The 561,206-nt window shown below is 39.3% G+C and overlaps 22 protein-coding genes and 1 long non-coding RNA gene across 40 annotated transcripts; 11 read left to right on the forward strand and 12 right to left on the reverse strand.

Annotated features, from left to right (window-relative positions):
• The first annotated feature begins 416 nt into the window (after positions 1 to 416).
• On the forward strand, positions 417 to 2,727 carry LOC118810046 (cardiac-enriched FHL2-interacting protein-like). Its single transcript, XM_036573563.1, has one exon. The coding sequence runs from the start codon at positions 417 to 419 to the stop codon at positions 1,851 to 1,853; it is 1,437 nt and encodes a 478-aa protein (XP_036429456.1). The 3' UTR covers positions 1,854 to 2,727.
• Positions 2,728 to 5,715: 2,988 nt separating this feature from the next.
• drgx (dorsal root ganglia homeobox) lies at positions 5,716 to 11,321 on the reverse strand. The gene is made up of 7 exons (XM_036574169.1): positions 11,154 to 11,321; positions 10,486 to 10,606; positions 9,757 to 9,857; positions 9,299 to 9,400; positions 7,517 to 7,686; positions 7,305 to 7,417; positions 5,716 to 6,760 (listed from the first exon to the last, which is right to left on the reverse strand). The coding sequence occupies exons 2-7, from the start codon at positions 10,541 to 10,543 to the stop codon at positions 6,453 to 6,455; spliced, it is 852 nt and encodes a 283-aa protein (XP_036430062.1). The 5' UTR covers positions 10,544 to 10,606; positions 11,154 to 11,321; the 3' UTR covers positions 5,716 to 6,452.
• Positions 11,322 to 12,935: 1,614 nt separating this feature from the next.
• ercc6 (excision repair cross-complementation group 6) lies at positions 12,936 to 32,279 on the reverse strand. Of its 2 annotated transcripts, none has more exons than XM_036574166.1 (20): positions 32,149 to 32,279; positions 31,268 to 31,684; positions 31,028 to 31,148; positions 30,677 to 30,785; positions 27,933 to 28,623; positions 26,792 to 26,923; positions 25,632 to 25,790; positions 24,340 to 24,475; positions 22,857 to 23,027; positions 22,061 to 22,237; positions 20,238 to 20,354; positions 19,445 to 19,540; positions 18,183 to 18,401; positions 17,303 to 17,413; positions 16,969 to 17,088; positions 16,591 to 16,685; positions 15,881 to 16,026; positions 14,983 to 15,658; positions 14,816 to 14,894; positions 12,936 to 14,714 (listed from the first exon to the last, which is right to left on the reverse strand). In XM_036574166.1, exons 2-20 carry the CDS (start codon positions 31,678 to 31,680, stop codon positions 14,289 to 14,291), a joined length of 4,194 nt encoding a protein of 1,397 aa, XP_036430059.1. In that variant the 5' UTR covers positions 31,681 to 31,684; positions 32,149 to 32,279; the 3' UTR covers positions 12,936 to 14,288. The 2 variants fall into 2 exon arrangements, with proteins under 2 accessions (XP_036430059.1, XP_036430061.1); XM_036574168.1 differs by having other exon boundaries at positions 14,289 to 14,714; positions 31,268 to 31,691; positions 32,149 to 32,267.
• Positions 32,280 to 72,325: 40,046 nt separating this feature from the next.
• Positions 72,326 to 81,588, reverse strand: cxcl12a (chemokine (C-X-C motif) ligand 12a (stromal cell-derived factor 1)). The gene is made up of 4 exons (XM_036574170.1): positions 81,453 to 81,588; positions 79,276 to 79,393; positions 76,478 to 76,561; positions 72,326 to 75,085 (listed from the first exon to the last, which is right to left on the reverse strand). Exons 1-4 carry the CDS (start codon positions 81,517 to 81,519, stop codon positions 75,055 to 75,057), a joined length of 300 nt encoding a protein of 99 aa, XP_036430063.1. The 5' UTR covers positions 81,520 to 81,588; the 3' UTR covers positions 72,326 to 75,054.
• Positions 81,589 to 95,562: 13,974 nt separating this feature from the next.
• Positions 95,563 to 97,443, forward strand: LOC118809930. The gene is made up of 3 exons (XR_005007388.1): positions 95,563 to 95,645; positions 96,381 to 96,551; positions 96,665 to 97,443. It is a non-coding gene; the product is annotated as an uncharacterized LOC118809930 (long non-coding RNA).
• A 31,731-nt stretch (positions 97,444 to 129,174) lies between these two features.
• tmem72 (transmembrane protein 72) lies at positions 129,175 to 134,798 on the forward strand. The gene is made up of 5 exons (XM_036573443.1): positions 129,175 to 129,244; positions 131,339 to 131,405; positions 132,208 to 132,279; positions 132,379 to 132,518; positions 134,242 to 134,798. Exons 1-5 carry the CDS (start codon positions 129,175 to 129,177, stop codon positions 134,658 to 134,660), a joined length of 768 nt encoding a protein of 255 aa, XP_036429336.1. The 3' UTR covers positions 134,661 to 134,798.
• A 1,845-nt stretch (positions 134,799 to 136,643) lies between these two features.
• On the forward strand, positions 136,644 to 175,186 carry rassf4a (Ras association domain family member 4a). Its single transcript, XM_036574171.1, has 11 exons — positions 136,644 to 136,765; positions 150,148 to 150,230; positions 150,319 to 150,394; positions 165,281 to 165,426; positions 167,991 to 168,070; positions 168,653 to 168,819; positions 173,376 to 173,477; positions 173,563 to 173,614; positions 173,702 to 173,823; positions 174,113 to 174,210; positions 174,420 to 175,186. The coding sequence occupies exons 2-11, from the start codon at positions 150,175 to 150,177 to the stop codon at positions 174,487 to 174,489; spliced, it is 969 nt and encodes a 322-aa protein (XP_036430064.1). The 5' UTR covers positions 136,644 to 136,765; positions 150,148 to 150,174; the 3' UTR covers positions 174,490 to 175,186.
• cxcl18a.1 (chemokine (C-X-C motif) ligand 18a, duplicate 1) lies at positions 137,878 to 144,288 on the reverse strand. Of its 3 annotated transcripts, none has more exons than XM_036574174.1 (5): positions 144,136 to 144,288; positions 143,894 to 144,026; positions 139,454 to 139,531; positions 138,549 to 138,578; positions 137,878 to 138,487 (listed from the first exon to the last, which is right to left on the reverse strand). In XM_036574174.1, exons 1-5 carry the CDS (start codon positions 144,203 to 144,205, stop codon positions 138,427 to 138,429), a joined length of 372 nt encoding a protein of 123 aa, XP_036430067.1. In that variant the 5' UTR covers positions 144,206 to 144,288; the 3' UTR covers positions 137,878 to 138,426. The 3 variants fall into 3 exon arrangements, with proteins under 3 accessions (XP_036430067.1, XP_036430066.1, XP_036430065.1); XM_036574173.1 differs by having other exon boundaries at positions 137,878 to 138,458; positions 138,520 to 138,578; XM_036574172.1 differs by having other exon boundaries at positions 137,878 to 138,578.
• LOC118810429 (C-X-C motif chemokine 9) lies at positions 148,270 to 150,390 on the reverse strand. The gene is made up of 5 exons (XM_036574176.1): positions 150,294 to 150,390; positions 149,481 to 149,701; positions 149,094 to 149,223; positions 148,914 to 148,997; positions 148,270 to 148,764 (listed from the first exon to the last, which is right to left on the reverse strand). The coding sequence occupies exons 2-5, from the start codon at positions 149,542 to 149,544 to the stop codon at positions 148,680 to 148,682; spliced, it is 363 nt and encodes a 120-aa protein (XP_036430069.1). The 5' UTR covers positions 149,545 to 149,701; positions 150,294 to 150,390; the 3' UTR covers positions 148,270 to 148,679.
• Positions 161,242 to 162,376, reverse strand: si:ch73-6k14.2 (protein DEPP). Its single transcript, XM_036574175.1, has 2 exons — positions 162,076 to 162,376; positions 161,242 to 161,882 (listed from the first exon to the last, which is right to left on the reverse strand). Exon 2 carries the CDS (start codon positions 161,879 to 161,881, stop codon positions 161,468 to 161,470), a length of 414 nt encoding a protein of 137 aa, XP_036430068.1. The 5' UTR covers position 161,882; positions 162,076 to 162,376; the 3' UTR covers positions 161,242 to 161,467.
• Positions 175,187 to 178,522: 3,336 nt separating the features above from the next.
• Positions 178,523 to 182,795, forward strand: si:dkey-275b16.2 (peroxisomal N(1)-acetyl-spermine/spermidine oxidase). The gene is made up of 7 exons (XM_036574177.1): positions 178,523 to 178,768; positions 180,229 to 180,721; positions 180,851 to 181,050; positions 181,240 to 181,495; positions 181,575 to 181,687; positions 181,885 to 182,039; positions 182,388 to 182,795. Exons 1-7 carry the CDS (start codon positions 178,609 to 178,611, stop codon positions 182,532 to 182,534), a joined length of 1,524 nt encoding a protein of 507 aa, XP_036430070.1. The 5' UTR covers positions 178,523 to 178,608; the 3' UTR covers positions 182,535 to 182,795.
• A 996-nt stretch (positions 182,796 to 183,791) lies between these two features.
• wu:fj13e08 (zinc finger protein 239) lies at positions 183,792 to 185,917 on the forward strand. The gene is made up of 2 exons (XM_036574178.1): positions 183,792 to 184,203; positions 184,359 to 185,917. The coding sequence occupies exon 2, from the start codon at positions 184,577 to 184,579 to the stop codon at positions 185,531 to 185,533; it is 957 nt and encodes a 318-aa protein (XP_036430071.1). The 5' UTR covers positions 183,792 to 184,203; positions 184,359 to 184,576; the 3' UTR covers positions 185,534 to 185,917.
• Positions 185,918 to 190,548: 4,631 nt separating this feature from the next.
• Positions 190,549 to 232,311, forward strand: zcchc24 (zinc finger, CCHC domain containing 24). Its single transcript, XM_036574180.1, has 4 exons — positions 190,549 to 191,075; positions 196,430 to 196,630; positions 225,902 to 226,066; positions 227,877 to 232,311. Exons 1-4 carry the CDS (start codon positions 190,839 to 190,841, stop codon positions 227,988 to 227,990), a joined length of 717 nt encoding a protein of 238 aa, XP_036430073.1. The 5' UTR covers positions 190,549 to 190,838; the 3' UTR covers positions 227,991 to 232,311.
• Positions 219,851 to 236,504, reverse strand: ppifa (peptidylprolyl isomerase Fa). 3 transcript variants are annotated; one of them, XM_036574182.1, is made up of 7 exons: positions 236,244 to 236,504; positions 235,939 to 235,969; positions 235,754 to 235,842; positions 234,917 to 235,013; positions 234,240 to 234,315; positions 233,942 to 234,122; positions 219,851 to 220,069 (listed from the first exon to the last, which is right to left on the reverse strand). In XM_036574182.1, exons 1-6 carry the CDS (start codon positions 236,382 to 236,384, stop codon positions 233,987 to 233,989), a joined length of 570 nt encoding a protein of 189 aa, XP_036430075.1. In that variant the 5' UTR covers positions 236,385 to 236,504; the 3' UTR covers positions 219,851 to 220,069; positions 233,942 to 233,986. The 3 variants fall into 3 exon arrangements, with proteins under 3 accessions (XP_036430075.1, XP_036430076.1, XP_036430074.1); XM_036574183.1 differs by lacking the exon at positions 219,851 to 220,069 and having other exon boundaries at positions 233,487 to 234,122; positions 235,939 to 235,991; positions 236,244 to 236,302; XM_036574181.1 differs by lacking the exon at positions 219,851 to 220,069 and having other exon boundaries at positions 233,490 to 234,122.
• A 5,008-nt stretch (positions 236,505 to 241,512) lies between these two features.
• On the reverse strand, positions 241,513 to 386,618 carry zmiz1a (zinc finger, MIZ-type containing 1a). Of its 11 annotated transcripts, XM_036574185.1 has the most exons (25): positions 386,446 to 386,618; positions 358,045 to 358,163; positions 338,029 to 338,103; positions 295,156 to 295,275; positions 285,262 to 285,375; positions 278,464 to 278,569; positions 263,231 to 263,266; positions 252,413 to 252,548; positions 251,490 to 251,604; positions 251,156 to 251,373; positions 250,535 to 250,730; positions 250,136 to 250,426; positions 249,519 to 249,701; positions 249,347 to 249,415; positions 249,027 to 249,195; positions 248,527 to 248,668; positions 247,255 to 247,465; positions 246,835 to 246,940; positions 246,201 to 246,361; positions 245,870 to 245,937; positions 245,710 to 245,778; positions 245,290 to 245,540; positions 244,894 to 245,060; positions 243,319 to 243,579; positions 241,513 to 241,993 (listed from the first exon to the last, which is right to left on the reverse strand). In XM_036574185.1, exons 4-25 carry the CDS (start codon positions 295,222 to 295,224, stop codon positions 241,886 to 241,888), a joined length of 3,246 nt encoding a protein of 1,081 aa, XP_036430078.1. In that variant the 5' UTR covers positions 295,225 to 295,275; positions 338,029 to 338,103; positions 358,045 to 358,163; positions 386,446 to 386,618; the 3' UTR covers positions 241,513 to 241,885. The 11 variants fall into 11 exon arrangements, with proteins under 11 accessions (XP_036430078.1, XP_036430082.1, XP_036430083.1 ...); XM_036574189.1 differs by lacking the exon at positions 338,029 to 338,103 and having other exon boundaries at positions 249,347 to 249,412; XM_036574190.1 differs by lacking the exon at positions 338,029 to 338,103 and having other exon boundaries at positions 245,296 to 245,540.
• Positions 386,619 to 444,169: 57,551 nt separating this feature from the next.
• On the reverse strand, positions 444,170 to 446,884 carry rps24 (ribosomal protein S24). 2 transcript variants are annotated; one of them, XM_036574196.1, is made up of 6 exons: positions 446,799 to 446,884; positions 445,923 to 445,988; positions 445,607 to 445,816; positions 445,324 to 445,437; positions 444,725 to 444,742; positions 444,174 to 444,238 (listed from the first exon to the last, which is right to left on the reverse strand). In XM_036574196.1, exons 1-5 carry the CDS (start codon positions 446,799 to 446,801, stop codon positions 444,737 to 444,739), a joined length of 399 nt encoding a protein of 132 aa, XP_036430089.1. In that variant the 5' UTR covers positions 446,802 to 446,884; the 3' UTR covers positions 444,174 to 444,238; positions 444,725 to 444,736. The 2 variants fall into 2 exon arrangements, with proteins under 2 accessions (XP_036430090.1, XP_036430089.1); XM_036574197.1 differs by lacking the exon at positions 444,725 to 444,742 and having other exon boundaries at positions 444,170 to 444,238.
• Positions 446,885 to 450,134: 3,250 nt separating this feature from the next.
• Positions 450,135 to 460,178, forward strand: LOC118810438 (microsomal triglyceride transfer protein large subunit-like). Its single transcript, XM_036574199.1, has 18 exons — positions 450,135 to 450,240; positions 450,844 to 451,034; positions 451,579 to 451,701; positions 451,829 to 451,936; positions 452,116 to 452,232; positions 453,071 to 453,210; positions 453,389 to 453,542; positions 453,945 to 454,096; positions 454,190 to 454,358; positions 454,457 to 454,555; positions 454,953 to 455,162; positions 455,308 to 455,519; positions 457,243 to 457,340; positions 457,533 to 457,654; positions 458,068 to 458,295; positions 458,770 to 458,894; positions 459,077 to 459,247; positions 459,729 to 460,178. Exons 1-18 carry the CDS (start codon positions 450,174 to 450,176, stop codon positions 459,862 to 459,864), a joined length of 2,622 nt encoding a protein of 873 aa, XP_036430092.1. The 5' UTR covers positions 450,135 to 450,173; the 3' UTR covers positions 459,865 to 460,178.
• Positions 460,179 to 461,125: 947 nt separating this feature from the next.
• pald1b (phosphatase domain containing paladin 1b) lies at positions 461,126 to 470,247 on the reverse strand. The gene is given in 22 exon segments (XM_036574198.1): positions 461,126 to 461,403; positions 461,740 to 461,895; positions 462,311 to 462,451; positions 462,625 to 462,696; positions 462,870 to 463,010; positions 463,159 to 463,356; positions 463,920 to 464,099; positions 464,184 to 464,300; positions 464,414 to 464,548; positions 464,650 to 464,745; positions 464,883 to 464,987; positions 465,122 to 465,215; positions 465,694 to 465,845; positions 466,823 to 466,898; positions 467,236 to 467,396; positions 467,534 to 467,698; positions 467,814 to 467,897; positions 467,899 to 467,994; positions 468,950 to 469,052; positions 469,335 to 469,399; positions 469,401 to 469,536; positions 469,848 to 470,247. Coding segments are annotated over 22 exon segments (2,685 nt in total). The 5' UTR covers positions 469,910 to 470,247; the 3' UTR covers positions 461,126 to 461,253.
• A 3,500-nt stretch (positions 470,248 to 473,747) lies between these two features.
• Positions 473,748 to 477,511, reverse strand: eif4ebp2 (eukaryotic translation initiation factor 4E binding protein 2). The gene is made up of 3 exons (XM_036574206.1): positions 477,223 to 477,511; positions 476,450 to 476,626; positions 473,748 to 476,293 (listed from the first exon to the last, which is right to left on the reverse strand). Exons 1-3 carry the CDS (start codon positions 477,353 to 477,355, stop codon positions 476,262 to 476,264), a joined length of 342 nt encoding a protein of 113 aa, XP_036430099.1. The 5' UTR covers positions 477,356 to 477,511; the 3' UTR covers positions 473,748 to 476,261.
• A 734-nt stretch (positions 477,512 to 478,245) lies between these two features.
• ppa1b (inorganic pyrophosphatase 1b) lies at positions 478,246 to 489,084 on the forward strand. Its single transcript, XM_036574204.1, has 11 exons — positions 478,246 to 478,407; positions 479,930 to 479,994; positions 480,421 to 480,474; positions 480,678 to 480,797; positions 481,581 to 481,667; positions 481,790 to 481,916; positions 482,003 to 482,130; positions 484,563 to 484,648; positions 486,043 to 486,118; positions 488,231 to 488,270; positions 488,804 to 489,084. The coding sequence occupies exons 1-11, from the start codon at positions 478,347 to 478,349 to the stop codon at positions 488,830 to 488,832; spliced, it is 873 nt and encodes a 290-aa protein (XP_036430097.1). The 5' UTR covers positions 478,246 to 478,346; the 3' UTR covers positions 488,833 to 489,084.
• Positions 489,085 to 489,326: 242 nt separating this feature from the next.
• Positions 489,327 to 493,393, forward strand: sar1ab (secretion associated, Ras related GTPase 1Ab). Its single transcript, XM_036574205.1, has 7 exons — positions 489,327 to 489,536; positions 490,511 to 490,580; positions 490,872 to 490,991; positions 491,118 to 491,183; positions 491,428 to 491,531; positions 491,737 to 491,868; positions 492,156 to 493,393. The coding sequence occupies exons 2-7, from the start codon at positions 490,523 to 490,525 to the stop codon at positions 492,270 to 492,272; spliced, it is 597 nt and encodes a 198-aa protein (XP_036430098.1). The 5' UTR covers positions 489,327 to 489,536; positions 490,511 to 490,522; the 3' UTR covers positions 492,273 to 493,393.
• Positions 493,394 to 494,291: 898 nt separating this feature from the next.
• Positions 494,292 to 498,296, forward strand: tysnd1 (trypsin like peroxisomal matrix peptidase 1). The gene is made up of 4 exons (XM_036574200.1): positions 494,292 to 495,968; positions 496,072 to 496,202; positions 496,517 to 496,702; positions 497,065 to 498,296. The coding sequence occupies exons 1-4, from the start codon at positions 494,917 to 494,919 to the stop codon at positions 497,265 to 497,267; spliced, it is 1,572 nt and encodes a 523-aa protein (XP_036430093.1). The 5' UTR covers positions 494,292 to 494,916; the 3' UTR covers positions 497,268 to 498,296.
• Positions 498,297 to 498,595: 299 nt separating this feature from the next.
• On the reverse strand, positions 498,596 to 541,396 carry spock2 (SPARC (osteonectin), cwcv and kazal like domains proteoglycan 2). Of its 2 annotated transcripts, XM_036574201.1 has the most exons (11): positions 541,077 to 541,265; positions 521,303 to 521,311; positions 520,933 to 520,978; positions 516,031 to 516,145; positions 511,015 to 511,120; positions 509,780 to 509,894; positions 507,840 to 507,959; positions 507,279 to 507,497; positions 503,751 to 503,813; positions 502,374 to 502,511; positions 498,596 to 501,096 (listed from the first exon to the last, which is right to left on the reverse strand). In XM_036574201.1, the coding sequence occupies exons 1-11, from the start codon at positions 541,263 to 541,265 to the stop codon at positions 500,951 to 500,953; spliced, it is 1,266 nt and encodes a 421-aa protein (XP_036430094.1). In that variant the 3' UTR covers positions 498,596 to 500,950. The 2 variants fall into 2 exon arrangements, with proteins under 2 accessions (XP_036430094.1, XP_036430096.1); XM_036574203.1 differs by lacking the exon at positions 521,303 to 521,311 and having other exon boundaries at positions 541,077 to 541,396.
• Between the last annotated feature and the right edge of the window lie 19,810 nt (positions 541,397 to 561,206).

Consider the following 561,206-nt stretch of genomic DNA (forward strand, 5'->3'; position numbering starts at 1 on the left):
AAGAACCAGAAAGTACTAAAGAGAAAAGATTAACAAACCAAATTCAATCAGATACTAAAACGTCTTCGACTGAACGACACTGTGGATACCAAAGAAGTCATGAAATTCATCAGACACCGAATCCACAAGTTCAGGGCAAGAACACTCAAGTTGAGGGCAAGAACGTTGACTCAGCCATGTTAAGACAACCGGTTCATGCTAAATGTCTGGGAAAAGAAATTTACCCTCATATGAAAAAACAGGATTCCCTACCACAAGTGTCAATGGGAAGCGTACTTAATAAAGCAAATAAGCAAGCAGACAGCCAAAATACAGTGCAACCAGAAATAAATGAGGGAGAGAAGGTGGAGGAGCTCGAATACTACACTGTCAGTACCACAAAAATTGAACCAAAACCAAAAGAAATACATGAAACAATGCCGTTCAGCGACAGAATAACTTCAAAGAAAGAGGTAACTGAAATTCCTACAGCACGGCCACGATCCAACTCGTGCTCTCCAGCCATGGGGAAACCCACCATGTTCAGAGTGAAAGATAACACCATCAGAACATCCTCTGTTTCTAGAGCTGATAAGCCACGATTTCACAGATCATTCTCTGAAGATTTCAGGATTGGCTCCCCAAAAGAGATCTGGAGAAGTTCAGAGAAGTGTGAGCTTGAGCATGGTCACGAGCACGATGCAAAAGAATCTGCAAACCCTTCGGTCTTGCATGAACCAGCAGTGGCTTCACATCGACTTCCTAGAGCGAGAGAGGTCCAGTCCCAAAACAGTTTGTCCTCGGAGTTCACAGCTGCAAAAGAACCAAGAAGCTACCGAAGATGGAGTCAAGTATTTGACGATGATGAAACTCGGTCTGTTGTCAGCACATTGTCAGAGGATGTAGAGAGTTTTGCAGGTAGTTCTGTAGTTATGAAAGAGAATACATCACATGTTTTTGAGAGGAAAGGTAACAGAGATACCTATGTGAGGCCAGAATCAGCTTGCTATACAAGGCCAGAGTCAGCTTGTTATGAAAGGCCAGAATCAGTTTGCTATGAAAGGCCGGAATCAGCCTGTAGTGACGTGAGATCACTGGGCAAACCACCTGCTGTTCCTCCAAAAAGTGAGAAGGCTCTTCGACGTGCTAAGAAGCTTACTACTCGGAGAATCCAAAAGGCAGAGGCCAAGTTGACCTCTGATAGCCAAGGACAGCTTGAGACCAAGTCCCTCCGAGCTGTCTCCAGTTTGCCCTCTTCACCTATGGAGCTGTTGTCGACACATCATGCAGTACATCCCTCACCTCCCATATCCCACTACCATGTTGAACCAAGTTATGCACCTCCTGCTCCTAGCCTCATGGCCCATCCTTTCCCAATGACCCAGAGAAAACTTTTACAAGATCCAAACTCAGGGCAGTACTTCATGGTGGACATGCCAGTGCAGGTCAAGACAAAGACTTTTTTTGACCCTGAAACAGGTAAATATGTCCAGCTCAATGTGCGCCAGAGGACCCAGGGCACCATTTCACAGCCACAGCCTGTGTTGAATCACTCATATGTAGTGTACCCTGGTTTTCTGCCCATGTCAGTCTCATCCTTACCCTCCATGAGGTCGTCATCCCAAATGTCAGCACCAGCCACTGTTGTGGAGGAACAGAATAAGCTAGAAGCAAGCAGGGATCCCTGGAGATCGGAGACTTATCAGCCAAATTACCACAAAAACGCCCAAGAGTACAACGAAGCTGTGCCTGGGACACATGAAAACTCTGGCAGGGAATCTGTATACACTGACAATAATGTCAACGTTGCTTCAAGACATACAGATATCATAACAATGAGTGAATTAGAGGACTTTGCTATGGAGAGCACATGACTGATGTTGACCGGCTAGTCTTTTCTAAAGTAAACACTGTATTTTTATCTTTACAGAAATCTGAAAATATGAATGTATATCTGACATATTTGAATAAGAACCTATTTAAGGGTTCATTAAGTACATTTTTGCTGTTTGATGTAGATTTTTAAGGCTTGCTTTTAAACTGCAACGATTTTTTTTCATTTGCAATCTATAGCTATAGGAAAAGCAGGGCTATTTATTGTAAGACAGTGTTAAGGACATATCTGTGAAGCATTCCATTTTAAATGTGTTTTGAAAAATAGTTTAGCAGTGTACGTATATTTTATCTCACAGTGGGCAAGTTTCAACAACTAGCCTCAATTGCACTGCCTGGACTCATAGCACCACCAAAGGAGGGTAAGACTTCCATTATGGAGGAAATGGGATGATAATCTCCCAGGAATTTACCTTTAGCATTAAATATCATAAACACTTAAATGTTTTGTAAATGTAAGTAAAAACGGCTTTTGTTTCCACTGTACAGTTCATGGTGACTGGAACTGAAACTGCTTAACAATCGTCATCTTGATGGCCAGATTTTTAAACCCCCTAACAAATGAATGTGCACAAACTGCATTAAAAAAAAGAAGATTTGGTCAAAATGATTACAGTGAGACTCTCCCCACCCACGCAGTTAATTGACTGTTAGATAGAATGAAATAACTCTTCTTGTGTTTTAGCAGAGTTATATATTTACATGTGAGTGAAAATCAGAAGACGTATCCTGTATGACCATGTTCATACCTTTTAAAGCAATTAATATTTGTAAATTATGGCTTTTGTGGATTTTTTTCAAGTCTTTCAGAAGGAAATGCAGTACCAGGTTATTAAAGACAGAAATGAATGTCAAGTGTGTTTGCTGAGTACCTTTTTTCTTTGCAAGGGCACTGATTTTATTCATTACAGCCTTAAAGATGAAGCACTGCCTTTTGTCTGTCTTATCTTCTTCCTTTCAGAGGTTTAACATCTTAATTCTTCACATCTATTACTGACTTAATTTGCTTCCAGTTAAAGTATGTGCACAACAGACCACTCTAGTGGTCTCTGGTAGTATTGTAACCTGTTATGCCATGGTGGTATATGGTATTACAAGTGGAAATTAATTCTATTAAAATATTGACCCATGAATCAAATGAAATTTTGTTAAACAATATATTACCCTCAAATGTTATTTAAGAATGAGTTCTTATATTAAGACAGGTAATCTGACCACTTCTACCATGCATCTGTTTAAATTATTTAATGTCTAGCATGTATCTCACTGAAAATTAGCAATATACTGCCTGTTATTACAAAGTATGAAAAACTATAGGGCCTTCTCTTATTCTGTTATTGTATCTGTAAAAAAAGCATGCCAGGTCACCATTAGATTTTTTTGTCTGAGAAAGTTATGGGGAACCATTAGAGCACTGTCAGATGCATTAACAAATACCCTGTCAGTATTATCTTTACCACAGATGAACCAAATTGATTGAGTTATTGATCTTCTAATGCAGGTATGAGCAGCTGTGATGCATACATGCTGCCCTTATCATGGCCTGTGCAGCAGGCGTACATCTCCAAACAGGCAGTTCTCCAGAGTTTGGATATAGCTTCACTGACAATGTATCATTAATGGAACAAAAGAACCCATTAACGTCACTGAAACAGAATTTGAAACAAATGATTTGTGTTATCATTTTTTCTAGGTTTGCTTGGCTACTCTCCAGCTAATTTGATATAACAATGCTTCTCATAATAGAATGAATTACTGCTGGAATGTATGTAATGGCACTGAATAATCAATAATCCACATGGACATTTCAGTGTTACTAAGACCTCCCTTCAAATGTAGCTTACTAAACAACTTGATTGTTTAAACCATCGCGACCCATTTGTCTCAACACTGTAATAACTCATTTTGAAAATTGATTATTAACAAGACATTTTCCTAAAATTGTTCCTTTCTCAAAGACATACAGTGGAGTTTCTCAAAGAAACAGCACCAGTTCCCTCTAAACAGTGCTCTGTTATTGTGTGTCACAGTGCAAAGTTGAACTTTGAATTGAGGTAGATAGTCTGATGTTCTGAGGACCAGCAAAACTTAACCACACAACAGTTTATAAACTTAGAACTTTAACTCTGACACACTAATCAGACTACCTTCCAAACTTGATATTATTGATATATTCATATATTTATAGTTTTTTTTTATGTGCCTGAATTATGACTTTCCTCCATCCTTCTCTTTGTGAGAGTCTGTGATGCCATCAATCTTATGTCAAAGGTGAAACTTTTGCTGTGAATGTTTAGATTTATAGAATAATAAATTGTCAATCTTCTAATGTTATATAAAATGATCAGAGCTCTAAAGTGATGCCAACATTAGATGTTTATTATCACTGCTTACACCGGTTATCTGTTTGGCTGCACGAGATGGATTATTATCCTAAATGAAAGTCTGTCTTCTTCATTTAAACATTGAGCTCACGTGCAGACATTCACGTACACTTTCATGAAACTACGAAAATGTGTTCTTCTGAAAAGCATAAAGCAGACTATGTTCTGCCACAAGGCAGCACTTCTGACATTATCTGGCTCTGCCATGTCGGTAGGGTGTCGCATTATGAATTATTAAAACAGTACTTTGTGATGATACATAATTCCATATCAATTATTCATGCTAATGTGTGTGTAGTTTGCTTAATTGTGTTATTGACTATCAAAAGTAATTTCCTGAAAATCCTCAAGGACATAAATTTAATCAATTTAAGTCCTTTTCATATGCAGTCCTATTAAGTGTTGTACATCCATGTGTCTGACCTGTAAATTACGCGCTTTTCCACAAAATTCTACAAGCTTATGAAGGTTGATATGTCTACTCATCACTTAGAGGAAATAATCTACAAAAAAGGATGATATTAATAAAACAGCATGCGTTTTTTTGTGTAGCAGCGCATTAACTTTGACACTTCATTGATGTATCGGCTTGTATTCTGGCTGACTCCTTAAAAGGAACGCTAGAATTTAGTTTTATCTTACGAACGTCAGTCGCATGAGCCATTTTTCATTAGACCATACTGACATATAAAAACTTGGACTACTTTCCGTTCTAAGACTGATCCTGGCTGTCATAGTTTCTTGGAAATGAAGACAACCATAGCACTTCATTTTAGTAGACAAACCCCGCAAATGTACGCTGTTAGAGAACATTCCTAGCTCTGCAGCACACTTGGACACTGTGAGAAATAAAGGCACTGTGCAGGTACATTTTTGTTCAAGGTACAAACAATGTAAATGTACCCTCAAAAGTACAACAGTGGTTTTAAGGTCCAATTGTGTACCTTAAATAGGTTTTTCTTAGTAGAAAAGAACATTTTTGTATTTTTAGAACCTAAAGTTTTAAAACAGAACAATAAAATAAAAAGCCTGGAGACGAGACGGGTTGTGGAGTCAATACAACTAAGAAAATATAATTTCATTGGATTATGATACAATTATGTTCCCTGAATGAAGGTACTGAGATGTACCCTTGAGGGTACCGCCACAGTGACAAGAGGGGTACTGCCGCAGTGACAGTTTCATAGCTTTTTTTCTGAGAGTGTATATTAAAGCACACCAATTCATCTATCCATATCCTTGTCTGCAGCATCATCCAAGCCACTTTATGGGTGGTTCAGCGCATATCAGATCTAATCTACACAATCCAAATTAGCATCATCTCAGTCTCAGTTCGGAACACAGCGTAACTTGGCCATGCATCAAGTGAGAAAGAGTCAGTGGTGTATGTTAAACTAAATAAATAATAAGACTAACCATCCACTTTTCAGCAGTACCTTTTGTATAGGGGGAAGTCAATTAATAATTGATCACAGCCAGATGGTGTGAGCAATAGGCAACAGGAGATGTACATGAATGCCTACATGTTTAATTGCTTTAAAGAGCGTGTCAAAACAGGACCAGAGTGAGAACGCTCGCAGTCTATCATTGCCTTGCAGATGTGATGACAAGAAGCATGTCACATACTGTATACTATTATCACATCATCATGACCGGTGAGACTGACATTGCCTATCCAGAACGTATGCCGAGTCAACACAACACAATAGATATACATGTGCATATTATTTCACATTGGGTCATTTATATTTGTGCATGGTATACTTTTACATTAAGAAATTGTTCTTGACACAATGCAGTTTCTAACATCACCTGACTTCACAGTATACAAGGCAGTATAAGCCCTACATCAAAGTGGTTGGAAAAATATGAATTCACATTGGCAGCCAGGGTAAACTCTTCCCCTACACAGTGCATTCAGTGTCCTCTACCATCAAAAACCAGTTACAGTGGCATACGTATATGAGCAAACATATCAGTCATAATAATGAACAAAATTTAACAATAATAGATAAATTACAATTGAATAAATAGTTTGATGCACAAACACTCAAAGTATACAGCAGTAGAATGCACTGAACACCTCGTCCTCTGTTGTATGTCAGTGCATGTGAGGAAAGGGGCAGCAGGCATTCTTTATAAGATTGTAAATCCTTATGTCGGGACAAAATGTGCTTTCTGGGCAAAAGGGCTCCCTTATTTTTTATCCGGGCCTTCCTTGGGGCAATGCAGCTGCTTGTCAGGGGAAGTTCCCCGGTTTGGGACCTTTGAGGAACTAGAGCCAGGACTGGAGTCTCCCCCTCCAACAGCGCTGGGGCTTTGACCCAGGCCAGCTGCTCCTGCCACATGCAGGTTAGCTGACTGCAGCAAAGCCTCAGAGTGTTCCCTGGCCTTCATGCGCAGCGCTGCCACACTGGCCGTCCGGTTACTCTGGCACCCATAAGGAGGCAAGAAGGACAGGCCCATTGGGTCCGGCACACAGCAAGAGCACAGAGGGCTTCCTGCTGGAAAATACAATAATAAGATTTATATAAGGCAAAGGTAGATACAGTTTATGACCTCCATGCTAGGTTTACTAAGGTGGTAATTCATCCCACTCTACTCCTATCTATTGCTTTTATTACATGGTGATAACATTTTCAGCCCCTTTTTTAAAGAAATGCAGCTGTCATAGGATTAGAAAGTCTGTTAGCTTGAACTTAGGAATTTGTCCGTGTAGCTTTGATTAAACCATATTATGTGAAAACCTTAACAAAGAAACTAAATCAATATCATTTCTCTTTCAGTACAAAGTTTAAAATAAAGGACATGCTAATACACAATATTACAATATAGTAATAGTTTCCATAGGATATAATTATATATATAATATATAATATATATATATATATATATATATATATATATATATAAAATAATATATATATATAAATAAATATATAATTTTTTTTGATTGGTCAGACAGTGTGTCCTATCTACGCATTATGTTAAATGAATGTAATACCAAAAAGATATTGCTTTGAAAAATTACTATTTGAAAAAAGTTACCTTTTAAAGTTGCCACTTGTGACAAAGCTTGGGCATATGTGGCAGTGTTCAGAAGAGTCCCAGGCAAACAGGATGGGAAAAAAGGCCCTCCAGGACCAACCGCCCTGTTAATACTGAGAAATGTGCAAGAAAGAAAGCGCACAGAATTATACCTCTGAATACATATATGCATAAGCAATTGTATACATCATTGTAACAGATGATAAACGCACTTTTGTTGTGCTTCCAGAGGTTCTTTTTTGTTTCTGCTTTGATCCACAGGGGACTGGCTGAGGTTTCTAGCAGGAGCAGTCCCTTCACTCATCTGCTCCTTACCGCCCTCCTGATCTGAGCTGCCTCGTTCTGTTTTCCTCCACTTTGCTCTTCGGTTCTGAAACCACACCTGGACAGAAAGTGTTGGATTCATGAGCATCACCATGAAAGACATGTAGAGGTAAACAGGTTGTGTTAAACTCCTTCTTTCGGTGTAAAAAAAATGCCATTCCAGAGGCTCTACAGCACAACAATGGCATTAGTGTGTTCATGTAGTCAGATATAAAATCCACTGCTGTATTTATTTATTTTTTCATACACAATTTCTTCATCTTTCGCTGTGCTGGCTCTTAAGCACCAGCCAGCAGTACCTCCCACGAGTGGACGGCGACTTATTTCAAACTTCATGAACACAATTGCTGAGCATATGCACCCAAGTTCTTGTATCTTAATTGAATGAAGGTCATTGCCTATAACAACATTTAATTGAGCAATTTTTCATTATCATTTTTTAATGACTTCCTACTGACAGTCTCCCTGCTTCTGAGAGAGTGCCATGATGAAGTCGTTTATTTCCCTATTTAGTGATTGTTTGACAACATCAGATTCGATTAAGTCTGTGCTCTCTAACGCATTAATCATATTTGAATAGGAAAGGGGGCATAATGGAGTCATATCTCCGCTGCCTGGCCGGCATTGTGCAAAGGTACAATGATGTCAACAGACAAACAAAAAGCCCAACACAAGCCCTACACATATAGCATTCACTCAGCATAATGGGAGACAACAGTTTACTGGCAGGACAACAATATTCCGAATGTAATTGTGGCAACATTATCTCACCCTTGCACCTTCCAGCTAGAAGTCATGATCCCCCAGCACTGAATGGTCTATAATTGCACCATTAATCTCAATTTGCAGTTTGTTCTTAATGCAACCAAAGCCAATTGACACTTTCAAAAAGGGAGGGGGGGAGGAGGGCGCCTACAATGCTACAACAAAGAGAAAATTTATTCCCTAATAATAATGTAAGTTTAATATCCCTGCATGCTGCAACTGATTCATGTTCAGATTTAATAATACGAATGTGGTAATCCGATTAGAGTGAAATAATTTGTTTACCATCCCTAATTTACAGCAGCGAATTCCATTAGCGCTTTGCAGCCATTGGTTTTAAGCGATAGTAAGATGACCCTGGGGAACTAAAGGCAAACTATTATATTTCTCACAATTAGATCTGCGCTCACAAGGAAACCCAAAAGCGAATCTGGAATGCAGGAAATTACACACAGGACACGCTGGATTTAATTACGCGCGGGCAAATTTATAATATCACCGGCGTTCGCGAAGCTGCAAAATACAAACAGAGACATTTCAGGTGCTGGCGAGGCTGAGAGGACATTTGGCTCTGAGCTGGACATTTATAGGCCGCCTTTCCCACAGCGCTCCACAGCAATGCATCCTCTGTGTTATTTTTTTCTGAAGCCCAGAAATGGAAAAAAAGGCATCTAAGTAATTTTTATACCTTAGAGACGCGCGCAAATGAGTGGAGAACATTATCGCTAGTTAATTATGAATGACCGATTAATCAACCTAATCTAATATTCCGCATTATGTTGATGTTATTAAAGTGCACCGCGGAAATGACAGAGTGGCTCTGGCCCGCCGGGCTGGGGGCGCAGTGTAGCTCGGGGCAGGAGGGGGGCAGTGAGAGGGGTCGTCGGGGGGGCGGGGGTCTTTACCTGGACCCGGGCCTCCGTCAGGTTGATTTTCATAGCTAGCTCTTCTCTTGTAAACACATCCGGATAGTGAGTTTGGGCGAACACGGCTTCCAGAGCTTCCAGCTGCAAATACAAAAAAATAATACACACTAACTTTTCGTTTTTCGTTTGTTTTTCCTTTAATGAAGAATAATCATTCCATATTTTCCAAAAGGCTACATGAGCTGTAACAGTCGAATTGTGTCCTTTAGAAATATGCAGACTGTAAAGTGAGCTCAGTCTACCTGCTGTAAAGTGAGCTCAGTCTACCTGCTGTAAAGTGAGTTCAGTCTACCTGCTGTAAAGTGAGCTCAGTCTACCTGCTGTAAAGTGAGTCTACCTGCTGTAAAGTGAGCTCAGTCTACCTGCTGTAAAGTGAGTTCAGTCTACCTGCTGTAAAGTGAGTTCAGTCTACCTGCTGTAAAGTGAGCTCAGTCTACCTGCTGTAAAGTGAAGGTGGTTCTGTTCCTCCGCTGTTTCCTCCGAAGAAAACCATCATCGAAGTCTCCAGAGGAGTGATTCCCAAAGCCGTTCGTGTTCACTGAAATTGCAGTTCGGATTTGATTTACAATCGTAATTTAAAAACAGAACATTTCCAGTCTTTGAAATCAGATTAGTCATTTAACAGTTGTTCTCGGGCTCGTGTTTAAAGTTTCATTCCTCCAGCGGCTTTCCCCGCAGGACTGATGATTTTAGATGGGTGAGTTGGGGGGTGGGGGGATTTAGGATGAGTTGCTGAATTGGGGAATGAGGAGATGGAGCACTGAAAGGCTCCACATGAACCATCTGAGCCCAACAATAAAGCCACGGCTCCAGGGCAAGAGTGGCTCTCACTAACGCGCTGGCCAAAATGTTAGAAAAAAAACCTCTCGGTTCTCACGAAATATGCTGTTCGGCCTGGTTCTCGAAGAAATGCACTGAAATAATTTATTTTGTTTTCATTTTTTGTTTTCTTTTCCTTTTTTCGGTTTATGCTGCATGAAGATTAAATTTAATCAAGATTTTTAAATGTGAGGATCGTACATACATAAATAAATTTACAGCAACACTGTAATTGAGGGTTATTTTTTCCAGCAATATTAAGGCCAGCTAATAATCAAAACCGTAAAACAGTTAAACAGTTAAAATGATTTTCATGCCAGTCCGTGTAGAGCAGAAAAAGTACTTACATGAGTTTGTCCTGCAGCACTCGCCCTCCAGCTGAGGAGGACAGTGGAAGTAAAACATGCTGCTGCTCCTCTGGGCTTTACTGGACAAATTCAGAATTGGAGTATTTGGCGATGCTGCGTTCTGACAAATAATAAAAAAATAGCCCACAGTCAACATTTTACTGTTACTGTCTCATTTTAAATGATTACATATGCGGCCTTAGAAACGAACCTTGAGAACATCTCTGGAACCAGCCGAATGATTAAAAAAGTAAATTCCTTAAAATTCCTTAAAACTTAAAACACTTGACAAGAAACGCTGTTCCATATGTCCATCAGATTTGGTCTCAAATCCAGTCTAATACACTTTATCGAACTCGTCAAGCACTACTGAAAACATTATAAACTGGATGAGGCGGGATTAGGGTTAGAACTGAGCTCCGCATTTAGGTATGATGGTATATCAGGTCATATGGGACAATTACATATTTATATGTGACCAAAGTCAGAGTGACAGATCTGAATAATAAAGGCATAACTTTGTAAATTCAGTTCCTTTACTCCCAACATTTAGAAATAACACAGAGGGAGTTCAGCTGAAATGGGAATAAGTTTTAAAGTGTCCTCTGTCACACTCCCACAGTACTTAACTCTGTCCTGCTCAGATGAGAATGAATGAATGTTCCTACCTCCAGGAGTTGTGGAGTGTCCTGTGATGAAGAGCTCGTGAGAATAGGAGTCCCTCCCGTCCTGTCTTCGGATTTCTGTCAGTCCTGGAGTCCTTCTCTTTTACTCTCTGTGTCCTCCTCCCTGCTCCCCCCCTGACGCTCCCACACGAGGAGGGAGTGTCCGGATGTCTTTGCCCACAGAACGTTTCAGGCTCGCGCCACTTGCCTTTATAATCTCCCGCGTAATTGGCCTTAATCCGATTAGGTGCTGTTGTGGTTGGGGCAGATCCGCCCGCTCGCGCACACGTGGTGCTCAACGTCAAACTCTCAGCGGCGTGGCTGCGCTGTGCACCTCCACTGCCTCTCCGCTGCCTCTCCGCTGCCTCTCCACTGCCTCTCCACTGCTGCTCCGCTGCCCGGTGGGCTGCACCCTTATTCCCAAACCAGAAACACGCGCGTGCTGCCGCTTTGTTTTTTTTTTAATTCTCCTCAGTATCTTTTTATATTAAAAATCCAGATGACTGTTTTTGGATTTTAAATTGGCTGTCAGAGCAGTAATTGCTCCTTATATGGGTTAAGGGTCCACTTTACGCGGGGATCCACTTGCTGAGCGCTCGTCCGTCCGCGGTTTTGATTTTGTTCACAGCACGGGGTCCGAGGATTTATTCAGCTTTGCTGCCTAAATGACCTGCAGCGGGACCCTTTCAATTAGTTTCAGCGCGCACGGGGGAGCGGCGCAGCGCGCGCAGACGCGCAGAATGAGGCTCTGAGTAGCAGCTGAAATTTCCGAGTGGAGGGCGGGATTGGCTGAAATCACATAAAGGGCAAAAAAAGAAGCGGCTCGGCGCCTAATTGGCTCTGTAACAGCATTACAGGCGGCTAATGGCCTGTTAGAGGCCCTGCACGATCAAGCGCTTCCCCCGCGTAAAACGCTTACGATATTAAGGGGGGAATATAATGATATTTTGGTTATTAAATGCGTGTAATTAATTTATGCACCGCTGAAAATAAAGTTGGTATTATGACCTCGGCAGAAAGCATTGGCAAACTGAAATCAAATAACTCTTTACAACTTTAAGGCGGTGTTTTATGTGTTTATTTTGTAAGTCGTCCTTTTGAAATAATGTTAAAATAGCATTACAACTGCCAGTAACTGGCACTTCGCTCTCAGTAGTTACACTACTGGCACGTGTGTTTTAATAATAATAATAATAATAATAATAACAATAATAATAATAATAATAATAATGACTATTATTAATCATTGATAATATTTATTGTTATTATTACTATGATTAATGTAAGCCTCGCGGATTATGCTCTGTCCTGTCCCCTTAATGTTGTCATTAAATAAACTAGAATACTTTTCAGTCTATAGTCCAAACACATTCGTCCAGCAAGCCAGCCTTTTTGAAGACTTTTTAAAAACTTCTTAATACATTGTCGTATTTGTTTTCGAGACAATAACACGACAGCAATGATGCATTTGTTCTAAAATTAAAACTTTTAATATCAGCAGAAGTGACTTTCAGCACCGCGGTCAGCGTCTTTAACAGCAGTGTTGACCAGCCCAGCAGCATTCAGGGATTTGTAACTTGCGTGGTCTTGGCTCCTGCTGTCTAAAAGCCCACCTTAATCTAAGAGCAATCTGACCTCATTATTGTAATATTCTGATTGTAAATTAATATATGGTTATTAAACTCACTGGTGAGCTCAGCTATCACTGACAGAAAATGTCTACATTCTACAAATTATCTCTAAGCAAAAGTGAAGGGTGGTTAAGGATTCACACAAAATAGAGCGAAAAATCAAAACGTTTTTATCTGTCAATTAAAACAGTGAGTTAACCAGAAAAGTAGTCCAATGAGATTACACAGCACTAATTTAATTTTTCATAATGCTTTCATAAAAATTGAGAATGGTATGGAGTATGACATTACCCACATGAGACAGTCACTCATAACAGACTGAAACACACACACATTCTATGGCCAGTCAAATCAGGTATCATGGTGAAATCAACATCTCACATAGTCTTTAAGAACCATAGCCTAGCTGAGCAATGTTCACATGTGGAGAAAAAGTGTACTGTTGCTCTCAGAACAAAACCTTGTATCTCAATTTTTGTCATTTTCACTTTCTTACTATGAAAAAGTTGGCTGTCCTTTATACTGAGTGAACATTACATGAAAAATGGACCAATAGAAATGCTTCATTTTGGGTGAGAAATTGGGTGAGTAATCTATTCATATTAACTTGCCTTAAATGTTAAGAATGTTTCTCTTTCTACTGTAAAAATAGCATTTTGGAGATGAGAGGTTTTTATCTGACAGATACGGAAAAATATGAATATGTGCAAAAAATGTAGTGTTTGCATTTGGAAGATCAGAAGATAATCTTACAATATTAAGGAGGTAACATTACATTTTCCATGTTCTACAAAAATATCCAACAGCCATGAGCATACATTAGGTAACATTTGGCTGGTATGTGGACTTCCTATTGGCTTGTAAATCCAAGCCCTGTCAACACTTCTCCATAAACAGGTAGAAGATTTCAGGTAGATACTTGTATATTGTTGTAACCAATCCTTGGAATGTTTACAAACTACTTAGTCAGTAAACAGCGATGGTGGTATTACTTGTACACATCTGTACAAAACATAAATATGCCTTGCCACACAAAAAGGCAATACAGATTTGAATTACTCATTCAAAGCTGTGAGTCTAAAAAAAATAATAAGTTACAATCACAGTTGTAGGCTGGCATTGTCTCCCTGAATGACATTTCTTTACAGTTATACAGAGCAAATGGAGCATATAGAGATCAAGTAAATTCCAGGTTTAACACAAAAACAAATGAATGTGCAAAAGAACAGAAACAAAAATAAATCAACAATCTCCCTTTATATACAGGGTCGGTAATCAAGTTTGAATCTTGCAATTCCGTATAAAGGAGTGATGTCGACTGAACTATACGACCACAATTTATCTGCACCTTTTTGTCATTACACTACGTCTACACACATACTAAACATTAACCTTTCCATTAAAAATAACTGCATTCAAACCAACTGCTGTGTGCAGGCATACCACAAACGGTAATCAATCTCAGTTTATAAATTCTCTGCATTACAGTACATGCATCCCACTCCCTTCATCTGTAGTCAGCTTTAAGTTTCCACATCCCCTCTTGCCCAGGAAGCCTATGAAAGTCGCAGATGTTCCTGAGTAGTTCTCTGAACACTGGTGTCTGTGCAGAGGTCAGTCTCGGGGTGAAATACTCCAGGATCTCTTTAGTGCTGGCCTGACCATCCACCTGGGACTGGAAGGCCACAAAGTTTCTCAGGTCCACCAGCAACTCATCGTGTTCAGTAGGAGTGGCAGTCGGCTGACTTGCTTGCTCATCCTCTTCCTCTTCTTGTGCCTGAGGTAAGCTAAGATGATTTCTGGCCTTTATTCTGGCCAGCAGTGAGGATGAGGAGAGGGAGGCAGAAATGGACTCTTCCTCCACTCCCTCTCCACTGAAGTGGGCAGTCAATCCTGGTTTCTTGATGCCTGACTTCTTTATAACGGCTGCATCCTACATAAATGCACAAAGATTAAATTACATTGATGACATTTAAAAGGAAAAAAATAATCTCATCTTTACAACATTTTATATAGCGTATATTGCATTTTTACCTTGCACTTCTCAGATGGCTTTTGTGTTGTGCCAGATGGCTGGGCGAGAAGAGGATTTTTCTTCTGTCCAAATCTTTTTCTAAAACAGAAATCATGTATTTTTCTCGCTGTCATTCTATTCAGGAAAAGAAATGTTTGTGTCTCTGTAGTGGCTGCAGGTTTCTTACCTGACAGGTGCTGGCGTGGCTGGTGTGGATCCTCGGGAGAAGGGCAATCTGCAGTGTTGCCTAGACACCTTCAGTGCTCTCAGGGCATCCTTAGCTACCCTGTTGGCCTCAGCCTCCACCAGGACATAGTCTGGGTTTGATGCCTCCATGATTGTGTCATGTTTCATGACACTGTGGATTCCTGATTTTTTGAACAGTTTGGCAAGAACATAATCATCACTCTTGCGTTCATCCTTTTTGTCTTCCTCCTCTTCCTCATGGTCCTCTTTCTTGTATCTCCTCTTCTTCACCAGATGAGAAATACGATGGCCCTCGAACCGGGCGTTGTCAGAGTGCTTGCGCTTTTTATGCTTGTCTTTATGTCTATCTGAGGGCAAACTTGTCCCATCTATTTTGTCACAGTGCTTTTTCTTTTCCCTGTGTTTCTGAGGAGTGCTTGCACCAAAAAGTTCTTTTTGAGGACTGTTTGTTAATAAGGCCTCAGTGGAGCCTGCTGCTGGTTTCACATTTAAAGAGTCGCTGTTTGATGGCTCAGGTGAAGTATTTTGGTTTTTTACACACACTGAGGATGTCTGGGCCTGCTCTGGCTTGGATGGCATCTGTCTATGAAGATGGTTTGACTGAGAAGAATGAGGTGTTTTTTGTCTCTTTGGAATCTGTACATCTGAACCAGTACCTAAACAGAGATGCAGAAACAAATTTACCAATTTATGGCAACACTGCAAGGGTTACAGCTTTGATTTCAACAACTGATGAGTGATATGCAGTCAACACACTGTACAGTGGACACTTTCTTAATTTATCTCTCAACTTGGAAAATTATGCTACTTTTCGTATGGCCACAATCATGGTGGAAAACTATCAATTTATGGCTTTAAATGAATAATTACATAAATACCTGCAAATATTGCACTGGTCTCAGTTCCTTGAGAACTGTCAGGACTGCTTAGCGTGAAAAGCTCATAAATATCATTGGACTTAAAAAAACGCCGCTGTTTTGGATCCTTCAGCACTCGATTGGTGAGAAACTGCTTGAAGATTTGTCTGTTGAATTAGACAAGGGAGCATTGTATTAGTTTTGTCATCTCTATTACAACACAGTGGACTTTCCCATTTCCCATTTCAGACTTTCCCATAATGACAGCAAAATAAAGCTGTATCAGCGTTGATCCTATCCTGCCACATGTCCCTGCTTAATGGTGTAACTGCTGGAAAAGTATATCTGCTCATAAGTAAGCCTGAAATTGGTAAATTAATATGTTAACAATCTATCATTTCATAGTCACTGGGAATTCCCATTGCCTCCTTATGAAATCACACAATGGGTTAGGGCTGCCTTTAGCGACCAATTTGCAAATTTGTTTTGATATTTAATGACAATATAACCCATTTCAATTACTGTCAGTTGAGCTCCTGCAGACAATGGCATTATGGAGTGGATTGCTTTGCCTTATTATTACCAAATAAAAGCAAAGCAGAAATAATTACAAATAAGGGAATGTATTTTAAAAGCCTGTGCTCAGAAAAATAAGAACAGTTCACCAAAAGTGAACACTTTCCAATACACAACAGATGTAATAACTCAAACCTGTATCACAGACAACTAACCTGTGGTAAATCTTCTCTTCTATAGTCCCAGCAGTCAATAGCCTGTAAACAGTGACTTGTTGCTTCTGTCCTATCCTCCAGGCACGCTCACGGGCCTACAGGTAGAAGAGAATCTGGTTATGTCCCCAGTGTTAGCCGTTTCCAATTTCCACTTACTATCTGAACCGCTCTATTGTATGGCACCAAAAAATCTGTGAGTGTGAAGACAATCACATACTTCCAGCAAAACACATGAAGCCGACCACTGCATTTCTTTCAAGCTGCTGAACATGCAACTTCATAAGGCAGCTTTATTCAAAGCATCCACTCAACAACTGCATCCAATAACAGAGGTGCTTTGCCAATTATGCCAAACTCGAGGTGACGCTTTTTTCAAACCTGTGTGTCCGTGCTGGGGTTCCAGTCTGGATCATAGATGATGACTCTGTTTGCGCCCGTCAGGTTGACACCTAATCCACCGACTTTGGTTGTCAGAAGGAAAATGAATATATCCTTGTTCTGCAAAACACCAAGCCATAGTGATATTAAAACACAGTGGGTTTTACCAATATACATACACTTAACCATCTGTCGAAAATTAAGATGCAAGATTATCAAAACAGTGACTACCAATCAAATCACAGTTCTCATTATTCATTTTAATCCTTTCTCAGAACAGTTAACCATCAAAAGCACAGCACAACAGGCATAAGTAATCAATAATCATTTTCACCTCATTGTATTGAGCTATGAGTGGCTGTCTGGACGCGATGGTGGTGGTGCCGTCCATTTTGAGGTAGGAGTATCCATTTCCCCTCACAAACACCTCCAGGATCTCCAGCATCTGTGTGTGTGGGAGAAATGGTTTCAGACAGAGCATTGAGAACAGGATTAGTGCTAATAGGATTAAGGGAGATTAATATTACATGTACAGAAGTACCAACTGTGTGGGTTTTAGGTTCCCTCTGAAGCCAAATCTCATTTCTATTGAACAAAGACAGCTGGGTCCTGACAGACACCCTACAATGCAATAAGGGCTCATAATGAATTCTATTAGAGGGAAAAATGACATAATATCTTTATTGGTGCTTTAGTGGCTTCTTCTGGAGATACGGCAAGTGCAGCTTATCCATCAATACACAGGGTTTATTCACATTTCTTTACTTAAGGCATGTCCACTGAGGCAAAGGATAAATGGATGCTCTTAAAGGAATTTGGATAAGAAAAAGCTGAAATGAATCTTTTCGATTCTGTGATCTTTCTAATCCAGTGCCTTAATAAATCTACAATTTCATCAGAGTTAGGCCATTATTTGAAAGCTTAATATAATGGAAACATTTGCCATGTTAGAGATACAGCTGAAATTCAAATACTTGCACAGTTGTCTTCTATTTCCCTTCTATTGATATAATCAGAGTATCTCATAGGTTGAGTTTTCCAATATTTCTATAGCTACTCATAATTTACAAGTCAGGGTTTAATTACAGAAAAAAATGCCTTGTTGTATTTTTCTTCCAACAAGACCTCTCCTTGTAGATTTGCACTTCTGTACTCTCTCTCTCTCTTCAATCAGTCTGTACTGTTCTGTCTTATTTGGAATTCAGAACACTGACCTGTCTGGACTGCGTGAAAAGCAGAACTCTGTGTCCCTGTTTAAACCACAGCCTGAGCAGAGACTCCACCACTATTAGCTTGCCCGAGCGTTTCCAGTATCCAAAGTGCTCTTCCTCAGTCAGTTCCTCTTCAGGTACGCCCCTTAGCAACCGCGGCCCGCCAGTGAACAGGTCGGGGTGGTTACAAATCTTCCTTAGGGCTATCAGGCCAGAGAAAACCTAGACAAAGGGAATGCAGGCTTAAGCTTAATATTTAAGGAAACAATTAAAAAAAAGGAAACCTTCTGTCAAACAATGCTCATGAAGGCCTTAATAAATTCAACTGATTTAATAACGGTCACTGAGCACAGTAAAGTAAAAAGAAGTCTCTTACTTCAGAGAGTTCAATGGTCCTTGCATTATATATGTCCATTAATGGACTATTGTGACCACAAAAGAGGTTTGTAAACTGCACTAAAGTCCCATAGCCTTTGCTTCCGCACACATTTGGAGCTCAGTGATGAATAGCTTATTTGGAAAACCTTCATGACAGTGTGCACATAAAACTACAGCTCGCAGATTTATAGCAGGGGTACCCGAATCCTGGTACTGGAGATCTACCACCCTGAAGAGTATAGCTCCTAATCTAACAGACCTGATCCAGGTAATAGAGGCCTTCAGTGGCATCTGACTATTAGAGCCAGGTGTGCTACATCTGAAATCTCCACGGTGGTTGTTCTCCATGGGCACCCCGATCCATAGAATGCTTGGACTGTGCAAATATGAACTTTAATATGTAAGAATAAGAAAAACAGAACCTGAAATATATTAACAGATACCTTCACAGACATAACTGAACATTCAGCAACAAAAACTAAGCAATTGTCCACATTTTTCAAACAGCACGCAGCACTGATGTATGTGTGAAGTGACAGCAAAGGGAGAGCTACGCTGCTGGACAGTAAACTGAATAATGAATGAGGCTTTCTCGTTCCAGGGAAGCAACAAAGTGTGCCTTATTATTAAAAATGAACAACAAATGAATATAATATTCCATCTGTTAGCACTCTATTTATCTTCCATTTATATATTCTATAGAAGACATATAAACTATCCTTAAGCTGTGCCTCAGTACTTTATCTTGTTTCTGGACTCAATATGAAAGCGGTCAGTTTGTACTAACCAACTAATGACTTACTAACATCCTCCACTATGATCTTTCACGCTTGCCCATCTTCTCATCATTTGTGGATGTTTCAGTGTGAAGACAAAAGCAGAATTACCTGCATATCTCCATTCAGAATCTGGTAGACTTCCTTGGAATCCAGAAAGTCCTGATAGACTTTCCGTTGTTCTTCAGTTAATCTGCAAAAAAGCACCTGGAAAAAAAACAAAAAAACAAAAAACAAAACATATAGCTACATATATTTAAAAGTGAATTCCACTGTTTCAGGAGTTGAGGAGTAAACCAAGTTATTTAGAGTGTTTGAGATGAAATGGTGAAGAAACACCAGTGGTGGTAGAAACCAGGGGTCACACTGTCACAACACAAATATAGCCATTTTATTAACTATCCAAAAGGATGAGTGAATCTACACGTCTCCTGAGTTTTTATATGTAATTTTGAAAATGGTAAAACTGTGATAAATCAGAAAAATAGAAGGTTTGGGGACGACTTTGCTTTACAACACTCTGCATGTACATCTCCCCCCTGCATATTCTCAAAAAATATGTTTTAAGCTAAATGTTTATCACAAAACTACTGCCTCAATGTTTGTAACTATTTCATATGACAACTTTCTGTGAGGCAGCTTTTAGAGGCATTAAATGCTTCAGGCGTCTGCTTCCTATCACTACTGTTGTGAACAATTGTGACTCAGTAAGTTTCTCTATCTTTATATCTTATCCAATGAATTGTGCAGAAATTTTCAAAATTCCTGTCTAACCACTATAGCTATTATACTTGTCAGATTTATTTAAGGTTCTTAAATTTTTCTATGCAGATACAAAAAACTGTAACAGTCAACTGGTGTCTTTCGTATATGTATAAATTGTTGGTGTAGGCTGTGTGCAGACCTGCTCGTTTTTGTCTGGTAACGAGAGATTAGCCTTTACGTCAGCTTTCATTCTCCTCAGCAGGTATGGGTTGATGCTGTCACGAAGGACACAGGCACACTTATAAGCTGTTTGCACCTAAGGAGACAAAGAGGGCAAAAATATCAACAACCTCCAAGATTATTTCAAAACCAGGAAAAAGTAAGTGTGGTGAACCCACTGCCATCTCTTATAGCATGAGTGAGAGAAGTTAAATTACAATTCAAATTTGATTCCACTGTCTTTTTCCTAGAGACAGTACACAGTAAATATTCACTTCTAAATAACAGCAAATGAGTACACATTTTATAAAGTGCTAGCAGAGTTGTGTGTCCTGAGGCATGTCAGCAGCAGCCCTCTCTTCTCTTCCTTTCAGCAGATTGACACATTAAAGATTCATAAGAGTGCTGCTGGACTCCAGAGGGGGCCCACACGCTTTTATCAATAATGTTCTCCTGATCCAGTGTTAGGCCAAATGCCATTTAGCAGTAATTTAAAGGGATCCGCAGATCAAAAGAAAGCCAGCAGTAGGCCCACAACACTTCAGGGCACACAATAAGCCTGGATTAGAGCACACTTGAGAAAACAAGAGAGAGCACTACGGAGAGAGAAGAAGAAAGGGAGAGAAAAGAGGACAGTGCGATTAGCTGAATGAAAGCACGTGAAGGGTGTGAGAGCATATGCTACAGTAATAGAGCTTGTGGAAAATGCTTCAGGCATCATGTCCTCCTCTCATTGCTGATTAACTCAAGAGGAACATGAGTCTTGACACCAGGGGCCATTTTATTCACAAACAGAATTTAACACAATAAAACGCAGACTGAGGACATATAATTTGATAGCTAATTTTCATTTGGATACTTTACCTAAAAATCTCTAAACATAAATACGTTCATGTTACGTCTTTCTGTGGAATAAAAAAGGTAAAATCTGTATGTGTAGAAAGCATATGTGCAGTATCTGAATAATGACTGCTGAGAAGAGAAGCTACGTGAGTCATGGGCCTGTCTAACCATTTAATAACATTAATATTTATTATAAAGGTCTTTATTATTGGCAAAGGAAGCTTTAGTGACCACTCAAACCAGGAAATAAAATTCATGAAGCAAGTGTATTATTAAAGAGGTTAATAATAGCACATCCATATTCTTTTCATAGCATGTAGGCTGCCATTGTCATGGTGCTAAAGTGGCAAACTCACTTTAATTAAAAGGCCCATATCCTACATTTTTCTTGGGTTTTATTTTTCCCCTTGAGATCCATTTTGGTTGGTTTTATGTACCAAAAATGGTCTTAAATAATTTTCAAATGACCATTTTCCAACGTTGTGTTTTTGTTAATTGTGCCTTTAAGACTGATATAGGATTTGGATACTGTTTTGATCGGCTCGCCTGTATTGTGCTTTATTATAAAGCAGGCAGAGCTGAAACTCTGCTTAAAATGTCACTATGAATGGGTGGGGCTAAACTGCTGCAGGCTGCATAGGCAGATAGATATATGTAAATGAGTTGTTTCTTGTGGCAGTATTCTCTTCTGATCACAGGTTATGTTTATTAGATTGGTGTGAAACTGTAAAACACAACAATGAATGTGGCCAAATGCTCTGAGTGATTTAAAACAAAAAAAAAAACATGGCTATATACAGTGCAAATATACAGTGAACATTAATTTGCCCTTAATATACATTTGTATTAGAGGAATAAGATCATATATTCATATAAATTTAATCAGAGTAGATTTTTTAATGGATGCTTCAAGTGGTGCATGTTAGAGAATGACTGCGATTGTGGATTGTGGTCTCCTACCTGCACTGGAGAGGCATTGGAATATCCACCCATGGTGATAGGCACTGAGAACTGCTCCATGAAGACCGGGAGAGTGCCCAGTTTCCCTGGAAACACAAAGTCAAAGAGGGACCACAGCTCTTTTAGGTTATTCTGCATGGGTGAGCCGGAGAGGATGAAACGATGGGGGGTCCGGAACTAGGAGCAGAAAAACAAAAGCAACAAGTTCAGAAGTTATCAGCATTGTAAAATTCTCCTGAGATATCACACAAAAGAAAGTGCATATAAGCTACAAAGCAGATAAAGTGGAAGCAAAGTAAAAAGTATATAAAGTGGAATGTAGAATATAAAGTGGATGACAAAACACATTTTTTAAGCCTCAATGGTAAAAGCAAATTACGGTACGCAGTTAACAATAGTCAGGAATTATTTGACAATGAAAACTCTTTGTGATACATTAGGCCTAAAAGCACCATTAGCTTCAGTTTATTCAATACCAAATCGAAGAGATGTGGAATTTCCAATGGATTTTTTAATATTGTGATCCATAATGCTATAGCACACATAAATTAATTAAGAAGTGGAGGAAAGTAAGATAAGAGGTCTGAGTGGGTAAGGCTGAGATTTCAGACTACAACTGGAACCTGCATTATCAGTGAGGGTGGTGTGAATGCCTTAATTGGAGCAAAACATTTATAATAACATACAGTTTGTTATTATAAATTATAGCTCCATCACCTCATCTGACGAGTAAAGAGTCAGTAGTTCTGACCCTATGGTCATGGTACAGACCCTGTGATATAAAGGTCCTGTTCACCTGCTTGCATGCAATAGTGACTCCAGCATTGGGGTTCCTGATCTTGTGGCCCTCATCCAGGATGGCGTAATGCCAGTCATATTTCTGGATGTAATCCTGCATGATGCGCACGTACGAGTACGAAGTGATGAGGATGCCGTGGCTAGCGGCTATCTCTGGGATGAGCTTTTCCTGAAAAACACAACGACAAAACGTTTATGATCATGACCCTGCTTATAGTAGTGTTCATCATTACAGTCACAGTGGAAATACTATAGTAGGTCATCTGCACCAGGCTCCTGTCTTCATAAAAATCGCTACACTAGATGTCCACCTCCACGCTTCACACCGAAAGCCTCAAGTGAATTCCAATTAAAAGCACACCAGCCACGTAACCCCTAGTTTTTTCTCCTTCTTTACTTTGTAGCCAATTAATAAGGTACATCTGGTCTGCGGCAGTGTTAGCGTGAGCGTGAAAACTCTGTCATTAGGCATAAATGTAGCACAAACATGCCCCCCTCCCCACCTCCCCCAAGCTCCTGAGACCAATCCTCCTCCTAGAGGGCAAAGCGTGGACTGCCAGGCAACAGCCCCCATTAATCACTGTGTCAGGCAGGGAGAGGGGGGTAGCAGAAAGAAGCCCTCATAGTAAACACCTCACAGCAGCCCTACAGCAACTCCATCTACCTTAGCTTTAATTAATTTAACATTTCCTTGGAGCCAAATCTACTTCACACTAGGATATCTGCTTACGGAGGGGAAAAATATCACACTGGCATGAATAGTGTAAAATCAGGGCTACAGTGCTCCAGCACAATCTTGCTGTCATGCTAGGACTCAGCGTGGGAAAGTTTACTTTCATACAGGTTTAATATGCAAAATACTAAACAAAATTCTGTGGCCACAAAAGAAAATACAATATGCAGGTGGGTCCAAAAGTCTGAGATCCCTAGTGAATATTCTTCTTCTTTTGCATTCTTTAATGCAATGCAACTTAATACAGTTTTTTTTTATTACAAATTAAATGATCAGCCCTACAGTTTAAGTGAAATACAGAATATTTAAAATGTTTTATTTAATAAATAAATAAAAATAATAAAATGGACATTTTCACCGTTTTAACATGGTAGATCCGCTTAAATTAGAATAGTGACAGAAATGCATTAATGCAGAATCTTGAATATTTCTGTATTTTACTTGTCATAACTTTTCTTTCTTTTACAAATTTTAAAAATGTAACAACTTTCTGTTGCTTCTTTTTTAATGTAAAAACTTTGTTGTTTATTTCCAGGTTCAAATGAAAAAATCCCAGATTTTCAATGTGGATTTATCATTGTAATAGAACATATTCCTTAAAATAATTATATTACTTAATGAATATTATAACATGTTCATTCAAACTATGTCTACAAAATAAATGTCAAAATTAACTCACAGTTACATGTGACACACATGGACCCACAGGCTTTAAAGTTATATTTTAGGAAAATACTTTTTGACTCACCCTCTTGTTACTAAAGGAGCCTGTTTCATGGAGAACTGCCACACGGAAAGGAGGCCACCAGGTATGGAACTCTTTCACCCACTGATGCATAACTGTGGCTGGGCAGACAATAACAGTAGGCCCTAACCCTGCATACCTGTACAGATAACGCAAAAGTTGTGAAATCATTTTAGCGCAGTACAGTTAAAATCATAATCACACTTATGATGAAGATTTTGACTCGGTTTGTAAGTCCAAAGCCAGAATAGAAAAATGTGACTTGAGATAGGATTCACTTTGTTAGCACTGTATGTCACAAATGAGTACAACTATTTACTAATTAATTTATATCATTACATAAATGAAGTTTTAAAACATTAAATTAGAAATCCAAATGAGATTCTGAGTCAAAGCTTACTTTGAAATCAGCAGGTCTAAATTAACCAGCACAGTACAAGACATGCCACATTTGTGAAGGGAGAAGAAAAAGTTATTAATTTTGAATTTAAAAACTTTGAGTAGTGCAGATCTGTAGATGAGCATGTTTAAACTAAATAAGGAGGTCGTGAACTCTGAGCTGATGCTAGTCCAGTGTAATGCTCCCCCAGCGTGTTCTCCAATGGAGATGAATCGACAAAATGCACTAAATGGCTCTAGGAGCATTAAAGCATGATATGATATTCCGGACCGTGGCAGCCATTGATATTGAGCCGTAATTGAGTTTGCAAACAATCAATTTGCGGATGGGCGACGCCAGACATAGTAGTATTGACCAGCCAGGAGGCCCCCACCCTGAGCAAACACGGCACTGAGAAACAAAAAGGCACTGCCTTAAACGTATTTAATTATGTGTTTCATGTTTAATTTCCCTCCCTCCCCCCTTCCCTACAGTTACTCTCATTTCACGTCCTTGTTCTTCCTTTGATGTCGCCACTAAGAGAATTAGAGGGATATCATAATTGAAACGTCTTTAATAATTCACGCCAAACCTCTCTCCACCAGCAATCCAGCTGCTGAAATATTCATTGCAATCAAGACTTTCAGTCTGGAGGGGTGGGGTGAGAGTGGGCGTGGCAACAGAGTGTGTATGTGCTTTAAAAACAATACGTGAAAATACAAAGAGCTGATTTCTTTAATAATCTCATTTCCTACAAGGATCTCAGCGAACAACAGAGAGAGTAGAAAAGAACAGAAAGTAGCATATAGATTTTTAAATTGTTTTGTATTAGTGTGTGACATAGATTATGCAGGACAGTGGATGTATATGGAACCACAGGGGCAGTTAAGGGGTATGGCCATGTGGGGTCTCTTGCCTGTAATTGGAGCCGCGTGTCCTCAGCTTGCTGTAGCTCAGGCCTGCCAGGAAGGCAATTACCTGGATGGTCTTGCCAAGGCCCATCTCATCTCCCAGAATGCCTCCTGCCTGCTGGCAGTGCAGTTCCCACATCCACCTGACACCTGTCTGCTGATACCTGGACAACAAAAGCAAGCATGTAGGACAAAACGCCAGCCCAGCACAACACAAACACCACACCTGATCAATTAATCATAGGGCCATTATCTCTATTGATTCTAAATAAATGGCCTGTAAGTGTTGCCCGATTGATGTGTTGTAAAACGTAGCTGCGGCACAAGAGCAGCAGCTTCCTGTTGTAAGCCTAGAGCCCTAAACATGCAGAGCAATAAATCCATCCATCAGTGCTGCTCTCTTTCCACTATTTCATATTCTTTTTTATCATTAATTTCCCAAACAAATAAATAATTTGAATCAAATGAGAAGTATGATTCACATGTTAATATTATTTTTTTTATGAGGATTGCGAGACATGCTGGGAATCAAATACAGTTCGATTTCATGCTATGAAACACGTGATAACGTGAATGTATCTACTACCTCAAATATGCTAACTGATTAATGATGACATAACGCAAACGTATCAGTTACCAAAACGAGAAAAATGCAAAGTTAAAGTTAGCTAGCTTCTAATTTGAATTTTCTGTTACACCGTAAATAAAGAAGCAGTTACACAAGACAGGAACAGGTTGTAAATGAACTTTTTATGCTCAGTTTACTTAATATTAAGATGCAGCCTTAAACTTAACATATTGTTTTTTACTTTTATATAAATATTGCACTTCTAAGAAAATGACTTGTGCCAGTTATCTCTTCAGCAGGCACCACTGTCTTCTAGATACAATGGAAATTATAAAAAATGACAAAAAAAAATAAATGATTACATAAATAAATGTTGACATTATGTTAGCATTTCTTTTCTCATCCTGCACTGAAAATATATGGTGATGCAAAAAACAACATGTATCATATCGTGAAACCTGCATATCGTAACACCCCTACTGATCATATATCCGAGCTTCAAATAAAGAAAAGACTATAAAATAAACTGTTTCTATCTGCAAGTAAATTTCTCAAGCAAACACGTTTGTTATGTTGAGTGTAAATCCCATGTCTCACTTGAAGAGTTTCTTCCAGAGAAAGCCTGGCATCTTAAAACCTTCATCAAACTCAGCGTCGCTCTCTTCAGACTCGTCCTCTCCTGCTTGTCTCTTCCGCTCTTTCTCCTGGAGTCGCTGCCTCTTCCACTTCCTGCAGGATGACAGTCACTACATTACTGAAAATGTTTCCCCTGCTGATTTCACACACTGTCTGATCTAGGTTTCGATTAGCCAAAAGGAGTCTCACGCAACTGAAACTCTTCTACTGCTGACATTCTTAATTTGACTCAGCAAGCATTGTTTAAAAAACCACCTCTGGGAAAGTTCGCTTCAGAGTGTGAAGTACTGTATGGACCAGTAGTCCTAGTCCCTGGCCTCTAGTTTTAATTTCCCAGTCTGAGAGAGAGATAGAGCGAGGCCACCGCACTGCCTTAGTTAGCTCCCTCGCCATCATTCTTGCAGGGCAGCTTTAATTGAACCACTTCTGGCTGCAGGGATACGGCAGTTAGTGGCAGTGTCATCACGGAAGCAAATTAAGATTGATACAGACAATTAGGAGTTTGAGCTCCCCAAGAAAGGTGTGGAAAGAGGAGTGGAGGGAAAAAAAATCCATCTTCATTTGGGCCTGGCCCTGTCACTCCACAATGAAACTGTTCCCTTTATCTGGGGCTTCCGAGACTGCACTTGTAATTAAGTCAAGACTAAGCATTGGTTCAGTTAATTACGTTTTTTTTTTTTTTACTCTCCCCACCTCCTCCACTCCACACTGTAGTACTCCACCAGCAGCATCCAGAAATGTGTGACTGCATTCACATCCAAATCATAGTGCAGAAAGTGTGGAGAAAGAGACTGTGCCAACTCAATTTTCTTACTATAAATATGAATTCTCAATCTTGTTAGGTCTGGTACCATCTATTTTCACATTAGCATTGTAGAATAAATAGATGCATATTATAATGAGAAAAAATGAATAGACAGAGAATTTGCTTAGTCAAAGAACAGCTGCCAATCTCTTCAATGGATTATCTATTCTAGCACACATAGTAGGCAAAAGATGGTTACATGAATCATTCAATCATTTGAATTTGTGTTTGCAAAGAACTATGGCATTTCTAATGTATTAACATAAATTTTGGCCAAGGCATTCCTGTTAATCTTACCTAATCCTTTGCCTGTAGTATTCAATATCGCCATCGTCTTTGTATTTCTTCATCTTGCCTTTTCTCCCAGAGTCCTCATCCTCATCTGAGCAGCTGGGAAGGTATTCGTCACTCTCTTCTTCCTTCCTGGGCTTTCTGGGTTTGGCCTCACTCTTCTTTCTATAGGGCTTAAGTTCATACTCCTCATTTTCATCAACCCAGAACTCATCATCTGGTTCTGGTTCATCAGGGTCCATCAGCTCATCACTAGGCACATACTCAGAGGCCTCACTGTCTGAATCCCCTTCCCTGTGTCTCTTCTTCTTGGCCTGGGGAAACTCTTTCTCCACCTTAGGCCTGGCTTTGGGGTGAGCCTTTAATGCAGTCCTCTGAAGCTTCCGCATGCGCTTCTGCAGTTTCTTCTCTTGCTTGGAAAGAGTTCCGTTCTTCTTGGGAGCCTTTGCTGATTGAGTCTTGGTGAGCTTCTTCTTCAGAGAGGGTTTCTTCCTCCTCTCTGCCATCACGGCTTGGTCAGCAAGATACTTGTCGAAGCCAGAGTTTTCGCTGAGCATCACCTTGCGTGGTGCCTTCTTTTCTTCCTTCTGAGGGATCCGGGTACCAAAAGGCGTCATGTGACCTGTGCGAATGAGCTCTTCCCACTCTGTCTCCTGAGCTGGCATGAGCATACTGCCCAGCGTCGATGGTCCTGGCTCTGCCAAAAACATGCACACAAAGTATATGTCTATAGTTAGTGAGACTCCTAACATGGTACCATCAAAGTGTACTTGTGTCATGATTTCACTGTTTCTAAAAGTTCTTGCCCTAATGAAATTGAAAGGAAGTGAGAAAGATGCTTGATTATTGTATCATAGGGATGTAATTCAGCAGCATGGTCACGTAATGTGCAGCCACACAAATATCACTACATATTTGGTGCAGCTTAGAGCTAATCTGAAGTTACTTATCTGGACATTGTGCACATTTTTCTTACAAACACTACACAACATTGAAATAAATGCAAATTAACAATAATGCAATAATAGAGCGATGCGTCATCTATACCCTGAAAGTGACATACTGTGATGTTGCTTCTCTGTTTTAGTGATATATTTGATAGATAATGAGCAGATCCATGACATAATGCCCATAAAATGAAAAGCAGTTTGTTTCTAGTTGTTTGATTCTATTTTCTATTCTACTGTCATTATTCATTATATCCAGGACCTGACAATGTATGTCATTGAGTGGGTTCTGATTGTTTTGAAAAAAAAAAAAAACAGTTTAAACTTCACAAAACTTCAATAAATGGGACGTTTCCTTCCTAAAAATACTTAAAATACTGTGTTAAGCTCTCTCTGGAGTCATTTTACATTAAAAAAATGGAACAAAACAGTTAATTCAAACAAAGCTGTATCAGGTTAGCAAAATGTTCTTTTAGCATAGAGTAGCAGTTCTCAGGAAGCATCTATTCTCAAATATCATTAATGCAATCTTAAATATCTTATGATACCATAGCTTCTTTGGAAAATATCATGATACTGGAATTTCTTGATATCATGCAGCCCTACACAGTAACAAGTAACAAGAATTGACTGTATGCAAAAAAAGTCATGGCTGTCTTGTGAGATGGTTGAAAGAACACCTGTTTAGTTCATGTCTACTCCTCAATGCATTCTAATCATTGTATGGATTCAGTACCATTTCATTTCATTTGATGCAGCATTAGTTAAGAGTAACGATTTCAATGCAGTATCGACACATAAAAAAAAAAAGAAAGAAAAAGTCACTTCTGGGGGTCTCTCATTTGCCGTCTTGGTGGAAACTCCTGTCAAACCTAGGCATCCAGTTACATCCTTTCGGAATAAAGTGGGAGGGATGAGGAGGGGTTTATGGTCTGCATGCATCCACACTCAAATCACTGGGCCTTTTTTCTTTTTGCTTGTGTTTTTTTGGGCCTTATTTTGTCAGGAAAAATCAATTCTGACCTTAAAATCTAAAATTGCATCAAACATGAAAATGTGAATTGTTCCTACAGCTTGAAATATTTGTCTGAACCTGATGGGAGCTGATTACTCACATCGGGTTCAGTCATGTCCAGACATCGTTTCCTGAATTTGTGTCAGGCTCAAGTGGGGTTCAGATTTCAGATTTGAGTTCTTATATTCCGCCTCCCACTTTTAAATAGATACTCCATGCTGCTTTAGTTGTTCTCCTTACTGTACTTTTCCCTCCTAGTTTCAATAGCTTAAAATGTTTTTTAATATGGCATGCTGGAGTCATTCCCTCGCGTTGTTGACAAAATTTAGCACAGAGGCCCATGAGACCCATGCTTGAGAGAAAATGGATCCATGGAAAATACATCAGTAAATTGATTCAGGAGAGTACAGATTAGTGCAGCCAAGTTGGTGGTGTGGGCCAGGTTGGAAAAGTTCTTGGACAAGAAGTTCTCAGGCTGTATTTGGGTTCATACAAAAAAATCAGGTCTGATTAAAGCTCTAATCATTACATCTCTAGTACTGATTAACTAAAATCAGGTACTGACTGAATGAATTTGAATATAGTCTGTTCTTTTATTCTTTTAAATGCTACTGGCTTATAATGTACTAGTAAAATTCACCCAGAACACTTTTTTCATGTGACATTCACTTAAAATGCACTCTTTCAGATACTGCTTGACATGTAAGGCATTGGCAAAGAAACTGTGTGGCATTAAAAAGCAATTGACGTATGCCAGCTATAGCTATGGAACCGTATTTCACTCTCACCTTCATCATCCTCAGTCAATAACTCTGCCTCAAGCTTCTGGATATCCTCCCCCCCAAGAATGGCTTGTAAACGTCTCTGCTTGGCTCTGATCTTTTTTAACTGCTTCTCCTGTAAATGATAAGAGGTTTCTAAACTTACCAAGATGCTGATACAGGAGTAGCTCCCGAACATCTTACTCTGTCTTATTATTATTATGGGAGCTATAATGTGTCAACAACATAATGGACAGTATACAGTCACATCTTTCAGAGAAAGTGATGAACAACCATTTTAAAATAGATTGTTAAATTCAGCCAATCTGAACATAACAAGCTGATGGCAGTGTCTTCAAAAAATACTCGTCTGCTTACTTTGTTTTCCTTTTGCCGTTTGACAGACTCGATTTTCCGGCTGATGTCCTTGCTGGAGGTAGCATAAGGAGTAAGCTGCTCTATTATTTTGTTTATTTGTCTTAGAGCAGTTGTGCATGACCTAAGAAGATACAATACAAAACATGGACATATTCAGTATGTGTTGGAGATCACAGCATCATTTTTTGACTGAACTTGAAATCCAGGTCATTTCAGGGAGGCAATTTTTCACCTCCATACCTGACATCATCCAGCACAGACTCGTATTCTTTCTCTGCCTCGGCCTTAGCTGCAGCCTGGTTGGCCTCGTGGATGGCTCTGTCCACCTGCTGCAGGACCCCTTGTTCCAGCACATCCTGGTCATAGACATCCACTCCTAAGCCCTGGAGCTCAGCGGCCTGAGCACTCTGATCAACTGCCTGGATCTCCTGACGGTTGATCTGGAGTAGAAGCTGGGATTTTCTAGAGTTCTCAGACCCAACAGTCTCAGGACAGGCTGCTGCTGGCTCTTCACGGCCTCTCCCTGGAATGGACAGCCCAGTGGTCCCCCTGTTGATTCCATTGTCCTCTTGGCCTCCTGGTGTTAGAGCACTGACAGGACTGGATAGAACTGGAGGGTCTTGGTCCTCACTATTGTCGACTGGCATTTTCATGCAACTGCAATCAGTTATGACACCAGGAGGTAAAGTGAACAATTCATTTATCAGTTACCTTCCTGAAGATTGCACATAACAACTCACAGTGTAAATAAACAGCTGTCACTCTGAAAATGCCCAAACAAACGACTAACCACTGTCAAATGTAGTCAGCTATGCCGACTACCCAAGAACTTGTGCAACTAGCTACCTATTGAATTTTAAAGCTTTTAGGCGGCTGAAGCTACTTGACACTAAAATATTAATAACAGTAGTAATAATAATAATAATAATAACAACAATGACGACATATTCAGTTGTCACGAGCTCAACTGAACCCCCATAACGTTACTGTGTGAGGATCTTGGCCAGCTTGTTATTGTTAGCTAGCTAATCAGCTAAGTCAGACTTCTTTACCCAAATATTCTAAAAATTGTTTCTACATTTACCAAAAATGATAAAATTATAATCAGTCAAGAAACGAACCTTTCAAACCTGAATCTGTTCAAAAATTTATTCGTTTTACAGTAAAATCCATCTAGAGTCTCTCTACCAGTGTACTACTCTCACACGTATGCTAGTTACACAATGTACTCTCAGCGGTGTGAAGGGAGAGATCACATACCATCATAACACTCCTCCACAACCCGTCAAAATAAAAGTGTGAGCTCTGTCGAAGGAAGCCTGAGCACAGAGAAAAAGGTCATTGATGACTTGGATTTCTCCCTGCTAACACTGACTAAACACTGTAAAAATAAGCTCATGAAATATGTAATTTTACCTATATAAAAAAAAACTTTTCATAGGTTTTTTAAATTATTTTTTCCCCAGATTTCCTACCCGGCCCACAAGAGGGCCTCGTTGGGCTGGAGCTGGGAGAAAGCCCCGACATGAAAAGAATTAATTATAAAAAGACATGTGTTGACTAACTTGGTTTGAGCTAGTTCAGTTACGTTATGAGGTCATGATACCTCTTTGCTAAGCGTGCTAAGTTTGCTGAGTGTGGAGGACCACCATTCTGCTCAACACTCCTCAGGAGTGAGGAGAACATATAGCGGCCTCTTGAGTGGCATGGTAAGCTTTCATAACGGCTAGAGCAAGAGTGTCGTTAATAATAATAAAAAAATAAAATAAAATAAAAGAGGATAAGGATGTAGTGTTTCGTAATAAACTCTAGAGGGCGTAAGACACCTTTTTTTTGCCTTGGAGCTCATGCTCACTTGCCATATTAAGTCTAATTGTTCATGTTACGATGCTATAACTGATGGTATTACATGCTGTAACAGCAGCTTATTTAACTTGAAAAAAAAATCATTAATTGTAATTACTGAATCATTCTGGCTAGGGCTTTAAGCAGCCTCGCTCATTTCTCTTGAAAGACTTCCAAGCCTAATTAAATACTTGAGCCCCATAAACTTTAACTTTAGTTTCACTGATTTTACTTGAAACTAAACTTACTTAATTTTTTGTTACTTAATTAATTAGTTTAGTTCAGTTTACTTGCAGATTGCTACGTGTAGAAAATAAGTAAACTGTTCTCACTGAGCTGAATGGATCACACTGCACTAAAATCAAATGCAGCAAAAAGGAATTCACGCATGTGTCTGATGATATTTGGCATTTCCCTGGACCTTGGGCTTCATGCCAGGTTTTTTAGTAGTCCTATTAGGTACTTTTTTGTGTTTCCTTTTAAAAGCATAAAGGAAATCAAAAGGTTTTGTGGAAATAAATTGGCATGGGATTACAGCAGTACTGAATGATGTTTCCATCCTTTTATTTAATGTATTTTGAACCTTGTGAATATGAGCACTCCTCCTACACTGGACATGTTTTGCCCTGGACGTATATCAGCATTACAAAATCCACTTTATGTGAACTGTACATCGGACATTATTTATGTATTTGAAGAAAGTGACCTTTTTGTGCCGTGGTGAGGGTCAGTCAGCAGAATAAAGGCAAGAACAGAAATGAAAACCTCCCCTAGAGGAAAAAAACAGTTGCCATTTTTTTTTTTTTTTTTGCTGATATTTTAGTCATCTTAACAGCCACTGATGAAACATGCATCAGTTATGTGAATAAACCTGTTTCTCCCAGGCGTCTGTGTCTCTGTGTAAATCTGGCTTGGCCAAATCCTTCTCATTGTGTGGGTCTTCCTCTTGGGCTCCTCTGTCCTGAGGATATTGCTCAGTACACATGGGGATTTCAAATAACGTTCGGCTTTGAATCATTTGTCGCTTTCATAATGTGACTCCCAGATTCACGAAAGAAGATATCTATCGTGATGATATACTAGATTATTTCAAGTTAAGTGTATCTGCTTGACTGCAATATTATAATGAATTGTTCATGGTTTTCACATCATCATGCAATCTGTATATTCTGTTCACAGAAACGTCTGGAAGTCGTTATATGTTCAGTGGATCCTCTTTAGTGTGTGAATCTCAGGTTAGCTTGCCTTAAAAGGTAAGACCTCTGATGATGCTATTAATTAAGCTGTCATCCCTTTCCCCTACTTTGTAGTTTTAACCCCTGACATTAAGTCATATTGGGGATAAGATTACTTCATGGTGGGCCTTCAAGCTCTCATTGATTAATCTGTGACCCGTTGAGAGTGTCAGGCACTTTATAAATGGCTGCAATCCTGCTCTTCGTTTTATCCGTTAGATGAACACAAAACAGTACAACCACAATTACGTTTGGAGTTGTAAGAGATTCCTACTCAGATTTTTTTGCTGGCATTTGTTAACCTAATTCTCTGTTCTAAAAACAGAAGTGAGGCAGGCCAAAGTAAAGCACACAATCCATCCGGAACTTTATTTACTCAGTATTTTAAAATAAACAGAAGACTTAATTAAAAAAAGTCCACATTTCACTTTTTCATCCAAAAATGGAGCAGCGTCTTATCCAAGCATGACAGCTATGCATAACATAATGATGATATATAATTCTGGAGCCTTTAGTCTTAGTAGGGGTGATTATTTATTAATTTATTTATTTATTTGATGATGATGGTGATGACGGTCAAAATGGGGCAGTTAGTTGAAGGCATAATTTGGCCAAGCAAAATATTGCAAATGAAAATATAAATCTATATGTTCACCCATGTTCAGACTATATCCCAATTGCACAATATGTGTGAAGTAGAAGGTAAAGTTCCTGAACAAACTTTAAGTTGGCTTGACAAAGTGGCTGATATGAAATCTTAAGTGGTTGGCAAAGTGTTGCTATGTTATACCAGGTGGTTGCTAAGGTGTTACCAAGCCATTGCTATGTTATCCCAGGTAGTTGCAAAGGTGTTCCTAGGCAGTTGCTATGGAATCCAAGGTAAGGTGTTGCTAGGCTGTTACTAAGTCAAGTCAAGTCAAGTCAAGTCAAAGTTTATTTATATAGCGCTTTTTACAACAGGTGTTGTCGCAAAGCAGCTTCTCAAAAAAAAAGAAATAAGCCCCCCATGAGCAAGCCAAAGGCAACAGTGGCAAGGAAAAACTCCCTAAAAGCAAGAGAAAGAAACCTAGAGAGGATCCAAGACGCAAAAGGGGAACCCATCCTCATCTGGTCGACACCGGATAGCAAAGAATAACACAAGAGCAAAATGAACAGAGGATAAGGTTTTAATGTTAGTATAAAATATTAAAATACAGAAAAAGGGGAAAAACAGGTGAGGCAATGACTATGATTAAATAGTTTGAGGCTGTGCAGCAGCAGCATCAGGAGGGTCAGTTCATGCAGGTGAGGTTTGCAGTGTAGTATAGCAGGAAGCTCCATGGTGGTCAAACTGGTCCAGAAGGCTGGTGAGCAGTGGGCACCCAATCAAAGCCCAAGTGGTCTGCTAAGGTGTTGCTGGGCTGTTTCTATGGTGTCCCAGGTGGTTGCTAAGTGAAACCATTACAAAAAAAGCCACCTTAACTATAGAATAGACCCATTTGTAGCCTTTACATTATCAGCATGCTGATTTATTGGCTTTTTCCCAAGGAATCTTTTGGCATCTGTAATGCGCTGAGGTACGTGACAACAAACAAGTTGGGCTCAGGGTCACTGGTACACAGGTAGTGTAAACACCCTGAAGTTCTTTTGGCATCTTGGCCACTTTTCTGTCCAAAATTGAAACACTATTTTACATCATCCTACCTATAATCCCTTCAACTGTTCTGGCGTGTCATTTATCTTGCTTACACAGTGTGTGTTCTTAACAGAAGATAAGATTGAAATGCTGATGATAGTTGAAATGGTGGTTAGTGCAAGTCAGTGCAGGCCACTCACTAAGTGACGTGGATCATTGAAAGATAATGTTCTCTGCTGTTGTGGGGAAAGGCAGGTGGCAAGGGCTTGCGCAAATAAACAATGGCGCCAGAAATGAAGTGCTCCAGAAAGATATTGGCTCTTAATATCCTTTAGAATCAAAAGATGACGTGTTATGAGACGTGTTAATGTCAACTGCATACAAACTTCAGAATTTACCAATATCTTTCACTACAGTAGAGACAGAGCTTTTTGAACCATGTAATGACTGACAATAATGTATTGTCTTTTATTCAGAATTATAGATTCCCATGCCTGGAAAGCTGAATTTTCCTTGCATTTTGTATTAAAAGAGTTGTACTGTGTCAGAGGCTATAGCTTAGATGCTTAGATATAGCAATTGAAATGTACAAATAAAGCATGGCTACAGTTGCGCTTATCATATTAATATCTCTTGCTTTATATGTTTATATTTAAGCACAAAAAATTGAGAGGAGTAATAATATCATATAGCATAATACAGTAAAGAAGTGTTGGAAACAATTCCAGGGCAGGTTAGTGCTTTTTTCTTATTGTTATTACTGACTGTAACTAAACAAAAATATCTCTTTTGGGTTAAATTAGATCTTTAAACTGTACTTGACAGTCTGCGTATTTAATAACTGATTTTACAGTTCAGCTGTGTACTTTTTTCCACCACCATCATGCGACTCCCAATTATTATTTCACAGAATTTCAAAAAAGTGGCGGGGACATGTCCCCCTGCCCCTGCTCCAGTGTACTATGTAAACATTTAAAAAATGTGTCATTCATTCTTAAAGTTGTACAGTCTGTATATGTAAACTAACCTGCAAAAGAGCCAGTTTTTGAATTCCATCATGATTATGATGACACATTTACATATGATCACCTTTCACGCTGAAGTGATAAAGAGTGTTGTTGCTTCAGAGAGTCTGTAACAGTCTTATTGGAAGATATGGAAGTGGAAGATGTGCAAGATGTGGCTGTTGGGAAGCATCCCAAAGCATTTCAGTCCAAACTTAACAGCTATTAACAAAGTCTTCCAAAAGACACAGTTATCCAAAAAGTTGTGGCTGGAGTTTATTTCCTCTGATCAGAGTGGCTGGAGTTTATTTCCTCTGCTTTGATCAGAGGATTTCAGAAACAAAGTGTTCAGTTCATTTCATTCCTTGCTTTCTGAACAAGGCACAATACGGAGTGGCCAAATCAGAACAGACGTCGTGTACGTTCATCGGTTTTAAAGGTACATCGATAAAATAAGCCTCTTTTATTCTAAGGGATGAAGAGAGGCTGGAAAATGTTGATGTAAAAATGAATTAGCATGGTTTCTGGTACATAAGGCCACACAAATGTTATAAGTCAACTTCAATAAAAAATTAATGAAATACAATATGAGAATATGGGTCCTTTAAGAGATTTAACTTTATAACATCATTCATCAGTGATGCTCAGCTGTAACACTCAGCTTGTTAAAGTTTGAGATGCCGCCCATTGTCCACTCCACCAGTACCTCGTTCAGTTATACCTGCCAACACCTCATCAGAAAGTTACATTGTTATTCTTTATTTTTCCCTTCAGTGTGTCCTCTGGCTGTGCTATTCAGAGAGACTGGTGACCAGCACAGAACGCAGAGGTCATCATTACTGTGCTGTAATGTAAATAACATGCTGGGAGGCTTAGAGCCCCACAGGCACCCCCACACACCCGGTGAGGAACTTAGCTTCGTTTAGTGGGTCTGCTGTATCAATTGCAGGTAATAAGTTTTGAAATGACAGCTGGGGCTCTGTCATTACCCCAGGGAGATTTATGAAGTGCTGTGTGTATGCTGTGATGATGTGGATTCATCGTGGCCCAACAGTGCAGTATTATAGAAATAAAGCTTGGGAGGAAGGAAATGAGAGTCAAGTGTCTACATGTGTGAAGCCAAAGATAGTTATTCTAAAACAACCTGCCAATACATACATTTCATGAGCCATAACTCATACAGGTGGAATGCGATCAGATATCAAAGAGTCCTTGGGCAAGACTCCTAATAATTCACTTGCCTACCTCTGTAACATGAATGAATTGCAAGTGACTGTAGATAAGAGCGTCAAACCAAAGATCTGGGCAAATGAAAGCGTCCTAAATGTAGGCAATATATTTAATATTTTTCATTATGAGATTGTAAAATATGTGAAGTGTGTATATTTTTTATTATTGTATGCATGAAGGATGTAAAATGTAAAACAAATTTTACACTTTGTACATGCAAAATTGTCTAGAAATAAGTTCAGTAGTCTTAATATGCTTACAACTTTCTCATAAAGTGAAAAAAATTGATATTTTGCCTACATTTCAGTTGCTTTCACTTGTTAAAATATTGTTTCCATGACAACAGTCCAGCATTCAGGCCTTCAAAATGTTTGTCATTCATTAATACCGAGGATAATTCAGTTTAGCAATATGATCTTTGCGCCTGGTGACCGCTGGGATAGGCTCCAGCTCCCCCCTCAACCCAGAAGGATAAGCGGCATAGAAAAATATCATCTTTGTAAAGTTGCTTACAGATCATTATTCTTTGATTCTGACATGCATTCCTAAAGCATCATGTCATATTATGCTATCCCACACATATCCATTGCTCATCTTGCTAACAGCTAAAATGTGGTTGTAATTACAAGACTTTACCACCAAATGTTTCTACACATGATTCAGGTGAACACTTAGCCATGACTTTGACTGTGATGAATGGCTTTGGTCTTTGCAGTGTTTGGCTTGGAATCATTGCTTTCATTGCCTACTAAATATGCATCTGCAAGCCATTTGGGAAGCTAGAGGAAGGTGCGCTAGATCCTCCTCTGAGCTGACACCTCCATCAGTAGATTTGGAGGTGCTGAAGCTGCTTGTTTTCTTTGCTTGCACCTGTGTAGCAACTGTGCGCTCTCTCTGGAGACTCGCATCTCTACTGAAACCACCTGGTGTTCAGATGGCTTGACTTTAACACAGTATGTACAGTCCACCAAAGCTCAGATTACTGGACTGGCTCCAGCAAATGTCTTCACCTCAGCGTATTTGAAGTTCCATACATGACTACCAAAGCCATGTAACGGGTGTACAACCATAGCTATGTTCATGTTACATTACAACACCATCATGCAGAGGAGAACCTATGGTTCGTGAAACATGAGAGAAAGCAGCTGGAGTCAAAATCGTGATTAGCCAGATGACTAGACATCTGGCTGGGGTGGTGGAAGCATGTCTGTAGTTGTGTGTGTATGTGTGTGAGTGCTGATATATGCTGTGTCTGTGCATCCGTGGCATGGGGGACCCCATTCACTGGCTGGACTGCAAGGGCTAGAGTTACCGGTTTGGAGGAGCCGGTTGCTGGGAGATTAATAACCAAAGAAATGAGTGCACTACCATAACACAACATGTCTAGATCTGCCATCTGAGGCCTGTCTGATACTGAGCAGGCTGCATACTTCAGTTCTTAGTAAAATAAAAAGCTCTTTGTTCCCTCTGAAGGCTGTGATTTGAGATGGCAAGTCCTTCAGAGTCCTCACATAGGCGAAGTGACCCTAATAAAAGAGAGAGCTTTTCTTTTTAAAAATTGGTCAGTGTTATGCTTCACTTGGGAAATTGAGCAACATCCAAGAACATCAAAATGTACAAACGTTTAATTAAAAATTAGATTCTTAGCTTCTTAGACATGATTAAAAACACTCACACAAACCCAAAACGTTTGAAGTGCACATCTAGTATGTATATTTATTGTTTTCCCAGCTAGTTTTTGGGGGACCCTTCAGTGTAAGAACATGAGGAACCTATCGTCCTAGCTTAGTGCAAATGTTTGGAGAAACTGGAGTTGCATCCTCAGTCTCCTCATTAAAACAAATCAAAATGATTTAGATAATTTTACAGCTTTGAGACAGGCCCTGTGGACTTAGCCTGTTCCTGCTGTATGAAGTCTGGCTCTACTTATTGTTTTCCTCCCTCGTGACACCTCCTCTTTATGTTCTTGTCTGCCCTTTATGAGAGAGAATTCAGTGTCTCAACACTATTAAATGACCACCTTACATCCCTGTGTCCCCAGGCCATTTTCTACTGCATTTAATTTTCAGTTGGAGTGCCAAAGGACGTATATTAATCATGAATAATCTTTGTGCTTTTGCCGCTTACAGGAAAATGAGATTTGGGTTTATCCATGTTTTAGCTAGAGTTATTGCTCATTATTAGTCTTCTGTGGAGACATTCTCTCTAAATTTGACCACCATAGCCCAGTCTATTCAAGGTAACATATTATTCCCCATGGGTCAGTTTGTGTCTAGTAGTCCCTGTTACCCCAGATGCAGAGATGATCGACTCTTCAGCATATTTGCCAAATTCCTAAAGATGAAAAAGAATTACAGTACCTCCAGTCCATTGTTTTGCTGAGCCCAAAACAATCAGTTAGTATTCTGATTATTTTGGCACAGTAGTTTGATCTAAAGATATGGAAATCTTGTGGTCTACTGGGATATCCGCTTGCTTTCTTTAATAAACAGAAAGGCTTAGAATGAATCTGCACATGTGTTTTTCTTTTCAAGTTTAGACAAACATACTCATGTTTCAGTTCTTACGAGATTGCAATGAAGGTCTGGATTCTGGCTGATTGAATAGTTTGTTGCTTCAGAAAATGCTTTTGGATATTTTATTATAGCTAGGATACCCATTAACAGGGAGGTCGGAGCTGTCTAACCAGGGCCCATCTGAATGGGGGGGCCTAAAGCCTCAGAAAAAAAACATTGATTTGGGTTTCTAATTTTGATGCTCTATGTTATAAAAAATAAATAATATGAGAATGTATTTTCATCCTCATTTTCATCACCAACAATAAAAGTGGTTTGATCCTTCGCAGCACATTGTGTAACTTCTCCATTGTTGTCTATAGATGCCAGGCATTGGCTGTTTACCAGTTCTGACCTGATTAAAATCAGGATTTCATGAATGAAATGAGCAGAGAGAGACAGATGGGAAATAAATGGCAGGCAAATTCTGACCCGTTTCTTTCAGAAAACAGGTGAGCCTAAAGTGCCAAACTGTAAATATGTCATAATAACATGAGCTACCTAGCAATCAGCTTCATTTGTAGTCATTTGTAACAAGCAAACACTGATAAACACGCAGGGTTTTATTAAATGCAGCAAGTAAGCATTTTTTAAACAGCTAACAGACAAGTAACAGACAATGTTTTTGCGACCACAACTCAATGAAGTTAGCCTCAGCCCAACAGCTAACAGGCAAAATGCACACTGTTAGTTCCAGAAACAGCCACAGTCACTGAGGAAGAGAGAGCAGCATCCCTTCTTTTCTGATGCAGCTGAAGAATTAAGATAAGGTGAGCTCACCAGAGTAGGTAGCTAATGGATAACCTTCAAGTAACCATGTGTTTAACCATGGCAAGAGCTTAAATGTATATCAACCAACCACATAAAGAAATACAGCTTAATAAATACATTATATTTTTTAGTCCGTTTATTTTCTTTCAGAAGGGGGAAAGGGAGGTGGGCACACTACTGAGTCCAGGGCCCAAAATTTAGCACCACAGTTGGCATGTGAACATTGAAAACTTGAGTTCATATACTACGATTTGCTCTGGCTACCAAATAGTAGTGATGTTCGATTTGTGAACAAATCATACCAACCAGTGCATACCAACCAACCTCGTAAAGAAATAAACCATAATAAATGCATTATATATTTTTTTTTCCTTTATTTTCTTGGGAGGGAAGAGGAGGGGCCTGGGCACACTACTTTGCCCAGGGTCCAAAATTTGGGGCTACACTCCAGCCTATTCATACCTTTACATAAGCACATGATTTGGTAAGTATCAGCCTAACAGATAACAGGACTGAACATACGCCTGTGTAGGTAGATATAATTGAGTAAATCTAGTACTAGTACTTAATTTGGCCTGTCTACAGAGTTGAGTAAAATTTTCTGAAATTGAGAGATATTTCAGTGCCCTTCAAAAACAGAAAACAATTGAAAAACATATTAATATATGTTCATGTATGGCTTATTTAATACTGTATTGCATATCCCACTAGGCTATATTATTAGATAACTATTTCCAATTGCCCTCCTTGAAAATATTGACACTTCTCAGTATCATTCTGACTATTTTTTATATAAAAATACTAGTTTCTGGATATGTACTTACTTGAAACCAAACTGTCCAATATCTAAAAGGTTAAAAAGTGCATTGTCCAGAAGGAAGAGTCAAACACTGTATTTCATATGATGCGAGTTAAAAAAAAATGAATTATACAGCAGAAAAATTGCATCTAACTGATGGCCTTAGATGGTCTACATATAACCTTCCTGCAACCCTCTTTTTCTTCTCTAAAGCAGTTGTGTTGCCATACAGAATAGTTATTACAGAAGTGACTACTACACCCTTCAGAGTTCTGTAGAATTACACATTGTTCTTTGAGGGGCTGAATCTCAAATGGCTCCTGACTTAAATACTGGCTCCTGAATGAAAATACTGGCTCCTGCACTCAGACAGTGCACGATATGTCTAACAGAGCACTATATAGGAAAGAGGGATCCATTTGAGATTAAGCCTGGCTATAGAATAACCCCAACACAGACATTTGAAGTGTATAAGATATTCAAATGATTTGTTTTGCTTCAAACGACTTGAAATTATTTGGTAAGCGCTTCAATTCAAAGCCTATGATATTAATGGAGGGGAAGTTTAGCCTAGTAGCTAGCTGATCAGCCTAGCTCTAGTTAAGAAAATGTCAGCCCCGCAGTTTAAGCAAAACTGGCTTCTTACTTTCTCAGTACAGTCAGTGGTCTGTGCGGGCAGCATTACAGTCAAAGATTATTCCATTCAGAGCAGAGAAGTTTTAAGTGACCTTGTGCTGTAATGCAATACAATTCCATTGTGTGAGGTGGTCATAGGTGTGCAGATGTAATGTATCTTTCAATGGTTTTGAACAATGGTTTCGCTCAGCCAATCAGATTTTAGGACCAGAACAATCTTTATAAACAGTATTTTGTCATGCTTAGTGGCCATGTGAATCTGCTATGAAACCTTGGCAGAGTCTTTCCCAAGTTGATGTAATCAAAGTCTCCAAGTACCAACATCTGCATCCAGATAAGATAACTGGGCCGCAGCAGCTCCAGGCTGTGGTGGAACAAAACAGCAATCCAAATAAGTAGGAGTATCTTCTGCATCTGATACCTGAGTTTCTCTGAAAGAATTCAGATGTCAGTACATCATTTCTATTTCACATAAAACACAATGGTCTGCCACATTGTTTCAGCAAATTTTGGTGATTTGTTATGGTCAACTGGGAAAGGCTCTCTAAAAATAGTGTATGTCTGAATTACACGTTCCTCAGCATTACGTTTTCACATGTCTTAATAGCCTAATAATTCTGACTTATTCTGATTTATTGCCGTCGGCGTTCTCACTGCAGGTTTGTTCTGAGGAGTTTTGTCTGAGTTTTTCCATATTTTGACAGAGGAAGTGGTGCTTAGAAGCAATGATTGGTTGAATATTGCATCTTATTTTGGGGTCAGACTGTCTAAGATGCTGTTGCTGTTCCTGTTACTCTGTATGCAGAGGCACTGCATAGGAAGGAGCTCTGAAAATCATGTAAAGTATTGATGTCGCTGTAAAAAATGTTGTAACTTAGTGAAGTATATTGTATCTGTACATTGCATTTTGCAAATATTTAGCCTTTTAATTTTTAATTATAATTTATGTAATGCATTACTGTTAGTAAGTTAGAAATGCCCAGCTTTTTTGTTTTTACCCAGTTTCTCCCCTAATTTAGTCATGTGCAATTCCCACTTACTAGCTAAGTCTCCTTTATCACATGATGCAAACTGGGAGGGTGAGGCTAGCATGAGCTTCCTCTGAGACCCATGAAACCAGCCACCACATCAAACTCAAACTGTTGCTGACACAACATCATTGGGCAGCACTACTCTTTTGGAAGACTAAAACGTTCTGCTAACTCTGTTACGTGAGCTAAATTATGAGTTTCTATGCTGGCTAGCATCATGCTGAAAGGGGAGAGGGAGAGACATTCTGAAATGTCAGATGGCTGTGACATCGCCGGGGACCGAACTTGCGTTCTTCTGATGATAGGGCCGACGCTTAGCCCAGAATGCTCTGCTTTTCATGGTAACATAGACAATGCCTGAAACATTGCTTTATGATAGTTTTTAGATATGGCTTTGGCCTAAAACATATTTTGTTAAATGCATTCATGGCAGAGAGGTACACACAGGCTGTTGTGAGGCAAAGAAAGATTTACCACAATTTGACTATTGTCAACCTTACATTGTTATCACCACCACTGTAAAGAAATATGAGTCATTAATTTTCTCTACAATGTTGAATTTCACATCAAACCAAAATGATAGACTCTCATATCTCCAATATCCTCAAAGCTGTACAATCATCTTGTTTATTCTTATCTGTCACTGTCATTATGTGTATGGCGAGACAGAGCTAGTCTATGTCTTTATACAACCCAAACCTTGTTGTATGAAGAGTCATCATTAGCCGCTGTAGGTGGTCACAGAGAGTGATCAAATTTAGAGGGTTTACATGTACATATCCATAATATAACAGACAGACAGGAGCATCATTTCATCATAGACTAGTGCTGTATAGGGAGTACTGATAGTGATGTTTTAATACTTTATTGTTGGTTCTTCTAAGGAGGCCTTAAAGGCATAAAGTTATTATTTAAAGTTGGTCAGAATACTTAAATTTATAATTGACAATGCACCTTATTGTATTTGCTTAGCCTGAAAAAGACTCTTTATATTGAGCATCCATATATGTGGCTTTGCTCTTTCCATTGCCAGAAATATGTAGGCTAAAACATCCTGAAAACAGAGCAAAGTCAACAAAGAGTATATTTAATGCTATGTGAAGGCAACCCAAAGTGATTACAGTGGTTACTGTTATATTTATGGGTATTATTAGCAATTTACAGTAACAAGGAGGAGCAAATTAAAGTGCTTATGCTTTATGGCAGAGAAAATACACTTGGTTCACTGCCAACAGCCTACCACTCCATTATCGCTAATGAGACGTGTGTGTGGCATTGTCCTTTACAAGCGTGGTCACTGAATCAGCAAAACGTGATGTCTCCATAAAGATCCCACCCTTGCATGCTCAGGGTGCAGGAAGTGGGGTTGTGTGAGGTTCAGCAGGCCTGGAGGGAATGCTGGCTGAGCTTAGGGCTAGTGCTCACACTTTCACATCCTCTTTTGCTGAAGTGTGATTGTGCTGTTTGAGAAAACAGCAACTGTTGCAGCATCTTCTAAGTTTATCAAAGGGTCAGTACACTTGTCCTGGGACTTGTTTTGTCCGATTTTTCACAAAGGACAATTTGTTTACACAGCAGTGTTATTTTACACTACTGCCCATTTGTTTATCTCAACATTTTGCTCGAAAATATTTCTTCATTTTATAGCCTTCCTTTGAATTATTGCTTAGATCCATAGTCCACAAGTGCATACCTGGGCGACTGTGACAAATCAAGTTTTTTAGAACAAAGCCATGTATTTCCAATATGGTAACTTTACAGGAAAAGGAAAAACCGTCCTTAACTTTTAATGGACGTTGGTGGAGAACTTATTTATTCCAATTAATTTTTTCTATTGGTCAATTCATCATGGAATATGTGAGACCATATAAAAGACATCTGATGATTTCTAATTAGGTTGATACAAGGTTTTGTTCCAACGGCCACAATATGTTCATTATGCCTATAGAATTTGTAACAAAAAACTACCAAAAATGCTAATTAAAAAAAACAAATTAAAAATCTATTTAAAACAGAAACAACCATGAAATTAATTCAATTATGGAATCCAATGGGCATGTTACCTTTCCATGACAATGTAACACGTCATAAAAGTATGATGTTCTTGTGGCGTTCAAAATATGACATTAGGTTATATTAAAGTCAGTAACCTGGTTGCTTTAAAATTTTGAATTAATTAAACTTCAAACAACAGAATCAACAGAGTCAACAGAATGTAAAACGCATTATTGTTCTGTTAACGTAATATTAGAAGTTCAATTAACTCAAAATTGTAAGGCAACCAGGTTACTTACTTTTTTAAGTTAAAACATTGAATCATTTTTACAGTGTGGCCTATATTATTTTTTTTATATTTAGAATACCTTATTGAATAAATAGCTCTTTCTGCCTCAGCTGTCTGCTCTTTATGTTATTAAATTATGAGTTCCTTCTCTTTGTGTGCTAATATCATGCTAAAGCACTGCTGAATTTCTTCTTTTTCTTAAGCAGGCAGTGATAATGGACAGAGATGGTTGTTTAGGTCTCGGGTTCAGGGGGCACACCATGTCCTTGTCCCTGAGAGGCTGGTCAGAGCAAGTAAAGAACCCCAGGTTTTGTTGCCTGGGTCTTTTGTTCAGGGGAAGTGGATCTTCAAGTCTTTTTTCATTGTCAGCTGCTGAAACAATTCAGTTGTTCCAGTGTGTGAGTGAAGCTGAAGAGGCACAGAGCTCACAGAGTGACTAGCTGACTTTTCCAGCACGGGCAGTAGATCAACATCAGGCTTCAGCAGCCAATTGTAGCGATGTGTTCCAGAGCCAGATCAGTCGCAGATTCCATGCTTTGAGGTTTCGAGGAGGCCTTGTCTTTCACTGTAGATTAGCGCTGTCTCTGAAGTCTGCTTGTTCTCACTACATTTCTGAATTATGGAACGATATGGAATCTTTTGTCTATAGGAAACAGAAACCACTTTTGTGAAGCCAAAAAAGGCTTTTGTCCCAGTTAGACTGGTGTTTACGGTAAATGTTAATCTCTTTCAATACTAGATAATCTTATTGGAATTGGTTGATGTACATTTTAATATGATCGTCTTGACTACGTATTTCTGTGCCCAAGTCGAGATATTAGTGTTCTCCACTGAACAGTATTATTACTATATTCACATTATCACATAACAGGTCATTACTATATTCATTCATGATTTGTTAGTTACTAAGTTATTAAGGTGTTACCAATTTGACATTAACTGCAGTTCTGTTCCTGTTTTAAGGACTTTGACATCCTCCAAAGCCAGATGCCCAGTGTTTTGGGGCACACTTTGGCACAATGTTTAGAGTTTTTTGCACTATTCTTCAGCTTTTTAAATGAAATATAAAAGAGAAGGTAAGGAAAAGGTACAGACACTTTTATTTATTTTTATGGCACATTTTATTTTCCTACTTTTTTGGTCATGAATGCTCATTGTATAAAATGTACACAATTTTCACATTAATCCAACTGTACAATTTACAAATGGTTCTATATAAGGTTATTTGACTTATAGCAATAGTGTAACCCTTTTTTGGTGCTATATTTTTAAAAAATACTTTAAAGAATCATATACATAATAGAGAAGAACCATTTAACCACATGAATAACCATTTATGCATTCAAATGGATCTTTGAGTGTTTGTAATCCTTTATAGAAGCATTGTTTCAAGTACAAAAAAACATTGAAGAGCCATTTTCTGAGTGTAATTGATCAAACGACAGGTTTCAGGCTACATGATGGTTGCTCCTTCTGTTTTTAATTATGCAATGTAATTTTATCCATTTTTCTAGATTGTGTCAAACAGTGTTGGAAACCACATAAGCAAGTCTATTCATGATTACTCACTGATTGCAGTTTGTGGCAAGTGTGTGATTTAGGTACGCAGTTTACATAATGCTATTTTGTGAACCTAAGCTTCCGTTACGTGTTAGCTGCATTAGCCTTATAGCTCCACTAAACATGTCTTGGCTAATTGACTACACTTGGGGTAAGGGGAAAGTTGTTTAAATTAGATTTTTTTTCTTGACTATCCCATTATGTATTTACAAAACTTGTCTCTCATTTTTACCTGAATGCATTGATCATAAAAAATATATTATCTCTCAATGAAAGAGTTTGAGTGTACAGCAAAAATAATGCGCAAGTTCACAAAGGCCTCAGAGAGAACATGTGCTGTTTCATACGTATGTCAGAAGCTGTAATCAGTGCAGTGATCTGAGTGCATAAGATGTATGAGGCTTCAGATGAAACTTTGTTTAGAAAATGTCAGGCAGTGTAATGTCATATGGGATCAATAATAAACAGCTCTACATCCACCCTTCCTGGTTCAAAAAGAGCACTTACTTATCACCTTTCTACCACTCATTTAACCACTGTAAAAACATATGTACCCATTTCTGTCCATGTTCTGTTTCTGGATACAGATGTAGATTAATTCTGACAGTGAATATCATTTCTCAGTTTCTCTGCAGCAATTTCTTTTTCATCTGGAATTTCATCTGTCACGATTACTCCATGAAAAAAATGCATTAAAATTTGCACACTTGCCTCAAATTATATTTAACTGTTTATTAATCTTGAACATCCTTTGTGACTATATGGACACTATATGACATACTATATATATTAAAGTAGCTAAAAATACATTTCATGACTTTAAAACTGAAAACTGTAACTAAAAACAATAAGAGCAACCATCATGAAGCAGCTTATGAATTAGATTAGTGATTACATTGCAGTTTGAATGACAGTTTATCCATAGGTCTTAAATCTTAAGTCCGAGTCCAGTCAGAAGTCATTCACAAGCAAATCCAAGTCACTTGAGTCACTAACTCAAGTCCCCATCTCTGCTTGGCTCAAACTCGAAATCCCCATAGAAGCACTAGCCGAAATTAGCATTACTGTAGCAGTGGTACTGAAGATTTTGGCTATAAACACTGCTATATAATAACATGCTGGGCACGACAAGTTAATGAAATGACTGTCTCAAAGCAGCGCTGAAGTTTTCTCAAAAGTTCTCCCAAGTGGCCTTAAAAATGACTTGAAACTTGAATTTGCTCATATCTGCAGATACTGTGATAATACATATTTTAAATACTCAAAGGCTACCAGTTTTGTCCTTCTTAGTAAAGTATTTTGAATTTTTTGAAAAGCTCTGCGTAGTGCGTTATTGCTCAGTTAAGCCCATTAACATAATCAATAGTGACAGCTATGAAGAAGTTTTTGTACTATATATGCTTTTTGAATTAATTGATGTTAAATTGACCTTTTAGTTAGCTGAAACTCAGTTTTATTATTTCTACACAATGTCATTTCAGAGGCATTTGTCTGTGTTCTCTAGTCTAGATACGCTGACGCTGCAAAGTTTTTGTGGTTTTAGCCTCAGGCAGAAATGGTGTTCTTGTTCTTATGCAGTTGGAAGAACAGTTGTGCAATTAGAAGTTAGGGGGAGAACAAGACCCAAAAGTCAGGAATTAAACATTAGTTTAGATTTAATAATAGTTTAGCAGATTTTGCAGGAATGCATGGATGGAATGGTGGGATCTTGCTGTTGTTTGACTCCAGGAAGTTCATTGCACTAAAAGGGCATGAAAGAAATGCCCATTAACAATCAGCCCATTAATAATCAGCACAACAGCACTCAGCACTAACAGAAAACTGAGTTCTGAGGTCATGATTATTAGTTGCTTGAGAGTTTACAAGACATTCATTCTTATAACATGACAGGAGGATAACCCTAACTGACCACAACACATTAGAGAAACAAATTGCTTAGGGTAGCACTTAGGGCAAGGACAACAAATTTGACTTTAAAAGCAATTGCTTAGGGTAGCATGTAGGGCAGGCAAACAAATTTGACTTTAACAACATTTTCTAGTAGATAATTAACCCCTTAAAATCCCAGGCTTCTTACATATTAAGGTTTATTATTCAGTAACGACAGGGACTTCAGTGCAAACTGGCTGGGCAATTCTTAGGTTATAGAAGTTTGTAATAAAACTTAGGGCCTGCCCGTGGCCATTTAGGGGGTTACGTTTTAAACAGACCATCTAAAGTGTAGCACTGCCTGGCTGTCATCAGCTTGGGCAAGTTTTGATGGAATGTAACAGAGGAGAACGAACAGTTTACTCTTAGGCAGGTAAAGACAAACCTTGTGAAAGCAATGTTAAGCCTGGTGTGTCTTTTGGCAGGAAGGAAGAGATGATGGTGTGGGTTGGGTTGGCACTGTAGAACAGCATGTTCTTGGCTGTATTTCTTTATCTCCTGTTTTCACTGCTGAGTGACCAAAGTGTCAGCAGTCAGCACCTGACACTGGTGCCAGTGAGGCAGAGGGGTCACAGGAAAGTCTGCTTGTGGCTTCACGAATGTTTCCAATGAAGCCACTGGGGCCATTTCCTCTCCGCGGGGTCTTGTTTGTCATTATTGTATCAACCCGTTTCATTTACATCATTCTTCTCTCTGGGCCTCGTTTCATTGTATGCATGTCATTTTAGGTTATGTGCAGTTTCCTAATTTGATCTTGGCTCTTGACAATACTCGCAGTGGCATATGGACAATGCATTTCCTTCCTCACAAGGGAGCTCTTTTAGTTCATCTGGTTTTCCATTTGTGTTTAATATTATGGGGCGTAACACACTTTTGTAGCTTTTGTAGTTAAAAAGCTTGGTGAACTCAGAGTTCTATTATGTTATTTAAATTTTCAGTACAGAAATCTATAAGCACTTGCACATAGGGCTTATTCAGTGAACTTTAATTTATCAACTTATTTATTTCTGATGACATTCAAACACCAAGTTCTTATACATTTCAGAGTGCTGGAGGAACTACAGTATGTTGGAGCACAAAAGTATGAAAACCAAACCTGCGCCTAGCCGTAATAGTAACCATTTGAAACTTTGCATACAACATGGCTTGTGCAAATTCCATGACCATGCTGACAGAAAATGCACGCTAACCACGCCATCAAGTTCTAACTCACCAAGCCTGTACTATGAGACTAATAGCATCTGTTTTCTAAATATGGAGTATTCTAAATATTTAAACATGTTTACTAACAAGTCTTTACTGACATCTTATTTACTGGGAATGTGATGAGTATGCAGTTGTGGTGCTGGAAAGTTTAAAATTCTCTAAATGTCTGCATAAAAGTGACCTAAAATTAGATCTATGTGTAAATCATAACAGAAACTAACCATCTGTATAATCTTATACAGCAGCAATAATAGTTTTTCATTCATTTATTGAACCAAATGACCCAATATTAAATATCTTTGTTGGCAAAAGAATGCGAACCTTTGCGTTCGGTAACTGGTATGACCCCTCTTGGGCAGCAATGACTTCAACCAAACATTTCCTGTAACTGTTGATCAATCCCACACACAGACTTGGAGGAATTTAGGCCCATTCTTCATTACAGAAATGCTTCAACTCAGTGATGTTGGTAGGCTTTCTCGCATGAATTCCACAGGTTGTCCTGCCACAACATTTTTATTGGATTAAAGTCTGGACTTTGACTCAGCAATACCAACATACAAAACTTTTTTCTGCTTCAACCATTCTTTGGTAGGCTGACTGATGTTTTTAGAGTCTTTAGTCTTGCTGCAGGACCCACCTTCTGTTGAGCTTCAGTTCATAGACAGATGCCCTGACATTCTGCTACACAGTTTCCTGGTACAATCCAGAATTCATAGTTCATAATTCATAATAATGGGAAGTTGTCCTGGTTCAGTGGCAGCATAACATCCTTAAACTGTAATACTGTGCACCATGTTTCACAGCTGAGATGAGTTTTTTATGCCGGAATGCAGTGTTTGGTTTTCGCTTAACGTAAGGTTTTTCATTCAAGTCATAAAGTTCTTTTTGCAGTTCACATAATGTACTTCTCAGTAGTCTTCTGGTTCATCCAGGTGGTCTTTGGGAAACTTTAAGCATGCAACACTGCTCCTCTTGAATAGTAGTGGCTTCCTCCCTGATATCATTCCCTACAGAATACCCTTGTTTAGTGTTTGCCTGGTGGCATCATAAACAGTGACATTAGCCAGTGCAAGACAGGCCTGCAGATCCTTAGATGTTACCCTTGCGTTCTTTGTGATCTCCCAGAATATTATACGCCTTGCTCTTGGAGTGGTTTTTGTAGGCCGAATACTGAGGTGAGTAGTAATGGTGTTGAATTTTCTCTATTTGTACACTAACTGACAGAGGATTAGTAAAGCCCAGACTCTTCCAAAATTGTTTTGTAACATCTTCCAGCCTGATGAGTATCAACAACTATTTTCTTAGGAAATCTTAGAACTCTCCTGTGACCGAGACATGCAGGGCACTTAAAAACATGTTTAATGAAGACCAGACTTTGACACTGAAGTTGATGTTTTATAACTAGGACAGGGTCATCCACAGTCACACATAATTGCTATCCATCTGATTGGACCTCTTGACCCTGGTTATCCCCATACCAAACTGATAGCCCTACATGTATTTTGCCAACAAAGACACTTAATGTTGGATCAGTTTGTTCAATAAATCAATGAAAGACAGTATAACTGTTTGTGTTGTTATAGTTATATGCGCTGTTATGACCTAAATGAAAAAATCAAACATGCACATATTCACAGAATGCAAAAGGACTAACAAAGTTTCTAGCACTGAAAAAATAGAGTTTTAAGATTTTGACATGAAGCAATGATACACAAGCATATGAGCTCTCCTTTGCTTTTAAATCTACAGATCTATTGAACAAGTTGAAATTTTGATAGCTTCTTCACTACCTTTCCATAAGACTGAGTGTCCATGTCGGGAAGTAACACATGCTGAAAATCCCACTCTCCTCACTCTTTCTCTGCTGTTGGAAAGCAAAAGTCATTGGGCCAAATTCATTGGAGAGCCTCTAAATGGTGGTCTTAAAATTCTGTAGTCCATTCAAGTGAATCTGAGGGAGGTGTGCTGATCATGTCAGTGAGAGGTCATATATCTTTGGAACACATTTTCTTTACTGAGTTCCAAGCACTGATGATTGTCACACATATGAGATGATCAGATGTTTTACTACAGAGCACTCTTTGCAGAGGGGCTGTGGAGGGGTCAATGCTGAAACGTGTCAAAGAGATTTATTCCTCTGTTCGCAAAGAGTATCAGTTCGCTTGCTTTTTTAGAGAAGTGTAAGGGAATAAGTGCTGCTTTTCTTTCCTAAGCATGGATGAAATATGGGTGACATATGGTCAGTTAGGACTGATATTGTTTCACACCCACTATATTATACAGTTGATTTTCAGTTACTCTCTGTGAACCTGGATGTCAGGAATTTGTTCACCTGGATTTGGTGTGGTTTTACTGTGGAATCGTGTGAAGTGATTCTGATCCGTTGTACTTAGTACTTCGGAGTTAGTTCCACCTCATCATATTCCTACGATTAACTGATTTGTTTGAAGAAAAATGCATTTGGTACATGCTTTCACTTCTCCATGTTTCTTTGCAGCTGTCTGACCAGGTGATAAAGATGTTAAAAGGTAAAGGTCTGCTGATTCAGTCTGCACTGTAGAGTAGAATATTCTGTTTATTTCAATGTGTTTTAAACAGAAACAGACAGATCTCTCATATTTTAAATATACTGCAAAAATGATATCTTGGGAAATGAAATGATAGATTATCTTAAATCTAGTCAATACATTGTTGTAAGCTTATTATAAGGTGATTTAACTTATTTCTAGGCATTGTTTTACTTGTTTAAGTGGTTTTAGTATTTTAGTACTATTCTGCTAATATACTGAATATTAGTATTCACTATATTGGCAGATAATTTGACTTGTTTTAAGCATATTTTTATAACAGGCAAAATTTTCTGTTACTGAAGTGGGATCATTTCACTTAATAAAATCACTCAAATTAAAAGACAATTACAATGTCTAGAAATACAAGTTAATTGATCTCATAATAAGCTTACAATAATTTAAAATAGAGAAATATTACATATATCATCTAGATTTAAGGTAAATTTACTTTTCAAGATACCATTTTTTGCATAAAAAACTTTTTTACCATACCATAAAATACAATTTTTGCATAAGCCATTTCAGTAGTTTGTGGGGAACAAAGAACAGCAATGTTCATTGACCTGAATGTGCAGCCCAGCTAATGAAACTTTTATACAGTTGAGAACGCACAGTCCAACTTCATCTTATTCCATTAGCAGACAAATGAAGAGCCAGGATTTGACAAATCCTAAGGGAGAAGAATTTGCCAGAGAAAACAATATATGAGACACTGTTCCAAAATTAGATTTATTTTTGCTTACTTAAGGACAAGACAATGAAAGGCACCTTCAGTGGTGAAAATGAATTGTTTTACTGGTTGCTTTTTGCTCTGTTGATCTATAAGTCATTTTTGCAATAACATAGACAATGCTCCAAGACCAACAGTATGAGAATGCATATTTTTGGAGCTCCTGTTGGGATAGAACTGAATGAATGAAGTCATAGATTCTGTAAAATAGTAGTCGCATGCTGACATTTGTACATTAATCCATGTATCTTTATTTTGTAGTAATTGTAAGAAAAGTTATCTGTTGTAAATGTTCCAATTGGTAACAATGAAACGGGAAAAAATATCTTCATCTACTCCGACCAGTTTTATGCTGCTTTAAAGCCTTGAGAGATAAATTAACCTTGCCCTGTTGGTCTTCCTTGTGTTGTTTCCAGACTGACCTCCATCAGGTAGCTGGATTTCCTGCCTTGCTGCTATTGACTCAGCTGGACCTGGTAAAGTTTTTCTGTTTGGACATACGGGGCAATGGAGTCCCAATTTGTAACGCCGCTAAAAATGTAGAAGCCCCACTAAGCTGCTTCTAAGCCCCTCTTTATTATCCTTCACACCTCCAAAACAGCACAGAGCTCTTTCAAGAAAATCTCCTTCTCAGGAAAACAAGCCTCTGCTCAGTGCGTCTGGCTAAGTGTGCGAAATCCCTGAACGCTAGTGTTTTTAGAAACCCAGTCGCCCAGAGCCAAAGGTTAGGAGCACTTCAGCATTCCTATACATCAGACTGCCCCCAAGATATTTTCAAACACCATGAAAGGCGACTGAACTTCCTACCAATTTCTAAGGGCTTGGTAAGGAATGGAAAAGATCTGTCTGGCAGCAGGCCCGAGACATCCTTTAGTTATGGAACACCTAATTGCTCTTGTGCCTTGTTTGTGTTAATATACTTTCAGTCAAGTTTTTCCCCTTAGTGCAAAACGAGACTAAAGCCTCTTTGAGACTAGATCAGCATGCTGGAGTTAGTGAGTCGTAAAGGAGAGAGTAATCTTGACTGGAGATCTTTTATCTGAATCACATTTTAAAAACATATTTAAAAACATATCTCAGCAATTACTTTTGTTTAAATTGTCTGTTTCCAGCTACTGCTTTCTAGCTACAGATATCTTTTAAGGCTGTCAGCTTTTATGTGCATTAAGACATTAGTATTTGGATTTATAGTTTTACCTTTCAACTTCATTTTTGTTTTGGTAAATATATGTTTATTCCAAAACTGAGGCCTACAACACATTCCAAAAAAGTTGGTAATGAGGCAATTTAAGCCTAGAAACACTTAGGTATAAAAGGAGCATCCAGGAGAGTCCTAGTCCTTCAAGAGCGAGGATGGGTCAAGGCCTGCCACTTTTCAAAAATGCTTCAACAGGTTTACTTACTGTCCCAACTTTTTCGCAGTTGAGTTTATGCATATTTTTGGGATGGAGTTGGTTTAGGTGTCGTCACTTTCCTCCCAAACCTGGCATTGATGTGGAATTTCTACAAAATCACTCGTGCTTGTTCTTACAAATTCTTCCTGTATTTCCTACAGATGCTTGGTGACCAACTTGACTCTTCTACAGCACACAAAGTGACTTTATCACTCACCCAGTGCTTTCCAAATGAATTACTCACCACGGGTAACTTTCAGAACCAGTTATGATGAATGGCTCCTGTTCCATTAAAGTGAAGCTGCAGTGATTAATAACATCCATTGAGCTCCCATAGCTTATAGACCAAGACAAATATACATTCCTCCTGACCTCCTGCTGTTCATGGTGAAATGATAACCTCTCTCTCTCTCCTTCATACACACAGCAATCAAAATAAACTAGGCTTTTTGCTCAGGAACATACTTCCATTTTGTACCATTACTCTCTTATTTCTGCACATGGGAAGTGTTAGCCATCTCTTATTTGAGTTTTCCATAGATTTCCCTGCTAAAGACCACTGAGTCCAGAATGTTTGTTTTTTCCATCCTAGAGGCATTAAGGATGCCGATAGCTAACAGCAGTGCCTGCTTTACCCTGCAGTTATTGTAAACACTCGCGGATATGCTCCATTTAGAGAGAAGCTCCAACGCAGGCCATATGGTCTTTAAACGCAATTACACTAGGTAGCTCCATAACATTCTTTGATGTGAGATGGGCCTTTTGCACAGCGGGCTGTGACATATGTTCTCTGTACGTGTGTTTCTGAAGACACGTATCATATCTGATGTCTGTGGTGCTATCTGGGCTCAGTGACAAAGAACATAAATGAACATGAACAAAGCCCTCGACTCCCAGAACAGCTAGAAACGCAAACAGCTTTTGATACCCTTAGCTGGCAGTCTGAACGTCTCTCTTCACAGGGCAATCTCACTCATCTGTTCGTAATTATTTTTCCATTTGTTAACATTAATAGGACGCCTGGGTACTTAATAATCCATCTTTTACATTACAAGCATAACAAGCATAACAAGACCACTCTTCTACTCTACTGGATGATTTCTTTGCTCCACTACACAGAGAACTGAGCATTACTGATCATTTGAATCAGTTAAAGAACATTTCTAATTGGTTTGTATTAATTATAAAATTCTTATACCTGTGAATAAACAAACAAAACGGATCTGGTGGAGAGTTCACCATTTATTGTTACAGTGGAAATACCATCTAGTGTTTCCTAAAGGATTATGCATCAGTGAATTGTTTATTTAAATAATTAATGCTGGACCAAATTGTATGTGTTTCAGTGTTTCTGTTTATCTGCATAGTTTTAGTGTTTAAATTTTGTCTTCATCTCTACAAATTAACGTAGTATATTATATCTTACAATACAGCAGGACATGGCCGTGTCCATGTGCTGAACTTAAAAACTTCTCCTTAAATTATTTTATGTCTGTAAACATAACCATTTAAGGTCTTTTTGCATTATTTTAGTTATTACGTCCACTAACAGTTCAAGTCCTCCTCTTCTACTTACATACACAAATTTGGTGTTGATTGAAAACTTAGAATTTGCACTCCTGTCAGAATTTCTCTGCTGGTTTTAATTAGCAATGAGTGAGAAATAATTAATATCAAATTACACCATGCTTTTTTTCCACCTACAATAACTATTTCTTCTAAGTGTTAAGTAGATCTGGTGGAACCATTTAGTGGAAGTTTGATCACAAAGTTTATTCTAAAGCTCATTTTCACCTTAACCACTCTGTAGTTTGTTGAAACATCTGTGAGAGTGACAATTGCCCGCACAGCTCATGCAATCATCACAGATCTCCTGGGTTTTAAATTGAACACATTGCAATGAATATGCCAATGATTCCCCAGGATCTCATTAAACTGCATACTTCTCACCTTTAGAATAATAGAAGCAGCGGAGGTGTGAGGTGCTCTTTCACCTTAAAGGAAATTACTGTTTTTATACAAGAAAATGGTCTGTATTGGACAGTCTTAAAGTCTTATGACTCTGAAATGGTTCTCTGCTGGTCAATATGAAACCATGTACTTCTGTCTCTTATAAATTCTGTGTTCACTATGGAGTCCTTTAGATAATAATAAATGTTGGAAACTAGACACTTAGGTTTTCAACAAAAATAGTTCAGATCCAACATGTCGAAGTGAATGAAAAGATCGGACTGGACTGGAGTAATACTTGAGCCAATATCAGTACACTTGTGAAATGTATAAACCACAGAAGCCAAGCATTACTTCATCCTATTCCTTCACAGGAAAACACTGTATTTGGCAGAAACTAGTCTGAAATAGTTCACATGTGCATGGCAGTGGTATACAGACAGCAGCTTCAGTCTGGAGCCTCTGAGTGTTCTTTGAGAGACCCTGTTTGGGAGCAGGCCGGGAAAGACCCATTAATATAAGTCATAGCTACAATGTATGAGGAGCGTCACATGGGACTGTAAGGAGGATTGTGCTTGGCTATGAGTGAGTGTGTAAATCTGAGAATAGGAAAGCTGTTGTAGGCAAATGAACACCGGGGCATGCCTCTTATTAAAGGGATATAAGGTAATAAATATGATGACAGCGTCTCTTATTTTCTGTCAGCATCTAGTCAGGAGGAGCAGTAGGCAATGAATCAAACAGATGGTCTACCTTAGTCAGTCAGAGCCTTTATATAAAGGCAGAGAGTGAAGTAAAGCAGACCTCGCACTGGTAGAATTAGCTCAACCATATGGAGCTCATCAGAGATTTTGATTTGGAAATTCACACACTCTAATGGTATCCATGCCTTTCTCTTTGGAGGGCTTCAAACACCCCCTAATAACTTTCTTTATTTTCCTCTCTGTGTTTTTTCCTGTCATCATAAAGCTTCAGTCAGTGATTTGCCAAATGCGACTGTCATAATTCAATGTGAACCGAAAGATTGGTTGGTTTGTTTGTTTGTTTGGGAACAATTTGTATACAGTGCACTTTTTACAATTTAAAAAACAAAGTACAAGAAATACAAGCCCTAACTAGAACAGCTACATTACGACTGAAAGTAGAAATGTGTGAGAATGCCCATACAAGCTCAAATGAAATTTCAAATGAAAAGCCTCAGGCAGCTTTAGTGGCTGTACACACTACACACACACATACATATATATACACACATAGGGCCAGCACAGCAAGAAGGGTCTGGGTTCGATTCCTGGCCAGGCGACTGGGGTCCCTTCTGTGTGGAGTTTGAATGTTCTCCCTGTGTCTGCGTGGGTTTTCCCCAGATGCTCCAGTTTCTTCCCACAGTCCAAGGACATGCAGTCAGGCCAATTGTATATATATATATATATATATATATATATATATATATATATATATATATATATATATATTATATATATATATATATGTATATATACATACACATTTTTATATATATAACACATTTACACATATACACATATATCTACACATACATAGTCGCTGTTACAACAAACCACAAAAAAATAAAAGAATATTGCAAATAATATGAACTGTTATTGGCTTTTGGATCAGCACTCAGATAAAAAAGCATGTGGTCCCCCTCTTCACTTCAATGTTTCTGATAAATTTAGTGGTCTTTGCTGTTCCCAACATTTCTGATTATAGCTTTAAACTTCTAGTCTCTAAATCTCAGTCCTTTCTTTCATTCTGAGGGCTCTTTGCCAAGTTCTGTCTTGGACTCAGTTACTCCTTTTATCTCCTTCTGCCCTTTTATCTAGCAGTTTATTTACGTTCTTTCTCTCCTCTCTGTTTGTCCACTTGTGCATTACTTCATCCATGAATAGGAGGACTTTGTTGTTCCCAAATAAAAAAAAAAGAAAAAAAAAGGTCCCACACTTAACAACTTGTGCCATCAAAAGTAGTCATTATGTTCTCATTTACCTCTAATCCTGTATTCTTTATTGTGTGGGTGTAAGTTGGCACATACGACAATGTTCAGACTGCTCTCACAGGCCGTCAAATGCTCTTTTTCAGATAAAATATGCACCTGTTTGGAAGGGCAAAGATTGGACATGGTTCCTTCAAGGCACTGCAGACAGTCTCAGCATGTTTACAGGAAAGTGGTAGTCATATGATGTTTTACTCAGCAGTTTATGATGCCTGAATGATTTGGTACATCACTCTGTACTGGAAGGAAAGATAGTAATCTCCTCTCTACCCCCGTTTCTCCAACAGACCTGTTCATGATCTGTCCACAAATGTGTCCTTTCTTAGCAGCTGATGTGTGGTTGGACAAGCTTCACAGAACGCTAGCAAAAATCCCATTGTACCTGTAGAATACATTATTAATATTAAATGAAATTTATTTTGCGTGTGTGTGAAAGGTCACAGTGATATGATAGATTGGGTGTAGTTTTTTGCCAGGTAAGTGTGCTAATTTGTCCTCCCTGCCTAGTTCCATTTAGCTAACATAGTCCAGCTTGGTAGTTTAACATTTAAAACTGGAAACTCAGTGTTATGTAGTGATTCTAAAACCCAACCTAAATTCATTAAGTTCAGTGGGACCTTTCCAACATTCTGTAAAGCTTGTCCAACCTAGCAGCAGTTGCAATGAAAGAATGCATAGGTGAAAGGTTAATTCCTTTGGACTCCCTGCTAAGGAAGGCAAGTGACAATGCTTGGATTCAGTCCGAGCAGTAGGGCACACCTCTTCTTGTTCGGCTCTGTATTTCGGTAACAGAGTAATAATTGAACGTAATTATTGGTGTGTGAAATGTTTGTCAGGTGGTCGCCTGAGGTAAGAATCTGTACACGTCTTAGCATCAGATAGGGAAAAAAAACGTTACTCGGACTCCTTTAAAGAGATGAAAAACACCGTGTCTGAGAATGTGTTCTCTCTGGTGAAAGTCCATATGAATCACTCTTTAATTAGGCTTGAGAACCTGGCAGCGTGTTCTTTTGGAGGAGGCAACTAACAAGGCCTAAAAACAACTGCGGGCTGTTTCATGATCAAATACCTTTGTAGTTACACCAACTGCTTTATATTGTGATTCTTGTGGATTGAATGTTTACAAGTTTGCAAACATTTGATGATTTAACTGTTTCGATGAAAGAGTGCTTTGAAAGGAGCTGAAGATTTCTAAGCCACTTTCACGTCATACAAACCACGTCCAGTTGATAAACTCTGTGCTGTCTACTGATTGTTATCAGTAAGATGGATGCCAATGGTGACTGTTTAATTCTTTATGCATAGTAATGCATGCTTTGGCATATTCCCGTCTAGAACTTTGCCTCATCTCAGCAGCATCAGTCTGGATTTTGTCTTTCGATGTTATATCTCGCATTGTGGTTTGGCCTCCATCAAAGGTTTGGCTTGAATCAATTTATTAAACTTGTAAAGAACATTTATATTGTGCAATAGAGACGGCTTCTCTACTGTGCACAGCGGTACTAGGCTCTTGAGAAGGAAGGGGTGGGTGGGATGACATTGAACTGTTCCAAATGTAGACTTTTTTTCATACCCCATCCTAAGCTTTCACATTGATCTTTATTAACATGTTTTATGCTCAGAACATGTCCAGACACTGTGATTCACTGTTTACAGAATATACGGATCATTCTGCCAAATTGGTTCAAAGTCAGAGTTCAGAGTCAAATGACTGAACATTTCATTTTGTTACTACCAAAACAATCATAACACCACTGAACTGAACTCCTTTGTCAAATGTTTAGGTAGTGACTGTTTTTCTAGTGAAAAATTTTAGCTAATTTTGAGCATAATTCAAAAACACAGCTTTGAACATTTGCACACACATAAAATCGTGATATTTGTGATTAAAACACACAAAAAATGAGCTGTTTCAGTACAGGCAAATCTTAAGGTTACACACTGATTTTCAGACTTTGGGACACATTTACTTAAAAACAATGGGATCTAACTGCCCACCATGTGGACATACGAACAGGGATGGAGTCTCACTTCCTGCTCTAAAATGCAGGGGTGTGACTAAAATAAATCTCCCCCTAGGGACTGAAACTCTTTGTGTTTCAGTAGTGGCATGAAAATGTGAGTTAGTTTTTTGTTTTTAATTAAAAATAAACTCATGATAAACTTGAAAATAAATCAGAAAGTTCTTTAAAATACAGCAATGAGAAAAAAAAAAATGTAGGTATTATTTTCACAAATTGAAATTTAGGGGACAGGGTTTGGGACGTCCACCTCATAAACCCCATAAATGATGATTAATTTTGTATTTTTTTAGCTTATTATTATCTCAATTAATCTCCACTAAAGGTCTGAATACTGCTGGTATTATTAACTACTTCAGTAGAATGGCATATTTGTCTATGTATATATTGTAGTAGAGAAGGGGTGCACAACTCCAGTTCTGGAGGCCTGGGGTCCAGCAAAGTTTGGTGTTTTACTACCCAAAACACCCAGTGAACCTGACAGCTAAAGCAGGTGTGTTTGAGGAGAGAACTTACCAAACCAGACCAAAGTTATGCACCCCTGTAGCAGAGGTTACATAAACTAGTTGACTAGTCAGTCAATGAATCCATTAGTGGATGCTGTGGGCAGCAGTGAACATGTTCTCCTTAAATGTAATACTACATTAAATGAAACCAATTTCACTGCAAGCTACATAGGACTGCGTTGAAATACAGGCTCGTAAGCCTGACCAGGTAGGTTTTGAAAACAGCGATAGAGAAAGACCAAACAAACGCACAAGGGTATCTTGTATACCTGCTACCTACGGCTTCAAACACAGTTCAGGAACAACTTTTATGGGATAATCTCACTCTGAAAGGCTTATTGGTCAGTAGATACAACTGCTTGCTCGCAGTTAACTTGATAAACAGTCGGTTGTTTACCATCACACAGTGCGCCAACAGGAGCACTCAGGAGATGAGTTTCTGAAAGCTGTAGTGATTTTAATGTGCAATTCATTCTGTGCACATCTGTGGGCAGAGTGACTGAGACCAAAACTTAGTGAAACACAACACAAAACTCTTCTGCACTGTGGTGCACACATCTCACACCTCAAACAACAGCATCTGCCACCCATCCACATTACCATGATACTAACCTAATACTTTTCACTGATGTCTGGGGCACTCAGGCTTTTTTTTTTAAATGTGGAAATGATGACTGGTCAACTACTTTTTTGTATGACCAGTCTATTAATAAAAAATTAACGGTCATGCAGCCCCTATGCTGTAGATGATACATTTTCTGTATTAAAAATAAACATACTCATTGTTAAATATATAGATAACTTGGTTAACCTCAGAGAGCATGATGTATGCAAAACCACCCAGGGAGACATCAAATGAACTTTGACCTCACATCAGTTTCGTCTCGATTTTCCTCTGGTGGAGACCTGACCCAGGTCATGTGGTAGGTCCTGAGAATATTTGGGTCAGTTACTTAAATCCACACACTTCCCTGACACACACTAGCTGTGGTTGGCTTCTGTGTGTAATTAGTGATGGTTTATATGCATGACCGACATTGATATATATATTCATTGCCTGCGCATGATTTCAGTTGCAGTTTAACTGGTGCTAAAGGTAAATACTGAGGTGTTATACGTGTATTCATACTGCAGCATGAGGTTTTACTCTGAAAGCCAGAGCACACTGACTGGCCAAACATGAACAAACACAAATGTTTGCTTGGTGTGCCATACCTGTGTCTCTCCATCCAGTCTGGTTCATGTGGTTTGTCATGTCTTTTTCTGAACACTATAAGGACAACTGCAAACATTAGGATGTTCATGTTTGTTTGTGTTTGTCCGGTCGGTCTACTCAAGCCTTTAATCAGACTGTCATTTTGCTCTCCTGATTCAACAAAGGATTCAAAGGATGGAAGAAACAGGGCCTCCTTAGATAAAGAAACCTATCAAACCCATTTTACTGTGAACTCTCAAAAGGCCAATTGCAATTTAGATGTGAAGATATGCTCAGTGACGTTCATATTGTTTCTTCCTGTACCATAATGCCATGACTAATCACATGGTTGGCACGTTCGTATTTTGACACAAAAGAAATAATGTCCTTATTATGCATGCAAAGTTCAGCTTATCTTTTGCCACATAGTATGAAAACGTATGCTATCACATGCCTTTCATTTATCTTGAGACAGACTGGAGAAAGTAATGCATTGAGTTTGCTTGGTTTTAATGTGTACATTGCTATCAACAGTTTTTGGCAATACTCGTCATGTAATAGTTTTATTCATGTTGCGATGATGACTATATATGAATCAAGTTTAGTGCATTATTTTTTTTTGTTATACTCTATATTCATTTGTACACTTTGTTGCTGTCAGAACATGTTATTTATGAAATGTATATAAATTATTGACATAATACGAAAAATCAAGCTGTTTTTTGTCTTGTGTGAAAATTTCATGACGAATGGACCAAAAGATAATGTTCAAAATGGCTTGGAATAAAATACCTTCATGCTAACTTACACTGAAAGTTATGAATGCTTTTTCTTTCTCCTGTAAAGTTACATTTCGGAGATAGATGTGTTTGGACTGACAATGACGATATTCACTCTGTGTACATATAATTTCAGGGTGGTAGCTCAGTGGGCAGAGAACTCCAGTGGCTCCAGTGGAACTGTTTGCAGTTGGTTTATGTAAGATGTTTATAGAAAGTCAGTCACATTGCAAATTGTAAATAAAATTGCAGTGTTATGTTCAGGACACATTACCTTCATCACGTTTAGGATTTATTGTACGTGATCATTTGATGAATTAAATGTGTTTCAGTGACACGGTACAATAGCCGATTGTGCAAGTCTCTGCTTGTGTGATTGTGAGAATGCGTTATGAAACTAAATAACTGTTTCTGTTGAGATGCACTGCAGAGCATGAACGACTCCCCCCAAACCAACTGACGTCAAAAGAGTTCCAGCAACTTGCAGCACCAATCATTTAAACCCGGGATTCAAAGCAAATTAAACTGCGGGATAGAGGCTGTGTTTTGTTGGAAATCCTCCATGTGTAACGCTTTTGTCGGCTCAATAAAATGGCACATCAGTACATGCTGGAGCACCTTTTATAAGAAAAGTTCATCTTGTGAGGAACGTTTGAACATCACAAATGCCCTTTATATTTCTCTGCCTTTGGTATTGGTAGAAGTACGCATTCACTTGTATGGGTCCTCCCATTATAGTGTAAATTACAAACCTGCTTTGTGCTGGCCTAAATGGAAATGTTTAGTGTGCGGAGCATGTGAAGTTTTAGGTTCCTGACTGAGTGGATCAAATGAAACATTATTAATCGTGATGTGCAGTATCCTGTTTCTCTTTCTGCTCCCAGCGAGGACTGTGGTTTGTGTGTGAGAATAAAACTAAGGACTGCAGGCAAAAACATCTGTGTTAGTAAAACTCGCTGAATTTGGATCTCTTTTAAATATAAATAGAATGTTGCCTGTACATCGTGATGACAAGAACCCTTCATCCCCATCACTTTAAACTTTTCTTTTCCAAAGAGCAAAAACAAACTTTCACATTTTTGTTTTGTTTTATTTATTTATTTATTATTTTCTTTTTTAAAATTGCCTACAACTATTGTTAGCACTGAGGCTGCACAATACCATGCTGCAGGTACTCCTTTTCTGTTTTCCAGTCATGCCAATGAGTTGTTAAGTGCCATTAACAATTTAACAACTGCTTATGATTCAAGCAGAAAAGTGCACATCTGGATCTATGCAAAGTTAGCTGTTTCAGTATTCTTCACTTAAAAAATAATTGCATAATGACTCAAGCAATTACTTCACTGGACTTGCTTACAAAAAAATGCACCCTATGCAAATGTGGCCTTGGCTTGGCTGCTTTCTCATACTCCTTTTGACTAATCTCTTTCCAGAAAACTTGACAACAGTTTGGTCGGCCAAATCAGTAAAACAGAGCAATGCATGTCCCCAGGCAGGTTATAAACTATACATTTGTTTCTTGTTTTCTTGTTTGTGTTGAAGGCTTGCATTGCTTATGGCTAAAGAGAAGGATAAAATTGGACTTCACATGTTCTCTCAGGCTCATCTGTTTCTGACATATTTAGAGCACATTAGGATGAGTAGGTGCAATAAAACTAGCATTTTAGCATTATCTGGGTAATCCCAGACAGTGTCTAGCATCTATGCATCAAGAGGCTATATAATGTTTAGACCTTGATATATATATACTGACGTAGTTTTCGTAGTTGGCTAATTGGGTATGAATTTATGTTTACAACTAAATGGCCTGCTGGCAGGTCCAGCGCCCAGTTACCCAAATACACACTCCTATTAATTAATTAACTCAGTTTTCAAGGCTTTCCATGAGATTTTAAGTAGTTAAAGAAATCAACCCCTTTTTCTCTCCAAAGCCAGTAATAATACTGATGATTTCCCTCTGAATCATCTCAGTGGTAAATTTTAGGCTCCTTACGCTCTTTGATTTGGTATCACAATGATCTTTTGGTGCCCATAAACTTAATTCATTCTTATAATAAACATAACACAATTTACAATAGATATGTATTTTTTCATTTTATGGCTATTATGCCTCATTAGTCATGTTTTGTTATGATGTGGAAGAGCACTACCCACAATAATCAATTTTAACTATGAAGAACACTGAACTGGTTCAGTGATCATGAACCCGTGCCCTTAGAGGATTCCAACACTCTAAACATGGACGTCTTCACATTTCAGAACACATGGGACTCTGTCTGTGTTTACAGTGAATCACCACAAAATAATGTGATATGAAGGATTAGCCAAAACAATGTGTCCACCGACCAGATGAAAAGGAGTAGCACATTGAAGTTCATTTTGTGGAATTATATCCAATTGTTTGCTTCAGCATTCTTGTCCCAGTTGTGGATCAGAACTCTTAAAAACAAAGGGTCTAAATCTTTGTGGATTAACCTTTGCGATTTTTGCATATCTTCTTTAATTCACCTTTAAAGGCACTTGCATATAACATGATACCCATACGTTTCATATCAAAATGCTCCATTATCTTTGACACTGCTTTCCAAAACTGCTGCAGCAACTTCAGTGGCTGTAAATTCTCTGCATGCCGTTTCACGGGTCTCCAATGTCGACTGACTGAAGAATAGAGGGTTTGTGACATGATGGGTCAGTCCTTAGTGATTTCCTGAGTGTCCATTGGTCAGTTTCACACAAAATGTAGATAGACACACAAATTCACCAGTTATGCACTGTGAGAAGCAGGCAACATGTTTCTCAACCCCTCTTCACAGCCTCATAACTCCAGATGTGAGTCCTATACAATCTTGCAATAAGATGGAATGGAAAGGGTGACTCTACAGAATCAGGAAATGCTTGAACCATATTTCTGCAATGAATTATCACAAAACAGAGAAACATATAAAGAAATGTCAAATTTGACCCCAGAAGCTTAAGATGTATGGCTTTAGAAATATCATTATGTTGAAATTCTTGACAGGGGCTCTCTGGCCAAAATGAAAAATGTAGCCATTGCTACATCACTACATCTTGCTGTAAATATACCACTCACATTCAGTGGTGCCAAAATAGTCTTCAGAGCAAGACCTTTGGTTTGAAGACTAGCAGAACCCCTTTCTGATGATGTAACTAGAAGGTGAGAGGAACTTCTGGAACTTCTGGAATTTTGGAAGCCAAATATCACAACTGTGTTCCCAATAGATGAATGACCTGTTTGAGCAATGCATGCCGGGTATTGTAGTGAGAGAACCCTGAAGGATTAAAGCCTAAAAATAATACAAAATGGGAATGTAAAGCTGCTCTACAGAATATTACATAGCATGACAAATGACATATTAAATATTAGTTTTATGCCAGAACGTTCTTTTAAACGTCACACATCATGCATCTCATTTACAAATGCAAAAATGTCTCTTGAAAGACCCATTCAAAAGTAATTGTTCCAAAGAACCTTGTTTTTGGCCCCTTCATTTTTAACACATCCATTGTTATGTGCATAATTAATTTCATTGCTGTCATGGCAAAAACCTCATATTTTCATAATGATAACTGATGTCCATTATTATAACAAGACTTCCGTCTTGTTTTGGTCATTTTGGACCATTTTTATAGGTCTAGTCATTATGAAATGGGACCACAGTAAAGGTCATCTAGCATTTTCAGAGTTCAGATATTAAATTTTGACGAGAGCAATTATGGATAGACTTTTTTTTTAGCCTCATCAGTCAGCTGCCGCTATGTGAAGGATGCAGAAACAGACCAGCTGTCAGACCTCTGTGGGCCTTGTAGAAACAGTTCCCCATACATCACCACCCCCTTCGTATCTTTAATCAAAACGAACCCCAGCTATCTGAGTTAGAGATCTGACATGCTGCGGAATTGAAAAGCCTGCTTGTGTGTGCACCATTTGAGGCTGAATCACAGTGAAAGAGTCTGGCTTTGAAATGCTTTGTCTGGGGGCTGGACCCCACGCTGCCCTCTGTGCGTGCACTCGGTGAGTCTATACGTGAGTAATCCTAGGGCGCTTATCTCCTCTATAGGGACACATGACATTAAGTCTAATAACCTCCTTCTTATATTAACACATGAAAGATAAAGTAGCCATAGGGAGGTGTTTTCAATGGTGGCTCATATTCTGAAGGCCTCTCAGCATGAGCTTTAACTCTCATCTAGAGCAGTTTACCATGTTTCAGTTTCCGTAAAGGTCTTTGAGACATTTGGCCAAATTCTCTTCTAAACTGATTTATGTTTCTCAAGGCTGTGTCCAGTATATGTGTGTAGAAGCGCAATTAGGGGCATTAAATGGTCCTTTCAACTTCAGGTAATCAGTGAAAGTCTCAGGACTAGCCATTTTGAAATCATTACAGCCATTTCAAGGAAAACATGTGAACTTGCTGTATCGTACAAGGTCATCAGATACAGGAACACTTGTGAATGTGGCACGAATACCCAGGGGATGTTAATTTTGTCGTACAATCTCCTCCAGGCTTTTAGGCACATGCTTACAATATGGCAGGGATGTGGAGTACGCTTAATGACCGCATGCTACGTCACTAATAGTTAGGGAGGCTGTGATGAGAAAGTGCAGTAGCCCTCGCCTTGTTCTCTCTCCAGAGAAGCAATTAGAGGAGTTTGCAAGTACTCCGAAAGATTAGATGTAAGTCCGATAGGGCTCAATACACAAAGCGTGTCAGAACAAGCTCATATGAATAGAATAGACCATTTAAAACCATTTGTATGCATGCATCACTTTCATGCTCTTGCTCATATTGATCTAATTTTCTGTTGAAATCTGTACAAAACAGCAAAACATTCTTACACATTTGTATTTGATTTGATTCAGATCTCGGATCAAATGCTTGAACATTGAAATGACGTAGTGAGACAGATGTCAGTTGCATAACTAGTATTTTCCATTGAAATAAATATTACCTCACCAGAGTACATTTCTCTCTGTGAAAGTGTTTACAAAGAAGACAGTGTTTTGTGAAGTGCTCCATTTGTGACACATGTTGTAATATTTATTGGCAGATCTCTGTAGTAAATTGTTTTCATTTGCAATATTACTTAATATATTTACCTTTAATGCTTCATTAACACTTTGGAGCAATATTACATTGTCTGTACCAGGTAAAGTAGCTGTACCTGTAAAAATATAATGTACGTTAATGTACATATTTGCTTAAAACTATTGGAACCCTTGAAGATGGTGGATAAGCCACAGAAGTGTCTAAATAAACAGCACCAAATACTGTGCTTAAACATGTTGGGAAATGCATGTACTTATTGTAATATATGACTAAAGATTACTTTCCAGTTTGCCGGTACTTTCCTGTGGCCCTCATGATATTTCATTTCAATGGGTTTTAACAAGGAGGTTATAGACAGGTGAAATCACTCTGTCATCGGACATGGGAAAATGGAAACAACAGACAAATCAAATGTTTTTGAGCTTCATAAATCAGATAACAGATACAGAAATAGTTCCTTCAAAAAATGTTTAACTGGGCCATGTGTTGCATGACAGCAATTATCACAGATACAGCAAGACAATAAGCAAAACAGGAGTTAACTGAAAGTAAAGTTAATGGATTGTATATGCGCTTCCAGATTTGAACCTGATTAAAGATTTTTGATTTGAAATGAATAGGACAATCTATCATCCATCAGAGTTCCTCTGATTGTGTCATCCAGTTTTAAGTATTCTTTAATCTTTGCATTAGAACAAAGACATACATACAGAAAATACTTAATATTAGGGATGTTTCATGGTTTCCCCAATATGTCATACCAAATATGAATACTTGTGAGATATGAACAAATATACTAAATAATATGCTTATTTTGGAACAAGGCTTTCTGTCAGAAGGCAGTCTAAATAAAGCATGGCTTGTAATCTGTGTAAGTTGCCATTCTTCAGTGATCTCTTAATGAACATGTTTCTTAGATAATACTACTGGTCATTACTGACTGACGTCACTGACTGCAAGACATGTTCATATATTACAGTGAAATAACTTAAGTGAATTAATTCATTCATTATTCATTCATTCATTCATTCACCAGTCAGTGCCTGCACAGTTAAATCATGCCATGCGAGTACCCACAAGAAACATGCAATTTGATTTGGTTTTAGTAGTTTTCACAATAAGACACTATTTGTTTTATACCACTTTGTTCACTTGTATCAAGATTGTAAATATGTAGCTGATTGCATTGTACAGATTGTACAGTATTAAAGCTATTTAACAGTGTACAACGTATAATAGATATGACATCTATCTCTTCTGTGAATAATGAAATTGTTTTTGATGCAGAATAACATTTATTTATTATCTGTGCACAGTTAACCACTGTTGGCAACATGTCTATTACATTGCACAAGCATTATATGCTCTGTAGTGAAATCCTCATATTTAACTTGCAAGAAATGTAACATTTATTTCTGTAGGCTTATAAATGCAGAAAAATAAATAAAATGCATTTAAAAATTAAATGCATTAAATATCGGATTAAATTAAACTCACAGCAATCAAAAATGAAGACACATACAATGGAAGCAATCATACTTGAAGTTTATCTTCTACATAATTAACATCAAATCAACAGAGTGTTTGACAGCTGGTACTTTGCATAAGCAAATGAGATGGTTGTACAAGGTGGGAGTTCTCTTACATTTACAAGAGACTTCTGCCATCCATGTGAATTTATGGCTTTTTGTCCTTGTGTTTCACCAGAGTGTGTAATGAAGAGCACAAATTCCAGACTGCTATTGAAAGTGCATAAGTTAAATGTCTGTCTGTTTAATTGGATCCAAGAGTAAACTTTGGCTTTCACCCAGAGTTGATTTATATTAGTTCTCCAAAAGATTACAAATGACTCACCGTTTAGGAATGAGACGGAAACGTGCAGCATGTTCTTGGACTCTGATTTTATCACCGTTTTGAGGGAGTTCTATTCATTTTACCACTGAGAATTTATTTGTTAAAGATTGGACAGGTAACATGTAGTTTATTTTTAAAGATTTCTACTGTCATATGCAACTGTCCATATTTAGGCCTTTTCATTTAGAACAAACTGTATCAAAGTTTGTGTTAGATTTTTTGTGACGGTACAGAAGAGGGGGAATTTTAGCATTTTGATACCTGATACTGTGCTTAAGGCATAGCTTCCTGTGTGGAACCCATCATTAAACATCTCCCAAACAGGTAAAAAACATCCTGCTCACACTACACTGTCATTTAACATTTGGGAACTTCAAAGCTTTATGAAAGTAAGATGGAATGTAGCACTAGAGCAGTTCAAAAAGATTCATTATAGGTATTGCACTTGAATATTTTTAGCATATTAGCATATTAAGTAAATTGTCATAAACCACAGTACTTTACTCTGATGGAAGGATTACAAGTCTGTACTGATTGTATGGCTAACATGACAGCACATAAGGATCTGATGAATTGGTGTGAAAAGCGAGGCTGTAGATTGTATTTAGTTTGGCTCACATCCCGTATCCGGAAGCTAAGGTGATTAAATGAGTTATATAAGCTTTTTTTTCTCCTTTCCCTTTTTTGTCACCTGATATCACTCAGTCTATCTACACTACGTCCCACACATTGGCTTAGAGTTGAGCATCGTATTTTTGTTTGTCCTGTGATGTAAACTTATTTTTCCTTTTAAGCTTATCAAATTATCATGAAAACAAAATGAGTTAAATTAAAGGGAAACTTCTTATTGAGATAAAGTAGTGGTTGACTCATTGTAGGCAGTATGTCTACTGTAATACTTCTGAAAGTGAAAGGACCCATTCACAGACATCAGTTTGCTTACCAAAATGTTGTTTTCTTCATTTTTGACACACTATTACAGCTTCACATATGTAGCACCTTGTTCTTTGACGTGTAATGATCTTTCCCGTTAAATAGCTATATGCAAAAGTTTGGGTACCACTGGTCAAATGAGTTGTTTTGCTGATTTTCTAAGTGACAATAAGTACACACGTTCTATACATTTTAATGCACGGTTAGTCTTTGTTTGCTTAATTTAACATATTGGGGAAAAAACACAAAATATGGCCTGTGCAAAAGTTATGGTACATTTTATATTTTATGTTTTTTTTTCCAATATGTTAAACTCAGCAAATAGAAATTGTGCACTACAAAAATTTCCAAAATTTCCAAGCTTATAGTAATCTCATAGGGGGTGTTCAAACTTTTGCATAGGGATGTAAGTGTTGTTAAAGGATGGTAATTGATACACCTTTTATTGTGGCTACCATTCTGATTGTACTAATAAACTTTAATCTGTATAGAGGCAACCTGCTATGTTTGTGTATTAATTGAAGATGGAAAATACTGGCAGTTCATAATGCCTGATAGCTTTCAATGAATATTTCAGACAGAATTCATAAATGTTGATTTATTTCAAAATATGAATGAAATCAAACTATAAGTACAAACTCATAAAAAAAGTAAATACAACATATATAATGGAGTAAGCTGCCATCTACATAGAAATGGTCTTCACATTGTTTGGGAGTTATGGGGAAAATATATACATTACAAATGGCAGTTAAAGGCTTAGTTCAAACACTGCTACTGTGGCTAACATCTTATGAAAGCCAGTATTGTCATTGAACACAAACCTTTCGAGGCAGGGGTACAAATTTGATTTCACAGACAAATAGATGAATGACCCCTTAAGCTGATGCATACTGGCATATTCTAACATTGTAATTTGGATCTGCTTTGAAAAAAATGCATGTTTACACCTTGCAACATGAACAAAGGAATGTGGTAGAGTATAATCTGAATACCTTCTATGATTTAAATTTAGTCTCTGACAGCTCAAATAATCTTAAGATTTTGATACGTCTTAGAAACTCCCCATGAAACTGTTGGGAAGTGAAAGTGGGTTTTAATTACAAATCAGTCATGTTTGTCTAGCAGGTGGAATATTCACAGTGATGTGACGAGGCAGGATTAACTGCCTACTTTCTGTACCCATGCTGCATAAATTTGACTCCACTCAATTCCACAGTGAACATGATCTAAATTTAGGCATCACTGCAGAACTTACAATGAAAGAGTTCATTGAGTCTATTGTTATTGTTAATGCCCACTAGTAGAATTAATGGTCAAATACCAAACTCAATGGCTCTTAAGGCATAAACTTGTTCTCTAACTTCAAAGCCACACATACATTTAAACAGCTTTCTCTAACATTCTTAATCAGCTCCTCTAGCAAAAGTAGCCAGTGTGAGAGAGGCAGAGGTTCATGAGTTGAGAGTTAATGGGTTGCACACATTTCATCAGGATTTCCTTGCTGCATTTCGAAGTAGTTAGATTCTTGCAGTTTTTCACATGACTGTATGAAATTCAGTGTCACCAGAGGCATAACCCCCAGAATAATGTGTGCACCCCCTTCCTCTGTAATCCTGAGTGGGCATTATGTTTTCCTGGCCTGTGTGCCTGCAGGCGGCTTGTGTAAAAGAGGACTGGCTGTTTTAATAGCACCACATTAAATCAGTTGATAGGATAAAATTGGCAGCGGTGTTACAGACAAATTCCATGCACCAATTTTCTTGAGAAGTGTTTAGCTCTGGTAGTCAGGAATGTATGCTGGTTTTGGAGGTCACGACATGTTTTGTTTATGGCCAAGAATTGCTGTAAACAAGAGACTGTTGTGCCAGACCAAGAGACATTTTTTCTTTTTTTTGAATGCCCATGTAAAAGTTGTTGTGTTTAAGTGCCCCTTTTGACCAGTGCCGCCCATTCGCTGAAAATATCACATGCCAATGCATTACACGGAAGGGGATGCTCATGGTGGTTGCATATTTATTAGATTCTTAAAATAACCTCTCTTTTAATGTTAAATGTATTTCTCTTTCTGGCCATGGAAAAGTGAACTAAGGCCATTCACCAAATTTGTGGATGCCGCTCCTCAGCTCTGCTGGGTTAGTTCTCTTTCTACAACAGAACGCAATAAATAAAGTGCATTGTTCTGCTACTAATGACAGGTAGTACAGATTTTAATCCAATAATTGTAAATTTCTACCTTTCAAACTACTCTTAATAGTAGGTCTATGTGTTATTCGTTTTTACCGCTAATGATATCAATATTAAGATAATTAGTTAGTTGGCTTTTTTCATTTCTTTGTTCTGTTGTTTTATGTTTACTGTATTTTGTAAACTTATTGTAAACTAACTTAAATTAGCTGTGCTTGGTACCATGTGGGCAAATCTGTTGTAGGTTTTATTTAACGTTTCATGTGCTGTGATTCCCCATCACAATTGCTCTGCACACACCGGCTGCTCAATTAGCAGTTTTACAGATCCAGATGTTTCTTTGCTTACAGAATGATAGAAATAAAAAAAAAACATTCCCTTCTCTTTTCCCTCGCAGCCTACTTCCAGTAAACCCAATTACACACTCTGAAGGAATTCGGAGTAGTTAGGGTCATGTAAGGTCCAAGGTCTCTAGGTTTACGTTTGTTTAAAAATTACACCCTGTTGATCAGAGAACAAAAACACGAGAAACTTTTCTCTTACCGAATACATATAATATTACTTTCACATGCAATATGCAGTGTTACAAAATTTTAAGATATGGATTATTTAAATATGATTATGAAATGGGGTGGGGAGAAAACCAATTGCCTTCACACTTGTCCTCCTAACAGATATGCTGTTATTTGGGCTCAGATCTGCACCAATGGACATCGTTCACAGATTTCCCTTCCTGTTCTAGGATGTAATGTGAAAAACCTTATGAGTTTGCTCCCAAATCACCAAATACTTCATTCAGTGCTACCTAACTCACTGTAACAGACAGGCAAGGAGCAAACACGACTCCAAAAATATCTCTTTACTGTTTAAAATTGATATAAAACATTATATATACATATCATACGTATAAAAACCACACTCATACATATATAATTGCACATTGCGCTAACACAGGAGGTGCCTATAGCAGTGGCAGAGACGATGGGGACGGACTGGTGTGCCGATTCATGGACAAGGAAGCAAGTTTGGCAGGTTAAGTGCTGGGTCAGCAAGCATGCCAGAGGAGTATATGGTACATATCTGTGGTGGTGGGCTGACAAACTGGCTTGCCATCCAGCTGGCTCCTTAGTTGATTTGTTGTTTGGCCTTCTTCATTCTGCAGAGACAAAAGACATATACAGTTAGAGCGAAACTGAAGCCAAAGCCCTAAAATAGACCAGAAAGCAGCAGAACACAGATAGATTAAAGCTGAGTTGTTGCATATGGACATTTTGGACACGGTTTCTACTGTTTCCTGCTCCCTTGTGCCAAGCTCTGGCTTTTGATAGTGAGTACCAAAATGGAATTAACAAGAGTTTGTTATTACTGAATGAATTCTGAATCAGCATCTTTAAGTGAAATTTGAGGGGAAGCAGGACCATTTAATGGCCTGCCAAACCCTCCACTGGAAAAGCACTTAGATCATACAGCCAGACTGTGCTTCTGGCCATACTGTGCAACAAACATGTCATTAGCTTTTACAGGCAGGGTTTTTTTCTGCACAGGTAGTTAATTAAGCAAAACTACCACGTTTGACAGTGATACAGCTTACAGCTACTGAATGGGCTTGCAATTCAGTAGCTGCATGGAAAGCTCAGTAAAATCAAACTGCACAAGCTTTGTCTTGCATTTAAGAGGTGTGCCATGTAACTGGTCTCCTTCAGTGGAGTCGGATGTACAGCTTCCCCTTTATCTGACTGAGCAGTATTGTACAGTGTGTGTCTAGCAGCCATTCAGGCCTGCAGAGCCATTGTCCACCTTTAACCATGACTGTTTTGTTGTGCAGACTGGACTGTTCACACCTTCCTGCCTCTTATATAGGTCTTATGTGTACGGAACACAATCCAATCCCACATTAGAATACATTCAGTCCAGTTGAGCAGCAAGATATGCAATTATGCACTGTAAAAGTGCAAAATACCTTCAAGTACAATGAAAATAGGGATTAGCTATTTCACATTTCAACATTTCATATAAAATGGGTAAATTTCCTGTTATGATTCAGTGTAACCACAGCACTGATTTTTGATTTATGATCAGAATCAGTTAGAAGGTTTTTAAGCCAGGGCCACAGTGTGAGAGCATGTTTCGCATTAGAAACCTAGGCAAAGGCTGGTAAGCATTAAAATCATGTTCAGCAACCCAAGGTATACATATTTCACAGATCCTTTTGAAGAACGAAGCCAGGGTTCATGGCTATAAAGTACATTGGCAAGGGGTTTTCCTGAGCAGTCAGAGAAATGTGAGAAACAGGAAAAGCAAAATAGTGCTGTCTCTTCAGTTACCCTGTTTTAATGTGATGGATAGGCATGAATCAATGATCATTAGGTTAAAGGAACAAAAGCTGCATTTGCATATCTGTACAATCGTTTGGAGACATTAAGTCTGACTATATGAAAACAGACAGATATTTAATTTCATGTTTCTCACAGTTAACCATTCTCCTCTGACTTACAGATCTAGAAAATCTAAAGATTCTAGACGTAGAGTCTAGAACATTTCTCCTTACTTTTCAAGGGCGTTCTTTAGGTACTGCTGCAGCCATTTCGTCTCAGGGTTGATGCACACTTCTTTGTTGTTCTTCAGTTTAGCGCTGTGAGAAAAATAGACCAGAATATGGTTAAACGTCTGATTAAAATATATTCACCCACACCACTCAGACACCTCACACAGCCTACTTGATTATTATGTGTCTTTTTAAAACGTTTGGTCACCCATTGTGAAGGAATTCTGAATGCAACACAAAAGAAATGCCATGGTCAGCATTAACCACACAATGACACACAGCAAAACAAGGATGAAGGAACTCAGTGAAAGGCTGGCTGGAGCTCACTGAAGCAGTTCTCATTCTTCAGTTTCTCTTTCATATAGAGTGATACACCCTTAGAGGCTGTTATTGTTTCTTACTGTTTTTCTCTTTCTTCATTCACTTGCAGGTCTTGACAAATTGTCAGACTGTGATCTCTGATCCCTCATGCCATTAGCAAGCACTATGGATTTGCCAAATGCTTTGTCAGATTGCTGCAAAAGGAGAAACCATATAGTTTTCTTGGTTACTCTGAGGTTAACCACTTACGTTTCTATATGCAAAAAAATAAACGCTTACCCATTAAACTACATGTGTATATTAAGTAAGCCCTAAAGTTATGTCTACTCCTGTGTTAAAGATTGCATAGGCGATTTTAGGCCTGAAGAAAAACCTTTGGTTTGTTGGTTTTAGCTCACGTTTAGTGCACGACTTTAAACAAGAAAGCAATTAGCCTACAATCTCTAACTCAGTAAATGACCTCTGTTATTTTGGAGTGTATAGGCTTAAGCTGTTGAGCTATTTATTGTGGTCAACTTCTCAGTGACCACAATGTTTTATTGCCCATGGTTACAAGGGTGTGCTTAAATACCCCACTTAACCCCATGCTCCAAAATCTAAAAATTGTTTAGGAGGTCACACGTGTTTAAAGGACTCACATCATGGAAAATGGGGAAAAGGGAATAGCTTGATAGAGTAGTATGCAAACACTGCTAAAAATGTAAAACATACTGTTTTTGAAATGTCACAAATCTTCACATTTACGTATATCCACTCATTCAGCCTACAGCCCCTCTTATTCACACTGAAGTTATAAGAAGTGTTTCAGCCCGGATTGCTTTTTAAATGAGGCACAATGAGGGTAGCCAATCAGAACAGAGATCATTTACACATATTAGCCTTAAAGGCACAGTAACAGAAACAGCCTGTTCAGTCTTATGGCTCAATGGAGTACAGAAAATGTGTACAAATAAATTAGGACTCTTCTGGTACACAAAACCACATAAACGTTATAAGAGGACAATAGTGGAAAAATGAAATACAACAAAAATTAAGGTTATGGGCTCTTTAAATTCAATCGAAAGGTGTGTTTATATTAGGATCCGAGATCCAAGGCTGACTTGTGAGGTGTCACTAACTTTGCTTTACTTAGTAACATTAAAACTTCTTAACTCTTAAAATCTCAGGCTTATTACATACTAAGGCTTATTATTCAGTAACTACAGGGACAATGAAAATTGGCTGAGCTCTTCTTAGGCTATACAAGTGTGTAATAAAACTTTGAGCCTGCTGGTGGATCCTGGCCATTTAAGGCGTTAACATAGAAAAAACAGCCTTAGCTTACATGCTTATCCACCACTGTGCCATATTAATGTACCATAATGATGCTGTGCATTGTACGTTTATAGCTATCTATGACTTAAAGATACCCTCTAATGTGATAGTGGTGTATCAGGACCTGGCATTTGCCTCTCTGTTTTGATTTTGTCAGCAGGGGTTAAGTGAGGCAGGCCTGTGGACAGCAGGTAGTAATTACTTCACAGCAAGTGAAGGCCAACAGAAAAAGCCTAGCATATAATGTTACCAGCTTCTCTCATCAGAACGGTTTTAGGGTATCAGGGATCTGGGAGTTTGGAGTGCTACTTCTGATCTGTTCTCTGGGGATTTCCGCTATGACTGTGTTGGCTACCTTAGCGTTTGTGTGCATAGGTGAGTATGTCCAGCTGTTTTTTTTTGCAATGATTTAAGTCACTACAATCTTTAAAACAAAGGTTCCTAAATGTTTTAGATGTGCAGGTCTAGGCTAAATCTTTGTTTTGTATAGAACTTTTTCATGTTTTAAGTTGTTTTATATTTATGTTTCTTCAAAAAAAAAAGCATCTATTAAAATGTTCTGTAGAGAATAAAGTGTTTCTTCTATGGCATTGCTTCAGAGAACTCTTTTTGGCACCTCTGGTTTTAAGTGTTTTGGTGAGTTGCAGACTTGTGAAATGTGGTTTCGTATTACATAACGGCCTGTTAATTTGTGGTATAGTTTGTGGTATTTTTGAAAGAAAAAACACTAAGAATGCTGCTAATTACTGGCTGTCTGAGGCGCTAAACTCAACTCATGTGGAAACAGGGACGAAGTATGACTCTCAACAGCAGGCGAAGCTATAATGTGTAGAAGGTTTATCAGGCACAATAGGTGAGAAAGCACTTCAAGGAGAACTCCGTTTTGGACCCCTATGATGTGTTCCTGTACGAAACAAAACTGCATCCAAGCCTAGAAGACCACCCCCTGTAGCATTTCCTCTGCATGTGCCTAATTGTGAGAGTTTGACCGAGAGCATAAAGCCTGACAGGGGAGGCCTGTTCCGGATCTATTCAGAGTTCCTTCAACAGTGGGAGATTGATGGTGTGAAATGATGGGTAGAGGGGTTCAGTAAGACACCCCCCAAGAAGTAGCGCTGCGTCGGGATCGACGAGCGTGTGAGAAAGACGCTGCAGAAGATACTCACATGACTTGGAAGGGGCAGTTGGGTGTGTGGACGAACTTTAGCTCACGAATGTTCCTCTGTGGCACTGTGTTGACTGTAGAGCGGCACCAGCACCTCTCTACCAGACTGATGGGCTTGGCTGTATGAGAAGAAGAGAAGACCACATTATAGATAGAGCATGTAACAGTATAAAAAATAATGCTGTGAATTTGCATTACAGTTAGTTATATAAGATAAAAATGTTACATCATTACATTAACACGATTCCTGCCAAAAAAGTCAACCGAAAGACAGTAATTATGCTGGTGTCACAAATTTAGTTCATGTGCAGCTGACTGATATATTTGTACAGTGTAAAATAAAAGCACCATGTGATACCTTTAAATTCAGTGTACAGAGTTCTGACCCTAATTATACACACCCCAGCTCTACAGACATGCGGCTTAGCAGCCTATTACTGCATGGACTCCCTCTTGTTGTGCATGCTATTATGTTGTCTAAATGGACATCTTTTGTCCTTTGCTTTTAAATGAGATCCAAAGCAGATGTGTTCAATCAAACTGTTGTTAAACGAAACACTCATTTTAGATCAGATTCACCTTTGTAATTTTTCATTTTTCATTTCATTACGCAAAGCTGTTCAAATGGCTTACATATTTATATGTACATTTTTTTTAGTAATAATATCATTAGAGTTCATTCAGAATTCTAGACCATGATAAACAATTTAAAGCACAAGAAAGAGCAGGCAGTACATGCAAGGGAGTACATGCAGAAACCCATTTTAGAACTGAACCATTAATCAATGAATCACTGGCGCGCATGAACATGTTTGCACGTGATTTGACTTGTTTGACAGTCGACATTTATGCATGTTTATTGTGCAATCCACATATGCACTGCTTTGTCTATGTATTTTGTATTAATTAGAATATGCGTCCAAATGTAGATTGGGCAGTGAAATGGAAAACAGAATCATTTTCAACTTAGGAGCACCATCAAATCCAAACTATTGCACCTAATAAAGAAGACTTGGGATAAGAAAAAGGACAAAATAAAGCAATAAATAAATGCACTTCTACACTGATTAGTACTGAAAACTTTTAGCTCAACCCAAACACGAGCAGTAATTGGAGCCATTAATCTCACTGCTGTGTTTTCCTAACTGCAGCTGCCACATTACTGCAGGCTGAGTGTGAACATGGAGTGGACAGACTGCTGGCCAAATGGAGGTTTCCACCATGCTTCCTATATAGTGCATTACAATAAAGGCTTCTGCACCCAAGTGCACTTAAAGTCAAATAGTAAGGCATTTGGGATTCAGCCTGTTTGAAACGCGAAGGCGTCCCCGCGCAGGACCCCCAACATTTCATCCATGAGCAGTTGTGCTTTCGGCACGCAGCCTAAGCGGACATCGCCCACTCACAGAGCCCCGAGGGTGAGAAGTACCTGCGAGCTCCATGTTAGAGGAGTTTAGAACATGCCAGGTAGTCTATCTCTATTGTTATGGTAAAGAGGGGTCTATACAGCCCCCCTCCCCGCGCTTTGGCCCATTGAAGTGCAGCTTGGCGCTGCCTGTGCTCTTTTGGTTTTACCTCCTAATTTGTGGCTAATTAAAAGGAAACAAAGCAAGTGACAAATACACACATTAAGCAGCGGCATGCCGCTCTGCTGAGCGCACGTTTCTGACGGACAAACACGGCACAGAGACCGTTCATAAAAAGTGCGTTGAAAGCAGAACTCCGTTGAATCAAATCCAAAAAAGAGTAGGCAAATGGTTAAAAATTGTATTATCAGGGTCAAATGAGGGCCATAAATGCAAAACGCACATCAGGCTTGTATAAATGGCAATTTGAGGTTAACATGTAAGTCAGCCTGCATGAAAATAATGATTAAGCCTATGCAATCGCCAGATGCAATGATTATACAGCATATGCTAGCTTGCATTAACAGGAGCAGCCTATGCAGTGTAACCAAATGCCACTTTGCATTAAAATAATGATGTAATCCACCTAATGCAACCCAAACCCATCGCCTCTGTGAATCTCTCCAACTGTTGCTCCTGCACTCCTATCAGAATTAGAAGAAAGCATCGCTGAATCTGTACACAGCGCGAGGAATTTGCACACAAAATCACATATTTTCAAGTATCCCACGTTCATCTCAGTCCCGTAAAGAAGCAGCGAAGAACAGCTCACCGTGCGAAATCGTCCCGTAGATGGCCACCGCGATGAGCGTTGCCACTAGAACAGCTTTCAGCTCCATGCTGTAGCGCGTGTGTGAGAGCGTGTGTGTGTCGAGATCCGCAGAGCGCACTGTGGAGGCGCTGTGCGCGCTGCCCTTAAATCCGGGACCACTTGGACAAAAGGGGGCTGTTCCCTCCGTGATCTAGGCGCTCCTGCCATTACAAACACACTCCATTAAAAAACTGTCATGGTCCGTGTCAAAATACATGAAGGGACATTTTGTGGGATTTTAGACGTCCCCAAATAGAGGGGACATCCTCCAACCCCTGATTTTTACCCATCTGATTTTGTTATTATTCTCGATTAAAGAAGGAAGCAGGAAGGATGAGTGCTGCACGTGTTCACTCTTGCACTATTTAATAAAAAGGTGCCCAAAAAGGATCTGTGCCATAACAGAACCACTTTTAGCTCCCAAATAAGCATTCAGTGGATGGTTGTTGTAAAAAACAAGCTTAGTAAATGAGATGTGTGAGTGTGAAGAACATTTTGACCCCCATACAGTGTAAAGGTTCTATACTGCTGGAAAGTTTTTCCTATAAGTATACAACCAAACCAAAGAACCTTCAAGGAACCTTTATTTTTATGACTGTAGTTTACCCATCCTACAAGTTTTAAGTAATCCAGTATTTTCTGCCCGCAAAGTCATGCACATGGGTAAAAAGTAAGGAATATAGCTTTGTCCTGAGGTAAACTGAACAAATGGGTTTTTGGACAAATGTGCTAGAACACAAAAAACCCTAAAAAAAGATTTCCCTTAAAAAGAAAAAAGTAAATGAGTTTTTTATTGGGCTAGAACTTTCCATTAAGCCCTCCAGTTTAATCTGAGCAGAGTGGTGATGAGTGGGGAGGCGAGGGGAGGGGGATTAGGATGTATAACAGGACGCAGATGTGAGTTCAGTTTCCAGGAGTGGGACTTCTAGTGTGCCAAACCCTTTCTCTGACAATTAAGCTGGGATGGAGAGATGAGGACGGGAAAGGAAAGCGTGTTGCCCAGATCAGAGCTTTCTCTTCACACAGATGAGCTGTCTGCTCACTGGCCCATGCTCACCCTTCCCACTGAAGTTCTGAAGAGCATTTGCATGCATTTAATGGTTGTTAAAGTTGGTTATGCTGCAGACTGCTTTACAGCCAATCAAACCAAAGTATAAAAGCCCAGTGCAGTCTTTGAAATACAGATTCTTAAATGGTTCTTGACTTTGATGTACATTTCTAGGAAGGTCTTTTCTGTGGTGTTGAACCTAACTTTAAAATTGTTCTCCAACCTCACACATCATCCTAAGAACCATCCATAGATAGGTTCGTTAGTGAACCAAAAGTTCTTTCATGGTATTACTCCAAAGAACCCTTTATTTTTAAGAGTGTGGGCTGGGAGACTTGATTACAGCATGGATTTTATGTACCTTGGTATCACTGTCAGAGTTTCCACTTTGATCAGCTGTTTTAAGACTAAAGAAAAGCTGTTTCTTAACATCCATTTTAGCTTCTTCTTGGTTTGTATTTCCTGAAGGTTTACACAGACTTCATTGGCTTTAAAGTCCCTGAGCTCTCGGCTTTCCTCCCTTCAAAAGCCCACCGCTGAATGCAGATGTCGTTTTACAAGGTGGCACCAGTGGGAGAGTTCACACCCGACCTGAGATTCTGCAGGCACATTCCCAGTTGGCCCCGGATAACAAGAATGAGCTGGAGAGTGAAGGCTAGAGCAGGGGAGGCAATGGCGATATGGGGGGAAGACCAGGAGTGGATTCCTGTTATTGAAATAATGTGACAGATTCAGAGAAGAAGCCCATGTGTGATGACTTGGTTCTGATGTTTAACAGTACAGACATTCTCTTGTCTGTACATTAGTTCTGAAGCCTCGCAGATCACTAGCTCCTGTAGAATACTGTCAGTCAAAGAAGACTGGCCGTATGCTGACCCAGACAAAGAGAGCTGTGTATTATCACACCAGCAGTTTTTGCAGGGTGCATCATACAGTAAGTAGCAAAGACTCAGTTGTAATTATTTGCAGTTTATGATTTCTGTAAGCTATTTTGTATATTTTTTGTGTATATATATGGTTCATGATATATGATTTACACTACAATAATCCAGAGTGTGATGAAGTACTGTTTAAACCGGTGATAATTTGTTCCAAGATTATAGGTCATCAGTTATTGGAGAGTAGTTTTGCAAGAGCATGTATAGAAATAAGTAAAGATTAGCTTGTGTTTGATAGCTTTGTCTGATCCAATGTGTGGTCTTTGGTGAATACACAAATGTTGCCTTCAAACAAACATTTTTAAGCCATGAAGTCAAGAAGTCAAATCTTTTATTCCTCAGTCAGCTGGGACACATCAAAAAAGCAGACCTTTTAGATGAATACATAAGTAGTAACATATACACTTACTGTGCAGTACTAGGGAAATTGGGGAGGACTGGGAAATTTGAAGATGGTGTCAAGTGTAATGTGGTGTTGTAATGAGTGCTATATGATTGTGAAAGATTTTTCTTCTTCTCTTCCTTGTCTCTTGTGGATGTGGGTGTTTACATAACTATCATCGATGTGATGCAAGACAAGCTTCAAAGAAATCTGACAATAAAGAGTGTATTGTATTATATTATATGGTAAAAGTAGGCTTTAAAATTCAAGAAAAATCAATGCTGCGTTATGATTAATACCACCTTTATTAGAGAAATAAAAATGTGTTTTACATTATGTCAGCTGTTATTCTTTTCAACAACACATTCTATCCCAAATTGTTACAAATGGATTTACAGCATTTGGGAATAAAATTTTTCATTCCACAAGATGAAAGAGCACAAATCTCCCACAGTCCCTACAGCGGAGGAGACTGATATTAATAAACTCTTTAATTGCAAATTTGAATGGTTTTATTATACTGCCTGGCTCTCACATACTCTGTGTCAAACACCCCCAGCCATGTCTAATAAACAGAGCAGGGCTTGTATAGTCCAGTCCATCATCTGTGCACTTTTATAAGAAGCTGAAATATAAGAATGCAGAAGATTCGCTGCGATAAACTGGCATTGGCCCTGTGACTAGCCTGTAGCAGACGTCATAGACCCTGTGTAAATAATAGATTGTTTTCCCCCTAATGGTGGCTGGTGTGTGTTTGCATTTGCTTTTCAAAACAACCCTCTGATTTATTATCCAAACACAACTTTGAAAGATAATACACATATTAAACAGGCCCAGTGAAAGGCACTTACACCATGTCTAACCACCACTTTCTTTTGAAATGCCATGTTCTGCTGGGCTATTATGTGACATACTGCAGCTCAGCGTGTTTTAATGGTAGTGATTTGCGTTGTAATGCAAATGTGCTCTTTCAGTTTGTATGGAGACCGTAAGAGTTAACATTATATAGAGTTGAAAAGCATTTAAAATGGGCACAAGACTGGATCAAATAACTAGAGGATTGTATATTTTGTACTTTCCAAAAGAATGAAATGCAGATGACAAATCTTTGCCCTCTAGGTTGCCTTGGGTCATCAATGCATTTCAAATGAGCTCTGAAGAAAGCATCAATCAAAGTCATGGTAATGTGATGCTCATTGGGCATTTCTGGATTAAAGCTCATTAAGTGCTCTGGTTATCATCTGACTGTAATGAGGGAAATGCCATTTACAATGAAGTGTGAGGCCAGTCTCAGATCACCCTGCTGTCCCTCTGAGACCTGTCTGATGGGTCTTGCTGGGCAGCACTCCTGAGATAAGTAAACATGGGGCCAAAGGGAGCGGAGGGGACAGAGGTGTTATCAGTGACGCTGGCGGAAGCCTGGTGAGCCTTTGCTCAGCCCCGCTGACTCCATGCCCCCCTGGGAGCCCGCAGAGTGATGGAGCTTCTCTCTGACCTGCTGGGGTTCCAGATCGCAGGGCAGCAGGCCCGGGCTCCTCCAAATCAAAACACTGAGCCTTAGTGCCCACACTGAGGGTTTAAGAAAACCAAGCAAGCTCTTCTGTTCCCTTCCTGTTTGCAATCAAACATTTAGATAATTCCAGTACAATAAAACATTCAGATAATCCCAGTGCTTTTCACTCTGCAATCAGTGAAATCTTTTTATAGTACAGCTCTTGGGAACATAGAGCAGCTTTTTGGCTGTTTAATTGCCTGACTCTGATTTTTGGTTTTGGAAAAACCTACTGCAATTTCATGTCATCATCAACTATTTGTGCTGACCACAATGTTTGAAGGAACATTGAACAGAATAGATATTCATTATGATCATAAGTAATAATTAATAGGTTTCAATTTGTTAAATAAACTATTCTAATTGAATTAGACTAAATACTCTCTTATAAATAAAAGTTTTTAAAGTGTGCTTATCCTGGACTTAAGATTACAGTATTTCTTTAATAGGTGTAGAACATTTAAATTATGTGGAGGTTCCTCATATTTTCACTCTCATTTACAAAAATGTAAGGACCTAAAAGTGGTTCTCTGAAGAGCCTTTTCGTGAATAGTTTTTTGGAAAACCATTTTTGTAAATTAGTTGTATGAGTGTGAAGAACATTCTTAAAGGTTAAACTTTTAGATTTTGTCTTTCTTTACACCTCTGAAAATTTCATTACACTCACACACATCTCATTTACTAACATGGTTCTTTAGGAAAGCCAAAGTGGTTCTTCCATGGCATCCCTCAAAAACCTTTTGTATTACTTTTTTTAAAGAGTGTGTTTGACCAGTGTTTATATCAAAAGACTACATTTCAGTAGAAACAATGTCCTAACATACAGAAAGTAAAGGTGATAGATAGTAAAGAGTAAAGGTGATAGAAGCCTGAATGAAGAGATATGAATCTCATCCCTCACAGACAAACTTACAAATGTTTTTGAGCCCAGAGCCCCAATTCAGCTACCAAAACAATCATTGCTGAAAAATATTGACATGGTGGCCCTTCCTCTGGCAGATGACCAAATATTTATAGGAGAGCGAATGCAAATGTGCCCACTGCTGTTGGCCTGTATTTCCAGGCTCCTCCCTCGCTATGAAAGTGAGACTGGCCGCTGTAATGGGCTCTCTCCAGGACGTCTCATTGCTGTTTGCCCTGTACACTTTGCACAGCACTCATCTGCAGACCCTCTGACTGAGATGGAAATGAGGGTCCGGCTGCAGTTAAGCATTGATGAGGGGGGATCAGCGGGGGCAGGGCCTGTTGATGGCTGATAGTCGAGGGGATTTTTGTTCACCAGGAGGACAAGTTTTAACATGCAGGCCACAAGGGAAGAGTTTAATATTAGATGGTTTCATTTTGAGTGTAGGGTTTTACATAATTAGGATGAAAGTGAAACACATGGTTACACAAATGTTGTTGTGCTGTTTCTTGCTTTCAACTTAGATTCATCTGCTCTACTTTCCTTGAATAAAAGATTCACTCTTAAAAATAAAGGTGTCTAAAAGGGTTTATTGAGGTCGTAGAGGAACCGCTTTTTGGTTTCTTGAAGAACATTTTAGTGGAGGGTTCTTTAAAGAAAGGTGCTTGTAGATGAGAGTTATGAGTGTGAAGAACCTTTTTAAATTTAAAGAACCTTATAATGTTAAGGTTCTCACCACTTAAAGAACCTTTATTTTTAAGAGTGCTGTTGAAAGGTCACGGCGATCCTATAACGCTTCTCAGCTTCTTGGCTCTGCTTTGTGGAGCCGTGTTGAGGCAATTGCAGGGGATTTTGTGCATGACAACTGCTATTGCTCTTTGTCCAAGGGGGGGGATCACATCAGTTTTCTTTGTGAATAGCTCTATGGCAACTACAGTTTGAGGGTGATGACTCTTAGGGGAGTGAAATCAGTTGAGCAAGAAAGCAGTGGAAGAGCAAACTGAAAGAACTGAATGATGAGAGAGCATATCTGCACCACACATATTTACTTATCTCACAGCCTGAGAGAAGGCCATGTTTGTGCAGGACATCCTCGCTGTAGAATCACATGTACGAGAGAACGGACACCTCACTTCTCCACAAGACAACGTAAGTGACACAGATCAAAGAGTGCTTTGAATGCAATGACTAATAAAAACACCTTCTCTTCTTGCCACCATCACTGACTTTGACATCTGTCGGTGAGCTTACAGCGAGTTCCATTACCGTAACTCAAACAAGCCCCATTTCCGTAACTCAACGTTGTTCTAAGGTGAAGCATGTGCAGCTAGCATCTATTGGAACAGTATGTGGAGTCAACAACCTGACCACAGTTCAGTTGATGTGGGCCAACACATCTTGGCTCTCACCTTCCCTCAGTAGATAGAATTCTAATGAAGTAATGTGGGCCTTATGTGTGCTGGAGGAAGAAGAAAGAGCGGCACTGTCTCAGGCCATACTTTAGGGAATTAGAAGACAAAGCGGAGGGTCTAGGGTCTGTATGTACAGTCTGTCAGGAATGTCATTGGAGTTTTTGTGTTCAACCGCTGCGGTCACCATGAATAAGGATGATTTGAGACGCAGACGAAGTCACCCTGTGTAATGTACAATTTTTTCTATGGTGTGGCTGACGCAGCAATGCGTGGAGATGGTGAGGGGTCTCTTTATGCGTTTTTTTTCATTGTTGATGGTTAATGTAGGGAGATGCTATGTCTTGGCTGAAGTCAAAAACATTTCCTGGTATTACCTCCCAGAAACATGTCATTTCTGAAATGATACATCTCACATGGGATGCTTTCCAGACCTTTAGAGATTTCCTGAATATGTTTAGGGCCTTACCCATAAAAGATGCCAAATTTTTGCTTGCAGAGGGAAAAAATGCAAAAGCATTTGTGAAGTTAAGATTAAATCATTTTTCTTTCACTTGCATTCTGACCAAAAGGTGTATGTTTGCTACATCACATGGTAATGCAAATGAACGTGTGGAGCATTTTATCTAATCTCATATCTTTTAGCCAGATAAGAAGCTGAATGAAGGGAAGTACTGCTGTGTCTGTTTACAGATTGCAGCATTTGACCTTTGATGAAAGCAGTTTGAGGTCTTATTGCTTTAGTGCCTGCACACTGTTCACATTTTATTTGTACCAGATTTACCTGTTAGGTTTCTAACAAGGATGTCATTACACGTGAACGATTCTGAATTATATTTTAGCATAACTTTGCTTCATGGCTAATCTCCATATGCATTTGTTGCTCATGTTAGCCATTCTGGCACAATTGTTCCATCCCTCCTGTCAGCATTCTGTCCCTGCTTTAACAAGCTTGTGGTCAGAATTCTACCACATTCGAACCAAAATGAAATATGCAGTTCTCTCATTCATGCCGGTAAGTGTTGTTCCCAGGCATTGCTCAATCCAGCAAAAGAGCAAATTCCCGATCATGTCATCTGTGTCTTTTCAATGGTGTTAAAAACCTGCCGCATCCTGTAAGTAGACTTAAGTAGTGTAAGTAGTATAAATGTCAAAGGGTGGCAAATAATGGCACAGCACATTTCTGGCACTGTGCAAACGATGTAGTTATATAACCTTATATAACATTATTGCACAATACGTGCATGCAAATTTACAGGGAAAACACACAAGAAGTTAATTATCTTTGAGTCCAGTGTTTACAGAGACTCAATTCCTAACCCTATTTTGTAAGAATGTATTTATCTAAACTTGTGAATACTGACCTGTTGCTAATCTGTCATTTCCTTCCGAGGGTTATGTGGCACTGTCTCTAAAACCATCAGCCGGCTGGCCTGTGGGAGGTTTGTTATAGTAGCCCTGTTCTTCTTTTTCTCAGCTTCACGCATTTGTTACACTTCCCTCAAAGACGTTCTCATCTTTTGCTCTTCTCCAGACCTATGACCCTTGAAAGATTTACAGCTCTTCATAATCATTCTCAACTGTCCCACCACACTCCACTTTGTCTGGGTAATAAATCTTCTATGTGATACGAACTTACACAGAAAGTAGAATAACTTCAAACTTTGACTTCAGCGAGCTGTGCCCTCACAACATGTTCAGATTTCTTTGGTATTTAGATTCAAAACCAGTGTAGCATTTTCATGGTTTCATACAGTGGAATATTTGTAGTGGGTTATAGATCAAAATAAATCACAAAATGCATATACAAACTGATTTGCCTCAGAGGAATGATGTTTAGAGGAGCACAGGCCACAGCCTGGCTCTCTGGTTCAGTAGCATCTGGATGGTTGCACACATTATGAGAGGGAAGTCATAGAGGCCTAGATAAAGGCCCACATGTGAGGCTCACCCTGGGGAGAGGGCGGCGCTGAGGTATCAAACCCAGCGGGGATGGCTGCTGCTGCCTTATTGTGGATCTGAAGCGGTGAGAACTAGGTCTTTGTGCCTTTTCCTTTACCTCCTCTGGTGTGACACAATCTTCTCCTATACGGACCACCAGATGGGCTAATCAACAGATGGCGCAGTTCTATACTGATGTTTGGGGCAGTGAAAGCTCTGGTTTTCCCTTAGAGAGAAAAGACAATGCACAGTTGCACGAGGTCTCGACTTCAGTAACCCATGGGAAGGCTGGAATGACTGCTTCTGATTGTGTGCACAGTGCTATGAAATTGGACTGTAAAACCAAATGAAAAAAGAATTATGCTCTTTACTTTGTTTCTTGTGGACTCTAGGATTCTAACCCTTAATGACCAACATGTGAACAAATATAGTGCAGAGTTTTGATTTTAATATTTGGCAAAACCCTGGATTTAGTGCTCCAAATACACAGTTTCTTTCTAGACGTTGTGTTTTCACTTTAGACCAGCTCATTCCTAAACAGATCTGCCTTTCTCTTTCATCTAAAACAGTTGGCCAGCATGCACTACTGAGAAATCAGAATTCCTGTAAATGCCTTAACTGTTGGAAACCTGGTTCAGAATGGCCTCAGAGGTCATGGCGCCTGCTGTGAAGAGGACTTTTTGCTTTTGATGGAGAAGCTCAGTACAAACGAAAACAACTTATAAAGTAAGCTGTGAGATTTGTGATGTAGTAACTATAGATGGCACCGATCTTATCGGGCCAATATCAACATAATATGGTAAAAAGAGAAAAAAGAATGAATTTGATCCAATCCTGTAAGAAAGCTATCCCAAAATAGCACACTTGTGTGATGTGATGTTGTTAGCTGTGTAGTTCTTTCTGTGAGGTAGTACAGTGTTTGAGTAGTTTCAGCATGATGGATTACTTTTAGTAGTAGTTTTTGAAGAAAAGAATATAGAATGGAAAATTGGCCAAAACTCAAGCTTTCAATATTGGTATCAGCATTGGAAAAGAAAATCCGGCATTGTGCCATTTATTTAACTTAACATATTGTCTCAGCAAAACCTCCTATCTCCAAAATAGTAACTTTTCAGGAGGAGGAAAAAACTTTGCTTACTTTGAATGCAGGTGGAATAAGATTTTGTTTGAGGTAATTTTGGATTGTTTCTATTGTGCCATTCATTCTGTAATTTTAAGACACTGTAAAAGGGTGAGATGATATACACCCTTAAAAATATTAGTTCTTCTTAATTTAGATGTATGGACCTAGAAAATATCCTTAGTTGATATAGAACCTTTACATTGTATGAAGATTCTTTAACCCCTTAAAATGCCAGGCTTATTACATGCTAAGGCTTATTATTTAGTAAATACAAGGACTTCATTGCAAACTCAGTGGGCCCTGGCCTTGTATGGGTTTAAACTTCAAAGAGGTTCTTCATACTCGCATCTCATTTACAAAAATGGTTCTATAAAGAACCATCCATTGAAAGGTTCTCTAAGGACCCGAATGTAGTTATTCTGTGGTACCGCTCAAAGAACAATCTCTGGCACCTTTATTTTTAAGAGTGTATTTTGTACTGATATTTACTCCACACATTCTTTTCCACTGACACTGTAATAATAATGAAAAATGGTACAGTGCACTGTGGTTACACTATTATATTTCAAAAACTGTACAGACAATTTGTCTGTAGTTTAATTGTTCTGTGTGTAAACACAATGTACTGCGTTTGCCCTGTCAGTGATCAGCTGGTATTCCTATAGTCTCTGATGTATTTATTGTCAAAATCAAAGCAGTGTTGAAATGAGCAGTGTTTAAATGTGCATGATGACAGCATCCTAAGTGTAGACTGATCTGATGACAGTAGCAGTCAACAAGGCATAGAAACTCTGTGTTGTGTGAGTGCCTTTTTTTGAGCGTAAAACAGAGCTAAATGATCTCGCACACAAATCAGTCAGTGGTTCCAGTCCCCGAGGGTCCACAGAAAACACTGATCGGCTCGCTGAATGGCTGTCAGTCAGCTCTTCTGTCATGAATTGATGCATCCTGCTGGAAGAGACCACAGCCCCTTTTCTTTCACACGATGTGCTGCAGTGCTTGGTTGCTACACTCTTAAAAAATAAAGTTTCTACATGCTGCTTTTTTTGGACATGAAGTTCTAGGAAAACTGTAATATAACCTTTAACTGTAATATAACCTTTACATTATGTTGACTTTAAAAGAGTATTCCATACTAAAGCTTTCACCATGTCATACTGAAGAACTTAATTCTAAAGCTTTACATTTACAGAAGTGTTTTTTTTGTCAAAGGTCCATCCATTGAAAGGTTCTTTAGGGAACCAAAAAATCACTATGTTGGTTTTAATCAGTGTTCTTTTCATTGATGTTCTAACCGAGTAAAGTTGAGTTGTGTTGTTTTAATGAAATACAGCCAGTTACGAGGTTTACTTGATAAAAAATTGTTGAATCAATGCAACCTTGTTTACTAAACAAGCCACTTCTTTAGTGAGCCACTTAGCCTCATTGTAATGGCTGTAAAAGCGATTTACTATCAGTGTTGGATAGTACTGGTACTGTAATTCCACTACTGTAACAGTGATGAGTAATGTATCTAATTACCTTTTCAAATTAAACAGCACAATTACAATTACTGAAATTTAAATGGGCTTGTTACTCGTTACTTTTGTCTTGCACAAAAATATTAATGGACAACTGCAGACTATAGATTTAACATCACAGTGGCAAAACAAATGGGTGAATCAATCAGTATTAGCCCACACAATGGTCAACAGTTTGGGCAATATGAGCTTGCTGTCCTGAAAATATGGGTATTATTTTTACCTTTTTGAGATCAAGGATAAAAATATACTGGTGAGTTGTAGTCTATGTGCAGGTGTGAAAACCTTTTCCACATCAAAGAATAGTAATCCTAATCTTCTGGCAAAACATGCTTCTATAGTACTAATTGTGAAAGACCCTAGTGCTAGCACCATTGACCAATAGGTCATTCCGTTCCAACAGCCTAGGCTTGATGTTAAACCCAAGAATTTGTCTGCACAGTCTGTATTCCAGGCAGAGCTAAACAGACTGATTGCCAGGTATATTGTTGAAGATATACAACCTATGTCAGCATTTAGAATGTCAACATTTAGAAATAACTCAAAAGTAACTTTCCCTAGTAACTAATTACTTTCATTTGCAGTAATTAGTAAAAGTAATTCAGTTACTTTTGAAAAAAGTAACTCATAACTGTAACTAATTACTAATTTTGAGTTACTTGCATAACACTGGTTATACTGATTAATGTATCTTGCTGCTGAGCATGTTTCTGTGACAGTTGTACAGTAAAACTGAAGCAAGTTTACTTACTTGTTTCTTCCGTAAACCTATAATTCCTGTTGCTTCTTCTGCTTTCAGTTGGGTGTAACCATATTAAGTTGAAGTAAGCTGGAGTAACACATAAAAAACCATCAGTCCAGTTAATTAGAATGTACTCAATCACTTTTGTGTGATTTACTGTAGTTCATTCAGTATGTATTACCAATATGTATTATCAAATTTCTTAAAAGCTACTTAACGTAGTTTCATCAAAGAAGCTGACATATCACATATGACGATTTTAAGTATATTCAAAATGTCTTTTTCGAGTGCAGGAACTGTATGAAATGGATGCCAGATGACTTAAACAAAGATAGCACTATAGCTCGTTCAACACTGCACAGGTTTTTTTGAACAAGGGCTGATACTGCAGGCAGATCATTAACCGTTAGCTGTGATGCTTCAGAGGTTCAGCTGTGTGTCTGAGAGAGAAGGTGGGATTCTGGTGGGCTGTGTGTTGATTTTATACTAACTCTGCACGGAAAGACAAACACTGGACAGACAAGAAACAAAAACATTTTTTTCCGGATGCATAAACAGCATAACTGCTCAGACAATGTAGAAAAGTTTACTTTTGCTGCAGAAACTTAAAACCCCACCACAGATGATGTGCCTTATGCCAAAGATTAGACCACAACTTTCCTCTCATTACCACTTCACATTAACTCAAAAGGAAAGAAGAAAAAAGCCAAAGCTTTGAGATTGAGATTGCTGTCATGTTGGTTTGAGGGGATGTCAAATTGCAACAAAGTTTCAGGGATATCATTCACTGAGTTCTTAGGAGCTGCTGACACAACTGAGGGTGTGAGAGGCCAGACGGGCATGGCCCGTTTAAGCTCGGCACAGACGTACAGACAAGGCGCCCTGAAACGCTGACCGCTCCTTAAGTGGCTTCCTTCATGCATCCCTGAGTCACAAAGAGAGGGAAATGACAAAAATGTCTTTATGCGGCTCTTCTCTCAGACAACCCATGCACACTTTGTGTTTAGTTTGCAGTTGCATGCAGCTGTCTTTTGAACCCCCTTCAGTTCACTTTTAGGTTTAAGAAGTTGTTTCCTGCCTGAATCATGGCCCTGATACGCGTTAATCAGTAAGTGAGCTCCCTCCTCTGGCACAATATTAGAGGAAACGTGTTGTTTTATCTTTATTCTTAATTCTTTCTCTTTTAGTAGATAATCATGATCAGCTGCCAGAAAGCTCAGTCTGATTTGATGTATTAGTGGGAATCAAGCACATATGACTTCAACTTGACTTCAGTGCAAAAAGGGTTGAGACTGTAGAAAAAAGCTTTGAAAAGTTTTATATTCTGAAACTTCAAGATGTGTGGGAGAAAAGGAAAAAATGTGAAAAGAAAGAAAAAGAACAAAGCTATTTTTTCATATTGTTCTTTTAATACTCTCTTAAAAATAAAAGTACCTAAACGTTTCCTGACTTGGATGTAAAGTTCTAGGAAAAACTTTTAATTAGTAAAGGGCTTTTACATTATGTGGGGATTGTAAGGTTCTTCACACTTGTACATCTCATTTACAGAAAAGGTTCTAAAGAACTATGCACTGAAAGATTCTTTAGGGAACCAAAAGTGGGTCTGAAACCCTTTTGGCAGTAAACACAGTAAAAAGGTACTAAACTATCTCTGGGGTGGTACCCTCAAGTATATAACTTAAATACCTTTAGTCTGGGAACGTAATTGTACGGCATTCCATTGTAATCATATTTATGGCTTTTTATTTTATTTATTTATTTATTTATTTTAAAATGCTAGATTATGAAGAAGTACAAATACACCCATTTCCTTTGGGGAAGAGAATGTAGTGTACCTTTAAAATTCATTTAAGAGATACATTTGGACCTAAAGACTATTGTTGTGCTTATATTTACACAGTTTTTACCTTGATGAGCAAAAATATACTATACTATACTAAATATACCTCTATAGTGCCTTTTCTTTCTTGTCATTTGGTAGTTTTGGTTTGTATAAGGCACATTTAGTATCCATAAAAAGCAACTTTCTTAAGAAATATTTCCTTTCCTGTACATCCACTTTTCTGTGTTGATGCCTCATAAAGTATACTCGGCACTTCAACGTAGAAACCTAATGACTCATTTCTCATACTGCATAAAGTAAGCAGTAGTAAGCTGTGATGCAAGCTTTAAAGCACTTAAAGCATGTCTGGTTTCGAATAAAGTCATTTGAGTCACAGAGTGAAGCAGCATGTCTGATTCCTCTGACAGGTCTTGTTTACACAGTGGATGGGCTCAGCATGTGTCAGTGAAAGTGTGTAGGTAAAGCTCTTTCCTTCAGGCCACGCTGCGGTGTCAGTTGTGCTGCTGTCCATCACGCCTGCCATTTCTCTGAGCTGACACTTCGACTTTATTTACAAGCTCTGTCTGTTCCATAAATCTGCATCTGTTAACACTTTACAACATATTTTGGCTTGATCTCAAAGAATAAAAGAGTTAAAGGGTGCATTGCAGATGCCTCACTGTCCAGGCAGTAGCTGTCCGTCAAGAGCAGTTGGAGCTGAGAGCAGTAGCCTTTCAGCTGCTCTGACCGTAGACCTCAAAATGGCTTTTACGGTAGGAAAACATTTTCAAACAGTTGTAATTAGAGCGGAAAGAACTTTTCTGAGAAAGTTAGGTATTCAGAATTATTTCTAAATGAATTTAATCTTGTTCCATAATCAATAAGTGCTGTTGTGGCAAAGACTTGTATTTCAGAAATGGTGACTAAGTTCCTAATCTCAGTTAATGTAAAGAGATTTTATTCTATATAATCTTGGACCATTTTTGTCCATTCATCATGAAACTTACTACCAAAGAGTAGTTGCAGTTGCAGGTATAAAAATTATGGAATGAAAAAGGGGGTTTGATAGGACAGCAGCAAAATATGAAATTTTTCTTACATTATTTTGTATATCTTAAGTATGATGGGGTCATCACAGCAAGTTCACTGGCCATGTTTTTACCTCCTGTTCCTTCTGTGAGCTTCTTATGAGAATAATTTTAAGAAAAAAAATGCTTTCTGATAAGAAAAAAATTCTTTGTTATAAATAGGGCAGGCTCTAATTGCTTGTGGAGATTTCTTGGATGTCTGTCTCAGCATGTTCTGGGTGGGTGAGCTCTGAGAGTTCGGCTTTTTGTTCGCGTTTGTTCCTCTCAGAGTCTTATGATTCACTGGGCATCGCCATGCAGCTTTATTCTGGGAAGCAATGTTTACCCAACACGTCTTCATTGTTTGATTTCACTTGAGACCTTTCTCCTTCTCCTGCAGTTCCTCATCAATCATGCACTGCTCGCTTCCGTGTTTTTTAGCTCTGGGAGAGCTGCGGTACTTTCCTTCCTTGTTTATCTGCTGTAAAGCTGAGCTCTCTGGTTACAGCGCTGCTAGGCCAGCCTGATGAGCAAGAATGAAACAGAGAGAGAGTGAGCAAGAGAGCTGATGAGCATGGTGAACTCTGTCTGGGTCAGAGACTGAGGGGTGAGGTGAGAGGAATGAGGGTCCGGCCATTTCCAGTGTTTCTCGAGCTGTGTTTGATTAGCCGCTCTCGACCATGCTCTGTTCTCAATTAACTCCATTTCTTCTCTCTTCTCTTTAGGAGTCACTATTCTGATGGGTTAAAAAGATGCGTGAGGGGCCATCAGCCACCCAGATCACTTTCTGAGCCTCAAGAGGGGAGGAAAACGTATAATTACCTCACTGATGTGAACACATGCTCATGTTTCAGGCACTTTCTCTGTGTTATTCCATGCTTTATCATCAGATCGCTATGATTTTTGTGAAATGAAACCATGATGACCATATGGATTTACTTAGACAAATGAGTCCATTAATGATGTTTCAGAAACCAAACTTATACAGTAATATTCTGTTGCCTGTGACAGATTCCTGTGGTTTTATCTGTAGACAGTAAACAATGGTAATAGATTAGTCAAGCATGCATAACAGCAATTTAAATAAATTAAAGCAGTTCACTTTTATTAGCTTGTGGTCTTAGTTGAATAGCTATTCATTGCCCACTTTTTTTAATGCCATGATCACATTTAAGTGTCATTAATTCAATTGCTAAAGTGCACTGACTGGAACTTATCTGAAACTTATCCGGACCGTTTGGTGGGGCAGATTAGCAAGAGAAAGGTTTGGTGAGGGGGGGCATGGTGCAGGTGCTGTGGTCTCAGCCTGTCCTGGCACAGCTCAGCAGCAGCTGTGTGTGTTTCTGTATGCGTGAATGACATGAATGAATCAGCGCTCTGGCACGGGTTGAAACCGTCCTGCTCCTGTGTGGCTGGCCTCCATAAAATCCCATCCAGATTTCCCCATGTTCTTATCATGATGGAGAGGGCAAGCATCCACAGGAGGTCCTCCACTTAACACCAATTTGCCTCCCTGCATGTGCTCTTTGATGTAGCCATCTTGGAGAAGAGGGGGGGGTCATAAATATGTGCACTTTTCAACTCGCCCCTCCACTGCGCAGGCACAAGGACCAGACCCGGCAACTTTTCCGGTCCTGGGGTCATAAACCCACCACAGGCTATGCAAACAAGGCCACGAGGCACCATGGAAGTAGCCTCGCTACATATGGATCTGGCTCTACTGCATACAGTATGCAGAGCTAGACTTCATTTTGAAATTCCTTCTAGGCCTTTAGGACTGATCTGGCTTGAAACAGATCTTCTTACATTTTGTTTTACTAGTTCTCACTTATAATTAAGTAAAATAACAAATTCTGTGAGAAGTGCAGATTTTAAACTTTTAATCAGTACATTTGTGAGTGAAGGCTGAGATATTTTCTTGTGATCTGAATTTGATAAAGGTTATTATTGTGTGTACAGTCTTGTTTGGCAGAAAGAAAAAACATCAGCCAATTATTTGCCGTGTTTGTCATTTGTAAATTATGAAAAAATTGACAAGATTTGTATCTCCTGAAGGGAATAATATTGCAATGCAAGAATACAATAGCTTTTAAAGCCTCAGCAGAAAGAGAAGAAAAAAGAAAAGGAAGATAGAAGAGAGTTTAAAAAGAGGAAGGTCAACAGATATACATTCTGAAAAAAAATCTCATCAATGAGTCATAGAATTTAATTGTTAAATTGTTATAAAATAGAAAGAAAGAAAGAAAGAAAGAAAGAAAGAAAGAAAGAAAGAAAAGAGGGAGAGAAAAGAAAGAAAAAGAAAGACAGACAAAGGAACAACAGAAGAGAGAAAAAAGAAAGGAAGAAAGAAAATTAAAGAAAGAAAGAGAAGAGTCAGAGCAAAGAAAGACAAAGGAAAAACAGAAGAGAGAAAAAGAAAGAAAAAAAGAGGGAGAGAAAAGAAAGAAAGAAAGACAAATGAACAACAGAAGAGAGAAAAAAGAAAGGAAGAAAGAAAATTAAAGGACGGAATTTGATGGAAACATAGATTAAATGCTAATAATCTATAGCATGATATTTAGAAAGAAAGAGTTTAATAAACAATGAAAAGTCTTGAAACCAACTGCTTTAAATGAAGAGATGGAGAGATGAATTAACTGTGTCAGGAGAAGAGAAAGAATAGTAGGGAAAACAGTGTAGTGCTCAAATTGCACTTCTAAGGGTTAATTATTCAAAAATTTAACTTTTCACACAAAAGCTGTCATTAATGCATTTAATGATGACACCTCCATTTCAGTAGTCTTGCTATCGAATGTTTACATTTTTGATTTGAAAAAGCAATATATTTGAGACTGTTGAGCAAATAACTGTTTATATCACTTACAAGTAAAGAAGGAGAACTTTTGGCTGCCCCTGCCACAAATTTACAAAGAACAAAACCAAAAGTAAGAGCTTTCTGTCCAAGCCAGGATCTTTATTAGCAGATTAAAAATCTTGTCATGTAGTCCTGACCTGAAAGGATTATGGCGCCAGTTGGCAAGCAGAAGGTGCTGACAATGCCCGCCCCTCTCTCACAGCTAGAGCTCCAGCCAAAGAATCAACCTGCTACAGTAAAGCAGTCATTTGCACAGTTACAGTTACTCAGTTTTTAGCACAGATGTTTTATGAAAGGAACTTGACACAGTGCACACCTATTCCTCAGATTCAACTCCTCTGTAAGTTAGTGATAAAGTACAGACAGATAGTATTTTTGGCCTTTGGGTTTTAATTCATAAAGATGGAGAAATGTGCATAGCTGGCGAGGCTTTGTTGAAAAGAGTGTCGCTGTTTGGCCTGCTGCAAACAAAGAAGGGGGCTTCTTGTCAGGCCTGAATGAGGAACACAGGAATGAAATGCTTGGAGAGCACTTCACTGGATCGAGAAGGGTCATCTCCGGATGCTGACAGAATTCTGTTAACCCCTGACTTATAGCACAAAAGCGGCCATTGTAGCAGCAGGCTGGATGTGCGTTTTTTGGGGTGCTATGGGTGAATGTAAAATAAGTCTTCCCCCTTTCTTCCTTTCTGGCATTTTCTTTCACTCTCCGGCTTTTATTTCAGACAAATGTAAAGGAAGGCCATTTACTTCAGATGCAGCGCCATTAAAACAGATTATAATGGTCCAGAAGGCCTGCTGGGGAAATAATCTGCTGTTTTAGGAACAGGTTTGGCTTTGAAATTTAGGCTTTTGAAGGCCTGGGTTTCAGCTGTTGTTCACTGACTCGAATCCCATTAACACAACATGAGAAATAAACCCCTGTTTGCTGAGGGTCATAGTCCTGTGAACGCGCTTCTGCTTCTTTTTAACCTGCTGCAAGCTGCCCAACAACACAATGAGTATTAGTTGGAAAGAAAGAAGGGCCTGGCACTGCTCTAAATTAGAAATAATTCTGCCTTTATCATGCAAAGTCAGAGCCAGGCTAAAGCGACATGTGGTACCGATTACAGACCTCAGAGATCCTGCAGGCCGTTGGACGGATGGTAGATACGGCCTCTGCAATGTCATTTCAAAAAGAGCAGCCAGTACATTTTAACTGGCCGGTAATCTGTAACACAAGCGGTAAGGGATGACAGAGATGCTTTATATTGAGGAGCGTCGGGGTGCGAACCTTATTAAAACCATCTGCTTTGAGGCTCACCTCTAGCACCTCAGACCGCTTCAAAAATGCAACAGCACACCACAGGAACGACAACATCTTTCAGCGTCCAAGGACGAAGCGTGTGAGCAGTCAGAGATAAGGGCCTCGTTCTTTGTGTGTCCTTAAACACTTTGTGTTCCAACAGGATATAGTTCCACAGAGACTAGTTTCCATAACACAACCCTGATTTGCCAAGGGTTATTCCATCTGGAGCAAAATCTGTTTACTAAACAATGTCAGTTTCCTCATGCCGAGAACGTAGTGGAGTAGCTGTGAGTTTGAGTACATCTTTCAACCAAGAGAATTTGCATAATTATTTTAGTATGATGTTTTGAGGATTTTGGCAAGATTCAAAACGTATGTACGGAAGAATAATCCAGTGCTTATGCTGAAGGCAGGAGAAAAATCACAAATTCTAAGGTCAAAGACTTTTTTTCCTTCTGATTTGTTTCTGTTTTTGATTACTCTCTACTGTAAAGTGGCCTTATTACAGTATAAGGAACATTTTGACTACAGTTTACCACCTATTAGAAGATTAGTTATGTTACTCTATTCTGCTTTAGAATTACAGTATGTAAAAAAACACACAAAGACATGAAAAATAGTTTACCTACCATAACTGTTTCAGTATGACTGTGGCCGTGGTCAAGATTAGAGCTGGAGCAGGTTTCGTGACAATACTTTTTTTATAAATGTATGTAAAGATTTTGTCCATTTTATCCTAACGTTCAAAAGTTTGCAATCACTTCATTTTAATAATTGCTGTTAATGTATTAAATTGTAACTTACATAGTGTGAAATACTATAAGCTAGATATCAGAAAGTATTTCAACCTGTCTTACTAAATTTTTTGGGAAAACCAAAAAGTTATTAAAACTGCCTCAAAATTGATGACCATGTATCAAATGTGAGGTCTTCTGGATGTGAATTCTACAACCTCATTTCCAAAAAAGTTGGGACATGGTGCAAAATGTAAATAAAATTTAAAGATGTGCAAATCATTTAAACCCTATATTTATTTGAAAATAGTACAAAGACAACATATCAAATGCTAAAACGGAGAAATTTTATAGTTTTTTTTTCAAAAATGTATGCCCATTTTGAATTTGATGTCAACAACTTGTTCCAAAAAAGTTGGGGAGGGGGGCATGTTTACCACTGCGTTTCATTGCCTCTTCTTTTAACAACACTCTGTAAGCATTTGGGAACTGGGGAGACCGACTGCTGTAGTTTTGAAAGTGAACTGTTTTCCCATTTTTGCTTAACATAGGATTTCAGCTGCTCAACAGTTCAGGGTCTCCTTTGTCATATTTTTCATTTTATAATGTGCCAAATGTTATCAGTGTGTGACAGGTCTGGACTGCAGGCAGGCCAGTTTTTCAGAAGTGTTTCTGAGCCCCTGCAGTGATTTCCACTGCAGAATCATGTCTGTTTTTAATGCAGTGCCGTCTGAGTTTATGGCCAGCAAATACTGGTTTTTGGCCTTGTCCCTTGCATGCAGATTCTCTGAATCTTGCAATGTTATTATGTACTGTAGATGATGAAAAGAAAAAGTCCTTTGCTCTTTTATGTTGAGAAACGTTATTCTTGAATTGTTGCACCATTTGCTTGCTCAGTCTTTCACAGGGTGGTGAACCCCTCCTCATCTTTACTTCTGAAAGACTCCTTTCTGCCTTTCATGCCTTTCTGGCATGCTTTTTTATACCCTATAATGTTACTGACCTGTTGCCAATTAACCACCAGGTGTTTTTTTAGCATTACACAACTTTACTAGCCTTTTGTTGCCCCCCGTCCCAACTTTTTTGGAACGTGTTGTTGGCATCAAATTCAAAATGGGCAAATATTTTTCAAAAAACAATAGAATTTCTCAGCTTCAACATTTGATATGTTGTCTTTGTACTATTTTCAATGGAATATAGGGTTTAAATGATTTGCAAATCATTGCATTTTGTTTTTATTTACATTTTTCACAGCTTCCCAACTTTTTTGGAAATGGGGTTGTATTATAACATCATTCTTAATGTTTTATTGCTTTCTCATTTATCAAGAAATCATCTACGGCTCTGTTCATCATATTGGACACATCTAAAATGCTACAGCTGTAGCCTTTTCATTTAATCGTTTAATCATTTTGTGCATTTTACATTTTATTGGAAACAAACTTTTGAATTGTTATTCCAAATCTCTGAATTCTAGAGCATAGGTGCTTAAAATTTGCCACAAATTTCTGATATGATAATAACTTTTCTTTTCAATAAAATGGCTGCTGCAAAACCTGCCTCATGTATGTGTGTTTATTATGTACAGTCATATGCAAATAATTGGGCGTCCCTGGTCAAATGACGTGTTTTGGTGATTTTCTAAGTAAAAATAAATACACATCGTCTACAGAGGACACACCTTTGCCCATTAATACACATTTCCTGTGCATTAGCTGATTGTAACATATTGCATAAATGGGGTCTGTGCAAAAATTGTTGAATTATTAAAATTATGGCATGTTTAATATTTCGTCTTTAATTTTTCCAATATGTTAAACTTAGCAAATAAACATACATTATAAACTACAATGTGCATAAAAATATCATATATAAGTCTTTATTTATTTATTTATTTATTTAGTTAGTTAGTAAGTTAGTTAGTCATTACTTGTAGAGCATTTAGAGGATTATATTCACTTAAAAAATCGACAAAACATATAATTTGACCAGGTTTATTAAAATTTTTGCATATAGCTGTAAGTGTATGTGAACTGTTTCTCTAATTTTATTACTTTGATTCAACAAATGTTGGAGCTACACACATCTTACTACATGCTGTAGCTGGTATTATTTTCTTATTTAAAACAATGTTACTACTTTTTATTTAATAGGCAACTGGCAAATCACAGCTACATTGCACCTTCCACTGTAAAAGGGCCTCTGTAAAATAACGTGTTACCCTGTTTCTGTTCCTATTTCTTTTTAAGAGTGAAATGTTCCCAGCCCTGGCAGTAATGAGCCCTTTATTGCACAGCTGCGTGCTGGGCCTGAGCTTGTGTGGCTGTCTGCGTCTATCTGCCCGCTTGCCTCCCTGCTGTTCTGGCCTGTGGGAGCTGGCTAACCTCAGTGCTGTTTTCTCGCACTGACTTCAGTCCAATCTTCAGATCGATCTCAGATGAAGATTAACACCTGGTGACAGGCCCCAGATCAGTGCTTTGTGGAGAGACTTGTTTGGTGATGAGTCTGTGAGGAGATAAGGCACTCATGGAAGAGAGGGGAAAGCGGAACAGGAAAGAGGCCATGATCATTACAAGAGACATAAAACCATAAAAATCTCAGTGACCACAGGAAAGGTCAGTCCAGCACCGCATTCCATGGCCACTTTGTAGGAGTGAGAAAACTGTGGCAGTGGAGAAGGATTAGGTGACCGCATTCAGCACACAATGTCAAATCCAGAGAGAGGAAAATTATCTTTACATCACCTAGCCGATTTTATCACTAGACTGGGGCTGTAGCAAGACACACTGATGAGTTGTCCTGTGACTCTCATGAAAGGACCCATGTCATAACAAACCAAATGATCTTTTTCTGAGATAAAAGACTTTGATGTAGTATGAAATCATTGTTAAAAGTGCCATTTAAGCTGCTTTTCCACTGCATTGTACTGGCTGGACTCAACTCTTTCACCTTTTCTAGTTTTCCATTGGGCAAACCTGGTACTACTTTTGATACAACCTCTGTCGAGGTTCCAAACAAGCTGAGCTGATAACAAAAGTTCACGCAGAAAAACTGCAAAGTACTGATTGGTTAGAAAGAATCATCACAATCACCCTAAACACTTATGCTAACATTAGCTACCAGGTTAACGCACCCTCGTGCGTCACCTTTGAGCAACCAGAATCGTCTCGTTGTCTGAACTCTTTTGTCCTGCTTCCATCAGCCTCTTCTGAACAAAATTTGTCTCCTTCACATCAAAGCAGTTTAATGTGGCATCGCTATGATAACCAGCTACGTTGAGGGGGTACTATATCTACAGAGGACAACAACGTAGATGGTACCAAAAGCGAGTACAGTTGAGTTGAGCCGGTACCATGCAGTGGAAAAGCGGCTTTAGTCCTGGGTCCATACAGTCCACATACAGTATATAGAACAAAAGCTACGAAAACAGCCTGCTTGGAATTCATTGTTTACGTTAGCTCACAAAATCTGATGCATTTCCATATATCTACCTATTCAGCACACAACAGCTGAACCCTGACCGTTCACATTAAAGTAATGAGCAGTTTTTCAAAGAGGCACATTTCATGGCAGCCAATCAGAACAGACAATTACATTTTTGGTACCATAAAAGTACCATGACAAATGAAATATAAGAAACATTTAGTATATTGACTCTTTAATAAGATGATTCATATTAATTCCAGAGCAGCTTTCATGGCAAGTCCCCACAAAGCCTGCTGTATCAAAAATGAAAGCTGGCAGTTTTTAATCTCTCTTAATGCATAACCTGATCGGAATTCAGGATATCAAGCCATGTGCAGATATGGCTTGTGGTTGGTGTAAACAACCACAGAGAGATATCAATGAATAAACTCTACTGTTATCATTCTTTGTAAAAATAACTACTGTCATGCAGGGAATATCTTGCAATGATTTACAACTGTCATGCCTGAGTCCAAAATAAACACTTTGTCTCTAGTTCCCTTCTTCACTTTCTTATGAAAAGCAAACTAAATTTACAAGCAGAAGTCTTTAGAAAGCACTTCCCAGAATACAGACTGAGTGAGCTGGGACCTCTGACTGGGCTAAGACACATAAGCTGTGCCTGATGTTGTGCCTTTACAAGAAATGAAATTAATATTCCCTTTGGGTCAACCAATTCATATTTGTGCAGCTGGCGAGACGACGATGGACAACGTTATAGGTATTTACTTAACTGGGTGATGTTAATCAAAATCTATTAACATTTTAGGGCACCAAAGGTTACGGCTGAACATTCTGACTTCTCATGTACATTCTTGAAAATAAGAGTGCCAGAAGGGTTCTTCAGAGCAATGCCAAAGAAGAACCACCTTTGATTCTTTAAAAATATTTACAAAGGATGGATTTTGCAGATGAAATGTGTGAAAGCAAAGAACATTTTTAAAGTTTAAATAACTTCCAAATAATATAAAGCTTCTATACCAGCCCAGTTTTCTGTCCAAAAGAGCCATGTTTATTTTTAATTTACGTGTACGCTTTTCTTTTTCCTCAAACTTTGTTTATGGAGATAAACTATGACGATTCATCTCCAGCTGATGTATTGTGTTCATTCACTGCTTCATCAGAAACCTCCACCAAAAACGTCTAAACCACCAACCACATTCATGGTGGTCCACAGCAGCGGTAGAGTGACTTTTCCAGGTGTCTGCGGAAGAGCCCGGAGCTCGGCTTGAGAAAAGAGATGTCTGACTCTTAATGCCAGGGAGAGAATCCTTGGCTTGTGAACTGCAGCAAGGCTTCAATTTCCTCTGTAAGTTGTGGCGGTCTGAGCAGCCAGCAGGGTCGCCCATTAACAACCAGTGAGGAATGCTGCGACGGGGTGGGATGTTAACATTCTTATATGGCTGATGGAGAGGAGATATGCCAAGGTCTGATTGTTTTACCGCTCTGTGAATGAGGGCAGCTTTTACCAGGGCCAGAGGACAGAAGCTTTGCTTTGTGTCCTGACAGTCAGTGAACCCAAACATGAAGGCTCCTCATCTCATGACTGAATGTTCAGCTCAGTGTTTACTTTAGTGCTAAGCATCTCTGACAGCATTCTTGGCCTTGATAACCAAGCGGATAGCGTGCCGCAGGCTTTACGCAATTCAGCACTTATGCATTTTAAAGAAGAGACCATTTCGCTCAACCCATTGGATCAAAGAGCTTCTCATCTCTCAGTGTGGATGTCATTCAAATAAGCAGAGTGTTTTATGTTCCATGTTTAGGGGCCCAGAGCAGCTTATAGGGTTTCAGGGTAGAGTCTCTTGGGCCAGAAAACGGGCATTGTACACAGAGGTTTCAGCACTTTAGCACATGAGGGAGGGATGATGAGGGCTGTCTGCTGCTTGGTGCTTTATAGCTACATAAAAACCACATGGATAAATAAACCCTATGAGCACTAATGTCACTTTTCACCATGTGTTGGGGTTTAAGGAGACTACCTTAGTCTTATAGCACAAGAATATGCTCTCTTTACTTTTACAAGCTCACATCTGATTGTAAAATGAGCATTTACAAATTTCACTGACAGTTTTATTATTCATCTGTCTAATCTGTGTGTAGCTGTATGCTCATCTGGTTAGAGTGTCATATTCTAACAACCTAAAAATGCTTGTTTTGTGGTTCAGTCGTCAACGTCATTATCCACATCAGCAGTGATAAAAGTAATGACAAGAAAAATAGAAAATGTCAGCGACATTAATAGTATTAATAGTGGAATCTTTGTATTTAAAGTAAGTAGGTAATTCATTTTGAATATTGTCCACAAGTAATTTGCAAATGAGAATCAGGACATGCAAATTTGTTTTTTTTTGACTCATTAGTCCTTCAGTTGAAAGTAGCGGGGAGCGGTCTTGGTTGGCATAGCATTCATTTCCAGGTCAGTAAGAGGAGCAAACATAAAAATGATTGCCCTCTTGATCAACATTCACCTATGCAGAGTGCTCTGAATGTTACACATTGTTAAGGTGGGCCAGCTTTTTTTATTTTTTGTACTAAAACAACAAACAAACACTATGGAAGTGAATACATTACAGAATGTTCTGAAGAGACAGATATTTTAATACATATATTATATTTGCATTATATCAATAAAATATATTAATCTTTGCTAGTTGAAATGACAGTCTGCTGTAATTTGATATGTGATTTGAAGGATAAGCAATGCTAGTGTGCTAATTTGAAGTACATGCAAAGTTGTGTTGGGATGTGGTTGTTGTTGGTTGGCACGTTGGTTTTGGAGTTGCCATACTAAATAATACAGCTGAAATGCAGGACTGCACTGTATGTTTATAATAAAGTATTTGATTTAGATTCTATTTATTGCTTCAGTCTTTGAAATCACAACATTTTAAAGGTTGTGCCCACCACTCCCATAACATGCTCCAACTAACTCTGTGTTGGTGCTGGTTGGCACTAGTGCATGACATGAATTTACTTATAAATGCTCTATTCCCAGGAAATATTTTTAGAGATTGAAAGTGTCTGTTTTAGTGAAGATGTTCTGCTTTCATTTGCTGCTAGCTATCCTATGTATGGCATGCCTGGGAAATACAGCAGAGAGTGAAATCTGTGCCCACCAAACGAACTCTCCCCTTAGTATAAATAGGCATGTTCATAAAAACGAATGAAGGCCACTGTGTGTTTACTACTTTTAAAATACTTTGTCTTATTCATTTTGTTTTTGTTTATTATATCATCTCTTACAACTCCAAAATAGTAATGTGTCAGGAGATGGAAAGCATTCTTAATGCATTTTTAGTGTAATTTAATGGAGCAAGATTTTATTTCAAGTCATTTTGGACCATTTATGTTATTCCATCCATCATGATTTTGTCACCCAGTGATAGACTAGCTTGAATTGTCAAATGATGTAAAAAATTTTAAAAGATGACAAAAATGGAGTATGAGGTTTTGATCCGACAGCAAAAATATGTGGCTGTGCCACATTGTACAGCTTTCTCTGTGATGTAGAATTACTGTGTATAATCAAATAAAATTATCTTATACCTGAATTGCTTACTGTACACTTCTGTACCTGCCAAACAAAGCCTGTTTTAAACTCTACAGGGTCATTAAATGCCTTTAATGTGCCAGCTCCAATTTTAGCCACTGTTCAGAAAGTAAACAGCCTATATACAACTTTTCAGCTCAATTGTTCAATAGTGCAGTGCATTTTTTCCCTCAATAGTCGCTCTCTGTGAAATGTTGATCGGCAGATAACCAACAGCTGGACTGCCTCAGTTCAGCCTTTTTGAACTGTCGCCACCGCTCTACTCTTTTCATCAGGTTTTTTAAAGTTTCGCATAGCATTTATACAGTGAACTATTTTGTTAGTTACTATTAATTGCTTGTGTAATGATAAAGTAGCAAGTTTAAGATAACCTTCATCTACTAGATTAGTGACTCTTATATAGGTCTTTTAATACTAGCAAACAAATTGCTACTTTTAAAGTAATTAATCATATATAAACCATTAATAAATGAAAGTATCTAAGATTTAAATAAATAGTCAGACCCTGTATTTTACAGTACCCCACATTTCAAAGTACGTATTCATATATACTGTATATACCAATCTGTGCAAAATTCAAAGACCACCTTTTGTTTAATTTATTTCCAGCCACTGAGTACAAGTAATTCATTCGTTACACAAAAGCATCAAGAACTAAATAAAACATCAAATGTTTCAGTATTTAGTGTGTCCACACTTTGCCTTTATTACTGCTTCTTTTCTTTTTGGGAAACTTTGCAGGGGTATTTTTACACACCTGAACCTTTACTGATGGTTGTAGACATGGTTGGAAAGGTCTTTCATTGCTTTGGTGGTATATGTCCTGCCTTCCTACTTCCAAAGATCTCACATGCAGATTCATCTATAAAACCTTACTCCACACCTTACATGTTCAGTGTAGGTGTTCTAGTGCAAATTTTCTTTCTGTCTATTTTTCTTTCTCAGTAACAACTTCTTGACAGCTGCACAGTTCATTTTGCCTGACTTTCACAAGGTGCTGTAAATTACATACTGCAAAATGCACTTAAACGCAATAATATAATTATATACAGCGTACATGTTACACGTTTTACTGTTTCACATGTTTCCCTGTTTTAATAAAGACATCATTCTGCTGAGTTATGATATGGATTGGCAGTTGTTTCAGCACCATAACTGAATGTGTACGTGCAGCCTCCCGCTAAATACTGACCTTCACTTCACCTTAAACAAACCAAACGTTGTGGAAAAATGAAAGCTGTTGGTTTTGTCCAAATTCCAATCAGCATTGGTGTAGTCATTTATTGTGCAGTGTGTGTGTGTGTGTGTGTATAAACCAGCTGTACATTTGTACTGAGACTGAGTGAGTGAAAAACAATTAGGGCTGCTCCCCAGGGCCACGTGAGGCTGGAGGTTTTATGTTAATAACTCACTTCCTGTGGACTGTGATCTCACATCCTCAAAGGAGCTGTGGCCATTACTCACAGGGGCCCCGGGGCCACATGGCCAGTGCACAGGCCAGCAGCCACCTGGGGCTTTGGGTAAGAGGAGCATTGATATAAAGACACTAGTGAAGACAATCAGTACCTCATTTATTTTACATATCAGCTACATAATCAAAGGTACAGACTATGACCCCTGGATTTGAAGAGTGCAACTTTGGGTGGTGACCTGGGCAAGTCCATCTACTGCCCTGCTTTCTTTAAACCTTACCTTTGCAATTATGGTAATTTTATGTATCTCTGTGTCATTCAATGTCAGATTCTGCCACTGGGTTTAAAACTGCACTGTACCAAGCCTGAAAACAAGTGAACCCTGGCCAGAAATCTGGCAAGCTGCAGATTACCATCCAGTGTAGTTTTACACAGCATATGAAGAGGGTAATGAGAAGTGCAGGCTGTCAGTCAGAAGCTTGTCTGCACAATGGAAGCATGAAGCCCTTCTGTTTCTTCATTCATTGAGTGTGGCAGGCTGATTATTACATTATCACAGTCTAGCAGGACTCAGCGCAGATGCCTGAAAACTGAGCAGCCTTTCCCATGAAAGTGAGGAAAAGCCGTGTAATGCCTGATTTGCCTGAGACATGTTTGGACTCACGGCAAAAATGTGTCTACTGTCATCCTGGATAAGATGGATAGAAAACATTTGTCAGGAAGAAAGAGCAGAGTAACACTTTTTCTGCGATTGTTTTTGTGTTTAATTACTGAGATTTAATGTTAATAACTGGTTTAGAATTGAATGACAAATGGACATGAAAGACTGGAACATTATTACTGTACCCGGACATACTTAATTAGCGTTTTAAAGCACTTTGAATAATAATGAAAAATAAACAGAAAGTGTTGTTAAAATGACTCTTTCACTCTAAATCACTCTTTAGAAACAGTTGTAAATCATATTAGCAAAAATTAGAAGACTAGTCATGTCAAAGAAATCGGGGAAACAAAGATTTATAGCTGGCTAATTAAGTTTACAATGGAAATAGATTTAAGCCTCTTAGTGGCCAAAAATCATCTGGTTGTCAGTCAGTGCTTGCAGATGAACACCTGTCCAGGGTGCTTAATCTCAGTCAGAACTCACTGGCCGAGTTGCATTCTTGACATGACCACACACTCTCTCTGAGGTATGAAATTAGCCTCCTGTGAAAACCACAGTCCATAAGCTAGAGAAAAAAATCCAGCAGTCTGGCGTTTTGATAGCAGGTGAGCACGGCCCGTGTTTATTTGTATTACGTGTAATAACAGGCTTACTGCCCTGGCAGCATGAACACCTTTCATCCAGCTCGGCCTGCCACTGCAGGGTGTGAGAGATGAGCCTTGGCTCCACATGTCTCTGCTCTCCGGTTTATTTCTCTTGGCTTCCTACACATTTATTCTCTCCATCCTTGTTATTTTAAATAAAATATGCTAGAACAGATGCTGTCGGTGAATTATGTATATTCACAGTATGGATTAGATTATAGCCTTCATTCATTCTGTTTTGTTTAAGCCAATTCTCCATTATGAAATCTCTGAAAGTGGCAACAATAAATGCAATGAAAGGGGCAACACTGTGCATGCCAAACACAATGTTTTTCTGAATGTCATTTATTCAGTGGTCATTGCCCATACAAGAGCTTAGGTTTCACTCCAGATATTTTCATAGACACAGACAATCAAATCTGAGGCTTTTACTGAGCAAAATTTCTTCATGTTCACCTTTGCACTTTGTGTCGACCTGATGGTTTTGATGGTTCTGGTTCCAGGATGTGGGTTTTTTTGCTCAGCGATAACCCTGATCTTTCTACAAAAACATAGCGGCGGAAGCAGGGGTCTCTGAGACCTCATCTCAAAGCAAATATTATCTTTTGACCCCTCAGTATGTTAATGCTGAGAGCTGTGCTTACTCTACACTTCATCTCCGCAGCTGCACGCAAAGTTCACCACTCTGGGGTCAGAAACATGCCACATTCAAAAGGTCACTCACCTCATTTTATTATTAGATTGTTTTGAACATGAAACAGATCATTCATGTTTTGCTAATGTCCTCTTGGTCTGAAAAATAAATAAATAAATAAATAAATAAATAAATAACTTTTGCAAAGTTCTGAAGTGCTGCCAAGCACAAACTATGGCTACACTTCTGACACTATATTGACACTAACAGGCTATGTCAATTTTATGTTTAATTTTTAGTTTTATTATTAATATTTTTAAATGCAGTTGAATTGCCACCTTGAGATCAGCACGTCTGTTTGGGATATTATAATTGATATGAACTTATATAAATAAAATTAAATAATTTACAAATATAAAAATGAAGTGGGCTTTCAGAAAAGCACTTCTGTACGGCTGTGAGTAAACATCAGTCTCTGTAGTGACAGCAGGAATCACATCCGAGGCTAATGCATCAGATGAGCTCACTTGTGGAGTTTTACATCTTAAGTATTTTGTCTGGCTGGCTGAGCTGTAGCTGAATGTCCTCTAAAGTCAGACATACACTGTGTGATGTTAGAAATCCTGTTCTTTGGTGATTCACACTGTACATTTGAATAGTCCATCATGTGCAGACAAAACCTATGATTCAAATACTCACACTGTACAAAAACACTTGGTCCATGCTTCCTGAAAGACTCTGTCCATGACCAATTTCAAACAAAGCCATTTCACTCAAAATAACAAATTAAGCACAGAGTACTGAGCACAGAGAAACTGAGCTACATCTCTGCTAAGAAGCTAAAAGCCAGGCATGCTTTTTGTCTGGCTTATATGTGCACAGTAGAACAATTCAGCCTCTCCACAGTCTCTCTCTGCTATTTTACAAAGACAGTTGAATAATTCACCATATTAACGTTCATACCTCCCTATTCTATTCAGTGAAGCAGATTAAAGCTGGCACATACAGACTTCTGTCGCCTTTTCTGTCTCCGTTTAGCGGGCCTGCATGTCACCACACGTATTGGGGAAGTGGCTGTGATTGTGTGTTTAAAAACGGTCTGAAATCACACAGTGTATTCCTGGTGGGAATCTGCCAAGGCGGAATGTTTAAACCGACTGATGGCATTGTGTCCGACTGTGACTCAGTCAGTAACTCGTCTCTGTGTGAGCAGAGCATCCTTCACTGCATTTGTTCTTTACCACGCTACACTTGGCTTACATCAAACCATATCAGCAGGTATCGGAATGTTGGTATCAGTGAATTTTTATGAGTACACGCATAAAAAAACGTGCATGGTATCGGCCCGATACCCACACAGGTGATTTTTCTCCTTCTCTGTTTTCAGCAGTATGTCAAAATCTTAACTTAGTATCTCAAAATAATGGTATATGTTCTCAAAATATTGAATTAGTATCTCAAAATAATTACATACTTTCTCAAAATATTGAATTGACTTATTAATAAGTCCATATTCACAGGAAATAACTCTTTCAGGATTATTTTAGGATACTAAGTCAATATTTGAAGAAAGTAAGTCATTATTTTGAGATGATATGTCAATATTTTGAGAAAGAAACTCATTATTTTGAGATGCCAAGTCAATAGAGTTTGTGAACAAAAGTCATTATTTTGAGAGGCGAAATCAATATTTTGTGAAAATAAATCATTATTTTGACATATTGGTGCACAAAAAACAGAGAAGGAGGAAAACATAGGTGATTTTTTTTCTCTTTTGCCTTGCGGGAATTAACTCCCATCCAGATTCTTTTTTTCTTCACAGATTTTTTTTTAAATTCAGAATTTTACTGAAATAATCAGATTGAATAAAACCCTGGTAAAATTGGAGACACATTGAATTGTTTCCTGAACAGTCATAATTGGGTTGTTGTGAGGGCTATTTGTTTTCAATCAAGCATAAATATTTTAGTGTTACGTTCATTGTGTTTATTTTGTCAGGGTCCATGTGCTAAAAAAACATTTATTGTAAATGAGAAAAGATGTTTTGCACCAGAGTTAGCAAACCAGCTAATTTCCATCTGCAATCCCTAGGTAAACATATAATCAGTACAAAAGACACATTAAGGACAATGCGCATTACAAAGTGCCAGAAGTGCCAGAAGTATCTGCAGTACTTTCCCTTATGCAGGCAAAGTGATACAGTGGTATGAAGTGCTTTTCCTTTAGAGCCTTATTTAAGACATATTTAGACTAAGAGGCACTGAAACTGATTACTTCAGATACAGCAAGTCTTAGGGTCATCAGCAATACCATCATATTAACACCTCATTTACCAAACATGAGGACAGGTCCCTCTCAAGCATGTTTATGCACACTATCCTTTCATAGTGATGAACCGTGGATATCCTGTGACAATGAGGAATTAATGCTCAGCTGTATACAGTCCGCGCAGTCTTCTACGTTGTTTATTCAGGCCTGTTTCAAGACATCCCCCCATCCATGCCTCCAGACAGAGATCAAAGCAGTTACAGTGCAGCACACTGTAAATCTGTAGACCCACATCCTTAACATGTATGACCACTACATGAGCTCTCTCAATTCATGTGGGGTGTCTTGTCTTGCACAAATAGTTCTAAAGTTCTATGGGGCTGTTTATTAAAAGCACACTGCTGTGTCTCAGTGTAAGCAATATGTACAGTGCTGTACAACTTAGGGACCTTTATTTCATTCATTTCGAATAAAAACAGACATTAAAAATAAATTTTGTACATATATAAAAAATACATTGTATGTATATATATATGTGTATATGTATATATATGTATATATGTATATGTATATATATATATATATATATATATATATACATATATACACATATATATATACATACATATATATATATAATTTTTCCTGCTGCACAATTATTTTTTTCACACAATGATACTATTTTCACTTCTGGTGAAGTACGACAAAAGTATTGGGACACCTACACATTATGCCTACAGGAGCTTTTATGCTTTTATGACATCTTACTCTAAATCCTTAGGCATTAATATGGAGTTGGTCCCACCTTTGCAGCTATAGCAGCTTCCACTCTTCTGGGAAGCTTTCTACAAGAGTTTGGAGTGTGTCTGTGGGAATTTTTGCTCATTCATCCAGAAGAGCATTTGTGAGGTCAGACACTGATGTTGGATGAGAGGGTCTGGCTCGCAATCTCTAGTTTCTAGTTCATCCCAAAGGTGTTTGATGGGGTTGTGGACAAGGCTCTGTGTGGGCCACTCAAGTTCTTTTACATCAAACTCACCCAACCATGCCTTTATGGAGCTTGCTTTGTACACTGGGGCAGTCATGCTGGAACAGAAAAGGGCCTTCCCCAAACTGCTAACACAAAGTTTGAAGCACACAGTTGTCCAAAATGTCTTGGTCTGCTGAAGCATTAAGATTTCCCTTCCTGGGAACTAAAGGGTGTAGGCCAACCCCTGAAAAACAAGCCCATAGCATTATCCCTCCTCCACCAAGCTCTACACTTGGCACAACGCAGTCAGGCAGGTAACGTTCTCCTGGTGTCCAGTGGCGGCGTGCTTTACACCACTCCATCCGACGCTTGGTATTTTGCTTGGTGATGTAAGGCTGGCATGCAGCTGTTTGGCCATGGAAACCCAGTTTTGCCACAGTTTTTGTGCAGATGTTAATGCCAAAGGAGGTTTGGAACTCTGCAGTTATTAAGTGAGCAGATTGTTGGTGACTTTTAAGCACTATGCACCTCAGCATTCGGTGACCCCGCTCTGTAACTTTACGTGATCTGTCACCTTGTAGCTGAGTTGCTGTGGTGCCTTAATGCTTGGAAGAAATTTCACACACTGACTTTTGCAATGGTGGCGTCTAATTATATTACTATGCTTGATTTCAGTGAACTCTTTAGAATGACCTATTCTTTCACAAATGTTTGTAAAGGCAGACTGCATGGCAAGGAGCTTGATTTAATACTTCTGTGGCAATGGGACTGAAAGAAACACCTGAATTCAATGATTAAAGGGTGTGTCTCAATACTTTTGTTCATACAGTGTAGATGCTATCTGCATTTCATTGCCTTCTACTTGTACTGAACAATAACATTAAAGTTGAATCTTTAGCTCATTTCAACACTTCAAATGCACATGAGAAAGAAGCAGCCACGGTGTGTTTGGATGGCTGCTTGTATGAATGTTTGTGTCTGTATGAAGGGCAGCATAATGTCAGTGACACCTTTGGGAACAGCTTTTGTTGGGAGGACACAGCTATAACTTGTTGATTTTAAGATAGAATGATAGGTTGTAACATGGAAGGATAGAAGAGCTGAAGTGGCAGTAGGTGCACAAAAGTAGAGAGTGGACAAATTAAATATGGATAGATTTTATACTATACTTAGTGCTTTGTTGCTATCCAAAACAAATAAAAAAACAAACAAGTATCTCCAAAACAGTAGCTTTACTGAAGATTGCAAAAAACTTTTTTTCACTTTTAATGTAAGTCAGGGTAATGATATATTCAGAAGTAATTGAGCACCATTTCTATTGGTCCTTTCATGACGTAAAGGACAGTGTTGAAATGATGCAGAAATAAAAAAAAATGGAGATACACATGACAAACTGCTTTCTGCTTTTTTATCTGACACTGAAAAATTAATAATTTGTTTTGATTAAAAATTAAATAAACAAAAGCTTGTCTTTGTCTTTTAAACAGTATTTTTATCATTATTGTCTCATCCACATTTTCAGTTACCAACACTTAGCGCTTGTCCATGAAACATGCACTTTCAAAAATCAGACATCACACATAATTAAATCAGCAATTTGCAAATACCAAGAAACCCATAAGAACAGTATGGGGGTAATGACACCCCAGGAAACTCAGGGATTTTGTCCAGAACATTTTCATAGTTCAGTTCTTTACTTCAAAAAGGAAACATGTCTTTTGGTTAATGTCATATCTAATTTTTTTTAAGCAACAAAAGATTCCCCCTAGTAACCATGCCCCTTATTCAGTGAAGGTCCTGCCTTAATATTTGCCCAGAAGGAACATTTTATGCCCAGGACGTAGACTTCTAAGCAGTCACCTTAATTCTGACTGATATATTTACATTAGACACCTTCAATCCAGCTGTGACATCAGATGTTCCATTCCCTTTTCAGTATCCACTAGTGGAAGCAAAAAAAGGAAAGAGGGCAAGAAAGAGGCTAAGTGGTGGCCATGACCTCTCTGTCCACCTCCCTGTGTGAGGTAAGCCAGAAGGTCACTAATAGCCACCTAAGCTCAGAGTGGGGTAATCAATAAGTATGACTGTGTCAGTTCTGTTTTAGCTGACCAATGAGAGGACAGGACTCTGACGGCAGTGTCACCACTCTAACTCGTCTCTACTGCCTCATACTCCCTCCATATAGTTGTTTTTAACAGGGGACACTATCCCTCTTCTTCATTCTTGAGAATGTTCATTTACCTGTTTTACTGCCTTACCTAGAAATTGACCTGTGTTCTTTCCTAGTTTTTATGGACCTTTGGCAAAAAAGAATCAACCTAATGCTAGATATTAGCACACGTTTTTCACTATGTTGAGTTTTTTATTTAAAAAAAAAATGCTTTGTATTTATCAGTTCCATATAATAGAATCCATATAATAGAATAGTAGAATCAGATTACCATACATCACTACCATATTAAAATTTGCAAAAACTGGCTAAAAAAACAACAACAACAACACAGGATCCCTGATGTGATCTTGTTGAAAACAATGGCCACCAATTCCTATAGTGGTCTGTTGATGGCATGGACCCGATGCTGCTGCGTAATAATCACAGCTACATGCGAGCTAAAAGAACTCACTCTGAGAGGACCAGAGATATTCAGCACTTTCTTGAGAAGGTTCAAATACTATGCTATTGAAGGTTATGTTATTGTGACTAATTGAAACTAAGTAGGTATTAATGAGCTATGCTACAATGAGAGGCAATTAGGAATTTGCCAACATCCTGAAGTTAGCACATTAACACAAAAACTGAGGCCTGTGCTACAAATTCTCATTAGTCTCAATGAGATTTTTGCCAGTGTTCTGAAAGCTTGTCCAACATTGCAACAGTTGCAACAAAAATGCACTTTTGAGGGTGGAGCATAGTTAGGTAAATTCTATTTGACATCGCTGAATTAGGGTCCAGTTCATATTCTGGTACACTATTCTGTTCAAAAACAGTCTTTTTCATTCCTCTATATTAAACTTTTATTAGAAGCTCTAGAGCTCTTGTGTAATTCTGTGAAATCTGGTGTGATTTCCTGACATCAGCACTTACTAATAATGTATACACAGCATTAAAGCTTACATGGCTGGATTGAATTTAAGGTTTGGGAATGGGAATTAACATAACAGACATCATGACAAATGTGGAGGCTTGCCAATGGCTTGTGCAGGCACCATGGTCTCCTCAGTGCTTGCTTAAGTCTAAAGAAGATGGCCATACTGGGAGAATGACGGTGCTGGGAGATCTCAGCTGCTGCTGACTTTGGCAGGCTCTGGCACGGGTAATACACGATCCATAAAATTCACAGTTTCAAGCCAAGTGCACTGGGTAAAAATGGACCAAGAACTGGCCATCACTCTTCTTTTATGAGGATGTCATTCTAAGGTTATATGAGTCACAAATGTCTTGGTGTTTTTGATCTTACACTTTGCTGTGTGGGAAGTTCTTACTGGATAGTGTACCATTGTAAGTATTTTAAGGCCTGCACATTTAAGGCCTAACATTATCTGGTAGTCTGCATCCAAGCTTTCATGATTTCTGCAGTGAAGTCCAGGAGCCCTTTATCTATGGGTTTTTAGTCTATGGGTTAAAAACAACAGTGTTCAGAAGATAACTGAGCTCAAAAGAAAATAAACTGGTAAAATCAAAGTAAAATAATAATTAAGCAACCATAACTCTAAAAAGGCCTATAAAATACATTAAAAAAATATTTCTTCCCCTCTGAGGTCTGCTTATAACATCTGGATTTATGTACCAAAACCATTTTCTAACCTACATTTATCACCTACAATTTAACAGACTGTTTTTGTTACTGTGCCTATAATTCATATATATCAATAAAATATATCTGTTCTGATTGACTGCCTTGTATTATGCCTTTCCAGGCTGAAACACTCTTTACAACATCAGCGTAAACTGGCAGGGCTAAATTGCTGCAGACGGGATAGGCAGATATATGTAAATGTGTTTGTTTTTGTGATGTCACAGAAGCAACACATTCAAAACGCTGTTTTCACAGCCATATATGGAGTGAACAGTACATTTTGAATCTTTAGCAATATTTGCATACTTCATTAAACTCTTTTATTTTAAAAGAGCAAGGAAATTGGGTTTCATGTGATATGGGCACTTTAAGGTATTTGTTGTAACACTATGGTATGTAACACCAATTGGTTAACTATGTTATACTGTTTCACATGTGTTGAAATATGTGATGATTCAGGTACTGGTGAAATCATGTACAGTCTACTCAATTAATCTCTCTTAAACAGTTTGTTCTCTCATCTGGTTTTAATAAAAGCTGCTGTCTGTGGTGCACAAGCTTTAAAGAACTGAAAACACAAACAACCATAATGAATATCTTGGCCAATTATAAGGTCCCCTGTCTACCCCCTGCTGAAATATCAGCAGCTCTTGATTATCGTGTTAGCAGACACAAGACTTTTGTGACTGATAGAGTTACGTGATATTCAGCCTTCATTAAAAAGACATCAGTGTTTCATTTAGGGACACATTATCCAATACATTCCAGCAAATTCACGTTTCTAGTCTGTGAAAACAGTGCTGCAAATCTTTGTGTGTGATGGCAGCAGAGATGAAAAGAACTATTGCTTTCTCCCTCGCTGAGCGTTCTCTGAGCTGACGAATCAACTCAGTGGCAGCAGCACTGGTCATTCCAACTTCTTCTGCTTTTTCATGCCTCAGACTACAACTCTTAAAGTACTCCCACACCTAATTAAGTCATTTATCACTGATACAAGACTGAAATAAAACATGTCGCAACAGAGAATCAACATTAAACACCTCTTTAGATCAACGGGAATTGAGTTAAAATCGTTCAGTTACGAACATGTTCCAGTTACGTGTAATAACAGCTGTGCAAAACTCTGGTCCAAACCAAATGTGAGTTTTGGAATTCGGAATGCAAATTCTAAAAGACATTTATTAACTTATTCTTATTTATGATTAACAGTGACTGAGAAGATATTCATTTCTTGGGTACTTGGTGGACAGTCTGTCAATGATTTAAATCAAGTCCATCCATTATTGTCGTGATTCTAACAACAAACTGATTTTTTCAGTGTGTTAAATCTATTAAATCTTGACATTCTTCACTAAAGTAACATTTCTTAAGGCTGTCTTGTTCTGATGCACTCACAACACTCATAAGCAGGTCATATAGATAATAAATTAGATATTAGTATCTTTTTCCTCACACATTTGAGTATATTTCAGTGTTTACAGTGGCTTAGAGGTGTCTATTTTTATATACACCTACAGTGGACTCAATCAATGACTCTCTCTACTGTATATTTATGAGCTGAACAAATCAGATCTTTTATAATGAATAAAATATGGATAGTGTAAAATGAGCTCAACAAATGATCACAATCCTTGACTACTTAAATGTTGTTTCAATTTGAATACCAACTGCCTGAAAAGTTTTTCATGTAAGATTTGATTTAATTTTCATTGGAACATTGTGCTTTGTACATTAACAACCAAGTCCATATAGGATTTGTGTTTGTGTTGAACAGTTAGTTCATTAGCTGTACTTGCTCACAGTGCATCACTGCTAAGTAGCAGTGTAAGTTTAGATTTGATCCTGATTTCTTTCCTCCACACATTTGTTAACTTTACTCTGGACCATTGTTTGCTTTGCTTTGCTTTGCTTGGAAAAGTGTCTCCACAGCTGCCTGCTGAATCTCTGCACTAATGCTGTAAGGATACACTCATCACTTATGGGTCAGAGTTAAAGACATAGGTCGCCCATTAATGAATATTTCTGATCCAGTAAAAGTGCAGAAAAAGCCCAGTAAAACCAACCAGGACCATTAGCCTCCCCTTCCACTCATACACTGAAATGGTAATTTACTCTATGGGACTAATAGCACAGAAATTATAAATAATGAGAGTGGCTCTGGCCAATTATACATTATGAAGCTGAGAATCAGTCAACGAGGAACAGCAGGGGTTGGATCCTCAAGGCTATGTTACACACAGGTTCTACACATACTTTTAAACTGTCAATTTGTGGTGTGTGTTCTGTTGACTGAAATGTCAGGTAAGTCCAAATATTAGGTAAAACAGTTCATTGTAAACTTACAGTAAATTACTGGCTGCTACTTTCAGAATAATTTGCTCTACCATATTAACAGTAAAGAACAGTAAAACAGCAACTATTTACATTGACTCCACAATCACCTGAACCTCAAGATTACTTCGATGTAGTTGTGTTTTGCTGTGCACTTTGTGTTGTGCCAAAAAACTCTGGGTAACTGTATGGTTACAATTTAAACAAAGTCATTCAGACAGTGTTTTATGATAGTTTTTAGGCAAGATTTTGGCCTACAATATATTTTTTAAAAAGCTATTCATTGCAGAGAGGTGTGTGCAAGGAGTTATAAGGCCAAGTAGTCTCCAAAGAAAACCTTTTTTTTTACTTTTATTAATATTACCTTAAAAAAAAATAAAAACTCGGAAGACGTGTAGGTTCACTGGTGCTCTGGGATCGTAAATGAAATGGTTATAGATCCATTATAGTCATTATGACCCTGGTTCCTATCATCATCACCACTGTTTCTAAGTTAGTATGTTTCTCTACAGTGAAGCATTTCATCCCAAACCACTTGTTTATATCTCAGTGATTGCATTATTCATTTTTTTAAATCAGTGGAATTCCCCTTTTAATGTTGTGAAATTCTGGCAATGTGTGTTCATGTTTCTGTTCCTTCTTTTGTTTCTTTTACATGTTTAGCTTTTGAAAAAAAAGTGTGCCTTAATAAATAAATAAATAAATCCTTTTCCTTTTTTATTACTCTAATGTGCTTTGTCAGGCTGTATCTGCTTTTCATTTATTTGTACTGGGGCAAGTGAATGACATCTGGATTGCAATGTCTCATTACTTTAGTATGACTTTAATACTTGTTCTCATGGCCTGTTCTCTCAACAGACACATCACAGAAATAGTTTCATTTCTACAGCTCATATTGATTCATCAGATAAGCACTTCCAGAGAGAAGATACAGAAACCCCTATTAGCAGCCTCCTAGGAACTTTTGCTCTGTAGCATCAATGTCAGAGTATCCTGGATTTCCAGGCAGCGGTTCAGCCTGGAGACTCTTTAGAGAATTCAGAATCTCCCTGTGGAGAAAAGGGAGAGCGTGTTTCAAATAAAGTCCTGCTATTTTCATCTAACAAAAAAAATAATCCAAGATACATAGCAAGGCAGGATTTGCTACTGTCGTTCAAGTTTTTCGTGGCATTCATAGTGAGGCTCACTGCTTCCTGTGGTGACATTGTACCTTATTCAGCCATCCTTGCTGCACTGAAGGTAGTTGGAATGGACCTGTTGTGGTAGATTTGAGTTGGCCTTCTTTATCTGGGTCTTTTGTGGCCATTTGTACTGATTTATTCACTGAAGAGCCCTTAGACTTGACGAATACTCTGTATTAGAAGTGCATAAGCAGCACTGAACACTTGTGGTCCTGTGGTTCTGTACTGTGGGGGGTCTGACTCAGTATTGAAGTTACACAGCTGCCTCTTCTAGAAGACTCCACATGCAGCTTCAGCTGACACTCTCCCAGCCGGCCCTTCCAGGGGCTAATGCCAATGCTCATTTACCATCAATCATCATCTGCTGATGAAAGCTCAGGTCAGCCCTATTCTTGTACTCTCTCTGTGTGAGGTACACACATTCTCCTGGTGATAATGTTAAACTTAAGCTATTATGTAAAGCTATTAAAGGGTCTGTAATCAAGGAAAAAAGGATTTTCTTCACTGCTTTTTAAATTAAAGTACCAAAACATATAATTCTCCAGTCCATACAATCATATATGGAAACTAAGCTGCAACCCCCACCCTCCCATTTTGAATGCACTGTGTTTATGATGTTATAAAAAAATAATTAATTTATATAAAGTATACCTATCTGTTCAGTCTACCACAGGATGGTCTCATTCTTGTGACAGTTATAAGCAGTTTTTTTTTTTGAGGCACAATATATGGCAGCCAATCTGAATAGATGTAATTTACATATATAAACACAGAAAAAAAACAGCTAGATTAATTCTGAGGGATAAAAAAGTTTGGAAAAGGATAAAATAATCATTTGAAGTACCTAGCCTTGATACGTAATACCAACTTCAACCACACAGGGGCTCTGTACCATTTATATTGTCAGAGCCATGCTCTGTTTAGTAGCTGTTAAGCAGTGCAGGGACAGTTGGGGACAGCTTGTGCCACTCTGACTAAGAAACCATGCAGAGACTCAATAACATACTCATAGACCAAACACAGGTGAAATGAAGTGAGTCATAGTGAAAGTCAAAACAGAAAAGGCTTAACTTTAGAAAAATATGCCCTCCAGTCCTATTGCTGTCCTTTAGGCAAAACAAGGTAGCATTGTCTCTGCTCTTCAGCCAGATGTGGTATTCCTCTGGGGCTAGGGAGTCTATTTTTAAAGAATTCTAAGCTTCTCATTCATAGCACTGTCCATACAGCCAACATATGAAATTTAAGCTGTATAAAACACCTATTTCACCAGTGTTTGTGATGCACCATACATGCATTTACGTGAATTCACCTATTCAGTCTACAGCAGTTTACATTCAAGTTAAAGAGTGTTTCAGCCCAGACTACTCTCTGAATGAGGCACAATACAGGCCAGTTGATCAGAAGAGAGTTCATTTACATATACCAGTCTTAAAGGCAAATTAACAAAACAGATTGATTAATTGTAAGAGATAAAGTGAGGTTGGATTCTGAATTATGCCTTTTTTAGCACATAATCCACACTAACATTATAAATGGACCTCAGGGTAAAGATGTAGGATATGACCCCTTTAAAAGTGTCTAACATCTAACATCACCTTGCTGCCTAAAATGTAAAGGAGTAAATAAATTGCCCCTCTGGTTGTCTCATGTATAATCTTTTTATGAGGGACATAACTTAGTTATTGCTTATTTGATGTATGCATTTAAGAGTGATTTGTAACTCTGGTTCTTCAACAAAGGACTCTTTTCAAGAATCTTATCAATAACCATATTCACTCGTTACGGACTCCATTAAACAATCAGGAGAGTTCGAAATGTTGAGGTTAAAAAGTCAGCAACTGCAGGAAATGGAATGGGTCTGCTTTTAGTCTAGTGCATATGACTTAATGGTGATATCAAGATGTATATTTATGTGATCAGTCATTTTGATATGGTATATTTGAAGAAATATGACCTTCTCATTTTTTAAAGCTTTTTTCAGTAGGATACAGTGTGCCTTGATGATTAAAAGATTAGTGCAGGCCCAGAATCATCAAGTCTGGTGTTTATGCATCCAGATAAAGTTGCCGTTGTAATCAAGATTAAATATAGATCAGGCTGTGATGAATAACAGGTCCAAAGGGGGTGAGATTAAATGGTAGATGAACAACAAAGTGCAACTTTAATTTGGCTGCGGCATGAGTCCAAAACTCAGATAAAACCTGGACTCTATTCACAGCTTCTGCTGCTTTGTTATTATAAACCTGTTCTGTGAACATGCTTAATCAACCCTCTGCAGCTCAAACAAGCATAGCAAAACAAGAAACTGCGCCTTACTGTAATACGATATGCTTCCTTGCAGTGATTTTTTTTTTCTTTAATTTTCCCAATGCACATTTGCAAGTTTGTTTTCATAACTGCACTGGCTACTTCAGCAAACTCCCTCTGGTTTATGATCATGTTGAAATCTGTCCTGTCAGCCATGCCCCAGCCTGAACTCACCTTTATTATTTCAGCAGCAGGCAAGGTGGCTTCAACATGTTGCCTGTCACTAACATGTGGTCATTAACACCATTACACTATTAGCTGTGTGATTAATTGAGATATATTATGGCTGTAAGATTGTCAGAAATGACTAAGGTAAATGAGCCTGCCTGCTGAGTGCAGTGCCTCTAAGATGTGCCATGTTTTTGTCAGTCTGTCACTACTTAGTACTCTGTTTTATTTAAGTCTGTCATCTTTGTGGCAGCAAGATTAATGCTCTTGGTGCCACAAGTGATATGTGTACCTCACTATAGATAAGGCATTCTCTCACTTGACTGGAAATGCACTGCTTGTCATGTGAGAAAGGCAACAATTTCATACATTGTCATTCATACCTTGAAAATGTTTATAGATTAAACAAATAAGTGACTAAAGACATTTTTGTTAATAAAAGATGAAAATATAAGGCTATAAGTGCACGGAAAGTGCTGTTACTTTTCATATAAGTGCTGTTCCTTTAAACTCCAACATTGTCAGAGCATCATAGTGTCACACTGTCTCACTGATCTCAAAATCTATGCCTAGAACAGGCCAAAAAGGCCTATAGACATAATTCACTTATTCACATTAGAAGCCTACCTCAACACGATAAATTGAAGCATCTCAAGATTTTGATCTCACTGTCTGACTTAGATATTGTGGTGCTAATGGAAGCCTGGCTTAGACAGTGTGTAAGTGATTTCGAAGTAGCCCTAAGTGGTTATGATCTTTATAGATCTGACAGGAAAATGAGGGGTACCGGTGTAGCAATTTACATTTGATATAATATCTAAGCTAAAACTCTTAATGCAGTCTCTAAAGAGAAATGTTTTGGATTTCTAGCCCTGAATGAGTGCTCAGGGCAGAACAGCTCTTTATTTTAGCAGGGATCTACACGCCTGCTTCTGCTCCCTTTGATGCAGTTGATGACTTAACTGTGCTTTTATCTCTACACACTGACTCAGAAACGTTGATCCTAGGTGATTTTAATCTTAACTGGTTGACTAATGCATCCGATTACCTAAGGAAACTTCTCCCTAACACAGCTTATTACTGAACCAACTAGACTGAACAATTAGGGATCCTATCAAGTCTACCATGATCAATTTAATTGTATCCAACAGAAGTGACAAAATTACTTTTGTAGGTGCATTTGCTCCATTATGGCCCCCAAAAAGATGAGAAATCATTATTGTCTGTTATTAACAGCCTTCCTAGCTTCTCTAATTCTGAGGCTAAACACTAAGCATTCAGTCTTGCAGAGTTGCATTATCCAGTGATCCTTTGTGGTCACGCTTCTTACTTATGCTGAAATATATACATTTGAAGATAAACCAGATAGAAAAATCTGGTGTTTTGCTTCTTTTTGTTGGAGATATATATGTGAATATAAAAGAAGAGGTATTTTTTACATTTTATGCATGGATTTCTGCATTACATTATGTACAGTATACATAAGCTGCACATGCAAACCCATCCAAAAGGTCTCTGGCTGTCTCTAGTGCCTTACAATCTATTTTCTTGCATCTGGATCAACAGACATGATGGTCTGCTTAACTGAAGTAAAAGAGGGCCAAACTCAAAGCTGGAGAGACACACATTGCGCTGCTGGAGGTCCAGAGACCTGTTGTGGGTGGGAGAGAAAATGAACCCCTTTGACTCACACAGACACCAGACTCAGGATATGAAGACAAAACTGTCTAAGCACCCGAGCACTTGCAGTAATATTTAATGCTGTGGAAATCCATGGATAGAGTCAGCTAAGAATGTCTAATCACCAACTTCCTTCAAAACATTAGATATAAAATAAACTGGTTGAAGAATTTAGATCATAATCTGTGACTCATTCTTCTTGTAAATGTGGTTGTATTTTGAAGTGTAGTACTCAAGAAATTCAAGAAATGGTACCCTTGCTCTCATTACTGTTCTGCACTTGTTTACGCCTGCTGACTGGTCTCACAGTTTGAGTCAGGAACACACACACATACCTGAAATAATACAGCATGCCTGCTAATCTGCAAATGACTTAACCCAGGCCGAAAACAAAGGTAGCCTTGTGTGCAGTGTAAGGAGATTTACATTTTTCCTCACAACAGGAGTCAACTTGGGTATCAGCTATAAATTAGAGCGGGGCAGAACTATTGCCAGGCCGATCCAAAACAGCCTTAACTCTGGACCCATTTACCTGTAGCACATACTGTGTTTTCCATGAGGCCTCACACGCCAAGAGCTCTTTAATGGCTCTGTAGCTCCTCTAGTGCACAGATTTTCCATACAGCAAGTAAACCCTGAGAATTTATGATCCTCACTTATTTTAAAATGTTTGTGCCTTCTCTTCAGTCTACAGTGCCTGACTTGTTGTATTTTTTGCTTATTTGTCAGCTTAATTGTTTCAGATGAGCAAACAAAAATTAATATAAGACGAAGACAACCTGAGTTTACACAACATAGTTTATAAATTATCATTTCATTTAGCAAATTTAGTTGATAATTGGGAACAATTAAACTAGACATACCCAGGCTTGATTACTGTCAGCCCTAATGAATCCAAACTTAAATAGAATTATTCATATAAATAGAACTTTCTATGATCCTGAAGGTCAAGTGCAACTGGGTTCTGCTGCAAGACAACAATCTGAACCACAAGAGTTAGTCCACCTCTAACTCTTAAAAAGTTAAGTAAAGTAAAATTAAAGTTCTGTTGTGGCCAAGTAAAAGTTCTGAGCCTGTTATGAGACCTGGCAGGACCTTAAACAGGCAGTTCATGCTTGAAAGCCCTCTAATGTGGCTGAATTACAGCAATTCTGCAAAGAAGGCCAAAAATTCCTTCATGTGAAAGACTGAACTCCAGTTATAGAAAGCGTTTGGTTGTAGGTTGTTGCTGCTACAGGTGGCACAACCAATGGAAGGGGGGAGGGGATTAATTTTCCACATGTAATATCCATTGTATTGACAAAAATATTTGAACACCTACATGTTACACCTACAGGAGCTTTTACGACATCCCGTTCTAAATCCATAGGCATTAACATGGAGTTGGTCCCTCCTTTGCAACTATAACATTCCACTCTTCTGGAAAGGCTTTCTACAAGAGTTTGGAGTGTGTCTGTGGGAATTCTTTTGCCCATTCATCCAGAAGAGCATTTGTGAAGTCAGACACTGAGGTTGGACGAGAGGACCTGCCTCGCAATCTCCATTCTAGTTCATCCCAAAGGTGTTTGATGGGGCAGAGTCATGCTGGAACAGAAAAGAGCTTGGAAGCATACAAACTTGGAAGCATACAATTGTGCAAAATGTCCTGGTCTGCTGAAGCATTACGATTTCCCTTCACTGGAACTAAGGGGTCTAGGCCAACCCCTGAAAAACGACCCCATAGCATTATCCCTCCTCCACCAAACTTTACAGTTGGCACAAGGCAGTTAGGCAGGTAATGTTCTCCTGGCATTCGCCAAACCCAGACTCGTCCTTCAGACTGCTGGATAAAGAGGCGCATTTTATCACTCCACGGAATACATTTCCACTGCTCCAGCCTCACTAAATTGTATTTAAATAAAGTTTGTAGACACACACTCATCCAGCAATTCTTCCAGAATCATGCGTACTAACAGGTCCCCTCTTTGTCCCCATTTTGATGTAAGAACAGCCTCTACTCTCCTAGGAAAGCTTTAAATCAGAAGTTAGAATCTTTTGAGCATTTGATTGAATTCAGCCACAAGGGCATTAGTAAGGTCAGGAACTGAGGTTGGGTGATTAGATCACAAATGCCTCTCCATCTCATCCCAAAGGTATTCAATGGCACTTCATTGCAGGGAATGCAGTTTTGCTGCTCCACATCTCAATGCTGGGGGACTTTATACCCCTCTAGCCAATGTTTGGCATTGGGCTCATGTGCAGCTGCTCCAAAGTGTCCCATTCTATTTGCCATGCTTTTCTATGGAGATTAAACCAGCTATGTGCAACTGAATGCCAGTGTCAGCCATGGGTACACTTCTTCAAGTTCACTAATTAGAAGATATGTCTGGATACTTTCGAACATTCTGGTAAATGTACTATAAATCTACATGTACATGATTTATAGAAACTGCTATCGTGCTGAACCCACTTTCTTTCATGTCTGATCACACTATGCTGCCTGCTGTCATGCTGTTGTGGTTATAATCTGTCGTAATGTGTTGTGACAGAGAGGGACTGCATGGCTGACCTCTGACACAGGTACCTATAAGCTGGTAGATACAGTGTCTGCTCTGCACTGATGACCGTCTGCCTCATGTCAGATCTAGTCTCTCTGAATGTGTGCATGGGCTGCAGACCTACTCCAACCACCATTAATCATCTTGTTTAGACTAGCTTATCGGCCAGATGTACGTGAGTCTCTCAGTGCACGTCCTGTTCAGAAAAATACACTGGTCTTCTAGTATGGACAGTTTTGATGAATAGCCTGATTGGTGCTAGGTCATTTATCCCTTATATCCCTCAGCAGCTCTGTGAGAGAGATGAAAGACTTTCTTATGAAGGTCAAATAAGTCAATACGACTCACCTTTGTGTGTGCGTGTGTAGTACCATGTGTGCATGTGTGTTATCTTTAAGACATGGTTGCCTCATCTGCAATACTTATATTCTTTAAGGGAAACTGCTGAATTTCTTATTACGTTTTATCCCTCACCTTAAAGGGAGGTGGAATGCATCAACCAGCTGGGGGTGGTCAGTGTGAAGGTTTCCACTGTTATATTAGGCAGATTAGCAGGGTAAAACCCTTACTTGTACCCAGCCTACGGCACCCTCCAGCTCAGGCGGAGAGATTATCAGCCAAGGGCCTGTGCTGCCATGGTGCTACTACCTACACACACAGCTACAGCTTCAAGTTCCTCTTACCAGTGGAATTGTATCATTCTATTACATTAACAGGACACTGAGTGGAGCAGGTCTCTGACTTTGACAATGGGGGGCTCAGTTTGGTGGGTTGTGGTGGAATGTGCATGCAGAGTTCTTGGCATCTCAACTGCTGCAGGTAGGACTTTGCAATATGGTGCTGCTTTTTTTGATGTAATCACTGACTGGATTTTCTCATGATCATTCATGTTGTTGAGACCTGTAGTTCATCATGGCCTAAGCTTTGTTTGTTCATTTGTTTGTCTTTTTGTTTATTGTTTCAAATAATGGCTGCATCAGTATACGGATAAGGTCAAAAGTTATTGTTTGATGAGACTGTATTAAAAAATCTGCAATGAAGATTTCTGGACATCATGTCCAAATTAAGGCTTAGCAGACCTCTGGTTTGCCTGTTTCCCCAGACATTTACTAAAATATTTCCACTAAGGTCAAAATGGGGTCGATTTAGGATGCAGACATATAAAAACACTTGAACACATAATGTATCATGAATTTGGGTTTACTACATGTTACTCCTCCACTGAGAATCCCCATCCACCACACTGCTTTTCCAAACATTACGCTGTTGAGAGTGGCTCGTTTAAATCATTGAGAGGAATGGCCGCATTACTCATGCTTGCCTCCCTAAACAATCTCACAGGAGAGGTCATTGTCCCTTCAGGAGGACGATTTACATCCCTGTGACCTATGATTTTAAATACATTTCTTTTTGGGACTTTTTGTAACCATTAAAAGCAATAAATCAATCATTTTTAGTTCTATTTTGAAAAGGGTTATTTTTGTTCCAACAGATAATGGACAGACCATGTTCTCTCATTTTATGTCAATTTTGTTGTCAGAAATGTTTGAGAGATTATGAACTTCTGACTTCTGACATTCAGGATTCACTGAAATTTAATAAAGAAAACAAAAATAAGTTGAGTGTAAAAAAAAGATGTACAAGACAAAGAGGGGGCATAGTTAGTAACTTAAAAGCAGTTTTTAAAAATAATTTTACAGTAATGTTCAAACTTAACATATTGCAAGCGCTATATATTCTGGAAGCATTATAATATTTTATTTCACAAAGTTAATTTATTTAATGAAATAACACTGTACTGGAGAAAGACGTTTGAGGCAATTTGACTGAATTTGTGTGTCAAATCTGACATCTAGTGGTTGTAGGAAACCCCTACTCAAACACTAACCACAGCACACATAGTGACATGTTTTGGTCAGTGCAGTCCTGCATGCATATGCACAGCACAAAATACACAATTTCTCTGCCATCTTCTACTACTACTACTACTCAACCTGCATGCTATAGGTGGGCATAAGGGGGCCATGCTTAATATACCAAAAGTGCAGCCTTGATTGTATGTTAACATCATGTGTTTCAGAGGGCATTAATAATTAAAGAAAGGCTACACACTGCAGCAATTTAGTGTAGCCAAAATCGCAGTACTAGACTATTAGGATCTAGACACAACTCCTAATGCTACATTCACCTACTATTAATGCTTTTGGATAAGAGTGTCTGTGAAATACCTAAATGTATCTTGTATTGCCTCACAGGGTTGGGGGTTCAAGTCCCATCTGGTTGAGCTTCCATGTTTATGTTGTGTATTTACAAGGGCATTCCCTGGGTATTCAGATTTCCTCTTATGGTTCCAAAGCAAAAGTAATGCATAGGTTGGCTACACTACACTGTTTCAGCATGTGTCCATTTGTATGTGCCCGGCAGGAGTTTACAGGGATCAATTCAAGTTAATCACATTGCAGGAGAGAAACAACTAGCCTTTGGAGTACATTCAGTCAAAAATGAACAAGCCACCTGATTGCAGAAGGGGAAATTCAATGAGCCAATTAGATTACAGGATTGGCAATCAGGATTTAAGTAGTTAATCAGAGCACAGGTTTTGACTAGCCAATCAGATAGCAAGATTCAGCTACCCAATCGGAGCATTAGACTGCACTGGCCAATCAGATCACAGAATTCAACCGGCCAATTAGATTGCCTGATTCCAGTAGCTAATCATAGCAGGATTGCAGGATTCAATTAGCCAGAGTGTAGGATTCAACTAACCAAACAGATTGCAGGAGGCCTTGATAAATCTACTACTACTACTAATAATAATAATAATGATAATAATAATACTACAATTGTTGTTGTAATAGTTTATGTGGTTCCTGTGTATGCATTAAATTATTCTCTCTGATGCCTGTGCCTCAGTGTTGTGTGCTGTAGGAGTAGAAACGCTGCATCAAGCAGACTTCCACAGCCTGGCTGTCTACCTCCTGTGAGTATTCTACTTGTCCTCTTATTGCAATTTAGCAATGAAAACTACACACTCAATTTGAGTGAACTGTTGCTCATTATTTTATATATTTGAATGTCTCAGGTATTGTGGATGTATGTGGACTGTCTGTATGTGTACGTATGTCTTTGTGGGCCATTGTTTCTAATGCGAGCTTTGGCTTTCCACACACACAGAAATAAGGACCGCCACACCAGCACTGGGTTTTATTACACCATATTATTCATTCCTATCTAATAAACTGTATGTTGAAAGCTCAGGGAACAATCTGAAAATGTTCACTTTGTAAATTTTATGATACCCTCAGAACATTTTAGATTTGACGTCTGTTGTCTATTTCAACACGTTCTTGCTAGAAAACAAGGTCAATTAATATATTTTATTTTCCTTGCTACTATAGCTACCTTTCATTCCATATTCAGTTCATGGTCAGCACAGGAGCCCATTTTGAAATGTTTACTGAGATCGAAGAGAAGATATTCTGTTCCTGATTATTTTATCAGTCTGGGCTTGCTGCCAATTCTAAGTGGATCTGCATGAATGGACAGGAAAAATGTCCATGAGAAAGAAAAAGAGCTGTTAGGACATGCAAGAACATGGGAAATACAACACTGAAGACTTTAGATTGGAGTTTACGCTAAGGCTTCAGCTACAAGAATTTGTTTACTTGTACATTTTGTCATCAATGTCAGTTTTTTGTTCTTTTGTCAAACATCACATATTTTTTATTTGGTTTTTGAAATGAATTTGATTTGTATTTGATTCTTACTTTCAATCTGCAAAGGGTCTCCTCTGCTGGAATGATGATCTTTGAAGTGGCATATTTCACTGACGCTCTTTTGGCAACATGCTTTCCGTAAGTTCTGTAAGACATGGCCAGTTTTAAGCCCACACAATTGACAAGTCCATACAAGTTATATCTTTACTCTGAAAAGTCTTCTTTTCTTTATCACAGTTGTCCCCCTACTTTTAAGTTCTTCACTGTTTGGAAGAAGATGGCTAATGTTGGAGGCTTCCAGAAGTTCCTCTACTACACAATGATGTCAGTGGTGTGTTTCCTACATCCAGTGTTAGTCTGGCATGCTGTCATACCAGGTGGAGCATAGTTCTGACTAGTACTACTACACTGTGTTTATTTGGGATCATCACTGCAAAAAAGAAGTATATCTTGGCAAGTGAAATTATCTTAAATCGAGTCAATATTATCATAATGCTTTAAGTGTTTACCCCACTTCTAGACATTTTTTCTTATTTGAAGTAATTTTATTTAGTAAAATTATCATATTCCATTGGCAGATCATTTCTCATTTTTTGTGAAATAATGCAAATAATATTCCATGTCATGAGAAATGGTTGAAACAAGCAATATTGTCTTATGGAATTTTAAATGACACGTCTAAACAATTGTCTAAACAATCTTATGTTTTTTACACAACAGCATGATTTAAAAATTGTATTTTTTTTAAACCAGATAACTACAGTCGTAAATCTGATTGGCCAAGTTGCTTTCGAAGCCATTGTAAAATGTTCATAAACGCACGTCTAAGACTGCTTTGACAGATGAAGAAAAAAACTTTTGTTAAAATGTATTGAGAGGAATTCATGTCAAATTGATATGCTATCAATACACTACAAAAAAACATAAAATGCAATGTACACATGACAGTACTTTCTCAGAAAGACATGCAGAATATGTGCTAAAATGAAAAGCAAACCCTCAGTTGTATCGTTTTCATGCTGCTTGACCTCTTTACTGAAAAAACATTGAGGATTTGCAAAAACAAAGTGCTGAATTAGAGGAAAAATTGAATACAACTCACCTTAAAATGTAATCAGTGCATAACTATATCGTTTTCCATCGTGCAGTACTTCAAACAAAACATTGCAACGGATCTTTTACTTTTCATTTTGGCACATTTTCTGCATCACCGTTTAAATGCGATTTCAGATGTGGCTTGCATTTCACCGTTGTATTTACAGCTGTGCCTTGATTACATCTCAAAGTGGATTGTATTCATTTCTGACATGAATTCAGCATTTTGTTTTTTAAGAAAGTGTTCTGCATGCTGCTATGGAAAAGAAATGGCATTTCTTTCTGTCACTGTAGTGCTTGCATTTCAATTTTGCATGCTTTCCTTTCCATACAAAAATGAGGAGCTGGCAGTTTGTTTTTTTTAGCAGTAAGGCTACAAGATAGCAAGCTAAACATGCTAATAGATAAAATGTTTCTCCATTAATTATTTTCTGTTAGGCTTCAAAATGAAATAATTTGCTTTATTTAGCTTAATGGTAACACAATACTGGACATGGCATACAGGGGCTAGTGGAAACTAGCATAATCCTTGCTGTGGTAATATGGTAAAGAAAATCTGTGTATATGGTGGAGATTTCTGCTTCTGCAAACATTTTTCAACACATATGACAAAAAAATGTAAGTTTATGAAATGACTGCAATTTACATTGATGAGCAATAGAAAGGTCTTGTCCTCCTTCAGTGGTCCATTATTGCTTGGCAACAATAGCATAACACTACATTTCTTGGTGAAAGAATTGTTTATTGTAATTGTTCAGTATAACAAAGTATTTACTGAAAATTGGTGGACTTTATCATGTTTTATGTTGTTGCAAAAGCAATAAGCCACTTGAGGTGGTGTGTTACAGTGATTTTACCATGAGTGAGGGATTCCTGACTCTCATGGGTTCATATTCACTAGCCTTAATCACTAGATTTCACTTGCCATGATATTTTGCATTGCTTTGAGTTACAAATGGTTGAATATTAGGTACATTTATTTAATCAATCTTTATCAATCTTTAGGAACTATGCTGCTGCTGACAGGATTGTTGAACTTTATTTTGAGCAAAAAGAAAAAGACAAGCTCCGTCAAACATTCAGGCGAGTCTTATGGAGACCCAGCACTGTCGACCGTCTGCATCAATGAGTTGGGAGAGACGGAGCAAACGTTTTCCTTCTTCCACATCGTCTCAGGCAGGAAGGTTTTCTTCCTACCCACCAACAGCAGATTGCAAAGTCCTTCTCGGGCCTTCTCAGACAGTTCTCAGGCCATGCTTGGGCCAGACCATCCTTCACAGCAAGACCACAGACCAATGAGGAAAGCTGATGGAAGAAATGTGCACTTGATAGAGAGTTTCAGACAAGAAGAGACAGAGATGGAGGAGTATGACATGGAACCAGAGGAGACCACCTCAGATAAAGCACCAATTATAAAAGTGTGAGTGGTGGCTGTGGGAAAGTGAAGAATGCACTGCAAATTATTTATGGTTTGCAATGTCCAGCTGAGGTCACATAATTACAAAGCAACTGACATAGTTACTTTATGCTGGAACATGGTCATTTTTCCAAAGAGCAGTAGATAAGTTACTATTAATGCCCAGAGTTTGCAGATTTCTGAACCAGTCTTTTTGAATGGACATATTGATTTTCCAAAGCTTTCTCAGCACCGTGATGTTCTGTACAGCATGCTGTTTATTTGTGCTCTGCACTGAGGTACAACGTATATTTCAAATAGGAACAGAATATATAATCACCAGTCTTTCTTAACATATTTCACACATTTTATAAAAATTATATTAAGTCATATCAACAGCATATTGATTGTAATCTAAATTCCTATTTAACAATTCTCTTCTGAAATGCTTTGATTATGAGGTTTGCACTCTGTGTTTGGACTCATTTGCAGTTAAATTAGCTACCACACTGTTACATGAAGCTAACATTTGGTCATGCCTATATACCTTATCCTCATATTTATCAGTACTGACTGATACTGTCAGCTGTTTGTTTTGTTAGAGTGAGCTAGAGCCTGAAATAGGCAGTGCTCTTATATAATGCCTCTGAGACGTGACCATGGTGATCTTCATCAGACGTTTTAATAAGAAAGAGCAGCCACACAAGAGCAAACACTGCTGTATTGTTGGACTGCACTGGTTCTTTTCTGCTTAAGCTGTAATTTTCCAAATGTTTCAAGTAGCAAACAATGAAAAGGATGAATCTTTTAAATGTTGCAACAATGCATATTTTTCTCCAGTTGTTCAATTGATTGAACTATTTCTGAGGCAATACTGCTGTTCTTTAAGGGAGTTCACTCTGTGGCTGTATTCCTAAGTGCATTTAGGGAGTCTTGCCGCAAGACCGCATCTACTACTTCAAGGCCCCATAAATCAATACAAGCCTAAGTCTCCATTCATCATCTGGTTTCTTGCTGGTTAGATCCTGAAAAGAGCTTTTTCCATCAAGAACGGACTGCTGCAGACCCCTCAGGGCTCCATGTCTAACCTTGATAGACAGGCTCCAATGCTTCAAACCTGCTGAGAATAAAGGATTAAAGATCGTTGGAGGAGTTTCTCTTCAAGACATTACTGTATTTTATTTTTGTTTGTTTGTTTGTTTCAGAGTAAACATCTTGGCTATTACAATTTAATTCAGAAAACCTACAGCTATGCCATCCACCCATAAACAGGCCATTGGTAGCAAAGCACAAATGGCTCTGTTCAAAAGAACTGGAGTGAATAATCAGAGGAAAGCACAGGGTGAAACTGTAATGATCTCCACAATAGGTCTCTATATATCAGCAAAAAAAAAAAGATTAATTGAGATAATGGGACGTGTCTGATCTGAAACTGATGGTAGGCATATGCTTAGGCTTGTTTTTGCATTCCGTCATTTTCTGAATGAGGTTCCTTATTTGGCCTTCTCGTTGTAATAATCACATCCTTTTTAGACAAAGCTGGCTTCCCGTGGGGGAAGTGTCTTGGCAGCTCAAAGAATCAGCTTCCTCAAACATTTTATCAGGTCTTCTGGTGTCATATTTTCCTAGATGGGATTCTCAGACTAAGCTAAAAAACAGGAAACCCATTTCAGTCGGAGTCTGAACTGAACAGCGAGATCCCTGGCGTACAAAGCAGTACAACAGAGCTGTTCACTGACATTGCATTTCCATTTGACATATAAGCTAAACATATAGCCCAGTCTACGCAGAGCTTATTTTTCTTTAATGAAAGTCCCACATGTGTGCAATATGAGCTGCTACACTTCGATAAAGCGTTAGATAAACTGATAAGCCAGACCACGAAGCCGCTCCAGACGTTTCTCGGGGCAACCAAATGGAACCGCCTACGCGCCGTTTTGATTGGCTCACCCTGTCAGCGGACTCTGTGATTGGCTGGCAAAGATATCACTCATCATAGCGTGTACAACGCTTCTCCCCTGAGCCAACAGGGTCAAGTAGACTTGAATAGGATCGACTGAAAAAACCTTTCCGATCAAGTGGACGTCCTTGTTTTGTTGGCGCTGGGACAGGAGGCGATGTACGAGGCGATCGGTAAGGTTGTCTGTTTCTCTTCAAAAGCATAAGCTAACAGAAGTTATAGAAATGTTACAGTGAAAACAGGGCTGAAGTGTGAGAGAGGTCGGACGGCTGAGGTAATATCTACTGTCTGATGGACCTGCAGGTGAATTCTAGGCAGGACCTTGCATAGTCTACTATAAGAAAGCTTTTCAAGTGGCATTCCTTCTTGTAGTTTTGAAACAGCTAGGTTTGTCGGTTTATTGATTGGTTGGTTTATTGATGGTTTAAACATTGGTTTATTCTGTCATACTGTGTTAGACTAAAGGACAACATTCGACTCTCACTGGACTCAATCCATGGGCTATTTTCATGATATATATTTATCATGGTGGATTTTTTTCTGTTGTAAACACTACTCTCCACAGCCACTGTTCTTTCCCCGGACTTGTAACTTCTGCAAAATAGGCAGTTTCCCTTCATGTTAGTCATGGTCCTCACAGGCTAAATGCTGTATGTGCTGTGGGTGAGGAGCTCTGCATCTGCAGCTGCACCATAACGTAATGAAGAGTCACAGCTGCTGGAGCTGGGTGATTAGTCGCAGGGTCACACTGTGATTTAAACTGGAGCGCATCCCTGAACAAGATTGGTTTGATTGGTGCCCTTTTGTCTGGTAGAGACACTAGGTTGTTCATAATTTACTGTTTCATATGGCAGCCATTCAGGTGCTTTCCTTGAGATGAAACCCATGTGGACTCATTGAATAATTTATAGTCTTAGACAGAGGCGGGGTCATGTCACAGCACGTTTAGTTCTAATTATAATTAGATTCTTTTCACAAATATCATTTTGGTTTCAGGAAGCCCTTAAAACAGATCGTCCTTGTTTAAAGCAATGCCAGTGACAACACTTCTGCTGACTTACATTCAACCCATCCATGTCCTACAGATGAAGACAATGCTTCAGCACTAGTTCTGATTGGTCTAAAGCAGTGGTCCTCAACTCTGCCCTGCACATTGTAGAGATTTCTCCTCTCACAACACACCTGATCCAACTAAGCTCTTCCTGAATCGAAGTGGGTGTTTTAGAGCAGAGAAACACAAAAATGAGAAAGACAGGGGTCACAAGACAAAGAACCTCTAACAGCATCTACTCGATTTTTATTTATTTTAATTATATTTTTTGTGATGTAATTTTTATATTTTTATTCACAATCTATTTTTAAAATGGTTTTGTAAAAATTAGACTAAGAATTTATGATGTAATAAGTGAAACATACTCATGTTTGATCAGTTTGATTTTTTTTTCAGATTTGTGCTCTCAGACAAGCTCAAAGCACATTCAGAAATTAATATAAATTCATATAAATTCATACAAATTCAGAAATTCATATAGAAATTCCGACATGAACAGTAATGAGTTAATGCATTACTCTTCTTTTTCTTCTTCTTTTCTTCTTCTCCATCTCTTCCTCCTTTGCACTTTTTCTGCATTTTAAGTAATTCTAAAATGTATTGTTTAGTCATTTTATTGTATAAAAACATTATAAAATGAATATAAAAGTGTTACATAAGGCAGTATTAGAAAACAGTAGTACAAAATGTCTTAGCAGCAGACAAAGAGCTACATACATAGTGTGCATTATTTGTATATTAATAGGTTAGTTCTTTTGTAGGATATATATTCCCTGCCAGCAGTTACTGCTTCTTCGGCCTTCCTCTTCCTCTTCCTCTCTTTTTAGCTTTAGGTTGTATGCAGTTACTGCTTCTTCGGCTTTCCTCTTCCTCTTCCTCTCTTTTTGGCTTTAGGTTGTATGCAGACTTTCTTCTTTCTTTCATTGAACTTAATCCTGCAGAAATCAGTAAAAGAAGAGTTGAGCCTTAGTGTGCTGGTTTTGCAGGTTACTGACATAAATCAATATGTGCTATTAATGGCACTCGTGACTTGACTACACATGATCTTAATCTAATATAGGCATTTTTGTATGATCACACAGAATCTCAGATGTAGTATCCACCACTACAACACAAAACTCACATATTACAACACAGTGACATTCTTTATATTTTTTGCTCTTATGCACATGACAGTCATGCCTTACTTTGTGTTCATCATGTAGCATTTACTGTTTAACCAGGTAAATTCTTAGCTTCAGCAGGCAATTCATGCTTAAAGAGAAAAGAGTGAGTGCAGTCTTCCCTTCCACCCCTAGGTGGCATTGTCCATCAAGTTCTGTCCAGTGATTGTCATAAAAGCCCTATTAGACAGGTCATAAATGTAGTAAATCCCATTGTATCATACACATTTTACGTTTACCCTGGCATGATTAGTTTTTCACAAAGCACTTTTTTATAGAATGGATCAATAAGATGCTACACATTTAAGCACTGAATTGCCAGTTTATTAGGTACGATTATTGCTCATTTCATCAGAAACGCCTACTATGAGGGTGTATTTTGTAGGTTTACAATTACTGATAACAGCCCATTGTTGCTGCACAACCTATCAGCCACCCTCTACCTCATCCAATAGTGGAAAGAGACCACCATAGGACCACCTTTGACCAGATTTTATTTGAGTGGTTTTATTTGACTGTTCTCAGCACAGCAGTGACACTGACATGCTATAATGTATCAGGAAGGACTAGGAGGAGTCAGAAAATGTCTTGATCCAATTTATACAAACGTAATGCAATTCCTAGGAAGGCAGATGTGGACCACTTACCGTGTCCAGCAGTTCCTTAGTCTGTTGCCTTGTTCGGAATCTGGGTTCAGGCAGAACAGTTGATCTCCCTGTTTGATGCTGGGGATCAGATTAAAGCATTATCAGGTAGAGCCAACTCTGTGTCAGCATACAGAAGATCAAACCTTCATCAAGCGTCTTGCTGTCTCACTAAGGAAATATCTAAAACAAGGCCACTATTAGAGCTACCACCTGTCATTATCAAACCAAATGCCTGTTATACAATGTGTGTGTTGTGGTAGTGTGTCAGGCAGACATTTGTTTGTTGCCATAAACATTTCTATTGCCAGCTTCAGTGGAGATTGAATTCTCTCAAGGAAATAGGAAATAGGAAGCAGCATGACTGCACTGTGCTTTGACACTTGGCACTGGTTTTAATTCAGACAGTAAGTTTTAGAAAAGTACTAGTAATAATCATAAGGAATGGGGAAAAAGTTGATACTTCACAGCATCATGATATTTTGTGTAATAATATTGATACCCCAGAGACCCCAGCAGTGCCTCTGCCCATAAATGCATTAATAGGAACAGTTGGATAGTACAGTGGATAATCACTTTGCACATGAGGTGTCTGGGGTCGATTTCCAGTCCAGGCAGGAATTTGATTGCTAATAATGTAAGTGTTGTTTTGTGTACTTCTCAAATAAAAGAATCTACCAAATATTAAAACTAAAATGTTAACTCTTGTTTGAATGTTGCTTCATCTACTTCATAATTTTCCTTCAGTTCCAGAAAAGACTGAAGTGAGATGAACAAAGTGTAAACTTCATTAAATAAAATCGCAAGTTTTCTCTTGGATGAGTAATTCACAACCAGATGTAATAAATTCCAGTATATTGCACTGCTTTATAATACAATACACAGCATATATTGAATCCTTAAAATTCACGATAAAATTGCATTGTTGCTCAAGTATCATGACATTATCATATTAGGGGCCTCCTTGTGACTTCTACCCCTGGTAATCATAGTATAAATGTAGGTGACAATCATGGATCTGGGCTGGTTATAAGAACAAAAACTGGAAACAAACTGCATTTTGCTAGGAGCAAAAATACAACCAGAAACATTTTTATCCACAGTCATTCAACTGTACCAGAACAGAAGTGTTAATTTGAAATCTCTGTTAACATTTAATGACATTGTGTTTTCGTTCCCTGTATCTGACTATTATTATTTTTTATTCTTACTTCCAAACTCTCAAATGTTTTTGGATCAGCATCACGCCTCACATAGTTTGATTCAGGACATCATTTTACTGGATTTATGTGTCATTTATACGGGTTTTTTTGGCTTTGGCTAAACAGTGCTGGGCAAAAGTCAGAGACCATGCTTCATTCATTTAATTTGTCAAAATGGCCAATAAGTACATGTTATACATTTTTCATCATCAGTAAAAAAAAAACAAAACATATATGTAACACAAAATTATACTTAAAAATCAAACACTGAAATTATATTTTTTATTTTATATTATATCTAAATATAATGCTTGCATTTTCTGTTTCTCATGCTCAAGTAATACCAAACACATTCGTTTATGTAGACATCTGGGCTCTGGAGTGGTCAGTCCTTTGTTCTGAGAGCACCAGCAGCTTTTTTTGTTGGATTTGCGATTTTTTTGTCTGTCTTTTATCAGTAATGATTGAGTTTTCTTCTCACAGTGGAAGGACGGACAGAAACACCTGTGGATTTTTTCAGATCTGAAGCAAAAATTAAGCTTGATTTTTCTCCTCTGACTCAAAGACGAAAGCTTTGAGTACTGTTTATCTTGATGGTAACAGTTTTGGGAGTCTGTTGGGTCTTTTACAGTTGTTAGGTATCCCATTTTCTTTACATCTTTTAATAATTTTTGAATTTTTTTCACCTAATTTTCCTTTGCCCTTTCCCTTTCTTATGCCAGTGGATTATCTTATAGCTAATCTCCTCAGAAATATCTCCTGAAAAATAAATAACTTGTACTTAAAGGCAATTTTGACTGTTAAGTAAATGAAAGGTGGCCTCTAACTTTTGCACAGTACAATAGATTAATTTGGTAATCACAGTCTGTAAGGCAACAACAGCTATAAATGTCCTCTGTGTATTTCTGTTACATGATTTTTGTCATATGTCATAATGCAAAAAACATTTAGCCAACTGCGCATTTGTACACAGGAAATTTGCTGTTTACGCTATTGCAAAATTATAACATTGCATTTGGAATTGATCATAACAACCTCCAGTGAATTATTATGGGCTATTTCTGTTGAACCCGTTTACTGATTTACAGACATTAACATTTGTTAACTTTTATGAGTTGTGTGATCCTTATCCATACAAACACTGTTGGATCTAACAGCTTTCCAGACCTATTTTTACTCTATTAGGCCTACACACAGCCTACAATCGCATGAAAAAGTTACATGTTTTGTTGAAGGGAAAATAAGTAAAATAAACACATCCTCTGAGAGAACACACATCTGCACTTTTTAATGCACAATTACTGTTTATTTGCTGGATCAAAATGCTATATTTAAGTTTGCTCCTTGTAGAGGACATGTCAACTTATTTTCACCTTGAAATTGCACATTTTTCATTTTGTTCGAGCCAGTTTAGGATCGTTATGTTGGGGTTTGAATGCAAGAACAGAAATGTTAAAGGGGACTTATTATGCAAATTTTCAGTGTTCAGAATTTTATTTTTGTGGGCTACTAGAATAGATTTACATGCTTCAAGTTTCCAAAAATATATTATTTTTCTCATACTGTACATCTCTATTCATCCTCTGTCTGAAACGCTCTGTTAGAGCTCCTGTGTCTTTAAGTTGCGTCTCCTAGATAAGCCCAATGTGCTCTGATTGGTCGTACAGTTCTGCCCCTGTCTTGCAATCTGCAGACAGACCCTTCGCTCCTAAGCAGCTGTCAGCACCAGTGTGGCTTTTTTTCAGTGAGCCCAATCCAAGTCAGGTCAGTGTCTTCTCGACATGGCTACAGAACTGAACAAACTCCTCCTGGCCTCCAGTAGTTGCTGTGCAATGTGTGAAAGTGTGCCAAGTTTGCCGGGAGGCGGGCAATAAGGATTGTGCTAAGAGATTGCGTCATCTTGTAACAAAGGAAAAGGGGCTGGAATTCCAACGAGGCGTTTCAGGCAGCTGAGAAAAGTGGTTTCTGTGAGTGACAGTTACCCCCTCTGGCATGTAGTTTGAGCATTTACATACATAAAAAAGCTAAATTAAAACACTAAAGAAAAGGGGAAAACCCAGAAAAGCATAATAGGTCCCTTTTAAATGTTCTGTTTCAAACTGGTTGCTTTTTTCATCTTATAAATTGTGTTTTTTAAGGTACTGACAAATATCATGTATCTTATAGTGCTTGTGGGGTAGTTGTTTTCTTCAGGAGTTGAGTTAGAGTGACTAGATTTCAGTTGAAGGATCTGGTATAGTGTGTCTTGCCCACTCTTGTCTTGGCAGGTCTTCAGTGAATGGATTTCACTCAAACATGCCAAAAATATGTGACCGCCTGTGTTGAGGAATTAGATGTGGCAACAGCATGAAATGTTGTGCAATTTTCTCAGCATTTGTAGGAGTTGTGGGTTGATTATCTCAAAGTTATGCTCAAACCCAACAACTCAAGCAGAAGTAAACATGTATCTCTAAGAAGCAGCTTGAGGTTTACAGGACAGTTTGCAAAGAAAAAACAGAGTTTCTGTGCTCTGGATTAGTTCAGCTGGTACTGATTAAGTGTAAAGTCTAAAGTTTGTAAGACTGTTCTTGCAAGACTGTTAGGCTGTAGTGAAAGTTAACTGCGGTAAGAGATAGAAGAGATTTACTTACTGCCAAATAAAGAAATTGTGACTGAGGAAAGTACTTTAAAAGTAAATATAACTCTAAGAAAAAGTTATTTAAGCTTGAACTTGTTAAGTAACATATTTTATTTTACATAAAGTTGACTAATTTAAATTTACGGAGTATAACAGCGACGATATGTGAAAGGCATTTTTATCATTCATAGTAATTTGTGAGTAAAAGTCTTCACAAATCGCTGGACAGTCAGTTCAGTATTTTCCAGTTTCAGTTCTCAGAGAGTCCTTGCTCTGCTCATTTTTGTATTTTCTTTAATCTGAGCTCATCAGCTAATCATCATGCCCTTCATAAGATTCATCAAATGTGCTAGAATCAGCAAAACAGAATAATGTGCAGAAAAAGGCCCTTAATATACCACTGCTTCAGTCAGAGCTGATAAGTGCATCAGTGCATCTAGAAGCAAATCCATTTCTTTGCACACGTGTAGGCTGTGAGAGAGTGTTGCTGTTATCACAACATTCTTCCTACTTTTTGTCTGCAGCTACTTTTAGTCTGCATCATGATTTTTTTTTTAAATGCATGTGTTGTTTCAGCTATCTAACTTCTTATATAACAGCTTATCAAGAGTAGCAGATACTTACATAATTTGAACTTTATTGCAAAGAGCGTCTGGCATTTTCATTTCAAAGTCAGTGATACGTCTCCAAGGCACAGAACCAGTCTCTATGACACACTCACATTTTTCTCGAATGGACATCGCAGCAGCCACATTATCTGGAAACAAAGAAAAAAGAGAAAGAAATAACCAACATTTGCAAACTATTCGAAAGGTTTATAGATGTGCACTGAGAGAACAAATGCATCAGTGCTAGCAGAACTGTACCTGTGAGGATGTTTAAGAAAAGGAAGAGTGACAGAAGGCTTAGAGTAGCTTGCACTGTCCCGAAAGCCATGTCAGCTGTGAGTTGCAGTAAGAGAATATCAGCCTCAATGTGCCTGCTGAGGTGTGTGTGTGTGTGTGTGTGTGTGTGTGTGTGTGTGTGTGTTTGTGTGTGTGTGTGTCTTGTCCTCGTATCCCCCTCTTTTTCCTGCCTGCCCATATTTAGCCAGACAAGTGTCACATGATTTCTAGTAAACGTTCAGGCTGTAATAAGGATCCTACGTGCTCTCAGGATTATTTACTTGTCATTCATCTTGAGGTAGCATGTATGCTTTACCAACCACACGTTTTCAACTCTCCTGTCCTAACACTCCTGATCCAGTTTGTCAGGTGTTTATCAAGCTCTTTATGAGCTGGATCAGATATGGTTGGCAAACTGTGCAGTGCAGTTGGATCCCGATTAACAAACACTGCTCTTTTGGATAAAAGACAACAAATTAACACATAACAGGGTCATCATAGACTTTTGTGTGAAACTGTGAGTGACACTATGCATATTCATGAGATAGACACAATAACTCCAGATAAAGAAAGCAGCTTAACGTGAAACTAAGTAAACCACAATTACAAAGCCATCCATGCATATTAGTCATAGCAGATTAGCACTGTGTTAGCTTTACAAAAGAGTTGAGTTTGATATGAGTTTGCAAAGCAACATGAGTTATCATATTTAAATGTGGATTTACTATTATTATTATTATTATTATTATTATTTAAAAACTACAGGTGTTTTACAATTCAATTTCACTATGTCTAGGATAGTGTGCATTTGCACCAGAGGGGGTGACAGTCACGATGACAAAGCATTCAACACTGCAAAAAAAAAGAGACCTTGGCAAATGAAATCTTCTGAAATCTAGTTGATGTGTCTAATATTTCTATATTTTAGAGACTGTTGTAAGAGTATTATAAGATTATTTAACTTATTTACACACATTTTTTGCTCATTTTGATAAATTTTATCAAGTGAAATTATCTAACTGCACTCGTATGCAAAAATCTTAATACCCCAATCAGATTATGAGTTTTGTTTTGTTTTTTTGAGTGAAAGTTAGTTGACACATCTAGAAAACGTACCTAAACATATTTTAGTGTACAAATTCTATGTATTTGCTGAGTTTAACACATTGGAAAAAATTACATATAAAATGTGTTGTAACTTTTTCACAGGCCACTTCTTTTCCCCCCAGTACGTTAAATTCAACAATTAAATAGTAATTGTGCATTAAAATTAAAATCATTAATCTTTGTAGAGAATATGTATTTTTGTCCAGTTAGAAAACATGGAATTTGACCAGGGGAGCCCAAAACTTTGCAGACGACTGTATATTTGCAGATAATTTTGCCTATTTGAAGAAAAATGCTTAAAACAGACAAAATCATCTGCTAATGTATTAAGATCATTTCACTTGATAAAAGGACTTAAAAACACATAACAAGTAAAAAGTCTTAAAATCATCTTATAGCAGCCTCCTAATGAAAAATAATATTAGATATATTGACTAGATTTAAGGTTTTACATGGCTAGATTTTTTTTTTTGCAGTGAACTAAAATGAAAAAAATATAATTTATCCAAAACTTTGCTCAATAACCTAAGCTGACTCAAAGAGAAACCAAAAAGCTGTAATTTTTGTGTGTATATATATTATGAATTTGATTGACAAAACTTTCTTACTTAGTGTACTTACATAAGAACCAAAAAAACAAAAAGTGCATCACTCACTGTAATGTTTATGACTCAGCATCTTTGTTTTTTGATCAGAAAAGATTCTGTAATTATTCGTACATCAACAAGTGGCCCCTGCTTTAAACGTGAAACAACTGACCTAAAAGTCGAGGATCACTGGTAACAAAAATCATCTTACATACTTTGTTTGTTTCTTTGTGTTAATTTATTCTGATGTATGTTCTTTTGGAGAAAGCTAAATGATGCTGTCACACCATGATATTTGTTGCCAACTGTTACATGGTGGTGGACCCCTAATGGTACGGGCAGACGTCATGCATTATGTCAGATGACTGCTCTGCGTGATGGTTTAATGACTAGAGGATATGGAGCTATTTTAGAGGACCAGGTGCACCCTGTTGGACCAAACACTGTGCTTTCATAATGATCCCAAGATATAAGACATTCATAACACATTGTCTTATTCATGACTAGGCATGACTTGTTTTTGTTCAGAAAAGGACACATTTAAAGTGTTCAGTTTGCATATGCATGCAAAAAAAGCAACATTTTACTTGTTGAATTCATGACAAGCTTTTGTCTATAATTATTAATAAATCGAAATGTGGTCCCAGCTTTAACAGGAGACAACTGAGTGCCTAAATTGCAAATGCATTGGTAACAGAAGATGCAAATTTATTATGAGCCATGAGATATAATTTTCATAAATGTTGCAAACTGCTTTGGCATAGTCCAAACAGGACACTACAAAACTATTTATTTTGACATGTTTAAATTTGGAGAAAGCCAAAGGTAGCCTTCACAGCTCAAAGTCTGTTACCAATTGTTACACGGTGATGGATCTGTAATGGTTTGGGCAGACGTCATTCATTTAGTCAGATTATTACTCTGCATGGTCATGTAATGGCGAAAGGTTATGGGGCTATTTTGGAATACCCTGCACCCTGTGCACCCTGTTGATCCAATGACTGTTGATCTAAAGAGATGATAATGACCACATGATGAACACCAAGGTGACATCAAATACCTTGCATCATCTCTCCAATCACCAGCTGTATGAGAAGGTCTGGAGTAGACATTGTGAACTAAAGTTTATCTTCCTTGTTTTCTCAAAAGCTTAGAGGCTTTTGTTCTTGGTCCAGTATCTATCACTCTGCACACAATTGTGGACTAGTATGGCAGCATTCCAAGAAAGGCTGAAGCAATTCTGTAAGTAAATGGATTTTATATGAACAATATATATCATATATGACCAATAATATACATTGGTGAGCTCTCAGGACCTTCTAGGCCTAATGACTTCTGTGAAATGAAAAATTACACGTCTATCATTTTTAGTTGATTTTTATTTAATATAATCACTATTTTTTAACACAAAGTGTTAAAAGTATTCTAGTAATACTCTTATTTTATTATTAAGCTTTGGTTGGAAATAAAGGTTAAATTCTTGAAACACCCAAAGGAAAATTATCCAATCAGGATTTTTGTCTTTCTGTGGTTTTGGGGTAGCCCAGCTTTCTCAGTATTTAGGACTTCAGGAACTGGAGAGAAGGCCTAAAGCATTAGATTAACCACTAACATTATTAGGAGCTGACATATTAATCGACCAGTCACGTTTTGATTTCTAATTTTGATTTCCTTCTGGAAGCCCTAGATATATCATGTACTGCGAATATGAGTGGTAGCCTAACCAATGCATTTCAGCCAGATGTTAGAAATGGAAAAAAGCAGTGCCATCTCTGTTAGGGCTATTTACTGAGGGTGTTAGTATAAACCTACTACATACAAGATGAAATATGTGTTGATATTGCAGCATAAGGGGTTCTCAGAAGAAACTCTTAAGGTTCTGGCCCATAACTCGGCTTTCATCAAAACTCTGCAATGACCTGCAAAACAACAGGGGAATGACCGCACACAGACCAGGCCATACTGTTCGCAGGCCAGTCTCACACTCAGTAGCTTGCCTGGCTACTCTTTTGTTCACAGCTCTGCCTTGTGAGCTTTGCTAGCATACACACAGCATTGCCCAAAATAAGAGACCATGCAGAAGAACCTTAAGAAGAGCCTTTCTAATGGACTAAATAACCTTAGCTTAGCATGCTTGAACATTATAATAATAATAATAAACTTACTCTGATATTTTAAACTAACAAAGCACAGATGTGCTCGACACCACAATATGTTTGACACAAGCTTCAAATAAAACATAGAATGTTATTTAAAAGCGTTAAAAGTCTTTGTTTCAAATAGAATGGCCAAAAAATGTTCGAGTCAGTATCAGCTAATGCTAACATAGTATATCCCATAGGGCAGAAATTAGCATTATCGTAGAGGATTGTGTGTTGGCATGTGCAAGCAGTGTTTATTTAAACAAGAAGAATGACAGAGGTGTTTTTTTATGTTTTCATTTATTATATACACATGTACATTTTATTGTATAAAAAGATGACATACTAAAATACACATTATCATAAACATAAACAGTTTAACAAACATATAGTATCAGTAACAGTGTGTAAATTGATTCTGCTTTCTTATTAAATTGTACTAAAACTGGCCAAAACATTACATTGTAATGTAAAGCGATTACTTTGCAGTGTTCTATCTTCATCATCGTCTTCATGCCTTTGAGTGGGGCCAGCCCTCTCTGGAAGCTTATACAGACCATGGTTAGTCCATAGTCCAGACCATATATGGGAAAGCAGTTGTGGTCTTTCAAACTAGTGTGTGGACACTTGCATTAGTGTCTTTCTATTAGCAGCCATTTCGCCGGGCTTCACATGATATGAGCTTCTTGGATCAACTGCGCTTCTTCTGTCGTCGTCTTTTCTGAGGTCTCAGTCTTTTGATGCATTTCTTTGCATCTTCCCCTTTTTTTTGCATCCTGCAAAAGAAATGAAATCAGTAAATCATTTACAGAAACAGTAACATGCACAGTGCAAAAGTATTATGAAATACTACAATCATTCCTAACACAATGTTGTGTTAAACAGTGATGTTTAATATGGTTATTTATAATTGTTGTTTTCTTACTTGCGCCAGCATTTCAGCAGTCTTTTTCCTTGAGGTCCATTAGGACTTAGACACACTTCCTGGTTGTTCCCCTTCAGCCTAACTCTAAAAAGCAGATTAACAGCCACAGATTTAGATTTAGAAATTGAGTTAAAGATTATGGATGTATGCCATCAATGAGGTAAATGGAGTGCTACTTACATGATCACATCTTTGTCACAACCAGGTCCTTGTAATAAGACTTTATAATCTGAAAATGGTCCTCTGACTGCTGACATGGATTTATGACAAATGCAGCGTGTCGGAACATGTTGACTGTCTCCCACCTGAGCTGCATTAAGGAATAAGCAAAACAGACAAATGACATTTGGCTCTTAACTAATTTTTTTCACTCAGCAACTATAAAAATAGCATGTATCTTTTTGTGTAGTCTATGGTTATGTTATATCCAAGATACATTTTGAAATATTTTTTAGAAGTTGGGTTGTTTTGAAGTTGCAAGAGTAAAAAAAAACACTGTTTAGAAGTTAAGGTCCAAAAGTTCTGCTGAAATAACTACTCCATCATAACCGATTCTGTATTACTCACCGGTAAGAAGAATATAGAGGCCCACAGCCAGTAGAGCAGTGAGGGTATGTAGTGTGGACTTCATTGTGAAAGTTTGTGTCCTACTTTCATTGATGGCTTATAAACGCTGCAGCTGGGGCTTACCGTCTCTCTCACCACTCCCTGGAAATTCCCGCCCAGTGTCACTGCTCTGTCAGGTTTTTCTGAAATGGACTTTCCACAAGATTCCTTCTGCAGACAACCTTGAAAAGTGGAAAGTGAAAGTGTTTTGGACATGAGCAAAGGAATGTAAATAGATTGTGGAAATAGCCTTAGGCAACAATAAATAAATATATTTGAATAAAATGATGATTTTGTCTTTGCAAGATTTGGTGTTTATGTGAAAATTATTGTGGGTTTAGAAGTAATAAAATGCTTTGAGAGGCTGACAATATTTTATAAGTGTCGTAAGATGATAATCATCTTTTCTTAGGTCCAGTCGACATGCCAAGACATGTGTGCGGTTAACTCCTTGAGTAAACTTCCACATGACTTCTCCTAATCTGCAGAACTTCTTTTCACTAGATTTAGTTCTGTGAGGTACAGTGCCCCTGAATGAGTAACCCTGAACCCGACACGATTGCGTTGTTTTTTTCTAATGAGCATGAAACTTTGCTGTCTCTCTCTCTTTCTCTCTCTCTCTCTGCAGCTGAGAAGCTGCTAGAAAGTTCCCACCATGGATCCTCCTCAAGCACCCTTTGTAAGACTGAATGATGAGAAAATCATAGTAAAGTGAGTGCAGCTCAACTTCTGTTCTTCATTTAAAACATTAAAAATGTGCTCTCCAAAACTGACCCCTTTTTCCTGCCCTCTTCTTTAGATCAGATGTTTTGTCTCTGTTGAAGACCTACAACTGTTATCACGAAGGAAAGAGTTTTCAGCTTCGTATTCGGGAGGTATGCAGAAACCCAGACAACTGAAATTTACAATACTGCAAATTGAAACTTTTCTTTTGTATTTAGCTTGTTAATGATTACTCTTATAAGTTGCCCTCATGACTAAGGGTGCTGTGGGTGGTTAGTGAAAGGCCTTGTGATGTTATCTGAACAGTAGATAAGGTTCAGGAAGTCATTTTCTCTTTAAACATAGTGATTGCATCAACACAAAGGTCTGTCTGTCATTTCTGAACTCTACAGGCCCCATGAAAAAATAACGTTGGCATTGCATTGCAAGGTTGGTATATTACTTCACAGAGAGCCAAACATTGCTCAAAATGTAATGAAAGAAATCATTTTAACTATAGATACATTTAGTCAGTCTTTAACAGACCTGTCATGATTATTCGAGCTGGTGGTTGTTAAGCTCACTACAGTTATTTTCCACAGTTGATAGCTTTCACAATATGATTACAGTGCAACTGAGAGATTATAGATTGTTGGATTGATGCAAATACATGTAAATAAAAAAAAGCAGAAAACACAATTATTAAGACATATCATGGATCTTATCAAAACAACAGAGGTTCTGGCATATGTCTTAGTGCTATAACACTTTTAGAGGGCAGCAGTGAGTAATGTTTGTTTATTTGAGCTTGAACTGTGTCTGTCGTCCGTCACAAGCTACTAAGTATTGATGGCTAGGAAGCAAGATAACTAATCAGCCAGTTAAACTACTGAATGTTTGTGCTTTCATGGCATACTTTAATACAGTGAAATAAAACGAACACAAATTGTTGATCACCATTATTTATATGATATTAAGATTAATCATAAGCCAAAATTTCATGATTGTGACAGGCCTAGTCTTTAATAGCAGTGACATACAAATATTACTTTCTGCAAGGCCTTTTAAATGGTTTACTAGCATTTACTAGTGTTCACATTAGTGCTGCCACCACAAATTCAAGGTATAGAGCAGTAGCTCTCAAATTAGTCCACCAGACATTCCACATTTTTGCCCTAACCTAGTTCTCAGTATGTTTGTAGTGTTTTAATGGTGTGTAGGAAGGAGGGATAGAGCACAAATGTAAATCTTTTGGTTGGATACAGGGACTGTGTGTTGAGAAACACTGTTCTAGAGTAATTTAGTCTCTGCATTTGATATTTATTGCTGAATGTTTGTGATTTGCTAGTAAGAGTTGAAGGCTCGTTATGAAGATTAACATAAGATATTTTTCCTTCACTTGTTTGCTGTGGATAATAGAGACAAATCTCTTTTCAAGTGCTTTCAGAATGGAGGGACAGTGAGTGTTGAAGGCTTACATGTTGCTTCACTTATCTTTTACTGTGGGCATTAAAGAAGACAAATATATTTTCCAGGAGCTTTCAGAATTGAGGGTCAGGGAAATTGCACACCAACATATTATTAAGATTTGTCGTATTGGGTCAGACTTTTGGTTCCCAGCAGGCAGAGCTGCTCCGGGTAAGACTAACTATAAACATATGCTGAGTTTGTGATAATTAAACAATGAGCTAAAAACTCTAGGTTATTTTTCCACTGACGAAACTATGAGGCTGCTGTTTACAGTTAATGTTCATGTGTTCACTGAACTAGTGGTCAGTTCAAGCATTCTAATTCAAGGTTAACCCTCATTAACAAACATGTATTCACACTGAAAGGACAAGTTGCTCTTGTTGAAGTTAGATAGTGACAGATGAGGAGGAGGTCGAATCAACAGGATATGAGTCAGATGTAATAACATTCTCGGATTGAGGATGACACTTTAGGACCTTGGGAACGTTTTTTTTTTTTTATGTCAGGCAAGCCCAAACAAAATCTTTTGCTAAACGTTATGTGGTAAGCGTGGGAAGAGACGTATGTATGTATGTAAACATGCATTTACATTTATGGCATTTGGCAGACGCTCTTATCCAGAGCGACTTACAGTGTGATCTTTTACACAGGTAGGCGAAGGTAGTGTTAGGAGTCTTGCCCAAGGACTCTTATTGGTATAGTGTAGAGTGTTTACCAAGGTGGGGTTTGAACCCCAGTCTACAGTGTAGAAGGCAGAGGTGTTACCCACTACACTATACCAACCACATGCGTTATGCTATCTGTGCATCTGTGTGTTTTGACTTTGTTGACTAAAGCAATGGTTCATGATAATCGTTCCACACTAAATTCTTTGTGTTCGTAGTTTAAGCACTTCAAGGCTCACTAATATGGAGAGGAATTGGTGCCAAATTGAAAAGCAGTCACTACAGTGGAAAAACGTGAAATGCAGTGCACACATGACATTACTTTTGCCACGTTGTCATGCAAAATAAGTGCCGAAATGGAAAGCAAAACCTCTATTACACTGTTATCACATCGCTTGACCTCTTTATTGGAAAGCAATACATGTGGATTTGCTTTTCCAGATAGTAAATATGCTGAATTCATACGAGAATTTTAAATCCACTTTAAAATGTAATGAAGGCACAGCTGTATTGCTTTCCACCGTGCTGTCATTTAAACAGATTTTTCTCATTGAAATGCAATCATAATAGTGAAAACAGTGAAATTCAATGCACACGACATTACTTTCCCACAATGACATGCGGAATGAAACGAAAAGCAAACCTCTACTACACTGTTTTCACGTCTCTTGCTCACTTTTTTGTACTTGTATTTGCCTTATTAAAATGCAACCAAAACAGTGAAATGCAATGTACAAAAGATTGCATTTAAACAGTAACATGCAGAAAAGAAAAAGATTCATTACATTGATTTAACATTGTTTAAAGTATTGCATAGTAGAAAGCAATATAGCCATGCCTTTATTAGATTTTGTGGCAAATTGTATTCAATTCTGACATGAATTCAGCATTTAGTTTTTTTTTAAATGCAGATCCTTGTGCATTGTTTTTTAGAAAAGACATGAAGCAATGTAAAAACAATGTAATACAGATTTTGTTTTTCATTTTGGCACTTATTCTGCGTGACACTTAGGAAGAGTAATATCATGTGTATTGCATTCATGTTTTTCCACTGTAGTGATTGCATTTCAATTTGGCACAAATTCCTCCATACGCTAAAGAAGTTAATCATGCTAATTTGCTGCCGTTAAATGAAAAAATATTGAAAATTATGCATAAGTGTGTGAATTATTATGGAATGCATGATAATTCAGACAGACCGTTTTTTTGTGGTATTGCTACTCTAGGACACATGCTTATGTGGGAACATTCTGCATGCTTTACCAGTAAATCTTGTCTGTTGCAATGTTCATGCGTAGGTGCTGAAAATGCCACAGCGTGAAAGCTAAACTAATGACTGTTCAACAAAGTAAATGGTAGTCTGTGTACCCTAAGGAAAAAGAAAGAGGCTGGGAGCAAAAGGAAATTAATCCTGTGGCAAATATGCTTTGTGATTTTCATGTGCTCTATAACCACCTCAGAGACGTTAAAACCTCAGCTCCTTTGTGTGCTGAGCCCTGGTGCTAAAGCTGAAATGTTGTGTCTCCTTTTGTTTGGTCTATCAATGCTCACATGTAATTAGAGCAGAGGTTAGATATGCAGCAGAGAAGGTGTTGAATGGATAAGGCATGGGGAGATGTTCCAAACGTTTCAAGTGAATATAATGCAGGATTTCCTGTCTTGTCTCAGACAGAACCAGAGAGAAAAAAAGGAGCACAGAAAGCAAAAGATGGAAGAACTAAAAGGGAAACTGACCAAAACTATGCTGTGCATGAACAAATTCAGTCCAGTGTTCAACATGCCGTATCACTTTCCCTCATTTTATTGCCCCGAAGCAAAAGAAAAGAGAATGGTTATTTAATATAGGAAAAAAGCATGTTACATAACTATAACAGTCTCCAACAGCAGACAGTAACTTAACCCTCTCTACTGTTGTTTTGATAAACATGTCATCTGGTCTGTTGAAGAGCATTTGAAAATGGAAAACATCAGCTTCAGGTACTTACTTGTTACAGGTTCATCATCATCATCATCATCATCATCATCGTTAACCGCTTAGTCCAGATAGGGTCGCGGTAGCAGTTGGGAGAGCAGAGAATCCCAGGTGACCCTGTCCCCCGCAACTTCCTCCAGCTCATTCCCGGGGACCCCAAGCCACTCCCAGGCCAACTTGGAGATATAATCCCTCCAGCGGGTCCTAGGACGACCCCGGGGTCTTATTCCGGTAGGCCGTGCCTGGTACACCCCCACCGGGAGGCGTCCCGGGGGCATCCGGATCAGATGCCCTGAACCACCTCAGCTGGCTCCTCTCAATGCGGAGGAGTAGCGGCTCTACTCCGAGCTCCTCCCGGATGGCCGAGCTCCTCACCCTATCAAATAGAGTGTAGCCCGCCACCCTGCGAAGAAAGCTCATTTCTGCCGCTTGTATTCGCGATCTCATTCTTTCGGTCGTTACCCACAGCTCATGACCATAGGTGAGGGTCGGGATGTAGACCGATCGGTAAACAGAGAGCTTCGCCTTACGGCTCAGCTCCCTCTTCACCACTACAGTCCGGTACAGCGACCGCATTACTGCTGCCGCTTGTCCCAGCCTGCGGTCGATCTCACGATCCTTCTTCCCATCACTCGTGAACAAGACCCCGAGATACTTAAACTCCTCCACCTGGGGCAAGTCCTTTCCCCCTACCTGGAGTGGGCATACCATCCTTTTCCGGGCTAAGACCATGGACTCAGACTTGGAGGTGCTGATCCGCATACCAACCGCTTCACACTCAGCTGCAAACCGCTCCAGTGTGCGCTGGAGGCATCCATGTGATCCAGCCAAAAGAACAACATCATCTGCAAATAGCAGAGACGCCACCCTCCGGCCTCCACACATAATGCCCTCCTGACCCCGGCTACGCCTTGACACCCTGTCCATGAATATCACAAACAGGAGTGGAGACAGGGCACAACCCTGGCGGAGTCCAACGCTAACACTGAAAGAGTCCGACTTAATGCCGAGTATACGAACACAGCTCTCACTCCGGGCGTACAGAGATTGAATGGCCCGGAGTAGTAACCCCGGCACCCCATACTCCCGGAGGACCTCCCACAAGATATCTCGGGGAACACGGTCGTAAGCCTTCTCCAAATCCACAAAACACATGTAGACTGGGTTAGCAAACTCCCATGCCCCCTCAACAATCCGTGAGAGGGTGAAAAGCTGGTCCATTGTTCCACGGCCAGGACGGAATCCGCATTGTTCCTCCTCAATCTGAGGTTCAACTATCGGTTGAAGTCTCCTTTCCAGCACCTTGGCATAGACTTTCCCAGGAAGGCTGAGCAGTGTGATACCCCGATAGTTGGCACACACCCTCCGGTCCCCTTTCTTGAAAATAGGGACCACCACCCCGGTCTGCCAGTCCAAGGGGACTGTTCCCGAGGTCCATGCACTATTGCAGAGGCGTGTCAGCCACGACAGCCCCACAATATCCAGAGCCTTAAGCATCTCCGGACGAATCTCATCCACCCCCGGTGCCTTGCCGCTGAAGAGCTTGCCAACTACCTCAGTGACCTTCACCAGGGAAATGGAGCTTGACACGCCAGAGGCCTCTGGCCCTGACTCCCGTGAGGGAGGCATGTCACCCGGATTAAGGAGTTCCTCGAAGTGCTCTTTCCACCGACCGACAATATCCTCATTTGAAGTCAGAGTTTCTCCACCCCTGCTGAATACAGCCTGGGCGCAGTCACCCCGACCACTCCTGAGTCGCCGGACAGTTGTCCAGAACCTCCTTGAGGCCGACCGAAAGTCTTTTTCCATGGCCTCACCAAACTCCTCCCACGCCCTGGATTTTGCTTCTGCCACCGTTGCAGCTGCCACCTTTTTTGCATGTCGGTACCTATCTGCTGAATCGGGAGTCCTTCGGGCCATCCAGTCCCTAAAGGCCTCTTTCTTCAGCTTGACGGCCTCCCTCACCACCGGTGTCCACCAGGGGGTTCTTGGGTTACCGCCATGACAGGCACCAACAAGCTTTTGGCCACAGCTGCGCCTGGCAGCTTCCACAATGGAGGTTTTGAACAGGGTCCATTCAGACTCTATGTCCCCTACCTCCTCCGGGACATGAGAAAAGCTCTCCCGGAGGTGGGAGTTAAAATCATTCCGAACAGGGGCCTCCGACAGTCGTTCCCAGCACACCCTCACTATTCGCTTGGGCCTACCGGGTCTAACCCTCAGTCTTCCCTGCCATCTGATCCAACTCACCACCAGATGGTGATCAGTTGACAGCTCAGCACCTCTCTTCACCCGAGTGTCCAGAACATATGGTCCCAAGTCAGATGAAACGACAACAAAGTCGATCATTGACCTTTGACCCAAGGAGCTCTGGTACCATGTACACTTATGAACATCCTTGTGTTCGAACTTGGTGTTCGTTATGGACAATCCATGCCTGGCACAGAAGTCCAATAACAATTCACCATTCGGGTTTAGATCGGGCAGGCCGTTCTTCCCAATCACGCCTCTCCAGGTCTCCCAGTCATTGCCAACATGAGCATTGAAGTCTCCCAGTAAGACTATGGAGTCTGTAGTCGGGACCCTTTCCAGAACCCCGCCCACTTGCTCCAAGAAGGCCGAATACTCCGACCTGTTGTTTGGTGCATAAGCACACACAACAGTCAGAGTTTTCCTCTCTGCGATTTTAATACGCATTGAGGCGACCCTCTCGTCCACCGGGACAAACTCCAACTGTACTGCCGCCAGCCGGGGACTCGTGAGTATCCCCACACCCGCCCGGCGCCTCTCACCTTGTGCAACCCCGGAGTAGGAGAGGGACCAACCCCTATCCAGGAGTTTGGTTCCAGAGCCGATACTGTGGGTGGAGGTGAGCCCAACTATATCTAGTTGGTACCTCTCAACCTCCCGCACAAGCTCCGGCTCCTTCCCCCCCAGTGAGGTTACATTCCACGTACCAAGAGCCAGTTTCTGCCGCAGGGGGCTAGGCCACCCAGGGCCCCCCTGCAATCTCCCACTGCCTGTACGGCACTGCACCACTCCCCCATGCTGGACCTTGCGGGTGGTGGGCCCACATGGTCCCCCCACGTTGCCTCTTCGGGCTGAGCCCGGCCGGGTTACGTGGGCTGCCCGGCCACCAGGCGCTCGCCGAGGGACGCTACCCCCAGGCCTGGCTCCAGGGGTAGGTCCCGGTGACCCTCTCCCGGGCAGGGTACACGATGTTCTATGCCCGTTTTTCATGGAGGTTTTTGGATCGAGTTAGTCTGGGTCTTCACTCCAGACCTGTTCGCCCTGGGAGACCCTACCAGGAGCATGTTGCTCCCGACGACTTAGCTCTGAAGATCCCTCTTAGCTCTGAAGATCCCTACTTAGCTCTGAAGATCCCTACAGGTTTATTTTAATTAATTGCCAAGCTTCTGTGGGCCTGTATCATATTGGCTTCTTACCTTTGAAACTTTTTGGGTCAGTTTCCCAGACAGGGATTCAGCTTACACTCTTAAAAAAAGATGGTTCTTCAAGAGTTCTTTAGTAAAGACAGTGGGTCTATATAGAACCATGAACACTCAAAGAACCATTTGCATTCTTAAAGGCTTTTTGGCATCATAAAATCTTTCTTCAGATTGATGGAGAATGTGTTGTACATGGTTGTACATATAGGGTTCTTCTATTGTTACAATGTCAAACTTGTAACAATAGAAGAACGCTTTTTTTTTTTTATCTTTTAAAGGTTTTTATTGCGTTTAAATGCTGTTTTCTATTGTGCTGCACACTATCTTTGATATTGATATATTATTGAGGACAATTTTTTATTTAATTTTATGTATTGAAAATTGAGGTGATTTTCTGTCCAATGGCAGTATGGCCACTAGGCGGCCTGCAGAAAGAGGTTACACCAAAAGTCACTGCCAGTTCCAACTCATTCAGTTGATTCACATCAAGCGCAGTTTTGCTCAGTAACTACCTAAAAACTTAAGTATGCATAACAAAAGCCCAAGGCCTCTGTCACAGATGCTACCTTTTTGATGAATGAATGGCCAGCATGTGCAAACTGCATCAGTTGCCTGCATCACTTATTCCTGGCAGAGGTAATATATGTGAAAGAAGTCTTAAATCTGATTAGCAGAAAATTAGAAAGCTAGAAAATGAAATTTTCAAAAAAATATTTTGTAAAAGAATAATAGATATCTTAGAATAGAATAATGAGAATTCTATACACGATCTAATTATCACTTCAGAGGTAAAAAACTGGCTGTCACCAAAGTAGAGGCCATGGTTAACGGCAATTAGACTGTAAGAAGTGTTCAGATTGGCTCTTGATCTAAGCACATTTCATAAAGGAAAATGACATTAGTACAGGTGATTCATGCTACTTTGAGAACGTGTATTTGGCTTGTCCTGACGAGTACTGTAAAGCTTTCTTTTCTACCTGGAGGCCTTTAGTAATTAGACAGAGCATGTGCACTGATCTGTTTGTTACTTTTTGGTTTAGTGAAATTTTTCTTTGGGTGGGTCTGCTCGTAAGGCATACTTTTTCAGAATACAGAAATGTCTACTAGCATAGCAAAAAATGTTCTTCTGAAAAGGCCAAGCTCTTAAAGGCAGCAAAAATGCAAAAGGCCAGACTCCTAAATGCAAACTATATCCAGAGCAACATTGCACTGATTCACTGTTAATTAAGGAAAAGTTCTATTTCATCCAGTATTTTAATTAACAATTGCATCCCTATTGTTTAGATTTTAATTTGGAAACGTTGAACAAAGTCATGGGGATCCACATACTAGTCAGCTGTGCCTATATTTTTTGTGAGTCTGTGGGCTTCAGATCAGGCAAGAACAAGGAAAGCAAATAGAAAAGGAAGTTTCATTCAACTGCCTCCTAGGCCTATGAAGGGTCAAATTGTTTCAGGAGCTGAAGGGCACAGCACTGACAAGACTGCAGCGCCCTCTGTTGGGGGGTTAACAAGTTTAAATTACAAGCTGCTGTGTGGACTTTTAACCAGCAGAGAGCTCCTGGTTCACACCAGAGAATGTGGCGAGACTTAGGCTTGAAGTTGAAAATCAGACTGCCAAAGCATGAAAACATTGAATTGAGCAGACTATGCATATATAAACAGAGGGCAAAATAACACTTGTAATCAGGATGATTTCCAATATCTATTTCTGTTCCCTATTTCTAAAATTTCTGTTCTAAAAATTCATACCATCTGACAAAATATGTGATACACATTTAAATATTCATACATATTTCTATTTATACAGTTTACATTACATCTACAGTGGGGTCCAAAAGTGTGAGACCACATTGAAAATCTGGGAAAAAAAAAAACAAAGAAAAGGTATGGCAAGTGAAAGGAAGAGGAAAAATTCAAGATTCTGTACTTCTTCTATGCCACTGTGCACATTTAAGCAAATTTGTGACACTGACTATGTTGAGGCCTCAGATTTTCCAGTCTTTTCTCTTCCACTGAAGCTCCTTTTAAGAGGACTCTCAGGAGGATTTGATCTAGTCATCAAAGGCTTTTGCATAAACTTATGAGTCCATGCCAGCTCGAGTCCTTGCCAGCTTGAGTGCATTAGAAATTAGGAAATTCATGCATAAGAAATTCTAAAATTCACATTAAAATTCTAAGATTCTACTTTTCATTCAAATTGTTATGCTGATAATAGATTTTTAAGCAAAGTCTTTCTATTAAATTAGAATGGAATGGAATGAAGCATTTTCCCTGGTGGTTTCTGACTTTTGGACCCCACTGTATGAAAATAAAATATGTTTTTTCCATATTAGGCAACCCTGGACATGATAACCACACATTTTAAATACTTTTTATGTAGGGGTGACATTACAATAACACTAATCAGTATTGTGATAAATTATATCGCAACAGGCTTTTCTGAGCTTATCCTGCATATTATCAACTTTTATGAACAATGCCTGTTTCATTACAGAGAGAGCATAATTAGTTCTGTTTAATTGGATTTAGTGCAGTGTAGTATGGGAAACATTTGACTTAAATGTAAAATATGAAAATGTGAAATAGTATTCACACTATTTATTACATTCCTATTGTTTGTTACATTCAAAGAGAACACTGCTGGTTCTTTTTGTCAGTTCCAACTTAACAAACCTCAAAAAACTAGATATTGTGATGCATATTGTGTATCATGAAGATATTTGAAGTATTGTGATGGAGTATTTTTGCCATATTGCCCACTGTTATTTTTATAGATTGCTTTACATATGCTATTATAAAGCTTCTGCTTTCTTTCAGCATTCACTTGATCTAACTGGTCAAGATGGTCATTAACTTGATGGGTGTCAGAGGGTGTATGCTTCTAGTGAGTAAGGCTATGAGGACAGGTGGGAAGCGGTGAAGGAACTTTGTTTTTCAGCTACTCACGAATTGTGTAGTTTAATGCTTTCAAATAATATATAGAAAGCATTTTTTTATGCTGTTGCCATCACATGAAAACAACTGATCAGCCACAGATATGTATTATCTGAGACTAATATTAATGTATAGAATGACACACAGTGCTCAGGTATTCGCAGTGCTTGAGAATCAAGCATATATAATAATTTAATCAATACCTACAGAATAATTTTGTAAATCATTGACATGTATGAGTTAAAATAAAGAATGTGTGGACTTTAGTTAGAGACACAGATTACTCTTATTATTGTGCCTCTTATTTTGCCTATTAAGTTTTACACTTTCCTGCTTAAAAATCTTACAATAATAATGTTAGACCAGTTGATAGATAGAATAATTCTTCACTGTATGTTATTAACCTGGGCCATTTACAAATTTTGATCTAACCTTAAATAAATTTAGTTCCACATTAAGCTTTGATTGCTTGATTGCTTGATTGATTTGCTTACAAAACCCATAAATGAGAAATAAGAAAGACCAAGATTCCAAAATGTTTTGTATTTTATTTTAAAAAAAGGAATAGAAAAAAGATCTTCAGAGTGTAAACATAAGCACACAGGGGCCAAAGTCCCTGATCAAACAAATAAATTAAGTTATTATTATTATTATTATATTATTATTCCAGGTCACATCATCCTGGTTTGGTTCCTCAGTCCACAGTAACACATTAGCTCCATTGCAGTGTGTCTGCTTTTATGGCTGCAGGTTATTAGATTAACCTCAAAGCAGCCGGTGCACCATCAGTCCTGTGCAGATCGTCTTGCGTCTGTGCAAAGAGCCAGTCCAGCGGGTCCCTACTACACGAGTCTTTCTGACTGCTAAAGCGATGTGTGAGCTCGTCCAAGCCCAGTGAAGTGGTACGAGTCCGTGGGGTCCTGGAGGAGCAGCGGGGTGAGCTGGTGGCTGAGTGTTTGCCCAGAGGCTTGGAGAACATGCGAGGCCTCGGAGTCCGTGCTACCCTCACTGGGCCACAGGCCGGCTGGGCCAGCTCTTTAATGGAGTTGACATAGTCCTCCAGAGATTGTGAAGGGCTGGTTTGGCATCCCACCTGAGAGGCATCTTCATATGTCTCAGTTATGGTGGGCAGAGGAGCGATGGACAAGAGCAGTCTTCTGGGCTTCATGCTGGAGAAAGATTGAAGGAGATTCAGGTTTAGTTATCTTTGCATTCTCTTTTGTTTTCATTGTTGAGGAGCATAAGCAAGAAGCACTTAATGACACATATAGAACATGTGAAACTTTCATGTGGCATAAAAGTTCTAAAGAACAAAAACATGGAAGATCCCTGTTCTACAGAAAGGTTAAATCAAGAACTCACCTGTTATTGTCTGATGTTATGTGTTGAGTTGCGTGAGAGGTGATGTAGTGCTGAAGCTTTCTTGCTGTCAGTCGTAGCTGCTGCTTGCTCTCAGTCTGTGAGCTGGTTCTAATCTGCTCTACAGGCTCAAGCACTGCCTTTTATACTGCTGCTGGGTGTAAGCCAAGGCTCATGGCACTAAATTTAGCTGCCTGCTGACCTCGCTCTCTCTGGAGGAAGTGTGTGTGTGCTGGGCCAAGAGGGTGGAGGAAGCTGTGGCGTGGCAGCTGACCACGGTTCACTGCTGCAGCTGCCCTCATTGTTTACATTTCAGAAACAATGAGGCCCTGGGAGCACTCAAGCCCTCCACCTAGCCCACACAGGAGAGTCTACTGCCAGCAACACATCAACTGCCTCATTCTCTTATGAGCTTGTAGACCCTCAGGGATCCATTTGGTCAAGATCTTGGATAGTTTCAGCTCCTCAGTCATCTGTGTTATGATCACACTGTTGAGTGATTATTTCTGAAATTATAAGTCTGATATATCACCATCTACGTTACAGCTACATTTAGCTTTGTGAGGTCATTCCTAAAAGAGCTACAAAGAACTATAGCTATTGATTTCCTGCATGTGGACTTGTTCTGAGCTGTAATAGCACAGGCAATTTATATGTTATAGTCTGTAGTTTACTTTGTACTTCTTAGTTATACTACACTGTCAGAAAAAGGTACTGTGCAGCTGTATGACTTAAAAAAATATAATTGCAATGGATTATGGTACAATGATGTTCCCTAACTAAAGGTACTGAAGACGTACCCTTGAGAGCACAACCCCAGTGACTGTTTTGTAGCTTTTTGTCCTGAGAGTTTAAGGTTATATTCTCAACTGAGCATTCTTGTACATGTAAAAACTGTGTAAAAATAGAGACCAAGAGACCACCCTTAACTTATTTTCATTCCCAGTCAAAACAGCCATTAAGTATGAGTTATTCATTTTTCAACATCAGGAAAAAAAGCAGAAACATATTTATTCATGACTAAATATAATACCATTTTTTCAGTATTTAGTGTGACCACCCTTTGCCTTATTATAGCTTCCATTATTTCAGAAGACTTGCTTTCAGTTTTTAAAGAAATCTGTAGGGATAAGTTTCCACACCTGCAAAGTTCGTTATTAGAATTTGGTTGCATTTTCTGCTTCTCATGTACCAAGAAATTACAAATTTAGACTCCACATAAAACATTAGACCAGTGTTCTTGCGTAAATGTTCTTTTCTTTTTTAATCTATTTCCTTTTCTCAGTGGCATCTTGACAACTGTACAATCTTTCAGATATGAAGCAAGACTGGAGCTTGATTTTGTCACATCTGTGAAAGGTGAAAGCCTCAAGCACTGTTTATCTGTTGGTGGCAGTTTTTTGTGGTCTGGCTGTAAAGGGTCGCATTTTCTCTATATTTGTTTAATCATTTCTTGAACTACAGTTTTGGAAACTCTTGTTTTTGTTCACATTTTCTTTCTATGTATTGGGTTAATAATGAAGTTGATTGCTTTTGTATCATCGATTAACCCCATAAACTCCAAGGACCTGCTAGTGGGTCCAGATTCTCGTTCTTCAGTCTTGTAAATACACACATGCAGAATGTTGTTTCAGCTGAGAATATAACGCTAAGCCTTAAATCTAATAACTAAATTATATGTCTGGAGTGTTAGTGGAGAAAATAAATTATGTAAATTTTTGTTCAACGGGCAAATTATAAGCTTAAACAGAACAGAGCCTTTGTAACCAATGTGAAAAGTCCTGTTAACATAAAATTTATCTGAGCCAATTTATGTTCTAGTTATTTACTATATTTTTTCTCAGATGGGGTGCTGGCTGGAAGACGTGTTCTTTCAGCTAAATTGAAACTACATTAGTCGTTCACAGGTTTAACATCCAAATGTTATCTGATCGAGATAAAACTCAAGGTTCAAAACAGGTTACAACCGTTAGCCGTTATCTTTAGAGTTGCTAAACAGGATTCAGAACAATGACATCTTACACATTAAGCTATTTTTAGTGCTGTGTCTTAATCTGTCCAGGTCAGCGTTGCAGTTTTGGTCATGTGAAGCGCAGCATTCAGATGGTGTTGTGCATGGGAACGGAAGAGTCTTATCCATTCCTGATAGGATTAGACTTGGGCTCATTTGGCACGTGTTTCTCTCTTTAGGCACTCCTGTACCACACTTGACTTTTTAACGTGAGTGTATAGGGCCTGAAATGACCCTATAAGACAAGCAAAGTGAAAAGCAGAAGTTTGAACTGTGAAAAAACTGTTGCAAAATGTTGTGACAGTGTCACTGTTGAAGGAGATACAGAAGCAGTCTTAACACTGAGTACTTTTCAGATGGGCCTAGGAGTTATTTTATTATTATTATACTGGTGTAACAGTATATCATGACATTTTGATAATAATAAACTTCATTTAGAATAGATTTAGATATTAGATTGCAGCTCAAATTGCTTTACAACAAGGAAGCTCAATATAAACAGCATAACAAAAGAAATAGAAAATAGAGAAGATAGAAAAATAACAAAAATATAATTTGAAAAATAAATAATTTGAAAAATAATAAGTAAATACATAAGTATGAGGCAAAAATATAGAGTTCTCATATTATAAGATAATTAAATAATAGAATAATAATAGAATAATAATAAATAAAAATGTAATGATAGAATAAATAAAACTAGAGAAAAGCTAAAGTATGTTTAAAGTTGTGAATCATATTAAGGTACTGGCCTTTTAATGGCTTTCAAAACAAAAAAAGGTCTTTAAAACCTGTTCTGTATTAAACGTGAAGCCAGTCATGTGTTGATCTTGACTGGGAAAAGCATCAGGAATGTCACCCTTGTGTATTTAGAAGAATCCATGAATGCAGAATTCATCCTCCAGGTTTCACATTCACAAAGGAATGTCTACGTGACCCCGCACAGCTCTGTGGAGGCCACAGCATGACTCAAGCTCACACTCTAAGACATGACCTAAAGCAGGTCGTCTTCGGGGAACACCACCCAATGTGACTTTCCATTGCTGCAGTGTCTCAAAGCAGAAGAGTGGGGCCTGTAACTGTGTTCTAGCACGTAGACTTGAAACAGAGCTAGGGTGGACACAAGCCAACAGGATTTCCTCCACTTGATAGAAGAATTAACGATTATTATTATTATTATTTCTTGTATGGCTGCAGGAAGAGGGCGAGTTGATCGTGGAGGGTTTACTCAACATCTCCTGGGGCCTGAAGAGGCCAATCAGACTGCAAATGCAGGATGATAATGAGCGGTTCCACTTTGCATGTGCAGAAACATGGAGGTCGGAGAACACAGGCTCGAACAGGTGGGTGGGTCAAACTTAGCTGTGCTGAGCTGCGCCACCCATTTTTACCTTTGGCCTTCATGAAAGTAATTCCCCATCTTTCACTCTTATCATCGTCTCACTGTGTTAGTCATCTTAATACATATAACAGATTTGTTACAGGTGGGACTCATTGTTTCATTGTTTTTTTATGTATTTAAGGCGTTAAGTTTCTCTCATCACTTGTCACCTTTCACATTAGATACATTAGTCAGTAAGAAAAGTAAACTATACTCTTACAAAAGGAGCTCTTCAAGAATAAAATATGACCACTCAAAGAACTTTTTGACTTAGATGGTTCTTTGCAGTAAAATAGTGAATCTGCAGTGAATATTTTTTTCTAATTATACTACAGTTGCATATATAAAGAAAAAAATGAGTATGTGTATGTGTCAGCTTCTACTTCCTCTTCTTCTTCTTCTTCTTCTTCTTGTTATTATTATTATTATTATTATTATTGTTATTATTATTATCATTATTGTGTATAACAGTGTAAAATCTGTTGTATGTGTTCTTTTAAAGAACATTTAAAATATATTTACAGCATGAAAAATGTTTTCACTATTGTTACAATTCATATAATCTTGTAGCTCTTAAAAATCAAATATTATTTTGTAATATTTTTGTTTAATATTTAATATAAGAAAACATGCATTTGAGCATTCAAAAATGTGTTAATCCATCTATATCCATCATCATATCATATATCATCATATAGCTAATGTTTACAAGATTTCTTTACTAAAATCATGAAATTAGCAAATACACAACATGTGGTGAACTGGTATCCAAGCTAATGGAATGAGGACAGTAAGGACGTTCTATTAATTTACTTACATTTTTTTAAATCAGTAATTTACTTCTAGTCTGTAATTTGGTTAACAGGATTGTACTTTCAAAGTGACCTCATCAGTCAAAATCACGATATCACTGAAAATAAAGAAATAAAAAAAGAATAATAGAGCTGTTCTTCTTCCTGTGATCTCATGGAGATTTTGATAACATAACTTTCCATTGAGAGAGAGTATATGTTAAGTTATTAACATACTAACTCCAAAAGATTTTTGATGTATTTTAATGATTATACAGTATTTCAATGTAAATTGTAGTTATTGCGGGCTGGAACAGGCAAAAACTATTTTCCAAGTGCTGTAGGGAGTTTTTATTAATCCTTTATCTGAAATATGCATATAGGCTGTTCTATGAAGGACACTGTCCATGTTTTAAATATTTTTTCTATTTACTTTACATATATATATGTATATATTGGTGAATGTAATACCAGTGAGACACAAATGGAACCGCAGTCACCCAAAGAACCCTTTTTTGCTAGTGCAGTATATGTGAATTTGACCAATCGCTTTTAGGGACACCCCGTTTTGGAGTTATTTTTTTTTTTTGTTTAGTCTTTTTCCAACCATAGATTTCTCATTCGTGTATGTTCAAAGGGAACTCTGTCAGTCCATGATCTGTGAATGCAAGCGTGCAGATGTGCACGCAGCTAATAAAAACTTAGCATTTTTTCCAGTGTGATAATAGCTTAAAATAGACCACACGGTTATTGGAGCATTGCGCTGTGGGGGGCTTTTCCTGGCATCTGTTTGGTGAGTGTACGTGTGTTTTGTGTTGTTCTACTCTCACTGCAAGAGGAAAGGGCTGATCAAGAGCTCAGCCACCTCCGTGCTCTGCCGCACGTGTAGCATCCTCTTCACTCATGGAAATATTAAGCCTCAGTAAGCATAAGTACAAGACTCCAGAGACCCTGCATTAGAGAGGAGTAGAGTTTCAAGACATAGCTATAACAAGGCTACTAAAGCAGATTATGTTAGTCTTCAAAAAAAAGATGACAAAAAGGGTTCTTTGGAGTGATGCCTCAGAAGTATGACAAGTCTTAAGGGCCAGTATCCTAAACGTTTCTTGCATTTTATGTTTTACCCTTTAAGTTTTTATTACTGTGACTGAAATATGTAAATGAGCTCTGTTCTGATTGGCTGCCTTGGCTTGTGCCTCATTCAAAAAGCAGGCTGAAACACTTCTTATAACTTCAACATAAATGGGCAGAGCTAAACTGCTTTATGCTGAATAGGTTGATATATGTAAATGTGTTGGTTTTCATGACATCACAAAAACAGTGAATTTTAAATGTTCACAGTTTAGTTTCCTATATATGGACTGTATGAACTGGGAAGAGAATGGTAGATGTTGAAGCATTTAAAAGTGTGTACATGCCCTTTTATTTTAATAAAGTAAGGAAAAATATTTTTTTTAATGATATGGACCCTTTAAAGACCATCCACATAATTTCAAGGTTCTATACCAATTAAGATGTTTAACCTGTAACCATATGTTCAGGCCAATAACCATTTACAAAATGCCAAAGATTTATGTAGATGATGCAATTTATGTAGCTTTTTTGTGCTATACATATTTATATATAAATGTAGATGTCAGTCTTGGAAGATTGTATGGCCAAACATGAAGAATGGATGAAACAGAGTTGAGTTGATGGATTCATAGTGAAATCAATCTTATTCACCTGTTGACAGGAATGAAAACAGCCAAGAAAGTCCAAGTCAGTTCTCATGTGAGTCCAACAACAACAAAGTTACAGTACCTGCGTTAACCAGTAAGTACTGAAATGATATTGCTGTTACATTGTGCTCTCTGTATACAACTAACAATAACAAAAGGATTTATTCAGTACTAGTTTGCATGTGAATGGGCTGCTGTGAAATCCTTTTGTCACATGTATGTGTAATAATCTTACATGGATAATCTAATTACAGGGATTAGAAGTTGCCATGTGCAGTTTCCACAAAAAATGATGATTAATGAGTATATTTGTACATAAACCTCTCACTAGGTCTGACTTTAAACAGTTTTTAATTGTATTGTTTGTTTTTACCATATTTTTTTCTAGTAATTTTTTCCCCATGAGAGAACTTTTACAGCACAGTCTACACACCCTAGCAACTGTTCTCGCAGAGCAGTGTTTATACTACCTGCTTTGTTTGCATTATCCTGGAACATTAGATAGTATCAGGGTGGGAATATTTGTGTTGCTAAATTTTGCATAAGACTACTACTATTACTACTGTGAGTGTTCTATAATGAGACATGGCAGAAATCAACAGAGATTCCCTTAAAATGTTTCCAGTTTCCTCTACTACTTCTTATGTATCCACTGCTAATGGTCTGTCCTCTGCAGGTGTGGATAGCCTTGGCTCTGAGGAGGAAGCCCCTCAACTACTGAGAACAAGAAGTGACGCCAGCTTCATGAACATTCAGAGGAGATCCAAAATGCGCAGCGCAGGAGATTTACAGCGGGTTAGAAGACATCGCTTCTCCATAAATGGCCATTTTTACAACCACAAGGTGATATTTTTATCAGACTGTTATTACATCTTCCAAATAAGTATCCAAGTAAGTGTCACTATTCTGAAATAACCCAGAGACGGGATGTAGTTGGTAACACTTTATAATAGCAGGCCCTAATAAACCGAACCTTAATCATTATCTAATCATTTATTAATGACTGTTAATATTTATATAATAGTTAAAAATACATTAATAAATGGTACTGTTTGAATTTAGAATGAACCATTTACTTACATATCAGTTATTATTTTTTGTATTTGTTGAAACTTAATAAGTAACAGGTTTATAGGTTATAGGTTATACTCCTGGCTCATAAATTACAAAACTTATTGTTAATTGTTGTCATATTAATTGTTCATAAAATCAATTCATAATGAATGAATTGTCCTGTGTTTGTTTGTTTTTTTTTTAATTTTTACCCGATTTTCTCCCCAATTTAGTCGTCTCCAATTCCACCCGCTAGTTAGGACTCCCCCAATCACACGATGCTATCAACACTAGGAGGGTGAAGGCTAACACAGGGCTTCCTCCGAGACCTGTGAAGCGCCACCGCTTCTTTTCGAACTGCCGCTCACGCAACGTCACTGGACAGCCAAACGCGCTCGGAGGAAAGCGCCGACCGCCAGATCTGTTACGTCAGCTAACAGACACCTGCGCTGACTAGCATCGCGCTGAGTGATGGGGGGAGAAGGAGGGGCCATCCCACCCACCCAGAGAGAGCGAGGCCAATTGTGCTCTCTCGGACTCCCGGCTACGGATGGCTGTAGCATCACCAGGGATCGAACTCGCGATCTCCTGAAGATAGGGCCAACGCTTAGACGGTTGCATTACTTTGTGATGCATATGCATTTCCTTAAAGCTTGCTTAATCATTATTAACTGGTGAAAATATACTTTAATAATCATAATTTGGACCTCTATTATACACTAATGTGGTCAAAACATTATAACTCGCAGCCTAATATGCTGTTGGTCCTCCATGTGCTGCCAAAACAGTTCTGACCTGCTGATGTATGGATTCTTCATGACCTCTGAAGGTGCCCAGGAGTATCAATCACCAAGATGTTAACAGCAGATCCTTTAAGTCCTGAAAGTTGCAAACCGGAGCCACTGTGGATTGAACTTCTTGTTCCGGCACGTCCCACAGATGCTTGATCGGATTGAGATCTGGGGAATTTGGAGGCCAGGGCAACACCTTGAACTTCATGTTCCTCAAACCATTCCCAAACAATTTGTGCATTGTGGCAGGGTGTATTATCCTGCTGAAAGAGGCCACTGCCATCGGGGAATACCATTGCCATGAAGAGGTCTACCTGGTCCGCAACCGTGTTTAGATAGGTGGCACAGGTCAAACTGATGGCTACATGAATTCCTGGACCCAGAGTTTCCTGGAGCATCACATTCCCTCCACATTCCCTCCGGCTTGACTTCTTCCCACGGTGCATTCTGGTGCCATCCCATCTCCAGATAAACGGTGCACGCCTTCCTGGCCATCCACGTGATGTAAAAGAAATCAGGACTCATCGGGCCAGGCAGCCTTCTTCCATTGCTCCAAGGTCCAATTGCATCGGTTGCGTACCTATTGTAGGTGCTTTCAGCAGTGGACAGGGGTTAGAATGGGTACTCTGACTGGCCTGCAGCTACGTAGCCTCATATGCAACATGGTGCACTGCGTGTTGTGACACATTCCTCCTGTATCTATCATTAACATATTTCTATGACTGGGTAGCCATTCTGTGGATTCGAACCAGACAGCATAGCCTCTGTTGCCCTCTTGCATCAGTGAGCCTTGGGTGCCTGACACTTGGGCATGCTTGCACCTCCTCGGACCACTGTCAGTAGGTTCTCACCACTGCTCACCGGGAACACCCCACAAGCCTAGCTGTTTTGGAGATGCTCCAACCCAGTTGTCTGGCCATAACTATTTGGCTCATATCAAAGTCGCCCAGGTCTTCATGCCTTTGCATTTCTCCCAAATCTAACACTTCGACTACGAGAACCAGCTGTTTGTTTACCGTCTAATATATCCCAGACCTTCACATGTGTTGTTGTTGTTATGAGACTTTCAATGTTATTCGCAACATCTGTGAGTGGTAATGTTTTAGCTCATCGGTGTATAGATGTGACCTTATAATGTAAGGCGTAAATTGAGCCCCTCCAACAAAAAAAAAAACAAAAACATTTTAGCCATTCCATTTTTTGGATTATCAGTTATTTTATTTTCTATTTTATTTTGTACACTTTTACATTAAAGAGCCTAACTATGCTTTATTTACATTTTAGTGACCCTTTTATTTTAAATACAGGGCATCAAACAATGCCATACCATTTTATATTTTTACAAAAAGTCACATGTACTGTTTCACGTTGCAAGCGCTCATTTATTACAATATAAATACATTTGTGAAATGATTACAGTGCTTCAATTATTTGTATATCACAACATAAATGCTTAATAATTCAAATGGTAGCACATATTAATGCACAAGTAACTGTTAAAAATCATTACCTATCATTGACAAATTATTAGTTATTATTAATGTATTCATAGGAGCCTAATGTTATGAAGTGTTACCAAATGGTTTTATTGAAGAACAATCCATTGAAAGTTTCTTTCAGGAACAAAAAGAGCTTCTTCTGTGGTATTGCTCCAAATAAGCTTTTTTGGCACTATTATTTGAGTGTAAAGGAAGATCTTGAGTCACTGGGCAGAGATGAGTACAGATTGTCTTCTGGACAATAGCACTTCATGAAGTGCTGTCATGCCCTGTGACTGGCAGAGGGCCCTGGAGCTCTCGCTAATGGCTGTAGCAGCATGTGTGAGGGGAAGTGTCCGTTGTGCGAGTGTCCTGCGGGTCAGAGCGTTGTAAGATGGATGCAGGTGTTGAGAGGCAGTGCTCTTCCTGTGCAGGCGTTCCCCTGGCAGAAGCACCACTCTCCACAATGGCCCGTCACCTGCTCTTCTCATCAACGCTCCTCAAGGTTATGGATCAGCCTGGTCAAAAAGGTCTTTCTGCAGATGTGGAGAAACTGGAAGGGAAACTTGCTGTTTAATTGCTTTGTCTCAGGGGTGGGTGGTGATGGGTATGCTACCCTCCAGAGCCTTAATGTAAACAAATGCAAAGGAAATGTTTTTTGTCACATGAACATCTGCTTACTTTGATACCCTCACGAGTGCCAAGACATGCCAACTTGGAAATGTAGAAGAACATAAGACCCTGCAGGTTCATTTTCTTAACCTTGCATATATCTTTTTTCATTTTCCACTTCAGAGAAGTAGTAAAAGCATACTATGTGTAGGTTCAGAATGGAGTTCTCTAATAGAAATCTTTTTATCTGGTAAATGAATGTAAACAGTGAAGATTATTTAAAATATTAAAAGTCTAAATGAATGATAATAATAAATATGTACTGTAGATATACTGTAGTCTGGTTGTTTTACTTTATTTCTCTTCTTCTGTAAATAGCTCGGCCAGTTTGCATTGAAGTTCCTGTAGTTACTGAATAATGCGTCGTTATTCAATATTTAAGCAATAATATACAGTATCGTGCAAAAAATAGTTTTATTTCATTTACTTTCCATTCAAAATGTCCATTAAGTTATTCAGTTTTCAGCTTTAGGAAAAATGCAGGAAAAATTTACAAGAAGCAAGAATTTTAACTGAAAATTACACCGAAGCCTCCAACATTAATTATAATATCAAATCATATCAGTATTTACTTTACTTTTGTGCACTCAGCTGCCACTTTAAAAAAAAACAACAACATATAAATAAGAAAACAATCAGGCACTCAGCACTATGGGTATGAAAGGATGTATAGCTGTCAAGAAGCTGTTACTAAGAAAAGAAAATAGACAAAAGAGAAGAAAATTTGCAAATCAAACAAAGAAGCCGCTGGTTTTCTCAGAACAATGGACTGACCACCCCAGAGTCCAGACCTCAGCATCACTGAATGTGTTTGGGATTGTTTGGATCATGTTTGGATCATGAGAAAGAGAAAATGCGACCAACTTCTAAGACTTAACTTTAGAAGTGTGAAAAAACATCTGCAGATTTCTTTAAAAACTGAAAGCAAGTCTCCTGAAAAGAATGGAAGCTGTAATAAAGGCAAAGGACTACATACTGAAAAAAGGGTATTATATGTTGTTGAGGGTTCTGTGTAATTTTCTGTTAAATATGTTTTCTGTTTTTTTTTTCCCTGATGCTGAAAAATGAATAACGTGTCAGATATTTAAAGTAATATATATTTAATTTACTGAATGGCTATTTGAAAGGGTGGTCTCTGACTTTGGTACAGTACAGTATATTATATAAATAACAGTCATTTTGGGGTGCAGCTTGTGTATTGCTGTCTGTTTTTTCCCTCTTTTGGGGGGATGGTTAGGGTTTGGAGGAGTTGTTGTGGGTACACATCTTCACCACTACATGTAATATAGCACACATTGTTCAAATATAATAATGAAATGCAAATTGGAAAGAAGGAGTCTCTCCAAAATAGTATCTAGAGACAATAGTAACTTTAGTAATTTATTGTGATTTATTGCTTTCACAGACATCAGTCTTCACCCCAGCATATGGATCAGTGACTAATGTTCGTGTGAACAGCAAAATGACAACACAGCAAGTCCTCAGTCTGTTACTTCATAAATTTCGGGTAAGTAACACTGTAACCATGATTCACATAACTAAATGGGCTCTCATTGTTCTCAGCTAATATTTTTTTTATCATACTCCTACAGGTTGAGAATAACATTGATGAATTTGCCCTCTATGTCGTCCACGAGTCAGGAGGTAGCTTTATGTGCTTTTTCTCTTCGCGACTTTTGACTTGTTATTACTATCACTGTGGTGTGTTTATGAATGTTTTTTTTTCTTCAGAGAGGACAAAGCTTAAAGACACTGAATATCCGTTGGTATCGCGTGTGCTGCATGGCCCATGTGAAAAAATTGCCAAGATTTTCATTATGGAAAGTGATCTAGGAGAAGAGGTTACACATGATGTGAGTCTTTCTGCCTCTGGAAGAAAAAACACAATTGCTGACATGTTTTGAGTAGCGCTCACTATTTGGCACAGTAAACAGAAAACAGATGCCGTATCTATAGATGTTATGTCTTCTTGTCAGGCCTAATTTTAGTTTGTATCACTTTCCTGTTTGGGGGATTTAACAATGAGACAGGCCTCCCTCTTGAAAATTAGAATGGTAGTACTATATGACAGGGTACTATTTCTGTAAATGGAATAAGTAACAGAATTAATCAAACAGTAACTTCAGTGTGTCTTTTTTTCAGGTTGCACAGTACATCAAGTTTGAAGTGCCTATTTTGGATAGCTTTGTCAAAAAGTTGAGGGAAGAAGAAGAGAGGGAGATTTTAAAACTGACAAGAAAGTATGTCATATTACACAAATACAATATTGTTATTGTTATAGTTTTATCCTCAAATGACTCCTTTTTATAATAAGCCTCTTTTTTGTATTAATCTATGTGCTATATTAATAATTAATACTACATGATTTGATTACTTTCATGTGGACAATATGAAGAGAAATTTCAAATGTGTTTAGTTTGCCTTAATAACTTTCATCTCTCTTTTAAAGATACAGTGCATTGAGGTCAATGATACTGGAGCAGCTGGAGGAGCTGTCTGAGAGTACAGACAGTGTGTGAGAAGATCTAAAGAGAGTTATTTGACTAAAGACACAGATGCAATAATGTTTCTATTAATATATTTATAAGACATACTCAGGCATGATACACAATGCTGTTGTTAAACTGCTGTATGAGGCATTTAAGCATTTTGCAGTTTTTCTCAGTTGATTTGGCACCTTTCTGCAAACTCATTCCATTCCCAAACAGTTCATACAGCAGTGGGAATTCTGTGAGTGGGAGTTCTGCTGGAAATCAAATAATGCAATCTGATTAAATATATGTATAATAACAAATAAAGCAATTGACACTGTTGCAAGAAAACCCTATATCATAAAGTATAGTGTGCCATAGTACACACAAGCTACATTAACCACAGGCAGTTAGTTGAATTGATTGAAAGTTTAACTTACTGATAACATGAGCATCCATATAGTGATCCAAAAAATCAATGAAGTTAAGGTAACATAACATTGGATGTAATATTTTATGAGGTGTAAATTCTGTTGTATTGGCTGTATAAACTGTTATGTGAGCCTGCATGATTTGTACAAATGTGCTAAATCAGCTGAAAAAGAACACTGTGAATGGGACACTTTGTAATTAACAACATATCATTATAGTTTTACACTGAATGTAATTAGCTGGAAATGATGTCAAACACACTATTGTTAACTTTTTTTAAGAATATAAAATAAATTTTCATATGTAGACTGTACGTGTGAGCCCACTTAATGATTGTTTATCCATATGAAACTTCTGACGGTCAGTTTTTCATTAAACATTTGTTCAAAAGATATTAAATAGACGTTCAATAGATATTCAGCAAACATAATGCACAGAAAATTTGTATTTCAACACATAATTAGATTCTTGATTTTCACATTTTGCACACTTTTGCTGTTAAATCTCAGTTTAAAAACACAGTCTGTTTACTTTGATGTCATATACCTCTTTTAGCTGCATGTTTTGTTTTCTGAGATGATTAACTCCATTATCACTAGGCTGTTTTCCTTGAGAAGAAAAAGCAGTCATTTTTGTTTCCTGCATGCTCACAATGAGTCCAACAGAGTTTCTCATTGTTCTGTGAGTGACCTATGGAGTGAACCAGTTCCCACGATTTATTCCAGGGCCTGTTTTGTTGAGTGTAAGACAAGAAATCAGTGCCTGCTGGCCTGAGTGCCAGTGTTACACAATAGAGTCCTGAGAAACGAGCACCATAGCTGGCTTTATTTTCCCCAGAGAAGTAGCACAGCTAAGGAAAATGGACTGTGTGTTTGCTTTTTTACTATTCTCAGGTCAGTCTATAGTGTGGTACAGCTGTATGCAAAAGTTTAAACACCCCCAGCCAAATTATATGTTTTGTTGATTTTGTAAGTGAAAATAAGTTAATACACCCTCTACAGAGAACACACTGAACTATGACAATTTTCATTTATTTATTTTAGTTTACAATATTGGGGGAAAAAACAAAATATAAAATGTGCCACAACTTTTGCACATGCCGTGTTTTATTTTTTTTTTTCCTAAATATGTTAAATTCAGCAAATAAACAGTAATTGTGCATTAAACTATGTAGAAGTGTGTTCTCTGTAGTCTTATCTTCACTTAAAACATAAAAAAAATAAATTTGACCACTTGAAATTTTTGCATATGACTATTTGAATGCCAATGATATGTTTTGGCTTTCATGTAAAACTTTTACCTGGTATTAAGTCTGCTAATCGTTAATGGAAACCCACAGGAAAGAAACATAAAAAGATCTCCTTAATATCTCTGTAGTTTCTCCTAAACAAGAGATCATGGAAAGACAAATGAGATGTTTTCATTAGTCTCCTACTGCTCAAATATTTCTCCTGAGTAAAAGACCCCTAATCTCATATGTCTCCTATTGAATTTTAGTAGAGATCTCATTAAAAAGTCACAAATTGTGCTCAGATTAGTCAACATAATAATTCTCTTGTTTACCTGCAGCTGAACTAAAGACAGGAATCTCAACATGAACTCATCCATTTCTCATCCAAGAGTCTTCTCTGTTTTGCTGCTGTGAAAAGTATTATCGTTTTCATCTGGGCCATAAGTATCCCTTCTCTCCTTTTTATTTAATGTTATTTCTCCTGAGGAATTGTAAGAGAATCACCATTAAGTCTCCTGAGCCATCATAGACCAATATTTGAGCAATGAGATTATCTTCTGGGAAATACAGTTGCATACAAAAGTTTAGACACTCCTGGTGATTTTTTTTTATTTTTTTGAACATATTCTCTACAGGGAACCAGCTTAAATATGGCATTTTCTGCATATTTTAGTGCAAAATTAATTTTCTATTTATTTGAGTTATTTAGGGAAAATAAAACACAGAATATATTATGTGGCCCCCAGTGGCAGCTGGGATAGGCTCCAGCACCCCAGCACGACCCAGAAGGATAGGTGGTTTAGATGATGTGTGTGTGTGTGTGTGTGTGTGTATGTGTATTATGTGCCCAAACTTTTGCACGCAACTGTATTCAAGGAAAATAGAAACACTTTTTTTGGTTAGAATTAAACTCAAGCATACAGCTCATTTGCACTTCTAGAGCTCTTATCATAGCTATTGTTATTTTGGGACAATGCTTTACTTATCCTTTCTTGGGAAATGAAACAGTTGTCTGTGGTCACTGGCTTCACTGAGAGTACACGAGGTTTGATATTTACCACAACAATGACCTGCTGTATTGGTCACACCACCATGTGTCTGTAATGAGATGTTCACAACATTATCGTGTATAGCAGGCATGAACATAACAAAATACAAATAAATTTTAAATTTCCAGTAATAATGCTAGACATTAAAATGACCACCTTCACCCATCTCAACATTATCCTATTATTATTATTATTATTATTATTATTATCATTATTATTATGTAATTCTGAAAATCATCTGAACTGCAAAGGGATTCTGGTTAACAGTTCTACATGATTTCTGGGATCTTCAAGTCTCTTTGCTTAGTTAGCTATGCAGAACCCAAACATGCCTTTTTCATATACAGTTTCCACAACTGTTTCAAACTGAAACTGACTGTTTCAATACACTTTTTGTAGAAAGGTTGTTATCTAAAAAGGGGAAAAAGTTCCACAATAAAATCTGGGACTAGAGGAATGTGAGTATGATGACTGACACAGTTGGTGTATTAAAAGTGAAACACTAGAGAAGATGCAGAGGGGGAAATCCACAAGGGCACTTCTTGGGCCTTTATTAACTTCGTTAATACTCAAAAATCTAGATATCTGAAAATTATTACTATTCATTGGTCTACATGGGATCTCATAAATTCTCAGTAAATTCCCTTTAAGTGTCAATTTTGGCCTGTACTGTCCACCTTTCAGTGGTGCTTTGTGTACAAATGTGACGCCCCATGGTCTCATATCGACCCCTTCTGGCAGGAACTAGAATTATTTCTTTCTCCAGTTTTCAAAATAATACACATCCTGAGTAACACCAGGTAATACCAGAGAATTTGTAGTAAGGAGCATTGCCGCTCAGTAATGTCGTCTGGATTTGTCTAACGCTACTTTTGGAGCGAATGAATGGGTTAATATGGAGCAGTCGAGCAAAATCATAGTTTATAAATGCTTATATATTTTTATACAGATGAATGCATTCACTTCCAGAACACTGTACAGAACAGCATAAAACATTATAACACTGCTGTTATGTTTTTGAGCGCTTTTGAACTCGAGTACAGGACTTTATAACAGCGCCTCATGTACGTTCATGACCTCAGGGAGCGCGAACCGCTTCAGTCAGACAGTCAGCTCGCCAACCAATCAGCACTCAGTAGCAGTAATACTAGCCAATCAGCACTCAGTAGCAGTACTGCTAGTGTCATACTGCTTAAAACTATACGATATTACTAGGAATTAAAAAAAAAAAACTTTGTATGCTTTTGTATTCAATTCATTCAGTCAAATTTAGGCAAATGGCTTCTTTCATTAAACAGTGAAAGGCTGACTAGGGAAGATTACGTAAGTGATCATTTAACCCTGTATGCTCCCTGACCCGCACTCTGCTCTCAGCGGTGCTCGAGTTAAAGTATAACTTGCCAGAAGAGTCGCCCTCTCCCCACCTCGGTGCTCTTCACATGAGGAAAGGAAGCGATGGCTCTCCGTCCAGCTGTAGATGCGAAAATACTCATTATCGGATGCGGGATTTCAGGGATCGGCGCTGCACAGCGGTTAATGCAGCACGGCTTTAGCAATGTGCGTATTATCGAAGCCACGTCCAGAAGCGGCGGAAGGATCAAGACAGGCAGACTCGGTAAGTGTGTACCGTAAGGCCTGCTTACTGGTTCCGACATGCACTGCACGTAACTGGGGCACAGTTAGCCTGCAGCAAAAGAGCTGGAGGACCGCTAGATGGTTTTATGACAAGTTCGCCCACACTAGACAAATCTGCAGAACAAAGGGACACGATTATTCATATTCTCATGACTGTGTTGTTTCGGTTGATATAATAAATTAAGAAGCTGCGATGTAGATGAAGGTTGAAGTTGGTAGCGTGTTAACAACATTAGTGTAAACTAACAACAGTGTCAAACAAGAAAACCCTGGCTGAGTGGAGCCCAGAGCACTGGCGGCTTCTCGAACGAGAACAGTCATGACTTCACAAAGTTCAGGTTCATGAACCTTTTGTACTTTTGTAACCAAAGCAAGCCTAACGAGCACAAAATCTCCGGGGTGAGGTTTGTTCATTACTTTTATTCATAGTCTCCTTAATCACCCCACATATTCTATTTCTAGTCTTGCAAGTGTGTAGTTTGACAAACGGGAAGCAGGAGGTGCCTAAAATGTGTTTACACGATTAAAGTTTGACCATCCAGATATTGAAGTAAAATCAGCTACGTGTTAAATATGTAGCGGCTTCACTGTTGTGAAAAGCAGTCACTGTAGAGCTGCGGTGTCAAACTCAACCACAAACAGGGCCAAATGAAAAAATCTAAACAAACACGTGGACCAGCTGTGTTTTTATTTCTTGACCCGAGCTGGCCATTGTTTATTCAAACCTGCAACAGCAAAAAAAAGGCACTGAATACTTGACCTATTAAAATAATTCGAAGCAAAAGCAAGTTGTTTTATATAAAACAACAGACTTTATATAAATCAATCGTCTTGCTACAGATAACTGTTAAACCTCTTTAACTGTCCCCAGTGTATGGTAGGGTTTTAAACCTGCCTGTTGGCTTGAACTAGACACCTGGCATATCTTTGCTTTTTGTGGTGCTGTCCCATAGACGCACATTATGTTGCAGTGCATGCTGGGGATTGTAGTGCAGCTCATGGTGAATTGGGCTAATAATAATAGAAAATTAAAATGATTTCGCGGGCCGAATAGGAGTGTGTCACGGGCCTGACTTGTGTTTGACACATGTTCTGTAGAGCCTCTTACTCTGAACACTGGCAATATTGAGGCTAGGTTGTTTCCTTTGCATTGAGCCTCAGTTTACTGGTTAACTTAATGGTCTACTGTGGCATCTTTATAGACCTATGTCTTTGCACTATAGGAACTTTGAACTGTCACTGATTTATAAACTTTGAGAATGTATGTTAGGTGCACATACATGTCAGCATTACGTGAGAAGTTCTTTACTAGATACCAATCGTGATAATTAACTTGATAGAAATGTGATATGTTAGTGTTCCAAGTTGTAATCAATAACTTTACTTTGGCATAGTTAGTCTCCTTCAAAATCCATAATCCATAATCTCATTTTTCTCCAGGCAGTAATATTGTAGAAATAGGTGCCAACTGGATCCATGGCCCATCACAGGAGAATCCGGTGTTTCGCCTGGCCTGCCACTACCAATTACTCAGCAAAGAGTCCATGTCTGAGGAGAATCAGTCAGTGGACATTGGTGGTCACCCACCTTTTGTACCTAACTGGTTTTCCAGCTCAGGCAGGAAACTTGATCCTGAGGTGATGGGACCTGCAGTGGAACTCTTCATGACATTGTTTGAGAAGTGCCAGGAGTTCCACGCCAGTGGTGAAGAACCCTTGCCTACTGTGGGGGAGTTTCTTAAGAGAGAGGTCCTCCGGATAGCCCATGAGGAGTGGGAGGAGAACCAGGCTACCAAAGATCTGAAGCTTGCTCTTCTGAGCACAATGCTGAAGCTGGAGTGCTGTGTTAGTGGAACACACACTATGGATGATGTGGGCCTTGGAGCTTTTGGCATGTACAAGACACTTCCAGGACTGGACTGCACCTTCCCAGGGTGAGCTTTTAGAAGGACAGTTGTTTTCTTTAACTTTTAGATATAAGGTGTTGTAGAACTTTAGTGCCCAATGACAAGGGTACACAGTTGAGTAGTGTGTATGAATTTATATATTTTTCTCTTTTTCAGAGGTTATGATGGCCTAATTAAGCACATGATGAATGAACTTCCCAAGGACATTGTTTTGTACAATAAACCAGTTAAGTGCATTCACTGGAATAACACCTACAAGCAGTCAAGCTCAAAAGGAAGGACATACCCTGTTACTGTTGAGTGTGTTAATGGAGAGGCTTTTGAAGCAGATCATGTCATTGTTACCATTCCACTTGGTATGTTTTATGGGTTACACCATCCTTTATTTCTCTTATTTGTACACTGCTCATTACAAATCTCATTGCACATCACAGATTACAGATTTCTCTTCACTGCTTTCTGTATATTATCTTTGACAACTTTGCAATATTAGAATATTATGTTTATTGAGTGTGCCGTTTTTTATAATGTGTTCAACTGTAAAGGCTACTTGAAGAAGTATCAGGACACACTCCTACATCCTCCTCTGCCACTACACAAATTGCACTCCGTCCAGAGGATGGGTTTTGGGACCAACAATAAGATTTTCCTTGAGTTTGAGAATCCATTCTGGAGTGAAGATTGTGAAGTTATCTACCTCGTATGGGACGACGAGCCTGATCTTGTGGATGCTTTTTCTGATGTGAAGACGGCCTGGATCAGAAAGCTGGTTGGGTTCACTGTTCTGAAGCCCATGGAAAGGTAGGCAGAGTTCGGTCTAATCAAGATCTAGCACTGCACTTTAGGCTGTTTGTGAGATTTGATTACTCTCTCTGACAAGGTTTGGCCACGTTCTTTGTGGTTGGATTGCTGGGCATGAATCCGAGTACATGGAAACTCTGACAGAATTTGAAGTGCTGCAAGCAGTCACTCAGCTCATTCGCAGGTTTACAGGTAACATAGATAAATGTGTCTGTTATACTGACTGTACCAAAACACTGGGTTCATACCTGCCACAGCAGGAATTTAACTTGAAAAACCTGTATGAAAAAATCCCTCTCAGCAGTTTTTGATGTAATGTATGACAAAGTAAGATATTCAGTAACCTCCATTCGCCTTAGGTAGTTTTAATTCTTAACTGTAATTTCCAGGAAATCCAACTATTGCACCAAAGAAGCTTCTACGGTCCCAGTGGTTCCATGACCCATACACTTGTGGATCCTACACCTACGTGGCCAAAGGGTGCTCAGGTTATGACATAGATAACCTTGCAGAGCCTCTTCCCCTGCCAGGTTCAAATTCTCAGGTAAATTGAAGCGTCACTACCTTCAGGTTTCACAGTGGCACTGCACTATTTTGATTGCGAGTGACTCCTTTGAAAAGTAACTATTAAAGCCACAGTCAGGGATTTTGAGACAATTGATTATAATCTTTAAGAAGCAGTAATTACAGCACACTGACTACATCACTTAGCTAAGTAGCTAGCCTAACAGCTCATTTCACCACCTTTTATTTGTACAAACATTACATGATTATTGTCTGCGCCCATATGTGGGGTTAGCTTCTCAGCAAAAGTCTGCCATCTGATGCGATTAACACCTGTATGGTGGAGCTTGTTTTTCTAAGAGTGATACAGCTCAGCCTTTCTCTTCAGCCATTACAGGTGATGTTTGCTGGAGAGGCCACACACAGATCCTTCTTCTCTACTGTCCACGGAGCCCTGATAACAGGCTGGAGAGAAGCAGACCGTCTCCGCACTCACTACACTGCCCTGTCAGGACAGATGACTTCAAAACTGTAAAGAGTGGTGTGTGCACTTTTAAGGTGTTTTTAATAACTGGCCAACAGCAATGGCTTGTTACCTCCAACTCTGGACACCGAATGTAATGAAAAGATGAAATTATTTTATCTGGAACAGTTACTCACATTGTGATTTTTATGTGAAAATGTGATTGTGTCTTTGTCATTTTCAGAAAATTGTTTAAAATTCTGTTTTGCACACTACCTGTAATCTGTTGATAGAATAAATGCCATCGAAAGCTGATTTTCATTGAAATCCAAAGACATTGTGCAAGTTCATGGGGATCCTGGGTATTTCTACACTAGTAAGCTATTTTGTGAGATAAAAAGGTATGGTTCTGTGTGAAGACTCCAAAAAACAGTGCCTCTTTGCATTGTTGTAGCTGACTGCTACATCATTTGTTAAGTCCCATGCTGTTGCAACCAACCATAAAAAACAAAGCAGGAAAATGTATAGTTAGTTTTTTTTCCCTACAAGGGAAATGAATGGCATAAGCCTGGGGAGAGACTGACTGAGAGTTGACACCAACAATAGGGAGAAGCTAGGCCTTCTGATAGGACTTAGGGAGTATCTAGATGGGTGTATGAGACAGAATACTGTAGGCCTTTGTTAAAAAAATAAATAAATAAATAAATAAACATATATATATTTAGTGTGGTGAAATGTTTTTATTCTGATCTGTCAAACCAAATTTTTTATGTTTAAAGAATAAAATTGATAAAGCTAGAAGTATTCAAACACCAAAATTTAATAACATTAGTTCTTTGTTGCAAAGCTATTCTTGGCAATTGCCAACAACTTTGAGAAGTTTTTGGAAAAGAAGCAATCAGCTTTTTGCAGCATTGTGGGTTTTGGCCCATTCCTCTTCGCAAACCGTCTTAATTCCCCAAGGTTGTGAAGGTCCCTCCTACGATCCTTAGGATATCCTGTAAAATTACTATTCTGATTATAAGTTACTTTAAACGCCAACAGATTCGAGCCCTGTTTGGAGGAAATATCTGTTTTCAATCTGGTTTTATGAAAGATAGACATATATCAAATAATATCCACCTTGTTTTGGATCTTCTGGATTATTCAGAGTTGGCAAATGAAGAAGCTTTTATTTCTGGATTTTTATAACGCATTTGATACAGTAGTACATTTCTATGTCTGATACGTTACTTTGGTTTTGGTTGTAAATTGAAATGTCATTCAAACATTTTATAAAAATGTTAACAGTAATGTTTCCTTGTTTAATGGCATGTAATGGCAGTTTTGCTAACCGAGAGTACAGTTTACAAATCCGTGGCACGGTTTATAAACTGAGAGTACGGATTACTGAACTGCGGGGACAGATTTTCCTCCTCACAATTTTTTTTTCTCGTTAGTGACCTCTACGGGTCATACTAAAAGGCGCTACTGGAAAAACAGTATCTGTCTCTGCTTTAGTCAGATCATCCCCTCCACAACACTAGATGGCGATATAAACTCAACTGAACGGTCGATGAGTCGAATGCTCACCGAGAAATACTTGGAAACGGGAAGCTGCTGTAAAATGATGTGCTTTATAGAGATTACAGAGCCTAAATCACTGATAAGTGATTAAAAAAATTCTGTGATTTTCCGCTCTTAAAGAAACACTGTTCGACGTGGCTGACGTTTTCCTGCAAGACTAACTGACACTGAAACGGTAAGTTTAAAGGTTTTCTAGATACCATCTTTTTCTTAGCTGGTGACCCCACAGTTATCATACTACATTCATGTAAAGGGATTTATTTACCTTAATGCGGATTTAGAGTATTGTATATCTTGCTTCAACCCATGTTTTTCTTATTTTTGCCACAGGTGTTAAACGACTGTAAATCAGAGGTTTGACTGGAATAAACCTCCATGTTTTCCCTGTGCTGGTAAAGTGAAAGGTGAGGACCTTAAAGCAAAAGTGCAGCCTGAAGCAAATATGAAATCCACACGTTAGTTGTAGAAAGTTATGGTATTGCCTGCTGTAAGGGGCCTGATGTTAAGTGACCAAAGACAAAAACACACCAGTCCATTGGGCAAATGAAATGAGAAATATCCAGCCCTTGAATATGTTATTTGCCACCTCACCAAACCTGGATAATGAAAACGTGGAATCTGAAAATTACTGCATATTGACATTGCAAACACATTTCACAGCATCTGTCCTCCCTGTTCGAATTAAAAAGGAGTCTGATCCAAGTCACTCAGAGTCTTTCCCTTGTCTTCAATTTGAGGAGAAGTTTAAGGAAGAGTCTTTTAAGTTTGGCGTACTGATAGATGAAAAAGAAAGACTTGTGGACCGAACCTTAGTCATCAGAATGGCTCAGCAGTGTGAAGATGACCTACCAGCAGGCCTAATTCCTCCAGTTGAAATAGATGATGAGGAGTGTGATATAGCATGGACTGAGAAGTCAAGCAAATGTCTGGACAAACCTTTCAAGAAAAAAGTAAAGCCTGGTGCATCAGAGACAAGAAAGAGATACAAAGCCAAACCGAGGAAGGCACAAAAACATAAGAGCCGTTACTGTGGCAAAGCGAGTGATGGCAGAACAACACTGAAAATGCAAACAAAGAAGCATGGAGAACCATTCAGATGTGAAACTTGTGGGAAAGATTTTAAGCGCTCGGACCTTCTCACAGACCATGTGAAAGTGCACAAGCGAAAGAGACCGTACCCTTGTGATGAGTGTGGAATGATGTTTGCCAAACCTGCTTATCTAAAGATTCACCTGCGCAGACATGCTGGAGAGAGGGCATTCACTTGTGACCAGTGTGAGAAGAGGTTTTTTGATAAGTATGACTTAAACGTGCATCTACGAGATCACACAGGAGAGAGACCATATGTGTGTCCAGAGTGTGGAAAGGGCTTCAAGCGAATTTATATACTAAACAAGCACAAGAGAACTCATTCAAAAGAAAAACCTTTTCAGTGTAATGTCTGTGGAAAGGCCTACAGATATGTTTATAGTTATAGGTTGCACATGAAAGACCATTCTGCCTAGATTTCATGTGATTATACAGCTGCTTGTAAACAGATGACTATAAGATGCAATGAATTAATCTCCACAGAAATCTCTGAAAAATCTCTCGGATGCATAATTTTGATATTTTCTATTTATTTTGGACATTGAAGTTATTGCTCTTGGCCTGTATATAACCTGACCCAGAATGCCATCTGTCTTTATTTAGCAAAAATATAAACAGCTGCTGTAATGCTTAGCTAACTGTATTAACTTTTGATTTCTAAAGATGTGTGACTTTAAAACTGTATGTGATTTCTTGTGTAGAGTGCTGAAATCTAATTACTCTTGTAATATATGGTCCGTATACATCATGCACATAATGATGAAGTGTAGCAGAGTGAAATAAATGGCTGACTGACAATATTCAAGTAACACTTTATAAATAACTATTCAAATCATGCTGTACTTTGTGGGGGGGAAAGTGTCCTGTATCCAGCTATTATGAAACCTTGAAATCTGTTTTGTGTCCTTGTATTGTATAACCTAAAACTGTATTCTCTCTTTCATGATTGCTCATCTTCAAGCAGAGGATTTCTGTGGTGTTCATAAATCTGTGGCATAAGCAGATGAAAAGGGGCACTGCTTAGATGATTTGAAAGATTAATGAGAGAGTAGTTTTAATGTGTTCTGCGGTCAGTGTTGCCACAGAGCACCACAAAGAAAGCAAAATGAGAGCCAAGTGAAGTTACTGTTACAGAATTATAAAAATGTATTTGTCACTTAAATAAACAGTAGAAAACATCATCTGAGTTACTACCCCATTTTCAAAAAAAGTTGGGATGCTGTGCAAAATGTAAATTAAAAACAGTGAGTGAAATGATGCGCACATCATTTAAACCCTATATTTAATTGACAACAGTACAAAGATAACATACCATTGTTGAAATGGAAAAATGGTATTTTATTTATTTATTTTTTTTAATATATACCCATTTTGTATTTGATGCCAGCAACACATTTCGAAGATGTTGGGACGGGGGCATGTTTACCACTGTGTTGCATCACCTCTTTTTTTAACAACACTCTCTAAGCATTTGGGAACTGAGAAGACCAATTGCTGTAGTTTTAAAAGTGAAATGTTTTCCCATTCTTGCTTAATATAGGATTTCAGCTGCTCAACAGTTTGGGGTCTCCTTTGTTGAATTTTTTGTTCCATAATGTGCCAAATGTTTTTAATGGGTGACAGGTCTGGACTACAGGCAGACCAATTTAGCAACCAGACTCTTTTACTATGGAGCCATGCTGTTGTAGTGTAAGAAGAATGTGGTTTGGGATTGTTTTGCTGAAATAAGCTGAAAAAGATGTCACCTGGATGGTAGCATGTGTTGCTCCAAAACCTGTATGTATCGTTCAGCATTATTGGTCCTCTCACAGATGTACAAGTCACCCATGCAATGTGTACTAATGCCCCCTTATACCATCACAGAAGCTGGCTTTTGAACTGTGCACTGATAACAAGCCAGATGGTCCCTCTCCACTGTAGCGCAGTTGACGCATCGTCCCCGATTTCCATAAAGAATTTCAAATTTTCATTCAGCGGACCACAGGATACTTTTCCACTTGTCCTCAGGCCATCTTAAATAAGCTCAGGTCCAGAGTAGGTGGTGGCGTTTGTGGATCCTGTTTATAGATGGTTTCTTATATGCATGGTAGAGTTTTACCTTGCATTTGTGGATGCAGTGATGAACTGTGTTCACAGGCAGCGGTGTTCAGAAGTGTTGCTGGGCCCATGCAGTGAATTCCACTACAGAATCTTGTCTGATTTTAATGCAGTGCTGCCTGTGGGCCCGAAGATCACGGCCAGCCAGTATTGGTTTTCGGCCCTGTCCCTTACATACAGATCCCTTACATATCCCTGTATTCTCTGAACCTTTTAATGATGTTCTGTAGATAATGAAATTCCAAGTTGTTTGATATTTTATGTTGAGAAAAGTTATTCTTGAATTTTTGCAGTATTTGACACAGATGTTCCACCAGCTGTTTTTTTTAAACATTACACAACTTTACCAGTCTTTTGTTGTGTCCCAACATTTTTGAAAAAGGGGTTGTAAAAGCAAAACCAGTGTGCTCAGTAGGAGCTATGTTTGCACAGTATGTAAGAAGAAACGTTACATGAGAATATACACTAGAGGTAGTACTTTCAAGACTGATAAAGTATCTAAATGATTACCACAACGTGATGCAGTTGTATGCAAAAGTTTGGGCACTTTAGTACAGTTTCTCTACTTTTTCCATCTCTGCTTTTGGTAAAGCATAATGTCATCACTGTAAAATATATTAAACATTCTAATCTGAAGAATATAAGAATATAATATAAAATAATATATATAAGAAGATCAGAATCACTTTATTTCGCCAGGTATGTTACACATACAAGGAATTTCTCTTGATGAGTATTACATGTAACATACTAAACAGACCAGACAGTACACAGACTGTTAACAAGTATTTAACTAAGGGAAAATTAAAATAATATAATAAATAGCATAAAGAATAATAAAGAGCTATGGAGAGGAGCTAAAGAAATGTGTGAATATCTGTACATATGCAAGTCTAATGACACATACTATAAAAACTATATACAGAATGTTATGAATACTTGCCCGAATGTAACATCTGTACAGTTGTGCAAATAGTATTTTGTTACAGAGGAGTTACTGTTAAACATCAAGGATGGTTTGATGGTGTAGTTTAAGGTTTAAGGTGTGTCCATTGTGGTTAATGAGCGCTACAGCTCAGGGGAAAAAAGCTGTTAGCATGTCTGGCTGTGCTGGTTTTGATGGCCCTGAATCTTCCAACATCACCCTGCTGTTGTAGATGCCCTGAAGTGCTGGCTGACCCTCTTTGCTGTCTTGATGATGCGCTGGAGTTTGGCTCGTTTTTTTGAGGTGGATGAACCAAACCAGGTGGTTATGGATAACGTGAGGATGGACTCAATGAAGATTTTCTTCAGCTATCTCATTCTTTGCTGGGCTTTCTTGGGGTTGAATACTGTGTACCTCTACCACTTCAGGTCCCTGGATATGGTGGTGCCCAGGAACTTGAGATAAACTGATAAACTGTGCTCAGTGCAAGACAGGTGAAACATTTCTCTATGAATATGTGTGGTAAAAGGAGAGTGAATAAAACGAAAGAAAAAATAAATGGAACATTGTATTGTAGTATGCTTTTATTACATTAGTTATATGTATTTTCAGGGTATTACCTTTACAACAGGCAAGTGGCAGCTAGTCCATCAGCCAGATCATCAATTCAACCAGAGGGTTGGCAGTAATTCTACAGATTGCATCACATCACTGGTTCTTTATTCCTGAAAGATCTAATGCAAAGTTCTGTAAGAAGTTCTTATTTAGTACAATTGGCTGTATGCTTAGTTTAAGATATAACTAAACAATATGTATTCATTCATCTTTTATGTCTGACTGCAGAAATAAAAAATAAAGTTTCTCAACTACACCACAAGGTGGCATATAAGCCTGTTAAGTGTTTCATAAAGTGGTGTGTGGAGAACTGCATGCAACTGAATCAGAAAAGTTTCTTGGTGTCTGATATATATATTCATTTATATTTTTTCTATTGAGCCTCACAGAGCATGTCAGAACTATTTAAAATTTGACTGCGGTTTGTTGTTTATTGAGGTGCATCATCATTAAATTAGAGATTTTTCTTTGTTTATTAAAGAAGCTGCCTGACACATTTCTCCATTAGAAAGTAGCTGAACACTCCCTGAAGTGCAACAATGCCATATTCCTCATCTTGTTCTGTTTCATATCCATTGTTTGCTGAGAAGTATTTGACTGTTCTGTTGGTGTTATCTGTTTAGACAAGTTAACACGGATCTTTTACTCTAAACTTGAAAACTGGATCAACTAAAGAAAAACCTAAAATGACTATGTGAATATAGTTATCTAAAATGTTTTAAGGTGAGTGAACAATCTTCACTGAGCTCATTTAAAACTTTAAACTGAGGACACAATTTAATTAACTTTTTTGAGCATGGTTTACCATGATGTGTAGTTATTCCAGCTTGAGAAAGTAAGCTTCATGTGTATTTATCCTGTGGCTGAAGAAAGAAGAAAGCCGCTGGTGGATACTCACTCAGGAACTGTTTGGGCATCTCACCTCAGAATCTCACCTCAAGCTAAATAAACAGAGCCATTTGTTTTACATCAGCCTATTTTCCTGTTTAGTGGAATATGTGAAACTACACACCTTCAGCCTTTAAGAGAGCCAGCAATCAGGGCTGTTATAAAGCAGTGATTACTTTACAGCTAATTATGGTTTGGGGGAGGGATGGCACTTTCAGCTAGAATAGTATAAATGGGTAGACCTTGTGTACATCTCTTTGCCTCTCTAAGCTGTCTGCCTGGATTTCAGCTAATTAAACATCACAGTTTTCAACCGTTAGTAGGAAGTAGTGATACAGGAAGATATTTTAGATGTTTCCAGAATGATGAAGGGAGCTGTAGATGATCCCTTAATGACTGAGAAAGCTGTAAAACTAATAAGAATAAACTGAATATCCCGAATGCTTCGAATGAAAAATTTGGTGATCAAATCTCAGGGTGACCAGGGTGTCCCCACCAAAAAAAAAAAAAAGTTAAATATATTGAATAAAACATATTGAAAGATATACACTGTATGAGTTAAAATTGAATAAAATAAATGCATTTATAAATGTGACAAGTGATTCCAAACTTTTGAATGCTAGTGTATATATGTCATATAGCCTAAAGTTTAAAATATAATTTTTGTCTTTTTTGATTTTATGATCCCGCGAAGTCTATGCCATTTAGCACAGACCCTGGTTTGTAAATTTCAGATTATCTGTTGACATGGCCTGGGACGTAGCCTAAATGAATATTCTAATCAAGCTTACATGGTAACCAATCATCAACAGGTCCCACCGAAACGCATCTTGCATATATTTTGGGCCGCGCGCTGATTGGCTCTTGTTAGAGATGACGCACTCTCTGGCTTACTGAATATGCAATAAGCCCCTCGCTGTAAGAGTGCAAATAAAGAGAGATAACGGGCCGCGGAAAGCGGGCTAAAACTTTTTTTGTAATGTAATGTCATGTTAGAGGAATAACTCGGGCGTAATCGCAAACCTGGGACGGGGATCCCAGGAGAGGAACAGAGTTGGAGCGGGAACGAAGAGCGAAAACTTTCCACTTCTGGGGTGTGGAAAAGCGGACGGCGCATTCAATAAACTTAGAACAAGTCCTCGAAGTTGAGACTTGTCTGAAAGTGACTGTGGGAGAGAGAAAGTTATCCGCAAAAGATGAGCTTGTTGTCTGCCATAGACAGTAGTACCTCAGTGTACCAGCCTGCACAACTCCTAAACTGGGTTTATCTCTCTTTACAAGACACCCACCAGACCAGTGCTTTCGATGCCTTTCGACCCGAGCCCAATGCTTCCCATCCGGACCTGAGCTACAGCAAGGCTCCCGCTGCCGACCTCAGCTCCTCTCTCACTTCCAACTATCTCAGCAATTTCTTTCAGCTCCCGAGAAACGAGGTAGGCCGAAAACACTCTCTGAGCTTCGTGTTATACCTGCTGTTTTGTCCACTGACAGGATTATGCGTGTTAGTTCGTGATTTTTTTTGCCCAGCGTGTAAAACTAGTGTGGATGTCTGAGCTTGAGTATGAGAGCCTATTCTTGTAGACCACACAACCGCCATGACATTTGGTATCTGCACAAGTCGTTTTTGCTGTAGGTAAATGGTGCACAGGGGTGTCTTGGCTTTCTTTGACTGAAATGTAATGTTAGTATGTTCATATTTGTTGTTGACTTCCTTTACGCATTGGCTAGTTTTACAAACTGCTTCGAAAATTTACCTTTACTGAGGAATTAGACGTCAACCTAAGTTAGCCAGTCATACGGAGACTAATCGATTAATGAGCTTAATGGTTTTGATTATTGACACACCAAACGCGGAAGTGCATGTAAAATGTAGAGTGTAAATGTTACATATTTAGGTCTATTTAGATTTGTGTACGCCTTTTTATTGGTTGATAGATGATAATAAATGATGATAAATTACTCTTATTAGCTCAGTACATAGGACTGGTCAATAGACCTGCGTTTTTGTAGGCACTATAGGTCAGTTTTCTAGATGTTTCGAGAACTCCAAATGCTTCATAAGCTAAATGTCTCGGTTTGAGGCCTATATACTGATGCAGTAAGGGTCAAAAGGTTATGGCCTGCTAAAGAAGAATAAATGCTCTAATCTGCTGTTGAGAAATATTTGATGATGACCTTTCAGAATGACCAGGCGTTGGTTTCAGCCAAAACTGAATACAGTGTTTTCTGTATTGGCATAAACACAATGATTGTGCTAAATTTAACAGTGGTATATTTATTCGGATAAAGTCACAAATCATATTAATTATTTGCTGATTGATATATATAAGGGCAAAAATCAGCATGAACCTCTGTAGGGAGTGAAAATGTTATATTATAGTTAAATAAAATTAGAAATGCATTAATAAATATGTATACATGTATGGTGGAAGACCAGCAGTTGTCAGAATAAAACAAGAATTAGGACCTCCGAAGATGGGTGTGGCTACCTGATCCATCATTGCAGTTGGGACTGTGAATAGCCAAGTTTCGAGAATAACATTGAATTGTGCAGCTCTAACTAGAGTCGTGAGATTTTAAAGAGATTTTGACTAGATTGCACTACTCAGCACAATAATTGGTTCCAGAGGCATAAGTATATGATTAAACTTGAGTTTAAAAAATAATGTTTTCTTTATGATTCCCTGTCACATCAGCTGTGAGAGAGGAATATTAGCTTTTAAAATGTATTTTGACATAACATTGTGCTCTATTATACCATCTGTATACTGCAAGTACGTAGCATGAACTGATAAATTGTTGGCGTACTTAGCACTATACACTATATAGGTTTGCAGTATCAGTGTTAGTTTGAGTATGCTTCAATTTAGTGTGTATAACTTTCACACTCTTTTCTCCCCATATTAGACGTCAATCTGCTAAGGATAATCTGCTGTATAATTGCTCTAGATGGGAGCCAAAAGTGCTGAGTGCCATTTGTGAGCTCTGTAAAAGCACTCACTCAGAGAACTACACAGTGCACCACCTCTTCCCTGAGAAAGCACTCACCTAATCAAAGGCTGAATAACAGCAACAGCTGCCTAGGTGTGCCTGTGTGTGTGTGTGGAGGGGGGGTCTACATGTGTGTGCATAGATATTTTGTATGTGCATGTGGGTTGATGTGAGTGTCTGTGAATGAACACATCTGTATAAACGTGTGTGTGTGTGTGTGTGTTTGACTGTATGAGTGTGTGTGCGTGTGTGTGAGTGTGTGTGTGTGTGTGTGTGTGTGTGTGTGTGTGTGTGTGTGTATAAGTATTGGGATCAGGGCACTGCAGGGCAGGAATAACCCTCTGAGAGGCTCTCCTGTTGAGTGAGAGAGCAGAAAGGAGAGATCTTCTCCACAAAGTGTGCGATGGCCATCTGCTCTCAGCCAGCCACTTCAGAACCTACTGCTCTCTCTGACTCTTAAAACGTCTCAAGACATCATTTTGTTGTGTTAGTATTAGAATAAAATGTTAAAAATTTGCATTAATTAGCATTAAGATTATACTTTCCTTATCTGGCTTGTTAAATGTGATTTCATTTCAGTGTATTAAGTATTTATTAAAGAACACACAATTTAAATACACACACACACACACACACACACACACATATATATATATATATATATATATATATATATATATATATATATATATATATATATATAAAACTGAAAATGTTATTATACACTCTTAAAAAAGATGGTTCTTCAAGGGTACCTCAGTAAAGGGAATGCATGCTTAAATGTTTCTTTGTATGGTAAATTCGTTCTTCAGATTGATGGAGAATGTGTTGTATGTGGTCCTATATAGAGTCTTTTCGAAAATGATTCTATATAGCACCGAAAAGAGTTATCTTACTGTTACAATGTCAAGCGTTTAACAATAGAAAAACCCTTTTTTGGTGCTATATAGAACCGTTTTCAAGCAGGTTCTATATAGAACCTTATACAACACATTCTCCAACAATCTGAAGAACGATTTCACTATGCAGAAAACCACTTAAGCATGGTACTAAATAGAAACAACTCCCTTTACTATAGAACCCTTGAAAACCTTCTTTTTAAGAGTGTGTGCGCAACAGTGCAGTTGACTCAGCTGTACTTGTGCTAGTCAATTTTATGTCTGTAGAGAACTTGCTGTGGATTCAAATTTGCATATTATGGGTCAGATTCATGTTCAAGCATAAAGCCTAGTCTTTGAAACCAGGACACTCACATTGCCGACACGATACATTGCCAGCAACTTTACGATGTGATAGTATCATGATACAAGCATTACGATATGATACAATGACAAAACACACCAGATGTACAACACACAATTTTGTTCAATGTTTTCCTTTTATTAAAAAAAAGGTAAACATTGTAATAATAATTAATAAATAAATAAGGCTGGGGAGGATGATAATGTCATTTTGTTAAATACATTATAAAATGTGGTTAGAGCACTGGAAGGCACAAGAACCTTCTGCACTTGTAATCACCAGGTCAGCATCATGGAGGCAGTAGTTAATGTTTAGGCATGTACATCTGTCTGCGAGAGTCTGTGGCTGTAAATTATCAGTGAACAACAAAATGTTCCCAAGCGTGTGCCGCAGATCACATACACCACAGTAGTATCATCTGTTTAGTTTTAACAGCACTGCAACTTGAAACTCATGATACAAACATGTTATCAAAATGCTAATGGCTGAGAGCTTACCACGGCAGACTACACTAATACTTCACAACCATAAACTAAGGTACGTCTGTGGAAGTGTAACTAAAACTACAAAACTTTTATAAAGATAAATAATTTTTAAAAGGAAGAAAAAAACATAACTTAGTTTCTTTTTCAATGGGGCACACACAAGTGAATTCATAAATGTGGATACAGCCATCTCAATATTGATATGTGTATCAGCGCAAGCTTATCCATGATATTTAGCCATATCAGTATTTTGAACACAGTTCGAGTCAGATGTTACCATTCCACATTCAATGCCCTTTCTTAGTCATGGTCCTTATAAAATTGTAATAGTGCAATTGTACAAATCTGTAACAATATAATTTAAGAATGTACACAATCCTAAAAAAAAAAAAAATTGATGTATGATCATCTGCTCTGTGGTACAGTACAGTGGCGGCTGGTGGTTAGGTTTGGGTATTAAGCTCTATGATATATGAACAAAATACAGGAAGTGGATGGGAGGGCATTAAGGCCCAACAAATATAGAGAAAGAGAATGAGATATGATTATGAAATAAATGAGTTTTTTTTTTCTATTTTAGCTTTATTAAAGCTGCACTATGTAAGATTTTTTGTTAAAATGGCAATAAGTGGCATTACAGAGTCAGGAGAAGAGTCAGATTTTGTGGGAGTTTTTCAGACCATGTCATACCAACATTAACTTACACCCTTGGAAAACATGTCCCTCCCCGAATTTTTTGAATACCCTTTCAGTGTGCACGCAATTATTATGTTCATCTGCTTGAGGGGGTCCAAAGCACAGCCGACGCAACAAAATGTTATTCCGCATGTTGTGTGCAGTTACGTATTTCCACCCAGATGTCAAAATCCCCAGAACTTACATAGTGTAGTTTTAAGTAGTGCTTAATTGCTTATATGCACAAACTGGTCCATTAGCCATGTATTTAATGCAAAAGTGCAGTAACTCAGCACAGTAGGACAAGTTCAGACAACTAATATTGAGAGAGAAAACAGTTGAATTAGTGAATCTCTAGTTATAACAGACAAAATTCAAATGTAACTGGATTCAAACACACACACACAGACACACACACACACACACACACACATATATTACAGCTGCATGTGCAGGCTATTTATGCTGAATGTAAATCCAATTTATTTGTCCTATTAGATGGTATTCTTGTTTTTATGTGTAGCCATATGTAAGTCTGCAGAAAAGCAAGTTTGGGGTTGTGTTTGTTTTCTATTTAATGTGGATTGCTCTCAGAACGGATTTGAGTGGGCAGGACAGAAAATGAATGACAGATGTAGGGTTATGGAGAAAGCTTCAATAAAATATGTTTGGTGTACCCTGAGTTTATCAAACTGATGAGGAAAGAATGGACTGGAAGACGTGAGAAAGCTGTTTAATGTCCTTGGTAGCTAAGGACAGCATAACAATCATCAGGACTTGCCAAGTATACAGTTTTACTACTATGCACCATTAGCCCTCACCAGAAAACACAGTCCTCCAAAGGATAGCCGTTTCCTCTGGAGGAAGACATCGCTTAGGCAGTTTCTTTACTTCCAAGCCTCTGAGAGTGTAACATATGAGTGTTTGACATTCCTGCGCTCACTGTGGTTATAATACAGCCCAATGTGCAAACCACAGTCTGATGCAGTGATCATTAGGCTTAAGTTGGAGTGTACCTTGGGACAGGCTAAACTTTGTGAACTTATGCTCAATACTCACTGTGTCTTATAGTTTTACTACATTTAAATTAAGAGATAATTCAGAGAACTGTTCATCAAATATGAGTCCAGCTTTTTCCAACTCGCTTGTGGTTATACAACTGTTTTTACACGTTTCCTGTTCCTGTTGTTTTATGAATCTGTTGACTTGCATGATTTATGGATTCATGTCAGCTTTTCCATGTTTCATCAGACAGATTTAAAATGATGTAACTCTTCAAATGCCACCTGGTGTGCAGTACAGAAGTTCCTAACACTTAAATGTTAGTTGTTTCTTGTTTAAAATTTCATATAATTATTTTTGCTAGTGCCCTCTTGTTCACTTTTTCTTTGCAGGCCTTAAATAATGGCTTATACAAAAGCGTCTCCCCATATGGCTCTCTGAACAACATAGTGGATGGGTTGAACTCTCTAACGGACCACTTCTCTGACCTCTCCCTGTCCTCGGAGCCACGCAAGCCCAGCAAGAGACCTCCACCAAACTACCTGTGCCATCTCTGCTTCAATAAGGGTCACTACATCAAAGACTGCCCTCAGGTAAGACCCTACCATTCCACATCACCATTCCACATGTACAGTATGAGTATGAGAGAGAGAGAGAGAGAGAGAGAGAGAGAGGAGAGAGTTGCATTCAACTTGTCAAACAAGCATCTCTCTGTCTTTTTAATCATGTGTTTTGTTGTACGTGCTGTATTGCGCTTTGCAGTGCTGCTGAGGCCTTTGAATAATTGTGGTTTAATGTAGGCAAACAAATTTTTCAATGATTTTTTCAAAAGATTTGATTAGCAAAACACATCATGCAATCTTGCTTGTGCTCTCATCTCTGAGCAGCCACTCTTCCGTCTGAAGGAATCATCAGAGACTTTATGTATGAATTTTAATCAACAAGAAATTAATCACAAACGTGTCTTCTATTGAGAAATCGAAGAAGTCACTTCAGTATGTGGCAACATTTGTGACACAGATGTAAGTAGTAGCTCTCTTAGTAGTTGTATATAGGGGATACTGCTAAGCTTGGACGACTGTGTAAAATTTAGACAAACTGTTATCTTCTTCAGAGATAAAAGGTATTATCATGATCCAAGTTCAGTTACAAAGTACCATATGTGAGTGTTTCAGAGCCTTAACCTGTAGCTTGTATTTTTCATGCTGGTAATATAATTACCTTACTATTACAAACTGGAATAGCCGGACTAGGCGCCCTTTTTCTGGACAAGCACGTCCATTTTACTTACCGATCTGTCGATCTCATGTACCAGAATTTCTTTGTTTATTTTGCATTATTCCCCAGCATTCTTTGCCAGGTTGAAAATCTATGTTATAAACTTTCCATGTGACATTCAAAGTATGAATGTTTATATAGCAGTACAAAAAGCAAAAAAAAAGAAAAGAAAAAATGCGACATAAAAGAGAGTGAAAGAACAGTAATTTGCATAGTATTGACGGTTGTTTAAATTGTCATGATTTTCGATAATATCAGTGATTGGCTCAAGGTTAGATACTACAAGTGAGAGCTTTCTTGATTGATAGAATCTTTATTACTTACGTTTGTATGTTTGTAAGTTTGTGAACTCGCTAATATTCCATATATATATATATTTCAGCAAATAACAGTTACACCATTTGACATAAATTCAAAGCACACTTTGAGAAGTATATTTTGTTGCGCAAGTTGTGTATATATGAACATGTAGCTTATAGTATGTAATCACAAAATTGCATAGTGCAGTACTCACTATTTAATATTTAGCAGTCAGTCATTTCTATTAAGATGCCGGCAGCAGTGTTTATTCTGCAAGACTGCACATTATACGTCCAATAGTCATGCCTCTGCCACAGCTGTTTAGGTTTTGCTGTCGTCAAATCCTACATAATAAAAGAACAATTGTAAATGATTTCATTATTTATAGTACGTGTATCCCTTAGGCCTCTTCACTCTTTAACTCTAATTCCAGTAACTGGAATCTTTTCTAGATCAACTACAAGATTTTTGAAAATGAGACAATGTCATCTTTACTTTCAGGCGGTTAGCATTTTATGGTCTTTGGACACAAAGAGAGGGTGAGGTACTTGCTAAGATCCAGACTTGAGTCAGAGCTGCATGGAATGGTAATGCACACCAGATGTGGGATTAAAATGGCAAGCCTCCCTTTATGAAAGATGATGAGGGTTCCCTGCAGACCGCTAAAAGACCTGTCTCGTGATAAAATACCTCCACCTCTTTTGTGCACGACTCAGGTAATTTACTGACAGTGTCTCTGACATTTGCTACGTCGTGTGTTGAATCAGCTTTGGATTTAGTAATGATATTTGTAATCTTCAAAAGCTGTAGTTACATCATCACTGAACCCACAGTAGGTTGTGATATGGTCGTTACTGCAATCGAGATATGGATTGTATCTAAGAAAATTAAAACAAAATGATATTTTGCATGTGTTCAGGCTGGTCAAGCTGAATAAAATGTGATTCAGCTTACGTAATCCAGAAATATTCATAGCAATGCTAAGTGAGTTTGGTTTTTGATTATATGCAGTACAGGAAAAGAGTTACTGAAAGTTTGCCTCTTCTGTTTTATGAACACAAAACTCCCCTGACAGTCACGCTCGTAGGAAATCATTGTGTGTGTTGTGTGGATGTGTAGCAGCTCTGGAGCTGGGGCGTAGTGTAAATCACAGGCAGATCTGTCCTGTTTTAAATTTCAGACCTCATGTTAATGCCAATGGAAACACAAGAAAGACCAGTCCCCAGACAGTGTCCACACCTACTTGTTTCAAACGCTGTAGCGATTCAGCTCCCCTTGAGTCTTACTCTTTATGATTTACTTACCATTTATCGTAGCCACACAAATACTTACTCACTCTTCTCAATGTGCCTAAGACAGAGCATGAGTGAGGTTCACTCATGGATGTTCCCAGAAAAGGACAGTTGCACAATGGTGCATTTGGGCGAATCTCAGCTTTCTTCCTGTTCTCTGAAAGGAAATAAATTCCAGGATAAGCTGGTCCCCACTACGGGTTAGTCATGTCCAGAGGACTACGAGCGCTCTGCCAATACAAACAGTGGGATCTTACTTCACAGGGCACAGCGGGCCTTATGATCTATGGCCAGCTGTGAGAATCACATTCTCCTGTATTCTCCCAGAGCACACCCTGCATCCCCACTCACCCATCCCACACATGAGCCGTGCTGGCCCAATCTCTTCAGACAGCACGGAGGCCAAATTACAGAACACTGTGTCTGGGGGTGTCTGGACAAGCACAGGCCGGATAGGAATCAGTGAAAGTCATGGCTCAGTAGGAACAGAGCGTGGGGGGCAGGAAGCATGTGTGTTGGTTGCGGCCTGCTGGTGCATACAGCACGCACAGGCAGCAGAGCACAGGCCAGTCTCACTGTCCCATGTGTCAGTGAGTGGAAATAATGGTGGCCATGGCAGATGGGTCTACAGGGAATGCTAGTTAGAAGAATGAAAACCATAGGGCTGGCAGCTGTTGACCAATGCTGCTCTGCTTAGGGCCAGCCAGAGGGGGTTATGTAAACACACCTCTTTTGTTCTGATGTTCATTATCAGCATCGTTCTATCAAAATTTAGGCCTAGGTCTGAGCACCTTGTCAGGTTATTGCTGTTAAAGGATGTTCCTACATGCGGTATTTCCCTATACTTAAAGCTGCACTGTAAGATTTGGTAAAAAATCGAAAGGAGCAGCGTTTCTGGGTCAGAAGCACACTAAAATATGGTGGCTGTGCACCGCTGAGAGTCACCCTGTAAAGTCTGAAATAATAATTTAAAAGTTAGAGGTGTGGGGTCAGATTTCGTGAGAGTTTTTCAGACTGTGTCATACGTCTTTATGCATTAACATCAATACACAAAGTCTCAAAAAGAAGATCCAGCTCAATGTTTAGGTCTACAAAATTAACATTGTACTGATATAATTACTGTAACATATAGTTCACCTTCATCCTCAGTAGATGTGTCTTTTACCAAGTTTTTCCTGAATTCTCTTGGAATACTCTTTCAACTCGCTCGCAATCAGATTTATCCGCTCGGGAAGGGGTCCAAGGTACAACCAATGTTATAAATTTGTTCTTTGGGACATTGTGTGCAATTACACATTTTCACCAGAGGGGTCTCTAAATTCCCAAAACTTACATTGTGTAGCTTTTAAAAAAGGTTGACAGAACATGCTTATAATAGACAATGAGCAGGCGTTGAAGCATCTGCCAATTGACCTCTGTTATAAATCTGTTTTGAGCCAAAGTCTTTTTCCATTCTTGTACAGGGAAATATGTCGAAATGATTGTCTGTGGTAATTTGTAGCTGTGTGCTACAAATGCAGCGGATAGTGACGAGTTTGAAAAACGTTGGCGTATTCCTTTAAAATTTTGATTTGTGCCTCGCAGTTGGATATTAGCTTTAGTGCATGGTAGCTTGCAGCGGGATTTCCTCATGGAAAATATGTTTGTGTGTGTGTGTGTGCTGGAATGCAGGTTTCAGAACTGTGAGTGCCTCGACATGTAAGCTCAGCTTGTGAGTCACAAACTCTGCAATGCATCCCTCATGCCAATGCCCTTTTTTGTGTCACACACTCATAGTGACACCGCTGGTCATTCACGGCAAGCATTCTTATTGCTAGCCACATCTTCATCATCAATGTGGCTCTTGTTAGGAACAGAATACTATGTAGTGTTTTAAGTAGGGTCATAACAAGGTCCTAATTATATTCAAATCACCCACTTGCATTTTCATCCACTGAAGTATGTGCTAATGATATGCCATGCACATTCGACTCAGTTGCTTCTCTTACAGGCTCTTGCTTCGTAAATCATCTAGTAATATGATCGTTGGTTGGCGATGAAGGAAATGATGCTTGAAAGAAGTTGAAACAGATGCGTTGAACTAAATCTGGAAGCTTGATATCTTTGAAGGGGCAATATGATGATTCTCTTATGTTGATCAAAAACACATGAATCCCATTGATTTTATACAGAGGTCCCTTTATTCCTTTGAGATAATGCGTCTTTTGTTCAAATTGCAATCATGGCAATGGAATGTGTATATATAGCCATGTTTCCAACTTCATTTTCCCTTCTGGATTCTCCAGCTGTAATTTGCTGCTTTTGAGTAGGTGTTTCAGTAACAAGTTTCCGGATTGTAGCAATGGAATTAGCACAAGCTCACTCAAAGGCCTCTGATGGCTGTGGATCTCTTGAAGTAGTTGTAGTATCAGTATACTAAACAGAATACAGTCTTAGCTATTAGGAATGTGAGACTGTGTTACACATTTAGACAGTTTTAGTACTGTATAGTGTATATTCATACAGCATTTTTCTCCTAATTCATTGGATGTTTTGATGATGAAAGTAGTTTCACTTTGAGTAAAGTCTCAAAACATCTGCGCATACTGACAGACTGACTACGTCTAGGAAGTAATCATTGCTTACTAAAAAATGTTACTCAGCGGACTGTCTGTAGTGATTTCCACTGCGCTCCCTTAAATGATTTGTTTATCTTCAAGGTGCACAACAAATTGTTGAGGGAACTCAATTGATTCAAGGCATTTTGGTCCCTTAAACACTTGAGTAAACCTTCTTTTGTTTTTTACAGTGCACTATCACAAATGTTTTCCTCATGTTGTATTGGCTCACTTCCTTTCAGCGCAGTGGTTCTCACAGGTCGGTTGATCAAATGCGGCAGATCCAACACGCTGGGGCATTTGCAACAAATGGCGTCAAAGCTGGAGATCTCACTCCTCTTCAGGAGCATCAGTGAAATGTATCCGTCCATCACCATGATGTGACGAGCTCGTTAAGACTGAGGCAAACAGCTTTTTAACTCGCTCATGTTTTGTTCTGACAAACGTTTCGCCTGCTCGTGGTCAAGGTGATAAAGTCTTAATGGTTTGTTGTTGCTGTTGGCACAAACGTTTGCATTATGTAATATATTGAAATGACAAATATCAGCCCTGCGGTTGTGTAATTTTCTTTGAGAAGAAAGTCTTTGTTTGAAAGGAACTTCCATTACAACTAGACCCGTCTGTTAAAGCAAAACACTCTGATGTAAGAGGCAATCACAGATCTTTGAGGAGGCAGCCACCTTCTCTCCAGACTCTTGCTGAGATAATTGCATAAACACAGTCGTAATAGTCAGGTTTCTGTTGTACTACAGATGGTGGACTGAATCCTCGAATATACATATATCCATGCAATTTATTTCCAATTTGGTTCTACAGCGTGTTACATCACAGATGACTCCTTACCGCAGTTGGAAAACAATTAGTCCCCGTAGTTTGGGCACACCCCATTTCCTGATGAGTGCTTCACAATAATAACTCTAATTGAAAATGCTATATTTGTACTCTCTCCAATGAGCACAACTTACTGTATAACACATAGTTCTCTGATTATTGCCAGTGTGGTTGTTCTTTGATCAACTTGGCACAAACAATTCTGCAATAATTTATCATTGAAACAAAAATGTGCCAGCTCTGTTTTGTTTTTCAGCCACACAACTACAATTGCCTTGAACGCCTTGTGAATTTGAGTGTAATGTGACATAGTAAATCATCTGTCTGCATTCCTAGATGTCCAAACCAGCTGCTACATGTTCTTTGCAGCTTGTCTGTTGGCCTGATAAATTGCCTTCGCTCTGAAACACAGCAACTAAAAATCATTACAATTTCGGCCTAACAAGACCTAAATAAGATTTTTCTGTTTAGCCTTAATACCGAAACAGCCTGTTGTCTTTTTAATTGTGATTGAGAGTTTGAAACTTCACAGATACTTTACATTACATTACAGTGGCTTTTGTTTTTGCACAGATAGTTTGAACAATTTTTAGCTTACAATGGGACAGCTTGGGAAAAAATTAACTCATGGCAGGAGAGAAAGAATTTGACAGGATTTGGAAACAGCCAGAAGAGAAGTGTCAGTGTCAGACAGAGCACACTGAGAACACTTCCTTAAAAAGGAAATCAAAGTTAAAAGAAAATGAAAAGAAGGTTTCCTGCCAGATGGTTTGTGTTCTGTACAGGAATACAATTCTTCCTCTGGGTTTTGCTGATACAACAGCCATAGCACTTCCCTTTGTCACTGCTAGAGATATGCACCCAGCATTTGCTTTGGCATTTCTCTTTTATGGAAGGGAGAGATACCAGCAGAATGACCACAACAAGCGCCATACTATCTGTGTCATATGTAATAATGTGGAAAACAACCTAAAAATGGAAGCTGCATTTGTTCAAAGCTATTTTTTTCTTCCCTTTTTTGAGGCACATTGTTATCTTCAAAGAGTGTGTAATAGTGATTTAGGACGGCTTAACAAAGTTTTGTCAGAATGGCTGTCTCAGTTACAGAGATGGCTTTTTAAAATGCCTTCATCAGGATTAACAAGGCAACTGTTGTTTGGACACACTGCAGAGGGTCTGTTTTCCTTGGACGGAGGGTCAGGGAGAGTCTGCTTTCTGAGGTCACCATTCCTATGCTCAGATCCTGCAGATTTTTAGTGCAATTATTTATTAAACCCACGGTAATTATTTTTCCATTAAGTTTTATTTTCGTAGAAGGTTTCATATGTTCTTCAATCATTTACTAACAAGCGACTCAGTCAAGACAGGTCTTATGAGCCCAAAAGTTAATGAAAGAAAACAAACAGAGTAAGAGCGTCCCATGTCCACAGACGGTGTTACATAATCTGCTGATGAAACTAACATGAAAATCTTTGATTTGTGATTCATGTAAATAGGAACAATTAAGAGATTTTCTGCACATTGTTGGTTTGGGTTTGTTTCCAGATATTAATTTTACCTGGGGTGGATTTGATGAAATCCAGAATTGCAGTTCGCAAGAAATATTCAGCTGAGATACATCAGAGGGACATGCGCTAAAGACTTTCAGTACCTCTAATCTAATTATTCTGTTGAAAACTCACTATTCCAGAAATTTGTACAGCAGAAAGGATATGATGTGACTTGCATTTGCAGCAGTTTACAGTTTCAAAATGAAATAATGTTTATTGCACTTCATATATAGACTATAGTGTGAACACGCATTAAAATACAAAAAAATAAAGTAACTGGTTACTGTCTATCAGCCGTAGCAATGTGTTACATGTCAGTTTTGTCATTGAAACATTGGTGCATCTTTAGTATTCTCTCTTGCATGATTTCTCTGCGTGTTAAGCTACAGAAATTAGGCTACCATATATTGTAGAATTGTGTCTAATAAAGAAATGTGCACTATGCACTTGAAGAGCAGCTGCTATGTTTACAGCACAATTGCTATGGCATGATCTCATATAATGTCACGGGCAAACCACAGACTCTCTACAGCCTCAGAATACTGTATAGTAAAAAATTGAATTGCACATTCATGCACTCAGAAGATATCTCTCATTTTTGACCTGTAGCCGAGGAGGACTTGACCATTCCCACTCTTTGCTGAAAGGCAATATTGCTGTGGCTTGAATTGCAGCGATCGTGCTGTGGAGCAGTGCAGCTCGGGCACAGTATGTGGTGTCAGAGTGACAACACAGCATGCTTTGTGTGCAGGCCTCAATCGGGCCTGTTGGGAAGAGCCCAGCACTGCTGGGAATGGCCGACATTAATTAAGGATCCCATTGTTTGCCTTCAGGATCCCCAGACGAAGGGGTCAGGAAGTCAGCCCATATTGTTCGCCCGGTGGGATGCTGACTACAGCACTGCTAAGGCTACAGATCACTTTTTAATCACAGTACAATCACCAACTCCTAAAGGACAGCAGAGAAGGCCTCCGCCAGCCAACATGAGAGATCTGGGTTATTACTGAAGACTGAAGAGAGGAATGTTTGTTGGTTTTGAGTGAGGCTGTAGTACCATTTCTGTCAACAGTCCATCTTTGGCTAGTTAATGGTCGTTGAGAGCTTTGCTCTGAAATGCTCAGGAAGGATTAGGCATTTCTTCTTGTTTAGCTACATGAAGGAAATATTTTTAAAAATCATGTTTTGAAGGGAACATCCAGACCTCTAAACTGAAATGATTATGTCTTTGTAGATTGTTTTAAAACTTTTCAGGACAAACAGGGTTTATTAAAGAAGTAATCACGAGGGTTGTGCATTCTGGCTAATTTTGATATTTGAGTATCCGCAAGAGTTAATGAATGGATATCTGGTTAACCACGGGAAATGGAAAAATAAGAAAAACGGCCAAAAAAAAGGTAACTGAGTTCAGCCGAAATTAGCATAGGGCTGAAGATGAAGGCTTACTCTTTTAACCTAGGTGATAGCACTGGTGTTAGGAACCTAAAAGGTAGGTAGTAGAGGAATACATTTGAAAACATTTTTATTATTTATAAAAAGCAGAGGGAAATCAGTTACATAGTTTTCGTATATGAAATGGAGGCTCCCTAAAACGTGAGCTAAAAGTACAGCTAACAGATACAACACTGGATGCTGATGAGGACTTCTACACAAGGTATTTTTTATTTTTTATCCTCAGTGGATGATGTGCCAACATGTTAGTTTTTATTGTTTCTGGACCTAGCTACATTGGCTTTGTCAGTCACATACTTGGCAACACGTCTCTGGCAATGCACTCGCGTTTAGGCGCTTGTGTTTTAGAGTTCACAGTGTAACATCAGAGATGTTACAAAGGTAGAGACTAGTCACTGGTTAAAATATGAATGGGAAAGCTTGTAACGCTACACATAACGTCTGTTTACGGGCAAAGTCCTGACCAGTAGAAAGAGCCTATTGGTTTGTTGATTAAGCTGCAAGCAGGAAAAGCCCCCATTAAATTGTTGAGATCTGCGAAAGCGCAGCAGCCAGAACAACCCAAAAAACCCACAGTGTTTGTCATTGTTTGAGTCAGAAGCTACAAACTATTTATGAAGTTTTTATCTGATTTTACCAGTGAGCTGAAATATGTGGTTAAAACAGTAATTTGGCCTTCAGTTTCAAGTTTTTTTTGTCTCTCCTTGTTCAAAGAGACAGGAGTCTGGGCTTGTATGACTAGAAATAACTGCCCGACGTTGTTGCCAAGATGGCTGCCGAATGAACAGACTTTCCTTTAAGGACTTTGGTAATATACATACTTACTCACAAATATAAGCAAAACCATGATATTTTACAGTGTTGTTAAAACGTAAAGGCGCCGTTTCATTGAATTGTTAGTCTGTATATCTTCACCCGTCTTCCTGTGCTGAAACAGAATGAGTGGTTTAGGATTAGAATACTTGGACCTCGAGTGACCGTTTATGTCCCCAGTAATAACCACAAAAAGTGCATCTGAGTGCATCCATATATATATATAGAGGCGACAGTGTCATGGAAGGCCTGTTTTCAGTCCTGTTAGCTGCTGTAAGGCCAGGCAGAGGAAAGGAGTGGAGGTGGGGGTGGGGGCGAGTGAGTTGAGGAGAATGTGGGGGAGGGGAAGTATGGGAATGTTTTTACAGTCTGACCTGAGATCTTCCTTCTATTCTAACTCAATCCTACAGACATCCAGTTAGTCAGATTCCCAACCCCATAAATGCCCTCAGTGTGTGTGTGTGTGTGTGTGTGTGTGTGTGTGTGTGTGTGTGTGTGTGTGTAGGAGGGGGAGAGAGCAAAAGAGTTTATGCCAAGGAGACAGAGATCCACTGGTGAAGCTATCTGAGAGAGAACAGTGAAACAGAGGCTGAAATGTAAACAGATATGGCTTATCTGGGATGCTGGAGATATAACAGAAGGCTTTTTTCCTCTTCAAATGACAGTTGGCATTTAGTCTGCTGCTCCGCCGTGTCATTGCAGCGAGATGTGTATCTTCTTGGTTACTTACCACACAACAGATCACTCACTACTATCAAAGCTGACTTCAAGAAAAAGACACCGTATGGCTACACTAATGCACATTAAAATGTAGCTAAAATTTCCATGATTAACAGTAACAGCGAATGTTAAAATAGGGGTGGGAAATATGACAGTACTTTATTGTTATTATGAAAAAATAGATCACATTGCACTTTTCAAAGTATATTGTGGGAAAACTCCATATCATAAACTCCATTTCATAAAAAGATTGTAGTTACATAACCTGCATAGTAGCAAGAAGCTCATTGGATGTCAGTCTATAATGCAATTTTTCAAACTTCTGCTTTGCTGGTGCATTTTGTCTGATCCAATTTGCATGCATGCTCAGAAAAGCCTAAACATTGTGATGCATATTGTAAATTGTGAGGATCACTTCAAGTATTGTACGGTATTTTTGCTCAGCCTTATGCAGAGGTGGGTAGTAACAAGTTATGTTTACTTTACAGTTACATGTAGGCCTTCTTAAGTAAAAATGTTATGAATTTGCACCTTCCTGAATATTTTCAAGTAATACTTTTGTTGCTATTCAAGTATGCTATTTTGTGAAAAGTAATCTTAATAATTAACATTTATTCACTAATTCCTTTTAATGTTTCATTTCTTTCTGTGTTGATAACATCAGCATTACCTGCACTGGTTTGTTGTTGCTTGCACCTCATACTCTGAAGCTTTTTAATTTTATTTTAGACCAAAACAATAACAAAAACAGAAGAATAGCACTTAACAAACTTCTTTTCTTTTGCTAGATAGATGCAAAGTTCTATAAGTTACTCAGTAGTTACTGTACGTTGTACATTTGTGCTTCTACATAAGTTTGGAAAGGCCCCTTAATTTGAGACATTATTTTACCTAAGTAACAGCATTTTGCTTCAATGTGGGTTTAGACTGTTCTAACCATCTCTGCTTTTCTCTTAAAAGTAAATAATAAAACAGAAAACACACTTTTTTCTCGACACATGTAAGGAAACAACAGCATAAGAGCCCTATTAGCCTAAATGATCCTCCCCTCTGAAATAAAATGGAAACATGTTCCTACAACACCTCTATTTTCTTTTTTTTCACATGAGGCAGTCAACCTGCTCATGTCATTCAACGCCAGGGTAACCTAATCCCGATTTGCAGCTGTACGAGTCGTTAGGGTGAGTAGAGCCGGAGCTGGGATTGTGAACTTGGGGATGACTAATGCAGAGCTTAGCCTTCCAAGAGCAAATGTGCCACTAGCAGCCACCCTGATCTACTACACGTCAAGATTACTGAATCAAGGAAAACAGCTTGACGAAAACCGAACTGGCACACAGCAACATCAGCGAGGCCGTGGTGGCTGTAGAAGTGGCTAGATTATAGCAGAGGGTCCCATTTTCTGGGCTATGACAACATGTCTGGTTAGGGCTATATTACTTTTGCCGTGTAACATAGTTCACTTCCCATGTTATGTGCTGTCAGTTCTGAAGGAGCACATATGCTTTTCTGCAACGATATATTAGTGCGCTCAGAGAATCTGATCAGTTATGTCTACTGAAAATGTCAACTCAACTTTATCTGCAGATGTCTGAAGACGTTTGGCCATGCCAGCTAATGCTGATGCGAACACCCAACATTTTTCCAGTGAAACCTGATGCACTGAAAACATTTATCTACACACCAGGCCAAGAGAAAACCATCTCCTTAGAAACTGAAGAACACAATGTGCCCATTCATAAATAAGGCTCCCACCTGCACTGTTTTTAACCGTAACACCAATTTGAACTTGTAAGCTCATATATTAATAACGTGATAGTAATTATAATTTTATTACAAGAAACTGAAGGCTAATCCAGGCAAATGAACTCCAGTTAAGTCAGATAATTAGTTTGCTTATACATGTAAACAGTCTTTTGTTTGTTTAATGGATAGAAGATTTACTTCTGTAATAAGCACTCTGTGTCATCTAGTTTTCTTTTATGGAAATTGTCCTTTACAAGGTCCTCGGAACTAATAGAGTATAACAATGAGTAATTACGTATACAAACTTTCATTAGTTGTTTGAGTTGGACCTTTGCCAGCAGTACAAGTAGAAAAGCACTGATTGTGTGATGTGTTGCATCTTGAATGTGTGACATTATCAAAATATCTGCTTTTTTGCCCTTTTTTTCTCTAAGTACTTCTTAACCATGTCAGACAGACCAAAGACAGCATTATTAAACAAACCACCATGTCCACGTTCACAGTGTCTGTTTGAACTCAACAAGACCTTTTCATTTTCTAAACTCTGTCTGCCTTTTTGTTTTTGGTCCTTGATTGACATGACTCAGCAGTGAGGAAATGCACTTAAAATTCCTCACAAAGGATCAGCTGTGTTAACTCAGCACAGCCAATCACATCCTACTCAGTGACGCTTTTTCCTGTAAAGACCAGGAAGAGCTGACGTCGAGTAATTAGGCCCAGTGTCTGAGAGGAGACTAAACAGCAGTGACTGTGTATTTCTCTCAGGTCCACTGCGAACGGAGTGTTTACTTCACTGTTACATTCCTCTTCTCGAAGGGATCACAAAAAGCAGGTCTGTTTGGAAGTGTAATATCTGAGAAATGTCAGATAAAGTGCAGTCAGATAATCAGCCAAGATCAATCTCTTCCCTCCTGTGTTTCTGGAAATGGACTCGCACTCGTCGTGTTCATATATTGTCTCTGATCCAGCAGACAGAGGGAGCAGCAGAAATACCGACCTTGTGCAAAAGACTGACACCAGCGCTGGCCACGGCCATGGCTGTTATCTCTGATGTTAAGATAAATATTTCGGCAGTAGGTAAGAAGAAGGAAAACTTGAAACTATGAACTACTTTTTGAGAATGAGTCTCTGGATAGTCATTATCATGAGTGCTGCAACATACACTTGGTGGAACTTTTCAGGGTGTACTGGAGAGTAGTTTATCACTGTTACACTGAGCTAATGTAATCCTGGTTATTTTAGTGTGCATGCAGTGGTAAACACTTTTAGCAATGCCAAAATTGGTAGGAACATCATTAAAATAGGAAAAGTTAGGAATGATTAAAGTTAGGCTTGTATATTAGGGTTGGCTTTCATCTCATTTTAGTGAAACAGTTTGCTGTAGTTTCATTTATAGTTTAATTTCTATTCATTTCCAATGGCTTTTCACCTTTTCAGTTGAACATAAGGTTGGATCTAAGATTAAAACTGGTGTTTCTGATAATTGAAGAGAATTGTTCCAAAATACATTTTAGACCACTTTCAATAGTAGTGCTGTATCATGATTTAATCTGCCATTGTTAGGGAATTAAATTAGATAAGGATTAGGTAAGGATCAAGTCTCTGAGTGCCCTGGATGATCCACATACACACAAAATATAAGTGTCATACTTGGAATCAAAGTTCTTTCACCTTTAGCTGTCTATTATCACCTCATTTTGCAAATGAAAACCACATATGTTTATGAGAGGAAGATTGGAAAAAACGTATCTGGGTCTGATCTGTGTACTAACCTGAGTAGATGCATATAACACAGCTCACTTGCGTTGTGTAACATTGCCAAAATCTGTGTAGAGCGCATTGATTTAAAACATGAAGGGGAATTCCACCCATTTTTCAAAAGTTCCAAAATGCATTTTAGTCCACTTTCAAAAGTTTTCTTTTTTCATGATATATATTGTTGGAAATGGACTTTACACATACAAGAAAAATCAATGTTATATCATGATTATTTCTACCATTGTTAAGGAATTAAATACGTTTTCCATTAGATCTCAGCTGTTATTCTTTTCAAAAACTCATTTCCAAAACTGTTACAAATGAACATGCAGCATTTTGGAATAAAACTCCTCAGTTTATGACTGGTTTCATGATCAGATCACGAGAACTGAGAGAGGAATAATTTGGTAAAAAATCAAATTTACCCATTTTTCCACTTACCCCAGGTGTAGTCGATCAGCCAAGAGTCCATAGTTTGCTTCTTTAATTTAGAACTGGAGCTACAAGGCTAACGTTGCTAACAAACACTAGAACTCAACAGTCACCCAAATCTTTTCTGCAAATACATCCCAAAACTTTCAACCCGCTCAAACCACATCCAGGTCTTCATTAAGATCACACAAACTTGTCAGTGTGGTTTAGAGCACAGTATGACTTACTGTGAGCCATAAAAAAACAAAACCTCACCACTATGGGTAGCCATTTCTGACAACACTAGAATAAAGCAGGACTGATCTTGAATCAGATTCCTTCGTATTTACAGTGGTCTTATTTGAGATTGTCACAAATACTGATTCTAGATCAGCACTCTTGCTCCTGAGGGTATTTGTAAGTACTTGTTGTCTAAAGATGTGACCTTCAGTTTTGTTCATTCATCATACTGTGTCCTAAACCAAACCAAGTCTGTGCCACCATAATGAAGACCTAGATGTGGTTTGAGCAGTTTTTTACAGAAACCTATTTAGGTGACTGTTGAGTTCTAGTGTTTGTTAGCAATATTAGTCTTGCCACACCAGTTCTAAACTAAAAAAAAAAAATTGGACTCCAGACACGTCTCAGCCAGTTGACTACATCTGAGGTAAGCGGAAAATTAGGGAAATATGATTTGTTTGCCAGCCCTTTCCTTTAAAACTATTGTTCATGTAGCTCTTATAAAGCTACATTCTGCTCTCAGCTGGAACTAAAATAAAGGATCTTGCATGTGAAACCACATCAGAATAGCAGAGTGGGATTTAACAGGATGCTGTCGTCTGTACTCTGACTATATGATGAGTTCCTGATTGTAAAAGAAATGACAAACATGCCCAGTTAAGTGGACACATGGAAGTATGGGCTGATGCTCAGCTGACTGTAGTGACACACTGGACAGACTGTGAGAGAAAATGAATTAGATAGCAACTCTATAGTACTTGTTATATTTTAACACAGTACAGCTCTGTTAGGTGTTTCCATATTTGAACACAGTGTTTACAGCCCCACAAATGACATTTATATTTGGTAAGGCCTCTTGAAAAATATCAGTGGTTTGCCAGCTATTTGCCTGTCACCAGAGGAGCAGGAGTCAAGTGATAAATGCTCACTGACACGAGTGCCTCAGACTGAATCTAACACTAGTTTGTGGATCTGGTCTCACAGTTACACTTCTTGCCTTATGAAGGGCCCATTTCAGCCTGGGATGGTGTTTCTTTCTTTCAGTGCTGTTGATAGTTATTAAATGACCAAGCTTAAGATAGTGTGATAAATGATTCTAATGCATACTGTACTATAGTATAGTGTGGGAAGAATCAGATGTTTGAGTTGGAGAAAATTTATTTGTGTGCTTGAAACACAGATTTCCTGTAACCTGTCTTTTGGATTATGTATGTTGACCTTTTATTTTAATAGATGCCGTATGTCCACTTAACGTAATATATATAACTTGGACTGGACTTTCGTTAATCCCCCTGCCCCTTTTCATTTTTCCTTGCAAAAACTGGGCTCGGGAGGGACCGAGCAAATCCTGTGGTATCGTAATCACTTCTCCATTTGTTACTGTGACTGAATGTAATTTTATTGCCAATAAATCAGAAAATGGCTGGGTTTCCAAGAACTGATTTATTGCGTGTTATGTTATTTAGTCTCCAGTGTATGCATTAATATTGAGGTCTGTGCACAGTATGCTCTAAAGCATTGTTGTGATTATTTGGAGAATGGAGAGCAGTGCTGGTTTATAGGATCGTTATTCCTGTTCCTATTGGCCACGTTTCATAAATGCACCCCTTGGTAAGGATCAAGTCTCTGAGTGCCCTGGATGATCCTCATACACACAAAATGTAAGTGTCATAGTTGGAGTCAAAGTTCTTTCACCTTTAGCTGTCTATTATCACCTCATTTAGCAAATGAAAACCACATATGTTTATGAGAGGAAGATTGGAAAAAAAAGTTTTGGCATGTTTTTAGCGTATCTGGGTCTGATCTGTATACTAACCTGAGTAGATGGATATAACACAGCTCACTTATGTTGTATACCATTGCCAAAATCTGTGTAGAGCGCAGTGATTTAAAGCTTGAAGGGGAATTCCACCCACTTTTCAAAATTTGTGCATAATTAAATTGTTGGTATGTAAACAAAGGCACTCGGAGTGGTTTGATGTGAAATGGTTAATTGTAGTAAAAACTTAGAAACTTGATTTTCTTTATGTTGGTGATAGAAACCAGGGGTTGCAATGTCTACAGCACAAATATAGCCATTTTATTTACTATCCCAAACAACCAGTCAACCAACATGTGTCTGTGAGTTTTAGATATAATATTAGTAATGGCAAAATAGTGATGAATATGTTAAAAAAGTTTTCTTTTAGAACTATTTTACCTCACAGCACCTTACGTGAACCTCTTTGCCATGAATATGTGAAAGAAAAAACACATTTCATGCCAAATGCTTATTTCAAAACTGTAATGTAAAACAACAGCATATTTGTCACAGTTTCATTTCATTCATTTTTGAGGTGACTTTTAGAGGCACTCGGACATCTGGTTTCTGTCAGTATTGTTGTGTACGATTTGAAGATAGATAGAACTGCGCATTTCACATGAAACCACTCTGAATGATTTTGTTCACATGTCAAACATTTCATTTGCAGAAATTTTGAAAAATCTGTGAAGTTCCTTTTTAACTGTGCACAGACAAATAAAACAACGGTGTTAGGCCTAATACTAGCACGTTAGTGCAGATTTCCCTGCTTGTCTGCCTTTGGAGACGCAGTGAAGCCTTAATGTAGTGATTGTGTAATGCTGATGTTTATATTTAGCTAACACTGTACAAGATAAGAACGCTTATCTCAGCAGTTACACTTCAGAAAGAGCAGCTGGCCATGGACAAAATAAGCACTCATGCATAGCCTGTCTTTGTCCAACTACAGCTTCCTGTAGAGAACATACAGTATATATTTGTACATCCCTCATTTTTGAGAGGAGGCCAAAGATACTTGACTTACAGAGTGCATAAATAAATCAGCATAAATAAACAGGTGAATAATCCAGGGCTTGATTTAGCATAAAGAGAGCTTCTCATTCAGCTGTGTTCAGTGGCTAACTCTGCAAGCACTTGGCCTGTGTGCCCTCTTTTTCTGTACCCGTTACTGTGCATGCGTTTGTGCCTGCTATATTAGTCTGGAATCCATGAAATGCCAACTCCCACTGGCAGCTATCTGAACATAGTGAAGCAAATAAGCTGACTCACATAGGATTCTGTACATTCATAAATGTCTCACCAGCATTTACAGCGTTTACTGAGAAGAGACAAATACTTAGCAACTGATTGTGGTTCAGAATGATGAGACAGAAAATAGCAATCAAGGGCCTCTCATCTGTTGTACATATATTTTAGTCTGATTAATTAACCTTTTAACCCTTTCAGACTTTTATTGCACTCAATAACAAGAACATGGGATGTTAATGGGTTAAAATGCCACTCTACATGCTTATGCATTGACTTAAATCACACAAAGTAAACCTCAATTGAAAAATAAAGTTCCTAATCAAACATTCAGCGACTAATTGTGTGAGTAAACACAAGATGGGAGACTGCAAATTTGATCTGTGTGCTTTAGAATATCTGTAAATCTATCTCTTCTGTATCCTGGCCAAGGTAAACAAAGATTAGGAGAAAGTTGAGTTGTGTGTGTGTATGTGTTTTTTTTTTTTTTCTTTGTCTTGCTCTTTTCTGTGGGGTAATTGAGCATGTTGTATCTGGTGGGTTTGGTGCTCTAGTGCTGTGTGGAGTGGAGTCTCACGGGAGCCGGCTGAGGGGCTCAGGCTCCGAGGCCTCCATTGTTTACTCTGATGGTTTCCAGATGCTGGCAGAGGGAGCAGCCAAACTCCCGGGGCCTGCGCCAGCGACCAGGAAGCAGTCCAGCGCTATCTGGAATACTTGGAAAACATGGCGTAGCTCTGTAATAACCTAGAAAAGAGTACAGAGCCCAGCAAAGCAACTGTGCTGCATTTAATTATAAATGACCACTTGGAATGAGAAATTCTCAGAATGCAAAATGTCAGGAATCAGGAATATTATGCTTAAGTCATATGCTGCAGTGAAAAAAAGTATTTGCTCTGTTTCAGTTTTGAACATTTTGCATATTTTCTCTTTAAAGAATGAGAATGTTGTCAGACCTTAAACTGAACCCCTTTATATCAGATCAATGTTAAATTAGTCTGTAACACATTGTTTTGTTCCCCCCAAATTATATTTGCTATGCTTGAAAAGTACAGATAACTGGTTACCCCACTTTAACAGCACTGACCACAAGCAGATGTTTCCTGTAATTATTGATCAGTCTCTCACCGCTCTGGAGGAATTTTGGCCCATTCATCCATGTGAAACTCCATGACATTTGTGGGTCTTCACATTTCTGTGGAGTTAAGGTCTGGACATTTATATGGCTATTTCAAGACTACATTTCTCCTTCTGAAGTGAATTTAATTGTGTTTTGCTATTTGACCCAGGTTTGACATCAGGAAATAGTCATATGGCCATACATTTTTGTGTTACGTTCCTCTCAGAAGTAATTATCCCTGTAGCTGGGTTGATTTCACTAAAGCGGGCAATTACTTTTTACACCGAAAGCCTGCATGTTTAATTATCTTGCACATCAAACAGATAACAGAAGCACAAAACTTGATGCTTTTGTCTCAGGTTTCCTTAAATTCTCTCTAATTACCACTTAAAATACCCTCAACGCAGGCAGTAAGGTTTTTTCTACCAGGCAGTGGTGGAAATTCAGTAATTACATGTAATTTACTAGTTGCTATACTTGGATGTTGAGTGTTGTACTTGTACCTTGTGCTTTGCTTTTTTATTGGCAGTGTTATTTTTTGAGTGAAATGCTGAGTGCAGTATAGCACTGCTTTTACTCTCCTATTTGAACTTGTTACAGTAGTCTTTTATGAGGTACCTCTAGGACATAATATTCCTTTTTTCCTGCATACTGAATGAAATCACTTTGGTTACCATCAGTTCTTTTTGAATCTTTTCAAATCTTTTAGAATCAGATTTCCTATTCTCCAACATATACAGTTGTATGCAAATGTTTGGGTGCCCCTGGTCAAATGACATGTTTTGTTGAAGTGACATTAAGGTAACCCCCACACAGAACACATTTCTGCACATTTTAATGCACATTTCTATTTGCTGAGTTTAACTCTTGGGAAATATATACAACCTCACATTCGTCCAGAAAGAAAGTATTGCAGAAGCACCTAGAATTCAGTATTTTAAAGGAATGAGCACTAAAATAGTTTCCCTCTGCACTGGTAACACTTCAGCAACATTCAAGAATAGTTTTCAGGAGTTTTTCCACTACTGCAAATGCGGTGAATAAAATGCTGCATTTTTTGCTTCACAGGTTAAAAAAATGTCCAAAGGTTTTAAAAGATGAAGCTAAATTCATTGATATGTTGACTTAATGTCACGTCAGATTTCACATGGTAGTCATCACCTTCTACTTTCAGCTTCCTTTCCTTTCACTTCTTGGAACAAGTTCCAGAATCAAGCTCGACTAATGCCTTCAGTAGAGGAACTGCTAGGCTGACCTCAGGTCAGCTGCTAAAGTTGTGTCAGTGCCAGCTTAACTTGCCTCTCAGTTGGATCCTTACTTAATTATTTGTGAGTTCTCTCAGTGTGCCTGAGCGCTTGGTTTCAGGAGGGCTGATTTTGCTAACACTGAGGCATTGTGAGCGTGCAGATTTATCATTTAACAGCACACCTGTTCCTCCTTGTCAGTCTCTGCGACGCAGTCTCTCCCTCACAGGCATAAAAAGAGACAGCTGCACCCACAAGAAAAGGAGCCGGGGAGACCTAAGGAAACACTGGCTTCATTTAGCCTCCCTAGTGGGAATTAATAAATAACACCAACACGCACCTGACTGGAATGCTCGCGCAAATCGGGCCTTTCGCCGAGCACTCCGGAAATCACACACAGACGCAGCTGATGAGGGTGACACTGTCATTCTTGTGTGTGAGACTCCAGGAAAGGCCATCTGCAGGCTGTGCCTTGGCCTTGGCTGAATCTCCCTATCCAGCCCAGACAGAGCACTGCTTGATCAGGCCCTCGCATTGTGATGCTAATGGAGCAGTGTTGTTGAGCACACACTGGTACTCCCACTCTGTTTACATGTATAAAGCACATGTGGATCTCTGGCTTAAGCAAACAGGGATGTAATTACATTGAACACGAACTTATACAAACATCTAAATTATAATGTTACTATCTCTTCTGAAACCATACTGTACAGTTCTGTCCAAAAGTCTTAAATAATATGTAAATCTGTTTATTTGGGCAGCAGGCATTTGTGTTGTGTGTTGACTATATCTAGACCTCTCCTCAAGGAAGCCCATATTTACAGTTACCATCTAATATGGCTAGAATGTGCCGAGAACAAAAACACGTGTTCTTTTATATATAGAAGATATAAAAACTTTCATAAAAAACAAACTAACAGTTTTTGTTGTATTTTACTGTAGTTTATGTTCATTTGCATTTAGTCTAATGTTATATTGTGTTTTTACAGGCAGAAACACACTGCTAAAGAAATTTTTACAGCTACCCAAGACTTTTGCCTTTTCTACTGTACGCCTCTATATGTTTAGACTTTAACATGTAGGCCAAGTGCAAGACAAGTATTTCAATAAAGCGTGAGTTATGAGCTATTTCCAATAAAATAGAATGAATTTGAGCGGAACTTTGAACCACAATTGTACACCAGTTCTCCTCTAATCAACAAGCCTAATTATTTTCATGAGCATTTTCAACACATGCTGTTCAAACTATTGTCTGGAGCTAGCAAGAGTGGTTTTTGTGATTAGTCAAAGATTATATGTGCTCTTCTTTCTGTTGACTCCACATTCACCACATCTATTGTGCAACTCAAAGCCAAAAAAAGTACTCTGATTTGTGTAGGCTTTTCTCCATCCTTAGCCTCAAAAGATGACATGCATTTCCTAACAAAAACAAAGTCCTCAGACAGGGCCAGAGAAGTGGTTTTCTGCTATTACCACCAAGAATGCACTTAAATGGCACAGTTGTCCTTCCAATAAATACCTCAAGTAAATCAAGTCTTTTAGAATGCAGAAACATAAGATACAGAAGAGCGAAAGACATTTTGTAGTTGTAAACAACATGAAACCTCTTAGCTGTAGATGTGCCATTTGTTTTAGGCGCTATGAAAAAATTTTCCTCTGAAATATGCAAGTCGTCTGGCAATTTTTGCATTATTTATTTAAATGTGCCAAACATGTTTGCACACAAAAATGTTGTCTTTAGTAAAAACCACAAAATTCTTTCAGCAAAGCAGGCTTATTGCCTCAAACAGGAGCAGCTAAAAGACATTCATTAGTGAAGATTAACGGCTGCAAGCATAAGGACAATTTTGTCCTTGTTTTTTGGAAAATACTGATGTATGTGTATATATGTATATGTTGAATGTGTGTGTGTGTGTGTGTGTGTGTGTGTGTATATACATATATATGTATGTATATATATATATATATATACGTGTGTGTGTGTGTGTATATATATATATATATATATAATATATATATATATATATATATATAAAATATATATATATATATAAAATATATATATATACACACATATTGCTGCTATTGGAACAAAACCTCACCTGTCAATCGTTTAATCTATTGATTAGTGTGCTAATTGATCAAGTATTTTATGCTTAATTTAAATTACGACACTGGTAAAAACAGTGCTTTGTATGTGTGTAATTTAAAAGAAGTAAAATACATCAAGACAGTTATTGCCAAAAGAAATAAACTGAAAGACATCAGTTGTGTTGATGTATTTTATGTCAATCTATACAATTGAATTAGGTAAACTAAGAACACCTTTTCAGTGTATCTGACACAAATGGAACATAAATAAATGTGTCCATCAGGCTCTGTTCGCTGCTGTAAGAGGGACCAGTCAGAGAATTTTACATATATAGTATTGTGCACATGTTGTGGGCATCTAGGTAGTATTTATTTGTTCAAAAAAGCACTGATAAAAGAATGAATAAAAATAAAAAAGACAGTACATTGTGATTTGATTCATGCTATCTTAACAATGTCCAAAGCTCTCCTTGAGAAAGTCAAGTATTTACAGTTACCATCCAACACCTGCTTCAGCCAATCAATCCTTCATTAAATTAAATCAGATATACTGCTGATGGAATTTAACAAATCTATGCAACGACTGCAGTGGACCTTCCTCTAATTAGTAATAGTATTAATAGTATTAATAACTTTCTAAAACACAAAGTCGTGTTACTTTTTGCAGTATTTATGTTTATTTGATTTTTTCTAATTTTATATAGTGTTCTATAGGCAAAACACACTTACTGGGAAGGTAAGTATTTTTCTTGGCTGCTTAGGACTTTTGCACAATGCTATACATTATCATCATACAATTTGACAACCAAATATTTGCCGACTTACAGAGAAGGTAAAACTCAGTTGTGACTTATTTGTAATCACATATTTGAGTTATTATGAAAAGTAATTGAGTAATTATGAACAAATCTCTATTTTTAACTGACTGCTGTTATACATTATTTTTTAACATATCACAACATGCTAACAGATACACTCCCCATTGTGTCTAAGCTTTCCAGCATATAGTTTGTTCATCATTGTCTGCATGCATTCATCAAAGAGGATGCTAAATAAAAGCAATTATAAGTTTTAAAAAAAGTTAAAACGTTTTAGTTTTTTTTGGGGGGGGGGTGTAGAAGGGCGGAGGGTTGGTATTGATTGATATAGCTCCTTTTTTCCCTTTACACCCAACATTCCTTCGCCATTTGATCCAGAGACGTATCAATCATCCGACAGATCTCTTCCAATGATAATACACTGAATCGATTGTGCTCACAGTGAATGTTTCAGGTTAGCACTTTCCTCCGGCCTTCGTTTGCTAACCTACAGGCCTAATTCAAAGCAGATCAGTGGTTTTACGAGGGGGTTTAGTGTTTTCTCATGTTATACCAGTGTGGAACCCATCTGCTTCTGATTTCCTCCCCCCACTTTCAGTCCTGTAGGGCTTGATTGGAGGGCCCTCTCCAGCTGCGAGCGATGACTGCCGTGCTGTGGTATTTGTCCTGTTGCAGGGAGGTTGGCTCTGCTGCTGGATCCCAGCCCCCTTCACTCTCCTTAGGGAACACAGCTGGAGGGAGAGGGGAGGGGGGTTAGTGGTGCTCAAATTCAGTTCCCTCTCTTACCTCTCCAGCGGCTTACGGTCACTGGATACACATCTCTAATGTCCTGAGCAGCCATCGCTGCAGAGCTCCTGAGCGCTTTTGCTGTTATTTCGGCAGTTTGCCGCAGAGAAAGCTGAAGTGCTCTGACTACATGAGAGAAAGACAAAGTGACTCTGTTTGGTCCATCAGATTAGTCTTAGTCAACGTCTTTTATGTGTTTGTGCGCTTGTGTTTAAACGAAAGTGTATTTGAAATGTGGCAGTCTTGCCTAGACTCTGTAGCTCAGAATAGGCCTGTCCTAGAGGTGGATGTCATCCTCTCAAAACAACCTCCTTGTTATTTTAAAGGGCTGGAAAACTAAATTTTCCTCACTTTTTTGAAAAAAGAGTTGGACATACTTAGTAAAATTTCAAAACGTACATTTACTCCCTGATCCATACATTCCATATTTGGAAACTAGGCTACAAAAACAGCCTGTTTTAAATTTAGTGTTTTAGTGATGTCACAAAAAATGAATGCATTTACTATCTGCCTATTCAGCCTACAGCTGTTTAGCTCCACCCATTCACTTGTTATGAGGAAGTTATGAGGAGTGTTTTAGCCTGGACTGATTCTTGAACAAGCACGCAATCAGATCAAAGGTTATTTACCTATAATCTCTGTCCAAAAAACACATTTATCTCCAAAACGGTAACTTTACAGAAGAAGGCAAAGCATTTTTAGCTTTTAATGCAAGATAATGTAAAGATATTTTATTATTAGAAGTAAGTAATTCTATAGCATTTCTCCTGGTTTATTTCTCATGAAATTTTCACACAATATAAAAGATGGCTACAATGTTGAAATGATATACAAAAATAAAAAAGAAAAGAGTTTTCTTTCTTTTTTTTTTTTGAACAACGCTGATATATCAGTCTCAGAAATATAACAATAAAAACTGGCTTTTTAAATCTAAGCGAGAAAGAGAGTTTGGAACATGACCCCACCTCCTACACAAACACCATACATTGACCTCAGGAAAAAAAATAGCAGAAATGTAGGATATGGGCCCTTTAATGCTTGCTGACACAGAAACAAACATTGACACACACGCAAACAAACTAGATGTGATACAGCAAACAGAAGCTCTTTATCCAGAACTGCAATTATCGACTGCCTGTATTTCTTTAAGCACTGTTTTCATTTGACCAGCAGGCCAAGACTACTTCGTTGAGCTTGCTGTCTATTTAAGCTCTCTGAGATTCTGGCTGAAGTGGTCACTCTGCTTTTACAACGATGCACTGGGTAAAACTATGTAAACAACTGTGCAACTAAAGTGCAGAGGCCCTGGTATCAGTCTGTAATTCAGTCTTTGTGGTGTTTTCTAGTGAAGTATGTTCTGAAAAGGCCCATTTCATTTTAAATTGTTGCCTGTGGAAAACAGACTGTTCTGTTGTGCTTCAGATGGTCGTAATATTTTTTTGTGACAAAACTGCCAAAATAACAATAAAACAATGAATGCGAGTTCATGAGTTCAAGAGCACAAAATTTGGTGTTTTTGTCTGACTAATTGGATTGAAATGACCAGGATATTTCCCTACTTAGTCATTTGTAAAGACAGATTTTATTTAGACAAAACCAGACTGAATAAAGTCATTTACATTTAAAATGACAATTTTTACCAGAGCTATTTCATTTATATTATCCAAGGGTAGTTTTTATTTTTTTTATGGGTGTGTGTTTTATTGCTCATAATAAGTAACTGTCTGATGAATGTGTTCTTGTGCTTTGCTGCAGTGTGTCACTAATTCGGGTTCTGAGTTTAAAACTTTCCTCATTTAACAGGTCCAGTGTCTCATCATGCCGATCACACCAGGCCTCTCCCACACTCAATTAGTCTGAAATCTATTAAAAACACAACCAAAATAGGTCAAGCTGCTGTAAACAGAATATCATGTGTGTCTTCTGGCAGAGGCCCAGGGCATGCTGCAGAGTGCTGCTGCATAGATAGAGGCTTTTTTCACAGCGACTCAGATTCTTAGCAATGTGATTAGACAGAGTTGTGAATTTTCCAGTACTGCTGGTTAGACATCTGCCAGAGTGAAACACTAACTTAAGAAAACCTAAATAGTCATGTCTGGTCATGCCTATTGGAAGCCACATAGCTCTTAAACACTTACGCTTTAGTCTTATTCAGTTATCAAACTCAAAGGGGAATTCCACCAATTCTGATTTTTTTATTCCTGCATAATTCAGTGGTTGAGATGTAAAGTCATTCAGAGTGGTTTCATGTGAAATGGTGCATTGTAGAGAAACCTATCAGATTTCTTTATGGTGGTGATAGAGACCAGGGGTCACAATGTCTACAATGCTAATGTAGTTATTTTATTTACTATCAGAAAAAACAGTAAATGTGCATGTGCTTTCTGAGTTTTTTATACTGTTGCTGTCCAAAAAAAGTATCTCTATTTTTTCTACAGAATTTAAACACATCATGTGAAAACTTCTTGGACCAATAGAAATGCTGCAAAATGTTTTTTACATTCATTTAAATTAAAAGTTAAGAGTGTTTTTGCATTTTCCTGCAAAATTGCTGTTTTGGAAAAAATATATATGATTTTTTGTATGCCAGCGATATGTAATGTTGATAATGGTAAAGTAGTGATGAATCACAAAAAAATAAGTTTTCTATGGAGTCAGTTTTGCCTTAAAATGCCCTGCATGTACCTCTCTGCGAAGTAGAAAACTTTGTGAGGGGTCTTTAGAGGAACAAAATGCTTCAGACGTCTGGTTCCTCTAAAAGTTTCTGATTTGGTAAGTTTCTCTAGAATGAAGTACAAACCACATTAAACCGCTCTGAATGTCTTTGTTTACATCTTAACAATGTAATAATGCAGAGATGGTCAAAAAACTTTAGATATTCCGTAACTACTGTGAAACTAATATGTAAGGCATGTAGTGATAATAGTGAGGAACGTAGATTTGAACCCGATGACGGATCCTTAGAGTTTACAATCTTAATATGTTGTTACATCAGATATCCATTATTGTAAGAAAAAGGAGGAAAGAAAAACTTTTCTTTCTGTTTTACTGCTATTTACATGAGCCTATATCCTGTTAGAAGGCCACTCATTGTTAAAGCCATAAGGCCAGGCCATATTGTACATATCATTACACAACCCCTAGGGTTTATAGGGTGGGTGGTGAACCCTTTAAAGGTATATGATGGCACAGAATTGTTTTTACAAAATACGGTGACTTTACATGTGAACGCACTAAGTTTTACGTTCTCTACACATTTGTTTTCATAAAGTGCTATTGTATGATAAGGAGTATGCAGTCAGTTAATTCATATCAGAAGAATGTGCATCTGAATGTTTTATACTGGGCCAAAGAATCATTAGGTATATATTTCTATGTAAATGTATTAGAATAGTGTTAATAGTTTATTAAACCGGCAGTACTAAATGCTGTTTAGAATATTAGGGCTTGAAGAATGCTACAGGAAGTTGACTGCTTATGTTTGCGAGAAGGGGGGAGCACTGGCTGGTTTAACTCGTTGATACAACACCAAAGATGAAACACTATGCTTGAGTTTAACCTCTTCAATTACCGTTTATTAAACATTGTTTTTCAATAAAACAGATAATATTTCAGTGTGCAGAAAAACTCTTTCTATAAGGACCAAGAAATTCTGTGATTAAAGCTGACTGTGTCTAGATGCTGCTGCAGCACACTGCTATATCAGACATTGTTATATCAATGTGCTGGACTTGGGAGTGCATCTTGACATTTGATAATAAAGAATTTTACTTTGGCCAAAATAAGTGCATCCCACATAAGCAACTGTTAGCCTGTCAGCATCTTCTCATCCAAGCTGGGTTGCATTATTTACTATTTACTACTTTATGGTACGGAAATGCTGCAGGACATTACATAAGACATTGACCAGAGTTTTTAGTATATATTCATTCTATTAAGGGGGAGATACACCTAATGCTTAATGAAGCTCAACAATGGAAACTATGAATCAAATGGAGTCAGTTGTGCTATGGGTTTTATTATTTTCCCAATCCGAGAGCTCTCCACCCACACCAGTCCTAAAGTGGACTAGTGGCGCAGCCGCTAGCACGGCCTTGCGTCAGTCCATTTCTGAAGTTTAGAAACATAGCCAGCAAAAAGCTCAGATGTCATGGTTTCCAGCTGCCGTCAACTAGGAAGAAGGTTTGTTGACAGTGGTTGAGTCATATTGTTTAAGGTTGGGGAGGAGAGCCTATCGCATGCAGCATGTGTGTCGTGACGCATGTAGCTGGCTCTTTACACACACTGGAGCAGATGCTGATGATTTCACCACTCATTAGTCATGCGGGACCAAAGTTACATATCCACCCCGCTCATCCCCGCTGCAATCTGGAGCCAGCTTTAGGCTTCATTCCCCATCAACAATGAGGCACAAACCCCAGGGACAGGAACTTTGATATGATAGATTTTGCATGGGTAAACCAAGGCCTCAGAAGACCTCTTTTTTCACCTGACTGAAAAGCCACACATGTTTAGAAGGACTGGGGATGTGAAATATTTTCTGCCTATGAGCAATTTTGCCACTTTCTCTCTCTCTCCGCCTGTCACGTTCTCTTTCTGACTCTCTCTCAGTCTTGCTCCCACTTTCCAAGTCTCTTTTTTGAAACAGTGATTGATAGGAAACATAATGATGCACACATGTTGAACTTTCTGACCAGAACACATGCTGAGACCACACCACATCTGTAAAGCCTTATTTGCACTTAAAGTATTTAAATCTTTGAGATTCCTCATTCATAACACTCAAATTTGACTGGTTGTTTGGAATGTAAAGAGCCTTGCATCAATTTTTTTCTGACAGTATTGCTGTAGTATTCATTGTATGTAGTCCAGGTTAGCACAAGTTAGTGGTGAGATAAACACTGTGGTAACAGCAGGAGAACTTTACTAGCTCTATTTAAATTACTGTAACATAACTCTAACCAGTTTTAGAGAATACTAGTTTTTCAATGGACTTAATCATGTTTTCTTGTTGAGTTATATCAGACTTGACAGGGCTTAATCACCTCGAGATGTTTCCTAAATTTGTTTGTTTTGGACTTTCTTCGAACTTAGAGATCTACCATGATGGTGACATAAAACTCTTGTTTGTGACACACAAGGGAAAATCCCCTTTTTTTGTAGTTTTCCCTTTCACAGTTATTGTAGCCTAGATATTGAAGCCAGCATTGACTCACCATGCAGAACCCACGCCTAAGCCTGTTTGAGAATTAATTTGTGTTAAAAAGCCCCTTAGTGCAAATGAAACATGCTTCCAATGCCAACGAAGCCTTGACTGTTCATAAAGCAAAGTTTGTACATCTTCTCATTTGATGGTTACAAATCTAAACACAGAGAAATACAATGCATTATTTGTAGAGGCTTACTTACAGACCTTAAAATCAGTCCTAGCCTGGCTTTGCTGTTTATCATTTTCTCTCAGGCAGTATTCAAAAAATTACCTTGGTGTTGAAGCATATGGACTGGCCTGGAGGAAGAAAACAGAGGGCTGTAGTTATGAGAGCTTGCAACTTGTTAGACAAGTCTTATTTGATTGTAACTGCACCCTGCCAAGAGCACAGGTGATATTAATTCGTTGAGGGAGGACAGGATCAGGTGACATAAATTCTTCCACTGCGGGCAGTGCTTCAGTCCAGGCTTACTTTCACATCCACTGTTGATCAGTACAGCTTGATGACTTGATTGCTTGCAGATTTTAGCGACAGGCTTGCCTAACTGTATCCGTTATGCCATTTCAGGCCCGACCCAAGGGTGAAGGACTGACACCCTATCAAGGGAAGAAGAGATGCTTCGGAGAGTACAAATGCCCCAAATGCAAAAGGAAGTGGATGAGTGGAAACTCCTGGGCCAACATGGGGCAGGAATGTATCAAGTGTCACATCAACGTGTATCCTCACAAACAGGTACAATATAGAATTTAGTACATTTTAGTACACTGGAGCATCCTGTTCTAGTTCTGTATATATTGTGCAAGTTCATAATCAAATTTATATGTTTGTGTTATTCTATTGTTCAGCCATAAGCTTACTTGTGTAATGTACACATAGGCAGTGTATTCTTTGGAGGAATTTTTGTGGTGGATGAAGCCCCATGGGCTTACCCTTGAAACTCGATTCTTGAACCCAGGCGTCCTCCTAACCAAAATACTGCCTGAGCCGTGTGTTTCCTTTTCCAGGAAATACACATACGCAAGGCAACAGACGGACTCGGTATGACTAAGAACAGAAATGCTCTAGACGCGCTCATGCAAGCGTAAGAAGCGTTACAGAAGCATTACATGAATCTCTCACTAAAGGCTTACTGTTAAGTTTAGTCTCAGTTCCGTGCACCTCGGATGGATCAGATGAAAGGGTAAATGTAGTGCAAAGAGGGAAACATTCATTACACTAATTGTCATCAAATGTGGCTTTATAATTCATGAGAAACCATCATTTGTTTGGAGGCAGCTGGTGGGAAAAGCATGCTCTTTTCCATGAGTGTGTTGTGGTTAGCTCTTCTCTTGCAGGCAAATTCTTTGCCTTTTCAGCATCACCCACTTAACATATTTCCCCCCAGTCAGCATTTGAGATGTGTAGTACACTCCTGTGGATATCAAAGAGTCTCTATGGATGTGCAGCTGACTCCTGTTCCTGCAACCTAAGCAATCGTATAAAATGTACTGTATATGCGTATGGTTTTATTAGTTTTCCCATGCTGGAAAGCTGTATACGTCCCCAATACTTCCTGTTGGTTGATGAAGTGATTGTGTCTCAGCAGTGGCCTTTGCCATGCTATCAAGTCAAATAGCCAGACCTGTGCCAGAAACTCACTCTAAGAGCATTAGAGGGGTAACTGCTGTAAGCCCTGTTTTCAGCAATCTCCAATTTAACGCCTTGCTCTGGGAGCATGGCTGACATCTTTACAGTATGAGCAGACAAGAAGCAGAGGTACAACACAAAGTCCCCCCAAAGGTTCCTGCTTGACTAAGCTTTTCTGTTGCTTGGCAGGAATTAATTCCAGTTATTGAGCACATCGGCCAAATGCTTAATCCACTGAGGTATCCGATATTCCCTAATATTATCATTCACAAAGCCCTTCGCTCTTGAGTAAACACTCCAGCCTAATGCTACATTGTCTCCTCCCAATGGCCCGTGTTAACCTAGTTTTCCGTATTTCATAAAGTACAGCTGAGACACACTGGAAAGAATAACAGGATCGTAAAAAGATCCTGCAACAACAGTGGGTGGGAAAACAAATGATTGTGGAGGTATTGTTTGTGATCAACAGCCAAAAAGTGCTGGCTCTCACACCCATTCTCTGGGTCTTTTGCATAATTTCCAAGAAAAAGATTCACCACCTCGATTGTCACGCTGGTTTGAAGTCTTGTAGGAATAAGCATACCAGAGAGATGGAATCCTAAAAGCATTTCCAATAGCTTTGAAACACTTTTTTCATAGCATTACAGAGATCAGAGTATATATCTGATACTAGTCCTAAACAAATGTTTGACACACCCTGCTGCTGGAGCCAGACTGTGGTTTGAGCTCTGAACTCACATGATCTTCAATAATATCAGCCTTAAAGGCCTCATCATAAACGTTCTCAGCCTTAGTCAAGTATTGTGGCAAAGCATATGTTGTGGTGAGCCTAAATGTCCAAACTGAAATACAAACTAAAGGCCATGTTTTTTTTATATGGTCTGAGTACTAATAACAAATTATTCCATTCCCGCAGCGTCCTCTGGAGAAGCCCGATGGCCTGGACGTCTCTGACCAGAGCAAGGAGCACCCGCAGCACCTGTGCGAGAAGTGCAAAGTCCTGGGCTACTACTGCCGCCGCGTGCAATAAGGACCAGCAGGTCCCTGCCCACTCCTGCCTTCCTGTCCCTTTGCCCCTTCCCCTCTGTCATACCCACCAAGTGCTCCATGAAAAAAAAGCAAGATGTGCCAAAATATTATTGTAAATATTGCTAATTCTAATATGGCCTTGTGTATCAACAGCATAAAAACACATGTATTTGTTTTGTGTGTATAATTGACTATTATGTGTTTAGAAGTATGTCACTGACAGTATTGATATCCATACCGGGCACAATGGCTGACCTCAACATTGTGCTTTTGACTGCGTGTTTACAGACTCTATCTTCATTTTCCCTGCCAAGTGAACTATGTGGATGTGCTGAGTGGTAAAGGTATTATTAGTTCATTCAGACAGGGCCTGTAGTGTGCCTTGCAGTGTTCTTTGGGGCAACAGCACACCATTTTAACTGTGAATTAACAAGGGATATTGTACTTGTCATCCCTAGCTTTTATGTTGCATATTTATTTGTATTGTTTTTATATCCGTGCAATTGATTGAACTAAACTGGGATATTTCTGCCTGTGTTTGTTTGCACAGGTAATGTCTAACCCCACCTCTTGCCATTAGAAACTACTGTAGGATAGAACTGTCTTGTATGTAATTCAGCAATATCAAGTTCCTACTTTTGACATACGTGTGTGTGTGTATGTGTGTGTGTATGTGTACATATACGCACACATATATATATATTTGTGTGTATGTGTGTGTTTGACATGCATATAATCTGCGTGCTAGATAACCTTAGACAAGGCTACAGCTGGCTAAAAGTAAGTCTGGAAGTTATCATATTCATTTTGTTGGCAACAGTGCAGTATGTCAACAGCTTATGCAACAGTCTTTGTCATTTTACTGAGCAGTAGCCTATTGGATGACAGTACAACAGATTTGAGTCCATCAAAAGACTACGAGACCACAGCCAGCTGGAACAAACACCCTTATTTGCCTCAGGATAAAATCGGCATTGGAATTATATATTTTTGTCTTCTTCTCCGTACATTATTTCTAATACGTGTGCCGCTATACTTTAGATGACATGATGTTTAAGGCCTGCTAAAGGCAGGCTCCTGGCCTATGTGTATCTATGCAATTCTACATTGGCCTAATCTTAAAATAGCTTGAGTGCTTGATCTTTATTGTGCATGAGTAGCATTTATTAGTGGATCTAAAAGCATTTATTTCTATTATGCGCTAAAAAGCAGCCTTCCCTGCTCTGAGAGGAATATTTAATGTCAGATTTCTCGGTCTAAACAATTCCTTTGGATTTATATGGCTGTATGTTGGTATTTATAGAGTATTTAGAGATGTTATATATCTTTGTGATGTCACAAAAAGAATATTTCTTCTCCATGAAAGATTAAGATTTTTCACATCACAGCTGTATAAAAGCTTTGCTGTTTATGTAGATTTCTGAGTTACAACGTTACTGACAAATGGTGGATTTAATCCCATCAAAGCTGTGATTTTTAGGGAAGAATGCCCTAACTGGGAGGAGGGGAGGTAACATTTGGCTGAAAAGGAGCAAAGGACAAAGTATGTTACATTGAAAAGTCTTTCGAAAGGTCTGACAAGATGTGGTTTTGGTAACGTTTGGCCATAGGATACAGGACATTGGTGGAAGTATGTGAAGAGTGTAGTATAGTGTAGAGATTTTATCATGGAGGAAGGATATAAAGCAATTATTCGCATGATATAAAGATTATTGAAGGATATACAGTAGTTTACCTTTTGGTCTGAAAGATTTGCTCTTACACAGTTTAATTGCAGTACTAATTGGTCACGTGACTGTGATCACTAAAGAGCATTTAATATTTTATAACATTAAGTGTAGCTTTATTTTGTATAACGAAGGACATTTGTAGACACATTTGTAAGCATTTTCTGGCAGAAGTTACTGAGAGAAGAATATTGTCTTGTCAATGTTTTAAGCCTAGATGTACATATAAAGTAAAACACATTTTTTGGTATATAGAGTGTGTATAATTGTTTACTAAACGTTGAAAGTCATAACCTCATATATTTTATGTTGTCTGAAATTGTATTTTTCTGATTTGTGGAGGCAGACTGTATGATGCTCTCAGAGGCAAACCATGCCTGAAGGGATAAGTCCAACATGCTTTAGGTGATGATGATGATGATGATGATGATGATGTGAAACGTTGGGGTTTTTGGTAGGTAGCGTCTCATGCTGGTCTAAGATGTGAATTGATGGGGCGGCAATGTAACGAACCCATTAGCACTGAAAACAGAGAACCAACTAATATTTCCCTCCCTGCATTAGGGGTTGTGGGTGCATTAGGTTTGATTTCCTGATGGTAAATTAAATCAGACTATAGCCTGTTGCTGTGGAATCAGCAGTGAGATATAAATGAGATCAGTCTCGCAAAAAAATGGCTCTCTGCAAAACAGGTCATCCTCTTTCGTGAGTGTTAGCCTTTTAGTAGAGCTCCCTCATTACTCAATAAATATAGCTTTATGTGGCCTGTTGTTGCTAATAGCTCCTCTGTGCACACATTGATACATGCCAAGCTTCACTTCCAGCCTCTTTTAGGATGGAAGGAGTCCTTCGGTGTTTTGATTAACACCGTTGCAGGAGATCAGCCAGAGGCTGTTTTTCTCAGTAAAAAGCAATGGCTTCAAGTGTAACCGCTGTTGATTCTTAAAAGCTTAACACAAAACTGTTTCGCTACATCACTGGGATCAACTGAATTAATTGTTTGTTGCCTTAAGAGTGAGAAAGAAAAAAGCTATACTGCTTATACTGCTAGATTCCTTCATTTACGCTTGTTTTCTGGTTCCTTACAAAGTAGTAACATAGTGATTATCTACTTTTATGCACTCTTTCAGACTAGAATAGTGTTGTTATTGAGGAGCTCTGCTATTTTCTAATATTTAAAAGAAGAACAGCTGAGATAAATACTTGTTAGCTTTCTCTGCTCATCTTTGGAGGTGTTTTAGCGTAAGCCCTGTGATGTGCTAGTGCGGCTCCTAGGCTGGAGCGATTGGAGGTAGTGATAAAGTGTACATGCATTTACAATACAGTGCTTATACAGTGCTTTCGTGCATGTGTTTGTCTTGAATTACATATACTTGACTTTTATAGCTCACTTTCAGTGTAAACTTATTTTCTATGAAAGATATGTGTATTTTGGAAACCAGTATAGATGTTGAAATTTTTTTCAATTTGAAATCGGATGCGATTTTTTTTTCCCTTTCAAAGATACAATTTTATGTTCGTTTTGTGTATATATTCGACGGCCATCATTTGCAAGTTAGCTATTTTGAAATGTTGTGATGCAATATTAAAATTGTTTATGCGAAAAAGGGCAGATTGCTGAGATGAGCTGGGAGTTTTTACCTTGTTTTACAATGATCTTAGGTTGTATCCTACAGAAATATTTATGGAAGGTCTTTCTAAGGTTTCTTCTTTTTTTGTATAAAATGCAACAGAACTACACTATGAAGGAAATATTGATGTCTACTAGAATATTATTGGTTGGTACATAATTATTATGCCCTTACAAGCCATTTTATTTGTGTTTTGTTATTTTAGATTTTACCAGTATATACATTAACTTTACCCATTACAAGTGCTTTAATATGCCTCTGGGGGAAAAAAATCACCATATGTGTCTGCTGAATAGCACAAATGTTAGGAATAGCAGTTCTAGGAAAGCAATAATGTTGTAACAGCAAACGTTTAATGTCAAAGACTGACTCACACCACTGTAAGTCAAACTGTATCAAACTGTGAGCTTTTCAATGTCACCAGTTACTGCCAAGGCAAATGATGATTCTAAAATATGTTTTGGAAATTAAGATATACTTTAAAAATCGTGTGAGACAAAGAACTGTAGCTGAGTTTGCATGTGCATGTGGTTTAACTGATTTAAGAAGTATACTTTTGTGCAATGTATTATTTAATATTAGTTCATGTAATGTCTCGGTTAAAAAAAGTCTTTCATAGAGTTCACCTCACTAATAACTGATTGTTACAATTAAATGCCTTTATTCACTACTAGGGTATACCAATTAATACATATTTACTGAATGTATTGATGAATCTCTCTTGTGACGTTAGATACTCATGTTTATGTTCTTGTTCGTAATGTCTGTAACATATTTGAGATCATATTGAATTGGACAGAGCAACAGAGAGGAGTTGATAAAAGACTGTACTAGAAAATTAAAAAGAGAACAACTCTGTTGCTCCACGTCCATGAAACGGCATTCCGATATGTGCCTTATTAGTTAGGAAAACCGAATACTTTGTGCTTTTAGGGGTTTGTTGGATTAAAACTTTGAAACTAAATTGTTTCTTTCTCTTCTTTCATTGTCTTTATATTAAACAGCAGCGTTTCTGTCTTTTCTGTTAAAGCCATAGGTGTTTCAAAATTTCAACATATGCTTCGAGTTTTGGGAAACTTTTGCCATCTCAGATCTTCCACTTGGGAGGCAGTATGGTCCTGATTAATTACTTAGATATGGTCCTAGGGAGTGATGCTTGTGTAATAGAGATCCAAGTTTAAAGCCTCAGGAATGGCTGTCATTTTGACATCAGGTTCTTATATCTCCGAAAATGCTGAGGAAGAGATTTTCCTTTAGATCTTCAAGCACACATCACTAAAGCACATTCATTTTATCTTTACCATACAGCACACAGTGAAAAAGACAGATGTATCTTTTTTTTTTTTCACCATTCGTCTAATTGCTTGTAATGATTGTAAACATGTGAGTGCTACACAAGAACGTTAGACCTTGGCAATGGAAGTGCCTTTCCTCCCGGAGCCAAGTTTCCGTAATTGGGCTACATATTCCAAATCACTAAAACTTCACAAGAGGGTGGAGGCCCAAATTATATGAAGTTTGTTACAACAATGCAGACTTAAACAGAACGGGAACGAGAGGGTCTCTATGGCAACTCTGTAATCGGAGAAGTCAAACAAACGTTGTGACCTCAGCCCGCATATGGTTTCATTTAAGAGCGAGGACTGTTTTTCCACAAAGGTTCATAATTTACTTTCATAAAGCATTACTGTGATAAGCTACACCTCTACCTCCAGCTCCATTCTAACTTCGCAGTTCTAGTGTCTGTGAAGTGAACACTGGTTGGCCACTATTGTGATGGTGATGTTGGCCTGCATGCTGTACAAAATAAGCTTATCTGTACTGAAAGTGGAGAGGTTTCATGGTCACAGGTATGATGTCACATCCTCTTCTAAAGGACGGGAAGGCTTGTCTAAAAAAAGATTTGGCATCAATCTCAGGAAATGTTAAAAAACATGGAAGAAAACCAAACGAACATTTCAGAAATGATGGCGAGGACATGATTCCAAAGTCAGTGCTGTATTGTGAAAATCCACCGTACACCAACAATGAATCATGTGAAAGTATATTTTGTAGGTCTGTGCTGAGAGAGAGAGAGCGAGAGAGAGAGAGAGCGAGAGAGAGAGAGCGAGAGAGAGAGAGAGAGAGAGAGAGAGAGAGACCTCATCATGGTGTAGACCTCATCTGGAAAACAGCCTTTTGGCCATTAAAAATGAAAACCATGGGTACAGGATGCAAATATCCTCAAAGAAATTCCACATGTCACAACTAGTCTCATATACAATTTAGTTTATTCCAAATACCTCCTGGAATTTCCTTACAGAGGTCTCAAAGGTATACAAACTATATACAGCTTGCATCTTATTTTCCCATCCAAAAAAAATGCATATAAAAGTTTATGTGTTTGTCCTCAGCACGAGTTAGATATACCATGCAGGGCAAAGTACTTACTTAGTAAGCATAAAACACTAAAATATACTTCCACAAAGAGTGTTAAAGGCCCATAGGTTAGTAATATTTACTTGAATTAAGACAAACATTTTTTCCGCATGCAACTGTGCTGAAAAGCTGTATTAACCCTTAAATTAACCTGCATTAACCATTAAATCATTTACCTTTTGTTTGTAGATTAACAAAAGAACAGTCTGCTCTGTATTGCATTATTTAAGCTCCCCACAGTCTGTGATGACAATCTTCTTAACTGTTCCTCCGTCATGCAAACCGTAGGACTCCATTACAGTTACAGTCTCCATGCCCTCTTTTACATGACCAAACACAACATGTTTGCCATCAAGCCTGAGACAGAAAGAATTGACATGATTTGTTAGACCTACATTACACTATGGTTAACCACCAAAACCTCATAAAAACAGCAGTGGTGATCGCTTCACTATGATGGCCCTATATGCATACCATTCTGTTTTTGCAGTGCAGATGAAAAACTGAGATCCATTGGTGTTTGGTCCAGAGTTTGCCATTGATAGCACACCTGTGAAGACCAAGATGAACAAACATCAGGTCTCAGTTTGCAATGGATTACTAAGATGTGACTTTTTATGTCAGTTTGTACAGTTCAGTAAATGTAATATGATTTAGTGGCCACTTCATAATGAAAAGCTCCACAACAAAGAGCTGAATGTAAAGAAAAGCAGAGAACCCAAAACACCACAGCAGACTGCAGCGCTGCATGAGGGCACACATCTGGATCGGTTAAGTTATGGTTCTCGACTATAATTACATCCAGGCCAGTATTACACAACCCGACACTATTTGGCCATATCAATCTATCAAGAGGGTTTGTTGGTTTAGGAACCCCCTGGCACCAAAAATGCACTATGATACATTGATGTTGACTTGCTCTGAAAGTAGGTCATTCGTTTGTGGATTACAAAATCTCGGCTCCTCACTGCTGTGGGCCGTGCCACCACCTAGTGGTCTTATGCAGAAGTGAAAGCACCATATACACAAGTCTTCCCATGTGCTCATAACCAGTATAGAAAACTGGGAACCATAATCCCAAAGGGCTGAGCTGACGTAGCTTTGCTGCAGCAATTACGTCAATAGTCTGGGAGTAGCTAGCATTACGTCACCTGGTCCAGTGTGTTTCAACTTGAAATTCTCATCTTTGAATGTCTTCCCATAAATAGATTTTCCACCAGTGCCATTATGATTTGTGAAATCTCCACCCTGTGAACGGATAACATCAGTCATCCTCGGATGGCAAGTACAGTTCATATAGAAGCAGACGTGAATTAGGGATAAACAATATGTATATAACACATTACACTGTTGTTTGCCATGTTGACTGCAGAGAAAGTTGAGGTGTGCATGCAGGAGTGCATGCATTTTCATGCAATCTTCATGCAATTTGACAGACAGAGGCAATATTATATGATTTGATTCTACAGGTTAACAAACGTGATTTGCTGTGTCGCTGATCCTATCAAAAAGAGCTGGTCTGGCGGCAGGTTTTCATTCCAACCAAGCCAAAAAGTACACCTCATATAACTAATCAGTTGTTCACAGACTGAGACCAAGTGATTGGAAGCCACATCAGCCTGTTGTGGATAATAATGTTGACCTCTGATCTATTTGGTCTGTACAGTGAGGCACATTCACTTTTGTTTGTTATTTAATATATTTCCAATGTATACAGTATAAATGTCCATTGTATTTATGGTTATGTGCATATATGGTTATGAATACAGTTTTTTTTTCCATATTTCTAAGTACAAAGTCAAAAGAATGTAAATTTGAAGACTGGAAATATATAAGTAACAAAATGCACATTAACCTGTTTCCTCTCACTGAATGTAGTTTAACTGGTTTCTGTAGCTTTTCTGTTTTTTTTTCTCCAATGAAAATATCAGACAGGTAGTATGTACTGAAATGAAACACCTGTTATAATATTAATAGTTAATAGATACCTGACACATAAATTCAGGAATTATTCTATGGAAAACCGAGCCTTTATAGCCAAACCCGTGCTCTCCTGTACAGAGGGCCCTGAAATTCTCTGAAAGACAAAACAAGTCAGTCATTGTTCGTTTTTCAGTTTAGTTTTAAGTAATAATGAGGTTCCATAAATCACATATGGACTTTATGGACTTACCTGCTGTTTTGGGAACAACATCTGCATTTAGCTGCAGTTTAAAAAGAGGAGTTCTGTGATTCAGTAAATTTATATATCATACACAGATTACAATGAGACAAACAATTAAAACTTCACAACGTAACGTTAGTAAACGAAGGGCATGTCATTGAAATCTAACAGTTAACGTTAGAGCCAACTTAGCTAACCTCGCTACTAGTTGCAATACTGGGCTGCATCTAATGATATTAAAGTACATATAAATTAGATGATATAGAGGACTTTAAGGTCTATCTGTGCTCATGCTGATCTTTTTGGATTCTTACTTCGATTGCGATTCTTCCAATAAACTCGCCGTCAGCTGCGACGTCCAAGAACACGACCGGGTTTTTAGGGGGTCCTGAGAGAAGTCTGTTCGCAGCAATAGCGACTGAGCAATATCTTAAACGATTTTTCATTTGCAACATTGCGGCACGACTGGTTTAAAAACAAGCAGGGAACAACTGAGCTGTGTTAAAGTGACCAAGGTGAAATGTGTGCGTGTACCAGACGCAGCCATAGCCGCCATCTGACCCCGCTGTTTCCTCAGAGCTGAAGGAAAACCAACAGCGCCCCTGTGTGGCCGGTTGTGTTACAGGCTCAGCAATTAAACGCTGTGAGAACAGAAGGTGTTGTTATAAAGTCAACCTGAGATCAAAAAAGCGTTTCTACTTTGTTATTTCACGTCCCTGGTCATATTAAGCACATATGTATGATACAATTTAATTTAAAAGACCAAATTCTTGTTTTGATGTAATATTTAATCTCAGTGTGAACTTTGCCCACCGGAAAAAAGTCGAGATCCTACATGGAAGAAAAATGTATGATGATGTCATTCCAAAATGCTGAATATCTATTTGTAATTTTGGCAACAAAGAGTTTTTGAAAAGGATAACAACTGGTGTTACTGGAAAACACATTTTATTTCTAAAGTGATAGAAACGCAGGAATAAAGACAAATATAAATAATCCTAAATAATCTTTATTGAATACTTTTGTAGTTAATTGATCTGTCCGCAGCAGAAACCTGCGTAAGAGAAACGCTTTAGTCAGATGATACTTTAGCGTAATAGCCTACACGAATTACTAAGGCTAGTAAAGTAATTTCATTAAAATTTTTCAAATGTGCTTACAGTGAGAGCCAGACACAGGCAGAAAACCATGAAGCAATGCCAATATGCAGCGATGTCTGATGCAGAAATCTATTTTTTAATCAGTGCTACGATAATGCTAAGGTAACCATGGTATGTTAGCATCAGACAAGTGGGGCTAGCTCTGCTCAATATTGGATTTTGATGTCAGCCGTAGTTTTAATACAGGCATTTTAAGTTCGCAACAGGTATGTAAGTGATATTCTTTACTTTATTTATGTCTTGGTGTTTAAATAACTCTTTATTTGAGGCTTAAACTTGAAGTCTGTCTTTAGTTATTGTAGCATTAGCCTTTTAGCTGGTTAGCTTTCTGCTACCTGCTCAGCCTGCTCTAGTCAAGGCAGAATAGCCAGTGAATAGAAAGTGTAGCTAAATCCACTAAAGGGAACTGTTAACAGCACCCAGTGATGTTTAAGGGGCAGTTTGTCATCTGTCGACTTTTTATGGGTACAGATTTGAACGCCTTTCAAGGAGTCATTATAAAACCACCTTTACATGTGTGCTGCTCTGTGCTTTTTATGATGGAAACCCTTCACTGGTTGTCGCTGTCTAAAATAACTAACTAACTAACTAACTAAATAAATAAGCATACTTCGAATATAAGTTGATGTAAAGAGACTCTTTCAAAGTAATTTTGGACCATTTTATGGGTCCATTTTTCATTAAATTTTCACACAATGTAACTGACAGCTGCTGTTCAAATTATGTACAAAAATAAAAAATGAAAAAAATGGAGACATTTTTTGGACAGCAAAAAGTTTAGAAACAAAGAGGTGTACTTTATGAAGTTTCCAGTCATTATATGTGCAATATATGTGATATTTTAAAGTATATTAAGCTGCACCATTTTTTAATATTCAAATATATGCCAGTATGTGTTAGTATATTGAAATACATGCACATATGTATGTATATACATATATATATATATATGGACTTTTCCTTTGCAAATGAGTTTTGACTATGTCACTGTGTACCAGCGGACAGGGGAAAATAGTAATGACCAATATTATCATGTTTCACCTCTCTCTCCTTCTCACCACCCTCACCTATCTTCCATTAAAACACTCAGATAGCTCAGAGACACTCTTTGAAACCATGTCTCACTCGAACATGTAAACTGTTAAATGGAAACAGAACATAAATGTGTTACAGTACTGTAGAAATGCATTGTAAAATAATGCATTGTAATTTCTGATACACGTTACTTGAAAGGGTCTATATCATGGAAAATTACATTTTCCTTATTTTGTATATCAAAAAAGTTTGATGTACAATGTAAACACTGTTTTCAAAACTTACCATTTACTTTCCAGTCCATACAGACCATAACTAAGCTGCAAAACAGCCCAATTTAAATTAATAGTTTTTTTGAAGTCACAGAAACCAGGGCATTTACATAGATCCTCTGATTTATCGCACACCAGCTTAGCCCCAATTCAAGTTATAAAAAGTGTTTCTGCCTGGTCTGCTCTTTGAATGAGGCACAATACAGGGCACTCAATCAGAGGAGATCTACATAAACCCACACAAACATGAGTGAAACTCAGAGAAAGCATAAAATACAAGAAAAATGTGGGATGTGGGCCCTTTAATATTAAATGATGATTTTAATGACTTTTTTAATGACTTGTTATTCACACAAATCATGTTGACAAAGCGGTGACCATGTTTCATCTGAATACATATTTATTAGATAAATATTAGGATGTCACAGCATCTAACTACATACAGTTTTGCAAGACTAAAAATCACAATTAGTTTTTTTCTTCTTCTGAACAGTTTAAAATATGAAATGATTGTACACAGAATGTACAAACCAAAAGACAACTGCCACTTTAGGCGCCAATATCCTCAGATTGTACCTTTTTTTTACTCTGATCATGATATCAAAATTGTACAAACTATGAATTTGGTTACAATCTTTTGGAACCACTCCAGGCCCCACGTCCCTATCCTCCAAATTATTCCCCAGGATTTTCTTCATCTTTTTGTAGCACCTTATAGAGTACACAGGTAATGGAGCAATACACATAAGCTAAATATTACACAAAGGTAAAACAAATGTGTCTCGTTCCCCCCTATTTCCCCTGACATGGGGGGCTGGAAATATTTTACAGAAGTGGAAAAAAAATGGCGAGAGGTTCCACAGACGCTAACAAACACAGATTCATTTTACCCAATTCGAGTCTGTTAGGAGGATGCAAGCTTTACAAATTCTAAATACACAATGCACATTCCCCTGGGGAAAATGAATACATTTCTGTTAACGTGTCTCTATTTGTCATTTACATATGTACATGCATCCCTTATGTCCCCTGCTCCTGCTCTCTTCCAGACCATTTCCCATCAAGACCTGTGGCTGAGTAGGGGACGAACAACGCCTGACTCATCTCACCATAACTATCTCCACCTCAGCTTACGCTTTCTCCTCAATGACAGTACAAACTACAGTAAGTGGCAGGTCTATAACATGGACTATGCTCAACTTGAAGTGTGACCCAAGTGGAAGTGGAGATTTTAGTTCAGTTTGTGTGTCTAGAACAAGGAACAAAAATGTGGCAGTGCATCATTTGAAAAAAAAAAAAGATATACAAGTGTATTACAAGTGGAGAACCACATTCTCCTGTTTTGAAGGAGTTCAAATGTGTCGACAACAAACATAAGGTCTGTACATAATTGAACACTAAAAAACTGTAATACAAAATAATTTAAAATGGAAAAGAATATTTTTAAAATGGGGTAAATATGCATCCGACAAAACACATTGCGAATGGTTTTCAATTGTAAGCGCAAAGAAGTGACAGTATTGCTCCAGAACAAACTCAGAATAATATCATGAAAACATAATGCGAACATAAAGCACATTTTGATTATTAACAGAGGGTATAAATTACAATAAAAAGGGGGCAAAGCATAACCCTTTGCAGAAATAGTATGTTTCATTAAACAAACAGTTATCTGACATGTTGAAGGGATTCTTGTTCTGATTGGGCGAGTTGCTGAGCTCATGGTATATGCACTTGGTTAAAACAGAATTTCTGTGATTCCTTTTTAAGGTATTACTTATTTGCACTGGCTAAAAGTTATGTGGGGTTAAAGGATGGTTTCTGATGATTTATAGCTAACAAAATAGGATTACACTGACATGTAACACCTACAAATGAGGAAATGACTGTAAAAAGCTACTGTACCATACAGTGCCATTTCATAACTACATTGCTATGCAAATGCCTTGCTGGAACTGAAGACATCTCATGCTTTAACCTTCACAGAATCCAGATATTACCTTGCTAAGATGTTTGGGCCACCTCCTCCAATCACAACACATGACTTTGGTAATACATGGCCATATTGTAATCAACGCACATACACTGTACATTTAGAGTTACAACAACAGGGGAAAAACAGTAATCATAGCATGAACAATATATTGTGCATTACAAACATAATCCTTTACATGATCCTAGTTCCATGTTTAAAATGCTGAATGAAAACAGGACAGAGGAACACTTCTGAAAGCACTGATTAAAAAACAACAACGACCAAAAAAAACGAAAAAAACAGGCTACACTGGTTTCTATCACTAAAACAAAGGGTGATTGGCACAAGTGCACATTAAAACACACTGTATGCTGTCGTGTCATGAGGGGTTGAAAGACATCACAGGCCTGGGAAGGGCCAAGTTCATGCATTAATGGGGGAAAGAACCCCAGGAGAAAGAGCTGATAGAGGGTTCAGATGTTATAACACTTAGATGTTATAAACTACTGTTTTCAAAAGTGATTGCATTACTTCTTACTTTACAAAATGAATTGCCTTGCCCATTGAGTTTGAATCCACAGCACTCTGAGATGGAAAGATTTTGTGAAGGAGGTACAGTGCTGGTTATTGATGCATATAATCAGGCATACAGTATTGGCATGATTCTATAAAACAAAAAATAAATTAAAAAATGAAAGGAATTGTCATGATGCCCTTACTTGATCTGCTTTAAATGGAACACGAGTGAATATGATGGGCAAAATGGTAGTGATGATATGACATGATATGCACAGCTGAAGGGGTTTTCCTAGGAGGGGACACACGTTCACATGTTCCACGTATGAGCATCGATGGACTTACGAAGCCCACCATTAGTCTCTGTGATGGGGATACCAGATCACTCTGATGCAAATCCTCTCCTTGTGTGTGATGCAAGCATTCTTCCCTTTGATGCTTCCTTTGCAGTTTTCCTGTTGCAGTTTGATGAACGGTATTGTGCTTTTTCCGAGGGACTCTGACAGACAAAAGTTGTGGACATCCAGCGAATAACACTAGACGGGGATTATCGGGAAGCAGTGGTGGTAAAGCTTGGAAGAACAAACTTCAGAGCTTGTGGACACACGCACCAGTTACAGGAAGATTTTCATTCAGGTCTTGCTTTTCACAAAAGGAAAAAAAAATCTGAATTAAAAAAAATGCTACAACACTTTCCTAGTGAGCACACATACAGTTCTGTGTGACATATATATTCATATGAACTGATTATAGCTGCACAGTTTTTGTTGTTTTTTTTCATATTAGTATTGAAAGATATCACTTTAGTGCCAACCAACATGGCTGCCTTACATGTGTGGAAAAGGACGTCCATAAAAGAGTGAGATATTTACACGAGTAAGAGGCAGAGGGAGGAAGAGTGTTTTGCGCTTGTAAAGTCCTGGATTGGCGCTCAGGGTGCTTCTCGACTCCTGACAGCCAAACACGTCAGTGCCTCAGGTAAAGGAGGATTAGGGAAGTCAGTTGTTTTCAAAGAGGGAGAGCAGATCGTCATTGCTGTTGCTTGGGAGGTCTGGAGGGTCTAGGTATGACAGTAACTCATCTGGGTTCGCCAGTTCTGGCAGCAGCTGCAGAGAACAAGACAAATGTTAGAAAGCAAGAACACAGTGAACATTTCAAGTGTAACAATATGCATCTGATCCACTATATACTGCACACTTTATGCAGAACAAGCTCTAAATGTCTTAGAATATGTATTTGTCAGTTAATGCACAGATTAAATAAAGATTTATATCCACACTGAAGCTCCTTTGCCCCTTTAAATCAAACAAAGCCAAAAAGATGTATAACAGAACCACATATTAACTAGGGCTGTTCAATGTGGCAAAAAATCGTATCACAGCATATTTTCTATATCATGCGATAGTGATAATAATCGATACTCATTATATGCATTTCTAGATGCTTTGGGAAATAAAATCATGCCTGGCCAGGACTTTTAATTACCTAAAATGTCCAGAATTGGGCTATGCTTTCATAGTGACATTCACTTTCTACAGTCTGCCCCCTGCTGCCCTCCTGCCTCTATTGTCTTCTTTTTTGAAAACCAAAATATGTTTACACTATCTGACGCTCACTTTCAGAGTTTCAATAGTTTCTTGAAAACTGAATACCAATCGTATTATGGAGTAACACAGATACTTGATCATAGATAGACAGATTAAGATAGAACAAAAAAAAGTTTAAATAAAAATATAAATCAAAATATACATTTCGAGCACACTGCACATTACATTCAACAATAAACATGCAACATGGAATTTCAATACTGAATATCGCTATCGAGGTAACTCCCCTGTCATTCTAGTTTCTGCGAGGGATTGGCGGATCAATACTGAAATATCGATACTTCTGATTCTGACATTGCTTTTTGAGAATCTCATATATGGAAACTTGTAATTTGGAAAGCAGTGAATATACACCAGTATTATTAAACTGATTAAAGTAAATTAATGTCATAGCAATAAATGTATAGTACAGGAAATACTTTTCCCTCCACCTTCTTCCTCTGCTCTATAATGGCAGATCATTTGGAGTCTTTCCCCTAAACAGTTTATGCTGCAGTTTATTTAATACTAATGCAAAAGCTTTCAAATATCATTTTAATGTTTTAATGCTTTTACACCTGCAGAAATCACAAAGAACCCACAAAGAGTATCAGTCTTTGAAATCGGGATATTAGCCTTGGCATTACTCTGTATCAGCACAAAAACAAAATTAGTGGTATCGCCCACTCCTAGTTTGTGCTGTCAGTGAATGGCTAGACTTTTTTTTCATTTTGAGTGAGCAAAGCATGTAAGCCAATGGTAGCTTGGCGAATGTCCCCAGCATGTGACATCACACAGAGCAGAGAAATGAGTGCAAAGTCTATTATTTGGTTGTGGTTACTTACATCCAGAGAGGGTTCAGGCATGTCTGTCGGTCCCTGGCCGCCCACCTGGCCCTCCGCGGCCGGGTTAAAGGTCATGTCAGGGTGCGGATGGCTGTTGGGGCCAGGCTGTTGCTGTGGGGGCGGGGCTTGGCGTGGGGGCTGGGAGGATGGAGGGCCGCTGTGATGCAATGGCTGCGCTGCTTGGCTGTTGGGGTGGGGGGATGCGTGCATGCCTGGCTGCATGGAAGCATGGGACTGCTCAGCGCTCACAGGATGGGGCATCTACAGGGAGGAGGAGAAAGAGGCAGTGAGGAACTGTGTGCGCAGCATGGAGTGTGGGCCAGCGCCCGGGTGGCAGACAGAAACACATATGTACTGTTTGGAGTGACGCGAGTGCCATGCAGATGACATCAGAGCATATCACCACACTTAGATGCTACCATTCTAAAGAAGATTTAACCCACATTCCTATTCAAAATTACTGTATGTATATATGTATGTACATGCCACCACTTTCAAATGGAAACTGTGAACGTATTACTGGTAGTGACACTATTGTTCAAAAGTTTGGAATCAATGTTTTTAATAATATAAAACCAACTTGGCAGTAAAAATATACAAAATGATTCGAAGTAGGAATGATTCTGAGTAGGAAGCATTAAAAAAGAAATTGTAGACGCATCTAGAATGATGAACATAGCTGTAGACGATCCTAAAATGACTGAGAAAGCTGTATGACATCAACAATGAAGTTAAAACAATATTAGCTTTTGAATACAGGACATTAGCATGTCCTGTATTCAGAAGTGCACTTCATATCTTGAGGCAGATATCTTGAAAAAAATATGTAAATAGATAGTTACAGTATATTATCTAGCATTTAATAACTTCTTATTAACACATATTAAATATTAAACAAAACATTAACATTTGGTGTCTAGTTTATAATATTTAAATTTACACTACATGAGATATTATTATGGGCGGCACGGTGGCACAGTGGGTAGCGCTGTCGCCTCACAGCAAGTTCGATTCCCGGCCGGGCAACTGGGGTCCTTTCTGCGTGGAGTTTGCATGTTCTCCCTGTGTCTGCGTGGGTTTCCTCCCACGGTACAAAGACATGCAGTCAGGCCAATTTGAAATGCTGAATTGCCCCTAGGTGTGAATGTGTGTGTGATTGTATATGTATGTCTGTCTGTCTGCCCTGCGATGGACTGGCGACCTGTCCGGGGTGTGTCCTGCCTTCTGCCCGATGGCGGCGGCTGGGAGATATTATTATATATTAATAATTATTGAGTTACCAACAAGTAATTCCAAGCTTTCGAAGGGTAGCGCAAATTCATTTTACTCTATACAAGTGCATCAAACTTGAGCAAGTGCCAAACTTCTACATGGAGACGATGAAGAGTATGTAAGGAGATTCAATGTGTTGTGACAACAGACGGACAGGTTTGGTCCACTGTTCATATTTGAATGAAAAACAAAGTTCCAGAGTGTTTAATATAAACACTGGTCAAATGAAAGCAGTGAGCTTCTGGATGACCAGCTGAGGCTGGAGCTGATGTCAGGATCGGGTCTGGACTTTGGCTCTCTTACCGAGTCCGGCATGCCGTGGCCAAGGGGTTTGTCTGGGCCCATGAGGTTGTTGGGCACATCTGGAGGATGGGAGAGCTGCGGCCCATGCATGAAATCATTCATGGGAGCTCCTCCACCAGAGTTACCGTGGGGAAAGTCAAAGTTTCCATGGCCTTGGTAACTATTGCCTGAAAAAAAGCAGAGAAAATAGAGGAGAACAGTGAGAAGCTTTCCCTCAGCCAGAGAAAGGGGTGCTTAGGTCAGCCTTTTAAAATCTGCAGGCATAAGTCTATCTGACTGTTATGACTGTGAAAAATAGTCAGGCAAACGTCCTTTATCCTAGATCTTGTAAAACGTTTAAGAATATTTTTTCTAAGGTAGACAGAGTGAAAGGCTGGAGCTGGCTGGGCTGCTGACCTCTACCTTGGCCCCCGTACTCCGTGTTGTTCCCTCCGTGCTGCGGCGGGAGGGAGGTGTAAGGTGAGGGTCCTGGCCCCAGTTGTGCGATCATATCCATCACATTAGGCATGATCATCTGGCTGGGACTCATGGTCTTAAAGCGCTTGGCCAGAGGGCCGTCTGGATCTTCCTTTATGTGCAGGTCAGACTTTATGGGCACTGGCCGCCAACTACACGTGGGGTCAATGGTGACCTCTTCGAACTCCGAGCTAAGGAAGAAAAACAGAAGATTCCGAGTGTGTGAGAACCCTTAAAGCTTGAACAAAACAGACAGATGTACACAGAAAGGCTTGTGGGTATGTGGTTCTATGGGTAAACATTGGAGAAAAAGCACGGAATGTGTTGATCCTTAACGTTGTTTACTTCAATCATACGTACTTTTGGATGGCATTGAGAATTCCCCACATGTACTGGTCCACTTCCAGACCCTCCAATAATGCAGTTTTACTGGGGACAGAGAGAGCCGTATGAAACTATCTCAAAAGGGAAAAACACATTTTCATTCCAAAATTCAGTCCAGTTGAGGTTTGTTACATACTTGCATACGGGACACCTCCACGTTCCTCTCTCACAGTTCAGCTGCAGATAGGACTCCAGGTCGAAACACTAAGGAGGAGAGTCAATATCAGTATTAGAGAAGCATGCAGCACATGGAAACAAGGCCACAACTACTCTGATGTTGTATAAGGTAACAGCAAAATATCAAGTACTGATCAAGGATCTCTCCATGAAAAAAAAACATAAAGTTAACTGATTGGCTGAGACAAACAACAATTCCAGCCATTTTCACTTTTTTTTCACAGATTTTCACATTTTTGTAACCTTCTTCTCAAAGGAACCAAGCCAGCAGACTTCAACACACTGCCTACCTGAACGTGTTTACAGTCATGTCCCCGTGCGGGGAGCTGGATCCGCCTGAACGTGATGGGACACTTGAGGGACACTTTGATGGCCGTCTGCTCCACCCCGTCCTCTCCGTTCAGTGTGGCGTTCCCAGAGGACGCTGCTACACTGCTGAAATTTCTCTTTACTGCAAACAGAGGAGTCAGACATCAGCGCATAAAAGAAGAAAGGATAAAACTGCCCCCTTTCACATTGTTTATCAATGGTCAGGACCACCACAGAGCAGGTATTATTTGGACGTTGAATCATTCTCAGCACTGTAGTGACACTGATGCGGTTGTTATGTGTTAGTGTGTGTTGCACAGGTACAAGTGGATCAGCCACGGCAGTTGCTGGAGTTTTTAAATCCTGTGTCCACTGTCTGTCCACTCTATTAGACACTTCTATTTTGACAGACAATAGCTCATTTGTTGCTGCACAGTTTGTGTTGGTCACCATCTAGTCCTTCACCAGTGGTCACAGGACACTGCCCACAGGAAGCTATTGGCTGGATATTTTTGATTGGTGGACTATTTTTAGTCTAGCAGCGACACTGAGGTGTATGTGTGTGTAAATATATATCGAACAGGAACAGGTTTATCGTGCAGAGTGTGCTCTTACTTTTGGTAATGCAGTGTTCTGCAGGCAGGAGCCTCTTCTTCAGCAGGCCCTGCAGGACGGATCTCACTGACGGCCTGTGCACCAGCTGCAGCACGAACAAGTGCGACTGGAACAAGAGCATACACATGTTAACACACGCCAGAGAGCTCCCCCACACCATCAAATCTCTGCATTAGTGCTCTGGGATAATGATATCTCCTCAGTGCTGTTTGCTTTTCCAGCGGAAGACCACGAAACTGATACCAAACGCACACACACAGAGACAATGCAGGATCCTACATGAGCATGGCTGCTGAAGTAAATCAGTGTTATCTCATTTAGTATCATATGTTATACAAGAGTGCTCCAACACTGCCATTAAATCAGGAACAGTGCATTATTCAAGAACATGGCCATTAAGTGCAATGTAGCTGTACTCACACAGCAGCAAGCTGTGACTGTGATCTGGATGGTGTTTCTCCCAGGCTGACACACGTGCTTCAGGTGCAAAGGTTTGTGAGAGGTCTTGTTGTCGCCCCTCTCAATGGTGAGCGGGGTGGCGTTGACGCTGACCTGCACCGATGCTGGCCAGTTTGTGTTCATCTGCCGGTCCTCGTGGTGGTAGCACTTAAACTGGAGCTCCAGGTCAGACCTGACACAATCAGTTAAGTGGTTAACACACCAGCATATGCACAGTTTAGGATGTTTATGTTATGGTATTTTGATGTTAAATTTCACATAAGTAATTAAGCAATGCCTGATGCAGCGACCAGGATCTTTAATTAAGGATTTTTAATTCTAACTGTCCGTAAGCAAACCCCAAGCATAATGACAGATTTTACTGTTTTTTTTGTCCAGTCTCTCAAGACCTGAGATCTCACAGAATTCTGCATGAACAAAACAAATATGGCAGACAACAAAGCACAGATTACAGTGCCAGTTGTGTATATTTAGCAGCGTACACATGCAAGAAAATAGGTCTTAATTGTTTTTTGCTATGTCAATTATGATAAAATGATTTATAGCTCTTCATTAAGTTTGGCTCTCATTGGTTAACAGTCTTTCATGCATCCCCACTAGTTCTGAATATTGAATGTTTTCATTTATTGAAATATTGAACATACTCACAACTGGCCTGTGAGTAGATTGGAGAGGTTAAGATTGGATTCTGCACGTCCCAGCCCACAGGACAATCTAGAAGGTTAACTGTTTAAGACCTGCCTTAACTGGAACACCTTTTGCGACTGTCGAGAGGAGGAAACTGGCGTAAAATTGGCCTGATTATCCTATAGTGTGGGCTGGATACGAGAAAATACCTGCAAATGCTTTGTAAAACAGCAATTTACTAACACTTTGGGTATGTTTATAGCTTAATGTTCATCAGAGTGTCTTACTTGTATAAAGAGTTCATTTGGCTTAAAATATGATTTGATAGTTTTCTTTTCCAAGCTATTACTAAAAGCACATACTGAAAATGTTGTTCAAACAAGAAATGCAAAGGTAGCTCAAACAACTGAAACGTTTGGGTGCTGATGAGAGCTGACATCACAGGCTATAAAAGGCTATAAAAGCATGGGGTTCATCACTGCTCTTAAAGTATTTTTTATATCCAAAACAGTAACCAAGTGTATTAAAGTGTCCTCAAAATTTTTACAGGTAGTGCAGCAGATTCTCTGCAAAGCATGCTAACATAGCATGATGTAGCACACACACCTCCACATGAGGGTCTGGTGGACGGAGGGCCGCAGATGGAAGACGTGGTTGCTGACGGCCAGGTTGTGCTCTAATCTGAAGGGCTCCAGCACCACCCCATCCCGTACAGGGAAGGTCAGCCGTAGCTCCTCGTTGGGGTTAGCTAAAACCAACACACAGCCTTAGCTCATACATAGACACACTGTTGCGACAAGAGAATCTTCTTTTGTGCTTTTTGACAGGCATATACTGCAAGATGTGCACAGAACTTTGCCTCTGGGGTCACATAGTTTCTGCTTTCCCACTGAAATGCATGCATTATGAATGTGCTCAGAGTGGATGTGAAAAATGAATGAGGTAAGCTAAATGAGTGGTGAGATTTTTTCCTCACCCAGCTGAAGGTGTTTAGAGGATCAAAGGGTTGTCTAAGATGTGCTGATGACAGACTCTGAGTGAGTGTTTAATAAAAACAGAAGTAGTAAGACTGAAATGATCTGAATTGTTATGTCTGTGGTACTCACTCGGTGGTGGAGGCAGGGACGTCATGTTTGGTTTCATGTCAGGGGGAAATGGAGGCTTGACGTCCTGGTTGGGCGATAGGTATGGAGGGATGCTGCTTCCAGGAGTCATGGGTGGCGTGGGGTTCCCAGGAACTGGTGAGTGAGGATAGTTCACAACCTGCCGAGGAGGCTACAAGGGGGAAAAAAGTGTACTATATGTATTACTACACTATACAGCCATAATATGCATATTATGTAACAGAGATTTAAGTATATGCAATACATAATACATCACACACTGAGCAAGAAAAATAGCAACAGTGGAGAAGAGGGATGCCTACCCCATTGCCTTGGTTATAGGCATAACCACCTCCTGAGAAGTTGTTATTCTGACCATTGAATGGCTCCTGCTGGAGAAAAGAAATAGCATGTTTTGATTTTCAATCTGAAGTATGAGAAAACTACATCATGTGTACATCAGTTACATCATGTTTACTATTATATTACATTTACCTTATAGTATTGACTCATTGCCACTCCCGAAGGGGGGTACTGACCAGAGCCCTGCTGGCCTGGCATTCTTTGACCAGGGTAGTTGGGTGAGGGCAGTGCTCTGGAGGCATTAGGGTTGGGGTACTGCCCTTGCTGGTTAGGAAACTGGCCATTAGGTCCAAACTGCTGGCCCCCGTAGTTGGGCTGAAAAGGGAATTTTAATTATAGCCATTGCACCAACTAATGAACAAGCCAAAACAATTTCAAATATTTGTTTTCTGTCTAAATTTGAAGATGCTAACAAAATATATGGAGTCAACAATGATATACAAGCTATAAAATGCTTTAGTTTTGCATGGCAGATATGAGGATAACAAAGCTAACAAGTAAAGGAAACCCTCCCCCACATGTGTATTCTGCCAACTGTACGATTAAGTCATCACTCAATTGCCTTAAGCTAGACAACGGGAACTCTCATGTATCTATAAAAATGGACATATGTTTAAAACAAGGTTTAAAAACCTCAGTAGCAGCAATCTTGAAGCCTCAAATTTGTACTTTTGTCCATTTTGATAGATAACATTACTGCCATCCAGCACCAGAAACCACATAAGAACTTGACCGTTGTCAGTTCTCACCTCTCCAGGATAGGGCCTCTTGGTGCTCTGCATGGGCATGGATTGTGGCCTTGGGCCAGGATAGCCTTGCTGGGGCATCCTCTGGCCATGGCCCCCAAAAGGTCCCATCCCTGGGGCCCGGGGCTGGTTCATACTTATTGGTGGCCCACTCAGGTTGGAGCTGTTCATGCTGGCCCCCATGGCAGCGGGGTTCATGCCTCCTCCCATGGCTGGGGGGCCCCGGGGTCCAGGTTGGTTCATGAACTGGTTGCTATAGCCCTGCGTGGGTCCCATCTGAAACGAGGAGCACATCTAGAGAAAAAAACAAATGGAAATAAGTGAATAATTGAGCAAATGGATTAACATTTCTATTTCAGTCTGGCTGTGAGCCAGCACCTGGGCTGCATGGACATCACCTACCTGGCCATACTGGTTCATGTCCTTGTTGGTCTCCTGCAGAGCAGCTACTGTGGCTGTGGCTGTAGCTGTTGCTGTGGCAGCGGCTGCGGCGACAGCAGCTGCAGCGGCAGCAGCGGCAGGCTGGGTAAAGTCCGACGGTGGCCGGGTGTGAGGGGGCATGCCTATGCCACCCGGAGCATTCGGACCACCTGGGTAGCTGTAAAAGCCAAAACAGCAGCTTACTTCGACTTACTGGCACACAGCTAAAAACAAAGTCAATAATCACAATAAAAGAATGCCTCCCTTGTAGATAAAAAAAACATCTGATGTCATTGTTTCTGTACATCAGATCTCTAGACACTATCTCCTTAATCATTATACTCTCTCTGTCTGCTTGGCACTATGTGAAGGTGATATCATCTCTTTTGAGAAAACTCCTGGAAGACTAAGACCCCTGAGCTAAGTGTTGGCTTGGCATCATAATCAAATATCAAATATCAATAATGGAGGAATATTGCCCAAGTTTATTGAATTTCTCAGGGAATCGAGCAAGGAAAGGCTCTCTCTTTGGGAAGTATCTTCTCATACGTGCGTCTAGAACTGCTCCACTGATTTGTCAAAGCTGGGGCTTTGAATACTCACCTCCCACTGAAGCCTCCGGCTCCAGGGTGCCCCGCTCGTCCGTACATGCCCTGTTGCATGTAGGCCTGGTTGGAGCCCCCTTTGCCTGGGAACTGTTGCTGTTGGCCAGGGAACTGAGGGGAGTTGATCCCTGGGTTGCTAGCCGACATGCCGGACCCTATTCCATTGCCTCCAGGGTTCATAGGGTTGTTGGTGTTGGCCATGGGGTTACCCAATACCTGATTCAACAAAAACAACAGGATTACAAAACCTTCAGCTGTCCTTGCTACTCAGAGTGCAACAGAGATATTCAAAAGGGAGCATTCGGTACATTAGTGCTGCTTTTTTGTCTCACCTGACTTTGTGACGTATTAGTAACACCCCACACGGTTGTGACCACCGACAACGAGCCTGGAGCCTGGTTGGTGTTCTGCTGCCACGGAACAGAGTCGTACGGAAAGGACCCATCACTGAAAATTAAACAATAGCATCAGATCAGCGAGCTGATGTACAAACATCCCTTACCGTACCTAAGATCAGGACGTTCATGTTCCAGATCTTTACAGTGGGGTCTAAAGCACTAAGGGGCAGCTTCAGGGAGGTTTGCTGACTTTTGGAAGAATCCTCTACTGAATGGAGGACATTGTTTCCCATGGAACCGAAGCTGTAGGATTCGCCAGGGAGACTTTCCTTGGCAACCAATCACAGCTCAGGCCTGGGCCCAGAGCACAGAATGTTCTATTAAACATAACTTCATTGAGCCAGTGCTTCTTCTCTGCTCGGACACCCCAGAGGCCCTTTCTCTGGCACTCTATCAACAAACAACTCCACAGGCCCAAATCCTTTCGACTTATATAGAGCAAAGTTTAAATGAAAATGAAGCATCATTGAATAATTTTTTCCGTGCCTCGGAGTCTTGAGATTGTTAGATCACTTTGATAGCCAGCAATGATTCAATGTTTACACAGCATGGCTGACAAAAACTTGACTGCTGGTGTCTTGGAAAAGACTGAGTAAAGGCAACTGGTGGTAACAGTGGGTGCCAAACAAATGGGCAGTCTTTAAGTGTACTGCATTTAAAAGAATGGCTCATTTTGGACAGGAGCACAGCACACTACAAGAACAGCTTTAACTTAGCACATTGTCCTTGTACTGAAGCCGAAGCTCTAGGGGCAACAGGTTCAGAGCAGTGGTTGTCACAGTGCTTGGAGAGGGTCCAGCAGGAGGCAGGCTAACCGTCTGCAGAACTGGGCTTTTGTCTGGCCGGTGCGCACTGACCTGTGGGAGAGCGAGGGCTTCATGGAGTTCATGGGCGGTTGCATGGGCACTTTGCCCTGGGGCTCACTCTGACGATTCTTCTGGTGCCGCAGCAGGAGCAGCCGACCCAGCTCCTCACACCAGGATGACAGCAAGGCTACAGAGAGAGAGAAAGAGAGGGGGGGAAGAGAGACAGGGAAAGAAACAAAGGGAGAATGACATGAGTCTATAGAACCAAGGCTCATTAACTTAGCAAATCACACTACAATCTGCACACTTTGTTCTTCGTCTACATAATCTATGCTTAAAACCATGCTAGTTACATTTAGATTAGATAAGTAAAATTGAGATTTTCTACATTTTTTTTAGCATTTTCTCTACTGAACAGACACATTTTTCCACAAACAGCTGACAATTTACAAATTTGCAAAGAGGAGAATTTAACAGACAAGCACAGCCATGCCTGGAAAAGATGATGATAATAAACCAGTTCAAACACAATGTAGTAACAATAAAGTCCTTTCAAAAATCTCCATCGACAGTTCTCAGCCTTCACCACCAGAGGGCACTGCAGTCCTGTATTTTTCCAAGCACTTAGGGCCATGTCAGCATGCCTCTCTCAGGATCATATGCTTTTCATCTGCAGTGTATAGTAAGCAGTGATCCTACTACAAAAGACTGCTCTTCCCTTCTCATGGTGGGAGGATGAAAAGGCAGAGAGGGAGAGAGAGAGAGAGAGAGGGAGGGGAGATGAGAATCGGAGCTGAAGATGGTGAATCACAGCAGCGTCGAGCTATGGCAGCACTTCACTACTTGGGGGGGAGGCGGGACATGAGCCTTTTGCCACGGTGATGGAGTGGATTTGGAATGGCAGGTGCTGGCACAGAGCCAAATCTGCCAGTGCTGCACTGGCTACTGTAGCTACCCTACACCTCCATAGCTCAAACTCAACCAACAGCTTTAAGTGCTCCTCTATTGCTTTAGAGTGGTCTCTGGACCCTCTCTTGAGTGCTCATTCACTCACACACATGCAGACACCTGTGTGCAGTGATGGAGGAGAGATTGCGAGAATGTAGACACATTCTCTACATGACTGTACCACACAGACGGAGCATGAACAAAAGGCATGAACTGCCTCACTGGTGTGGTCTCACTCCACCATCAAACAGATTCTGCAAAAGGACAAAATAAAATATTCCCTTTCATCCAAAATGAGTTCATCCTCCGGAACAATACCCTTCTTTCTTCCCTGAGACCCCTCCACAGAGACGGCAGATAGAGAATAAAAAATGCCCCATGCGCTTATTTCAACACAGGGGGTGGTGTTAAAGAGTCTTTTTCTCCTTGTCTGGGGAGACTGCAGCTCCAACGTGAGTGGCTGAGTGCGCTCTCTCTCTCTCTCTCTCTCTCTCTCTCTCTCTCTCTCTCTCTCTCTCTCTCTCTCTCGCTCGCGCAGAGACAGACGTCTGCCTTGGCTCTTTCCTCCCTGTATCGATCAGCCAGTAATGACTAATAAGACTGCTCAGCTGTCTCCAGTGCCCTTAATGCTAGGGGAATGTAAACGAGCAAATACGCGTCTGACAGACAGAGAGGATCACGCGCACAGAACACATTTTCACCTCCATCTTAGCTTTATCACACACACTGATTTCCATCTGACCTTCACATAGTCATCTTTAAAGGCTTCTTTGTTTATCTTCTTCCATATTTTTTCAATACTTACATAAAATATTTGATATTTTAGGGCCTGCTGGAACAGCATTTTATAGGCTTTGGCCTATAATGCCAACACTCATTGCCGTTTCCTAACAAGTAACACATATTCGAATACTCATTTTCAAAATCACTCAATAATTTTTATATTTCATAATTAACCATAACTTTAAGTATGTTTGTTACTGCAGTTCAAAAAATATCCAGTTGGCAGCAACAATGTATTAATAGTCAGGCTGAAGCCCAGCTGGATGCTGAATCCATGGTTGTAGCCCTCCTGTTCAAATACAAATTTTATGAGTCGCATATCTTGACATAATGTAATGAGTTTCAAATACCATTTTATTTATCACCTTCACTGTTTTAGCTTGTTTTCAATCTAGTTCGTCATTTTTTTGTCAGTTAAAGCAGCTGTGAGGGTGACACGCAAGCCGAGCATGAGTATGACCGCGCTCAGACAAGTTATTAGAGCTATATATAGTATTGGGCAAAAATTTAAGGCACCTGAGAAAATTATATTTAAAAAGGTAATTATCTGAGCACTAAGCATGTATTTCTTCACAAAAACACCAATATTAGAATAAATAAAAATAACTTTTATTCAATAAGCAGTGGCTGCATGTTTCTCAAGCTTAACTATTTATAACCTCTCCTCAAGGAAGCCCTTTATTAATTGCAGTTATCATCAAACACCTGGTTTGGCTAATCGGTGCTTCATTATGTTAAAGTGTGCTGGTGATGGAATGCAATAAATCCATAATATGTCCACGATATACACATATTCAGATATACTATAGATAATTGGACAAGAACTTCATTCATTAAATTCATTTTACACATTGTTCTAATAGTGACTGACTCACTCTCTCCAGGTTAAAATATACAATCACAGAGAGAGCTTGTACGTGTACATATATCAAAGGGATCCAATTGAAAGGGAGCACTGCTTACCACACGACAGGCGTGAAAGCCATCCCAGCAGGTTTGGAGCGAGAGGCTGGAATCACCCACCTACTTAAATGAGAATTATTCCACCCTGCCATTACAGAGAGCTTATCTCCCTGCTAAATCACCACCTCTGCATGCTGGCAACTGCTATTTTCTCACAAAAGACCAACTTAGAACTCATATGACAGGTTACAGCCAGCCACTGCCTGCCAATTCCCCTCTGTAGTCCCCCGCCTAGCGCACCTCCTACACCTAACAAAGAGCAAGAGTACTCCTGCCTGCAATTCAGCCTATGCATTCACTCAAAAACAGCCCACACTTAGGTTAATCAGCCCAACACCTTCCATCAACAAGCAACAACGCCCTCTCCTATTCAAATAAAGCTTCTATTTTTCCTACAAAACATTAACTTCCTCTCCCCCTACGACACACCTCCAGTGGGTTTTCATCTGTACTCTGTTAGTACACTGGCATTCTCTCCATCCGGTTATTCTGAATTAACATGCTTGTTTATGCCTCCATTTCCTTCTTATCCCTAGCTCCTCTCCTCTTTCTCCATTTCCTCTTTCCCTCCCTCTCTCTGCCACAGTCACCTGCTCCAGTGCGGCTGTGTGTTGTGTCTTGATGTGTTGGCAGCGGGCAATATGGCTCTGCGGTAGAACGAGTATGGCGCTCTTTGTTGGCTCTGTGGCAGCATGCAGAAGCAGGCTTTATTGTGGTTTACTGGGCTCAGTGGTTGAATGTGCTGAGTTACAGTAGGCAGAATGGTGCTGTGTGCTGGGTTAAAGACCGTGGGCAGTATGGTGATGTGTGGTGTGTTTAAAGGCAGTACGCAGAACAGTACTGTGCTAAATTAATGGCAGTAGGCGGTAGGATTGTGTTTGCTGGTTTAATGTAAATCTGGGTATGATGCTCTGGTGTTTGTTCACTGTATGGCAGTACGCTAGTGCAGCTCCACTCTGGCAGGGCTGGCTGGGTTGGCAGAGACAGTGGCAGTAGGGGGCAGAGAGAGCAGACACAGAGCACAGCTCTCAGTGGCCAGGCAAGCACCAGCCAGCCCGTCTCAACACCCAGTAATATTGTAACTGCCATTACGACCCACTGCAATTCTATGGCGCTGGTCAGGTTTTTCACATGCACAAAGTACTAAAGTCAACAAAAAATGCAGAGCAGGACAATATGCCAGTTATCAAATCCAAAGCACATACATGTAAGATTTTTTTACATTACCGATCAGTAACTGTCAAAGTAATTATAGCTGCAGTTCAACCTTAGCATTTGACCCTAAGAAGTTACAGTTATCACCAACAATTACAAAACATGGTGTAATTCAATATAAATGATTTCTCATTCATAGCTAATTGAAACAATTGGGGAAATTCTTTCAGAAGCACAGATTCTTCCATCTGTACCATATTTGTGTTCGTCAACAGAAGAGGAGATATTTAAAAATGAATCTGCACAAGTCTTGTTTTGCAGAAAAAGTAAGCAAACGTGATTAAATGCATAGCTACACAATTATATTTTAATAGTGTAGCAAAATTCTTGACTTCTAAGGGATAATCTGGTGCATAAAAGTTGATTAACCTTTACTACAAAACACAAATCATATAATCGATTCTGACAATTTTTAATGATTGACTAAAGCCTTTTTAAATCTCAATGAATGGACCTTTTCATTCACTAAGTGAACAAAAGCAACCTGAATATGTGCAGAACTCAGCCTTGAGTCCGTTTACATGAATGTCTTAATTGTCTTCAGTGTTACTATGAAGGTTGAAGACTTGTCTCACTGTGACTCTTATGAAACATGCCCTGCTACTCCTAAAAGTGCCAGACCACTCTTTTGTCCAGCAGGGCTGGAACAGTCTTAGCGCAGGGACAACAGCCTGTGGCCCTCCAGATGACTGGCAGAGCGAGCTACAGAAACAACCTAAAATGTCTCTCTCACTAGCCGTCTCTCTATGTTTGAACTATGCCCAGTTAAGAGGCTCTGCAGTATGGTTTAGTGGGCTGATGGCTGTCCATCCCTCCTGCTGACCGGTGTAAATCCCCAAACAAGCGGGTCCGCAGAGGATCGGGTCGCCCTGGTTACACAAATCACCTCCAAATCTGCCCAAAGTATGTGTGCTTCCCCTTGTTTCACAGGCTGCGCGGCCCAACCCTGCCAGCGCCCGTCTCAGCCCCAGCCCCAGCTCCAGCCTTGCTCTCTCTCTCTTACTGCTCTCGCCACCTCATTATGAGCTTTTTAATTACGAAGCAGCCCTTCCATCGCTAATAAAACAGAGATGGTAACAAATGGACAGTGGTGTAATGGAGAGGGGCCAAAACGAACAAAGCCATCAAAGTAGAGGACTCCACTTGACTCTATAATCGCAGTCTGGCTGTATCAGATAGCAGACTTCATCCTGGTCCAAGCACCCAGCCCACCGCGACAAACCCAGCGCAGTGTCTTTGCCCTGACCATTACTTATTCATTGAATGTATTACAGACCTGCGTGTGAAGAGGCAGTCTGTGGGAAAGTGGATTTGGGTATGAAGAAATGCATGAGGATTATGAAGTGATGCTGCCTTCACTAGTTACCATCAAGCAGTTCCATCACACTGTAAACACAGATATTATCAGAGTCGTAAAAAAACTCTAATCTCTAAAATGGTAATTTTACTAGAAAAGGGAAAAATGTTGTTAACTTTAAAGTACATTAATGTACCAAATTTGTATTTCACATCATTTGTAACCATGTCTTTTGGTCCAGCCATCATAAAATGTTCACACAACATGAAGGGCAGCTAACATTTTCAAATGGTGTTTAAAAAAATGAAAAATGCAAAGAAAATATGACATGACAGCAATATGATTTATATTAAGGTTCGATGCCTACAAGGAAATGACAAAAAGATGCGTCAAGAAAATGTTCACAGGAAATGAGCATAAAGGAGTCAGAGTTCACTTTAGCTATGAGTGAGAATTCAGTTTCTTTTGAGATTTACATAATAGGCATCACTATGCCAGACTTTTCTACCTAATGTGATTCAATAGCTTATATATTCAAACAATAAGCATTTCCTACAATCTATCACCTTAGTTTAGCTGGTTGATCGTCATGTTTCTCAGTTTTTAATGCATGCCAGAGCATGTTCTGCTCCCTCCCCATGTCCACATGGCCACACTGAACAATCCACCACCTCCTATCCTACACTGAGATCCTAAGCGATGTGTTCTGCTAAAGAACCTCATTTCATATATTTATTAATAAGATGATTGTAACATTCTCGTATAATGATAGCTTCTGTTACTTCGGGGTGTTGTTTTCACCCAGCTGTGATCAGAGTAATGATATATGAGGCTGTTGACTTTTTGCAGTGGGTAAGTGCAGCACTTGACTTTTCAGTGTGTGTAAATAAAACAGTAGATGTGCATACAGAATGCGTAATACACAGAACACTAGTACAAATAATCAGAGAAGAAAAGATCCTGTGTATAATCTTAAAGTGTGTGTGTGCCTAATTTTGGAAAATTCACTCCAAATTCCTTCATTCTAAATTCTTCAATCTGTTAATGCAGGTCTTTCCCTGGCAGTGTAAGCTGCTTAAAAGAACTCCCCAGCAGCATGCTAACAGAGGGAGATTTCACTAAAGATTTGAATGCTTAGTAATACCAGACCACATGGACCAGCGCAAATCTCTTTTAGATGCTAGTGGGGGTACATTTCAGAAAGTGCTGATTTTGTAGTATTTGCCATATCAATTACTGCCATAAAAGAAGCTGTGTTAAAAATGCGCTGATGCACCTTAGCGTATTATGACTTACTTTCTCAGTGACCGAGGCTGACCATGTTTTACAGCACATTTTGGTATGGCAGGTCACAGAGATAATCTAAAGTCATATAATATACTCAGACTGGAATAACTCAGTAATTAAGGTTAGTTTTTATTAGTGTTGTAGTACTCGAGTCCTGTCTTGGTCTTGAGACCATAAAATAGCGATGTTGGTCTCATCTTAGTCTCAACCTCCCTGGTCTTGGTCTCGGGGGTAAGGAGGACATTTTTTTGAGACCAGCTGAGTCTGAGGTAACTGAAAGCTGAATTATTATTGAATATTACCAAAACCAGAATAAACAGTATAAAACAGTGCTTTCTCTGTGGACCAAACTCTCTGCTCTGCGCTTCTCATCAGCTGCGTCGCTGATACGCACGCGCAGACGTGCTGCCAGAACACAGACAGAAATCGAGAATTTCTATGTCTGTTTAAAAGGAATAATAACAAAGACAACTTTCTTTACTCTATCACCCGTTGTGCTTGTATGACATGATAAGTAATTGTTTGTTTAATTTTTTTTATATTTATAACTGTGAGCAACAAAAGTTATTTACACAGTTTAGCTCATCACTCAACTGTGTGAGACTAACAGGTGTTGTCAAAATGTCCTACTGTACAGCGTATTTCTGGGCAGAGGTCTACATAAAAGTGTAGGTACGATATTTTGATAGCATAAATCACACAAAGCAGAAGTCAGCTTCTTATTTGCCAGCTTTTTGTTCAAATTTTCCCGTTCCACCTTAAATGCTGCAGCAGTCATTCTGCTGCCTCAGCCCACTGAGGCACTCGGGTACCATTTAAGGTGGAACTCCTTATCAGAAAATGTTACTAGCATTGAAAGAATAATAAAGTTACTGAGAGCTGTAGTTTACTGTTCATATTACATGGTTTATAAATCTGTTGATAGAATATCATTAATTGTAGTTAATCTTTGGCTAAATTCTGCTGTATTTTTAGCTATTTTCCCTATTTTATGTGACCATGTAATATTATTAACTTCTCCCTACAACAGTCACAGTAATATGTAAAGGACAATGTAGTAATGTTTTAAGCTATATATTTAATGTTATATTTTACAAAAAGCAATAAGATATAATGTAATATAATATTATGTATTAGTATACATAATGTAATATATATATATATATATATATATATATATATATATATATATATATATAATAAGTATAATATATATAATATATATAAGTAATGACAATGAATGTATAATGAACTACAAATGAGTTTCATTTTTTTTATTTCTTTTGTCCTGAAAAAAATCTTAATCTGAACTCGGCCTTGTCTCGGAGTCGACTACTAAAAGTCTTGGTCTTGACTTGTACCCAATGTGTCCTGGTCTCAGTCTTGAATTGGACTCGGTCCTGACTACAACAGTAGTTTTGTATTATATAATCTTTTTTAGTTTTATAACATTTGTTTTGTAGCATTATAACTACAGATCTGCTCCACTCAATTGAAATAGTGACATCCTGACGTTCACTTCAGTCATTTCCTGACTGCATCTATTTTGAGTAAACTATGACAATAGTACATCTCCTATGTAAGATTGCTCTTAAAATCTATGGGGAAGGTTTTCACTCAGAGTGCAACAAATTATCCAAAAGCAAATTCAGTTTCAAAATCACTAAAAGATTGGTGAAGTATTTATTTAGATGACAGACATACAGTATTTGAGCACCGCTCACTAAAAAAGTCTGAACAATATTACTTCCAATTCTGTAATTTCCAGCAGTGAATGAAATTCTTATGCAATATACCATCATGAACACTGTCTCAGTCACCAACTTTCATTTTAATGTAGAAATGGACACTGGGAGTCTTGCAGTGAAATGACAGGTTTGGACACTTTTAGAAGCTTTGCTTGCAAGAAGAAACTTGCCTCACAGACTTCTACTCTAATCTCATTGAGTAGTCTCACTGCTGTGGTCAATTACAACAATACTGTAGATGTATTATTTTGACATTAATGTGTCACTGATGTGATCCACATCAAAAGGGTAAAGACATTTCGTAAGATCTCCCCTCCATTAAGAGTTCTGGATGGCATGAGCACGCAGACTGGCTGCTCTTGCTGTGTGGCTGTGGTGTGGCTGTGGTGTGGTTGAGTGAGGGAAGGAGCAGCAGGAGTGTGCTCCCAGCAGCACTCTGCTATTAACTAATGACACTGTGCAGGTCCTGCCTTACGAGGAAAGCCTACATACTAATTAAGGGCAGGGCTGATCCTGAGTGCAGGCTGCACGCACGCCGCGGGACCTATTAACCCCAGTAGAGGCCAGTGGGTCACACACTGACCCCCTCTACGGCGCTGATGTAACCGCTCAGGACAGCTCTCTCCAGCACTGCACACAGAACATACACATGCAAACAACACGCACACACAGGGGGTGGAAACTGCCAGCTGGCTACTTCAGGATTAACCCTCCAAGCTGTATGGTGAATATCCCTTGAAACACTATTCTTTCATTCAAAGAAACAATTTCTTACATTCTTTCATTTTCTTTCATTTTTTTCAATAATTTCTCTCTAATAGCCACTTTTTTAGGAAGTTACTCAAAAAGGTAATTCATTACAATGACTAATTCTTTCTCTTAAACTGTGATGGGATTACTTTACTGACAGCTTTACTCACTACACATTACTTCACTTCTGCATTACTCTGTAAAACCCACACAAACGGAAGGTACAAAGGGAAGTCTAGTGGTCCTTTAAGTGCTCTATTTAGAAAGAAACATCACAGTCAACATCATTTCTAAAACCTATCACTATTCCTGCCTTTGAACAAAAATTATCAACAGCTGATGCCATTTGAAAACCTAGATACTACTCAGAACAGACGTAACAAAAACAGCTGCCTCAAAATAAAAAGGTTTCAGAGCTTTCAGAGTGAGTGGAAATTGTGTCAGGTCTGTTTAGGTGAGTTTAGGGTCTCAGCACAGGGTCTTTATATACCAGATTCATATTAGCATGATTAGGTTCTTCAGCAGACTGCTTGCTCAAATTCACAATCAATGTCACACAATCAGCTGCTGCAAGCAGAACAGGCTGAAATGATCACAAAGACTACTAAAATATGTACAATTTGAATGGATCATGCATCATTAATATTGTTCTATTAAAGACATATGAGTGACGTAGGTAACAGAATTCTTATTAAATCAGTAACTACAATAACTGTAATGCTTTATTTTAGTTCATTAGAGGAAAAAGTAATCACATTACTTTGTTCTGTATTCTGCATTACCTCCAATTCTGCTCATAGCTTATTAAAACAAACAAAGGAAATTCTGCCAAAAATGGGATTTCTGAGTTTTTTTATAAACTGGATGAGATTTATTAGTGAGAGGTTATATTTATTATAATTTGAATTCGATGAAAACCTTCTGCCGTTTACAGCTTTGCATTCTGGGAAGAAGAACTCCCCTTAACACATGAATACAGAATGTAAACAAAATATAAACTATGTAATAAACTGTGTAATTAAATATCTATATATAAATAATCATCTAATGTAAATGTGTAATTATATACATTTAAAGCAAAGTGATTCTAATAACTCTAGACTTGTAAAGGTTAAAATATTTTAAGCTAACAGCAGTACTGGGTAGCCTTAGCAGCTATTTATTTTCTGATCTGAACAGAGCAAAAAACAATGGTTTGTGTCAGGAACAGATATAGTAATACTTCTCACTGCCTTGAAAAGAGCACCTCCCTATAGTGCAGCTTCGCTGACACGATTTCTTTTTGAGAATATCAGCTCGATACACTTTGAATAGACAAGTAACACAACACAGATTCCATCGCTTCTGTAAAAGCAAGTACAGTACAGTGGAGTGAACAGCTATGATGAAATAAGACTTACTCACAAAAAGGCATTAACCAGCGCATCAACAACACACAGGCCAGCCCCAGAAGTGAAAGACACACAGATGGAGGCTTTACTTAAATGTACAGAGTACAATGTAATAAAATAATAAAGTAAAGAACAGGCTCTGATTACTGGACTGTAGTATTTAGTGAGTGAAGAGTGCCTTTAGGGAATATGATAAAAACATAACTGAGCAGCACATGCTTCTGTGATACAGGTATGGACGCCCATTTAGCAGCCAATGAGCCACACAAACACCTCCGCAAGAGGGGAAGCACACTGAAAGCGTCTGCGTCACTGTGACTCAGCTCCTGTGACTGCTCACAGATGAATAACAAAAACAAAACAAAACAAAAAAAAAGAAATAGAATGAATGCCCGGAGTGACAATGGCAAGAGAGAGACAGGCAGAGAAAGAGCTCTCCACTGGATGTGTCACATAAGCCAAATGATGCTAGAACACGGAAGAGTACCTGAGTCACTTTGACATCTCCTGCAGGTGTTGGTTTCTGTAGGGTTCAAATTCAACATTTTACTCGGAGGGGCAAAGCAACTTCAACACAACAATGACAGCATTAAGAAGAACTCAGTTCCCTAATGAGTGAATCAGTGAGGCACAACTGGCCCTTATACAAAAAATCAGGAAGCCCTAAGTAGCTTCATGGGGAAGTACTGAGTTAGGCCCTGCAAGAGGTACTAAAAAAGACCAGAAATATGCCAGGTTGCTTGCACATTTGTCATATATCCTAAGTACTTGCTGGAAGAATTTAGACAAATAATAAATAGCATTGTGCCTCCTATATTAGCATATCCGTTTATGTAATATGCATGTAATATTTATGTAACCTATATGGCTGGCTTTACATGACGCAACGTCCATACAACTTCACGTCCTTGAAAATAAAAGTTCCAAAGTTGGAGCAATGGTAACAGAAGAGCCACTTTTTGCTTCCTAAAGAACCTTAAATTCATAGTTCTTCAAAGAATCTTCTTGGCAAATTTCCAAATGAGTATGAAGAACCATTTTAAAGTTTAAAGAACTGCCAAAAAATGTAAAGCTTCTACCAACTGGTTCTACCAATTAAAAATTAAGCTTTTTCTGCACCTATATGTCCATGCTAAGAATCACTTAGGGACTTTAAGAGTGTTTAAGATGTTCTAAACTTATTACTTCTTTGATATTCAACAGTTGCAACTGTCTCAAATTTGTGACGCTTCATGAAACAGCCAATCAAAACAGCCCTAACACACCATGACACATGAAAGAATACCATTTCAATGGACAAGAAGACTGTGGTCTGTTGGATGGTTGAAAAGAAGATCTTCCTGATTAGCTTCACAGCAACATTGCTTATTTGCTGTTAACTAGCCAGCTAACATTAACACGACTCTCTGAACAGCTGCTTGTGCCAGCATTTGTTCTGCTTAGTGAGTCTGCTATTACTACGTGTAACGATATGCTGTATGAAAAATACAAGCTACTAATCTAATCTTTACTAAAGCAGTGAAATACTACTTTGATTGTTTTGAATTGCTCCATTTAAGCAATCATGTTTTATGAAAACTGCAACTAGATGCATGAAAGTTTCAACATGTACAGGCAGCTTAGCACTGGACATATCACACAACCTTAAATATTGTTCTACCTCACTTTCAAATGACACAAATGCATGCGGAGCAACACATCTGAGGCTATATTTATTGCAGAGACTTCAAAAATCATGTCAAAATTGACTTAATAAATGACAAACATTTCTGTTGCTCCCTCTGTACTCTTATTTCATTTGCATTGCCTTTTTGTGCCACTTTACTTTCAAAATACAGTCACAACTGCAGAGTAATTCACTAGTATATTACATAAATGCTTGATAAAATAGTGCTCTAGTTGTCCCTTTGATCAAATATGATGCAGGTATTTCCTACTCTTCTGTACAGTTTAACCGCTCTATCATTTTCACGAAAGAAGTTTCAGTTGCAAATGCTTTCAGCTGCAAAAGGTTAAAGGTCATGTATTGCTCTTTGACTTAAAACAATGTGCATAATGTATGAAACATGAATTTCTACAAACTGAGGCAGATGAAACTGAATTGCTGAGTCAATTCTGAATCAATTTCAAGATTTAGATCTTCTTATGCCTTCCACAGCCCTCTCTGGCTCTGCCTTGTCAATCTAAAACACTAATACTGAACTCTGCTTGTGTTAAACATGAATACTTGAACAGCATTGGAAAAGTCAGGCCGTCCTCAGCTGTATTAATATCCTCTAAAGCAACGAGTTCTTGAGGTGTATTCTATGTCTGAAAATCTAGCGAGACGCAGTCTACAAACACAAACTCTAAAAGAGCAGAGGCAGTGTGCCACTAACCACACTTCACTGAAGAGGAAGTTTCACTTGTGAACAGCAGGGTCCTGATTACAGAAAACCGCAATACATTTCACCGTTACGTCTGTTAATATTCTCGCTCAGACTGCGAGCATTAACAAGACTTCACACACTTTTACTGTGCCAAAGGCACCTTCAGTTCTAGACGGAGCAGGTTATGATCCTTGTTGTCCTGCATGCTAATTCTTTGAACTGATTCTATGAACTACTGAACTGCATTTTGCAGACACAGTCATGGCAATCCAGTCATGATCTTCTTTACATGGGCTTAATTAACATTTACTTGTATGTCATAGTACCTTTATTTTATTAAAATAGAACAGGTTTTTAGTAGACATTGACTTTATCAGAAAGATTAACCAGAGTCTGCCAAAACTATAGTATGGCATAGGCTTTGAACTCAAAAGAAGCTGTGGAAGGTTGATAGATATCAGTTTGCTTACAGATGTTTATCACATAGCTTACTATACGACCTTGAATATTCAGTCTTTACTGCTTAACTGTTTATCCGTAAATATATCCCACTTATCATACTGTACTACCATCCATGCTAACACTTAGACATATATTTACTGTACAGCCACAGGATGGGCATACATTTATTAAGTTGTGGACAGTAAAAGTAGAAATACTCTTGGTAAAATATTACTAGCATAGTAATATAGTGTAAGTGCTCTGTTTATATTTTTACTTGAGTTAAAGTACAAAAGTATTTGCTTTAAAATGTACTTAAGTATCAAAAGTAAAAGTATTGTGAGATATTAAAATATTCCTTCTCTTGTATCTACAGTTACTGATATGCATACACAGTTATATTCAATAATCTACAATTAGACATTCAATACTTAGGGTAGGGATTTAGAGAAAGATGCACTACTGGTATGATTTACTCATGTAAGCGCATCATGTTCTTTCATGTATTATGGAATTTTTTTTTTTACTTTGCAGTATATTCTAGAAAGTAGTGGACTAAAAAGTACATATACTTTAAAAAAAGTACTTACTATAACTATGTACTAATTATGTTTTTCTGAGCATATTGTGGATATCGCCACTTCTTAAAAGCACTTAACAGCTGCATGTTTGATTACAAAGAGAGCATAATTAGTCCTGTTTAACTGGATTTAATGTAGTGCAGTAAGTGAAATGTTGAATACAAATCGCTGTATACACAGGTTTAGATAGTATTTTTACATGTGGCACTACTTTGTCTATTACAGCTATATAATTCTTAAAAGTTCTTAAAAGTGGTCCATAATGCATTTTGCAATAAAATCTTCCCTATAATATCCTTCCTATACTGTGACCTATCATGAACCATGAAAACTTCTAGAAGCTTTGTAATATTACATTTTTACCATATTGTGTACCACAGCAGTTATTAGGGATGTAAATCTCTACCTTCAGAATGATTCCGTTAAATTGTGATTTAGTGTATCATGAAATCTCGGTTTGAAAATCAGATTTACCTTCATTCGATTAGCTTTTTTGATGGGATTTTGGTATGATTCAGAATGATTAAAAACCACTGAATAAACAAACAGAAGTGGAAAAAATATTTGTAGTAGAACACGGACATTTAAAAAAATATGCCCCAGTCTTTTTAGCATATTTTTAGATTTAAAAGTAGCCTACAATGGCCAAAACTTATTTTTGATAATTTATCCTAAAATTCAACATCAATTTTTTTTAACTGCCACCTTCCAATCAACACATCATCAATCATAATTGCATTTTTACAACCTTAGCATATTTCAGCTTACAAAGACAACTGTACTTTTCAGTGCTTCTGCTGTGTGGGAGAAGGCTGTGTTTATGTTTTCCCTCTCTCTCCCACTATCTCTCTTCAAGCACAATGAAGATCCAGGCTAGTGGAAGCTAGACTGGACCTGCTTCAGTGCTGTGAGATCCATCACATCACTCTGTTTCCTTCAGAATGAACACTTCCTCCCAAATAAAGAAGGCACCCACTCATTCTTAAACTTTAAAAGAACCTGCACGTATATCATTCACTCTTGCTGGCGTGACCTTCATGCCTGCACATAAATAAAGCACTCTGTCAGTGCTTCCTTAGCACTGATAGCACAACAAAGGAGACGTTTGGCAGTCCTAACTAGAATAAGAGCGCTGTTGAAGCTCAGACAGGGAGGGGCGGAAAACTGGACCAAGGCCATCGTCATGGTAACAGCCGCTCTACCCCCACCCCTCCCCGCTACAAATCAAACTATTAGGATAGGAGTTGGACAGATTACGCCTTCTTATATTCAGTTACACTCACAATAAAGGTTCCTAAACAGTTGTTGGTTTAGACATGCCTTCTTAGGAAAAGGATCCAGGAACCTTTATGTTGGTTCTCCTATGGTATCACTCCCAAGAACCCTTTTAGGTATTTTTATTTTAAAAAGTGTACAGCTACAGAGCGTTCACATTTTAGTGTATCAACTCCTAGAAGTTTTTTTAACATGCTTTAGCTTGTTGAAGCGGAGCAAGTGAAGTTCATCAAAACAAAGCAGCAAACTGATCAACTGGCTTCCAGCAATCCTTTCTTATTTTTTCTTAACTAGTGCCTAAACATCTGGTATTTCAACTATGACCTTCTCAGGATCGACTGTGAAACGCAGAGATCTTTCATACTTTAACTGCGCTTGCCTAAAGACACTAAAGGGGAAAATAGACATTTTACAATCTTTTGAAAACGCAAATAGTACGCAAACCACAAATTAGTCATCCAAATAAGGGTAATGTCCCTTCAGTGGAAAAGTGCACATAAAGCAAAAACAGCCTTCAGTTCTTCAAACTCTAAAATGACAGCAGACGACTCACTCCTATACTGACATACTGAAATGACCACGCATCCAATGGCCAGTGTAGCCATGCGGTTGGGCTGTAAAGAGGCTTCGGGAGCTGCTCTGTGTGTAATTGGGCGAGCGGTTGGAGCCAGGCTGTCGCGCGGCTCATGTCAAACTGCTAAAGGACTGGCGAGAGACAGGGAAAAAATGGCCTCAAGTAGGTCAGCTCTTCTCCTAGAGATAATCAAGCCCATTCGGACCCTGTGTCTCTCTCTTTTTCTCTCTGTGTCTCTCTCCCTCTCTCTCTCTCTATGTGTGAGCAGGAAGTAGGTCAAATGTAGTCAGCTGTTACAGCTCTATCATGTGCAGCACTTGGGGGCTCCAGTCACGCTTTACAACTCCGCTTCCATTAGTTAAAGGCGCAGCAGGGAAGCCCTCCCCAACCTAACAGAGCCTGATGAGAGGCTACAGACAACACGTATATGCAGCAGATACCATCCTGCAACACACCCACACAGAAGGAAAGCTTACAGGCACTCAGAGAGATAGGCACACCTCTTATCACACATTACTGACACACACCAACTCAACTACAAACAGACTTACCAATGGCTGAGCTTTGTCTCTGCACGTCATCCCATTCTTCTCAGTGCACACAGAAATGGGGCTCAAGCGGTTATAAAGCAACTCCAGAGAAACCTTCCAAAGCTTTCTAATCTCTCTCTCTCCTCTCTCTCTCTGTCTGTTTTCTCAGGGCACCACGACTCTCTGTTTTCTCTCTCTCCTCTTTCGCCCGTCCGGCGACTGCACGATACACATCAATTATTCAGCGGCGGTCTCTGGATTTCCACGGCGAAAGCCAATCACAGATGGAGCTGTGTGCTAATGGGCTCCTGCTGTACCTGCCACCGGCTCCAGAGACGACGACGGCGGCCCACGGGGGAATCAGGTTAAGCTCCTCAAAACTTCACACATACTCGCGCGCGTATGAATACTGTTGGCAGAGTGACCACACGCTTGTAAGCTGTCAGCAGCGCAAAAGCCACAAGATGAACAGGAAGCTCTCTCTGGTTTGAAAGGGGTTAAAAAGAAGCGAAAGAGAGAGAGAGAAACAGAGAGAGAGTGAGAGAGAGAGAGAGAGAGAGAGAGAGAGAATGAAGCGAATCCTATCTCACCTTGGATGTATTGGTGCTGTAATTGATGTCCCCTCTCTCTCTCTCTCTCTCTCTAGTGATCCATCGCACCTTTGCCTAATGTCCCCATCACACAGAGATGGATGGACAGGCACACACATGAATACAGACACACACACTCTCTCTCGCACACACATGCACAGCGTGCCACAGCCACTTTGCCAGAAGGGAGGAAAGGGGAAATATGCAGGCGGCTCACATTTCAAACTTGCAGAGGGGGGTGGTGCTTAACGTGGCAGACAGGCTGGTTCTTGGCCCTTGGCCAAAGCATCAGGAGAAGAAGGAGGGGGGGAAAGGGGGGTTGGGGTGGGGGGGGATCCCAACCAACAAGAGCAAATCAATTCAGTCAAAGCCATGTTTGAAACGAGTGATTACTCCTATCAAAGCAGGGGGAATCCTGCCCATTGGTGAAGCTAATCGTTGGGCGCTTACGTGGGCTCGCATGACACCAGTGACTAAATCCATCAACTCATGCCGACTAATTAAGTCCAGGGCTGGTGGTCTGAACCAGCTTCAGAAAGTGTCGTCTGCATATTGGAGAGGGCGACATTAATGGGAAAATTGTTAGCTTTTAACGCTAAGTGCCCATCATGACAACAGGCTGCCTAACACTGTTAATTACATACGTCTAAAATGTTTGAATTTTTAGAAAACAGATCCAGCTCTTCCCCTGGCTGTCAATAGCAAACCTCCATTAATGAATTAATAAATAGCTCTTCAGTGGCTGTAGAATTAGCGTCGCCTAGTTTGTTAATTAAAAGCACTGTATCAACTTGGCATGGCTAAAACTGTCACATAATTATGCCAGCCATTATTATCACTGCCATCAAATTAGGAATCATCTATTTGTTCAAACAAACCACAGAGACTTAGAGTATATTTCAAAGCATCAAGGCCTGAGCGGCCTCCTTGTCTGGCGCTCCCCGGCCAGCGGTGTGACAGGGACCTTCAATATCATGCTCCTGGTGGGTGAAATAATTCAGAGAAATGAGAGGACATGTCAAGGCTGCAGGCTACATTAAAGAGGTGAAGAGCTGAAGCTGGCTCAAACAGGAACTTGAGCTTCCTCTCACTCTCTGACTGCAAAGCAATGACTCACAGCAACTCTCCAATAATACAGTCCCCACTGCTCACACTTCTGAGTGGATGCAAATCAATTGGGTAGCTCTTAATAGCCGGTATGAGTTATGAGAAACTTTTTGTTCACGCTAGTACTCCGGAGTATTTCAGGTAACGTCGTCACATGGTTACGCCAAAGCCACAAAATCCTTTATTTTGGCAATGAATGTTTCAATAGTTACATATATACTACAACACAAAGGCTGCTCTCTGTTTTAACTGTTGCTGAGCGATTTCATCAGCTAGAGAGACAAGCATTGGAGAATATGTCAAAACAGTGGCCTGGTTAGAGGCAAATCCAGTCCTGTTCATTATTTCACACAGCTTCCCTTCCCACCACTGCACAATGACTGCAGGGGTTGATTACATTATTAACACAAGAGATTCTGCCTTACTAATTACATATCATTAGAGGTAAACCTCCGCGCAGAGAAAAAACCCAAGCGGTGGATTTCTTGTCTCCGAGTGGTGAATTGAGTTAAGGGGGGAGAGCATGGTTTGTGGTGAGTGTGTGTGTGTGTGTTTGTGTGTGTGTGTGTCACAGGGAGGTCCCTGGGCTTGGGCTTCCTGTGTATTTGCACTCGCGGCTGCTCTGTAAACCATGCGTGTACATGACATGTGAATTACGGTGAGGCCCATGAAAGCAATCCCTCACTGCAGACATGGCGGATTGCTCACTCTCCTGACGTCGCCTTCCAGCTGACCTGATTTACGGCACGCTGACAGAATTCCTATGCGGACCAGGAACATTCTTTACGTTTGCACTGGAGGAGGCAGTTACACCTCACGCTGCTGCAGCCTTTGAGTACTTTCCAACCCCCCTCAACCTTGTGCAAAGCATGGCTAAAAAAAGCCCAACACTGAACTTTTTTTTTCCTCTGTAATAACCAGCTCCATCTATGGAGAGTCATGCTCCTCATAAACAAATAAGATTAAAGTGACAGTTTGGTGGAAAATCAAATGAATACAATTTTCAGTGGCATTTTATTTTGATAGCACACTTTATATTTTGTGAATACATAACTTACCTTTAACTTACAGTACTATGCAAAAGGCACTTAAGAATCTTATTTAAAACCAATTATCTTGGCAATAAGTGTGTTTTGCTTGAAAAAAAAATCATTAGAATGTATGCAAATAAACATAAATACAGCAAAAGCAACAATTATTTCATATTTTCAGAGCAGTAGTTGACTTCTTATGAGCTAGTTTTAAAAACAAAACCTGGACGTTTCTAAGGCGTCCCCAGCCATTGTATGGATGTTAAAATTTGGTGTTAAAAAATGGTTTATTTAACATAATGAATCACTGATACCAGGTACTGCATGGTAACTACAATTAATACTGGGCTTCCATGAGAAGAGGTTTAGAAATGGTTGAAAAAAATACACTGACACATGTAAAATCACTACTTAGTTAACTGTACTTATGTTATTTGTATGTGTTCTACTATTAGTGGTTTTCTGAGAACATAAACACTTTCTGCCCAGAAAAAATGGCTTCTTCATTGTATTTAATTTTCTCAGGCTTCTAAAAAAGGTGACCCCCAGTTCTGCTCTTACTCCAAATCTAATTGATCAGCAAAGACATCTTTGGTGTTGGACATCTTTGGTGTCTGTTTCTTCTTTACTTTTTTCACTACAGCTACAATGTTAATATAGCTAACAAGTAATGGATCCTTATGAATTAGAATCTGCATGCCTAAATCATCTCACTTGCCTCAAATCACTTTGAGTTCATATGTTAATATGTAATAACCTCAAAACAGAACTGCTGACGTGGTTTCTGACCTTGTGTGACATCCTGTCTTCTAAAAAAGTACATCACATCGACAAACACAGCAAGAGCAGCCATCTTGAAGGCTGAATTTATCCATGTTTCTGTTTGGTTTGTTCAGTTTCACAGACCTAAGGAAAATGCTCAGCGTGGTAGAAGTTTTTTGCTCTTGAAATGCAGCACAGCTCAGTGAGATGTGGGAGGCATCGCTCAAGGAGATGGCTGAGTGCATGAGCATGGCAACTCGCACTTTGTAAGTGAGGGCAGAGAAAATAAAGGGGAAGGCTGATGTTTTACCCAGCTGCTGTAAGGAGTCAGACCGCGCTCTGTTGAATCATATCAATCTCTGTCTCTCTCTGGAGTCCCTGTAAGCACTCGACCCGCTATTTAGAATGTGCAGTCCCTCACTAAGTACCTCTCAATAGTTAATGACTTGTGGACTATTATCATAGACCTGAAAATGAGGCAACATAGTGGAGTTGCCGCAAATGACAAACAAATAGCTCTGTTCGGCAAATCAGGTCAAAATTCTTTCAAGTTACTCATATTACTCACACACACTTCCCTTATGAGAGGCCAATAAAAGCTAAGTGTCTCTTTTCCTTCTTCATCTGTTAAAACCTGAGCCCGATCTGACGTACGCTGCTGAGGAACCGAAGCCACAGAGAAGCCGTTGGGGTTATGTGAGTGAGTGAAGGCGGTGCGACACTTAAAGTACACTTTGAGAAAAGAAAACAAAGCATTGCTACATTTCCAGTCGCTTCTGCCTTGTGCGCTTCATGCCAAAACTAGTCGAAAGGAGACTTAAAAGCCACTTGGCCGGCAGCACACCTTGCAATTAGCCTGTCGAAACATCTCACCAAGAACAATGGCGTGCTATCTGTGTTCTTGCATGCAGGCAAAAACAGGTCTTGTGGAGATGCTTTTTTTATGGAAATGTGTAAACAATGGCAGGCCGTCTGAAAGGGGGTGTACGAATGAGAGACACATCCTGCCAGACAAACACATTAGCTGTCACTCTCCATACTAATGTGCTTTCTATTAAATGTCAGCGTGACATGCTCTAAGGGAAGAACAAGCTGTTGATCTAAGACAGCTGACTGCTACCACTGACAACACAATGTTCCAATAAAAACAATGATGGTGGTAAAAACAGTACATTTTTATAGATAGAAATGCAATCAGATGGAGAAATAATTTAAAAATCTCTTGGCTTGTATTTCAGAAGTGTTCAGATAAAAGCCAGTGAGAGAAATTGATGTTGTAAGCGTTTAGCACTCATAAATACTGCTGCGAAAAAGAGACAAAAAAGTGACTGCTGGATGTTAGACAAAACAATTATCTTATTGCCCTGCCGGTGGGGTGCCCAACAAAGCCTGGGTAAGAAGTCTGCCTGTGGCATGTAAGCAGTGCAGCTCAGTCTCAGTACACACACACACACATACACACACATACACACACATACACACTCACAAACACACACTGCGGACAGATAGCTCCCATAATCACAGATTAATACGGCAGGCTAATCCTACTGACAGGGAGGTCAGCATCGCATCCAGCCTGTCCCTGACAGACTACTCTTCACCTCCACACGCACCCACACCCACACACGCATGTATACACCCTTGAGGATCAGCTATTGATAGGAAATGGCAGGCTTGTATACTTTTCACTGATAACATCTTTCGTTTGTGTGAACAGCTTATCAGTCTGTCATGAAAAAGTGCGCCATACTTTTCAGGCACCTGCGACGAGCCGCACGTGCCACTGAGAGAGTGCTAAAGCGACATCTGAGAATACAAGGAAAAGAAAGTGATGACAGAATTTAAGAGAACGTTTTACGTTGAGTGACAAACTGCAGGGATTAAAAGTATATAGTGAGACACAGTTTTACACTTTCCCTTTCAAAATTATACAGTGCTGATGTGCTCTAACAGCTTTTAGAATTAGCTTCTTTTTCAGACAGTTAGTCTGTCTATGTGTGTTCTATGCTTCTATACAATTTAACCGTTTAAATATAGGCTTATTTTTCAGTTAGTAGTCCTGAGGCTTATTTACTAGCAAGTAGCGATGCACCAACCCTGAAGTTTTATGACTGATTCTGATTTCTGTATAAATTATTTGGCTTATGGAATTTTTTTGGCTGACTTTTTTTTTGGCCTTTTCTTTTCTCAAACTCAAAACTCGCACTATGTGGACATTTCAACAGGCCAAACTGGAATTTAAATGAAATCAGTTACCTATTTAAATAACGTAAATCAAATAAAGTACTACATCGATACTAAAAGGCTATGTGCTAATTAGAATATGTCATGCATATTTATGCTTCAATCTTTTGTTAAAGGTATAGCAACACTACTGAAGTGCAGCATGAGTTTATAAATTTGCAATACAGAGAGGTCAGCAAATCGACCAAATAATTTAGTAAACTGGGTGATCAGATGTTTGGAGCAAATTTCTGCCATCTTGGTTGACTCCAACTGTGCGTCATACCAGTAAGTATTGTGAATTGTTCAGTAACTACTATGAAACTAATGTATTGGCAAATAAAGTGTTTTCTGATTGATACGGCAGTGTGATGTGCAGGGTGTGTAGAGGAGGAGCAGAGCAGTGTGTGTGTGTGTGTGTGCAGCCTAGGGCTGTTTGTCTGACTGGTCATTGATCGTGTAGTGCAGCTCTCAGCTCCAGTGTCTGGTGTCGGCCGACCCTCTGTCGCCATCCTGCCTGTCACTGCTTTTTCACTGGGACTGCACTTTCTCGCCAAAGCCTCAACATCACATACAGCTCAGATGTGTGCATTTGTGTGAAAGCATGTGTATTACAAGTATCAAGTCGGGTCTGCTGCCTGTTTGGGGACACCTAGTTTTTACAAAATGGTAGCAATGAGCAAAATTAATAACAATAACAAGTCTCACATTCAATGAGTTAAACACTAAGCAGGTTTATTTTGAGAAACAACAAAATCACTACAGTAAATATGCGTGGGGATATTTATGACAGTGCTACTTTTATGTTTAAATCACCTTTTGGCCAAATGAATTTCAATGTGTGCCTTTAATAGCACATTTACATTGTATGCATTTAGCACTCTTATCCAGAGCGACTTACAATGTAATAAAATTGAAGATGTAGGCGAATGTAGCAATAGAAGTCTTGCCCAAGGACTTATTGTCTTATTGGTGTAATGTGGTGTGCTTGCCCAGAAAGGCAATCAGAGCACAGTCCGCTACATGGACAGTCTGCCACAATAAAAAATTGAAAAAAAAAAAAAATCACTATTTAGGAAAAAGCTACTCTTCATACCAAGGATGTTACTTTGATTAACATGATGCTGTGTGTTGCTGGATACACCCCAAATATTACATGGCTGTTGTGACAAAATATGGAATCCCCAAAATGGTAAATTTATAGGAGAAGGAAAAAAGTTCTTTAATTTAACTTTAATGCATGTTAGTGTAGCAACATACTGAGAAGCTGAGCTGTTATTACATTATTTAAGTAATTTTGGAGCATTTTATTGGTCCTTTCATCATGAAATGTTCACAAGATGTAAAAGACAGGCTGTATCGTTAAATGTTAAGAAAAAAAAAACTGTTAGAGGGTTTTGGAGGTTTTGTTGAAGTGAGGTTTTGAAGGTTTTTAGAATGATATATTTTAGGTTTTGACAGTGATGACTAGGAATTTTATATCAATCTTGGACTTAAAATAACAGTGAAAATATTACAATATAATTTAGACAAGAAGGCAAGGCATCCCAAAACTTTTGATGGGTGCTGTGGACAAAGAGGTGGACTGAGAGAGAGAGAGAGAGAGAGAGAGATGAGAAGGAAATGAGTAAGAAAGCGAGAGGACAGGAGGAAGCTAAGGCCCAGACAGAGCGTGTGTTTGAGTGTTTGCTGTGCCACTGTCGTCTCCCAGTCTGGGGCAGCAGACGCCCTTGTGACAGAGCTGAGATGGATGCCTGTGTGATGGGCTGAGAGTGAAGAAGCTTCAGCCATATCTGCTTCCAGCTTTCTTTATCGTCCACTCTTTCAAACACACTCACTGTGGAGGGTCTCGCTATATGAGGACACAAAGACATCACTGCTTTTTAAGATTCCAAAACCTGCCACACAACTTCTCTGAGCTTAATCAGGTACACGAATACTATCCTCATCAATAAATGTCAAATATTATCTCCTCCGCTATGCACTGCTTAGTGTCTACAGATGGACAAGAGAAACCATCACTCTTTGCGGGAGCCTCCCAGTGTCCGGCAGTAACCATGGTAATCGGTGCTGCTCTAAAACATCCGTTTATCTTCATTCCCAACAGCTCGCCATGTCAGGCCTTTTCCAAATGAAGTACGCACGCACGCCTCAACCCCAGAGCTCTCTGGCCATCTATCTCTGTTGTGCTGATGCCCGTTTGCACTTCACTTTGACAAATGTACAAGAACAGGACACTTCAGGAGAGCTGGGCTGAGCAGGTCAGGGTTTCAGGTAGGGCTGTTTACAAAAGGACGCTGCTCTGCAGCCGTTTATTTGCTGTGAACAGCGGTTGAAAATCAAACCTCAATAACTTTTTGATGAATTATGTATTTCTGATGTGATTGTTTAGCGTGCGTGGTCCTGCTGAGAACCGAACAGCTAAAAGTGGCAGCAGTGTGTAAAGCCTCAGAGAGTTACAACATCCTCTTCTGTAAACATGAGTGAGCGGTGAAGAGATCTTTAATAAAAAGTGATGCTGCATGCACAGACAAGCCTACAGTCTGCTCAGGTCCATGATTATAAGACTTTCCCTCCTGTTACCTCGCATTTAACCCTTAGAAGCTGTAGGCATTGTTGGTGATAGCAAAAGCATAATTTAATATTAATTATTTCTCACTCATATAGTAATGCGCAGAAATCAGAGCCCAATAATTTGTTTAATTTCACATCAAATCAGCCATTAAGTACAAGTTATTCATTTTTCAGTTTCAAAAAAAAAAACAGAAAACATATGTAACAGAAAATTACACTGAAGCCTCAACAACTAAATTTAATATCCTTTTTTCAGTATTTAGTGTGTCCACTCTTTGTCTTTATAACAGCTTACATTCTTTTCAGCAAGCTTACTTTCAGTTTTTCACAGAAATCTGCAGGGATATTTTTCCACACCTCCAAAATTCAGTCTTAGAAGTTAGTTGCATTCTCTGCTTCTTAGGATCCATCTAATGTAAATTACAAATTTAGACTGATCAACCTAGAACTTTTAAAAAGTTCTTGTCTAGTTTTTTTGTCTATTTCCTTTTCTCAGTAAGAGCTTCTTGACAGCTACACATCCTTTCAGACTCACAGCACTGAGCTGTCTTCTCACAGTGGAAAGATGGACAGAAACACCTGTGGATTTTTTTTCAGATCTGAAATAAGAGTGGAGCTTGATTTTCTCCTGTCTTTCATAGATGAAAGCTTTGAGTACTGTTTATCTGGTGGTGATAGGTTTGGTGGTCTATAAAGGTCATTCTCAGGAAACAGCTATTTATTTTCATCGTGCAAATAAACAAAATTCATATAATTTAGTAGGTCAGTTGAAGCTCTATATGGTACAGCAAAATACTGAATTCTTAATTTTTCGGTCTTTTTATTGCATTTTTTACCATAATTACCATGATGTGTCCACATATCTGTTCCTCATTACCAATATTCATCATTGTTTTGTCTTTTATCCTTAAAAAATGGGGTTATTACTATCATAGCAGTATATTTCTTTCAACTGTTGAATTTTAATGTCTATTTAAACTCCAAGGCAGTGAATTTAAACTCTTAGGCTGTCCGTGTTGCACATAATTTGAAAATGCCTGTTGACCTTTACACTATGTGTAAATTTCACAATGAATGGACCAAAATTCTGGTTTTATTGACTTACATTAAAAGTAAAGTAAGTTTTTTGCTTCTCCTGTGAAGTTATCATTTTCGAGATATTAGGTTCTGTTCCGACAGCAGCGATATGTTATAACATTTAAAAACAGAATATGTTTTAAATATGTTTTTAAAGCTTTAAAATTGTGTCTTCAAAGGGGAATATAATGTCAGTGACTCTTTTGGGAACAGCTTTTGTTGGGAGGACACAGCTGTAACTCGCTGGTGTTAAGATGTTAAAGTTGCAGCAGGGCGCACAAAAGTAAAGAGTGAACAAATTAAATACTGATAGATCTGACACTATGATATTTTCCTGACATGGAAAAAACTGACCTGTTGATATAGAAATTAAATGAAACGTAAATCTAATTAATTCTGTAACCAGCTATATAATTAGCTATATCAGGTTATTCATTTTAAATAGTACAGGCTAACAACACTAACTCCAGCCTTCTAAGGGTTAAAGGAAGGATATATTGCAGTAGGAGTGCTGCTCCTGTTGCGCTGCGATGGACGGAGGGAGAGGGAGATGGAGCAAGAGAGTAAGAGCAGGAAGGGGACTCACCTGCTGACTTTGGGGTGAACTTGTCACGGTTGGCTGCACACACAGCCAGGAGCCGGTAGCCCAGGTCCAGGTCAAAACCCTGCTGTGCCGCAACACGACTCACCACCTGTAAGGACACAGGAGAGGGTTAGAACTGTTTTGTGAGGGTGCTTGTGTGTGTATGTAAATGTGAGTCTCTCCCAGTGTCTCAAATCAGGCATTCTGTACTGTATTCATATTCTATGTACTTTTGCTATGCAGTGTCTGGATTTTTGTACAGCAGTAATATCTTAAATGGAAAACAAACAATTTGCGCTAAACAAAAAATTAACAAAAAATGCACTGCATGGCACCTCACATCACTGAATCACATCTGAACAGCTTCCACACAAATAACCACTCATTTCAAAATAAAAAAAATGTTAGGTCTGAAGTTTTTGTTCCTAATTTGTGTTGGCAGTTTTACTTGTTGGTTATTTTGAAATTTTCAAACCATGGCTCCTCCCCTCCTGTTAAACACAGCCGCTGTGGCCACTGGGTGCAACGTTTCTGACAGCCATATTCATCATCCATGTATGAAAACCAAAACATGTGCGTAACAGGCATCTATGCATAATTGTTTTAAGAATACAGAAAGGTATATGAAAATTACTTTAATGATAAAATCATTAATTCGACTGTAAAAACTGATAAGAAAGAAAATGATGTCAGTGTCCAACGGCAGTGTATTCATTTACTTCCTTTGTATACATTACATACTGCAGTTCCATTGTCACATGCTGTTGCCATATGGCAACAATTGCGTTTTATCGTTTTAAATAAAACCCATAGCATCTAAGCAGGTTTCAATTATGAAAAATTGTAACCTCCCACAGACTGTGTTTGATTTTTATTCTCAAAGTTGTTGTGCATAAATACTGAATGATATAAACACTTTGAAAATGCTTCAGAGCCCCAGCTTTGCCCTGTGATCCCTGTCTGAAAAAAGAAGTGCAAACAGCAACAGAATGGAATGTGATCAGAGAAAAACAATATGCCACACCACACAAAAAGCCTACAGTTTCCCATAAATATTACTTTTATATTGTAGTAATGCAAAAAGATAAAAATAAATAAATGAATGAATGAATGAATGAATGAATGAATGAAAAAGTAATTGTTGCCATATGCCAACACCTTGCGGTACATACACTACATCCTGCATTTCCCAGTGTAAGCACACTACTAAAAGTGGCTGGTACCCTAATAAAGAACTCAGTCTGAGGCAACTTGCACTCAGCACACATAGCGGAAGTGAAGGAGTCATTAGAGGCCACTGTAGCTGTAATTTTGAAAATGGCACATGTTCCATGCAAGACTGCGAACCAGTGGCAGCGCTGTGATTTTATCATTTTATCATTGGTCCACCCAAATTGACTGCTCAAGTTCATTTTCAGTAATCAAATCTTATACATAAATAAACTGAAACACAACTGAAAATGCACTCAATGTTTGATATATTTGATATTCCAGTTTTGACATCAACCAATTAAAATTCCAGTTTAACCAATAACCATAACTGTGAGCTGTTCGCTAGGCATCACTCGCTCCCGAGCCACCAACACACTCTCAGGCATACCAGCTACAGTTTTTTAAGCACTGAATCTAGACACTTATCATGAGTTTAGAAGATGTTTATTAAATTATGAGAATAAATGTATCAAGTTCTGCATTGGCACCTTTAGATCGATTTAAGCACTGGTAGCGTATAAACACATCTTGTTTTAAGCACTAAAGCAGTGGACAACATAGGATTAGATAAATACAGTAACTATGGTAATTCAAATCTAAACACGTCAATCATCAACCAGCTCAATAACATAAATGACATACATGCCAGAAATAGCTTATTAATGTTATTCTGTTCATAACTGTTCCTGTGTGCAAAGCATGAGAGGGCAATTTTTTATTTCTGTTTTAAAATTCATGCGCAATATAATCACACGTGACACCAATCAGTCATTTCCATTTAGTGCTTAAGGTATATTTCCTTGAAAAAATCCAGGCACTAGACAGTGAAGTACATACAGTGTACATACATTGTATGAACAGGGTGCTCAAAGCGAGGCACAATTGAGTGTAATTCTCCACACTTCATTTTCTTGTGGTTCTATTACATCATCCAGGTACTAATCGTACGAAACATCCTCATGCATTTCCTAGCATGAACATGTTACTTACACTAAAAGTGGTTTGTAAACTATGGAAGCACTTGATTTGAGACACAGCTTCTGTGTCCACCTGGACATACAGACGTGTGAGAAGAAAAACTTCTTCCATGACACAGAACTCTGCACAGAGAAGCAAAGACAGCCGAGCTGTTTGAGAGGACACTGTAGTGAACTCCTCTAAACTCACTGCTTAGCACCAGGCCTTCTGAATTTTTCAGGGCCTACATAAGATATGTGCAATTAAGCTTCCTTGAAATTCTACTCCAGACCCCCATGAGAGCAGCCTGAACCGGCAGTGTGCTAAGCACCACACCCACTGCACTGCTCCTCTCTTCCTCATACACAAAATATCTTTCTACAAACTACTCATAGTGGAGCAATTTCCTCATTCTAATGCAATCATATGAAATATTTATCCACATGCATGAATAATGCATTCTAAAAGAAAACAGCCACCTCCACTGATGTGGTACAGTGTTAAGGCTGTGTTGGTATTCGCAGGGCAGGACTGATGGATTTTCCCTGGAGATTTGGGAGACTGTTGCACAGACGGAGACTGTTTGTTCTCTGAATGTTCTGTTCTGCAGAGACCTGAGCCTAGACTTGGCCCACTGAACTCCAAATTCAAACCTCTTTCAGAACAGGCCTTGATCTACAGCACAAAAAAAAAGCTTGGAAATAAGCCCAAAAGTTAGAGTGCAATATGAAAGGCAGAGCGTGGAGAACACATCCGCCTCCACAACAGGGTTCGGTCAAAGACAGTTTTCTTACAAGAATGTTAAAAAAGACACATCTATCATTGACTGCTCCAGTGCACGACATTGGACTATGACTGTTACAGCTTTCTTTTTAAAACAAACATTGCTGTTTGTTTGACATTCCCAACGAAAGCAAGACTTAGGGCTGGTGACTTTTACCTACAATGATCATACATTGAATCAAATCACTGTAAAGACTGGAAACACAATACAGGTGGAACTGCAAAAAGATTTAGACTACAGATAATATAAAGTAGTAGATCATAAACCACAGTGTACACAACACAGTAGAGTAAATCTTCTTAACCATATTTTTCTCAAATGAACTCTTTAATACCTGCCACTATTCACTTAGGTCAGTGTTGCAAAAGAAACCACCACCAGTGCTGGAGAAAAAAAAATACACCGCAGTAAAAGTGACAATCTAACCTGCATAGACAGCTTTTAATTCACGGTTTAATAATCAAATAATTCACTGATGGCTTAACAGGATTCTGAGATCTGATGAATAGCATCTCTTATAATGAAAACCCAGAGACATTTTTTATCCTGCAGTTTGCAGGGTTTTGGACAAGCAGAAATGCAGAGTTCCTGCCAAACTTTAATTTCCCTTCTGCAACTGCATCTGCCAAGTGTATGAACCAGGCACGGTGCCACACAGGCTAGCATAGATTCAAACAGGCTTTAGAAATGTTCCCTCTCATAAGCCTTTTCCTCATAATCTCTTTTCTCAGAATGCTGGCCCAAAATATTATGTGATTCAACAGCAAAATTTCAGGTCACTGAACCAAGCAAATCCTAGTTTACAGTTTTGCCATGTAGCTAGACGGCGAGGGCAACACGACAATAGCACAAACAGCTCGGCAGAGGAAGACGGAACCACAAAGAAAACGTCCAATATATTCCCTTTAAGACACCGAGAGCGAAAACACGACCAATCATTCGGCTCATAGCGCTGCAGATATGCACGGGTTGACAGGAAAAGACTGTGAAACAGTGCACTTCCAGATAGCTGTCGTTGGTAAAGCTACGGACAGGCTGGATATGTCATTTATCATTTGGCAGAGTGCTGAGCGTGTGAGGTTGGGAGACAATTGAGGTGCGTTTGCGCGTGCTGGGGAGGAGGCGACAGAGAGCTACCTGCTGCCCCTGGGGCCTGGTGTGTACGACATGTCCGCATCTGTCAGCCAGCATTCTTATCGGCTCCTCGCTTTCATCTCCCCATCACCCTGACCAGTGCTGGGGGCCATGGGGGAGGGGCATGGGGCTGGTCACTGATGCTCCAATCCACTATGGGGGCTGAACCCACATAAACACCTAATACACAATATACCCCGCTAAGGATGTCCTGATGCAGTCTGAAAGATTGGAACTGGAGCCAATCCAGGACTATTTCAATGAATCAGTATGTTATATCAGGCCTGATCAAATTCCTGTCCTTTGTTAAGTCTCTTTTGCTTAGTTTAGCTCTATTTATGCCACTGTAAAGATGACATAAACGTTCATTATCCACTTGCAGCTGTGAAGCAAAGTTAACAAGCAGTTTATGTGTCTGTGTGCAGTGTGGAGCTGTTTTAAAGTGGAAAATTAAAACAGCTCTACAACCACTCCTAATATCTTCAGCACTGAGTGTCTTTACTGCAAGCCCTGCTGTTTATTATACACTTAGCGGCAAGAGCAACAGCGTGTTCAAAGCTGAGAAAGCTATAGTTTCTGCATGTTAGACAAATCATATAATAGTTATTTGAACAAGTTTTAAAAACGTAGCATATTACTTTACATTGGGCCACACTGTATATTAAACAAAGTAATTTTATTGTGGCAAATAACGGCAGCATAGAATAGGCTGCTTGGATTTACTTGCTTTAAAATATGTGAGGTATGCTTGTATTATCTACAATTCAAAAATGCAAAAATATAGATATTAGATATTCAGTATTAAATGACGCCATTCAGGATAAGGAGCAAGTGAAACTTAAAAGGGAATTCTCCTCATTTTTCAAGATTTCTGAATAATAAACAAAACTATTCAGAGTGGTTTGAAGTGAAATGTTCCATTCTTAAGAAATTTACTGGTTCAGAATTGTTAACAATGGTGGTGATAGGAACTAGATATTCGAAGTGTTCAATGTCTCTAAAAGCGATCTCATAGAAAGCTATTACAGGACATGGTTACAAATACCTTGCCTGATGCCTGAGACATTGTTTCATGACAGTTTTGAGATAAAACTTGGTCCAAAAATGTATTTTTTGTAATACACAATGAGGGAAGGACATGCATGACTTTGTAAAGCACAATATTTCCCAAAGAACATATTTTCCCATATTTACCACTATTGTACCATTATCAACAATAAATATAAAAATTTAGAAGACATGTGTAACTCTGAAGGTATGTGTAGGTTCACTGGTTGTTTTGGATAGTAAGTAAAATGGCTGTATGTGGGCTGTAGATTTCACAACCCCTGGTTCCATCACCACCACTACAAAGAAATCTGAATTTCTCAGGAATGTAAGTAAGTCTATAAATTAATTCACAGTAGACAAATACTGTAGACAAAATTGGTAGACAGTGCTCTCAGTATGCAGTTATAAATATGGCCATACATACACAGGATATGGCATACAGAAAGTATTGCTATAGCACTGGGTTAAAATCTGACTGAATCCTTGACCGCTGTGCTACGGGTGGTCTTGTCAGCAGATCAAAGCCACAGTGATCTTCATCCTGTACTTCAAGTTCACGCTTGTTTTGACACTCACTTACAATCTCTCTCGTCATCTTCACTGTGCGCTCCTTTGATGACACATGATGGACTCACTACAACTATGCACAAAAATCCTGCCTTTAAGTTCCTGTCTTTGAATTTTTCTGCTTGTAAGCAAATATCGAAATAGGGAAAGAGATCAGAGATGGAATTTGCTCTGTACATGAACTCTTGATATCAGCATTTACAGTAATTAATTAAATGGCAAAAGGCTATAAGAGCGTTCAAAGAGTGGCTGAATTCTTGAGGGGTTTAATCAGGGCTTTAGGGGGTTTAAGGCCTTATTTAAAGTATAATGATTATTTTGTCGTTTACTCAATGCTCCTTCAGTTTGCCATTAAGTCCCATAATCTCTCGCCATAAGCTGAAGATTCATCTAGGGTATTTCCTCCAGCTGCTCTTATAGAAAGAAAGAAAGACAGAAAAAAAGAAACAAAAAAGCCTCTGTTCAATCAGTGAACAGCTGCTGATAAGACAGTAATTTTCAAATGTTTTTCAGTAAATCATTATGTGAATAATTGAGATTGCTCACTGGTTCTGTGGTGAAAATCAATAGAGGGGATGGTCTTACAGCCACCCAAAACAGCCACTCTGGAGGCCAGTACGAGGCTGGAGGTGCCGGTCACTGGCCTCCTGCCATAATCGATGAGGAGCTGTAGCAGAGGCTGGGACGGGTGACTGCTTCTGTCTGACCTGTGCTTAAGTACCAGTGTCTTATCAGAGCAAAGGGGAGAGGGACAGAGTGAGAGGGAAACCTAGAGAAACAGAGTGTGTGTTTGTGTGTGTGTGTGTGTGTGTGTGTGTGTGTGTGTGTGAGTGTGAATGAAAGAGGAAGAGGGGGCAGGACGAGACAGAGAGAGAAACAGACACTGAGAAACAGAGAAAAGTAAAAAGGGCAAGGGGGGGTTAGAGAGAGGACAGTCAGAGAGAGAGAGAGAGAGAGAGAGAGAAAGAGAGAGGGAGACAGTGGACAGAGATGAGAGGGAGAGAAATGGGCAGAAGGCTATGTGAAGCGTGACTTTTGCTTTAACCTCCGTCGCTGGCCCTGACAGGGGGACAGAAGAGGAGCAGCTGCTGTCTTACCGTCAGACATCCCATCAGACTCTGCTCAAAGGGCCTCTGGAAGGCTCGCGGGTCACCACACCAGTCCAGCAGCTCCGTGGCCGCTGTCTGGAAATTGGCCGGGTTCTGTAAGTGCTGTGGGAAGGAAAAAGAAAGCAAATTTAACTTTAAAGCTAACTGATGGTGCATAAGGTTCCATTACTTGTGAATGACATTAGCCCCATAGTAGTGATGCATGATTCCAGGTTTTCTCGACTCCTGATGCTGGAATCAACAGAATTGACTCCTTGACACAGCTTAACTTTGACCAAGACCGTACTACAGCAATTGATAAAGGGATATATTAGAGATAAACCCCTCTTAAATGGTGTCCCCAGTTTCTGAGTTGCTACAGATCATAGTGACAGGATGAAAAAACCCACAAAGCATTAGAATGTACATATGTACAGGTCGCCAGTCCATCGCAGGGCAGACAAACAGACATATACATCCACACACACACTCACACCTAGGGGCAATTTAGCATGTCCAGTTGGCCTGACTGCATGTTTTTGGACTGTGGGAGGAAACCGGAGTACCCGGAGGAAACCCACGCAGACACGGGGAGAACATGCAAACTCCACACAGAAATGACCCTGGTCACCCGGCCGGGAATCGAACCCAGGCCATTCTTGCTGTGAGGCGACAGCGCTACCCACTGACTCCTTGACACAGCTTAACTTTGACCAAGACCGTACTACAGCAATTGATAAAGGGATATATTAGAGATAAACCCCTCTTAAATGGTGTCCCCAGTTTCTGAGTTGCTACAGATCATAGTGACAGGATGAAAAAACCCACAAAGCATTAGAATGTACATATTCCACCTGAACCTGGATTTGCCCCGGGTGGAATCTAGGCTACATTATAGGACACATTCTCACCTGTAAATAAACGACCAGGTAGTATGGAAAACGGTTACAGGTGACTAATGTTTGATAGTTTACACATCTTACCATGAGATTTCTCACAATCACAATGAGGCGTAGCTGAAGGGAGACTGCATGCTACAATGTAAACAGGCTATAGGATAAGGGAAACGTCCAATAAAAAATTGACATATTTACTTATATAAGTAAATATATACACACACATGTAGTTTGTGCTTGCAGTGGCTGGTGAGCAGTGCTTTCATGGCACAAAGCTTGGCAATTAAATAAACTCGTACTACTCAAACTCCTTCCTGCATTATGCCTCCATCAGAATGTCCATCCATCCATCCATCATCTAAACCGCTTATCCTTCTGGGTCGCGGTGGGGTGCTGGAGCCTATCCCAGCTGTCATCGGGCGGAAGGCAGGATACACCCTGGACAGGTCGCCAGTCCATCGCAGGGCAGACAAACAGACATATACATCCACACACACACTCACACCTAGGGGCAATTTAGCATGTCCAGTTGGCCTGACTGCATGTTTTTGGACTGTGGGAGGAAACCGGAGTACCCGGAGGAAACCCACGCAGACACGGGGAGAACATGCAAACTCCACACAGAAATGACCCTGGTCACCCGGCCGGGAATCGAACCCAGGCCATTCTTGCTGTGAGGCGACAGCGCTACCCACTGCGCCACCGTGCCGCCCCATCAGAATGTCACTCGAGTTAATTACAATCAAGAAACACAGCTGAAGAGTCGATTCCAAGTATTTAGACTCTCGTGGTCATTGGCCAAGAGTCAACCTGAACTCCCAGACATGTCAGCGTCGAAGAATCAACTCTTTTATAACTGACTTCCTATCATGACTCCACTGCAAAACTAAAGAAGGAAACTTCAGGCAACAAATGTCTTGGTGGGTTGACTACAGTTGGGGTAAGGAGCATAGTCTATAGTTAAACATAGTTACAGTAATATAGTGAATGATTCAGATGTTTTAAAGTTTTTTTGCTGATTTATTGTCACAGCAGATCAATGCTCAGCAAAGTATTCAGTATTCAGGTATGAGATGCCAATGAAATCTTGCTCTGAACTGAAGCCAAATCATCGTATCAGAACACAAACAGCTTAGTGTATCTAGGCCCTTACCTCAAAAGAGACACTAGGATTATGGCAGAATTTAACCTCTCTCTATCGATTCATCCCTGTTTTGATCACTGTGTAGTTCCTGCTAAATTTGACCTTCGCAGAAACATGAGATTTGTCTGCGATGAACGGTATTTTAAGTGAGGAGTGTCTATCATATTAAGCCTTACTCTGCCATCCTTTGTCTCTGCTTTGCTTCTTCTGCATCTGCACGACCCTGCGAAGACCCGGTCACTAAAACCCGTGGCCTCCTGGCTGGAGCGCAGCTGTGCATTCTGGGACAGAAACCCCTCTCCGCACCCCTTTAACAAAGAGCTCAGCGTTCTTCAAGGCCTCCTCAAGCCACCCCAGCATGTCCTAATCCACCCTCCTCATCATCTTTTTGTCCTCTAAGATGTAATAGATCCGCAACACTGAAAGGAATAGCCAAACAGGCTGGCAAACAAGGCGCACGCAAGAGGCAAGGCTTTGTGGCGGAACTGAATGAGGAGAGGCTTACTCTCTTTTTCTCCCATTTTATTGAGCCCTGAAATTGTTTATCCTTTCCTCAGCACCCCCCACCCATTCCAGCCTGCAGCTCACAAGACATGATGAGAAATTTAAACAAACGAGCGAGCCGCACAACCTCTCCAGATTTCTTGTATGGAAACGGCTCGGCTGATGTTTGGCCACGGTGGGAAGGAGGCCGCAGACGCTCTGAAAACTTCCATTCTGCTCAGCGACGGGTGCCTCCTCTTCTCTGCTTTTGCAGCGAGGAAGCAGCATTGTCTCCGGGGGGCGGCAGAGGTCGCCATTTGAATAAGTGGCTTTGGTGTCCACTGACAAAGAGCTCATGTGACAAACAGCCAGTGTGCGCTGCCACAGAGCCCTGCTGAGTAAATCCTGCACAGCATAAGAGCTGTGCAGGCTGTGAAAAAGCTGGTGGAGAAGAAATTGGTGAATAAGTCGTTGATTGAGTGGATGCAGTGTAATGAGCGAGCACGCTGTAGTGAATGAGGAGGGTACTGATGGTAGGGCAGGAGAGAGAGAGAGAGAGAGAGAGAGAGAGAGAGCAAAATCTTTTAAGGAGATAAGATACTCATGCTACAATAGACGGTATACAACGTATTCCTTTCCACAAAAAAAAAACAAAAAAACATGCATAATAAATATTGCTGGCTTCCAAACAGTAAACAGAGTAGCTTAACATGGCCTTATCTTAAAAAAGAGAGAGGATGGTTATAATTGCAATGCGAGTGCAGCAGTGCAGGCTTGAATGAGAGAGAGAGAAGTCTATTAAGGAGGTGGCTGCTAAAGCTACAATTGATAGCATACAAACACATGTTTCCTCAAATTAAAGTGAACATGAAATCAAAACTGATCTTGTTAGTTCATATCTGACCATATTAGATGGGAATTCGACCTTAATTCATTTCTGCATAATTCAGTCATTGAGATGTAAACAGAATAATTCAGAGAGTTTGACGTGAAAATGGTGCGTTACAGAGAACATTTCTGACTCAAATTCAATTTACAGTGGTGGTAACAGGAGCCAGGGGTCACAACGTCTATTTTATTTAGCTTCCACAATGACCAGTGTACTGACATGTGTCTGAGTTTTCTATGTAATATTGAAAAAAATTCTTTCAGTTTTCTTACAGTTTTCCTTACAAAACACTGCATGTACCTTTCTGCCATGAATGTATTTTAGAAAATATGTTCTAGGCCAAAAGCTGATTACAAATCTATCATAAAACAATGTCTTGGGTATCAAGCAATGAGTTTGTTTCTATTTTATGTAATACCTCTCTAAATAAGTTTTTGAGAGCATTAAATACTTTGCACATCTGGTTCCCACCGCTGGATTCAGACTTGGAAAGTTTCTTTATAACATCACATTTCACATCAAATCATTCTGAATGGCTTTTTACATATTAATGGTTTAATTATGCAGAAATGTAAAAAAAAATATTTGTTATTTAAGCATGATTCATCATACTATAACACTTAAAAAACAAAGTTCTTGTTTTCCTGTAATCCTTCATGTAATGACTATTTTTTAAATGAAACATATTCTGATTTTTGATTATGTCACTGTGCACCAGCAAGCAGGAAAAAATAATATTAACCAATAATATCATGTTTAACCTCATACTCCCACCACCCCCACCAATCATCAGCTTGCTTTGAGATCCTCAGACCCTCCCTCAGTTAGCTCAGAGACCCTTGCTGACACTTGTGTTTCACTCCGAAACACGTCACAATATGAAAGGAAAAAGCATTATGATTTCCAATTCATATTAGTTAAAAAAATGAGCATTTATTTACATTAAATAAGGACTGAAAGCTACCAAATAGTAAAAAAACACCCTGACATGACTTCTCTAAGCAGAGAGATGATGGCTGGTAATTGCAATGTGAGTGCCACAGGCTAGCTGATGTGATGGCGGTCACACTGTGCTGTGGGTCAGTGAGGTAGTGTGGTTGGCATGACTACAGCACAGGTGTTCCGAAAGCTCTGGCCAAACCTCCACCTTTCCCCCTGCCACGTTGACACTGTCTAAACACGACCTGTCCACGACAGGGCACCTCTCCACTCCGCCATTTGTCACTCCTGATGTACAGCGCCTCACGCTGCTCTTCTGGTGCCACGCTACATTGCAGCAAACAGACATTGCAGAGGGGGTGGGGGCTTCCTGTTTCTTTCTTTCTTTTTTGTTTCTTTCTTTCTTTTTTTTTACCTGAGCCAAATAACTATCAATAGCCAAACTGTACATAAAGATCTATCTTTGTATGGATTTACTATCCTACCCATGTTATTGCATAAAAATAGAGAGGATTTACATAACTTAAGTAAAATAATGTTTGAGTTCTGCTTCATTATGAAAGGTCTGACTTTAACCATACTCAAGCTGTGACATGGGTTTATTAATGCCATAGGACTTGAGAGCAGATCAAAAGCATTGTATCATTTTGATGACAATGTAGGCTACAGTGAGTAAAAGCTATGAAACAAAAGAACAAACTATCAGAAAATGATAACCAGGGTGCGTTGGTGCCTGGCCCCACCTATCAAAAATACATTCTGCGGTCCATCCTTTTTAACTATGGCGCAATTCAGCAAGCCCAGAAAGAAACATCTCCCACACTAGTAAGACAAATGACAAAACACAGTGTGGGTGTAGAATTCAGGTGTGTATCTAATCTAAAGAGAGATTTCTATTGTCACCTGCTCCATCCGGGAACCTCCCACAGAAGCTGTTCATCTCATCAGTTCAGCATGTGAACCATGCACATCTGCCTCCTCCAGCAGCAGAGCTCAACAGCTCTACACATTTGTATTCCTGTTGCATGCAAATAGCAATTCAGTCCTGCTCCAGAACATAAAAAAAGGCTTTCTAATTAAAATTGAGTTGCTCTGCCATGTTTCCCTAATTATTTTCAATCACTGAAATTCCTTCTCATGGTCTTGAAGGGGAACGAGCCAAATTAATTGTTCTGATCATCCGAGATACCAATTTTCAAGTGCTCCGGGGGAAGTGCTGTGAACAATAAGAGTAGTATAAAGGCAACTGAACAGGAGAATGGAGTTTTGCTATATGCAGCTCAGTGGGAAGCCACAGACCTTGTGCTTGTAAACTCGAATAAACACACTGTAGGAAAAGGTTTCACTGCTTTAGCTTCCTTGACCCTTATTTAAGGTCTAAACAATGTCTCTCGTTACTTCTGCTGTGGTCTGAAGACCTACCTTTTCTGTACAGTAACACAAAGCTTATCTGCACTTTACTTTATTCGGTTTTACCCTCTCATTATTGGCTTAATGTTTGGCTATTATATTTTGGACTAATTATTGATCAATTATTTGGTGACTAATTAGTACTGTGAAACTAATATGGGAGTTATATAGTTATAAGAGTGAGGAACTGAAGTGTGTGTCCACATACTTGCTTTCACAACTTTATGCAAATAAGAAGCAAACTCCTCCAGCCAATCAGTTAAAAAGTGGCACAGTGCGTTCTGTCGTGTGCCATGCCCATGTTCAGACCACATGCTGGTGTTGAGACGATGGAGATGAGGAGATGGTCAAAGATTTTAACTTTGTTTGGCTTTTTTAAAAACAAGGGTGCACAGAGTTAGCCTAGAACTCTGCATTTACTTTTACAGTGGGCAGCTAAACTTACACGCAATTTAGCAAAACGCCAAGAAAGAGATTAATGGTTGGCAAGGTAAGCGATTCCACTACACTGTAAATGCAGTATAATATCTGAAAAAAACATTTGTAGTAGATTATATCAACCAATGACAAGACTTTCATCCTAAAGGTCATGAAAACTAGATGCCTAGATGACAGACAGTCTGTCTGCTAAATGAGTAAACGCAAATGTAAGTATAAAGCTGTAAGGCTGTAGGTCTAATAGTGATGTCAGTCAATAGAAGAAAATATCTCATTTAGTGTGACTGACAGCTTTCGTTTGCTCTCTGCTGGGCGTGTGGCTTTTCCCGCAGACTAGGAGGCCTGTGCTGAGGAAGTGCAGGAATGCAGATGCAAGGCTTGCGCAAATGAAAGTCAGATGACAACAATGGCATACATGTGTAGAGAGAGATCCAGTTCAAAATGAAGAAAAGAGAATCTTACCCCTTCACACTACATTATACTGACAGATGCATGCTAACAGTGCATGCTAAACTGCATCTGATTAGTTTACTAAAGCCCTAACAAAGAATTTGTAGAGCCATTTTGTTTATATCAAATTTACAGCTTATTTCCACTGATTCTCAAGAAAATGCCCTTGAGAGACCTCATTTTGTAAATGCAGCTGTTCTACCTAATTGAATGTCAAAATAGAGGTTTTAACTCTATTGTTTTTAAACAATGCACATAAAGGCAAAGCATTTAGTGGTTTTAAATTTGCTGCTTTATCGCATTCATTCATTGCATTCAGAGCTCTGTGTATTATGTTTATACATATCTACAGTTTCTTCTGTTTAAAGGAAATTACTTTTGGCATTGACGCTCTTCTTTTAATATAAATTACTAAACACTTAGGCATAGCATTTTTCCCTGTAACATATTTTTAAAGTGTGTGCCTCTCTGAAACTGCGATTCCACAAATTTGCTATTTCATTTATGGCTAGATGCCACAGAGCTGACTTTGAACAAAAAGAGAGGGAGAAGAGCGAGACAGCAAGTCACACGCTAAAGAGAGAGAAAAGAAACCCAGCAGAAAGTCCCCATCAGATTCACAGAGTATCAGCCTCCCAGGAAGCCGGGCTTCAAAGACAGCCCTGGAGTGATAAGGTGCCCTTGTTTACCAGCAGACAGGATCAGGCAGTACCTGCTCCAGAGGAAAAAAAAAAAAACAGCACAGAGCCTGGCCCCCAGCCAGCACCCCCAAATCAAAACAGCGCACTGCTCCGGGACGCATGCAAATGCACACACGCTGACAATCACTAACCTGTACTGACTGGGACAACTGTCACACGCAATATACCGCAGCCTCACCACACCCCAAATGTGCCGTTTCAATTTGATTAATGAGCTTCAATCGATTGCGTTTTGTCTTTAGGGTTAATCAGCCACAATCTGGCATGCATAATAAAGCTAGTAACGTCATTTGTTATGAATTAAGCACGGAAAATGTTTCAATTGGGATTCGGGAATGTTGTACGCTTGTCTAATTGAAGCAGGAATAGCAAAGGTGAAGAAAGAAGTGCAGGGAAATTAAATACCAAAAATTCTTGAATTGTATAAACAGTCATGTACTACACTTCCATAAAGCTGTCAAGAGGCACAAGATGTCACACCCACACTCATAAACACCACCAAGCAATTAGTGATCTCTAGAATCACAAACTGTTGCCCTGGGTCATGATTACCTGTGTGTTTACAGTATGTGACTAGAGTGTGTATATATATATATCTGATCCTCAGCACTGAATCAACTCTTACAGCAGTGCATTAACTCATACATCACACGTGTGTCTGCATGTACACTACCAGTCAAAAGTTTGATCACATCTATTCACAGAAGAATTTCCTAATTTTTACTACTTTTTACACGTTTAATAAAGGTGACGGCATCAAAACTATCAAATAGAACAAACAGACAACTAAAGTCATGATGTCCTGCCACAGTCAGGGACATGTCAATATTAGAACCTAGGGATGCACGATTACATCAGTTTGAATTAGTATCGGCAGATATTTGCCTTAAATCATATCAGCATACGACAGATGTTTAGAGTTGACTGATATTTCAAAATAAAATATTTGATGATGCATTTATTGCACCACAGAAGGGCAGATGGGTTACTGCACTAAACTATCTGCATTTTATTCAATTTACAGCATGTGTAACCTGATAAAAATAAATGTTATATTTCTCCATAATGTTAAAACAGGTAGGTTTAGCCCCAGTTTCTTTATTTTATAAACGTTTATGTATCGGCATCAGTATCAGCCCACGATTCTCCTGTCAGTAATTTCCTCTATGAGAAACACAAATAGTGTTTTCAAAAATCATTGTCCAAATTTTGCCATATGTATATTTTTCCTCTGAACATCGCTGTATCCCCTGAACTATGAGGTCATTAAGAAGCCGAAATACAACTATTGCTAAACACAAACTAAAACGGCTGCGCCCCATGCAAACCGGTAAGCTTTGTCAAAGGTGGTAGTTAAGTTGCTTTAACAGTACTGAAGTTTAGTGGTAGACTCACTTTCACTGCAAAACATATTAGATTTGGAACATTTTTGTTTATCAAAAGACATGACAGAGGCGATTTTCAAAAACGTCATTCAGCATTTATAATTCATAATCCATAATTAATTCATATCTAGCTATTAACGTCACCATTTATATTCACCTGAGAAGCACCTAGAAACCACTTTGAAACTAATATTGAGGTTATGTAGTGGGCCCACATACTAATCCTACAAGTGGCATTTATCAATAGCGATAATAACAGTATTATATAAGTCTATATTATCTCTCATTCATAGCTCATTGAGACAAGGGAAAAAGAGAAGAAGACTAAAGAACATGGTATAAACTTACCCTAACTTTAAACAGAGTAAGAATTTTGTGATTTGCATGTGCTATAGTGTTAATTATGAAAAATTGCAGTGGTGGCAGCAGGTTGTTTGGGGAGTGGCGGGTGGCTTCGACTGTGGGCGTTTGTTCTGTGGTTTCGGTTTCAATGTAAGAATCATTACTCCTACTTACTATGTATTTAAATATGTAATTGCACACTTATGTTTGAATGGCATAGCAAAGCTAAAGTAATACCTCTCAGTTACTAAGAGTTGAAGGGTCACTCATAAACTTTTAGACAAAATGCCTTTAAGATAAACACACTTTCGATCAGGTGTGTTCAAACTTTTGACCGGTGCTCTATATCTGTCTGAGATGTGAGTGTTGTGCATTAGACTGCAGGAATGGTGTGCAAAGGGCCGTGGTGGAGAAGAGGAGAGCAGCACTCAGGATCTGAGCCCTGGCCTCATTCTGCAACCTGATCCAGGCCCAGCCAATGGGAAGGCTAACAGCACCATTTAAGGCAGCCCACAGAACAGAGTGGAGGCCAAGCAGCCGTGAAGGCTCAGCTACCAACTGCACACATGTGTCACTGCTCAGGCTATATTTGTATGAGGGCTTTATGTAGGGCTGCAACAGCAGTATAGACAAGTGCTGCATTCTGTTGTTTTGACAGAATAGCAGAACACAGCCAAGGGTTCACTGCATGAGTGTTGATTTGGTTAGCATTTTACAGCTGGTGATCTCATGGCATGTATAAATATCATACAACGGAACCTCATTTGCATAATAATAATACAATAAATTCTTATAAAGGTGGAGCTGGTGTCCTCTCGGTGCTCACCTGTTTGATGCACACCAGTCTGTCATTGGTCTGCTGTATGTGCCTGTCCATCGAAGGAATCGAGTTCATCTTGATTGCTGTCTCTTTCTCTCTACCTGGAAGCCATTAAAGTTCTTCTCCCTGAGAAATGCACAGACAAAGAGAAGAGTGTGTCAGCGAGTAGGAGAGAGACAGAAAGAGAGAAAGCACTTCGGAGTAGATCACTGAACTCCTCACTGTCTCAACAAGGCCCTGAAAGACACTGAGCGTTCAGGTGACTTTTTTCCCTTCGGTTTTCGAGGATAAGACTTGGACACGTTCCATCCATCTCTCACCAGGCCAGAGCATGTCTGTGGAGCAGTGATGATGGGGGTAACTGCAGGAACCTGAGCTGTATATGACAGCCTGCTTACTCACAGAAACAGGCACACTACAACTTGGGCAAGCTGTACGCCATCATTCATAAGTTTGGAATTACTTATCATCCTAAACATTTTAGTTATTCTTTAAGCAATAAACACTTATACAGTGCAGATTTTAGTTTTATGAAGGAAACTCAAAAATGTGGCTGTTTTATCAAATATTTTCAAGTCTTTTAGGAATTCCAGGAAATGTTAAAATAAGCTGTAATTTCCTGCGCAAATTACAAATTTTTGTCAAGTTATGCAGCTTGACATTTGATCACCACTCTTTTATTGTTGATGCTACACAACTTTCCTTGACATTTTAAAGTCATTTACAGCTCTGTTCACATTTAAATTTCTCATTTAAAATTTCTTATTAATAGCTAAATAAGCCAAAGCCAAACAGATTTCCTAGCTTCTAATTAATTATTTAAAACCTGTTAATTTATAATCAGTTTATAATCAATTTATAATCGATTTATACATTGATCTACTACCAAAGTGGTTTTATATGACTGAAAGCATTCTCTGAAAACTCCAAATCTTTGAACAGTAATCAAAATGACAAAGACAGCCTGTTTATTGAGGTTACCCACACATGCACACACGCCCTATCAGCTCTGATTGAGTCAAGTTGTATCTGCACTGGCATAGCCCAGCTCGCTTAAAAGGCAGTGGAGTCACCTTACTGTTTGCATAGCTCAGGAGTTAGGTCGTCCTCGGTTACCCATCCACAGGCCGCTCTGTCATGGATACGCTAGCCTCACATCCTTAAACCCAAACCCACAGCAGCGCTGAAGCACAGGCCCAGCCGGTGCCATCAAAACAAACAAGCAAACAATTGTTCACTGACAGTGGCTATTAGATGTTAAGACACATAAGTAGACAGTTTATATCTGTCAAGCTACAGTTACAGTACTCACCCATATTCTGGTCGTTAAACCATAGAGTGTTGCAACGTTGATGCACAATCACCACTGCAGTGTGCAATAACTATGCCTAATGATACGTACAACACATAGACGTCTTCCAGTATCACCAAGACACAACTCCACTAACTGACTTCATAATGACTGGATTTATAATTGTTTAGAGGACGATCCAATGCATCATAAAATCTCAAATTTCACCATGATTCATTACACTGTTATTTTGCTATGATTCAGGATTATTTTGAAAATACACTGAAAGCACAAATGTGACTAGATGACAATAGAACACAGAAAAAAGAAACTACACCAGCTTAGGGGTGGGTGATAAAATAATAAAAAATAATATATCAAGCTCTTCCAGCATATCATTCTGCACTAAATTCAGTGAAACAGAAGTAATTATGCCCTCTTTGTAATGACACATGCAGTTCGTAAGTGTTCTTTAAGAATTGACAACCACTATATGCTCATTATAATAAAAATGATCACAATAACAATAGCATACTGTCATATGCTGTCATATTCCACCCCTACAGCAGCTTTTTTATGCCTGAAAATTTTATTACACTATTAAAATACTTAAAATAACTAAATATTTTGATTCTAATATTTTGAAATTGATGCAGTCACCTTCAGATCAGTGTGATGTATTTTGCCACCCCTATTTGTACACACATATAGTTTTGGTATAATATTCTCACTATTTGGACTACATTATGTCGTTTTGCACTTTTTTATTATCACTATTTTGTGCATCATTCATGTTGCCCAACTTTGTTATGCTGTTCTGAACTGAACTTAAAGTGTATGTGTGAGGCTGAAGACTTGGGATGAATGCACTTTAGAGTAAGATGGGGTGTGGGGTGTTTGCAACCAATTACACTCAGAAAAGCCTCCCGTCTCAGAAGCAGAGGCTGCATCCCATAAGCATGTCTATTACACGGTGTTAAAGGTATCATGCCTTACATTCAAGGTTATCAATTTTGCCCTGCCGGCTGATTTACAGCTACATTCAGCGAGGGATAAATCCAGGGTCCCTGGGTCCCGCCGTAACTCATGCACTGGGGGCGGTCACGTGGCCCGATTAATAGGTGCCGAGCGATGGAGGCAGGACTCCATCCCTCATCTGCCCAATTTATCGCCATCACTCTTACAAATTCTTCCATCCAAACAGGCAGAGAATCCCCCAGCATGCGGCACCCGCGCCTGTCCGCTGCCGTGGCCTGATAAAGCTCACTTCACACACCTCTACTGGGCAAGCCACAGTGAGGGGTGGCCGCTGTGTACACGATTTGGGTGCTGGAATGCATTGCACTGGGGGTTCTTAAGAAGAAACAGCCTTGACACGCTCATTAATGAGGGCTTGGCGTATATGGTAACAGAGGATGACAGGCATGTACTTGCTGGCTCTTTAATAGTCTAGTAGGTCACACAAAAGAAAAATAAACTATCGGTTTATTCTGGGATTCACAGGGCTCAGTTTGTAATGGTAAATTTAGCTGACTTAACCTAAAAGCAGCAGGAGCCAAGCTGGCAATTTAACCCCTCAGCCTGCAGGCTTATTATTAAGTTATTAAACTCAAAGGAATGCCCCAGCGATTTTTAAGCTAATCTCTATGTGTTGCAGCACATGATTGATCATCATGGACAATAATTCCTATACTTACAAAGGAAGAGAAAACATGTTGACTCAAAATATATTTAAAACAGAAGACAATGGTGAGGTGTTTCAGCACCAGCCCACTGACTTATTTTATAATGTGTTTCAAATGAATGAGTTTTTTAATTATTTGCAAAATACAGAAAAAAAAGTCAAAAGTAGTGTTGATGGTAATGAGTTGCAAGCTAAAGATGCATCAGACAGAGATAAGGATGGAAAGCAATGAAGTATTTCTTTAAAGGAATAGTTCAGAGAAAAATCTAATGTACGCAGTTTCCCCCTCACCCCAAATGTAGTTGATTAACTACTGTGTCTGTGTCTGAAGTTTCCTCTTTTAGTTTTGTATTGGTGCTATGAAGCTAAGGCACCTGAAAAGTATGGAAATTCTACTGCAGCCAAAATCCTTTATTATACAAGCTTTGTAGCTTCAGTACAAGCTATGTATACTGGATTTTTTGGTGAACCATCCCTTTAAGACTTATTAGTCAGTAACTGTTATAAAACTAATATGTGTGAGATAATTAATATGCAATATCTAATATGTATGAAAATATACTGGCCCTTGCAGTTTAAAGGCTTTAAGAGATCTGGTCAGCTCCTCAAAAAATGGGCCAGTAAGGCTGCAGTGATGGCTGGTGGCCAGCAGGTGTCTCTCTGCCACACTGCAGGCCAGCTATCAGTGCAGAACTACCGCATGTTCTTTTAAGCCTTTACAAGCGCTACAAATCCTCTGCTCCAGCTCACTGACAGGACACTCTCAAACCTGCGGCTTGCCCAGCCGACCTTGTGGCTATTGATTAACTATTTCCCACCGAACCCTGCTGTCTCTCACGCCTGCAGCGTGTAGCGGCCAAAACAGAGAGAAACAGAGAGAGAGGGAGTTAGTTAGAGACGGCAGGAGAGAAAGGAAGTGGTGAAGGTAGCTATTCTCTCTCTCTCTCTCTCTCTCTCTCCGTCTCTCTCTCTTCCCCCATGGTCCTGGGTTTTGTTTGCCGAACAAAAGCATGGCTGCACGCGTCAGGAGGAAGGCGATGACACGAAAACATCACTGCGGCGGCTGCCCAGCATCCTGTCCAGTGACGCAGGCCGGTTGTGGAGTGGAGCCCAGAGCCCAGAGCCTAAGTCCGCTCCTCCCTTGCTCCTCTCTTCCTCCCTCTCTCTCTCTTCACTCCCTCTCCTCCTCTCTCCTCCTCTGTCCCTCAGGCAGGGAGGGTTGGAAAAACACCAGTTATATAACACACCAAGTACCTCAATGAAAACAAACCCTTGTCCTCGTTATTCAGAGAGCACCAGAAGCTGACCATGAAGTCATTCCAAACACAAGTTGTACAGTCAGACATTCAGCCAGTACCAGATTTCGTAGTACAAGTAGGTATGACCCAAAATTCTTCCGGGCCTGCGTTGCAACGTGGGTGCTATAAATATTTGCTAGCGTTTGCCCTTTAGTAAGCTGCCACAATACTGTGCCCTTACACGCTGACATGCTGCTCAGTATATGGCCATATGAATCGCATCAGTCTGTACACAATTAGAGGAGGTGATACTCAGGGATTACACAACAAACCCATCTGGGCATGAAACGACCCTCCGAAGCGGAAGGAAGATTAATCATATCAGAGGAGCGGGCCGACTAATAATGCATACCGGCAGAGCGCAAAAACAAAAGGCAGGAAGCAGGGAAAAAAAAAATTACTGAGTGGAAACCCACTCTGCCTTAAACTGAGAAGAAGAGGAGTGAACCAGAGGACCAGGGGGAGTGGAGGACAGAGAGAGAGAGAAATTATCTCTTCATAATCAGACACATGCCGCATGAGTGACTTCTGTATTTCTGCTCACAAACGACTACCTTTTCAAGCTCTCATTCTCAGAATAGCATCAGCTGTTCTCGCAGGTTGAGGACGCACACTGAGAGAGCCTGATACCAGTCTGTAATACCATTCAGTGGAGAAAAAGGCCAGGTTTAAAAGACTGATCATAATTACAGCTCACACAGAGATCTGCCACAACAGATACGAACAGCTCCACACTCCCCACGCGCCATTATTTCATACGCTGAGAACCTGCCCGACACTGAAGGAACTGGTTGAGTAAACCCTATGGTAGCCCTGCTGTGTATATTTTGGTGTTTTCCTGCTCTAACACAGCTGACCCAACTTTACAGCTAATTAACAAGCCATTCCTCCATTCACATGGATGTGTTAGAGCAGAGAAAATACTAAGACTATAAGCAGGCAGGGCTACCCCATGACTAGAACTGGTGACCACTTCTTCCAGCTCCTCTTCTGAGAAATGTAAGGATGTCTGTTCTGTCAGCGCCAGCTGATGCTCTATGCTTCTGCACCTGTTGGTCAGAGAGGCACGGGTTTGCGTTTGCCGCTGCGCTCTGCTGCCTGTTCTTATCGATTGGTCGCAGGATAAACAGCCATGCTTTCACAGGCAATTTGGAGAGGCACAAGCCAAGACCGAGCACCCCTGCTCTTAGGCCTGTGCCTGGTGAAGGTTAACTGAGTTATGGCGGTAACAGCCCCCAGTAACTGTATAAAGTCTTTTACCACCAATTTTAAAACCTGTCATTCATTTGTTGATTTATTTTGTGCAAACTATAAGAACACACTAGTATTCCAACACATTTACTGAACTTTTAAACTTGATGGGTATGTGATATCCTGCACTAATACTACATTTACTGCTCCTAACATAGATGAGATAGCTCTGCAAATGCAGCTGTTGAGCTGTGCTGGCTAAACACACTAGGCAGATATGTCTTTATAAAACATTGTCTACGTTACGGTGTACATTTTATGACATCCTCAGCTCTCCATCAAGTTTCAGACATCAAACAAAACAGCTTTAGGTCTCGGCAAAACACGCGAGTAAAAACATCTCAGCTCTCGTACATTCATATTGCTTCAAATAGCCTCAGTCGAAATTGGCTTCAGAGAAGGAGACACCAGGCCAAGCTAAGCGACCACAGAGGGTAAAGTTTGTTCGTGATTCCATTCTTGCTTACTAGATTAATCTCATGACCAAATTAAAGATGAAAATATACCTCGACTACTATTGCCGAACTCTGCATGCTCCTGCATCCACTTCTCACATTTTTTTCATTATTTAAAGCAGAAAAGTAGTGAATCTCAAAAACAAAACAAAACCTCAAAGTTTTCTAAGTATTTTACAAATCCTTTTATAAAAATGTTATAAAACCTTGAATCTCTAAAACAGTAATTTTACAGACAAAGGAAAAAAAATTCTTGACTTTTAATGAAAGTAAACGTAACCATTTATCTCTAATTCTGGAGCAAATCTATTGGTCCATTCATCATGAACGTTTCACACAATGCACAGTTAGGTTTTTCAAATTATGCCAAAGAGTAAAAAATGGCAAAAATGTACAAACAACGTTTATTCTTTAAATAGTGAAATACATCGTCTTAGAATGTGTGTAACATTGAGACAGAGGAAATCTGGTAGTAGTGGCTCAAGATATATCTGGTCTGGAGGCAGATTTGACTCTTTTTCCAGCTCAGTATATATCAATGCGCTGCTGCAGATGCACAGCCCCGGTCAGTGGCCTCTACACACAGCACAAAGCAGCATTTGTTGTGTGCAGGGAGCTGGGCTGGGTAAAGGCGCTCTACTGCTTGCCATTGTCCTGCCCCAAAATGTGCCATAATCCCCTGAGCAGTCTCTTCCACTTAATGTGTGTGTGTGTGTGCACGTTGGCCTCCTCCTGCCCCCGCCTCTCCCTTTTCTTCTCTTCCCCATTCCCTCCTGCCACTCACTCACCCCCTCCTCCCTCTCTCACTCTTTCCTTCTCTCTAACCCCCCTCCCTCTCCATGTCTCTCTCTCTCTCTCTCTCTCTCTCTCCGGAGCCCGGGGAGCATGCTGCTTTAACAGGCTGGGGAATGGATTCATTTCATCTAATGTGGTTTGGTCTGCAGCAGAGCCACTCACCCTGAGCAAGAGGCTCCCCACTGCAGTCATGTGTTTTCATACAAGCCAATCAACACGGCCGCACCAGCCTGGCCTCTTTCCCTCCCACAATCTCCCTCCCTCCCTCTCTCCGTCTCTCTCTTCCTCTCACGCTCTCTATTTATTCCTTTCACTCACTCTACCTTCCCCTTACTCTCAGACTGACTCCCTCCCTTTCCTCTTTTTTTTTTCCTTCTCTCTACCTCTCTCTCTCCCCCCCTCCCTTTTCTCCCGCCTTTCTCTTTCACTCTTTCCATCTGCCTATGGCTCTCTATTTCACACTGTCCAGCAGGCATGGACTGACTTTACTCTGCTTTTCCTCCTCTCTGACTCTACCTCCTTATAATCTCTAAAGACAAAGTGTCTCCCCTTCATTCCTCTCTATCTGCCACTCTGAGAAAAGTGAAGGGGAGATGTAGGGGATTTCATCCCTTGTCTTTGGTCTTTACAAGCATGTCTGTTTTGAAAAAAAAAGGTGGCAAATCAAAAGAACGACACATCTAACACTGCCTTTACCACTGTCAGTAATGATACTAGCCACTACCACACGATAGCTGTCAGTAGTAACATTACTACTACTATTTTTGCCGCGGACCACCTCTTCCCCGGAGAGACTGATAAGGTTGAATATTATGCAGTCAGCTCCGAGCTAATGCTTAACCCTGGCCAGGGCTCCGTAAGGCAGGGAGCGAGAGAGCTGCTGCTGTGGCTGAGATGAGGCAACAGGAGGCCACAGAGCAGCAGTAAGACTGAATATAAAGGAGAAAAGGCCTGACAGAAAAACACAGGCTAACTAGAAACAACTCTGAGCCAAACCTGGTTGTATGCCTGCAGAAATGTGTTTAGCTACATTTCAAAGCAAAAGATGACTGAACCATCTGTTTTAAACCAAACCTAAAACTGGTAACTGCAATTATTACATTGCTCAATGGCCACTTTATTAGAAACAAGGTCCACCTTGCTGGAGGAGATCGTATCCATTTGCTGCCATGCACAATTTGTATTGGCCATCCTCTAGTTCTTCAGGGACTACTTCCAACCTAGCAGTGACACTGACATGTAAAAACACGCAGCAGCACTGCTGTGCCTGATACCAGCACATAACTACCATGCCACTATCATGTCACCGTGTCTCTCCACTGCATTAAGAATGGTCCCCCACCTATCTAATGTCCATAATAACAATCCTGCAGTCAGAAACTGACCAATGATGAATGGTGTAGGAGATAGGGTAGATGCTGCGTGAGTTCAGAAGGGCTACAATCTGTAAATGTACCCCTATATAGTGAACCTATAAGGTGGACAGACATTATGTGGACAGTAAGTGGAAAGACAAGGTAAGGGTTTCTCATGAAGTGGATGCCAAATGTACTTCATCATATTAACACGGAAAAAGACATTCATTCTATATTTTTATTGAAAGAGAACATGCACACAGAAGTCAGTTCTTTATACAGTACATTTTTACACCAGTGTGAAGACACAGTGACCTCTGCATGCATGACCTTGTCTCCAGTTGAAGCAGAGAGTTGAAGGCAGCGATGAAAAGCACATCACTAACAGAGGGCCGGCCTGGCCGCCCTGAAAATAATGTCAAGCCAGCGTTTCCCGTGTGCTTACAGCCAAATGGTTCCTGGCCCCATGCTGATGTGGGAGGGCGGCCGGAGCTCAGATAATATCCACTTTAATTTCTCACCTGAGGCGAAGTGCTGTGGAGAGAGAGAGCTGCCGCCAGCAGCCCGCGGCGCAGTGGCCATTTTTCATCAGCTCCCTGCACCTTGCGTACACGCTGTAACCTCTGTGACTTCTCTGCGGTGGGGCTGCAACGGTTAGTCGATGACGTAAAATTTGGAAAAGTTCAACAAGACGATGTGTTGTTTGTTTAAAAACAAACATACTTGTTAAAGCTCTGGAATTAAGCAAAAGAACACGAGAGGCAGTGTGTTATCGCGAAATAACATCACGGCTGTGATTTGGTTGCCGTAGATCATTACAGCCGTGATGTTATGCGCTATAACACGCAACCTCGGGTGTTCTATTGCTTTTATACAACAGTTAAATAAATGAAGTAATAAATAAATAAATAAATTGGGCCGTGAACGTGGCATTTAATATATTTTAATGTTGGCAATTCCTTCCGCCAAATTATAGTTCCTTAACAAGCAGCTTGTTGCTACGTCAGAGTAACGAGCTCCACTCACAGCCAGCAGTTTGTTCTCCAGCTCCTTAGACTAAATTCTGAAACTGTCATCGCCACTGAGCAGCTTTTTTGTTTTTTTATGGCTCAGCCCAATTTGGTCAGACTCTGAAGATGAGACTACACGTTTGGCGAATGGTATTTGGTTCATTTCTGGCTAATTCCAGGTTGTTTAGGTGTTCTTCTGTCACAGCTGCCGACTGAAAAGCTGCTCAGTGGTAATGAAAGTTTGGGAACTTAGTGTAGACTGACCAAATCAGCTGTCGGTCAAATGTGATCTTAGAAGTGTCCATTTTCTGTTTGTATGCAAAGTAAGAAGTAAAAAGGTTCGAATGGCTTGAGAGTCTCCTACAAATGTCAAAGTCGTTGCTTAGCAAGGGCGTCTCAGCGTAGTGACACAGTGTTTGTGAAAAGCCCGTGATGTTATGCCGAAATATCAGCACGATTAGAACGCCTGTTCTGTTAGAACTAACTGTTGTATAATGTTCATATGAAACATGGTCATTCCGATATCAAAATCCTATATGAAGTGCAGGGGGTGATACAGCTCCTAACGCTTCGTCACACCACGAGAGAAAAACTCACTTGTAACACACACAGATCTCTGAATGATGGTGACACTGTGACAAGAGATAAACCACAGAACACATAATAGCTTGATAAGTGACTAACCAGATCATAGTAGATAGATTAATCGATTACAGAAATAATTGTTAGTTGCAGTCGTACTCAGGGTCAGTTCTGAGTTTCAGTCCGGTCAAGACTGCGGTCAGAAGAGCTGATTCTGCCCCAGCGGCTGCAGGTGGAGCTGCTACCAGATCCTTCCAGCTGAAGTGCCAGCTCAGACGCGCTGTGGAAACATGTACGGCATCGCTCTTTAAAGCAAATTAATTAGCCAATAAAGCGAGCGATTAAAAAGCAAATGAGCTCTTTTATATGGGGACTGTTCCCGTGGTCCGAGGCCGTGCACTTCCCAAAATGGGACGCCCAGTGAAAAAATTGAGAGCAGCTGTTTAACAATTTGATATTTGAGAGCATTTGGCGGCTATAAATATTGAACAGCAGCATGGTGCCAGAGGTCCCTACAATGGCAGGTATGTGCAATCAGATACCCCAGGGACAATCCCCCTCATTCCGTGAATGTGCTGAGGGAAAGGGCCGCGGGCACACTGGGGCCTCAGTGATTCACTGCACACGAGGGAGGCCGGGGCTGTGAAAAACTCCAGCCAGCTCAGATAAGAGCTCAGCGCTTCGGCGTGGCACTCGGCCTGCTCGACCTGACACAACCACAAATCACTGCGCAAGTCACAATTTAACTCCTCACTCTTATCACCACACTGTCCAGGATTGGACAGACAGACTGAGAGAGTGAGTAAGTGACTGTAAATGTGAGTGGTGTGTTATGTGTCTGTGTGTCGCACAGGCCTGGGCAAAAATCCCATCACAATAGATTTTTCTGTATAATTTGATACTGATAATTATACACATATCCTTTAATCTGAATCAAATTTTAAACCATAATAAAAAAGGTGTAATCTAGATATTCTGAATTAAATCTAATCCAAGAAAATTAACCTTATTCCATTCTGCAGAAGGCACGTGGTGAGGACATGCAGCCACAACCTCCTCTTGTTCTAAGACATTTACCTTAAACTCACAGCATTTTTTTACTCTCCATAATCTCGATAATGAAAATAGCTTGCTAGCTAACTCTACTGCTGTGTTAGATTACGCTGTTGCAAGTGAATGGCTAGACTTCTTCTCCTGCACGTCTAGTAAATGAAAAGCACATATCACTACCTAGTGTACCAAAGCAGCAGATTCATGCCTCTGTTGCTAATACTGGATTGATGAACAGTACAATTTATTAAGTTTTATTAAAAACATCTTAAATACCTGTTATCAATACTGAAAAAAAATGTTTATTTTTGGTAATTATCGCTATTGTTTCATTACCCAAGCTAAGGGTAGCAAAAAAAACATATCCAGCTATCTCTAATCAGCCACTTTTGACTCATGCCCAAACTCCACCATTTGTCAGAGATTACTGGCTTCTTGGCCTGGATGGCCCAGCGTAAATAAACCAGGAGTGGTTCCCATCCTGCAGTGCAACACAGGAGCCCTGAGCAGCAAAGCTGGTCCACACAGACTCTTATCTCTGTTTGCAAAGACTGGGCCAGTTCGCCATGCTACGCTGCATTCCTTTAGTCTGCATTATCAGCAGAAACAAAACACAGATCAATCGGGAAACGTTTAAGTTTTACTTTTCACTTTCACTTCCCCTGATTTGAAAAACGCTGTCTAGTCTGCGGTTATCGATGCGCATTCAAAAAAATCAGGTCACAGTGAGGCTCATGACCGCCAGTGAATCTCTCATGTGCTGTTCTGAACTAAAAATAGAGCCTAATGCACATCACGTCCAGGCAACCACTAAATATCTCTCAGAGTATGAAAGAAGCTTCCAAGAAGGTTGAAACACTCCCGCAGTCAAGGGAAGTACAAAGAACTCTTCAGAATGCCTTGGATGCAGCTACACCACAAGCAAAAGAGTTTTTGTATGCTCGTATATCAAGTTACCTATTGAAAAGAGAATGGACATCAGAACAGGTTGTAATACTTGAAGATGTGAGCATCTTTTGCCAACAAGGGGCGTTATCAGTTGCAAGGCAGCAGGCTTCAGTCTGAAAGTCTGCCCAGCAGAAAATGTGGTTCTACTTTCATAAAGATGCTTAAATCTTAAGACTTCTAATTTAGGGTGACAGCAGAGAAGAGGAATTCCAGGCCGGTCTTTTTGGAAAAGCCGTAATTTACATTCTTGCAAAAGTTCGTAAAAGCAAAAGGTTGTATTTCAGGCAGAGTGAAGAAGGCTGCGTCTTTATCTGGGAGCAGAGTGGAGTGCCTCGCAGGCAAGAAAGCTCTAAGTGAGGAGGTGGGCCAGACAGGGTGCAGTAAACCTAACCTGGCGGGCACGGCTCCAGCTCAAGAGTGTCGGTGTGCTCACAGCAGCGGACGCTGCTGAATAGGTAAGCTGAGAAATTCCATGGCCTTCTGTTTCAGGCTCGGCTCAAAAGTGCTGAAACATCAGCTCCTGGAGTTGGCGCGCTGCGCATGTAGCTCGCTCCCTCCCACGCTGCTGCCAGTACGGCTGTGTTCAAAATACTGATTTGCCAATATATTGTGAATAAACTCTTTACAACATGTGAACTGATGCGGTCATGGCTGTACTAATATTTGTAAGTGTACTTTAGCTTGTATGTATGAAAGAAACTGCATTTAAGACTGGATGTTTGATATTTATGAAGTCCAGCAGGTGGCTGTAATAGTTTAAAAAAACCTCTAGGAAACTCAGCATGTTTGAGCCATCTCCCGTCTTCTTGGAAGAGTTCAAGCTTTTCTGTAACTTTTTTTTTTCCTTTTTTCAGAAAAAGCACCAACAATGAAAAGCTGAAAGGTGCGACAACACAAGCTCACCATCAATAGTGCGATAAGATCAGTGTTGAGGTAGTTGACTAATTAAATGACTTATTATGGTAACAATTTATTTTGACAGTCCACTGTAGATGCTTTGTGGATGCTCAGTTGGTCTTTAACATTCAATTAAAAATCAAGTTAATGCAACTGAGCTTGAAGTGGAATGTCAAAGATTCAAAATCTAACCCTAACCCTAAACCTAACTCTAACCTTAACTTTGACACAAAGCCTACATACCTACCTCACCATAATATTGTTGATAATTAACTATCACCAGAAACGTATAACTTTTGATGTCCTGTAGATCATCCACAATTTTCATCAAAATAAATTGTTACCCTAATTACTTCTCTCAAACTGGAACAGCATTACTTTGATCAATTCCATGAAAAATTAATCTATACCAACTGGAAAAAACAGTATTTCTTTAGAAAGAAACAGCCAATCATCATTTTCAGTAAACATCATTTAAAAGGCCTGTCACTACCCTTTTGTTACGTTACCCTTACTTTTGAACAAGATGGCCAGTTACGTTTAATTAAAATTATGAAAGGCTGATGCTGTTTGATAACCAAGAAACCAACCACAAGCACTAGTTCAAAAACAGCTGCCTCAGAATAAAATCTGTTGAAAAAAATCTAAAACTTGCAGAGCTGTATCTGAATGAATATTGGTCGAGCCTTTTAAGGCGCAGTTGCGTTCCTCTCTCCTTCAGTATGCAGATTTTTATCCATCAATTTCATAACAGTGTAATTAGATGCCTTGACAGATTGTTTGCTGAGTTTATGGTGCTCATATTTACAAAGTCATGTTGTCAGTCATCACAGGTAGCGCATGTGTGCAAACTATGCAAGAGCATGTATAACCTATATGTAGGAAATTAATGATTTAACCGCACACATCCCTCTCTTAGAGATATATGAGTAACACAAGGGTAATTCTATTTAAGTCAGTAGCTGTAATGTGATCACAAGAACTGAAACTGAAACGTGTTAGCACTACTTTGCTACAGCAAAAAGTAATGACATTACTGTAACACGTTACATAGCATGAAGCTAGATCCTGGCCTGTTAGTGTTAGTTTAGCAGCTATTGATTATTTGAACCAACTCCCATGGTTATACAGGAATTATTTGTTGTTTTTGTTAACACTTGCCTGAATAAAGCAAACAAAAACATTGTGAGCTGCTTTGTGTGTTTGCTGTGCTGTTCTATGTCACATCACATCATGACGCTTTTCCTGTGATACATATTGTATTGTGACGTTGCTGCTAATACCCTACCAGACACCCTCTACAGTGCACATACACAGCACACGCTACACCACAATGCACGTGTGCGGTTATTCACTCATACCTAACACATGATCACTCATGGCCTCCAGACAGATGCAAAGTACCAATGAGAGTATGTCTGTACTGTAGACAAAGACTACAGAAGAGAAATGAAAAAGAGGCATTAAAGCAGAAAATAAAGGAGAAAGCAGAGCATGCACATACGCACACCCACACTGTTCCAGGTCTTGACAATCAAAAGCTACCAATTTCTCCTTTAGGAGCTGTGTATAGCGACCTCCTGTGTGGCAACTCCTGCCGTGCCTGAGTTTTCTTCTGTTTTATAGGACAAATCTAATTAGCGAGAAAACTCTGACTAAATGAAAGGAAAACAATTAGAGGCAAAAGATAGGATCCATGAATAGGAGCTGTCAATGGGGTGCTGTTCTGTCACTCTTGGTCTCCATGCATGAGCTCGAAAAACAGCGAATCTGATTAACCCAGCTCACAGCAAATAATGCTGCTCACTCTGTGATAATTAAAGGGATTCATCAATAGCCGTGCATGCACCTCCCAGCCCCCATTACTGCAAGGCCTGGGTGCACTCTACGGCGAGGCTGGAGGTGAGGAGGGCTCTCTCTCACTTCTACTGCTCACTCGGCCCTCGCACTGGCCAGGGAGCTAATGAGATTAGTCAGTAATGGACTGACAGTAAACTCACACTTAACACGAGCTCGGCCGGCTAGGCCCAGGCTGGAGTGGCGCTCCTGTTGGCTGTGGCCTGCTTCTGCTGTTGCTCTTGGAGGGCTGGCATGGGGAGGCCCCTGAGAGGGCCATGCTTGGGCGCTGAGGGCGCCAGCAGGCAGTGCTGGGCCCAGGCAGGGCCAGGCCAGGCCCTACACACAGTGACAGCTCTGTGTTCACAGTGAGTCTCATTCACACACTCTGACATCTCCTGGACTTCCCCTCAGAAAGGCAGGCAAGCGTGGGCACTACAAAACATTTGTCAGCGGGAATTCAACTGCTGAGTACATTTGCAGTGCAGGCAAAACACTGCCTATTTATATGTATCGTTAATAATTTCACACTGCTGTTCTTTAACCCTCAATAGACTGCAATAACAAAAGCATGGTGTATTTTAATGGTGGCTGTTTTTCACTCATAACGCAATGAAGAAAGCAGAGAAAATCTGTTGAAAGTGTTGATTCCAAAAGAGGAGATATTGTATTGATTTACATATATTTTTATTTAAATCTGAAAAGTTGAAGACTTTGAAAGAAACACAACAAAGTCAGAAGCGTAAACTTTTGATACTGAAAGTAAATGAAATATAAACTGAATCTAATATAAAAGTAATTATGTACCAATGTAAACATGCATGTACGATGTCATGTCATCAATAAATAACGAATGATTTTACTACATTTAATTAGAAAAATTACAGTAATATTTACTAACTTCTAAGGGTTAAAACAAGGATATATGAAATAATTCTATGATCAGATTCAACTGTAATGCTCCACCCGAGCACACTTTTTGTAAAAGCTTTTGTCGGAGCTTAGCTGCATCTTGTGATACATTTCCATGAGAAAAGTGCACCGGTGATAATGAACTAAAGCATCACCACCATTCCTTCCTTTAACGGGATATCAGCAGAGTGTATGCAGGACAGCGCAGCCATTACTCAGGTGGAAACTGGTCCGTGAAATGGCCACGCAGGGGCGAGCCGCAGCTTGCATCAATACGGCTGCGGCTGTGAGGGAGTCGTGTGCGAGGATGGTGGTGACCAAGTGTCAGGCTATCACAGGGTGAATCGGCTTGGGCCGGAGCATGCGGACGCACCCGAGGCTGCCTGGAATCAATCCGGCCAACTGCCACTCAGCCCCTGTGGATTAAGATTTAAATTGGAGCCCATCTATGCTGTCACTAAAATGGATATTGTATCCTTCATGCAGGAAGTGGGGAATTACTCCCCCTTCCCCCACTTTATACTCGCTGCTCTTGACAGATAAGTGGTGCAAGCAAACCCGCGGCCGCCTTCATCCAGGCAAGGGCAAATACAGCCCACTACGTTTGGCTGTCTGAGTGACACGCCACTGCTTTGAAAACTGCTCGCACGCTGCGAACCCAGCTCCAATATACACACCCAAAGGCAGTTCCCACTCAAATAAACCTTTTTTCAAAAAGAAAAGCCAAAACTAAGCCAGGGGATGACACCACCTAGGGGTGAGCGATATAAACTGAAATTTACATCACAATATTTTCCACTACCCAAACAACAACATCATAGCACAATATAAAAACGATGTTTTTTAAAGCGCAAGACACTGAAAAAGCAAACCTCTTCCCTATCACGAAACAGCTAATCTGCGCGTGAGTTTTTCAGAATTATTCTAGCTGTTCAAGTTCATGTGTAAACTGTTTTGGAGGCTGGGCTATTAGTGGTTTAGGATTTTTTTTGGCAAAATTCGTATCATTAAACATTATCACATCATTACTCACTTTTAAACCAGTATAACTCCCACCTCTAGCATCACAGAACTCACAGTACTTAGTCCTGCACTCTCCTCTTCTCAGCTACAGGACGGAATGGCCGGCGTACCTGAAAGGTCAGCAGTGGGTAATTTGTTTTTTAGCCAAGCGGACAGGCTCACAACAGACGCAGGCAGGTAAACCAATTACGCCCTGACATGAATCACCATGACGAAGAACCGCCGCGCGAAGGAACTGCGGCCATTAGAGGCCATGCTACTGTCCTCCCGCTCCTGTCCCTGACACCCAGGCTACCTCCCTGAGCCTCCCTCATTAGCCAAGCTAGAAGATCATTTACCCAGAGTGTCCAGCAGCCACTGCACTGGCTGGCTTCTGTTTACTAACTAAGGGTATTTTGACAAATCAGTTGAAGGTCACCTGCAGACCCCGGAATTGTGACTAAATGTGACTGTTTAAACAGCACTGACAATAATTTCAGCAAGTCACAGCATTTATTATCCTGCGCCGTGCAAATAAACAAGAGATAGCCGCGACAGGCCGTGTCCTCGGCTTAATGACACAAACGGTTCTGCTGCTTCGAATAAACCATCAGGCCTCGCTAGCATTCTTAGAGGTACAGCTGCAGCGAGTGCTCAAAAAGAACATCCTATCTGCCCTTCTGTGAGCAAAGCATGATAAGTGAGAACACAGAAAGGATTTGGTTGGGATTTGGTGGCTTTTGTAAGACAGTTTGTGATATGAGCACACTTCATTTTCCTTAATAAATGTTTTATAAAGCTCGGCAGCATGGCAGGCATTTTTTGTGTCTGGTCTCCGGCACCACCTTGCGAAAAACAACAGCTTTCTTGGCATTCATTACCAATCCTCCAGAGGAAAACTGCAGCTATGTCTGGCAGCCACGGCTTTATGGATGCAAGCAATTTCAGCTGCGTGTTTTTTCGCGAAGCAGCATGTCCTCATCTATGCTTTTAATCAAATCGACTCCCTCATCTACCTACAGCCAGAACAGCTTACGACACACATACAGCTACCATTTGACTTGCAGCTAGCCTATGGGCAGAGTGGAGCAGAGCTCCTAAGTGTCCATGTTAAATACGCCACCTTGCTCCACTCCCCCCACTTCGCCCACACCCTGAAATTAATTATACGAGTGAGCAGCACTTTTACACTCTCTAACTGGCCTTTTCTGCCGTCTGGCTCACAAGGCACTTTTGCTCATCCACTGTACTCCATTCACTGGCCCTAAAGCAGCCCTCGGCCTCTGCTGGCTGTTACTATGGCAACAGTGTTCTTTCAGCACTTGCAAAATAATGAAGACAATGTGTTTTCCATTTAGATTAGTTTTTGGCGCGGCGGAGATACAGAGTGTCCATCTTAGCACCTCTTTCATGGCTGATACAATGCAATAAAAATGGCTCTCTCAGCCTCAAATACAGGTTAAGGTTTGCTATCAGGCAGATGGTTGGCAAGAGAAGCTACTATTTTATGGGGACTTTTTCTCCTGCTGCAGAAAAGTTTAATTACCAAGCTAGGAGAAGGGGAAGCCAGTCCATTGTGCGTGGAAACAGAACAAAGGAAACGGGACATCTTTAACACCTAATGATTGACTAGTAAAAAATGTTTTTTGTGTCCACACAGGAAGTTGCTAGCCACTGAATGGCAGACCGAAAAAAAGTAATCCTACATTAATACTATAAGATGATATTTTTTCCTTGTAAATACATTATACGTACGATTAAACATAGACTGGATAAATTACTCCAAATATTGACATCTCCGTCTCATCATTTTCACATTCAGAGCTGTATTTCCTTAAAAGAAATGACAAAACACAAGAAAACAATATAACACGCAGCACAATAGCATGCCATGACGTCTAATTTGGTTGCCAAGCTGCACAATTATTTGAAATCAATGCTTGTTTTCGCCAGCAAGCCATGATCAAGCAGAAGGTGCGTACCTCAATGGCATCACAGCTGCGGGTAAATAAAGCAACCGCGATAAGGTCGGCCTACAGCAACAGGCAAGATCACCTCAAACAGAGAGCTCAATTTTCCAAAGGCTTTCATCCTCAACTTTCTGACATTGAATTTCACCGGCAGTAACCACTAATAGTTCACGCTGAGGATACAAAAACCTCTCGCAATAGTCAAACATCCACACTCTTAGCGACTGGGCTGTTAGCACTACTGATATAAAGAGAAAACAAAGTTCTGCCCTGAAAATTCCTTTTCCTGAAAGGGGCCTTGGGCAGCCCCGGCAGAAACCCACTGCACTTGATGGAAAGAGCTCAGTGCGTGTTTACAGTGGAAACAGTGAGTCTGGGACATTTTCTTCAAGTCCCTTTTCCACTGTTTATAGAGAGAGGAGAGGAACAACACTTCCTGAAAGGAAAGCCAGCTTTCCAAGCCCAAATCAAATCCAAGCTTTCCAACAAATCTGCAGACAGGGGAACACTCTGTATCCAATTTTTGTTTTCCGCTTATTGGCTAGTAAACACATGCATGCACTATTAGGCCCATGCACGTGTGTGCTCCTTCCCCCTCTCCCTCTCTCTCTCTCTCTCTCTGTGACACACACATATCCAAGAGAGCTTCCTTTTATTCTAATGGAGTAAATCCGAAATTCCTCGGTTAAATGTTTACTAGCTCTAATAGGTTTTTGTCATGCAAGAGATTCTGAATTTATGAGTTAGCAGCAACAGTTTATCCGTAAAAATGTAATAAGCCACTTCTTAGATCTCCTCTTGCCTGAAGTAATTGAGTCGCACATGGCCCAGCTCTGATTGTTTCTCACGGTATCTCTGGCATGATTTAAATAGAAATGCGAGGGAAGGGCACTCTACTCCTTAATTACATGGAGATAAGACTATTAATGAATAAGAGCTGCTTCAAAACTCCTCCTGCACAAAATACTGTTATCTGCCTTCCAGATCTAATTCAAGTCTGCGCCTTAGTCTATTGTGCATACAAATAAGCATAGAAAGCAAACGAATCAACAGACTGTGCCTTCATTGGCACAGATGTCATTGCTAATGTCTGACCTTTTATCTGACTGCACACAGGTAGTGTTCAGCTATTTGACGGTGGAACTGGCAGGACAGGGTCTGTAAACACAATTTATTCAGTTTTGATGAGGCAGTGCGCTATCAAAGTAGCTCAAGTGATGTCTGAAACACACACTGGAGCGAAGTCTCATGCTGAGGAAAACGCCACACCCCCACAACCTACACTCTGTATCATCTCTGCCTTCATCTGCGTGCCTGATCTACACACACACTTGTACAATAGCACAGCCAGACTACCGCCTGCAGAGCAAGGCAGCTTGCGTTTGAGATCAACGCTCCGCAGTATGTGAGAGGGCAACGGTAGAGACTTGAAATCCCACCCAAACAGAGGAAAGAGGTGGTGGGCTACCATGATATTGCAAACACCAAGTAATTATTAGCGATCGAAAACAGGCACAGTTAATTGGCTAGCTCAGCTCAATACACAGCATGTATATTTAATGAACCACTGGTGTTCATCTGATCCAAAAAAGATCACAAGGGGATCGCTGGTCAATTTCATATGGAGTAAATAATCATTTATGATGATATGCTGCTAATGTTTCGCTTCACAGTGATTGGGCTTTACTTGCAGCGATTGTTCAATAATTCTATGGCCTTCACCACTAATGAACACAGTTAATTAAACATATGTATTATGTAATATCACAGCAATCATGATAAAACCTTGTATCTCTGAAATAGTAAGTTTAAGAGAAGGAAAACCATGCTTAGCTGTGATTTACGTAAGTTAAACATAAATATTAAAAAAAAATAAATAAATATATATATATATATATATATATATATATATATATAAGAGAACCAGAGGTTTTGATATGACAGCGAGCGATAATATGTACTAAACTGGTGAAGAAATAAGCATTTTGAGTGAGTAGGAGGAGGAATAGAAATGTCACAAAACTAAGAAATGGCAAAATGACACAAAAGGTCAATCACAAATTCTGATACTTATCAAAACATTAACAGACTCCAATACTTGTTAAAAACACCTACTTAGAGCAGTCCACACTAACATGTAAGTACTGGGCCCCACTAAGTACCCAATTATGTGTGCAGCGACCTTAACGGGTGGTGTCACTAACTCCAGTATTAGAGAGCCAAAAGCAGTTAAGATGGCAGCGTGGGGCAAAGGCCTACCATGTTAAGTGCATTAAAGGAACCTAAGTCCACTTTAGCCTTCACAGATAGCCTCTGGTTCATCAGGGAAAAAAGGTCCATCTCCCCCCTTTCTAACAGCGTTAAACACACCTACTGCATAAGTGTGCTGACACTCCAGGGTTTAGCTGTAAAATGGCCACCACGTTTGAAAGTATCAGCCACGCCGGCCGTGTCCATTCTCAGCTGGAAAAGCCCTGTTAAAAGGCCCATTGTTCCAAGCGACAGGCCTGGTTGGGAATATGTAAAGAGGGAGAAAGAGAAAGGGAGATAGAGAGAGGGAGTGAGAGAGAGAGGCAGGTGGAGAGGTTTGATTAATGTGGCCCTGGCTGCTGCCTCCTGCCACACGCTGCCTGGGACAGGCTGGTGGGAGACCCCCACGGTGCAGGCTGCCAGCCCTCACAGAGACCACCAGGTGAGCACCATTCATCATCCCCCAACCAACACGGCCAAACCCAACCCAGCCCAGCCCGGCCCAACCTGCTCTTCACAGCCCGCACCCCCACCCGCTCGGGCCCACAGTGCTCCAGATAGGGCATCTGCTCGCAGAGGGGCTACTCCGCAGAGACTCACAGCAGTGCGCATGTTTCTGTAACAGACAGAGACTACATTCACTTTGCCAGCCTTACTACTCAACAGCTATTGTTTTTTTGATGGGATTCAATCTTCCTGTCTTCACAATTTGTGTCTGTGAGTAACCTATATCTGTCATTAATGTGCTAAAACTGGGCAATATGGTCAAAAATATTTTTCCACAGCAGAGTGATATAAATAATTATCAATAATAATTACATGCACTGTTCTGGGTTACATTTAATTACGAAAACTGAACCAGTTCCACAATCCAAATAATGTGTTTAATTTTTTTTGCCATAATCTATGATTTCAAGGCATTTTCCTCAAATTTGTTTTTTTTTTTACTCTCTATATTTTCAACACTGAAAGCAGCTAGCTCACTTATAGAGATGTCCATTCTGACTCCTATTGATTTTCAACTATTCATAAGAATTTATGAATGTCTAACCAGCTAAGCACAAGGAAAAACAACACTAAAAAGGGATTAAAGTAAAATAATGTAGGTTGTAGTTTTACTTTTTAGGTGGCAGCACTGGTGGCATAGGAACGTGTGCTGTCGTTCAAAAACAGCCGTGGGACATTGGTTTGTTTTCATATTGGATGAGTAACGGAGGCTGCCTCTTCAGAGCTAATGAGCTAACAGAGCTAACAAGTGGCACATTGGATGCTGTTGAGCCCCGTTGTCTTCTGCACAAGGTCATTTTTCCTCAGTGGACGATGTGCCCACATGTTATTTGTCAAGAGTAATATCCTTCACTGTTTCTGGACCTAGTTAACATCAGCTGTAGTACATTAGCTAGTTAGCGCAGTTAGCGAAAAAGCTGCGCTATCTTGGCCATGTTCTTAATAGCGTGTCCTTGGCAATGCCCTTAAGTTCTGGCACTCATGCTTCAGAGTAGCAAAGTCGAACGTAACATATTCGCAAACACGTCGCATTTCACTGAACTGTCGGCCTGTATTTTCTCCGTCTTTTTGTAACGAAACGTAATGAACACCCGAATACTGATTTCAGTGTTTGAATACTGGCGCCTTGAACGGTTACCGAAGTACTCGAGTACAGGTGTGCACATCCCTACCAGCTAGTCTTTTTATCTGTCCCCTGTCTGTTCCTGGTTTGTGATGTTATGAGTAATGGGTAGCCCGGATTGAACAGAGTAATCATTTCATAGAAAACGCCTCAAACAAATATCATCAATAATAAAAAGAAGCTTGTTTTTGATCATTATCATTATCATTTTATAGGTCAGGCCTAGGCCTGTGTCAGATATGTATCCAGTCTACAATCACATACAAAAAATCCAACCTGATTTGAAAAAACTCAGTTTCTGTGTTCACACTAAAAGTCAGATCTGTGTCACATCTAGGCAAAAAGTCAGATTTGTGCCACTTCAACCCTGTAACAAGAATACAGCCAGAGAGCGAGAGAAAAAGAACGAGTGAAACACCCCTCTGCCTCCTGCGCTCGTGAAACAGAGGGGACAGATTATCCCACTGGGCGGATCGCATGCGAGTGCTCTGATGCTCGGAGCGGGACAGGGTGTGTTCTGGAGAAGCGGAGGCCAGCTTCCAAACCAAATCTGCAGGGCCAAGCCTGGCCAAGTCTGGCACAGCGCACGCTCATTAAGATGCTGCGGCTGCGAGAGAAAAAGCTTCGACTGATGTCATGGGGTCTGCACTGCCATAAGGTCACACTGCATCCCATGCCAGATCATTTACATAGGCGCAACAAAGACACATGCAGCAGGGTCCAAGGCATGTGCGCGTGTGTGTGATGAGCCATGCATGACAGCAAGCAGAACAGGGCTAAAACCCCGTTCATTAGACTAAACGTGGTGTCATGACGAGGTGCTGAATGTATGTCATGTGATTAAGAGTGTATGAAGCAATTTATTCACTTATGTTCAGTTGTAATACCAACTCGGTCTGATGTAATGAAGTCAGAGGAACTGTTTCCTCGCTCGCAAGACTGCATTATAAGGTGACAACCACTGTAAATGTGGCTGATAGACCACTAGGCTTTCATCTAATTATCAGTCAATTCTACGCTTACAATCACAAATGAAGTATGCTGATGGCTTTTTGAACTCAATTTAAAATTGATTCCAAGCCACAACGCTGATTTCACTTCATGTTGCGTCGCCGGCAAACACTCAAGCAGTTTTATACCCAGAGGGTGTTTACTTCTTTAAATCCCTCATATCAGCTCTATTTTCTTAGCTCAAGCCTCCCTTCCACTTAAGGCTGCTCGCTATTGGTTTTTCTCATCTAGCATATTCTTATGAGCGCAAGCTTTTTGCTCTTTTGCTATGTAATCAATGAATTAGCCTAATACATATTGACAGTTTCTATTCAAAACAATACAACACACAGGCCCATTTAGCTGCATTAATTGGCTTTTGGAACTAATCAATCAATTCTGCTCCCAGACGCGGGACAAAGAGAGTGCCACGGCCCTTTCTGATACAGTACCGTCAATAGAGCAGCAGAAAGGAGGGCCCGTTTGATTGTACAAACTGAAGGGCATTTGTCATGGCACGGAACAATGGGGGATGATTATCAGAAGGTGTGCATTTTGCTGGTTGATGATGCTGGACGCTGGGTGAGCATTGTGCTGGGCTGACGGAGCGGCGCTAGGCAAGGCCAGGATCTCCGCGCAAACACAAAAGCTCACCCTGAGCTGCTTGACTGCCGGCCAAATTCCAGACACACAAACTGAGGAAAAGCATCTGGATTACCTAAATGAATTCTATTTTCTGACAGTAGACAGACTGAGGACTGCAAGGGCAGCATTAATCTTTTTTTTTTTCATAATCTGTATCTACCCTGGGTGAGAAAAAAAACATGCAAAAACGAGAACACTTGCATAACGGGAAAAAAACACAGCCCGATTTTATCCCACAGACTGGACTAAAATCGACTGTCCCTTTACTTTCACACATAAAACCACAAAGCTGACCTCCACATTACAACAGTATAAATGCTATGGCAATCTAAGAGAAATGAAACGGTGTCGCGGAATGTTTTCTTACGGGTCTGTGGGCAGGTCAAGGGACAGTATGAGCGACGCAAAACAAAGAGGGCTTGTGTAGCTTTATTGTGGCAACATGGCAGCAGCGTGATGTTAGAGAACCGGTAGAGGAAAAGCAGGAGGTTTGCTTCATACTCACACCAGACAATGGAAGCAGGTTGACTTAGAGAGAGAGAGAGAGAGAGAGAGGGAGAGAGAGAGGTAAAGATAGGGAAGGGGAAAAAAATCAAGCATTGATTTTGCACACTGGCCCTCTCTCTATTACAAGAAGCTGATCAATATGCTTGACACTGTGCAGCAGAGGAATACTGCTAAAGCTGCATATCTGGACTGAGCATGTGGCCTGTCTGGTAATCATTCTTTTCTTATTGCCTCTCCCCCACCACTCAGCTCTGTTTAAGTGTGTCTACACACACATACACATACACACAAGCCTGATGTGTAACACATGTAACCATATCTAATAATACATGTGGACACAAATGCACATATACATGCACACGTGATCAAAACCAGGAACACATACAAACATATCCACGCAAGTGAATCCACTTTTGCTAATGAAAGCAGATCCTGGTCCATACGTTGCTGTAAACACTGCTTGGCCACCAACCGTTAGCGCGACAGCGATGGTCTGCTTCAGAGAGTGAATGTGTGTAGTTGAGAGTGGACAGGACATTCAATGATCAATAGAGCTCAGGCTGTGTAGTGAATATCTACAGGCTAGAGCACCGCAGGTCAACCAGCCTGTAAAGCATACTCCAACCTCAATGTGTTCTCTCTCTCTCTCTCTCTCTCTCTCTCTCTCTAACAGTCCATTCATCCATCCATCCACGGGCACAAATATAGGGCTGGGCAATGTAGTCAAGACTTTTTATGACATACTTTGCCAAACAAGTTGTTATCAATAATAACTGATCATTATTATATGTGCAAGTATGCACAAATATAGTTTGTCAATGACTTTACAGAAGAAGGAAAAACACTCTTAACGTGTAATTGAAGTAAATGCAACGAGATTTATTTTCCAAGTAATTTTGGAGCATTTCTATTGGACCATTCATGAAATTCTAACACAATGCATAGGGTAACTGGACTCCTCAAATTCTGCAAAACAAAAACGAAAACTGACACAAATGGAAATAACAGTAACAATAAGCAGAAACGGTTCTTGGCTTAGACAGAGAGCATTAGGAAAAATCTTTAATTTCTACAGAACTTTTACTTTCTATGGAGGTTCTTTAAACTGTTAAAACTGACACATCACATTTACAATAATGGTTCTTTGTAGAACCATTGACTGAGTGGTTTGTCTATGGTGTGACTCCAAATAACCCTTTTTGGTACCTTTATTTTTAAGAGTGTGGCTACCTTGGAAAGTGAAATCATGTTAAATCTAGTCAATATATCTAATATTTCTCACTATGAGACCATGGTAATAATTTGATAAGATTATGTAATTTATGTGTAGACATTGTTTATTTGATTTAAGTTAGTTCATCTAGAGAATCTGTCTTCCTCCATTGGCAGATCATTTTCAAGCAGGAAAGCCAAATTACCTGCATTGTGTCTACACTAGTGGAGGAACAATGCATCATGGCATTGTGATACTGCAATATAAAACTGACAACACATTTGAAGAATGAACCTTTTATTAAGTATGTCATCTAATGGAACTGCACTGTTTGAATGCTACATTTTGCAAACAGTCAGTACCACTCAACACCTCACTCCAGCCTCCCTCCCAGCCTCACTCCTCCTGCCTCCCAGCTCTAGGGATGTGAGTAATAGGTAGTGCAACAACATGGGGTCATTATTTTTGTTCAGAATATCGTAAGAATACTGAATCATTTACCCAGTTTCACAAATCAAGTAGGCTGAGTGTATCGTTACACCCATACTGCCAATAGAAAAAGACAATTTCTCCAGACAAAATGACATAAAACAAGAAAAAACAGAAGTTAAAAATAAGTTAAATAATAAAAAACATATCATTAAACAATCACAATGTGCAATATTAGATACACTGACTTTTATCAAAGTACTTTTATGGAAAATACTTTAAAGGCGCAACATCAAAATGAGAAACGTCTGATTTCAATGATTATACTTATTCTTTTGTCACTCAGGATTACACAAATATAAACAACAATTGGAATCATATGCAGAAACATAACTGTTGCCGTGTGCAGAAAGCCCATCTCTGCGGCCTGCTCTCCACTGGGCCTTGCTACGGCATGCTGCCTTTGATCAGATAATAACTGCCTGGGTGTTCATTTGCTGAATAAAACGTCAGTTGCATCGCAAGGATCAATTATGAAGCTCAAAAGTTCATGTCTGCTACTGAGAATGAGACTAAGCAGCACACAAAACGCTTGTGTGAGGGGGTGGAAAAAGCTAAGGAGTGTGTGTGAGGCAGCGGTGAGCGTATGCGTGTGAGCTGTAGCCCGCGTCAGCACTCTGATGTTTTGATAGTGACATACGGGTATTACTCCTGGCACTGCACTCTACTGCCCAGTTGCAGATTTGCCGAGTGGAGTGCGGCCTCCGGATCCTCAGCTGGTGTGACACCTGAAGCTGCGCGAGTGTAAAGTAACCAGCGTCTCCAGCACAGAGCCGAACGCTGAGTCAAGTTCAGGAAATAAGGCAGTTCCTGTTAGCACAGAGGTTCTAGGCCAGAGGGAGAGGGCTCATGCTAACACAGCAGGCTATTACTACTTAACCTAGATAAGTGGCCTTACAACACCTAGAGCAGCACTTCATTACAACAAAGGCTGTAAGAGCTAAATAAGTCTTACTATTGACTATCAGCTGGTATGTGGCTGAAAATTATAAGCAGCCATGTTTGTGGAAAAGATTTAACAGCAGATTGGCACAATTTCCCCAAATGCAGTCGATCAGATAAGTGTTTGGTGTCACAAGTTCGTTTCTTTGATTTTGCACTGGAGCTATGACTCCGAAGTTGCTAACAAGTAATGAAAGCCTACAACTCAGCAATTAGCACTGTGCAAACTGCTTGCCTAAATCATCAAACACTGCATCAAGTCACCAAACTGCATCAAGCTGTTGTGTAATCTCAAATAGAGCTGTTGCAAAGCTAAAAAACAGTAGCAGCAACTTTGAAGCCTGAATTTTGTCCATACGTTTGTCCACTTCCCACCAAACACCAGCAGAGAAGGTGGTTTAGGCCCTCTAAAATGCCTTATTGTATTGCACAACCACTGCAGCCATGTGTCTGGTCTTGTTTCTGTGTTAATGATTTTAGCATCGGAGAGAAACTAGCATGCCACTCGTGGTCTGGCTGCGTCTGTGTCTGGCTGTTCAGACATGTCTGAATAGCTGAGACAGTGCGGGGCTGCCGGCCTCAGGTCGCAGCCCGTAACTCTCGGTGATGTTTTATGCAGCGGCTTGAGCCAAGCATTACCCAGACATGCTCCCAACACAGCGTTCCCGCCTTCGATCAAAATTCATACCCTCTTCATTATGATTTAATGCTCACACAAGATTCTCTAAATGAATCCTACACAAATAACACGGCCATTAGGTCATTTAATATCCTGAGTCTAAACGTGTGGGGCCCCTGGGATTCTGCTCCTGTCTAGACATATGGAAGCACTCACGCACGCACACCCTTGCTCGAACACACACACACACACACAAGCACGCACACACTCAAAGCTGTCCACGCAGTGCGCAGGGGTCCCCCAGGAGCAGCAAAAGCGACAAGACCTGCCAGAAGAGACCAGGAGCAGCGAAATAATCAGCGGCTGTAGACGCAGCGCATTTATCAACCCAAACAGAACATTCACGCATGCCCTGTTGCCCGCTCCCCGTTACCCAGGCTCATCTCCCCTGGCAACATTTCCTTGGTTACAGAGAGGGGTCTCAAGCAGTTAAGAGGAGAGAAAACAAAAGGATTTGCTGACGGACATATTGTGTGAGGCTGGGGCCCCTGGACCGGCCCTCCTCCAGTCCGCCTGCCTCACAAGTGTGACCTCTGAACCCAGACAGGGGCCCAGAGTACACAGCCCCCAGCACAAGATGAAACTTAAACTCCTGTGTTGCCATTCCATTCTGCTCAAAACCGACAACTGGCAAGAGAGCCCCCTCTTCCAGAAACGCAAACACCCGGGCTGACCCTGCCCTAACAACTCTCCAGGCCAGTGGTCTGAAAGTGCGTACACGTGGGCATTTAGGTGCCCATGACATGATCATCCTGGACCTGAAATCTGGTAAAAAAAAAATGTGTTTGTTCATTTTTGCTAAGTTACATTTTTTATTATTATTATTTTTTTATATTGTGAAGGAAAGCAAATTACAGAACCTAAAACTTTGCCATAATCAAGCCTTTATGTACAGCGTTCTTTGAGGGACTAGGCACTAACACTGAAGCTGACATGGGAGCAAACCCAGAGCGTGCAAGCTGGAGCTTAATCTCTGTCAAATAAAAGAACATAATAAATACGCAGTTCAGTAAAAGTTGTTGTATACTGTCATCTTTAATTTGGCCACAAAATTGTTATTAATCCAGTAAATAATTTAGTTATCTAGACTCATAAAAATGCTACAATTAACCATTTTCTCTGAAAAACCATCAAATACTTGTGGTAAACCACTACAAACAGTCAAAACTAGACAATCCCATTCCGACATAAAAAGCTTTTTGCTTGCCAGTTGAGGTTGTTGTAAAAATATGGTACAGACCATCACTCCACATGAAGCTCATACTGATAGTTGACCCCTGAGGAGTAGGAAACAGAATGCGTGTGAGCACTGAGACTCTGCACTGAAGCAGCTAACGCTCCCTTTTGTACACAACCTGGTAAACACTCACAAGCCAAAACACACACAAGCCACGCTGCCTCAATGGCCCCAGTTGCATATCGCTTTGGTGGCAAACGGTAATGCGAGCAAAGCAGGAAAAGGTACAGCAATGCACAGAAGCAAAAAGCTCTTCTCTTTTCACACCTCCATAATAAGCTGTCTGATGCTTTGTTAGAAGATGAACAGATTTAAGAGGACGGGGAGGGCGGGGGGATGGGGGAGAGCATGGTGGGGAGGAGTGACAGTCGAGCATGTTCTCAGCGCAGAGCTACATTAGGAGACACGACGTCCCGGTTTGGTGTGCGTCGCTCGCGACGGCAAAATGCCGCGTGTCAGCTTCACCGGCTGAGCGCACGGGGAACAAAGGCTCAGTGAAGGAGGCTGTAATGATCTGAGAGACCTGCACAATGTCTGCAGAAATTCTCCCCGACGCAGACGCCAGCCACCCAGAGCAGGCCCCTGAAAGCAGGGCTAGACCCAATAATCTGTCTCACACTCATAGAGGGAGAGAGAGAGAGGGAGAAATCATGCTGAAAGTCTCTTGGTTGCTAATCCGACAATAGATGACTTCTTCTGCTTCTTTCAAAAAATTAAGCAATTAACCCCATCTTACCTAACGTCTCATCGTGAAAAACTTGTACCATTATGTCCCATTTTACTCTCAAAAATCTGCCCCCAAACATGCTTGTCCACATTCAGCATGGTAAGATGTATCAGCGCATAGTAGAGGTGGGAGGTACATATAAAAGTGAATACCACTGTGACATTATCTAATGGATTTTTAAGCCCAAAAAACATTAAAACACAAACAGACCCACCTAAAAGACAAACAAAAGATGAGTATGAACAGCTTTAGTAACTCTTATAAACTTAATAAGAAAAGTAAAATACTAATATTAACAACTGTTTTGTTATTATTATTATTATTATTTTTATTATAATCCTTACTATCATTATCAATTATTGCTTTTCATATAGTAATATCCTAATGTTATCATATGAACAGAGGAAAATAACTGATAAAATGATATAAATTGGAGTTCATATCTCACATCCCAGCATGTAAAATTAAAGCTTACTCTGTGCTTCTATGTTTACTATCATCATATAAAAGAAGCCTGATATACAACTTGATATTTATTAGTGGATGTACTGTGTTAGTTTCTAGTTTCTGAACGAGAATGCATACACATTCTGAACAAAATTCAGATCATGTTCTTTACATATTAAAATAAATGCAATGACAGCATTGAGAATTCATAGTACTAACAGAAAACAGTAGATTAAAGGGCAGATCTTTTATAAGTGTTCAGCAACTGTCTTTAATATGTGTCTGTTTATATACAATATGTATTACTAGCTTCCATACAGTAGCATCCTGACATGATCTCACACAAAAATGGGTGGTTAATTAAAAATCATATGAGGATGCCTCTCATTACCTCACAGTGTGACACCTCTCTCAAACAAATGTGAACATTCGAGAGACGTTCTTGGCACGATCGGCAGCGTTCCCAGTGCAGGTTGGAAGAGGGGAGATTTAGCCAGACAAAGTGGATGGACCTGCAACACCAGCAGCGCAGCATTTCATGCCTTGTTTGGTGGTGCCATGGTTAGCGTGCCAAGTGGAGCCTTTTAAGTAACAGGCAACTCAGTGCGGTGGCAACACATTAGAGGCTTAAGCACATGCTGGGGAGACAAATAGCGGCTCAGACGCTACACCTCATCCAGACTGCGTGGACAGTCTAAACTTGAAGTAAATAAGTTCATTATGGCGGGCTATGATGGCCAGACTGACCAGAGGGATCGCACCAAATTGGTGCTTAGCCCGTATTGGGGAGGCTGTAATCCTGTACAATCATCTATGTTCACTTCCTGACCAACCTTAATAACAAGTTCACATTCATATTTATCATATACGTATTATTATGGATGCTCTGATCCAAATTTTTACCAAATCTTATCTATTTAATATTGAGTTCTGATGTGATATTTGTATTTGCATAGATAATATAGCTATAATTTATATTTAATAGGTACTGTACACTTTAAGTACATTAATGTTGGCAAAACTAATTGAGTTTAGGTAAGACATGCTAAGGTGCCAGTTACTTTAAAACGTTAGAGTAAAATCACTTCATGTTTATGAGGCTGTGCAATAGAGTATGACAGTCTGAACTGACTGTGTCTTGTTTGTCAGGACTACACTTTCGATATAACCACTTTACACTTCCAGGCAACTTTTGTATGTCAAGTACTACCATGTGCAACATTAGTCTTATCAATAAGTATGTAATAAACATGCACATTTTACCTCTAACTAACTTAACTGCTGTTGATACATAGCATTGGAGATATGTTAAGTGACTGCTGGGCTAATTTCCTTTTTTTTTTTTTGCTTTAAAATGGTTCTTAACATCTGAAAACGTGCTTTGCTGCCTTAAGTCAATATCTGTTTGTCACCTCGTGAATACAGTGCAATGGACTTAACAAAAGATCAGAGTTTGATGAGGTTTAAGCCCTTAATCCTGAGCTAAAAAGGCTATTTCTGTTTTTCACTCTACACACTTCCTCTGTGAATGTGATTTCCCAATGCTGTTGTTACATTTATTTTAATATGTAACAAAGTCAAGAACTCAAAAAGTAATTTTGAACAAACATATGAATTGGAATATACACAAGTCATTTGCCTTAATGTTACTCAGATAAAACAAACGCAATCTGAATTCCATTCAGTATGTGCTTGCACCCAGTCTCAATCGCATTGCTTTTTTCTTAGTGATAGAAAAACACAGCAGCAAACAGAAAACACTGATTCCACAATCTGATGCATTTTACTACGGCTAACGTAGACATGCACATATTGCAAGTACTCTGGGGGCAGACTTCAACAAGTTAATGGGGACACCGCCAAAGTCTCTAGATGTATCGCAAAAGAGATGTTAGATATTACAGAGCTAACACAGCCAATACTGATCCATTAAAATATGGCTGGATCGGCTTTGATCACTATCTTTCAGATCAGATCAGGACATCCCCAGTCTGTAACTGTACTGAACAGAGAGTGAGGAGAGAACAGAGCGCAGGAAGCAGGTAAAGCGCTTGTAGTAATGAGAGAGAGTGAGGCGCAGTCTGTGGCCGCCGGAGTAATTAAACTCCCACACGGCTTCTTGAGGGGCGGTGGAGGTGAGCTCTCCTGAGGCTGCCGCCCATTTTGTGTGGGCTGCTGGGAGCTGCAGCACGCTGTGCTGCGCCGGACCTGAGGGACGCTAACAGATGAGGCCCTGTCATTGAAAAGGAGCCCCTGCCTTGTGGGAATCAGCTTTAAGCACTGAAAACTAATCTATAAAGGAAGACGGGGCCATCATGAAGTATGCCACACAAAAACACCGCATGCAAATGTAAAACGCATGCAAACACACTTGAATGCTCACCCTGCGTCATATTCACAGTCACACCCACTACCTGATCTCAGTGTTTTACTGTTCACACATGTACACTGTGAATATATGCTGTGTTTGTTAAAGGATCACTGAAACAAACAGCCTGTGCATAGGTCTCTACAGAATTAGCACTATTGTACACTGTTTTCTCTATATAGAAGTGAACATGTGGTAGGTCATATGCATCTTGCCCTTTCCAGCTGTCTCTGTGTCTATGTATACGTGGTGGAAAATAGGCTCCATTACACTCGCAAGGGCTTTCTAGAGTGCAGCTGTACCCTTAATAATTAAAAACTATGTGCGGAATTTAGATTAATCAAGCAGATGCGATATATATATACACTAGGATCGTTAAAAGCCACCAAATTATACTAAATATTAATATAAGCCAGACATCCCATAAAAACCAAATTATAGTACAGTGTTACCATCATAGAAAACAAAATCTGAAATGATAATTTTGTAAAAGAGAGAAAAACATTCACAACTGTATCCATTAAAGGGCTCATATGCTACATTTTTCTTTTATTTATTTTTTTTCTCTGTGGTCCAATTACAAAACTTGTATTGTAATTCATTTTTCACATGACCATTTTTAAACTCTACTTATTCATTAGAAAGAAACAACATGTTTTTGTCACTGTGCGTGTATGACTATTTAAATGACCTCTACTATGACTGGCCGCTCTGTAATGTGCTGCGCTCACAACTCAGTCCAGGCTGAAACATCCCTTATAACTTCAAAGTAGTATTAAACTGCCGTAGACTGAATGTGCAAAAGTTTTAAAACCTTTGATCAAATTATAGGTTTTGTTAAGTTAACACATCCCCTACAGAGAACACACTTCTGCACATTTTCTTGCACAATTACTGTTTATTTGCTGAATGCAACATATTTGAAAATGTGGAAGTGTGTTCTGTGCACACGTTATGGCACATTTTATATTTTATGCTTTATTTTTCTTCCAATATGTTAAACTCAGCAAAAAAACTAAATTTGTGCACTAAAAAAATAGCAGGAAAATGCCATATTTTTGTTTGTCCCTTGTACATAATACATAAGACTGTGTGTAAATGCATTGGTTTTTGTGACAACATAAAAACAATTCATTCAAAACACTAATTTCCATCTATGAATGGCATGGACTGTTGAGTGAATGCTATGTTTTGAAACTTAACAAGATTTACATACTACTGCAAAGAAGCTTTTTTTTTGGAAAAAAGCAACCTTTGTTTTATCCTTTAATGTAACAACATTTGATTCCAAATCATTTTAAAGCATTACTCTTGGTCTATTCATCACAAGATCTTCACACAATACGAAATTTTAACAGTGACAATACACAATTAGCCGACATACAGCTGATTTATTTCATCACATACAATGCAGAACGCACCTGCCCTACAGACTATAAGTACTAAGATCCGGTCTGTATATTACTGGCACACCTTAAAGAATGCATTCCCGATCTTGTCAGGGAACACGATGGAGGCCTCTTTCAAGGGGATCTGGCCTATCAAGAACATCCACAAACCCATATCTGGAAGCTGATACAGCAGCAGTGATCGCAGATCATTTTTCATGTACAAATCTGCTTTGGCCAGGACATGCAGGCAGGCGGCAGAACAGCAGCAGGCAGGGCAAACATGACTGCATCCTGGGGAGGGGGGAGGGAAGGGGGGGTTACTATCCACCACTACCCCTCCCCTCGGCCAGGACCCCGCCTTGGGCCTTCCTTCCCAGTTGCTTGGCCAGCTGAGCAATCAGGTCAGCCGGCTCTTCCTGCGTCGCCCCTGGTCAATTGTTCCCCCTCCACGCCTCGTGTGCGGCCCACAGCTGTGGTGAAATGATGTCATATCTGCTCCTGTGGCAGGCGGAGTGTGTCACGGCACAAACACAGAGCAGAGGTTGAGGTGACTCCGCTGGGAGACAATGAGCCGGGTTCGGTTACGCCAAAAAATTCTGATGATCTCGGCACTTCGCACGGGAAACGAAAAACATATTGTTTTTACAATGGCTCTGATGAGCGTCTCTGACATTTCTCTTTCTTTAGTTTCTGCATCAGGTGGCTCCTGCAGCTGTGGGATATAAAGAGCTACCGCTGGTTTCGGCTCTTTTTTTCCTTCCCTTTGTTTAGAGGGATGAGACAAATATTATTGCGCCAATCAATATGCTCTCTCTGAGGATGGGTTATTGGGCTGGTGCATGTATTAGTGGCAGCGGGGCCATTGCGCAGCCATTATATTCACTGAATCACTTCTCTAAGAGATAATCCAGGCATTAGGAATGCTTGGAAGCATATAAACAAGCAGGCACACAGCTATTTGTAGTCTGTCTCATCGAACAACTAAAGACACACGGAGTGGAGCGATGTAATGCAATATCTATAAAGTCTCTGCCACGGAGTTAAGAGAACTCAAACTCCAATAACGCAACTCTAACAGCAGAAAATGTAAGACAGCTCCCCCGCCACCTGAGGTGATTACCATGCTCCTCAGCCAACTGATTCCAAATGAATAATTCACTGCTTCAGAACATGAGAGGCTTCCTAAAACACAAAAGAAAATAGTTTGAACATATAACACTGACTGAGAGTTTCCAACGAACACTGCAAGCTCAGTCCCCCCACGGCCCTCAGCCTGAGAGGAGGGGGGCTGTGTGTGCCGAATGAGAGGCGGAGGGTCTCTCGGAGCACGGCCCAAATGAATGAAGCGTGGGTGCTTTTTTGACATGGGAGTACAGAGCGTATAAACAAGCAGGTGATTTGATTAAGTGTGTAATCGAGTGAGTACTGGAGCCCACACTGGCCCCAACTCACTCCAACATTCGCACTGCATTCACACAGACCGGCTCACAGGAGCTTCTAATGAGGGCCTTCACACCTAGCAAGCTCAGAGTGTAGAATACACGTCTAGCAAACTCATGCATAGCCAGCTTCCAGTCTATCAAACCCATGGGAAGGAAGCCAAACACATTCATTATTATATATGATGTCATTACCATCAGATGTACAGCTGCGAGACACAACATTTGCAAAGCCTTTGGAATTATCTAGACTGCTGCATGAAATGCATCCTATATGTGATCTGACCATCTTCTTCAAGCCATAATAATAAATAATTGCAGTATAATACACACATTTTTCACACATTATAAGCAACATTTTATACGGACATGTCTTTGTCAAACAAATGAAAGTATATTAAATTTAAACAATGAAAGCCACAGATGGGAAGAATATGTGAATGTCTAGGACAAGGACCCTTCAAAAGGAGGGTTACTACAGGTGTTCCGATTAATTTAGCTCTGGGTTTGACCTGCCAACCCATATAAAAAGACACAACATTGATTACCTGCTCTCCACAACACAATTTTTCTGACCAAATGCAATATGGTCTGATCAAAGGAAATTTCAGAACAGAAGAAAAGTTGAAGCTCAAAATACTGGAAAGGCTTATAAAATGATTTCTAAAGGCTTGGGCCTTCATCAAGTAGGTAGTTTATAAATGTAATAATGTAAGAAATTCAGCACTGTTGCTATTCCTATTAAGCGGCTGTCCAATAAAAAATAACACATTGCTGGATGTTTCAAATTTACTAAAGACCACCTGGAAACAACAGCTGTATATCCTTTGATAATGTTTTTGGAAAGCTCCACGTACCATGGTAGATACACCTACTCTGCAATCCTCGCACTACATGTGAAGCATGGTGGCGGGAGTGTAAGAGTGTAAAAGTGGTGTGGGGCTAAACCTTTTGCCAACAACTAGTTAATAAAAATATAAGGATTCACATACGTTTTCCATGAACAATCTGAATTGACTTATTTGTATTTACAGACAACTCCAAACCCAGATAATTCCAATTCCAATTCACAAACACCTCACAATCCTTCAAAAACATTTAGAGGTTCTAATTCTGATGAATTCCAAATATTTGTTTTTTAAGCTACATATTAAATTAGCCAACAAGGTATCATATGGTTAGCTAGCGTTTTGAGATTTGAGATTCTTTTTCTTTGGCTTTTCCTTATGATGACCATATGATGATGTCAGCTTGAGGATAACTAACTAACTAACCTAAGTAAGTTCTAGGGTTTCTCAGAAATGTTAATGTTCGGCTGATAAATCTGACATAAATGGAATTGCGGTTAATATTAATTAAGAAATGAGATAATGAGAATGCTAAAATAAGAAATTTATTATTTATTATTTATTATTATTATTTATTTGTAAAGATGGAGATCTGCTGTCCAGTAATCTGTCTGCATTGAATGAGAGCTGCTTGAAAATTGTAAATAATTGTAAATAAATGTCTGCGCAGAGTTTGGAAGATATACATATTTATAGAATCTCAAACTTTTCTGTTTTGAGTTAAATTAATGAGACATTTTCACAGATAAAACTGTAAATTTGCAGCACATTCTACATATAAAGTGAGGAAACTCTCACTGAATTGTTACTGGTAACATTCTCCCAGTACATTTTCCATTTTTAACTAATGTTTTCCTGCAGTGTACGTTTGTTTGCAGGTTGCACGTCAAATTCCTGCAATATATGTGCTGATCAGAAAAAAAAACTGGCATTCATGTTCCATGATTGACATGAACTTGAACCTTGATCTGAAACATTCAGATGAAGAGAACTCTGTCAATAAAAAGCCCTGAACACCTGCCCACGTCTTGTCTTATAAAACACACTTGAGCAATTTGTTAAAGCGTCTTCGGAGTTAATTATTGACAAAAGCGTAGTTGCCATTTTTGCGTTTATTTGATGTCTAGGTAAACGTAAGAAAGAAATGCAGAAGGCACTCGCTTATATCAGTGCAAACATGACTGCTCCAGTCTGAACTATATGTACCCTTTCAATTGCTTTCTTTATCAGTTTTGAAATAGGCTCCTGCACGCCCTTTTAATAAACATGACAGATTCTCTTGTACCACATGTCCTTGACGCACAGCTACAGAGCTGAAAAGTCTTGACCACCTTGAATCATATTTGTATTCACTTACATGTCAAGTAGAACTACATAGAAATCACCTTGATATCACTGAGGAACTGAAAAAATGCAATGGTAGATTAATTAGTGTTAACAGGGACACATACGGCTGTCTACCAGCCTTTAATGTAGATAATGCCAGCAGCTCTAAATCTGAAATTTAAAGCAGGTAAAAATTCACAACTATCTCCTCTAGAAAACACAAAACATTTTTTTTTCCTGAATTAAAAACAAGCAAGTGTGTTTTACATAATTTTTCTAATTTATGGCCATGAATGTGAGCTTATGGTGCAATTCTGACATCCAGAAGGAAGGGTGCTTTCATTTTTCAGTGGCTGAACAAGTTTCAATAATAAATGCACCACAAAATCTCAGAAAGAAAAGTATGAAACTGAAACTAGGGTGGTACCCACAATGGTACATTTCAGTACCTTTAGTCAGGGAACATAAATGTACCACAATTCACACACCCCGTCTCGTCTACAGGCTCTTTATTTTATTGTTCTGTTTTAAAACATTAGGTTTTAAAAAGGTACAAATACATACTTTTATACTGGGAAAAACTTATTTAAGGTACACAGTTGGACCTTAAAACCACTGTTGTACCTTTAAGGGTACATTTACATTGTTTGTACCTTGATAAGTGAAAAATGTGCCTGCACAGTACATTTATTTCCAACAGTGCATAATACAAACACTATAAACATGATATAAAACAAATGCTCAGCTAGCTTGTGAAAAGTGATGATTAAGAAGTGTAAAAATGATCTTCCTGCACATTTCTTTAAAATATATTTAGTAAAGTCATTTCATGTTTCAGGTTCTGACATGCAACTGTAAACAAAAGATTGCCACTCCTGGTGAAATTACACGTGTTATTGATTTTCTAACTGAAAACACACATTACATATTTTAATGTACAATTACTGTATATTTGCTGAAATTAACATATAGGATAGAAATGTGGCCTGTGCAAAAGTTATGGCACAATTTATATTTTTTTTCTTCTATTTTATTAAAATATGTTAAACTTAGTAAATAAACAGAAAATATGGACCAAATTTCAAAAAATGCCATATTTAAGTTTGTTCCCTGTAGAGGATATACTAACTTATTTTCTTTTAGAAAATCAACAAAACATGTAATTTGACCAACGTTTCAACTTTATCTGTATCATTATTGAATGACTATAGAAGAATATTATAGACTTTACAACAACAAAACAATCACTCAGCAAACGTGCCACTAATAAATTATTAAAGTACACAAGGTGAGCAAATCAACTGCACTTTTTTAAATGACTTTGTGCACTGATTTCTTAGTTTTGTGTATTGTTATTCCATCACAAATGGAATAGAAAGAACGCTTTCAAAGTAATGTCAAGTTAGTCCGTGTGTTCCATGCCTTAGGAAAATTTATCAACATATGAGACCATTTGTGTAGAATGTGTTGCTTGTTAATCATTATTGTAATATTGCCCTTTGCCGTTCTGATATTACAAAAGGCTGCAATATGCAAATGAGCCCTCTAACAAATCACAAAACGTTTTATTGCATGCTGTGAGCATCCTGATCAGTTTCAGATGAGCGCTTCTGTGGGAGCTTTCACCAAGCAAGGCATTCACATGATTCTGGCCAAAATAATACAGGCTAGTTTTTACCAATATGTGTGTCATACATTGCAAAGCATATCATAATGACAATATCTAGCAAAATCATCAAAATATGGCACATTGTCTATATTGTACAGCTATTGTTTATGCTATATTTAAAAAAATCCCTTCACACATATGCTCACATTTCTTCCTTTGGAGATGCGGCCCTAATGAGCCAATAGAGTAGACTGTGATTTACATCTGCAGAGCCTGTGCCTACATGTGATGCCCTGGCGGAAGCGGATGAGATCATGTCTCGGCCTGCTCTGAAGTCACGAATATTTACAGCAGTGGCTCCATGGCAGCTCACACATCAGACAACAGACTCTGAGATGCACTGCAAGACACAATTCATTCAAAAATGGTGACCTGAGGAAGCTACTCATGATGTTTAAACACAAACCTGGTACTAACTGACTGTATCAGTTGTGCAGGCTAGAGGGTAATCAGACAGATCCTTGCTACAGGCAGGTCTGCGGCGCAGTGTAGGTCAACCACAGCGGAAAGGTAATTGAAGAAACCTCTAACATGGCAGTGAACGTTATGATTCATCGCAAACGAGCTCGGTCAGATCAATTTGCTCCATGGTTACCTGTGTGTCTGCGCACTAACAGATCCAGTGCCTCCCTCCCACTCTGATCTGTTTTTGCCACTAATGCTATTTGTCTCTGCTCCCCAGCCTCAATCCCCTTTTGAATGGTGGACTCAAGTGCTCATTTGTCTGCAAGAGCAAGGTTAAAAGTACACAGGCAGGGCTGTGGCTGGAGCACCGCCGCACATCGAGCCCCGGCAAATTCATACATGTTATTTATGATCCATATGACCGTTGATCACGCTCACTTAGCACAGGCTGAGGCTCATGAGGTGAGCATTCAAAGCCACCACCCTCAAGGTAAAAGTCCTCAGCAGTGAGAGTCACTTGGTTACGAGCACCACAATAGGCTTCATCAGGCCATTCTGCAATTGTCAAACCAGAATCTCAAGAACTTATTAACCTGCATGTTAAGGACAAGTGGGACGATGATATTTGCACTGAGAACAAAAAAAAAACCACAAGCTGGAACTTTTCAGAAACTGTTGCTATTTGTGGATCTACAGAAAGTGTGCTAGTACAGGATTTTTTGCATGTTTGATATGTGCTCTCAGAAAGAGGGAGAAAAAAATTAATCCTCTTAAATTCTGTTCCCATAATCTGATTTGCTGTGGTTGTTGGTTTTGTTCAGTGATGCCACTCATGGGCAGCCCATGGTGACTTTACACCCATGTTTCCTCTTCCTGAGGTCAGCATGGTCTGTCAGCAAAACAAATCCCAACTCACAAATGAGGCTTAGGATAAAATTATTATGATTAAAACAATTTTCCATGGCAACCCTCTAACCCTGTGCAGGGTCCAGATCAATGACCTACTTAAACCATTTACAAACAGGCAACTACAGACAAGCTTAACCCTATATTTCTTCAGTTCAGGTTATCTATCCTTGATTAAAGTGTAGGAACAGAGAAATTAACACACAGGCTATGATATATTGTAATGCCGAAAGCAAAGTGGGTTGATTGATATACAGATATTGTTGCTTTCAAAAAAACATTATTTTCCTACATCATTTGAACACAGCTGTCCTTTACATTGTCTGAACATTTCATGATGAATGGACCAATAGAAATGCTCCAAAATAACTTGTAATAAAATAAACGTCTATTAAAAGTTACAGATATTTTTGCCTCCTCCTATGAGGTTATTATTTCTGACATACTTGCTTTTTTTTTGGACAGCGATGATACCTGAAACTAAAAGCTCGGTGGTTGACTAAGATTTCAGATTCCATGCCATTTTCTCCAGTGTATTTGGTTTAATGGCCAGTGTTGTTGCGTTTAGTTTTTGACTGCGTCCCAGGCTGGCCTCTGACGGGCTGAGGGTTAAAGCTATTTAAAGAAGACCCTAGAGCCCCTAGCAAACCTACCAAACACACTAGCACTGTACAACAGCAGCTCCCAGACAGCTGAAGAATGGCTCCATTATTCATAGACACACACACACACATACACTGAGGCACAGGCACTACTGACCTGCTCCTTGTGTAACCCATTTCCCCACCACTGCCTACTGGAAATTCCCCCTACTTTTGTGGACGTGAGCATTAAACAGCAAACACTGTGACATTACAAGGGTTCTTTGCTGATAATACATTTTGCCAAATGCAAGTACTTAAATTTCATTAATGCCAAAAAATCTCTAATTAGTATCTCCAGCCTTTAAGGGCCGCATACTGCATCTACACTAAGACATACATAAATGAACGTAGCACTTAACAAAGCATGGATGAATTTAATCATGCTTTATCCCCCAATCATTTCTTCTTTTGTGAGGAGCAGGCTACATATGATTACTAGGCTAATTGGTTTATAATCTTTAGCAATCTTCTGGTTTGACAAAATAATCGCCCAGTGCAGTGTGTATGGGCAGCGGGAAAGGTTGTTCATTTTATTTTACTGAATAAAAATGAGTGTAGAGAAAATTAATTATGGTCTGATGAAATGCAGGTATTTGCCAACACAGGTAGCAGCAGTCACAGCATAGCGTTATGAGACAGCAGCAGAGAGAGCACGAGCTCAGTGTGTTTGAGAGGATCAGCAATTCACACAGCTGGGAAGATCATGGTGTAAAAGTGTACGGTCAGTGCGTCAGGCTTCAACAGCAGCGTAAATTATACCTGACCATTAAATACAGTTCACTCATCTGCAACCCCTAATCCTAGAGCAGCAGAAGGAAAAAAAAACGCCTACTCCGTTTGTCCCTTTTGCCGCGGTCAGTGTCTCTAAACGAACAAACTGTGCGTGTGCGTGTGTTTATGAAACATCAGGAAATACCAAGCCAGGCATTCCAGCTCGTCAGCACCTCTGTCTCTCATGTGACTGGAGACACACAGCCTAGATTGTGTGCAAGTTTGCTCATGGAGCATGATAAGAAAATTTGGTAAAGTGAGAGAGAGAGAGAGAAAAAGAGACGGGGGCCGAGAAGGAGGGGAGGATAATCTGATATGCATGACTTGAGGTTTTTCCCAGCTTCTCCCTTTCTTTTCTCTGGCAGAAATCGCAGGTTGCATCCATAATTTACAGGACGCTTCTCTCTCCTGGCAGTCTGGCTTCTGCAGCTCCACCGGCCTGTCCTCATTAGCATAATGCAGATGCCACCAAAAAATCTTTCACCTTCGAGCTGTTCCCAGTCTCATCAGTATACAAGGCTGTGGCACGAATGTGGTTTACATGCCTAAAGAGGCTGGCGATAAAACACTGAACACGCTACATGTGCTGTTGATGCAACCCTGGCATTTTAAAAAAAAAATTTTTTTATTTTTTAAAACGGAAAAATCTCTAATCTCAGTAATTGGGCCTGCCATTAATGATCATGTAGAAAAACTGACACTGGCTTTGTGAGAAGGAACAACAAAGCAGCAGAGTGATTTGAGAGGCCCCGCTGCTAATTATGACTCATGTCGTACAGTGCGTTCTGCTGCTTGCTCAAAAACACTAAATAAATTTGGCATTTGCCAGCACTCAGGAAATATGATTGCCTTACACAATAGAATTCAGCCAGTCCTGTTTTCTAACCCCAATTACACCATTTCAGAGAGATCAGCGAACAGTCATGCCACGCAAGAAGCATGTGTGATTGTAAATCTGTGATTGCGGTTAGAGTCATTAGGAGAAATGAGCAGTGAAGGATCATCAATCAAGCACCTTACCAGAGGATGCAGTAGGTTTCTTTGTTTAGTGTTTAGCAAATCCACTCCTATGTCCTCATCAATCATAGAGGTGGTCTGGAATGGAGAACAAAAACACACGGCCTAAATGCCCCAGCCAAGCGGACAGCGCTGCAATAATCAAACATCAGTTCTGTACAGTTTTTTGAGCCCAGCGTGCAACTTTAACCTGATTAAAGAAAACAACATTCCACAACTCCACAAATGCCAGTTTAAAAGCACATCACACCACATAAGGGCCCTGAACAATGCCAGGGCGTTTGGCGAGTGACAGGGAAAGCACAGCTTGCTAATTCAGATGCATTTTAGATACAATTCACATAAGGTAATGCACAAATTCCAAAAGCATTTATGAAAATATTTTGAAAGTGACAAATGCATATTCTGCAATGTGTTAATTCGCTGCTCAATAATATATCACTGTGTCAAATGAAAGACACATGAAATAAGATTTGTCAAGTTCCTGGGAAATAAGCCAACGTTAGGCAGCTATCAAAAACAGATTTTGTGCTATGGTTACAATAACAAGCAGCCATCAATGAAGACGACTAATAGGCAAAACAAACGAATCTAATTAAAAACTACAAACAGCTGACATCTCAATGTATTCTGTATTTATGCGCTGGAACACAGCTGAAGTTAGAACAAAGCTACAGGATGTAATGTTTGCAAATCAGCATTGCAATGTGAACCTGTGTAACATATCAAAACTAAATGTAACAATATTAGTGCCCAACTAACTCACAGACCCTCCACTGTGTGCTAAGAGAGCAAACTAATCAAGCTCAATTTTCATGATGAGTTTCAGTCAGTACTGTAACAAATCATGGGCTTTCACATCACCGCCAAACGTACATAACACTGTGTCAAAATCCTGCGGCTGATTATAGTTTCAGTATGAAATGTTCTCCATATCCTGCGGCTTAATTCAGAGTGTGTGTTGTAGAGCAGGGGTTTGACAACAGTCTAAACATTTGTTCTCCGTAGCAGAACACACTCATTCATACGGAGAGGCAGATTTAAACTAGGACCACATTAACCAACATGAATACTGATACAGCAATTTTAAGCAGGTGAGAATTGAGATAACCAATAATATTAGCTCATGTAATTTTATATGAACAATAATTAAACAGACTCCAGTAGTTTTCAGTAAACAATGTGGATTTATATCATTATCAGATCTCAAATGTCACATTTCTTAGACTCAAATAAACAAAGGACACTCAGTCTCAGATAACACATATATTCCTACATGCAAAGCGTGCAGCTTCTCAGAATTCTTAGCAGTTTTGCTGTCATGGTGATGTTTTGTGTTCAAATTATTATATCCTGTAATAGAAGTGAGCTGATACTTATGACATTTTCATGATACACAAGACATAACACGATATTCTGACACAAATACACAATGCACTAGTAGTGCCACATCAAAACCTCTGGCACAAAGATTTTCATTCAACATTTCACATACAGCACTGCAGTAAATATAATTAAACCAGACTTATCACGCTCTTATTTTCATGAAACATGCAGTTGGTCAGTGTTCTTAAAGTACTGACGATATCCACAACATATTCAGAAAAGCAAACTGTTTATCACAATAACAAAATGTATCATGATGATAAAATATCGTTATATTGCACCAGCCACTAATTATCAGCGTTTTATCAGTGGGACTTTCACCAAAACCGACTTGCGGGTTAGCGGTTGAATGATGTATCGGTCAAGCCCTAATTTAAACAAGCAGGATGAACCATATTAAAACTATGATCAGAAATTGCAAAGACCACCATTATTTAGTATGACTGTTCAGCTGTTCTCATGCATTATAGCTGTTCCAGCATGCATAGCAATGGCTAGTAATCTAATATATGGCTAAAGCCGAGGCAGAAAGCCAACCTTTCACATCAGAGGCTTGTGTTAACTCAGCACAGGGCCTGCAAAGCGTGTTTATTTCTTCAGTGTCTACTATCACCCTCTTCAGCCCCACACGGCTGTAATTACATATAAATATTTCAAGTCAGCTTTTGGGTAAGTGAAACTGCTGATATTCTAATGGGCTCATGCTTGGACTATTAATGGCCTCGTTACGGCGACTGTATTTTTAACTCGTTAATACTCCAACATTTTGGAAAGTGCTGGTCTTGTGACATTCTCCTTGAATTTGTACTATAAACTGAAAGACAACATTAAAAACACCTTCCTCTATTTATTATTGCCCACACTTCCTCATTTAATTACAGTTAATTCTGGCTGGCTAATGTGATCCTTTCATATATTTGCCAGCGTTTGAGGCAAATTAAATTGGACATATCACTTTAATTAAGTAAATGTTATTCAGTTTTCCTATCATGGACGTGAAGAATATAATGGTGTCCCTCACTGGAGAGCATCCACAGGTTTTATTCGGGATACTACAGCCGTAGGACTTGCTGAAAATAAGTTTCAAGCACAAGAATGATACAGTTATTCCTTAAGGAGCAGCGCTGCTCCAGATTTTGCTTGAGCTACTACTGCTTTAATTGGTCCAATTAGGTTATTTAAGCAGATTTCTAGTGGCACATTGCTGTAACGTCTCTCCGTGCCTTTACGTAAGCTTGTTATAATGACAAAGTGAGCAAACGAAGCCAGTGCAAGCGAGCGCGTTGCTCATACACGCGAGGCCCGCTAACCTTAAGGCACAGTCCACATGATGCAAAGATACAGAGCCATAAGACACGAGAGAAAAGCGGGATGTGTGAGACTGATGATAAAAGGGAGAAAAACAGACAGCGGGAAGAAAAGACACACACTGCTAAGGCTTGATTATCCACACTTTCACACTCACCGAACACAAACTGAGAGACATCTAAGACGGACCTCCCTCAGTTCTTGGACTGCACGGGCGCTCAGATGGGCTTTTGGATTGGGCTGTATTGTCTGTGCTCCACACTCATTAGCTGAGTCAAGGAGGGACTTACTGGGGTGTTTAGCTCGCTGAGCTTGTGTGGCAGCTCAACAAGCTCTCCCAGCTGGAGCACCGCACTCTCATCACAGCTGCACACATACAATTAGTGCAGGTGCAGCCAAGGGGCGAGCAGGCACAACACACACACAGACACACATTAGGACTCCACGATATGGACAAAATTCCACATTGTGATTGTACTGCTTCCTGCTATGATTGCAATTTGCCTTGTAATATAACAGAAACACAATGGTGATATGTAAAGATGGTGTATTAGTATCAGCAGAAAATGCTGGATTGGATATCATATAGAAAAAAAAATGAATCCGACCCAAAGCCTGAAATAGCACACATTGGCATTGTGTGATGTGATGTTGTTACTTGTGCATTTCTTCCTGTGGGCTAAGTAAAGTGTCTGAGCATGATAACCTACTTTTAAATGCTCATCTGAAGTAAAGTGCTTCAATTCAAACTAGCTCATTTTAAAGCTTAATAGCAGCCTTGGGCCTATAACTGACATTAACAAATATCGTGATCATTTAAATAAATGTCGATATTATGCAAATGATCATTCTTTCATTCTATTTCATGTACTGCTTTGCCTTTATTAAGCCATTTTCTTTGTACAATTCATTCTGCTCTATTATTAAAAATATATACAATAGAAAAGACTGCACTTAAATATAAGCTAAACAAAAAAACATTAACTGTTTATCTACATACGTACATACCTTATTCGCCACACGCAAAGATTATGACGTGGATTTTCAGTCTCGCGAAAAATGCTGGAGCAAATGAAACTATGAGACTTTGGCACGTGAGATCTGAGCAGCAGAAGGAAGTATAATAGACAAGACTGACCAGAAGACCACTGGATATTAAGAATATAGATATCATTATGAATTAATACGTAATACTAGAAGCTAGCCCTAGTTGATAACTGTATGATAACTATACTACCACTGGGGAAAATGTAAGACGTATAGTAAATCTCTGTAACGATTACATGTGGTACTTACTGATTCAGGGTCATGATGATATCATTTATTACAACAATTCTGCAGTTGATAACTGTTTGTGTAAATTTACATTATTGTCCAAGCTTGCTTTATAGTTTTTAAAGATAAAATATCAGATTCATATCATATCAGTCAATATTCAAGATTTCAATACCAGGATATCAGAAATAAAAGCAGTATTGTTTTATCTCTAGTGCTATAACATGGTTGAAGATTGGTCTGCATTATTTTTGTGAATGTCTTGATTCATCTAAACACCCACAGAGCACTTGTGAGCAATGTCTGAGATTGCTGTGGACAGTTAACAAATGATGTGTCGCATTAGTGTTGATACGGTGTTTTTGTTTTCCACTGGAAATAAAATCTGTGACATCATTTTCAACAAATACTTTATTCCTTTTTTCTGGTTCTGCTTTTGTGAAACAAAAAGCCTCCTATTAGTAGGGTTTGAGTGTTTAATGCAGTTCACAATCTCCCAACAGAATGGGAATATTCCACAGATCCCAGCCAAGCCTGGCATTCCGTTCCATCATGACGCAGAATTAGTCTGAACAAGAGCTAGGATTAAACTTACTAACTGCAATTTATAAATATCCGGAGAGAAAAATGGAATGTGGGCATATGCTTTTCCCCCTGACCTAATATTGATGCTAAGAGCTCTGCTTACAAAACATTATCACAGAGCTGCGTGCAACAGCAAATTACACGACAAAAGCGGTGCAGCGCTGATTTGCGAGTTGTTTATTTTGGGGCCTCTAGAGGTGAAATAAATTCTGCCGGTTTCAGCTTTGTCTCTCCGCCACACGCAGTAAAGGCAGAAAGCGGCGACTCTCTGCAGAATATCTCTCATGCTGTGATCGTCTTACATCAGGATTAATCTCCAGTGGATGCCATTAAGCGGAGCGGCCAGCAAAACACGCAACGCACACATCTGAATAATTCATTTAGGGCTCAACTCGCTGGAGGGATTTCTTTTTTTTGTCGTTTTTTTTGGTCTGTTTGTGTGTGAACCCTAGCCTTGAATACTGGAGCACCCATATGTTCGTGTGGGCGAGAAGAAGGTGAGCATGAGAGGGGCATTCTGCAGACATTCAGCACCAATTAGCTAGTAGGTGCCTTTGTGTGTGGTGTAAACCTTTGTTTACCTTCACACACGGTGGGTCACGGAGCTCATGTCTGCTGAGAATAAAGACTGCGGAGTGTTTCCTCGGCTGATTGGGCCTCCTCCGAAGGCGCAGTGGAATGAGACATCGCACACACAATTAAATACAACTGCTGATCATATGAGCGTGATGCAGGACTTGGGGAGAGAAAGCAGCCTTTCAGCACACACTCTACTGGGCTCGGCTGAATACGATAATGAGGGGGAGAAGCGAAGCCACAAGGGTCATCAATGGAAGAATAGCAGCTATCGCCAGCACCCAGTGTAAAAACTTAGCTCTGGCATTTTGCTGGGATTACATTTGAATTTCAATCGCAGCCGTTTGAGAAAAAGCACAAGACGACGCACTCGTGATCTCATGCGCATGTAAGTCCCCGGGGAGAGGATAAATCTGTTCTCTCCAGCTATGGATCAAACTGGTTTACTTTAGTCCGAGAGAGAACGACAGGAGGACGTGAACACATCAAATACAGCTGAGAGGCATCCTCCACTGTGAATAGACTTAATTGAGCATAAGATCCCATGTTGAAAATCTATGTACTTCTGAAAGAGAACCTGAGAGTAAAATACAATACCAACATATTTGCAGTGCATTGGTATTACCACAGACTACCTTCAAAGCCATTCAAAGCCTATTATCAGTAATCATCTACTAATTATACTAACAATGTATTGCCAACAACCTGGATCCTGGAATCTGGAATTAGCGGAGTTTCTAGAAGTGTGTGTGTAATTGTGTCAAATAGGACACCATATTACGTTGAGTATATGAGTTTTAGCTAATTTTGAGCATAACTTAAAAACACTAGCCAGTACATTAAAAAGCAAACACAGCTCTGAACAGCTGTACACATACAATCATAATATTTTTCACTAAAACACAAAAAAGGTTACTTAACTGCAGAAAACATGTGTTTCAGTAGTGACAATTCTTAAGGTTACACACAGATCTTCAGACTTTAGGACACATTTACTTCAAAACAATGGGATCTAACTGCCCACCATGTGGACACTGGGACAGGGATGCAGTCTTACTTCCTGCTCTAAAATGCAGGGGTGTTTAAAATAAGGCTCTGCCTATGGACTGAAACTCTGTATTTCGTAGTGACATGAAAATGTAGTACAGCACTTTTTTGAATAAAGTTATTTTATTAAAAATTAAACTAACTAAATTAAAAAAATTCAACTTCAATTGAAAAGAAATCAAAAAGATTAAAAACAAACAAAAACTGAAACATATAAAAGAGTGTAAGTATTATTTTTCAAGTTGAAACGCAGGTTTGAGACATTACATGTTCAGACACACCTTTCTGTTAAGAAGCACCCGCTGCTGACACAGACATTCAGTTGCTCAGTTACACAAAAACTGTATAATGTCCATAGAAAATCACTGCCAAATAGAATATGATGCTCTGATGCAGCTGCACATCAGCCAAAGGTCACCATGCCCAATATCAAGCGTCAGTCAGTGCAGTTGTGTTCTCTGGAGTGAATGAGCTCGACTGAATACCTTTGGGATGAGTTGGAGTGGCATTTGTACCTGACCTCACTAATGCTCTTGTGGCTAAATGCAATCAAATACTCACAGCAATGTTACAACATCTAGTGTAAAAGCTGTCACTGCACCAAAAAGGGGGACACACTCCATATTAATAGCCTTGATTTCGGAAGAAACAACATTCGACATATAGAGTATACAGTATATCTATATGTCAAATATATATATTTCCTTTTTTTTAGATTTTTAATTACTTAGCTTGGCAGCTGGAAAATGCCACAGTAGCCCACAAGTTCACAAGGGCCCTTTCATTCAAACTCCAGCAAGACAGGCAAGCGGCCAAGCCTACCAACCACCAGCATTCAGCCAGGCCTCTAGCGCTGGGCCAAGTCGAGCAGACAGCCACAGACATGCGCGCGGGCAGGGGACTGACTGACACTTTCACAAGCATGACGCCGGGAAGAAAAACGCACAGAACCGTGGTGGCCCTCCCTCCGCAGCGGAGCCTAAACGCACCTAACAATTACCGGGGCTATTTTCTCTGGAGAGCCAAATCCCTGTTTATTGGCATCTAGTTGTCAAAGGCTCTCAGTGTCGGCCCTCAGCAGGCGCCTCCCAAACGGTCAATGGGGCGAGATTGAACCTAACTCGACAAAGATGACTGGGATTCCAGCTCAGGCGGCAGCATTCTTCTGGCTGGCTCCTATTAGAGGTTAGAAGGCTGCTTCTGAAGGGATTAAAACAACTCTCACTCCCTGAGGGAAGGTGCTTCTCAGGATGGTGACCTGGGCAGTAGCTTGTAACTTTCCAGTACCAAGAGCTGTAGTACAGTGTTTGGATCCTAATGGGGAAAAGAAGTTTTTTTTTGTTTTTTTTTAAGCGCCACCCAGGGAACGTTTCTTAATGTCTTCTAAAAGAGTGCTACATATCAAGCTGTAAATTTGTGAGTAACGAGGATATAAACCCAAAAACACAAAGCACTCTGAAAAATAAAGCATTGGCAGGCTTCAGTGCAGATGTAATGTAGCAGCATCTACAGTAAAAAGAGCTTTAGACGCAAACTGAAAGAGTGAAAACTGAAAAAAAACAGGCAGTAGCAAACTGCCCCTGCTGGAGCAAGGTCACCGGTGCAAGCACACAAAATAATTTGGTGCTTTTGGAAAGCGGCTTCCTCCCTGGTTTCATCACCTCATTCTGCCTTTGTTAGTGCTCGGAAATGCCTCGAGTGAGGAATGAAAATACTGGCATGTCCCTGCAGCTCGGAGAGAGTGGAGTATTTCTGCAGCTGCACTGCGCCGTGCGCTCGCCTCATCAGAACAGGGCCGTCAGGTCAGGTTTCCCCCACAGATAGTCATGTTAACCTAAAGAGCGTAAACACCCACATCACGTTTCACTGTGAAAGCATCCGAACCATGAGGGTTACGAGACAATCTTTACAGAACACCAAGCACACTCCCTCCACCACACCCCCTAGTTTTTAATTTCAGACGTAATATAACAAACCAGTCTCTTGTATGCACTTCACGACTAGGGCTGTTGTCAATATAACGATAGTGGGATATTTCATAAATAAACTATTGAAAATACGCAAATCGACAGTCATGAGCATATCATTTATCATTACACAGAGCCTGTAGGTAAAAGAGAAATCGCTACTTCATTCAAATCTGAGAGTGTGATATTTATAACATGTAAAAATACATAAAACACATGTAATAAAGAAAAAAAAACACGCTGAAGGAGTACAAGGACGCTAAGTCATCTGCAGCAAATGCAATGCTTAGGAAAAAACCAGCAGCACAATGAAGCTTGATTGCATCTTTTAAAAAAAAAAAAAGTCTGCAAAATCAAATTCTTAAGATGTAAACAAAGTCATGCAGACTGCTTTGATATAAAATTTGACATTCTAGAAAACTTACAGATTCACAATTGTTCACAGTGGTGGTGATAGGAACCAGACGTCTAAAACTCATATTTTCAGATTAACCGCTATTTCACCATGATCAACACTGCATATATAAACAGTTGACAGAGGACACATTCATGGGTCATTTTGGATAGTAAACAAATAGCCATATTTCCATCGTAGACTCACACTGTGTAATGCAGAAATTTTGAAAAACCAGTGAAATTCCCCTTTAAGGCTTGTATGTTCAGGCATCATTTGCAGGCTACTATGACAACTGATCATAACCCTGTTCAACACAAAACAGATGTCAGTTTTGTATGTTTGGTGTGCTCTTCATTGTTGTAACATACCATTACGTATCATGGCGCTTGTGACATCATGCTTTTGTTTAAATTTGCTGCCAATTCCCAATAAGCCAAAATCACAAAACGTTTACAGAAGGATGGCTGTAATTTCGGACATGGATGAGCTATCCACGTTTTCCGCTCACATCTGCCAGAAAACGAGGCGTTTCCAGAACTTAATGTCAAAGGCGGGTGTCGAGGAAAGTACGCGTGTTGAGATGCTGGGTGAACGGCAGAAGGTTCGAGCCGTCAATCTAACCCCGGGCACGCGAGAGGTGTTGGCAGTGCTGACAAAAATCTCTCCTCTCGCTACTTTGATTTGAATTCTGCTCCCACAGTTCAGATGTCACTGATACGCCAGCGCGTCACACATACCAGTGCGACTGTAAATGAGAAGTGAGGGAAAACGCTGCGACTCTGCATGCAGCGACATTCCTTTGTCAGTAGTGTGAGCAGCAGCCCTGTCCTGGAAGCACACACACCACTGCTGAACATGCATTCATGTTCTCACACACAACACAGGCGTCTTCACAAGTGGTGCTAATGTAAGAGGCGAAGTTAACCCGTTCCTGAAAACACTGTGTAATTTTATATATCAATTATTATTTACTCATGGTTCATTAAAATAAGCTGAGAAATCTGTGTGAAGTCAATATTCTAATCTTTCAATTAATACCACATTTGTGCTTATAAGCGGTTATTGTCAAGTGTAGTCATAATTTGTAAAAAGAAAAACAATCCTTTGCATTTTTGGCAAGACTGTAAAAAATTGCCATAAATGTTAATGTAATGTGACTAATATGTAACTAATAATATGACTGTGCAAATACAATTATACAGAATAGCAAAACAACAATTACATTTCTTCTGCAAAGAACAGAACATAGCAATATTAAATGAAGCAAAGAAATGCAAGTCATTACATAACAAACTATACAATTATGTAATTACATAAAAAATTATGTAATGTAAATCAATGTATAGCAAAACATAATTCAAGACTACTGAGCATTAAACATTAGATCAACAAGACTGAACAAGTTTAAAGCAGCTCTGCTAATCTTCTCTCTTAATCTTCATGGAAAAAAAAAAAAAAACATATTATTGAAGCTCACTTTCTGTGCCGCTGCATGTGGTGGCATCACGACCTTATTGTCATTCCTCTGTGCTTTCCCATTAAGTACACTGCTCCCAGTAATTTCAGATGAGTCAAACTGCCTTTCTGGCGCGCTCCAATTAGGCGCTGCGCAGGCCGAGCTTTTCACTGCAGCACACGCTGTACTGTGGGCATGCGAGCGCCCAGGCCTTTTTAGCCAGCGACAGCGGGGTGACGGTGATGACATCGAGATGGCCCGCTTGGAAGCCTGAGGGCCACATTAAGGAGACAGAAATATCTCCCTCTGACAGACAGGGATACATGACGCTGCGCGTGCAGCTGTCTAAATGTTGCCCCTGTCTTTCTTCTTTTCTTTCTTTTTCTCTCCCTTACTCTCTCTCTCTCTCTCTCTCTCTCTCTCTCGTAGCTTAAGCACACTGACTTTTCGTACTGTGGCTGAAGTGCGAGAGGTCAGGCCAGCAGTTGGACGTGAGCATGCGAGATGGATGGGGCTGGAGCCGCTGCTGGAGCCCACTACATAACCCAGAGACAGGCTCAGACGTTCTCAATTAAGCAGGTCATGGTGCTGAGAATAATTCACTCTCTGCTATCTCGGGTCTGGAGAGCACAACAAATGTGCTGCAACTCATCCTGCCACGCAACTATTCACTTCTCAAAACAGTGGTATCTGTTTGTTTGCCTGTCTGCGGCTGTGTGTGAGAGAGACCAGGGGCAGGTATTCAACTGTGTCATCAGACTGCCTGTGATGTTTGTCAGTCATAGATGTGTAAATGTCAGTGTGATAAACACAGAGCCTCTACATCAAATGCACTGACAATTCACATTGGGTTAGAGAAGAGCTGATACAACTCAATTAATTGTGACTGTAGTCTTAAAGTGATGGTTTGGTGAAAAATCACATTTACACAGATTTTCCATTGGAAAAAGTACATAAAAATTGTGGACAAAACTCTTCATGATCACTGCTACCAGGGATCAACGCTTCCTACTGCCCAGTGCCTCTGACCCTAACATTTTACACTGTGGCTACTAAAAATCAACAGTGTGCATGGGTATTCAAGTACTTGAACACTGAAATCACTACTCGACTTTTTGTTGCGTTACATTGCGCAAAGACTGAGAAAGTATACAGATCAACCAGTGACATGGTAATTTTATGTTTTTTAGAACTGTAAAACGTGAAAGTTTGCTCATATTTGCAAGTAAATATGTTACTTTATACTAGCTGTACTTTACTGCTCCTAAGTGTGAGTCCTTTAACACGGACGCATTGCCAAGAATGTGCTTTTAAGTATGTGATTGAGAAGATAGGGGTAGTGTGGCTTTTATCGATAAATAGGCTGATGTTACAGCTCAAATATATATTTCTGACAAACTAACATGTTGGCACATCATCTACTGAAAAAGAAAAAAAAAACATGATAAATCTCCATCAGCATCCAGTGTTGAAGCAGTTAGCTGTGGTTTTAGCTCATTAGCCCATCTGAGGCAGTCTGTGCTGTGCTACTCATTCCACCCAAAAACCTACTTACTTTTCTCAGCTATTCTCGAATAATAGAATATGCTTTGAAATGTATTTCTTTGTGTGATGGTGCATTTTTGTGCAACACTAGTGCTGCCACCTAAAAATGGTAAAATGTTCTGCATTATTTTCAGCTGTTTTTTTCACTCGTTTTTTCCTTCTCCACAGTTAAACAGATAACCATCCAGGAGCTCTTACAGATACTCAAAATTAGTACACCTCTACACCTCTAAACTGCAGACCTCTACTAAAAATGCATGCTTTGGACATTTTTTATGTTTTTTTTTCTCTTTTAACAAACCACCAGACAAGCTGAATCCTCACACATTCATAAAAATCCACCATTAAGAACAAAACATTACTTTTCACGCTCCCGGGCACGATCCAGAGCCTGTTTGACCAGACAAAGAACTAACTGCGTCAAATCAGATATTCTGGTGGAGTTTGCCAAATGTAACATTAATATCACAGCGATAGCTAACGTGATTAAAATCTGGCTGACTATAGCATGAAAAATGAGGATCGCTTCACATCATTCCCTGGTTTGACTGGTATAATAAAAAAAAAAAGAGTGGATATGGGGGACTCTTGTTTTCAGTACTGAAGCATGCTTGTTTACTGTAAATTCAATGTATATATGATAAACATGTTTATGTAATTCTATTCCACAGAATCTTAATTATGGTCACTAGATTCATTGGCTTGGTGGCCTGAGTGGACAGTGCAAATTTTTACACTGATGTTTTTAGCTATGCCAACATACTTCTATGCAGATACTGTATGGTATACTGTATTCTCATAACAGTATGTCATACAATATTAGCAACTACATAAGGAAGTGTCTTTGAGCTGTAGTTCAAGGCAAGTATGTGATGACTTAAGCAAGCAGTTTGCGTAGTGCTAACTAGTGAAATATCTGCTTCCATTACTTCACAGCAATGTTAGCATCATGGCTCCAGTGCAACACTAAAGAATCAAACTTCACACACCAAATATGTCTTGGCAAATCAACTACATGTGAGGTAAGGGGAAGATTGTGCAAATTTAATTGCCTGCCAGACTATCACTTTAAACTTTTTAAAAAAACCTACGCAAGTTAAAATTAGACAATGCCAACAGCCTCCAGAAGTATTTCCAAGAACACTCTCCTCCTTCCTATGTTCCTAAACTCCTAAATGTCAAGCACCATCCTCCAATGTAATCAGAGAAGACTCTGAGTTTAATAGCCAGTTTGCAATACCTTCTGTTAATTACACACACATCAGAGGCCCCTTTGCCCGCCTTGCGCTTCATTAAGCCAAACATGCAGGCCTTAAACACAGGCTGGACACTTTTCCACCTCCACTGGTCTGGAAGGAGAGGAGCTGGAGGAGGCCTCGTCGCTGATGAAATCATTTCCATTCTGATCTGGAATCTCCTGCTGCTTTTATAACCCTCGCCTGCATTCCTCCTTCTTCTCGCGCATTCACACACATCCTTACTGAATCTATAAAACATCCCCCCGCACTGCAGCTACTTAATTGCTTTGTTTCGGCAGGCCTGCCAGGGGGCTGGAGACGGGGCCACGGCCAGCCAGCACTGGCCATGCACAGCAACATCTGCAGGTGCTGCTGGAGCGTCCAACCAGCACAAAGTCCGGTCCCAACCAGGAGGAGCCGGAGGAACAGAAAGCCAGCCTGCAACATCTGTCTCTCTTTATGGAGTTCATAAAGAGCCCGAGTCTGAATAGGGAGAATGAAAATATACGATTGGTGAAGCAGTGAGTGGACGCTGAGCGTAGGATCAGGATGACTGCTGTCAGATACCGGTAAAATGGAGCTTCATCAAGCGCGGGCGGCCAAGACGGTGCACGCTGACTGCTATGCATCACACATAAAAATTGGAAGTGCAATAAATACACATTCTAATGCAAGCCTGGGCTGAATCATAATAGGCTCGGATATTCTATCCTCCAGATTGTGTCTGTAAATCAACGATAGAGATGGTTCTGCTAGACGGTAATACCGATATCTCACATTGCCTCAGTCATCAGTAAATAAATAAGAGAAATTCATGTAATCGCCGTGGCTGAGAGAAGCAGTGTGTTCTGATAGCTTCAAGCTTTGTTAAAGCTCAGCTGGACACAAATAACACTGAGCTCCACTCCAACCCGCCCCGCCCAACCTCCTTTGATAGTCTCAATTTCAAAATTATGCTCCAATTATACCACCCAGACTCTCCCCTTCCAAATGCATGCTTAACTGCTTAGAGAATATGAAAATATCAATCTCTGACTGCGAACGGCACTCCGTGACTGCGATGTTATCTCGTAGACACATTCGGATAAGTAATTCATATATCCTGTGCAGATGAATAGTACACAGGTTTGTAATTGTGCGAACGGCGGTGATTTATTTCTCTTCAGTCAGACCCCGAGGGTTGGCACCATTCACTCAGCTCAGCCCGGGACTGCCAGGAACCACACCATTTGTGATATTATTCAAATGAGCACATTGTTTTCCTGTTTACTGACATGAATGGGGGGAGACGCAACACAACAAGATTAGATCATTCAGAAACAATCAGCCTCTGTGCGATAGTAGCATTCTAAGTGTATCGCTCAAATTATAGAGGCCCATTAATGAATGTGTCCACTCCTGATGCACAGTATATTACACTCATTCATCATGGCTGAACGGCATGACAGGCCAACAGAAAACATCTTTTGTAATCATATAACTTCATGTCAAGGGCGGCATACATTGGTGTCCATTTAATGGTTCAAATGTTATTCTGGACTCGTGAGTAATCGACAAAGAAAGAGTATACCCCACTTTCTGAACCAATATGTTTATGAATATATCTTTAAAGGCTGGACTTCAGTCTGATCTCAAAGTCAAAAAGACAATTCATAGAAGAATATTGGGAATTCATGTACTGTCACATTTCTACCCAATATGCTGCAGAAGATTAAATACTGAGAAATATATATGAATTATTTTATACGCTTAACATCCTTCAACTTTATTCAAAATACCCACAGCAGTGTATTTGAGTTCATGACAGCACAGTAAATTCCAGGCACACAGAGTGCTAGCATCCTGTTTTGTAACACCAGCGGGCTAGCGGTTTTGGCCCCATCTCAGGATGGCTTCTGCTGCAAACTCTGACCCCTTTTAGACAACTCTCCCTAGGTGCTGCTGTCATTTGCATAACGAGGGCACAGATGCAGTGTCCTGAGGGATGCCATTCTCAGCCTTCTCCTGAAGTGTACTGAAGGACATCCAAGGAAAAAAAGAGCGCTCACTGCACTGCCAGGCAGAAGAGATATCTTTAGACCAACTGTCACATCTGTCCTGCACTGAAGAGTTAATGCTGCTTATGCGTGTGCTAAGTTGGCATGAGAATGGCTGACCAATGCGAAAATCTTGTGACAATTACCAATACTATATATATATATATATATATATATATATATATATACCGACACTTACACCACATATATATATACACACACCATGTAACACAATTACAACAAATTGATATCTGATATAATTGTGATGTAATAAACTCTTAAATAAGTCTTAAATAAATTAGATATTGTAGTATTGGGACTGCAGCTTCTTTGCTGCTTTAGATTTGTGTACGCAAAAATATTGACAAACACTAAATCTTCAAAATTGAACTGTTTCCCCCAGGTCAGGGATTCATAATGATATGAAATAAGCCACAAATATCGCTGCTATATTGGTGGATTTTTTGCCAATACTCATATATTCACAGGTCCTAAACAGCAGCCAATAACTTTAGCCAACCAATATATATATATTTAATAGATATATGAATATCTAGATATATAGTGAAAGAAATTACTCTAATTAATTTCTTTCACTGCGGGGGATGTTAAACCATATCCCGATCTCAAAGAAAGTGCCCCATTAATGCTATATAAAAAACAAAAAACACTGAAGAGCAGTACCACTTAGCGCATATGGAAGAGTCCATATTCTATGTTATGTAAAAAGCAGTCCAGGTCAAACACACTTTATAACTTTAGCATGAGTGGGCAGAGCTAAAATGGAGTAAGCCAAATAGGTGGATATATGTAAATGTGATGGTTTGAGTGACATCACAAAAACAATGACTTCAAAACAGGTTAGTTTTCCATCATACGGAGCCTTGAATGACAATTAAATGTTTTTTTCTTTCTTATAGTTTTCTCATACAGAAAAATCATTTTCATGAGAGCAGTTTTTGTACTTAACTGAATCTAATCTGAGGCATCTCTGGCAGTTTTTCTGATCCTGGCCTGTTCTCCTTTCCTCCAGAGAGGGAACCTTGTGTAATTCTTAGAAACAGAGCTTACATTCCCACCAAACTGTGCAAACACCAGAAAGAAGAATTAAAACTGTAGCTTTCTTTGTCTCAGATGAGCACATTTTTCTACCAGTAAACACCGCATGGGGGACAGAAATCAAACAGGGCTGAACTCCTGGGCGCTAGAAGAGCTGCGATGTTGATGTTAATTCCTGTGGCGTTAGCTAATCCTGTGAGTGCTGACATCCTTTCACTTTATCATGTACACCATGTGGCACAAGTGCACTCCCAGAAAGAACTTTCCTGTCAAGTTCATTTCTCCCCGCATACCATGGGTGCTCTGGCATGAGCTGCTCCTCGCCGTGAATACAGAAATGTGTTTTTGCCCTGATCCAAAAACATCATCCTGAGCACATGTTAAACAGAATCAGTGCACTGTACTCATCTTCATTTATGACAAAGAATTCATCACGACTCGTTTCAAAAAGGCGCAGTGGGAAAATACATTAGCCTTCAAAAGTTTGAGGACACCTTATTATTTCAAGCGTTTTGTAGACAAATGAGTTTTTTTTTGAAATACAAACATTTTCTTTGTTGGCTTGTAGAGGCTTTAACAGACCTATTAAAGACCAACCAGTTTAGTTCAAGAAAAACCATTACCTGTGTACATATTAATCACGTTATTAGTGACAGTGCTATCTTGGAAATAAAGGCAAACCACAGACATTTTATCTCCTTGTTGTGACATCTGCACTCAAAACCTTCAGGTGTTTAAACCATCTTTGAGTTTTTAGAAAGATTTTTAATATGCTTTTAATAATAGTTGGGAAAAGAAATCATATCATCATATCATTATTTAGACAAAATCTACTCACTATCTATTCTGATCAATCTTCTCCAATCTATTCACACCATGGAAGATACACTGATGGATGTAAAGTTAAAATGAATAGTAAAGTACTAGAAAAATCTTCAAAAGAAGTGAAGGTGTCCCCAAACTTGTGACGGACAGTGTGGTGTAGGACAGGTAGTAAAGAACTGCACTGTATGGTTGGGTCATGTTCGGACATCATTTTCCAAACTCGGGTCAGGTTCAGATTTCAGTTTCGGATTCTCGTAGCCTGCCTCGCCCCCCGCCTCCACTCCCCTGCTTTAGTTTTTCTCCTTACATTATTCTTCCACCCTGCTATTAGTACATTTAAAACAGTTTCAGCCAAACAGATGTTTAATTTCTTTGTAAATTTTTAAAGTTGTCTGTTCAGTATGTCATATGTAACATGTTCTTTGTAAAGAATTAGAACTTTAGGATTAAACTGGTGAAGGCTAACATCCCCATATCTGCACAGCACCAGAACGGCATGGCTTATCCAGACCAAAAACTTTTGGGATGTTGTTCAAAAGCATTGCTTCATGAAAAAAGTTGATTTAAGATTTAAAGTAGAATTTAACCTTCATTTTGGATATCTAATAATCTGAAAATATGACTTTGTATTTTATTTTATTTGTGTGATTTGTGTGTGAGCCTGGATATTAGAGGCTATGTATCCAAAGAACAGATAAAGTCTCTCTAGACTCTCATGTTGTACAGTTATGCACTGCCTCTGCCATGGCTAGAGACTGAGAAACGGTTCAAGATTAGACTGAAGGGAGAGGGAGAGAGAGAGAGAATGTGAGAGAGAGAGGGAGAGAGAGAGAGAGAGAGAGAGAGGGAAAGAGAAAGAAGGGGGCGGGGGGGGAGAGAGAGAGTGCACGCGTGAGAGGCAGAGGGAAAAAAAAAGGAAAGAACGAAAGAAATAGTAAGAGAAACCCCTTGCAGGAAATATCACCCCTCCTTTCCTTTAATGAGGTTAACTGTGAAAGCCTGTGCAGGATACAGTCTCTTTTTGCTAGTCACAACGGAAGGATTTCTTCTATCTGAAAGAGGCCCCTTCTGAGTGCAAAGGAAGTGTAAAATTACAATTATACCCTAATGAACAGCACATTTCATTACATACTTTGCAATTAATAAACGGCATTTCTGACATAAGAAAAGGAAAAAAAGTGGCAGCGATAAGCGTCTGTTATCCTAAACCAGATTGTTGGATCTTCTGAGCTACTCGTCGCTTTGTTGCGCGTGCAGATGAGTATCAGAGCGCTGGGTGTAGAGCGGGAGTGTGTGGCGGCTGCCGCTGGAGCTGGGCCTCTCTCTGTGTGTGTCAGTGTTCCAGGTGGAGTGTGGGAGGAGAGCCTGGCGTTCTGGCTTTTGTAGCTGAGCGCCAGTCTCCACAGGCTGACGTTAGCACGCTAATCGCTTTAGCTGATCCCACTCGGCTGTGTGTGAGGCAGATGTTTGTCAGGCCACAGCACTGCTCAGCATTCACACTGCACTAAGCGAGATTAACTACCGCCGCCCTTATTTATTTATTTTCTCTCCCTCACTCACCCGCTCCCTCCCTCCCTTCCTCCGCCTGGCCCAATTCTTAATCCCTCACTAAAAAGCTAGCGGGGGGAAAAAATAATTATATAAATAGATTCTTTTAAATCATTGTGCAAGGCACTGAAGAGTCATTTCAAAGAATTTAGTTTTCAGCCACAGGATGCCAGACAGCAGGAAAAAAAAGCTCTTACTATGCCAGGGTGAAATGAATGCTTACGAAACGACGCCGAGGCTGCTCAATGGTATCAATACCAGCCTATCGATTAATGAAAATCTTTTCCTGGTGCACATCAAAAACAAGAAATGCTTGCAGTATGAAGCCCAAGTTTCTGTTATTTGATTCTTCCTCTACCCCCTCCACACCCCCCCCTTACTCCCCCTTTTTGCTCTGTTGTTCCATTATGCAGGTGCTGGGGCCCTGAGGGCCCGAGGCATCCACAGACGTGAGCCAGGCTCAGATGCAGGGAGTAAACACTACCAGACGCCTCGGCCGCACCTCCGCCACATATTACTCACAGGCCTCCAGGTTGCTCAGATTAACCCAGTGCTTTCTCGTCATGCTCATAATGCACTGGGCACAAACTTCCTCAACACGCAAACATTTCACAACAAATGGCCAAGAAAACTGCCAGCTGTCCCAGTGCACTAAAAGGAAACACGGTTTGAAGGATTTTGCTTGTGTGATAATTTGGTCATGACTGTTTAACAGGCCCTCCGGGTTTCAAGGGTTAATTCTGTAAATATCTGCACATTGCTCTGTGTGTATTGTATTACAATACTTCAAATATATCTGCACAGCTCTGAAATCTCTTAAACTGCAACGATCACTTCAGTTACTCTCTCATCACAGCATATGCACTGAATAATTCAGAGTAGTTGCTTATAAATAGTTACTTGTAGCTATTTATGGTAAGTCACACTATTAATAACTGAATAATAAGCCCGTGGCAAGGTGCTAAGCGCTATAACTGTGTGTCTATAAATCATGTGAGGAGGCCAAGTAGGACTGCCGCGTGGCAGATTTTAACAAGACAACTGACCTATCCATGGTCCACCAATAAATGCTTTCAATAGTAGCAACTGTTGTGCGGTTGACAGAATGTAGGCAAAAATCCCATTTAACCTAATGAGAAACGTGGCCCACAAATCATTTTGTCAAAATGCTTAAATTCAGGGTGTTATTAATTTTAAATGATCTTTATATGATGTTTAATTTGTATGCATGTGAAAAGTCACATTGTCAGGACAGCCTGGACGTAGCTGTTTTTATTTATTTGCTCATTTTGGTGATGTAATCAAGCTAATATCAGCATGGTGGCAAATTCATAGCCGTCGTTTCCAATCTGGCCTAATTTCAATGAGCTACAACATAGTCCAGTTTTGTAAAATGCGATTTTAAACGGGGACCTTAATTTTATAGCAACTCTAAACAAACAAGAAATCACTAATATTTCTCATTAGGTTGAATGTAGTTCGCCAAGGATCTGTAAAGCTTGTCCAAGCTTGCAACAGTCGCTACAAAATAACACACTGGTGGACAGGACATGGATAGGTCAATTGTGAAAAGAGTAGAAGAGAAATCAGTGATAAATGTGATGATGTTAAGCCAGGAATAGAACAAAACAATATTAAATGAAGCAAAAAGAAGGGCATTCAAACTGCAGCCTCAGGGTCACTCTGGCTCGAATCGCAAATGTAATTACCCCCACCACCATCCCCCACCACCATTTTTTAAAGCTATATAAAAATTTAAAGGCATTCCAACCTGTTTGTTCTGCAGGCTTGTCGTCTTGTCAGTGGCCCCCCCTCCCCCACCCCTCCCTTCATATAGTCCGTGGGGAAGGTCCCTCTCCAGGCTCGGCTCTGCACCGGGCTCCACCGCACCTGCAAACAGATAAAGGACATGTTACACTCAGCTCAAAATTATACTGTCCTCCCAGAGCAGCTCTCGAGCAGCGTGAGTCACTTCACACGCCGGCCCCTGACGAGCTGACATTTCCCACACCAGTGATGCCTCTTGCGTGGCTCTGATGTGGCAGCGGCACGTTTTGTTTGAGTTGCGGCAAGTGACCATAAAATGGACATTTCAAAAAAGTAGTCAGAAATAAAAGCAACAAATGTATCAGTGTTACATGATGCACATCCTGAAAATGAGGCGATCTAACCGCAGCATTTTAAAGTAACTGGCCAAACAGTATCTCTTACATTAATTAAATTAAATGCTAAGGCTAACAGACTTAAAGTATGTACTGTGTGGTCTACTACAAAAATACCGTGCCAGTGATTGGAGCAAAACCATAATCGGGACATCCCTAGTTTCGCCGAAGTGACATCGAATGCAGGCCTCTAACTACAAGCAGCTGGCCCAGCATCCTGCTGCAGCACAGGCCCCCTGCTCTCATACAGTGTCCTTCCAAAAAGGTTATCACAGAGCCGCTTTGTCGCTCCTAATCCAAAATTCATTACATATAGCAGTTACCACAGTTTAATACGTTTCCTAAACGCCTGGGTAAGCTCCTTCACAGTTCACTGCAAGGTAAGGACGGCATGAGCGTGAGTGGGTAAAAGAGAAAGGGGTGATACTTTATGTAACTGAAGTGCCATAAACATGTATGGTGGTACATGTCAGTGCCAAATCTAATTTACTGACCTCACAACTCATAGCACATTGACAGGTAAGCCAATTAAGTGGCTATTAACTCTATATAAGTGATGGCGGAGGAGGCTGTTAAGTTTCCTGGCATGAGTGTGTGCCCCATGGGCTGTATGCTGGTGCCCCTCTCAGAGTGACGGTGTAAGGAAGGTCAAGCAGCACCGTGTAAGAGGAATCTGCAGGTGATAATGACGAGCTCTTCTCACCGGACCAGGCTCGGATAGCTGTTAACTGGATTGAATGGCCCACTGCCTCAGCTTTCAGAGTATGAGACATGGACGTCTTCCGCTGAAAGGATGGCGAACACTCAGAAAGATGAACTGCACAGCCCTGGTCAAGCCATAGCATGTAATCGGGCAGTCCAGGAAAATTTCACACCTCTTCATAATATTCATACAGTCTAGAATGTAACTTCTATATACAAACACCTTTTGATTTGTTTAATCTTTCATGATTATTTTAACCCACCACACAGCTAATTTTGATATAAAGTGCATAAACAGAGGCTTAAGAATTGTGATTATCATGAGTGAACATTTCTGCTAAGAGGACTACATGCTGAGTATCTCTGTCACAAAGCTCAGTTAAAATAACTGTGAGCGATCAGAAAAAGGATCCTCTACCATTATGTCTCAATGCAAAATAGCACTATTAACCTACTTCATTCTTTGTGCAAGTGGAACAATTGACCATTTTACACAAACACAATTAGAGTGACTGAAACGAGTACATGCTTCACTCTAGGAGAGAGAGAGAGAGAGAGAGAGAGAGAGAGAGAGAGAGAGACTGCTATTTCTGCATATTTGAATCTACTAGAAAGCAATCACTGAAATATGCAAACATTCATGAGGAAATAAATGTAGTAGAAAATTTGGTGCGGATCCGCAATTGCGTTCGGAGGAGGAAAGTCTGGACAGAAAAAAATGGAACAGATGCGCGGCACTACATCATTCCACTGGCGATGAATATTAACTATAGGAAGAACAGCTTACAAAATTCGGAATAGGGTGTCTTTTTGACAGATCAACTAGCATGCACACTCGAGTCAACATCTTTTTTCTAGTGTTATTAAAGTGCCTGTGCTTTGTGTTCTTCTCGCATGGAGTGAGAAGAATGGTCTTTAGCAGGCATTATTAGCTTCATCCATCCATGTGGTTATCAGATTATGAATGCTACACATATCCAACACCACGTCTCCATAAGCCAAATTTTTGTTGGGCCACAGCCAAGCTGGTGATGTTCAGAGCATCTCACACTGTCTTTAGAACCTGGCCAAAACTGGACAAAGTTGACATGCCACCAGGTCGGCCAGCTTTGACTTCTTGTCTCAAATCTGTCCAGAGCAGTCTGCTGAGGTAAGGTACACAAACTGAAAAGACCCAAAAATCCATTGGCTTTCAATGTCATTTTTTTTCAAGAGATGCATTCAGATATCAGTGAAGAAACTAGACATTCCAGCCATTTTTTCAGCCTAGATGGTGCCAACGTGGCCAAAAAATACAAATTCTGCTCATAGCCAACTAAACATAACCAGCAACCCTTACCCTAGACTTAACCATAATATATGTTTTCAGTTTAGAACATCATTATATAGTAAATTAGTACCTTCTTTATAGTTTCCACGTTTCCTTCTTCATGCCTATAATATACCAACAGGCCCAACTGTAACATGTACCCATCACTTCTCTCATTCGATGGAATCGTTCACATCTAGTTCTAAATGCTTCAGCTAAAGTGCTCAGTGGAGGAGCTGTATGCCTCTCACTCCACTGTATGAGACGCCCTGGAATTGAGAAGAACGTTAAAGTACAGCTTACCTCCTCATAATACACTCTCCATTCAATTTAAAAACCCAACCAGTCTAAATGCAGAGACATGCAGAAAAAAATCAATGTAGCCAACAGAGCAAACAGTTGGTAATTGCAGCTGGAGAGGGGAGTACTAAAATGATTTGTTAAGGTGAAATAACACAGCTCCCCCCTAACAGCACTCTCTCATTTGAGACAGAAGTATGGTAGCAGAGGCCTGCCAAAAGCAGTAATTGATAATTTACATGCAAATAGAAAAGCCAAAAAATGAGTGCAATTTAAAAAAGCAGTGAGCTCTTTCAGATGCTGTGTGGCACCGGCTTCCTGCAAAAATCAATTCACACTCTGAAGAAACCATTTTCTTCAGCCGGAGATAAAGCGCCTGACTATGAGCTGTCAGATACTTATCAAAGGGAAATTAGCAAAGGAATACCATTTCCCCAAACAAACAGGTCAAGTGTTCCACCTAGTCCTGCTGTCTCTCTTTCAAATGAATGATATCATCATCTGTTATTTCCTGTGGAGCAGCGCTATAAATGTCAACAATAAAATGTTTGGAGCATGTTTCCCTCAAACAGGTCATTTCTAATAAAATCCTTGGGATATTGCACCATATGAATGGCACATTTTAAAGGGGTTGATGCAGTTGTAACCACCTGTGAGACGTATTCCAGTGTGTAATGGTACCTGAGCCTATACCTACATTAACCGCCTACAAATCTCCAGCTCAGATCTTATGGAAACATTTTATTTGCTGCTTTATCCCTCTTTGAGAAATACATATCGTCCATCTGTGTGGAAAGCAGTGGGGCAAGACAAGAGAATTTTTAAGCCAATGATGAACTTTTCTGTTTGTGCTGAGTGAGATATGACAGAACGCTCTCAGTCTCAGCAGGCAGCTAGCTGAGCTCACTGGCTCACATCATCTCTCACCATAGGCTATAAGGCCCCAGACTTAATTCTGAAGTTTGAACCTACCCGCAAGCCATTTACCTTTTCTTCTTAGTTGAAATGTGTTCGTTTCCCTACTAAATGTGGGCGCCCATCAAGCAAATGCCTGTTCAAATTCTGGCAGAGTACTTTCTGCACTAACCTTTAGTAACAAGTCTCTCACTGAAAGAATTATTGCTTAACATGCAACAGTGCTGAGGGGTTTTTAAGGAGTACGATGTAATTCCAATCACACAGTCGTGTTTAAATGGCAAAGGTTTAACTGCAGGCCCTGAACATGCTGACCCTAAAATTACACTGGCTGAGCCACTCTACCCTTCTAATTGTCATTACCTTGGCAGTTAAACCTTCTCAGCTATGCTACAAGTCCTCCCATGTTGACATGTTGTAGACATTTCGAATAATCCCCAAGATGTCTCTCTGTTTTCCAAGATTAAACCTTCAAAGGAAGCCCTGAAGACAACTTGTATTTTAAAGGAATGACTTTAAAGACATCATACTGCAGGAGAAACTAGCTGGAGAATGTCTGAAAGTCTGTCATTAGCCAGATTTCCATCCTACACAGTTTGCTGTAAAAATTAAATATCTTACTAAAGACACACTGGAGCAATAAACATTGAATATATTCAGTGACAGGCAACACGGCTGTTTAAAACGCATGACATACAGCAGGAAAGCTTATATTTATGTGATCAGACTTTGCTGCTGTGTGTAGAATTACAGCCTTGTAATTATTATACCATCATTTCTGCATAATATCATTAAATGCCACAATTCATTTACAAATAAGAATGATAATTTGCCCAGAGTTAATGCAATTGTGATACACTCCATCCATTTTAATTGTGTCTTGAGGCTAGCAGGCTTGTGTGGTGCTAGTGTTGTACCCTACCAGCACATTTTCATGTATGCAGTAGAGTAAATAGTAGTTCTACAGATAGATGCCACATTTATTTAATTTGGATCAAATGACAAAGTGCCACAACAACAGAAAAGCCACAGCTTTTGGTCGGATATGTACTGAATGCAGATTACAAATCCTTTTTTTTTCAGTTCCAAATGAATGTGTTTTTAACGAAACCGCCAAAGTGAAACCAAACACAAACATACTACAGATCAAGAAGCCAGTAGAGAATATTAGATGTGAAAAGTTATTTTGGAGTTGTTAACTGTGCCTTTAATTTCTTCTCTTTGCCTCATCAAAAGCAAACTCCAGGGCATGTCTACAGCACCTCTCCTTTCCTCTACAGTCAGATGAAGGAGACTTTCTGATTCGAAGGAGAAATTGCTCAAACCCACTGCTCAAACCCGTTGCTGTACAAACTGAGTCATCTGTCAGGAAGTGGAGTTCCTGAGTGGCGAATGAAAACAAACATGACAAAAATACAAAATTATGGCTCCATTTTCTCTCCACCATTCTCTCAGTTCCATTTAGCCCCTTCACACTGACTGGCTGTTTACCACGGCGGTAATTAACGGCAGCCCTTCTCTACCGGAGGATCCGCCAAGCAGTAAAGGTAAATTATGCAGAGTTTTGCTATGCTAATCCAGGTAATTTGCTTCATGCTGAGCACACTTCCCCAGTGTCTTGATTAACGATTCATTTTACTGCATTAGTCATCCGATCATGATATGACACATTGCACCTCGCATACCGCACTTCACTTGTTAGAGACACTGGTTCGGTTGCGGACTGTTAAGTCTGTCAGTAAATAAGACACAAGATTCTGACCAATCAAAAGGCCATGTAGCAAATGTCAATCCAATGAGCATTTAGACTGATCGCTCAAGCAGTCCGCTGCAACTATTATTCCTAGCATCTGAGCATATGTGGAAACAAGACTGAACGCTAGCCCTCGACAGCGCTGTGTTGGTTCACACAGGCCTGCTCATGAATAACACTTTAGGGGGATGTCAGAGGTCTTATCAAGGGCAGAATGATGCATGGTTATAGCAAGAGCTTCTTATTACATGGGCTAAGACCATAAAGGCATAAAGAGTGCCGGCCATTAGGCCTATATGGAGTACAGCTCAAGCAATAGCCAGAGCCATCTTCACTCTTGACTGCGCCATATTAGAAAAAAAAAGAAAAGAAGGAAAATAATGATACTACTTTTGAAGAATCCTAAGGTTTTCTCCATGAGCATTGATGACAGCTTGCTCACAGCACAGAAAGCTGTGCTGTCTAGAGAATCATGCTGCTTGATGCGTTCATTTATACGCCTGTCACAGAGAGCAGTGGAAATATCTCATTTTCTCCCGAACCAATACCTCATCAGTCAACGGTAACAAAAGGTCAGAAACATTACAGCAGTCCCACTCAGTGCATTCAGACCAACCACTGCTTGTTGGAAATGAACTGCAGCGAAACCCCAAACGGTAAATACAATTCAGCGCACGGCCAAAACCATTTTTCTAGGCTAGTGAGGCTCTTTGATTAGTTACAGTGTCTAAAATAATCATCGCCACATCACATTAATGCGAATTCAGCTTCAATATTTCACCACCGAAGCCTGCAATATGTCATGTTCTGTTGACTCTGAACCACATCAACAAATGAGATCAAGGATCTGTTTTAGGGGAACAAATGCGGTCGTTTTCCTAGTTGCCAAAAAAGGATGGATTCTGGGAAGAGAGGGCTCTCAAAAGCTGAGCAGCCACTGATGATGATGATGATGATGATGAGGGTGATGATGCAAGTGCAGACCTCAGGCCGAGCCGCAGTGAGTCACAGACCGGAGCGGGCTGTTTGGATCATACAACAGAGTCTATTATTACAGCTCACATGTGACAATTCCCAGCTCCCCACACAGCCATGACACAAACCAAAACAGCAGCAGGCTCTGCAAAGCAAACATGTCATCTATGGGGACAACTTAATGTTAAAAGATAAATATAGGCCACTTCCGATATAAATAAGTAGATAACTGACAGGAATACATTTGCTCAGCATGATGCATTTCAACCTGTGGCCTTTCATTTAATATAACGGAGCGGAAATGACCACCATTAACTGAAATGGAAAGGCTGACGGATTTCAAAGGACACACGCTAAGGACACAAGCATCCGTGCTATCTGGGATAAAATCTAAAAGCTGTTGCGCTGGCGACATTTTTATTTCATGCGGCTCCCGGTTAAATGACCACAGTCCGTGCAGAGTTAAAAGATGTAACTTTATCAGAACAAAGGTGGCCCCCATGCATGGCAATGAGCAATAAGAGCTCGGGCTATAGAGGTGCTCAGCAGAGTCAACATAACTGAAGGTGATAGGGCTGGCACTGGCAGGGCGGCTGTGACGGAGCTGAAAAATGAATGCAGCAAACGGGCGGCGCTTCAGGGCCACTCTCCAGCACTAAAGACCAACAAGATCAATTACTCGGTAGAGATGTTTCTCAGCGCAACAGTGAGCGGCACCTTAATGAGAGAGGTTTCCATTACCTCCATAAAAGGCCTAAGTGAGGCACGCTGATGAAGCGGCCCTGTAATAGCCTTCCTCTCTCTCCCTCCCTAATGACACTGCAAGTGGATTACGCCGCCAATCCCAGCGTCCGCCGTGTTTATCATTTATGTAAATAACGTAAGGAGCACTGACTCGATGCAGCGAAGAGGCTTTGGCTCGCCCACCGAGGGAAATGAGTGTTATAGAGGAAGCACCTTACAATGTCAGCGGGGGAAAGGGCCATTTAATGTATATCACTACGTTAAAATGAAATCCCACAGTGACCATGTTTATGTCTGTGAAAAACTGTATTAGGAGTGACACTTTAAAGCAAATAATCAAATCTACACAATTTAAAAAAAATAAAAGAATAAAAGTGTGGCGTCAGTGCAGGCTCTAACCTGCCGCAGCACAACTGTAAACAGGGCACAGTTAGAGCAAATATATTAACAAAAAGCATGGCTAGGCATGGTGCAGCGACAGCCAATCAGATCGACTACTCTCACGCCCTATAAGAGCTACCTCTGCGCAATGTTTAGTCCGGTATTTTAAAGCCTTGAATGATTTGTCTTATAAAAAAGCAAAAACACACTATTTAACAGTAAATAATAAATGTATATATTTTTATAGAAAACTCAATGAACACCACCACCAGCAATAATAATATTTATTTATTTTTTTAAATCTGTTATATTTAGTTTGTAGTTTGGAGAAGTTGGGGTGATTTGAATACCATTCACTCACAAAATCAGGCTGTGAGAAACTGGACATGTCTCGGCTATGCTTGATGTCAGGAAAATTCCCTTGAGTTTGTTATAAGAGCAGGTCTAAAGAGGAAGTAGGGCGTTTTTGCAGCAAAATAAGGTTTTTCAACATTTCACCTACTGTACTGCACTAAATCAAATTAACCAGGACTAATTATGCACTCTTTGTAATGAATCATAATGTAATTGTAATGCAGTTGGTCAGTGTTCTAGAAAAAACTGACAATATCAACAGTATGCTGGGAAAAGCATGTTGTGGCATATTGTGAATAAATAATAATAAAAGCGGATAAATGCATGTGCGTCCAATTAAATTACTAATCTGCCGTCACTATACTGTGAGATTGCTATTGGAACAGCACAAAAAGGTCCCTTTAATTTTGCTCTGGCGCTACAGTAGCCCTGTAATAAAAGCTTACAGTTGTATGCAAAACTTTGGCTGCCCCTGGTCACATGATATGCTTTGTTTTTTTTCATAAATGAAAATAAGCACATATGCTCTACGCACACTTTTACTCATTTAAATGCACAATTACTGTTCATTTGAAGAACTTAACACATTGAAAAAAGAATAAAACACAAAATGTGGCCGGTGCAAAAGTTATGGTACATTTAACATGCTATGTTTCATTTTTCCAATATGTTAAATAGATAGAAATAAATGTCAAATAAACTGAAATTGTGCACTATGTGTTAACTTATTTCAAAATCAACAAAATATGTTATTTGACCAGGTGTTCAAACTTCTGCATACGACTGCATGTACACCAATTAGCACTGTGCAAACTCCGTGCCTACATCATCACACTTGCAACAAATCACACTGAGGTGTTAGGTAATCTCAGATAGGCTTGCTTATGCGGTTTCTCACACTGTTTGACGTATCGTTGTCTGCCTGAAAAACGTACAAAACTATGTTGGGAGATGATTACAATTCTACATGATTGGAAGTAAGTGTGTGATGATTCTGGGATACATTACTTGTTACACATTACATTAGCTCTGTACACCAAGCATGTCCTGGCTCCCTGACTACATCTGGGGTGAGGGGAAAATTGTGCAAACTTATTTATTGCCAAATTATCAGTTTAAGTATGTAGAGCATGAGAAAGCATGAATGTTGATTTTTTTTCTACTTTTTTGCAAGCAGGGAAAGAGCAGTCTCCCTCCTCTGCATCTGCCAAGTCTAATATGCACCACCTGACAGAAAAGGATAAAAAATTGCATCAGCAGAAATATACACAAGTGGCAATAATCCTCTGCCCCCAACACTCGGACCGCGCAATAAGCAAACTGAGCTTATCAGTTCCAACCACCGCTCCTTTTAATAGCCACCGTGATGGCAGTCATTTCAGGCAGGTTTCAGTTCCTGCTTTTTTAAAAAGAGCCCCAGTGTGTGTACACAGTATGCATATATATGTGTGTGTGTGTGTATATGTGTGCACGCGTGTAACAGGCAGATCTTTTCTCCTCTCTGAGCTGTCCACAGGTGAAGACTGAGCAGACGGACGTTTGAACCAACTCATTATCCTGGAGTGAGCAGCTGAAGTGAGCACACGGCACATTAATGCATTTACACTCGGGCCCGCTCCTTTCGGCCTTAAATAAATTAGAGTTTTGCGGCAGTTCGATTTTCGAGGCTGTTTATCATGTAAAGCACAGTGCACTCTATCTACTACACGCTAGATGCAGTGTGTCAATGGAAAAACACCTGCGTTATGAATTTAAAAGGACAAAAACTAATAAACTTCACCGCTGTCTGCTGCAACTCCCCACAGGCCCGTAGGGCTGCTCGCGCTAAAACTCCGCGATTCACCAGATCTCAGGCAATCAGGACAAACAGAAAATTCCCTATGGATCACAGCTAAGGCAATTTAGATAAGTGTCAACAGTCCAACACATGCAGCAAGTTTTGGGTGACAACTTCCTACAATTCCAAAGGGTGAGTTTTTTACATTCCAAATCAAGCAGCGTTCACACAAAATAGCTCTGCAGCAACATGGAGACGCAAAGCGCAGAGAAAATCTTTGGCCAAGCTAAACACAAACTGAGCTGATTTTCACATCAGGAAGTGTGGGGACTATCTCGCTAGCACATCAACTGTGTTCAAAAGGTCAGGCCCACAATTTCAAGATCTGCTTCATGAATCATGCTTAAGTGCCACTCTTAGTGCTAAAATTAATCTCCATCTGTAAATCTAACCACATGGCACACGGATGTGCATGTTACCGAAGCCGTGCGAGAGGAAAAGGATTATGTAAATATTAGTTGTTGATACAAGAGCGCGACTATATTTCAGCAAAGTGACAAGGCGAGCTGATCACAGCCACGCGATAATAAAGTCCGCGGTGGCCACTAACGTCAAGAGATGTAAATTATCCAGGCTCTCTCTGCTGCCAACAGCTGCAGTTCACCTCCTCTGTTACAGGCACGCTTCAACAGGATCAAACAGCACACAAGGCCATATTTTGCACGTTATGGCATTATCATAGGCAGCGTCCAAAAAAAAGAAAGCTTTCGGGCTGCCTCTGGCACATAGCCATTCATAATGACTGGACCCTTTATCACCTAGGGAGACTGCCAACTTCAATTTTCTAGACACAGAAATGTCATGTATGTGCCGTTAGCTAGCATCATGCGCTTAATGGGAGGCCTTGAATGTGGTGGGACGCTCCAGCACACACAGCAATGCTTAATCAGGTCTACAGCATGGAAAAGGGGGGCTTTCTTGCCTCCCTCTTCTGCTGCCTGCACCTTCTTGGAGAGGCGCAAGTGTGTGCATATGTCCCTCAGGCGTTTCCATAGCTGGCATGAAACCGCAGCCTCTCCGCCTTAGTCTGGATCAGCCGGAAAGACACGCACACACTACGGCACATCCCAGCAGCCAGACACGAAATTCCAGCTTGTTAGTATACATCAGCTTACTCTGTGGCTCAACACCCCCCCCCCACACACACACATGCACACAAGTCTCTCTGCCATTTCAGGCTAAAGGCCAGACCGAGCTCACTGCACTCTTCAATGGAATGTTCTAGAGTCTGCCCCAAGGCCGCTCAGGACATTATCATGAGAACTCAGAGGAAAGGCCATTGTGTTTACAAGAGGCAATTTCCTCCCTCAGATCCTTTTGTGCTTCCACGTTAATGCAAATAGACTGGACGTTATGCGTACCTGCAAGTGGCTGAGAGGAAAAGAGAATCCAGTGTAAAGATTCTAGCACGTGTAGTAAGCAGTGCGGAAAAGTGACTGAGACGGTAATCACTGTGGTTGAAAACTGAGTCAAAAACCACCCAGTTTCGGTGTGCCAAGTTACGAGGTCTCTTCAACTGGCGGCCTCTCAGTGACAGCTCATAGAGACAAGACAAAACAAACACAAACATCAGCATGTAGCCGTGCACGCTCCCCTCCAGCTCCTCACGAGGTAAAGGTCAACCTGTCACTGTACTGCCAGAGGTGAAAGCAAGCACACTCAACTGATGATTACGCCTCTGAGTAAATTATGTGAAAGTTGGGAGTTCTTAGCGGCGCGGCGCGACATGACTAGGTTAAAAAGGACATATTTCATGTCACGTTCTTTCGAGACTCTAAACGTTCTGCTCAGGTTAATTACGGTGGTCTAGCCATAACTGCGACAATGTATTCATGAAGTATTACTTCTTTTCACGCTGGAGACACCGATTTGTAAGGACTCTCTCTTTTTTAATCAAAACTCTTATGTGTACTCTTCTAGCATGAAATGCTGCTGAGGAGAAAACTAATAACTCCCACCCTGGGCAAAATTAACATTTTCTAACAGGGAGGGGGGGGGATCACTACAAACCACTAATTCCTCTGACAGATATTATCATCTTGAGATTTCAAACTGGTGACTGATATTTCATGTGCCACCAAAATACAGAAAGTGCTTTGAATTATTGATAACCTGGGAGCAGGACGATTTTAAGCAGGCTCTGCTCCTTTTATCAATCATTCATGCAGTTTCCATCGAAAACACTTCACTCCCTCAAGTATCCGATCTCACTTGAAGGTGGAGGGCCTACACTCTGAGATCTCACTTAATTTGAAGGGCTAAAGCACACTCACCAGGAAATTAAGAAATTTATCTCAATAAAACTAAATCCATGCTATGCTTAGGAAAAACCTTGACGTAGACCACTTGACAGCAAAGTCGTCTGCGCGATATGAACAGCCTACCTGAAGAGAGTTTTAACAAAGACTCCCCTATACAGATTAACTGACTTAACATCTGCAGGAAACAAAGAACCAACCGCTGTTTGATATGTTTTCACACACTTTACTACAATAACGCTTTCAACATAATCATATTTTCAAGGTGTCATGCTTGTAAAAAGAGCAATATTTACCATTATGCCTGAAAAGTCAGGGGAAATGATCTAAATTTGGCTCAAGAATGAGCTTCCAAATGGATGAACATTTTCTATTAGGTCATGCCTTCAGCTGACAGCGAGCATAATCAAACTGCATGGTCTCTCTCACTCCCACTCACTGTAATGGAACACAGAGTGGCTCCGTGCAAAGTCCTTTGGTGCCACTCTCCCAATTAGGGTCCGCATGCGAGCGCTTTCTGCCCTGGCATCACGACATCAAAGCCCAGAAACCCGGGGGCAATGAAACCAAGCTCTCAGCATCAGCTTCACAGCAAGCCATTGTCCTGCCTCAGGAGACACTGGAGCCTACAAACATCTGTGGCTTCTCCTCTTAGCAAACAGAAGAGAACAGCCTGTTTCTATATTTGAAGACCATGGTCAACCTCTCCATTTCTTCTGAGCAGGTGCAATTTTCTAACAAATCATGATCTGTTAAACTATGTGTTCAAACAGTACTATTAAATGAATGGCTTGACAGAAAATTAAATGTACACAATTTCCCACTTACCTCAGATGTAGCTGATCAGCTAAGACGTGTGGTGTCCAAATTTTGCTTCTTTAGTTTAGCACTGGAGTTATGGGGCTAATCCCAACAAATCCCAACATCTTTTCCATAAATTTGTAGCCAAAATTTCTTTTAAACTGCTCAAACCATATCCAGGTTTTCAGTAAGGGGCCCGGCGCTCAGCCACATGGTGAGTTTTGCCGTAAATCACACTGTGTCTTAAACCACTTCAATATATCTGCATGATTTTAATGAAGAGCTGGATGCAGGTTGAGCAGGTTGAGAAACGTTTTAGGGGTGTATATATGGAAAAGATTTCGGTGACTATTGACTTCTAGTGTTTGTTAGCAATGTTAGCCTCGTAGATCCAGCACTAAAGTAAGAAGCAAAATTGAGACAACAAACATGTCTTTGTTGATCAACTACACCTGTAGTAAATGAAAAATTCTGTATTTTTTTTCCAAACATTCTTTAAATTCTAATGTGCTAACTGTACATTATAGCATCTCATTTTGTCTTGCCCTGCATGTTACTGTTTTTTATTTTTAGTGGGCTTTGATGCTTGCTTTGAGCCTACTGTGTAAAACTTGCACTGTAATTTAGTCTTATTTAATTGCAATATATAGTATGCATGAACTATGCTTTCATTCTAAACTATATTGGTTACTTGTACTGTGTGGTCCAGTAAACTGAGATAAGTCTTGTAATGTCAGATTGAGGCCCTCTGATCTTAAAAAAATAACATAGCAACTAGTTCTCATCATTTTTTGGATGACATCTGGATGAAGATGTTTGTCAATGAATCTACCTTTTAAATACCTTCGAACAAGAAAGACTGCATGTACCCCACTGCCAAAGGTCTCTGGCCTCCAAACAAGTAAACATTTTTGTTTTATCCTTGCTCCCTACAGGCTTAGGCAATAACGGGCTGATGAACACTGATGCCTGGTTCAGATATGTATAGAGATTAGAGCAAAGATACAGACAGAGGTCTGGGTTGTAAATCTCTAACTTATTACATGAATAACAGAGTAATCATCTACTTAGGTGGACAAAAAGATTCTCAAGCTCCTAAGTTTCTTAAGTGTCGGTGGAAAGAGTTTCACAGCTGAATGCTTGGACGATTTGGGGAATCCCTTCAGAGGTCAAGGCTTTCCTCAGATGTCTGGATAATCCAGGATCCCAATACTCTCAGCAAGTTTGACTACTTTTCCTGCCAGACCATCTTCCCTTTTTACAATCATTGATTTTGCCTACAGTTTGAAATGACATCTAAGACTGTCTATTGCTTCTTATTTGTCCTCTCCAACTACCAAATGACCTTTCATTCGAGATAATGGGTAAGAGCACTTCTGTAGCGCTTCAGTGTCAACTTTGTTGAGATCCTATCTACACATACCTAACATTTCACAACCCGCCAAGGATTACACGGAAAGAGATGCTGTAACATTTTCAAGCAGTGTGATTTAAAGGTCAAGTTGGTTAACACAATCACATCTAAAACATACGGGTGAGAAACGCTGAGAATGATCAACTGCTTCTGAGCTATTTATAGCTTTAAATTTGAAATTACTGCATCAGACTGAGAATGTTAAGACAAATGTTACGTATCATGTTCAGACACTTCCCCTATTTAGAGCAGTGTTCCATAATCATAAACCAATAAGAGCCTCTGACTCACCACATCCAAAGCACCTTGCAACAGGAGAGTAAATTTTCTTTGGAGGGTCTGTGACATGCTAATCCCTGCTTGTGGTAAACATACAAATTCTCAATAATTCACGGTGCAATTATTAACTGAATCACAGGAAACCTGGGTTATAATATTTTATCTTTAGTGATAAGTTTACTATAATTCATTACACACCCTCCAGACAAAAGCAGGTCAGAGCGGCGCCTTCATAAATGTAGCTTTAAGAAGCAAAATCAGCAGTGATAGAGCACTACTAATTATCCTCCGAGATGTTTTTGACAGCAATCCCTATGCCAGTAATCTCTGCCTTGGCCCTCAGCCAGTCACACTTATTTATTTGATTTCAGTCACAGTCAAATGCAGGGTATAATGGAAGTAGCAGTTGCTGCATAAGCGAGAGAAGAAAAAAAAACAAGCAACCTTTTCCCATTTCGCTCTCCGACCTTGCTTATCTCCTGCAGTATATAGAAAATTCATTTCAGTTACTGAGAGCGAATCACAACATAGCAATTACAGCGAACAATCCAAGCATACTGTTACTGAGAGGTATCCTTAAGACAGGTTTTACATAGAGCAGAACCTTTGAGCGATCATCTGCACCATGAATTAAAGTCAATTATATCATTTGAAGCAGCATTATTATATGCAATTTTACACAGGCAACTTGCCAAATAATTAAAAACAGTGTGATTAGTTACAAATCAGCTGCATTTACTGGTACTCCAACAAATTTCTACTGAGTGATGGAGTTATCTACTGCATTATACAGCAGACACGAATTTCTGCATTTTACTTAGCTAAGAGCTTATGCAAACATGTAATATTGATCTTCCTCCTCCTCTATTCTTAATGCCATCTATAATTATTTCACAATCCATCAGGACATGGGCCTCTTGCCAAACAAGTGTCATAACTTAATTAGTTATCAGAAGAGGGAAAGGGTTCACCTGTGAATGACGGACCTAAGTGTAATCCGTCTGCACTCAGAAGAAACTAAACAAACAGTGAAATAATTCACAAAAGTAGCATTAGGCAATGCAATGAAGGCCAAATCTGTTGATGATGAGAGGCAGAGCTAAGCAGCAATCTAGCGTCTCCATAATTTATCATGTCTGTAATAGGAGACCTTTAATATTAATCACCTGTTTCGTCGTTAGATCAAATGAGGTAGGGATCTCCTGAAAAAACACGTCACTGAGTGCAAAAAAGGCAAAAGAGAAATGTCTCTTTTAATCGAGTCAGTTGTTTAGATAACTGAGAAGTCAAAATGAGATCATTTCCAAACAACCGGCTACAATTCTTCTCCGCAAAGCAGCTGTAGTGTAGCTCTAGCTGTTTTTCAGAAAGCCAAACTTATCATGAATAGAAAAGCTTCTACATTGTGACAGCTTACTCACTGCCTCCAAAACCAATATTTTCCAGAAGTGAGGCTTCAGCTTGGCTCGCTACAAGCACCACTTCTGTTAGACAGGCAACTGTGAGAAATTCCAGTACTCCCTTCTTCATACTGTTGAATCGCCACTGCCCAGTGGAATACTGCCTTCCAGGAGCACACAGCCTTCCCCAGTTACAAAAAGAAAGTCACACAGTACGCCATACAATTCAAATCTTCACTTCTTAAGCACGATTGGCCTTCTCTTCATCCATTTAAACCATTCATGCAAAGCTCAATAAGCAAAGGATGGACCTTTGAGTGGCCATTGCCTGTCCATTCTGTCACACACCTCTATACTTCTACCTACAATAACACTGACTTTAATTTTACAACTGATCGTGCTGAAGACGGTGCATCTAAATGCACACGCCGTTCTGTTCTACAAAACATTAGCAAATTTAGATTCAAGGCGCTTCCCGCCGTTCCACTTAAATGAATGAATTAAGCAGTTGAGAACTGCCATCTTCTAGAACCTTTATGGCATCTAATATCCAAGTACTTGTAGGATAGTTTTCAAGGACCACGTTTGGCAATCACTGCAATGCTGCCAGGATCGCAAAATGGAATGTAGCATCGTGAAAACCACTTTGATGATGTGCACAACTAAGACCATGACCGGTTTCATATTTATCACTGTCATCTGTATCCCGTCTGGGGTGAACTACAGCCAGCAACACATAAAAAATTAATCATCCAGATCATAGATTACTCTTTAATACACATATCCTCTATATATATATTCACTTTCTTAACTATTTTACAGGAATAAGTAGAACATCTTTTGGATAGATTAAGAAAAAACTGCTGGGAAAAAAAAGTGTCAGTTAACTTCACTTTCATTTGTGTCCAGCGCTCCAAGCGACAGCACATCAACATGGGGTGACAAATGTCTGCTGCCATGCATGATGCTAGGCACGAGTGGCACAGGAGAGGATAGAGGAGCTCTGAGATGTTTATCAGACAACAAACAAAGCTGATCTTCAGGACATGATGTACTTTGTCATGTTTCTGTCAGCCAAAACCAGTTTGGCTAGAAAGTGACATGCCGACGTAGACGTTTCTCGTACACCGATATTCACCCTGGTTGACCCGATCAGTTACAAATCCATTAATTTCTAATCAGTTATCTCACTGCTATATAGTACGTATCTCTGCTCTATAGAGAACATTTGATGTAAACATGAGATCTGTTGTTTAACACTTAACTGCTTTGACTGTATTTTTGGTGGGAAACAACAGAAAAGTATTTTAATTTAATCTAAAAAAACAGCTCTCTGAAAAGGTTCTAACAAATGAAGCCAAAAACAAAGAATGTTCTGAAAAGGCACTCATAAAGCTAATAATATCTTTACCAAAGGCGGTAAGGAACAAACAAACAAAAAAAGTATAATTGCTCAGGAAAGCAACAACCCTCCCCCCCTAAATTAAATAAAAAGGCTTTTAGCCATCATAATGATTTACAAAGTGACGAGTCAAACAGATTTACGGCGACAGCCTGAAAGGAACCCAACACAAATACAATTACTGCTCACGTGACTGCCACTGCCAACCCCCCTCCGCTCACACAGGCAAAAGAATGGGAACCGCTCTTTAGACACAGGCTGGAAGCTTTCTCAATTCCTTTAACAAGAGTCACTGCTGAACGGAGACAGAGCCTGCTACTGTGAGACTTTCTTTCAGCAGCACGACCTCGGAGCGGCGCTGAGTAAATTTGGAAGGTTTACGAAAATCCAGCCACTATCATTACTCAATATCAGTTGAGCTGATGAACCATGGCCAGAAGGCAGTCACGTGTGGTAATTCTTTAGACACCAGCTGCAGCTAACAACACAGGCTACGCTGCCTCATTATAAGGGTCAATTCTCTACAAAACACTGTTATTCCTTTGACTAAATAAACAATTTTTATCTTTATATCGAGACAAATAGAACAATTGACCTTGGTGGAGAAAAAAACACAACACCTACTTAGAGGTAAATTGCTGGAGAAAAACTACTCATTTGTTGGGGATTTTTTTTAAGCCACAGACGAATTGCGAAAGGAAGAATATCAGCTGAGCAGCAGCCGAGATCAATAACGTAGAAACAGCAACATGGATTTCTGATGTTTGCCTAGTAATGCTTTTGTTTGTTTGTTTACTCTTTGCTTTCCTTTTATTTTTATTTTTTATTTTTATTTATTTTTTTATGTATTTTTTTTTGTTTTTGTGATGGGGGTGCTTCTCCCGTACATGCAGCCTGCTTTGTACTCCTAAAACATATCAAATTATTTACAAAAAGTTTTGTGAGACACAGAGTTTGCTTCTTTCTTAATTAAGAAGGCAGAGTGTGTCATTGAAAAGCCCACTAGGATGTTCTTAAATAAATAAACTTGCGCATCGCCTCTCTTTGTTAGGGCCGTTTTCATGCTAATTAGTTGCGCTGTAGACACATGAGCAGCGGCCCCTGTGCACATACACTCCAGCAGCTTTAGTCTTCCCACTTCAACACTAATAAACAAGCAGCCTCGCCTGCTGGGGTTGTCAATGGCATTGGCGTGACGCAGGCTCAGGGGTTCGCTCCTTTCCTTGAAAGCGGACCTACATAAATGTTTGTGTGGGTGTTGGCAGCTTTTTGGGTGGGAATTCTCGAGCAGAAGAAGCCCTCAGGACCACTCCGGATTGAGTTTCCCCATTCTGCCGTTCCAAAGTCAAAAGAATTCCAGACAAAATCAGAAAGACAACCGTGCACACGGAGATGGCTCTCGGGGCTAGGCTAAAGCGAGCTGGCTTCAGTAACATTCAATTATGGCCAATAAGATGCTCTAGATGCTCTGCGAACAGACACTTTGCTTTTCCGTAATCTGTAATGGCGAGGGCGCAAAGAGGATCTGGCTGTTATTCTCGATCAGGCTGTTTCTCCTCTGACGGCCACAGTGTAAATTCGAGCTGGCGTGTGCCATGCGTCCCTGGTGACCACTTACTGCAGATGCAGAGTCAGGAGCTATGAGCTGCCCTCAGAGCTCATGCATCCAACACGCAACAACAACAACCACCTCCAAATGCTTCGGTCGCACCCTAGGACACAACCAGAAAGCCTCAAAGACCGCATCCACGGCCATGCTCTTTTCAAGGTTGACTAATAAACAAATTAACATTTCCAAAGCCTCTTATACACGGACCAATATCTAATGCTTCACCTCCAACCTTTTTACAAAATCCAGTATAAAGACTGCAGGGGCAAAACAAAATGCAATTAGACACTATTTGCTGTTCTGAGACACTGTATTTTCAGAGAGATTTAAACCAAGCTGCTTTTAAACCATAAAGATCTGCTGCTGCTGGTCAGCAGTTAATTAAAAAGAGAGACAATGACAAATAGGCTACTTCTTGAAGATGATATTTGGCAAGAATCACAGAGTGTATCACTGCTGTAAACACACAATTAGTTTAATCCCATTATTTCTGCTTTGCATAATATGCACTTAAGAAAATATTTAAGTTGGAAAGGTTAAATCATCTAAAAAGAAATAGTGCGGCTGCACAGTTTGGAGATGCTTTGAATTTTTAAACTGTTCCATCATCTCAAACACTGCATGTGAACGATGTCACTGTTAAATATTTCAACCGGTAATACCAGAGGCGTACTTTATGTGATATGGAACATAATGAACCACTCTAAAAACCCACGAATGACCCAGCAATGAGCAAAGAGTGGCACTGCAGAACCTACTGTACTGTGCAAAATCCTTAGTTTCCAGTCAGAACAGCTGTTTATTTTCCAGCATCAAGAAAAAAGCAGGAAGCTTACAAAAAAGAAAATCCCACAGAAGCCTCAACAACTAAAATATAAGTTTTGTCAGTGTTCAGTGTGTCTACCCTTTGCCTTTACAGCTTCCATTTTTTTCAAAATACTTAAAAAGAACCTATAGGGATTTATTTCCACACCTTGAAGTTCAGTCTTAGAAGTTGGTGTCATTTTCTTACGATCCAAGTGATCCCAAAAATGTTCAGTGATGTTGAAGTCTGGACTCTGGGGTGGTCAGTCCATTGTTCTGAGAACACCAGCAGATTTTAGATTGATTTGCTAATTTTTGTCTTCCTTTTCTCAGTAACAACTTCTGGACAACTACATACCTCTCAGATACACAGCGTTGAGTTAAGTGTCTTCTCACAGTGGAAGGACGGACAGCAACAACTACAGATTTTTTCAGACCTGAAGTAAGAATGAAGCTTGACTTTCATATCTCTCAAAGATCAAAGCTTGTGTGGTTGTTAGGAGTCCAGTTTTCCCTACATCTTTTAATAATCATTAATTTGTGAAAAATCCTGTTTTTTCATTATTTTTTCTTTCAACTTTCCCCTTCCTTGGGATAATGGATTATTTTATATCTAATCTTCTCAGGAGTATCTTGTAAAAAATGAATACCCTGTACTTAATGGCCATTTTGACTGGAAATTTAAATAAATGAAGAGTGTTCTCTGACTTTCGGACAGTACTGTACTCTGAAAATATATTAATGATAACACTCGTAAATCACCAGTTTATTATATTAAACTTTACTTCTTAAACTTTGTTCTTGGTGTAATGTGCATATTTATTAAAGCCTTAATAAATATACTTTGCTTTGCTCAAGGATATGTGATAAATTCAGCAGCCTACACTGTTTAGCACCCATACCTATATTGTGAGTTCTGTTCTATGGGAGATGATGGCAGCTGACATTGCCTGTGAATTATTATCGCAAACAGCTTCACAACAGTGTTTAACAGCTTGGAAGGCAGTGCATTTTTTGTGATGTAACATCAAAAGGTTAGAACAGCAAACAGATAGATAGAACAGCAAAGAATCGCTTATTACATCTGTTTTATACCACTTGTCAACAACAATACACAGACAACAGCTCAGTGCAATCAGCTTATCTGTCGACCACGAATGGGCCACAATGGGTCACTAAGAGTCAATAGACACTGGCTTAGCATAACTCACCTTGTGTGTCCAAAGTACCAGAGGCATGCTATGTTAGATTACATGTGTGGAAAAGCACTGCTGCAAGTGCACAGCTTGCACACCTATCTCTAGAATTTATATTTGAATATGTATGGTGATTTATGCAGGCAATTGTCAGGTCTCCTCAAAAACACAACTAGTGGCATTCACTTTGGGAGACAGCACAGCACTTCTCTGCCACCGAGTGACAATCGGGTATCTGTTTGCAATTGGAAAAGAGTGACAGGCTGCATGCACCCAGATTGGTGCCACCGACTGCTGCACGAGAATGGAGAAACCTTCTCTGTTGGAACCCGGCCCACTTCTAAAACGCATAAAGACTGGTTTAAAAAAAGGTGACTAAGCAGAGATGTCACTCCTCTCCCATTTACATGAATAAAAATCGAAAAACTGGGAGATCATAAAATCTATTCGGCATTAGATCAGCCCACGGCTCCACTTCAGCTCGGCGAAAAAATGCTTCGCCAGACATTCCATTTTATAATATTTTCACACTGGGGCTCCAAATGTGGCTCTTTATCTGGAAAGCCCAGACTGAGAAATGAAAAGACATGAGCTTATAAGAGTGTGAAGCAGTCTGGCTGCACTGGCAGGGTGAACGAGAGGGGAGGGCACTGAGTGGGCACCCAAAGCCTGGCTTATGGAGCAGTCATTAAGAGTCAAGGGATCCAGCACTTACCTGGGAAGTGGTGCTTGCAGTTGCATGCCAATTTGAGCTCGGACACAGACACACTTACACGCCTCTGGATTTATCATGCTCTATCTGCTGCTGAGACTGCACTAGGACTCCATGAATGTCTCTCTGTTACTTACAGCTGTCACCTCATGAGCTCTGCACGGAGGCTGCGATGCATGAAATGCATTTGTGGAGCAAGAGGTGTGCTCTGAGATGAAACAAGCTCTTCTGTTTTGCTTTCCTTTCTGAAGTTAACACCTACTAATGTAAATCTGAAACGCAATGCTTCTTTTATTGTTTTGACTGAAATTCTCTCTTCTCTTTCACTCTACAGCAGAAACGATTTTGTATTGGATGTGGTCTGAATTTCATTTACCAGAATCCATTTGTCATGTTTATGTGACGCCTCGTGACTGCTTTCCATTCGGCTTTCATTTTGCCTCACCTTGCGCAAATGTCTGCGCCAAGGTGGCAAGTGTGCTCTGTTTTCTTTTTTGTGAGGTGAATCGTCTGAATTTGGAGAGGGAATAACAAACACTCTTAGTAAATTCTACTTAATTTGCTTTGTCAGAGAAGAGGAAGGTATGAATCCCTTGAGGCCACACTGAATGTAATTGTACCTCCCTCACAGCAGTGTTGAAGGAAATCTAGCACTCTCAGACACAGACAGACAGCTCAGACACGCTGACAGGGTCCAGGGTTTCCACATGATGGAATACATTGCAATATTTCAATACATCAAATGAATGGAGATGTATGAGTAGCAGTTGGTGCTTTTGTGCAGTGCATGAATAAATGCATACAGATGTAGCACTTGTTAAAAAACCCAATACTGAGTGGTAATATTTTCACATATATTTTCACTTTTGAGTAGCTTCTCTAGAAACAGCCTGCCTACTTTACTGTGAAATCTTAAAAGATTCTTCTCTCTAGTGCTGAAAGACATATGGAGGATTACAGATCAATTAATTTTCTGTCCAAGGTGGTGGTACTCAAACAAATTACCCAAAGATGAAGTTAAAGTGGAAGAAATTACGAGTGTTTAACTTAAAAAAGTAAGATTTTACTGAACTTCATACAGTAATCTAAAGGAATGTAAGTTATTTCTTCTGTTAACTTTCTACTACAAGTAAAATAAGCTCTACATTATAAGTTTATGTCATTTACTAAGTCAAAACAACAAATCCTGTTGTGTAGGAAAGTGCTTTAATTAGCCTGAAGTGCAGCAAAAAATAAATTAATAAATAACTCTCAAAGAATCATGTTCAAATTGGCACACCACTGACTTTCATTAGCCAAACTATCAAGCTTTACTCACAGTTAAACATGAACATTTCAGTCCCACTCAGCCTTCGTCAAAATAGGCCGTATGGTTGTAATGAAAATGATCTTTGATGCTTTTGCTACTGAGAGTAATTACTGCTCCAGTAGCTTGGAAATAAACAAACCACTGACAATGCAACCATTAATAATAAAAGCATATCACACCTGATTTGGAACTTCGGAAACAGATTATTTTAAAAATGATCCAGAAATGATTGCAGATCTATAATAACACAATGCAAAGAACACAGATTGAAAACAGAACCTTATAATATGCCAATGATAACCCATATTAGGATGTGTCTACAGCACAAATCAAAATTCAAAAATCAACCAACTTGACTTTAAGAAATAGAAGACTGAAGGGATCAGCATACTGAAGACAGAAGAAGGTAAGACAAGAATTCGAACAAAAAAGTACTATCAGTTTGTTCTTCACTGTTTGAATTGCAGAGCCTTATATGTAAGACTGAACTATGTGGCAAAAATCATGATACACAAGATGATTCACAACTTGTATCACGATTTGGGATGCACAACCAGAATTAGCCAAGATCAAAATCAGCAGATTTTTGCTCGTAACATGAAATCAGCAATCGGCTAACTTATTGTTTTTATTTTGGTCTGTGCTGCAATGTTATGATATAAACCATGTGAGGCAGGTAAAGCACATTCCTGCTGCATTTGAATGCTGCTGTTATACCTGTAACAAAATGTCATAGCATTATTATATACGACTCACAGGCTAGTTGCCTCTTACTTTCGATGTAGCATTTTATTTGACTCATGTTATTTTTGTTTTATTTGACTCATGTTATTAATTTGTGCTGATACTGACAAATTACAATTAACCTGGGTAATTTGTACAAATAATGTCAACAGCTCTTAAGCACACCCTCAAGTCTGAAATTGTTTGTGTGATAGTCATTAATGAAAATGAAAATAAGGACAAATATACCTGGAAAGTCTTTAAAAGTTCAGAAAACTAAAAAATGAAATATTCTGTAGGACCCTTAATTACCCAAGGAACAATACAGAATATCCAGAGTCTTAGAGTGACAGGTAATCATCTCTATATCAGTTGAATTAAAAATGTATTGAAAAAGTGTAGTCATGCTTAGCTGAATGAAAAAAGTTGGCACAAATGCAGACTTGCATAAATCTTCAATGAACATATTGCTCTAGTAATAAGTATTTAGGACCTATGGTTCACTAAAGTTAATGGTCAATTTGTTCTGGGTCTAGACTCACAAAGGATTTAGTGACCTGCATTATTTCTCCTAATGCCCATGTTGTACGTTTTGCTCAATAGGAGATGACATGGTGTAATCAAGAGCAATCAACATTATGCATAACACAATCACTATCAGCTTCGTGCCTCTCTTAATGAAGAGCTAATCTCAAGCCATCCTCCCAGAATATAGGGCTTCCTTCAGACAGTGCATGCGAATCCCCTGAGCATGATCACCAACTCACAGCTGTTTATTAAACGACTCTGAATAGAGCACCAAGTCAAACAGTTTGACACTTAGAACATGGCTCAGTGAACAAGGACTAATTTGCCATAGTCAAAAGAAAACAGTCTGAGGACAATATGTTTGTTTTACTCAAGCTGGATTTGCAAGACGCACAGCAGTCAGACTTCAAAGCACAGCAAGCTTTCATCAGCCCCAAAAAGTGAAGGTAATTACTTGTGATCAAGCAAAATCTTGAGTGCAGCAGGAACATTTTGTCCTCCAGTGCCAAGTTTCGAGCACACATATTGTGCCGGAGTGGCTGGGTGTCGTTTATGATTCAGGGTCCTTGCTCTTTTGCTGACAGAAATGGGATACAGTCATTGTGACATCTTCTGCGTTCATTTTTCAAAGAACGTCAAATCAAACATGCATGAGTCTGTGACAGCGTGGGCCTGGAAGTCCCTATCTGAGGGCGAAGCACTTAGAGTGGCACAAGCTAGCTAATGCTTTGCACATCACATCCTAATGCCTCTATGGTCACATTGTCAGACTGATAGCTGGAGGCAGCCTTCAACAAGCCACTCTTATGGGGACATGAACTAGAGTAGGTCCCCCACCATGCTCTTCCCAGATACGTCTGATTAAAAGCAGCCAAGTAACTCCAGCCTCTTTTTTTGCTTCAACAAGGTCATGAACTATGTAACAGCACAATGCTCACATAAGTTGGGTAAGACTGATTTCAAGAGTCATTGAAGCATTTAGGGCTGCTGTTTAATTGAATTGTGCATTTGGGAGATCAAGGTTTTCAGGGTGAAGACATAGAAGACTGCCGAAGAGTGTTGAACAACGCATGAACCCTTAGAAGTTAGTTTTGTTTTATGATGCTTCTTAAATATATTTATGTAATTACATATTTAATTACACAGTAATACACAACGAATTACACTTATATTACATATCAACTGGTTTGAGTCAGCACCTTTGACTTATTTCCATTTATTTTGATGTCAAAAACACAATGATAATGGCAAAAAGGTAGTTTATATCCATAAAACAAGACCGTGCACAACAATCTCTTTTCATAAAATCCAAATCACAATCAATTTAAAACTGCAATACTTTTAAATGCAAAAGTGTTATCAATTTAAAATTCACAATCTGCACCTATGACAGAATTTCTCCACTTGTTTAAATGAGCTACAAGTGAGAATTACACCATGCTTTTGTTGTTGCTGACGTTAACTGCAACTTCTAAGGGTTAAAGCCATGTTTTGAGGGTGCTTGTGCCCTAACAGTAATCATTTAACACCTACTGTGATAAAAATCACAGCGTCACATGTGAGAAATAATCAGCAATCCAAAGAGTGCAGCTGATTTTACATGTCGAAATAAACAAACAGTGCTATGCAGATCCACAGCGGGGCACGTGGACATAGACACAAAGCCTGACTTATGTTTGAGAGTGGGTGTGTGCAGCTGGTGACGAGAAGCCTGTGATGAATAATCATGGGCCAAGTATTTCACAACTCCCCACAATAGTGCACTAACAGTTAAATGTCAACCCGTCAAAACACTGATTAGTGTTTGGCCTCTTTTAAACAGATCTCTGACTGTGACTACAATATTACTAAAGGCAATGAAGAGAAAAGCATCAAAGGAATACTTAAGATGAAATGTTAAGATGTTGACTACATGTTTTCAGCCCTGCTTTACACCATAGGTTAGTACCAGACATCAACTCTCGTATCAAATCAGCAAGCTTAGCATTTTTAGCACAAATTAAGTTTTGCGTTTAAGAAGTGTTTAGACTTTGTACATTAGTTGAGCATATCTGGTACATGAGAGTGAGGCAATTACTATTCAGTTACTATTCACCATGTAAGCCAATAACATACACACACACACACACACACACATATATATATATATATATATATATATATATAAAACCTAGATGACAGGCAGCTTCCTGCAGAGGCCTATGATTTGAGATAAATAAGTGGCTCCTCCACACAGATTCATCAGAGCTTATGCACTACTTTACCATCCAGGTCCTTAAGACCAATAAAACTACTATGAGCTTTTAGTAGGTGGCCAAAGCAATGTTCAAACATGACACGCCCAATGATTTTTTTACAATTTAATTTGCCATAATAAGCACAACCATGCCCATGAAATCAAAGTTTGCTCTTTCAGCTCAAGTCCAAACACTTTCTCTAAACTCGCTTTTTCCTGGTGGCCTTTACAACATGCCTCATGCTCTAAATGCCCTTACACGAGAATGGCATGACCAGCGGTAGTGCTCCTGCCCCCTTGGTAAAGCTGATCCTCGACCTGGGGCCCCTGTCTGGAGTAGCGGGTAAAATAAACTCCTCTCCCAGACACATTCTCTATTCCTGACTCACACAAATTAAGCTACTGCCATGGTCACTTTGCTTAGCAGTTTTGAAATACAAGCTGATAGACGAGAGTTCACAAAGATTTTGTTAAGGAGCTTGGCATTTACTTCTCTTCACTTAAAGAAAGAATTAAAAGTAAAAAACATTGCAGGGTTACTTTCTTTTTCTCCAATGAACAGTTCTTGTACCTTAAGTACATAATCTCATCTTTAAATGTCTTAATATCTAAAAAGAGATGCACAACTAAAACACACAGGCTCTAGAATAAAGACTCAGGCACATATGAGCTAATTACCTTTCACCTTTGCACCAAAGGCAATTCACTCTGAAGTAAAAGGAAGCTTTTACATTATCAGTATCCACACAGCCGTGTAAACACTGCCTGAGATTATACGGTGCCTAAGAAGTAGCCAAACAATTGTCATCAGATGGCAAAAAAGCAAGTGCAAAGAGCAGCGGCCGCATATATTACAGCACGTTTCCTAGAGGGAAACAGCACTGAATGAAATGAAACAGTTTCTGAATGAAAGCTTAAACTTTCACAACAGCAGAGACGCTAAGCTAAAATGGGACAATAACAGTGGAAGACGGGCTCTTGTCAGTATGTTACTATGTTATTACAACAACATTACCCATTAAAATTTCATTGTAATGCCTTTAGACATGACGGGTGTTTTATTTCCTAGGACTAGACCTCAAATCTGGTGAAGCTGCTTCAGGCTAGCTCCAGTAGCCCTCGCCTTGCCCTCGTCTTGCAGTGGTGAAAGTCATGTTTCCCTCAAGTCTCCCAGAATCACACTAACGAGGGAGGAAGGGCCGTTATTCCCCCCCACAGCGTGTGCCCCCCTCAGGTTGGCTAGACTCTTCCTAACTGTTAAGGATGTCGGGCTACTGACATGCTCCTTTTACCGCGGACAGATCAGCTGCCCTCGGCGGCGGACACGAGCACTCAGACCGAGACTCCCAACTTCTCTCGCCGCCACCACACGGAGCGAGGCTAGGCTACTGCAGCGCGGCGGCACGAGCCCCACATTTCCCCGCACATGGATTTTTAAAAGCTCTGTTACAAGTTAGACAGAGTTGCACACACATGAAATAAGCTGCTAACTTCAGGTAAAAAATAAACGTGGTGTATTTTATCGCACTGATGTTGCGCACGGGCTGCTGAAGTCACACATCTCCGAGCGGCGAGGCTCTCCCATCTTTTCTAAAGCGCTTCAAATGCCCAAGGAAACATGCCAACCAACCGTGCAGCGCATGACAGTGAGCGGAACAATGAATGCCAAACCACGAAACGTGCTCGAAATGTGGGGAAGTGGGTTGCTCGGAATATCACTCTGCTAGCCGGACCACAGAAAAAGCCAAATTCCGCGTTCCTCACAGCACCAAGTATCCAGAAAAAACACACACGCACACGTCCTCAATCGCGGGCTGTTGTTTTACCTCACAAAACACCGCGCGGTGTGAACTCCGAGCTGAAGCCGAAAACCTCCCGTTTCTGCTCGGAGCTCAACAAACACGAGCCCGATCCCGCAGTTCAGCCGCGCTACTTCGCCGCTTCTCTAAGTGACTGCTCCATTGTTAGCCGAGGTCGGAGCTAGCGCTCAGGCTACAAACACGTTCAATGCAAAGCGCACACAAAAAAGCTCTCCAGCCATGAGGTGGGAAAAGGGATTCGGAACTTACTTTCAGATCCAGTCAAAGCACGGCGCTGGAAACAAATATCCTCCCGAGCTGAATGCGCGTAGTATTTTTCTCCTTTTTTACTTCGCAAACACTGAGTGGGGGGGAAAAGCGCACAGCGTTTGGCCAGAGTGTGACTGCCTGAATCAACTAACGTAGTGCACGGCAAGTTGAAGTGTCAAATTACATCGGCTATTCTATTACCACAGAGCCATGCTGCCGGCTGCTAACAAAACGTGTCCCAGAGTCGCGCGGCGTGTACCGGCTAGCGCACCAGCCTCGGCCAACGGAGCGGATTCACACAGCGTTTTGTAGTTTTTTATGGCTCCATTTAAGGCGCCTTTTAGGATTTGTTTTGTTTTGGTAAAAATGATTTCGGCGTGATAACAAAGAAGACCAGTCTTCACCGTTTTGATGTAATCACGTTAGCCTGTAAACGTCAATTATAAACTGAAACAGATTTTAGAGAGAGGGGATTATAATAATTGATTATCTATGGATGTGTATTTACACACTGACGTGCTTAGCGTAAGAAAAAAAACTCGTCTAACAACTGCTCGGAGAAATGCATTTAGTAACAGCGTAATTACTATATGAGGCTGTGCATGCTGACAGATTGCTATTCATAGTGACACATTTTATCTCGTCACACACATGCACGATCGCTTCGCAGCAAATCCCGTCTGCCCTTCTTTTTCTCGGCCCCCACAGATGGAGGGAATGCCTCGCTCCGTATTTTGCGAGTGGCCGCGCGGCGCTGAAGCTCTGAATAACAAAGACATGTTGGAGAGCAGCAGCGGCCTGGCGGTGACGTCAGGGAACAATGAGTCTCCCAGCAGTGCCGAGACACACAAGCCTCCTCCTCCTCCTCCTCCTCCTTCTTCTCCACCTCCTCCTCCTGCTCCTCCTGCTCCAATGCTGCACGACTGAACTGCCCAGGGGGGAGGCCACGCAGTTCCGAGTCTCGAGGAGTGCATCAGATAGAATCACTCACTGCACAAGCTGAGATTGAGTCTGGCCACCACCACTGCCCGAGATTTCCACTGCGCCTTGTTGAGTAGGAGGAGAAAAGGTTCTCTTGGATGAAATGTGCAAATGATGACATGGATGCACAACTGATCCCAAATTACCCTTTATCACGCAGTGCATTGAGATATTATAGGACAAGTAATAGAGGGCAGTGGTGCAATGGGACATGCAGGGTCCCTGAATAGTAAAGGTTCTTTAATCAAATGTCTTATTACAATTACTTTCTTTAAAAAATAATTAGTGCATTTACATGCTTCTTAAAAATAACTGAAATTGCTATAAACAACTTTCTTAAAGAGTCCTTATCTTATGATCTCAAATACCTGAAATCCAGCCTACATTCATCCTAAAGTTAAAATAACAAATCTGGCTTTGTATATTTATGAGGGTTTAACCTTAATGTCTGTTCTTTTTCTCCAGCTTCCCTTTCACTATATTTCTTCAAGACCTGCACAGTGCTTTCTAAAGAAGCATTAGCTGCATCTTCTGAACAGTGTCCTTAGCTTTTCCACTGCAAGGCTTTTGACACTAATGCATAGGGCCTTTTCTCTGAGCACTCTGTCTCAAGGACACTAGCTCCTGTACAGTTATCTAAGTTGGCAGGGATAAATCTGGCAGATGACATCATTGGTCTCAGGCACTCATTCATTTTTATTTCTGTCCTGTTCTTAGAAGATGGTGATGTTCCAAATGACAAGAGAGAGGTGCCGTGGTCAATGTCAAAGCATTGCTTTATCAGATCCATATTTTTCCCCTCACATGACTTGAATATGCTGCCTTTTGATTATGTTTGCTGTCAAATGATTCCTTCGCTCCATATCATTGGGATGTGGTGCTGTGAAAGTCATTTTACAGATGCTGAAGTCGTCTGAGTTTATGCCGAAGACTGGTGCCGGAGGTTTCACAAAGGGGGACATGTCCATGTAACATCAGTATCAAAGCATGGCTCTGCTTATGGTGAGCAACCCAGCGTCTATTGTCATATACGTTTCAGGCCGCTCATAATATCCCATGCTATGGACCATTAATCATGGTTTTGTGAAGTCGCTGAAAGTCACCAGGGTTCATCATGTCTGGGGAAAAGAAAACACAAGCAGTCAATGAACAGCACACTTTAGTTCAAAGCCAGTTGTTGTGCGAACTCCTGGTGTTCATGGGTAAGCCCTCAACTCTTGCGTTCCGAAACAATATGGCCAGATGGCTGCCAAGAAGATGGATGGACTATAGGTGGAGTGACTTCAGCTTGACTGAATCGCTGTATAATTTTATACATATACACAGATGTGAGGACTGGGAGTGGAACTTAATGTTCTGATTTTATGCTTTAGCAAATGCATAAATGCAATGCATCAAATGATGGAGAATAACTCAGTTTATTATTATGGTGCTAAAAAATGTAGCATTTTTATATGTTTGATTTATTTGCCTAATTACACTGACATCCCTTGTTTTTCCCCTTATGTCAATGCCCTTATATCTAATCATATGTTCTTTTTTATCCTTCGTGGCCGTGTTTAGTTTTTAAAAAGTCACTTGAGCACTGTATTCAGGTTTCGCCATGCTAAGGTACGTCTCAGCTGGAGGTGAGTAGAACCAGACCGCTACAGTGCACCTCAGCTCAGCTAATTCCCTGACAATCACAGGGGAAATGATTGATGCTGCTGGGGCTTCAATGCTACATGATGGAAGGAGAGTTTCAGTTCTGCTGACATAAGCTTTCACACACAGACCGAGCTTTCACAGATTATTTACAGCTCCTATCTGCTTTACACAGTACGCTATCGCCCTCGCAGACCTCCGCCGAGGCAATATGGGTTCCTCTGCCAAACCTCCATTAACATGGTAGGAGAGGAAGATATTATGAAAATGTGTAACAAAACAAGGCCGGAAATGCAGATAAAGGGACAAGCGAGTGGGTGCTGGTGAGGTGTTACAGAAGTGTGCAAAGATTAGCCTCCACAGAAAGGCAGAGGTGCGCAATGTATTTGACAACAAGACACAAGAGAAATCCGTTTAAGTACACTATTGATCCTCTTTGGAGCACGGCCCAGCCACTGAAAGTAGAGGCAGGAGCGAGAGCGAAAGAGAAACAGAAAGAGAGAGAAAGAGGGAGAGAAAGAGATGCATCTGGCCAACTATTTGCAGGAGTGGAAGAGGAACTCTCTTGGAGACTCCCTCTCTCCCCCTCTTTTATTTCAGTGAAAAATGTGAGCGGTGGTAGATAAAGCAGACAGCCTGTACCCCATGCTGACTGGCTCGCCTGGCTTTGGAGAGGGTAGAGGCAATCAATGTGTGCTCACAATAGAGCAAGAGCATTGAGAGAGCTAACTGCTCCCTCAGGCCATGCACGAAGGAGGGGAGATGGGGGAGGGAGAGCTAGCAAGAGGGGGGCTGCAGAGACAGAGAGTGAGTTAAGGTTCATTTTGAACTTCTTAATGAAGAACTAAGGGTGGAGGTTATTTATTTTCCCTCCTTTTCCTGAACTAAGAGTAGATTAAGTTCAGCCCAGATCTCTCAGCTTATCCTTCTGATGAGTCACGAGTAATAGCAGGGATATCCCACTACTACTACGTGGTTAAGTTGCGCCATGTCAACATTGTTTACAATACATGATTGATCACAAAGTATACAGCAGATGCATAAATTATGAATCATAGATAGCAAGCATCACACTTAATGGTTAATGGTGTTTCCTATAAAGGGATGTAATGCAGTTAACTGAGTATTAGGCTACAAAGAACCTCCAGGTAATGCTTATAACCACCTTCTGCTGGCGATTGGTTGTTTATTGAATACAGCCCAATTTTTAAAATCTTAAACTTTCTCAGTAAGACAAAATACTGTATAAGGCATGGCTTGCTGCAAGAACCTAAACAGATATTCTGTGCTGCTGTGATACTGAAGCTGTCTTCTATTATTTAGAAAGACAATAATCAAATTATTGCTTTGCTGCAGTAAACAGGTTTGCATTGATCTACACAGCCTTTTAAGTCTGTCAGGCCTCAACTCAGGGATTTTGCTAATCTGTCAGATTTTTCGCTGGGAGCACAATTCCCAACTGGCCTTTGGTATTTTCTTAAAAATTTTAAAGAATTTAGTAAATAAACAATTAAACGTATAACGACATGATATGCTTTTCAGTCATTTACTATTACGCATGTGCATCGTAGGGAATGGAAGCAGAGTCACACTGGTATTTTTAACAACTGTGTTGTTAAATACCTGTTTTAAAAGAAAAATCCTACTTGTTGGCCAGTTCTCCTACAGAAGCTGCAAAACCATTATAGCAGCCTCCTGTAAATCTTGGAGCAGAAAACAGGATATCATACAAGAGCCTGAAAGAACGGCTATCAAAAAGCAAGGAAAAGATTATATCAAACAGCAACAACCGGAGATAAGACCAAACCTAAAAAACAAGTAAAAAGCGAGTCTGTTTCTGGTGCTCGTGTTATCCCCATTACATAATATTCACATGCATTCATGAATACTCTCATTTGTTATAGCTGAGAAATAGCAGCAGTGCTGAGGGCCTGGATCTCCTCGCTACGAAATAAATAAAGCCCTTGTCTGAGAATGACCAGCATTTTCTCAGAGCCTTTGGATGTGGATCATATTACTGGAGAGCTGACATGAGCCGACAGGTTGAGACTGAGAATACCTTTCTGTGCATGACATCATGTTGTTAGCATGACTCCAGCAGACAATTATCTCTCAGTTTAAGGCTTTATTGTTAGTATAATTGATTAAATATTGAACTTCACTGCTGGGTTTCTTCTCTGCAATCACCGCTCAGGGCAAAAATGTCAACATTAGACTGAAGTGGAAATTAATATTGCCCTTTAAGAAGAAGAGCCAGACAAGTCTGGCTACACTACTAAGTCTAACTAATATCCTAAAGGTTTTGTTGGTCCACTCCACTTAGAAGAAAGTTGGAAGAAAGCATATGCATTATGAGGCCTTCAAGACAGGAGGTGCTTGCTTTAGTTTCGGGAGTCCAGGCATGTTTCACCAGCACAACAAGTGGGCGCTTCAATTGGGCAATTAGTGTACAAGTGGCATGAAAACATGCTAATGAAGTTAATCCTTCAAAGGAGTGATGGCTCTCAGGCTCTGATGATTCAATGACAGCGATGCTAATGCCTCCCGCCAACCAGGCTGGGGGAGAGGGGGTGCACAATAGACTGTTACGCAGCCTCGGAGATTGTGTCATTGTGTGGGATGAAATTAACTCGCGCTCAGTTGCTAGCGAGGGTGGTCTTCCCTCTGTGCTCAGCGCCACATGAAAGAGAGGGCTGCCTTCAAGATCTTACGCCATCATAAAAGATAAGCAGTGTAAAGGCTCAGAGAGATGACAGAGATGGTCTGAATGTATTGGCTGTATGGCAGGATTCATTTGATTTCCTGCATAGCCTGAAATCTGTGTCTGAGCACAAATGTAGTCATTGTGGACCTGGGATTTCAAAATGAGACACTTCATAAATGTATTTTGATACAATTTATTTGTTTAGTACAGGTGAATTAACCAAACAGTTCCACAGCAAAGTAAATCAATAGGGAGTGTGACTGCTATTAACTGTTCAGTCTTTATTGCCAGGACTTGACCTTAATTATTATTATTATTGTTGAGATGAGTTTGCATACTACTAATAATATATGATCACTTTATTTTGTGCTGTATTTACATAGTGATTAAGTAATGTGCTTTAGATGAAAAGATGGTGCCTCAAGTGGAACATGTACTTAATACCACTGTAATGAACTCAGAGCACTTCTATCTACTGTTGAGTCCAATCCAGTCTAATGGCTCACTTAGAGAGTTTTATCTCCTGACCTCATGTTTTACCCTTGGGCCTTTCCATCTCCCTCCAGGGCGATGGCATTTGGGAACTTGCCCTGATACTACAGAGAAGACTGACATCTGCTGGCTGAGCACCAGTAAAATAAGTGGTGCATAGTAGACTGGGGCATCACCCATCCTCTGCTTTGCTACAGGTTAGAGCTCAGGATGCTGTTCAGAAGGTGTATCCGTGACTCAGCTTTAGTGTGCAGATAATAGCTAATTAAAACAACAATGATATGCATCACAATCACACATATACACCAACACGAACACAGAATGCATTTTTGGGTATCTGAATGTAAACAAATGACCACATATTTGCCAGAAATCACTTTTGCATCAGTTGATTGTGCTGTTGAAATCCAAAGAAGCAGTTTCCATCTCTTTGAGGTTTTAAGTTCAAAATGTCCATCAACTCATCATAATTAATCAATAGTCATGTATGTGCTGCAAAAACACTGACTATGCAATAATACATTCATATAACACACTCACTAAAATGTCATAGGAATGATCTAAATTCTGGCAAAGGGGGTGTCTGACAAGAGGTAAGGTTCTAGAGTTAACTAAGCAATTAATATACCGTTTGCATCGTGATATAAATAAACATTCGAAATGCCTTGTTGCCTGTCCACTACTCTGCGATTCATTTCAAATATTTGTTAAATTAACCCCTTAAATGGCCAGAACATGCCAGCACTTTCTTATTACACAAGTCTAAACATATGAATAACTAACTGTTTTGCCATGTATTATATTTAATGGATTAAACTGCTGGAAAAGCTTTTGTAGAGACATCAGCATTCTTTTGTACAGTCTTGATACTGAGATGTTTTACATGCTTACAAAATACACATAACATCTAGTCCACTTAACCTTTGTCTTCACTACTGCTCGAATTTGCTGACCTCTAAAAAGTCCATTTCCAAAGTGCCATCTTTGCTATACAGTTTTACAGTACAAATATGCAGGTTAAACATACATGAAAAGAAAACACATTTTAAGGGACTATCAGTTACTTCTCTCATTGTCTTCAGTTTAAAAAGATAAATGTACTTCTGATACTTTCTGTCAGCTTAGATGGAACTGTGTAAAGTGATGAGGGACTATATGGCATACAGATAGTTAAATGGTAGAAGCAGGGCAGATGACTTCCATTCTGAGAACAAACAACTGTGAATCTGCACACCATGTACTCAGTAGGGTGTGAGCACATTCAGACAAAGCAAAGCTGAATAAACACAAATGTAAAATATTATTAAGCACACAGATGTCTTAACCACAGCTGGTTATCGGCCATACATTTGAAACTGGCATCTTAATTTGTCACTTTACAGTTTACAGACAGACAGTGGGCAATAATAAACACTCTTTTTACGTAACACTGTCAAAATAAACATTTGAGAGAGCTCAAAATATGATAATGCAGTAAGTGAGTTTTCTCAACAGCTGTTTTTGTAGTTGTCCTCACTAAGGTTAATATGTTTGACCAATTTAGAGTTGTTTGTTCATCAAACATTAGGCACTGCAAATAAAATATAATTTTTTTAAAGGAGAAAATTTACATTTCAGCATTTAACAGACACGTCTATCCAAAGTGACTTACAGTCTTATCATGTTACATAATAAGCTAATGTAGTGTTAGACATTTGCACAAGGATTCTTAGTTCTTTCCCAAGGTGAGAATTAAACCCTAGGCGGATGGGTGGAAGGCAGCAGTGTCACCCGGTACACCATACCTAGAACAATCTAAAGACAAGAAAAGTGATGTTACCGTTGTCTTTTCCACTGTAAACACACATGTCTCAATAAGTATTTACATGTCATGTTATTTATTACTTACTGAGACTTAGTGTGTAACATCACTCTTCTAGTTTTTAGATTATGGTTAGTATGTTGTAGGGCATTGACACCGCTGCCTTCCACCCAGCAGACTGGGGTTTCTCCCTGTCCTTGGGAGAGACTACTAATGCTCCATTAGCTTACCTCTGCTACATAATTAGAGTGTCTGCCAAATGCTGTAAATGTAATGTAGGCTAAATTTCCCCTTAAAACTGTAATATTCTATTGGCAGCCTAACCTTAGATGAACAAACAAATCTAATTGTTAAACCAGCAGTTTTCAAACTGGGGGACGCAGGGGGGGAATAAGAGAAGTCTCAGAAGTTTTATCTCTGCATAGTAAGTTTTATTTTTGTCAGTTTATCTGCTTGAGCTTAAAAATTGTAGATGTTATTAAACATTATTACAAAGAATCATATTTCATAATTCATGGCCACACCACACCCACTTATTGAGTCATCTGTAATGTCATAGATCAGGGTCTTTCTCTTGTAGGTATAGGTCAGCAATAGCTGTGGAGAAAGGTAGCAAATGGACTGGTAAGACGTGTTAAGCAAAAGTAATGACTGGAGGTGAGGGGCTGATTATTACTTATTTTCCATAAAGGGGGCATTTTCTAGAAAAAAGTTTCAGAATTGCTGAGTTAAACCGATTCACCTCAGTAAGAATGACTATAGTAAGAATAAGCAGTTGTTGAGAAAACTTGAAAATCTTAATGTGTAATATATTGTCACACATTATAATGCAATATTGCTTTGATATTTTGAGCTTTCTCACCATTTTTTACAGTGTATGAACCCAGATGACTATTCAAAGTAACTGACATCCATGAAAGGTGATCAGTGACCTCATCAGACAGTCTTAGAAGACCATTCAAAGCACATGATTAAGGTTTCAATGCATCCATTGCTGCTTCGTTTACAATTACATATGTCTGCATTGACATGCTGCCTCAAATACTGCCTCACACATACATTCATAGACTTGTTTGTCACCAGTTGACAAGACTGACACTGTTTAAAGCAGAATGCTAACTGGGCCCTGGTGCCTTTTTTTGTTTGTTGGTGAATACAGCTAGTTAGCTACCAAGCGTGGCATCACTGTCAGTCCTGACAATTTGTTCCCCTTAAAGTTCATTGAAAAAGTACCAAATAAATAAATAAATAATAAATTGACACAAAATCTGTTCCTAATCACAAGAATAAACCTCTGCCTAGCTGCATGTGCCCCATGTGGTAACTTTGACATGTGGTTACGTTCACAACAAATGTCCACTTCGGCTGTTGCTTCTTACATCACTGGCTGTAAATGAGGTGAATTCCAGCCCTGCCCCAAGGCGCTCAACTCAGAGGGACCACTACGTATCAAAAGATAATTGGTCAGTTGTGCCCTGGTTGATATCATAATGAGTTCTGTAATATGTTCTGTGTGTGCACCAGACTGTCACACTAAAGAATAGCAGCTGTAATGTCAGTAATGTCATGTCAAGACTTGTGAATGAAAGCAGTAGCCCTCTCACTGTTTTTTGACACAAGGAAGCCAGCCCTGGCTCACAAATCAATATGGTGCTTCACAAGACTCCAGTGACGTAATTAATTAAAATGCTTCCAGTCATGGCTGCATGCAGGGTGGAGCGAGTTGCAAGCTCCCAGCACACAGAAACATATGAATCATGGAAGTTTATTTGTTCATGTTTGCAGATTATTCAATATTTTACACTCAACAAAGTTCTATATGGTTATTGCCTGGTACGTAGCCAATGTGAGTAAACAGCTAACAGTATGTGGTTTTACGCATAGCAAATCAATTTTTGTGACATGCCTAACCCTTAGTATAGCCTTTATTCAACCCAGGAGGTCTGGCTACATGAATAAAAGCCAGTATTACACCAAAAAACAGGTGAAACATAATATATTGACATTGTATGACTATGGACAAACAGCTCTGTTACATGTTTTTAAAATGTTTGTTTATTTTTTCAGGTTCCAGTAGTAGGCCTATAATTCAATGCACCCTCTCCACGCTTTTACTGACAATCATTAGGCTATTGTGTCTGCTGCAGAAGTGAGCTTCCTTTTGTGCGTACAGGCCAGCTTCCATATAAGGTTATATCTGTGCTTTATGTGTTGAGAGGCAGATCCCATTCTAATGAATACATAGACTAATCCATAACTATCCTTCTTGATTTTGCCTTTTACTGACAAATTGTGGCAAGCATGAGATGTAATTTCACAGCGACGTGTTATTTGATACTGTTCAGTTTCCAGTAAATAAGAAAATGTGCCTATATTTGTGGAAAACCGTGCAAGCGAATAACACTTTTAAATCTCTGAAATCTCTTTGGGGGCAATGATATGTTCAGTAAATCATGGACATTCAGAAGCGTTCTTTAGGACGTTATTCGCCTACTTTTAAACTCACCACATCGTCATCTGACACACACTTCAGTAGCACGTTCTCCTCACACCTCAGAAAGACGAGTGGAAATTTTGAGGAAATTCTTCTATAGCATGAAGTCTTTTTTTGTTCTGTTTTCGCTTCCTTTTATGAATCATAAGAGTGTCACATACTGCATATGCTCACATTTTCTCACTTTCATTTTCCGCAAACCTCTAAATTGTGAATCTGGTATGTGCTTTTTACATTTTTTCAGATGCATAGTAAAAGTTGAATGAGAAACCAAAGTAAACTGTTGAGTGAGTTTAACAAGTAGCATTTTGCTTATATGTACTGACTCACTGGGACACAGCCTGTTATGGGGAGTATGTGTGGTACACCACATTATTTCATTTCTCATGCATGACTTGCATTCAAATCTGGCTTCAATCAATGCTGAAGTGACACGTGCACCACAAAATTCACTGTGGGTAATTCAATGGTTTTGTAAGAAACAAGTGGCGTAATATGGTGACTAGACTGATTCTGCAGTACTAGAATATCTCAATATGAAGCCACATGAAAAATAGGTTTCCTTCAGGCATAGAATTAATGATATCAAAGCAGGCCTAGGGATGGATCAGGATGATACTAGGTAGTGACATAACATATCAGTGGATGTACATTAAATATTGTCAGGATAAACCCAAAAAGTCTATGTTTTTAAATCAGTTCTGACTCAGGCCATGGTCAGAGCTTAAGCCAGACTGATATGGGACACCGGAGGAAACTCTAGGGAGGGCATCTCCTCGGCTCATCCGCTCACGGCTCTTGATGCTGTTAGGAATGCGTTGCCTGGTAACAGCCACAGCAAACACCACACCTGGCAGCTCCAGTGTTCCAACAGGAAACCACAACACTCAGCAAACCCAGCCCGCTGCACACGCACATGCTTCTTCAACCAGAAAGCCAGAGAGGAAATATCTGCTCTTGCATAGAAGAGCACTTAGTTCCTCATCAAAACAATTTGGAGCACAATCATTTATAAAATCCAAGTGTTTTCTCTATTATATCCCTTAAGCGCTCCTTAGATGCTTTCACTTTCCTTCTCCCATTTGGAGGACTGCATGCACAATTAACACACCCTAATTTATGGCCATTACCAATGAGGAGTGTAGCGTTTTGTCCATTATGGCGGCTCCCCAGACTCCCTCTCTCTCACTCGGCCATCAATTTATTGTTATTGTTGGCGGTTCAGCTGAAGCTTCTGTATTGATTTCTCACCCTGAGAGAAGATAAGGTGGAGAATCGAGATGGATTCCATATCTATTATCTAATGGAATTCCTCCTCTTAGAAAGGCTATGGATTTTCTGCCATTGAACCTCTGCAAAAGAGAGTGGGGGACAGAGTAGCTCCTGCAGCCCAGAATAACTCCCCGTTGGATGGATTAATGTGTGCGGTACAATGCAGCTGGGAAAGGCTGGAGGCTGGTCCGTACAGGCACTGTAAAGTAACATTTTCTGAGAGGAGTCTGCACTTATCATAAATGTTTATTGACTGAGAGCAGTCTTGATGTTCCAGCTAACACATATACAAATACTTTGTATGTCTATACAGGAATAAACCACACAGCAGTGCTTTGGCTTGCATGTCATGTTCCAATGAAGTTTCAAAAAGGTAGGTAGATGTTATTTTGTTCTGTGATCTCAACTGATGAAGCAAAATTTCATGTTTTTTTCTGCTTAATTAAACTGTTAGGATGTAAACAGTGGTGGTGATAAGAACTGTATTTTGTAATGTATTTTATTTATTTCAATTATCAGCATTTCTCAGAAAACTCAGAAGTACACTGTTAGAAATAAAGGTGCTGTGCAGGTACATTTTCCATTCATCAAGGTACAAACAATGTAAATGTTCACTCAAAGGTACAACAGTGGTTTTAAGGTCCAGTTGTGTACCTTAAATATGTTTTTCCCAGGTGAAAAGTACATATTTTTACCTTTTCATAACCTAATGTTTTAAAACACACACACACACACATCTTCTAAGCCGCTTCTCCTTCTGGGTCGCAGGGGGAGCTGGAGCCTATCCCAGCAGTCATTGGGTGGAAGGCAGGATACACCCTGGACAGGTCATGTTTTAAAACAGAACAAAAAGCCGAGTGTGTGGAGCCAATACACTTAGAAAATATAATTTCAATGGATTATGGTACAATTATGTTCCCTGACTACAGATACCAAGATGTACCCTCTGGGGTACCACCCCACTGACAAGAGGAGGACTGCCCCAGTGACAGTTTTGTACCTTTTTTTCTGAGAGTGTAGGCTTACTTGTAGTTTTAGATTATAAATCTAATGCCTATGGCCCGGTTTCCCAAAAGCATCTTAGTGTAATGATCATCAAAACTGGTGTAGAGAGCATTCACTGTGAAAAATAAGGGAATTCTCCTTTAACTTTAACTACCACACCTAAAGACCCTCTAAAAGTACACTTGCCAAAAAGAGTTCTTCAGACTGAAGCTGTAGAGAATACTTTTTTCCCCTCAAGAACCTTTTAAAGAATGATTCTTCAAAGGCACTATGAGAAAAGTGTGAGAAGGAACTTTTTAGGGTTTTAAGAACCTCCACATAACGTAAACGTTCTGCACTAATATAAGATTTTTCTTAGAACTATATATACAAACCAAGAACCGGTCAGGAACCTTTAGTTTTTTAAGAGTGTACACACAGCCATGTGGAGTAATCTTGTTGCCTATAATAACACATTTAAAAGTGATTATATTGCCTCTCAGTATACAATACATTGCATATTAGTATTCATGTTCACCCGACAGTGAGCGAGAGGGAGGAAGAGAGTGAAGCAGACAGACAGAAAGAAGATCATTTTCTTCAAATGGAGGCTACTAGAGACAGACTGCTGTCTCCATCAAAGCCCCAGTTTGAGCTGTCTTAAAAGCAGTCTCTCCAGATTCCGATGATGTCCAGAGAATCACTCTTACACAGTGGATGAAAGATAAGCACAGCATGGCTGAAGCTCACTTCCACTGGCCACATGACTATTCTTGAAATCAGACTTGTGACATGCTGCTTTATTATAGTATCAGGGAATCCTCTAAGCTCCCTTTTTTTAATCAAAAACAGAAGAGTATTGGCTGACCCTGTACGGCAAATGGCTCTGTATTTCATTTTTAATATCCACAAGGCAGTAAGTAGTATTTCATCCTCAACAAGAAGCACTTTGAGAAGAAACTGGCGCCATCCTTTATGTTCTGCCTTCTACTGTAGTTTGTGTAATACAAGATCTCCCATCGGAACTATAAATCCTTAACAAAAACATTGCCGTTTTCGTTTTCATCTGATAAAGAGGCTACCCTGTGTTTAGGGGCAGCAATGTTTACATGTGGGAGTTTTCTTAAGACCTTTTGACACTGGTTGACAAGCAGCATTTCAAAGGTTCCTTCAAAGTTCAGAGCTCCGACAGCATTTTCATTACTGTATTTTACTTACACTACATATCAGAAACATTGCTGAAGTCTTTGGTGATGGGCTCTAACAAGAAAAACAGAAATATGGAAGCTGAGAAGAGAAGAACAGAAGTCTGGCCTTGACCTGGAAAATCATATTTCCCAATTATTTGGACTTCCAGTGGTCATTAAATCCAAACTGTAATATGAAAAGACATTATTTTTATAGATACTCTTTTATATATACCCTTTTTATACTTATGTTTGCCCTTTTTGTATACAGAAATTGTATATATACCCTTTCCATCATTTTTATATTTTATTTTGTATTTTAGTTACCTTTACAGGTCACCATGGTAGAGTTTTTTCCCTCACCATTGTGTCAGAACTGTAGCATGCTATTTTTGGCAAAGTCTAATTTTGTGATTGAATGGCCTTTTTATTGCTGCCACTGGTATTCTCTCATTTGAAATTAACACATTTAGTAAGGTAGCATGCTTAATAATGGGCTATAATTCCCATAATCATCTATGTATTATAGCTTCTAAGTAATACTTTTGGTTTGCTTTTGTAATGATCTAGATATGAAAATACATTTGTTCCAGTTTATATAGAAATTACCTCTTCTAAGGTGTGGACTTCCTGTTGGAATAATGCAGTGGCTGTGAACCTATAACAAAAAGACTTCTTTCAGTTAATAAGTTAAGTTAATAAGTTAATAAGTTTTGTTGCTTGATTGTGCATGCAAAGAATTACGCAAATGTAGTCAGTAGCTTATTTTCAGGTTAACAAAGCAAGAGAGACAAGGCCATAAGTTTGTTATGTTTGCATAACAAAGTCTTGCATAAAATTGACTCTTAAGTACACATTCATACTAAAGCATTAAACAACACAGACCACATGTTAAGACACTTCACTGACATGAACACTTTCAGGCCCCAGATTAATGAACAGTAAATTCTAACTGTCAGAATTAGATGTTCACATGAAAAGATTTCCTGGGATCCCACACAGTGCATACAACTGCTGCAATATTCTTTCTGCTGAAAAGCCTGAAAGGCATGAAAATTTCAGTAATGAACCAAGTAGTACATGCTGTAAATGGATTTAAAGGTAAGCCATAATGAGATCAAAAGGACTGAGTAGTGATTCATTGTAAAGGTGGGAGAACATATATTGTGTGCTTGGTGAATTCAATCAGAGCACACATGGGGTGAAAGCCTTTACCTTAAAGTATATATAAGCAGAATCCATAGAGTCACATATGTACTATTTGAACAGATAAGGCACAGTGTAATCTCTCTACAGCGCATACGCTAGACTCTAGACTGACAACCAGAGAGACCACGGATAACAAGCAGCCTTTTCAACTGCCTTTGCTTTGCCTCTTTGGACTGGAGCGGACTATTCTGTACATGTGTGTTGCTGTTTATGATTTTTCAGAAAGTATCTTTTTATTTCAAATAAATAACTTAAAAGGTTATTAAGCAGTACTACACTGCATTATGTGATTCCTGCAAAATGATTATTTCTGGCTTCACATGGTGACTCAGAGCAGTGCACAGACACCATACTGTAGCATGTTTTGCTAGTTTTTTCAATTTTAACAAAAGAAATCATACACAGTGCCGCTTCAACCCTTTCAACCACCAGCGCCCACTGACGGGTCCGAAGTTTTATTACACACTTTTATACACTAAGAATAGCTCAACCAGTTTGTACTGAAGTCCCTGTAATTATTGAATAATAAGCCTTAGTATGTAATAATCCTGAGATTTTAGGGGTTAACTTACTCTAACTGACACTTTCAAAGCTGTAAAGAGCACAGAATTTACTCGGCCTAGGAAACAGGACCTTCGTCTTGCTTAATTTAATTACTGACTCTGCTGCTTTCTAAGTTGCTGATGATGGTAGCCAGCTTTGAAGATAAAAAGTAAGTATACAACCTGTTTTTTGACTGGCATTCTAGATAAAACATTAACTAACAGTCCATCAGGCAGTTTATATTACACATGCTAGCTTGTTAGCAAGCAGCTTTACAGATGAGGTAATTTAGCTGTGACTAGATGTTATGCAGCTAACACATCACCTAGAAAAATGTGGTAATATTAGCATTTTTTTCTAGCTAGCCAACTCCCTAATTAGCAAAATGATCAACCCAACAGTGGAAAAATGCGATATAATGTGATTTAATAGTATGCACCCAGTATTAATCCTTTTTTTTTAAGGACAATCATGGCCTCTTTCCATGTCGGAAAGAAACATCACCCAGACAAAAAAACATCTAAAAGAAAAGTCATTCCTCTTTATTTACTGTCCACATTTAACCTTGCAAGCTATTAGCTTTACAAGTTGAAATGTCGTTTGAGTGACTTCTCAATTCCAACAGGCCTCAGAGTGATCTGTGCCCACTTACAGGTGAGTCAGTGGGGTGGGTGAGGATGTGGAGAGTGGGTGTGAAAGATTTATGACAGTGCTGCCACAGCTGCTCACCACGCCCCATGACGTATGCCTGATAAGAGTGGCCTGTGTTCCTCGTAACGCACCACCTACGGTGACAAATGAAACTATAAGGCTAGGGCTCCTCTCTCCGACTGCATCCAGCCACATCCAGCCTCGCAGACAGGACTTCTCTAATGGAGGAACGAGGTACCCTTAGTTGGTAAATGAATGTCAAAAGCAATTAAAGGTTCTCAATAATAATGGCGAGCAGACGGCCAAAAGCGGAGGCGGGTCACGGGTTGCGCATGTATCACCAGGATTAGAGCTGCGGAGACTCGACATTGCAGACAAGGACGTCCTGAGGGCACAGGCAGAACACACTCTCCAGAGAAAATGTAACCAATGAGCTAACTAATGCTAAGAACACCACTCTACTGAAGACTGGGTGGCTGGGGTCAATACAAGATGGAATATCTTAACACCTTTGCTAACACTATACAATTTATAGATATGAAAGTTAATACTACTTGTACTTTATAGTGAGCTCCTGCAACTGAACCACTTATTCCTTGCAAATATCAAAGACTTCTAATCATACTGTATGCATTTACCCTGTGGACATTCAAAGAGTACACACCAGCCATCAATAGCCCCAGTAGCAATGGCCACAGTGTCACAATAGCCATCGATCAACAAGACTGGGGAGTATGTGAAAACACTAAAGAGAACTAAATACACAAACTAGGTGACTTGAATCCATGCTACTTAAATAAAAAGACTGATTTAAGTGGTTTAAGAACTAATAAATGCAGTGAGCTTTGAGACTCCAACCTTGAGTTGCACAAAATGTTCTGCGTTTCAGCAGACTGAGAATTATGCAAGGCAGCTGTAACAGAAAAGGATTCATTGCATGGGCACTTATTTCAGTACTTCAATATGATGCCATTCAGAAGTAATGAGATATAATCAGCAGTCTAGCTGTATTTTAAATTCTGTCACTGCAACGCATCCTCACACAGAATCGGGAGGTGTTATAATGAGCATTGAATAAGCAGTTTTGTTGGATTTCATACGAATAAAGCTGTAGCAAAAGATACAGTTGCATGCAAAAGTTTGGGTACCCCTGACCAGATGATTGTTGATTTTATTGACACATTTTCTGCAAATGTTAGTGCATGTTAACTTTATATTTGATTAACTTTTAAAAATAGAAAAATAGTCACTGTGGCATGTGCAGAAGTCTTGATCCCCTTCCAGTTGTAAAATCTCAGAAGTTGATTGATTTATGAGGCCTAAATTGACATTTAGGACTGGTTAAGCAGGTTAGGAATTGTCTTTAGGAATTGTCAACTGATGACAATTGCAGAGTGTAATAAATTCCTTGCCTTCTCTGACTCTCAAACCACATTTGCCGAAGGCTTATTTAGAAAAAAGGAGCAACACTTGATGAAAAGAACACCTTGTCAACTGTTATTCTTTGTGGTTGTTTGGCAGATGGTGGCACAGGAAACACTGCATGGATAGATGAAAGAATTATTTCCACCAAACATTAGAAAATTCTGGGAGCAAATGTAACAGACTGAGTCAAGAAACTGAAGCTGCAAACAGTCTGACTTCTACAACAGGACAATGATCCAAAATATACCTCAGAATCCACTTTTAACTCCTTCAAAAAATGCAAGCCGAAACTTTTGGAATGGTCCTCACAATTCCCTGATTTGAACAGCATTAAAATATGTAGGTAAACATGCTGTATGTGCAAAATGGCCCAAGAATATTTCAGACCTAGGAGTGTAGAAAAAGTGGGTGAAAATTCCTAAAACAAGAATAAAAAAACCTCTTAGCAAGCCAGAAAAATGATCTGCAGGCTATGATATATGCCAAAGTGGGTGTTTCTAAGTGCTGACTTAGTCAGTGTTCAAACTTTTGGACATGCCATAATTACTATTTTATTATTATTTTATTATGTTCTAAATGTATCAAATACAAGTGTACAAGTGTAACGTCTCATCAATGTACTAGATAGTTTTAGGTTACAATAAAAAAAAAATACTCGGGTAATACTATTAATAACAGGGAACACAATGCACTTTGAAAGAGAATAACTACATTAAAAGACTCATATCTTGGAAATATTTTTCTCATTTTTTGAAATAACAGTTTTCATTATAATTATATATATATATATTTTGCTTCATTTACTTTTAAATCTATACAGTCCATATTTTGAAATTTGGCTGATTTTTGATGTCACAAACCCAACACATTGTATATATCTGCCTACTCAGGATACAGCGGTTTACATTGAAGTTATAAGGAGTGTTTCTGCCCGGTCTGCTTTTTGAGTGACACACAATATAGAACAGCCAATCAGAATACATACACCAGACTTGTAGCTATTTATGCAGCAATTATTTAATATGTATTGGGTTATACAGCATTTACTGTCGGAAACATTGCTTCAGGTCAGTTGTAGCATCAAGAGTATCACTACAATTTAACATTTGTCAGAGACTCCCTCAGACGCTGTGACTGAATGTAAGTACCATTAGTCTGACCAGGTGTGAACACAGTGTTGCAGCTCTAAACAGAGAGCACCTTTAACAGCATAAAGCATCCACTTTCTGTGCCTTTCCATGTTAATGACTTGAAGCACAGAAATCCCAGGTGCTATAAATCCACAGTGCACTAATCAAATTCAGCAGGGACTTAAATTAGTTCTAAAGAGGGCAGACACACTGCTGTGTACATTTGCACTTCGTTATTTGTTACTCCTTTATTTTTGCATCCTGGAAAGAAAAGGAGGCTGAGACTAATTGGCAGGCAGCCTTAACAGGACAGTGAAGAATAAGAGTGCTCTGCTGAGAGGAGACAAAGCCATGTTAGCGCTGCGACCCGTAATACACCAACACACGGAATCAATGTAGCTGGTGCTGTCTGCATATGGTGATTTTTTATCATATATATGAGAGTATACAACTAGGGTCTCATGACTGCCAGTTTATTGGTAGGTCATGACCTAATTCATAGCAAATCCAACGCAATACCCCAAGCTTGGAACAGTGGCTACAACTTCTTTATGAAAATGGGGGTGTATTCTAGGCTAGTGCCTCAAATCAGGTGTCTGCCTCTAGCTCTGTCCCTTGTTTGCTTCTTGGAGAGAGAGAGAAGCCTGTGTTGGCACATATTGAACGGTTTGATTCAGGCGCAGGTCTCCTGGGCCCAGGTCTGATCCATTACCCACTCTACTGCAGTACAGGAAAGGACACCGGGCTAAGAGGGAACTGCTGCTTTCTAAAACTCTCCAGGCTGGTTTCCTTAACAACAAAACAGCCCTCAGTGCTCTACCAGTCTTCTGTAAATATATCTCACTACCCATATCCTGGCCTCTGGACTGTCCACTAAAATTGGGACAAACCATGCAGTTTGAAATGGCTTGTTTAATGCATCTCATTTGTCATGTAGTCATGTAAATATTGAGTTACCACTGATACACAGGGTTAATTTTAATTAATTATCATTTTTAGTTGTTTACCCCTGCAGAACACAACAAAGACGAAAACACTGAGTTATAGAAAGTCCAAGGTTCAATCTTCTTTCTTGATCAGACAGAGAAGCACTTCCCCACAATTAAATTCTAACACTACTTTTTCTAATGCATTGGTTTATGCAATGTTTTCTTTTATTCATGTGTTGCTAAAGGGCATGTAGTACTGACGTCTGGTAGAGCCCTCATTGTTCATCCGTAAAAATGCATCAGCTCAGTATGACATTGAAATTAATAAGACTTAATCATCACATTGTGAATTCCTACAAACCACAACACGGTGACCTGAATTAAGATGGAGCTGTGTGACATTAATCAACCATTGCCATCTATTGTTGGTACTTAACAATACAAAATGCAGGCAAGGAAGACATTTCAACAGCCTAATGTTTGAACAACAACCAAAAATTCTTCATGTAGAGCATAATTCATTAGGACTAATTTTGCTTTCAGCTCTGAATACGCATTTAGGAAACCTGCAGGGTTCATAGCACAATTCTGTGATTATATCCGAAAATCAATATTGATACTGAATGTTAGAAACAATGGTGAGCACCTGCAGGACCCAGAGTAGTTTTATGTATATTTTGCCCCTATGAAGCGCACTGATTGCAAATCCTTTTCCCAGCAGTCCCCACAAGTTTCCACAGCAACTGTGCGTGATGCATTGGTATTAGAGTGGAGTAGTGAGGACTCCTCCCTGCAATCTGTTCAGCCTCGGAGTTTGGAGTTAACTCCCCTGACGCTAACTCACTGCCTGCTAGGAGCCAATGGGAAGCATTACAAGGAGCACCTTCACAACGCAAAGTGTTACATCACTCCTTTTTGGCTTGATCACAGGCGAACATCTGCTTTTATTATTAGGCTTTGAAAGGCTCCTGCTGTTGGAGGCCAGGCTGGCTCACTAACGCACGCACTCCAGACTCACTCTCAGGCTTCTGGGTGATGAAGATGATGTGCCTGTCACACTCTTCCCCTCTGCTTTCCATTACTGCTCCAAGATTGATGTCTGTTCATAAAACCCAGCACTGTTCCGTCATTCTTTATACAGGTTGTTTTCATTCCAGATCGAAATAAGATCTCAATTCATCATGACCCCTCAACACCACTCAGCCACAGAGCCAAGCACACAAAGCCGATGAGCTTTAGCAGCGTAGTCTTACAATGCGTTGTGTGTTCAAGGCATTAACAGTGAATGCTGAATGTTACTCAAAGCTGTAATATTGATTTAGGTCAGCAATGCATTGAATTTACTTGATTTAAATGTATCTTTCATTTCCATGTGAATACAAGAGGCTATATTCAACATAAAGTATTGCAGTGCATCAATAAAATTTTTGTTTTTCAGTTTCTTCCTTTTGGCAATAACTACAATAATAATTCATGCAATATACATTAATGTGCAAAAGTCAGACATACCCTGCAATTCATTAATTTAAACAACCATTAAGTAGGAGTTACTAATTTTTCAGCATCAGAAAAAAGCAGAAAACACTGATTTAACAGTACATTACACAGAAGCCTCAACAACAAAATAAAGGAGCAAGAAGCTTCTTTGTGAGTGGAGCTTGACCTACTCCTTTCTCTCAAAGATGAAAGCTTCAAGTACTGTTTGTCTGACAATGAGAGTTTTGGGGTCTATCAGGTCTTGCATGGTTTATAAAAGTCCCATTTTCTCTTTATCATTTAATCATTTTTTTTAACTCCAGTTTTAAAAACTCTTCTTTTTCCACTTAGTTTCCTCATGCAAACAGATTATCTTATGCCTAATCTCCTCTGAAGTATCTCTTGAGAAATTAATAACTTGTACTTAATGGCTGTTTTGACTGGAAATTAAATAAATGAAGGTGCTGTCTGACATTTGCCCAGTACTGCATTTTATTAATGTGGAAGATATGCTCATCGGAATAATGCAGTTTTAATGCATTGCCTTTTTAGTGAATGTGTAACACTTTATTTCCTGATAATATGTGTTATAATCATTTGTAAGAATGCAGAATCAAGAATAAGCTAACAAATTATATTTTATTATAGAGATTAACTCACTATGTAATGAAAAACACTATAATCAGTCTATCATGGTCTCATCTGTGTTTGCTTGTGATAGCCATGTCAAGCACCTCTTTGCAGCACAATCAACTTAAAAAACCCACTTAAGAGGTCAATCATGTTTTGACTCCAGTCGCAGTAAGCATTTTTGCCCATTAAGATGCCTGGGAGGGGCTAGCTGTTGCCTCTGGTGCAGAAACAGAGGGAATCATGATAGAGGCAGGGAGTAAAAACATGCCACTTCAGCCTTTGTGGTCCTGACGGCTGTGAAGTCCCTGCCAAACTGAACCCGCAGGCTTTTGATGCAAGGCTTTCATTTTGAGCTGTTTTTTTTTTTTCACCCTCTACTTCATAACCCAAATTAGGCCACAGTCAGCTCTTTTCGCTGACTGATACGGCTATGGATACAGAAGAGCTGCTCAGGTACTTTCCACTTGCACTGATAAGAGACTGGGAGGTGATGAGGCAGCGCTTGGCCACTGCTCTTTTATCAAGGCAGTGCTATAATGCTTCTATTACTCTACACTGTATGCCCAGGTTACAGTTATGAAAGCAAAGGCACAAGTCCTCACTCCACATCTGGATCAGATGATGTTGATGAACAGCATGTGCTTGTGTTCTTGGGAATACATCACTCTTATATGAAATTGAATCCTTTTTGCATTGATATAACTGCAAAACCATTGTTCTAGAGAAGCTGGCTTGGACATTAGTACACAAATCACAGCATGGTCGCATTGCAAATGTGATGACATGAAGCAAATAAACAAACAAACCAAAAGCTCTATTTAATCAGCAGAGTATTGCACTGCTCCACGTGAATATTACATTGCCAAATACTAAAAGGAAAAACAAAAGGTTAAAATAATAACAACAAATCTAATTCAGCTCAACTATTACTTAAGTACCAACATGTGCTTGCTTTAGTGCATCACATCTGCCTTATATTTTAAGGAAAAAAGGATAAGGGCTTTAAATAACTTGGATTAAATAGGGGGAACAAGCTTTAAAGTGGAACAAATATTACAGTATCTAGTGCATGATACTGCAGTATTGATGACTGTCAACAATGCATTCCAAATTGGCAACGCCAAACCCCTTAGTTCTAGGTACTGACCAGGCTAAATGAGGTATGGACTCCAAAAGAACAAATTATTTGGGTAACATGATGGTGAGTTCCAAGACAATCTAAGGCTGACTTTATGCTATGAAGCTTTCATGCAAGTAGTTGCATGTTGTGAGCTGTCTGTAACATAATTTCTATCCAACTTAACAGTTACATGAAGCAGTAAAAACAATCAAAATTGCATGCAATACATTCCATCACTCCATTAGTTAGCTAAATTCCGCTCTTCATATTTTCTGATACACTGTTGTTCTCGCATTTTTATTATATTCATATATTTTCCAGCCATCACTGCTGTTCTTCTGTTCTATATTTATATATCTGATATTTTATCCCCTTAAATGGCCAGGGCCCACTGGTGAGCCCAAAGTTTTAATACACACTTCTGTAACCTAAGAATACCTCAGCCATTTTTTTACTGAAGTCCCTGTAGTTATTGAATAATAAGCCTTAGTCTGTGACAAGCCTCGGTTTTTCAAGGGGTGAAGCAGATAAAGGACATTGTAAAATATCTTATATTTGGACAATTATTTGAACTAACAAAGTGCTAAGTGTGAACATTAAGTAAATAAAGCAAGAAAGTAAATTAGGAACAACTCAGAGTACCAGGTAGTTATATGGTCTATGTATCTGTCTATTACATAGAAACAAAACTGAATCTGGGCTGTAAAAGAAAGCAATGTTTGTTTACTATGGTTTTACTCAGTGGTGTGAGTATGTTTGCACTTACCACTGTGTTACTTCAAATAATCATCCAAACATAAGATATTTTATTGTCTTTCTACACTTTTATAGCTAGAACCTATTGGGCATTCTAGTATAATTTAGGTGGACAAAATAAAGTTTGCTTTACACACACACATGGTTAATACATAGTTCTAATACTATGGGACCGTAAAACATTACATCCAATTATATGTGAGTAATTGTGATGTATTGTTCGCAAATGAGTTGGCTCTTTGAGCTGGCTTGTTCGCATAACTTTCAGAGTTGTGGTGGTGTTGTTATTCTATTATTTTTTTGGTGCATGAAGATGAGACAAATAGACAAATAGATCTTGTAACACTGGCTGAAGATTCATCAATATTCATTAGTGCTAATTCCGATGCAGTGCAATGCAAATCGGAAGTTCAGAAAACTTTTGACTTGCATGAGAGCATATCAATAGAAGCCAAATGTAGCAGGAATGGTGAGATGTTTGCTTGACTCTCACCTGTGTGAACCTTGGGTGGCATGAGTGTGAGGATCTGATTACAGTGCTGCTTGTTATGATGATGTACGTTATGAAGTGTCTTGCTGTTTTCATATTATGTGTTGTTATAACAAAAACAGTGCAAAATAATATTTTGTTAATTAGCAATTCACTTGATAGAAAAGCAAAGACAACAATTATAGCTAGCTTTGGTTGTTTTTGAAGAAACCAACAGTGCTCGTGAACAAAAAGCCATTTGGGAGAAAATGGTTCTTACTGGAGAGCTGAATGAAATAATTTGACTTACTAAAAAGGGTGTGCTCATCTACCCAACTCCAATGCTGAAGAGCCCCCTGCACTACAGAGTTGAATGTTTTGCCCGATTTAGTACATCAGAGTGCTATAATGAGGTTATTACTGAGCTCTACACATCCTAAATCAGATGTGTTAACACTAAACTGTGTATGCAGGAGGGCCTCCAGGACTGGAGTTAGGAGAGGCATAGCATATTGTTACTGGCCAAACAAATCCTCACGTCTCCAAAAAAGTAACTTTGTAGGAAAAGGAGAAAAAAGTTCTTAACTTTAATGTACATTAATGAATTTAAATTATTATTCCAAGTATTTTCTGACCTTTTCTATGGGCCAATTCTTCATACAACATCCACACAATGTAGAGGAAAGCTGACATTAAAGATAATTGAGGTATAAGGTTTTGATATGGCAGCGATGATACAATGGAGTCACCTGCTTTACCATTATTTTTGAGGTAAAGTCAGCCAAGTTTTAGAGCATGCCCAGAGACTGGCCACCTGCAGATCTGCTGGCTCATGGTGAATGCAACAAATGCGCCCAGAAATGTACCTTTTTAGGTTCCCAATTTTTAAAATTCCTGCAAATTCTTTCTGATATTGAGCTGTTGATTTATTCTAGCTGCTTCATTCACATATGATTCAAAGCCTCCACTGCCTTTCTAAAACAACCTGTCTCACTATCCTGAGGTCAAGGCAGGACAGATCTACTCAGCAGTGTTTGCCTTTTTGTTTTTTAGCTGCTCCAGTGCTGCTTTGGCAGCATCCTTAGGCTCATTGTTGTCAAAGCTGAAAGATAGACCTCCTCTCTAGTTTCAGTTTTCTGGCAGGAGAACAGTTTTTTTTTCCACATTTACTTTTCCTTCTGTCTTCTCAGATTCCCCAATGCCTGCTTAAGAAAAACACCTTTTGAACCAAATTACACAGTGTAGGTAACAGCTTTAAGTGCACTGTGGTGAATGAGTGACCAAAAGGGAACCAGAATCACAGCATTAAAGGAAAGCTGTGCAGTATGTCTGTGTGTTTGTGTGGCTGATTTACTGTGTGGGACCCACAAGTGTGAATGCAAATGGCTCCTGTACAGTCCCAGTCCAGTGATCAATCCTGGCAGGTAGAGCACCAACAGGAGCCTAATGTATTCAGACTAATTAAAACGTGCCAGCGGGAAACTCCAGAAACCCCGCTATTAAAACAGATACTTTTAAATGCAGCGCAATTAAATTTCCCATTGGCACACGCGGCCCTGAGACCATCTGCACCAGTAGTAGAACGCTCACCCTCGCCGAGTCGTTTCAAGTTGTGCTCTGCAAACCAAGCTGAACTCTGCGGCCCCTTGCAGCCGCAAAGGAGCGTGCTGCTCTAATTATGTCATGATACTTTGCCTCTGTTTAAGGAAATGTCTGCATGAGTTCTCCTGATTGTTTTGGCAGAGGACTCTCAGTTGAGCGCATAATCTGGATATCATTAATCTGATAAGGAACTGCACCAGGACGCTCTGACTAAGATGAATCCATTTCCTACTGACTCTCATGCTGCTTTTGAGAGGTAACTATTATAAATTATTCACTGTGTCAAATGGTAGCATTTCTTCACATAAGGAGGAAAAAATGAAACAGAATAATTCCTGCAGTTGCTTCACCCAGTTTTGTTTAGCTGGTGATCCAAATGAAGGTACTGTAAGCCATGCTGCAGAGAGGAGATAAGAATGGCTTGAAGCTTACGACAGCTCTGATGTACACAACAATGTGTGACTCTGATTCAGACTCAGCTGCAAACAGTGAATTTCCAGTCTCAGGCAAAGCCTACATGTTTTTACCCCCCCCAAAAAACTGTGACTTCTTTGAAGCTTCACTGCAGTATGTAAGTGTAGAATTGTAGGCTTTATTGATTTGACATGCGTTTGAAAGAATGGCTCCTTCCTTGAGAAATAAACATGCTCTGACTCTTTACATACAATAGACAATCAATCACTGCTGCACCTCAACTTCAAAGATAATCAATAAAAAGTAAATGATCATTTTAGGTCAAAGGTGCTTCGACAGTTCTTTTATAGAGAGTGTTCTGTTAGTGAGGGTAAAGTGGTCAATTCTTCTTTATAAAGAGGACAGTTCTGGTCCTAAAATCTGATTGGCTAAGCCATATTTGAGTTGTTGTCAAATTAAGCAAAAAGCCATGAGAGGCATGTGCGTTACAGTGATTTTACCACAAGGAGTGGTGTTCTTAGGCATGACATGGCTAGGAATGGATAATGTACACACTTCATGACCGTTAACTTTTAACTTTGACATCAACTTTTTGCCGTATAATGGAAAAGGAATATATCATAGCAAAGGATTGTGTCTTCACTTTATAAGTACTTTTTGGTCACCAAGTCACCACTACGACAACAATGCTAATTTTCATTAGCACCACTATGTCATTTCCAGTCATTTAGCAGCAAGCTGCATCAGTACACTCGGTGGCCCATGCAAACATCACTAGAGTCAAAGGTTATTCCAATAACAGCACAAGGATTTTTCATGACATGGTGCAGTAATACAGAGTTCAGTTGTTGTGAGGTGGTCAGTGTGATTATATAGAGTATTTTACAGTGGTTTTAAACGCAGATCAGCCAATCAGATTTTAGGACTGGAGATATCCGTTTCACAATACTCAATACCAAAGAACTACATTTTGTTGGCGGAATGCTTTTTAGATCGGTTATGATTAATAATAACCTAAATTAATCAGTAAAATAGTGTATTTTATCATATTTTTGGTTGTTTGCCATTTTCTAAAAGCAATAAGCTACTCGATGAAGTGAATTTATCATGGAGAAGCAGGTTTTAGGCTTCACGTCCTGCCTAAGAACACCCTTCCCTGTGAAAAAAAAAACAAGTAACGCACGCCCTCGAATGGCTCATTGCTTAACTTTACTCTTGTTCCAGGTGTTAAATGAATACAGGCTGAAGTAATCACTGAGTGCTTCAGGAGTATAGGCTTTATTCCAAGAGATTCTTGGCTTCTGAAGCTTTGCTATCTGTATGTCATGACCTGATGTTCCATTATACCATTAATTCTTGGCACAGATTTTTTAAGATCAGCTAATCTTTGTTTAATTTGTGGCTGTTTATTAGATTTTCAGACAGAGGAGTAAAGAATTCAGGTGTAATCAAAGAGGTATAAGAATACAGTCTAAATTAAGCCATACATGCTGATAATGATTGCACAACATATGGATGATGTATCACTTTTGGAAGGTGCAGGATAATATCCTCAGCCATTGTTAGTGGAGATTTTGATAGTAGCGCTCTACCCTGCTGTTTCTGCTGTGCAGTTGCCCGGCAGTGGTCTCACAACAGATCGCTTCTGACCCACAAGCCCCTGCCAGCCGATTTACATAAATCACACTCCAGATCTGACAGTTACTAGGCAGCACGGGCAAATAGCGACTCATCTCCAAATGGAAATCAGGCCACCAACCCAGAGAACATCAGGCCTGCTACTGTGACAAATGTGGCAAGAAAGGAGTTTAACTGTTTCCTGTTCCTGCCTGTGTCTGAGCCTCCTTTATTAAAGGTTTACATTCAGTTTAATGCACATGTTGGAACCTAAAATCTGTTTAATCAACCTTTTTAGCTCAAGAAGTGAGAGTAAGTAGCTTATATTCCACTTTATTCACATATGCTACTGGCCATAGAATTGTAATATTGTGATTTTAATTACAATATTATTTACAATATTGATGTTCTACAAATATGGCGATATTTTATCTTTAGCACAATAAATTTGTCACAATGTGTTTTTAAGAGTACATTGTGGATCATCAATACTTAAAAAACATTGACCAACCGTGTGTTTAATGACAAATTGAGCATAATAAGTTCTGTTTAACTGAATTTAGTGCAGTGCAGTATGTGAATCACTGACAAAAAGTCATTGTATTCATAGTTTTTGATCAAGTGATTTGATTTTTGGCACAACTGGTTCTTTTTTTTCTCTGTTTGAACTTATCAAACCCCAGAAAAAAACAAATCATGAGGAATATAGTGTATCTTAAAAATGTCTTGTGAAAAAAAAAGTATTGTGATATTTTATTTTTGCCATTTCGCCCACCCCTAATTGTAACTTTAGTATCCCTTGTATCCTGTTGATAGTATTACACTGCAAATCACTGTGTTCTCATGTAACTACACTGCTTCATTAGTTCAGCGGTGTATATAATGAAAAACTGTACTTAATGCTTTTAAGAAGATTAAAATGACTTTTGTGCAAACAGAATATTATTGACCACATCAAATGAACATACTCCTGTATTTTTATACAGACATTGGATGAGAAATCTAAAGGGGGAAAAAAAACATGTTGTGACATTATAATCCCTTGAGCGAGCGAGAGTTAATCAGGGAAGTAGTGGTGTTGATATAAAAGCTCTGAACCATGGCTGAAAGGTAAGGCTGAGATTTTCAATACATCCCGTCTCTGCAATAGAGATGTGACCTGGGGAAGTGGGGGTCATATTTCCCTCAGCTACTTTAATTGGTATTTTAAGGATATCTCACCCCTACACCAGCTCTCCTGTCGGAGCCTTTGAAGTGGAACATTGCAATTACACACAGGAGAAGATTTTACCCAGCTAATAGAGATCTGAGGCGTTTCCTCCTAGTCGTGCTTGCCTGCCGTAATATGATGACTAATACGGTGATAGCCATTGTTTGTGCTCCTGTGGGAACACTTCAGGAGATTGCTTTCTGAAAAACACAAAGCAGATTTTTTGTTTTTTTCAGAAATATACACTTGAAATAAACAAATGGATTTAGTACGTCTGGAAAAGAAGCATTTAATATCCTACCAATAAAGACAAAAGCAGAGAAGTGTTCTGTGATGACTGTGATCAGTAAACTAATGTGTGTGCTGCAGCAAATTTCTTCATTGGCTTTAGTAGAATTCCACTACAGAGAGAAACATAATTGTTGAAGGTTGTTGCATAGATGACTGTCTAAATAAATAAAGAAATATTTGTATCTGTGCACTAATGGTCAAATATTGCCTGGTCAATCGGCATGTGAACTTAGCTGCACTGATGTTCTTTGGAATCTCAATGCCTATGCATATCATACTGAAGCTAAATATTGAATATTGTTGTGTACATTAAACAGTTAGCAATTTCAGAAACATCCATCAAAGCTATAGTATTTTGGAATTATAATACAAAGCCCATACATTAACTCCTTGTCATAGTTCTCATTGAAAAACAATGGCACAGTATGAATTGCATCACTGCAGTTCTGTTTATTATATATTTTTGCTTGCCACGGTTATTGCTTTACAGAATGTTTGTGTTGATTTGATCCCATCTTATGATTTAAAACTTCATTTCACTCATGGGGTCAATACAACAATTAAAATGCAGCAGAATGCTCTCATTTGTAAAGCAACTCTATGCAGAGGAGCAGACAATGACAGGAAGAGGGCATTTTATCACCAGCGGTCTAACGTCATCTTAAAGGAACACTCCAGCCAAATCTTGAACTGCCACATCTGTAGGGTATAGTTAGTCACCAATGGACAATAATTTGTACCGGTTTCTCTTGATAACTTGATAAAATGATAGAAAACTTGAAACAGCTTCAGCAACTGCCCTTTTGGTGTCAATTGTATGTTTTTCTTTCCTCTTCTGTTTCTGTTCTGCATTGGAATTATTGTCCATGGTAATTAGGGCTGGAAGTCCATCCGAAAAAAGAATCTATTCCTCAATTCCAGACTTTCAGGAAGAGTCAACTCCACACAATGATGCTCAAGTTCTCCCACAGCTGCATGCCCCAAGTACCCTTCGCTGAGTGAGTGATGTTCTGCTGTCACTATCTAGACCAGGATATCCGATATTGTCCGCAAATGGACCGATGTTTTCAATATTTGTTTCAACAAAGCAGGAGTTCACATGTTCAGTGAAACCAATTGATTAAACAAGTAAAATCAGGTGTTCCTGCTTGTTTTGAATGAACATCCCTGCTATATGTTGACGTTGCAATCCTGTCAACTTTCTGTTTGATGAATATTAAATTTAAAAGGGTCAGTCTGTATGACGAGTGTGTCCATCCACATCACACACATTGATAGCCCAGCTGTTTGTTTAGACAAAGTGGAAAACAAAGTGCAGGACAAAGTACAGGCCTTGTTGGTCAGCTAAGTTAATTTAGCTAGTGTTAGCTCCAAATCTCCTTGCTAAGGTCAAATATAAGTAATATTATACTTTTTATTTTTGCCAGATGTCCTTCTTTAAGTCTCGTTTTTTGGAATCAAGATTGTTGTGTGGAATCGACTCCATCAATTCCCATCACTTGGAATCACAGTCAACTTCAAAAGTTTTGGAACTGGACAAGTGCAATCGTAGTCAACCATAATCTACAAATGGTGTAGATATAGATCTGATTGAAAAAGGCTGGATTATTCCTTTAAAAGATGCACTGTCCTTCATTTGGAACTTGACTTTGGAGTGAAGCAGAGCAGAGTGGATAGTCACCACTGATGAACTGGGCTGCCATTTTAGAGAAAGCTGAGCTGGGTCTGACTGTGCAGTGCCTCTGTATGTGTGTGTTTGTGTGTGTATGTGTGTGTGTGTGTGTGTGTGTAAGATGGCCTCTCTTTGGTAATGCTCAGGGAGTCACATGTACACACCCCTGGCACTGTGCTCCTCACTGACACCACAGCTGTTTACACGCCTGTCCCTTGTGCGCTGCTCACCCAGCCTTACCCGCTTACATAACACTGCCTGTGTGTGTGTGTTCATGTGTGTATGTGTTGGTCACAGTAGCTGAACACGAACAAGGCACTAAATGACGTACTAAGACCATCTACACATAAACATGTGCACCACTGCACATTATCCCTGCTACAAAGGGCATTCTTTGCTGTACTTAAGAAAATCATTTAGTAGCACTAATCATATATGGAAATGATACACTATGAAGACATTCATACATGTTTTGTCCACATTTTGAGATAAAACAAAGTGGATTAATGTGAAAAAAAATGTAAACATTTTTTTAAGATTTGTAAGTTTACAAGAAAATGTACAGACACTGCCTGTATGTTCATATGTGTACATGACAGCAGATAAACATAAAAAGACATTAAATGATGCATCAAACCCATCAACACATAAACATGTGCACCAAAACACAGTATCCCTGCTTACAAACTGTGGGGCCCAAACAAGTCTTCATAGGGGTGGCCAGGTGAGGCAACTGAAAATAATGGGGTGGCACACCAAAACCAAAGGCCCTAATTGAATTGTAGGTTTTTTATTATACTGTTGGAGTATGTAGACTAGTTGTAAACTATGTCAATTCGAGAGTTAAGGGATTGCAAACGGATATACTTTGGTTTCTTAGTGATTGTATTGGGGTGGCCATGGCCCTCTTAACCCCCCCTTGACAGTGTCACTGCTTAAAAAGGCATCCTTTATATTCTGTTTACATTCTGTACAAACTTTAACAAGTGATACTTGTTAGAATGAGCCTTTATAAATGTTTATGTCAGTTGTCATGAAAGGCTTATGTAGGTGTTACATAGCCTGTTATTTAGCCTTATGTGTTATACATACATACATCATCTAAACCGCTTATCCTACTGGGATCGCGGTGGGGTGCTGGAGCCTATCCCAGCTGTCATTGGGCGGAAGGCAGAATACACCCTGGACAGGTCGCCAGTCCATCGCAGGGCAGACAGACATACACATTCACACACACTCACACCTATGGGCAATTTTAGCATGTCCAATCAGCCTGACTGCATGTTTTTGGACTGTGGAAGGACACCGGAGGAAACCCACGCAGACACAGGGAGAACATGCAAACTCCACACAGAAATGACCCTGGTCGCCCAGCCGGGAATCAAACCCAGGCCCTTCTTGCTGTGAGGCGACAGCGCTACCCACTGCGCCACCGTGCCTCCCTACCCTTACGTGTTATGCATCAGCTAATTTTTGTTAAGATATCTAAACCTATCTAAGTCTTTCATGTACAAATACTGCCTCTGAACATTTATGTGTGCATGACCTTAGAGGAGCATGAACAAGGCACTAAATACTGCACTAAACCATGCGCGCCAACATACAGCTTCTGTTGGAACAAAACCCCATATATCCAAAATGATATCTTTACAGGAGAATGAAAAAACATACTTTACTTTTAATGTGAGTCAGTGAAACCAGACTCTTTTCCAAGTAATTTTGGGCCATTTCTGTTGATCTGTTCCTCCTGAAATTTACACACAGTGTAAAGGGCAACAGGCATTTTCAATTATGTCAGAAACTGAAAAATGGAGATATGATTTTTGTTCCGACAGTGCGATATTTTTGCCTAATATCTCTGCTTAGCAAATATTTCTTGATCACCTAGTAATAACAAACATTGGTAACACTACTGAAGAGCAGAATTCATAAAGCTACATAACACCTACATAAGCCTTTCATGACAACTGACATGAACCCACAAAAACATTTATAAAGGCTTATTCCAACAAGCAAGTAGTTATAAAGGCTGTTTTTGTCAATATTGATGTTATTTCACCTCAGTAATAATAAGCCTTTATAAATATCTATGTAGGTTTATTTCAGTTGTCATGAAAGGCTTATGTTGGTGCCATGTGATTAATGAACACTGCACTCCAGTTAAGTGTTACCCAAAAATGTGTGTAATTTGCAGGCTTTTGTAACTGGTGTGTTTCTGTATTCTGACATAAATTAAAAAATAAAAGTGTGTTAATGTGAAGGAAAGTTTTTAATGTCATTTTTGTTAAGATGTCTAAGTTTAAAAGAGAACTATCATGTCATAATAGCATGCATCAATCTGGTTTCAGGTGGAAGCATTTAGTTGTGGTCTAACAATCTCATGGTTCAAAAATACATCTGATGTTTTCAATTTTTTTCTCCCTCTCTCTCTCTCTTTCCGGGCTCACACGCATCAGTAGTTTTGTGAAAAACATGGAATCTGAGACAATATTAGAAGCGTTCCCCTCAGGCTCTTCTTTGAAACCGAACGCTAGAGCAGGCCCACTGATAGCGTGCAGCTTTCCTCTCCTGGCACTGATGACAGCCAGGGCATGGTTAATCTGAGCAGTGCTTAGGGATCGCAACCAGCGTTCTCCAAACACTGCCACCATCACGCAAAGTTTTACTTACATATTTGTCTCATGTAGGAATTTGGAAGCGATAAGATCATGATAGCCCTGGTGAAAAGGCAGCTTTAACAGACTCACACATGATCCTGTAACAATAAATAGAAATGCAGATCAACAAGCTGCAGTGTAACGTATCATCATGGGAATTATTCTATATCATCTAGTCTGTCAGAACAAATGCCATCAATGGTATTCAGCCCAACAAATAAGAAAGCAATTTGATGCGAGATCCTTTCAAGCAGAGCCCTCGGGGAGCAGAAATGGTGTGCAGAGAGGGAGAGAGAGAAGGAGAGAGGACAGCCTGAGTTAACTCTCAGAGACCTCCCAGTCAGCCGCCGCTGCGGCTCTGACGCCTGCGAGGCCATACTACTCTGATAAATATGTCATTTCTTTGGCTGATAGGGCTACAGATGGAATCAGGTTTGTACTGGGAGCGTATGTGCTGCATTTTGTCACCCACTGCACCGGCTGATAGAGGGGGGCCTCAGGGGAAGCAACCTGCCAATTCATTTTCACACTGCAGATTTTCCCTGTCTCCTAGAAGATGGGTGTTTTCTGGGGGAGAAAAAAAAAACATGGCATCGTAACTTAAAAATAAAGCCTTTTGATAACTCCCTCCTGCGGAATGCAGCACCGGTCGCATCGATATAAAGGCAGCTCTGTCAGGCCTGTGTGAGAAACAAGAAGCAATGCATTCATCAGAATCACATGCCTGTTTTGCCAGCTAAAGACAGGAGAGAAGCATAATTACCTTTTAAAATGACAGATCCCCAAGACCATATTACATCGTAATGGGAACATGGATTTTTTTTCCCCAGCTTCTGTCCTCTCCCATCACTCTGCATTTGTTTTGCGCTGGAGGCTGTCTAGCAACAGCACGGCATCGCACAGCCAGTCTGACACAACATGGCATTGTGTGAACCGCTGCTGTAACTGTCTCAAGTCTGCCTTGTCTGGACTCTCTCAGTAGCTGAGGAACAACAAGGCCATTGCAGGAACCAGAACAGGCCCTGTCTGCTCTGCTGTCACATGCAGTTGGGTTCGCAGGCCCACTCATGGGTGAGACAGGGGGGAAAAGAGCCCACTTGTGGTTGTGCAAAAGGGCCGAGGAGAGGTTAAGCACAAGCTGTCGGGGTGACATGAAGAGTGGAGCGCGTGCTACATTAAAGGGCTGCTGCTGGTTCAGTAGAAAAATACTGTGGTATTTAAAGTTTGTGATCATCATTCAAAATCACTGTTTTCAATAATATAAAACCAGTTTGGTTGTTGATACATGTATAAAAGTATTCTAATAATCATAACTTATGTATTATGACTATTAATACAAATGCAAACAAATATAAACAAATACAATATTATATTATATATCATTTAAAGGGCTCATATCCTACATTTTTCTTTTATTTTGTTCCCTGAGGACTACTTAAGCCATTTGTTTGGCTTCATAGATGGCTGTATTTATTTTTACATGATCATTTACATGATTAATCTTACTTTAGAATTAAACACGCTACTTTTGTTACTGTGCCTTCAAGACAGAAATAAACTATATGGCCAAAAGTATGTGGAAACCCCTCTTAATTATTGCTTTCAGCCACACCCATTTTTAACAGGTGTATAAAATAAAGCACACAGCCATGAGATCTTCATAGACAACCGCTGGCAGTAGAATGAGTTATACTGAAGAGCTCATTGACTTTAATCACAGCACTGTGATAAGAAGTCAGTTTGTGAAATTTCAGACTGTGCTAGATCTGCCCCACTCAATTGTAAGTGCTATTACTGTGAAATGGAAGAGTCAGAAACAGTTCAGCCACAAAGCGGTAGACCACAACTCATAGAGTGGGGCCACAGAGTGCTGAAGCACATAGGAATCTTCTATCCTCATTATCATCAATCATCCATCCTCCTGCATCATCCACTAAAGAGTTCCCAAACTGCCTCTAAAAGCAACATCAGCACATGAGCTTCATAAAATGGGTTTCCATTGCTGAGCAGCTGCACATAAGCCTAAGATCACTATGCATAATTCCAAGTGCTGACTGCAGTGGTGTAAAGCATGCCATCACTGGACTCTGGAGCAGTAGAAATGTGTCCAATGGACACATCAGGGTTTGGTGGATGCTTGGAGAAGTCTACTTGCCAGAGTGCATAGTGCAAACAATAAAGTTTGGTGGAGGGGGGATAATGGTCTTGGGCTGTTTTTCAGGGTTTGGGCTTGGCCCCTTAGTTCCAGTGAAGGATAATGTTCATGCTGCAGCATACAAAGATATTTTACACAATTACACTCCAGAGCAAAAAATTGGTCATGCCCAAAATGGCAAAACATTAAGCTTTTAATGGTCTTAACAACAAGTCATTAAACAAATAGATAAAGTAATTTAGTACAGGATAGCTTTTCCCTTTGATTTCTTTACATGTTGAGGTTTTGTGTGTAAATTTGCAGACAGCATTTTACAGAAAGTCAGAGTCAGTCATTTTTCCACTCAGCAGTGATGGCTTGAAACAGTTGAAAAACATTGCCAAGCTAGTTTGTGTTTAATGTGAGAGCAAATATTCTGCCCGGGACAAAGTCATCACTACAAACCATTAGTATTTTGGGCGCAGGCTGTTTTTTTGCCCAGAAGTGTATATGCTTCCAATTGTGCGGCAACAATTTGGGGAAGGCCCTTTCCTCTTCCAGCACGACTGTGCCCCTGTGCACTAAGTGAGGACCATAACGACTTGGTTTGCCCTAGGGATAGGATAGGATAGGATGAATTGGAAAGTCGATTGCGAGCCAGGCTCCCTCGTCCAACATCAGTGTCTGACCTCACAAATGCTCTTTTGACTGAATTGGCACAAATTCCCACAGACACACTCCAAAATCTTGTGGAAAGTCTTCCCAGAAAAGTGGAGGCTGTTTTAGTCATAATGAGGAGTTAACTCCATATTAATGCCTATTGTTTAGAAAAGGGGTGTCCAACAAAGTCATATAGCTGAGATGATGAGGTGTCTACATGTTTTTGGCGGTATAGTGTATGTAAATGAGCTAAGCTCTGATTGACCTCCCTGTGTCTTGCTCAATTGTCAGTCCGGGCTGAAACACTACTTGTAAGTTTATTAATTAGTGGGTTCAACCTCTGTAGGTTGAACCGGCAGATGTACACTATGTAAATACGCTGGCTTTCATGACAAAAACAATGGATTCAAAACCAGCTGTTAATGCAGCTTAGTGTCCATATACAGACTTTATGGACTAGAGAGCTTTTAAAACCTCCTTTCTTTATACAGCATCAGTTCATTTACTCACATACATTTTAGATAGATATACATCTGTTCATGTAGCATCTGTTTAGCCATATTGTCAACTAGTCTTTACATAGCATTGCTGGGACATTTGTAATCCCACAGGCTGCATGTTTGTAATCACTCAATAACCGTGTGAGCTCAGATACACTGTTCAAATCCTGTTAGTGTAGATCTCGAGCAGTAGATTTCACAATATTAAACAGAGTTTATGGAATGACAGCCCATTTTAGGCATCCTGGAACTCAAGGTTTACAATTAAGTGACTATTAAATTATAAGTTTAGATCACTTATATGTTTGAGCTGTCAGTCCTACATCAGAAAGTAAGACTTGTCCTTGACTATTTTACATCCACCAAATTCACTTGAAAAATAAAGTACACCGTATAAAAACTGACTGGAGGTGCTCACTCAAATACATATATAAAACACTTTGTGCCTGTCCATCTTCCCCTCCCACCCCCATCCCCCCTCTCTGTATCTGCCTGTGCAGAGCATCTGCTGCCCAGAGAAGAGGGGGAACATGGGAGCACATTAGTCACCAGATGTCACCTTTCGCTGCCAGCGCTATCGAACAGGCGAGCAGACAATGCCGCATGCATAGTGAACATCTGACTACAGCTCTTCTCTGTTGAAGAGCAGGACACCCTCACCTGGAGTGACTGCACAACAGCCTGGATGTCTCTCTGTGGCACCTACTGCCTGTAAAAGTGAAATATATTGTCAATATATGACTAGAAAATATTAGAACAAATTGTTGCTGTTATATTTAAAACTATGTATCTCCTTTTTTTGTTCTACATCATTTCAGCACTGCAGCTGTCGTTTATAGTGTGTGAACATTTCACGATGAATTGACTAATAGAAATCGTGCAAAATGACTTGGAATAAAATCTTTTCATGCTTACCTTTTCCTGTTAAGTTGCCATTTTGGAGATACATAGTTTTGTTAGGACAACTACAATGTTTTTAAAATATAACATTTTTTTAAAGGACATTTTATGAAACATATAGTTATATACATATCACACATACAAGGCTTAGTTTGAGGGGGGGATGCAAATAGATATCGCACCCTGGACAAAATAAGACCAAAAAAGAGAATTAAATCATCCCCTTTTCCATCCCTGTTTGGATTAATGTCCTTATATCACCTAAGATATTTTCCATTGATATGTTAATTCTATTAGTCCATAAAAAAAAACACATACATATTTTCAGATTGTCACAAGCAGTTCAAAATCTGCATATGCATACATATAGATATCTATACATCTGTATATACTCTCTATAAACCAGCCATGCATTTTGTTAATCCTCTCACACTCTGCTTGCATGGTGATCACCCTATTAATCTTATTTGTTTGCATTACTCAGTAGATCAGAGTTGTGCTACTATGTGACGGCTCTTGTCAGGAACGGCAGATTTTTTCCCCTTTCAGGCTGAATCTCACACAGGACAAGCAGGCTGCTCTCCATAGGGAATCAAAGCATCAGTTGTTGCGCCTGAAATAGCAACGCCCGCAGGCAACAAATCATGCATACATTGCAGATCTATTAAGAACGTACAAGGTGTACTCAGTTTGATGTTGTAACTTGGACAAACTGAAAAGTTTCACCCCTGAAATGCTCAGTTAATGATGTATCAAGTTATGAATGATCAATGAATGAATGAAACACGCACTATGAAATATTAATACATCGACTGGCGTATTATTAATATAACATTATTTCCCTTAACATTGACGGCCGATTATTGGTCCTCAGTCAGATAAATGAAGTAGTTGTTTTGTTAACAAGGCCTTGTGTCTATATTAAGCTTCAGAAAAAGCTAATGGGCTGCTGCTTTAGGGTGTGAAACTCTTGCTGTGCGGTCTTTAGCTTCACGTTGTGAAGACCCTGAGCTCTACTGATGGTGCTGAAGAAACACCGGTGACCTGAACCATCACCAACTCATAAATCAGAGCCTCATAAATGATGAATCTGGTGGTGCTTATAGCAGAGAGCTATGATACAAGGGTCTTGAGTTCAAATCCCCAAAGTGTCTCCTACATTTTGTGTGCAGCTGATGCTCCATCAATGGTTTGGGAGGAAAACTCTCAAATGTAAGTTCAGGTAAATATAGTTGGTAATGTAGCCTATTTGAACATTTTGCCATGAATAATTGAATGGTAAGTGAGTTGTCAAGTGTTTGACCTCTCATCCATCTCTCTCCTCTCCACATTCATATTTAAACAGCGCTTTTCACCATTTAATTCATTTATATCTTTTTTCCCTCCATTCAGACCACAGTGTAATGTTGATGTGGTTCACTGTGCATTAAGGAATGGCTTGCATTCAGGATTAATTGCAATTATACACATCTTTTTCACACAGCAGAGCATTAAAAAGTGCCTTCGGGTGCATTTCTTCATATTGTATAATGTAACCTAAACCAAGAGGTGGAAATTCCTGTTGCAAAATAACATGTAGATGTCTGGATATGCACATAAGTGGACCTGTTTGTATTGAAGGTTGGGACAATGCTGGATAACCTGTGTTCTTTAGTGGTCAGTCACGCCAGCAGGAAGGCAGCAGTAAGGTCAATGGCCATTGATTTTCTTGCAGCATAATGTTGAGTCTGCTTTGGAGGATTTTAAACCCCCCCGGCTTATGAGCCACATCTGTGCTTGAGAGAAAACTACTGGCACTATCACTAGCAAGGAAATCTGGATGATCATTATTTCAAACAATATAAGCATGACATAAACTAAGAAAGAAATGAAATTGGAATGCAATTTGGAACATTTAGCAAGAGTCATCATAGGCTTTTACAGAAAACATGAAAGAAAACATCACAATGCTAATTCAAAAGCTGGAACTCATTTGTATCAATTGCCTTTGTATCAGTTCTTTGGAAACTGAACTCAGTATTTCTTGCAGAGAGGCACAAATGATGGGCAAGAGTGGAATCTTACACACATTCTCCTGCTGCTTAATGTACGACGACCATGTCCAGGGCCGCCACGTCAAGGAAGGAATGAGAATCTCTTGCAATCGATAGTAAAATTCCCTGCTCTTTGCTCCAGTAAGTAAATGGAATTGAAAGTGGGGCAGAGGGTATTAATGCAGAAGGAGGAATATCCATTTAATCACGTCCTCCCTGCAGGCTGTGTTGATAAAAATGACAGCGGGAGCGCATTACTAATTCCACCACTGTCACTTCCCATAGTCACTTACCTTGCAAATGAACTGCAGTAATGACACCTGCCTGACGGTCCGAGCACATATACATTCGCTGGAATGGTGCTTTCAGTGGAACACCTAAATGTGATACTGATGACAAGCTACAGTAATTGGATCTTTCTCAGTATGCCATTCTGTAGACATTTCAGGCCCTTACATAATAAATGTGAAGAAAATATCAATAGCACTAGGTATGAAATGTATCTTGTTATGAGATTATATTTAGATAATTCCACAATGTTTAACTCCTTGAACAAAAGACTGAACAGAGTAATGTACGTATTTCATGTAATACCCAAAACCGATGGTTTAAATGTTTTCACCTTCATTACAAATGTTACTAATGTCTGTTGTCATGTTCATGTTTTTGCCAGACGTCTCCTATCTGATCATATTACATGAATACATCACCCTAAAGCCACAAACAAGCATCACAATAGTTATTTATTCCCTGATGTCCTATACCATCTTATTCATCATAATAAACAAATGGGCATATTTACTGTGGTAGATTTTTTTAATGAAAGAGATTCATCCTACCAATGAGAAGAGGGAAAAAAAAAGTCCCTCTTTCAAAAATCTTGTCGTGTTGGCTCCCCCTGCTGTTGATTTACTATAATGACTGATGGCTGATGAGGGAGTGGTTAAATATTCCCAGTTTGCAGGATGCATCATGCTCTTCAGAAATAAATCATTCATGAGACAATGATTTATAGCACAATGAAAATAATGGTACCCATTACAGTTGAACTGCAGTTGCTAACACAATATTAGAGGCGGAAAACATCCATTATGGAATCTACAGGCGCACATACACATCACACGCAAAGTGAATGCCACTGAGACCCCTGACATATTAAACGAGTTTTCCTCAGAAAAAGTTTCCCATGTAACAAAAGAACAATCCGCTCATATGAATTAAACATGACACAAAAGAGTGAACGTTTAATTGGATGTGAAAGCCAATTCAGAGCCTCTTCTGCACATTTAATGAATTGGATTTTGTTCACACACTAATTAGATCATTCATATTTGATTAAATATCCCAGTACTAATTTTAATGCAAAAAAAGGCAATACTTGAGAGATGCAGGGGCTTTACTGTAGGCTTCTTGATAGCAGAAAAATATTGTTTTACACAGACAATCATTTGACATTTCATGTTTAGTTATGTCAATTTTTTTTGTATAATTTCCTTCTGCATGCCACTCAGAACCCAAACAGCAAACTAAATTAACAAAATCTCGTAAGGCAGCAATGAGAGGCACTTTTTTATTTAAATGTTCAGTAGTTTTTCACCACTGCTGTTCAAAATAACAGACTATATCCATTTTTATATATTTTACTTTCTTTACTGAAGTCCAACCTCTTTTCACCCCACAAAGTTAAATGGGCTGGTTTTGTTACTGTGCATTTAAGACCAATATATTTGAATAAACTCTGTTCTTACTGGCTGCACCAAATTGTGCCTTGTTCAGAAAGCAGACTGGGCTGAAATGCTCCTCATACCTTCAGTGTGAATGGGGGAGGCTAAACTGATGTAGGCTGAATAGGTGTAGATATGCAAATGTGTTGATTTTATGACATCACAAAAACAGTTCATTCAAACAGGCTATTTTTGCAGCTTAGTTTATATGTATAAACTGTATACACTGGTAAGTGAATGGTGTGTTTTGAAACGACATATACCTACTACATCAAAGTCTTTGATTTCAAAAAAGTGAAGAAAATTCAATTTTTTCCATGATACCGGCCCTTTAAATGACTCTGATGACTAATATTGGAAAGCATCTCTACATGAGTAGAGTTTAGCGCATTGTGCTGTTGCTCTGGGTAAATAAGGCTGGCTTAATCCAAACAGCTGATTGAATCATTTTCAGTCAATCCTCAGGCTTTGATTAGCTGAGAGATAATCTGAGGTAGGTAAGTGACAGATGACTGAGGCCACAGTATGTGTGATAACAGCTTCAGTACGATGTGTCCAGAGAGGGTTCACTGCAGCCAAGCTCTAGCTCACTGATCTAGGGCCAGCCTTTTTTTCTTTACGAGCATCTCTGATAAATGGGATAACTCTAGGACCACCACTGACCAGATATTATTTAGGAGATGGATAAGCACAGCACTGATACCAACATGGTGGTGATATGTTAGCTGGTGTGAGTGTATCAGGTGGAGCAGCGTTACCTACTGTTGGTGACCAATTGCATAAAGTATGAGACCAAATGTTTAATCAAGTGTGCTTCTCCTTTATTGCAATGAAAGCCTGCATCCACACCAGCCCTTTGTAAATAAGATTGGTGACCTTTGCTCTAGCTCTTATCAGGGGTCAGTTTCTGACACCAGGGCTGCTATTGGCTAGATATTTTTGGTAGGCTATCCTCAGCAACACTGCGGTACCTGATAAACTCATACTAGCTACCACTATAATGTCAGTGTCACTGCTGGGCGGAGATTGGTCCAAATAATATTTAGTCAGTGGTGGACCTATAGTGGCCCCTTTGCATTGATAAATGGGGTAGAGGGAGGGCTGATAAACTGTAATTATAAACTAATGAGCTACAATAATTAAATATGTACAAAGTGCACCTATATGGCAAGTGTACAAAGTGCCAACTTAGTACATAGCACATATAGACACGCATTAAGTTTATTAGGTAATTTATTAGATATCTACCTGGCAACTGGTGCTGATATATAAGACATCTGTATACACTACTGGGCAAAAGTTGGAGGCCACCCTTCATTTGTTTAATTTCCAGTCAAAATGACCATTAAGGACAAGTTATTAATTTTTCATGAGATTATGTGATCACTCATTTGCATAAAGAAAGGAAAGTCCATAGAATAAAAAGTGAGAAATAGGATTTTCCAAAAGTTTCCAATATGATTAAAAGTATGGGGAAAAGGGGACAAAAGAGGCTGAGTTTAAAAAAAATATATCAAAAGATATACAGAAAATGGGACTAAAACAACCATGACCTGGTAGACCACCAAAACTATCACCATTATAGATACCCTTAAAGATACAGCAGTGGTTTTAACGTCCAAATGTGTACCTTAGCTAAGTTTTTCCCAAATGAAAAATTATGTATCTGTACCTTTTCATAACTTAGTGTTTTAAGACAGAACAATAAAATAAAAAGCCTGGAGATGAGATGGGGTGTGTGGAGTCAGTACAACTTAGAAAATATAATTTCAATGGATTATAGTACAATTACGTTCACTGACTAAACGTACTGAGATGTACCCTCGAGGGTTCATACCTTTTTTTATAAACAGCACTTAAAGCTTTCATCTTAGAGAGGGGAGAAAATCAAGTTCCACTCTTGTTTCAAATCTGAAAAAATCCACAGGTGTTTCCATGTATCTTTCCACTAGGGGTCTGAAAGGATGTGTTGCTCTTACTGAGAAAAGAAAATAGACAAAAAGAAGAAAATTTGCAAGTAAAAAAAAAGAAGCTGTGTTCTCAGAATAGCAGGCTGAACACCTCAGAACCCAGATCTCAACATCAGTGAGTGAGTGTATTTGGGATTATTTGGATCGTGAGAAGCAAAAAATGCAACCAACTCCAGACTGAACTTTAAAGGTGTGGAGAAATATCCCTGCAGATGTGTTAAAAAACTGAAAGCAAGTATCTCAAAAATAATGGAAGCTGTAATTGTATTGTTTTGTTTTATTCATATTTAATTATATTTATTTTTGTAAAGTTTTTTTTTCCCTGAAACTGAAAAATAATTAATGTGCTCTAGGAAGAAAATTAAACAAATCAAGTGTGGTCTCTGATGTTTGCACAGTACTGTAGATGCTTTTATTTGGATATCTATGTTGAAATGAACAAAACCACAGGTTGAGCTTTATATTGAACACTATCGCTGCTGTACAAAGAATGAATATTACAATTATTATTGTATCATTGTATCAGTGATCCTGACACATAGCTTTTGTTTTGTAACATGCACAACATACATTTCTCCAAACTCTTACCCAAACTTGAGGGATTAGTTTGGCCAGAAATCATAAGCAGAAAATGCAACCAACTTGTGTGGAAAAACATTCCTGCAGATGTCTTTCAAAAACGGAAAGCAAGTCTCTCAAAAATAATGTAAGCTGTAATAAAGACAAAAAGAGAACACTAAATACTGAAAATTGTATATTATATTTAGTTGTTGACTCTTCTGTGTATGTTCTTTTAACTGTATGTTCCCTGCTTTTTTCCTGATGCTGATTACTTGTACTCAGTGGCTGTTTTGACTGAAAACCATCAGCCACTATGAAGCAACACAACGCTAATATCTGATCACCTCTCACTGACAAACAAAGAAGCTGATCACATACTTGAAATGTGAAATTAGAGTCTGAGCTAATCATAGCTAGTTTGTCAATCAGCTCTTGTGTCATCCCTATAACAGCCATCCATCAGCAAGCCCCTAACATCTGCTGGCCAGCGGAAGCTGTGATTCCCCAGCCAGCTCTCATCCTCCTCCTTCCATGAAAATAACAAGGACATCAGAGCAGAGGGAGCCAGGAGGACCCTTTCCAGTACAGATGCTTCTACCCCACCGCATGCTGCGATCTCATTCGCACTGTTTTCCTACACACAGTCTGCTGAGCAAAAGACACACACCACGTCTCCTTCAGGGGGGATTTTACACCAAGACAGCAAGGCAGACGGGGGCGATTTAGCACCAATGGTAAAACCAGAAAAAAAATGAGATGTGTGCAGGGAAAACATCTACTTAAGAGAGTCCTCCAAGTAAATGCTTAGTGAATCATCAACACGTCATGTGGTTTGGGGTTTTAAAGATGGTAAATGATAAAGAAATTGACAATCTGATGACCATATGCAGATGGCAGTGAGCTAAAGCTGTTATGTAAATGTAGCAGGGTAATGCTCAGCGTGAGAGAAGTGACATGAGCACTGTGGAGCGTGTAGAGGAGACTCAGCTTGTTTTCATTATGCATTGTGCAGTTTTTGTCTGGGCAAATCACAGCCTGAGCCAGGCTTGGGCTACAGTGTGCATGATTAGAATTCTACCAGCCCTGCGTGGCCTCTGCAAATCATTCGCCAGATCCTGGGGGCCCTTAAAAGCCTGCACATTTTACATATTAGCACCTAGCAACCAGCACAAAGCACGGATGGCTGGCAGTACCAGCACAACTGGATGGTGGTTACAGCTGCAACACTGATATTATTGGACGCAACAGAAAGCAAAACACATGGTACAGAAACAGATATCCAGCACATCCATAGATCCTGGCCTAAAAGCAGCTGTTACATTTAGCAGTTAAAAGGGTAAATCAGATTTGCGCAATTTACCACTTATCCAAAGTATTGCTGTTAAACCAAAGTAGACTTAGAATTAATACTTCAGATCTGTAGTCATTCTGTAACCATTAGATCATTGAATGGTGCAGTCTGTAAGTAATCTGACATGTAGTTTTTGTTGTTTTAATATACATATTTAAAATGAAATAAATTACTATCAGATTAATGTATACATCAAAAAAAGTAGAAACGTATTTTTGCAAAAAAACTGCTAAAAATAACATATATAACAAAACAACAAAAAATCAAATGTATTTACTGTATTTACTGTGTCCACTCTTTGCCTTTATCATATCTTCCATTCTTTTTGAGAGACTTGCATTCAGTTTTTTTTAAGAAATCTGCAGAGACATTTTTCCACACCTCCAAAGTTCAGTCTTAGAAATTGGTTGCATTCTTTGTTTCCCACAACTGAAGAAATTCTAAACACATTCACTGATGTTGTGGTCTGGATTCTGGGGTGGTCAGTCCATTCTTCTGAGAACACCAGCAGTTTCTTTGTTTTATTTGATTTCCTTTTCTTAGTTACAGCTTCTTGACAGCTACATATCCTTTCAGACTCATAGTGTTGAGTTGTCTTCTCATAGTGGAAGGATGGACAGAAACGTGTGGATTTTTTCAGATCTGAAACCAGAGTAGAGCTTGATTTTCTCCTCCCTCTCAAAGATGAGAGCTTTAAGTACTCTTTAACTAATAGGGACAGTTTTGGTCGTCTTCTAGGTCTTGCACGTCCCGTTTTCTATATATATTTTAATGATATTTTGAACTCTGCCTTTGGGAAGCTATTTTTGTTGTTTAAGTTTCTCATACAAGTGGATTACCTTACATCTAATCACCTCAGAAATATCTCTTGAAAAATGAGTAACTTACTCAATGGCAGTTAAGACTGGAAATTAATTACAGGAAGGGCGGTCTCAGACTTTTGCACATTACTGTACTTCTATTGACACCTCTTGACAAGCATACAGTAAATGCCCAAGAGAAAGGCTCAGATTTACTGCTCATTTCAGTACAGTTCCAACCATCACAGGTGTTTGCTTTGGCATGAGCCAGCAATACTGCCCTGCACTCAACAGCGGGAGAAATAAAGACAAGCTCTGCCTTGTGTTCACACATCACAGGTTGGAACTGCCCTGCTTCTGTGAGTAAAGAGGCTGCAATATATTCAAGATGTCACCTCCGTGCTCTTTATGGACAAATACCAGCATGCAGTTTGAACCACTTCTACAGGCTGGGACACATTGACATTGACAGGCTCTTTGGCTCAGCACTGTCTCCTGTCTGTAAGGAGGATACACAGGTAAACTTTCCTCTCTCTCTCTCTCCTCTCTCTCTCTCTCTCTCTCTCTCTCTCTTTTATCTGCAGCTGCCCCTGGAGGAGAGCAGACGCAGCCCCGCCATCTGCTTACTGCGTCTGGAAGAGCCAGAATGGCTGCCTCGGCCCAGCTGACAGAGCTGGCCAGCCGAACCACCCCAGCCTTGCATAATAAACATTCACTCTATCCCTCTCTCTTCCATCTCCCTCCCTGTTTTTCCTTTCCTCTCTCTGGGCAGCGATGCAGCAACTTAATGTAGCAGTGGTTCTGTGAGCTCACTGGCTCTTCTGCAAGGAGAGAGAGAGAGAGAGAGAGAGTGAGAGAGAGAGAGAGAGAGAGAGAGAGGGAGAGAGAGCCCCTGGGAGTGTGCGTCAATGCTGTTGAGAAGAGCCTCATTTTCCAACGCCATCTGTTACCAGTCCCTGAGTTGAAAGCCCCATTTATGTCATCTTTCCCATTGCCACACAAGCAAAGCAAAGTGAGCCCTGTGTGTTCTCTTGCTCTATTGTTGCTCATTCTGCATCTCTGCTTCTCCAGCCACCCAGACTCAAGTGTTTCTCTAGTCATTTTTGCTGTCGAGCCACATGCTCTGGCCTCAATCAAAAGGCAGATTTACTCATGAAATGTTCTATATTGATCTTCAAGGGCAAACAAATTGCTTGTTGTGTAAAACATTTTTCTGATTCAGAAAACAGGCAAAGATAACCGAATGAGAAAACCTCACTAGAATCTTTTATGGCAGCGTATCTGCAAAACTGGATTCAGTGCAGTTTGCTGTCTTACTGTATTCGCTTTGCTGTCTTATTGCGTTAATTAATTGTCAGGGTAGGTCTGGTGATGAGTCTGTGCAGCAAATTACAGAGAATTTTCCAAAGAAGATAAAAGTGAACAGCCTTGCAGCTGATGTTCCGTTATTGACATACTAGCAGTGGGTTAAATTACAGTTTAATCACTTGCTCTGCTCTGCTGTAATAACCACAAAACGTCAGCTGCTCTTGATCTGGACATGTACTTAACTTTTTGTTTTGAACTGTAATGAGGCCTGGAAATCTGTCACTATGACAGAGAAACTACAGAGAACTTATAGATAAAAGTGGACAGGCTTGCTCCTGTTGTTCTCTTACTGATGTGGAGCGGGTTGTTTTCATTGGTAGCAGTGGGTTAGACTCCAGCCTAATCTCTCTGTGGAAGATCATGCTGTAACTGAGCTGACTACTCATGAGCTGTCATGAAAACATGACCTCCATTGTGAAAACATTAAAAAATGGATAAGGTAGATGTTGTAAAGGTAAATACCACTGCATAATGCAATCATTGAGATGTAAACAAAATCATTCAGAGTGGTTTGATGTGAAATGGTTCATTGTTGAGAAATATACCGACTCAGATTTCTTTACAGTGGTGATAATAGGAACCAGGAGTCACAATACCTACAAAACAAATATAGTTATTTTTATTCAATATCCAACACAATCATTGATCCTACACATGTCTTCTACAATTTTTATATAATGTTGATACTGGTAAAATAAATCTGCAAAAAAAGTTTTCCTTGGGAAAGGCTTACAATGCCTTGCATGTACCTCTCCACCATAAATACATTTTTAAAAACAAGTTTAAAATCATTGGAAAAGCAATGTCTCAAACATCAAGCTATGTGTTTATAACTATTTCATGCAATAACTTTTTTGAGGGCTTTAAGAGGTGGATGTCTGGTTCCTATCACCACCACTGTGAACAATTCTGATTCTGTAAGTTTTTCTAGAGCAGTGCATTTCCCATCAAACCACTCTGAATGACTTTCTTTACATCTTATCTATTTCATTATGTGGAAATTGTTAAAATAAATCTGTTGCCTTTTCTGTTAAGCAATGCACAATGCACTTAGCAAACTGGTTTGACTGAGTCCAACAATAGAAAAATAACAGGGATTTTCAGTATTGATCTTGTTAGTGTTCTGGTGGTGGTAGGAATGGGCTACATAAATGTAACTGAGCATAAAAGAGCTTTTTTGTGAACATTTTGAACAAATATTGTTAGAATCTGTTTTTATGTTTTACAACTTACTTACAATATACTGTAAATATGGCTCTTTTTATGCCATGACCACTGCTGGTGTTTTACAGCAGTTCAAATCGAAGTTCCAGTAAACTTTGGGTGCTTGTGTTTGTGGTTTGCCAACAACAAAGGCTTTCTTTCTGCAGGTCTTTGAAATAGTTTGCTAGACTGGTGGTAGACTTGATGAATCCAGGACGCAACTATGTCCTGCAACTGTTCAGCTCTGATCGGAGAAGGTTTCGCCTGCACAACCATTCTTCTTACTACATACAGAGGCACAATGCACCTGTTCCTCATCATGGCAGGTTCATCACAGCTCCAGTGGTTTGAAATGTATTGCTTTAATAATGATGATTGTGGAAAAGTGTATTTTCAGTTGTAAAGCTATTCTTAATAGCAATTTCTTAAAGGCCAAAAACTTTTTTGTCTCATTTCATTCATATATTTTCTGATTACCATTTCGATGGATGATTGATGCATGTCACTTCATACTCACAGTCCAGTGAAACAGGAAGTTGTGGAAGAGCAAACATAAGGATTTATTCTCTCATTTACTAATTTTATCTGACTGAAAGGTACTGGATGGTTCATCACTCCAGAGAACACAGTTTCACTGCTCTACAGCGTAAAGCTAGATCTTATCTAGATGAATAGATAGGCCTAAATACAGGGATGGATTACTGACCAGGCCATTGGAGCCACCAAGGGCCTTGGATGGCCTGTAGGTGGCCCAAATACTTGGTACAATCCACTGCAAATGTAGACATTACATGAATGAATAGCTCTTCATGTACAAATTACTGTTTTCAGACCACTCAAGTTTTATGCTGCCATCAGTTTATGGGATTGTGTTGTTGCCATTGAAAAGGGATGTTTCAGATGTGATTGTCATAGCGATGTTATTGGTGACTCGATGTGGCTTGAAAAAAATTTGAAAAACACAAAATCTTTCAACCTTACTCAAAAGCACAAACAGTTCAGATCTACGGATAATTAAAAAAATAAAAAATAAAATAAAAAAATAAAAAGCGTTTCAAGTGTTGCTCACGGTGTACAGACTGTGGAATATTGTATGAGCTCTTTTTTCAGGTCTTGCTTTGTTTTTTCAAACTATTGGCGTTTGGAGGCCACCAAAGACCCTTAACACAAGACCACCATCCATCTCTAGATAAATAAAGAGAGACATATACATAGATCCATTTTTAAGTTTGTTTCCAAATTAAATAAAATTCATGTGATAAAGTACCTATAAATTATCATTACACTGCTGATCCCTTCATTCAGTTACAAATTTAAAGATTGTATGGGGGTTTTGTGTGTGTGTGTGTGTGTGTGTGTGTGTGTGTGTAGTTGGGTGTTAAAGAAACTAGGTGCCCTTCTTAAGAGCACTTGCACCTTCAAACACCTCTGCATGGCTTTGCCCAGGACAGACTAAGAAAATACCCAGGAAGATGTGCAGATATTAGCAGAGAGGCAGGGGAACACATAGCTTTGTTCTCAACAATGTATTGAGGTTGAAGCCAAGGACGCTTCCACTTGTTTGACCTACTTAAGAGTTGGTCAGAGTAAAGTATGTCATATTCCCCAGTTTCACAGAAAGAAGGAAAAAGCCAAGTTTGTTTTTATCCAGGGTCAGTAAAACTCTATGCTGTAAGATTTTTTGTGCTTCTTATTGACGGATTAGAAGACTTACCCAACAGAGAAGGTGGTGATGAAATAATGTAGTCTGTAACACAGTGAGACAGTTTTTTTTAGTTCTGTACTGAAGCACACTGAAAATGAAATGCTGAATGTTAGTTTTACTTTGAGGGTATTTACATCTATAATGTGTGAACCATACAGAATCACAGCCTTTAGTCACCTCCCTGCAAGCGGATCATAAGTAATCTGACAAATTAACATATCCTTTAAAAACAGCCTTGTGTAGTATACCTGGTTAAATAAATCCTTTGACTGTCTCAAGTCTGTGAACCAAAGACATCACCAGATGCTGGGTATCTTCTCTGGTGATGCTCTGACAGGTTTATAAGTGGTTCAGGTTGGTTGATTAACTTGGTCAGTCAAAAACATTCCACGTTTTGTTTTGACAAACTCCATAGTTTGTGTAATAGTATGTTTAAGGTTATTGTGCTGCTGCAAGGTGAAACACTATCCACTATATTTTGAGGCATTTGGTTTGCTTTGAGCAGTTAAGATGACTTCAGAATTCATCGCACTGCTACAGTTGGTAGTCAGATGTTCAATGAAGATCTCCATGTTATTGTTTCCATTATTCTGGTCCAAGGTATGCAATTATGTTTCATCTGTCCCTAAGACCTTCAGACCCCAGAGGCCTGTAGATTTTATCAGTTTAGGGGTAACCTATTCTTTTGGAATTCAAGGGTTACCAGAGGTTCACATCTGAGGGTGGATCCTGCATAGTATTATTGAGCTACTCAACAGTTTTTATTAAACCATTTATGCCCAAATCTATCCTTGCCATTTTATGCCTGTTAAAAAACTACATAGTGAGACATTTAAACAAGGTCACAGCATTTCTGGATCTTGTTTATATATGGTTTCTTCTTTGCATTTAAGAGTTTTAATTTGCATTTGCGGATGCAGTGATGAACTGTTTTCACAGACAGTTGTTTTCAGAAGTGTTTCTGAGCCCATGCAGTGATTTCCTCTACAGAATCATGTCTGTTTTTAATGCAGTGCCACCTGAGGGCCCGAAGATCATGCCCAGCAAATAATGTTGGAACATGTTGCTGGCATCAAATTCAAAATGGGCAAATATTTAAAATAAATAAATAAATAAAATTTCTCAGTTTCAGTGATATGTTGTCTTTGTACTATTTTCAATTAAATATAGGGTTTAAATGATTTGCACATCATTGCATTTTGTTTTTATTTACATTTTGCACAGTGTCCCAACTTTTTTTGGAAATGGGGCTGTATTTTAAAATTATATTATTTGGTTATGTATTTGAATATTTTCTAAAAAATCATAAATGATTTACACATTTCAAAGAATAGCATTCTTTGAGTGAAATCAATGCTAAAATAAACTCATTCACAATGTTTAAAAATAACTATAAGAAATGTAATATTAGTAACATATATTTATAGTATATATATTTATCTCAGCAGTAAATGGGTTTTGTTCTTGTGTAAATTCTCTATATATCAGTACTGATTAGTCAAACCAGGTATTAGATGATAAATGCAATTAATACCAAGTTGCCACAAGAGGACATTTAAAATGGCTAGGTAAACATGTTGACATACATTAAATCATAACTTATTGTTTTAATATTTGTATTTACTTTCATTGTAGTGTTTTTTTCTGACCACATTAACACTTACTGCCCAGATAAGTAGCTTTAAATATAATTTACTCAGCTGCCTAAAACTTTTGCACAACCTTGTACAGTATATATAAATATCTTGTTGTTTTGAAATTATATCTTTTTTATTATATTTAATCAATGAATGAATTTAAGTTTTAAGGTCATAAACTGCAACATTTACAAAAAGCTGGAAAAGTGTCAATATGTGCACAACTGTATTTGTACAGCACATATAGGGTACTCACCATGAAGCTGATAAAATGGATGCAAAAGGTGCACTTTTGTAGCTCTACAAATGCAATCTGTATCTCTGCATATTTTGATGGCCCCCTTTCACCCTGTTCTTCAATAGTCAGGCCCCCCACAGAGCAGGTATTATTTGGGTGATGGGTCATTCTTAGCACTGCAGTGACACTGACATGGTGGTGGCACGTTAGTGTACGTTGTGCTGGTACGAGTGGATCAGACACAGCAATGCTCCCGGAGTTTTTAAACACTGTGTCCACTCACTGTCCACTAGACACTCCTACCTTTGTTGGTCCACCTTGTAGATGTAAAGTAAAGTATGCAGAGAAACAGATGAACAACAGTCTGTAATTGCAGACATACAAAATGCACCTATATGGTAAGTGAAGCTGATATAATAAATGTACAATATATAACAAAGATACAATAAATGTAGGAACAAAAAGGTGTTTCTATTAAAGTGCTTGGTGAGTGTATATCATATATAGCATAATTACAAGGTATTTGCCTCCCAGCAACTTTAGGTAGTGCTTGAATATCTCTGTCAATATCCAAAAAATGAAATATAAGTAATATACATTTTTATTTGTTGAAGCTTTCTGAGAGATAACAATGTAATAATGTACCAATTTATTAAATGCAAACATGTTGACATGTACAGTAAACATATAGATTTTAGCTTTTATTTGAAAGAACTGATAAAGTCATGTATCCAGGATGTAGCTGCCAGAAATTGGTTTTAACGTGGAGTGAAGTTCTTATGTGTCTATAACAATCCTTTGTATAATTGTATAATATCATGTGCAAATCTTTAAAAAGCTGTATAACACTATGTTTTTAAAAGTGCAAAGCTGGGCATACACTGCAGCAACTAAAGCTGCCGGTAGGCTTAAATGGGTTACCAGTTTTCCAGTTTTATGCTCTATGTTTGGCATACTGTGGTCTTCTAACTGTGCCAAACAACATGTTTTGAAACATCTAATTTTTTGACTCAGTCTCTAATTGGTCAGTTCTATTTTTCTGGCTAATGATACTGGCACCAACATTTCTTTAGTCCACATGTTGAGAGACAACAAAAATGACACATCTAGTGCTTTCATTTTGATGACACAGCCAAGCAGCCAGTTGTCCAGTTGCTTATGATTCTCTGTAATACAAAACGGGAAGAGACTGTTTCAAGAAATATAAATACCCAAATTTAAAGCTGAAAGCCAATGTGTCTGAGTATGTAGCCATAGCAAAAAAAGGATCACTATCCAGTTGTTTACAGGCTGCACTGTAGACTGTAACCAGGACAAACCATACAGGACAAGTCATCATACAATCACATAACTGCCTGCACCCTGAGTAAAGAGAATGTCTGCCATCAAGTTTGAGCCAAAAGTGATCATCTGATTAATGGATTTTATACATTATTATTTGCACTTATTTTCATTTTAGTGTTTTTTTTCTGAGCAAATTAACACTGACTGCCCAGATTAATAGCTTTTTAAAATATAATGTCCTCAGCTGCCTAAAACTTTTGCACAGTACTGTATCTATAAGTATATTGTTGCTTTAAAATTCTAACTTTATTTAATACATTTAATAAGGAAATGTATTAAATTAAAACGTGAAGAATTCCAACATTTCCAAACACATTCAGCTGGAAAAGTACCAAAATGTGCACGACGGTATTTGTACACCATAAATAGAACACATATAAATGCATACAGTACATGTACACTTACTAAGCAATTTATTAGGAAGACCTCCTTGTTTCTACACTCGTCAATTTTACCAGCTTCACTAACCATATAGGTGCACTTTGTAGTTCTACAGTTGCAGACTGTAGTCCATCTGTATCTCTGCATATTTTGTTGGTCCCTTGTTGGACCACCACAGAGCAGGTATTATTTGAGTGGTGGATCATTCTCAGCACCGCATTGACACTGACGTTCGTGGTAGCATGATAGTGTGTGTGAGAAAAGAGAATGTCTGCCATCAAATTTGGGCCAAAACTGATCACATGATTAATAAATTTGCTTTGTTGGTATTAAAAAACAGATGTCCAGTCACCGTGATAGTTTAAAAGGTCCAGGTGAAGAGCAGCAGTGAGATACAACAGGCCAAGAAGCCTGATTAACAACAGGAGAGTAAGGTGTGCATAGCAATATAATGACACTCGCTCTATGAATGAAACCTCAGGCGTCACCAGGCGCAGAAATGACAAGCGGCAGGAGAAACACGAGATACAGATTAAAACAGTGTGAAATGACTTAGGCTGACATTTAGGGAGCACATCATTCAGACACGAGGCTCATTCCAAGCAGCACAACTCGCAGTACGCAGGTTGCAGACGGGGAGCAGTCAGAGTGTTTTGACATGTTAAATGACTGCAGACAGTGCTGCGCTCCCACTCTGCATTCAGCCCACGTTTTCCGGAAAATTCCGAGCTTCACTCCTGCGGCTCTGCCTGACCCACCGCCAGCGCCGCTCAGATCAAATCCGAAGTGATTGTGCTGTTCAATATTTTATTGACATCAGCCTCAAAGATTGTTGCTACAGTGACACCACAGATAATTATTTTTTACCACACTCTTTTTCTTTCCTTCGTTTTTTTTTTTTCCCGAGACATTTTTACCCCCCTCCACTCCCCGGCTCCAGCCATTCCTGTGGAGAATTGTTCTGCATAAATCAGCCAGTGGAATACTGAATCAGCTCCGCCACAGGGAATGTGTTTTTGTGTGCAGTGTGTGTGACTGATTATTACAAAGAGTCAGGCCACGAAACGCAGTCAGAAGGAGCCCCCAAGTGGCAGCTCTTGTTACTGGCGCGAGGAGGTGCGCTCCTTCTTCTGCACGTGGTGTGGCGCCTCGCCTTTGTACTTCAAAGCACAGATGGAGGCGTGCAATTACTTCAGGTGAGCTGCTCGAGCTCAGTGCCTGCACCTCGCGCTACAGCCCTGCTTGCACGCGGCCTTGAGAACGTAGCCATGATCAGTGTAAAAATATAATTACTGAACATTGCCCTGGGTAAGGACATCTGCCGAGCAAATAAATAATGTAATATAATGTAATGCGAACCTCAGGGATCCTGTGGGATGCTCGGTTGTTATCCACTCTGATTATGTGCATATTTAATCGCTGTTTACAGGCATACTAATGAAATGCTCTTCAGAGAATGTCGACCAGGTCTTTCATACACATTGCGTAATGTGGATAGAACGGAATCAACACACCGCACAACTGTCTTTGTTCCACACTTTCTACCAATATGGCTTTGTGGTGTTTCAGCTCAGCAGGAAGGCCAGGGCAGCCTGAGTGTCAGCCAATCCGGGCATCACTTAACATTTGCTTCGCTGCCACACAACTGAGCTGTTCCCTTCTTCTTAACACATTCAAAGGGGTTTCTTTGTATGCTTCATTTTTCAAGAACAGAAGCAATCATGCATAAAATTAGGAGGACAAGGGAAGGGGCATTCATCTTATTTACATATAAAAAACTTATTATTCCATTAATACGTTTTGGAGCTTATGTATTTCATAGAGCACATTTCTTTTTTTTTTTTTGTTTCATTCTGCACACTCTTCTCTGCACCTGTGTTGTCAATAAAATATTCCTTAGAGACACACCGTGCCCTGAGGTGGGAACACAGAGGCATGAAATCTTCAGATTTCCCCTCCTGTTCCCACTGTTTTGTGAATCATAAATCAGTGTGTACACCAAGGTCTCTGCCCACAGGAGCTTTGGGTTTCTGCAGTTACAGTGCAACCCTAAAGAAACAGTTTACACAAGGCTTTCTAACCCAGCGGCATTCTCCACTACCCAGAGTTCTTTGAACAGTCTGCCACTTCCTGAGCTCTTCAAATCACTGTACTAAGAGCAGCAGCAGGGTTCTCAGCTTCACCCTAGCTTGTAATAAGATGCTTTAAAAACTGCAAAAACACTGCTGTGGGACACCCACGGCTCTATTTCTCCAATTTAATGCAGTGAGTTACCTATACAAGCTTCTGAGGGTAATAAAAATGCACTACAGTCCCCTTATCTTAAACTGGGCTTGCCAGTGCAATGTACTTATCAGTGATACAGTGGACACCTCTAGAAAAACAAACCACAATCTTTTAAACACAGAAAATGTGCCACAAAGGATTGTTATAGAGCCATGGCGTATATTAGAAGAACCACTTTTGGCTCCCTAAAGAACCATGTTTGAAAAGAAAGGTGATCATAGAACCTTTCTTAAGTTTAAATAATCACCACAAAGGTTCTATACCAGTTTGGGGGTTCCTCCTAAAACATTTACATGATGTATGGATTTTTGTTGAACTTTAAATAAGGTCAAAACACTGATCTCCAAAGACAAATCTGCTGTGGTGAGGCAGTTTTTTTTAATGCACCTAAAAAATTCTCATTACTTTTTTTTTATTATAGCTGCACTGAATTTACACTCAGTTGCTTTTATTACAACTATTTCTATTACCTTTCTACCTTGAATACTTTGTCTTTTTTGTTTAGCATTTGCTTGCTGGTTTATTTTGGTCTGTGGATCACTTTGAGGATTATATGCATTACATGCATAAAAAGTAGTCTAGAAAGCTTATTATCCAAAGTTTGGGTTGGTAAACAAAAAACTGTGGTTAACAGCCCTTTTTAAAAATGTATTAAGAGTGCAGGTACAGCTAACTACACTTCACAATACCCAAGGTTCCAATTAGTTCAACCTGGAAAACTTGCATTTGGTTAACAAAGTTTAATTTCCTGAATATAGAATCTAAAAGGGTAACGGGACTCTCCTACCAGCATGTAGCTTTGGGGTCAATGTGCCATTCATCCAGACAGATTTGCTCCAGTTTGTACACACAGACTTTAAAGATTTGAAGATTAACTGCACAGCTTCTCTTTAAGCCTCAGTATTTTCTTACACAGGTTTAAGGCTCATCACAACCTAAACTTGCACACACACAAGAAAAAAAAAAGAACCCACAACACTACAGCCAGAGCTAAGAATTTAGGTACAACGTGCAATTAGCCCCCCAATTAGGACTTCATTTGAAGTTACTGTTAATAGCATGACCCCATAAACATCTGTCTAAACTGCTTTAGTCAACATGGAACACCCGGTCACCTACAAAATTTAGAAAACATGTCGTAACATTCTTTTCATCCTAGGCAGTGGTCTCTGCAATGTAGCACCATGTATTAAACAGTCACTAATACTGGTAAGTTACCTTGCAGTTAAAAGGTACAGGCTGTAGTTTCAGGAGTCAGAGCATTCAATTGTTTTGGTTAACCAAGCTCTGCCCCAGGAGGACTGACTATTATGAAAAGTCAACTATTTTGATGCCAGTTTCAGGAGAATCTGAACAACTGGTTTTGAGGGGGGGGGGGGTTTACAAGGAAATAAAGAAACTTTGGAAAATATTACTCACAATCAAACATCGTTTAAGGGAACATTGTGTAAACAGGATTTTATAGTGAAACTTCCCTATTCTTTACAGTCCGTCTAATTTTCACAAATTAGAATAAGAAATTACAGCAACACCACATTAGGGCAATAAAAAAAATCCTGAAGACAATTTCTTTTTTTTAAATTTATTTGACAATATACAAGAACATTTTCAGGATGGTCTTCCCTGAAGGTCTCACTGTTGAAAGGAAAAAGAAAGCATAATTTAGACAGCAGCAAAAAAATTTCCAACATCCAGGATGACTTGTTTAACATTACCAATGTAAAGACACCATGATCTATTGTTACTATGCTGTATATAATTTATAGGTGCTTTACTACAGACATCACAGGGTGATACTTGGGGTCAAGTAGTATAGAGTTCACTTGGTAAGTCACAAATGAGCAAGCATGCAGTTGAGTTTTAACATCTGTATTACTTTTCAGAAAAAGTACAAAGTTAAAACAACAAATGTCATGCTGCTCCCAAACTGGCTTACATTTGTCTCACACAAGTGACAAAACAGTTAATGTATAAGTTTTTGAGCTCAGCAAGTGATCTGCACACAACTCAAAACTGTGTGGATTTTCTACAGAGGTGAGGCACTGGGATTTAACATGCAAAGCACTCAACTAAAGGTAAAAGTGGATTGCAATCAGCACACCATGCCGATTTCTGTTCTACCTTTTCCTGACCTCATTTCTGAAAACATCCCAGGAGGCAAAATAAAAAAGGGCATAAATGGAGGGAAAATGACATTTGTTCAGTATGAACACATACAACTGCTCTCAAAAATAAAGAAATCAGAAAAGAAATCTTATTTTAGACCAACGCCTTATCCAAGTATTTCAGTGGGAACAAGAGATATCATTGCACCCCGTTTGTTATACAACTTGTTGCAACCATTAATCAGATTATGTATTTAGCATATTAAATGATCTAATCACTTAAATCATCTCACAATTAGTGTACAAGCCAGGCACACTACCCATAACGGAAGAAGGTAGATGGCAAGGACTTAACTATAAGTAACCTGCAATTACATGCAACTTGAACATGTAGTCTACACTCGTTGTTTTACAAGGTATTAAAAGTAATAAGCTAACGTCAGCTGTTACTCCAGACACCCTATCATAAAGAAGTTTACCTTCTACAATCGAGAAATACATGAGAGGGGGAAGATGACATTAAAATAGAGCAGAAATGTGTGAATGAAGAAGTTCAGCAAATAATGTTCTAAAGCCTGGAATAGACTGGCAGTAAATTTGACAGACTGATCTTACCTTCTTGCCAGCAGCACCAACGGAGGCCTTCTTGGTGCCTCGTACTTTCTTCATTCTGTTCTTCCTTTCCTTGCGCTGCTTTCTTGATGTCTTTTTCTTCTCATAGAGTCCGTGCTATTAAATAACAAAAATTAACACCTTTAAACACTTGATCAGATTTTTTCAAGTCTTAGAACACATGAAAGCATCACCCCCATCATTTGTGTAACTTTATCAGACTGGAATAATCTCCACATGCAGGCAGATTGAACAAAATAAGGAAAGGCACAAAGCAGTGACTTACTCTGGCCAGTCTGTATTTGGGCTCATTCTTCTTGGCATAATCCAAAGAATCATAGACCATGGCAAATCCTGTCGTTTTGCCACCTCCAAACTGAGTCTTGAAACCAAAGACGAACACTACATCAGGGGTGGTCTTGTACATCTTGGCAAGCTTTTCCCTGATTTCAGTCTTGGGTACTGTTGCTTTGCCAGGGTGGAGGACATCGAGAACCTGAAATGGAAAGTGTGCCACCACGATTATCCACCAAAATCTTAGAATCAACACCAAGCTCAAGAACAATGTGAACCATCCATCAAACTTCTACATACACACTTACCATTTGCTTCCTCTGAAGCAAGCGGTTTGTCATGAACTTCCGAGTCCTAAGTGTGACGGTTTCGTTCTGCAATGGAAAGCAGTGGAACAAATTTATGTAGAGAATCGGACTTTAGCGGCATGTCTGCATATACGGTTACATGATGGGTGACCAATAGAAACTTCACACTCGTTCCATCAGACATAAGCCAAATCTCTCAATTCAGGCGCGTGGTACCCGTCAAACTACTCACACAGTCATGTGACCACCTGTCTGTATATTAGTTTTAAGATACCCAACCTGAAGTTGTTGGGTAACTGCTGGCCAAGTAACTAAATTCAAGTGGCCTGCAAGTAAAGCTAGCAGGCTAACCCAGCATTATCGACTTCAATCAAGAGCTATGATATCCGAATTACTGAAGCGCCTCTCTTCAAACCACACGTTTCTCAAAGACAAGCACTATAAAGCCAATATCAACACATTACCAATCCGTGTATAAAACATGGCGAAATGCAACGTACAGCATCTCCGATTCTCCATGCTAGCAAAACCCTAGCTTAGCGTTGGCTAACACGGTCAGTGTGTTTCCCACAGACTAATAACAATTGAAAATAAGACCTAGCATTCATATATCAGATGTGTAATCCTGCTATCCGGCTTTCTTTAGTCAGTAATTGATCAAACACCGCGTTAAGCTCATTTGGAGAACTTGGTCAAACCCGAGCTCAGTAAAGACTAAAGAAAGTACATATACACATTTACAGTCATCGCAATACAGCTATATTATGTACCTATACTACTCATAACTTATTATTACGGTATTTCAAAGAACTCCGGTTTTACGATGATCAAGATTTTAAAGGATTTTCTTCATTTTTTAGTATCACACTAACGCACCATCTTGGCGTCGGCTCGCTCAGGGACGAGAAAAAGGAAGGAGGACCTAAAGGTGCCCAACAATATGCCTGACGGTTGGTAGGTTCTCGCACTTGCCTGACTGTAAAGGCAGACTCAAAAAATAAATATCTGAACACGAAGTGGCGGGAAAATATGCTGCACAAATACATTCAGACATGATGATTACCTAAAAGTCATGGAAATGTATTTCCACAGACTGTACTCACTGTACGAACACAAGTAAAATTAATTTACGTTTTTAAATTCGGGTATTTATTTAGGAATTTAACACATACAGAAAGAAATAGCATATTGTATACTGTTGTATAGAATACATATTCTATGAAATACAAAACAAATAAACTTCAAATTAAATTGTCATAATGTCATAGTTTCAGTGGCTCCTCCACAAATAAGGTCTATCTGTGCTCCTCTAGGTGTCAGTCGTGCAGCGTCTGCCGGTAGATCCGGAACAGCCGAATACCAAATGGCTTCCCTACATAGGTGAACCCAGAACCGGCTCTGGGTGAACTACTGTGGACATTAAAAACTGTCTCCTGCACCAAGTCCAATCCACTACAAGTCCAATAGGGAGCCATTTACGATTCAGCCAATAATCATATTGAGCTAAACTTCAAAGCGGCATATGGTCATTTGTGCAGAGCCAGTTAGGACCCTCACTTTCCATTAAATGCTGGAGGGCACGATCAAGGAGTCCTAAGCTAATCAGCTAATTAAATGTGTTTGTAGTCATTCACACAGTAAATGTATTTGCTGTTGGGAAGGCAGAATGAATTACATAAAATAATTCAATAAACAAAAAAATAATACATTGAGACAGCATTACTGCAAATGACATGCTGATTGATTGGTCAGTGTAAAATGGTTTGAACAACGTCAACAATGTTAAAAGGCACTGTTACAAAGTGCTAACGTTAGTTGAAAAGCAGCAGAAATACGACAGTAGTGTTGAAACATGTTACGCTACTCTGCGTTGTGTGAAAAAGTGTTTAATCATTTCCACAGCGAGCGCCCTCCAGTGTCTGATCAACCTGAAAGACACCATGAAGTGGGAGTTACTCACACAGATATTCTCTGGTGATAGGCAAGTAGGCTAAAGGTTTCCAGTCTAAGAGCTTGAGATTGCTCTTTTGAGCTAATAATAGCATCTGGGTCGAAATTTTACGGAATCAAACATGTACATAACCTTTTGATGTTGCTATTTTAACCAATTATATTATGATTGGTTAAAAGAGCAACATTTGTTGAAAGAGCAACATCAAAAGGTTATGTACAGGTTTGATATAAGCCCCAAGTCAAGGGTGGAAAATACAAATAGTACTTCATTAAGTATTATTTTGGAAAATTTGTACTTTATGGTCAAGTAGTATTGAAATTGAATAGTAATTCATTGAATACTTTAAAACTTGCAACTGGAGTGCAGTTCCAACTTCAGTCTGCCACACCTGCTTCAGCTAATTATCTACTTCAGAACTGGGCTGTGTGGATCAGATTTGGATGGATTGATTGGTTGGATTTAAACTCTGCAGGCAGGACCTCCTCAAGTCCTCAAGGAAGGTTGGTGACCACTGATTTAGACCTTCCATAGGTACAAATCTCAAAGGCAAATTTTCTCCTTTTCTCTGTCCAGTTGAGTTCCCATACATTTTAATGCATTGTTTTTATTAAAAAACCCAACCAACTTCATAAAATGCAACTGCCCACAACTATGCTAACACACAACTACACCACACATCAGCAAATGAATAAAGCAAAACAAATTATTTGTTAAATTATAAACATTTTACTTTACTGAGTATGACTACATGTATATACTTTATTGTTTTCACTGAACATTTTTTTTTTTGCTCTATACTTCTTCTTTTGAGCAAAATTTTGGTACAGTACCCACACTTTCACTTAAATACAATTTTTCTATTATTTTTACACCCCTGCCCCCCAACAAAACATTCTTAGAGAAAAACAAAAAAAGAAACAACTCTATCAGATCTTTAAATCCAAATTTTGTTGTGCATCCAGAGTTTAGCAACAATCCTAGAGCAAAGAAGCAGCATGGTAGCCTGCTATAGGAGGACAACAACATGTATATCAACATTAGAGTGGTATGCAGTCTCATGTAAGTGGAAGAATTCCAGAACTCCTGACCACATACATAACACTGGAAACCGGGCTGAAAGAGGACAAAGAAGGCTTGTATGAAACAACTGTGACAACTCCACTTAGCAAAACCACCCTCAAGCATGCTTTTGTAAACTACATTATGCATGAGAGCAGTTTGGTTTAAAATGTTTTTCATGTCTTTTTAACAGAAACATGGATTTATCTGAAATGAGACAGGCTTTTACTTGAGAACAAGCCCTGCTGTAGTAGACGTATTAGGCAAAAACTGTGGACTCAGTTCAGTTTGAACAGATCAATTTCAGTAGTGTCACTGTGCCCTGTTAAGCCTCTACCCTCCTTATCGCAGGCCAGGTACACCTGAAGTTCACTTGCTGATAAGGCCTTCACTCTGATAAATCTCACAGAAATCTGACCTTTTTACCTCTCAGAATACAGAGTTAAACTTTCGAGTTTCCAGCTAGACTCCAGCTTGTTCACACGTGAGGTCAGAGAGACCTTGCACTGATATACTCTGTCAAATCTAGATTATTAATGAAGAATGGTGGGCTGATCTATAAAGTCAGAGGATAATGCTGGATCAACACTGTGTCTTCATTTGCCCTGATCATTAGACAGTTTGCATGACAAACTCCATTTAAGGAAGGTAATTATATTGTATGTACAAGGGGAAATCTTGGAAAGATTGAAATAGATGATGTAAGAGAATGTCTTTCATATTAGGCCATAATAAGGCTATCTATAAGTTAGTATGTTATTAATCCATTGAATGATGTTACAAATAAGTACTCTTGTGAACATATGACAGTGTATAGTCTTTTTTGTTTTTAGCTGATTATTTCTCTATTATCCTACAATTAAAAGTACACAATAAATAAAAATATAAACTGTTAAATAAGCAATCTAATTTGGGCGCAGTGTTGAATGATCATTTTTAGTTTTCAACACATAGAAACTGTTAATGCATCATGATATTTATAAAACAAATACACTCAAGTGTTTAATAGATGAAGTTACTCCTCACAGCTCTTCACACAGTATATTCCAAGCACTGAATACCACAAAGAAAAAAATATATGTAGCGTTTGTCTGTGCAGAAAGCAAGATCTGGCAGATTTTCAGCTTCTGAATTGCATCATCTCCTTTTTCATTTGGACCAAGTTTTTGTTGACACTGTACCTTGTCAAATTGACTTAGTAAAGCTGCCAGTATATTCTGGAACTCCAGCACAGAAACATGAAGCCTGCGGTGTGTCTGACATGTTGCCTACTTCTTCTTTCTGGAATTAGAGATGGCGTGAAGGGTAATGGGAATTTATTTATCTGAATGATTTTCCTGACAGATTCCATGCACGTTCAAACAGTTTAAATCTAGAAAGTTTCATTTTATTGTCTTAAATGAAATGAATGTGTTGAAGCAGGAAACACACTGAGCTATTTAGTGCTCAGTGCAGGAGTGGAAGTGGGAATTTTTGGGAGATTTCATTAATTTAGCTGTTTGCTTTTGAGTTTATAGCTCTAATGCTGAAGCACTATGTACTGACAACTAACGTATTACTGAATTGCTGTGGTTTCCTATTCAAACATAACTGTAATGTATTCTTCTCTGATGATAGTGTTTGTACGTGGTCTTGAGTTCACGTGAAGAGTTTCATTCCAAAAAGCTGTATGTCAATGTGTAACAAATTTGTTTATGAAAAGAATAGTAGCTGACATATACATGTATGTAAAATTAATTTCTGTATAAATATAGCATTTATATTTCTTGATGTATGTCATAAAAAAGAAAATTCTTGAAAGTGCTGGTAATGTGTTTTGGAAAGAAATAATTCATATGTAATTAGGTCTATAACTACAGTACACTTTTGAAGGATGGTTTTACTAGTAACAGTGCTGATGTTTTTTAGGTGTCTTCAGTAAAGCCCTACACTTTGAAGCGGGGGTCCTGTATGAGTATGAGTACAGCACGTCCATGGCAGTGGCTCCTATTTCTGTGGACTTTGGAGATGTCCCTCTGACCACTGCTGAGGCAGTAATTCAGGTCCACTCGCTATGGAAGAACCCTCAGAACCAGGAAGAACAGCTCCTACATGTTAAAGTGGGTTTTTGGATGATGATAATATTCTAAGCTTTACACAGTGAATATCTCAAGGAACATTTTAGCTACACTCTTAAAAAAGATGGCTCTTTAAAGGTTCTTTAGTAAAGACAGTGGTTCAGTATAGACCCATGAACACTCAAAGAACCATTTGCATGCTTAGAGGGTTCTTTGCCTGGTGAAATGGTTCTTCAGGTTGATAGTGAATGTGTTGTATTTGGTTCTATATAGAACCTTAGTGAAAAGGGTTCTACATAGTAGCAAAAATTGTTCTTCTATTGTTACAATGTCAAGTTTGTAACAATAGCAGAGCCTTTCTGGGTGCTATATAGAACCTTTTTCAAAAAGGAAGGACCGTTTTATGATCCAAAGAACCAATTAATCATGCAAAGGATTCTTAGAGTGTTAATTGTTCTATATAGAACCATTTTCTTTACCAAAGAACCCCTGAAGAACCTTCTTTTTTAAGAGTGTACTACATGTATTGCTTCTATAAATACTTGTGTCCGCAGTCTTGCATGTGGCTGTAACTCTTTTCTCTCAGATTCAAGATCTAAAACTTACTCCCAGTTCAAGTGACACCACCAAACCCCTGGCTGTGGATGAGAAGACTGGTGGGTTTGACCATATAAAGGATGCATTTATTGTGCATTTCCATTCTGGAAAGGTATGTTTATTCATTTGAAAAATCATGAAATATGGTAGATATGGTACGGTTCAATTCTGAGACCATGCAGGTTTAAATAAATACTTTCTTTGAATAAAAGAGTATTTACATTTTTGCACCCATTTAGATTCTAGGAGTTTTTGACACCTCCAAGGATAACACAGTGAGTCTGAATTTCAAAAGAGGAGTAGCGTCACTGTTCCAGATTCAAACTTCTTCTGGGGTCGTGATGGAAGTAAGCTGGACATTTTCATATAAACATTCTTTACCATAGAAATGCTGAAATCATGTTTCTCACATTCAGAGATATTGATTTTTCTAGGCAGGCTCAGGGACTCAAATCACTAATTCCATATGTCAACTTACATGCTGTAGGTTTTGTAGTTAAACTTAACACATTGTATTGTATTCTAGGATGATGCAACAGGACGATGTCAGGTCTCATACCAAACCTTGAAGAATGAAATCATCAAAGTGAAGGACTATGAGAGCTGTGAAAAGAGCATTACTGATATCACGTTCACTGACCAGGTATAAACACTGAATGTTCACATGACAGTAAGTATGATTGTGAATGATGTGTGACAGGATCTCAGATATCGTCTTCATGACAGGCTGCAGTTTCTTTGAAATGAATTGATATAGCTGACATATATCACATTCGACTCTAAAGTATTCACAGCCTTCTTGTAATACTAGATATTTAGCATTGCTACCATAATGCATTGCACTGGAATTCTTTAAAGAGCATGTCCTACTGTCCTAAATTTTCCCCTTTGAGGTTCACTTATAATATTTGTTTGGTTTTATGTACCAAAGATGCAACCTGGCCTCATTAGTTATGTGTACCAATTCTCACGAATTGATTCACATAGGTAATGAGACTGAGTTGAAACAGACTAATTTTGTTACAGTGCCTTTAACAGAGATGGTCAATTCAGGTCCAGAAAGTAAAAATACTCCCCAAGGATTTCATTCAAATTTACCACCTCTGGCCTTTAAGACTGCTATGAGATAAATGACCTCTGTTCTAAATGGCTTGTCTGTATTGTGCCCCATTCAAAAAGTACTTAGAGCTAAAACACTGCTTAAAACTTCAGTGTGAATGGGCGGGGCTAAACTGCGTCTGAACAGAAACAATGAATTAAAAACAGGCTGTTTTGCAGCTTAGTTTCCATTTGTGGACCATATGGGCTGGGAAGTGAATGGTACATTTTGAAGCTTTAACAATGTTTACATTCTTCAAAGTCATTCAAAAAATCAAGGGATGTTCCGTTTTCAACAATGGGCCCTATAAGACTTTTATATATTAACAAATATCATGAACAGTGTGTCATGCCTTTGTCCTTTACCTTTTTTGTGGCTTTAGATTTTGAGGGTAAGCTCAGCTGGCAGCTCCAAAACAGTTTTCACCATGGAGGATAGACATATAAAGTCTGTAACATCAAAGGAATTCCGTTCGGTGGTTTTGGATGAACAGACTACAGTTGGAATCCATATTTCTTCAAGGTATTTCCTTAACAATGTATACTGAATCAGAAAGCTACAGTCTACCAGCTTTAGAACCAAGTCATAGTTTTAAAGAGTACTTCACCTTCACCATAGAGCGCATTATTATGAAAATGGAAGTATAACAAAATATAAAGCATCAGACAGAATCAGATGATATGTGTGCTCTTGGTTTTAGGCAGCTCCTACAGCTCTTATCAACAAAATCTGGAGATAATAAGGAGGCCCAGGGAGAACTGCAGGAGGTACTCACTTCTGTCAAGGGGAGCCATGTGAATTATACTATTCATGCCATACCTGCTGTCAGACAGTCTGCTCTCAGTGGATATCCAGTAAGTAAAGTACAATAGCTTAAAAGAAAATCACTCACCACAGAGTACAATGCCTTTGTTGGAAATTAGATATACCCTGCTACCAGTTGATGGGTTCCATTAATTTACATCTGCAAAATACTCATGCAGTGTTTACAATGTTATCATACTCTGATGCTATTGAAAAAGCTCTTCAAAATTTGGCATGGTCATAATGCCAATGAAAATTACATGAATCATATTCTAATAGGACGTATTTTCAGTAGGCCAAACCTGACATGTCATCATAATGGATCTCAACAAGTGTACATAAAGAGACGACAGAATAAAAGCAGATGTTAAAATCAGTAATCTTTTGAAATGTGTACTGTATTGGTGTAAATCTGTTCAATGACAGGTCACATTCTTTTGAAATTCTTTCAGATTTCTTCTATCCTAGATCATTTGACAGCAAATGGAATGAACATCTCTCAGTTAACAACAACAAAAGCGTTTCTCCAGCTGTCAGAATCTCTGCACACTATGGAAAAGAATGATATTCTAAACATTTTGAAGAGGTCTGACAAAAAGATGCTGTAAGTATCAGCTGCGTAAATTGCACCACTGCACCATTATACCGTATCCTCACAGTTGTTGAGAAAATCCTTTTTTATTTACTGCATGTTTAGTCCCATTCTAATAGACGCCGCGGCAGCAGCTTCTACACCTGCTGCGCTGGATGCCGTTGTCTCATATATAGACATCGCAGACCCAAAGACGGCTCCACTGCTTGAAAAATTACTCTATGCATGTGCATTCTCTTCTCAGCCATCTCCTCATTTGATAAATGTGATCTCTGTGAGTAAGATATGAGTTGTTTTTCCACAGTATTGACCTTTTATTTATAATGAGCAACTTTGTACTTAATCACAGTGTTTACAATGTCTGTGTTGCAGCACATTCTGTCTGTTTCGCGTAAGACGCACGAGATTGCACTGATTGTTCTTGGGACAGTGATAAGAAAAATGTGTTCTGCAAACATGTGCAACCTGCAGGTGAACATATTTAAAGAGTGGTTTGTATTTCTATATTGGTCACACTTCAGTTTGATAGTTGCCTATATATTATCTACAGATGCTCTAATTGTTAACAAACTATCTGGAGAATCTCAGTTGATTATCAACGGTGTTAAGATTAGATTTAGGATAAGGTTTGGGTTTAGGGTTAGAGTGCATAGAATCTGTTACATTCTGCATATATATATATATATATATATATATATACATATATATATATATAAAGCACCATAACTTTTGCACAGGCTACATTTTTCTTAAATCCAGCAAATAATCAGTAACTGTGCATTTAAAAAAAAAAACATATACGTAATATGAAGCATAACATTTGACCAGGGGTGCCTGAACTTAGCATACAATGTCTTTTTCTTTCAAGGAAGTTGAGGATGCAAAGCAACTTATTCTCAAAGGTTTGAGTGCATCCAAAGAAGAGACTGAGCTTAAGTCACACCTGCTGGCCCTAAAAAGTGCCCTTCTTCCAGAGACAGTGCCTGTCCTTCTCCAGTATATTGATCAGTCCAAAGCACTGTCCAGCATTGTGCTTTCAGCCTTGCATGAACTTCCATCTCAACATATCACAAAAGAGGTATGATAAATATTTCCTGCTCAAAGTTTTGTGTAGTTTTTCAAAGCACTGAGAAAATCAGTATATATCCATTGTCACATCTACAGAAATATAGCGTATAGGCCCTGTGTATAATTCTGATATTGTGTATATATTCTTTTGTCAGGTTAAGGAGCATGTTAGAGAGATTTTTACTCAAAAAAAGAAGTCCTTTTCTGCTCCTGTGCGGGTGGCTGCTGCACAGCTACTGCTCACGCATGATCCTCTGCACACGGATGTCAGAGAAGTGATCCTGAAAATAGCAAAGGAGAAACCTGAGGTCTCCAAGTTCCTTACAGCCAAAATTATGAGTATGTTACAGTCAGAAAACCCAGCCAGGTAGGGTGTATCATTAGATTGGCACTGCAGTGCAAATAGAAAAGGCCATATTGGAGAGCGAGGCACAGCCTAACGTTTTTGTTTTTTTTGCTAGATAATTTGAAAAGTATTTTAAGATATTTTATACAATCAACCTGCACATCTCTACAAATTCAAATGTAAACTTTGTTTCCAGCACTTACTGTTTATGAAGAATTCAGCCTGAAGTCGCAAACAAAGCAGCTTACTCAATAGGCGGGTGATGTTGATGTAATACACAATTAATTTAACACAGTTCTATGTTGTTTGAGCCAGATGAGCTTTCCAACCTAAATAGAGGTGACTGATCCAGGTCCAACAAGTCATTCCCAGGATTTTGTTCCAACTCGAGTTTGCAGCAAAGGTGTACAAGCAGTTGGAACAAAAACCTGGGGAAGGTTTTTACTTTCTGGACCTGGATTACCCCACGTGAACCTCTCTCACTGGTTACTTTACTGTTAACGTTAGGAGACTTACTTGAAACACTGTGTTACAACTAAGCCTGCCAAGTGGAGTCTGCACTTTAGCCTGGATAGCTCTTACTATGAGTTATGTGATTCAGAACAGTGCTACATCATAGCCACCAAGAAGACAAATAAAATAATATAGGTGTAAATTCTGTGACTTATACCCAACTTACATGACTCAATAATTTAAAAAAAAAAAGATGATGACCAGAAAAGTCTTCAGGGTGAATCTTGAGAAATATCTGTCTGTCAGAAATTACAGATGATGTTGCTATATGGGAATATTAGAACCTGTTTAACTACATAAAACATACATGTTACATTTTACCCCGTGTTAGTTTGTGCCCCATTATCCCCTACTGCTTTTAGAACTCCTTGTGCTCTATACGCTTATACACTCACTGGCCCCTTTATTAGGTGCATCTAATATTAGAAACCTGTCATGTATCTGCACTCACTGTCCATTTTATCAGGTCCACTTACCATTTAGGTGTGATTTGTAGTTCTACAATTACAGACTGTGGTCTATCTATTTCTCTGTGTATTTTTACCATGTTTTTAATGGTCAGGACCCTCATAGGACCACCACATAGCAGGTATGATTTGGATGGTGGATCATTCTCAGGACTGCAGTGACACTGACTTGGTGGTGGCGTATTTGTGTGTGTTACGCTGGTATGAGTGGATCAGATATAGCAGTGCTTCCGGAAGTTTTTAAACACTGTGTCCACTTACAGTCCTCTGTACTAGACACATTTGCCTTGTTGGTGATGTAAAATAGATGTAAAGTTAGCTCATAGCTCATACAGCTGTTGCTGCACAGTTTGTGTTAGTCATCCTCTAGTCTTTCATCAGTGGTCAGTTTCTGGCCACAGTATGCTGGATATTTCTGGTTGTGAACTATTCTGAGTTGTTTGAAAAACTTCCATGTCAGTGTCACTGCAGTGCTGAGAATGATCCACAGAGAAACACATTGAATACAATGTGTAATAATCAAAAGTACACCGATATGGACCTGATAAAACAATGAGTGTAGGGGTAAGGGTAAGTTTACTTAACAAAGTGGCCAGTGAGTGTGTATATCATATTGCACAATTATAAATATTGGACTTTGTAATAAAAATGTATTGTGCTCTCTATGTTGTTTTTCATTTTTTTTTTAACTTTGTATATCAACATATTTGACCATTTTGACAAAAAAGAGCTTGTCATATTTACCGAAATATCTCTCTCCTTAGAAATATAATTACTAATGTTTTGAAAGATTCAAAGCTGAACAATTATTTCCACCTTGGGCGAGTTGGTTGTTCTTCGTCATATACTGGACCGATAGCAGGTATCAAATACTTAAACTTCCTCTCTAGATTGTAAACTTGAACTTTTTATGAATTTATCGATTCTGTTTTATTAGATCTAGTATACTTAATTACACTGTTTCTGGACATAAATGATAAAATATGACATTAACGCTTTATTATACGTTTCTCAGAAATATATTTTGTATTTTAATGTGTTAAATTCTCTACAGAGACGAAGGACACGGTCACATCGTATGATTTTGATTTCCTCTTTTCTGAAACCGGAGCCCTGAAGCAAAGCAATAGCCACTTCTCTACTCAAAGCAGAGGAGGAAGTTTGCACTCATTGCAGGTTTACAGTCCACAGTCATGTTCATGTTCACTTTTACTGACTAATAAGTCATTAAAATTATTGCTGAAACATACAGGGAATGCTGAATTAGTGAATTGGTTTAAAATTGCCTATGAAAATAAGCAAAGCCTGTTGTTCACTGGTTTGATGATTGATGTATGATGGTTGCATTCACATATAAACAATAGTATGGTTTTTTGGTGGCGTACTTCCTCTATTGGAATCTTGTTTTATAATATAATTAGCAATACAAATAATCTTCTTAAAATCAAAGCTGTCTTGACATATTGTTCCTTAAGTTAACAACATCTTATAATATCTATCAATCTTTCTATAGTTGCAGCCTATTTGTCAGGTAGTGAGTGGAATATGGAGAAGTAGAAAGGCTGATTTGGATTTTTCTGTGTTCTCAGGTTTCTTTAGAACTGGGCGGTTTTGATTCACTCTTTGGGACTGAGCTGGCTGAGGAAGCGGAGGAAGAGGAGCTAATGGCAGGAATGTCTGCCATGTTTCTGGGTGTGCAGATCCAACCCATTGTCTTCTTCCAGGGCTATGGTGACTTAATGAGCAAGTACTTCTCAGCAGCTGAAGGACCAATGAATATTCTCTCTGGAAATATTCTAGTTATCAAGCAGAGACAGGTAAAAAAAAAAACATTCATTCAGTTCTTGTTTAGTTGACTTTTGTTGTTTCATTAGAGAAATGCATTGTAATTTATACTAAATGACTTTCTCACATAAAATATACCAGATGCAATATTCAATATAACACTCTTGGTAAAATCAATTCTGATGTCTGATGTGGCATAACTAGGATCTTCTGGGCCACTCGAAGGAAAATTGTCCTAAACAATAATAATAAAAAAATTGAAATAGAAAATTTGCTCGGTATTGTTTGTTGAAGTTTATTAATAAGTTATTGTAGCTTCCCATGGGTATAAAATTGCATGAGAGGAGACAATAAAGATGTCGGGGGGTCAATCACCATGGGCCCCTAAGCTACAAGCACCAATGCCACTGCCCCACCTACACATTTTTATTTTTTGGTAGAGTTTTTCCAAAAAAATAAAAAAATTAAACATAATGAAAAAACTTGTCTGCTCTTACCTCCAACAGAGTCTAATCCTACAGTCTGGACTACAAACTCAGGCTTTCTTTCATGGAGGCCTTTCTGTCGATGTGTCAGCTGATTTGGAATTCAGCTTGTTTGGTCAGGAGGCAAGAAGCTCTGTTAATAATGAGTATGTGAAATTCTATTTATAACCCCAACATAAAGTAAAACAGAAGATCAAAGAAGATCAAGCATTTTAAATAGACTACTAATATGTTTATTCATCACTAATGATTGTCCCCATATGAACCTTTTTAGGAGAACCATTGTGAGTATTTTGTTTTTGAAGAAAAATCTGGTGCTTTTTCCCAGGTTCTCAATAGTTGTCAGTGCCAGAGCAGAAGTAGAGACCCCACATATGAGCACTACAGCTGAGACCGTGGCAGAGATGAATTCTTCGATCGGCTTTGTCACCACTGTTAACTTCTCTGACACACCTATGCAATACTGTCTGCAGCTTATTCGAGAGCCTCTGCTTTACAGGTACAGTAACATGGAAAAAAGACATAAAGAGACATATTCAAAGACTAGTTAACATTTTAAACTGCATAATCTCAGAATTATCATTTAGTAACTACTATAAATGATCCAATAACTAGCATGAAACTAATGTGTACGTTATGCAGTTATGAGAGTAACTGAAATGTAGACCTACATACAGGCCTTTAAGGGGTGCAGTGTAAGATGTTTTATGAGTGTTTGAATAGTATGTCATCATAATATCATAATTCCAATACATTGATCTGTCATACAGTATAACACACATACCAACCAGTACCAATATAATGTCATAAAAATATAAACAATGCACTTCACAGCTGAATGGTTGTATATAGTCTGTGGGGCAGAACCAATGGTTAAGATTTATAACATCTACAATTGAGAAGAGTGTTAGAGGAAAATGATGCTAAGGTTATTTATTTTTTTTTAAATATTGCACTACTGTTTTGACTTTCTTCTACAGAGAGAGAACATCTACACGAGTAATGACCCAGAACAGAAGAAAAACTGCTCAACAAAGAAGACGAAAATGGACAATTCCAGGAGAAGAGACAGCACTCCACAGGGACAATTCAAAGATGTGTAGACATCTGATATAAAAACACTACAGTGGCACAACAAATACTAGTGTGCAAGTCTGGGTAGAGTATTACAATGAGTGAAGTGCTGTACATTCAACAGTATGAAAGATCTTTTGTAATTAACCAAAGTGCACAGCACTGTGGTTGTTTTCCTCTAGCTTGTAATTATAAAGTTCTACATCTCCCCATTTACCACAGCTACATCATTAGGTGTGCACAATGCTATTCAAATTTTATGTACAGCTGTACTCTGTAATACATCTCATAATAAATGACCAGTGGTTCATGATTTAATGGAAAAAAATCATGTTAATATAAGTTTCGCAACATAATTATTTGTGCATTTTTTATTATTTTTCTCAGTGCTATGATGTTCCTCCTGAAAGAAACCCATGATAGCCATTCTTGCTCAAGAGCCTCAATGTCAAGCACAACCTGTGCTAGCTTCTTGCCATCTCCCCACAGCACATTACAGTGAGTTTGTACTACTGGACACAATCATCGGGTTCAGCAACACTTGTTCTCGTTTTGTCTGGATAAGAAGAAAATAATTAACATGGCATGACTTTGATTAAAAACAAGATTAGAAAGACAACTGGACACAGTCCCGATAATGTGATGTTTTTGGGTGAAAATAAATTATTGCTAAAGCTGCATTTGTATCTAAAAGCAATGTAAACAAAGGTCAGCAGATAATAGATATGTCTGCAAATACAGCAAAACATTTCAGATGTTTTCAGTAATTACTTTCCACTTAAATAATAGCAGTGCAAATTTAGATTTACTTGGTTGGCGTTCAAGCTACCGTGAGTTCCTGTCTCGCTGTTCTGATCACGTATTTTAATTTATGGAGAACAATGAGACCATATTTATTTATCTACTTCCAAAATTACCATTAAAACCAAGCACCACTGCTAACTTAACTATTAGCTTCTCTAGGCCATATGTGTAATGTTTCAAAGGGATTCCCTAACCTGTTTGATCATTAAGCACAATTTCATTGCAAAGTGAAATAGCTCCACCTTGTCCTTGCAGTAGATCAGTGTATTATTAGCACTTAAATACTATTCAGATGACATCTCAGTTGTGAGGAGATGCTGTACTTGATTGTACTACTGTTTGTGAAGGACAAGTGACCAATGAACAGCCAGTTTCACACAGATAAAGAGAATAAAGGTATTAGTGGATAGAGGGGGCGATACAGATCTTGATAAGGCCTGTGTTGGTGTGGCATGGAAAAAAAAACACTTGTGGGAAGAAACCTGACACTAAAACTGAATTTAAAGAATGTTGTAAATTTATTTCAGTTTGAGGGGTTCAGAAAATAGAATTGTGAATAACACAAATTGATGTCATATATAGTCAATTAGCCCAGTTCTCTGTTATCTGTCAAAAACTAGTGTTCCTTTAAATGAAGTCTCCACGGATAGGCAGTGAATGAGCGCTCCGTTGTTGCCAGCGGTAACGTAGACTGGCCAGTGGAGAGTGCTTCTGAGCTTCAAACTCAGGGAAACCCAGCTGGTTGAGGGTGGCGTAGATACCAGCTCTGGCTGCCACCTGCCAAAAAGAGCAAAAATGGAAAATTTTGTCAGAAATTCTGCAGCTAAAGCTGTAAGGATGCTTAGTTTTCTAATAATAGTATCTTCTATTTTTTTCATTAAAATGTTGTATTTACTTGCAATCCTCTTAAAACATCTACAGAAGCTAGTAATGCAAGATAAAGCAAAATCAGCAGCTTCGAATGAACCTGTGCTAGATGGAGAAAGGAAGAAAAACTTCTCTTCCATGTTAAGCCTATAAGAGTGCTCAAACAATTATGACTTAAGACATCTAAAATACCAAAGACTCTTGAAAGAGCTGTCAACCCTTTTTTTTCTACACTGATCATTGCACCTGGTGCATCCACAGGCTGAAGGGCCTTCTCCAGGAGTCTTTCTTTTCCAGGTGGAGGTAGCTGTTGAACAGGATGAGGTAAATGTAGCGCTCCAGGTACTGTAGACTCCTCAGTCGTAACTGCTGAGATTCAGCCTCTGACTTAGCTGTTTTGATCTAAGAAGGAAGGAAGAAGAAAGTATTGAAATTGTTGATACTTCCTTCTTTTTGAGGGCTAATATGATGGCAAGGTCTACCATGGCTTCTGAATTGTTATTTTTCGCATTGACCATGTACCTGCATATTTGTACTCTCACATAATGATCAGACTGGAAGCTCTGCACATGAGAATGATCAGCATAAACAAAAGTTTATGTCCTATTTTGTTAGAGAGCGAGCTTTGATTAATTTATAAGCAAGATTGCATATGGACATTCTTGTACTTGATCATATTTTCAAAAGCACCTGAAACACAGAAAAAAGAGAGGTGACTAAACTATATCTAAGAAGAAATGTCTTACTTCAGAAAGTTTAACCTGGAGGTTATTAAAGTTCATCCATATTCAATCCTGAAATTCACACACAAACTTACCTGTTTATATGAGCATATAATGATCTCCCGCAGGTGGTAATGCATGGGAGTCATTGTCTCACTGACAATGTCTAGAGCCACATCCACTTCTCGCTTTATACGGTAGCCATTAGGTAGCACCCTGACCACCTGCATCACCACCTGAAAATGCAAACAAATACAGTGCTTTGTATATCTTCAAACTCTAGCACCAACACAAAATTGCCCTTTTCCCCCCAACACTAATGTAACTACCCTTCAAATTTTGCATGAACCAACTATATGGAACATGTTTGAAAGTAGCTATAAAATAATAATTTAATACCACAACATACCTCAAATTCACCCTTGGTGTACTTTGCATCTGGGACACTTACAATTTCCTCATCTCCACACTCAGGAAAGCCCTGCAGAAATCAGTGTTAAGTCATTATGGTTTATATGCTCCATCTTTGGCCAATTTGATACTGTTCTTAATTACACAGTGTATTTTACTCAGTTTTGATTCAGTTTGTGAATGACAATCCACTATGTAAGGACATAATTCAACAAATATTTCACTGTAGACAGAATGACCTACATTGAAGTGCCACAGAGTAAGAGTGGCAATGACCATTGCAGTTGTGGTTCGGTCTTTCCCATCACTGCAGTTGAAGATGAACGCAGAGCCAGGGTCCTCAGCAAGAGTAGACTTCATAGCTTCCAAAAGCTGATCAAATACCTAAAAGGGGCAGCAGCAACACAGAACTTCATCTACATTACATTATTGTTACCAGACTCTTGGGATAGCATGAAAATACCCCATCTTAACAAAATGACATTTCGGTACTAAGACATTTTCTGCACAAATTAGCATTGTGTTGATTTACCTCTTCCTTTGGAGCACAGCAGTCAGATAATGGAATGCGATGGTAAGTGAGACCAGGATGGAGGTTCTTCTGCTGGGCAAAAAGCTCCTGAAGAGTGCGGCAGCTTTTCAGCATCCTCATCTGCTTCTCCTGCTCTGTAGTAACCTCAAGCCACTTCTCACACCTCAGAATCTCCTCCTTTAATGCCAGCTCCAGCACCTGTGTCACAGTTATTTCTGCTGAAGTTAGTTCAGTTTCTGCTTGGTGCATTGTTGACATTTTAGTCTTGATTGAAATTATAAACTCATGAGAGACCTTAGCACTGTGCCAAGCACTCACTGTAGAGCTTATTACATTGTGATGGGCCAAGGGTCAAAAGCTTCCAGTTAGACTGTTAGTCTTACATTTTTGCCTGTTGCAAGTATATGTGGTGCATGTGTGCTTAATTTTCTATGTATTCGTTGACAAATGTTTACAAAAATATTCATTAAATACTTTAAATGACACAGTTTCCCTACATACAAAGCAGATTTTTGAGTTTAAACTCCCAAAAAATACATTCTTCACTTCAGTGGTCCCTAAATCTCTTCTTGTCTGTGTGCCTTCTGGTGGTACAAATCAAATGTCCTTGAGGTCCAACTTTGGCTGGTGGATCTCCCCTTGAGCAGCCCTGTACTAAGGCCTGTCCCAGATAAGTTCTGATATTTGAACCCATAAGAGTTCAGAGACTGACATAGCTGACATAATAAGTTGACTGTAACAAACAAATGAACTGGAAGTACCTCAAGTTGTTGCATGTTCTGCACACACACTGGGATTTGCTGCTCCACACAGATTGGCTCTCGAGGAGTGAACATCAGTCCATTTCCTTCCAAGACCAGCTCCTCCTGCAGATTGACCCACAGCATGCTCGAGTGCTTCCGTCTCTCATCCATTAGGTAAGATAACACCACAGACACAGCCTGAAACAGAAACAGCATGTTTTTGGCTCCTCACTTAACAGAATGTCAGGAGAAGATCTCAGAGTATAGCAAAACATGTCCTACCTCAGAGCTTGGCTGTGCCATGCCGTACACAGCCATCTTGAGAACTCGTCTAAAGTTGGACACTCTCATTTCCTTGGCTGTACCAAGCAGGTCTGGGGCCAAATACTCACTAGAAACCTTTTAAAAAAAAATCAGTGATGCTGAAATATGTAAGCACAGTGTATTTCTGTTGTGAGTGTAGAGTGCTCTGTATCAGCTGAACAGCTTTAACCCTTAAGTATGGTCCTCACCAGTATCCTGGATCCATCAGTCACGAGGCTGGCAGGAGTTGAGAGCTCAGAACGGTCCATACTGCCCAGCAGCCTGTAGATCCATGCATTCATGCACATCCACTGACTGAAACTCTGGGCAAACAGCTGCGGATACTACAGAGCAAAGACAGGAAAGGGCTGATTAGATACACCAAAAGAGGAGTGAGCAGTTTCTCATTCCCAAATGATGATATACATGCATTACAATATAGTACCTGATCATGAAGGTAAGCATTAAACACTATCAAGTAGAAATAACGCTCAAGGCTCTGTAGTGTTCTTTGCAGGAAATAACCCTTTGTGCTGCTTCCCTGTATAGAAGAAATGAACAGAAATACACTTCATAGATCAAACACATAGAGGAAAATACATCTGTATCTGCCTATTTCCTAATGCTTGCTCAAATCTATTTCTGTTAATAATATTGGACATCATAAGTTACACTCACTTGTATCTGATAATCCTCAGCAATACCGTCCAGTTTTCTCTTATTTTCATATATTGCATCTTTGATGTTGTGCATTTCTGAACATATTTCGATAGCTCTATCAACCTGAAACATAAAACAGAGTTACAGAATGCATGTGTGGCCTTGAAATTAGCATTGTTCTACATACACCATACTGAGAAGTACTGATGCTTCATAACTGAGTTCCAGTGCTGATAAAATTGCTAGTCTCGTCATACCTCGTCAAGCACTTGTTGACCTTTGGGAAGGCGACTGATCAGGTTCTGAATTACTTGGAACTCTGGCTGGTGATTGACCTGTGTGTCTTCTTCCCTGAGAATGAGAGACTATTTAATTCACTATTTGCAAGTCATTCTTTTGACATTCTGAATGACAAAATGTGCAGAACAGATGTAAATGATGCATAAAAAAATAATCTTTATTATATGATTACATATCTATATTTCATCCAGAGAAAGATCCTTAACGCCAACCTGTTAACATTCAAGCATCTTTTGGCAGCTCCACATTTTCATTCTTCACTTTTCTAACAGTAATATCTCAATAAGTCATTTGCACTTTTTCCCATGTAGTTACTGAATAATAACCCTTAGAATGTGGACATACAAAAGAACTTACGGGGTTCACGCTGGGCTGGTTTCCTAGACAAGAAATAAGTCTAGTCTTAACCTAGGACTAAACTGCAGTGTCAGTGGTGAAACACTGAAAACCATTGGAAATTCTTTTTAGTCTAGGATTAGGTTTAATGTTGGTTTGGGAAACTGGCTCACACTGCTGAAAAATCCCTGACCTGGAGGTACATGCTGCCCCCTGCAGGTGGTATAAGACCAATGCACCCAGAATCAGGCCGAGGTTGGTTCTTCCCACCCCCTCCTGGCAGCTGAAGAGCAGTGCAGGCAAAGGCCTTGAGCCATCTCTCAACACAGACAGACCAGGGCTTTCCTACAAAGAGCACAAGATGGGACTGTAAGTTTTTATTTGCTTATGTGAGCATCATTGAAAACACTGTTTGACAGTAGCAAAACAACTTCTGAAGGACACACTGCACCGGTGGCTTTAATTCGAAGTGTGGTTATAAGGCTTCTTTTTAATAGCATGAACAAGGCAGGAAAAACATTGGTTTTCTTATTGGTGCATGGGCAAAGGCCCAATGAATGAATGATAAATTAACAAATGCATCATATTCAAATCGAATCAGCCTAAAAGAAGCCAGGCAACACACACATCTTCCACTTCCACCGAAAGAAAACCTTATTCTGTTTGTCTTTATTGCCTCATTTCTGAAAACCAGCACACAGACTTCTTGCAAAGCATTATCTCTACCATTTCTCATGTAGTCTTGACTTAATGTTTAGCACCCATGTTAATATTATTATTGTTTCCAAAGACTGATACAACACAGCATGATGTAACATGACTTATCAGATTAGCTGACAACCATTCAGGCTAATGTTGTGGAAAAGCCTGAAATTGACAATTACATCAATGGAAAAGAACATTACACCTATGAGAGTCATAACACACTCTTAATATAACTTTGTAATGCGTACTTGAAGGAGTTACTTGATGTAAGTATTTGACTTAACCACAGTGTAACAACCCCGTCTTTGCTTCCTGTACTTTTAAACCTCTGCAGTCTATCTGATCATGCTAAGGTGAGACACCAAAGCATTAAGAAAAATCAAGATCAAAAGTCAGCAGCACAGCGGTTAACTACCTTCTGCCTAGGCTATATAGCATTATTGGTATACTGAGAGGGCAATTTGCTGATTGAAGACAACATGGTTGTGTTACATCAAACTGTACATCAGAGTTCCAAATACCCTTATCCTTTGTGCAAAGCATTCACTTTGTATTTTTTAAGATAATATTAATGAGAATATCATATAAATTATTATGATACAGTGTCAAAGTCTTACCCTGAGCACATTTATAAAGGCAACAAAATCTTCTTCCATTGGTGCCCCCTCTACAGGAAGTGGCAGTCTGTAATATCTTTAACAAAAAGATATTATTGCTGAGATGTGCAGATGAAAGAGTTGTATTGTGGTCTGGCCAGAAAAATAGTAACAGAATGTTTATTTATTAAAGGAATGAAAATTTATTAAAGGAATTCTTCTGCTTTTTTCAGCTCTATACATTTGTAATGTATGGTAAATTACCACAGACAATAATGTCCACACGTTTCCTTGTACTTAGTTACAGAACAGAAAACACACTTATAATAGAGGCCAAAGGACAGCTGTTTCAGCTACAGATGAGATTATGATGAAAAATACTGAAAAAGTGTTTTAATATCCTCATTTTATTACTATTTTAATTATTAAGTTACCTGTGAGAAGGCAAACTGAAGAGTGGTCTTTTGTAGACCTCCTCAGTCACATGTATGTCCTCCTCAGACCTGATCCTGACATGTTGTGGCTCATCTTTAAAGTGCTCAATGTTATTATAAACGTAGAAGCTGTTTTCACTGAGCTTAGCAAAGTCACACAACTGAAGAAAAGAGTGGAAAACAAGCATATATGCAGTCAAAACATTTAACAAAAGCAATTACTCATCAATGATGTCTCTGATAGAGTTCAGTATGGCAGCTATATCTCATACATCATGAAGGCAACTCTATGACATGCCTCTTTCCTGATGGAAAGCTCCAGCTGCTCTGCTCTGAGCCCTCCTTTCAGGTGGTGTAAGTTCTCATGGAGGTTCTCTTTCCTCCTGGGAGTGTATGAAACAAAGTCTTTATCCAGACGGAGGAAGACAATCGGCTCTTCCCGCACACAGAAGAATATTACCTCCTGTACACGTAGGACATTCCGTTTAGGTGAGTAAAATCTTGGCAATGCATATACAGTCATAGTGATATTGTGTCATATTTTCAATACCAGCTTTGTCTAATCCCTAGACACTGACCTCATAAGCCTCACTCTCCAGCTTCTGGAGGACTTGTTTAAAGCCATTTAGGCTGGGCTGGCCCATACCATAAAGAGGGTAGCTTTCCCTTGGCCTTGCGGAAGTTAGGGGCCCCGTAGCTTCCTGTAGTGTTTAAGACATCTGCTCTACTGCTCACATCCTGAACCATGAAAAACTCCCCCTGGGCAATAAAAGACATATAAAAATTGTGAGCGTAATAGGTCAAGCTTTAAGCAAAACAGTATCTTTCAGTACTGTAAAACAGGGGTGTCAAACTCAACCACCTTTAACTGCCTATTTGCTTGAACTAGACACCTTCTTTTTCCAGGCATCTTCTGTTTCTTTTGGCCCATAGATTGTTGTTGGGGGAATAGGGTCAGAACGCACACTATGTTGCAGTGCATGCTGGGGACTGTAGTGCATCTCAGAGTGAAACAGGCTAATAAGAATAGAAAATTCAAATAATTTCGCTGGTCGCATAGGACTGTGTCATGGGCCTGACTTGACCCACGGGCCTTGTGTTTGATACATGGGCCGTAAAAGCTGAGTGCAACTATAAATTAAAATTTCACATTCTATCATGCAGCAAAGAAATAAGACTAAATGTTAGAGACCTACAAGGTCAAGACTAAGTCTCCATATAAGGTACTTGGAAACTAGTCTTTTTTTTTCTATCACTATTCAACATCTACAATATCTTCAAACAGACTAAAACAGACCTTTCTCTACATGTTTGTTTGAAATATATATAATATGATACTAGTTATTAGTATATCATGTATAATAAACAGTAATGAATTTCATTTTTTTTTATTCTGAAAAAATCTTAGTCTTGTCTTATCTGAACCTATTTTGAGGTGTGGTTTAGAAAACCTTTCTGTGGCAAGTGATTATTTACAGAACTTCTGTGTAAGGCTTCTTCTTAACAGTGTAGGCTTCCCTTACAGATACAACCTGAAGAGATACAAAACAGCTGATTTTTTTTTTTTACATGCAAAGCACCTCATGGACTTGATTTCCCGCTCACTCACTCACTCACAGCAGGCTGAAGGGGGTGCTATTATTACCTGTGCTTCATAAGAGCTCTTTCTTTTTAAAGAGCATTTGATAAACTAGCTTCATAAAGACATGCTTACCAGCACTAGATAATGCTCCGGCATTGTATCAGATATTTTTCCCACTGTATAGTTGGCTGACAAGACACTGTCATGAATCTGAAACTCCTCCCTACAGTTATACCTGCCAAAAAGTTAAACAAGTTTGTTAAACAAGTTTCAGCTCAAGCAAAGCCAGAGTTTCTAATGTTTTTACATGAATTATGCTGCGACAGTGTGCTGGTCCCAAGGTAGACTGAGAAGAATTCAGATTGAACACAGATTGAATAAACAGCTCAGCTACTCTGGCTGTACATGATGATTCAGTAAAAGTGTAGAATGTGAGAGTGACATTCTAGTGAAGATATGAGCAGAAGTACAGAATTAAGGCATTGTACTGGGCAGTAATTTTGAGACTAATACTTACGTGATGACCACAGGGGCCACCTTGTTGGTGATGATGGACTTGGCCTTGCTGTTAGGAATGTTCAGCGCCCTGCAGGGAGCCGCTGCTCAGCGAGCTCCTGTCTTCAGCCATGCTGTTACCCTGGTGACCGGTTTGGTGCGTAGGTGCCACCAACGCAGGCTGGGACCCTGCACTGGCAGTAGTACCCATAATCCAAGCAGAACTGCAACGAGACCACACACTGAAGGATTTTCACTGGAGAGAACATTAACATACACATGCAGTCTCTGGGCCGCATTAAGCATTTTTAAAAGATGCTTTTATTTACCATAAAACTCAATAACCTCACACATAAAAACACACATGACAATGAACAAACTCAGTTTCAATCTTCCAAAAAGAGAAATTGTTTCCTAGAGTGTCTCTTTTCTGCCATGAAACCACAATAAAGACACAGAAGAACTTTTACATGTAAAAACTACATTTTCTCAGTGTAAATCCACCTATTGTTTGATTTTAAAAGAAATGTCTCACGGTCTGACAGCTGTGCTGCTTGTGCTCATATCCTTTGCTCTTTGCTTCTTTGCTTCAGACATCTTCGAGTTTTTGTGAAAGCTTGGATTTGATCCAGTCAGAACAAACTTCTCAGAGTTCTTTTTCTGTTGCTAGAAGTTTCCTCTAAACATGTTAAACCTTATTTTCCGAACAGTAAAAGACAAAAGGCCACACGTTTTTGTCGTCTGGCTTTCTTCTTCGTTTCTCACAGTGGCAGAGTTGAAATAGCAGCTCTTGAGGGGGGCAAGGGAGAAATACTGTACATCTGGCAGCCAGACGGCTGGGTGGGCGGCTCCAGACATTCACAGGACAGCCTCTCTCATGGAGCAGAATCAGAACGCAAACTCTCACACACCATCACTCAAACATCACCGAGTGCCAAAAACAAGCAGGACAACACAGGAACAAAGTGAAATTTGTGACATAACTATTCATGGCTTCGCCCAGCCTTGAAGCGCTTGTATATCATCTGAGATCCACTGGGATCTTGCAAAGAAATTTTTCCACATAGGTTATAATTATAAGGCTAAGGCTAATGAATAGATATGAAAAATACATGTGTATCCCAGTGTATATTTCCATGCCATTTTTGTACATTTGTTCAGCACACTGGTCTATTCAAGGTCTGGAGACTGTATCCTTGGCATCAAGTGCAATGCTGCCCTTTTCAGGGGGCTTGATCTAAATTCCAGTTGTGTCACAGTGAAGTGAAAAAATAGCAAAGAAGAAAAATCTCTAAATATGGCCAGGAAAAGCCCCAGGATGCTTTTGTTCGATGTCACGCAGATAGGAGGAAGGATATGAGCAGCAAAGAGCCTTGGGGGTCGGGGAGGGGGCGGTACTGATTGACATATCCTTATTCAAACAAGGGTATGGAGTATTTAAGAATTATTTACTGTCCTGGTTTTCATTGAAAACCACTCAAATACTCTTCTAATTCCCGAAAGTATGGAGGGCAAACTGTCAAATAATTTCATCATCATAACCTTATAACTCCTTTTTTAACATGATTTGAAATCAGCATTTTTTTTTAAAAAAAAAAAGCCTTTTATATTGTGTACCAAAATTCTCTTAAATTACTTAAAATAAAAATCTTTTTACATTAATGTATATTACAAGCTAAAGGGAAATTCCACCATTTTTTTTTTACAAAATCCCTGTGTAATTAAGTCATTAAGATCAAGCAAAGTTGTTCAGAATGTTTTGAAATGAAATGCAATGTTCTAGAGAAACTTACTCTCAAATTTGTTCACAGTGGTGGTGATAGGAACCAGACATCTGAAGAGTTTAAGGCCTCTAAAAGCTTCCGTACAGAAAGTTATTATGTAAAACGTTCACAGATACATTGCCTCAGACATTGTTTTACGATAGTTTTGAGACAGGGTTTTTGGCTTAAAGTTAATATTTTTAATATTTTCATGGCAGAGCAGTACATGCATGGTGTTGTAGGTAAAAATAGTACCCAAAGAAAACTTACTTTTGCAGATTTACCACTATTTTATCATTATCAATATTACTTATAAAAACACAGGAGACATGTAGATGCTTTGGTTGTTTTGGATAGTAAAAAAATGGCTAAATTTGTGTGATGGACATTACGACCTCTAGTTCCTATCACCACTTCCGTAAAGAAAATCAGAGTTGTTCAGTTTCTCTACAGTGAACCATTTCACATTAAACCACTCTGAATGACTTTGTTCTCATTTCAATGACTGAATTATGCCAGAATTTTGAAAAATCAGTGGAATTTCCCTCCAAAAATGTTTTTTCCTTCTCCGTCCTGTATAAGTGCACCACTGCAATGGATTTTAAATATTAGATTTTAAATATTAGATTTTAAACATTCTAGCATTATTAAAAAAGAAAAAAAAAATCACAGGTCACTTCATCAGGAGATCATTATTTACAAGCAAGCTGTTCCACAAGATGTGTATTGTTACTTTCTACTTCCCAGCATGTGAAGTACTACAAGCCAGGGTACACTGGGCCAAAGCAAAGGTGCTGTCAACAAGCATTGTAAAAAAAAGTGTCCTTAATAAACAAACACTAGTAAACATAGGCTCCTTTGTGCAAAAGCAGTTGTGTTAATATGCTCATAATCCAACACAGCCAATGGCAAGGCATTACACATCCCAGCTACAACCACATTTGCATGCCATTTCTATACACTAATGTCACAGAGTGGAATTATGTATGTCACAACACATACATTTGTACTCTAAGCTAACCAATTTCATGTGGAAAAGGCCTGCATGCTAAATCAAGTCTTTTACCCATTATGTGTTCTTAGCACTAGACAACAGTATATTAGTCTACATGGTAGGTAAAGTAAATATTATAAAACGGATTCCTCACCTAGTCACTTATTCACTTATATACCTTTGCGATCCTCTGTGCTGACCGGTGGAGGAGAATGAAGCACACAAGTTTGAGGTGTCTCGCATCTTGAGTCCTTTCAGAAACGACCCTCTCTCTGGTCCTCCGTTGTGCAGTCAGGTGTCATTGCTACTGGGCAGTCTAAATGGACAAGTCCCAACATCCTTAAGTAATGTGGCCAAGGTTGGTTTACACAGAGAGAGGAAAGAGCACATAGAGAGAGAGAGAGAGCAGGGGGAGTGGGCACTTATCCGGCCTGCCTCTCAACTTACAATGAGTGCAGATATGAGAGGAGGATGTGGAGGTGGACTCTTGTCACAAGCTCTGACCAATCAGCAGCTCTATCTCCTGGAAACACAGTGCCCACCCAAGAACATACTTTAATGTGGGAACACAGAGAGTGGATTGGATTTACAGTGAAAGCAAAGAGGCGCCAACAAAAACTTGCATTAAGAGGGCCTTGTATGACAGAAAGCTAGGCTGTCAGTACTCCTGGATGACGAAGAGATGACTCAGCTTGCCATTATTTAATAAAAGCATAGAACCATAGGACCTCATGATGGTGGCTGTCTGATAGCCAGCAGCACTGCTGATAAAGCTGGCCACAGCTCCATGCAGAATCAAATAGATATAGTATTGGTGGCCTTATTTTGATTCAGAAAAACTTAGGGAGCACAATTATGATGTTACATTTAACATTTCATGCACTATCTTGCAATCCTCATCCAAACAACAGTAAAGCCTCGTTATAACTGCTGTTCCAGCCCTAATCTACAGTAGAGCTAGTGATTAAGTAAACAACCAAACACTGTGCAAAATAATCACTGCAGTTTCTTTGGTTAGTGAATGGAAAATTGTGCTAATGTCACTTTTGTGCACATGAACAAAAGGCTTTAGTTTTACTGCCAGTTTCTTCCAGAGCTTTTTGTCTCAGTTAAATAAAGTCTTTTTAAGAGGTGGCGCCTTTCACTGCGTTGATAAAGAACACCCTCAGCTTGAACTGCCTGCTGGTCTGCCATGGACAGTGTGTTGCCATGGGTTTCCAAGCAACCAAGCACTCCTCGAGAGTCCTTCATATACTGTAGTTTCATCAATACTAATCTCCTCTAGCTGGAAAAGCCAGAAAGGAAAAATTTAAAAAGCTCCAGAAGGGTTTACTTTCTCTCTTTCACATTGTGACTGTCAAAATTCATGACAATCTCCACAAATATTGAGTCTACCCGTCATTTAACAAGTGATCTTAAAGTCCTGAATATAAATGGTGACATATATTATGAGTTGTATTAAACATGGCACAGGGCTGTCAGATTTGCTCCAATTCCATGAGTAAATGTAGCTTTAAGGCACTGAAGTGTGCTCTCCTAATGCTGGACTTTAGTATTTACTTTGCTGTCTGTCACTCCATCTAGTGGTAATATGAGGTAACTAAACCTTCATGATCAGGAATTGGAGAATTTCATCCAGAGCCCAACATGAGCATTGACCAGCAGAAACAAAAAGAGATATTATTAAGGAACTTTTATTGATTTTGCTGTAATAGTGTCAACTGGCATTGGCATCTTATTCAAATTAAAGTCAATTTAACAGGGTCTCAAATTCAGAACAAAAAACATTTTTTGTTAACTTTTTACAGGCAATATTATACCAGTTTAACCTAGAAAAGCCCCTGCTCAGGTATAAACTTGTCTGATGGGGCATGTTTGAATTCTAATGGTTCCAGTCAGTTAAAAATATGACACTTGTTTTTAAGGGGTTGAAAAGACACTGCGGGATTTGACAGCTCACGACAGTCTACAGCAGTACAATGAGCAAAGATGCTTCCCTTTGCTTTCATGAGCATTTCTCCTGATTTTGGACGTTTTTTTCCTCTTTCCCAATTCAAATCATTTAAACCAGAGGTGAAAGTTAGATTTAAAATGTGTATTCACAGATCTAAAATGAAAACAATAAGTTGGGAAACCTGACTAATCAGAGTTTAACAGAAATGTAAACCGTGAGCCATCAAATCCAAATTTCTTTTTGTTGATCAAATCACTGATCATGTTACATCCATTACACTGTTGCAAGCCCAAACCTTTCCACCTCCAAAGGGGGAAAAAAAAAACATGTCTCCAAAAAATATTAATGTATTCTCTTAAAACAAACAATCTTGATCTTAAATCCACAACAGGGAAAAGAAACACCTGTCAGAATATTGGGGAAAGGAAACTTGTTTAAGTCACAGCTGCTAAGCTTAGTAAAGTAAGGCATGGGTAAAGAGACTTAGCACAAGAGATCAACATGAGAAAAAGAAAACAGACAAAAGAATGATTTCAGCACAGAAGGTGTAAAGCAGAGAATGAGTTGTATTCTCTTTTAAGCCACTTTATAAGGACAATCTCTTGTGAAAATCTGAAACCTTCTCCATTTGCCATGAGGAGGCATGAAACAGAAATGAGGAACTTCACAGAAATATGACATTTTCTAATGCTGACATCTGAGCTCAGGATAAGAAACTCAAAACCATATGCATAGAGGAGCATTGGAAATGTTCAATTCAAGCTTCAAAACCTTTGATCTATCAAAAAATGAATGTCAAGTCATGGCAAAACTATCCATCTTCTCAAATGCTGCTTGATCACAAATTTCAGAGCAGCATTATCAATGACAGATAAAAGTAGGATAAATGACCTGACAACACTTCAGTGCTTTCCTACCTTTGATGCGGTGATGAGGGTTTGCTAATATGGTAGCAGTCTGAACGTGACAGTAGACGTCACAACTGGTATTAACGTTTCATAAATCCCTGTAATTTCACCTGTAAAAAACGCTAGAAGTAATGTATATGTTAGGTACATGATGTACGTGCATCTTGAGACCAGCTCTGGTTCTGGGAACCTTTCTACACATTACTCATTTATAAAGCATATTCAACCCTTCAGTCAGTCCAAAACTGTGCATGTTGTCATTACCTTTGACCAACAACTCATTCTGGGTCACCTGTAGTACAGTATTTCTTGTCTATCAGACTCAGTGACCACAAAGCTGATGGTGATGCTTCAAGTATCATCAGGATTCACTCACAATTCAAAGGTAGGGACAAACCGTATTGCTAGCAGGATGAATCAGATATTTCAACACATTCTCACTAGCTAAAGACAATCTGGTCAACCATTTTTTTAAATCATCCTTTTGACAAATTTTTGCATGAAAGCAAGAAAACGAGAAAGAATCGTGGATGATCGATATAGGGTAGTTTTATGTAGGAAAAAAGAATTTGTGTATCGTTTTGGTAGAATTCTGAGCAACTCAAATCTTTACTGAAGGTCCGGGGTTAGGTATGTTTATAAAACTATTTGCCCCACACTAAACTTGACTTGTGAACAAAACAGACATCACGTATGGATGTCTGAGTAATATAAAAGGCTTGGAATGAAAATGGAACTCTCCAAATTTGAGGCAAAATGTAGAATGTAAATCCTGCTGTCCCTAGTTAACTTTACTAGAAATTTTACAGACTAAAAATAAACCGAAAAGGATGATAACAAGGAGGCAACAGAATAGTGCATGTGTACTGATGAGTAGATATCTGAGTGACCGACACAGACTCAAGTTACAGTTGTACAAAGTAAAGCATTTTGGGTCCTTAGAGGGTATCTAACCGAAAAGTGAACTCTGAAAACAATTCTAAATTACCATGCATAAATCTCTGAAGGCTGTTTTGCAAAGTGAATCCGTTTCAATAAATCGTTGTATTTGGGCACTTAAAATACAGACTTTTTTCTCTTGCTGTGTGGCTTAAGCAAGTATAGCTGCTGGCAGCCCTGAAACCTAATCAAACAGATCAGAATCATTCATTAACTTTCAGGGCTCCAGCAGCCCATTGGGCCAGCATGTGTCAACTATCCCCATGGTTACTTAGCACCCAGCAGCTAGAGAGAGCTAAAGGAGAGGGCTCACAACATTGGTTTCTACAAGCCAAGCCACTGGCACATAGGTGCCAGGTTATTATTCGTTCATCATGTTGGTTCCTCTTCTTTAGATGTCCATCTCAAACTGAGCGTCCTCACCTGTAACAAGCAATGCAGGGAAAGATTTTAGTTACATTACTATTGTTGCAAACTGACACAGAACATAGAATGGTCCGTTTTACTCAAGAACTAGTGTAAATGCACAAAAATGTGGTAATCTGTGAGAGATGCATCAAACTTGATGAAAAGACAAACCTGGTCCTGGCTTCCCGTCATGGTTATTGAAGTTATTGGCTTCGTTCTTCTTGTTTTCATTCAGGACGTTTTGGCTAGTCACTCCAGGGATGACAGGCAGGTGTGCTGGAGGAGTCTGGGCAATAGGGGAATTACGCCGGTCTAACAGGAATTTACGGTCATAGATAATCCGGGTGCCTACAGACAAGATAAATGGATTAATACAAACAAATAGCCACCCAGTTTTCACATACCAAGCACATTACCCTTCTTCACAGTATAGAGTCATCCTTTCCAACTATGAACGATGTATACAAATGCTGACTACCGTACTCATTCATTTCAAAACACAATAAATGCACAGACATTACTACATACTTTCAGTCAAATAATGTGATTTATGCTTGTTGCTAAAATGTACACAATGAAAACATAATAATTTGTGTTTATATGTGATGTACTGTCACGGCTGCATAGCATTGTGGGCCAACTGCTGGTGCTAGCTGGAAGTACAAAGCTACATATTACACAACTACTGTCATCCAACACACGACCCTTCCCTTTGTTATCTATACTGTTACCGTCATGACTGTCAATCACTGCGCTGCAAACGAGCCAATCGCGTTATTTAAAGCGAAAGCAGAGGCGGTGCGAGAGCTTGTTTTTGTTTTGAACACGCAAGGCTTCCTGACAAAGCTAGGCCACACTCCAGCACCCAGCTGATGGATGCAAGCGACAAACGTCTGCTTGCAGACATCGTCGGGACACGAACAGAGCGCGTTAAACGTCATTACCTCCCGGGGTAGTTGAAAATAAAGTGCCTCCCGGAGTGGTGCAATAGTCGTGAGGTAGCTGCGTTGAGTCGTTGATCAGCACCGTCCTGGTCGGAATGGCCCTGCTTTCACTATGCTGACGACTGGACGACATGGCATTAGATTCGGGCACCCAGCAGTGTCGAACTAAAGTTGTACCCCGATGGAAGGTGGAACCCCGGGCCCTTTTCCCCTCTTTCTGTCTCTTTCCAAGGCTTTCTTGTCGTTCGACTTGTCCTCCCAGCCGTCAGCACCGTCCCTCCCTCCGCCAGGCAGGAAGCAAAGCGGCTCCGCGGGATATGAGCTCAGAGCTGGAGCTGAGCACGTGTTCAGAGGGGCGCTTTCCATTTCGACTCATCTGTGCACTTTTGATTAAGACTCGTGCAAATAGCCTGTACTGTAATAGGGATTATAAGCATTCAGAATGTTTACTTTTCATCATAAGTCCCCAAAGTTGTTCTAAGTAGTTTCACCTGTTTACATTCTTGCATTAGAATTACATGAAATTGTTGGATAGAATAAGTTACTATTTTTAATCTTGCTGGAGATGTGTTTAACAGCTAGACACAGTTACATACTTAGTAAATCCACAGTTTAAAGTGATAAAGCATATAATTGATACATTATGAAAAATTACCTGCAAAAAATGATGCAATATTCTCCAGTGGGGGGCGTTCTTTCCTCCGGTAGGTGGGGCAAGATGTTATGCTTGATTTTCCCTCATTGTGTGTTATGTCCTGTATATGCTAAACTCATGGTTTAGCTTAGCTTTACAGTTTTTAGGCATAGTTCTTAAGGTGGGCTTCTTCCCCAATCCACCCCGCCCCGAGTGCAGCCTTTGCAGCAGAAGGTTTAGCAAATATAAGCCTACACTACTTCTCCTATTCCATTACATACAGCAAATATGTAATGAAAACGATGCACCTCCCGTCAACTGGGATTATCCCTTGTGGAAGTGTCTAGGGGAAGTGAAGTAGGCCTTATTTTTCCGAATTGGGATGTTACCTTCAAGTGCGCATGTCTGTTTTGAAGTCCTCACTCTTCACACGTCACTGAATCGCTCTGTCTTTCGCCGCGAGTTTCTCGGAGACAGGTTTCCAGCCACCATGAGCTTCACAATTGAGGAAAGAGGAAACCCTAATACTCTGAGTTATAGGGTGTTTTACAGTGAGTGGGACAATTATTTTTTTTGTTTTAAGTCCTGAACTTTGTGTAGCGAAGGCGGTGTTTGCATGACTCTGCGCCGTATACTCCCACGTGTCGCATTCATTAGCTAGCTGCCGCCTTAGCCAGGTTTAAGTGGGATGTATTGCCGCATAACATTACAGTAGATTTATTATAGCATTTCTAATGTTATATTCCGTGGTTAATAGTGTTTTGAACGAGTAAATATATTTTTTGTGATTACATTTTAATTTTGGCTGATGAAACTTCCATTATCTGGGTTACTTTTTGTTATGTATGAGCTTCGTCATTGAAGGCGGAAACTTCTAAGATTTCAGTCTTATGCAGGCCTTTCAGGATTATTCAATAGAGGCTGTACAAAGAGGGCAGAGAACTCATTGAAATCGATATCGGCAGCAGGACAGACAGACAGGCACAATAGGTGGGAGAGATGGCGTATGTAGCTGCAGTGGGGCAACTGCTTGTCATTCAGCGTCTGCAGACCTCTCAGGGTGCAGGATACAGTATAGAGTACCTCCTAATAAACTCATTGTATTCGTTTTTTCTTTTTTAGCTCTAAGAAATCAGATATGTATGCCCTCATTGTGAAACATCTAGGCTAGTGCTGATAATCAATATTTTATATCTGTAAATGCTGACAGTGTTTTAAACGGCTGTATGCCAATAGGTGATAGAGAGCGACTAGGTGACTGGAAAGACTCAGCAGTGAGCGCTCATACACTGCATGGGTGAGTTGTTGTACCCTCATCCAATAAGAAAACGCCGCTTAAATTAATGAATTATTCTGTAAGAGTAGCTATGAGATTACTAGGTGTATTGTATATTTTACATGTTTTATGTTTAACTACTTGCCTTCAGGATAAATCAATTCTTGGAATCTTCATATGGAGGACATCATATGAAGAAAGAGAGAGTAAGGAAGGGCATGATTCATCAGGATTTCATATGGAGTCGAATAACAGGACAGCAATATAATGTTAGTGTAGCTATTTAAAGACTGACAGATGTAAACAAGCTTATTAGTTCTTAATATTTGAATAATATTAATGCAGTGCAGTGGGACTGATTCATTTAAACTGGAGTAAGGGCAGCTCTGTGGTGCAGTTTGGGCCTTTCTTTACGTCACTAAAAAGGATCGTAATCTGAGGAAGATTAGCTGAAAACAATACACCTAAGTAATATTTTTTCTCAGTCAAAAGCTTAAACAGTGTTGCCTACTGAAAACAACTTGAGAGTGGGAGTAGAAAAATATCAGGTCAGAAACGTACTGAGTTCTCTGTGGACCCCTAATAAGGGGCCTGAGCAACAGCAATGCTGACCTGGTCATAAAAGGGATTAAAGCGCAATGTGTGTTTTATTCGTTCACATTTCTTTCTTTACAAATACACGCTCAGTTCTGCCCATAACATAGTTATTGTGAAGTTTGATTTAGTGTCAGATTGGATGTGTTATATACCTTTCCATGTCAGTGAAAGACATTTTTGTTGATTCTCTTTCTAAACAGAAAACTCGGATGGAAAATACATTTCACCATTCCATGACATACCTATGTTTGCAGATGAAGCCCAGGTATTAATGCTAGTCCAACTGACTGGGAGTTCTTTTCTTTTTATCTTATATCTTTTCGATGTTTCTTTTTAAGCTTATTTTCCAACAATATTAATAGTTTATCTCCCATGAGATTTCTTGGGTAATCAGTAGTCATTTCACAAGCTTACAGTGTCTGCCATTTATTACTGTTTGTGCAACGAGTGCAGGAACTTTACCCTTCTAACACAGTGTTGAACATTTACGCTTCATTTATTCTTATCTTCTTTTTTTGTTTTCTTCTGATAGGATGTTGTCATTTTCTCATTGAATGCCATATGTTATGTTAGTTATTAACGTATGAGACTAAATATTATCTAAATCCCCAGTGACTTAAATTAACGGAATAATCTGTAGCCATAATTAGATATTGTACAGGAATGACTTGGAATGTAATTCAATCCACAGAACATTTTCCACATGGTTGTTGAAGTACCACGATGGACAAATGCAAAAATGGAGGTATGACCAATCATGATTAATCAGAATTCCATAACATGTAATTTAATCTGCAGATTTGAACTCATGTGGCTGTCTCCTCATTTTGTGACTGCACATGCATGTGCTGCACAAATAAATGGGTGCAGTAGTAATTAGCTAAATACTGACTTTAACTAACAACAGTGTCTTCCCTCTTATTAGAATAATAATTGCTTACTTTTCAGATTGCCACAAAAGACCCTCTCAACCCAATAAAGCAGGATGTGAAGAAGGGCAATTTGCGCTATGTGGCAAATGTTTTCCCACACAGAGGCTACATCTGGAACTATGGTGCAATCCCTCAGGTAAGGCAAATAAAAACCTTATTTTTTGTCTAAAATTTAGGCAAACCACTTTTCCAAAACTCTTTTGGAACAATGTAATCTGATCAGACAAAACAAAAATAGAACTCTTTAGCAATAATTTAGCTCATTGTGTTTGAAGAAAGAAGGGCTGCACATATGATCCCAAGGACACAATACAATAAAGTCTGGAGGTAGAAGCATCATTATATGGGGCTGCCTCTCTGCAAACAATAGTGGGGCATAACACGTCACCAAGGGAAACATGAATGGACTCCTGTACCAGGATGTAGTAAAAGAGAATTTAATCTTATCAGCCAAAAAGGGAAGAAGATGGACTTTCAAACAAGACAACGATCCCAAACGTACGACCAAAATAAGTCAAGACTGTTTTTGAAAACATATAGGTGCTTACATGGCCTAGCCCATCTCCTGACTTGAATTTCATTGGAAAAGTACTTGTTTCCCCTAACTGTATGTAAATAGGTACAGCTGAGATAAATCTACAGACATTTTTTGATGTGCAGAGAAGTAGATATCTGTGCACAGTGTCTGGGTATGTGTATTTGGTTGTGTTTGGAGATTTTAGATGGGAGCCTGATGCTCCTAACCACTGTGCTTACACCTCCCCCAGTTTGAATGCAGGGAGAACTGCTGTGACATAATTTAGAATTATTAGAAGGTTTAAATACAACAGGTTGTACCTTTTGACAGTTATCACTTACCTTATGGACAATTATGTGAACACTGTCTCTGTATCCACTAAACAACATTTACCCCTGACAGACATGGGAAGACCCTGGCCACACAGACTGTGATACAGGATGTTGTGGTGACAATGACCCAATTGATGTCTGTGAAATCGGTAGCAAGGTATCTATGTATTTTGTTTGTTAGTTTGTTTGTTTTGTTGTTGTTAATGTTTTTAAGTAAACCACATATAGCATGCCTCTTTCTCCATGCATGTGCATCTTGTTTTGGATGTGACTTTTAAGGTGTGCTCCCGAGGAGACATTATCAAAGTGAAAGTCCTGGGTGTTCTGGCGATGATTGATGAAGGCGAAACTGACTGGAAGGTTATTGCAATCAATGTTGATGACCCAGAAGCAAAGGACTTGAATGGTAATAAGTTGCTGAGTTTCCTGCTCTTCCACCCTGGTTTCATTAATGTGTAATCATTCTCATTTGATTCATGATCTGCATTTTAGATATTAGTGATGTTCAGCGACTTAAACCAGGCTACCTTGAAGCCACTGTGGACTGGTTTAGACGGTACAAGGTGCCAGACGGAAAGCCCGAAAACCAGTTTGCTTTTAATGGAGAGTTCAAAGACAAGGTACGTGTTCAGATCTAAAAGAAATTAACCATTTATTCTTATCAGTGTTTTCTACCCTTAATGTATTTAGAAGTGGTCAGTACCACATTTTCTGTTCCTATACTGACAATGAAACCTTGAGTTTCAGCTGATACCAGTAGCGGACATTATTTCTTTATTTTCTACAGTGGAGTTCGTTTAACCTTATTTAAAAGACTACAGTATTGTGTGAGTATTTATTCTGTTGTCATACTATGTCTCTTTGAGTGGAATGTTGATATTTACAGTTTTGGTCACCACTGACCTTATTCCCTAAATGTACTGTGTTCACCTCCAGCACTCTCAGCACTCCTGACCTGGGTGCTACTGCCTGAGCTCCAGCACACTCAGCACTAGGGGTGCGGGAAAAAATTGATTCTTAGATGCATCGCGATGCAAACATGAACGATTCTGAATCGATTCACAAATGTCAAAAATCGATTTTCTAAATATTTAGTTTATACCATAATGTTGACAGAACGCAAAAGGCGGAACCTGGAAGTGCGGAAGTGCAGCGCCCAGACACCCTGTGAGGTGCACATAGCAAAAACACACATGGATGAGCGAGAAATCCGACCGGCACCCTCTGCATTAAAAGCCAGGTTAGGTCAGGAGTCACAGCACAAATGATAAGAAGAGACATGTTGTCCTTTCAACAAAAATCAAACCACCTTGGCAGCCACAACATTTATGTCCAGTATGTCTCAGTATGTGTTAATGTCCTGCTGTAAGTTAGGTTAAAATATAAACGAAAATGCAGATTTACTTGGTTCTGCTTTAAGCTTCAGCTATAGCCGCTTTCCTTCCATCTCCACCAGAAAACTTTTCCTCAGAAGTAGATCAGTTTCTTGTAAAATGTTCGGCTGTTTTACGAGGCTGAAGTCGCTTCTTTAAGTCACTCCAGCTTCTTGTTCGAATTTTCCTGTTCCACCTTAAATTCTGATTGAGGTGCTGAATGTAAATGCAGCACCATTTACGGTGGAACAGGAAAATTTGAAAGAGAAGCGACTTCAACTTCGCAACTTTTTAGTGTTTGTTAGTCTCTTTGCAGATTTAGCTTGCAAGTAAACCAACAGCAGCGCTTACGAATGCGAATAATGCATCATTGCTAGGTGACCTGCAGTCTGCATGCCAGTTCTCAGTCGTTGCGAAACCGGGCTTTCGCGCTATGTTGCACACGTCCCGAAGATATTTTACTGACACAGTGATCCCCACTCTCTACAACGAGACCAAAACCTAAGTTATAAAATCACTAACGAAAACAGGCAGGTTGGCTGTAACGTGCTGCATGGACATCTGTTACCACTGGATCTTATTTTACCGTAACTGCGTATTTTATCGCAGATGAGTAGCAGCAGCGTCTCATGTGCTCCAAGCAATAGCAGTGAGTGAGAGCCTTCTAGTTCACTTGCCACATCACTTCCATTTGATATATTAATAAAATATATTGGAAGTAAATGCATTATAGACCATTACAAATACTTTGCTTTAAAAGTACCAAGTCCTGACACAGTAAGAAAATAGAAATCCTGTATTGAAAAAAAAAGATGTATCAAGATGCATCGATAATCGTTTTATAATCACATCGCAGCCCTCTGAATCGTAATGAATCGTAAGGTGCCTAGAGATTCCCACCCCTACTCAGCACTGTCTCCCCCACTGCTCAGCCCCAGCGATCTCAGTTTTGTCTCTCTTACTGCCCATGTCAGTTGCCTCTTTGACTGACTCCTGAAAATTACAGCATTTGCATTTCCTTTCATTGTTGACTGCAGCTGTAATTTCCCATCAAATTAACATTGACATAGTAGTGGTTGGGATTACTGTTTCTGCATGTACTTTTATTTACTGTCCTCATTGGGCAGGTATGAGTTGAGAACAGTGCTAAGTTATATTGTCTCTTGCTGCAGAACTCTGACTAGAATGCAGATAACTTATTTTCCACACTGGTTAAGCTAGATTTCCCACTTAGTGATAGCAGTGCAAAAGGTCTCATGTGTGTGGATGCATTGAAATTTGTCTGTGCACAGAATTTTTTTTTCCATCAATATCAGTTCCAGCTTTTTCTGATGACATTGTCCCAATACTGATACTGGGTATCAGATCGGTGCCATCTCTACTGCCTATTGACTCTGCAGGAAATGAACAGTATGTTTGTGGTACAGGTTTGCCAGATGTTCAGAGTGAGACCTAAAATGTGTTAAAGTCTATGCAGTACACTGATGATCTAATTTTTTTTAAATGGCTGACACCAGTGAACATTATCCAGTCATACTGTTTACTGATTCCCATTCAGGTATAAATTAACTTGTACCTTCTCAACGCAATCTAAAACTGATGTTCTGTCTAAACTCTTCATATCTGTTTGTGCATTTGTACTTATCAGCAAAGTTATTTATTTATTTGCTTGTTTACAGGACTTTGCCATTAAGACTATCAAAAGCACCCATGAGTTCTGGAAAGCACTTATCTCACAACAGAGCAATGCAGGAGGGCTGAACTGGTAAGCCCTTTAGACTGCTTTGTCTTGCTTTCTGTGTAGCTAGAAAATATGGAAGTTTGCTTTCAAATATGTTCATAAAGAGAAAAATCTATATAATGTAAGAATTTATTTGAATATGAAAATGCTCAGTGCAAAATTGAAAGAAGAGATTTATGAGATTTAGAGATATGACTAACTTGGGATTCTACATGCCTTACACCATGTCTGATTTCATTTGCACTATAAACTGTATACAATATTAATACATCGTTGCTGCCTCCTGAGTAAATTCTCAAGTGCAGTAATGAACATGCATAAAATTGTGATTAATTATGAAACATAAATATTGTTTTTAAGGGTGGCTGTGAGAGCAGGTTTTTGAGTACTTGTTCGGAAGCTCCAAGTATACAAAGCAATAGACTTCTTGTAAATTTAGATATTTCATCAGAGATATGAAGACAAACAGCAGTCCCTAGCCTTGATTTATTTATATGTGGGCCACTGTCCATGTTCTGAAAACACAGGCCTAGTTATTGACTTGCTTCCACACTGTCCACTTGTCGTTTACAGTGTCCAATCTGTACATCAGTCCTGAGGCTGTATAGTGCATTGAGCTATGACATATACTAGGTATCTATCAAAACATTGTGTCATAAAGACCGTTAACGTGACTTAAGATCAACATCAGAGGTTCAGGCACCTTAAAATCCAGACTTTAAATGCAGTTTTTGGATTTTCATCTGAATATTAGAGCCAGGTTTGTTGAAGCTGAAGGACAGCAGATCACCAGGACTACATTTGGGTGCCCTTGAGTTACATCAACAATTCAATTAACTTCCAGTCAACCTGGTGATCTGCTGTCTGGAAACCGGATTACAAATGTCTCAGCATCCCTCTGATGTAGTCATTCTCTGGGGTACTAGAACAGTGAATACAGTCTGTAAATCAGAATGATTTTTGTTCATATGTTAGTAGTACCAGCTTTTGTCACTGCGCTGTTATTAGTTACATTTGTTATGTACACTGGTGGCTACTGCATGATAACGTGCCACATGAGTGCTTTGTTTATTTACTCTTTTTTTTCTAGCTTAGTCCATCTGTAACATTAAAAAAATAAAAGAAATATAATGGAAAAAATGGTCTGGAAGATGTTTTGGAGCCAAAAAAGTGGCAGAACCCTACTGTAAAATGGTGTACTGCATGTGTGCAGTGCTTAGTTAGACTCTAAGCTCTATCAGTAAGACACATTGTATGACTTAATTAATTTTTCTTGACATCAGATGTATTATTATTAGGATTGTGACAGATGGTGTTGAGCCCCAGTGATGTGACAAATAACTGACTCATGAATGATGACTACAGATCTGTTTTTCCCCCCATGTGCTAATTTTCCCCTAATTTGTCTGTCTGTGCAGTAAAAACACTTGTGTATCGAAGGCAGGCACTCCGTTCTGCTTCTCACCGGAGGAAGCCAAAGCAGTCGTTGATAGTGTAAGGACTTTTTTCCTCTTTGCTTTTTTTTTGTTCTGTTGAACTCTTTTAATTCTCAGGTATGCATGTGGATGTCTTTCATTAGATATGGTCTTATTTGTGACACCCCAGCGCTTCAAATTACACAGTGACTGTTGTTGTTGTTGGCTGACAACAAAAATTAAGTGCTGGTGTAATTGACATACTTCATCCTGATATCCAACAGAAAAACAGATAAAATGTAGAGCATGTGAAAATTAAAGAAACCCCTATTAATTACCAAAACAAGTAAATGTGTAAACCTAGTCACAAAGTGGCTCACCAAGAACTCAGTAGTGAAGAAAAGCTCTCAAAACTTCATATCTCTGAGAGTACACCACACATGCAAAGCTTAAGCACTTATTAAAAACCTCATTTCTTGAGTGCAGTTTATTTGAAAGGAGCCTGTTGTGAGTGAGGATGTTTTAGGACCAAGAAGTAAGATGTAAATAGTTTCTTCATTCTTGTCTTCTGCATGTGGAATCTGCTTAGAGGCCTATTGAGATTCTGGACTTGCCAGTTTCCAGCCTGAAACCTAGAAAGATTTTGCAGAAGAAATCTGAGGTAGTACAGATCAAGAGTTTGCTGATGCATATGTATTACAAACTTCAGGATGTCTTGCACACAAACGATATGCAACATGACTTCCTAACTGAAATTGTATCCAGTAGCTTTTGTGACTTATACAATCAGAAGCTTTATTCAGCACATATCAAATGTTCAAGAAATTTCTCTACGAATAACCTACTTTTGAATTAAAGTCAAGGTGACAGGCTTTACTTTATGCATTGTAAACATAAGTCATTGCATCATTTCAAATCCAAAGTGCAGGAGTATAACTCTGCATACAAGCCCTGTCATTTCAGCTAGACCTACTGACAGTCATTTGAAGTCACTGTCACTGAAGAACAGAGTTTTTTTGTATTTTACAGGCAGTGGTGACTGAATTATCTAACATATGTCTAACAGTGTCATTGTTGTCTTGATCAGGGCTTGCAATAAAAGAAGAAAAGGGAAGAAAATATTCCACAGTGAAATATTAAAAATGTTGTGACTGTAAATTTAATTCATGTCAAAGATGAGCCAGTGGAAAAAAGCTGCTTCTGAGGCTTACTAACCCTCTAACAGCTGACGTACAGTAGCCTCACTCCAGCACTGCTTTACAGCCTAAACTAAACATTACTCAAATCATCGAAACAGTAAGAATAATAATTTGAAACACTGGACAAATGAAATTAAAACTTGAAGTAGACTAAAATGCTATCAGGCCTTCAAAACAGGTTATGAATTGTAAGAGAATCTCCTGACTGTCCGAGATCCAAAGCAGAGACAGATCCTGACCGAGTACAGGTTCAGTGGCCACAGTCTGACCATAGAAAAAGGTAAATATAGAAAATCCTGACTGCTTAGAGAGGAATGACTGTGTTCACTGTATGACAGATGGGGTTGAGAAAGAGAAGCACAAAAGATCCAGAATTTTTAAAAACTAACACAAGTTGAAAAATGACAGTATTTTTGGAGAGGAGCACACAACTCCTCTCGCTGCTAAATATGTAACATGTCTGACTGCCTGAGATATCTAGTGGGTAACACACTCCTAACTCCAATCCTACTGATCCCCTTAAAAAAATGGTTCTTCAAGGGTTTCCAAAATGTTGAATTCAGCACATAAACAGTGATTGTGCATTAAAATGTGCAGAAGTGTGTTCTCTGTAGAAGATATGTACTTATATTCACTCAACAAAATCACGTAATTTTCCCAGGGCTGCCTAAACTTTTGCATGTGACTGTATGCATGGTTTGCTAACAATTAGAATAATACTAATTATTATAATTAGTTATTAATATTGTTATTATTGTCAGTATAGTTGTTGTTGTTATTGCCACTGTAATTCTGCAATACTGTACTTGAAACAGTCATGCCAATAAAACTATCTTTGAATGTGAACTGGGATATTGATGTTGATTGTAGAGAGCTAAATGTTTTCCAGGCTTCGGTCTAGGTGTTTGCACTACACTAGACTTTGGGTCTTCGTATCAGGTTTGATTGCACAAAAGGTTCATTCTTTTTCTGTTTTTTTCCCACACTTCCAGACTTCTCCTTTGGGAGATGCAGGATCCATTCCAGACTCAGGTATGCAGGCCTTTTTAATTGTGTGTATTGGATTGTTTGCTTGCTTACTTCTTGCTAGCTTTCTTTGTTTTGCTCTTTCACTGCATTCTAACGTCTCCTTTGGCAGAAATAGCTGTCAGCTAGGAAAGATGCTTATACCATTAAGAATCTCACTCACACTCATTTATAATAGGAGTCTTTAAATTTTTGGTGATTGTGCTTACATAGTTTTCCTCCCAAACAACCTGCGGTATATTCTTGCATGGCAAGTTTTTCAGGTATTAAAACTAGTTTAAAGTTGCCTAGTGCTGTTTTTGTCCTGAAGGTAGTGCTGCATCTCTGAACCAATGAGTCTCCAGCATTCCTCAAAAGCGCAGGCTGAAAATGGGGCAAAAGGCAGCTTCTAGCCAGCAGTTAACCTAATGCTCGCTTATGACATTTTGCATACATGGATTTTTAATTTCTCAATAAAGCTGTTTGCCTCCTAGTACAAAGAAATGTTGGACAGCTTTAAATGCAGTTACTTAACCTTAATTTTCTGTCTTCTTTTTCAGTTGACAAATGGTTTTATTATGAGAAGTGATGGAAGAACAATACACCATGGACCAGTCTGATCTCATCTATTTAGAGTATGTATGTGTAGGGACAGATGGGTAATTTACAGGGTCTAGAAAGTGTCATGATAGCTGTGAGAAGTTAACGTCTTGCTAAATTTATTTTTCAATTATTTAATCAAGGTGTCATTAGATACTGTATACTGTGTAACAGAGAACTCAACAGTCTGGTCAAACTCAGGTACTGTATGATTGATTTAATAAAGTCTTCTGTTATGACATTTTTCTGTTGCTTTCTTTCTGTTTGTATTGTATTCTTACAATTAATATACTGTTGTCATTTTACAATTTCAATACATTGAAGTACTTGAAACCTGCATTGCAGGCATTGAAGAAAGTGTGTAGAACGTGATGGTTTTTTTCAGCAGTAGAACTGCAGATGGTGCAGTAGCTCAACCACACAGTCTTCTCCTGCTTTCCACAGCAATTTAACTCTCCACAACAAGAGGGCGCTGTTCACAGCTTCTCCCTCACTAGTGCTACTATACGTGGCTGTCCGGCACAAGCGTTTTGTTTACCTGCAGCTTTAAGTTAGAGATTCTCTACTGTTGATCACACCCCCTATTGGAGTTCGTTATAGCAAGCACGGTAAAGCCACTAAGTACCTCAGCAATTCCTTCGAAGCGTCAATTTTCGACGAAGAAGCTGACGGGCGACCCAAAGAGACAAAGAGGTGGGTTGTGTTAAAGGATATTTTAAGTTCAAAAATTTTAATTTAATTTAAATTTACCCCAAATTCTATAGATTACGACTCGTATAAAATAATGGAATGATTGTTGTGAGGTGTAACGACATTTCCAGTAGAGGAGAAATGGAGGAATACTTTCTGTTCTTTGTTACTTCCAAAGAATTTATAAAAGTAAACAACTAAGATATCTATGAGTCCCGCTGAACACAGCATTCTGCTAGATTCCCTTCTTTTTTAAAAAAAAACCTGGGATGTTGAGGCGAATACTCTTCTTTAACGATACTGACTTTTACTGCTCGGTGTGACGTTAGTTTAGTCGAACAGCTTGACGTTCAACAGAACCTCCAGCTATCTGATAGTTCAGTGTAAAATGTTTAAAGGAGGTTACCACAGTACAGACCCAGCCCAAATGTAGTTCGGTCGTTTAACAGTGGGCCTTTTACATTTCATAATGGCTTCGTGGTCAGAAAGTCTCTGTCATTTGAGTGACAGATGTGTCTGTATGCCATGGTTGCATGGTGTCAAGTAGCGAGTGTCAGTATCCGTCCGTAAAAATAGTTGTGAAAGTTGCGTGTAGGACACACGAAAATACTAGAGCCGTTTTTTTCTGTAAAATAAAAAGTGTGTCGGAACCACGTGAGCATTGTGGACCATAATCCAGCAGTCATGCAGAAAGTTTTAGCAGCTTTGTGAAAGTGCTGTTAGCGGCTTGCTCACGCGTTAGATTTACTTGGTTAAAGCGCTTTGTCACCAAGGTAACATAAACGTGATAGTACGTTTACGCATATTAGGACCTTCAGCGCTTATGATGTACTGTACATTTTAAAACATACTGTAGGCTTTTCAGGTATACTAACTTAGATAAGAGCTGCAACCTGATAAAGTTGGCTTGGGACTGAGTAAAACACTTCATTACTGAGTCACTGCTTATCTGTTTGTTTGACATTGTTTCGCCATAGAATCGCAGCGGAATGTCTTTCATATGGGATTGGATCTACAGAGGATTCAGTGGTGTTTTACACATATTAGGTAAAGTATCATCACTGATGTATCAGTCAGACTTTTCTCCCACTGGAATTGTGCTATTATATGACCAGAGGTGGGTAGAGAAGCTTAAAGCCGTACTCGAACATAATAATTATAACCACTATGAATAATGAAATAAAAATGTAATGTTATAATAATAATATTAATGACAGTGCATATATATATATATATATATATATATATATATATATATATATATATATATATATATATATATATAATAGTGCTGATTCATTCACTTTAGTAAAAGCAAACATACATTTTCTTTTTCAGGACTGTACAAAAAGACTGGGAAGCTGGTTTTCCTTGGGTTAGACAATGCAGGAAAAACAACATTACTCCATATGCTCAAAGATGACAGACTTGGACAGCATGTTCCCACGCTTCATCCAAGTAAGTATTTATTGGTTTTGGGTGCCCCACAGATAGGAACCACAGGGCAATATGTGGTGAAAGACTTTGTAAATGTCGTAATTTATTAATCTCTATGGTGAATGTCTGTCGTGTCATTTCTATCAGCTTCAGAAGAGTTGACAATTGCGGGAATGACTTTCACAACATTTGATCTGGGTGGACATGCACAAGGTAAACACAGAAATCCAGCAATGAAGACTTCACGCTGCTAAGGGGACACTGAATTACTGTATTGCATGCTTAATATAAGCTTCATAAAGGATGTTATTTTAAAGACGCCCTTTAAAATCAGTGTCCGGAGTGTTGTGTGGGGTAATTTATTATCTGCATGATTGGACAGCTTTTCACTGTGTGGGGTCACTGGGGTCATTTTTCGCTGACATTCTGCAAATGTATATTCATTTTTCAACTACAGCAAGAAGAGTTTGGAAGAATTACTTACCAGCCATTAACGGAATAGTCTACCTTGTGGATTGTGCTGACCATGAGCGTTTACTTGAGGCTAAAATTGAACTAGATGTAAGATCTTATTTATTACTTACTTTTTTTTTTTACATTCTTAATGATTTATGTTCTTTGCCTTTAGTTGAATTGTGTTTCACACAACTGCTGAATATTTGTTAAGTGACTGAATTCTTCCTCCTTTTTAGTCCAAGGCAAGATCAAGACGTGTAGCCTACTTTGTACGAAAACTGCAAACGGCTGATATTTTCTTGAATTATAGGCTCTTTTAACTGATGAGACCATCTCTGATGTGCCAATCCTCATTCTGGGAAATAAAATTGATCGACCGGAGGCAATTAGTGAAGATGCACTGAGGGGGATGTTTGGTCTGAATGGACACACTACTGGAAAGGTAATAAAATAAATATTTCATAAGCCATATGAGATTCTTAAACATGATAAACTAATTTAAATCTGTAGTTGGGAATTGCTTCCCAGGATGAGCCCAGTAAACATATATTTTTTTTTACAGTTTAGTTGTGATAGTTCTGGCTGTTTTTCTTTCTGTTGCTGTAGTGTCTAAAACCAGCTTGCCTTTTGCATCGGATCCTTTACTTTCATTTGAAATGAATATTTGCTGATTGTAATTGTTTGAAGCGACTGGTGAGAATTCTAAACGGTCTTTGTGTTTGGCCTTAGGGGAATGTGTCACTGAAAGAACTGAACCTGAGGCCAATGGAAGTTTTCATGTGCAGCGTTTTAAAGAGGCAAGGATACGGGGAAGGTTTCAGGTGGCTTTCTCAATACATTGACTAATTAGAAGAATCAGTGTTACTGAACGATTTAATACCCCAAATCCACTTCCCCCTATTTATTAAATGTTCTGACTCAGGAGTACAAACCATTTTAACACAATGAAAAATGAATGTTATGTTAGTGATGAATGCTTTTGATCTGAGCCTTAAATATATTCTTTTCTTAAGACTGCAAGAATGTCTATTATCACATAAGGTTAGTGGTGATGAGATGAATTTGCATGCAGATTTTTGTAGTTTCCACTTCTGTATACAAGGAACGAAGTAATATAGCATATATGGTAGCATTTCACAGAGCAGGATCATTTTGAGAAGACAACAAAATAATTCTCATTAAGGACTTTTTTTGCTTTTAGCTTTAATGCCTGTTACATAGCCTGCCTTAGAATTACAGTACTGTGCCTTAATGTTCATCTATTTGCAACAGTGTTATCAGTTGGGACTAGATGATTATTAATTGTGCCATGCGATATCCATGTCATATGGAGAGAAAAGCTTCAGTGGAAAGAAGTGCAATAAATAGCCTTACATATATATTTTTAACTTTATCAACATTTTATCACCTCTGTGCCTTAATGCTGGTGGTGTGTTAGTATGGTAGCATCACTTTGGTCTTTCACTCCTTCACAAGAAGCAGCTCTATCTCTTACCTGTGGATATATGAGGCTGTATACATGCTTAAATAAACATTTAGTTTAGGTTTAACACTGAAACTTAGGCTTTGTTATTTGACCTTTACATGTAGTTAACATTTTTATATTTTAAATATTGTATGTACAGCAGTTTAAATTATGCAGCGCACCCCCATCTCCCCCACCCCAGCTTGTTTTTCAGTGTTAAACTACCTGATTTGTGCAGTAATGAGTACTTTTTGACTATCATTATTTACATGCAGTAATGATACGAGAGTACATGAAAACAATTGAAGACAAACTTCCAGAGAACGAGCTCATGTGCAATACACAGAATGTCATATTAATAAGTCACTTTTCATATGCAGTATTTGTACATATGTGAAAAGATTTTGACTGCTTACACTTGAAACTTAAAATTATGCTGCAAATGGCACCGCTTTAATGGCATGTTTTGGTGGAGACAAAAATAAATATCTTTTAGATTCTACTTATATGGTTTTTATTCTTTGTTCTGCCAGTCTTTTGCATTACAGTATATTGTATTAAATAAATTAAAATAAAGTGTATTGGAAATTAATTGTAGGGCAGATTCAAATGTTATGGGATGTCAGGTCATAGGGGCAATAAACTGGCTAGTGTATTTATTTAATCAACCATAAAACACACTGTCCGATATGCATGGCCCTGCATGAGTAACTCTCTATGTTTTTCTGAGCGTTACAAAGTGGAAAAAACCAGCTTTTTTCTGATTGTCAGTGTGTTCATTTACATAGTGGGTTTGCATAAATGCAAGGCTTAAAGGATTCAACTTTGCAAAAGGAACAGCAAAATGAGATCCTATGTAATTTTATTACATTTTTCATTTACAATACCTCTACACTAATTCACTGGCATTAAAAAATAATAATAAATTATTTTTATTAATAAAAATAAATTAAAGAACAGTGTATTGAAAGTAGTTGCACGGCAGATATATAGATTATGCCACATGAGGCTGTGGGGGACACTTTAAGAAACGTATTCCAATTTCAGCTGGTGATAACCAGCGTATTCTTTTTAAACAAGCAACAAGAGGATACTGTTAATAGGCTATATATTATTATATAAGTAACAGACTGTCCATTACACCTGAATCCACCCTACATATTCTCTCTGTGTGTGTGTGTTGCCCAGTGTATTAACAATTTGCATTGTTTAGTCTAAGAGTATTCAAATTTGCAGAAGGAACAACAAAACCTAGGTCTTTTTTTCTACAGTAAATTTCAATATGAAAATTCATTATTATTCAACACCAAATTTTGAGGATTACAAGGTTTCAATGTGAACATGAAGAAACAAGCAGGATCAAACAACATTGTGTGTTTGTGTGTGTGTGTGTGTGTGTGTGTATAGCCATGAAACAAAGACACGACATTCATGTTTCAGTAGGAAGAAATATAACAAATTTAGGCAGAAAGATTTTAAAAAGAGAATTAAATTTGTCCTCTTGTTGAAAACGTTTTAATTTCGCACATATATGCAGTTTGCCTTTTCTTGGTCACGCTCTGCTCTGGTCCAATGAATAAACGTGATACTAGAATGTCATACCGGGTAGCCAATGGGATACAAGCTACACTATGACGCGCTAAACCAGTGACAACAGCGCCTAAAGAGTTTCGGCTCTGTCCTGAAATGCGGATCAGTCTAAATCTGTTCTGAAGTCTCTAGACCGAATCTGCTGAAGCTTTCGAGTGCTGAATGTCGCCTGCTGGGTCTTTTACTGCTTTTTACTGTTCTGGGTCTTTTGGGGTTTATAATGGCGGGTTGTGTTCAGTCATTTTAGACGAATAGCTGCACTAGCATGTCACTGTCACTGGGGCTAAAGTTGAGCTCACCATGTTAGTACTGAGTCAGAACTGCTCTAACGAGACCAACACAATAGACTTACAAACTACAACAGAGGCAGACTAGACCTCAGAGTCGGTATTGTCTGGTATTCCCGTGGAGAGCGCCGTGTTTACAAGTGAAAAAATGTCCGTGGAGCGGACTTGCTGTGTTGTCACTGTTTCAGAGAGCAGCTGCAGTCCGAAGCAGCGAAACCCGCTGAGCTGTAGCGGAGTCATTTTGAACGAGCAGTCTGGGATTGTGCTGTGCAGCGGTCTGCTGTTTTCTCCTTTCTTAAACTACAAAGAATACATAAGCCCAGACCTAACAGTACTGCATGCTAATAACTTTAGTAACAAGATGCAAGTTTCCATATATCATGCAGATATGACAGCAGACGAAGGCACAAGCAAGCTGAGCCTAAAGAATGGACACCAAAGGCAACCCCAAAATGCTGAGCTTCTAATGATGGTGAACTGCATGGAGTTTCACAAGGCTCTTCAGTCAATATTCATTGAAGCAGAAAAGTGGAACTTCTATAGTGGTGACGAGGACACTGAAATTCTCTTCGACTCCATTTTTTTAAGTTGGTTTGCAGTCCTCAGAATACCTAGCCTGGCCACAGGTACCCAAGGTGATACTGTACCTTGGGTAAAGAGCACAACCCTTATAAAAGGCCATTCTGTCCTTGCATGTGGCTCTCCATTTGGTTCCTTCTGTCCAGATCTCTTCATGAGTACCCTTAGCAAAGGCATCGTGAGTAATTTGGCAGGGGAGGAGAATGCATTGATCTTGACTGATGCCCGCTGTCTGCCTGGCACCGAAGGAGGAGGCCTATTTGTCAGTAATGGAGAAACACCGCATCTTGTAGGTCTTATCACTTCACCGCTGTGTTGGAAGTCGAATGAATGGATTGGCCTGGCATTAGTGTGTTCTTTCCACTTAATTTTGAAAAACATACTACAGGCTGTAACTTCTCATCAGTCACTGAGAGAAATCTCAGCTTTCATGGACATCCCTCAAGTCTCATCCAATGCAAACCAAAGGTCAGCCAATGAAAAGTACCCCATGGTGGCTGTGGTTGAAAGTGGCCAGCTGTGGGGTTCTGGAATACTCCTAAACCCAAATACAGTTTTAACCTGCAGACATGTGGTCAATGGAAAAACATTTCTACAAGTCAGAGTCAATGCCAGAGAAAGGTAATCCCATGAATCCTTTCTATTGGAACAACTTTGTGGCATGAAAAATACAATTTTAAGCTGCACAATATCTTCACAGTGTGATATGTCTGTCTTTCCTCAGGTTTCTGACAGTGACTGGTCGGGTACTCTACTCTTCAAAGGCATCTTCTCCATATGATGTAGCTGTGGTGCAGCTTCAGGAGCCCTACTCAGATGTTGTGGTGCCACAATTAGCTACCAGTTATCACCTGGGTAAGCTTGCATAATTTATGTAAACCATTGCAGGCAAACTGATACGAAGGGTGCGCTCTGATTTTGAAACGATAATTTTTATAGGCTAGTTCTTTGGTTTACAATCCTGCACCAGCTTGTGTTTGAAACCTAAATTTGTAAAACCTTTGTAACTGTAACACCACAGTTGTAAAGGACAGACTATTGTTAAATCTAATACATCTAAGTTATTTTATTCATAACAATATTCTGTTTAATTAGCATCTACCAAGGTAACATTACCTTGTGCAGTGCTGTTAAGCATAAAATATCTGCTTATTTCTGCCTGTTTATAGGTGAAGATGTGGTTGTGTTGGGTTATGGTGCATTAGGTAAAACCTGTGGCCCATCAGTGACCTCAGGGATCATTTCCAGAGTCATCACCCAGAAAAACAAGCCAGTGATGCTTCAAACCACATGTGCAGTGCAGTGTGGAGCCAGTGGTGGTGCTGTTATCCGTGCCAGCACTGGGGAGTTGCTAGGTAACTTGCAACGTTTCAGATTATAGTCTGATCAATCCATGCAGCAAAAATAGGTCCATTACATGACTGTAAAACACTCTCAGAAGCTTAGCATGTTCAGCATATTATTGAGTATATTATGTTAAGTTTTAATCCATGCCAGCATTTTAACCGTCAACATGACTTTAAATGTGCAGTATTGTCTGACTTTACTCAGTAGGGGGCATCATTTAACCAGTATGAAATTTGGAAAAAAGGTAAAGTCTAGAAAAAGCATTCAGTTTTTGACTTTGCCTATAAGATTTAAACAGGTCAATTATTTATTTTTTTTTATCTGTTTGTCTGCCTGTACGGTCATATTTCTTTTGTTTGCTTTTGTCCAGGTATCGTGTCCAGCAATACAAGAGACTTTGCAGCAAAGGTTACGTATCCTCACTTAAACTTCAGCATCCCTCTTTCTGTTTTGGAGCCACTACTGGGCCGCTTCGCCCAGACAGGAGATGCTTCTGTATTTCAGGTTTTGGACAGTGTAGAGGATGAGATTAGGAGAGTGTGGAGACTTCAGATTCCACAAAGTAAGCTGTGAATATTTCCTTTTTATTCATATAGAAAGTGCAAATGTTCACCTTCCTTACTGTTTGCCTATTAGTACATTCCCACCACAGCATTCACAGACAGACTACTCTACTTTTGAGTGCTGACGGTTCAGTCTATTGTAAAAATAGAAAAGTCTGTTGATTATTCTGTATAGCTTTAAGTAAACAAAGGATATTTTGAGGACGTTTTGATTGTTGTCCATAGGTACTGAAAGTGATGATGACAGATTAGTAAAGAGACTAATTCCTAATAATTCTGTTCTGATAAGAAAGGAAAAATCAGTGTAGATTGTATCAAGGAATAGTTATAACATATTACATTCCCAAATTAAGTGTACTGTTTCAGTGTTCAAAAGGGACAAAGGGATATAAAGTTGACTCTGAAGTTCTTTGTAACCAGGAATCTTTAAAAGTCAACCATGTGACAAGCAGTTAGGCAGTAATAAGTGAGTTACAGGTGTGACGCAGTGAATGAAGTTGCAACTATATGACAAACCATATGAAAAGCTTTTAAAAAAATTTTGCCCCCTAAAATACATTTGTTTCTCCTTGTAACATATTGCTTCACTTGGTTGATATCAAATCAGCCATGAAATAGGTGCAGAACATCGGAGAATTTAAAGTGCCTAAGAGATGTGCTTATTCATGCACATCATTCTCATATATTACTTCTGCCTTAGGAGATGGTGTGGCCATTTGAATGAAAGTAAGTGAATATGGGGAAAGCCTGTTTAAAGTAGAAAAAAAGCTAGATTGAAAAGACTTGCTGCTGTGCTGCCATAGGCATTTCTCTCTGATTGAAGACAAAGCACTGATTACTGCTGTCGTGGATGACTCACTGGTCCATTTATTCCAGACAAGGTCTGTGTCTAGCTAACTGGACCTTTCATCGTCTTGACCGGAAATCAAAATAAAGTCTGTAAAGTGGAGACATTGTGTCACATTTCTCCATGCACATCTTCACTGTTTCATGTGTCCTCACATTGTAACAATGCCTCATTAAAAGTTTTTTTTCCCAATTTTTCTCTTTTTCTTCTTGATTTTTTTCTCTTCCAGTAAGGTTTTTTCTCTTCCAGTAGTTTTATCTTAGTATCCAATGTCAGAAATAAAAAAAACAGACCCAAAAAAAACAAAAAAACAGAATTGTTTTCCCCTCACCAATTTTCTCAATAAATATTGTTCATTGCCAGTTCTGACATCTGTCTAGCTAATAGCCATTAGTCAGGGAGAGTTATGGCTAACTTGTGTTTCCTCCATGCCATTCAGCATTGCCTGGATTCAAGTTTAGGCACAGTGAATGATTCCGAGTCTGAGAGAATACAGTACTTGGGCCCAGTGCCTTTAATCATAATCATACTGAGGCAAAAAAAGACATTTGGACAAAAAACATGCATCTAAATGCAAATATAATGCAACTGCCAGGGCAAATACACTTTATCTGTATAATCCAAGTATTTACAATGATGGTATTTATAGTCAATGCAATCATATGCTGGCTAATCCACATTGAAGAGCATCAGGTGGCACACTCCTATACACTGTTGAGTAAGACATCATAAAAACAATTATATCCTCACAGTCAGGCTACAGTGATATGGATAAAGATTAAGCTTTCATTTAATGCAAACTAATACCTTATCACTTGTTCTTACTGAAAATAATGTCATTGTCAAATACAGGTTATCTGCTGTTTATCTGCTGAATGTGTTTATTTCCGAGATAAAAATGGCATCGAATGAGATGCATACTTGCAGTCCTACTTAGAGCTTCCAGTCTGGGTCCATCTGAATGTATTACCATACCAGATAAAATCTATAATTCATATTCATTTGAGCTCTGCCTATGAAGTAATACATGCAATGCTAATGTCCTTCATGGTGAGCAGAGACCAAGAAAAGCATTCTTCAGAGCTGTGTTTTCACAAGGCATGTCTGAGTATAGCATCATTGTTTCAGTGGGCGAGCATAAGTGCACCGTGTTTATTGCAAATGGCTCAGGTATTTTTGTATGCATGAAATCACTCGGGTATGATGATTTCTTGCTAAATGAGCTAACACCATAGTCATCCTGAAAATCTATAAAGACATTTTATCCCAGAAACACAGAAACAGCGTTTATACTAAAAATGTCTTACTGCAAGTGTATGATATATGAATGTATTGTTTTTCCACTGTAAACCAAGACTATAAACCCTTGCAGCAAAAATATTTACACCTAGTAACATTACACAGAATCATATTTCACCATGGATGATGAGAGGATCTGATTAGCAGATAGATATGAAGACAGACTGATGCCTCTGGGTGTCTGAGGGGGGAGTATTGTCAGGTTGCAAATCTTATTCTCCACACTGCTATTCATACATGTATTCATAGTGACATGCTGTTGCCTCAGAGGTAAATCATTTCAGCTTAAACTACTTTTGTTTAAGCAGATTCCATTATGGCAGAAATCTGAGACTGGAAAATGTGTTTTAAAAGATTGACGACTCCATTTCATAGAAGAGAACAAGGACATGTTTATATGATATAAAATGTAATGCTTTAGCATATCCAGTTTCAGTTGGATTTATAGTTGATGAAGTACACCAGAATGCCTTGAAAAAAATGTTTCTATCAAATAACTGTGTTATGATAGAAATGTATTAGGGAGAAAATAAGGCAACAGTGTCCACTTAACTCTACTCACAGAATGGCCTTAAATCTGCAGTGACAAACAAAACACGTTATGAAGTTTCCCAGATTACTAAATGAATGCAAGCTGAACAACATAAAAATGACCACTTACAAATAAGAGAATATTTCTTGTGCTGCCCTATGAATTGATGAGGCTGTTGGTGGCCAGATAATGTGTTGGTTACCAGGACGGCAGAAATGTGGCTGTAGCTTCCAGGGTAATTTTGGCACTAGCTTTTGGCCGTCATTGTAGTGAGCTCTATATCTGCTGTGCTCTAACCAGCGTAGCTACATGGGGACAATTAAGCCTGTAATTGATGTGCACTTCAAAGGCCAAGAAATGATCATACAGATGGTTTGAAGTGACCAGACCCCACCTAATGTTGGTCTTAATGGAACACACTGATGACAAATGGAAAATCCAAAGAATCTGACGTAATGTATTAGGCTTGTAATAGCCCACCTCATTTCACTTGCAGTTTTATCACATGAATCTGTAGGCTACTGGAAAACTCTGAGGCTAAAATGTACCATTTCCAAATATCTAGTGGTAAAAGTGTGTATTTATTTATTATGCTTCTTGCATAACATGTCCAACGTCACAGATGAAGTGAAGCACACTGTACAGCATGGGCAAAGCTCCAGTTTATCTAAAAAGAAAAAAAATCTGTCCATTTATCAAGCTTCTAGATTTGAGCTTGTGATCGCTGATGCTATAGACGTTTTACCAGGAGTACTCTTGCACATATGACAAAGAAAAAAAGATGTTTCCCAAGTATTTATAGGACCATTATTGGAACTCTTTCCCAAACCCATAATGTCACTATAGCTATCATTACCCAGCCACCCCTCCCCCCAAGTCAATGCTGTTTGGAGTGCAGTATAAAGATGTCCAACCCTCCAGGTTCCACCATTTTGTGTCAGCAAGAGATGGAGCTGTCTCTGAACCAGCGGTCAGAGGAAAGCTATATTTGACCAGGCAGCCATTTTGTTTTGGTCTACCAAATGTATCCACCATCATCCACTTCCCCCACCTCCCCCTCCTCTTCTTCAGCCTCCTCGCCATTGTCTTCTGTTTCTTTCTCCTCTTCGTCCTCCCAGCCCACCGCGCTGCCGAAATCACCTGAGTAGCCAGCCAGCTCATCTGGAAACAGAAAAAAAAGCAAGAATGACCAGACCGAAAACTTTCAGAGAATTTCTCGAAAAGAGTTGGTTGCAATCCATATCCCATATGAACATGGGTTCATTTTTATATACAATGACAGGAAAGCAACTAAAAACTTTGCATTTTCCTTTTGATAAAGGCTAAATGAAAAATCAGATTAGTTGGGTTATGATAAACAACAAATAAACTGTGTTGCTTTGGCTTTCAATCAAAAAAAAAAGTCTGATGCTATGGTATAAATATAAAACTCCCATGAACTAAAAATGAGTGATTTACAGCAAAGCAACTGCTAACTGTGAATTAGGTTACTTGGATTATGGCAAACCCCATAAATAAAAATAAATAGAGATCTCCTTAATGTCTCTGTAGTTCATCCTAGACAACAGTGAGATCAGACAGAAAGACAAATAAGCCTTTTGCTGAAGTCTCCTACTGCTCAGATATTTCTCCTGAATAAAAGGCCCCACTAATCTCGCATGTGTCTTCTCTTGATTTTTAGATCTCAATAGAACCACAAATTGTGTGCAGAGTAACCAGGATAACAGTGCTCATGTCTACCTGCAGCTGACTTATGACAGCAATCTCAATATGAGCTCAACTATTTCTCATCCAAGACTTGGAACCTTCTCAGTGATGCTGTGAATAACTATATTTTTATCTGTACCAGAAGTATCTCCTTTTCGTCTGATCTTATTTCTCTTTATGAATTTCAGGAAATCACTGTGCCATCAAAGATCAACATTTGAGCAATACAGTTTTCCTCTGGGACAATAAAGCTTTGTGGCTTTGGCATTCGAAGAGAAATATGTTGAGAGTCAGAAAGTAGCTCAAAACACTACGCTATAGATATGTAACTTCCATGGAGGCAAAACAAGCAATTTACTCATAATTAAAGCTAAATGTTACCTCAAATGCCTGCTTGGGTACAACAAACAAGCGCTTTGGCTTTGACATTGGTCTTTTTAATGGCTATTTTAAGTCCAGTCGGGGGATTTGTTCTTATCACCTGCAGGTCCGGCACAGCCAATAGTAATTAATCTTGCAGACCTTTATTTCAGCAAGACAACTGCTCTTTTGGAATGGAAATGAACCTGGCCTAATGAATGTAACACTTGGTCCTCTGTCAGAGGGGTGACTGATGTTTTTGTGGATCTAAGCCCTCGCGACAAAGGGGGCCTTGTCCTTCCTGAGCGTGTGTGTGCGTCTGTCTATCTGCGTGTGTGCGCAGATGTGTGTTTGTGTGTCTGTGCACTTACCGCAGTCAGGGTTGCCATGGATTCTGGAGCCCATTAGCTCTCCTCCATGCTGGTCTACACACCAGCACTCCCCCCTACTTTGGTCGCACTGCAGCTTCCTGTAATAGCCGTCCTCATCACAGCTGGGAATGAATGTACCTACCATGACAAACGCACACGCTTTCAGTTCACATGCATGTTTTACATTCGATTTCATGTCCTGCATGAATCAGAAGTACCCAATCAGCATTGCACCAAGGGTGAGATTGCAAAGCGGTCCGCATACTGCCCGCAATAAGTCATGTAGCAGAGCCGAATGACAGCCTTCATTTCAGCCTGTGAGGAACAACCTTGAAAAGGGCTTTGGATCTCATTACTATATGTAATGACTGCATACAGTGATAAAGTGCTATTCTCACTGCATATATGAATACACAAGAAAAAACTGTCATCAATGCAGTGTCACCAAGCATTCAGAGGTGGTTTTGAAGGTCATGCCGAAGAATCATTTGTGTTTCAGAAAGCAACGGTTCTGCGCCATGGTGATTACGGCAGCTTGTGGCAGGGCATCAGGGGCATGTGCACGTTTGGCTGGCTCTGGTTGGCCGCTGCATCTGCAGCATGTCCTTGGAGAGTCCTGCAGGCAGCAGAGCCAAACATACAGCGATGCCCACGGCCAACAGCCAGCTCCGCTCTACTCTAATCCTCACGCCTGATTAGCAGCTAATCCCAGCCTCGTGCTTGTCATCTGCTTAATGAAACTCCTCTAGCACCACCTCTGATGTTTGATCAGTGCATCTTTCACCTGACTTTTACCTCTCTTTGTCTCTCTGCAACCCTTTGCTTCTGTTTATAACTCTTGCTCACTCTCATCTTATTTTTTTTCTTTTTTTTCTTGTTTATTTTCTTTGTTTTTATTGTACTATTTTACTCTTTAGTATGGGTGTAATTCTCTGAGCTCACAATGTTTTGATTATGTGTGGATAAGCAATTTAAAATACATTTGTAAAAATGCAATGAATATACAAATGTGACCGAAGGAACTGTTTTCACAGTAATAGAAAACAGATAATAAAACAATATGCCAAGCCTCTTTTTTGGAGTTTCACACTTTGGCAAAAAATTGCACAAATTACTGATTATTATTGATTATAACTGATTAAAACATTCTGAAATCAATACAGATTATTCACACCCTTCAAGTCAATGTATCACAATGTTTCATGGTAGTGTTTTTTTCTACCCCTACTCTCTTTAGTATTTGTTGTCTAAGGAGCGTTGCTTGGTTTTGATTCTCTACTGTGCATTTTAACTTGAGCTCACTGCCCTCCCTCCACCTGGTTCCTGCTCTCGAGGGTTTGCACCCCCTCCACACACAGCTCAAGCATTCATACATACCCAGCTTCTTCTTGGCTCCCTCCTGCATTTGGATCCTCTCTAGCTCAGCCAGGCAGGGAGGCTCTGAGGAACAAAACAATCAGAGCATTAGAAGGAAGCAGCGTTAATCTCCTCCAGCCAAACGCTCAGCTCCTCCAGCAGCCCCTGATCAAACCAGCATTATGCCATGCAACTCCCACGGCAGCCGCTCTATCAGGTCATGCTCCAACACATTCTGTTTCACAAAGGAATTGATAGGTCATAATATTCTATTCATGGAAACGTATAAAATGGTAAAACACAAAATACATGGTGATAGTCACATACTGTATCTTACGCTTAATTGTATGCATGTGTAGCAAAAATTCTGCATTAGAACAAATGCATTAAAAGTCATAAAATAGAAAAAAGTAATATTTTGTAAAAAACTTATGCCTAAAATCTAATTTTTAGTATTAATGCTGTTCCATTGAAAACTTTCTTTAAGATCACCTTTTAAATAAATTAGTTATTTACAAAACGGTAAAATTCTTAGATAGCCCACCCAGCATTAAAAGCCAAATATTCAGAGCACATGCAAGGACTACGCGGGACAGGTCTTTAACATGCGGCAAGTTTCTGCCTGGCTTGCAGACAGGTTCGAGTCCCAAAATGTTCCAGGCTGAGCAGGCTGTCAACAACCAACAGTGATGTTGTTTTTGCCCTGTGATGGCCACTTCTCCTCCGCCGGAGAGAATACTAGGGAAAGACAAAGTGTGACAGGCCAAAAGCAACTGCGTCCTCCCCGGGAGAGATGAGAATGCTTGGCCAGAATCACATAAAACAAGAGCAAAGCTGGTCTAGTGTGTGTGTGTGTGTGGTATAAATGTGTGAGTGTGGTGCTGAGATTTTGCTCTGTGCCGTTCTTGCGTTGCAGGGCGGAACATATGCCTGCTCCATGGCACAGGCGTGCCCACACAGACACACAGAGGAAAAGAAACCTATTAAAAGTGCTACTCATTTACTGCAGACTATACACACTCATACACCAAAGGCATATGACCCATGTAGTGCTAAAAAAAAAATATATATATATATAATGCATTGCTCACAAACTTTAATACATACAAAATAAATCACTGAACAAACCACCACCCACACGCTTTACACTTACAAATCCTCTGTCACACACGCCTCTGTAATCTTCAGTGAGTACAGATTCCCTCAGAAACACAACACATGGGCAGTAGAAATGGACGGATGGCTCTTTTTCCTCTGCTTAAACAAATTAAATCGCTCTCCCTGCGCACCACAAACCAGGCAAGGTCAACGCTGAGCGTGTCTCTCTCTCCCCTCATCCCTCGCTCTCTAGCCAGAGTGTGTTTGAAGGAGATGAAAGCTTCGGATTACTGTAATCCAAACATCCCTCATATGCTTCAATTCCTCTCTCAGTGTTATATTGATTATATTTAGAAAACCAATTAAGCCTAATCCAGTGCAGACTGAATGAGTTCTGTCAATGTAAGAGATAAACCCAGTGAAACTTTACGACTCTTTGCAGATAGATGGTATGTTGCTCTCAGTACTGCGTCTTTATTGTTAGCTGAGACAGGAGCGTGTTTATCACTGTGTTACGTCACCTTTTCTTTTATCAACACTTAATAATCATTTGGGGACTGAAAACGCTGATTGATTCAGATTTAAAAGCTGAACTGTTTGCCAGGTCTTCAGCTGTGCAACCATAAGGGGCTTTCCCTATTGTATGTTGCACTTCATAATGTGGCACTTTGCAGAATGTGCTTTGCCGTTGTCATGTTGGAATAAACATGGACGTCCTTGAAAAAGACGCCATCTAGAAGGCAGCATGTTCTTCCAAATTGAGTATATATCTTTCAGTGTTAATGATGCCTTCATAGATGTGCAAGTTACCCAAGCCACGGGCACTAACACAACCCCATACCACAAGCCCTGGCTTTGAACTTTATACTGGTAACATGGATAATTTATGGATGGTCCTTTTCTTTTTTGGCCCTTAAAACACAATGTTCACTTTTTTTGCATAAGCAATCTGAAAGATTGACTTGTCAGACAACAACAGACATTTTCATTGTGCATCAGTTAATTTCGCATGAGGTCGAGCCCAGAGAAGCGGCATTTCTGGATCTTGTTGACCTTTCACTGTGCATAGTACAATCTTAACTTGCATTTGTGGATGTAGCAATGGATGGTGTATATTTGTATTCCTAAGTCCATGTGGTGATATCAAGCAAGCTGTTTTTTAATGTAGTGGTGCCTGCGGTGTCGAAGGGCATCCAGTTGTGGTTTTCAGCCTTGCCCTTTCCACACAGTGATTTCTTAAGATTTCCTGAATCTTCTGATGATATTATGTACAGTAGAGGAACACATACCTAAAATCTTTGCAATTGCGTGTTGCAGAACATTGTTCTTAAACCACTGGATTATTCTCTGATGCATTTTTGGAAAAGTTGCGAGCCTCACCCATCCTCACCCATAAAGGACTAGGACTGCTTCTTTTATACCCAAGCATGTTGTACCCAAGGTGTCTTTTGAACATTTTACAGCCTTTATAGCCTTAACTTGCATCTGACCAAACTTTTTTAGTTGCAGGCATCAATTTTAGAAGGTGTATTTGCAAAAACCAATGCAGTTGATAAGATTAAAATATAGATATAGATATCTTGTATTTGTTTTCTTTTTGTTCAAAAGAATAGGTCAAAGTTTCTTTTTTAAATCTTCATATACTGTCCCAACTTTTTTGGTGTTGAGAGTTGTATGTCATCACAAAAAATAAAAACTTTTTTGGAGAATTAAAGATCAAGCTGTTAGTTAGTCATAGTCCACTGAGCTGTGTTTATATTACATGGTTTTAAAACTACCTTTACTGGCTCCTAAATCATTACGTGTATTAGAAAAAGGAATTTGAGCTTTGAGGTCATGTAAAAATGAATGAATTTACTGAAGCTCAATGAGGTATTTTTCTGTGTAATGCTGATATGTAAAAGGGAAGTCTCAAGAACATATCCTGTGGTTGCTTTGAACATACTATATTCAAAAATTCGTTATAAGGCTTTAAAGTACACTAATGTGTTTGAGTTCTCAAAACATTTGCTGGAATTCAGACATGTTCCTCAAATATAATTAGTTGCTCAACCTTAAAAGCCAGTGGGTTGTATCTCCATGAGAGCAGTAAGCAGTACTGGCGCTGCTTCCCTGCCATGTGTCCCCCTTCTGTCGCCCTCACAGAGTTGAGCTGAACACAGTGTGGGCCATGCCCCTCACTTGCTGGGCCAAGAGCCGCACAGGCAACCTGGCACTTATTGGCTCAGTTAAAATTAGCTCCAAAAAGTTCCACAGTAACTCAGTTCATTTTGTAAGTGTAGCTCATAACTTACTAAACAGTATGCTGTATAAGTCCAGTTAAACAATACTGAATATAACCCCCTTAAACTGCAGTTTATGTGCTGTAAACTGGAAGTAAAAAAAAGAAAAAAATAAGAAGAGAGTGAGCAAGAGTTATAAACAGAAGCAAAGGGTTGCAGAGAGACTTACTTTCTCTCCAGAAGCAGAGGCACCACTCAGCTGTGGACACCTTGCCATCACGATAGGAATCACAGGAGTTGAAGAAAGGCCGGATGCACACTTCATACTTGTCCAAGTTAATAGCGGCTAGCTCAGCCTGGTCCAGATAAAGGTCACTGTTAGTGTCCAGCTTTGAGAACATCCATCCGATGGAGTCCTTACAGGTTGCCACAAGAGTGCGGTCCAAAACTGAATGGAGAAAATAACAATTAGACTTAAGCTGTTTTGACTGACAGCCTTATCTGTGATATTGGTATATTCAAAGTAACACAGCTGAAACAAGATGATGTTGATTAAAAGGTAATACTCATAGCACCTAAGCAACTAGGTTTGGCGCAAACAGAATGATTTATATGCTTTGAAAACAGTGTGAATTTGTAAGCATGTTCCTAACATAAGATGCTAATTGTGTTGTATGCTTTTCATCAGTGAATTGTCAGCTTAGGCAGTCTGTGCAAAAGCCCATTGGTGTGACATTGTTCAGCATGAAAGCACTGGCTGAGCAGACAGCCCAGAGCTCTGGGGCCTCACTTGATGCAGAGCTGGCTGCAGGCTTGCTCGTGCTGTTCTGCTTGGCGTTGCCCTGGAGCAGCTGGAACCAGTCCCGCAGGCGATCCCCCAAATCTGCCAGGTCCTGGCCTGTGCAGCTCTCTGTGGGGCACACGGAGAAAGAAGGAAACACACAGAGAGAGAGGTCAGAATGTAAAGAGGAAAGAGGAAGAAAAAGGAGAAAAAAACAAGAAAGAAGTCAGGTGTAGAGAGGAAAGCAGATTGGGTAGGGGCAGAGTCAGAGTCAAAATGTGAAAAAACGTCCCCCTGAAATAAGCAGCAGTGCCTATGGGCACACCACACACAGTGTATCAAGGGCAGAATAATGTCCCAGAAAAAAGAGAGGGAGAGGGAGGGAGAGAGAGAGAGAGAGAGAGGGAGAGAGAGAGAGAGAGAGAGAGAGATGGGGGGATAAACAGTGTACTGCTGATAAATCAATAAAACCCATGAGAACTGTAAGCTCCCAGGGGAATGTCAGAGGAGAAAAATGCCCTGAGGCTATCTCTAAGCAGAAGTATTCTTTATCATCAATATGTCATGTATGTTTTTTACGATAATGAACTGCTTACAATCTCACATCTCGCATTGCATATAACCCTGTTTCTTTCTTGTCTGAAACAATGATATTGTAGTCACACTATACAACAATAAATTAGGAATGCACTAATAATACTTTTTCTCGCTCAATACCAGTATTTTAAAATATATCACTGTATGTAAGTGGGGATTATTCTTCTATGTGTAAGGAAACAAAGGCTGTAACTACACATTACTTCTTATCTAGAAAAGAATAAAAAACAAATAAATGACACATGATAAGAAACAAGTGTATGATAAAGTAGGATAATGCACTTTTCAGGCCTGATGCAAATTGGGTGCATGGTGGAGACAATCTAATCATGTTTCAGGGCATGGCAGATATAGTGTTCGGAGTCCTTTCCAATACAGCTTAAAATATCTATGTTTCTGCCAGAAAGGGGAGCTTCAGCATATAGGGCAATGGTGTTAACTACTGTGATATCTATCAGTTAGAAATGGGTAAGTTAGTTATAACTTTCTTTAAGCAGTCTGATTCTTTGCCCCATTGTGGAATGTCATGTTTTCTTAAAGATGCTGTTTCTTATTGATGAGATTTCCAACACTGTGGTGATGCACACATATGTGACAGATCAGAGCTGACTGAGGCAAAATCTCCATAAGAGGCCAGTTAAAGCTCATGGAACCCACTAGTTCTATTTGCAGGACAAGCCAAATATTCCTCACTGAAACGAATCTTGAACAGTGGCAGGGGCCATAAAAAACAAAATTATTATACATAGAGGGCACTGTTGGGTTGGAGCTCAAGCACCCCTTGGTGTCTTATCTGGGCACGTGCCTGGCCGTTACAATTTTATCACAAACGTAGGAAAAAAACAGTATAGAATTTGGATCAGCCATAGCTGGCCAATACTCAATCCATTTAATAAGGTCAGTGTCAATAGCAATTCACTATAGTATACTGTCATATACTATAGTCAGTATACTGACTCAGTGCATCCCTAACACTGTATATGTAATATGTATCCCTATACATTTCCAGCATTTTTCCATTTATTTCTTTTGCAAAGTAGGTCAATTTCATTTGTAAACCACATGCATTTGGACTAGATAGGAGTCCCTGCGCACCATGACTTATGTAAATTAGGCTTTAGGGAAGCAATTAAGTAAATCTGTCCTGTGAGTTCAGTGAAACAGCACTGTGTTGGGCCGCTCCTGCAAACATCTGACCTGCAGCAGAGTCAGCTGGCAGTCTCAGCAATAAAAAGCTATCCCTGCAGGTACAATAATGAATGAATTATAAGTGTTTATGTGTTACAGTAATGCAGTGATATAGTAGTAGTAGTAGTAGCTGTAGGTCGTTGTTGACTGAGGCTGCTGCATACCGTGTTTGCTGTCTGTCTCTGTGCTCGGCGCAGCTGTTGGGGAACATGGGCAGGGACCAGTGCACTTCACACTCAGCTCCTTCCCCAAGAGACACGCCTGCTGCTGGAGCTTACACTGAGGCAAACACACGTACACACACTTGTTAATATACAAAGTCAGAACATGCATACATACACACATCCTACTTTGTTACAGTCATATGCAAAAGTTTGAATACCCGTGGTCAAATGACATGTTTTACTGATTTTCTAAGTGAAAATAACACATCCTCTACAAAGGACAAACTGAAATATGGCATAGTTCTGCAAATTTCAGAATGTTTAAGTCTAACCCTGTTAGTTTAAAAAATTAAACAAGTAGCTTTTGTAAAAAAGAACTTTGCAAAGTCATGACCATATTGTTCATCCTATCACTGTAGGTTAGCCCTGTTTTCTCTGGTTTTCCAATATTTTCAGGACATTTTTGTCCTAAAAATGTATGAAAACAAGCATGCACACACAGATAGAGTAGGCTGTGCTGCAGCAACAGCTGACCACTGTCATGAGGCACTGCATAATGCGCAATTCCTATGAGTGGCGGGGTGTGAGTTATAGTCTAGATACAGATCAAATATTTATAAAGGTGACCGTAAGCAAGATGATGACTCATTCCAGTGACACATCACCATTCAAAAGAAGCTACTCTGAAGTCTTATTTCACTTCCAGATCTCAGCATCTTAACAAGGTCAGAAAAAGATCTAACAGACAATACATAAATCTCCTTTCTTTCTGCCTTCTATCTCTCTCTCTCTGCCTGAACAGGATGATCATTCGCCCATGCCTTGATGGGAATCCCTCTGGGCTATTTATCTTTCGCTTTTGTGGACCTCAGGGGCCACTATAAATGGATAACCTCTAGCAGCAGGCCAATAACAAAGAGGCTCAGTGTCACTGTACATGCTGATTCATAGGTGAGCCGCAATAGGAAAACATATGAAACTAGAAAACATTTGGCCATCATTATTTCCTCCAGTAAAGGGCACAGAAAAGCACACACAAAGAGAAAAGCAGAAAACCAACACATTTACAAAACTCATTTTAGAGTTTCCTAACTCTGCAGCTTGTGACAACTACACTTGTATACTATACACTGTGACAAGTTTTGAAATAATAAGATGATTATTTGATGAAATAATAAGAAAAGAGTCAGACAAAATGTGCATCTAATGAAATGCACTCGGTAGCTATGCTGTACCTGGGAAGCATAATTATGTCCATCAGAACCACACACAGGTCCAGAAGAAGACACAGGGCAGGGCTTGCAGCTGTTCTCCTGCTGTCCTGACACTGGATGCTTCAGCCTGTGAAAAACATGCTCATTACTGCAGCACTCCCAACAACCAAGTGATTAATCCTGTTTTCAACCAGTCTGTTCTGTCTGTTGTCTGACAAGCAGGAGATATACCTTTCCCATAAGAGCAGGTTATCTACTGTGTATATTACTGTATTACTGTACTGTATATATTCCTGACAATGCCTGTTTTCATTGTACAACACTAACCCTTACAAGCCCAGAGTTATTACTTTCAGTTTGCTATACAATTCAAATGTAATTATGCAATTCCATATTTAATACTTGGTACAAAACACACTGAATGATATTTATATTTGATCTACACTCTGTATCACAGGTTCAGCTCTGCACTTCTGACTTTTGTCCAGTCATTTTTATGTCAAGAAATGGCAAAAATATTGCAAAAAGTGTAAATAAGCCTGTAACAATAATGAAAATTTAGCTGACAGTTAATCACTGCATATATAATTAATTGATTGTGATTAACAATTTATTTGTCTTTTTTGTTCATTTTATGCAACTATTAACATACAAGCCTAAAGTGGCCAAATCTTCATATTAGCTATATTCATACTAACATGTGGTCTAACAGTAGACACTGATTTCATGGACTTCTCACTATATATTCGTTAGTCAATTCTTCATTTTTTATTCATATCGCCTGGTTGTGTTATTGTTTTGCTATCCAGTGTTGGCCAGAAGAATGGGTTTTGAGTCTTGGTATTTCTCAAGGGCTCTTTTTTTTGCTCTTGGGGCATTTTTCCTTGCCACTGTCACCCTTGACTTGCTCACGTGGGGCTTCGACTCAATTTCTGTAAAGCTGCTTTGTTTCAAGGGCTGTTGTGAAAAAACGTTATTTGTAGTGAATTGAACTGAATAGTATCTCCTGACTGATGAGCTCAAATGGACAAACATTACTCACCGCTGCTCTCTAAGTGTGTGACAGCACCAGTCAGAAGTTAGAACTATTGTTGTTTTTGTATGTCTGACGTGTCCCAACAAATGCATTTTCTGCTCTCTTTTACTTACATATACTTGCCTCAACCAAACAGATGAAAGAACACCCAATTCACATTATCTCTATTGCAATGTAAACTTACGATTTTGAAAGTTAAATGAAAAAAAATATGGTCAGCTTAAATGACTGATCAGGCAATTATGAAATAATTGTGACAGTCTTAAATGTAAAGGATGGCTTTTTTTCACAAAGACTGTACACAACTTCTATTTTCATCACATTTAAATCATAATAAAATATCTCCTCTTCTGCTTAGACACATAAACATGGTATTGACTGAAAATTTAGTGCAATTGTATTTTTTGTTTTAGTTGCACTGTTGTGGCTTTTGAACATCTTTGCAATTTATGATGTAAACATGTTTTTAAACACAATGTCTCTTTTTGTCCACACTGTAATTTCAGTTCACACATCAGGGTTTACTTTAACCTTTATTTATACACAGTAAGGCCAGTCTGCACTGAGCTGGGGGGAATGGGAGCAACATGCCTTGAGGATACGTGCTGTGCTCAAGGACACCGTAGTCATCATAGGAAAGATATATGAATCTAGAGCCCTTCAGTACAGGGCCTGCATCCCTGGCGTCCAAAAGGGAATCAAAGTAGCAGGCCAACTGAACCACACAGAATGCAACTCAGAATCCCATTCTCACTGTTATTTTCCGGCATCAGTGTAGTGTAAGAATCATGCGTGCTAGAACAATTCATATGTTGAATATACCTGACATTTCAATGTGATTACCTAACTTTGAGAAGCATGGACATAGCTACTAAAGCCAGGGTTTCATTTTGCAAAATGTGTGTGCACGCATTAAATGTAGAAGACATTTTTGATGTGCATGAGCAATCAGGGCATCCTACAGTTAGTGGTCTAATTGCGCTGGGTGTTGTATGGGTATATGTTCTGTAATGAGTTGTCTAACAATGTGTAACCTTGCCTGAGGGAGCTGAAAAATGCAACTTCTAAAGCAGAGAGAAGCCTCGGGGAGTAAATGTGTTTACAATAGAACATTCCACTTGCATAAAACAGGATCATTTTGTAGATAATAACAGCCCTCAACTCATCCCTGTCAGTGCGATTTTCTTTGAACGTTATGTTTATGGAAATGACTGGTGCTGGATCTTCTCCTGCTTGAATCAGTAACTGTTTTTTGACATTTTAAAGGATAATATCTAGCCCATACAATATATATATGACAAATCTGTGCTTGCTCCCTCAAGACAGAACAAGATCTTTTTTTATGCATGGACTCTGAGGTGAACAGAGAGAGAGAGAGAAAGAGAGAGCAAAAGAGAGACAGAGAAACAGCGAGCACTGTAAAGGGGTTTCTATCCACCACCTTTCTGTAAATTTTAAAAATGTTCACAAAAGAGCCTCAGTGGAAATGCCAGAAATTCAAAAATGGCTAAATATTCCAGAGACAAGTGTTTATGCTCAGATTAGGCGGAAAAGTTGGGTTAACGATAAAGGAGAAACACGAATGAATGAAAGTCACATGTTTGGCACTATGTCCTCTCAGAAATGTTTGGCCTGGTGGTGTTCGCAGAGATTCAGTGGGCGACGGCGAAGTGGGACAGCCACTTCAGTCCTCATTAAATGGGCCGCAATGTGTCTGACTGTTGACTCTGAACTGTTATGGCTACAAATGCTTAAAACTGCCCTACTGAGAGCTAATAAAGGTTCAAGTCTGTCCATTGTACAGGGTTTGGGAATTGACATTGAATTATAAGATCATTTCACCTTTTTTTCAGGGTTAGTTCTTTTGTTTACATGCTACAGATGCTACCTCCTATTTCATTCCCAACTTAAGTGCCCATTCTTTAGAGTAATTTAAAATTTAAGTATAAGTTTAAAATTAAGTTTAAAATTCATGTAGTTTACCAATAGATTTTCCACTCAGCCTCTGGCACATTTCACTCAGTTACTGGCGTATTTTACTCAGCTACTAGCATATCTCACTCAATTAATGGCGTAAATCATTCGGCCACTGGCATATTTAACTCAGCCACTTATATATTTCATGCAATTACTGATATATTCCACTGTTGGTAGCCTTTTAGTGAACACTGCTAGTCTGCTGGTGAACCACTGATATTATTACTGTTCTGTACCATATTAAATCCGATAAACCCATTTTATGTTACATTTTACTGGAACCTTCACTGAATGGGCAGTCAACCTAAAGTCTTTCAGATAAACAGACAAATATTATTTCTTTTCACCTCAGCTGATGTTAGTAGCCTAGTCCCATCATAACTTGGTTCTCCTTGTATTTTTTTAGACAAGACACCAAGTGAGTCTACGAAGAGCTAGTTACCAATTCAAAACATGATAAATTCACTTTAAATTATGTTGAAAGTTTTATACCATTGAATCTATATGATTAGAGTATAAATAGAGCTTGACCTTAATATGAGTACTCTCATTTCTACAGCCCAATTCCATTTCACCCCTTGCCCCTACCACTCAGCCCTTACCCCTCTGTTTTGTGCGTTCATGCCTAGCGGTAGGGTGTCCCTATTTTTGTTGAGATAGAGGAGTAGGACGAAGTGTTAGAGCTACATGGCCCTCCAAATGGAGGTTTTTCAGAGGCTCACTCCAAACGGAGTCTTATAAGAAAAAAAGAAAAACCGGCAAGATGGCTGTGCAAGCGACCATAGAAACCCACAAATGTGAGTATTTTCTCTGATAAAAAAATATGATAACCATTGTATCATCTTAGTTTAATGTCTTTTTAATGTATTATGGTCCTTTTTTCATTACAAGCATAGAAAATCACTAATAGTATGCTGTCTCCATAGCTAGCTAGCTAAATTTCCCATTCCACCTAAAATGATGCAGCAGTTCTGACACCTGAAACACTAGAATGTGACTGCTACACCATTTAAGGTGGAATGGGAAAATTCGAACAAGAACCTGGCGAGTAGCACTGAAGAATTAGGGGTGGGCGATAAATAATAAATAATAAATAATAAATAATTCTCACATCCGCCCTCTTTGAAGACATATGATGCCCTAAATTTAACTGAAGACCAGCAGTGAGGTTGTTGAACTTCTCTTCTGCTATCACACAGATTAGCAGGGTCGCCTATAGAGCATTGCTAGTAGCCTGTTAATGAAGTAATGCTCTTTTTTATTTGATGGTTATTCCATTTCATAGGGGATGATTTCAACCACTACCCTAGGTAACTCAGTTCCAAGGAGCGAGATGACCCTCGAAAACAAGGGGTAGGGGTAAAAATAAGAAACGTGATTGGGCCTTCCTGTATTATTTGACTAGAGCTGCGTCTGCATAGTTGAATGAAACTCCATCCTTATCTGCTTTCAGTGATTTTGTCCAACCTGCTAGCCACGTAGAAGAGTTCTGCCAACATAGTTTGTCAGCCATGGGCTACAGATTAGGCAAAATCATGGAAAGCAGGTAGGAAATTAAGACTTGTTGAAGTATTTAAAACCAGCCTAGACTAACTAACTTGGCCAAGACGGCGGATCACCCATAAGACACTACTTCATAATATCACATTCCCAAGCCGTATAAGCCACGCACTGTGAGCAAGACTCTTGTCTCGTACCATACAGCACAAGCGAGTTACGTCATTTTTTGAAATTTGTGCAAAAAAAGTAGATGATGAAAAGTAGATGAGTATTTTGCTTTTTCTTTTACCAACTTTTTGAAAATTTACTCAAAATTTATGAAATGTCTAAATGGAAAGACCACTAGAGAAAAGAGAGACAAAGCAAGAAGGAGGAAGAACAGAAGAACAAGAGAAAAGAGAGAGAAAGGAGGAGAGAAAGGAGAAGAGAGAGAAAAGAGAGAAAGACAAAGAGAAAGAGCAGATAAAAAGGCAGAAAGAGCAAGAAGGAACAGAAGGAGTTATTTCCCTCTGGGTTCGGCCCACCTGTATTCCAACTTCTTGCGGTTGACACACACAGCACGCTGGTAGCCCTGGGCAACACATGTCTTGTGCCGGCTGCACTTCACCTTCTGGCAGGGGTCCTTAGTGGTGTCCACATCTGTAGAGGGACAGAGGACCATCAGTAAGCTGTATAACACCCTCTCACCTCTCAGCATGAAGAACAGTGATAAACCCAATCTGCTGGACATCTAATGTCTAATAAAAAGCAGAGATTTTCTTAATTCCTCACCAACTCACCAGACTGTCCTTTCTTAGCATAGTTCAAATCTACAGATCAGATGCAAACACAGTCACAGTTTAGGCTACTATCTGTCACCTCTAAACAAAGATTCACAAGTTAATTATTTTTAAATGTTTCAAAATTGAAGAAATTGCTGCTACTCATAATAGCTGGATGCTGTGATTCTGCTAATTGTTAGTGACAAATGAGCAAGATGGAGGCAGTAATTACTTTACTGAGATGTCGTCGCCAGCATTAGTATGCTCCCTCTTTCAGCGCTAATTAAACCTGTGCTTAAGTCACATGCTTGTCATGTCATTTGCTCAGCACCTGGGGCTACACTGGCATCAGCAAACATAATAATCTTTCCTGAATGAGGAATATTTGCATTTTCCTTCAGACTATTATGCATGTATTATGATGTTCATAGTACAGTGGCACTGAGTGAATCTATAAGTCTTATTTTATCACTATGGTGTCACGCAGATTAAAGAAAACACAAGAATGATGATGTTGCTATAGCAACAGACCCACTATAGAGCACTGTAGGACTGGACTGTGATAAGCACCACAAATTTCACTCCACACACATACGCCTGCAATTCTCACTCTCTAGATATCTCTTATAAAGTGTTACCAAAGAGCTTAACCTTATAAAACATGTAATTAGACTTTCCATATCCAAGCGGAGCCAAATCCAGCTTAGGGAGAAGGAGAAAATCCCAGCAACTTTAGCATCAACACTGCCTCTGCTTCCTGGCCTCATCATCGCAACTCATCCTTTGTTTACACATGCAGCAGCGTTTAATATGATCATCAGCGTCTCACACTGCAAGTAAGGAGCCCTAACTCTGAGCTAATGCGACCAGTAAGCGGGGCAGACAGGCTGACGCAAAGTGGCTTTAGCACTCACATGTCAGAGTAACTCGGAACAGCGCATGAAAAACTATATCTGCAAAGACTAAAAGCCTCTGACCTCAAAAATATGATTTGATTTCAGTTTTTTGGAAATGATTCAATACACCATGAAATATCAGATGTAACCCTGATTCAGTTTGATTTGGTTATGTTGATACAAATTGATAAGTAACTACAAGGACTACAAGGAAAGGAAAACAGCTGATGAAAGCAATATGTTTTAGGATTATTAGAAAATAGCCCAATAATTTTCTTTTTAGAAATAAAAAAAAACAGTGCATATTCATTGAGTATTATTATAGGCGAAAACTGATTCCAAAATCAATTTCTCGCTTAGGGTGTGAGATTTTTGGAGTTGTCATGGGCTGGAGGTTAGGGAACCAGCCCTGTGACTGGAAGGTCACCGGTTCAATTCCTTGAGCTGACCGTATGTGACTGAAGTGCCCTTGAGCAAAGCACCTAATCCCCAACTGCTCGCTGGGCACTGCAGAGAGGGCTGCCTACCGCTCCGGGCAAGTTTGCTCACCCCCTAGTGTGTGTGTGTTCACTAGGGTGTATGTGGTGTTTCACTGCATGGATTGGTTAAATGCGGAGGTGAAATTTTCTCGGTTGTGGCACTAATAAGGGTCACTTAATCTAATCTTAATTTTAATCAAATCCACTTATATCTCTACCTTCAGACTGATGTGTCAGTGTGGGCATTGTTACAGAGCTCTATTATTTGGGTAACCACATGAAAAATGATCACAGTAAATGGTTAAACCGTGTTGGGTGAGTGGGGGTATTTTTTCTCTTTGCTGTCTCTTTTATGTATTTTTATTTTATCACATGAATATTAATAAAGATAACAACAACAATAATATTAATAGTAAAAATCTTTTGTCTTCTAATTTTGAGACAATTTTTTTCCAAACGCTGGAACGGATGCATGAGCCAACACAGTGATAACGCATGTGTTCAAACTTTTGTCAAATAAAAGAACATAACAATATGTAACATAACAAAGAACACAATTCAATAAGTTGTGGTGGTATTATACTATCATCTTTAATTTGGAAATGAAACTGAAATTAATCTAGTAAGAAAGAACGGAACTGTGTAAGTTACGTTTACTTTATTGACTGTGTGGTTGTAGCCTCTTAGCTTAGCCTAAAACCTTCTTCTCTGAAGCGACTTCGCCTGAGGCCATTAGATGTTTGAGAGCTGAGTCATGGGTTTTTCCAAGACCTGAAGCTGTTTTGTCTGATGTTTGAAACTTCTGATGCTGTGCTTTAAGGATGTACACTGTACCATTTAGGTGGCTTCCTCGAGCACAGAGCGAGTTTAACCAGAGCAGCTCAACAGCTGCATTTCTACATCAATCTCTCATCAATATATGTTAAGTACAATAAAAGTGGTATTAATGTAGGTCATCCCATACCAACATATTTAGTTATGTTAACATGTGGGAATACTAGCATTATCCTATGGTTTGCATAAAATAAATCAATAAATGAGCAAGTTCTTTTATTAGACTGGTAATAAAAAACTAGTAAACAAGTTATTACCATCACTGGGAGCTGTTACCACAGCAAGTCTGTTAACTGTTACAGAGAACAGCCCTAACTGATGATTTTTTATGCCCTTACTAAAAGCCATGATGATGACATTCAAGAAGATGAAAGGGAACTGGTCATGTTACTGATTGTTTCTTCATTATGAAGGACATTGATCAGTGGATCTGCTAGGGAGACACTGTTTTAAATTAGGCCTTCAGCCATTTTCAGACACATTAATTATCCACAGTGCTACTGCTTGAACAATGTGACAGAACATAATGCTGGACACAGATTCTGATCTGCTTATTGGCAGTGTTACAAGCCCTTTATGTTGATCTTATATATTAATAGGAGCAGGTAATATGACCATTTCAATCTAATTACGCTGTATTTTTGTGGTGCTACATCGGTGGTTCTTCACACCTGTAACAGTTTGGTGTGATGGTTTTATTTCACTTAATGTGGGATAAAGTACCCATTCTTTTCAGGTACATTTTCTTAGCTGAACATTCAGAATAAAAGGAGTCACCGCTCCCTCTAAGATCAGTGAGCAGCTTTTCATTTGTCCCTTTAAGCCTGGAATAAAAAGCCCTGTAGGGCACTCTACAGATGTTTGACTTTCAAGCAGAGACATCACACTGCTTGAGTTAGGTGAGGCTGGGAAAATTCTTTCAAGTATTCTTTCTTCTCCAGCCTTATTAAACTCAGAAAGAAGGAGGTCATCTGAACAGATACCATTAATTGAGGTCAGAGGGCAAATAAAGAAAAAGAGAAAGTTCCAGAAATTGCTCTCTGCTTAACACATATAATTAATAGAACTTTTACTTTCAGAACACAGTTTTGTGTGTTAATATCTTTGTATGTCTTTTCTAATTAACTCTTAGCTACCTAATGATAAACAGCTTTAACCCCTTGAATGGCCAGGGCTCACTGGCAGGCCTGAAGTTTATTACACACTTCCACAACCTAGGAATAGCTCAGCCAGTTTGCATTGAAATCCTAGTTCCTGAATAATAAGCCTTAATACATAATAAGCCTGTGATTTTAAGGGGTTAAACTGCTTTTTCTCCTGCTTTAACTTCTATGATACCTCTGTCTATTGGGTCAATCTTTAAGAAAACCTCCTAACTCCACTTTGTTTTTATTTTTTCCACACTATTTGAAAACTTCATCTGCCCTTGTGTACAATGTATAAGCACTTCATTACAAATGCAGCAGCAAAGTTTTTTTACAGTTATGTTAAGTAAGCAAAGATTTTTTCTTCTCTTATAAAGTTACCATTTTAGAAATATGATGATTTCTTATGGCATTTTAAGCAAAACTCCAAAAGGCATGAGAAAATGCATCTTGGCAAATCTATGAGACATTTAGTTCTCATGCAGTCATAAATGGGCAATATATGTGTCTGTCTGGACTCTTTTGATTCAAACAGTACAGACAATAATTCACAAATGCCATCACAGGCAATAAAAGCACTTATAATTAATTCCTGTCGAATGGTTAGTAGTAAGAGGGTTGATGATTCTTCAGGAGACTTTGAGTGTTGAACTTAAAAATGAATCATCAAATTCATAGACCTCTGCACTCCAATGTCTGCGGCTTAAGTGGATTCATGCTTTGTGGGAACAAAGCCAATGTCACTCAGTACTAAATCAAGCCCCCAGGGCTCTTATTGGGCCTTCAGTGGAACTGGCAATTACCCATTAATTACATTCTGAGATATTTGCTAATGGACTTCTCTATTCTGTGGACTTCATTTGAACTGCAAATCAAGACACTGTGTTCAAATGTGCCTGGCCATCGCTCTGTTCCAGAACACAGAGGAGATGACCTCATCTTAGCTATAAGCAATTAGATCTAGTAACATCTTACATCTAGCCTGGCAGCTGCTTTGAGGAAAAAGGTTGTCCACAGTGATAAGGACAGCTAGCACAGACCACTTTGAGCGGAAGGACATAAGCCATCATGAGTGCACATCATCAGACTCTAGCCGTTCAGCCCACTGCATAACTGTTCCTTTTTAAAGCAGCATGGGACACCATTCAGCATGCTGTAGGTAGAAAGCATAAGATAATTCTCTAGCTGAGAACTGATTGTGACTGTTTTCTGATCTGCTCCTTCCAAAGAATGCCACACTCAGTTTAGACCTGCCTGTGAGTGAACACAGTTCAACGATTAGTGGTTATTATTAACGTATGAGAGACTTACTTTCATTCGAGCCTTGACTTTCATCCCATGATCTGATGTAATCATCCTGAAGGAGAGAGAGAGGTTTTTGTTAAATATACTGTTGACATTAACTTGGAGACTGATGAACTGAGCTTATGTTGTGATCTGGATTCCAAATAATTAAATCGTCATGGGTTTGCAAGGCAGAAAATGACAGACAGGAAAACAAGCAGACTGCAAAAACTTAAAAAGCAGGGAACAAAAGCAAAGGGTTAAAAGATGGCTATTCATTTGAAATTCTAGGAGTTAAAGAGATGGTAAGAGAGTTAGAGAGCTTTGAATTCCTCATCTTAAGAGAGACATCAAAGAAAGGCAAGGGCATGAGACAGATTTAGACAGCGTTACTGACCTCCACTTCCTGGTGAAACGTGAGGCAGATGAATCAAAGAGAAAAGAAAAGGAGGCAGTTAGAGGAGAACAATGAGTCTCTTAGGAGATATTACAAAAGAAAAAAAAAGAAGATAACGTACAACCGCTTAAAATATCTCTTAGGCCCCCAGGCAGAACTTTTGATATTTCATCTGCATATTCCCTTATGCACCCACTAAGAATAGGCTAGCACTGTTTGTCATGCACTTGCTATTCATCAGAGTCGTCAGAGTCACATGAAAGCATTATCGCTAATTATTCACCTTGCAATGTTTTGCTGGCTGTTCTGAATGTAAATAAGTAGTGTAAATGCAGGCTGATTGGACTGGCTCTTAGTCAACCTCATAAATGTATAATGACTATGAATGTCTACAGCTTCTGTGGTCAATGCAGTTTAAGTCAAATGGTATTACAAGAAATATTCAAACATAAAATAATACAAAAAAGTGTCTCCTTGAGTAAGAGCAAGGTTTATGTTAGCATCATCTGCATGTGTGAAGATATAAAACAGTGTCCAGCACAGATTACAGTTTACTTGTCCTACTCCAATGATAAATACAAGCCATTCTGTGAATTTATGTGCCTTCTGCTAGAGCTGTAGACTTTCGAGAAATACGCTGTCGTAAAAATTTACAGTACATGAAAGGGTTGCCAGAAACCCCTTCATGCCGTAGAGTGTGACATTGGGAATAAGCATTCCTCATAAAGGGGAACGGTGCTCTGGCATTTCATTTAGAGGCCTGCTTCATGGAAATAAATTACTCTATGATTGGCACGAAGTCAACTCACCCATTTGCGCAACCTTAATCAAACTCCTCAGCCAATTAAAGGCTTTTTCGTTCGTCAAAACGAAAAGCACCTTGAATTCCTTAGTACAATGAACTCATGAATGAAGTCATTCTCTGTCAGGCTAGCATCTCAAACCTTTGATAATCTATAGCAGTCATGTTCTTGGTATTCTGATGTGTTCATTTCTTAAATGCTTTTTAGTGCCCTGGTATGGCATGCAGATGAAATCAATGCTTTTATGGAGTCACAGTGATGAAGCTATTTCAAGGCTTCTTTTTTAATGCATGTAAATTGGACATATCTCCAGCCAAATGCAATCATCAGACGGCTTTTGACATGCACTCCTGCTGACTGTATGACGGTTTTACACTCAGACAGCACAAAGTGAGTGGAAAATGTTCTGCCAATGTGTTCCCCATCTCTGCAATGATAAGCAAACACAAGCATGAGTCAGAGCACTGAAACATTGCCATAGCACACAGAAATATTGCCATAGTATCATCGGTTTTGCATACCAACATTCACCTGCTTATGTGTAGAATATGGGCAAATGAAAGCTATCATTATACTTTGATGTACACTGAATATTACCAATGTACCTACTCATACAGTCCTCAGGCTCATTAACATTATCACTGGGATTAAGTAAGGTTTAAATGTTAGAATCCAGGCTGGAATTCTTTCATCTCATCACAATTTTGCAAAGCTGTCATGATACTGTAAGATTTTATGACTCTCCTAAGAACCCTTTAAAGCACATTACATGCCATTATGTTAACTGACAGAGGAACCCCTATATTTAGCATGTCTTGTATTGCAGAGGCCTCTGTAATGCAATGTGTGGAGCAGAGTGTGTGTGTCTAATGTAGTTTTGCTATTCGCAGCCCGAACACTCCGCACAGCCTTCTTAGGCAGATTAGCAGCATCACTGCTGGACTTCAGTAGAGCTCAGAGAGCCACAGACAGGCTCAGCTTGAAGCCACAGACAAGCTCAGCTCACAGCCTGGACAGTGTGATATTTTAGATAGCATGAGGAGATTCTTTCACTCAGTTAAGGTGTCTGTGACATCTTTCATGATAACTTGACAACAGCTAAAAAATGAAACCTTTCTAGAATGGTGAAATTTTATGCACAGTAGGGTTGCACAATGTATCAAAAGTCAAGTCCTGTTTCAACACTACAGCAGGGTAAATAATTCAATATTCTAACTTTCAGTACCTTCAAATCTTTAAATAAGCTAACATTATATTGATGTATTCTGACTAGAGGTAAGTACATTTTGCAAAGGGATGGCTACACTGCACTAAATCTAATGAAACAAGACTAACTATGTTCTCTTTTTAATGAAGCATGCACTTAATCAGTGTTTGTAAAGTATATATTGATGATATTCATGATATGCTCAGAGAAACATATGGTCAATCACAATAATTTATCATGGTAACAGTCAAATGTTGCCTACCTCTAATTGCGCATGCTAATTTGATGAGGCTGGGCAAAAGAACACTCATTAGCATAAAACATACAGGTGTAAGGCTTATTCAGTAACATATTGTCACCGTTGGAACAAAACTTCATATATTCAAAAATGGTATCTTTACGGGAGAAGGAATAAATATTCTTAACCTGTAATAGAAAATACTGTAACAAAGTTTTTCTCAGGTAATTTTAAGTTTCTGTTGGTCTGTTCAAATTTTAACACAATGCAAAAGGAAACTGGACTTGTCAAAGTATGTAGAAAAATGGGAAATTATAAAAATGGAGCAACCATATGTGACTTTATGCTCCTAGCAGGCATGTGCCCATATAATAAAATTATATTATCACACATTTAAGAAGATAAATAAAAGAATTATATTTAAAAGGTTTTAATGTCATACATTCTAATTTTTTTTTTTTTAATAGCAATATGGTGGAGCTGGAGCTGGAGTTACTTGGACTGGAGTTGAGAACCCTACCACAGGCCACTGAGACCTTTACCTCCAACATCAAATAAAGTATGAAACCTATTACTAGTGCCTGTACTGTACCACCAAGAGAACAACTTCTCTTTCTGCTCTTTCTTTAACTGTGCTGTGGCTGTTTTTGATTGTTTACAAGCTCTGGTCAGGGGAAGAACTATATCACATTATCAGAGAGTGTGAGCACAGTAGGAGTTTGCGAAAGCAGAGCTGTTCTGCACCTCTAAAAATATCTGATGAAACTGCAATATGTTCTACAAAAATGCGGTAACAGTATTTCAAAGTGTCCTTGATATCATTACTGCACGTTTAATATTGCAGTATACTGAATCACTGGAACCGACACATGTCTAGCTCCTAGCAACAATCAGTGGTGTGACCCATTTTGTATTTGTTTTAAACACAGTGTGATGAATGTTATCTCACTGTTAATCTTTGTTCCAGATCATGTTGAATGAGGCTGTGTTCAAAATTTTTTTGTTGCTTATTTGATTTATTTAACATTTTACGGGTTTTGTATTGACATACAGATTACTGTCTTTGCCTACAAATCCCATTTCCAGGAATGCTGGGACATTTTGCAAAATGCAATAAAAACAATTATTTCGAATCTCTGTATTTTGTATATTTAAACAAATTTTGAATTTGATGCCTGCAACACATTTAAATAAGTGGCATGGGGAAAAATAACAGTGAAAAGTTTATAGAATATTTAAGGTACATTTAAGGTACACTGTTCTGAAACATTTCACTATAAGCAGGTGAATTTATAACAGGACGGGGTATCATGATTGGATATAAGAGGAACATCCACCAAAAGCTCAGTTTTTGCAAGTAAAGATGGGTCATGGCTCACCACTTTTTGCCAAACTTCATGAGAAAAATGTCAGTTCTCTTGAACCTTTACTTAACTGATGTAAGTACAAAGAAAAGATGTTTTCACTGAACAATTTAATTCTATTTTGTAAATATAGACAAATTTAGAATATGATGCCTGCAGCACACTCAAAAATGTTGAGAGAGAAGCATGTTTACCACTGTGTTACAACACCTTTCCTTTTAATTACACTTTTTAATCATTTGGGAATTGAAGACACTAATTGCAACAGATTTGCAAGCGGAACTTTTGCCCATTCTTGCTTGAAACAAGACTTCAGCTGCTCAGCAGTCCGTGGTTGTCGTTGTCTGATTCTCCTCTTCATGATGTGCCATACTCTGGACTGCAGGCACGCCAGTCAAGCACACGCACTCTGTGTCTATGAAGCCACACTGTTGTAGCACGTGCAGAATGAAATAACCATGGACTTCCAAGGAAAATGTCATCTTGTTGGCAGCTTATGTTTCTCTAAAATCCCAATATACGCCTCTGCGTCAATGGTACTTTCACACATATGCAACTCACTCAAGCCGTGGGCGCTGATGCTCCCTCATTCCATGACAGATTTCGCACCTTTCGCTGATAAAAGTCTGGATGGTCCCTTTCGTCTTTAGCACAGAGAACTCAATTTCCGTTTTTCCCAAAAAGCTGAAACGTGGACCCACCTGACCACAGCACACATTTCCATTGTCTTTTGGACCATCTCAAATGAGCTTGCACCCAGAGAACTTGTGGTGTTTCTGCATAGTATTGTTGTGTGGCTCTCCTTGCATAATAGAGTTTCAAGTTGTATTTCTTGATGCAGTGGCAGACTGTGTTAAGTGACAATGGTTTTCCAAAGTATTCTCGAGCCCATATGGCTATACTGAACACAGTAGTTTGACAGTTTCTCATGCATTGCCGTCTGAAGTTCATGCCATTTAACAGTGGTATCAGGCCTGGCCCTCTATGGACAGAGATTTCTCTGGATTCGCTGAATCTTTTCAAAATATTAGGTAAGGGAGATGATGAAAGATGTAAATTCTTTGCCATCTTGTATTGAGAAATGTTCTTTTTTAACTGACAATTCTCTCATCAAGTTTGGCACAAAGTGGTAAGCCACGACCGATCTTTGCTTCCAAAGATGGAGCCTTTGGTGGGTGCTTCTTTTATCCCTATTTATGATACACCCACCTGTTAACAAGTAACCCACTTTTTCAATTTTTCAAAACTGTGTAATTCTATAAATAGTTTACTCTTATTTTTTCTGTCCCAACTTTTTAAAGTGTTTTGCAGGCATCAAATTCAAATTTTTTTATATTTACAAAATACAATTAAGTTGGTCAGCCAAAACATGAAAAGACATTTCTTTGTACTTTTCTCAGTAAGGTTCAAAACAATAAACAAATCACAGATTCTTGTTTGCAGTGCATTTTACAAAATGTACCAACTTTTCTGGAAATGGGGTTTGTATATCTATGTGGTGAGATAAACACACTGTACAACACTTATTTTGCCTAAAATTTGAGAACGTTGTGTTATTACATTTGTCAGACATTCAACAGAGCTGGATGAATAAATTTTGCCAATGTTACTCACAGAACACTGTCTCATGATGAGAACACTGGTTCACAGTCTGTTAATCCCTTAAATCTCCATAATGAAACTAAGCATGTCAGACATGCACTTCGCAAATTGAACTGTGCTTTAGAGGCATGCATGAGTGATGTGAGCCTGTCATTTGGATTTGTTGAGTCCATGCACATGGCTGTGTGCACACATGGCTTTGAGAGCTAACTCAGCAGGAGTAGGTGAGCATGTAGGTGAGCAAGGTAACTCATCATCATCAGTCTTTACATTTCAACTAAGAGACATGACTGGCACACATAAATACCTATGGACAAAGCACTAGTATTGCAATTCTATTGCAACATATTGCAACTATTTGGTTCTTATTAATATTTGTTTGATTTCAATATTCTAATTTCAACACCTGAATGATACTTTTCAATGCCTTTGTTTTCATTACAAACTAAAAGCAGGGTGTGACTTAAGCCAGAAATCAGTGTGAGGTGCTGGAAAAGGGTATTTTTAATGACCGCAACGGATTGAAGAGTAATCTAGAAGCACGGATGTTAAAACACGCTTTAGGGGCCCCATCCTACTCTTTTTTTGTTTTTTTGTTTTTTTACCGAGGTCCACCTCTAACATTTGTGCCAAAAATAGTCATAATTCATCTTTACATGACTATTTTCTAACCTCTCTTCATCCCTTAGGATTAAACAGGCTGTTTTTGTTGGTGTGCCTTGCAAACTAGTATGTGGAAATTACCTCTGTTCTGACTGGCTGTCCTGTATTGTGCCTCAGTCAAAAAACTGTCTGTGCTGAAATGTTCCTAATGTGTGAATGGACAGGGCTGTAGGTTGCTGTCGGCTGAAAACACTCACCAAGCACTTTATTAGGAACACTTGTACACCTACTCATTCATGCAATTATCTAATCAATTATCTAATAATGTGGCAGCAGTGCAGTGCAGAAAATCATGTGGATACAGGCCAGCAGCTTCAGATTCTTTTCACATCAACCATCAGAGAGGGGAAAATTGTGATCTCACTGACTTTGACTGTGACATAATTGTTAGTGCCAAATGGGCTGGTTTGAGTATTTCTGTAACTGCTGATCTCCTGAGATTTTCACGCACAACAGTCTCTTGAGTTTACTCAGAATGACGCAATAAAGAAAAAAACATCCCTTGAGCAGAAGTTCTGTGAGAAAGTCAGTGTTCTTCAGTGGCCTTTTTAGTCACAGGATCTGAAACCAATAGAACATCTTTGGAATGTGGTAGAACAAGAGATTTGCAGCATGAAAGTGCACCTGAAAAATCTGCAGGAATTGCATGATGCAATCATGTCAACATGGACCGGAATCTCAAGGGAATGTTTCCAACATCTTGTGGAATCCATGCCACAAAGAATTGAGGCTGATCTGGGAGCAAAGGGAGGCCCTACCCAGTATTAGTATAGTGCTCCTAATAAAGTACTCAGTGAGTGTACGTAAATGTATTGGTTTTGTGACTTCACTGAAACAAATAATTCAAAACAGCCTGTTTTTTAGTTTACATACAGACTGCTTGGACTGAGGAATGAATGGTACATTTTAAAACTGTAACAATGTTTATATACGACAGCAACTATTTTATTTTAAAAAAGCAAGGAAAAGTCAGTTTTCCATGCTATGGGGCCTTTAAAGCAACACTTTGTAGGATTTGGGGATTTGGAGAACCTCTTTGGTTGAAAAGTGTAATTGCACACAACATGCAGAAGAACGTTTTAAAACATCAGTTGTGCTTCGGACTTGTGACTTTTGCAAGTGTGTTGAAAGAGTATACAAAGAGGACGTGTCTTCGGAGGATGTGAGTGAATAATGTACTATTGTCATCATAACTTCATCAGTATAATGTTGATTTTGCATTTGAGACCTAAACATTGAGCAGGACCTTCTTTTTGAGCCTGTGCATGTGATGTTAATATGTAAGGACGTATGATGTGGTCCGAAAAACTTCCATCAAATCTCTCCCAGTACCTATGACTTTTAAATGATTTTAATTGATTCTCCACACTGAGTAATGCTACTTCTTTCAGTTTTAACAAAAATATTACATAGCGCTACTTTAAAGAATGTAATTTAGACAGCCTATCAGCAGTCCAGATTTTGGAACAAGCATGTTTATTGGCTCACACATGCCAAGATTGACTGCTTAGATATGGAAATTCGATATTGGTCTGTACCATAAAGGTTTTGAATTTCAATATCCAGCTCTAATTGAGGCTGCAGTTGAGAATTGAGAAATGCAACAGTGAATCAATAATGTTACAGGGTAAATATTGCACTGCATTATTTTTACCAAATGTATTTATTTTTCACCACTATGGTAACAAAATGTCACATCTTCGAAATGGAAAGTTTACAGGAGAAGAAAAATATTTGTAACTTCTATGCTAAGTTGATGTAATGAGACTAATTCTAAGTAATTGTACTATATTCATTGGTTGACACTGTAAATAGGCAATCATTGTGATACTGTAAAAAAATGAACAGTAAAAATCTGGAATTGTGATTGGCCAGGATGCTGACAGCAGACAGTAAAAAGGTGTTGTGAATGGTTAGAGTAGAGTCATTTGCATATTGCAGCATTCCACAATATCAGTAAATAGAGGGCCAAAATCTCAATAATGATTAAAGAACAATATATTGTGCAGCTACAGTCAGAAAGCAATTATTCCTTCTACTCTACCACTGCAAAGTCAGTTACACTGCTCTCCAAAGTGCCTGGCATGTCAGGGTAAACTAGAAGGACACTTCAGTACATACTGGGAAGACAACAGTGAACATGTTCTCTGCTTTGTGTCTCTCTGTCCCATATGTAATGAATAATATCACGTACAGCCTGTTCCCTCCTACCTACTGTGGCCTCTTTCAGCTCACTTCATGTTATATAGCAACCCTAAAATGCTTCTCGACAATTCAAACCACACTCTCCTTTTCACCAACTGCAACCTTTCAGCCCCATTTACTCACACACAAAAGAGTCTCTTTGACGAGCTTTACATGCTTATAATGATTACATGTAGGAGGCCTGCAGTAAAGTTGCCCTCCATAATTGATCAAAGTCAGGCGCATCCATGTGGTGAAGGCTTCACAATAGTCTGGCATCCCACGCAAAAAGATCACACCACAGGGACACTGACAAGCATCTGGGCTCCTCGCAGCTTGCAAAACACACGTGTTCACATTCAGCTGCTTTTCGACCGGGAATCAAATCAGTCATGTACTGCAAAAAGCAGAGGAATAAAGGCCGCAGAACGCTCCCAAGTATGTCTTCACTGTCATAGCACGGCTGGAGCGGAAAGGCAAGCATAAGCCTCCTACTTGATTTATGCATGAGGCCCTTTTTTGACTAGGCTTTTCAGATTAGCAGCAGCACTGCACATCAAAAGCACCGCTAACAGCCCACTCGGCTGATTCGCAGCCCTCCAGCCTTCCTTCATGTGCAGGAGGAAGCTTGAAGGCCTGCCATTCTGGAGAGGTTTTCAGAACCAAGAGGAGAGAGAAGCAGGCAGCCCCTCAGAGGCAGATTTCTGACCCAGACAGAGAGATCAGCTGAAGAAGCTGAAAGGCTGTACAGAGAATACAATGAATATCTCAGAGAGAATGCCCTGCAGTCGCTTGTCATTGACTATTGTCTACGAGGGAAACACATAACCGTGGGAGGAAGGCTGGTGCTCTGTGTTGTAGGCAGTGTGTTTAGCTTTTAGATTCTACGTGAGACGTGAAAGATAGCTCATCCTCATCATGCACAGTGATGCACGAGAGCCAGGAGCATTAAGAGGCTTTCAGACAGCTTGAGCTATTATTTAAGGATTGGTTTGAGGTTAATGAATGCCTTGCAGTAGGGTTCCATAGTAAAAACAGTGGGGGAAAAAAGTAGTCAATGATTTCACCTTGTCAGTCAGACAGTATGTGCCCACAGACATGCACTGAGATGTTCATGGAAGTGTCCATGGTTTTTATTAGAGCGTTTGGCAATATTAAAACATAGAGACCAATTTCATGACAATAATTAACACACAATATATAGTGAAGCCTTATAAGGTGCATATTTCTACCACACCAAGGAGCGAGATGGGGTCAGAACAGGAGAGACAGGAAGCTGTACTAAATCACAAAGCAATAGTAAACGTATTCAGAAAATTGCAAGACCTCATGCAAGCATTGTTATCCCAGAGACTGATTATACCTTAGAGCAGGCGTGTCAAACTGGTGTTGCGGAGATTAGCGTTTACACTCATTTACTGTTTTGAATTCAGTTCATGTAGGCATTGCTAATTTGCTGATGAGCTGAATCAGGCGTGTTTAATGAGGCAGTGTGCTGAGGTGTGCAATGTTTTGGCCTGCAAGGACTAGAGCCTGACACGTGCCTTACAGGTTCTTTGCTTTACTTCAAAGCATAATCTAGTTAGAGCTGCCATTCATTCAATAAAAGGTGGTAACTTTATGTGATCCTTACACAATGCTAGAAATTACTCAAGTATAACTGTATTTGGTATTGTTCTAGGTTTAATCAACTCTCTTGGAGGTTGTTAAAATAGCAACATTGTTATCCTAAACCTAAAGAAGTTATGCCTGATATACCTCTTCCTTTTAATCTAACAACCTATAAATTCCCATTTCTACCTTTTGTTTCCCATGGTGAAGTTTCTCATCTCATCCCTGTAACTCAGTTCTATCTGTCAGTCCTACTACCGTCCAAAAAGGGTCTGGAGGGATGGAGGGTGGGGTTCTGGCCTTCTAGCTCCAAACAGAGGCCACCCACAACTCCTGCCCAAGTTTTCAGCATTGTCGTCCCCCCCCCTAATCACACTCCCTCTTTTCACTCAAACTACCACCATACATTAAAGTAGTACTGCAAATAGTATGGTACATACATGGTGTAATAAACAAATACATAAAGAACTCTTAAACATCTACTGATTTACTATAAGCAAAGGCAAGTGTCTGAAACCAGTTAAAATCCAAGGCGCCCCAATACAATCCTTATGCCAGTCCTTACAATCTTATTCTGCACACATTCATTCAGCTCAGGCTCTGTTTCTCCCGAGTAGGTGCTGCATGGGTAAATTAGCCTAAACAACCTCCTTCTGACCCAGCAAAACCCTCCTAGTCGTTAGTCTTCAATACGCCAGGCTCTTCAGCCACAATAACACTCCCCCAACCCGAAGGGACTGAATGACAGCTCTCAAAGTGAGAATGAGAGGGAGCAATACAGGAGAGGCAGGAAACCAAGTGATGCCTTAAAATGAGCAAATCTGACACCAGAAGCAGTCAATAATGCATTCTTCCCCAAAGCAGTGAAGAAAAGTGAGGGACTTGACTGCTATGGAGCAGAGCTTGACAGCTTTGACAGGTCATGTCAACTTTACACCTTTATTGAGCTCATTGGACCTGATCCCAGTACACCCTGACTCATTATGGCTGGAAGCAGACAGCACTGTTTTGGCATTTGTAACAACTCTGTGCCACTTAACCTAGGAAGTCATTACTACTTTTCAAGTTGCATTCATAATATCAGGTACATCATGTTTGTGAAAGATGAACCCTTAAAGCTTCTTTGTATGTCCATGTGATAAGGCTTATTTTCCAGTAACTACATGGAATACAATGCAAAGTTATAAAGTTATAAAAGTGAACAATGGAAATCTTGATCCGCCAACAGCTGCATCAAGATGAAGAGATTAAGTCCTCTGACTTTACAGAGAATGTGAAATGAGGCAGCACAGACAACTCCATGCGCATTTTCCACAAAAAAAAGTCAGTGCACTGTGTTATTTCAGTTGTTGTCTTGTTCTTTAGAGTGTGCTGAGACTTCCAGGAACAAAGTAGAATAACTAGTGGAAAGATGGAAATGTTGCATAGTGGGCATAGTTCAGTCAGAGGAGTAATGATGTTAGGAACCTTGTAAATGGGATGAAAAGGCCTGCTTGGGGACATGTAAGAGCCAGGGCAGGTCTGAACCTGGACTGGAGACTCCAAATTAGTCTGAGACTGCCACACTCTGCACCTGCACTTTCCAGATAAAACGCCCAGTTCAGCAGGAAAGGGCACGAACCCCAGTAGCAGCATGATGAAAGACTATTTTTTCTAAACTCAATTAAAGCCCACCTATGGTTTTGGTGTGTAGCCAAGACGAGCTTCTGCAAACCCCCCTCAGGCCCCACCACCCCCAAACTTGACTTTCTTAGCTGCCATATCATTGTGCTTCATCTCCACTATCTTTTAAAGCAATGGTTCAGACAAAAATGAAATTTCTTCTTAACCCAAATACATTCGATCAGCCAAGACACTGTATTTTTGTTGTGTCAGCTTGCTTCTTTAGTTCTGCATTAGAGTATACCTAACTAGTAGTAGGAGCTTATAGTCACTACTTTAGCACTGTTCAAACTGCAAGCCTCAATGATTACATACTTGCTTCAAGCCATGTTGAGTTGTTAAGGAATATCAAATAGACATGTTTATGTGGTTTCTGAAATTGTAAGGCATGGTAATGTCTAAATTTGACAAACGAATGTTGTAAAGCAAAAAACCGTAGCAGCAGTCATCTTGAAACCTGAATTTTGTCTCAACTTGTCCATTTTATAGAGCAGCAGTGGTGTTACCAGAATTCATTTTGGTGAGGAGGGTTGGGGGGATGCTGGGTACAGGTTGAGGGAACCAGCCAGACATCACTATAGTAAGGATAACAACCAGCAACTTGCCTTCTTCATTGTAGCTACCATAACCAAGAAAAAAAAGAAATATTAAGCACTACACACAATTGCTCACCTTGAATTTAAGTGCTACAGCTGACCACGGTGGGTAAAGGCTAAATAACAGTAACCACAGGCCTAGGCAAACACTAGGCAAAGATGTCTGGGGTGAATAGTTGAAGACTGCTATTTGGTTTCTTGTCGTTTTTCCACAGTATTTGATTTTGCTTTCTTTGCCATGGTCAACTTTACTGCTTACTTAGTTTGCCATAGTTTGGTAAGTAGCCTTTGAACGAGCACTGTTTAGCTAAGTTCCCATAATCTGCAAAAACAAAGGAATAGTTTAATGCTGTGTTTATATGTTGGTGCTGAACAAAAAGTGTTGTCCTGCACCTCATTTCAGAATTAAACAACTGATGGTGGCATGCAGCCATGGTTATGGCAACCTCCAAAAACTGGTGATGATCAAAGGAGAGCTTTGGTTGTCACTTTATTTATTTATGGTGGAAATAAAGGCAGGAGAACTTAGCACAGGGTTCGCCCTGTATTATGGACATTTATTATTAAGGACATTGTTATTAGCATCAGAAGATTTTTTTTCTTTTGAGCGGTCAGAAATCTGAGAGGCCCTTGCTTCCAAGTGAGAGGGCCTAGGCCCCACCAGGCCACCCACCCATAATCACAACCCTGGAGAACAGTATGTTAAATGGTGTCTGAAACCACATAAGCAAGTATATTTGATATTACCTTAGGAATTTGAGGCAGTTTGAGACACATTTGGCAACATTTGTGAGTATAAGCTTCCATTACTTGTTAGCTACATTAGTGTTGTAGCTCCAGAGCAAAACTAGAAAAGCAGATTTCAAACTTTAAATGTGTCTTGGCTGGTGACTGACTACCAAACAAGTGTAGTACAAACACTCTTCCATTATGACATAACCAGTAAAGTCTACATTTCCTCTTTTCACCAAGCACAATTAGGCTGATTGGCTGTGTGCTTAATGTTGATCTGTCACTATCCAGCTTCTAATGGCATATTTGGCTGCATTACCATGTACTGCATTATCCATAATCACGGCCCATATGCCATGCTGTTGCAATGATGACACACCGACAAGGGTATTCCCACCTCCATGCCATGTGACTACAATCACGATGGACTAATGCCAGTCAGGGCATCACTGTAGGGCATTCATACGGCTGGGACACATGCCCAGCAGGCCTGTCATAAGCGCTCACTCACCACACTTCACGGCGAGGTATCTCACTTATCACTGATGGAGAAGATGGCAACATCAGCACCTCAGCTGATCGTGCTGTGACAGTAGTGCTGGGCGGCATTAATAAAATTCAAATAGCACTGTTTTCCTTATACATCACAGTATCATGGTATCAGATGATATTTAAAATAAAGTTGGAATAACTGAAATTTGAGGGGAAGGATCATGCCTGAAACCCCTCCTCCTTCCAATCTTCCAATCTCTATAAATTCCCATGTGTACTTTCTATTTCCTGTGATGAAATTTTCCCACTCTCATCTCCTCTCTGTTCCTTAGTCCTATCTGTCAGTCCTATCACCATCCAATGAAGGGGCGTGGTCCAGCAGAAGAGCTGAAGCTGCCCAGAACTCCAGCCCAAGCTCTCTCCCCTCCCTCACTCACAGTTTCCCCTCATATTAGCACATACAATGAAAACATGGTCTGAACTCGGAAACTATGCATTAATAAAGTTAGTTGACCATTGCTTCCTGAATATGGGAACTCAGAGAACTAAAAGAATATTTTACAAACCTGACATAGCTTATTTTAACTGGACTGTTTTGTCCTGTTTCTCTTAAAATATTGGCGATTTATTGCCCAGAACTGTATGGCCGCAAAGTTATTTCCTCCAGCACACTCTGCTAGCAAGCAAATGCAAATCAGCATGCATTATAGCCATGATTAATGCACATGCTTAGCACAATCAAATGGATCTTATGATTGAGCTCTAACTCTGCCAATAAAGACATTATGAATTGTCATGATGATGCTCATTTATCTTGAAAAACACCTCCCTGTCTGCAATTAAGACATTTGCCAAATAAAAAACATCCCGAGCAGCAACATCACTACACCCACCCCCAGCTTAGTCCAGTGTGCATTTTAATGCCATGGTAATGACTGGGGAACTAGGGTACTGGGGAGCGGACGCACGAAACATTTTTGCTTCATTAAAAATGTAGTGGTGGCATAACAGGTGCAAGCTGACACATCCTTCCGTTGCTGAGGGAAAGCACTGCTTTTTAATGAGCTCCTTCTATACAGAGAGAGAGAGAAAGAGAGAGAGAGAAGGAGAGAGAGAGAGATAGAGAGAGAGACTGCCAGCCACCAGAGGATTGGCCAGCTCCGTTCGTTGTTTATTTTCAGTGGAACAGATGACAGATTCACTCCTGCTTTCTGAGAAACTCTCTTTTAGCGGTTGGGGGGAGGAGGGCCAATCAGGCAGAGTAACTGCTACATAATTACAGACAATAAGTCTAATCCTATCATATGACTGAGATGTTCATTAGAAGACAATGTTATAGTAGCCAAAGAAAATGTGTCCTGCTTTCTGTTCCAGATTAATTTTCTCCAGAACATGCTTTATCATATCATACCTATCGCACCTTTACACACTAACATTGCTAACAGACAGCTGGGTTTAAAAAACAAAAGTGTAATAATGAATATAATTGTATCAAGCACAGATTTGTCCTCCTAAATTGTCTAAGCCCTTACATCGTGCCATTCATTTAGACTTAAATACCAACCATGAAATAAGATTTCATATTCTACTTATATGGAAATGGATAAGAAAGCATGACTAAAATGCTGAGAGTCTGAAGTTATATCCTTAGCTTTGCCTGATTCATATCACCAGCCATGGTGGGTCAATTTTAAATCCCATCTTCTTAAACATCTGGGGCATTTCATGAGAGAAGGTCAATTTCTTTTCCACCATGGAACTGTCAGCAGGTGCTGTGGAACAAATACATTCTGATATACTGCAAATCTAAATCTTGAATGTTAAGAGAAGTACATCTATCTGCCAAGCAAGGAAAACAAACTCATAAAATATAAAAGTAGGCCAAGCTGAAATATGTGCATGAACTGACATTCACAAAGAGACATTTATATACAATGTGTGCTTAAGCTAAACCTTTAATACATGAGAACGATTATATTTGAAGTCTTTTTAAATAAGATGTGAAGTCTCTAAAATAAGACTCCCTGAAGGAGGATTTCTGACTCACATTATGTAGCCTCAGCATCCTCCAACACTTCAATCTTCTTTCACTTAAAGCTAAGTTACAGCCACTGATGTAAACATGTTGAGACCTCAAAAAGACTTGTTTTGATCCAAAGATTAGTGGCCTTAAAGGAGCTACTAGGCCTGTCACGACCATGAAAGTTTAGTTGACGATTAATTGCCATATAATACTTGTGGTTAACAATTTAATCGTCTTTTTGTCCATTATATATATCCATTAAGGTGCAACCCTACCAAACTTTACATAGCTTGTTTTCTGGCTGTCAATACTCAGCAGTTTCTAACTGAAGATAACTTCAGCCTGAGCTCAAATAAACCAACATTACTCAACGCCGTCCTCTAAAGGCATTATAAACCAACATCAAATAAACAAACAGTACTCACTGCTGCCCTCTAAAGGTGATACAACCTTAACCCTAACCCTAACCAAACATCAGATAAACAAACAACACTCACCTTGCCCTATAAAGGTGTTATTAACAGACATCAAATAAACATACATTACTCACCACTGCCATATAAAGGCGTTATCAACAAACATCAAAGAAACAAACATTATCCACCACTGCCCTCTAAAGGTGTTATAGCACCAATCAAAGGTTAGAACTTTTGTTGGTTTTCTAAGTCCTAAAATATGTCTCAATAAATGCTTTCATGCTTTCTCTTATTTACATGCATTTGCCTCAACTCAACTGATGAAAATGCACCGAATTCACATTCTGTTTGTTGTGATCACTGCATTGATTGTAAAAATCAACGTATATATTGATTCTGAAAGCAAACTAAAGTAGGAAATAACTGTGGTCTACGTAAATAATTGCAATCAGCTCAAATAATTATGATTACGTGCTTATGTAATGATTGTGACAGGCCTGTCTAACTATTACAAATAACCTGGGGATATACACAGAACCTGATTAAAAATTCCTGCTGAAGTAGTGCCACAAACATATGTATACCACTGCATTAGGATTTTTAATGAACTTGCATTTACATGTATCTCCTGTCAGTCTATTATAGACAAACATGAAGGAATAAAAAAAAGTCCATGACAAATAAGCAAAACAAGTGTGTATTCAAAGTGCTTTTCCAAGATGGAACAGACTGTTACTAGTTAAAGAGATGAAGTTTGCTATGTTTTTCAGGTAATGTGATTTGTTTAAACTGGCTGAATCAAGTCTAAGCTTTACATAAAGACTCAAGCTGAGACAGTTCCACTGTTACGGTGCTTCACTAATGTACTGCTACATCTCCAATTTCACCATTTGCCCCTGTAATTTAGGGTTGTGCAATGATATTGGAATAATATCAGTACTGGCAGATAATTACTTCGAAAAATTAATGCCATCACCATTTATTCATTCTACTGCATGTGTAACCTATAGAGGTAAATGATACACTCTCCATAATGCTAATCCAAGTGGATCTAGTCCCAATTTCTATGTTTTATAAATGTTTATGTATCAGCACTGTTATAGGCATCGGCAGATATGTATGTTAAGAATGCTGGATATCAACACTGGCCCACAATTCCTATTTTGATGCATCCTTATTTTAATTTGCACCTTTTTAACTTTAATTTAGTTGATATTATCAGAGGTTGACAGAAATGGACACATCTAAATGTGTATGGTCAGTATAGGGGACATAAAGCTGCTAAGAATTTGTTTATTTGTTTGTTTGTTTACCCAGCTTATTATGCATTAACAAGATGAATAATGCATTTGCTTAATAATCTCATATAAAGGCAGAGAACAATTTGAGGTCAGGGCAACTGTGTAAATATGTCAGCAAGAGCAACATCTGTCCTAGAAATTCATGTCTAGAAAATCTGTGGCAGAAAATAATGAAATGCAAAGAATAAGCATTAAATATTAATGTGAAAGTGATATGCATATCATGTGTATATGTATGAGTCAGTACGTGTTTGTGTGCGTGTGTGTGTGTGCCTTTCACATTCTGCTGTTTTTATTACTGTTGTCCTTCACTACAATGTTTTTCAGCAGCCAAAGCCCCACAATACGCTATAAGTCAAAATCAAGCGGACTTTGCCATGACATGAACACCTCTTTAAAGATTAAATATTTCTTGGAGAAGAAACGATTTGAATTTTGTTTTCAGTGCTGCAGTTTACTAACATCAGCAGTCTATAACACATACAAGTAAAAACACAAACAGCTGTGTCTCTGAACCCCCTCAGTCTTTAAAATACGAAGCTGCTGGGTACAACACAGTGACTTGAAATATTGGAACAGACTGAAGCTTTTGAAATAGTACAAAAAGTGTAGATGTGTCATTGTCATTTTCATTCTGTAGAAAATTTTTACTATAACTATGGAGATAAAATTTTTTCAATGAATAATGTTTTTGTATTTTAAAGAATGTATCAAAGTCCAGGTATCAGTAGTCAAATTTTGAACAATGCTTAGATGACATGTAAGGTCACTCCAAGCAACAGAGTCATAGAAATCGCCTGCTTAATATTAAGCTATTCGTTTATCCTTGTAATGAGAGGAAAAATCTTCAAACAGAAAGAATCACCAAACTTTACATTCCACTTTAACATCTACAACAAGAATCTACTAAATTCATGCCAGAAATCAAAGCATTTACTGCAGATGCTCTCTGGTTTTACACCGTTAGTGTGATTCTCCAGTGTTCAGTAGAGACACCAAGCCTTCTTGTATCGCTCACACTCACACATGCACACAAACACAAAAGCATAAAGGGTAGCAAATCCCAAAGCTCTGGTTTCAGTATTCATTAGGGACACTGACACGTCCCTCTTACCTGCACTATCACCGTAACAAAATCAAAACACCAGGATGAGTTCAGGAGGCTGAAAGCAAGCAAGCAAGAAAAACGTCTCAACTGGACAGCTAATCCACAAGGACTATGGAAGCCCTGTTTTTTTTTTTTTTGGGATATACTTCGCTTTTCATCTAAGCGTTGAGGGTTCGTTATTCTAAGAGCACTCTCTTAAGTGTTTACTCCTCCACTACACAGCCTATTCGTATGCAGGAGCTAGTATGAGCCAATCAATAGGCTTCGATCAGAGAATACAGAGACTGCTGTGAAGCCTAGCCTGAATCAAAGTCTTTCGTGTAAAAATGCTGTGCCCAGCCATTTATAATCCTGTTTTAATTCATAGTTAATCTTTTCATGCTCACGATTCGAGTAAGTCCCTCAATAGTGCTCCCAGATGTGCTTTTTACATAATCATTTAGAGAATAATACACAATCTAGCATCAGATATTGAACACCAGCCAGAAAATCACTGATAGAGATAAAGCAAATTTTCTCTGGGGGGCTTAATGTTTCATAGCAAGATACACAAACTGCCCAAAAGCTGAGCCTTCAGAATTTTGCAATGATTAACTGTAGTTACTGTATGCAATGATATTCCCTGTATGTGTGTGTGTTTCATGCTCATTTCATGTTCAGCAAAGTCAATGCATGCTTGCATTTAAGCAAGCAAATTCATTTCGCAAGAACAGGGTCGATTTAGTCGGATAATTGCAGAGCATCATTCCAGTCACCATATCATTGCTCAATCTTTGAAGGAAAGTATTATGTACTCCACAATAAGCATGAGGCCAAATTTTATACAGTGTTGTTCTATAATAACCTACTAGATTTTGTGGAGATGAAATTGATCTGTAATTTCCCTTTAAAGCATACAGCAAGTGAACTGACGTTTCCCACGTAACTGGCCTACAGTGCAGATGACAACAGTAAATGGAATCAGAGCACTGATTAAAACCCAGCTCCTTTTATGAGGGCTTTTAGGAAACTAATCCCTTCCATCAGGTAATAGGGGGCATTTTAAGAAACTTGTTTATTTCCATTTCAGAGGATTAGTGTGTTCTTTCAGTTGATTGCAGTGTATTATTTCAAAATGAACAAAAGGAAATACTGTAGACAGGCTACTTTTATTACACAAGTAATTTAGGAGGGAACTGAATCAAATGAATGAGGCTGTGAGGGCATGTTCAGTATTACCTAACACACTGTGCCTCACCTGAATCAATCCTAGGTTAGTTCACCCACAGTGTACATAAGAGAAAGACTGAATTTACTGACATTCAGGTACATTGAAACAAATATATTCACATCACAGTAGTTCCACATGAGTAAAATATGTTACATAAACACAATTGCTGTCTTTAGGTTTTTGGGCCGGTATTGTGTTGATGTAACACATCTGATTCATGTGGACACATTTAAATCAAGTACCTTTTCTCAGTGTACTTATCCAAAACTCTTTAACAGTCTCGTACAATGAGCTACTTCTTGCAGTACCAAATTGAGCCATCCAGCTCTGCTCTCCAGCTCTGAGCCTAAGCTGATTGATGTGAGCACTGCAGCCCATTTGCCTACAGCACTCTGTGGTCACTTACCAGCTCGTGTCCACTGGACAAACTTAACGCCAATCCTTTCCATTTATAACGCTGTTCCGTGTCCAGCGTGTGTATGTGGGCCCAGACATTTAGTTTGTGTAAAGCTCGTTCACTAATTGCCTCGACATTCGACTCGGCTGTTAAAAGCGCACTTACGTCTCTGAAGCGATTCCAGTGCTTGATCTTGCGGCTGTACTGGGAAATGGTGGACAGCCACTGCTCGTCTTCCATGAAATTCCCGCTCTTCTCCGCGTCTTTCCCGCTCTTCACGTCGTCCTCCATCGAAACCCCCACGAGCATCACGAGCGGGACGAGGAGGCGCCCCATGTCCCTCACGACCACCATCGCTCCTCTTCTGGGATGGGTCAGCAGCGAAGACTGGCTAACAGCGTCCTCTGCTCCTAACGGCCAGAGATGGATGCTGAGTCTTCAGTGAAATGTGACCTGATTACAGGATGCTGCTTTCTTACTGCTGAGGCGAGAGAGAGAGGGAGAGAGAGAGGAGGGGGTGAGAGGCAGGGAGGGAGGTGCCACTGTCATGAAATTTGCAATAATGTGCAAGGCTGGAAATAATGTGTTGATTATATTAATGCACACTTTTTACATACAGGTAGACCTGTCCAAGTAGCTTGCTTTGGCTTTTTGCTTTGATTTTGGAAAATATATAAACACAAGCACATTATACATTACATATTAGTTTTATAATATGTAATTATATGTACTATATTATAATATATATGTACACACCAAGCACTTTTTAGGAACATCTGTACACCTACTCATTCATACAATTATCTGATGAGCCAATCGTGTGGCTGCAGCACATAAGGGCCAGCAGCTTCAGATAATGTTCACATCAGTCTCAACAGAGTGGGGGAAAATGTGATCTTAGTGTTTTTGACTGTGGCATGGCTGCTGATCTCCTGGGATTTCCACACACAACAGACTCTAGAGTTTACTGAGAATGGTGTAATATCGAAAAAACATCCAGTGAGCAGCAGTTCTGTGGACAGAAATGCCTTGTTGATGAGAGAGGTCAACGGAAAACGATCAGATTGGTTTGAGCTGACAGAAAGGCTATGGTAACAGATATCCACTCTGTACAAATGTGGTGAGGAGAAAAGCATCTCAGAATGCACAACACATTGAAGCTTGGGGAGGATGGGCTACAACAGCAAGAGACCACATCGGGTTTCACTTCTGTCATCCAAGTGCAGAAAGCTGAGGCTGCACACAGGCTCACCAAAACTGGACAGTTGAAGACTGGAAAAATGTAGCCTGGTCTGAAGAATCTCGATTTCTGCATAGATGGTAAGGTCAGAATTTGGTGCCAACAGCATAAATCCGTGGACCCAACCTGCTTAGTGTCAACAGTCCAGGCTGGTGGAGATGGTGTAATGGTGTGGGAATCTTTTCTTGGCACACTTTGGGTCCATTAATACCAATCAGTCATCACTTGATTGCCACTACCTATTTGAGTACTGTTGCTGACCATGTGCATCCCTTCATGGCCACAATTTCCCCGTCTTCTAATGGCTACTTCCAGCATGATAATGCATTTCATGAACATGACAATGAGTTCAGTGTTATTCAGTGGCTTTCCCAGTACCTGGATCTGAATCCAATAGAACACATTTAGGATGTGGTAGAATGAGAGATTCACAACATGAAAGTGCACCTGAAAAATCTGCAGGAATTGCATGATGCAATCATGTCAACATGGACCAGAATGTCAAAGAAATGTTTCCAACATGTTGTGCAATCTATGGCATAAAGAATTGAGGCTGTTTTGAGAGCAAAATGATGCCCAAACTCTCTCTCTCTCTCTCTCTCTCTTTCTCACACTCAGACACACAAACACACACACATAAATATAGCAAAAAATATAGCAAACATTTTGGAATATGTGACTGACAGGTTGTTCTTGTTGCCCATGTGTGCCCTGTTAGATTTCTTCTTTAAACAATAAAATGTCTACTCTTTGTTTGGGCCCTGGGTTTTACCTGTGAACACTGCCTTTGTTGTTTAAAAGGATAAACTGACATAAAGACCAGAGAGCTGTCTATGGCAGAAAAGCAAACCAATTTGAAGCTGACAAAAGAGGGAAAATCGATCAGAGTTATTTCACAAGCGTTGGACATAGCCAATATAACAATTTATAACAATTTAGAATGTCCTGAGACATGTGAGAAACCACTGGTGTATTAACAACTAGACATCAAACAGGCCAGCCAAGGAAACAACAGTGAATGATGAGAGAAACATTGTAACAGCTTTAAAGAAAACCCCAAAAACAACAGTCAGTAACATCAACAACAACCTCCACATGGCAGGGGTAAAGGTATCACAATGCACTATTCAAAGAGAACTTTGAGAGTAGAAATAGAGAGGCCATATCACAAGATGGAAACTACTCATCAGCAGTATACATCAGAAGGCTAGGATGGAATTAGTAAGGAAATACAGAGATAAGCCAAAGAAATTCTGGTACAGAGATTTATTGACTGATGAGATCAAGATTAACCTCTACCAAAAGTGATGGAAAGGCCAAACTGAGGAAAAAGCAAGTATCTGCTCTTGAACAAAAACTCAGAAGCTCATCGATCAAGCGTGGTGGAGGTAGTGTCATAGCTTGGGCTTGCATGGCTGCTTCTGGAATGGGCTCACTAATCTTTATTGATGAAGTAACTCATGGTGGTAGCAGCAGAATGAATTCAGAGGTCTACAGAAACATTCTGTCTGATGATTACAGAGAAATGCATCCAATCTAACTGGGAGAAACTTCATCCTGCAGCAAAACAATGACAAAAACATACTCCAAAGACCACAAAAAAGGACTTCATCCAGGAGAAAAAGTGAAACTTTTAAAACTGGCTTAGTCAATTATCAGACCTTATGCCAGTTATGCATGTATTTCACCTTCTGAAAAGAAAATGGAAAATCACCCCAAAAGAAGAATGCAACAGGTAATCTCAGTGGATCACCTTCTTTATGCATTTACAAGCAAGAGACATAGAACCAAATATAAAGTGTTATTTACTTTAATTTACTTTAAGTTTATCTGTTCCTATACTGCCCTGCGATGGACTGGCGACCTGTCCAGGGTGTATCCTGCCTTCCGCCCAATGACAGCTGGGATAGGCTCCAGCACCCCACCGTGACCCAGAAGGATAAGCGGTTTAGATGATGTATGTATGTATGTATGTTCCTATACTTTTGCTCACCTAAAATTGGGTGGTCTAACACTGATGGTACCATGTTATTTAAAGTTATTTAATGCATCTAGATGTACAAAAGCTGAAATTCCGATCTATCGTCTCACATTCATCTTTTAATCTTAAAGTTAAATGTTTTCAGAGTAGGCTGTATCTACACACACATGCGCACACATCATAAATCATAATCAAATCTTAAGACAGAATTGTAATTCAATTTATTGGTTTAGTATTTGGAATCAATAACCATAAAGAAATCTCAAAAACATCAATTTAAAAAAAGAGGGGAACCTGTTCATTGGAACACTAGTGGGAAATGATCAACTTGCATGCAGCTTGCAATAGTTGCATTGGGCCATTAGGCAGCAAGCATGCCAATTCTTTACCAGTTCTTTAGGTGTGCTGTGATGGAACGCCTATAATTGAAACACTAGATTAACTGATGCAATCTCTCTGAACCTCAAAGAGATTTCTCTGTTCTCTTCTCCAAAGAAATGATATGGGGTAATCTGTTTACTGGATGCAATCAGTTTACACTGAATTAGGGACAAGGCAATCGTTTAAATTGAAATCCATACATGAGTGCACAGTTTAATTGAATTTTATGACTTGCAGATTAGATGCAGAAACTTGTTAATGATTAAAAACTACACAGACAAATGCTATCTCAGCTTCAGTGAGCATGTTAGTTTGCTAAACTCTTCACATGAAAGTGACTTCACTAAAAAGAACATATCAATGCAGATTTCTAATATATAAACTGGAGGTGAAACTTCAATATAAATAAGAAAAATAACTTTTTGTGTGATCTGCACTATATATGCATTAGTATATGCATCAAATGTTGCGGTAGGATAAATCTCTTTCAAAGTTCAAGTAAAAGGTCAAATACTAAAGTACATAAAAATCAGTCTTAATCCATTAGTCTGCACCTTTGATCATCACTCACTTGATGTAACATGTAAAATGTCAGAGAACCTAACAATCGACAGATCACATTTGATTTACTGCATGTGAGCATCTCAGTGTGTGGTGTAATTCAAACCACAAAGACCCATGGGGACTTTCAGGTGTCTTTTCTTAGTGTCACTGAAGGAGCATTCTTGACTATAGCTGTGGCTATCATGTGGTTAGTTTCCCATGTACATCTCTGCCAGGGACTAGGAGAGTCTAATTCCAAACAAGAACTATATGCTGCAGGCATGAAATCCTAAACCTGACACAATGACAAAACATGGACGAAATCGTCCCAGTAGATTTGACATGCCATTTATGATATGTGTACATGATCCTAAACTCTGCTCTTATGATATGTATACATGATCCTAAACTCTGCTCTTATGATATATATATATACATGATCCTAAACTCTGCTCTTATGATATATATATACATGATCCTAAACTCTGCTCTTATGATATATATACATGATCCTGAACTCTGCTTTTGTAACATGTTGCTTCTTACATGATACATTAAACTATACCCATTAAATATGTTTATTCATTTCATTCACAAACTGCAAATTAATTATCACTGACTTCACAAAACCAATTTTGCATAATGGAACATACCGTCTTGTGCGAAGAGGTCAAGCACTTTCCCTTCTGTGAAGAGGACTCTGAATATAATTTCAAAGTATAAGTAACTACATTAGCATATGGAGAACTGCCCTCTTATAACACTGTACTTTTATTCATGCATAATAAAATACTCATTTATGTTGTTTCACATTCACTCATGACTAAAACAGAGCTTCAGATGGACATAAATCCAAAAATAGCTGTTTTATCATCTCACAGATTCTTTAAAATGTACAGATATTCTGAGTCCTGTTCTCAAAATCTTTTTAAAATTAAAGGGGTACCAGGCATATCTTTAAGGATTCATTTAAATATTAACTATTTCATCTCTATTTTTCAGAACTCAATACTATATCTTTGGGTCATTTTTGAGTCAGCCTCTTTTAATATTGGCAATGGAGTTGATTACTAGATATCTACAAATCACACCTACAGGAGCTTTTATGACATCCCATTCTAAATCCATAGGCATTAATAGGCAGTTGGTCCCCGCTTTGCAGCTATAACAGCTTCCACTTTTCTAGGAAGGCTTTTTACAAGAGTTTGGAGTGTGTCTGTGGGAATTTTTGCCCATTCATCCAGAAGAGCATTTGTGAGGTCAGAACAAGAGGGCCTGGCTTGCAATCTCCATTCTAGTTCATCCCAAAGGTGTTTGATGGGGTTGAGGTGAGGGCTATGTGCAGGCCAGTCAAGGTTTTCCACACCAAACTCACCCAACCATGCCTTTATGGACCTTGCTTTGTGCACTGGGGCTCAGTCATACTGGAACAGAAAAGGGCCTTCCCGAAACTGTTCCAGCAAAGTTGGAAGCATGCAGTTGTCCAAAATGTCTTGGTGTGCTGAAGCATTAAGATTTTCCTTCACTGTAACTAAGGGGCCTATGCCAACCCCTGAAAAACAACCCCATAGCATTATCCCTCCTCCACCAAACTATACACTGGGCACCATGCAGTCAGGCAGGTAACGTTCTCCTGGCATTCGCCAAACCAAGACTCGTCCATCAGACTGCCAGATAATAAAGCGTGATTTGTCGTTCCACAGAATACATTTCCACTGCTCCAGAATCCAGTGGCAACATGCTTTAAGTACTCCCTCAAAGCTTGGCATTGTGCATTTTGAATCTTAGGCTTGCATGTAGCTGCTCAGCCATTTTGTGAAGCTTCTAACGCGTGGTTCTTTTTGCTAATGTTGCTTACACTCTTTAGTGAGTGATTCAACAGAGGATAGGCACTGTGTACTTCAGCACTCGGTGGCCCCTTTCTATGAGTTTGTGTGGTCAGGGCAGATCTAGCAGGACAGAAAACTTACAAACTGACTTGTGGCGAAGGTGGCATCCTATGACAGTGCCAGTGTTTGACCATAGAGACTACAAGGCTATTTGCTTAATTTTTTATATATATATATATATATATCTCCATGGATTCATGCTGTTGCTGCTAAATTCTGACCCTACCATCTGTGTGTTTCAGCAAAAATCAAAATCCATCAGACTAGGTTATGTTTTTCCAGTCTTCTACTGTCCAGTTTTGGTGAGCCTGTTTCCACTGCAGCCTCAGTTTTCTGTTTTTGGCTAACAAAATTGAAACCTGAGGTGGTCTTCTGCTGTTGTAGCCCATCTGCCTCAAGGTTGGAAGTGTTTTGCATTCTGAGATGCTTTTCTGCTCACCACAGTTGTACAAAGTGGTTATTAGAGTTACCATAGCCTTTCTGTCAGCTCGAACCAGTCTAGCCATTCTCTTATTAACGAGGTGATTCCATCTCCAGAATTGATGCTCACTGGATGTTTTTTCTTTATTGCACCACTCTGAATTCATTGTTTTTGTGATGTCACAATTCTAACATATTTAAATATATTCGCCTATTCAGCCTACAGGGGTTGGGCCTGCCCATTCCCGTTGAAGTTATAAGGAGTGTTCCAGCATGCTTTAAAGGACTTTAATTGAAAAGAGACACAATACAGGGCAGCCAATCAGAAGAGAGCAAAAAAAACAAACAGCCTGCTGAATTAGAACGGATGACATTTTTTGGCACATAAAACCACACTAATGACATGAGTGGACCTCATGGAAAAAATAAAATACAAATAAAAATGATTTTGCCACAAACCCTTCTTGACCTTTCATTTGAGATTCACTGGTCTACATCATAATTTTACCTTCAGTGATTTTACTGACCTTCTGTCATTTCGTCATTTATGCTCTGCTTAGTTCGTATTGAGTGATTTTCAATGAGATTGACTATAGACTGCAGGCTGCCTGCTCACCCTCTCTTCTCTCTGGACTGAGGGGGAAACATCAATGTTTGGAGGTGAGACTATATCACATGGCCCAGGAGGGGGGCAGTTTTTCCCTGCTCTCAGCAGTTCCCACCACTGCAGCGCAGTGTCACTTCTGCCACTGATATGCTGCAGTGAAGTCCAATAGTAGACTCAGCCCCCATCATTTCACCCGTTTCAGTTTCATCAAGCTGCTGACAAGAGTCTGATATTAATACCTTCTCCTAGCAGCTGTTTTGTTTTTTGTCTTTTTTAATGTTTATCTGATATCTTATTTTTCTGTTCTCTTTATGCCTTCCTGAATACCTAGTATCAGCTGTAAATATTTAAGCACATTAGATGGACAACAATAATCACACAGATAATTGATATTCAGAGTATTTATATAAGCACTGTGTAGACATTCTGCTTTACAGGAAGCAGAACTCCAGTGTTAATTTACCTGTATGCCAAAGACTAATTGGTCTAAAAGCAACCAGACAAATAGTACACTGGAATTAGAAACCTGTAGTGAGAAAAAGCATCCAATATGAAGTCATCCGTATCAAATGGAAAATGCTGCAGCTATTTTAATCATGGACACAATTGCATTTTCCTCCAGGCTTGTAAGATAATCGCTGAATTTTATATGGGATTATTTCTTCATATTGTTCTTTGTCAAACCGATGGACAGGTATGGTTCAGTGTTCATTTGTTGCTTCTTAGGGAAGATTTCAGCTCCACTCCATATCTGGACAGAAGTGTAAAACATATAATTAGTGTTAGATAACACAAAATTAATTATTTCCTTTATTATGAATTATTTTCCTTGGGTTATAAGCTTGCATTTTATGTCTAGTGTGCATCATTCAAGCATTCTTAACACCGCAAATTCTCTATACTGTTTCTCTATGCTGTTTGTCCAGAGAAGCAATGACTGCTGGGATAAAGCCAAAACATTTGACACATCTAACCCATTATATCTATGCTAATATTGAGTTTTAAGCAACACGCAGTAATTCTTACACTGGAAACTTTATGATAAAATATGTTCCACAATACTCAAATACAACAAAGATGCATAAAAAGAAAAGAAGGCCTAAAAAATATCTAATAAAGCCTGAATACAGCCACATCCTGATTTCACACTGGCTTGGATCTTGAGCTTGGTTAATGGCTGGATTTTCTAAAGGTCAGCAGCATCTTCCTTCAAAGCACACAGCATAGTCCTCAAAGAGCTTCAGTTAATCTTCACTTGAATTTTAACAATGTGGAACATGCCACTGCTTCTAGCTTCTGCAAAAAAAATGGCAGAACATGTCATAAGACACTTGTTTTATGTTTAGGCCACATTACAACAGTAGTATGACATCACCATCATTAACTTCACAGTAATATCCACACTAAAATTGTCAGCTTCATACAAGTATCACATACCTCTTTCGATTAACCTTAAGTGCAAAACTGTACACAAAGCCATGGTGCAAAATGTGGCAACGGGAAGAAAGAAGTTTGCGTCTCAGCAAGATTTCTCCAGCATCACAGTTTCTTCTGCACCTTTGGGGATTGGAATCGTCTTCTGCTTCTTTCAGCCATAAATCAAAGCTTAACTGGAACAATGTTTTAGCCAGATACTTAGAGCACACATACAGAGACACAGATACAGCATGGTACCTGACACTGTTCTTCTATTCTGGAGGTAGATGTAGAGACTTCACACTCACTACACATTTGAACACTCATTCTACAGTGATGGCCTTTTGCTGCTCTGTTGTGGGCACAAGCCACAAGCCATGCTTATATTATTACATGCAAAATATAACCACAACGTAACATGAATAGAAGTACAATATCCTGATCAAAGCATATATATTTATAGCTCATTTTGCTGCATTTCATATTTGCAATAATAAGGCAAAGCAGATCTGTTATCTAGCTATTGCTGAATAGAGAACAGGAGAGGCAGTGCATAAAGGTTTCAAGACTTTGAACAATAGTGGCACAGACCAAATAGGAGGCTTCGTCTTCTAAAGCATGGTGTTTCTATGGAAACTGACTACTCAAAGCAGCCCTGGGACTCTCCTGTGGCACCTCCCCTCTCTGTGATGTCCATTTAATTCAGCACAGTTCGCTATTTCACAGAACTCTGGCTATCAACACTGATCCCCCATGCACATGCACAGAGGGAAGTCTTCTATTCTTCTCAGTGTGAGCACAACCACTGTAGTATGGCAAAGAAACGTCCCATATCTTCAAAAGACAGGAAATTCTATTTAGCACTGCCTAGTTGGAGCTGCTCTACATGCGGACTGAAGTTTTACTGCCTCAGGTAGAGCACTACTCAATAGCCAAAAAGTCCAGCAAGAGCAGTCATTCTTAAAGTTGTCCTCTTGTGCTTTTTGTTCCAATACAAAGTGAAGTGAAAACAAATAAGGATGTTCAGAAAGTGTATTTCTTTTGGTAATAAGAGTTGAGGCAGAGCATGGCAAGGACAACTCTTTCAATCACCCGCATGCAAAACATTATTTAATTGAATGTTGTTAAGCTGATCACAGAGCATTCCTTTCCACATAGTTGTTTATTGTGACGCCATTCTTCTTTTAAAGATTGGCGCTATAAGGAAGAAGAGTAAGGCATATTTACATTCTATTTCCACATTTATATCTTTGCAACTGAGTACATCATTTAGGGTTTAAATGTTTTAAACTAAAGCTGAGACATTAGTTAGACATCTCAGAGTATGTAATGGAAGAGTATTTCTTTATTTTTTCTAAAAATTGATTTCATTGTAACGGACAGTGGGCCTAGATGCAATCAACAAAGCCGCATGGTGCAAAACTGCTATGTGTTACTTTAGTTGTGTTTTAAACAGTTTAGAATTGTTGATTTTTTTTATAAACACATACACACATGTAAAAAGTTCTGCAACTGAATATTTTATGCTTTTTATATTTTATGTACTTTATTTTTTTGCTTTATGTGCTTTGATTTATTGTTCATTTAAAATAATTTTTGTTCCCTGAATGCAAAAATCATTGTAAATTCAAGTTGTGTTGTTTTTCTTTTTCTTTTTTACTTTTGCACTAAAAGTGATTATATAACCCAAATATCTCAAATCATTTTACCCACTACCAAAAGAAAGACTCATCTCCCAAACCTCAACACATTTCACTGGTTTTGACACGTTTTTATGCAAAAAACACAAAAAGCTACTAGAGCATGTATCCTGGGGCATTTCTTTTTTCAGTGTCTGGCCAGAGCCCACACTGAGTGTGGTGTAGAAGAGGTCATGCGCCCCATTCCAGGGACAAGATCCAGAGGAGGAGAGTGAATAGCTGCATTCCAAAAGCTAGGCTGTGGTCAAGGTGGGCTGCATTTCTAGACTGGTACGTCATCTTGGGCTGTTTGAATCAGAAGATTCCTTCAAATGCAGCTGAGAAATGCAGCCTACATTTAGGTAATTTTCAAGGACACAGGAGTATCACAGACTTCTGTCACCCATAATCCTTTGCGCATGTGCCTGATATGAAGAAAGCTCAAGAGAAATGCAGGCAGATGAAACCAATTACTAGGAAAGCCAGTAAAGTAACCAATACAGTATGCTATTTCTTTAGCTGTGTATCTGCTTAGGAGCATGTAAGTTGGATACAGAGTGTGAAATGCACCGGCTTTTAGGGAGTTTAACAGTTCACAGGACAGCATTTAATTACAAACAAATCACATCAATGTTTTGCTTGCCAGCTTATCATTCACATCAATGTTATTTTTTATATTAGATTTTGTGCAGCAGCTCCTTTCTGACGACGTGACAATGCAGCCTTGGTACACCGTTCCATTTTACAGTATGAAATCCAAACATGGAGCGTTCCTAGAACAGTCCTACCGAGGACACACCTTTCTCTGCCGTAGCCTAGTTTTTGGAACGCATTTGATGTCATTTCTTTCATCATGTACCAAGATTTGATATCTTATTTTGTGGGGCTGACTACTGTAATTGTTTGCTTTGGCGTATTTTTCATTAACAGTACAAAACTCTAAACACAAAACTTAAAAACACAAACACAACCTCTAAAAACACACAAATCATTTCCAAAGCCAAATACTGCACGCAAAACTCTTTTCACAACTTGCATCAAGTGATATACACACACACCACTGAATGACTGGACCTAGAAACCAAATGCACACAGAAGTGCTCAAAGAAAAACTGCTGTCTTTAGTAGGTTTATGTCTTCTGTATTTTCAGTGTTACACAGTGCAGTAGAAAAATTGCAAACAAAACTAGCCTCTAGTGGCAAAACAAACAAAAAATTAATAAAAGCAAAAAATGGCTTCATGCATTATGCCATTTTGGTCTGGTCACAGCACATCACCTACATCACAAGCAGTTCTCCCTGGCTAAAGAGCGAGGGACATAAGGTCTGGAGTGGAGTATCCAGCCCTGAACATCACAGAGGGAGACAATCTCAAGAAAATGTCCTTAAGAGCACAAGGAAGGGAAGAAACACTGAACCGAAACTTAAAACAGAAACCCATCCTTCGGTCGGCCGCATCAGGTAGAGGGGCTAAGATAAATAAATAAGAATTTTGAGAATTACAGTAAAAGCAATGTCTTTACTGCAGAACTCAATTAAACAGAGAAGATCTGTAAGATAAATTAATAACTAATATTACCCCCTCCTTGTTCAGGTGGTAAATAAGTATAGCTTTTTGAATAGCAGAGTTTTTCAAATGAATATTAGACATTTTCTTTTTGAATGTTATGTTTAATGTAGGAGATCAGTGTGCAGTGCTCTGTAAAAATGTGCATTGTAAAAAAAGAGTGCAAAGCTGAAAATGTGCTTATGCTTTTGCAGGCCTGGTTTGGGAATCTGTTTTAGTGAGTAACAATTGTTACAATTGTAATTACATAATTTATATACATTTCAGTAGTATGATCAAAATTCATAGGTTATCCTGAAGTTTCTTTACTAACACAGTTTTATATATTTGTATTTTAAATTTATTTTAACAGCATGTAATAACACTCAGTAGTGTGTGTGAATTGAATGGCTCTTGTACTCATTCTGAGAGAAATGTTAACATGGTTTTGGCTGGAATGTTTGATTCTTGTTAAGCCCCATTACTGCACACTTTACAAGGTGTGAGGGTGTAAAGGATAGGTATGTCATGCTAAAAAAAATCCCATTGTATAGCAAGGCAGAATATAAGAATAAGCAGACATTATTTCTGTTAAGTGTAATAATATTGTTGAACTATTGTACTAACAGAAATATAAATCTTTATGTTGAAGCCTATGTTTGTGAGGCATTAGATTGGACAGTGCTGTAATCAGGCAGCTACAGATAACGTTGATCTTTATTGTATAGTGAGTAATTATCACTTTCAAGGTACCCTGTCATATTGACACTATTCATTAGCTTTTTGGCAGCCTTTGTTTAAGCGCCTTTGTTGAAGCAATCATAAAGGATCATTTCATTTTGGTGACACTGATTGTACTCATTTTCAAACAGGAGTTTTGAGAGAGCTATGGCCTTCTGTAGGTAAAATATTTAGTTGTGCTGCAGAGTACAATAAAACTGATATTTTGCTCAAAAACTCTGCTCATGCCAAGAAACCGCTTTACATGGAGTAGAACAGCTCATGGATGCCTCCTAGTGTACGCTTTTTGTCATTAGGAATATTTCATCAGATTGCTAAATCTGTCATTAAACTTTTAATCAGTATACACTTTACATACGGTGAAATCCATCAGTCATTGCACAGTGTCACAACTTTTGTTTCTTTGGCTCAGTGCTCCAGCATATTGGGTTTAAAATGACAATGTCTATGAGGTTAAATGCAGAATGTCAGCTTTAGCATGTGGGTGTTTATATTTGGTGAACTATCGGAATCACAGCCTTCTTTAAAAGCCCTCTCCAATGATATTCTCAACTGATTCTCATGTCGCTAACTATCATGTTAGCTAATTATCACGTTACGTGTCAGTGACATGTTACTAAAGATCCTTTTCAGACATAATTCAAATTCAAATGCAAAATGCATATTTATGTTTGCATTTATGCATATAATGACTGGAAAAAGTTAATATGGAAAAGCAAAGTTTTTTGACATTTTATTTAATGGTATTACTCTGACCTATTAAAAACAGAATAACAGTCACCCATTTGCAATTACATTTCCTCATTGTTGCCCCCCAGCTCTGCCAAAATTAAAATGTATTTACAATCCTGTTGGCAATTGCATTTTCACTGTCAACCACTCTTGTCATTCAAACATCGTGGGTGTAACATTGGGCGTGTTTTAAGAGGAAGTGATGAATAAGTCTAAACTTTGTCATTACTGGCTTATTAGCAACCACTGCTAGTGACATTTTAACATTCGCCAACCAGGCTTGTCCAAACTGATTCTCTGTTGTTTTGTGTGGAAGTGATTCTTGACCAGCTAGGAGATCTTGTGTTTGCACAAGCACCAGTGTCTTTCAGTACAGCAGGGTTTGTATAAACCTCACTGCTGATTGGGTAACACCTCTGATACACCCATGTAATGACAGATAATGTAACTCAAAGCCCATTGCACACTGTTTCGACGAAATCCGGAAACCGTAGCAAAATGATGTACAACGTTTTGAGATTGATCATGCCCCAGAACTCGAACTTGAATAACAGTAGCTCACACTCCCAAACACAGTGCCCAACCAAACTGTTCCAGAGGTTACGTAACGTCTATACATTAATGTCATATACTTGAAACTGCAACTGAAAACCTTTACTCACTGTTTAAGAACTAAATACAGCCCAGCTAAGCATGAACAAATAAGCATCATGGGATCCAACGTATGCCCTGATCCCACAGAATTGTCATTGGAAAAGTACAAATCTGTAACTTAGTAAATACAAGTTAACTACAGTGCAACTTGGCTAACAACAGTTGACATGTCCATTGGAGTAGTTATCAGCAGGGCTGGACTAGGAACTAAATCAAGCCCTGGACATTTGTGTGGACCAGCCCATTACAACCACGCCAAGCCTACTACAACAAGGTCAATCAGATCATCCTGCAACTCTTTTCAAGTGACTGCTGGCTTCTCTTTTACCTTCTTTATTACTAGTCTGAAAGAAGCCTTGCGTGGCACACATGAATTTCCATGAATTTTCCAGCTGCATATTATCGAACCAATTAGGCAGAATAATTCCATAACGCAGCAAGACATGACATTGATTTCAAAGCCCTGTACTGTCAAGACATCAGCTGCAGAAGTCTATTAACCAGGACACATACATCACTGATTAACCTGAGGAGGTGCACACATTATCAGAGACATTATAAAGGAGGAGGCAGGTCTCTTGTTGGAAAATAAATGGGAAAGCTCATAACGCTAAACATGTCATCTGTTTACAAAGAAAAAGAGCCACAAAAAGAGCCAATCAGCTTGCTGGTTTTGCTACAAGTGGAAAAAAAACCCTCTACTTGGGTTCAGTTGAAGAGATCCGTGCGATTGCAGTAGCCAGACCAAGCCAAAAAAACGCATTTGTGCATTTGCGCCAAACTATTTTAACTATTTTAATGCCAAACTACTGATGACGTTTCTGTCAGACTTTACCAGTCATTTCAAATATGTTTTCCAAACAGTAATGTGACCTTCAGTTTTGAGTTTTTAGGTCTCTCCCCATTCAAAAAGACAGGAGCATGGTCTTGTATGATTGAAATAACTGATGGCTGCTGAGTAAACAGACTTTCCCATCAGGACATATTAATTAGCTCTGAATAATAAAAACATTTTTATAATTATTGATTTAGTTTTGTTTTGGAAATAAAAGCATGAAAAGATATTTATAAATGTTTATATAACACCACTTTACACAAGCACACCCACACCAACTGTCTTTTCATCATCACAGTACACAGCTGCCTAATGGGAAGCACAATAGGTACACTGTTCGAAAATAAGGTTCTGTTCAGGTACATTTTTTATGAATCAAGTTGCAAACAGTGTAAATGTACCCTTACAGATACAACAGTGGGTTTAACGTCCAATTGTGTACCCTAAGTAAGTTTTTCCCAGGTAAAAAGTATATATTTGTTCCTTTCCGTGACCTAATGTTTCAAAACAGAACAATGAAATAAAAAGCCTGGAGACGAGACAGGGTGTGTGGAGTCAATACAACTTAGAAAATATGTTTTCAATGGAATATAGTACAACTATATTCCCTAATCAAAGGTACTGACATGTACCCTTGAGGGTACCGCCCCAGTGACAGTTTCATAACTTTTTACTGAGAGTGTAACTTTTAATTAATGCAGGGGAACCAGCTACAAGCATGTGAGCTTTTGGAAACTTGTGACAACCAGAATGTTCTCTAATATAGCGCAGTCATATTTTAATGAGCCAATGAAGTTAATTATGTTACAGTTCATTAATGTCTTTTTCTTTCTAATGATGATAGCTGTTTTTAAATGATGACATGATTTTTGTGTTGTTTGATAAAATAACTGATGGGGGTGTTCTTGTGCTCTGTGTGTGTGTTTAGGAAGTGGTGGTAAGATTATAAACAGCCAGCTATCACTTTTATATTACACACTGGAAATAACACACACAAACACATTTACACAGTTTATCTTTTTATAAGCTTTGCAGCCTATAAATAAACACAGGATCAGTGCTGATCGAAGTTTACAGAATCAGAATCAGAAGGAAACAATCACATACTGTTTATATCAAGGTTATGGCCATTACTGACCCCCACTGCAGCCTCCTCATATGTCAGTTTAAGTGAATTTTCAGTTTTATGTAGAATTTTTACTAGCAAATCTGTGAAGTACTAATTTGTGAATGAATATTTGAAGCTACACCATTGATTTAAACTAGCTTCATCAACAAGAATGATTTTATAAAACTTTTTGGCCCCATTTTATCTCAAAACGTTTTTCCTTCAACATGAAAAGGATTTCAGAACTTTTACATGTAGTGTGAATTTGTTATAGTTTTTATATTTAGATAACTAGCAGCAAAGCTAACGCTAAGCTACAGGTTCTAAACTGTTAGCCTTTAATTTTGCTACAAGATCAGCTTATTATGAATAACTGGTGTTAGCTGGCTCATTATGTCAGTTTGTGTGTCAAATTCAGACTATATATAAAAGTTATTTCAAAAAATAGGAAAATTACAAAAATTATTGCCGTTCTGTACGTTACAAAAGCATTGCTAATATTAGCCTCAGCTTAAAACCTCCACCATCAGCAGCTAAATCACTCACTTTGATCTAAAGTTCAGTAGCTGTTTGTGAACAAACTACTAGTGATGTGCGATTTGCGAGTAGTTCCTTTTGTACCGGTTCTTTTTGCTTGGTTCTTTTCAGTTGAAGCTGCCATTAGAAACTCACCTAACTAAGTTGATCTGGTTTATTTTTACCTAAACCTACTGCTAATTTTTCATTTAAGCTACTGTTATTTAGTAAATGTACAGCCTGTTCGTCCCTTATTTAGATAAAAGGATAAAAAGTAATGTTACAGCAACTAAATCAAATGATTCTCAATGGTCACCTATTCCTACATAAGTTCATATAGTATCTCATAATTATGACTTAGTGTCTTATAATGAGAACATTTTCTCATAATTATGAGATGCTAAGTCATTCTTATGATAAAATAAATCATAATTAGAACATGATCATTATTATTATAGACAATTTTTATTATAGATAATTATTATTATAGTTTCCAGTGGCAGAAACGTTTACTATTCTATTCAGAAAATATTAACAGTATCTAAATTACTGAAAATAACTAGTCTTTTTGGTTATAATTGAGTAAATGTTAGCCTCACATGTTATTACACTGCACTGTTTAATGCAGAAAGAAATGGTCATAGCCCTAATGATCCATCTAATAGCACAATGGTAATTCCTGCTTGTGCCCCGAATGAGATTTCTTAAGTTAGTGCTAAGATAACACATAAGAATTAAACTCTTTATATTTCACAAGGAACCATTTTGGAAAAAATGAATTGAACTTCCCAACAATAAGCCCTACTACTACTTTAAAAGGCTTTATTAATGTTTCCCACACAGGAGGATTAAAATTCAGTACACAGTCATTTGGGATATTATGATAATCATTCTCTTTTTTAACATTAAGGACAAAATTTGAAATTGGACAGTCTCATGCTTAATTTGGAGTGTAAACTATTTCTCATTCACTCCTCTGATAATGAGGCAGTGTATGATAAAGTAGTTAAATCCTTTAACATAACCAATAACTGTTAATTGGTATGTATGTTTTTTATTTGTGATTTTCCAAACCAGAACACAACAACTGTATAAGGAAAAAGCAGAAAAGAGAAAGATGAGGAAAATCAAAAAGCAGTGGAAGATGATGCAGGTACAACATTAACAGTCCACATCAGCTATTTATCAAACATTTAAGTAACCGCACCTGTATTAACCCAGTCATTTTGTATCTTATAGTCAGTAGGTCAACAGAGGACGGAGCACGAGAGAGAGAGCTACGGCCCCCACCCAGTCCCACAGCCTGCGGGTGCTGCAGCAACTGCTTCCACAAAATCACCCTTTTCAACAAGAGGGACAGAAACAGGGAGAGGCAGAGAGAGGAAGAACAGCTCCAACAGGTTCAGAGAGAGAGAAGAGAGATGGACCTGAACAAAAAGAAAAGAGAGCAGAAGAAAAAGGAAAAGAAGCAGAGGAAGCAGGAAGAGAAGAAGAAAATTTAGAGTGCCAGAGAGAGTCACGATGAGGAGGTGATGAGAAGAAAAATTGTGCAGAGAGACGAGAATCTAAAGAGAGAGCTGCAGGCGATGAAAGAGTGGCTGACACAGAAAGACAAACAGAGAGAGGAAAAAAGGAAGGTCACTAACCTGAAGACGGTGGAAATAGTCACTGTAAGTGTAAGAGAAGAAGTGAAGATGGACAGAGAAATTGAACAGCAGCATGAGGAAGAACAGCTGAAAGACAGACAGAGGGCCGGACAGAAAAGAACAGGCCGAACGGATGAAGAAACTGTTTCCTCACAGAGAAATGTTATTCAGGCCTGAAAAGGGAGCTCAGCATTGGAGTTCTGGAGAGAAAAGGAGAGAGCGCTGGCCAGGAGCCGGACAAGCCTGGAGAAAAAGAGACACTCCAGGGCTTTAGCTGGCTTGTTCCTCCACACGGAAGAGCCCTGCTCAATCTGAGCCAAGAGCAGCCTCAACTGTCCACTCCCTCGCCAACTGACCCCAGCACACATTCTAATACAGAGTACAGTGTGGGGGATAAGATTGACACTGTTGCACAGGAAGCCGGTCCACAGCCTCAGGCTTTCACTGACTCAAAAGCAGAAGATCAGGTTTCAGAGGCTCAGACCCTAGACTGATGGATCAGAGAGTGGACAGGCAGATAATACAAAAAACACAGTAGCTATTTTACTAAAATTAGTGAGACTGCAGTGGTCAGCAAATTGCTCTATTAATTATTAACTATTAATGCTCTATCAATTTTCCCAACTTTTGCTGCCAGCCGCAGTTGTGAAGTAAACTGTATTCAGATTTTTTTTTTTGTGAGCCATGAGCCAACTCACACAGAGGAGCTGGCTCAACTTTGTCTACTTGTTGGCCAAACTTCTACTAGATTAAATGATCTAACTGTATAAACTAAACATTTTACACTATGTACTGTTTCATGTCCTATTAAGTTAATAATTCTTAAAGCTTCCCTGTGTTCACCTGTATGCATGCATGAATGGATTACACCAGAAATCAATTTCAAAACAATGTTTTCAATTGTCTAGACAAAATATCCAGAACTTGCACACAACTCATACACAACCATGGGAACGGTAAGTACACAGGTAAATAAACAGTTACAATAGTGTTTACAAACACAGTACAAACTAAACTGGTGTGTGCAGCACACTGCTGTGATTATCTGTTTACATTCACAGGCCACTTTATTAGGTATCTAGCTACCTTGTATCTAGGTTCATTTGTAGTTAATCTGCTTCTCTGCATAATTTGTTACTCTCTATTCATCAATGATCAGGACTCCCACAGCACCACCACAAAGCAGCTATTAGTACTATTTTATTCACGGCACTACAGTGACACTGCCATGGTAGCACTAGTACTAGTGTATAAGCATTATTTTTACACACCGCAGTGTCACTGCTGGACTGTGATTAGTCCACCAACCAAAAATATCCAAACAAGCATCCTGTGACCAGAAAATGACCGCTCGTTAAGAACTAGAGAACGACTAAAGCAATATGTGCAGCAACAGATAAACAGATCAGCTATCGTTACCTTTGCATCTACAAGGTGGGAAAACAAGGTACAACTCGTACCAGCAAAACACGCCAACACGCCACCACCACGTCAGTGTCACTGCAGTGCTGAGAATGATCCACCTCCCAAATAATACCTGCTCTGTGATGGTCCTGAAGAAGAGTGAAAGAGGGCTAATAAGGTATGCAGAGAAACAGATGGACTACAGTCTGTTAGATGTACCTTTAAGAAGCGGCCAATGAGTGTACATGTAGAGTCTGTGGGGGAGAGTGAGAGACAAACAGCAAGAGAACGAACACATCTGACACATCATTAAGGACATATGCAGCTGGCCATTCCGCAGACCACATAACTTGAGTCAAAGAGTACTATGTTTTCCACATTCATAAATACATTTTTCACAGTATTTCTGCACGAATTTTAAGCCATGGTGGACGGAAAATTCTTGAGTGTGGAGGAGAGGCCACTGAAATACAGGCTAAATCTGACATCTTTCTTGAAGCACTGTTCAAGTGGGTTTGGAATGTAATTTTTCAGACATTTTATTTTAAATCAGAGATGACAAAAATATCTGAAAAATTATACTTAAGCTCTGTGGCATAAAAACAGTTGAGTATGTCCCTGAAGTATAGATGTCAAAACATTCAGTGTTTCTTTTTTTTTTAAATATGGGCATACATGAGATCAAGCCAACTGTGTATGAGACACTGTTTTGCAAATTAACTTGATAAACAGCTATGTTTTCTATGACTACTAGAGGATTTTCACTGTAAACAAATACAAAACTGGATAAACTGCTGTTTTTCTAATACATGATTAAATACATGATTTTATTTTATATTATGTTAAACATGGGCCCTTTCTGGGATGTACATTGGATCCCACTTCAGCAAAAGGTGCATTTTTAAACCCACCTATGGTGGTAGTAACCTAAGAGGTTATACAGAGACTTTTAATTGG

The sequence above is a fragment of the Colossoma macropomum genome, unplaced genomic scaffold (genome assembly GCF_904425465.1).
Source record: "Colossoma macropomum unplaced genomic scaffold, Colossoma_macropomum, whole genome shotgun sequence".
NCBI classification, from domain to species: Eukaryota; Metazoa; Chordata; class Actinopteri; order Characiformes; family Serrasalmidae; genus Colossoma; species Colossoma macropomum.

Bases quoted from the DNA above. Each gene is read 5' to 3' on its own strand.
- ercc6 (XM_036574166.1), bottom strand. From the start codon at position 31,680: ATGAAAATGCCAGTCGACAATAGTGAGGACCAAGACCCTCCAGTTCTA. The intron at 17,089-17,302 runs GTGAAAATGATT...GGTGTTTTGCAG, and splicing joins TCATAGCTCAATACAATGAG to AACAAGGATATATTCATTTT. The intron at 14,895-14,982 runs GTAAGAAACCTG...TTTCTGTTTTAG, and splicing joins GCCACGCCAGCACCTGTCAG to AAAAAGATTTGGACAGAAGA.
- ppifa (XM_036574182.1), bottom strand. From the start codon at position 236,384: ATGTTGCAAATGAAAAATCGTTTAAGATATTGCTCAGTCGCTATTGCT. The intron at 235,843-235,938 runs GTAAGTCCATAA...TTTGTCTTTCAG, and splicing joins TGTTGTTCCCAAAACAGCAG to AGAATTTCAGGGCCCTCTGT. The intron at 234,123-234,239 runs GTATGCATATAG...TTTCTGTCTCAG, and splicing joins TGCACTGCAAAAACAGAATG to GCTTGATGGCAAACATGTTG.
- cxcl18a.1 (XM_036574174.1), bottom strand. From the start codon at position 144,205: ATGGCTTTCGGGACAGTGCAAGCTACTCTAAGCCTTCTGTCACTCTTC. The intron at 144,027-144,135 runs GTACAGTTCTGC...CTTTGTTTCCAG, and splicing joins TTTCTTAAACATCCTCACAG to ATAATGTGGCTGCTGCGATG. The intron at 138,488-138,548 runs CTGCATACAACC...AAGAAGCAGTAA, and splicing joins AATGAAAGAAAGAAGAAAGT to CTGCATACAACCTAAAGCTA.
- LOC118810438 (XM_036574199.1), top strand. From the start codon at position 450,174: ATGAAGCCTGCGGTGTGTCTGACATGTTGCCTACTTCTTCTTTCTGGA. The intron at 454,556-454,952 runs GTGAACATATTT...TTTTCTTTCAAG, and splicing joins CAAACATGTGCAACCTGCAG to GAAGTTGAGGATGCAAAGCA. The intron at 459,248-459,728 runs GTACAGTAACAT...TTTCTTCTACAG, and splicing joins CGAGAGCCTCTGCTTTACAG to AGAGAGAACATCTACACGAG.
- rassf4a (XM_036574171.1), top strand. From the start codon at position 150,175: ATGGATCCTCCTCAAGCACCCTTTGTAAGACTGAATGATGAGAAAATC. The intron at 168,820-173,375 runs GTGATATTTTTA...TTGCTTTCACAG, and splicing joins GCCATTTTTACAACCACAAG to ACATCAGTCTTCACCCCAGC. The intron at 173,478-173,562 runs GTAAGTAACACT...ATACTCCTACAG, and splicing joins TGTTACTTCATAAATTTCGG to GTTGAGAATAACATTGATGA.
- drgx (XM_036574169.1), bottom strand. From the start codon at position 10,543: ATGTTTTACTTCCACTGTCCTCCTCAGCTGGAGGGCGAGTGCTGCAGG. The intron at 7,418-7,516 runs GTGCGTTTATCA...CACATTTCTCAG, and splicing joins CCTCTGGAAGCACAACAAAA to TATTAACAGGGCGGTTGGTC. The intron at 6,761-7,304 runs GTAACTTTTTTC...TGTATTTTCCAG, and splicing joins ACAAGTGGCAACTTTAAAAG to CAGGAAGCCCTCTGTGCTCT.
- si:dkey-275b16.2 (XM_036574177.1), top strand. From the start codon at position 178,609: ATGGCTCTCCGTCCAGCTGTAGATGCGAAAATACTCATTATCGGATGC. The intron at 178,769-180,228 runs GTAAGTGTGTAC...ATTTTTCTCCAG, and splicing joins GATCAAGACAGGCAGACTCG to GCAGTAATATTGTAGAAATA. The intron at 182,040-182,387 runs GTAAATTGAAGC...CTTTCTCTTCAG, and splicing joins TGCCAGGTTCAAATTCTCAG to CCATTACAGGTGATGTTTGC.
- cxcl12a (XM_036574170.1), bottom strand. From the start codon at position 81,519: ATGGAGCTGAAAGCTGTTCTAGTGGCAACGCTCATCGCGGTGGCCATC. The intron at 79,394-81,452 runs GTGAGCTGTTCT...CTTCTCATACAG, and splicing joins CTACGGGACGATTTCGCACG to CCAAGCCCATCAGTCTGGTA. The intron at 76,562-79,275 runs GTGAGTATCTTC...TTTTTCTCACAG, and splicing joins AACTGCCCCTTCCAAGTCAT to CGCTAAACTGAAGAACAACA.
- zmiz1a (XM_036574184.1), bottom strand. From the start codon at position 295,224: ATGAACTCGATTCCTTCGATGGACAGGCACATACAGCAGACCAATGAC. The intron at 249,702-250,135 runs GTGAGAACTGAC...TTCCCTTTTCAG, and splicing joins AGAGGCCCTATCCTGGAGAG to CCCAACTACGGGGGCCAGCA. The intron at 246,941-247,254 runs GTGAGTACAGCT...CTCTTGTTCCAG, and splicing joins CAGTCACAGCTTGCTGCTGT to TCGCACTTGTTCGTGCTGCA.
- LOC118810429 (XM_036574176.1), bottom strand. From the start codon at position 149,544: ATGAAGTCCACACTACATACCCTCACTGCTCTACTGGCTGTGGGCCTC. The intron at 149,224-149,480 runs GTGAGTAATACA...TCCTTAATGCAG, and splicing joins CCTCTATATTCTTCTTACCG to CTCAGGTGGGAGACAGTCAA. The intron at 148,998-149,093 runs GTAAGTAGCACT...TCTGCTTTTTAG, and splicing joins TGTGACAAAGATGTGATCAT to AGTTAGGCTGAAGGGGAACA.
- tysnd1 (XM_036574200.1), top strand. From the start codon at position 494,917: ATGTCCGTGGAGCGGACTTGCTGTGTTGTCACTGTTTCAGAGAGCAGC. The intron at 495,969-496,071 runs GTAATCCCATGA...GTCTTTCCTCAG, and splicing joins AGAGTCAATGCCAGAGAAAG to GTTTCTGACAGTGACTGGTC. The intron at 496,703-497,064 runs GTAACTTGCAAC...GCTTTTGTCCAG, and splicing joins CAGCACTGGGGAGTTGCTAG to GTATCGTGTCCAGCAATACA.
- wu:fj13e08 (XM_036574178.1), top strand. From the start codon at position 184,577: ATGAGAAATATCCAGCCCTTGAATATGTTATTTGCCACCTCACCAAAC.
- ppa1b (XM_036574204.1), top strand. From the start codon at position 478,347: ATGAGCTTCACAATTGAGGAAAGAGGAAACCCTAATACTCTGAGTTAT. The intron at 480,798-481,580 runs GTAAGGCAAATA...TACCCCTGACAG, and splicing joins ACTATGGTGCAATCCCTCAG to ACATGGGAAGACCCTGGCCA. The intron at 484,649-486,042 runs GTAAGCCCTTTA...CTGTCTGTGCAG, and splicing joins AATGCAGGAGGGCTGAACTG to TAAAAACACTTGTGTATCGA.
- si:ch73-6k14.2 (XM_036574175.1), bottom strand. From the start codon at position 161,881: ATGAAGCCCAGAAGACTGCTCTTGTCCATCGCTCCTCTGCCCACCATA.
- LOC118810046 (XM_036573563.1), top strand. From the start codon at position 417: ATGCCGTTCAGCGACAGAATAACTTCAAAGAAAGAGGTAACTGAAATT.
- zcchc24 (XM_036574180.1), top strand. From the start codon at position 190,839: ATGAGCTTGTTGTCTGCCATAGACAGTAGTACCTCAGTGTACCAGCCT. The intron at 196,631-225,901 runs GTAAGACCCTAC...ATGCCATTTCAG, and splicing joins ACATCAAAGACTGCCCTCAG to GCCCGACCCAAGGGTGAAGG. The intron at 226,067-227,876 runs GTACAATATAGA...CCATTCCCGCAG, and splicing joins ACGTGTATCCTCACAAACAG to CGTCCTCTGGAGAAGCCCGA.
- sar1ab (XM_036574205.1), top strand. From the start codon at position 490,523: ATGTCTTTCATATGGGATTGGATCTACAGAGGATTCAGTGGTGTTTTA. The intron at 490,992-491,117 runs GTAAGTATTTAT...CATTTCTATCAG, and splicing joins TGTTCCCACGCTTCATCCAA to CTTCAGAAGAGTTGACAATT. The intron at 491,184-491,427 runs GTAAACACAGAA...TTTCAACTACAG, and splicing joins TCTGGGTGGACATGCACAAG to CAAGAAGAGTTTGGAAGAAT.
- rps24 (XM_036574196.1), bottom strand. The intron at 445,817-445,922 runs GTAAGTGTGTAT...TTTCCATTTCAG, and splicing joins TGCTTCAGAGGAAGCAAATG to GTTCTCGATGTCCTCCACCC. The intron at 445,438-445,606 runs GTAAGTCACTGC...GTTATTTAATAG, and splicing joins CCAAATACAGACTGGCCAGA to CACGGACTCTATGAGAAGAA.
- spock2 (XM_036574201.1), bottom strand. From the start codon at position 541,265: ATGGTGGTCGTGAGGGACATGGGGCGCCTCCTCGTCCCGCTCGTGATG. The intron at 507,498-507,839 runs GTGAGGCCCCAG...TTCTCCATTCAG, and splicing joins TGCAGCCAGCTCTGCATCAA to TTTTGGACCGCACTCTTGTG. The intron at 503,814-507,278 runs GTAAGTCTCTCT...TTTGTTCCTCAG, and splicing joins CCTCTGCTTCTGGAGAGAAA to AGCCTCCCTGCCTGGCTGAG.
- tmem72 (XM_036573443.1), top strand. From the start codon at position 129,175: ATGGGGGGCTCAGTTTGGTGGGTTGTGGTGGAATGTGCATGCAGAGTT. The intron at 131,406-132,207 runs GTGAGTATTCTA...CAATCTGCAAAG, and splicing joins AGCCTGGCTGTCTACCTCCT to GGTCTCCTCTGCTGGAATGA. The intron at 132,280-132,378 runs GTAAGTTCTGTA...TCTTTATCACAG, and splicing joins CTTTTGGCAACATGCTTTCC to TTGTCCCCCTACTTTTAAGT.
- eif4ebp2 (XM_036574206.1), bottom strand. From the start codon at position 477,355: ATGTCGTCCAGTCGTCAGCATAGTGAAAGCAGGGCCATTCCGACCAGG. The intron at 476,627-477,222 runs GTAATGACGTTT...TCTTGTCTGTAG, and splicing joins ATTTTCAACTACCCCGGGAG to GCACCCGGATTATCTATGAC. The intron at 476,294-476,449 runs GTTTGTCTTTTC...TGCTTGTTACAG, and splicing joins TGACGGGAAGCCAGGACCAG to GTGAGGACGCTCAGTTTGAG.